General features: G+C 42.1%; 6 protein-coding genes and 2 pseudogenes across 15 annotated transcripts; 3 read left to right on the top strand and 5 right to left on the bottom strand.

Annotated features, from left to right (window-relative positions):
• Positions 1 to 29,423: 29,423 nt before the first annotated feature.
• On the bottom strand, positions 29,424 to 49,246 carry UBE2G2 (ubiquitin conjugating enzyme E2 G2). 2 transcript variants are annotated; one of them, XR_016280016.1, is made up of 7 exons: positions 49,124 to 49,246; positions 45,838 to 45,873; positions 45,703 to 45,748; positions 35,812 to 35,930; positions 32,361 to 32,501; positions 31,518 to 31,721; positions 29,424 to 30,231 (listed from the first exon to the last, which is right to left on the bottom strand). XR_016280016.1 is itself a non-coding variant. In XM_089509403.1 (6 exons), the coding sequence occupies exons 1-6, from the start codon at positions 49,164 to 49,166 to the stop codon at positions 31,609 to 31,611; spliced, it is 498 nt and encodes a 165-aa protein (XP_089365529.1). In that variant the 5' UTR covers positions 49,167 to 49,246; the 3' UTR covers positions 29,424 to 31,608. The 2 variants fall into 2 exon arrangements, 1 of the variants encoding a protein (XP_089365529.1); XM_089509403.1 differs by having other exon boundaries at positions 29,424 to 31,721.
• A 6,039-nt stretch (positions 49,247 to 55,285) lies between these two features.
• Positions 55,286 to 65,009, bottom strand: LOC149318315 (small ubiquitin-related modifier 3). Its single transcript, XM_089509404.1, has 4 exons — positions 64,667 to 65,009; positions 60,075 to 60,203; positions 58,429 to 58,500; positions 55,286 to 57,070 (listed from the first exon to the last, which is right to left on the bottom strand). The coding sequence occupies exons 1-4, from the start codon at positions 64,685 to 64,687 to the stop codon at positions 57,008 to 57,010; spliced, it is 285 nt and encodes a 94-aa protein (XP_089365530.1). The 5' UTR covers positions 64,688 to 65,009; the 3' UTR covers positions 55,286 to 57,007.
• Positions 65,010 to 77,924: 12,915 nt separating this feature from the next.
• On the bottom strand, positions 77,925 to 99,158 carry LOC149318316 (pituitary tumor-transforming gene 1 protein-interacting protein-like). The gene is made up of 7 exons (XM_089509405.1): positions 98,943 to 99,158; positions 94,706 to 94,758; positions 83,608 to 83,716; positions 82,544 to 82,649; positions 82,366 to 82,431; positions 81,581 to 81,627; positions 77,925 to 79,792 (listed from the first exon to the last, which is right to left on the bottom strand). The coding sequence occupies exons 1-7, from the start codon at positions 99,082 to 99,084 to the stop codon at positions 79,746 to 79,748; spliced, it is 570 nt and encodes a 189-aa protein (XP_089365531.1). The 5' UTR covers positions 99,085 to 99,158; the 3' UTR covers positions 77,925 to 79,745.
• Positions 99,159 to 129,066: 29,908 nt separating this feature from the next.
• LOC149318317 (uncharacterized) lies at positions 129,067 to 227,803 on the bottom strand. 3 transcript variants are annotated; one of them, XM_089509409.1, is made up of 2 exons: positions 227,555 to 227,803; positions 129,067 to 129,671 (listed from the first exon to the last, which is right to left on the bottom strand). In XM_089509409.1, the coding sequence occupies exons 1-2, from the start codon at positions 227,654 to 227,656 to the stop codon at positions 129,435 to 129,437; spliced, it is 339 nt and encodes a 112-aa protein (XP_089365535.1). In that variant the 5' UTR covers positions 227,657 to 227,803; the 3' UTR covers positions 129,067 to 129,434. The 3 variants fall into 3 exon arrangements, 1 of the variants encoding a protein (XP_089365535.1); XR_016280018.1 differs by lacking the exon at positions 227,555 to 227,803 and adding an exon at positions 144,314 to 144,447 and having other exon boundaries at positions 129,588 to 129,671; XR_016280019.1 differs by lacking the exon at positions 129,067 to 129,671 and adding an exon at positions 211,916 to 211,999 and having other exon boundaries at positions 227,555 to 227,636.
• On the top strand, positions 133,927 to 135,000 carry LOC149318318 (uncharacterized; annotated as a pseudogene).
• On the bottom strand, positions 138,593 to 143,596 carry LOC149318319 (sorting nexin-15-like; annotated as a pseudogene). The gene is made up of 8 exons (XR_016280296.1): positions 143,447 to 143,596; positions 143,186 to 143,239; positions 142,315 to 142,435; positions 142,066 to 142,181; positions 141,684 to 141,900; positions 140,362 to 140,529; positions 139,352 to 139,579; positions 138,593 to 139,091 (listed from the first exon to the last, which is right to left on the bottom strand). The product of XR_016280296.1 is annotated as a sorting nexin-15-like (transcript).
• Positions 227,804 to 227,883: 80 nt separating the features above from the next.
• Positions 227,884 to 409,814, top strand: LOC149318320 (diacylglycerol kinase beta-like). 3 transcript variants are annotated; one of them, XM_089509406.1, is made up of 27 exons: positions 227,884 to 228,092; positions 276,330 to 276,667; positions 281,097 to 281,173; positions 287,294 to 287,314; positions 292,547 to 292,712; positions 295,231 to 295,293; positions 298,129 to 298,383; positions 306,793 to 306,966; positions 320,371 to 320,420; positions 322,243 to 322,317; positions 323,991 to 324,110; positions 332,646 to 332,763; positions 333,861 to 333,949; positions 334,691 to 334,807; positions 335,958 to 336,056; positions 339,481 to 339,597; positions 341,038 to 341,111; positions 342,382 to 342,456; positions 343,499 to 343,584; positions 345,226 to 345,315; positions 348,722 to 348,882; positions 353,056 to 353,120; positions 374,612 to 374,702; positions 390,066 to 390,267; positions 397,988 to 398,108; positions 400,123 to 400,183; positions 401,995 to 409,814. In XM_089509406.1, exons 2-27 carry the CDS (start codon positions 276,601 to 276,603, stop codon positions 402,091 to 402,093), a joined length of 2,733 nt encoding a protein of 910 aa, XP_089365532.1. In that variant the 5' UTR covers positions 227,884 to 228,092; positions 276,330 to 276,600; the 3' UTR covers positions 402,094 to 409,814. The 3 variants fall into 3 exon arrangements, with proteins under 3 accessions (XP_089365532.1, XP_089365533.1, XP_089365534.1); XM_089509407.1 differs by lacking the exon at positions 287,294 to 287,314; XM_089509408.1 differs by lacking the exons at positions 227,884 to 228,092; positions 276,330 to 276,667; positions 281,097 to 281,173; ... (2 more) ...; positions 295,231 to 295,293; positions 298,129 to 298,383 and having other exon boundaries at positions 306,885 to 306,893.
• Positions 409,815 to 427,493: 17,679 nt separating this feature from the next.
• ETV5 (ETS variant transcription factor 5) lies at positions 427,494 to 486,302 on the top strand. Of its 4 annotated transcripts, none has more exons than XM_089509411.1 (14): positions 427,508 to 427,591; positions 431,934 to 432,013; positions 433,483 to 433,624; positions 433,781 to 433,868; positions 434,006 to 434,053; positions 434,463 to 434,513; positions 454,073 to 454,202; positions 456,240 to 456,533; positions 462,994 to 463,250; positions 467,106 to 467,168; positions 469,404 to 469,472; positions 470,021 to 470,190; positions 478,527 to 478,628; positions 481,771 to 486,302. In XM_089509411.1, the coding sequence occupies exons 3-14, from the start codon at positions 433,580 to 433,582 to the stop codon at positions 481,990 to 481,992; spliced, it is 1,539 nt and encodes a 512-aa protein (XP_089365537.1). In that variant the 5' UTR covers positions 427,508 to 427,591; positions 431,934 to 432,013; positions 433,483 to 433,579; the 3' UTR covers positions 481,993 to 486,302. The 4 variants fall into 4 exon arrangements, with proteins under 4 accessions (XP_089365536.1, XP_089365537.1, XP_089365538.1 ...); XM_089509412.1 differs by lacking the exon at positions 427,508 to 427,591 and adding an exon at positions 431,630 to 431,845; XM_089509410.1 differs by lacking the exon at positions 431,934 to 432,013 and having other exon boundaries at positions 427,494 to 427,591.
• The last annotated feature ends 1,285 nt before the right edge of the window (positions 486,303 to 487,587 follow it).

The following is a 487,587-nucleotide window of genomic DNA, read 5'->3' on the forward strand; positions in this document are numbered from 1 at the left end:
AGGCTGTCAAAAGTAGCTTTCTGCAAAGCGCTAAATGATCCACAGCAAATGGGAGATGTTGGAGAATCTCTGTTTGTGATGTATGGAATCTTTAGATGAGAGGGTGGTATATGTATCTAGATTTTTGAGGAATTGGGCCGGATTCTAGAACAAGACAGGCATGTACAAAAGAAATGAAGTCCATTTGGAATCAGATTGCTGGTGCTTCACATCAAAAAGTAGCAGAGCAGCCATTAAACAGAATAATGGCAGAGGGCTGACAAGAGCTGGAAAGCATCTGGTTTGGGGTGAATTATCACCACAAGATGAAGGTGAAAATGTTTCTGGTTCCCAGACAGGGCCAGGATGGATGGAAATAGGCCATTAGTATACAGTAAAAACATAAATTCCAAAGAGACTGAAAGACCATGGAAGAAAATACACTCACCAGAGTTGTCAGGGAAGGGACACAGCCTATGGATGTTTGGTATTAAGAAGTCTTTGAGACAAAAGAGCATAGCTGGAACTTGTGCAGCTGGAGCAATTACATATTGCTTGTAATCTTGCAGGGATCTTGTACTATAGAAAGCACTATGGACACCGATGATGCTAATGTTATTGCTGTGTTCCTTCAGGTAGTTTCCAACTTATGATGACCCTAGCACAGGGCTTTCTTGGCAAAGTTTGTTCTGAGGGTGTTTGCCTTTGTTCTCCTCTGAGGCTGAGAGTGTGTGAGTTTCCAAAGGTCACCTAGTGGGTTTCCATTGGTAAGCAGGAATTCAAACCCTGGTCTTCAGAACTGTGGCCCAACGCTCAAAATACTACACCACATTAATGATGCAAATATTAATACTAAAATAAGAACAACTAATACGATGTCCCCCTTGCATGTAGAAGGTTGTGCATATACAGTCTGTACCCAAGTAGGGGATGTGCAGATGATCTAGCACAGGCTGTGGAAGATTTCAGCCTCGTGGGACTTATTTTGGTTTTTAACCAGACCTCCAAAGTTCACCCATCAGCACTTAAAGATATGCACATAGAAGCAAGCAATTCTGAGCCCAAGGATTTGTCTCGTTCTCAAAACCAGTCAGTGCTCACAGTACATTCACACAAAATTCCATTCTTGGTTACCTGTACTGATCTACATTTTATTAGTATGATTTAGAGTCACTATGGAAATCACCAAATTAAGCAATATGGAATTGATGAGCTGTTCGACAATTCAACAATCAGATCCTTGCTGACCTACTCCAAAGCAGCTGATCTACCAATAGGTCCACATCTAATTTCTGCATGCTCCTGCCTACACATTGGTTATTAGTGAGGTTTGCCATGGCAGTCTTGCTCCATGTTATGTACAAAATGTTTAAAACTATAATAATTATGATGGAAATAATGACTGATATTCTTCCACCTCTGTATTAAAGAAGACAGATCTTAGAATAGTGTATGTTTCATTTTTTGTAGCAATAAACTATGTTTTGTCCTCATACGTGCTATTCTTGTTGTCACCAATTTTGCTATGCCCAGTCCATCTGTTTCCAGTTGTTTTGTGCAGTAAGCAACCACACATTAGTTTGGGATACATCTTCCACTGCTGAGGTGAACAGTGACAAGAACATTTACCATATATTAAACAGAGCCGGGTAGTAACTAGTTACAAATGACCAGATACTGTCAGTGGACTCCTTTTTACCACAATGGCGGAATACTTCTGTTGCATTGCAACTGCACTTTAAGGAATGATAACTTCATTCTTTTTGCAGTCCATCTGTGATGTTTACTTACTTTTACAATTATGTGGTTGTAGCCTCCCAGAATGGAGGGGAAGAAATATCACACAGTTAAAGACCTGACTTCCTCTGGGTCTCATGCTGCTGCCTCATGCTCTCTTGTGTATGTTCAGGCAATGACAAGGTGGATGGGAAGAATTGTTTGTTGTTCAAAGAAACTAAAAAGTACTTGTGCCAATTATTTTTCTGAAACACAAAAATACATTTTTCACTTTTATTAAAATTGCAACTTGAGTAGGATCTAGGTACTCTTCCAGCCTTTGAAAGTATGTCCAAGATCCAATACTATGCTGGCACTGTAGAACCAATGCACCAAACTTCCTCCCCCTCACCTCTCCCATTGCCCTTGGAGCCACCCAAAGCTTAGGCTCTGGTTTTAGGGTATTCGGGGGGCTGCAATGGAGAAGAGAGATCACCCTCTGCTGAACTGACAGAAGCAGCTTTCTCAGCCAATGTCCTGTGTTGGATTCTGTCTTACAGCTGTAACTCACTATGCTTTGTTGCTGCTGTTAACTGTCCTTGAGTTGTCCCTGATTCATGGTGACTTTGTGGATGAGGCATCTCCAAGATGCCCTATCCTCCACTTCTCTGCTTTGGTCCTGCAAATTTAGGACTGTGTGAGCAATTTGATTGCGTCTATCCATCTGGCGTGTGGTCTTCCTCTCTTTCTGCTTCCCTTTACCTTTCTTAGCATTATTGTCTTTTCTAATGAATCATGTCTTCTCATGATGTGACCAAAGTATGACAGCCTGAGTTTGATCATCTTGGCTTTTAGTTGATGCTTTCAAATACAATCAGTTGTAACAGTTCCACAGGTCAGCATTAACCAAATTGGGGATAGCATTGGTACTGAAAACAACAGAACAACTGTGAGAAAGGCATATTGGACAACAGCCCTGCCTCCTAAACCCAGGTCAGTTCTCTTCCTTTGATACCAGCTCCTGTGAACTATGCCAATTATCTTGGCACAGAATTTGATTATCTCCACCATCCTGTTGGGAACCATTATCAAAATCCTATCCCTTTTTGAGGGATGCTGGCTGGTGTACCATCCTTTTTTCCACTAAAACAATTTGAACAAGCTCCTGTCACCAGCAGTAAACTGTGCCTTGACAAGTAAATAGCCTGTAAAAGAGGCTGTTGACACTTCATATTATGCATGTCTAAACACCAGGTTGTCTCTGCTTCCAGATTGTTACAATGTCATATCCATCAGCACAACAATTATGGGCATTTACCTTCTAGCTCTCTACTGGGTTTTACAGAGAATCGCTGCCATATTTCTCCCATATATAGGATGCTTGCAGGGTGTTCCCAGATATTAATTGCTAGTTTAACAAATGCAGGGGAAATAGCACACAGTCAGGTTTAGCAGCAAATTTACTTTTGGCATCATTCCACAGTTGATTCGAGTTGGTACTTTCTCCTTAATACTGACACACCTCTAGGGATGAGGAAGAGCTGCCTCATATTTTCTCATGAATTCACCACCACCACATTAAACCTTTCTGAAACTAAGAACTTTTATCCCCTTCCTACTAATTTGCCTTTCAGAAGCATGAAAAGATTTAATTCTTCATGTTTTGTTTGATGTCTTTTTCTGCTCAATTTGCACGTTGCTTGTTTGAGTGCTAACTGTATTTTTAAAAAACAGGAATAATGTGTTTATGCATCCAGGTAAATATACACACTTGCATTTATACAAGAAACACAGACATGTATGTCATTCAACATGTTATCTCCTCATTGCTAAAAAAAAGTCTTAGTCGATTGATTATATTAAGCAATTAGTGAGCCAGCATGGTGTAGTGGTTTGAGTGATGGACTTCCAGAGAGCAGGGTTCAGATTTCTGCTCACCCATGGAAACCCACTGCATGATCTTGGGCAAGTCTCTTGGTCTAAGAGGAAGGCAATGGCAAGCTTTCTCTAAATATATCTTGCCGAGGATATCCTAGGTCGGGATGTGATTGTCATAACTTGGACGTGACTTGCAGGCACATAACCGCAACAAATCCATTCACTGACTGATCATTTAATTGTTGTTGTTGTTGTTGTTGTGTGCCTTCAAGTCATTCCCAACAATGGTGACCCTAAAGTGAACTCATCACAGGGGTTTCTGGGGCTGAGAGTGTGTGGCTCACCCAGATCACCCAGTGGGTCTCCATGTCTGAGTGTCGAATCAAACCCTGATCTCCAGAGTCATAGTCCAGTGCTCAAATCACTATACCATGCTGGGTCTCAGTCACTTCATTATATCTGCACAATTGTGCAATTAGGAAAAAAAACATAATTCTAATGAAAAAAGCATACTTCATTTCAGTTTTCAGAAAGTGGATAATGTTCTAGGACAGGAAGAAAAAATCTGGGCATTGCCAGATGGTGCATGCAGGCATGGGTGAGTGAGTGGGTGGATGGGTGAGGGGGGAATCTGAGAATGTGCTGATTGAAAAGCAAGCATACTACAAACATTTGAACATTCCCAAAATAGGAAAAGTCAAACAACATCCCTCTGCATCTTCATTGATCCACAATGGAGTTTATCACACAGGAGGAATTTCTCTTAATTTCGAATGAAAAGAAAGTGAGGCCAGAATGTATTCACGTGAATTTGCTAGTTCAGCGAATGTACGTGAATTCAAATTGCATTCGAACTGACTTCCCATTGCCCGAAAATAGCTTGCCATTGCCTGAAATTGTGTGTGGTAGTCTATCAAGCAATAACGCGAAACTCCACAATTGCGTTTGGACTGATTTCCCATTGCCAAAAATTGTGTGTGGTGTCCTATCATGCAATAACGTTAAACCTCATGATTGCCTTCGGATTGCCATTAGATTGTACTTCCAATTTCCCTTGTCTGATAAACTCCAATGTCAGCATGAAATTAGCCTTCAAGTGGATGTGTTCAGCTGCAACTGAGTATTCAGATTCCTGCTGTTCCTGCAAAGGTGCACCATCTCTTTGGGCTTTACAAGCCAGTTACCAATGCAATGCCAGCTGTAGCTCATCCCCTCTAATCACATAGCAAAACATATAATTAACATTAATTATATACTGGCACACCCCATAATCTTAATGGCCTCTCATGGAGTGGGATCCCTCTTTTAAGAGTCCTGTGCAGAGTTTGTGGGGCCTCTGAAGTCACCTCCTTTAAAGAGACAAACAGCAATCCTCACGAAAGTGCTTTACACCTGGGAGCATGTTATAATGGGTCCAAATGCCCTGAATGGTGCACTAGGCTGTTAATGAGGAAGAAACTCTTTTCTTGTAACCAGAAGATTCTCCACTGAAAATGTCAGCTTGGAAAACTGGCCAGTCTCCAAGAGTCACTCACAATGTTGGAAAGAGGAATTATGTTCTGGACAGGCCTATGTGGCCAGGGTCTTTCAATAACACCAGAAAAATAATCAATCCATATTTGATCCTCTAAAACAGCCATACCCAACTCCCTAGAGACGTTAGCCTACAATCCCTATACACTCTAGTCAGCTTGGCCACTGATTTATGTAATTCTTACACAATAATCTAAAGTGATCATTTTCTGAGAACTTCCAAAAGAGGTTAAAAACCTCATGCATCCAAGGACCACAGGTTACCCACCTAATGATACCTTTATTGTTTATCATTAACCATATCTTCAATATGCTACATTTTATTTTTTCTACTTCTGTTGGAACAGGATATGCAGAACCACCTATCCTAGTAAGCTGATGTAGCACTGAAGAATTCCTTGCAAAGGAAGTCCTAGAATCAGATGGGTGTTTTTAGAACTTTTTTATTGTTTAATAAATACAGGCACATACCCTTTTTAAACAAGATTAAAAGTATCACAGGAAGATGTGAGGTTGAAGGCTTTCACAGCCAGTACCCATAGTTTTGTGGGTTTTCAGGCTATCTGGAAGAGTTTATTCCTGACATTTCACCAGCATCTATGGCTGGAATCTCTTCAGAAAACTCTGAAGATGCCAGCTACAGATGCTGGCGAAACATCAGGAATAAACTCCTGTATTAGTTTTAAAAAATCTTTTCTGGGCTCTGGGACAAGGCATTGAAATAGCTTTACTTTTGTGCCTCTCACATGCACTGACCACAGCTGTAGCTGCTTTTTCTGCCATTAATGCCACAAAACCGGTTCTTTCTTCCACCCTCCATTTGCTGCAACAGATTAACATGTTCATTCTACCCTTATTCTAAATATTAGGAGTGGTGTTGGGTGGGAATACTAGCTCTTTCTCCTGGTGGGCTGCTTCTGTTTCATTGCAACTTACCCAAAGGGCATCACATGTATTAGTTTGCAAATTTGAAAATGTGCTTGCGGAAAAGGTAACACACCTAGCTCACCACCATTTCTCTGTTGTAAAATGTCCCCTTTGCAAGCTGCTTTCTCTGAAACATCCAGTCATTGTGGTTTTATATTTTCTGTATCATATGCAGCATGGCCCTCAATGGCTTTCTTTCCCTTTGAGAAATTCTGACTTTCATAGTACACAACAACTTGTGAGACAGACTCCTTTCAGCTCTGAAAGATGTTTATCATTGAGTACAAGGGGCTGCTTCTAAATGGAGGCAGAGAGAGGGGGAACCTCACACAGCTAAAGTACCTTATGAGATTAATTTTATAGTTGTTTAGATCCTGGCCATTTATCAACATTTACATGTTACACAGCACATATAATCAGTTTCAAACAAGCATTGACATGTGTTTACTTCAAATTTACAGCCATATTATCAGAATATGTAAACAAAATACAACTGCTGCTTTTCCCATCTGTTCCTTGTTGTTCAAATGCATTGAAACAGCCTGCTCAGAGCCACTTTACTCATTAAATTTTAATGTGTACCCATAAAAATGTGCATATCTATATCTAAATCTTTATCTGTAACGTATCAACACAGCAAACATCATGATACTTCCTTCTGCTGTGAATAGAAAGCATGAGAGGAAAGGTGTTAAATTCTCACCAAGACTATTAAAGACACCCCTTCTGCAAACACACACACTCCATTACAGTCCCAACCCCCCAACCCCGTTTTTTGTTTTGTTTTTGGTTAAAGAACAGATTACCCCATGATCAACATCCCAACTAATTTAGTGTTAGCACACTGTTACAGCCCACACCCATGAAATGTTTGATATTTCCAACATTCTAAATCCAGAAATATGAAAAGAACTCTTCTACATAACAACATAAATAGGTGTCCTACTTTTCAGAACTATTTGAAAGCATCTTCTATTTTGGGGTGGGAAAAGTGTACCTTGCAGGCTGTGTGTGCCTTTACACCCTACTTGTGCATTGCCTAAAGTCTCCCAACAGTCTCCCAACCCCTGTTAGATGAGTATTCATGCAAAAAGTTTCAAATATCTCCCCCCATGAAATACTTTGGTTTTTCCACACCTCCAGAACCACCCGCAAAGACCAGGTTTTGTCAAAACCAGCTGATAGCAGTTTAATGTCCCCCATCCTGGGCTTTGTCACTGAAGCCTGTGTAAGCAAATATATCCTCCCGCCTTCACTCTACTTGAATGGCTCTCTGGCCCATGTCAGATAGTGAAAAAGAATGGCTAAAAGGAAGGACTATATATAGAGAGGTCAGAGGCCTCACTGTTACCCATCAACAATGAACAGCTGGATAGCAGACCCAAAACTAGTTTGCAATTTTGCCCACCAAAGCAAAATATTACTGTACTTATGGAGAGCAATTAGTAATTGTTTCCAAACCTGCATAAGAATGTGCATGTTTTATGCAAATCTGTATCTTCTTCTGATGATGCATTATGGTAGTAATAGCAATAGCAACAGCACTTTACATTTCTATATCGCTTCATAGTCAACTCAGCATTCTCTAAGCATTTTACATTGTGTTAGCCCAATGCCCCCAACAAGCTGGGTACTAATTTTTCTGATCTATGAAAGGATGGAAGGCTGAGTCTACAAGGGTGTCACCAGAGGGGTATGTGGGATGTGTGTACAGACAACACCAGGTGACATCTCAGAGGGGGTGTAATACCCAGTTGGTCCTTCCACCCACTGTGGCTGCTGGTGGGAGTGAGGTGCCACTGCCACCAGGCAGCCCCATCCAGGTCTGTTGGGGCTGCTGGCCAGCTGGGAAAAGAAGACATTGGTGGTGGCAGAACCAGTGGCACAAAGGATTTGCTACTCTTCCTGTCACCATCACCTCTTTTTCTCATCCTGCTAGCTGCCAGGCAAGAACATCTTGTTCCTGCTTCTCCATTGGCCTCCCAAGGCAGCAGAGAGGCATGAGATGGAGGCATTCGCAACAGCAGGGAGCCTTTTGCAGGCAAGGATGGGGTGGGGAAAAGGGATTTCTGGGCAGTAGCAGCATTCCATGCCCACCAGATGCTATGGTGGGCTGCTGGGTGTGTGTGCCAGGCAGCTTGGTTGGGACAGGGAGGGTGGCGAGTGCTCCTCCCTGCCTGCTGCCTCTTGTCCTTCCACCACCCCCTTCCTTCCCCGTCTCTTCCTATGTTATCTTCCCTGGAGTGGCTACCTGCCTGGGGGTGACAATATGAGTTAACACAACAGGGTGACACCAATCCTAGTTACGCTACCATTTAGAAATAGCAATAGCATGTACATTTTTATACTGAGCACTCTCTAAGTCATTTACAATCTGTAAGCCAATTACCCCTGATAAGCTGGATACTCATTTTACTGACCTACAAAAGGATGCAAGGCTGAACGAACCTTGGAGCCCTGGGATCGAATTCACAATGTTGGGGCTGCAGTACTGACATTTAACCACTGTGCCACCAGACCAGAACTACTGCCTGAAGACAGTTTCTGGTGTGAGGCAAATCAGCGTTTGAGTCTCTTACACATTGTCTTATAGGGGCTACACTTAGGGTTGCCATATCCCGCCGGGGGGGGGCGGGACAATCCCGGTTTGGGCGGTGCCAACCCGGTCCCGGCCCGCCCACCGTGGCCACCTCAGCCCCCGCGGCGGCTCCAAGGCCTTGCTGAGGCCTGGGAAGGCTCTCCGCGGTTGGCCAGGGAGGAGGAGGAGGCCGCTTCCCACCGCGGCGATCGCCGCGTTGAGGAGCAGCCTCCGCCTCCTTCCCGGCCTGGGAGCCAGCCGAGGCTTCTTCTCAGGCCGGGAGGAGGAGGCCGCTTCCCACCGCGGCGATCGCCGCGTTGAGGAGCAGCCTCCGCCTCCTTCCCGGCCTGGGAGCCAGCCGAGGCTTCTTCTCAGGCCGGGAGGAGGAGGAGGAGGAGGCCGCTTCCCCTTGCGGCGATCGCTGCGATGAGGGGCGGCCCCCGCCTCCTTCCCGGCCTGGGAGCCGGCCGAGCCTTCTTCCCAGGCTGGGAGGAGGAGGAGGCCGCTTCCCCTCGCGGCGATCGCCGCGATGAGGGGTGGCCCCCGCCTCCTTCCCGGCCTGGGAGCCAGGCCCAGGCTTCCTCCTAAGCCGGGGAGGAAGCGGAGACTGCTCTCATCGCGGCGATCGCCGCGATGAGGAGCGGCCCCCGCCTCCTTCCCAGCCTGGGAGCAGGCCTAGGCTCCCTCCCAGGCCGGGAGGAGGAGGAGGAAGCCTGGCACCGCGGCGATCGCCGCGATGCCAAGCTTCCCCGCGCCCTTCCCGGCCTGGGAGCCGGCCTAGGCTCCCTCCCAGGCCGGGAGGAGGAGGAGGAGGACAGGGTTTAAAAATCTAGGACTTTTTTTTTTAATTTCCTAGCCAGGAAATTTTTTTAAAAAATGTCCTAAATTTTCAAACCTTGTCCTACATTTGTCCCGGTTTGGAGGTCCTCCATTATGGCAACCCTAGCTACACTGATCCAGAAAATATAGGTTTTACATTCATATGCACGGTGATTTTAAGCCTCAGAGTGGAACTGCTCCAACTCATGGTGCCAGTTTCACATTACTGCACTTCTATTGAACATTCATCTAGCAGTAAACAATCAAAGGCCAGCAATTAAAAAGTAGCCCAAAAGAAACGGGGGCAACCTGGCCTGGCTGGTTCTTGTAAACATACAGATCCCCTCCCCCACCTCATCTTTGAAAGAACCATTGATTCAGACAAGCAGAAAGCACCACCAAGTGGCTAGAGTAGTTAAAGCCTTGTTTTGTGAAGCGAGGCAGGGGTCTACTCTACACTTCCTAGGCAGAGTCACAGACTGAAACCACAATCAAAACGGAAATCAGTTGTTATATCTGATTTTGATTAATCCAAATTTCTATAGGCTGCACAATGGATTTGTGATCCCTGAATATCAAAAAGTATGCTGGATGATAATTTTCACCAATAGCACTGAGAGTGATAATAACATTTTCTACCTTTACAGGTAGTTTGAAATTGTTCTGAACTAGAAATGAGGATATAATGCATATTTCATGAGTACCCAGCTTGTTGGGGGCATTTTGCTAACACATTGTAAAATACCTATAACCCCTTTCTGTCTCTCTGGCTTTTCTTCGCGAATGAAGATCCAGGAAGGACTCATCCCGTGCTTTTTACAAGCGCATTTATGACTAAAAAGGCCAATCCGAGATAAACAAGTCTGGTTGCAGAAAGCACAGCAGAAAGTCTCCTTGGGTGATGTTTCCAGGTTGTGGTTCTTTCTGCATTGTCGTTTCTCTTTGAGACTCGTTCGGCGTGAGCTTTCAAAAAACGCTGCAGCATCATGGATAGTGCGTCTCCATGCCTCCCGATGCGAGGCCAGGGCAGACCATTGTTGGTGATCTATTTGGCCAAGCCTGAGATGTTGTTTCAGGGAGTCCTTGTATCTCTTCTTTGGAGCGCCCCTCTTACAATGACCCATGGTGAGTTCACCATACAATACTATGAATACAACAGGCCTCTGCATGCCAAGAAGAAGAGCCCTCCTCCCGACCACCATCTTGATAATAATAATAATAATAATACTTTTTATTTATAGACCGCTATTCCGCAATGATCATAGCGGTGTACAGTACAAAAATGCAATACAATACAATACAATACAATCTCTCTCCCTCAAGATGGTGGCTGAAGGGAGGTCTTTTCTTCTTCCAGGCTGGCCTGGTGGTGCTAGCCTGCCTCTCTCCTTCAAGATGGTGGCTGAAGGGAGGGATTTTCTTCTTCCAGGCAGGCCTGGTGGTGCTAGCCTGCCTCTCTCCTTCAAGATGGTGGCTGAAGGGAGGGATTTTCTTCTTCCAGGCAGGCCTGGTGGTGCTAGCCTGCCTCTCTCCTTCAAGATGGTGGCTGAAGGGAGGGATTTTCTTCTTCCAGGCTGGCCTGGTGGTGCTAGCCTGCCTCTCTCCTTCAAGATGGTGGCTGAAGGGAGGGATTTTCTTCTTCCAGGCTGGCCTGGTGGTGCTAGCCTGCCTCTCTCCTTCAAGATGGTGGCTGAAGGGAGGGATTTTCTTCTTCCAGGCAGGCCTGGTGGTGCTAGCCTGCCTCTCTCCTTCAAGATGGTGGCTGAAGGGAGGGATTTTCTTCTTCCAGGCAGGCCTGGTGGTGCTAGCCTGCCTCTCTCCTTCAAGATGGTGGCTGAAGGGAGGGATTTTCTTCTTCCAGGCAGGCCTGGTGGTGCTAGCCTGCCTCTCTCCTTCAAGATGGTGGCTGAAGGGAGGGATTTTCTTCTTCCAGGCAGGCCTGGTGGTGCTAGCCTGCCTCTCTCCTTCAAGATGGTGGCTGAAGGGAGGGATTTTCTTCTTCCAGGCAGGCCTGGTGGAGCTAGCCTGCCTCTCTCTCCTTCAAGATGGTGGCTGAAGGGAGGGCTCGTCTTCTTCCAGGCAGGCCTGGTGGAGCTAGCCTGCCTCTCTCTCCTTCAAGATGGTGGCTGAAGGGAGGGCTCGTCTTCTTCCAGGCAGGCCTGGTGGAGCTAGCCTGCCTCTCTCTCCTTCAAGATGGTGGCTGAAGGGAGGGCTCGTCTTCTTCCAGGCAGGCCTGGTGGTGCGAGCCTGCCTCTCTCTCCTTCAAGATGGTGGCTGAAGGGAGGGCTCGTCTTCTTCCAGGCAGGCCTGGTGGTGCGAGCCTGCCTCTCTCTCCTTCAAGATGGTGGCTGAAGGGAGGGCTTTTCTTCTTCCAGGCAGGCCTGGTGGTGCTAGCCTGCCTCTCTCTCCTTCAAGATGGTGGCTGAAGAGAGGGCTCGTCTTCTTCCAGGCAGGCCTGGTGGTGCGAGCCTGCCTCTCTCTCCTTCAAGATGGTGGCTGAAGGGAGGGCTCGTCTTCTTCCAGGCAGGCCTGGTGGTGCGAGCCTGCCTCTCTCTCCTTCAAGATGGAGGCTGAAGGGAGGGCTCGTCATGACTGAGGGGAGAGAAGCAGAGTCATGAAGTGTTATGAATTGTTAATCTGATATTGGAAACCGCTTTGATTGTCCACGGAAAAGCAGTATACAAATAAAGCTTATTATTATTATTATTATTATTATTGGGAGGCAATGGTCCTCCATCCTAGAAATGTGTCCTGCCCAGCGCAGCTGCATCCTCAATAGCATGGCCTAAATGCTAGTGATCCCTGCTTACTCAAGGACAGTGACATTTGTCACATAGGCGGGTTATAGATCGCCGCTTTGAGGCGGTCTGCCGCTGCCGCCGTTTGCTCCGTAAGGGAGCCGTCGCAGCCAAACCACGCGGCTCCGTTACGGAGCAAAAAAGAAGCTCCAAAATGGAGCTTCTTCTTGCGGCGCCCTAATGACGTCGCGAGGCGCCAGGGGCGCATTCGCGACGTCATTAACGCCGCGACACATTCGGACGCACAGCGTCCGATACATAAAGATGGCGGCGCCCGTATGAACAGGGCACCGCCATCTTGTATGTATTCTATACGTACTAGGGTTAGGGGGGTGCAGAAGCACCGCCCCTTCCTAACCCTAGTACGTATAGAATACGTACTAAATGGCGGTCTGTAACCCACCATCGTCAGTCCAGTGTATATTTAAGAATTGTGCATAAACAGCACTGATGAAAGCGTTCGAGGAGTCATAGGTGTTGGCGATAGGTGACCCATGTTTCAGACCCATAAAGGAGAACAGACAGTACAATGGCTCTATACACACTGATTTTTGTGCTTCGCCTCAAGTGATTGTTAATCCAGACTCTCTTGTGAAGCCTTCCGAATGCACTATTTGCCTTTGCTAGTCTGTGATCGATCTTTTTATCAATCTTGGCGTTTGAGGAGATGATGCTTCCCAGATAGGTGAACTGCTGGATGGACTTAAGCACAGATTTGCCTACAGTGATGTGGGGATGGTAGTGTTCTTCCGGTGGTGCAGGCTGGTAGAGAACTTCCGTTTTCTTCAGACTGACTTCCAGTCCAAAGAGCTCTGCAGCTGTAGCAAAACAAGATGTTAGGTGCTGCAGAGCTGCTTCCGTATGGGCAACAAGGGCAGCATCGTCAGCAAAAAGCAGCTCACGGACTAGATTAGTGTAAAGTCGAAGGCATTCATGGCCGGCAGCCATAGTTTTTTGTGGGTTTTATGGGCTATGTGGCAATGTTCCAGAAAAGTTTCTTCCTGATGTTTCGCCAGCATCTGTGGCTGGCATCTTCAGAGAATGCTTTGCCTGGAAAAATTGGGTGTATATATACTGTGTGAGCCTGGGAATGCAGGAGTGATTTGCATGTGTATTGTTCTGTGTTGATGGCTGGCCTCAGGCTGGGAGGCTATTGCAAAAGAGGATTAATGTCTGCTAATTGGTGATCATTATCTGCTGGGAAAGCCCCTGACTCTGAATGGTTTCCAATTTGCATTTGCCGAGTCCATATTTTGCTATTCCTCAGGACTGGTAGCCAAATTTTGTTCACTTTAAGGGTTTCTTCTTTCCGGTTGAAATTGTCCAGGTGTTTGTAGATTTAGTGTTTTCAAACAGTATTTTATGTCCAGGATGGTTTGTGGCATGTTCTGCTACTGCTGATTTTTCTGGCTGGCCCAGTCTGCAGTGCCTCTCGTGTTCCTTGCTTCTTGTTTGCACACTGCGTTTGGTGGTCCCTATGTAGACTTGTCCGCAGCTGCATGGTATGTGGTAAACTCCTGCGGCTGTGAGAGGGTCTCTCTGGTCCTTGGCTGAGCGAAGCATTTGCTGGATTTTCTTCCTTGGTTTGTAAACCATTTGAAGGTTGTGCTTCCTCACCATTTTGCCTATGCTGTCTGTGACTCCTTTGATGTATGGTAAAAATACCTTCCCTTTGGGTGGCTGCTTGTCTTCACTTCTCTGGGTATTCCTGGGCCTGGCAACCCTTCTGATGTCTGAGCTGGAATAACCAATAGCCTGTAGAGCCTGGTCCAAGTGCTTCAGTTCATCTTCCAAGAAGTGTGGTTCGCAGATGCGTTTTGCTTGGTCTACCAGTGTTTTGATTCTGCTTCTTTTTTGTCCTGGGTGATGGTTGGAGTTCTTGTGCAGGTATCGGTCTCTGTGTGTGGGTTTTTGGTGTACTGTGTGACCCAAACGTAGGTTCAGTTTGGGGATGACTAGGACATCCAAAAATGGCATTGTTCCTTCCTTTTCTTTTTCCATAGTGAATTGGATGTTGGGGTGGATGTTGCTCAGATGGTTCAGGAATACAACCAGGTCTTCTTCTCCATCGCTCCAGATGGCTGTATTCCTGAACCATCTGAACATGACCGCCGTACTTCCAAGCTTCAGGTGGAATTCCATCAATCCCAGCAGCCTTGCCATTTTTCATCTGCTGTATGGCCTTAAGGGTCTCTTCCAGAGTGGGACCTATGTCCAATTCCTTTTTCATCGGTTGTTGTGTCATATGTTGAATAGCTGAGTCTTGGACTACTTGGTTGGCACTAAAGAGGCTTTGGAAATGTTCAGCCCATCAGTTCAGAATGGAAGCTTTATCTGTATTTAGTGTTTGACCATCTGTACTGTATAGGGAACTTTGGACCTGATATGTAGGTCCAAACACTGCTTTAAGAGCTTCGTAAAATGCTCTGGAATCACCCAGATCTGCACAACGTTGTGTCTTTTCTGCTAAATTGATCCACCACTTGTACTGAATGTCTCGGAGTTTTTGTTGGAGTTGACTACATATGAGGCGAAAGGCTGCTTTTTTTACATGGAAAGATGGCTGGGTGAGGTGTGCCTGGTGGGCAGTTGTCTTCTTTGCCAACAACTCCTGGATCTCTTGGTGTTTTCATCAAACCAGTCTTGATTTTTCTTGAGGGAGAATCCTAACGATTCTTCCGCAGATTGCAGGATGCTGTTTTTGATATGTTGCCAAAGCACTGTAGGAGAAGAGTCTACAGGATGGTCTTCAAGTTTTGTTTGCAAATTTTCCTGGAAGTTGTCTCTCATGGCAGCTTGTTGAAAATTGTTGACTTGGAGTCTCCTCTTTAGGATGCCACCCCTCTTAGGTTTAAACTTAAAATGAAGATTTAGTTTACATCTTATGAGGCAATGATCTGTTTGACATTCTGCATTGGGCATCACTCGGGTATGACGGACATCGCAAATATTTCTCTGGTGCACTAGGATATAGTCAATGAGGTGCCAGTGTTTGGATCGGGGATGCATCCAGGTTGTCTTCAAGCTATCTTTCTGCTGAAAGATAGTGTTTGTAATAGTCAACTGCTGTTCTGCACAAAACTCTATACTACTAGCAAAAATTATTTTACTAATTTTTTAAATAATTTTTTAATGTCTTGAAACTTTTTTTAGCATTTAAATAATAAGATACAAGAGTCAATCAATTCAACTTCTTTCTGGACTCCCTACTAAATGTATTTAAAAAAGGGAAAATATTTAATATGTTTATATTCAATAATATAAGACCAAAGATATAGATAATTTTATAGATTTACAGAAGATCATGTCATGGAAAATTGGGTGTACCAGATATATATTAATGCTATGATGTGTTTCAGTTACATCAAACATTCCCTCTATTAACTATGGAATCTGAAAAACCATGGGTTGAAACTGAATTATCAGAGAGGTCTGCTCTAAGTTATATTTTTTTCGTATAAGACAAAGAAGTAACTTTAATTATTGAAAATCCCCCTTTTAGAGCTACAATTCATGTCTGGCTCTGGTGAAGTCCTTTGGACCAAAGCAAAAAGGAACTGGGATAATTTGGGTACCTTGGGAGTGCGGTTGGCACAGTCCTGACCCGCTTGTGTCTGGACTAGATTCAAGCCGCTCTTTTGCACCCGTCTGCTCTGGCCCTAAATGTATTTAGGGGTGGAAATAAGGTCATAATACATAGGGATTTGCTGACTATTCAGTTATTACCAGCCAGGCAGGTCATTGCCAGCAGCTGAAAGAATCCTGTGGCATTTAGCTTAGACCAATAATTAAAATTTGCTTCCTTGTTTTATAAGAGAAAATATAGTATAAAAAGGCTTGAAATTTAGCGCTGTCAGAAAGGCTGACATGGCAAGTAAGACTGGCAAAAGAACAGAACCTTTAAGGCAGCATGGTTTCCATTAATCTCTTCTCTCAATCAAATTAATGAGGAAAGTAGTGTGCTCCACTAACTCACAAGTCCATCAGGGAAGGATCAATCAAACAGAACAAATAATTACAAAGGGATTCCCTTGCACTTCAAGAACATGGAAACCTAGCTTATGCCCTATGTAACCCTATTTTCTATGCTTTAGTTTTGTTGTTCTTTTTTTCTAGTTAAATCTGTTTTTTAAAAATAAAAAAACAAGCAGAACATATTTGACATTTTATATATCATGCGTGCATTAATATTGTGGCTCTGTCTCACCTATCAAGGGAGCCTTCGTAAACCTATGTTAGTTGTGGCTGATGGAACTTGTAGTTAAACACATCCAAAGAAAATATTTTATTTGCTGGAATGCACTAAATTAATGTGATTTTCTTAATTGATTAAATAATACCTTAGCCACCAAGAAGTGCCAAAGGACAAATTAGTGAGGCCTTCTATGAGATACAAAGCCTTCTGTGAGATCTTCTTCTATCCTGCCTTGAGTCCCTATATTGGGAGAAAGGCAGATAATAATAATAATAATAATAATAATAATAATAATTCTGTTCCTGGACTCTTATGATTAACGTCAAAGAACCGATTTTGAACAAAGAGAAAATGAAGTTTGTTAATAGAATTTGGTTAACTGCCCTTGAGTCAATCTCATGGCGACCCTATGGATGCGACATCTCCAAGACACCTGTCCTACACTGTTCTGCTTAATTCCTGCAACCCCATAAAACCTGTGACCTCCTGGAAAGACAAAGAGCCCTCCTTTCGACCACCATCTTGAGGGGGAGAGAGGCCTGTTATGTTTTATTTTGACTTTGGATATTGTATTGTACTTCCTGTTGTACACCACTTTGATCTAATTTGGAAAAGCGGTATATAAAAAATAAACATTATTATTATGAGAGGACCACACCCTAAAAATGGCGCTGGCTCTGGTTTAGTTTGGGTGAATAGGGGCAGTCAAGACGCTAGCAGAATCAGATGAGTTGGTATTTAGAAAGATGTTACCATATAAGGTAATAAGGTTCTTTGGCTTCTGCGATTGGCTTGCATTACATGAGGTGATGTTACCATATAAGGTAACAAGGTTCTTTGGCTTCTGTGATTGGCTTGCATTACATGAGGTGATGTTACCATATAAGGTAAAAATGTTCTTTGGCTTCTGCGATTGGCTTGCATTACATGGGGTGATGTAGGGAGAAGGTATAAAAGATAGATAAGCCCGATAGGGGGCGCTGCAGTCTTGGTAACACTCTCTGAGTGTGCTGCAGCCCTGCAGTAATAAATGGTGTTTTGTTTCTCTTGATTTTCGGTTTCCTGACTCCTTCTTCCAGCGGCGGGCCACCAGCCTTAGGGCTTGTGGGTTTCGGCGACCCCTCAGTTTGCTACATATTTCTGGGGGCTCGTCCGGGATCGCCGCTGCCGTTTTGGAGGACGGATCGGGATAGGGCCATTGTCCCCACTTCGTTGACATTTCCTGGCCGGACGGCGCAACCGACGTGCGACGAGAGGGGCCCCTACTAAAGACCGTTGGCGTGGCTTCTGTCGTTCGGACAGGACATTGCGACACAAGTGCCGAAACCCTACGGGGACGAGAGAAACAACCACCTCGGGGGGACCGGTGCACCGGAGGAGGAGGAGGCAAGTATTGATTGGGATTCTTGGGAGAAAACTGTGGGTGGCTTTTGTGTGTATTGTGTGAATCGGTTCCAGAGGTTTTGCCGCCTCAAAACCCAACAATCACTTCCCCCATCCTCTACAAGTGATTGTTTCCCTGTTATCCCTGAATGAATGTTGTGATGTTGTGTGGGTTGGAATACAGTCTAGACGAAGAATAAGAAACATAGAAGGTACCTAAAGGGAATATAAAAGAGGTAGACAATTGTCAGGAAGTCGGACTAGTGAGGGTGCCCCAAGACCTAGATCCGCAATGGGACAGGGCCAGTCAAGTCAGGCAACGCCCTTAGATTGCATGTTAGGAAACTGGAAGGAATTCAAAAAATACATAAAAGGAGGGACTAAGAAATCAAGTACCCTTAGGACCTTGTGTCAAACAGCTTGGCCTACATACCCAGTACCAAACCCATGGCCAGCAATAGGGTCTTTAGATCTACATGTGGTTGCCGGAATAGGAGAATTTGTGGCTAGACACAAACCGAATGAATGGTATTACATTTCGGCATGGTATGATATAGTTTTGGATCAACCAGAATGGCTCAAAAAATGTGAGTGTTCCAAATTATGCATGATGAAATCAAATACGTTAAAGGCAAAAGAGGAAAGGGAAAATGCAGGAAAGTTAGAGGCACCCAAAGAGGAAGGGAAGATACAGGAACTCAAAGTTCTACCTGACTCAGGGGAAGATGGCCTGGTGCAACCACCTCCATATGTGCCATTATATCCTGAAGTTCCAAAACCCCAATTGGTGCCTCAGCCATTAGAACAAAGGACCAATGAAACAACTGGAGTTATGAATCCAATAGGATTGCCAGTGACCAGTCCAGTAAAGACATTGCCTTTACGGCAAGTTCCCCAAATTGTGCCAACAGAAGACCCCGATACAGGACGACCCGCTTATGCAACAGTTACAGCATATCAACATGTTCCCTTCACCAGTAGCGATTTGCTGAATTGGAAGGCTAGCAAGTCCGCCTGGTCGGAGGACCCTAGGTCTATGACCTTATTGATAGAGGGAGTTTTCGGAACCCATCTGCCTACCTGGCAAGATGTACAACAACTCATGGACACACTCCTGTCTCCCGAAGAAAAAAACATGGTTCTCAATCAGGCACGAGAGGAGGCAGGGAGAGACTATATGGACACAGGAGGACAGGAGGCACAGAGATTGGCAGAAACAGAGTTAAAAGTGCCCACACAAACCCCTAACTGGGACTATACGACATCAGAAGGTAGAACTCAGTTACAACAGTATCATCAGTACATAATCAAGGGATTGAAGAAAGGGCCCCCTAAGGCAATAAACCTGAAGAAGATTGCAGATATTGTTCAAGAAAGAGATGAGCCACCAGCGAAGTTTCTGGAAAGACTGAGGGAAGGTTACAGGAAATATTCCCCTTATAACATGGACGATGAGGCAGAGGACGGACAGAGCCAAACACTTTTGAAAAATAACTTCATTGCCCAATGTGCTCCAGACATTAGGCGAAGGCTACAGAAGGATACAGGGTTACCTGGAATGACAATGGGAAGGATTTTGGAGATAGCGACACGAGTATATGTGGGAAGAGAAAGTGAAGCGCAGAAGAAAGAGGAAGAAAAGTTTAATAAGAGGACCCATTTGGTGGCAGCTGTGTTCCAGGGAAACACAGCCAGACGAGGACGCGGAGCATCAAGGGGTCGAGGTAGAGGAGGTCCCTCCTTGGGACGTAACCAGTGCGCCATCTGTAGAGAAGAAGGTCATTGGAAGCGGGAGTGTCCTAAGAAAGGGACCAACCAGAAGGGTGAAGGAAGTAGAAGACAAGGACGTGGACAAGGAGGATTGAATCCGCGAGCAGAACCATGGATGGGAGCGGCGGTAGGACAGGCCTTGGGACAAGACCTATATGGGATGGCTGCCATGGATGGAAATGAAGACTGAGACAGACCGGCTCCACAAGGATGTAGGGTGATTGTAAATGGCCACCAGGAGCCATTGGTCAAGATGAAAATTGGTGGCCAGGAAGCAACATTTTTAATTGATTCGGGAGCAACTAAATCTGTAGTAAATAAACAATATGCCCCTCTTAGTAAGGAATCAACTGCCATAATAGGAGCCATGGGCAGAAGACAAATACGCCCTATTCTGACCGACAGAAGTTGTAATTTATCCACCTATGAGGTTAAACACAAATTCATTTATATCCCTGAATGTCCAGTTTCTTTGATGGGAAGAGACCTACTTTGCAAAATGAGAGCACAATTAATGTTTGAGGATGATGGAAAATTAGAAGTAACTTTTAGAGGCCCGAAGGAGAAATCTGAGAATAGATTGATGTTGATTCTACCCCAAGAAGAGGAGTGGAGGTTGTTTGCTGCCTTGACAGAGAGAGTAGATTGGATGTCCTTTAATATACCTGGTATTTGGGCAGAGGACAATCCTCCGGGGATGGCCAAAGATGTACCACCGGTAATCATTCAACTTCGGGCATCAACAACTCCTGTTATAGTACCACAGTACCCTTTGTCTAGACAGGCTGTAAACGGCATACACATTCACCTTAAGAGACTAGAAAATTATGGAATAATTAGGCCATGCCAGTCGGCCTGGAACACCCCCTTATTGCCAGTAGAAAAAGAGGATGGAAGTTACAGGCCTGTGCAAGACTTAAGAGCAGTTAATAAAAGAGTTGAACCCCTGCACCCTGTGGTACCTAACCCTTACACCCTACTTAGTTTGGTATCTCCGGAGGCAAAGTGGTTTTCAGTATTAGATTTAAAGGATGCCTTTTTCTGCATTCGATTACACCCCCAGAGTATTCCCATTTTTGCATTTCAATGGGAACAGCCGGATACAGGCCAGAAACTGCATGTCAGTTGGACTCGTTTGCCACAAGGGTTTTGCAATTCCCCGACTATTTTTGGACAGGCACTCGCCCAGGATTTAGTTCCACTCACCCAAGCAGGAAACCCATATGGCATCCTCCAATACGTAGATGACATCTTGATAGCAACGACAACCCGAGAGTCATGTATAGAGGCCACAGAAAAGGTTTTGTTACACCTAGAATACAAAGGATATAAGGTTTCTAAGAAGAAAGCACAATTGACACAACAAGACGTCAGATACTTGGGCTTCATTCTCAAGGATGGTATGAGAAGGCTGGGAGTCGAGCGGAAGGAGGCTGTGTGTTCTATTCCAAGTCCAAGGACGCGGAAACAGGTGCGAGAGTTTCTGGGAGCAGCTGGATTCTGCCGGCTCTGGATTCCTAATTTTGCCGTCATGTCAAGGCCATTACATGAAGCCACCAGAGGAGGTAAAGAAGACCCCTTCGAATGGACAGAAGAAAGAGAACAGGCCTTTGTGAAATTAAAAAGGGCCCTTATGGAAGCCCCTGCCTTGGGACTACCCGATCTGACTAAGCCCTTTACTCTATATGTAGGAGAAAGGGAAGGTATTGCAGTTGGAGTTCTTACACAAGTCATTGGCAATTGGCCTAGACCAGTGGCATACTTTTCAAAACAAATGGGACCAGTAGTAAAAGGATGGCCTCCGTGCCTGCGAGCAGTAGCGGCCGCAGCCACTATGGCCGAAGAGGCTAATAAATTGACATTGGGACAACCAACAACCTTGAAAACACCCTATGCTGTTGTGACTCTGATGGAACATAGAGGACACCATTGGATGACAAATGCAAAATTACTAAAGTACGAAAGCATTTTGGTAGACAACCCAAGTATCAGTTTGGCTACATGCAACACTTTAAATCCTGCTACCTTGCTACCTATAGAGACAAAGGAAGAACAGGAACATGATTGCTTACAGGTGATGGAAGAAGTTTACTCAAGTAGACCAGACTTACGTGATACACCGAGGTCCAAAGTAGACGCAACCCTCTTCACAGATGGAAGCAGCTTTGTAGAAAATGGGATCCGATATGCAGGCTACGCTGTGGTCACTGAAGAAGGAGAAGTTTGGGAAGCTGAACCTCTACCAGCAGGGACTTCAGCCCAGAAGGCAGAATTGATTGCGTTATATCGAGCCCTAGAACTGTCAAAGGGAAAGAAGGTGAACATTTACACAGATTCAAAATATGCCTTCCTCACTTTACAAGCCCATGGAGCATTGTACAAGGAAAGAGGACTTTTAAATTCCGCAGGACAAATGATTAGAAATCGGGAAGAAATTTTAAGGCTATTGGAAGCAGTGTGGAAGCCTAAGACGGTATCTGTGATGCATTGCAGAGGTCATCAAACAGGAGATGGACTAATTGAAAAAGGAAACCGCTTAGCTGATCAAACAGCAAAGGAGGCAGCCAGGAATGGAAATACACAGATTCTTACTTTGAATACAGTCACTGAATTACCGAAAGAAATTATTTACACCCCAGAAGAAAAACAATGGGCTAGAATAGAGGGAGCAAAAAGATTAAATGGGCTTTTCATATTTCCAGGAAATAGAGTCTTTATACCTAGTTTCCTAGCTGAGGCTTTCATACAGAGGGTACACGAACAGACACACAGTGGTGCCATAGCTATGTTAGAATTATTAAATAGACAGTTTTACATAAATGGGGTTACAGCTATAGTTAGGAGAGTAACTATGAAGTGTCAGGTATGTGCCATGAACAACCCCCGTACTGGACCCCTCTTACCCCCAGGAGTACAATATGTGGGAAGGAGCCCTTGGGAAAACATTGTGGTGGATTTCACTGAAATGCCAAGGGTGGGAAAGTTTAAATACATGCTGGTGTCTGTATGCACTTATTCTGGTTGGGTCGATGCATGGCCCACAACAAATGAAAAAGCTGAACAAGTATCTAAAATTCTGATGAGGGATGTTATCCCTAGAGGAGGGATACCCTTTACAATTGGAAGTGATAATGGGCCGGCCTTTGTACACAAAGTGATTCAAACACTGGCTGACCTTTTGGGAATAAAATGGAAATTGCACTGTGCATACCGCCCCCAATCATCAGGAGTTACTGAAAGGATGAATAGAACTCTGAAAGACATTTTGGGAAAATTGCATCAAGAAACGGAAATGAATTGGGTCCAATTGTTACCTATGGCTTTGTTAAAGATAAGATGTACACCCATTAAACATTTAAAATTGTCTCCATACGAGTTGGTGTTTGGACGACCACCTATGGTCAGTCCAATCACTACCTACAATTCCCAAAATCCAGGAGCTTTGGGAACAAAAGGATTGGCCAAAGAAGTTATAGCTCTTGGCTCAGTATTGGACAAACTGCACAAATATGTGAGCATTGTGAGGTATCCGTTCCCCTTTACTGCTCTACATTCTTTCTCTCCAGGGGATTCGGTGTGGCTAAAAGATTGGAAAATAACACCATTGGGACCAAAGTGGAAAGGACCGTACATTGTATTGTTGACAACGCCAACTGCAGTGAAATTGGCAGGTGTGAAGTCCTGGATCCACTACACACGCATAAAGAAAGACCACACCAGCTCCCCTGACAAGTGGATAGCACAACCAAACAAGGATAATCCGCTTAAGGTAAAACTTACCAGGAAAAGGGTTCCAGATGGAGGAGAGGGCAGCGTCGCAACAGGAGCCCCCTCTCCAGGGTCAGGAGACCAAGCTCCACCCTGAAGAACAGGAGGGACTGCTACCCGAGAGCAGTTCTGAAAGAAAGAAGGGACATTTGGTTAATAAAAACACAGAGACATTTGAAAGGGATTGTTTGGAAATAGAGATCCCTGACAACCCCTTTTCCTTAGACCCTTCAATTTGCCCTCTTAGCTCGCATTTGCGAGGTGTTACATTGAACCTTATGGGATACATGTTATTGTTAGGATGTATAGTGATGATGTTTATATTTCCCATGGGGTGTGATGGAGAATGGGGACAAAATAGGTTTCACCAAATGGTAAATAATATTTCCAAGGAATTTAATCAAAGCAGTTGCTGGATATGCTCCCATGGCCCTTCACACCATGGCCAGGGTTGGCCAATTACAGTTTCCGCAACTTTGAGCTTGACAGGATGGAATATGACCAGGGTATATTTCGGGGTGGGAGACCCTGCAACCCCCGATAAGGCCCAATTTTTATTAGAACAAAGCAAAAGGCCCCTGGCAGTATTATGTGTTCATTACTTTCAGAGATTGGAATTGATAGAGAAAACAGCATGGAAGGGAAATGCAAGCCAGGGATATGGTCACAGTGAGATGGTAAAGTGTATGAATGTAGGGGATTATAATAATTGCAATTTCACTGTACATTTGAACGATAGTAAAAAGTGTTCAGAATTATTCTATCCCTTAGGCTGTGATAACCAAAGTAGACCAACTTTATTTGGACAAATAGGAAGTCGTACACTTTTAGGGGCCTTAAATAGACAGACAAGACCGTTGGCTGGCCCAGGCAATTGGATAGGAGGGTTACCCCCGGGGATGTATTGGATCTGTGGACAATGGGCAGGAAAGATATTACCTCATGCATGGAATGGTACCTGTACAGTTGGGACTCTTATGGCAGGTGAATTAAGATTTCACCCACAGGATCAACCCCCAGCGGCCTGGGATCGGCAATTTGGCTGGCATAGGCACAGATTAAAAAAACGAGTGTACGATGAAAAATACGGATATGACCCTGATAACACATATTTGACAAAAGGAGAGAGATTCTGGACCATCCTTAGCCCCAGAACAGGAGTGGCATGGAATGTAAAACAGATTAGGATCTTATCATATCAAATGGAAAGTTTAGCCAATCAATCGGCAGAGGGGTTAGAGACCCTACAAAGAGAGGTAAACTCTTTGGCAGAGGTTTTAGTACAACATAAAATCGCATTAGACTATCAGTTAAGCCGAGAGGGAGGATTGTGTATGTGGCTGAATACTACCTGCTGTCATTATATTAACGAAAGTGGAATAATTGAAACAAATGTGGAGAAATTGCATAAAATAGCTGAGAATGTAAGAAAAACATATCAACCAACTGGAGATTGGTGGTCGTGGCTGACATCTTGGCTACCAAATTTAGGATGGATGAGAGGCATAGTTTATACAATATTTTTAATTGTGATAATAGGATTGGTTCTATGTATGTGTTTACCTTGTATAATGCAATGCTTGCAGAGAATGATGCATAAAATGATAGATGGAATGTTGGGTGAAAAAGTTATGATGCTCCAAGCATATCAGAAAATTTCCTTAGAGGATTGTGAGAAGTATGATGATGTCACTGCAAAATAGATATTTGCAGTAACAAGAAAAAGGGGGGAAATGAGAGGACCACACCCTAAAAATGGCGCTGGCTCTGGTTTAGTTTGGGTGAATAGGGGCAGTCAAGACGCTAGCAGAATCAGATGAGTTGGTATTTAGAAAGATGTTACCATATAAGGTAATAAGGTTCTTTGGCTTCTGCGATTGGCTTGCATTACATGAGGTGATGTTACCATATAAGGTAACAAGGTTCTTTGGCTTCTGTGATTGGCTTGCATTACATGAGGTGATGTTACCATATAAGGTAAAAATGTTCTTTGGCTTCTGCGATTGGCTTGCATTACATGGGGTGATGTAGGGAGAAGGTATAAAAGATAGATAAGCCCGATAGGGGGCGCTGCAGTCTTGGTAACACTCTCTGAGTGTGCTGCAGCCCTGCAGTAATAAATGGTGTTTTGTTTCTCTTGATTTTCGGTTTCCTGACTCCTTCTTCCAGCGGCGGGCCACCAGCCTTAGGGCTTGTGGGTTTCGGCGACCCCTCAGTTTGCTACAATTAAATTATTATTATTATTATTATTATTATTATTATAGTCCACCCATCTGCCATGTGGCCTTCCTCTCTTCCTACCTCCCTCCACTTTTCCCAGCATTATTGTCTTTTCCAATTAGTCCTTCCTTCTCATGATGTGTCTGATGTACAATAGCCTCACTTTAGTCATCTTGGATTCCAGGGAGGTTCCACGACCCATTTGTTTGTCCTTTTGGCTGCCCATGGCATCCTCAGCACTCTTCTCCAGCACCACATCTCAAATGAATTGATTTTCTTCCTATCATCTTTCTTAACTGTCCAGCTTTCACATCTATAATGGTAATAGGGAATAAAATGGCTTGTATGATTCTAACTTTTGGGCTCAGTTGTATTTCTTTGCATTTGACAATCTTTCCTAGTTCTTTCATAGCCACCCTCCCCATTCTTAATCTTCTGATTTCCTGACTGTAGTCCCCATTTCTATCAATGTTTGATCCCAAGTATGGGGATTCTTTTACTATTTCTATTTCTCCATTGTCTAGGTTGACCATGTGAATATCCCTGGTGGTCATTATTCTGGGTGTATATACAGGTAGTGAAACAGCCATTCTCCAGTCTAGTTTACGAGCAGACAGACACTCTTGATGGTTTGCCTAGACTGGGCTCCTCAATACGCTGGCTACCCCTGCCCCTTTGCCACAGTGGCTATTGAATCTTCTTCGTTTCTGATTCCCATCGATTGGAGCTAAGACCCCATTAGCAAGGCCTTAAACTATTCCATTTCTCCCACCTTTGCTTCCTAGCTTGTGTGTTTGTGTGTTGCATGTGAATGTTGTGACTATTCCCCTAATAAAATTACAAAACCTATTTGGATTTGCTTCTGGAGTTCTGTGTGATTTGGACCTGGTATACATTGGGTTGTTATCCCGGGCTGCCTGTTAACCTAGCCATACTACAACTCTCATATGAGCTAATATTCCCTAAGACATAGTAATTTGTGTGCATCCTCCCTGAACCCCAGCAATGTGTGTGTGTGTGCATGTGTGTGTGAGAGAGAGAACGAACTATATTCCTTTTCACAGTTGCTGATTTGTTTACTGTGATCTATGTCACAGATCAGCGGAGGAAGGATTTTTTTTCTCTTAGGAAATTTTTCAAGACCACCATATGCTGGCCAAATAATTATAATTATAGTTAAAGGATAACACAAGATTTGGTTTCTAAAAATCATTGTAGACATCAGAATGGTAAAAGCACCTAACGAAAAAAAGATATGTTGTTTATCCCTGATAAAAAATAAGGTTGCTTTTTTTAATGTTGTTTTAAAAGATTTTTTATCACAATTTCCCACTTTTATTAAGTCTAATTGTGATTTAAAAAAATAAAAGATTGTTATAGATGATTTCTAAACTCTAACCACTGTATTACACTGGTTTTCAACTTTACTTAGCCCCACAATCCCTAACAATATATAAAACATGATCAGCTTTTTCTGATTCAGTGTGTGTAACTTCAACACAGATCTGCAATACAAGCTCGCTGTAACTTACATGGATGAAGCATGCAATTTTCCCCATTGTTTACAATCTCGCACTTACACCTTGCTGTAAGAAACCTTTGCACACAAATGGAAAGTAAAATTTCACAAGCAGGTGTCAATTGCAATGCACATAGTAACTTCAAAGCAAGCATGCCAACCTGATTGTTGAACGCACACATTTCTCTCATCATGCTGATAATCGCAAAATGAGAATTGGGCCAAACACAAGAAGGCAGCAAGAATCCAGGAATCAGCCCTGCCCTTAAGCATCAACTGTTTTATGTGGTTCCAACACCTTTAATACAGCAGTTAGGTCTTGCAAAAAACCAATGGGGGGGGGGAAGAGACACGATTAATTTACGTTTCTCATTTGCCTGTGTGGGTGTGTCATGACACAGCCCTTTTTGCCAGAGGTGAGGTATGCATTTGCGTCCTTTTCAACTGTTAGAACTATAAAGCCTAAAGCAAATAATTTAAACAAAAAAGGTGATGAAAAATACAGATTAAGAAGTTACTTGCATGCATATTATGGTAACACCTATTAAAATTGACATTTGCAAAGGAACATGTTTTGTGGTAGGGCTAGACCTCAAATTCAGCTGAAGAACAATTGACTGATTTGGTCAGATTTGGGGGGTGACCGCATCTAAGTAGGGCTGCTCTGAATCTGAAGTTCTCCTAGCCATTCGGATTCAGACACAATTTATACAGTTCTCCCCATGTCTCCATATATGAAAAACAGGGTGGAGAAAGGGGAGAGGAAGAAAGCATGCCAATTTTTAGCTGGCAGCTCTACCTTCTAATTATAATGAATGGCTTTACTGGGGAGTCACCAATCTCACTACTTGAGGGAAGAAATATTGAATAGTGCAGGAGTGAACCAGCATTCAGTGCTGTTTGCTGGCTTTACCTCCCAACAGTAGCAATGTTAAAACATTTTAGTACAGTTTGCAAGACTTTGGAAAGTGTAGGGGGTGGGGGCTATAACTTATTCAAAGTTCCTAATTCAGACTTTTTGCCAGAAAAGGGGAAATCTGGGGGAAATTTGTGTGTGCATGGGTGAGTGGGTATCTGTGTAAGAGGTAAAAAAACCAGCCATGGTTAAAAAAAAACAGCCATGGCCCCTTCCTTATTCATGTTCACCTGCCCTCTCCTTATGCAGTGCTGTATGTTACATGGCACTATGGTGAAAGCATGCAAGCATTCATATTCTCCTAACATACAGAATGCCCATTTCTATGATGATGATGATGATAATAATAATAATAATGTTTTATTTCTATTTTCCCGCCTCTCCCGACAGATCAAAGCGGGATTATAACAGTATTTCAACAACAAAATGTCTAAAATTACAATTTAAAACCAATTTAAAACCATGTAATATCAAAATATAACAGTACAAACCACATTGCATCCTGCGGTAAGGTTATCTTATTTTTCCTGAGGTGAAGTTTTCTTCAGATCTTTATAGAAGATCAGGGGGTTATGCTTGCTGGAAGAGAGATGTTTTTAGTGCCTTCTTGAAGGCATCTAGAGTTGGAATCAGTCTGATCTCTTCCGGAAGGTTGTTCCAAAGCGTGGGAGTCATAGCTGAATATGCTCTTTGGGAAGTAGTGACTAGTCTAACTTTTGTGTGATCTAGTAGATTCTTCCCAGTTGTTCTGAGTGTGGGGCGGATTATACAGGGAGAGGCATTCTCTCAAGTAACTCAGGCCCAAGCCATATAGGGCTTTAAAGGTGATAACCAACACTTTGTACTGTGCCTGGAAGCTAATTGGCAGCCAGTGTAAAGATTTTAATAAAGGTGTTGTGTGGTCTGACCTGGAAGTTCCGGTGACCACTCCGGCTGCTGCGTTTTGGACTAATTGAAGCTTCTAAACTTGGTACAAAGGTAGCCCCATGTAAGGCGCACTGCAGAAGTCTAAACGAGAGATTACCAGTGCGTGTACCACAGTTTCAAGGTCCTTTCGGTCCTGGCCATCGCTTGAAAATATTTCCATATGTATTCACATTTGCTGTAGCATGTGAGACATCTCAAACATGTCACAGCAATCATCAGGGAAACCTGACAAACTGGGAAGAAAGGTTACAGCACCCTCTAAGATGGGATGTATAAGCTGGCAACAAAGATGCAAACAAAATAGTGTATATCATACCCACAACAGACACATTGCTAACATTATTTTTGCAGCACCCCCACCCAAGTGGTTCATTCGTTTTCTACCCTTTGGAAAAGCCCATTCTTTTTTGCTACATCTCAACTAAATGTAGGCACTTCCAAGTTTCATTCTTGTTGTAGAATGTTTCAGAAAAGTCCAATATGAATTCTCTTATACATTTAAGGAAAATATGCATTTATTTTCATTAGAGATTGTGTCCAATATAAAACAACATATTTTAAATACATGAATACTGTATAATAGTAGAGTAGCTTTCATACCAATTTCTTAATGACCATTAAGCAATATACTCTTACTTTAGAATGCTGCTGATACTCAATCTTTTAAAATGAACTCATCTGTGTGAGGAGATAACAACAGCAGTGGATAGCATTTTGGACAAATACTAATACTTTTCCTATCCAAATATTCCTCTCCATTCCCAAGATTACTTCAAAAATTCCTAAACAGAGAAAAAAACTAAGTGCAATCTGACATTACTCCAATGGCATTTCTGTCACTGAAAATCACTCTCATGGGGCAAGAACTTCATACTGCTGGCTTCTACACTTAGATCCAGCTTTACCTGTGGATCAATCAAGCCAGGAAAGGTATTTTCATTGGAAAGCATGGTACCATGGTAATATTTGAACTGGCTCATTGTATTTCACTTAACATTACATTTCTATGCATGGAATTAACTAGGAAAAAAAGGCTGACAGCAAGTGATGTTCATTGTGAAACTGCAATGTGAATCCAGGTGCTCAAGATACTGTCACAATAAAATATATTTTATTGACTTCATGGTTATCTCGCTACATCTAAAAGTCTGGTTCAAGTGTAAATAGTTGAAGATTAACTGAAGTTTATGCAAGACATGTGCATCATATTTCTTGTAAGGTAAACTTTAAACTTGGCACCCCAAAGTAGTATCAGATGGGTTGTCATGGTACATTATAAAAGATGGTTGTGAACTGCTCCATAACCTGGAAATCAAATACATGGAAAATATTTAATGCTCAGTTCCTGCATGATTAACAAGAACAGACAAGAATCTTTCATTCCAATGGAACCAATACATTTATATTTTTAACAATGGTCATCAAGACCAATTGCACAGTTCCTGTAGAATACTAGAATAACAGAAGCTAAGAACCACCAATTCCTGCTAATGTGAAGTCGAAGACTTTCACAGCTGGCATCCATAGTTTTTAATGGGTTTTCAGGCCACATTCTATAAGAGTTTATTCCTGATGTTTCACCAGCAGCTGTAGTTTGCATCTTCAGAGAAGATGCCAGCCACAGGTGCTGGTGAAATGTCAGGAATAAACTCTTCTAAAACATGACCTCATAGCACGAAAAACCCACAAAAAATAATTCCTGCTAACCTAGATATATTCATGCTAGATTTTGTTCAGCCTATTTTCTTTAGGAGTATAGTCAGGGCAAGACACTCTTTAATTTCGGTATGAGTGCTGTCAGTTCAGAACTGAAAAATAACTTGGTAGAAATTGCTCTTTTGCAACAGTCAGTAGACATGTTATTTCCAGCATTTGTTTTGGCTAGAGATACACGATCATGGAAGCCAATATATTTTTGGAACAACTATTCAGATAACATCAAACATGATGGGGATGTAACAAGTTCATCTAATGTTTCATGAAGAACTTGACTGTGCTTGATGGGTGCTCATAAACAGCGACCTAAAGTGTGATTTGTTATTTATGGAAGCAAAATGCTACACCTTGAGGAAACTGACCACTTCCTCCCTGGTTTATCTCCACTTCAGAGGGTAAATCTCTTGCTCATAACATCTTGTCCAAAAGCTTAACTAGGTGTCCATTACATTTCAAAAGGAAGCTGTTTTGCAGTATTTGGGAAGCAACGAGTACTTCTTAAGATATGTCAGTAAGGTAGTATTTCAGAACAGTTTCTCATTTCTTAAAAAAACCTGATTCACAAAGTGCTTAAAAGTATTTTTCTAAGCACTTATAAATTGACAGCTCTTCTCAGTACCATACAAGCAACTGCACAGTATGGCCCTGAAAAGCAGCCAAAAAACAATTTAACTATAAATGGAAAGATGCACACAATCTAATGTTCCCTGGTTTCCACTACAGCACTGTGAAACCTTTTTGCTAAACTAAATTCCATTGTATTTCATGTGCAAATATGTCTTAAATGGATAGGCATTACTTTTACAGAGAGAAAAAGATGGCATAGTATATGGGAAGAGGGTAATGAAACCTAGTCAATATTTGGCAAGACTTGCCTTTTAATACCACCACATATTACAGTCATCTATCTGTCTGAAAAAAATTCCACACTTCGATTGTCAAATGTTTCAGGGTTCACTTTCTTTTTTAAAGCCCAAGTGACTTCTGAACAATCTGTTTGGCTATTTTGTTGAACTGTTCTCTGTCTTCCCGCCACATTTTAGAGGCATCCACATTGGCTCCACTTTCATCATTTGGTTCTGAAATGGGAAACAAGGAAACATTAAATCAACATTTTAAAAGGGGAAGCTAATGGATCTGCCTATATACAGTATTCGTCTGGGCCACAAGTTTTAGAGTGTAAGGCAAGAAGACCAGTTTTGACTTCATACTATGCACTGCTCCAAGTAACAAGAATACTGTAGGCTTCAGAATCTTTTTAGGCCAGGGTGGGAGGGGGGTACAAAGAATGTTTTATAATGTAAACTCAGGTTGCATAGTTTACCATTACTAGCATAAGCACCCTTTGAAATTTGGACTTACATGTACCCCAAGCATTTGCACATCTTACATAAATGAATGAAGAAAATGAGAAACGTCACATCATAAATGTGCAACAAACCATAACTTATACTATCTTTATAATAAAGTAAAATAAAGTATGCTATCAACTGTAACTGGAAATTTCTAATCTCTCCTAGAGAGCCAGTGTGGTGTAGTGGTTTTAGCACTGGACTAAGACACTGGAGAACAGGGTCTGAATCCCAGTCAGTTCCATTGAGTGGACCATGGTCCATATAATTTAAAACCTGGACACACAAAATGCTTGAAATGTCATGTAATTTGTTCTTGTTTGAATTGCATGGCTTACTGCCTGCAGATTAAATGCTGATTTATACCTGCCAACATGCTGACCACAGACAAAAGGATCTTCTCTACACTTTGCACAGGGCTCCATCGTTCTGCACTGCTCTCATAGCCCATAGGATCATCTCCAGGAGCATGAAGAATGGAAATGCATACTCTTCCATCTGGGTAAACTGAAAAGAAAAAGAGAAGTGTTTCACGTAACATCCTCCACACACAATTTTTTTTTAAAATACTGCAGAAGGGGAACATGTTAATTATGCCTGGTATTAATAGCTTAGGCACAGAGAATATATGCCACTTGAAAATCAAGATTTCCCTTAATGCTTTTAATGGAATAACCTAGAAAACCTGTAAAGAAGAAAGGAGACAATGCTGTTTTGTAGCTCTGATCATTCCTAGACAACTGGCTCTCCTGGAATCTCCCAGCAGCAGTAATTTGCATTCATATAGTCCACTGCACCCCTCTACACTGTTTAATGTTTTGTTTTTTTTAAAAAAAAATCTAAAGTTTTTCAAAATCAGAAGTATACTGTTGAACATTTCTGGGTTTGTTTATTGGCAGCCTATATAGCTTTTTGGAGGATCGTAGAGCAGAAAACTATCTCACCTCAGACCCACTACGGGTGACCACTCTTGATGTAAAGACATGGACATATCAATTTTGAATGAGTTGGGGAGATTCAACACATCACCTTCTGAGAAATTTACAGACTTACTTTCTGTAGGTTTCCCACATGCATTCTGTCTAAATATTGTTAGTCATTTCGACATGTAAAAATCTTTATTATTATTACAAATGTTTTAGATATTTTTTGGTCTGGAGAACAGACTTTGTTAACTGTATATTTAACTGTTAAACATGTTGAAATGACTAACAATATGTGTGTGTGTGTGTGTGTGTGTGTGTGTGTGTGTGTGTGTGTGTCAGGTTGTCAGTCTGTTCTGACAGAACTTTGATTAAATTATCATTCTACCCACCCACCCACCCAAGATCTTCCGTAATAAATAACTTTATGGTTTAAAACACATTGGGATTCTGAAGAAGTTTGTAGTTCAATAAAAATATTTTATATCTGTAATAGTCTGGCATTAGTGTTCAGTGCCATTACTCCTTTTCAGTGCTTTGAATGAGATGGAAGTGGGCCAAACCATAAATAGAAATGAGTAACATTGTTCTACTCTAACAGCTGAGGGACAACTTTGTCTCTCAGTTTTTCATTTCACTCTGTCCAGCAACCCTTCACCCAAATTACAGAACATTTAAATGTGTGGTTAAAAGCAGCCAGGCACACTTTCAGATCTTCCCTTCAGCTAACATCTGTACAAGTTTGCAACATGCTAAATGCTATATATAGCTCATAGCTTTTACTCTCTCTCTCTCCAGCCCCAGGGTAGGGATTGGTTGCTGGTCGCTAAAGAAAAGAAAGAGAACATTTTTATCCATCACTTTTACTTCTCTGAAAGAGGAATGTTGAAGAGAGAAGGAAGAACTGAAATATCCATTAAAAGTTCCAAAATACAAACTTAAGAAAAAATACTCATGAAAAGGAATGTGTAAGGTTGGCAACCTGCCCCATCCCTATCCTATTGCACTTAATAATATTGAAGAATTGCTTGAAATGCTGATTTTTGGACAAGACACATATAGAAATGTGTGCCTTGGAAGAAAATACATTCAGATATTCTCAGACACAGCCATGGCTGTTGCAGCAAAATCTATAGTCTGTGCCACTCCGAATAGTAACAAATTTTATTTGGCATAAGCTTTCATAGGCCCGGTCCAGATGGACGGGAAAGGATGCCCTTGGGTGTCAAAATGGCGGCGCCCCGTACAGACGGGTAGCACCATTATGATGTGATGGATGCATCCGCACGTCGTGGCACCATTACAACGTCACAAGTGTGCCATTGGTGCACTGTGACGTAATGGCATCGCAAAAAGAACCTGCTCTTCACAGTTCTTTTTGGTCTGCAGGGAAGTCTCGCGGTCTGGAGGCTGCAGCTTCCCTGCAGACCAAAACTAGGCACTGGTAAATTGGGTTGCAGGCTACGAAAGTTTATGTGCTGCACGGCTTTTGTTGATTTTACATTTAGAAATATTACTTTGCAAGAAGATATGTTCAAAAAGTATGTATGAATGTGTTGATTTTCAAAGTTTGCAAAATAGCATCTAACCACAGTGATTTCATAAATTAGCATGGCCAAACTGCCATGGCCTAAAAAGAATAACACTTTTATTTATTTACATTCCACTAAATTTCCCAACCTTGGGACATAAAAATGTCTTTTAAAAAAATCCTACCGATTCAGCTAAAAAAATTAGTACAACCATTTCTAGCTATAATTCATTACTTTAAGCCACAGGTGGGCAACTGCCAGAAGCTGGGTGGCCACACAGACCCCTCCCTTACACATCATCACTCCAATTTTCAAAATGCCCCCTCCCTTCTAGGGCATAGCAGACAATTCTGCCATGTTTTGGAGCCTTTAAAGAAAGCCCCCCTCCCCCTTGACCTAAAGCAGCTGGGATGGCAAAATATGGCTGGGCAACTTCAGTAGCTTTGTGTCAACTCGACCCATGGCAACCCCATGAATTAGAGACCTCCAAGTCACCCAGTCCTTAACCACCCTGCTCAGCTCCTGCAGATTCCTGGTCATGGCTTCTCTGATTGAATCTATCTGTCTGGAATGCAGCCTTTCTCTTTTTCTATTGCCTTCTACTTTACCAAGCATTATAGTATTTTCTAGCAAGTCATTATAGTCTTTTCTAGTGAGTCCCTTCTTCTCATGATATGGTCAAAAGATCACAACCTCAGTTTATTTATCTTTGGTTCCAGGAAGAGTTCAGGCCTGATCTCTTTTGGACTCATCCACTGGTCTTTTTAGTGGTCCATGGTATTCCCATTTCTATTTACATGGAAGTAAGTACATTCCATTGAAACCAATGGCAAACATTTCAGAAATTGAGGAATAGTAAAAACATTTTTTTTGCAGAATTAAGAATTTCTATCTGGAAGTCTTGCCACCAAAGTTTTGCCTTTATGAAATCACATATATACAAGACTAATGACATCTACACAAAAGTCACACTTCTGTACTTTGCCTTTATTTCTTGTGTGCCACCTGTTGCTGACTACACATAATCACTTAGAAAGCTCAGATTCCCGTTCTTAAAATCTTTTTGTGGGGGTCTGGTAAGAACCACTTATACTCCCAGATCACACTGATTTGTGAGTAACACTTTGTTAAAAGTGTAAAGGGATATCTAAACAAAGCATGTGATGTATAAAGTATGCCTCCTAAGCCAGTAGTGTTCAAAAATAAATTCAAATACAGGGCCAAACAATTGGTTCCTTATCCTTTTGTTGCCTGTCTTAGGAAACAAACAGTAATATGAATAGCTCCCCATAACTGGACTTTATGGGATTTTTTTTTATCTATGTAGAAAACACAATGCCATTGCCTTTTGGTAATACTTACTATTGGGATGAAACATCTCACATGTAAATCGCATCTTTGGAGGGCTTAAGGGATAATCAAGAGGAAAACTCAGAATAGCAGGAAAAACACCATATTCAAAGCAGGTGTCTTCTGGGCCCCTAAAAAAGCAAAAGGGAGTATTAAATTTATGTAACATAGAGCCAATCAGCACTGCTTTATAATGAGCACAAAACTACTAATTTTAAGAATGAAAGCATTAAAGTCATATTTGATTCCAACAGGTTACTGTCAAAAGCTACAGCATTTCAAATAAGTCTCTAATATCTATTAAAACATTGCTATATATAGATATAAGTATGCCACAGAAGTAGTTTTAAATTTGTGGACTAAGACCTACTACAATTATAATCTATCAAAATTATAATCTACTACTGACAGTTACGATCTATCACAGACTGGAACTCTGGCATGTACTGTAACAGGATAAAATCAGATTCCCATACAGTACTTCCATTATTAATCTACACTGGTTTTTATTTTAATAATAATAATAATAATAATTTATTTATTTATTTATACCCCGCTCTTTAGCCAAAAGGCTATTAGAGCAAAGCTGATTCTGATTTTTCCTTGTCCCTCAGCTATAGACTCAGTGCAATATGTGTGAACAAAATCCTATCTAAGAAAATCTATACCCGAGATCCAGCAAGTGCACAGGGTAGAATTTGAGAGGAAGACTGAAACAACATGTTCTGTTGTGTCATGAAAGGTTAGGCAACTACCCATAGAGCAACAATCTGTTTTCTCATCTTTTTCTCCCACGGTCTGGTTTGGATCTAGTCATAGCCAGGCTTAGGGTAGATCCAATAAAATTCATGGGACAAGTTAGTCATGAATGTCTTGTCCCATTAATTCCAACAGGTTACCTCTATTAGCATCCAACCAGTTGCATTTTTAAGTATGAACTAGAACAATTCATAGTTCTAGTATGTGCACTGAAACAAAGATCCAAAGCACACTGCAGAAATAATCCAGTCTGAGACTGCTTTAACTGCCCTGGCTCAATGTTAGGGAATTCTGAGAACTGTAGTTTTGTGAGACATTTAGCTTTCTCTGTCAGAGAGCTCTGGTACCACAATAAACTATAATTCCTAGGATTCCCTAGCACTGAGCCAGGGCAGTTAAAGCAGTCTCAAACTGGATTATTTCTGCAGTGTGTTTTGGATCAAAGATATCCATTTGATTTTTTGTGCATTTTTTTAAAACCACAGACTTAAGATGGAACAAGACTGAACATGTATGGAAGATGATGAATGCAGGAAACAGATCAATTTGTCATGCCATGTGAAATAGTTCTATACCTACAACATATTCATCTTGCCTATTTCTATTCATCTGTTCAATATGATTATGGAAACATTCTTAGAAACTAATAAATTACAGTTTTATATCTCAGACCACTTCCACAGTAGTTGTAATTTTAAAAAATTACCTCTTGATTTTCCTGCTTCTTGAAAGTAACTAGAATACTGTACATTTAAGAACTCTGGACTACAACCCTTGTCCTCAAGTAAGTGATCTTGCTTACTATAGTTTGAGTACCCATATCAATTCCAAAATCCAAAATACTCCGAAATCACAAACTGCACATACAAGTGTCTGAAAAAGTGACACCTTTGCTTTCTGATGTTTCGATGTACATACACCTTGACAAACTGGACTGTGTTCAGAGGAGGGCGACTAAAATGGTAAAGGGTCTGAAAACCATGCCCTATGAGCGACTTAGGGAGCTGGGTATGTTTAACCTGGAGAAGAGAAGGCTAAGAGGTCATGCGATAGCTCTGTTTAAATATTTGAAAGCATGTCATATTGAGGACAGAGCAAATTTGTTTTCTGCTTCTCCAGAGACCAGGACATGGAGCAATGGATGCAAACTACAGGAAATTCCACCTCAACATTAGGAAGAACATCCTGAGAGTAAGAGCTGCCCAACAGTGGAACACACTCCTCGGAATGTGGTGGTCTCCTTCTTTAGACATTTTTAAACAGAGGCTGGATGGCCATAGTTTGGGATGTGTTGATTGTTGAAGCCATCATACAGCCCATGTACTGTGGTACCACTTTACTATAATTTCTTTTTAAAACTTTATACAGAATATTTATCAGATACAGTTAAAGAAAAACTAGCTTCACTTAATTCTGTTCCATAAAACTAAATTAAGAAAGTGCTTTTCCAGATTGGGTACAAGGAATCTCAACCCCAAAGGAATATGCCTCATAACTAAATACAACAGCGTACAGTGTGAGGGGGGGGGGGGAGTGATACCTTGTCTGTTGGACTAATACCAAGGAAGACACAGCTATACTGTGATGCTACTCTCACATTTATGTATGGGCAACAATAATTTATTTTGCCATGATTTATACATGAACCTCTTGTGGCCTGGATTCAGAGAGGCTGTATTTTCCATGCAAAAAGCACCACCATTTTTACAGCAGTGGTTGTTGTGGAGCTCTGTTCCCACTTGGCTTTTTTGTACAATCCCCTAAAAATAGGGAGGCAATAAATAGACAGCTCACATGTGAACCAGCCCTTAACTATTTCTGTCCTTATTTTCTGCCAATGTATCTGGCTTCAACTGTGGCAACACTTTTTGATCTTATCTCTCTTCATATCCTCCTCATCCTAAAGGCCCCCAGACTGGCATAACTTGGTTCAGTGGTAATAGCTTTCTCACTTGAGTAGCTGCTGCTCATATAAAATGAAAAACAGCTGGTATTATAAACAGGACACACATGCATGCACAATTTTAAAGGACACCAATTATTTGATCTCTGCCCATTACCCTACATTTAGCTATTATCCATCAATATAGCTAAGTGTACATTTGCTTCCACATCTATAAGAGTACCCTCAGCATTACCAATATGAGTTTGGAAAAGTTACAACTCCCAGAATTCTCCAGCCCGTGAAAAAGTAAGCTCTGACAGCCAGACATTTAAACCCATGCACAATATAAGGTTCATACCATCAATCTCTTGGAAGAAAATCTTAAGCGTAAAGAGTTAACTTGCTCTCATCCACTCTTACTAACCTAAAACAAAAGCTGAAGAGGGGAGAAATCAAAGCTTGCACATTAAATTACTAGGAAGGTCACAACACTGCTTAATTACCAGGGTGTGCTTATTCAATTATACTCAAGTCTATCTCCAAGGCATGTTCCAGATTTTACTGCTTGCACGTCAAGATATTGCCGGCAGGTGCTGATCTTGCTGCTTTGAAGATGCTGTTATACTGCATGGACAAAGGCTGCAGAAGCTGCTATTTAAAAAAGCATTGTATAACTAAAGCTAATGAGAAGACTCCCCTAATGGCCCTAGAAAAAGGTGTGCATGTTATAATTTACTAGAACTCAAGTAATCAAAGCAGCTTCAGGATGTATAATTAGGAGCACAGGCTGCCTAGGCTTAAGGCTCTTAAAATGAAGAACATCCAAAAGGCACGCATTTTGAGGTGGTGTACCACACACACCCAAGGAGTACTGGCCATCTATTTGGAAAGCAAAATGACTGAATAAGAAATCTCCCAAATGTGTGTCCATGTGTTTTTTTTAAGATAGTTAAAACTTTTTCTCTGTGCACAGCTGAAGGGAACTAAAAACATTACAACAGGATTTAATTTCACAATTATCGGCCCTTTCCAGAAAGGCTTTTTAGTACGTACTGTGTATGTTGTAGGGTTGCCCAGGGGTGTCTCTTTCAGATGCCCCCAACCCTAGTAAGTACACAGTACGTACAAAATGGCGGCGCCCATTCTACATGGGCGCTGCCATTAGGATGTCACAACCGCGCCGCCTCCAAACGGGGTGGTGCGGACGTGACCTCCTGGCCCCACAGAAGGGCGCTTGTGGCGCCCTTTCTGCAGTGCAGGAAGGAGCTCAGAAACAGAGCTCCTTCCTGGGTTTGTGGCGCTGGCGCAGCCTTTACACAGCTGCGCCAGTGTCACAAAAGAGAAAGGGACCGAGCGGCCCCTTTCTCCTTTCCCTGCTGCTGTTGGGTTGTCCTTGGGGCTTGAAGCCCCAAGTACACCCCTTTCCAGGCCGCAGGAAGCGGCCTTTTGCCGCTTCCTGCGGCCTAGAAAAGTGGCGGATCTGTGCCTCAGGGCTGCCGCTGTGGCAGCTGAGGCCCCGATACGTCGGGGAATGGAGCGGGTAATGCGCCATAGTAACCATTAGTGAGTCTCAGAATGAAGAATTTAAGCCTTCTCTGTCATTGCATTATTATTTGATTTCCTTCTGCAATAGATTCAGTCTGCCTCTGTCTTTTACCAATTTACTTCTCTTCATTCAGGCATATTGCTCCTTAGGGCTACCACACTTCTCGGAAAATAAGGAAATACCACCTTATCAACATGCAACACCCTTCAGAAAAGTCTCTTCCCATCATTACAATGCTGTAATTGCTACATATCTGGTGCTTTAATATTAACTATTAGTACATCTGAGGAAGTGGAATCAAATCCATGAAAGTTCACACTAAAACCAACCAGTTAGTTTTATAGGTGCTGCTAGATTCCTCTCTCCACACACACTTTGTTTTTCATGCTACAACAGACAATGATAACTGTCTTTTTGAAAAATGATTCCACTTGGTCCTAGATTAATGGAAACAGCCCCAATCTTTAGATCTGCTTGGTCTCCTAAAAACCTATTCATAATAGCATATTAATAATAAGCACTTTGGGTTGCACTGCTGGAAGAAAGGGATTCAAAAAATATTTCTGAGAAATAAAATATTATTGGCTTATTTAGTCATTAGCACAGAGTTTCTCCTTCCCTACAAATTATAATTTAGCTGCTCACTTAACACATATATTCCAACACTGGCTCCATATGAAATAGTAGAGAACAAAACAACTTTCCAAGCCAACATTCACAAAGTGGTAATTGCCTCTGTGACACAGCTGAGATAGTTTCCATCATAAAACCAGAACAACAAGCTTATGTTCACTATTATGACAGATGGTTTGGCATACTGCAATTTATATTTTTTTAAAAACAGACTCGTATTAAGCTGTAACCAACTAGATGATATAAATGCTGGAATAGCACAGCATCTTTCTGATATTACTGGATCAAAGGTGTTCACTGTTACTTGCAGGGCAACTATCATTTCCTAATCCATCCTGTTTTTAATTGTTAAGCAAGAAAACACATGTCTGGAACAAATGCAAGAGAAATTGTATTAAGCTTCCTCCACTTTCCAGGTTATAGTAAGAATAAGAAATAGATTAAAATTGCACTGCTGCATTATACAACAAATACGAGATGGTAAAAATGTATGCCCTGGCAAGACATGCAGAATTAAAATGATTCCCAAGATATCATGAAAGATGAACCTTCATTAAATTTAGGAACAGGAGTACATAAATGTTTGTAAAGAACTGTGGGCTAAGTACCAGTAGATTATGTCCAGGTTTTTAAGAGATCGTTCATGGTCATGTTTCTCTTTTTTAAAAGAAAATTTCAGAAAAAAATATAACTTATGTGCTATTAGCATCCTTTGAGACTGGAAGACACTTGGTTGATTTAGGAACATAAAATGCAGTATGTATAAAATTATGTATTTAAATTAAATATTAAATTAAAATATTAAAATGCAATTTATTCAGACGGTAATTGTTAACTGAAATTACTTTTTATTTTATTTACATTTTTGTTACAACTAGAGCCACAAGTTTCAGAATTATAAAGAATACATGAATTATGAGGAACACCTTTGGTTCTGCTAGTTTATTAGAAGGCAATTTTTTATAAAAAGAAATCTAGTAAAACCTAGCCACAGTAATCCGTGTAAATCCACAGCAAACCTCCTGATTACACTATCCTAAAGCACTCTACATGGAACTGCCCTTGAAGAAGACTTGGAAGCTGCATCTAGTACAAAATGCAGTAGTACAATTAAATGCAGTAACACAACTAAATGCAGCTAACTGAAATATCATATAGACAGCATGTAATGCCAGTCTTGAATGTCAGTACATTTTTGGTGTGAATTCATGGTGCTTATGATAATATTTAAAGCCCATAACAAGTTGGGACCTCAATACTTGAGGGCATACGTTTCCCATATTTGCCTGCTGGGGGTGAGATCCTGTGTGTCTCACTAGTTAGGTCAATACATTGTGTCATACACTGTGTCAGGATTGAAATTTCTCATTTCCCCCCTAGACTTTCACATTTCTAACAGAAAGCATTTATTAAAAAGACAACAGTATTTCCACACTAGTTTCCACTATATTTTTAGTGACAGTAAAAGTAACACTGTTCCACTAAAATAAGGTAAAAGTTTAGAACTTAACTAGATTCCTATTTTTTCTAATTAAAATTTAAACAATAAAATCGAACAAATGGTAATTTGTTTACTATATTCGTGTGTGTGTGTGTGTGTGTGTATGGTATGAAAGGCATCATATGAAGAGTATGAAAGAAATTTTTAATGTATGTTTCTGTTTGTGAAGTTGAAGGCTTTCATGGCTGGCATCCATAATTTTTTGTGGGTTTTTCAGGCTATGTGGCCATGTTCTAGAAGAGTTTAATCCTGATGTTTCACCTGCATATGTGGCTGGCATTTGCATAGAATGCATTCTCTGAAGATGCCAGCTACAGATGCAGGCAAAATATCAGGAATAAACTCTTCTAGAACATGGCCACATAGCCTGAAAAACCCTCAAAAAACTATGGCGGGATACAGACCGCCGCTTTGTGGCGGTCTCCCGCCGGCGCCATTTGCTCCGCACGGGAGCTGCAGCAGCCAAACCGCGCAGCTCCCGCACGGAGCTTCTTTTTGCAGCGCCTTTATGACGTCGCGAGGCGCTGCTGGCGCATTTGCGACGTCATAGGCGCCGCGACACGTCTGGACGCTATGCGTCCAGTACGTAAACATGGCGGCCCCCATGTGGAAGGGGCGCCGCCATGTTGTACGTATTCTATACGTACTAGGGTTAGGGGGGTGCGGAAGCACCGCCCCTTCCTAACCCTAGTATGTATAGAATACGTACTATATGGCAGTTTGTATCCCGCCTATGTTTCTGTTTGTTTTTATGTTACAATAAAAAATAAAATACTACCCATTTAAAGCAGTCTATCACCTTGCCAATTAATAACTCATACAAATCTTGGACAACTAGGAGCAACTCAGTTTGTAATTATGGGCTAGAGCAGACGGGCGTGAGAAAGCGGCCTAAGGCTGCTCTGGCCACAAGCAGGTTGGAACTGTGCAACCCACTTCCAAAGTGGACTGTGGCTGCTGGAGCCAACCCGCACTACCAGGAGCCCAGTTATCTGACCTGCTTTTTGCTCTAGTCCAAAGGATTGGAGTGCAGCTTTGGGCTGCTTTAGAGGGGTGCAATGTTTGAACACCATGCCTCCAAAGCAGCCAGAAGCCACATCATTTGGCCCATCTGTTCCGAGCCTATGTTGTACAGAAACATCATACAAATAATTCAGAATAGAAAAACAGCTTGAAAAGTTTAAGAAATTAATGATGTCTTCACTTTAGTGGCACAGGGGAAAAAAAGGAAAAAAGGAAAAATACAGGATAACAACTTGGCATTATATCAGTAACATACAATTACAGAAAATAAGAGGGTAGAGAATCTTCATAAAAACATCTGGGAAAAGAACAAACACTTATGGGAGGTCAGTTAATGCTGTAATAATTGTTTTAAGCACACTTATGAACTGTTTCTTCTGTTTTCCCAAGAGCAGCTGCAATCTCTCTCTACCCATTTCACAACTTACAAAGGGGAATTCCAAACTCAAGTAAACATATACATTCAAGTCCTATACCTAAATAAAATATAATTACTTTTCTAGACAGCTTTTTGAAATATTGGCTTAAATTTGTACTTGTTATTTTTAAAAGGAGCCTTTAGGCTGATCAAGTTCTAACAATTAACATTTTTAATGTTATTTTAGTGTGTTAAACTGTTGTGGTAACAAGTACAAACAGTTTTCAAATGCCATCAGTTTTGAAGTTAATGTTAACCCAGTATGCACTGATAAGAGACAGAAAATATATTAACCCTTGTTCTCTATATTTTAATTTAATTGAAATTCACACCACAATACTCAAATGATATGGACCCAGAAGCCTTTCTATATTCTTGAGCCTGACCTATTTATTACTACCTTGTATGGGGATATCCTCGCCTTCAGCAGATGCACAGGTTTCAATCACATTGCATTTGCAAGCTGTGACAACATCAAAGGTGTGCATTTATGTACTTTAAAAGCCTTGCATGAAGCTGCAACATTTGTTTTTGTGCAACAGAAAACAAGTATGATTTTGTGGAACTAAGAAAATTTTACTAAGCAAGAGATACCTGCAAGACAATTTTCACTGAAGTCAATGTGATATATTCCAAGTATGGGTATTTAGGAAAAAGTGTCAGCCACTACACCTTTATACTGTAAGCCCAATTAAAAATGTGCACATGCTAGAATAACTTTCGTTTCCGTCATCAAGAAATACGAGGATTATTATTCTTACGCCATTCCAATATTCATTTCTTAAAAATCAGTTTTGCAAATAGTATATGCAACTATGTCCAACTGCATTTTCAGAAATAATAAAAGTATTAAACTTTTTGTAACGTTCTTCCAAATACTTCCAAATCAAACCTTTAATACTACTTTGTTATGAAACAACAGGGATCCAAAGTGAAGTAACTGAAACATTTGCCTCATTTTTGATAACTTATATTTTATTTGTATATTAAGCATCCCCATTTTTAATGGGAGCTTAACAGTTTTCAGTTACATAATACTATTAAGAAAAAGGAATATGCTATCATGTAAATAAATATCCTCCAAAGCTTTATTACAAATTGTTCTATGTGAACTACATGCAGCCTCACCATAAAGAGAGGAGCTACAAACAAGCCCTCATGAGTCTGGCTAAAACTTCTTCCAGCTTGGCTGGTGGTGAGGCATGATGGGAATGGTAGTTCGTCAGAACTTGAGGGGCCATAGGTTCCCCTGGTCTCTGTTTGCATTCTTATTCCCCATGAAGTGAGAACAGAAGACAGAACATATGTTACTGATCATGCTTGGCTATTATACCTAAGACACCAATGCTATCTTTCTTCTTTTTCTGAGTTTGCTCCAAAACATATGTGGGCATCTTCATTTACACCTTATCTCCTAGGTGCCCTTATGTTCATTTTAACAAACTCCTGTTATTGCTACAACTAAGTTCTTCAAGGAAGTGAAGACCAATAAAAGAATTCAAGAGTGAAGAAATTAAAGGCCTGCTTAGCTAGCAAGCTCTTTAGTTTTATCTAAGGTGTGTTACAGACACCACGAGGGAGCTGCAGCAGCCAAACTGCACGACTCCCGCGCAGAGCAAAAAAGAAGCTCCAAAATGGAGCTTCTTCCTGCGGCGCGGTTATGACACCGCGAGGCGCCAATGGCGCACTCGCGACGTCATAAGCGCCGCATGACGTGCAGACGCACAGCGTCCGCTACGTCAATATGGCGGCGGCCGTGTGGAACGGCTGCCGCCATATTGTATGTATTCACTACGTACTAGGGTTAGGGGGGTGCGGAAGCACTGCCCCTTCCTAACCCTAATACGTAGTGAATACGTACTTTATGGCGGTTTGTAACCCGCCTAAGTTAAGAAAATTAGTTTATTAATAAAGTCTCCTACCTGCCCTTCTTGCAAGTGAACAAAGTGTTTCCATTTACAGTGTTTAAGTGAATGGGTAGATACATACAACTGGAAAAATGTCCAAGGGAGCCCTTAACATGCACTGTTTATTAAAGATCCACATAGGCTTAGTCAACATCTCCTCCGTGAGGCCCATCAGCACAAATTGTTATATATTTAGACATAATTTAAATGAACAATATCTGAATAACTTACATTATCAATGCTTCCCACTCAAAGAAATTTTCTTCATTCATAGGTCCTATTTTAAAAACAAATAAAAATGTTATTTTATTCACAAGGTTTCTAATTTCAAGGTAAAAAAGTAAAAGAATAAGTAAGATTCCTTACCAGCTACTATGCCTTCTGGTGGATTCAGAGTCAGCTCTAAAATTAAGAAAAAATGTCTTAACTATTTTTAATATACTTGATTTTTAAGAAAATAAGGACAAGACGTTCACCAGCCTGCAATGAGAGTGTAAACCACTACGTCAATGACTAAACAGCATTTATGGCTATCCAACTGAGGGAAAGGCTAGAAAAGGAGTGGAAAATGAAGAACATTTTAATGCACTTTGAATTGTTCTATGAACAACTATCTTCTGTTTTAGCAGATGGAAATTACTAGTCTCCCTTTTACCTGCATATTAACTATTAACATGTGTTAGCCCTAACTCTTTTCTAGAATCAGAATAGGACAATGCCCACAGAAAAGGACAGGATGAATGAAGCACCATAAAAAAAGAGTTATTGCTCTCTCTAGTGGAAAAGATGCAAACTCCAGCATCAAAAATCTGTTTGTGGGACTATGCCTTTTTCCTTCCTTCCTTCCTTCCTTCCTTCCTTCCTTCCTTTTTTTTTAAACTTTGAATCACCATTACTCATTGCAGGACAACAGAATTAATTATATATTTGGCATACATAAAGTCCTGGTGTCTTCATTTAAGAAATGAAACTAGCAGCAGGACTGGAAAAGGACACTGCTTTGATCTTATTCCACATGAGGTAACTCCATATGCTTGGTGACAGAAATATCAATTTGGACAAGAACTATTGTCAATATAACATGTTTTTACTACTAAAGGCAGCATTTGCACATGGTATTACACCAGATCATTGCTTCAGCTAAGTCAGAACTGTTTACATTGGCGGGATACAAACCGCCATATAGTACGTCTTCTATACGTACTAGGGTTAGGAAGGGGCGGTGCTTCCGCACCCCCCTAACCCTAGTACGTATAGAATACGTACAACATGGCGGCGCCCCTTCCACATGGGGGCCGCCATGTTTACGTACTGGACGCATAGCGTCCAGACGTGTCGCGGTGCCTATGACGTCGCGAATGCGCCAGCGGCGCCTCGCAACGTCATAAAGGCGCCGCAAAAAGAAGCTCCGCAATGGAGCTTCTTTTTTGCTCCGCGCGGGAGCCGCGCGGTTTGGCTGCTGCGGCTCCCTCGTGGAGCAAATGGCGCCGGCGGGAGACCGCCGCAAAGCGGCGGTCTGTATCCCACCATTGACTAGAAGTGCTTTAGACCTAAGGCTTCCTAGCATTACTGAAGTCACACTTACTGGCACTATTGAAGATGCACCTACTAAAAGATCTTTGCATCCCAAACATGCATCCTACCATTAAACTACTCTCCAGACCTATAATATATTTTTACTACAACCACTACAGCTGACAGTCCTGTTTGAAGGTGTCTCATGATTAATTAATGACAGTAAATTCATCCAATGTTCTGCTTGCTTAACTTGTATAACAGGTTTCTTTACGTTTTATATCATCTAACCTGTAATTTGGGTTAGGCTGTCATTTAGCTCTCCTATATACAACCCAACTGAATGCCATTAGAAAGCATAATAATCAGCATTTTTGGTTAGTATCTTAAACCAAAAGCCAATGTGATATACTGGTTTAAGTGCTAGATTAGGTTTCTGGGAGGCCAGGGTTTGAATACTCACTTGGCAATGGGTCACCCTGGGTCACTGGGTGAAAAGGACAGCAAAAGTAGTCTTTGTTGTTATTATTTTGTGCCTTCAATTCGTTTCTGACTTATGGCAGACCTATCAAGGAATTTTCTTGGCAAGTTTCTTCAGAGGAGGTTTGCCACTGGTATCTGGCTTTTCCAGGGCACGAAAAGGAGCCGCAAAAAGTGGCTCCTTTTTGCACCCTAGAAAGGGCATGATAGCTGTTGTGCCACAGCTTTATGGCGCTCCTTCGACTCTGCATTGTGCAGAGGAGCACCATGACGGCGCGCACCAGGCAATGCATGGCATCACGCCACCTGAGGGCAGAGCCGGGGCATGCATCTTGTAGTCGTTATGCCCTGACTGTGCCCCCAAGCTGGCCTTTAAGGCCTGTCTGCACAGGGCCAGAGTTTATTTCACAGGAAACATTTGATGTTATGTTGATATTCTTCCACTTTTTACGGTTCAGCACATAAAATACCTTATGTACTTTGCCATTGCCTTTTTGCCATTGCCATTCTCTGAGGTTGAGTATGACTTGCCCAAGGTCACGCAGGGGGGTTTCAAGGCTGAGTCAGGATTCGAACCCTGATCTCCAGAGTCCTAGCCCAACTTTCAAATAGACTGACTCATAAGGGAAATGTCCAGAGTTCTTGAATATCTTTTACTCCTTCCTTCTTTCCACTCTCCCACCCACATCCATCCAATGCAAGAGAGGCACAAACACTTCCTAGCATCCCCCCGCAGAGGAGCAGACCGATGAGGAGAGCCAGAAAGAGCCCCTCAGGCCCAGAGGTCCTCCTTTTCTAGGACACATCCTCTATTTCAACCTTCAGTCCAGGAGGAATCCCAAGATGTCCTCCATTTTGAGCAGGACTAAGCATGAACGGACATGTATATTCATGTTTTTAGCTAAGGGTGACCAGAGGTCCTCCTTTTCCAGGACCAGTCCTCCATTTCAGCCTTCTCTCTAGGAGGGATTCCAAAACTCCCTCCATTTTGAGCAGGGCTAAGAAGAACAAACTTATCTTTACAGGAGTGCTTTTTAGCTTTTATTGGGTCATTTTTCTTGAGCGCCTTACCTTTTGAGCTTAGGATCCCTGGTTGCTCTGTCCTAACCACGAAATGTGGGGCGTTTGAGCAAAAAGGCAGGAGGCGACCAAATAAAAGCTAGAAACACTCATACATAAATAGGGACGTGCTAAAAGAAATGACAGCAATTGCCTCAGGGAAACCACACTTGCCCATAGGGAAACATTAGGGAATATTTGCTCATAGGGAAACATGGGGGAATAGTTTGGGGAACACTTGCCCATAGAGAACCACTGGAGGGCAGTTGCCCGTAGGGAAACATTGAACATTTGCCCATAGGGAAACGCTGGAGAGCATTTGCCCAGAGAAGCCCCTCCGGTGCCTCTCTCTGGCGAGGGCTGCGCTGCCATGGCCACTCTCTCCATGGGGCTCAGTGACAGCTCTCTCTATGCGCTCTCGCTCTCTCTCTCTCTCTCTCTCGTGACGCGCTCAGCCCTGTCTTTCTGGGGGAAGGAAACGGCTCCATTTTGTGGCTGTGCCTTGTCCTCCTTGGCGGCGAGGAGAACAGCCCCTGCCTGCCTGCCTGCCTGCCTGCCTCCCTCCCTCTCTCTCTCTCTCTCCCCGGCTTCCGCTCACGTTTATACTCGGCCATGAGTCGCTTGAGGGCCGTGCCGGCCATGGCTCAGCCGCCCACAGGAGACCGCCTCGCTCCTCTGCTGCTGCTGCTGCTGCTGCTGCCGTCGCTGCTCTGCCCACGGAACCACTTCCGGTTTGCCGTGACCCGGATGTCCACCCGGCCGGAAGTCCTCCTCCGAGGCTGAGAGTCTGGGGGCGGCCCAGGAAGCAGCAGCAGCAGCAGCAGCAGCGGGATTCGGACCCTGGTCTCCCGAGGCGGATTCCTAAGGGAGAAGAGCTCGAGTTCATTGACAGCCCTTTGCCTTGCCTTTCTCTTTCTGCCTTCCTCCCATCCTCTTTCTCTTCCTTCTCTCTTCCGCCTTTCTTTCTTCCACCCTTCTCTCTCTCTTCCTCTTTCTCTCTTCCCTCCTCTCCTTCCTGCCTTCTTCTCCCTTCTCTCATCCTTTCCCCCTTCTTTTCTTCTTTCTGTTCCTTCCTTCTTTTCTTCTCTTCCACTCTTTTCTGTCTTCCTTCCTCTTTCTCTCTTCCTTCTTTCCATCCTACCTCCCTTCCTTCCGTCCTCTCTTCCTTCCTTTCTCCCGTTTCCCATTCTTTCTCCGTTCCTTCTTTGCTCTCTCTCCCTCTCTTCCTTCCTTCCTTCTCCTGAAAAGACCTGCCCCAAGCACCCTGCTCACGCTGTCCTAACCACAAAGGAGGACAAAGCACCACAAAAACCTCTCCAGCACTTCAAAGGCACACAGCTTTTAACCCCACAGCAGCCCATTGCTGCCCAAAGGCAGGTGTTTGGGGAGTAGTGGTCTCCCTCTTCCTGAGGATGTCGCCTGGTTCAGCTTGCACACCCCTAATTTACCTTGTTGAAGCAATGTGGAGGAGGAGGAGGAGAATAAAGCCTGGGGCCTCTCCTTTCTCTTCCCAGAGCCTGGCCCACTCCCTCCATCTCTTCAGAGATAAAAGGCAGAGGTTTGGGAGCAATGGTGTCTCCTGGCGCAGCCCACAGACCCCTGGTGAATCCCCTGCTCTGAGGACCCAGCTTTAAATAGATCTGCTGCACATTGAACAATGCTTCAACAAGAAATCAAAGCCAAGGCTGGCCCACAGTCATCCTAACTGGTTACACTGCTGAGTTGTCGCAAGCAGCCTATTTGCGGCAGATAAGCTCGGTGGACTTTATTTCCCTACAGTTGTTGTATCACAGTTTGTCAGGTTCACAACGCGTTCCAGCCTGAGGAGGCCCAACAGCACTAGGAAATGCAGAGTAGTGAAGCTTAAATCATTATCTCCACAAAACACACATCAAAATGGATATATGGAATTGCACATACCTTTAAAAAATATTTGTAAACATATCAAGAACACACACACAAGGCAAACACCTATCAGTACTTTTGAGACTGGTTAACAGCTTCTGTGGTCCACTTCTGCAGATGCAATGATGGAGTGATATTACGAGTCCCAAATACAGTGGGCCCTCCACATTCTCTGGATTTAGGGGCACAAGGCCCTCTTGAATGTGGAAAAACCCAAATAACGAAACATTGGGTTTTTTAACCTAAGGGAACACCTTTCTAAGAATCTCTAGGTCCTTCAGTGCAGGCCTGTGGTCAAGATCTGCTGGACATTGACCACAGAATTGCACTGGAAGACCTACAAATGCCTAGTGTTTTTTCTAGGAACCTCTAGGTCCTTCAGTGCAACTTCTGGTGGACATTGACCAGAGTCAGGCTGGAGGACCTAGAGATTGCTAGAGAGAACATATTAATCAAATCTGTGAATAATCAAATCTGCAAACGTCAAAGCCGCAAACATGGAGGGCTGACTGTATTCTAACAGAGTTGCAAAGTTGTTCAAGTGGGACAGACTGCAGTTACAGGATACAGATTGACATGCCATAAATCTTCATTGTTGGGTAAGATGATACAGGTTTTTCAAGTGGCTGATTTGTTTGTATGAAAGTGTGTGAAAACAATAAATCTGCTCACCAAGTCAGTTTGTTGGGAGTCAAAGCCTCTGAGATTTCTTTTGTTAGTTGTGCAGTAGTGAGGACTTGGATATGTATGTAATGTGCCAAGGAATCACACTTCTGATAATGGACTGGACTTTGTAAATTTATTTCATTTCACCTGTAGGACAAAACAAATACGGGCTCCATCCACACTGCGGAAATAATTCACTGCCGTGGCTCAATACTATGGAATTCTGGGAACTAGTCTTGTGAGATATTTAGTCTGCTCCATCAGAAAGCTCAACTACAAATCCCAGGATTATATAGGATGAAGCCACGAGTTAAAGCAGTGTCAAACTGCATTAGTTTTGCAGTGCAGCAGCAGCAGCCATGTATTCCTTTCTTTCTCGAGGCTCCAGTCATGTAAAGGCTACTAGTTGAATGGGAACCTCACTTCCAAGGGCGTCAATGTTCTGTGGCAGCAGTGAGCACAGTACACTCCCGAGATTATGTTTGCTGCCACAATCTTTGTTGGATTACCCTGGGCTGGCTTTTTCAATTAAGACAAAAAAAAAAAAATGTGCCCATACTAGCTAGCTGCCTCAGAAATGTCATTCATCTTTAAATAGACCCTCACACAAACACAAAAAAAGGACATCTCTGATCATTCCCCTATTTTAAGTTTGTGCTGCCCCCCTCCGTTGTCCAGCCCTGCCCTACAACCTGGGATGGGGAGATCTGTCTTCCACATCAAGGGTGCTGACCTCTAAAGCAACAAAAAGGGGGCCCATGGTGGTGAGAGGATGTAAACCTTCTACAAAGGAAGGTCAGGTGTTACGTGAAACATAGACCCCTGACATAGGGCTGCTCTCTTTACTGAGAGCCTCACTTCTTAAGAAGATATGCTGATGTCTAATACTGTGAACTTTTATTGTTCTATCAGGCAACATAAGCTCTTGTTTCTGTCTCAGGTAAGTTATATATAGGTTCTCCCATGGTGAGACCCCCAAATCCATAATGAATTGGGTTGTGCTACTTATCTCTGCAAACCAACCAATCTCAGCAAGATTAATTATATGTTTAGCCTGGGTTCAGATGCAAGAATTAGGAGAAGCTAGTTATTGGAAAGCAAAAAATGGAATGTATTAACACTGCAATCCTTGGGGTGGGTGAGCTAAAGTGGAAAGGAATGGGACATTTTGAGCCAGATAATTCTAGTTTCACTCAGGAAATGAAAATCTAATAAGAAATGGGGTACTTTTAAGAGTGAGAAGAGATGTTGCAAAAGCAAAGGACATAACGCCCACGTTGGACATGATGGTTTCAGGGAAATCCCTTCAATATAATATTAATCAATATAAAAACAGGACTTCTTGTTAATCATACACAATTGGAATGCAAAAGTAGGAAACAGCAGAATCAAAGATCTGGCCTAGAATCAAGAAATGAAACAGGAGAATGGCTGACTAAATTTTGCAAGGCCAACAGTTTATTACAAACACATCACTCAAACCTAAGGAGCAACTGTATATATAGGCATCACCAGATGACCAATGCAGAAATAAGACTATTGGCCCGAACAGATGGCCCTTTTAAGCCACCATCCTGGCAGCTTCAGAGTGCAGCATTTTGATGCCGCAGGTCAAGAAGCCAAACTGAAGCTGCCCAGAAAACAGGTGGCTTCATGACACTGCACGCTGCCTGAGCATCATGAAGCTGCCATGGGGCTGCAGCAGGGCCAGCAAAGCTGGATTTTCCCCAGCAAAAAAAGGAGCGGATCTTATCCGCTCCTTTTTTGGCTGCGTGTGGGGCCACAGACAATGGGGGCATGAAAATTGGAGAAATATCAACAATTTAAGATATGCAGATGACATTATATTGTATTGCTGTGTGTCTTGAAGTCATTTCTGCGTTATGACCTTAAGAACGTATGGAGTTTTCTTGGCAAGATTTATTCAGAAGTGGTTTGCCATTGCCTTCCCCTGAGGCTGAGAGCATGTGTCTTGCCCAAGGTCACCCAGTGAATTTCATGGCCAGGCTGGGAATCCTGGTCTCCAGAATTGTATTCCAACACTCAAACCACTGTGCCATCCTGATTCTCTGATGTAATACTACCAGCAGACAATACAGTCAAGCCCTTGGCACCAGCTGGCTAATCATCCACAGAATGGAGCATCGATGGATGGCCCCACCCTTATTGTTGTCAATGGTGGCACATTCACGCAGCTGCATCAGTACAGTCACCCATACGTCACACATCCACTGACAATAGGATTTGAGATGCCATGCTTTCTGCTATCCCCCCGCCCCCAGAGGGTGGTAGTGTAAGAGAACCTCTGCAGATAAGTGCAAAGGCAAGTGCAAAGGAAAAGAAAAATAACCACAAACCATTTACCTAACTTTAAAGTAGATGAAGACATTGAAATAATTACATTTCCATACCTTAGTTGTCATTATTCAGAATGGAGACTGCAGTCAATAAACCAGAAGGCTAGAACTTGGGACAACCATTAAGAAACTAGACAAGATCCTGAAGTGCAGACATGTCACTGAATACTGGTTAGGATTGTCCATGCCATCATATTTCCAAATTCTTTGCACCATTCTGAAAGCTGGACAATGAAAACTGATAGGAAGAAAACCAGGTCACTTGAAATGTGGTACCGGAGAAGAATGCTAAGGATATCATGGACTGCTAAAGAGAAAGAAATGGGTGCTAGAGCAAACCAAGATTCAAAACAGACTGACTGCCCCTGACAAAGCCACATTGGGGCTGCAGCAACCATACGTCATGGCCCCAATCTGCCTTTTTGCCAGCCGAAAAAGGAGTGGCAAATTTGCAAGACCTGAATAGGGCTGTTGATGACTTAAAGTCCCCCATTCATAGAGTCAAAAGCTGTAAACAAGACTGGGTTCACTCATGGTTTTAAACTCCCTCCCATGCACTGGATAAAAGTAACACACAACCCCACCTATAAGTTTTCTCATTGTTCTAGGTACTGACCACTCAGCACAACCCACTTAACTATCAATTCCAATCAGTATCATCTGATCCTAGAAACAGAACTTCTCTTTTCTAGTTTCAACATCCCTAGTATCATGAAACATGCTGAAAACTGTGGCTGTATTACTCTACCTTTTTTGCTGTCTCACTAGATGCAGGTATCATGAAACACTTGGGAGCTTTGTTGGAAACATAAGAATCCATCCCCTTTCATATCCCTACACCATTCCATTGCATCCATTTTAGATTACCTTAACACATGGATGATTTTCAGTTTCAGTAAAAACATATAGCAAGAAAACCCATTCAGTTTATTCAGTTTGTAATCCATGCCAGCAACTACCAATTTTGGGATCCATAACATGTTAATTATGTTCAAAATGATCAGAGTGGCCAATCAAATTTAAAACTGGCTGTAGGATTTAGTCACAGCTACGTATAAACCTTAAATTTAAAATATTTCTGCTGTATCAACAATAAGGATATAACTGACTTTGACAGCATCTCACTGTTCTACTATTCAGAAATAGAATGTATAAATGACTAATTGACTTTCAAGTAAATGATTTATCATGCTCCACAGCCTCAGTATTATGAAGCAATGCATAAGTTGTTAGCAGCACAGAAAAGCAAAATTGCACCTTTAAAAAATTCTTTAACAGAAAAATCTAGTTAAATGACAATGTACCAAGATATGGTCACATATGGATATAACATTACTGGAAATTCCAAGTGCCCTTTTCAAGGTACAGAAAATGAACATCTAGGAAATCATCTGTGAGATCACGAGGTTTACACTCATGCTTGATTAGATGTTCTGAGAAAGTGTGTGTACAAAACACAGTAATGGAAGATCAGAGAATATGGAAACACAGTATTCAACTTTTTCAATACTAATGGAATCTACACATTATTATCCGGGAACTGGCCCTTGGTTTTTTGTAGCTAGCAGATCTGTAATTACTTCTGCAACGATGAATACAAAACATGGCTTTATTCTTTCATTAGAATTTCCACTACACCACCTCCTTTTCATAACATAATACTTTTCATAGTACATATTCCCTACTTAAATAGAATACTCATTTCACCCAGAGTGTTTACTACAAGCAAGGGAAAGTCCCATAAGCTAATATGTAATATAAGTCGACAAGAACTAATGTCGGCTGTATGAAAAACTTTGATGTGTAAAAATGCTTATACCCTGAGCAGGATGTTTGCTCTTAATAAAATAATTTTAATAAAGATGTACATATGAGTAAGTTGTCAGCATTTCAGTGATATAAGCTATAGTACAATCATAAGAAACGCAGCAGCATTAAGCATAAGCCAAGAGACAGAGTACCAAACTATATTTACTGTATACAGTAGTAAAGGACAAATATTGTACAAATTGGTGAATAAACAGCAAAAGATTTAAAAGAATATTCCTCCTTTGCCCATATATAACTGAGGGGAAAAAGATTTTTCTCCCAGTAGGATTTCTTCCAGGGCAATGATCTTACAGTTACATATAAAAGGCAGAAAATGAACTTTTGAAACAGTAATGAACAGCTTACTGAAACTGAACAAATAAACCTTACTCTTCACTTGGACATACTCAAGAACATGACAAGCTGGGTGTTTTTACATCAATTCAGTTAAAACTCTAATTTGGGGGGAAGCAGTACAACAAATCTCATTAAGAATATGAGGTTTTAATAGATGTTTTATGTTCACCCTCTTCAAAGAGTATACATTAAGCTTGAGCAAAAATATACTTACATTTCTTGTTTTAAAATACAAAACCTACTTTAGTTTGAATAATGTGGATCAGAAGCTAGAATCCAAATAACTCTCTGGAGTACTAAATTCACCCATCTTCTGGCTGTGTTCCACCTGCATCACACTGCACACTGTTTCAGAGGATACCCAAATTTAGATGGGAAGAGAACTCCAGGATGCAAGAGAAGATGAACCAGAGGCAGGGATCAGAAGACCCTGGTGCATATGGAAAACACAACTCTTTAAATGCCAGACTATATTGGAAAATTGTGAAAATTAAGCATATAAGATCAGCTTTTAAAAGTGTTGACAGAAATAAGGTATATAGCTATTGTCTAAAACCAATGAGAAATAATGATTCTCATTGGGTACTGTCTGATGAGAATTCCTTCCACATGTCCCATTAAAATGAATGAGTTGCACAGCAAAGTTTCTTAGAGGTTTCTGGTCCACTGCTTAAAGATAATAGTGCTCAACCCTGGACATGTGATATTTAATAGTAGCTGTGAACGTTAACATATGGAAATGCTACAGCAGCTGACAAACTCAAGATATTTCATTACTTTAAAAACTGTTTGATTCTATGCTATTTTATTATGAAAAAGCACATGTACATTTGCATTATCTTAAATTGCCACTATGTTCAGATTTATATTTGAAGGTACTGCCCTTTCTGCATATCCCATTAACAGGTTTAAAGTATTAACTGTATTAAATGGTAAAACTTTTTATCTTCTTTCCCAAGTCATCTATTCTGAGAAAAAAACCCTTACTATTGCAAAGAAAAATATTTCAATATTTACATTACTATAATTAAACAGTAAAACAAAAACAACAAAAGCTAGAAGTAATTATTCTTGTTTTACAGTAGGTTGGTATTTAGGCCACCATAGGAACAAGATGACAGCAAACAATATCAAATATTTTACTTATTTGAAAATTTAATTTTAACTGGGCCCATTTTTATGATGCAGTTATTTTCCACAGATACAGCTTCGATTTGCACACGCAGGGTATCGGGAACAGGAACAGAATTTGGATAGGTGTCCTCAGACTATGAGAAGATTCCTGTATGACTGGCATGTTCATTTGTCTACCATTTAATATCAAATCCAAGAACAGATGACAAACTGAGGTGACCTTTCACATTCCTCTTCCCAAAATGACAGGGTATTTAGCACATGCCACCTGTCTGCTGTTGAAAGACATCAATAGTGTCTTCATCTTCCATCTCCAACTGTAAAAACAAAATTACTTGATTTTAAAAATTAGGACTTATTTCTGGCAGTTATGTTAACTTTTTGCTCGCATAATTTTTTTGTTTTGACAGCAAAGATAACAATGAGTCTTGTGGTGCTTTAAATACAGTATTATAAATGTGTTAGTCTTTAACTGTTAACAGATTCTGTGTTGTTATTACTTGTTACACATTCTTATGTATAATTTTATTGTCTTATTCAGAATCACACTGTTCAAAAGTTCATTGTTAAAAAGTAGCATTTATCCATCACATCTTGTTTTCCTCCTCACCAATCTATCCTTCCCAACTCTCTCAAAGATTCATGTTGAATTTCAAAAGTGAGTAAGTAAACAAGTTCAGATTTACAGGCCAAATTCATTCAGTCTAACATCTTTAGCTTTAATTGTTACAATATATCCTATATTCACAAATGAGCTCTGTGTAAAACAGAAACAGAATTTCAAGAATACAACAATGCTGCTTGCCATACTTTCTTAAAATAAACACAAAGCATTTACTTAGCAATTCATTTTTTAAGTATGCCAAATGATTTCAATAAACTTCAGTGCAACAAACAAAATAGGTACTTCCTAACCTCTCTTGTATACTTAAGAAACACAGTGGTCATGCATTTTAAATGTGTGTATCAAAAACCAGTATATTTGAAGTGCATCCTGGAAGTCAAAATAAGCTGGCTATTAATGAAAAAACCTTCAAATAAACTACAAAGAGAACTTGGAAATGGAAGTGGTTAACATTTCTTTTTTCCCATCTGATCTTAAAGTATGGAGCAGCTAGAATTTTCCAGAATCCCACCGCAGCGGGAGAATTTGATTGTTGCACTTCCTAGTACTGGAATTCGTATGGGGAAAAAAACAGTTCTCTCTCTTTTTACCCAAGTTCTCCACAGAAGTGGTGCTAATAGTTCCTGAAGACACACAACACACTAGGGAGAAATTACTCCTCTACTCCTTCATAAAAAAAAATGTGGGGAGGAGCGGAGTCTCTTCCTTCTAATGGGATTTTACAGAAGTATTGCAAGGTATTGCTTCCACCTTATGCTAAAACTCAGCACATGGGCAAAAGCTTTTCCCAGATGTTTTATATGAGCAATGTAATTATGGAAAGGGAAGGGTCAGAGGTAATGACAGATAACTATCTCTAGTAGGCCAAGCCAAAATCTCAAGACCCTGGTACTCTGTTGTTACTAATGATTCAACTGCACAAAATCAAATCTACATTTAAGGAGCAAAAGAATTTCTGTTTTATGCATTTGAAAAATTCCTAACATACAGAGAGTAACTACAAGCTCATCTTAACCTTTATAATATTTAAAAAACCTATTCCTATCTTACCTGTGCTGGGGTGTCCGTTTCATTAATGGGCTGTCCATCAAATCTGAATCTAATCTGTCTCATTGACAATCCCTGAAAGATAACAGATGATATATTTAAGAAATCTTAATTCTTATCAAAGTTAGATATTGCACAGATATATCAATATTCCAAATATTTAAAAATGAGAACTGATGTATACGTATTTTATATGTCCAATTCAACTCAGGTATGGCGTTAGCTTCACAGTATTTCTATACATTTGTCTAATTTACCAAGCTAAGCAGGGCTACTAGGAATACAAATAATGGGATGGTATATCTTTTCTTTGCTAGTGAAGAGGTGTGTCTGTATAGATTCTGATGAACACAAATATGTATATAAAGTAACCAGCATGCCAACAAAAAGCATACTGAATTCCATATTCTTTTCATTTTCACTTGTAGCCTTCAAGGCAACAGAGTAAGCTTAATTAATCATAGGAACCCTCAGATGTATCCCATCACATTGCCCATCAAAGAATGCTCTCTCACTCTTTCTGAAAGTTGTTGAACGAAAGTGAAATAAACTGTGGTACAGGACTGATGCAAATAGCTTCCAAAACACTGACTGACCCCAGGTGTCAATGCTGATTAGACATTATACTGAGACAAATTAATTGTATTAAATGGAATTATTTCAATTTAAGTGATAGTAACATTTAAAGTTCTGGAAGCAGAAGCATATGAGATTATGTAGGCATGCCTGGGTTAACAAAGCTCCTTTTTACAAAATCTTTTTATAGGAGCCTAGACCAGCAGATCCCCCCTTTTCTTGTTTTCTGTCAACTGGAAGGTTTTCTGAAGCACTGGCATTGGGAGCATGGTGAAAGAGAACTGGATAAAGGCCGACATTTAGTGTTGGGTTATAGGAGGATGCCTTTAGTAAATGCAATAAAGCTCCACTTGGGAAAGAATGGGATTCACTCAATGTGATTTTACTGTAGCTCTGTGTGTTTATGTACACAGGTAAACAGTTGCATCCAGAATCACTTACTGAGCATATGCGAAGACAAAAACAAAAGAGGGCAGGGGAAGGGGGGGAGATTAGCCTGCCTCACCAGCTATTCTGGCATGTTGGAAAAGCACATATTGCTTAATTTCACCACCAAAATGAAAACCTTAAGAAAAGTGGGTGCTGTTGGAAAAAAATGTTCCAGGATGCATTCTGGAAGAAGCTTTCAAGTGGTCTCTAGAAGATTCAAAATCTTTTTGTTAACTTAAGTAAGGCATACCTGACCTGGTTATTTTCACATGTGCATATGTCAATATTGAATAAAAAGTCTTCTGTGATATGTTGAACTTCTCTGATTTTTTGAGGTATAGGAAACTATCCTTATTCTTTCCATGTTATTTCTACCTCTGATACCAAAGTTTCTGTTAAAGAAATAAGTCCTGAAACATATTTACTTTGTTAACTGAGGTATACTTGTATAGGATACCTGTATGTTTCAATGTACCAGCATAATGGATTTATATGTCAACAGTGCATTAGTACTTCCAAAGTAAGAAAACATTTCTACATCCAGAATCTCTCTAAGAAATAAATCATGAACATTTGAGGCATTTCAAATACTTAAAACACTTAAAATATCACAATATGAAAATATACACATTTCACTTTTTTACCTGTCTCTCGCAATATGCCTTCATTAGTTTACTTAGCGGTGTGTGTCGTTTTATTTTAAATTGGACCACCGATCCATCTTGACCAGCTACTTTTAAATTAATATGATCATTCTCTGTTTTTACTCCTTCCTGCCAAGCAAAATAGAAAAGTACATATCAGTATTTGTGAGGTAAAAGTTAGGGAGTCAACACTAACATATCCAGGAATTAAAAGCAAACTATTACTAAGTCACAGCTAAATTATGAAACACTGATTTCAAAACAGGTATGGTAAACAGTATATGAACTGATGAAATAATTAGAAATACTGTAAATTACAACCATTGTATATTCTGAAATGGCAGCAGGTAGTCAAAGTACAAAAAGCACCATTAAGGCTACACAATCGTATAACTCTATTCAATGCTTGGTTGAAAAAGCCCAAAAGATAGCATTCCCCTAAACTAGAGCACTTATCAAAGTCCAATTCTGGAATGTAATTCAGAGTTAATATTGTCCATTATGTGCAACCTAGGATCTTTCCATTCCTCCAGAACCTTGTAGCATGGAGCAGGCTGCAATAACAGACACGGACTCTCAAATATTTCAAGAAACACTCCTTGAAGCCTGGGTGTAATCTATAGTCAATACTGTCTGGAAATACAGTGAGCCCTCCACATTCGCTGGGATTAAGGGTGCAGGACCCCCATGAAAATGAAACACCACAAATAAATAAAAAACCACTATTATTTTTACCTGTGAGAACACCTCTCTAATAATCTCTAGATCCTCCAGCACACTCTATGGTCAACCTCATCTGGAAGTTGTTACCATGCCCTACCTCACTCTCTCTGGATATGGGGTCTCATTATTAACATCTAGCATTGGGCATGTTTTTGAGAGGTCATAATGACCTTTGAAAACTAGGAAGTTACACATGTAAGGACATGTTGACTTAAGGATGCTGACCAAAGAACATGTGGGAGATTCAGATAGGACTAAAATAATGCTAAATGGGTTTGCTGCTTACTCCATCCCACCAGGCTCTTTGCATCTCCTCTCACAGTGGAAACAAAGAATCCCATCACAAAAGCAGTTAAGGACGATACCTTTCACCTCACCCCAGATAGGAATTCACCCTTCCTGTCCTACTATCTAGATTGTCTCAAATTCAATCAATATTTTATTATTCCAGAGTTGTTATTGTTGTTGTTGTTATTATTATTAATTTCATTTGTATGCCACCATTCTCCCAGAAAGGACCCAAGGCGGCTCAAAGACTTTTTTTTTAAAAAAAACATTACAATAAAATTTTTAAATCTTTTAAAAACCATATAAAGTAACAGCATTATTATATGCTGCACATCTGCTTGAATAAAAACATCTTAGCTTGGAGGGGCATTGCAGAGGGCAGGAGCAGCCACCAAGAAGGCTCTCTCTTGTGTCCTCACCAGGCAAGCTTGCAATCGTGGTGGAAGCGAGAAGGAACCTTTCCCAACATTATGAACCTCACTTTTAAGTATTTTGTTCAATACATGTCCACTAACTCTTGAATGATTTGTATGTTTGGGTGCCTATGTAGACAACACAAAGCACACTTCTGTCCCTCTTGTTGCTCACATTTTAGTCCATCTTATGATGAAACTATCATGGACTTTTCTTGGCAAGATTTGTTCATAGGTTTGCCACTGCCTTCCTCTAAAGCTAAGAGAGGGTGAACTGCCCCAAATCACCCAGTGGGTTTCCATAGGCGAGTGGAGGACTTGAACCCTAGTTTCTGGGAGTCCATTACGCCACACTGGCCCACACATCTATCCATCTGACTATTTTTAAAAAGATAATCTTTATTATACATTTCACACTAATACAAATAGTACAATCCATCTTACTATTTGAATATTCAAGCAAATAAATCTCCATGGAAAAGGGTTAATTGTGAGATCCTAAAGCATACTGCTATAAATCCAATCAGTGTTGATCGACTGCTCGATGAACACTTAACTCAAACTTCACTAAATCAATGCAGCCGCTCTAGTTGAACTGAAGTCACTGTTTTGGGAGAATTCAAAGACATAACCATGTTAGGCTGAAAAATTAGTATGCAAAGGGATCTTGTAGTAACTTTGAGATTAGCTGAGAGAAGTTGATAGAAGGAGCTTTTGTAGACTTGAGTCTACTTCGCATACTGAGCTTTAATAGACTTGACCCGACTTCACCAAATGCATCTCAGGAAGTAGGTTCAAGTACCAGCTTTTTTCTTTCAGTTAGTCTCAAAGGTGCTACAAGATCCTTTGCATGCTCAAGTCTCATTAAAATGTAAACCCACTGGGTGACCTTGGGCAAGTCACACTCTCTCAGCCTCAGAAAATGGCAATGACAACCCCTCTAAAGAAACTTGTCAACAAAACCCCATGATAGGTTGGCCCATAAGTTGGAAATGATTTGAAGGTACACAACAACTCAATAAAGAAGAGAAAAGGCACCTAAGCACAACTTTCCAAGGCCCTCTTTTCAAAGGCAGCTGCCAAATCTTACCAACGCTGACACAAGCTACATCTGCACTGAAGAAATAACACCAATTGTTTGACATGGTCTGAAACTGGATTATTTCTGCAGTGTGCTTTGGACCTTTGTTATCTTTCTTGTTAATTTACACAGGTAAGTGCAAGTGGGACTTTGCTGGCACTTTTAATGAATGAACAGACGCAGTGTGCAAATGCTTCATTATGTCAGTTGTGACAGTCTGTAGTGGACAGTAATGAAGGGCAAAGACAGTAAGTCCTAACAGGGCTTTAAAAACACTCTTTCATTCTTTCTTTGCACCCCTATATTAAATGTTAAGAGCAATGTTATGCCTTCTTGCTGTTGTTTTGGTCTCCCTTTCCCCTCCTCTTTTCTCTCTTTTACACACTTGTGAATTGAGTCCAATTCTGAGAACTATAATTTTTTTATCTTTTCTTAATCCTCTCTTCCCCATCCCCCCCAAAAAAAAACCCCAATGCCCAGAGTAGCAACCTCTCCCTGGGAGCAGGTGGGCAGTGGCAATGCGAATCTGAATGAAACCAGGGGGCAAAGAAAGAAAACCAGGTGCAGCTTCATGAAAGTCCAACAAGAAGGGAAGTGGCCAAGTGCCGTCTCAGTCCCTCCCGACAATGAGGGCATGGCGGTAATGTTGGCAGCATGGTGCAGTGGCTGGAGCGCTGGTCTTGGGACACATGGGTTCGAATCCTATGTTGGCCATGGAAAGTCACTGGGTGGCCTTGGGCAAGAAGCCACACTCAATCAGCCTCAGCCCCTTCCGAAGAAGGCTTGCAAAGAAAGACCCATAATGGGGTCGCCATGAGTCTGAAATGACTTGGAGGCACAGAACAACCTCAGCCAAGGCCAAGAGAGGCAAGGGCCCTTGGGGTCTCCTCCAACTCTAGGATTCCAAGCACAGCGTGGAGCTGGGAAAACACCTTTGAGAAAGAGGGATGCTCAGAAGGTGCCAAAGGGAACCCACGTTACTATTATTATTATTCAGGAGGAGGAGGAGGCTCTGGAGGTGCCTAAGGCCAGAGGAGCCTGAGTTATTATTATTATTACTATTATTATTATTATTATTAAGGAGGAGGAGGAGGAGGCGGCGGCTCTGGAGGTGCCTCAGGTGAGGGTAGCCCAGAAGAAGATGGTCGAGGAGGTGGTGATGGTGGTAATAATAACGATAATAGTAATAATAATGATAATAATAATAATAGGGAGGGACCTAAGGCGAAGAGATAATAAAAGTGCCTAAGGCCAGGGGAGCTCATGAAAGGTATAATAATAATAATAAAGAGGAAAAGGAGGAGGAGGCTGTGCCTAAGGAGAGAGGAACCCATAGTTGATAATAATAATAACAATAACAATAATAATGAGGAGGAGGAGGCTTGAAAGACGCCTATGGAAAAGGGAGCCCATAATTAATGGGAATAATAATAATAATGAGGCTTGGAAGGCACCTACGGTGCGGGAGACCATAATAACAATAATAATAACAATAACAATAATGAGGAGGAGGAGGCAAGGGCAGCCCATAATTAACAATATAATAATAATAATAATAATAATAAGGATACGTGCCTAAGGTGAAGGGAGCACTGTACTATAATAATAACAATGTAGAAAGAGGGAGGCTGGGGAGGCGCCCAAGACGGAGGGGGCTAGAAATAATAACAACAATAACAATAACAATAACGTTGTATCCCTTCCTCCTCCTCCTCCCCTCGGGGCTGGACAGAAGACGTTAGACAGAATACAAGCGCAATTAAACAATGAAACCAACTCGAGGAGCATTAAAGCCCCTCGTGAAACACACCACCGGGAAGCCTCCAAGGCCCGCCCGCCCGCTCGCTCGCCTGGCCGGCTTCCCTTCCTTCCTTCCTTCCTTCCGGGTGAGGCGGGCCCGAGCTCCCTCACAGCCGGGGCGGGGGAAGAAACGCCCACCTCCGGGCCCGGGGCCAAAATAGGAGGCGAAGGCGGCGGAGAAGAGGGTCTCCGGGCTCCCTTCCCTCCTTCCTTCCCCTCAGAGGGCCCCAACCGGGAGCTGGGGACCGGGGCTGAGGGAGAAGGGAGGAAGCGGCTCTGCGGCTTACCTTCGGCTTTTCTTCGGACATGGCGGCGCCTGAAGTGAGGGAGTGAAGCCTCTCAGAGGGAAGCGAGTCCGTCCGCGCCTGCGCGCTCCTTTCTCTCTCAGTCCCTCAATCGGAACCCCTTCAGACCTCGCTTCGCCTCTCCCGCCGGCAGCCGTTACCCGCGAGAACGCGCCCCGCGACCCACAAACCCCGGCCCCTGATTGGCCCTTTCCGGGGTCACGTGAGGGACGTGCGCGCTCCCGAGGCGCGCTCCCCTTTCAAAGCGATGCTCTTCTCCTCCTCCTCCTCAAGGGGGCGCGCTTCGGTGGAAGGGGTGGAGCTGCGGATGGCGCCGAAGGTGTGCGTCATATGGCCGGCGGAGATGGAGATGGAACGCGAAGAGGAGAGAAGGGGGCGTGGCCTGACCATCGCGAGGCAGGAGCCAAAGGGGGCGGGGCCAAAACTTAGCGCGAGGAGAGGAAAGGGGGCGGGGACTAACTATCGCGAGGCAGGAGAGAAGGGCGGGGCCAAGCCTTAGCGCGAGGAGGGGAAAGGGGGCGGGGCCTGACTATCGCGAGGCAGGAGAGAAAGGGGCGGGACCAGGCCTATTTTGAAAAAACTGTGGCCAACCGCCACTGTTTGAATTCTCCTCAGCCCCTGAGAAGACTGGGTCTGCTCAAGGAAAGAGGCCTTAGTTCTTAGCAGAGTGACCTGTTTTTCCAGTACATGTCCCAACATTTTCAACCTTCTTGTCCAGGAGCTATTCCAAAACGTCCACCATTTTGAGAAGCATGCCTAAGAAGCATGGGTTTACATTTATATGAGTGGGTTTTCTTTAGCTTTTATTTGGTCATGTCCTATGTTGTTGTTTTGAGTGCCTTACATTAGGACATACTAAAACAAATGGCAGTACTTGCCCATAGGGAAACCATACTTACCCATAGGGGATCATTGGAGAATACATGCCCATAGGGGATCATTGGAGAATGCTTGCCCATGGGGGATCATTGGAGAATGCTTGCCCATGGGGGATCATTGGAGAATGCTTGCCCATAGGGGATCATTGGAGAATGCTTGCCCATAGGGGATCATTGGAGAATGCTTGCCCATAGGGGATCATTGGAGAATGCTTGCCCATAGGGGATCATTGGAGAATGCTTGCCCATAGGGGATCATTGGAGAATGCTTGCCCATAGGGGATCATTGGAGAATGCTTGCCCATGGGGGATCATTGGAGAATGCTTGCCCATGGGGGATCATTGGAGAATGCTTGCCCATGGGGGATCATTGGAGAATGCTTGCCCATGGGGGATCATTGGAGAATGCTTGCCCATGGGGGATCATTGGAGAATGCTTGCCCATGGGGGATCATTGGAGAATGCTTGCCCATGGGGGATCATTGGAGAATGCTTGCCCATGGGGGATCATTGGAGATTGCTTGCCCATGGGGGATCATAGGAGAATGCTTGCCCATGGGGGATCATTGGAGAATGCTTGCCCATGGGGGATCATTGGAGAATGCTTGCCCATAGGGGATCATTGGAGAATGCTTGCCCATGGGGGATCATTGGAGAATGCTTGCCCATAGGGGATCATTGGAGAATACTTGCCCATAGGGGATCATTGGAGAATGCTTGCCCATGGGGGATCATTGGAGAATGCTTGCCCATAGGGGATCATTGGAGAATGCTTGCCCATAGGGGATCATTGGAGAATGCTTGCCCATAGGGGATCATTGGAGAATACCTGTCCATAGGGAATCATTGGAGAATACTTGTCCATAGGGGATCATTAGAGAATACTTGTCCATAGGGAAAGATAGGGTCAAGCATTCAATGTTTCCCTGTGGGCAAGTATTCTGCAATGATTCTCTGTGGGCAAGTATGGTTTTCCTATGGGCAAGTAATGTAAGTTGTTTTAGTATGTCCCCTTACATTTTAGAGGTGCCTTGTTCTCCTTTTGGGTTCTCCATCTGGTCAACCAGAAAGAAGGACAAGGCACCACAAAATGTAAGGTATTCAAGGAAAATGTAGGAAGTGACCAAATAAAGGCTGGAAGCACATATATAAATTCACTACATACAGTTTATTTACAGCTATGTTGCATGTAATAAGTTTTACAATACTGTATACTCAATCCTGTTTTTCTGATGGATCTCTCTTGGTTGAAATGCCTTGTTGGCTCACAATATACTTATAGGTCGCTGAGCAAGACTGTGATAAATGAGACTCATTGGACCAGTGATTCCCAAACTGGTCTTCCAAGCCTTTTGGATTTCAACTCCTGAAAGTAGAAACCTGATCCTCCTCCCTAATTACAATCAATAGTGAAAGATATTAATATTTTCTCCCAACCAAACCACTACCCTTCAACACCTAGGCAGCACAGAATCAAAATAAAATGAACAGATCAATATCACTGAGACTGACAAAAGGTAGATGGGGTCCCCTAGTACAGCCATACTACAGAGTCCTTATGTACTCAACCCTGTTTTTATGACTGACTTCTCTTAGTTGAAATGCCTTGTTGGCTCACAATATACTTATAGGTCTCTTAGCAAAACTGTAATAAATAGGACTGATTGGACCAGTGATTCCCAAACTGGTCTTCCAAACCTTTTGGACTTCAACTCCCAGAATCCCTGACCAAGATGGCTGAGGCTTCTGGGAACTGAGTTCCAAAACAGCTGGAGGACCAAAGTTTGGGAACCACTGGATTATTATTATTTTTTTATTTTTTTTAGGTATTTATATCCCGCCCTTCAGCCCTAATGGCTATCAGGGCGGCTTACATTTATTATTATTTTTAACCAGATAGTTCCCTGCCCGCAGGCTTACAATCTAAAAGATTAGGATTAGACACTTGCCCTCTCATCACCAGCAATATCAATTCTCCTTGTTATCTATGAGCCGCCTTGGGTCCCTCTGGGGAGAAAAGCAGCATATAAATGCAATAAATAAATAAATAAACGTATGTGTAGGCCTTCCAGATAATCGTTTGTTATCTGGAGAGAAGGGACTCCCATTTATCACAAAGACAAACACTTGACATTGTATTTTTACTAGCCACAATAATACTATTATATTATTTTTACTAGTATTTTTACTAGCCTTGACTGATTCTACATTTAAATCATTCATTTCATTTGTCCATTCTGCTGAAATTAAAGGGGAAAAAACTTTCATTGTTTATATTGATTCTTCAAGCAGCTCATTGCCTAACATGTTTGCTGTCCATTATTTCAGAGCACAGACACTTTTCCAGAGCTAACATGTAGCAGCCTCCTTGGTGCCTTGGTGTCTTAATTTCATCAGTTCTGGTAGCCTGACAAGATGTTTAATAATGTGTTTCTGTTTCAAAATAAATAAACAAACAAACTAGGGCCAGCCAAATATACTTTGCTCCCTGATGTGAAGAACAAAATGGTACTACATTCCACTAACAGAAACTAACTAAGCTGAAGCTTGATAGAAGAACAGTGGCCTCTTTGCTGTGCCCAAGGACCATAGGCTGGCTTAGCGGGCACAGGAAAGGCCACTCTCCACCTCCCTTCAAGAATTTGCCCCTTCAGTCTCCCCAACTGTATATCTAGCTTGACAGAACTCAGACCACAATATGTTGCTCCTTGAAAATGCTGTTCTTTCCACAGTTTGAATAGCCATGATAATCTGGAGTAACATCTGGCACCTGATTGAGTCAAAGAGGCAGTGCACACAGTGAACAACAAGGTACTACCCTCCTTAAGCAACTACTGTACTTCCTGATCGTTCCTAGTGGTGGATCAGATGGTAGATAAAACCATTAGATGAAGGAGTGAATCTCCAAAACCTCTCCCTCAAAAGATGTAATAATTGCCTCTTTCATTTTCAGCAGTGAAGAAGATATGTCTGTGTAAACACATGCCAATTTGCAAAAAATTAAAAGGAGAAGCAGCTACTGTACTGCCTGATCCTTCCTAGTGGTGGATCAGCATGGTAGACAAAATTATTAGACTTCCCAATGAAAGAGTGAATCTCCAAAACTTCTCTCTCAAAAGATGTAAAAATTGTCTCTTTCATTTTCAGCAATGAAGAAGATAGGTCTGTGTAAGGAATGTCAATTTGCAAAAAATTAAAAGGAGTAGTAGTGACTTTGGCTTTTTTCTGAAACAAACCTGATCTTTTTATATGTCCACATTTGTAAATTCGAACACTATCCTATCAAGTTTCAGATTCACAATTACTATTTTTGTGTGAGTCCTGCTTCACGTTATGAATATTCACAAGTGCTAGGCTTGATCACAGGCTGATCACACCTTGATCACAGGCTGAAAGGTTTCTTCAAATCCCCCATGAAGATGTAATAGAATGCAAATTTAAAATATCTGTTTACCAGTTCAGGAACAGCAACATATCTGTGAGTGCAAATAATATTCTCTGTCTCTTATGGATTTGCCTCCAAACAGTCAAAGCCACTAAGTATTTTGCTTTATAGGTCCAAATAGTGTCAGTAGAGTAACAATGAATCAGAACAGACTCCCTGATTTATTGTTGCAGTTAATGAGCCACCAAAGCAAATTAAAACTGACAAATATGTCCAAACATTTGCACATTTATATGGAGTTAATAATCCATATCTGGAATGACACAAATCCCGGCATTCTAATGCAAAGCACAGTGACAAGTTCAGTCATACAGACAGCTATATTGTGTATATTGTTGGTCTTATTCCAAGTAATTTATAGCAGATTTGCTGAAACTGTAGGTGGCTCCAGATAGACAAGAAATCTGAAGGGTGTGTGTGTAAGTTTTCCAATGACATAAGTAATGTTTACAAGTATGCTCATGACTGCAGTGATAACTCACTAGAAACTAGACAGGTTTCATTGGAAGGATTTGGGTAAGTTTTCTGGAGCTCAAGGAAGTATCTGCCTACAGTTATGATTGAGTCATAGAGTTCCAGACCTTGGGATAATATTTACTGGTAATGAATAGAATATACAAATGGATCTAAAACACTTATAAGACTATCAGACTGGAACCATGAGGATAAAGCCTGAGAAGGTACACATCATCTGAAGGTAACACAGGAAATTGGGCAATGATCCAGATATTTGTTGTGTACCAACAGCCCCGCATTTAATATTGGTTTCTCCACATATTCCCAATGATTGTCCATCAGGTTACAGTATGAGTCATTTTATTTGAATTGCCTAATTGATAGGCATACTACACACTGTATATACCCATGGTCATTTGTATGAAAACAGCATGGGTCTTCTACACTTAGTATGTTGGCTTTGTTCGCCATCTAAGTGAACATGATTTCAAGTGAAGCTGTATGCTTTTACAACAAGAAAGGGCACCATAATACCAGGAAGCATTGATCTCCTCAGCTAGCAATAGCCTCATAAAGTGACCTTCAAGACCTGTATTAACCTGCAACTCCTTCAAAACCGCCATGTGGCATATTGTAAAGAGAATACTATAGTAATAATTCTGTTATCCACTGTTTTCTATAAGAAAAGAGAATATTGTTTAAACTTAAAATAGTCCCAGTAATGTTTTCCTGAGAGCTTATCTCTTGAGGCCCGAAAGAGAGAACTTTACAGCCAGACTTCTGGCAAAGTTTCCGAATTATTTTTTTCCCTTTTAAGTGTTGAACTGAATACATTTATCGTCTGTGAGTGCTGGATGTTGTGTGAATAGTTGAGGCAAACGTTCCTTTCGCAAAGGATTTTGGATGTGTACACACAAAGTAAGCTCTAGAGACTTATTTGAAATTCTAAGGAACTTAAGAGAATTTAAATTGGATGTTGTTAGTTCTTACTGACGCATGCCACATCTTGTTGTCACATTGATCAAAAGAGTAACTTAGGGATTCAGCTGAAAGTTTTTGTATAAATGCTGCTATGGTCTCACATCTCTCTGCCCCCCCTCCAAAAGAAAAAGAAAAAAGAAACTCTTGGGTAAATACTGGTGCTTTTTCAGTTCTTTCACTCTGTAATCATGGCTTGAAGCTCAGTCCTTAATGTAGTCATAATTCCCATTGCTTAAATGTAGCTAATTCCACTATTTACTTGAGGAATGTCTACTTGCTTAGATTTTGTTTTGAGACAGAAAAAAAGGAGGAAACCTATAAAAAGGCAAATATTATCATAAAAATGCCTTGTTTTCAGTAACAGGTTCCTTTGAGATGAGCTGTTAACCTAGGAGAAAGATTGTCCTGAGTGTGACCTGGCCCACTGTACAAAGATGAATTATGGTTTAGAAAGGTCACAACTCCTTGATTCTTTTCCAGTGGGTCTGTTAAAACAGCCAGACCAGTGTTCTGTACTCACTTACCTGAGAGTAAGCCCTGTTAGGGCTTACTGTTAAGTAGACTTATCAGTCAGTGTTTGCCCTTCATTACTGTCCGCTACGTACTGTCACAACTGATTTAATGAAGTATTTGCACACTGAGTCTGTGCATTCATTAAAAGTGCCAGCAAAGTCCCATTTGTATTTACCTGCGTAAATTAACAAGAAAGATAAAGAAAAAAAGGGAGACCAAAACAGCAGCAAGAAATGTCTCACAAAACTACAGTTCCCAGAATTGGACTCACATCTTGGAATCAGTTCACAAGTGTGTAAAAGGCAGCAAAAAGAAAAAAGGGAGATCAAAACAACAGCAAGAAGGCATACCATTGCTCTTAACATTCAACATGGAGACGCAAAAGAAATAATGCTTTTATGTCTGTTACAGTCCAATCTTAGCTGTGTGTTTACCATATGTCCCTTGTTGACTTATGGAGATCCCATTAATTTCATATGATTTTCTTCGGCAAAGAATACTCAAGAGGTGATTTTGCCAGTTCCTTCCTCTGAAATATAAGCTAATAATAATAATATAATTTATTTCTATACCGCTATTCCAAAGATCACAGCGGTGTACAACAAGTAAATAGAACAATAAGAACAACAAACCCAATACCCCAACATACACAATATCATATTACAATAAAACAATAAAGCAGTTAATGGTTAAAAACAGTTAAAACCATGCAAAACAACCCCATACAAATGGCTGAAGATGGATACCACCAATTACATTGTCAGGGGAAAAAGAAGAATACCAACAGGCTCATGGGGGGAAAGCCTGGCGGAATAAAAAGGTCTTCAGGTTCCTCTTGAAACCATCAAGGGTGGTAACTGTACGGAGCTCATGGGGGAGAGAGTTCCAGAGCTGAGGGGCCGAAACTGAAAATGCCCTCCGAGATGAATTAAGCCGAGCATCTGGAACTCTTAACAGATGTTTCTCACCCGATCTGAGAGTGCGAGGCGGATTGTATGGGGAGAGGCGGTCCTCCAAGTACCCTGGGCCCAAGCTATTTAGGGCTTTATAGATAATAACCAACACCTTGTATTCGGACCGGAAGCGAATAGGCAGCCAATGAAGATCTTTCAGGACTGGTATATGGCTGGCCCTGGAACATCCAGTAACCAGCCTAGCAGCCATATTCTGCACTAATTGAAGCTTCCAGGTTTGGTACAAGGGTTGCCTCATGTAAAGCACATTACAGAAATCCAATCGAGAGGTTACCAGAGCATGTACCACGGTTTCAAGGTCCCCCTGGCCCAGGAAGGGACGCAGCTGGCGTATCAGTCGAAGCTGATAACAAGTGCTTCTGACCGTCGCATCCACCTGGGAACTAAGGTGAAGCGACGAGTCCAGGAGCACCCCCAGAGTGCGAACAGAGTCCTTCACAAGGAGCGTGACCCCATTCAGGACAGGTGGAAAAATTTCCTTACCCGGGCCAGGAGAGCCTATCACCAGTACTTCCGTTTTCTCTGGATTCAGGCTGAGTCTGTTTTCCCTCATCCAGCCCATTACCGACTCCAAGCAAGCATTTAGAGGAGAGAAGCCATCCTTAGTCACTGCATCAGTCGGAGACACAGAGAAACATATTTGGGTGTCATCAGCATACTGATAACACCGCGCCCCGTGTCTCCGGATGATCTCTCCCAGCGGCTTCATGTAAATGTTAAATAGCATGGGGGACAAAATCGCTCCCTGAGGGACCCCAGATGTAAGAGCCCTCCTATCGGAGCAACAGTCCCCCAGCTCCACCATCTGGAATCTACCTGAGAGGTAGGAACGGAACCACTGCAAAGCAGAGCCTCCGATACCCAACTCCCTCAGGCGATCCAGAAGGATACCATGGTCAATGGTATCGAAGGCCGCTGAGATGTCCAAGAGCGCTAACAGGGACACGCTCCCCCTGTCCATGCCCAGACGGAGATCATCAGCTAAGGCAACCATGGCAGCCTCAACTCCATAGCCCGCCCGAAAGCCGGTTTGAAATGGGTCCAGATGCTACAGCACATATTCATTGGTAGTCTCCCATCTACGTACTAACCAGGGCTGACACTGCTTAGCTTCCAAGAGCAGACAGGATCTACTGCCTTCATGCTATTTAGGATGCTTTACAGACCGCCCAAAAGGGCGGTCTGAAAAGCACCTTCATTTGCTGTGTGGAGGAGCTTCAGCGGCCAAACTGCATGGCTCTTCCATGCAGCAAAAAGAAGCTGCAAAATACAGCTTCTTCTTGCAGCGTGCTAATGACGCTGCAAGGTGCCAATGGTGCACTTGCAGCGTCGTTATCGCCATGTGACATGCGGACGCTAGGCATCAGCGACGTCATGATGGCAGCGCCCGTGTAGAACGGGCACCACCATTTTGTACAGGCCGAGCGCATACTAGAGTTAGAGGCGTCCAGAAAGGATGCCCCTTCCTAACCCTAGTATGTGCGCGGCACGTACTTTATGCCTGTGCGGAACGGGCCTAGGTCTCTTTTTTGTAATCTTAGCAACACCAACTCAAAAGCCCCATTGTATTCAATTGTAATTACTCCCAGGTAAGTAGGTATAGGGCCAAAATACCCTCAAATATCCTAAAAGTATCAGAACCCATATGATCTTGTAAGCTAATCAGGATCTGCTCTGGTTAGTACTTGAATGGGAGACAGACAGTGAATACCAGTTGCTATAGTCTAAGGAATTGACAAAACTACCTCTGAGTATTCTTTGCCTAAGAAAACCTTATGTAAATCATAGGGTCTCCATAAACTGACAGGCAACTCAAAGGCACATACAGGACACCAAGTTGGTATAATATGTGATCCCCAAAGGAGGACATAGAAAGGAAGTCAGACATCTAATGGGAAGAGAATGAGACACACAGTTTGCCATACAGGAGATTACATGAAAGGAAGACATGGCATGAAAAACTAGAGGTTTAACAGGTAAATTGCTGTTAAATAAACAGATTATGTAGGAGGATTGTAGAGAAGAAAGAGTCAATATTGTACAGAGGCAAAGACAAAAGATTTTAGTTTTAATACAAAAGAGCACTAGTAGCTAGTAAAGGAAGAAAGGAGTGGCATGATGTTTAAATAGTGAGCAAACTAAATTAGATGACTAAAGATCGGTGGATTGAGAGTGAAAAATGGTGACTAAAGCCAGATTCCTGTTTTGCTGACTCTACTAGTGAAAAAATACTTGAACTGTGTTCTGTCCTTAGTGCTGCAAATCATTTTAGAAGTACATACAAAGCCCTTCCTGTCTTCACACTTTTGACTTTGTGTATGGGGACCTCATCAAATGTTGCACAATGAATGAACTCAGTACTTTGGCACCAACTGCTCAATCAGTTGTGCAACTGTGGAATTCGGCAGAATTATGTTGATATATGTTTATGCTACACAAAAGGGTATAGTATCTTGATCAATGAGATTAATACATGGATCCAAATTTTAGCTGAATCAGCACCAGATGATTAGACCTTAGCAACATGATGAAAACAACAAATATGTCAGCTGCAGATGTCTTATTATTATTATTATTATTATTATTAACCTTTATTTATAAAGCGCTGTAAATTTACACAGTGCTGTACATACAATCTTTTTAATTAGACGGTTCCCTGCCCTCAGGCTTACAATCTAAAAAGACATGACATAAAAGGAGAAGGGAAAGGTGGTGGGGCTAGTAGGCTAATACATATAAAGTACATAGCAATACAGGAAATGGTTCGATAAAACAGGCATCAAAAGAACATCAAATAGCAAGCGACAATTATGCAATGCCTGGGAACGCTTCTCTGAACAGGATGGTCTTCAACTCTGTTTTGAAGCTGGTTAAAGAAGTGATGGCTCTTGCTCGCGGGGGAAGAAGGTTCCAGGAGTGAGGGGCAGCGAGTGAAAAGGGGCGAATCCAAGATGGGGCAGAGGAAATCCTGGGCTGAGACAGCAGACCTTGACTACCAGAACGGAGGGCCCTGGTGGGAAGGTGAGGATAAAGAAGGTCTGATAAGTAAGGAGGGGCCAGCCCATGGAGGGCTTTAAATGTCGACAGCAGGAGCTTGTACTGAATATGGAAAGGGAGGGGGAGCCAGTGAAGGGATGCCAACACAGGAGAGATGTAGTCAGAGCGGTGGATGGAAGTGATAATGCGTGCAGCTGAATGCTGGACAGAGATTAAAGGACAGAGGTGAGAAAGAGGAAGCCCAGCCAGGAGGACGTTACAGTAATCAAGTCATGAGATCACTAGGGCATGGACCAGGATCTTGGCAGTAGAGGCGGAGAGATATAGTTGGATTTTGGCAATATTGTACAAAAAGAATCTACAAGCCTTGGCTGTGGTCTGGATCTGAGGGATACACGACAGAGAAGAATCAAAGATAAAACCAAGACTGTGGGCTTGCTGGACTGGTTGAATAGAAATGTTGTCCACAGAGACAGAAAAGGAGAGTTGAAGGGTGGGCTTAGGAGGAAAGACAAGAAGCTCCGTCTTGGACATGTTGAGCTTCAAACGCTGATGGCGCATCCACTGCGAGACAGCTGTGAGACATGATGCAACTTGCTGTTCAAGCCTTGGAGAAAGGTTGGGGGTGGAAAGATACAACTGGGTGTCATCGGCATACAGATGGTAGGAAAAGCCAAAAGACCTAATGAGTTTACCTAAGGACAGTGTGTAGAGAGAAAACAGAAGGGGACCCAGAACAGAGCCCTGGGGAACTCCAACAGATAAGGGAACAGGAGAAGAAGTCTGACCGCCAGCAACCACTGCAAAAGATCTGCCAGACAAATAAGATCGAAACCAGTCGAGAACAGAGTCTGAGAACCCAAGGTCAGAAAGTATATTAACTAGAAGAGAGTGATCAACAGTGTCAAAGGCTGCAGACAGATCAAGAAGGATGACAACAGAGTAAAGGCCATTTGCCTTGGCCAGTAAAAGATCGTTTGAGATCTTGGTGAGGGCTGTGTCTGTAGAATGCCTTGGGCGGAAGCCAGACTGAAAGGGATCGAGAATGGAGTTGGCTTCGAGAAACTCAAGACAGCGCAAATAAACAACCCGTTCCAAGACCTTAGAAAGAAAGGGAAAAAGAGAAATCGGGCGATAGCTAGACAAAGAGGAGGGGTCAAGAGAATAAGTGACTGAAAAAAGTGTGTGACTCTTGCACTGATTACAGGAACCCACGATGCTGCCATATTTCTTTTAAAAGGTTCTTTTATGCGGGGCTAAAAATTAACTTTATGATCAGGCTTCTTATAAAGGGAAATTCTGGTGGGATAAAAAAAACCTGTCTTTTCCATGCATCCCTCTATTTCCCTGTTATCAAAGTCTTTCCCTCATGTGCTATATAGTTCTAGAGCAGTGGTTAAAGACCCCCTTTAACTATATTTTGTTGCTGTGGACCCCCAAGGCTTAAGATTTAAAAGCCTAATCATAATACCTGAAGACTGAATCATGAATTACACCATCCATTAAACCTTCCCTCAAAGGCACCAGAATTGAGGGAAGACTTTTGCTTCTTCTAGCCAGTTTGCAGATGAAGTAGATTGACTGGTAATGTGCAGGCTCAGCCGGCCAGCCATTCTTTGCCTTGGTTCCTGTTAATAATAAGAGTTGGAAGAGATCACAAGGGCCATCTAGTCCAAGCCCCTGCCATGCTGGAAAACACAATCAAAACACCCCCAACAGATGGCCATCCAGCCTCTGCTTAAAGACCTCCAAAGAAGGAGGCTCCACTGCTCTCCTGGGGAATGTGTTCCACTGTTCAACAGCCCTTACTGTCAGAAAGTTCTTCCTAATGTTGAAGTGGAATCTCTTTTCCTGTAATTTGCATCCATTGCTCCTTGTCCTATTTTCTAGAGCAGCAGAAAACAAGCTTGCTGTATCCTCAGTATGACATCCTTTTAAATATTTAAACAGTTATCGTATCACCTCTTAATTTTCTCCTCTCCAGGCTAAACATACCCAGCTCCTTAAGTCTCTTCTCATAGGGTTTTATGGTTTCCAGACCCATCACCATTTTGGTTGCCCTCCTCTGGACACACTCCAACTTCTGAACATCCTTTTTGAATTGTGGTGCCCAGAACTGGACACAGTATTCCAGGTGAGACTTGACCAAAGCAGAATAAAATGGTACTTTTACTCCGTCAATCTAGACACTCCACTGTCACTCATCCTATCTCCTTCCTGCTGACCCTCCCCATCTCAAAAACATGACCTGGAAACCATACTAAATTTTAAGTAGTTGAAGATGACAGCCCTCAAGAAAAGGGAATTATTTTTTTAAAGTTAGCAGAGATTGCACACGTGCACACGGAGAGTACAGTATATTCCCTGTGGATTTCATGTGTGCATTTCTGGAAGCATCAATGTATGCCCACCATAATACAAAGCCCTTTTTTCTTGGTGTATCTTACCTATTATATAGAGCTCTAATCCCTGTGAAAAGGTTGCTCTCTGGGGCAAGATTACTATGACTCCTGTGTCATATTTTACATTACAGAAAAAAGTCTCCTTTAGGAAACAGATCTGTCTAACCTAATTTACCATTGTTCCCAGCTGGGAAAAAATCCTGCTCAGCAACACTAGAGTCTGATGTTTACATAATCATTTTCCACTTGCATTTGTGACTTAAGTACAAACCAAACTCCATGCTATATAATCTATATGTACCATATACTCTTGCTTGATTGATCTTGTTTACTTCTATGACACTTCAAGTAGAAAGATGGTTTAAACAGCAAGGATTCATCTATAAACTGCTAAGGGGAGAGGCATATGGAAGCATGCTAATACTAGACATTCTTATTTACAACTGATTCTAGATTCTCTTCTGCATTTAAACTGTCCTTTCATTTATCTATGAAAAAGAATGGGTTTGTTTGAGACCACAGTTAATTCCCTATTTTAATTTTTACACACACACACACACACACACACACTAGATAGCAGTGCCAGCAGGTCAATAATGTAAGATACTGTTTATTTTGTTAGTGAAATAATTTACAGATCTCATTACATTTAGTTCAGTTTCAACTATTATATAGCAAGAAATTATATAAAAGCTTTCATGATACATTAGGCTATATTTTTGGAATGTTTTACTCTCCTTTTTAGGCAGGACTCTGGAAAACTTTGCAGAATTACTTAAAAGACAGTAAGAGGACAATTATTTAAACAGATTAAGCAGTGCTGCATGTGTTTGCGTCATTAACAAAACTGATACACCATCAACTATTAATAGAATATTACCTAACAATACTTCAGAGTTGCCAATATATTTGTTTAAGGGTGTGGGCATCACATGTAATCCAAAAGCAAGTATTTTAACAGATTAAGAACACTGCATGTGTTTGTGCCCTTCACAAATCTGAAACACAATTTAAGATATAATGGAATAAAACTAACAATACTTCAAAGTGTTTAGTGTACTGGTTTAAGGGTGTGAGCATGGCAACATCACATTTAAACCCTCTACTATCCACTGTGTCAATGTCAGGCCACATTCTTTACCACATTCTGTGTAGATGGCCTAGTATTGTTTCATTCACTTCTCAGGCAGTTGCAGCATCCAAAACATTCCATTGAAAATAAATTTGGTATATTTTAGGTATCTTTTAAAGAAACCATCCTGCCCCACTCCCCAATCATTTTTTCATGGTAGCCATTATAATCTACTCTTCTAGAGAGTTGACATTAAACAATTATTTTCGTCATGATTTGATCAGCCCTGTTAAACAAAAGAAGTATTTAAAACTTGAGTGTGTAGGAATCAGATGTAGAACAGCCTGAAAAACAGGCTATTGCATCAAGCCAAAAGATTATTATCGACAGACTTTATTCCAGGCAGCAGAAATCAATCTCAAGGTTCCACTGTGAGGTGTTTTTTTTTTTACTTCAAAAAGGAGTCTTTTCATTCTTCTCATTATTTGGTTACTAGAGACATTCTTTCCAAGATTATGCATTGCTTCAGATACAATACGGATTTGGCAACTTCATATTACAAGCTGTATAAAGGTTCAATTGAGTTTTCAAAAGTATTTAAATATAGCACAGATTTTAAAACCCTATTACAAGCAATCGTTTAATGAACATGTATATAAAAAGCCACATCACACTGATACCAACATTCATTGAAGCTACATGTGTGATAACAAGTGTTTTACAAGATACAAGAATAGAAAAGCCACACACAGCACAGAAGAAAAAGAATATCAATATATAAAAGTGCAAACCCTCTCAAACCTACTATAAGACATCTGTGCTGCCAATAAAATGTTTTTAGAAAAAGTCAGGCACTTTTCGCTAGTGGTAGAAGTAAGGCTTATATTCCTTTCATACAGCCAGTATTTCCAGGTAAACCAAAAATGGACACTTATTTCCATCCTTGTATTAAAATACCTGGAAGTTGTTGATCATGGAAAAGACTGAAGAGAAGTCTCTCCCTGCTTCATGAAGGACTTTGTTCAAGGCTTGAGTGGCAAACAAAAGAGTATGTAATACACACAAGGTACTCTATTAGCACAGGCACCTGCAGAACAGGCAGTGAGAAAAACAATTTAGTATCTTGCAGCAGCCTGTAAGACCATTTGGATTTTCAGAGGTATGTTAGCTTATTCATTCATCTCGTTGTTTATTAACAGCTCATCGCATATGACTTTGCCCTGCATTAAGACCACTTTTCCATTGGCAATTAAGGCATCTATATTGCAGGACCTTTTAGCAGCTGCGCTGTGCATTCAATGGACAATATTACCACCCTTTATTCTGACATGCCAGAAGAAATCTTAATTGTTTTCAAATTTGGCATATGGATTCTCTTCTTTAAACAAACCTGAAAGAGAAATAACAACAGTTCAGCACATGGAGGATAAAGGTACTGGGGTAAAACATAAATATTAAAGAGGAAGACAAGGAAAGTGGGGAAAACAGGTATTACTTCATCAAAAATTAAACATTATGATAGATTATTTATTTGTTTGTTTATTAGCATGGAGTAATTTACAGTTCTTAGTGGCTTGGCTAGCCAAGTAGTTATTCCAAAGAACATGTGTTTTGATCACAAATCAGTATCTTCTTTTGGACAAGTACTTTTTAAAAATATTGGAAACTAGGTTCATAGCATTTTGGTTTAACTGATAATTGCCTCTCTATAACTATGGACAAGATTTTATGGTTCTGTCAACACAGTTATGCTACAAGCAGAAGTGGCAATGATGGCATGAAGAAGAGAGCAAGAATATGAAGATGGAAGCAATGGTATGAGGAGATGATGTGTTCTGAGACACCTATTGTATGAAAGTCTTTCCAGGGAGATGGTGCTAAAAGCCAGGGGAGGAAATTCTCAGGTGGTTGGAAGCACAACAGCTCTCCATGGGACCTTGGAGGGTCATACATGATGGCCATAACTCACCCACCATGTCTCTGAAAATTGAAAAAATATTGGCCCAAAATGACCCCAAGAGCCATTTTACACCCAGGAGAAGCTTCACACACACACACACACACACATTTTGTAGACCAAAAATAATATAAGTTATCCCATTTCAGTACTTGTAAAAGTACTTTTGTAAACTAAAGCAATTCAATGTAAATGTAAGAAAATGTATGCTTAAAGAACATCGAGATCTACCAAACAAAGAACATCACAACACCTGTCCAATTTGAGAAGGGGCACCTCTGGTTAATCACTTTGAACAAATGAAACATGCAGCAACTGATGTAAACTTTTGGGTACTGGAGGTGATAAATAATAAAAATGAGAATTGTTTAAAGGAGAAAGAGGTAGAGTGGATTTTGAAACTTATACGTGGAGGATCCGCACATGCTTGAGCCCTATTTAAATTAATGGGGCTCATGCACGCGGCGGCTCGCACACACCCCATTATTCCCAATGGGACGCGCCACCCCTTCCTCCCTGCGCGTCTTTCAGCGTATGCTGAAAGCCACATAAAGCGCGCCTGCGTATGATGTGGGCGCACTGTATATGATAATATGAATAATAGATGCTATTTGATTTTTAAGAAATTAAGTTTTTAGAGATGATTTATGTGTTGTCCCAATACCACAACTATAATAAATGTACTTTTATTCATTTTACAATAACCCTTGAAGAAGGCCAATTTGTGGCAAGGCCAAAACATGTTGAGCTTTTTAAGATTTTGTGTTTGTGGGCCATCAACAGCACATGGGACCTCATTTCCTTTAACTCTTCTACTATTAAGAAACAGGTTGGACCATATCCTACTAATACATGTCTATAATCGAAAAGACTAAGCAATATTAAATAAAAACACTGATCCAGAGGTAAATTCCCACTGTTTTAATGGAATGTAACTTCTAGGAAGACCACTTTGCGGATCTCCATATCACAGGATGGAACTCTATGGCAAGTGAAAATGCTGGGATGAGGGAGGTGGAGGGATGGCACACAGTTATGAGAAATAGTTTTTGAACTGCTTACCAAGACAGGGTGACAATCATGTACTCTTTCAATAAGCCAGCTGTTCTAACTGATATGCACTACATTGTGACTGAAGCACTGATCTTGCTCTGTCAGGAGCCACCTACATGATGAAGTTACTTTAGGACATCAACAAGAAAAGAAGTTGCTGATGCTTACCATACTTCTTGCGGATTTCATCATGCCTAGACTTCATCTCTGCTCTCCTGTAAGAAACATGAAGCATGTCATGTAACTTCTGAGATCTAAAAATAATTATTACAGTCGCCTCTCCCAATGCACTGATCTGAGAACCGTGCCCTTGAATATATGCAGAGGGGTGACCTCTGCTATTTACAATGGCATGTGTGCCCTTGCCGCACGTGCAGGGGAGCTGCTCCATTTTAGCCTATGGAGCTTGAATAAGCATGAGACTCCATCTTCTTGGTGGGGGGTGGTCCGGAAGGGATCCTCCGCAAAAACGGAGGACCAACTGTACATACCAACCAATAGGAAAAAACAATGTTAGTAGTAAGGGATCATGTGTAAATTACATACTGACATTTGATACTCCACCCACCTACTCCCTGCAGCCAACTTTTCACAGCAATTTACAGCATAATTCCAGATATTTATAGATGGTGAAGTCATCCAAGATCACCACAATCTAAATATCACACTGGAGGAAAAATGCCCAACGACCACATACAACAACCTATTATTCACAGGCATTTTCTGTAAACATAAGGTCAGGAGTGGAGAACATGTTGCCCTCGGAATGTTTTTATAGTGCTGTTCCCATCATCCCTCACTACTAATTGTACTGGTTAGAGCTTATGAGATCTGCAGAGTCCAGAAACAGTTAGTTGATCACATAGTTCCCACTTGGGTCTAGCATCTGTGTGGTTAAGATAAGACCAAAAGACAGCATGCTTGGCTGGCATTCATAGCCCGAAGTAACTCACCTCTCTTCCTGCCTTACTCTTCTCTGCTCTCTCTCCCTGGCAGCTTTTTCATCTTCCTTATCAGACCTTTTCAAAGTAAGAGTATTTAGGATTAGTAAATATGTCATAACCTAATGAGATCATCATGTGCAATATAGTACTTAAGATATTAAAAACAGAAACATGGTTGGATACTTGCTTTCTGATCTTTTTCTTCCTGCAGCAGCAACAGCAGCAAATTACGAGAGCCAGAAGAATTGTTCCTCCAACCACGGACATTGTAATAATTAGAGCTTCAAAATTTACTGAAATACAGTATTAAGTACAAAAAAGTAGTAACCAAAACATTACTAAAAAAAATCACAAACCCTTAAAAGTGCAAACTGAATTCCAGTATTTGGTTTTAAAATACAGGCGCTTCAAGCTTACCCAAGTGATATCAAGTTCACAAGTAAATGCTGTAGCTTCATATAAATGAGGTATCACATTACCAAGTAGCCCAAAAGTTATTGTAGTGATAGTTCCCTGCAACTATCACAATGGCTTTACATAAAGAGGATTACATGCACTCACTGCTAATGGCCATGGAAGTAAAAAAAACTAGAAATGGAGGCTCTGGGTTCAGAAGCTGCGTACCTCCTAGTTCAGGGGTAGACAAATTTTCCCAGCAGATGTTGATGAACTGCAGCTCTCGGCACTCCTTATTATTGGCTATGCTGGCTATTACTGATGGACTTTGTAGCCCAGCAACATGTGGAGAGCCACAAGCACCATCAAACCCTCACTTCTACTTACTAAACAGTGGTCACCGCCATGGTATGCTGCTTGCACATTTCCTAAGAATACCTGGCTAACTACTGAAAATGCTGTATTGCTAGAGAGATCTAGCAATGTAACTAGGATCCTTTCCAGGCATGGCCCAGTTACACAGATGTAAGTAAAATCAACTTTTGTTATGATTTACAGAAGACCAATTTACTTGAACTAAACATTCCTAAAGTATTTTACACAAAAAATAAATTACTTACAGGAGATTTTATTACAAGTAGAAGTAACAGAGTTCCCTTTCTTCCAAATACTTATAAGATACTTTAGCCTGAGTTAGAAAACTTGTCACACACAAAAATCAGCAACTTGAAGATGAAGATTACATTTCTTGGCATTTTACTGAAATATCATAGCAAATTTCCAGGAAAAAGTTTATTACATTCAAGCCAACAATGTTCATGATAAAAACATGAAGTATTTTTGGAAGTCACTCACCCCAACAGACACCCCATCGTGCAAAATTCAACTCGCAAAGAGAACTGGGAGGAAGGATATTTCGAACAGGATAGTCCATGCATTTTTTGCTGCTGCTGCACCACAAACACTGGAAAAAGAAGAAGTCAGTGCTATACACTACAAGTAGAAAAATTACAGAAAAACGGCTAAAAGACCTAGTGATAAAAAGAGCAAGAAACACAAAACTATATGTAGAAGCTAGGCTATTAAATATATTAGCTAAAGGGCATTACCAAATACTGAGATAGAAACTCTGACTTCACTCTAGCCATCAATAGTACGTACGCTCCCAACATAATGAAAGCATTGTTTTAACTGTACACTCGTTCCTCCCCGTTTGTGAACTTGAAATCCACAGTTTCACTCCTTCGCAGACGACAAGCGGGGAGGGACAAAATGGTGCATGTGGTAGCGTGCTGTCATTGTAACCAATGGGGACCCGAATATTTGTGTTTTCCCAGATTCACGGCAGGGTCCAGAGTGGATCCCCTGTGAATTGGGAGGGACAATTGTATTATCAAATGAACATGTCCTGTAATATTTTTATGCTGCTAAAACATCACAATTCAAAAAAGGAGCAATCGCTTTTTAAGTTTAAAGCTAACTCTCTATATACAGTAGCCCCTCCATTTTTGCGGGGGGAACACTTCCGGACCCCCCTGCGAAAACGGAAAACGTCCAGTATTCAAGCTCCCTTGGCTTGAATGGCAGTACATAGCCCATTTTGTCCCCCTCCGTTTGCTGCCCACGAACTGGCGAGGGACACGGATTCATCCGTGAAAACAGAGGAGCTACTGCACTTCCTTGAAATAGGCTTTGCTGAATTTAAGACAAAGCTAGACTACATTATTAAGTTATAATAATAATAATAATAATAATAATGATAACAACAAAGATTTTATTTGTATACCGCCCTTCCAATGATCAGGGCGGTGAACAGCATATTAATAACAATACAAATACAATTACAATAAATATTAAAATACTATACAACCATATTAAAATAAAACTAAAACCCCATCAGCCAGCTGCCATTGCCATCCAAGGGGGGGGAAGACTAGCTGGCGCTTGATTCGGGGAACGCTGATCGGAATAGGAAGGTTTTTAGTTCCCTCCTAAACTGGACCAGGGAGGTGGCCGAGCGGAGCTCTATGGGCAGCGTATTCCAGAGGGCCGGGGCGACGATGGAATATGACCTTCTCGTTGTGGAGGCTAGTCTAGCCCCTGGAACCCTCAGTAGTTGCTGCCCGGATGTTCTGAGGGTGCGGGGCGGGATGTATGGAGAGAGGCGGTCCTCCAGGTATCCTGGGCCCAAGCCATGTAGGGCTTTATAGGTTATCACCAACACCTTGTACTGTGCCCGGAAGCGAATGGGCAGCCAATGCAGGTCTTTAAGTATAGGTGTAATATGACTGGCCCTGGAAGTACCAGTGACCAGTCTGGCTGCCATATTCTGTACCATCTGTAGCTTCCGGGTATGGTATAAGGGTTGCCCCATGTAGAGCGCATTGCAGAAATCCAATCGAGAGGTTACCAGAGCATGTACCACCGTTTCAAGGTCTCTCTGGGCCAGGTATGGGCGCAGCTGGCGAATGAGCCAAAGCTGATAACAGGTGCTCTTGACCGTTGCATTCACCTGAGATGTGAGGTGAAGCGACGAATCAAGAAGCACCCCAGACTGCGCACGGAGTCCTTCACAGGAAGCGTGATCCCGTTCAGGACAGGTGGAACCACCGCCATTCCTGGACCAGGGGAACCTATCACAAGTACCTCCGTTTTCTCTGGATTCAGACTGAGTCGGTTTTCCCTCATCCAGCCCATTACCAACTCCAGACAGGCCACGAGAGGAGAGACGCCATCCTCGGTCACTGCATCAGTCGGAGACATAGAGAAGACTATTTGGGTGTCATCAGCGTACTGATAACCCCACGCCCCATGCCTCCGGATGATCTCTCCCAGCGGTTTCATGTAAATGTTGAAAAGCATGGGAGACAGAATGGCTCCTTGAGGGACCCCAGATGTCAGGGCCCTCTTATCGGAGCACACGTCTCCCAGCTGCACCATCTGGAACCTCCCAGAGAGGTAGGATCGGAACCACTGGAGCGCAGTGTCCCCGATTCCCACCTCTGCCAGGCGCTCCAGAAGGATACCATGGTCTATGGTATCGAAAGCCGCTGAGATGTCCAAGAGCACCAACAGAGACACGCTTCCCCTGTCGATGCCCAGACGGAGATCATCGACCAAGGTGACCATGGCCATCTCAACCCCGTAACCTGCCCGAAAGCCAGTTTGAAATGGGTCCAGATAATCCGTTTCATCCAAGACCGATTGAAGCTGGATTGCAACCGCCCTCTCGATCACCTTCCCCAGAAATGGCAGCAGCGAGACTGGCCGATAATTACTATGTATCAGGGGGTCGAGGGAGGGCTTTTTTAACAGTGGTTTTATAGTTGCCAATTTTAAGCTGGATGGAAATTGCCCATCCCTCAAAGATGTATTAATAATCCTGTGTAACAACAAGGTTACCACCGGTCCCCCCTGAGCCGCTAGCCATGAGGGACAGGGATCGAGAGAGCAGGTTGTCTTCCGAACGCTTCCAAGGTTCTTGTCCACATCATCGGTACTGACCAACTCAAACTGATCCAGTTTAATAGAGTCCACGGAGGCTCTGGACGCCTCTACCCTTGGTTCTGCCCTAATGCCGGCGTTAAGACCTTCGCTTATCCGAGAGATTTTATCCGCAAAGAAGTTGTTAAATTGGTCACAGCAGGCCTTAGAAGGTTCAAGGATCTGGTTCAGAGTGGGAGGGAGCTGAGTTAGCTCCCTGACCACTCTGAACAACTCTGCTGGACGCGACTCCGCGGATGCGACACGAGCACCATAGAATGAGTTCTTAGCTGCTCGTATCGCCTCTCCGTAGTCCTCCAAAAGGCGGTCTAGGAGAGTCTTGTCGGCTAAGCGTAGGTGTTTCCGCCAGCGGTGCTCTAGCCGTCGCAGGTTCCGCTTCCTCGCCCGGAGATCTTCCGTATACCAAGGCTTACGTTTGGAAGCAGGCCTGAGAGGACGCTTGGGAGCGATACTGTATATAGCCCTAGAGAGACCGGTATTCCAGATACCAGTCAGGGCATCAACAGAGTCGCCGTCACTTCCAACCATGTATCCCTCTAGGGCTTCCTGGAACCTTTTGGGTTCCATCAGCCTTCGAGGGTGGACCATTCTAATAGGTCCACCACCCCCGGGGGGATCTGGGTAGAGGCCTTGATTCTTGCCTCCACGAGGAAATGATCCGTCCATGGCAGGGGAGAAATATTAGTTATTTCCGCCCACGGATTTTCTGCATCCGTACAAAAAACCAAATCCAGTGTATTACCCGCAAAATGCGTTGGACCCGTAATCAGCTGGGACAGGCCCATGGCCGCCATGGTATCCATGAATTCCCGAGCCGCACCAGATGGAACATAGTTGGCCGCGAAGGGGATGTTGAAGTCACCCAGGACTAGCAGCCTGGGTGTCTCCAGCATCAGCTCCGCGACCAGCTGTGTCAGCTCGTTAAGGGAGTCCGTTAGCGCACGGGGTGGCCGATACACCAACAGAATCCCTAGACTGTCCCTAGCCTTCAGAGTCAGGTAAATACACTCGATAAAAGAAGTTTGTCGGATGTGGTTCCTGGTGAGAGACAAGGTGTTCTTGTGGACCAAGGCAACACCCCCCCCCCCCCGCCCACCTAACCTGGGCTGGTCCTTCACCAAAAACCCGGCAGGGAGGGCCTGTGCCCAGACAGCATCTCCCTCAGGCCCAAGCCAGGTTTCGGTAATGCAAGCCAGGTTGCAATTACTGTCCTCCAGCAGATCATGGAGGATGTGGGACTTGTTGTTGATCGACCTGGCATTGCACAGGAGCAGCGACAGGGTTTGTGGCACGGTTGGAGTGACCCTCAGGTCCCTTTGGTTAGGAGGGGGACCGGAAGGAGAGATAGATATTAAGCATTTTGCAATGGATAGTTCTTGTACAGAATGTTTCAATAATCCAAATGGGATATAAATAAGATGTATTTCAACACCTTCATGAATGGGAACAATTGGCACACTAATTGCACTGTAAAAGCATCCATTTGTTGTTGTGTGCCTTCAAGTCACTTCCAACTTATGGCGACTCTAAGGTGAACCTATCACAGTTTTCTTGGCAAGATTTGTTCAGAAAGGGGTTGCGTTTGGCTTCCTCTAAGGCTAAGGAAGTGTAACTTGTCCAAGGACCCCCAGTGGGTTTCCATGGCTGAGCAGGGATTCAGACCCCAGTCTCCAGAGTTGTAGTACAACACTCAGACCACAACAACATACTGGCTCTCACCAACAAAACCTGGGTATCTCTGAATCCAAAACTACAACCAAACTGTAAGCCTGTCTTGAAGGGAAATTCTACACAGGTCGAACTTCTGCTTCCTGGTTTAATTTTCAGCAAAGCAGGAACAGCTCAATCTATTCACTCTCATTCAGTCAGTATCAAACACTAGGATGATAAATTATATTTATTTGTTTAACTGGTCAACTGATTTTAAGTTACTGCAACACTACACATTTGGAGACTGATGGAAAATGTCATGGGAAGGTACAGAATTCTTATGGGAAGGATTATGCCCTAATTCATTAAACACGTATAAGGCTGTAAATCTCACTGAATACCATGAGTCTAACTAGGAAGTAAGTGTGTTTAGAAGTGCAGCCCAAATATTCATTTGAAGATATTTGACTTATTAGAAGACTGGCACCTGCAAGATGGAATGACTTCTGCGTATTCCAGTATAATGAGACTAATGAACAAGTCCCATTGAAATTAGAACTCAGAACTTACTCAGAAGTAATGATTGGTCAAACACTCATCTGAAATTTCTCAAATGGCTTTAGACACTAGTTTTCAAAATCAATTCCTTATTTCTTTGCTCCTCCAATATGGGGTCTAAGATCTAAATCCACTTTCTAATTCAACTGAATTCAGGTGCTTGTGTAAAGCGAGCATTTGTAAATCTCATAGATCCAATGGGTCTAACTCCAGTTGGAGCTAGTAATTCAATTTAGGCAGAAGAATTTTAGCTTATTGTCAACTAATAAAGTGTTAACTGGTTTTCAAATGGACAGACTTCCAAATAGTGCAGATTAGTTGGGACATTGGAAATGAAATGAAATCATGGTTAGCAAGTGACATTTGCTTTGAACTGCAAAACCTTTTAAAATGGATCAGTTTACTGGAAATAACTATTCCATTCGTGTTCTACATTTATTTTGAGTTCTTGGCCACTGCAATCGAAAAAGCATCTTATGTTGCATCTGCACTGCAGAAATTATACAGCTTAACAACATTTTATATGTATTAGCTCAGTGCTTTGCAATTCCGGGATTTGTAGTTTGTTGTGGCACCAGAGTTCTCTAACAAAGAAGGGTAACTATCTTACAAAACTGCTAATCCCAGAATTCCATAGCAGCTAAAGTGGTGTCAAACTGCATTATTTCGGCAGTGCAGATGCAGCTTTAAATAGAAAGATACAGAATTAAGATGGGGGGGGGGGTTGCTTGGAATTGTCCTCCTGTGGTGACATAGAATCCCAGTAGAAACATACTTAATTTAAGATGAAAGAATTTCTACTCATATGGAAATACTATTAAAAGAAAAAAATGCTTTTCATTAAAAGTGTATGACTGAATGAATTTCAGCTTAGCATAAAATACTGTACTTTATTTTCAGTGACTTCACTAGAAGACATCTGTATTGCAAATATTTCTTCTCACAATTCATTTTTTGAATATAAATGAGTATTAGTACAACAACGAAACATTAAGCATTCCACTTCAACCATATTAAACAGGATGGACAAATATTTTTAAGAAGGATTATACAGTTAAATTGGATTTTGGATTCTGCCCTCTTAAAGTCGTTAGAACAATATACTTTAAAATAGTATCTAAAACAAATGAGTTCAGATCTTCATCTCTTAAAAGTGAATTCACTACGATCTATTACATCTCCAGTTTGGGGAATCATAGGTACCTCCAAGGCAAATGGTACTGCCATGGGCAGCCACATGGCACCACAGTATACAGACATCACACGGCTGACCTGGAACAAGGCTCCCTCAGTACATGCAACCAAAAATCTCTCCTCTATTTACGATTTCTTGAAGACATCTTTTTACTTTGACTGCACGGAAAGCAATCACTTGAGAAGTTCTGCCATGATTTCAACAACTTCTGTCTCATCATCAATCTAAGCCTGGAGCAACCAAAACAACAAATTCACTTTCTTGACACCACTTTGCGATTGTACAATGGACTTCTAAGCATCACGATCTATCAAAACCTCAGTGACCACTACACACACTTCCATGCCTCCAGTTTTCACCTGGAACACACTATCAAATCTATTGCTTACAGCCAAGCCCTCCGATACAACCACATTTGCTCAGACCCACAAGGCAGATAATCAAAACTCTTGGATTTACAATAGGCCTGTCTCAAACTACAATACAAACCTAAGGAAATGAAGAAACAAATGAGCAAGGAAGATTAATACCCAGAAAGCATCTATTACATGACAGACCGAAAACCCAAAATAACAGAACACCCCTAGAGGTCAGCTACTGCAGTGCTTAAGGCAGAAGGCAAAACATTATTAGATTTTAATGTATTTTAATTTGACCAAATTTCAGCTCATTTTAATGACAATACTGTACACTACTGGAGAGTTAATTATTTTGCTGGAAGCCCTTAAGACTGTAATTGCATTTGATTATTTCTGTGTAAATAATGCACTTTATTTTGTTCATTATAAAATGTGTGGTTTATTTTTATTTTTCTTATTTCTCATGTAGCCAAAAGCATAGATACATGTGCTTAGGTAGGAAAGGGTGCTGTAGTCTGTAGGTCTCCTTAGTAAAGGATATAATCACAATTTTGCTAGAAAAAAAATAAAGTTTTTATTTACCTATTTAGTTTCTGATTTCACAAATATGCCATATATACACTATCATATAAATGAAGAGTTTTATGCTGATAAAACAGTAAATTATGTGTAGGTTTGATGTAAGTATTATATATTTTAATTTTCCCCAAAATTTAGGGGATTTTTCCCATCCCCATCCCTAAAAAACTGTTTTTCCCTCCTTAACTTCCAAAATTTCTAGAAAGTCCATAAGATGAACTGATGATATTAGGTGTCAAGCATAGTTGAATTAGGGTTTGGTCAGACAATGAAGTTTGATTTCCTCTTTTTGAAATGGCCTGACCCCTTCAAAAAGGCAGAAATGTCTCCAAACCAGTTTTCAAAAATGAATTTTCCTTCTTCCCATCCTCCCATATGGAGCTCACATGAATAATTCATCCCATGTGCTACCTCCAAATCTTTCACAATCACTCCCCAAAGTCAGTCTGTCTGTCTGTCTTTCTTTCTTTCTCTCTTCCTTCCTTCCTGAATTGCTCTGCCTTCTTCTTTAGAATCAGCTCTTTATCCCTCCCAAGAGTTTCCAAATGTTTTTGTACATCTTCAAGTCATTTCTTTCTTATGGTGACCCTAAGGTTAACCTATCACAGGGTTTTCTTAGTAAGTTTCTACAGAGGTGGTTTGCCATTGCCATCCTCTGGGGCAGAGAAAGTGTGACTTGCCCAGTGAGTTTACATGGCTGAGTCAGGGTTCAAATCCTGGTCTCCATAATCATACTCAATGCTCAATCAACTACACCATGCTGGAATTCCAATTTTCCTCCCACCAACAATAGATATTGCTTTTAACCTTGCCTCCCTCCCACTCAGTATTCTACCATTTTAAAGCTTTATCTGTCATTGCTGGTGATGGGGACACAGAACCAGGTCAGTTGTCTCAAGAGGATCCAGCATAGAGCAACAGCTCCTGAAACTCCAGTTTGATGGGCTCACGCAACAGTCTTTCAAAGAAAGCTCCTTTTCCTGTCTTGCTAACAAATGCATGGGAAGGATATTGTCTCTCTCTTCCTCAATACAGGCAGCTGGTTTTGAAGGACATGCTGTGATCATTCTCTTCTAATGGCAAAACAGCAGCTAGGACAAGCAGTGCTTCTGGAACGAGCTATTGTACTATGCACCAACTCCATCGCTGTTCAGCCAAGAGAAACAGCTTGCTTAATCAGTGTGCTTGCAAGTCTTTGCACAGCACAAATGTGATCATAAACAAGACAGAAAATCTGAACATATAGAAAGGGCAAATTCAAGCAACTAACTGAGAACAGTTCAGGAACTGAAAGTGGACTTGATTCTATGCTCATTTACTCAGAACTGAGTAACAGTTCAATGGAATTTACTTCCAATAAGAGTGCACAGATTGGCAACCTAATGAAGCGGGAGGAGGGGGGAGGGGGGAGAGTAACTTTGAGATTTACTTATACCATATCTTATTATATATGTTGTGGCCTAAAGTAAATATACTTTCTTTGTATTAAAAACCCCACAACCCTAAACAGATGGTCAAGAAGAGCCAGCTTCCGGGCAGGCTGGGGACATGGTATTCAGACAGCAGCACGCCCCAGGCTGCTGGGAAGCCGCAAGGCCGACTACATGTGCAGTGGATCCATAGCATTTCAGCAATGCAGCGTTAACACACGCTGCGGCAAAGAAATGCTGGAAAAAACACCACCACAACAGCAAAGGCACAAGGCACCCATTCCCTGGTGAAAAAATGAGTGGCTTTTGCTGCTCATTTTTGCATCAGGAAAAGGCCAGGTTGGGGCATGGCATGCGGTTGCCGTAGCCCCAAGTCAATGAGCAAAGGTGCGGCTTGTTTCGCCTCTTACTTGAAAAAGCATTTTTGTACCACAATCTTTTCGATTAAGCTCAACAATGTGTTGTGTAAGGTGGCGAAATAGATAACAGTAGGTATTTTATGGTGCAGCAGTAACTACACCTTGTGTCAAAGAGCAGGGATTTGAAAAACCACCTTCAAATTCCATTTAGATGATTTAAGTAATAGTCAGAACCATATAGTTTTTGTGGTCTCTGATGTATGTAAACATCAACCTCAAGAATTCCCTTTCACTCTATCCAATTCAAAAGAGGTGGAGGAAGCAATATTGAATGTTCTGTGCTGCAGATCTCTTCTCTACATATAAGGCAGATCTGCTGAGTTAGCTTGCAGACTAAGTGTGCCCTCTGAACCCTTTTTATGAAGCCATAAAACCCCAGGACACTCCCAGTTTTTGTATGATTTTTGTCCTCAGACTGCTCCAGTGAACAAAAGAAAAAAACCCTAATGAGACAATTAACTTTTTACTGTTCCACAACTCCCAGAAATCTCCATCAATATTTTTCAGACAAAAATGAAACTTCCATTACTTGTAAGACACTCTGGTGCTAGAGCTAAAATTGCCCCTCTTTCTGGCTCCTAGGAAAGGCCTAAATACAGTTACTCATCTCAACTACAGGTGACCAACTGAAGCGCAGGGATTTATATATGTTTTGACTTACCATTCAGCAATTGATTCCATAGACCTATTTTAGATGGTATTAGGAACTAAATTTGGGTCATAATGTTTTTATTACAATATTATACTAAGAACCAGGTGTTCATTATTACTGTTAAGTGATCTGAAAGCAATAAATTAATGTGAAGGGTTGAGCTAGCACAAGACTGCCATCTGTCTTGAGACTATTACAGAAATCATTTCTAGGTCACCAAAAGGTTACTGCAGCTAGCTCTATCATATTTTTTTCTTAAAATAAAATCTTTGAAGACTATTTCAATCTGCACTTCATTAATAAAAAAATGTAAACTGCTCTGATACCCTTTTGGCTATTATTTATAGAAATGAATAAATAAATAAATAAATAAATAAATAAATAAATAAATATTCCTGTCCTCTAAATTTTTAGAATTATCCATTTTAGAGGTGTTACGTATCAACTTTAAGAATTATGTTTTTTATACTTGCATTATGTTGTGTTTATTTGTACACAAGATCTGAAAGGTGATTTGGAAATCTGCTGATAAAATTTAAATAAATAAATCTGGTGATTCCAAACATATTTGCTTAGATGCCACAGAGATTTCAATATTTCCAAATGTTTAGAAGTAGTTGCTTCCAGTTTGATCCCGGAGAGATCTCAGCGTATTTTTTTGTAACTACAGAGGACTCACTAAAATTTGGATCCCACTAGAAAGTGGTCTGAAAATAGGCCCTCACAGAGTAAAAGAAGTACCTCATCTTTGATTCATGCTTCCTTTGCCTCTAAATCAGCAATTCCCTGTACATATTCAGGTTTGTACACCAGGAAAGGTGTTGCCAGTCAGAACAGGGGCAATTCCACACAGATATTCCTATTGCCCTTGCAGAAATATTTCTTTTATCACTAGATATAGAAAACGGTACTTAGTGCAGTGTTAGGTTTGGGCTGATCATAGATCATTGGGTTGACTCTAGATCAGGGGTTCCAACCTGTGGGTCATGACCCTTCTGGGGGTCGAACGACCGTTTCACAGGGGTCGCCTAACACCACCCTCAAAGCTGGGAGACTGAAGAACTGTCTATTTTCAACATCTTTTATCCTTTTGTGGGGGTTTTAAGGGCTGGGTTCTCCAGAGGGGGGTTGTATTGCTATCCTCTGAAACTGAGACAGTGTGACTTCTTGCCCGAGGCAAACCTATCATAGGGTTTTATCGGCTGGGTTCTGCAGAGGGGGGTTGCATTGCTATCCTCTGAAACTGAGACAATGTGACTTCTTGCCCAAGACTCAAGGCAAACCTATAATGGGGCTTTCTGGTCAAGTTTCTTTAGAGGGGCTTTGCCATTGCCATTCTCTGAGGATGCTTTTGTGATTAATCACTATGCTTTTCTTATTTTCAATTTGTAACAATGAAAACACGATTCATAACAGTAGCAAAATTGAAGTTATGAAGTAGCAACAAAAATAATGTTATGGTTGGGGATCACCACAACATGAGGAACTGTATTAAAGAGTCGCGGCATTAGAAAGGTTGGGAACCACTGCTCTAGATCATAGCATGCAATAGGCTTATACAGAGTTTCAGTTCATAAGAGAAGTTTTGGCAATCATTTGATACTTACTGTGACATTTTTGAGGCATTCCTCGCACGTTTTGTTTGTATATTGTTGACAGCCTGTTTTAGGAACAGAAATAGGAAGAGTGTTATCTCATAATTTGAGAGAGAACATTATTATTATTATTATTATTATTATTATTGCTATTTATTAATATGCCACTTTACTCCAGGGATGGGACCCAAAGCAGAATACACAAGGAATGAATAAAAACAAACAATAACATTTTAAAAGTTAAAATCATCAAGTTAAAACAGTAAGAAATTATTTAAAACGCAAACAAAAGTTTAAAAAATTAACCACACACCCCCCAATAGGAAACTTCCCTGCAAGTAATTATATATTAAAAGCCTAATTAAACAAAAAGGTCTTTTTCTGCTGGTGAAAGGTGAGCAGGGAGAGAGCCAGCCTAGTCTCCCACAAAATCATGATAGCCCACAACCAACAAACTACTCCTTATGCATTACAAGTTAAGACAAATACTAATGCTAAGTCCCTCTTATGAAGAGGAACCTTCTAAACCCAAGTTATCAGTGTTCTTTACTGATATGTGTTTGCTTTGCCATCGAGCCCCTCTGTTGCACTACTCCCACACAAAGATATAAAGTAGTAGGTAATACAAGGCTATTAAGATTTTAAGTTTTGATGTAGTCTTACAGTTGGTTGAGGAATTCAGGTGTGTTTTATTTTATTTATATGCCACCTTTCTCCCGGAAAGAGACCCAAGGCAGATCACAAATAAAATAGTTTAAATACTTTACAACAAAAATTTTAAAACAATGAAAATCATTATGCTAAAATCATGTCAAAATCACATAAAGCACACAAGTTAAAACATTAATAGAGTACACATACCATAAAAAATCTCCCAGACTATTATAAATTAAAAGCCCGATGAGCAATGTCAAAAGCAAATCTCTTACAGAACTCTGAATACATTACACAGATGGATTTAGTTCAACTACAAGGAAGTAGTTTAGCAACAGGACGTTTATTATTATGCTTCATCTCACTTCCAGCAATTTTACATCAAAGGCACTTTGGTCATATGCATCTGGTTCTGGGGGAATAGAAGCATGCCAACAGTTCAAATGAACAAATCAGTGCAGATGATTAGAATTAAAGACCAGAGCAACTTCCTTAGAGCTATCCCAACCACACAGTAGCTCCAAAGCCCCATAACTGGGGATGCTCATGTTCTTTAAAATAACTCTTGTAACTACCGTATATACTCGACTATAAGTCGACTTCATCTATAAGTCGAGGGCAGGTTTTGGGGGCAAAATTATGGATTTTGATATGCCCCTTGGATAAGTCAAGGGTAAAATTTAGGGACACGCAATAAAGAATCTAAATGATGAAGCAAAGAAAAACAGTGCCAAAGAACCTACAAAATTATGGCCGGCATAACTATTTTGCTCACACTAAAGGCTGGATGAAAGAGAGAATAGAGGGAGGACAGTGCTTCCAGGACAGATTGCACTCTCTTGCCTTTCACCAGGGGATGGTTCCCTTTTTAATAAGAATTAAAGTATAGTATTTACATTGATCCATGGATAAGTTGACCTAGGTTTTTGGGGTGAATTTTTTGACTAAAATTTCTAGACTTATACATGAGTATATACAGTAAGTAAGTCACTTACCGGTAAATAACAAAATATAAACTTTTTAGTATAAAATGGTGTATTAAAGTATTTCTGCCTTTGCTCAGGCTCCAAAAAGCTGTGAAAGTACGTCTGTTAATGGGCCATACCCTTAACAGAGCCATTATTTAGACAATATGAATATAATACCCTATGCTGTGATTACTTCCAACTTACTACTGCCTTTGTTGGAGTTAGTTGGCTCTCACTGACAGAGAAGTAGTCCTAAATCCAAAATATCTCTGTTTGTTGAAATAGATACACCAAGTCAATGCAAACGAAGCTACCTTTTCTGTCTTGCAAGTATCAAACTTACAGAGAGTAGCATAGATCGAGTCAGCAATCAATTCTGGGACCTTCTCTGAAAGCATCAGATTTGTTACTGAGCTACAGTGTCTCCTACAGACAATACCATCTGGACAGAATACTTGCAGTGGAATGCTCTACTTTTAAAAGAAAAGGTGAACCCTATATGTTCAATAAAGTTTTTAGGATTGCAACCTTAGTGGCCAAGTCATAAACTTCAATAATGTCATCAGCATTATCCCAAACACACTTTCTCAGACCCACATCTGTGTCTGTATTTCTGTCACAAATTAGTTTGGACTAAGATTATCAAATTCAGATTTCAATGCCTCCATGGATTAAAGTTCTCAGCCCAACTACTGAAACTGTAAAACCAACAGCAGTATAATCAAGCGATGAAAGGCTGCTAAGGAGCAGCTAAACTGTATCACATGATCCTATATCAAGAGTTTTGCCTCAGCTGTTGTCTTACGCAGTCCCACAAATACGAGTCTAGATAACCAATGTATTCAAGCCTTAAAATCAGAGATTAAAGAAACCAATCCACCTCAAACACACAAGCCGAACGTCACAGTTTCAACCCTAGGAATGTAGAGCAACAGGAGCCAACACACACATTACATCAATGTTTTTTCAAGCTAGTATATATTTCAGAGGAAGGAACTGGCAAGGTCACCTCTAAGTATTCCTTGCCGAACTCTATGAAATTCATGGGGGCACCATAAATCAACAGGTGACTTGAAGGCACATACACATCCCATTAACTTTTAGGCACCCAAACTTTTGTTGTTTGTTGCTGTGTGCCTTCAAGTCATTTCCAACTTATGGAGACCCAAAGACCTATCATGGGGTCTTCTTGGCAGGTTTTTTCAGAGAAGATTTGCCATTGCCATCCTCTGAGGCTGAGAGGTTGTTTTTTTAAATCTAATTAGAAATAATCCCCACTGAGTTGAGAACAAACAATATGGGATTGCTATATTCTTCACTATTACTTAGATGAATATACAGTGGGTCCTCCACATTCACAGGAGTTACGGGTGTAGGACTCCCATGAAAATGGGAAAACCACAAATAAGAAAACACTATTTTTTTTACCTCTCTAGGAATCTCTAGGTCCTTCGACACAATTCTATGGTCAGCATCTGCTAGAGGTTGACCACAGAATTGTGTTGGAGAACGTACAAATTCCTATGTAAGTGTTATCTCTAGGAATATCTATGTCCTCCAACGCAACGTCTGGTGGACACCGATCCCAGAGTTGTACTGGAGGACATAGAGAAAGCATACTAATCAAATCCGTGAATAATCAAATGCGCAAAAGTCATAGCCACAAATGTGGAGGGCTGATATGTAAGAATTCTGAAGCCAGAATCATACTTTGTTTTTAGAAAGCTATGCTACTTTGCTGCAGTGAAAACAAGAGGACGTCTTGCACTACCTTAAAGACTAAGTAGCATTAGATTTTTTGTGGATCTGATGAAATGGGCTGCTATCTACAAAGTGTATACAAATAAAAAATCTTGAAGCTGTCATACAATTCTTTGTTGCTTTTGCTTTTAGATACATGCAGGTATGTCATGGGTTGAGTCAATGTCCATGAATGTTGGTCTAGGACTTTGGGAAACCAAGGTTCAAAGCTTTGCTTAGCCATGGAAACCCATTGGGCGTCCTTAAGCAAGCCTTGGAAGATAGCAATGGCAAATCTCTGAATAACCTTCTCTGAATATCAGTATGCAAAGGGATCTTGTAACACTTTTGAGACAAACTGTGTGATGTTTGTCTCAAAGGTGCTACAAGAGCCCTTTGCATGCATCTAAGGGAATAGACTCAAGTGGACCAAAGCTCATGCTACCAGCTTCTCTCTCTCTCAGTTCATCTGAAAGGTGCTACAAGATCCCTTTCCATGATTCTGAGGATTGAGGCTCTGGTCTACCAAAACTCACACTGCCAACTTCTCTCTCTCAGTTGATCTCAAAGGTGCAACAAAAACACCCTTTGTATGTATCTGAGGGAATTGCCTCCAGTCTTTCAAAGGTGCAAGAGGACCCCTTACCCTCCTAATTTCCTAGGCTAACAGCTCTGAACTCTCCTTCCAGAGGGGTCCCAAGGGAGCCACCCCAAGGAGGAGAAACCAGTGAGGATCCTTTTAGCAACAAAGGGGGAGTGGGGGGGGGGGCTGTTGAGGGTGCAGTGACCCACAGAAGCATCCTTCCAGGTGGAAGGGGTCCCACTTGAGAGGCTCACAACTGTATCTCCCTGGTATCCCCCACCCACCCATCCCTCCCTCCTCTTACTTCCTTGCTCCACAGGGTTGGTTGCTCCCAGGACCAGGTTCTCCAGAGGCAGCAGGGAAAGCAGGCAGAAGTACAACAGGAGGAGCAGGGGGGCTGAGGAAGCCCTCCAGAAAGCCATGGCTGGGGCTAGGAAGAGCTGCATCAGAGCTGGGGGCTCTTATTTCCCGCCCCTGGCCTTTACTCTCCTTCCTCCAGACTGAGGCTTGCTTCACGAATCACAACAGGAAACAGAACAGCATGACACACAAGCGCGCGCCCCCGCGGAAAGCCACGCCCCCCAGCTCTCAGGCGGCGGGAGCGCGCAACGGAACAGACAAAAGGCGGCCCCAGGGCCTTGCGCGCTCCCGAGCTTCCTTCAAAGGCCGCCGCGGCTCTATGGCGCCCCCTGCGGAGGCGCATCGCCACTGCAGGTGTTGCCCTTTCAGTGTATCCTTTAGGCTGCATCCACACAAGAACCATGGAGTTAGAAGTAAGGCTGGGGAGTAGTGGTGATTTTGGGGTGACTCAACAACAAAGCTCCATTTTATGAAATCCTGGGCTTTGTAGTTTTACACCTCTGTTAATTAAGACTTTCACAAGGAAGCTCCTTTCAATGGGAATCTAAGGGGGTTGCGTTGTTTTATCTTATATGTATACGTTTTTATATTGTTATTTGTTACTAATGTAGTCTGTGATTGTAACCCGCCTCAATCCTCTGGGAGTAAATAAATTTATTACTACTACTATTATTATTTACCGCTGAGCCCCACCCCCGCTTTTCTTTCTTGTCCTCTGTCTAGCTAGAAGTATTTTAGCAGCATCAGGATTAGGAGGTTGGTGGAGGAAGAATGGAGAAACAGACATTCAATGTTGGGTTGCATCAGTGGTCCTGCAGTAAGCAATCCAATAACAATAACAACAATAAAAGTTTCTATTTATAGCCTGCCTCTCCCAAAAGGATCCGTCTTGACAGCCCTTTTAAAGGCATCAAGAGGAGTGATATGTCGGATCTCCTCTGGCAGGCCATTCCATAATTTAGGAGCAGCAGATGAAAAGGCCCTCTGGGTAACCGCAGCCAACCTGGTCTTCCTTGGCTGCAGTAGGTTTTTCCCAGAGGACCTGAGTGTACAGGGTGGATTGTATGGAGGCAGACACTCCCGCAAGTAATCTGAACCCATGCCATGAAGGGTTTAGAGGCTATAACCAACACATAGGCAGCCAATGGAGAGATTTTAAGATAGGTGTTATGTGGTCGCCTCTAGATTTTCCGGTGACCAATCTGGCTGCCATATTCTGAACCAACTGAAGTTTCTGAACTAGGCACAAGGGTAGCCCTATGTAGAGCATGTTGCAGAAGTCGAGACGTGAGGTTACCTGCGTGTATTTCCAGGTCCCCCAGTTCTAGGAAGGGCCGCAGCTGGTGTATCAGCTGAAGCTGATAACAAGCACTCCTGGCGGTCGCATCTATCTGGGCTAACAACTGAAAGGATGACTCCAGGAGCACTCCCAAGCTGCAGACACAGTGCTTTAGGGGAAGTGTGACCCCGTCCAGGACTGGTTGACATATCTCCTTACCCAGATTAGGTTGATGTAGGAAAGAATAGGATTCTACTCTACACAATCCTACTATAGACATGTGGTGTTTTGTGTGCCTTCAAATTGCTTCTGTCTTATCACAGGTTTTTCTTGGCAAGATTTTGCCTTTGCCTCCCAAGCCATGTGTGCCTGCCTGCAATAGGCAAGAGGAAGAGCTGTTGCTGCCAGAATCCCTTGCTAACAACAAGAGAAAGGAAACATAGTGACCAGGCCTTCTTTTTTGTAATGCAGGCACCTATACCAATTCTTTTCACATTATTTCTTCCTCTGATACCTAATTTTCTGTTAAAGAAGTAATGCGCAGGAACACATCTACTTTGTTAACTGATGAATATTAGTATTTGTTTCCAGAAAAGTTTCCATTCATTGCCAAAGGAGAGTTTAGTGGGAAATTGTTGAATTAGAAATGATTAAGAAGTTTGATCTTGTTTAGGCTTGAATTAAGACAATGGTCTCTTGTTCTATGACAAACATTAACCCTTATAAATAAAGTAAGGGTGATTTTTATCACCAAATACTGGTGCTGTAAATTATCACTAAATCTAACATTCCATACAAAGCTTTCCTTTCTTCTCCTACCCCCTGAAGTCCCCCCTGGAAGGTAGATTTTGAAAGTCTGTGCCAGGGCTTGACATTTTGCTGCTGGAACAGCATATGGTGCCCACTCCAACATTCAGGTCAAGGTTGTTATTGTTGTGTGCCATCAAGGCATTTCCAGTTTATGGCAGCTCTAATACAAGGTTTTCTTGGCAAGATTTCATTAAGTGTTGCTTGTCATTCAATGAGCTGAAAATCACTCTTCTGCACAACTATAAAGGGCACAAGAGCCCACTCCAGTTTTCATTCGGGCAAAACTATGTATTATATTTTTCTTTTATATTTTACAATACATACACCACACTTACCTGCTAACTTTTCATACATGGATTAAATGGGCTTGCCCTTGGAAATATAAGCTCTCTATTAGATAGTTAAGACAGAAATTGTGTATTTGATTACAGCAGCAAGTGCTGAAGATACAGTACTGTGTCAGAGGTGCTTAAAGCCCTTTGCTTTGAATCATTAACAAAAACTGTTTTTGGGATCAGAGGAGATTGAGAAACTAGGCAGAACATACTCATGCAGTTTTCTTTGAGAGAGAATAACATGGACTGGTTTAGGAGAACTTGGCTTAAATCTAGTCGTAGTCTTTATCCTACTTGTTCAGAGGGGAGTTTGCTTTGACTTCCTCTGAGGCTGAGAGTGTGTGACCTGCCCAATGTCACTCAGTGGGATTCCAGGGCTGAGGGAGGATTTGAACTCTGCAGAGTCCGAGCCCAAACCCCAAACCACTACACCTCCCTGGTTGTCAAACGCACATTGGCATGATGGCAAAAGGAACCAACTGCCCCCCTCTCTGTACTGAGAGAAGTAAGGGTGAGGCCAACCAAAACTTTCAAGCTACATGTGGAAGTATGAAAAGATTTCCCAGAAGCCAGGAATGTCCATTTCTAAATTTCCCTCCTCTTCCCATATTTAGGAGCAAAACAAGATAAGATATTAGTGGAACAATAGGCAACCCTGACAAATCCAGATTCTTGATGTTCAGACGTCTATGACAAACCATGTCCTGTCTTATCTAATAGGCACTGACACACTCCCTGCTGCTCATCTGCTCTGTTGTCTTCCGATCAGGTGTGTAATTACACATCCAGTATCCTTTTGGAGGACAAAATAATGTCACATGCACAAGAAAGACTGGTTTTGGTAGAGTTCCCATGTTTTGTTTCCTCGGATCAAGACATCTAATTTGCATGCTATGGAAATAAGACAAAATATATACAGTAATTCTAATTTTTGAAATTAAGAACATTCCTTTTTGAAACTGTCTTTTCCCTTCTGTTCTTTCCCTTGCCTCATCTCACATCCTAGCCACCCTTTCCCTACTTCTTCTCTCCCTTCACCCCCTCAAAATGTGTCCCTCCCTAGCTTTTTATACTTCACTGTTCATACCACTCACTCTTTTATCCCTTGTGGCTAAATGAAAGGGATGGGTTGTTTCTTACATAACAATTTGACCAAACAATGCTTACATAGTTTGCCCCATAACATAGCTCTTACAAGGGATAAAACCTTTTTTTCCAGACTGAAGCTTGGAATCTGAGAAAAATTATGGTCCAAACCCTCTGGGTAAAATGACCTTGGGCAAGTCATATGCTCTCAGCCTCAGAGGAAGGCAATGGCAAACCTTCTCTGAAGAAACCTGCCAAGAAGGCCCCATGATAGGGTCACCATAAATCGGAAATTATTTGAAGGCACATAACATGGCAACCCAAGGTTTTGTCAATTTGCAGAGGAAAAAGGCTTTAAAAGCATCTTTATGTCAGGCAGAACCATGGGCCTGTTGAACCTGTGGCCTCTTATGGTTGAAATCCCATGATGACTAGTCCTATTTATGTTACTATGCTGCTGAGGGACCCTTGATAGTACAGAACTGTAGCACTATGATTGCACTTTAACGGCTATGTCTGCCTCCATGGAATCATGGGATTTGTAATTTGGTGAAGCCCCAGAGTTTTGTAGCTCAGGATTCTAAATACCCCTTCCTAAACTGCAAATTTTAGGATTCCATAGGATGTAAAAATGAACTCATAATGCTATAATTGTGTAGTGAAGGTGTTCAGAGGAGAGACAGACAGAGGGAGCAAGCAGTTGCATTGTTGGTCCACTAGAAAAAGACGGGTAGGTAAAGTGATATTGCCAGTGCTGGTGCCTGGTTTGAGCCCAAATGTTGGATGGAGTCTCTTCTGTCCTTGGCAGGATGGACTGCCTGTCTGAAAATGGACTTAAATTTGAGAGTGACAAGTAAGAACAGAAACAGCCAAGAATGAAATGAAAAGAAAAGAAAAGAAAACAAGAGAGGAGAAGAGAAGAGAGGAGAGGAAAGAAGAAGAGAAGGGAAGAGATGAGACGAGAAGAGAAGAGGAGAGGAGAGAACTGGTCTAGGTAGCAAAGGCAGATTCTTGGATCTTGATGTAGCATTGCCCATTTGTCCATGCCTAAAGTCCAGGCCAATGCAGCCAGTAGTTGGACTCGAAAGGCCAGTGTTGGTGAAACCATTTTGGATGGTACATACATGCCACAATCTACAAGCCTGATTTACACAGACAGTTCTGTTTCTGGAGCTACACTTCTACGTACATTTACCTGGGAATAAGTCTCCCTCAGTATAGAGACCATATTTTACTAAGCCAACTGAAATATCACCAAAATAAAAAGGCTCTTAACAGTATTAACACAATGTGAACTTTGGAATTTGTCACTGTCAGCATGGCTATGCTTTAATACAGAGTAAATGGCACAGTACTAAAATGTAAATTTGTGTCTGTTATACTTTCTGCTGGATGGAGAGTGTTTAAATAATAATAATAATAATAATAATAATAACAACAACAACAACAACAACAACAACATATTAAATCAAGTCTGTTTTTAATAGCAGAAAAAATGGCCACATGATGGTGCCATCACCTTGAAGGTTGTTGAAGCTGTAAAAGGAATAATGAATATGTGAGCCAGTGTGCTGTAGTGGTTTGAGGTTGTGCACACTGGCATCTTTGGCCAGGTTGGGGGCAGAGTCAGGGCGTTGTGTCTACACGACGCATGCCCCGGCTCCACCCCCAGGCTGGCATGATGCTGCATGCCGCACCACATGACGCAGTGCAAAGGAGCACTGTAAAGCTGCAGGGCACAAAAGGGATAAATTCCCTTTAGGGTCACCATAAGTCAGAAACTACTTGAAGGCACACAACAACAACAGCAAGCTAAACGATTTTTTTGTAATTAAACTCCAACAGGTTGTTTAACCACTACACTGTATATTTTAGAAAGGCATAAGATTCCAGTCATTTCAGAATTCAGTATGCATTTTTGAAGTTTAATTGTATTAATTATCTTAGTTTTAAAAAACAGACATAAAACAGCCAGTGATTCTGAACAGTATGAAGGAAATAATATGGCAATGATTTAAAAGCAATGAAAAGGTCATCTGTAAATAATTGAATCCCATGAGAAAGGAGGAGGAGAAATTGAATTTAGACTAGAAATAACACTGCCTTTTGAACCTGACAATGCTAACAAGTTCACACAAGAGAGAAGCTTTTAAAACATTCCCATCCAACTTGGATTAATGTCTGAGCTGCAGCAGAATAGACAGCTTTCCTGTTCTCTCCTGACCCCCAAACTATCTTTACTCCTCCTCTTTAAGGTCTTACCTCATATTGGCAGGAACACTAGCAATGTGAAAGCACGGGAAAGCAAAGAGGTTCCTTTTACTCTCTTCCCACAACCTTTGCATCATTGCATATGCCTAAGCTAATGTACTGGGCTTGGTAGTAAACAGTGCATCATTGTCATGTCTCCACTGAATCATCAGGTGAAGATGACTTGGAATTTCTTGAGCCAAATGCCATGAAGACACAGCCCATATCAAGGGACCCTGAGGCAGGTCAGGGGGTTCTAGAATGTTTGGAGGAGACGAGGCCTTCCTTTGAATCAGAAGAGGTGCAGATCAGCCACCTTGATCCAGAGAGTGAAGGTGTCTAAGGGGCAGTACAGACGGGAGGCTTCGTGTCCCCATGCTGCAGCACAGACACACTGCAAAAAAGCCGCCTAGAGCGGCTTCTTTTTTGTGACGCCAGAAGCAGGAAGGGGCGCTGCCATGACGCCGCTTCCTACCAGTGGCGTCTGGTCACTGTACGACGGCGGCATCATAGTGGCCTCCATATGGATGGAAGGCCACCATAATGCTGGCACCTGTACGTATTAGCGTTCGGGAGCATGCAGTGGCTGTGTGCTCCCAAACCCTAATATCGCCACCGCCACGCCAAAATGTGCCCGTGTGTACCGTGCTTAAGACATAAAAGTGTCAACTTGATGAAAGCCTCCTTGTGAGTAAAGGGACTGTCAGCATTAGGACATTCCTCACAAACAGACCAATTCCACTTGTAATCTTGATGGCTTGGTGGGGTTTTGAAGGTTCAGGTTTAAAAGACTTAAACCTTAGGGAAGAGTCACTTTTTGCAAATGTTTCTAGAGTATTTGGTTGCCTAGACATTAATTAAACTGACTTCAGACTTTGCTTTTTGTACTTATCCTATGGCTGGACCTTGTTGCTATGGTTAGATATGAGTCTAGTACTCACCGTTATAAATTTGTAGCTGCTCTGTGCTGCCTTGAGTAGGACAATCCTATGCTACTTCCAGGACCAGTGATGCTTGGCAGCGGAAGGCTGCAGTGTGTGCTACCAAGTAATTAAAACTGGTGCTGACCCTGTGCACTGCAGTGTCTTTCATGAAGACACATATATGCAGAGAAACAGATATGGAGTACACAGTGTCAGATCCTATCCATGCTTTCACAAACTGCCCATAGCAGCACCTCACACTTACATAGCAGCAAATGCTCATAGCAGCAAGTTGTGTGGGCAAGCGACAGAAGATGGGTTACTTGTTTTGTGCTTTATATTGTTAGTTTCCTTGAGTCCCATTGTTGGGGGGAGGGGCAAAGTGTGTGTAAAGTCACCTGTCAATTTATAGTGAGCCCTTGAATTTCATAGGTTTCTTAGGCAAGGAATCCTCAGAGGTGGTTTTGCCAGTTCCTTCCTCTGAAATATAGCCTACAATACCTCATATTCATTGGCAGTCTCCCACCCAAATAATAACCAGGGCTGGTCTCCTTAACTTTCAAGATCAGATGGCATCTGGCGTCTTTAGGGTATTTAGGCCCAAAGTATAAACCTTAAAAACAAAAATAATAAAAAAAAATTCCACACAAACAAACCATGGGTGTCCCTCATGTTTGTTTACTTGCTTTTTGGTAGCTCGCCTTTGTACAAAATGCTCTTTCACTAAATTCCCTGTCACCATGTTCCTACTTCTATAGGCAAGGTTCTGTACATAAGACAACAGAATGAAATTACCCCATGTTATTTATCTTGATATACAATAAGTGTTTTTCTTTAATGGAATTATGTTGTATCTCAGTTAATGTGTAAGAAAATATCAATTTATGCACAGTAAGGAAGGTATGGACTACATTCCCTGTCCACACAGAAACCTTCACCCCAGTTTGCCTTTTCCATGTTTAGTTGTATTCCAACTGGGAAGTGAATTGGATTTAATTGGCATTACTGTTTGATATATACAAGAAACTGAAGATGCAAAATATTATGGTTGCAACCCTAATAATTACTGCTGCCATCCCCAATTGGCGCTATTTACATTTTAGAAAAATCATTTCAAATGCAATGAGATATTTAGGAACACATCTTATTCAGCCTTGGAGGAACCAAAGCAGAAACACCTCATTTTTCACCATGATTGTGTACACGCATCCACAAACCCATATATGCTAAAACTGGAAGACATCATGCTAGGTATTATTACTTTTTTGCTAGGACAGCATCTGCCATCTGTGGATGGACGTATTTGCTCACCTAAGATACCTTAGCCTGGATTTCAGGGGTCTCTTGCCCCAAGCCACAGTTCACTTCACATAGCGGGATCATTCAGTCCTTTGTATAGCATTTTTAAAATGATGACGCTGTAGGAAAGTGTTTTCATGAGCCCAGTTGCATACCTAATGTAGATCCAAACCACCAAAATGTTTACTCCTGCCTTCTAGAAAGTTTTTTTAAGTTATAAAGAGAAGGAGATTCAGTTGATATCAGCTGAATAAACTGGTTTTAAACATATTCTTAGGGACAAATCACACTGCAGAAATCCAATGTGACACTGCTTTAATTGCCTAGCTGAATGCTAGAGAATTCTGGAAACTAGATTTGTGAGACATTTAGCCTTCTCTATCAGAGAGCTCTGGTGCCACTACAAACTACAATTCCCAGGATTCTCTAGCACTGAGCCAAGGCAGTTAAAGCAGGGTCAAATTGGATTATTTTCCCAGTGTGTTTTGGCTGTAGAAACCTCTAATTTCCCAGACCAAATCGCTAATATCCATATAAACAATTAGAAATTGTGTAGCATGTAATTGGCTATGGATTTAGGGACTCAGGCCAAAACAAAGGATGGACTCAATAGACAAGGAGCACTTGCAAATTTGTAGCTGTTGATGCTAATGTGCCTTCAAATCAACTGTGACTTATGGTGATCCTTTCATAGGATTTTCTTGGCAATATCTCTTCAGAGGAGGCTAGCTGTTGCTGTCCTCTATGGCTGGGAGAGTGTGCTTTGCCCAAGGTCACACAGTGAGTTTCCACTCAAACCCAGGAGTCCTAATCCAAACCTCAAATCACTATTCCATGCTGGCTCTAATTTGTAGCTAATTACTACCTTTGTTTGGAAGGGGTGGCTTCCTGGGGATAATAAATACTATGAGTGAAAAATAATGAAGGGGAAGCTTTCTCCTTCACCCATAGGAGAAACAATGATTCAGAGTAATTAAACTTTGGCATTGGCAGGTTCCAAATAAAATCTTAATCAGAACTCCCCAGCCGTTGGGGATGGCTTGGCAAGAAAATGAATGTCTGGGGGTGGAGGAAACTGGAGAGAAAAACTACTGCAAACACAATGGCATTATATGTATGCAGTAGCAAAACTGCTCAATGATGTAAATTGGATCCATTGCTGGTAAATACTTTCAGTGAGTGAAACATACAATCCCAGAAGCTATTCATGATGGTTTTGGCTACTTCTGAAAAATTATACAAGCCTCATAGTTGCTGCCATAGATGCTCAAGATAAATCTGTATCCTCTGATGGGTTTTGCAGTTTCAAACTACAAGAAAAGAGTGCTCCCAGTTCTTCCTGACTATATGAACTGTTCAACTGTGGAACACACTGCCTTGGAATTTGGTCGTGTCTCCTCCTTCGGAGTTTTTAAACAGAAGCTGGATGGCCATCTGTTGGGAGTGTTTTGACGGTGCATTCCTATATGGCCAGGGTTGGACTTGATGATCCTTGTCTCTTCCAACTCTATGGTGCATTACAGACCACCTGAAAGTGGCAGTCTGCCGGCACCGCCGGTTGCTGTGTCCGGGAACCGCAGCGGCCAAACCACGCGGTTCCTGGATGCAGCAAAAAAGAAGCCCAAAAATGGTGCTTCTGTCTGCGTCACTTCCACCGCGCAACGTCCAGACGCTATGCGTCCATGACATCAAGATGGCAGCGCCCGTGTGGAAGGGCACCGCCATTTTCTACACGCTCTACGTGTACTAGGATTGAAGGGCATCTAAAATAGACGCCCCTTCCTAACCCTAGTACGCGCAGAGCGCGTACTTTCGGCGCATGTGTAACGTGCCAACGATTCTATGTTTCTATCTGTCTATGGGTCACAAAGGCAGTCGCACAAAATCTAGTAACCTTATCCATTAACTGTTTGTCCTGGTCAGAGAGCATAAGGGAAGAATAGAATTAATCCATCCTACTGGAAATGTTCTGTAGAATAGGTCAAGATGTCTCCCTTGGTAAAAAGGGCAATATAAAAGGTCATGCTGAAGAGTGTCTACTGCCTCATTTGACAGAGACAAATATGCTTATGATACAGGATCTTCTTATATTTTCCCTTCAATAAAGCTGAAGGCAGAATATTAAATTGTGTTAATGTAAAAGCTTTCGTATACTTATGAACTGTTAAGTTTGTCAAGTAACTGAGGCAGCCAAGAAGTTGCCTAGTAATTCCAAGAATAGGGTATTTGGTGATAAAAGGATTTTGTAACTCTGTGTCCTTGTGACAAATTTAGCATTACAGTGCCAAGTGCTCTTAAAATACTAGGTGTAAACTTGTATGGTAAAAGTTTCTTATTTAATAACTGTCCATGTAGATTGAAAACTGCCAGCTAGAATTGGAGGAGCCAGCCCAGTTGGGGGAAAATGAATTTTAGCCAGTACTTGGATAACAGAAGGAATAAGTTGCTCCTCTTTACTATATTAATAAAAAAAAATCTAATCAGAACTGACATATTCCTCTGGGTATTCTCTATTGCCATTTTCATCTGTATAGAATAGAGTTCAGTTTACTTACATATTCTTTAGTGGTAAGTATTTAATCTATTTTATGGTGCTTTGGGGATCTAAATTGCTGTGACGCACCCAGGCTTGTTCTGGACTGTTTTTTATTTCCCATTCCAGAGATTGAGTTCCTTTCCTTAAACTGCTTTTCCTTCTTTTCTGCCTTCTCACCTGGATTCCTTCTCCATTGTATGCTGGCCCCTTTTTCTTCATAGAGCAACACAGTAATTGCCTTATCTTTGAGTAAAACTATCCCATCTCCAAAATGGGACAGCTTTTAGTGGTCTTGGATTTTCCCATAATCTGCTGCATCTGCACTGCAGAAATAATCCAGTTTGGCACCACTTTCACTGTCATGGCTCAATGGCCATCACAAGTGAAACTGGAACTCCAATCCAGAGCCAATCCGAAGTGAAGAGGAAGCAGAGTCAATTCGAATCCAAGGCAATTCACGTGATGAATTATCACACGTGAAGAACGAAATTGTGGTCATTCCTGAGTCAAAGCGGAGCGAGTGCACATTAAATTACCACACCAGTACATACCATGCGGATTCACCAATGTGAATTCGGACCCTTGCGCATGCTCAGTGGGGGTCTGAACGCATCGTGAACCTTTGCACTTCCGAGGTGAAGAAGCGGGCCACTTCCTGGTTCCAGTTTCACGTGAATGCTAGCCTTATGTGAATAATAGGGAATGTCACCTATCCCTACATGTCCTCTGCTTCATCCGAATGTATCGCCAGCAAAATTATTATTATTATTATTATTATTATTATCATTTTGCAGTGAAAGAAAATTTTAATAATAATAATAATAAATTTCTTTCACTGCAAAATAATCAGTATAGAAGCTGCAGGTTTCCTTGGAAGTAAATCCTTTGGATCTGAAGGAGACCATTTTGGAGGATTGCAGAAATGATCCGGTTTCCCTTAATAATAATAATAATAATAATAATAATAATAATATGTTTTATTTATAGACCGCTATTCCGCAATGATCATAGTGGTGTACAATAAAAATTGCAATACAAAATTAGCCCCTACCCACCCCCTCACTCCCTCCAGGCTGGACGGTGACAGATGGCTGTGGAGGGAGGGCTCTGTCCCTTCAGGGCGGTCCCGATGGTGTTGGACCCGCCCTCTCACTCCCTCCAGGCTGGACGATGACAGTTGGCCATGGAGGGAGGGCTCTGTCTCTTCAGGGCGGTCCTGATGCTCCCCATATTCTCCATGCTCCCCAAAGTACCACCTCCCTGAATCCAATCCACTCTCCTTCCCTTTGTAACAGTTGCCTTCTCTGAGGTTGCATCCGCACTGGGGAAATAATCTGGTTTGACTCCACTTTAACTGTGCTGGCCCAGTGCTATGGAATTCTGGGAACTGTAGTGTCGTGAGACAGTGAGCCTTCTCTGCCAGGGAGCTCTGGTGCCTCAGCAAACTAATAGCTTATTATTATTATTATTATTATTATTATTAAATGTTATGCAGCTTCCGTTCTTGAAGGAGCACCAGAAGCAAATGGAGCAAAATTGCAGCGCTGCATCATGGGAAATTTGCTACCTTGGAGGTTTGGGTGGGTGTATCAGGATGGAAGCAAAGTTGCATTCCACACCAGACCAATTCGGATTGAAATTGAAACAATTTTTGTGAATTCGCTTGTTACCGAATTCACAGAAATCAGGAGCCACTTTGGATTGACTGTGGATCCGCCTCGGAATGACCCCCCCCCATAAAAAGCAATCACGTGAGATAATACATCATGTTTTAACGTGAATTCGCATTGTTGGACCCGCGGTGGCTTCGGATCAGAGCTGCAAAACCCTCCAGGTGTGAAAAGGGCCAATGCTATGGAATTTGGGGAAGTGTAGTTCTGTGAGAAAGTTAGCATTCTCTGTCAGATAGCAACAAACTACAGTTCCCTGAACTCCATAGCAAGGAGCCATGGCATTTAAAGTGATGTCAAACTGGATTGTTTCTGCAGTGCAGACTGTCTTCCAAGTAAGAGGAGAGCAGAGATGCTCTCTTGCAAACATTTGTCTCTTCAAGGAACTCTGTACATGTTCTAAACCTACTCAAGCAGTAAAATGTAACAAGTTAGATTTATTTTATAGATTTTAATGTGCATTTCTTTGCATGTTTGCCCTTGCTCTTGTGTTTCCCCCACCTCTTTCTCCAAATAAATGCCCTTTATCTGTACATTGGGCTGCTTTATTCTAAGCAGAAATATTAAGTAGGAATGTCTCACTAAAACCTTTTCCTTTCACCTCCATGCCCACTACTTCCTCTAGTCTCCCACTTACCAGTTAAGCTAGCTCTCAGGATACTTCAAAATATTATATTGTCTTGTGTCTTTTGGTCTGTAGGCAAATCACTCCAAAGCATTTTCTTTTTTATTATTTTCCCCCAGGCTTGGGCTGTAGAGAAGAGTCCTTGACAGAAGGGTTTAGAAATTCTTCATATAATTATACAAAGTTGTGTGTGCCAGTAGGTGTAAACGGAGCAATGGTCATATACAGAAACTTTTAAAAAGAGAGATTTCATAATGAAGGGAATCTACCTCTAGGGAAAGTTCTCCCCACTTAAAAGAGAGCAACATGGAAGTATCATCAGGGGACAAACAATCTATACAGCAGAATTGCCAGTGAGGTAGACAGAAGATGACTTAGGCAAGTTATAAGTTTCATTTAAGAACAAAAACAGCTCTGTGTGCATAGGAAATTGGGCACAGCAGAGCCGGTGAACTTCTTTCTTTCTTGGTTTGAAATTGCAAGCTGGGATTATAGTGGCCAAAGTCAATTGAAAAATACTAGATTATTATAGAAGAATGTTATCTTGCCTTGCTACAGTAGTCAACAGAGGAACAGTTCCTTATGACTCCATCAATCCATCAAGGTAAGTGGGAGAGTGTCATCCTTTTCAATGTGTTTTTAGCTATTTTTGCAAGATACTATTGACTTGCTATAAGATATATTTTATTTCTGTATTCATGGCAAGCTCCCCAGCTCCACAAGCATTTGTCCATGTCATATTTTCTGTGTGGAACAAACAAATCTCTAATCTAGTTTCTCCCGCAAAATAATCTCTTGAAGAACTTTCTTCCAGCAATATTACTACTACCAACCCTTCTCGAGTATGACACAGCACCAGAACAAACTTAATAATAGTCAAAACATTTCTGTTCCTTAGTGGGAAATACACAATTTTTAATACATGCAGGTTTGCCATATCTATCTGCAACTGTTAAAAAATAGAACAAACATTTTTTAATATACTGAATTGTTCTTGTTCCAACATAGGAGTTTATCATACGGAGCTTATTCCATGCAGAAACGGGATTTAAATCAGGAAAATCCTGCAAAAGCAGGATCTTTTTCAAATGATGTCGGGGGGCATCCTGCATGGAAAGTGGACAAATCTCACAAAAGAGGGATCGTTTTCAGATGATGTCGGGGATACTGGGCATTAATTTGACATTACCCTGCACAGAAAGTGGACAAAATCAGCTGCTTTTTACTTTTGGGATTTTCTCGTGTGATAAACTCCATACACTTGCTCAATTGCTTAGAAATTTAATTAGCTACAAAAGAATCCCTAATCTCTGCTTCCTGTTATTTTTTGCTCAAGCCATCTATCTGCACTCACTAATCCTCATTTTTTTCAAAATAATCTTCTTCTTCTTCTTCTTCTTCCATTTTTCCATATTTTTAATATGTGATTTGCTGCTTTCACTATTCATTTCTAGTGGCCTGTTTCCTCTGCTCATCTCCTTTATCTTCTCCCTTGTAGTACTTCAAGCTGCACAAATGTATGTCATGGTTCCCATTCCTCTGTATGTTGTTTGGTCTTTTTCTCCCTCTTTCTCCATGCATATTTCTGTTCCCATGTGCATCCTGTTTTGTTCACTCTCTCCATGCCCACAATTCCCTCTATTCTCTCACTCTCCTCTTGCTCATGTCTCCCCATCCACAGTGCAAACATTGTACAATGAGGGAGCCCATCACAAACCTTCTCTTCTTGCTCCTCCCTCTCATTTTCTTTGTTGCCCTCAGTGTTGCTACTGCAGCTCCCAGCCATTCACCACTTTAGGGAAGCAGTGAGATAGGGCCAAAATAATGGTGCAAATGAAAATCCTCCACCATTACATTTTGGGATCATTCAGATGTTACTATTTTAGCACGATGATGCAAATCATCTCATGCATTCTAGGTTTGGTATTCACACTATGGAACTACATTGATGCGCATCTCTGCAAGTTCTGTTGCTCCCATGTGCAAGCATTCAAATAAAGATGGAGTTGACAATCCAAATGCATTTGGAACACACTGAAGGCATGCAGTGTTTTATCCCGGGTCTATTGAGGTCTATTCACATTCGTTATTCACAATACCAATGATATGGGTCTTTTAAAAAAAAACTTGGCGGGAAACCTAATATCGATTATCCCAGATTAAGTGGGTTTTTTTGGTAGCACCCCCCCCCCAACCTAATTGGGTGCATTCAGGATAAATGTGAACAATGGAAAGTTAACCCAGATTCATCCTGGATTATTTTCACAGTGTGAATAACCCCTAAATTTAATCTGGAGAAAAGTGCCGTATATTCTGATCTTTTACATTTTTAACATAGTAACACAAGCAGTCTGATCTTTGATACCTATATTCTCCCAAAACTGATTTAAACCACAAATATATAAACATAATGAATTGTCCTGCTAGATAATCCAGCATCCTCTTTCCTGCAGTGACTAACCTAATGCCTATGGGAAGCCTAGAAACAGGCCAGAAAGACAGTGGTTCTCCAAGTTCCAGACTGGTTGAATTTCTTCACCTTCAGTGTCCAGACTGTGAGTATATGCTGCTAAAAGTTGCAGCAATTATGACAAAATATGGGATTAGTGTCAGATCTAGGGAAACCCTATAATAATAAAAAAATGGGGGAGAACTAAAGACGGGGTCAGGGACAAGAAAAAACAGTGATGACTGACTATACTGAGCAGTCACAGAAACTGACTGGTTTATAGAGGGAGGAGGCATAAAACTGGGTTAGAGAGAGAAATGAAATAACGCATGATGGAAGAAGCCATGGCTGACTGGAATGATAAAAGGGAGCCCTACACAGCATAACATTTATTACAGATTGCACTTGTCATGGCTAAAAACTATTGGATGTATCTTTCATGATTAGTCAAATCCCTGGATGAAACCATCTAAATTAATTGGTATCTTAACAGAGAATAGATTGTGTGAAAGATTTTCTGTCACTTCTCCTATATTTAATCACTTTTTAGTACTGCGGGAGAAAAACAGCACTATCCATTTTGTTCATGCTATGCTTGCATTATACTTGCATTATGCCTTCCCCAGTCTCTTTTTCTCCAAGAAGCCCCAAATTTTCTAGACTTTCCCAGTAGGGAAGGTCTGCAGCCCTCTGCATCTTTTCCAGATCTTTGAGCTGGCTTGACACAACTGGACATCATTTTCTGACTATGTCTCCGCTATGAATGTATATCATGTGTGGTCAACTTTGGTAGCTCTAGAGGATAACTTTGACCCCTTTAGGGCCTCCCCAAAAAATGTAGATATGATAAACACTATTCCTGATAGAAACTATAGGATCTAGGAATCAAATTCATAGGGTAGTATTGGAGGCAAGAGTAGCATTGTTCTCTAAATTAGCACTGCATTGTGTCATAGTAGCTTTTATTTCTCAGGCTTGAAATGTCTCTGTATTGAGGGGGAGAGAGGCCTGGCCTGAAGACAAAGAGCCCTCCTCCTGACCACCATCTTGAGGGGGAGAGAGGCCTGGCCTGAAGACAAAGAGCCCTCCTCCTGACCACCATCTTGAGGGGGAGAGAGGCCTGGCCTGAAGACAAAGAGCCCTCCTCCTGACCACCATCTTGAGGGGGAGAGAGGCCTGGCCTGAAGACAAAGAGCCCTCCTCCTGACCACCATCTTGAGGGGGAGAGAGGCAGGCCAGCAACAACAGGCCTCGCCTGGAAGACAACATTATTTTTTAATTAATATCAATTATTTCTTTTTAAAATATTTTGATTGTACTTTGTATTTGTCATTGCAATTTTTTTACTTGTACACCGCTATGATCAAAGCGGAATAGCGGTCTATAAATAAAACTTATTATTATTATTATTATTATTATTATTATTATTATTATTCTGTACCAGATGTTCCAACTTCTTAGTGGTGATTGCTGATTTAGGGTTCCTGAATCTAGTTCAAAGATTGGTGGCGAAAGGGCTCAAGCTCGACTCAGGCTTGCATCCTTCTGAGGTTGCTAAAATGAGTACCCAGATTGTTGGGGGCAATTAGCTTACACTTTGTAAACCACTTAGGGAGTGCTTCAGTGCACTGATAAGCAGTATAGAAATGTACTTGCTATTGCTATTTTACAACATATTTCATCTTGCATCCAGGGTACAGGCACTCAGTGACACATAACACTAGTGGAATTACAAGTCATTTTTTATTTAATGTAATACTTTACCAGCACTGCTGCTTTCAAATGTTGTTACTTCATGAAGATATGCACAAGTGATAATGATTGGATGCACCATGATCTGATCCAAGATTTTCAGTTGGTACTTTGATTTCAGCTCTCATTGGCAGCTTCTTTGAAACATGTGGCTGACAGACAGCAGTGATAGGAGGCTTATTACTATTGGCCCTTAAATCACTTTATGAGTTGCATTGACACCAGGTCTCTGAATCGATTCAGATTGATGTGTAGTTCCCACTATGGAAGCGTATTATTTCGTTATTCCATGAATTCATGTCTTTTTTTACATGATTGTCATTCCCACTTGATTTGCACTGCTGTCAATCAAATTGCATCATCGGTGGGGAGGAGGTCTCCACAGTGTGCATTGGTGCCTCCGAGGCGCAATGCTGCTCCTCTCCTCCTCCTTGGTGGGCAGCAAGAGCAGATCCAGTGGCGACAGAGTTTCGCCTCTTCCTCTTCCACCTTCACCGTTGCCGCCCAACCACTCTCAACAAGAGAAAGAGCGAGGCATATCCAGAGAAGGGGGAACCTTGTCCTCCTTGGCAGTGAGGACATCGGGTCACCCTAGTTACAAGGCTGGACCCAAGTTAAAATGTTTGGGGCTCCATCTCCTCCACACACCTGTCAGTGTTTTTCCCCACTCTCACAACTATCGTTTAAACAGAAATACTGGGGAAAGGACTCTAGGCCAGGGTGACCAGAAATTGCCGTCCTTTCCCAGGGCATGTCCTCCATGTACACCTTCTGTCCACGAGGAATTGCAAAGCGTCCTCCATTTGGAGCAGGACTAAAAAGCATGAATTGACATTTATATATTTAGCACCGGAGCCCTTGCGCTCACATTTAAGGTTAGCATCGCATGAAGTCACTGGGAGCCCAATGGCAAATGAATTGGGCCACTGAGGAGCCACCAAGGAAGGGACAGAGCGAGGGGGGAGTAAGAGAGAGATGTCAGAAAGAGAGAGAAAAGAGTGAGTTTCTTTTCCCAATCAAACCTACAACTCAAATGGAGGACTTGCCTGCAAAAACGAGGGATATAACACACACACACAAGCTAAAAACACACATATAAATTCATGCTTCCTAGTCATGCTCAGAATGGAGATGTTTTAGTATTTCTCCTGGACAGAAGGTTGGAATGTAGGAAGGGTCTGTGGAAACCAAGGACAACCCTAAGGCAACCCTGTCACAGAATTTTCTTGGCCAGTTTCTTCAGAGGAGGATGTGCTTTACTTCCTCAAACCTCTTACATATCTTGAATATACTTCAGATACCTCCTCCCAAATTCAGCCAAAACTTAGCCAAAAGAAAAAGAAAAAGTGAACAACATCACTTCTGGTTTCATTTTTTAAAAATTTTTTGCCTGTTTATGATGTGACTGTGTGTTCAAGTTATTTGTTGGGCTTGGGGAGCCAACCCAGTGTGTAGTTTGCAATAGGTTTGTGCCATTTGGATGAAGGTTGATGACAATAAATAAATAAATATCCCCTGGATTCTTTTTTAAAATTAGTGGATCTGGGAGTATTAGGAGGGCTTCATGGGATGTATTTTGTGGTTTTGTGGGTAACTTCTTGCCCACTCCTGACTTTGCTGAGCATTTCACACCAATTACCTTCCTTGGAACATTCTAAAATGCAGCATTCACACTTATACACATCATTATCCCTTAATCCATTTAGAAGCACCTGAAATCTAGTCTCAACAACCTATTTTCACCAGAAATTAAAATGTCACCTGCTCTTCTTTGGAGATAAACAATGCATCTCCACTAAGTGCCAAACTTCCAGTCAAAAAAGCCTTGTGCAAACTTTTAAAATAACATAGGGTTGGTCTGAGCTTCTAAATCTTTGCCTTTAATTTTGGATTTGCTTTGGGCATTTTTAATTACGAAAATCTTGTAGCAACACTTTAAAGACTATCCAATACTACTGACATAAATCCCTATGGATTTTATGCCATTTCCAGATGCCCCTGGCAAATGCTTCTTGGTGTTTTTTTTATACATTTATATTTATATTTATTTTATGTTGTGTCTCTCCTTTCTCCAAAAAGGGGACTCAAAGTGGCTTACACGCACCTGACGTACCTGACTTACCCAGCAAATTTGGAGATGTATTTCAGCTCTCCCAAAGTTCCTCCCAAAGGCTCCCGTAGCTGCTCTGCCTGCCTTTCCCTTCTTCCCCAGGTATTTCTAGCCCAGGTGGGCGCCTCTCCTTTTTTTGGGCCTGGCCCTGGCGAGTTTCCATCGTCTCCATCTCCCCACCCACATCTTTTGGAAAGCAAACAGCCACACTTTATAGTCTCTCCTTGCAACCAGAAACTCTCCCCGCTTCGAGCCAACTTTACAAGACATCCACAGTTAGGAAACCGTGGCATATTTTTTAAGCTGTCATGGTCTGAGTGTTGGACTAAGGCCCTGGAGGCCAGGGTTCAAATCCCCCGTTCAGCCACCGAAGCCCATCGGTGACCTTAGGCAAATCGCTCTCCCTGGCAGAGAAGGCGAAATGTTACCCATACAAAAGCTCCCAAGTCTGATCTGCACTACCAGAAATAAACCCAGTTGACACTGCTTTAACTATCATGGCTCAAAGCTGTAGATGTCTTTAAAGGTGTAGTTTCGTGGAGCATTTAGCCTCCTCTTCCAGAGAGCTCTGGTGCCCTGGTCAACCGTCCAGTCTTCCAACCGTCCAGTCTTCCAACTGTCCAGCCTTCCAACTGTCTTTTCCAATGGTTCCAAGCTCTCCCATTTTTCCCATCTCTTTCCAAAATGTCCCAAATTTCTCTCTCTTGATCACTTTCCTCCACTTTTATCCTCATCTGACTTCAATGGCTGCAAACTGGATTAAAAGGAGTTTGCTCCCAGTTAAGTCAGCTGGGGAGGAGGAGAGGAGATCAGAGCCTTGCCCTTCCCAGGGGGCTAAAGCCAAAGCAAACTTGTTACAGCCTCTCCGCACTTGTCTGTTCACCCCCCATGATGAACTGCTTTTCTCCTTTTGATCTTGATGGGCCACATGTGTGTCCCGTTGAAATTTTGGAAGAATGAAATAATATTTTGGAAGGTGCAATGGGTCCTTGGTGTCCGCTGAGGTTTGGTTCTTCGTGGGTACCAAAACCCCATAGATACTCACGTCCTGTTAAATCCGGTGGCATCATAAAATGGTGCCCCTTATATAAAATGGCAAAATCATAGTTTACTTTTTGGAATATATAGTAGATGCTTAAGTCCCATGAAATACAATGGAGAGTAAAATGGGGTCCATTTCTGCCCTTCCCAACTCTCCAACCTTCCAACTGTCATTTCCAAAGGTTCCAAGCTCTTCCACTTATAATAAAATGGTGCCCCTTATATAAAATGGCAAAATCATGGTTTGTTTTTGGAATTTATAATGGGGGGAGGAGGCAATTGTATCCGCTAGGGTTTGGTTCCAGGACCCCTTATGGATACCAAAATCTGCGGACACTCAAGTCCCATGAAATACAATGGATAGTAAAATGGTGTCCCTTATATAAAATGGCAAAATCAAGGGTTTGCTTTTGGGAATTTATTTATATATGTTAAAATACAGTCTGCCCTCCATACCTACAGATTCTTTATCGACAGATTCAGCCATCCCTGGCTCGGAAATATTCCCAAAAGGTATAAATCCCCAAAAGCAAACTTTGATTTTTGTTATTTTGTGTGAGTGACAAAGCAGCGTCCCGTCTCTGAGACTGAAGATACTCCACCATCGCCATCCTGTCTAGTGGTGCCCTTGCCCTGATGGATTTATAAATGCATGAATTTACCTAGTGGCCGATGGCCAGGTTGCCATTGCCATCCCCTATGGCTGAGAGAGTGTGACTTATCCAAAGTCATCCAGAGTGTTTCCATGGCCGAGCAAGGAACCAAACCTTGGTTTCCAGAGTCATAGTCAAAACATTATGGCTCTCATGAAAGGAGCCCTCTCCAGTTTTTGCTAATGTCTGCAATGTGCTGCAGTGGTTTTCAGCCAATAAATTATCATTGTTAGCAATAATGTCGTCCGTGTTGAGTACCAAACGAAGCCGATAAGCCTGGATCTCCCCAACATGGCAACTCTTCTCCACCCAGTCCTTCTGGGAGTTTCAGTTTACCTGCCCTGGGCAAGAGAAGACGCGTTCCTCCCAGACAAGATTTTAAAAAGGCCTTTTGTCTAGTTTGCTCTTAAGCCGCTCATTGTTTTGGGTCCATTGAGCGTCTCTCTGCAAGTTGCTCAGTCAGGAAAAAATGTTGCATGGTTTCCAAATCCATCAAGGAATGATGCCAGGCAACAGAGACATTTTTGTTGCCAGAGGCACTCCTTTTCCAGGACCTGTCCTACATTTCAGCCTTTGGCCCAGGAGACGTTCCTCCATTTTGAGCATGGCTAAGAAGCATGGGTTTCCATTGCTTTAGAAATGGCTTCAAGCTTTTCTTTGGTCGTGGCCCACCTTTTTTTCGAACGCCTTACGTTTCACGGAGAGTCACCTTGAGTCACCTTGCCCTTGCCCCCAAATTAAAGTGCCCACTTTAAAGCCAGCATATTTGGGTGCCTGAGACGTAAAAGCATCTTCCCATTCCTGTTGTTGCTGTCGTCGTTGTATGCCTCCAAGACATTTCCAAATTATGGCAACCCTACAATGGGTTTTTCTGGGCAAGGTTTGTCTGGAGGGGGTTTGCCATTGCCTTCCTGAGGCTGAGAGAGTGTGACTTGCCCAAGATCACCCATTGTGTTTCATCATGGCTGAGAGGGGATTCAAACCCTGGTCTCCAAGTTTATCACACTGGGGCTAATTTTGGTATTAAAGAGAGATTAAAGTGCATTTAAAGCATCCCACACATAAAGCGAAAATGGTGAGCAATTGCACGAATGATTGTCACACACAATTGCACAAATAAAGTGATATTGGAAATGCATTGTGGCTGAAATCCTGAAAGTAAAAAGATGCATGTTCATGTTTTTTTGTGACCACTTTAATGACGGGTTTTGTGCGAAGTTGTGTGAAATCCTTTCGCATAATTATGCCATTTTTCTGGGACATTCACAAGATAAACTCCTTCGTGGGATAAACTCCATATCCCAACACAACAGTTCTGTAAGCCTCCTCTGAAGGACTGCAAGCCTTTGCTCAACTGAAGTTCAAAAACTGCAATGCTAGGAATGTCCTGCAATGCAAGAAAAGGTCATGCGGTACTAGAAATTCTGGGGCTGTGGGAAAATTTCTCTGGTGAGAGCAGAGATTGTACATGGACGGCAATGCCCGCATTGTGCCAACGTCCCCATAGCTATATTGTTCCTTGAGAAAATGGTGCCAAATGAAGCGCCAAGCACTGCTGAAAAACAAGGCAAGGCAGCAGCGGCGTGGTTTTCCGTAATCCCACCCAGGGTCCTCTTTTGCACTCCAGGGTTGGCATGGACACTTCCCTGGCACGGCGTCAGCATGGAAATGGACAATTAGCCTCAGGTTCGGGTTCTGCGTCTGCAGAGAAGTCCCTCCAAGTAATGCAATAATGCAAAGGATGCTCTCTCCCGATCAATATTTCCTAAGGAGGGAGTGACGCAGAACCATTGAGCTCCTTTCCCATGTTTTTGGCAACCTCCTTGCAATGGAGGCCAGGTTGGCAAACATCCTCCTTTTCTCAAGACGTGTCCTACATTGCCACCTTCTGTCCAGGAGGAATTCCAAAACATATTTCATTTTGAGCATGTCTAAGAAGCCCATGTTTTTCAGTGCATCTTTTAGTTAAAGTTGACCATAGAGTTCCTCTGGAGGACTTAGATATCCTAGAGAGAACATACTAATCAAATCCGTGAATAATCAAAGCCGCAAATATGGAGGTTTGCGTGTACAAAGGGAGTTTGCCAAGCATGCCAGTGAGGCGGGCGCCATTTTAAAAATTTTTCCTCAGGAGGCAAAGGGAACTTTGCCAAGGGCGCCTGCAAAAGGGGCAACCATTTAAAAAAAATTACCTTGGGAGAACAAAGGAATTCTGCCAAGGAACACCTATTGAGGCAAACGGCCATTTAATTTTTTTAAATTTCCTCCGAAAAAGGAATTGCCTTGCCAAATGCGAAGGCGAGGCAAGCTACCGTTAAAACAACTTTAAAATTCACATTTAAGTATGCGATTCTCTAAGGAGTTTATCACACGGGAGGAATTTCTCTTAATTTAGAATGAAAAGAAAGTGGGGCCAGAACGCATTCACGTGAATTCTCTAGTTTAGTGAAATTACGTGAATGCTCATTGCATTCGAACTGGCTCCCCATTTCCCAAAAACAGAATTTGTGTGTGGCAGTCTATCACGCAATAACGTGAAACCCCATGATTGCGCTCGGACTGACTTCCCATTGCCCAAATTTGTGTAGTGGTTTATCACGCAATAATGTTAAACCCCATGACTGGGTTCAGATTGCCATTGGATTATACTTCCAATTTCCCTTGTCTGATAAACTCCTAAGAAATTGCAGTGTAAGCTGTCCTTAAAACAACTTTACCTCAGAATTTAAATTCATATTTAAGTATGTGATTCCCTAAGAAATAGCAGTGCAAGTTGTCCTTAAAACAACTTTACCTCAGAATTTAAAATTCACATTTAAGTATGTGATTCTCTAAGAAATCATAGCACAAGCTGTCCTTAAAACAACGTTACCTCAGAATATAAAATTCACATTTAAGTATGCGATTCTCTAAGAAATTACAGCACAAGCTGTCCTTAAAACAACTTTACCTCAGAATTTAAAATTCACATTTAAGTATGTGATTCTCTAAGAAATTACAGCACAAGCGGTCCTAAAAACCGTTAAAAGGACATTATGCTTCTCATGTTGCATCCCTGAGGCATCCAGAAAGTAGCATTAGGAACACAGCCTCATTCACACTTTCTGGACAGTTTCCAGGGAGGTCCTTGTATTGGTCCATTGCAGCGAAAACATCCAAAGACTTAGCAGCACCTGAAACATCTCTCATGCATTTACCTGACAGATCTTTCACGCATTTGCCTTACAGATCTTCCATGCTCCATGCATGTACCTTAAAGATATTTCATGCATTTACCATTGCAAAGAAGAATTGAGGTGCAACTTTACACTCCCAGATGTCTACCTTGGCTGCCCAGTAGCACCTAATTGTCCCAGCCAATGCACATGGCTCATCGATGTGCAATTGTACCCTCCCAATTTGGCAGGGACAGTCCCAGTGAATCCTCTCCCTTCCCACTTTTCTGACTGGTTTTAAAATGCCCTTCTTTTTCTCCCTCCCTCCTCCTTTATCCCCAGCTTATTCCAAGTGATGCAAAATGAGTTCCAAGTACAAAAAAAGATAGCTTGCATTCGCCCAGCTAAGGATGCATAGTTTACTGTGGCACCAGAGAAGGCTAACTATCTCACCAAACTACAAATCTCAGCAATCCCATTGCACAGTGCCATGGCAATGTCCAACAGCATTACTTTCCACAGTGCAGATTGGACTCAATGGTGAAACATTGGAGAATACGGGAGGCCTATTGAGTGGTTTGTTGAATGGGGAGCCAAACCCACTGGAAAACTGGGACTAACTCAGTACTTCTCCAATAGTGGGGCGCGCCCCCCAGGGGGGGCGCGAGGCTCCGTAAAGGGGGGCTTGTTTGACCAATTTTATAGACAAATGATACTATTTACAGTCGCGCGGGGGGCACAAAATGTTTTCTTCTTCCTAGGGGGGGCATGACAGAAAATAATTGAGAAGCACTGGACTAACTGATCCCAGCCAAGAACAACGCTGGGTTTATTTATGCTGGGTTGGCCTAAGATGTTTTGCTGCCTGAGACGGGAAAGCAAAAATAATTTCCCCTCTCTGTGGCGTTTGGTACCTGTTGCCAAAAAGAAACCTCTGCGTTTTGGCTTCTCCTGAGTTGTTTCTGTCCTTTGCAAGGGGAGACATGCTCTAACTCAGAAGCAGATATTAGGTGGGATTTCAAGGACGACGAACCGAATATCGTGCCATGCCAGGACGGCTTTGGTGCAATGTTTTCTTTCTCTTAGTAGCTATAGAGACAATAAAAAGGGATACTGCCAAGACTGCCTTGCAAGGTGGAAACAAACCCTCCAAGGATCACTCAGCACAAAGGAAAGGATTTCTTGTATTTGTGCAAGAGAAAGTTTTTCCAAAGTGTCATGGTCAACCAGACAGGCCAAAACTTGAACAAGGAAAATTTCCGTACCCACAAAGCTCCCCTTGAGAGCCATGAGCAGAATCCAGAATTTTAAAACTCTATCTATCTATCTATCTATCTATCTATCTATCTATCTATCTATCTATCTATGCATCCCTGGGCCTTGCTTTGCTAACACATGCAGAAATGACAAAATAATGTCATTATGTATGTGACGTATTCAGCCTCGTGGCATCAATGTTCTCTGTGGCATCAATGTTCTCTGGCAGAGGCGGCTCAGTATCACACAAAATGGCATTATTTTTGCAGTGCACAACCAGCCAATGTCATTTCTACATTTCTTAGCAAAGCGATGCCCATGAATGCGTATACTCTATTAATGCATATACACTTGTCCCTCCGTATTTGCTAGGGTTAGGGGCACAAGACCCCCATGAATATGGGAAAACCACAGATAACCAAAACACCATGTTTTTATTTGAGAGTACACCTCTCTAGGAATCTCTAGGTCCTCCAGGGCAACTCTATGGTCAACATCCGACAGACACTGACCATAGAACTGCGCTGGAGGAGCTACAAAGGCCTAGTAGAGTGTCCTCTCTAGGAATCTCTAGGTCTTTCAATGCCACTTTTAGTTAAAGGTGACCATAGAGTTGCACTGGATGACCTAGAAACTCCTAGAGAGAACATATTAATCAAATCCATGAATAAATCAAATCCGCAAATATCAAAGCTGCAAAGATGGAGGAATGTGTGCACTCGATTAATGGAGGCATACAGATAGATAGATATATAGATCTATCTATCTATCTATCTATCTATCTATCTATCTGATGATAGATAAATCCCAGGTTTCCATAGGATGGAGCCATGATGGTTAAAGCTGCGCCAAACCACTTTAAATCTGCAGTGTGGCAGCAGCCATACTTGCACTACACAAACACCATATAGGATCTTGACAATTGTGTGTATATGGGGGGGGGGGGGCGTGTGCGTGTTTCAGTGCAGATTGCACAACAGTTTGCATGTGCATGTGTGTTTTACACTGTGAACCACCTTGGAGAGACGTCAGCCTTGCAAAGGCATCCAAGAAATGGGATTACTGTAAGTACTCATGTATAAGTCTAGAAATTTAGGTAAAAAAACTGACCCAAAAAATCCTGAGTCGATTTACACACAGGTCAATGTAAGCACTGTATCTTAACTCCTATTTAAAAGAAAAGCATATTTCCTGGTGAAAAGCAAGAGTATAATCTGTCCCAGAAGCATTTATCCTCCGTATTCTCTCATCTGTACAGCTTTAAGACTAAGCACATAAGAGTGATGTCTGCTGGACTTTTGCAAGTTCTTTGACATCACTTTGCTTCACCCTTTTGATCCTTTGCTATATGCCCCTAAGTTTTACCCTCAACTTATCCATGGGTCCTAGCAAAATCCATAAATGTGGCCCTAAAACATGCCCTCGATTTATACATGGGGTTGAGCATATACAGTAAATCGTAAAAAATATTTGTGCGCATAGATATCTCGTGCTGCATGTATGCCAGCGGCTGCTGCAAAGCCTTTATTGGAAGTTTTCTTTCTCCTCCTGGCATTCTGGCCACATGTTTAGCTCTGCTCTTGGATGGTGTAGACCACCACGTCGTCCTGGGCCACGGCGCCGCTAACCCCGTCTCCAGCCGACTGGCCACTAGCCAGGGCCCTCTTATGCTGGTGGAGCACATGCAGTAGGACCACTATGTTCCTCTCCATCTTCTCCAGGAAGTCCCTATATTCCTCTCCAGTTTCTTGAGTGAAGCTGTCCAGGTGGGCTTCCATCGCGCAGCCGCGGCAGGGAAGGTCCGGCGTGTGGACTATGGCCGCCTGGGTGGGAGAAAGCAATGCCAAGCAGTTGTTTGGGGAAACAAGAGGGTGCCCTCTCAATGCATACCTAAATCCAGGGGCGAGTAAAATAACGTCCCTTGTGCAAAATGGCAAGACCCAGGTTTGCTTGTGGCATGGAAATATCTGTGGATGGAAATATCCATGGATACAAAGGGCCGGCTGTACATCTTGCTAATGAATAAAGGAGCTAAGTGCCCAGCGCATTTGTCTCTCACAGGGCTAGGTGCAATGGCATTAGGCGGCATTGGCAAGTAAAATATTACCTGCCCCATCTCTCCCAACATTGTTTTGCCACATGCATGCATGCGTATATGTATGTGTGTATGTGTATATATACCTTCTTTTGTCTGTAGAGCTTGCACAAGTTATTTTTTTGTACTATAATCCCCTTTCTAGCGAGCGGCTGCTGGGTGTTGTAGTTCCCTGGTGAAAAGGATTTCTCAAGTTGATACACCCCAACTATTAGCATTCGCAATATTATGATTAGACACATTCTTTATCCCAGCTTTCTCTTCCAAACCTCGTCCTCTTTCTTTACCCCCTTTTCTAAACGCCTCTTCCAAATCTTTCTCCTCTCTCCATCCTTTACTCCTTTACCTCCCTCCTTTCTAAGCTAAGTCTTCCTTCATCCGTTCCATACTTCTTCTCCAGTCACTCACCCTTCGCGCCCTCGCAGGATTCAATACTGATTGAATATCATTACCTTATTCTTGTTCTTATCTTGGATGGTGTAGATCACCACGTTCTCAAAGGGGAGGCCATGCTGGGCCTCGCTGCTATCCAACTGGTCACTAGCCACGGCCCTCTTATGCTGGACCACATTATGGAGTAGGATCACTAGGTCCCTCTCCAGTTTCTCCAGCAAATCACTAGGTCCGTCTCCAGTTTGTCCAGTGAAGTTGTCCAGGTTGCATTTGATAGCAAAGCTGCGGCCTGGAAAGTGAGGCGTCTGGACTATGACCTGGGTGGAAGAAAGCAAGGCTAAGCGGTTGTTTGGGGAAACAAGATGGTGCCCTCTAAATACAAGGGTTGGGGATCCAGGGTCCGAGAAAGAGGTCTTGCAACGCAATTTAGTTCAAAGATACAGTTGCGTTAGTCTGTAGGATCAGGATGTAGAGAGATCTGGTAGCACCTTTGAGACTCGCTGAAAGAAAGAAGTTGGCAGCAGGAGCTTTCCTAGGCTTAAGTCTGCTTCCTCCCATGCATTTTGGTGCATTTCCAGATGCATTTAATGTATCTCCAAATGCCTCTGAGGAAGTAGCCTTAAGCCTAGGAAAGTCCATGCCGTCAACGTCTTCCTTTCAGTGAGTCTCAAAGGAGCTCCAAGATCTCTCCGCATACAAACACAATTTAATGCATCTGTTTGGGGCCAGCGTTTCAAGGCCTGACGGGGCCTTCTTGGTGGTTGCCCCTAAGCTCCAGAAAGTCCTCCCCAGTGCAACCAGAGCGGTCCTCTCCTTTGTGGTTGTCGACTATGTCGGCCTTCAAGTCATTTCCGACTTATAGCAACCCTCAGGTGAACCAGTCGTAGGTTTTTTCTCAAGGTGGTTTGCTCTGGAGGGGTTTTCCCTTTGCCTCCCTCTGAGGCTGAGAGCGTGTGGCTTGCCCAAGATCGCCAACCTGGGTTTCCAACTGGAACCCGGAGTTGCAGTTCAATGCTCAAGCCATGACACACGTCTATGGAATGGATGAGTGTTACAGCGTCGGATGGAGGTGCCCGCTTTGGATATATAGTATATGCATGAGTCTTAAACCTGCTGGGTGACCACATTCTCTCAGCCTCAGAGAAAGGCAAAGATGCAAACTCCTCTCTGAACAAATCTTTCCCAGAAAACCTTGTGCGCTGCCTTACGTTTCCAGGTCTCTGGCTCTGCCAGCCTCTCACCTTGGCTTTCCTCTGATCTTCTGGATGCCTTCTGTTCCAACAAGTCATGATACCCAGGAGATGCCCCAAGGCGTAACATCCCACCAGGCTCAGCCACCAGAGTCCTCTAATCTGGGCATACTCTCCGTCCAAGGGACCCGTGCCACCCTCCTCCTCCAGGAGCCAAAGCAGCCCAGCGCAAAGTGCCAAGCAGCCCAGGAAGAACCACATGATGGCAACCGGCTGCCTTCCCAACTGTTCTGAGCCTCCACTGCTCTGAGCTGCCTGGACATCTGACCATTAGTGAGATCACAAAGCCCTGGGCTTCACACATCAAAGCCAGTGCTTCCCAACCTTTGGCCCTCCAGGGACTCCAGGGCCCATCATTCCTGACTTGCTGGGCACCATTGCACGATGCCAGGGGTAGCTGGGTCGGAGGGGATGTCCAGCAACGTACGACGTTCCTGATATTTGTGGCCGCTGTGGCAAAACGGCAACAAAATGGGGTCTGGAAACAAAGCCAAGGGTTGTACAAGTGGGACCGTGGATTGGATTCCAGGACTATGGAAACCTGGGATTTGTATCTATCGCTATCTATCATCTATCTATCTATCTATCTATCTATCTATCTATCTATCTATCTATCTGTATGCCCCCATTAATGAATTATACGCATTCCTGTGCTAACAAGTGTAGAAATAACACAGACCAGTTCTGCACTGCATTTGGTGAGATATTCAGCCACCTCCGCCAGGGAGCTTTGATGCCACAACAACCGAGGCATTATTTTGCCATTGCTGCATCCGTTCACAAAGCAAGGCCCAGGGGCGCATAGGTAGATAGGCAGATCCCAAAATTCAGGGGTGCTCAAGGCCCATGAAACGCAACGACAGCGTAAAACGGCGTCCCTTATGCAAAAGTGGCAAACCCCAGGTTTGCTTGTGGGATCTGTATTTATTTCTGGGTGTTTTCAAGCCACGGACAGTGGAATCTGTGGATAGAAATATCTGTGGATGCAAAGGGTGACTGTACATCTTGCAAATGAATAAAGGAACCCAGTGCCCAGCGCATTTGTCTGCCATAGGGCTGTGAGAGACGGCATTGGCCAATAAAATATTCCCTATCCCATCTCTCCCTTCCAGCATCCAGCATTTGCCACAAGCGTGCATGCAGCTCTCTCTCTCTCTCTCTCTCTCTCTGTGTGTGTGTGTGTGTATGTGTGTGTGTGTGCGTGTACACTTCTATTGACAGCAGAGCTTGCAAAAGTTCCTTTTTTGGCCTTTCAGGCTAGCATTCCCCAACATTCGCCAAAGCTCTGACCCTGCTTTTGGCTTTCTGGCACCCATCCACACGCCTCCTTTCCCATCTCTGTCCTGTGCTGCCCAACCTCCCATGCCACCCTCAGAGGTGCCCACGATGTGCATTGGTTGCACCCACGGAAGCACATGACCCGTCCACTCTCACACGCTCAGCCATAGTTTTTATTCCCATCTGTCTTTCACTTCTGGTCTGATTCCTCTTCGATGATGTCGTACACGACCACATTGAAGGCCTTGTCGTTGCTGCCGTCCCCGTCGCACTGGCACTCGGGGGCTTTGCAGCTGCGGTGGCGGGCTGAGAGCGTCGACTTCTGCCTCCGCACCTCCGTCAGCATTTTCACCAGGTCCTGTTCCATCTTGGAGAAGGACTGCAAAATACGGCCTTCCAGGTCCACCTCATTGCACAGTGGCACCTCCTGAGAAGGGAAAGAAAGGAGATGCTTGGTTTGGGGTGGCCAGGATGGGCAACCTGGAATCGACTGAGGGCCAGGTGGGCCATGTAAAGGAGGACTGGGGTTAGCCACAAAGGGTAGTGCCAGGTCAGCCATGTAAAACAGGACTGGGATCGGCCAGATGGACCATATAGGGTAGGACTAAGGGTGGGCCATGTAAAGTAGAACTGGAGTGGGCTCGGCAGGCCACATAAAGTAGGATTGGGCCAAGTGGTCTGCATAGAGCAGAATTAGAGTGGGCCACATAAAGTAGGATTAGGGTGGGCTTGGTAAGCCATGTAAAGCAGGATTGGGGTGGTCCAGGTGGTCCCCATAGAATAGGAGTGGGCCAGTTGGGCCACATAAAGTAGTTTGGGCTGGGCCAGGTAGGCCTTGTAAAGCAGGATTGAGGTGCGCCGGGTGGGCTACATAAAGTAGAATTGGAGTGGGCCAGGTGGGCCACATAGTGGGATTTGGATAGGCTGGGTGGGCAACATAAAGTACAGTCGACCCTCTGTTTTCACATATATACATGAGAACCCCATTGGGATTTGAATATATGCGCAGCTGCGGGAGTGCGTGTGTGCACGCCTCAGGCATGCGCCCCATTAGTTCCCCCTCCATTTGTCCCCCGCGCATAAGTGATGTGGTTTTCAAAACCGTGAGAATGGAGGGAGGACTAGAGTATTGGGGTCGTCCATGTGGGCCACATAAAGTAGAAAGGGGGGAAACATCACTGGAATTCACCACCGCAGTTACGAATGCATAACCCTAGAGTGATCCTGGATGGGCATTGGCGCACTCTTTCCACGGCTTCACAGACCTAAGATGGGAGCCCTCCTTGAGTCCCCATCAGCCCACAGTGCCACCCCAGGGCCATCACCTCTGCTTCTTCCTTTTCCATAAGGACTGTCCTCCGCAACCACTTCAGCCCCAGCGCCACCAATGGAATCGCGGCGCAGGCAGTGGCCACTTTTTGCCAAGTCGGCCCTTCTGTGGCGTCGTCCAGTTTATTCATCTTGTAGCGCAGGGCACAGCATGCCTGGCACAACCAAAAAAGCTGCCACCATGTTAGGCCAGGCATGGTGAAGGCCTCCAAGGGAAGGTGGCTCACAGTCACTGGTGTCACAATTGGGGGCTGCCCCATTGGTCAGCGCAAGGCATGACCTAGGCTGACACTTGGCTGCCCCCCAAGTAAAAGAAATGGGGGGGGTCCCCAGTGGTCCAAAACTCATCCTCTCCGCCTTTGCAATGGGTCACTTGCTTAGGCAATGCAAGGGGAAATGTGTGTGTGTGTGGGGGGCATATAGTGGGGCTTTTTTTTGGGGGGGTGCCTCTCTTGCCCTCCATTTTGGGTGACCCCTTAGGCAGCACCCCAAAGCAGAGCATCCCTTTACCCCCCACCCCCATAAACACACATAAGAAAAGATTTGCATCTGCTAGAAAATGGTACCTGCCTTTAAAGGCATGCACCCATTGGTGCATCTGTACTGTCAAAATGATGCAGTTTGGCTCTTTTGAAGGGCTCCAGTCTATGCAACATAGTCAACACCACATCACCCCCCTGAGCTGCCAACCATGAGGGACAGGGATCAAGAGAGCACGTCGTCTTCCTAACGCTTCGAAGGATCTTGTCCACTTCATCGGTACTAACAAACTCAAAGTGATCCAGTAAAACCGGGGCCACGGACGCTTCGGACGCCTCTCTTACAGGATCTGCATCAATACCGGCGTCAAGATCAGCCCTAATCCGAGAGATTTTATCCGCAAAGAAGTTGTTAAAATCGTCACAGCAGGCTTTAGATGGTACCAAAATAGAGCTCAGGGAGGGAGGGAGCTGAGTTAGCTCCCTCACAACCCTGAACAGCTCTGCTGGACGCGACTCTGCGGACGCAATACGTGCAGCATAGAACGAATTCTTTGCTGCACCTATTGCCACTCCATAGGCCTTCAAGTGAGAGCGAAGGAGTGTCCTGTCGGATAAGCGCTGATGTCTTCGCCAGTTACGCTCTAGTCGTTGCGCAGCCCGCTTCCTTACCCTGAGATCTTCCGTATACCAAGGTTGTTTGTTGGAAGCAGGCCGGTAAGGACGCTTGGGAGCGACACTGTGTATAGCCCTGGAAAGATTAGAATCCCAGATGTTGGCCAGGGCATCAACAGAATCGCCGTCAGTGCCAGTCGTATACTCCTCTAGGGCTTCTTGGAACCTTTTGGGTTCCATCAGCCTTCGAGGGTGGACCATCCTAATAGGTCCGCCACCCCCGGGGGGACTTAAGGTAGAAGCCTTGATTCGAGCCTCAACCAAGAAATGATCCGTCCATGACAGGGGAGAGATGTTAGAGATCTCTACCCACGGAGCCTCCAAGTCCGTACTGAAGATCACATCAAGGGTATTACCAGCGCAATGCGTTGGCCCTGAGACCAACTGAGACAGGCCCATGGCTGTCATGGTAGTCATGAACTCCCGAGCTGCACCAGTTGGAATATCGCTGGCCCCGAAAGGGATGTTGAGGTCCCCCAGGACAAGAAGCCTAGGGGACTCCAACACCAGTTCTGAGACCAGCTGTGTCAGCTCGGCCAGGGAGTCTGTTAGCGCACGGGGCGGCCGGTAGACCAACAAAATCCCCAGGCTGTCTCTGGCCTTCAGGGACAGGTAAATACATTCGATGTGATCTGTTTTCCGGACTGGGATCCTGGTTAAGGAAAGGGTGTTTTTATGGACCAAGGCAACACCGCCCCCCCGCCCACCTAACCTGATCTGGTCCTTAACTGAGAACCCGGCTGGGAGGGCCTGTGCCCACACTGCCTCACTCTCAGGCCCAAGCCAGGTCTCAGTGATGCACGCCAGGTCGCAGTTGTTATCCTGAATAAGATCGTATATGATGTGGGACTTATTTTTTATGGACCTGGCGTTACACAGGAGTAGAGACAGGGTTTGTGGTACGACTGGGCTGACCCTCAGGCCTCTTTGGTTAGGAAAGTGGAAGGAAGGAGAGATAGATATTACGCATCTATCTCGCCTTCCTTTTTGACACAAATCCACTTTCCTACCGCCATACCTCCCCTTGCCCCACACAACCTCTATTGAGGCTCCCATTCCAAGTGCATCTGCCACCACAGCTGGCCTCCCGCATCTCATATCCCCCCCCAAACCCAGTAGTAACAAAAAGACCCCACAACAGCTACGGAAGACAGAAAAAAATGTCATTCCTAAAATACAAACTATCCAAATTACCCTAGTTACGAAACCCCTGCTCAGCCGAATAAAATCAGGCGAGCAAATTAATTCCTGTTCCTAGAAGGAACGCCTGTACTTCGCAAAAAAAAACAAAAAAAACCCCTTAAGCGAAATACATTTGCGCGCCCAGCTGGTCTTGGGGCTGGCGTCCTCGGTTGGGGAGCCGGCGGGCCGACTTTTGAGGAGTAAGCCGCTCCCACCGGCCACTCCTCCCTCCCTCGAACGCTGCCTGCTTGGTGGCAAGGAGTCCTCCCAGCACGCGGGAGCGCGCCCAGCTGGTCTTGGGGCTGGCGTCCTCGGTTGGGGAGCCGGCGGGCCGACTTATTATTATTATTTCTATCTCGCCTCTTCATTGAGATCGAGGCAGCTTACATCATAAAAACATATAACACAATAAAGTACAATCACAAATCCCATGATCCCCCTTCCAAAATGCGTCTCACCCGAATGGAGAAGACTTGGGACCAGGTGACTCCAGGTGTACTGTGGATGATGGGCAACATCCAAGGACCCAGGTCTCCTCCAATGGGTTTTTTATATGTTAACTGGGATAGGCTTCGGATCAGAGGACGCCGTCAAAAAGAGGACAGGCTTCTGTAAAAGAGGACACTTGGCCGCCATGCGAAGGCTAGGAAATGCAGAGGCGCAACAGAAATGCTCAGTGTGCATCAGAAGCACCCAATGCGCATAAGACATGCCTGATGTGCATTGGAGAATTATTATTATTATTATTATTAATATCATTTATTTATATAGCACCATTGATATGCATGAATAAAACGTTAATAACTACTTCAGTGCAGAATATAACTTCTTGGATGTAATATATTAAAATGCAATACGAGAATCCAATATAGAAGCCACCTCCACAGACATGGATGGATTGCCCAGTGTTTGCCCCCAAATGCCCTGCCCCGGTTATGATTATTTTAATCTGATTTTAACTGTTTTATACTGTAAAATGATTATTATTATTAATGGGTCCTGGCACAAACTGGCACATTCTTCAGGTCCAAGATGCAATTGGGTGAGAAATGGGTGCTGGAAAGGAGTTGGTTGAGTCCGATTTTCTCGTTCTTCACCTCTTTCCTTCCTTCTCCTTTTCCGCGGCATAGGGGGAAGCCCCCCTGGGGTCACCATGGTGAAGATCTTTGTCGGGGGCCTGTCGCCCGTGGTCATGGCAGAGGAACTGCGCAAGCTCTTCGAGCAATACGGCCAGGTGAACGAGTGCGACATCCTGAAGAACTTCGCCTTCGTCCACATGGAGAAAGAGGACGAGGCCCACCAGGCCATCAGCGCCCTCCACAAAAGCGAGTTCTACGGCGCCCACCTGACGGTGGAGTACGCCACCTCCAAGATCCGCAATGCCACCAAGATCTACGTGGGCAACGTCTCCGCCAAGGCCACCACCTCCCAGATCCGTCAGCTTTTCGAGCGCTTCGGCAAAGTGGTGGAGTGCGACATCGTGAAGAACTATGCCTTCGTCCACATGGCCAAGGAGCAGGAGGCTATGGATGCCATCTTGAACCTGAAAGACACGCCCTTGGAGGACGAGAAAATCTTTGTCATGCTCTCCAAGAGCAACAGCACCCTCCGGGCTGCGAAGGGGGCAGCTGTGGCCACCCCAGCTCCCACGGCGGCCAGCTACTACTTCTCCCGCGGATGGATCGCCACGCCGTCCCTCGGGCTTGGTATGACAGAGAATACTGCGACCGGTACTCCTACGAGTTCTACGACCGCGCCCAGGCAGCCTACGACTGGGCATTGCCGCCTCCGCCTCCCCCAGCCGCTTATAGGGAGAGAAACCCCGTGGGCAGACGGACTACCACCCCTACAGCCGTTGTCGCCCAGTATGCTGACCCCTATGCGGCGGCTGCTGCGGCTGCAGCTGCTGCAGCTGCTACCGCCACAGCCAACCAAACCTATAGCCAAGCCTACAGTCAGCCGGGTTATGTAGCTGCAGCTGCTGCGGCAGCCACATACTCCCAGTACAGCATAGGCACTGCCTACAATGTGGCAGAGTATTGCGAGAGGTACACAAGCGCCTACGCTGCCCAATATGCGCAGACGTTCTGAGTTGGCTGCAAACCTCTTCAGCAGTAAGTGTCAAGAGAGTGTTGGTTGCGTGGTGGCGTATATGTTTATGTGGGTTTTGGGAATGGCGAAGGGGTGAATACTCTGGAGAGGAGGGCTTCAGATGTATCAACTCTCTCTGCCACACATTGCTGGGGGGGAAAGGACCCACTAAGAGTCAGTAGGTTGGGTCTCCGTTGTGTCCACACCTGTGTGCTTGCACACAAGGGCTGGGATCAGCTGCATGAACGGTTTACTTATGTCTCCGAAGTAGCTCACCTTCCCCAATCCTGTTTTTAGGCATGCTGCGAGTAATTGAGGTCTATTGATCGGGGTGAAGCATACAGTCCGCTTTCTGTACCCACGGATTCTGCGCCCATGCATTGAAAATATTTTTTAAGTACCATATATACTCAACTCAGTCAACCTCGTGTATTAGTATGCATTTAGTAGTAGTACATGAGTATATACAGTACAGTCAGCCCTTGTTATCCACTGGGGTTTGGTTCCAGGACCCTCCTGTGGATAACAAAATTTGTGGATGCTCAAGTCCTATTAAATATAATGGCACAGCGTCCCAAGGTTTGCTATTTGGAATTTATACTTTTTGGGGAATATTTTCAATCCGCGGATAAGGAGGGCCGACTGTGTAAGCATATATGATTTTGCCGTTTGATATAAGGGACTCCATTTTACCGCACCATTGTATATAATGGGTCTTGTGTGTCCGCAGATTTTGGAACCAAACCCCAGCGGATGCAAAGGGCTCAGTGTACTGATGCTTTCCATCTCTCTCCTACCAGCAATCCTCTGCGCAAGGAAGGATTGCAACTGCGGATCTTTCTTCCAATGGTCACTTCAGAAATTGTTGGAGTGGAAACCTATTTATTTATTGCTTTAGTATGCCGCAACCCGACCGGCAGGAAAACAGACCTCTGTTGCTCACAGCATCTGATGCCCGGCGAAGCAGGATTGGGGGTACTTGGGATGGTAGCACCACAATTGTGAATATATAGGGACCATGAATACAAGTCAGCTATGAATGCACAACTTAAGTACCTGTGATAGTGAATTCCAGCTGAGATCCCAAATGGTATCTGTTCTCGCTTCTGTGCGTGCGTGTGCGTTTGTGTATATTGTGTATGTACTCACAAGGTGCTGTCTTTAGCCTGTTGGTATGTGTATGTGTGCGTGTGTATATGTGTGCATATGTATATACTATGAAATTTACCCCAAAGTGGGCTTTGATCATTTTCGGTTTGTCTTTGAGTGGAACAAATGTTTGGCTGGTAAAAAATTAGTGTACGCCAACGGTTCCCAAATTCTGGCCTTCCGGGTGCTTCGGACTTTGGTTCCCAGAATCCCAGGCCGCTGGTCAAGATGGTTAAGGATTCTGGGAAACGAAGTCCAAAACCACCCAGAGTTTGTACACCAAAAAAGGGACTCAACCTAGCCGTTGTCCAGTTAGTTTGGTAGCTCTGTGATCAAGCATGCGGATTTTGACGTGCATAAACAGAGAAATGCGCAAAGCCTTTAAAACTGCAGCGTGAAAGTACGTGTATATGTGTCTCTAAAAGTGCACACTTAAATTGTGTAGATTTCTTTGCAGGATCCGTTCAGGCGGTCCCACAATGGTGTCTCTGAGGCCGATCACACTCTTAACTTCCACTGACTTTTCACTCCAGCTCCTTTCCAAGGTTGGTGATGATGCCTTTTTTGGGTTCGGCCACCCTTTCCCCCTTTCTCTCATCCCCTCGCCTTTCTCCTCCTTTCCTCTTGCCTTGGTTGTCGTCGTCATTTCCCCATCTTTCACATTCGGTCGTTGCCGTCAAACACAAACCTGCTTCGAAGAGCCTTCGCCTCGCCTCTCCACGCCACCCCTTCCTTGCAAACCCGTGGGACGGTCCGAAGACGGTTGCGCACTCGTAGAAACTCATCCGTTTTATCCTCTTCCCCCCGAACTCTTTCCTTGCGCCAAGCCACACTACGCTCCGCCAGCCAATTCTTTGCTTGCTCCGTGTCGTCATGTGCCAATCCCTCGCAGCGGGAGCCGTAACCAGAAAGCTTCCTTTGCTTTGCTGTATATTCCCTTGGTAATATTTCCTTTTTCTTTTTTAAAATTTCGCCTTTATATAACTGGTTCAGAGTTTGGTCTCGTGGCGGCAACTTGTTTGCCGTTTTGTTTTATTTTTATAAATGTTGACAAACGGCTTTCACATAGAACGTCTCGCGTGCGTCTCATCCTCAAAACCAGCGTCGCTTGAACTCTCGGATGCCCTCTCTTCCTTGCCCTGAACCGACTTCGCCTCCGCCTTCTCTGCCCCTCTTTCTGCATGCGGAAAACTGACCACGTCCATTTGCTTCAAGATACCCGTCTCCTGACATTTTAGAGCGTGTTCCCGCCTCCGTTGGCTTCCTTTCTTCCCTCCGCTCTGCGAAAAACGTACTGTCTCCTCGCCTCTCGCTCGCTCTTTTCTTCTCTTTTTGGGCTTGCCTCCGTTACCTAGAAATCTTGAATTCCCCTGGGTTCGTTGCATACTGCTTGCATTACGGAATCCGGTCTGGGACGTTTGCACAATCCCCGGAACCAATTTGGGGTTTTGCTCTGGTTTTTCTAGACAACCCGGAGCAAAACGTGGTGACGATGTCTGGTTCCCTTCCCAAGTGGTCCCTGTTGAGTTGCTCTGCGGGTTCAAGCCTTGTTTTGCAAGCGTTACTTGCACCTGCAGCAGGGATCATCCGACAAAAACCCACAGAAGGTAAGGGTTGGAATTTGGGGCCAGGGGCAGCCCAGAGTATCCCAGCAAATGCAGATGGGCCCTTTGTTTCGGCCACCGACCCTAACTCCATTCCTGGCTCAGAAGGTTTGGGCACTTTTGCAATAGCGAGTGCTGTGCAAATTGCAGATTTTCGGTCCCTTTTGTGGAGCTTTACTTGGGGATGGCTAGCGACACACAACCTGCGCCAGGCCTGTGACGCTTTGTAACCCTCTTTCTTCCCCTTTCCCCCCTTCCGCCGATTCTCTTTTTCTGTGGACAGCTGTTTCTGGAAGGAGGAAAAGGGGTTTTCGGATGCCACCTTGCAAAGGAGACAAAGCTGACCCGAAACAACGCAGTGCCATCATTGCAGCCCCTCTGCCGGCCGGTGGAAGAGACCACGGATCTACTCTGGGCGTCCTCCGGGAACAACCAACGTCTTTCCCCAATATCCCCCTTGTTTTTCTGGACTGTGGAAGATGGGACGAGAGAGTGGACAAATTGTGGCTCCACTCTTCTCTTTTGTGACCACTGGTCCCCCAATCTCCCAACGTACGGACAATCTTTCACTCCCAAAACATGCCAGAAGTGCTCGCCAAATGCACAGAAACTCATACTTCTTCAAATAAATAAATAATAATAAATGGTTTATTTGTATACCGCCCTTCCAAAGATCAGGGCGGTTCACAACAGTTAAAATTACATAAAATTCCAATATACAATGTTAAAATACAAAACAGTACAAAAAGAAAAAGAACAACAAATGCCCCCGGGTTAGCAAACCATTGCCTGTGCGGCGGGGGGGCCTATGAGGACTAATCGGGGAAATACCTCCATTTCCCTTTGCGGTCCCTCTCAAAATGGTGACAGTAAAATGAAGTGACATCCTGGCGCCATTTTGAGAAGAACCATAGAGGAAAATGGAAAGTCCACCCTCCTCCAAGGCAGCAGCACCTTTGCACCGTCAGGCAGTTCAAACCCACAGACAAGCAAGGAAATAAATGCAAGGCAGAAAGACCAACGCAGTGGAAAGGAGATTTACAAATGTGTATTTTAGAGGGTTAAGAGCAAATAGCCGGCAAAAGTGTGGACATAGGGGAGGACGATGGGAAGGCAATCCAGCCGGCCGAAACAAGGAAGGAAGGGTGGGGAAATGGAGGAAGGAGGAAGGGTTGCTCCATTTGGAGATGGCACAGACCCACAAGTGTGGTTGCGGGAGAGGCCCCCCTGCTCACAACTGAAGATGCTTCAGGTGCTGTTGGAAAATTTCCTCCGCTCTCTGTAGGTACTCGGCCGTCTTTTTCTTAACTGCTTCCCGGCAAGCCATGTTTGGGTCCCCTGAAGGCAAAAAGGTATTACAAGCCCATGTTGTGACTTTGATTCCATCCATCCATCCATCCCTTTATTTATATCCTGCCTTTCACCCAAACTAGGACTCAAGGCAGATGACAAAAGAAACAGTTACAACAAACACACATAAAAGCTTCATGTAGTGATGCATTTGGAACATTTAGTAATAAATAAAAATGGGGGGAAATGCGGTGTCAAACTGCATTAATTCGAGATGCCAGGAAGCCAAAGGAGCAACCCTTGCTTACCTTGCATTCCCTGGAGGAGTAAGTCAACTCCGCTACGGTACCCACAGAAAGCCTCCTTGTAGTCCTAGGCCGCTTCGCTTTCCAAGGCTTTCCGGATGCGTTGGGTGGCCAGGCGAAGATACCCGCTGGGATCTGATTCAACTGTTTCCAGGGATGGTTCCGGTCCGTGATCCGAAACGGAAAGGCCGGCCAGCTCTTCGCCGTCAGAACAGGTGGCAACATCTGAGTCTAAGTGACAATGAAAAGAAGCCCAATGGGAAAACCACTGTTTCACGCTGGTGAAAAATAACTCCAGGGCCCTGTATGTATGGGCCAAATAAAAAGTCCTATTATTATTATTATTATTATTATTATTATTAACAATTATTTATAGAGCGCTGTAAAGTTTTGCATAGCGCTTTACATAGCAAGGGTCAAATAAAATGAGGAAATAAAAACCTGCCAAGAGGTGTACAATCCAAAACAACCACAGCATTACATGATTAAAATATCTCTAAAATAATACTAACTGGTATACAATAAAAACAAAGTAAGCAAGGGAACAAGAGTAGGGACTTTAAACATACGTGTGGGGGGGTTACCATGAATAAATCGCCATGCAGATATCATAAGTTGTTTAAAAGGCGCAATTGGGGTTCAGGCCTGTGCGCTTTTCCCATCAGTGAATCGTCACAGACGCGTCTTCCATGACCAAAGCGTCCTTGGAGCCGCCCTTTGGTAATAATGGGATCTTCCGTTATGTGCTCCATGATGCTTTGGTCATGGAAGAAGTGAGCGGGACATGTCTATGACCATTCGCTGATGGGAGAAGCACATGGGCACATGAACCCCGATCGTGCTTTTTTAATGTTTGCATGGCTATTTATTCACAGTAAGTCCTGCGCGTGGTAAAGTCCTATGTCAGGGCAGCTACGGGGGAAGAATACTCTGCGCCGATGCGGATACAGCCCACGTTTCAATGTGGGTTGTCGTCTTCCCGTATACGGTGAGGTGGCAACCATGGCGCTTACCTTCCTTGGAGAAGGGGTCAAAGAGTGCCAGCTCCTGGACCGACAAGAGGCAGCGTGTGGGCGATCCCACCTCATGCTCCTCTTCTCCCTTCTCCTCTTCCCCGCTGAAGGCGAAGAGGGCATCAAAGGTTTCGTCATCGCACTTGACGGGCAAAGAGGGATGCTCCCCTGTGACGGAGAGGGAGGTCAACAGGATTTTTCACATACACATACATTACTGATGCAGTAACTAAGGATGGCATCTCTCCTCTAGATGCCTGCTTGGCGTCGGTAATGGGCTGGATGAGGGAGAACAAACTCAGTGTGAATCCAGGGAAAACGGAAGTACTGGTGATAGGTTCCCCGGCTCCGGGTGATGAGATTTGTCATCCGGTCCTGAACGGGGTCACGCTCCCCTTGAAGGACTCGGTGCGCAGCTTGGGGGTGCTCCTTGACTCGTCGCTCCAGCTAACACCTCAGGTGGATGCGACGGTCAGGAGTGCTTGCTATCAGCTCCGGCTGATACGCCAGCTGCGCCCTTACCTGGACCGCAGGAACCTTGAAACTGTTGTACATGCTTTAGTAACCTCTCGATTGGATTTCTGCAATGCGCTCTACATGGGGCAACCCTTGTACCAAACCCGGAAGCTGCAAATTGTACAGAATATGGCAGCTAGACTGGTCGCTGGTATTTCCAGGTCGGACCATATAACACCTATTTTAAAAGATCTTCACTGGCTGCCTATTCGCTTCCGAGCTCAATACAAGGTGTTGGTTTTAACCTATAAAGCCCTAAATGGCTTGGGCCCAGGGTACTTGGAGGACCGCCTCTCCCCACATAATCCGCCCCGCACACTTAGATCATCCGGGACAAACCTGTTAGAGGTTCCTAGAGCACATCTTGTAAGGACCTCACAGAGGGCTTTTACCATCGTTGCCCCATCTTCCTGGAATAAGCTCCCCTTAGAGCTTCGCTCTGCCGCCTCATTAGATTCTTTTAAGAAGAATTTAAAAACATACTTATTTAGATTGGCCTTCCCTCTTTAGTTTAATTGATTTTTCTCTGCCCTTGTTTTCTTCCTTTGACTCCGAAATATTGTGATTGATTGTTTGTACCCTGATATGTGTATTTTTTGACTCCTGTTCCTATTCTTTGTAGTAATGTTTTAACTTTTATATTGTAATTTAATTTGTATTGTAAATGCTATTGTAACTGTTTTTAACATTTGTAAGCCGCCTTGATCATTTTTTTTGGAAAGGCGGGGTATAAATAAAAATTTATTATTATTATTATTATCCCCTTGTTTTAAAACCCGAGCAACAGAAAGCCATGGAAGCCATACCTCTCTCATCCGTTTCGGGCAGTAGTCCATCCCACTCCTGGCCTGCTGCCTCCATCATTTCAGTCTGGTCCTGCTTCATATCCAGGAACTCCTGCCCAGAGACAGACCCCAGAGCATCCTCGCTGGCTTCCACGGCTTCTGATGGAACGGGGAGCAAAGGCGGAGGCAGGGACGGCAGGTCAGCGTAACTTTCCGAGGGTCTCTGTCCTTCCCCACCCTACAAGGAAGGAAGCCATAGCAGCATGAGAGATGCAGGTCGCATCTACATTGCAGAATTAATGCAGGTTGACACTACTTTAAGCATACTTTAAGTATGACCCAACGCCTCTTCCCTCTGCGCCTTTGTGCCGCCACCATCCCACCACGTCCCCAAACCAAATACCCGAAAGAATTCCTTAAGCTGAGGACTGTCGTTCAGAGCAGGAATGTGCACCGTGAAGTGTAGCATGACCTCCGCCACTTTGCGCCGCTCCTTGATCACCTCGGGTTCGAAGCGGCCTACCGAGAAATAAAAACACCAAGCACATGTCAAACTGCGCATGGAGGCGCTTCAGCCCTAGAGGTGCCTTCCAATGCTATGATTTTGGAGCAATGGCACCACAAGGCACCCGGCCCCAATGGCACCCCTCACCAAAGACTTGGGCCTTCGGGAAGGAAGGGAATTCCTCCATGCGTTGGAAGAGGTTCCGGTGCGTGTAAGCCAGGTCCGAATGCAGCTTCTTGAAGTCGCTGTAGCGTTTCCAAACCACGAGCTGCAGGCGGAAAAAGAGGCGAGAGAGTAAAGGTGTAGTAAGGGTCCATAGCTGGGGGTCCCTTTCAACAGAACAAGAGCAAAAGGACCCCTAAACACAGCAGGGATGGATCCCCGTCCTTTGAAAGCTGCCCACTCCCAGCCTACAAATCTGGACTACTTCTCCCAGGACTGAGTCAGGCTGCATCTACACTGCAGATATAATGCAGTTTGACACCGCTTTTACTGCCCTGGCTCCATGCTATGGAACTCTGGGACTTTGTTATCCGCTGGGGTTTGGTTCCAGGATTCCCCATGGATGCTCAGGTTCCAATATATAAAATGGGATATTATGATTATTAATATGATTATCATTGTTATTACAGTGGGGCCCCAGTATCCGCTTGGGTTTGGTTCCAGGACATTTGTGGATACCAAAATCTGTGGATGCTCAAGTTCCATTATATATAATGGTGTGGTATTATTATTATTATTATTATTATTAAATATCTCGCAACGTTCCGAATTCTAGAATTAAATGAAAGTGGCGCCAAAGTGCATTAATTCCGCAGTGCAGACGCAGCCGTCGATGGGGACCACAGGAGGCTGGCACAATGTCTGCCCCTCCAGGTTGGACTGCAATAGTCTTGCCATTGACTGCGCTGGCTGGGGATGATGGGAGTTGTAGTCCAGGAATATGTGGAAGGCCCTACATTGCTCCTTGCCCTCAAAGCATGCCACATCATTGTCCCATCTTCCATCCAAGCCATACCTCCTTGACATCTTCCGGATTCGCCTTGGAGACAAACTGCGAAGGAAGAAGGAAATGGGAAATGGTACAAAAATGAGATTTTCCCCACAAATAACCCCATACAAATCCATTTGTTGCAATGTATTTTAATGTAGTCAAGGATGTGTATAATCACATGCTCCATTAACCCAGCACTGCCACATCCCTGGGACTCTGCACATGCCCAGAGCATCCCTTTGATTCCCACTGACTGACATCCTTTGCAAACTCATTTCCACTCACTGTACCACATGCCATCAGGTCTCTTTGCACATGCTCAGAGGCATGCGCTCCTTTCTTTGCATTGGCACTCTCCATAAACCCTTCGCCACAATCATCCCCATCACATATGTTTGGGACTCTGCACATGCCCAGAGGCACAGCTTCGTCCATGCTTATCCACATGCTCTGCCAACCCACCATTGTTACCTCTCTCCCATTTCGCTGGGTCCACTCTGCACATGCCTAGAGACACCAGTTTGCTTCCCTTGTTATTGGCATGCTTCACAGACCCACTGCCACTCATTTAATCTCATATGGCTAGGACTCTGCACATGCCCAGAGGCATGGGTTTAGATCTGCTAACGCACTCCATTAATCAACTGCTATGACTTCTCTCCTTATTCTTTATGCTTAGGACTCTGCACATGCCCAGAGGCACTGGTGCATCTCTCCTTATTCATAACCTCCATTAATCAATTGTTTTGACCCCCCTCTCTCTATTCTTTATGCTTGGGACTCTGCACATGCCTAGAGGCACTGGTGTGTCTCTGCTTCTTCAGTCTCCATTACTCAATTGCTGTGACCTCTCTTCTCTATTCTTTATGGTAGGGACTCTGCACATGCTCAGAGGCACTGGTGCATCTGTGCTTATTCACAATCCCCATTAATCAATTACAATCTTTATCCTTTACCCTTGGGACTCTACAATACATATTAAATATTCCATATTGATTCTACATTGTTTTAATGTTTGTTTGTTATAAATTGCCCAGAGATTTTTCTGGTATAGGATGGCATATGCATATCAAAAACAAAACTGGAGGCTGAAAAACGGATCAACAGGGCTTTTCTGGCTTTTCTGCTGTGGTCATCTTTGGGCTGCCTTACCTGGATTTTAACTTTCTTTCTGGCTTTTTCCAGATCACCAACTTCTCCTGAAGAATTCAACTTGTGGTCCAAGATATTTTTATCTGATTCAACTCTTTCTTTCTGTTCCAGCTAGGGATTCTGATATGAGTTGTTGCCCTATAAGGTTTATAAACAACAGCTTTATTGCTTGTTTTGTACAGATCTGTTAGCCTGATTCTTTGACTGGATCCATATGCAGAAATAATCCAGTTTGACACCACTTTAACTGTCATGGCTAAATGCTATGGAATTTTGGCAACTGTAGTTTTACGAGATATTTAGCCTTCTCTGTCAGAGAGCTCTGGTGCCACAACAAACTATAAATCCCAGGGTTCCGTAGCATTGAGCCATGAGAGCTAAAGTAGTGTCAAAGTAGATTATTTCTGGAGTGCAAATACAATCTTTGTGTCATGCTTCATTGGTAGCTCCTCTAACTAGCTCTCCTTAGCTATGTTATATTTGCAGTCTGGAGGGCCTTGTCTTCCCATCTCCTTCTTATCTTATCCTAGCATTCCTTTATATCTGTTTACTTTGATTCTGCCATTCCTTCCTTCCTTGGTTAGGTATTTATCTCCCTAATTAGTCATTGCTTAAGTTGTAGAATAAAGTGGAAGCTTTTATTGACCTCTGAATGGCTATATATGAATTTAGCTATCTAGCTGAGCACGTACAAAGCAATATACATTGAAGGCAGAGGTTCTGCTCTTGCAGGGAGGCCTAATCCAACGTTGAACACTTTGCTTTTTAAACTTTTATATTAAAGAGGTTTTTAGCTGTACTTTGTTTTTAATCTGATATGAGTTGCTTTGAGTCCCATACTAGGAGAAAGGTATGATATGAATAAAATAAAATTGATAGCTGTTCTCCAGAACCATTCAAATGGTTCCTTAAAAGGATTCATTGGCAAAATAAAGTACAGTACTGATTTTGAGATAAAATAATGTGTTAAGTATTATCTTGTAGAGCTGAGTAGTATCTTAGCTGCCACTATAAATGCTTCTTACCTTCCACTACAACAACTAGTAACCATTCCTTTGCCAATGTCAGGCATTTGGGGTTATAAACATGGTGACTAGCTGGTGTAGAGCACTGTCATAGCTTCTATTCAGAAGCACCACTTCTGCTCATCAGATAAATCAGTCTGATCTACTGTGAGATGCAGAGTTGGATAGCTGAATTAGTGGTAGTAGCCGTAGCAGCATGGAGGAAGTCAACTGTAGTGACACCACCATAATAGAGGGGTGGGCACTGGTGGTAGGCCTATGGAAAAAGACCCCCTGAAGTATGATGCCAATCCTGAGGATAGGCAGGGTATGCCTACATAGACCTCATCTTGCACTGATGGTGTGCTCCAAAAAAGAGTGCTTTTGTTCTACCCCAACAGGGCATTCCTGTTATGCCCTAACTTGTAATAGTTTTATACTGATCTATACCTGGTCAAGCCCTACTCCTTGTGTGGGTGTTGTTGTCTCTTACAGATCCCCTTGATCTGTTTTTCCCCCTCCTCAGCTTCCTGCTTCCCCCTCTTTCTGCTTTCTGAAAAGCCTCCCTTTTTCTCTCTCATCCTACCACTCATCCTTCTGATCTTTCTCCCACTCATCTTTCCATTCTTTATCTCTCTTTTTAGTTACTGTTACTAGGCTCCACAATAAAGTTTACTTTCTGTGTACCTCAGTGGTGGGATGTGAGCAGGGTGACCAGATGTCATAACTGCAAAGGAGGACAAGGCACCGCAAAATGTAGGACATTCAAGAAAAATCTGGGTCATTACCAAATAAAAGCTAAAAACACTCATGTAAATATAAATTCCTGCTTCTTAGTCATTCTCAAAATGGAAGTCATTTTGAAATTCCTCCTGGAGAGAAGGTTGAAATAATAATAATAATAATAATAATAATAATAATAATAATAATAATTTATATTCTGCTTAATTTCTAGGAATCCAAGCGGATTACAACAGTAAGGCAAAATACAGTTAAAAGAGAATACATTAAAAATTCCAAGATCCCCATCCCTCCCCCAGTCATAAAAACATAATTAAATGCTAAAAGGAGATTAAACCAAGAAAAGAAGTTAAAATCATTAATATACAATAACAATTAAAATGAAATAAGAGTTTCAAGCGGGGTCTGGGTAGAATAAAGTTAACGATGGGGAGAATGAGAGAAAAAGGAGGACATGTCCTGGGGAACAAGGATGTCTGGTCACCCTGGATGTAAGTTGCATGTCCGGAAAGGCATTTAGCTAAACACAAAGTTATGCTGAGGACAGAATATCTGGCTCAAACCTGGAATACTTGTCTTCATAACCACAAATGATTTTATAGCAATAGCAAGTACATTTCTATACTGCTTATCAATGCACTTAAGCACTCCCTAAGCAGTTTACAAAGTGTAAGCTAATTGCCCCCAACAACCTGGGTACTCATTTTAGGAACCTTGGAAGGATGCAAGGATGCAAGCCTGAGTCGAGCTTGAGCCCTTTCACTGGTATTGAACTCGCAACCTTATGGTTTTGAGTGAGTGGCTGCAGTACAGGCATTTAACCACATGCCCAGTGAGAGCTTCTGGTTTCCTTCTAAAGTAGCAATGGGAATCATGCAGTCCTCCAGCTGTTCTTGGACTGCAACTGCCATTAAATAATAATAATAATAATAATAATAATAATAATAATAAATTATTTATTTATAGCCTGCCCAATCACAAAGAATCCGGGTGGGTTACAGGAATAATAGTGTATACAGAATAAAATTAAAAATTCAACATTAGCCCCTTTCCAATCCCCAATTCCCCTCTCTCCCTCCATGATGGGAGATGGCAATTTTTGCCATGGAGGGAGGGCTCAGTCTCTTAAGGGTGGTCCTGATGTTGTTGGGCCCACCGCTTCTCCCCCTCCATGATGGGAGATGGTAGTTGTTATTTCTCATTAGGGATGCTGGGAGTCGTAGTTTATTTATTGGTTTGCTTATTTATCTATATCTTTCTTTTCTCCCAATATGGGACCTGAGGCAGCTTGTAATATAAATTAAAACCAAATAAAATTAAAGTAATGGATAATGTAAAAGCTGAAAATCAATTAAATAAATAAATTATATTAAAAACGTTAATTTAAAACAGTTAAATTAACACAATCAATAATATCTGGAAGGATATACACTTCCCAATCCTGGTCTAATGGGAAATAATTTTTATTTCAGAGGCTTCCAGTGAGCATGAGTGAGCAACAATAAAGTCTTTTGAACATTTTAAAATAACTATATAGAATAAAAATTTTAATATAGTTGTAAAGAAAACACTGTTCATTCCCACAGATTGTCTGGCACTGTAGGTTGGGAGCTTTCCTTGTCTGTTTGTGTTTATAAATATGATGTGTTTGTTTTTCATTTCCTCTTCATTCATGATTGGCCTGATATACTATCCAATTTCCCATAGTAGGCAAAGGAAAGACACAGGGCAGGAGAGAAGCATCTTAGGCAAGTTAGTGGGCTGCAGAAAATTGGCAACTTGACTGCAGAAATGTCATTGAGGCTGCATAGCATCATGAGAAGGACATTGAAGCTGACTATTATTATATTGGTCCACAATATAATATTCACTGCAGTACATCTTACAGAATATCATGGAGTCACAGAGTTGGAAGAGACCTCAAGGGCCATCCAGTTCAACTCCCCTGCCATGCAGGAACACAGAATCAAAGCACCACTGATAAATGGCCATCCAGCCTCTGTTTAAAACCCTCCAAAGAAGGAGACTCCACAGGGAGCGTGATCCATTGTTGAACAGTTCTTACTGTCAGAAAATTCCTCTTAATGTTGAGGTGGAATCTCTTGACCTCGGAAAAGTATGACCACAGGGGCAGAATATTCTGGTTTTTCAGGATTTTTACACCAAGACCCAGTACATAGCTGTGGGAAAGTCCAGGCTGGCAGTGCCGTTTTCCCGTGGAGGGATGCCACAGCAGCCAAACTGCCCGGGTTCTTTTTGGGTCACCAAGCAGATGTCAAGAGTGCGCCAATGGCGCACTCGTGACATTAGCAACGTGCAGCAACTTGTATATGCTGCACGTCGCTTATGCCAAAATGGTGGTGCCCGTGTGGATGGGACGCCGCTGTTAGGCTGCCGCCGTGTCATGCTAGGGTTAGGGACCGTGCTAGGGTTAGGGACCGGTTTAAATGTAAGTGGGAATGGGATCGTAGACTTGGTCTACTTCCTCAGACACATGGAGTTCATCTGAAGAAGCAGACCAAGTCTACAAATTTCCCTCCTGTACTACCTGAACTGAGAACAGCCACATCTTGACAAAACGCAGGCTTGGGTCATAATTATTTCCCCTCCTGAATGATTGTTAACCTGAGCCAGTGTGGCATAATGGTTTGAGTGTTGGACTCCAACTCTGGAGACCAGGGTTCAGTTCCCAGCTCAGCCGTAAAATTAAACCCACTGGGTGACCTTGGGCAAGTCACAGTCTCTCAGCCTCAGAGGATGGCAATGGCAAACCCACTCTGAAGAAACATGCCAATAAACCCCTGTGATTGGGTCGCCATAAGCCAGAAACCACTTGAAAGCACACAACAACAACCACCACCCATGTAATATAGCTGTAATAAACCGTATGAAATGAATTCATATTTATGTTAGTGTTTTTAGCTTTTGTAAGGTCCTACATTTTCCTTGAATGCTCTACATTTTTGCGGTGCCTTCCTTGGTAGTGACATTGCAAAATAAAAGCAAAACACACTCATATCAATGTAAAGGACATGTCCTGGAAAAGGAGGACACCTGGTCACCCTGAGCTAAAAAAATACTCATATAAATGTAAATCCATGCTTCTTTGCCATGCTCAAAATGGAGGATGTTTTGGAATTCCTCCCAGAATTCCATAGCTTGGAGTCATGTCCTGGAAATGGAGGATGTGTCCTGGAAAAGGAGGACTTCTGGTCACCCTGAGCTAAAAACACTCATATAAATAATGCAAATTTATATACTGTAAATGATTTTTTTTTAAAAAAATGCATATTAAAAAACCCCTCATATATATATATATATGTGTGTGTGTAAATGTATGCTTCTTAGCACTGCTCAAAATGGAGGAGATTTTGGAATGCCTCCTGGAGAGAAATGGAGGACGTGCCTTGGAAAAAGGAGGACGCCTTGTCTGTTACTCTTCCATCCCTCCTGCCGTCCCTTCCGTGATTGGCCTGTAGGGGGAGCCCGAGGGGCGCCCTCCTCTTGCCTCCTCCTTATTTGTCTCGGACGCAGAAGGGAATTCTTTCTCCTCACTCCGCCAAGATGGCCGCCGAGCGGTCGCCATGGCAACCCCCAGTGGAAGTCATCACCAGCGCCATGGAAACCCTCGCCCTGGCATCATCATATAAATATTTTCCTTGAAGAGAGGAGCCTGGGGAGGATGAGGGGGCGAAGTGCTATTTTCTGACGCCGCCTCTCTGAGGAGGAGGAGGACCAGAGGGAGGGAAAGGGAAGAAGGGGGCTGATAAAATTAGCTCAGCCTGTCTCCACTGGGGAGGGTGACTGGATGGGAGACCGAGGCCTGGGAGTGGAGGGGGGGAGAGGAGCCCACCGCCCAAAAGATGGAGGAGGCACCCAGGTAAGAGGAGCTTCAGTGGCTTGGCACCTGGGCTGCATCCACACTGCAAGGATAATCCGGTTTGAAAGCGCTTTAAGTAAGTGCCATGGCTCCAGGCTATGGAATTCTGGGAAGGGTCGTTTGTTGTGGCACCAGAGGTGCCACACCGGATTATCCTTGCAGTGTGGCAGGGTGGCTCCTAAAAGCTGACCAAATACATTTTGCAAGCTTTTGAAGCTCCACTGGTTTCTTCATCAGGGAAAGATGCTTTAAAAACCATACAGGAGAAAGAAAGAAAGAAAGAAAGAAAGAAAGAAAGAAAGAAAGAAGAGATTATGACCACGCAGGAGTTTATCACTCAGGGGCTAATTTCGGCATTAAAGAGAGATCACAGCACTTTTAAAGGGAAAATGGCGAGTGGCCACGCGAATGATGATCGCACACAATCACACAAATAAAATGGTATCGGAAAACGGCTTGTCGCTGAAATCCCAGAAGTTAAAAAAGATGTGTGTTAATGCTTCTTTGCGACCGCTTTCATGCGGGTTTTGTGCGTTGTGTGAAAATTATGTGATTTTCCCCCGGGATATTCACAGGATAAACTCCCAATCTCTATCGTGTGATAAACTCCACAGATCTGCATTTCTGTCAAGACTGTGATTGTTCTCAGTTCAGGTGGTTTGTGGTTGTTGTTGTTGTGTGCCTTCAAGTCGTTTCCAACTTACAGCGACTCTTATGGTGAGCCTTTCATGGGGTTTTCTTGGCAAGATTGATTCAGAGGAAGTTTGCCATTGCCTCCCCTGAGGCTGAGAGAGTGTGACTTGGCCAAAGTCATCCAGTGGGTTTCTATGGTGGAGCTGGGAATAAAAGCCTGGTCTCCCAGTGTCGTTGTTGTTGTGTGCCTTCAAGTCACTTACAATGTACGGTTACCCTAAGGCCAGGGGCTTTTCTTGGCAACATTTGTTTGCCATTGCCTTCCCCTGAGGTTGAGAGAGTGTGGCTTGCCCAAGGTCTCCCAGTGGGTTTCATGACCAAGTTGGGAATCAAACCTTGGTCTCCAGAGTCCAATACTCAAACTACTATGGGGTTTATCACACAGGGGAAATCCTGTGCAAAAACGGGATTTAGAAGCTGGAAAAAGACCACAAAAGTGGGTTATTTTCACACACACCGTTGTTAAAGTGGTGTTAACCCAAACGGAAAGTAGACAAAAGCCACTCCTTTTTATTTTTGGGATTTTCAGAGAGTAAAAAGGAGCAGCTTTTGTCTACTTCCCAGCTACTTTCCGTTTGTGTTAACACCACTTTAACGACGATGTCATGTGAAAACCAACCCGCTTTTCGGCTTTTCCCCAATTTAAACTCCCATTTATGCATGGGATTCCCCCCGTGTGATAAACCCCTAAGCCACTCTGGTTCAAAAGTTTAGGGGAAATCATGCAGACAACCTCCTTCTGGCCATGTGGGTACTTCATCTTTGCTTGATGAAGAAGCCAGTGGAGCTTCGAAAGCATGCAACTTTTGTGCATTTTGGTTAGTCCAATAATTTGGGCTGCAATTGTGCTTTGCTACATGGCCAACGTAGCTACCTCAAATGTGTTCTTGTGAAAGTTATTTGCTTTCCTTCCCTCAGTTGTGCTGCAGTGTAAAGGGTGTAGAAAGCCACTGCCCAGGTGACAACATCCCTTTCGTGGATGGCATTCATTTAGTCACCTGTGAGCCTCAAGTAGATCAGCATCAGCTTGAGCATGTTTAGGGAGTGTCACCCATGGACTCAGCACCTGGCCCACAACAGCTATGGCAAATCCCTGCCCCAAAAGGCTTATAGGGTAAAATGATAAATTGGAAACAACAGAGGAAAGTAGGGAGGATGGAGGCAGGGTTTAAGAGGGGGCAAATGCTTGATTTTTTAGATTGTAAGCCTCAGAGCAGGGAACCATCTTATTAAAAATAATAATTGTAAGCCGCTCTGATAGCCTTTAGGGCTGAAGCGCAGGGTATAAATACCATAATAAATAAAAATAAAATAAATGATCATTTCATTTACTCTGACTACTATAATCTTGGGGACTGTTCAAAGACAGAGCTGTGTTACTCTGGAAAAACAGTAAGCAAAGGGATCTTATAGCACTTTTGACACCAGCTGAAATAAAGAAGCTGTTAGCATGAGCATTCATAGACTTGAGCCTATTTCCTCAGATGCATGTAGGCTCGAGTCAACGAAAGCTCATGCTACCAGCTTCTTTGTTTCAGTCGGTCTCAAAGGTGCTACAAGATCTCCTTGCATACTTGTGGACTATGAGAATGAAGCACAGGTTTCCCAGAAAAGATGAGGTTTGAGGAAAGACTTCAAGAAAATATGGGGAATGGTTGCAAGGAGAAATTCTAACAGGCAGTTCCAGAGGTAAGGAGTTGCAAACATTTGTAAAGAATAGATTTGTGGCTGTTTATGGTTCTTTGCTAGAGAGGGAATTTGCGAGGGGGGGGATGTTTTCAGGGTATACATTTAGTTTAGAGGAGTGTGTGCATGCAGCAATAATGTGTGCAAGTGACAGACGCAGTGATCTGCACATTAGTTGCACATTAGTTCTGGCTGCATATTGGTTCCTGATCTGAAGTGTCATCAGTTTTGGGAATTTTGTAATCATCCAGTTTTGACATGGAATATCTCGGCATAAATTACAGGTCAACAAAAGACTCATCATACTTTTTGCTTATGATGCTCAGAATGTCTTTTAGTGTGGAATGTATGCCATGTTTTTCCTTCAGCGTACAATCCCACCCTAATTTATCATTGTGAAAACGGCACTGCAGGACCTTTGGGTGAATATTGTTTCTTTTCTGAGACTCAGTTCCTCTCTGTAGAATGGGTTTATCAACATCACTCTTTGTAGCCATTTATGAGGAGGAATAAGAACTGAATTGGAAAACTATGGTTTTTCACCCAAGTAGTGCCTGAGGTGCACTCATAAAAGATAACATTTGAGTACTGTCACCCTTTATAAGATTACAAATACAGCAGGACCTTGGTGTTCTCTGGGGTTTGGTTCCAGGACCTCTCACTGATACTAAAATCCGTGGATGCTCCAATCCCATTATATACAATGGTGTAGTAAAATTGTCTCCCTTATATAAAATGGCAAAATCAAGGTTTGTTTTATTTTCAAGCTGTGGATGGTTGCATTTGTGGATGCAAAATCTGGGGATATGGAGGGCTGTCTGTAGTAACATGTAATTTTAATAAACAAGAATGTATTTAAATAATTAAATGCTGATGGCTAAATATAAATAACATGAATAAATATGCACATATTTATCCATGAGCAACAATGTAGAGAAGTGCAATGGAAATTTGCCTTATGCAAGATGAGGCACAGTTATAGAATGAACAACAGTGACAGTCACTACACATTCCTATCTATGTATGTCTTCTGAGAAATACGTTTCATTGAATTTGGTGAATCCAAATCCCAGATAGTAATCTTCTCAAATCTGGCACCCTCCAGATGTATTGTAGAACACCCCCAAAAACATGTTGCCCGTGGATGATGGGAATTTTACTGTATCTGAAGGTCATTACATAGATGAAGTCTGGTGTACAAGATCACAGATTTCACATGTTATTGATAAACAACTTCAGATTCAGTCATGTCAATTGGAAGGAAACTGCTTCAGAGATTTCATCATCATTTGTCTTCTAGTAATAATAACTAAGACCAACCATTTTTATTGTCAGTTTTGCACGCTATGAACAACTTTTCAAAATACTGTACACTAGTTTTGTAATCTGCTATCACTACAAGTATATCACTGGGGTATTTGGGTTTCATGAAACTGTTACACATCTGCATCTGCTTTGGTGGAGGAGATGCATATTTGCCTATTAATATTGGGTGTTCTGGAAAGATTTGTATAGAGGAGGTTTTCCATTGCCTTCCTCTGAGGCTGAGAGCATGTGATTTGCATAACTTATTCCAGTGGATTTCCAAAGCCAAGTGAAAATTTCAGCCTTGGTTTGCCAGAGTCCTAGTCCAACCCTCACAGCACTACACTGGCTCTCTTTTAACAGATCATTTACCTTATTACATTTGATAGGTGATAGATGGCTTTGAGCAGCCCTGTTTGGATGGTGGCCTAGGAGGCTGGTCCTCCCAGACTGGTCTATCAATGGATCTGGATAGATGAGTGCATGGATGGACAGACAGATGGACGGACAGACAGACAGGAAAACAGGCAGGCAGGCAGATAGATGATTGTAGTAAACAACACTCTCATCCATTTGTTTTCCTTGATATTATTACTACTGCCCATAGCTGGTATTATTTGCTTTCAGGGCCTGCCTGTGGCACTATGCAGCCTGAGGCAAAGGATACGAAACCAGTTGGATCAGCAGCTGAAACTGCAACATACTGGGCAGTAGTGGCATCACTAGTGTGTGTGTGCAGACCACACTGGGTGACACCTCAGAGGGGGTTGTCACCAGTGGGGTGGTATACCTGGAGGGACTGGCACAGCTACTGGGCAAGCAAGAAGTACAACCCTGAAGGCTTTTGACAAGGGGTGCCTTCGGGGTCTGGCATGGCTGCAGCTGCGCCAGATCCTGAAGGCATTTGTGGGGTGAGGTTGCCTCAGCAGTAGTTTGGGCAGGCGACAGGGCGGAAGGCAAGATAGTTTGCCTCCCCCTTGCACCAGGTGACACCCACCTGAGCAACTCCACTGCTGGGCAGCCTAGGGCAACAGGCCAATGTAAAGGATGCACAACAGATAAGGAAGCACTCGTCTGAGCCTGCAAGATGGGAGAATGGATGGGGACTCAATCAGGTGGAATGGCAAAGGGAACTGCTGCTGCCCCTCAGCATCTTTGACCTGGAGCTTTCAGCTCAGCTAAATTTTAAACAGAACATGTATAAGAAATGGAAAAATGGGGAAATCACCAATAAGGAATTCAAACAAATAGCTAGCAAGTGTAGAGATAAGGTCAGAAAAGCTAAAGCACAGAATGAACTCAGGCTTGCTAGAGAGGTTAAGAACAACAAAAAGGGCTTTTATGGATATGTCCGCAGCAAAAGGAAGAAGAAGGAAATGGCCGACCACTGCGTGGAGAAGATGGCAAAATGCTAACAGGACAGAGAAAAGGCAGAATTACTCAATACTTTCTTTGCCTCAGTCTTCTCAGAAAAGGCAAAGGGAACTCAACCTGAGGATAAAGGAGCAGAGGACAGAATAGGGGAATTTCAGCACAAAATAAGTAAAGAGATAGTACAGGAATTCCTTGTTAATCTAAATGAATTTAAGTCGCCAGGACCAGATGAACTACATCCAAGGGTATTAAAAGAACTGGCAAATGTAATATCGGAGCCATTGGCAATAATCTTTGAAAACTCCTGGAGAACAGGAGAGATCCCAGCAGACTGGAGGAGGGCAAACGTTGTCCCCATCTTCAAAAAGGGGAAAAAAGAGGATCCCAACAATTGTTGTCCAGTTAGTCTGACATCAATACCAGGAAAGATTCTAGAGCAGATCATTATAAACAGAGAGTCTGTGAACATCTAGAAAGCAATGCCATAATCACAAAAAGTCAACACCGGTTTTAGAGAAAGAAGTCATGCCAGACAAATCTGATCTCTTTCTTTGATAAAATTACCAGCTTGGTAGATGAAGGGAATGCTGTGGATATAGTATCTCTTGATTTCAGTAAGGCCTTTGACAGGGTTCCCCATGACATTCTTGCAAACAAGCTTGTAAAATGTGGGCTAGACAAGGCAACTGTTACGTGGATTTGTAATTGGTTGACCAGCTGAACCCAAAGGGTGCTCAACAATGGCACCTTTTCATCCTGGAGAGAAGTAACCAGTGGTGTTCCACAGGGCTCTGTCCTGGGCCCAGTACCGTTCAACATCTTTATCAATGACTTGGAGGAAAAAATTGGGGGAATACTTATCAAATTTGCAGATGACACCAAATTAGGAGGAATAGCTAATGCTCCAGAGGACAGGATCAAAATTCAAAATAACCTGAATAAACTAGAAAGCTGGGCCACAGCTAACAAAATGAACTTCAACAGGGAGAAATGTAAGGTACTGCACTTAGGGCGAAAAAATGAAATGCACAGATATAGGATGGGGGACACCTGGCTTAAAGAGACAACATGTGAAAGGGATCTAGGAGTCCAAGTAGACCACAAGTTGAACATGAGTCAACAGTGCGATGCGGCAGCTAACAAGGCCAATGCGATTTTAGGCTGCATCAATAGAAGTATAGTGTCTAGATCAAGGGAAGTAATAGTGCCACTATATTTTGCTCTGGTCAGGCCCCACCTGGAATATTGTGTCCAGTTCTGGGCGCCACAATTCAAAAAGGACATTGAGAAACTGGAGCGTGTCCAAAGGAGGGCGACTAAAATGGTGAAGGGTCTGGAAACCTTGCCCTACAAGGAACGCCTTAGGGAGCTGGGGATGTTTAGCCTGGAGAAAAGAAGGTTAAGAGGTGATATGATAGCTCTGTTTAAATAATTGAAGGGATGTCATATTGAGGAGGGAGCAAACTTGTTTTCTGCTGCTCCAGACAACAGGATCCGGAGCAATGGATGCAAGCTGCAGGAAAAGAGGTTCCACCTCAACATTAGGAGGAACCTCCTGACAGTAAGGGCTGTTCGACAGTGGAACACACTTCCTTGGAGTGTAGTGGAGTCTCCCTCCTTGGAGGTCTTCAAACGGAGGCTGGATGGCCATCTGTCGGGGATGCTTTGATTTGGATTTCCTGCATGGCAGGGGGTTGGACTGGATGGCCCTTGTGGTCTCTTCCAACTCTATGATTCTATGATTCTATGAGTGGCTGCTTCACTCTATCTAAGGGTAGGGCATTTAACATGGCATACAGGTTGCCACCCTGTGTTTATATAACTGTTTAAAAATCATTCTGCAGCCTTCATTTGTGAAGGTTTAAAACCACAACTACATAGAGAGAAATACAGTAAGACAGCGAGTCTCAGTTCTCACCTACACATAGATAATGGTTTACATTTATGACATAATCAATTATTTGTTTCTCAGAATATACAAAAGGACAAGAGCTCCTTGTTTATTTTCAGTACATGTGAAATAGCTGTCCTGCTCTTACCTAACAGGAACACATAAGTAACAGGAACACAACACAGTGTAAGAATTGTCTTCCTATAGTAGGCAAAAGGTCCATCTAATCCAGCAGTTTGTTTACAACACTAGATAGCCAGATGCTTGTGGAAGATCACAAGCAGGGCATGAAAGAGATTCCTGCGCTGTTGTTTGTATCCAGCTGGTGGAAATCACAGATATGCTGCATGTGGAGATGGAGGCTTCATTTAGTTATCATGGCAACTACTTTGTCAGTCAGATGTTGCAGGCAACCCAGGTTCCACATCTACCCGCAAATGCTCTTCAGATATAATTTCTGATGTGGAATATCACATGTTTCAAGAGTTTAGAAAAGCTACTGTTACCAAAAACGCTCCCATCCCAGGAGGGCACCCACAATTAACTTCAGTGGGGGGACTGATTTAGCTCAATAGGAAGCAGCGAGAGGGCTTGGGTAACTCTCAAAAGCTTTAATTTCAGCCTGTGTTCCAAACCCAGAACTCCAGAGGCAGGTTCCAGATTAGTTTATTTATAAGGACAAGGGGAAATCAACTTTCACTCAAAGTCACTCGTTCTCACACAGAGACACACAAAAGAACTACCAGTGTAAAAGGTGGTAGTTGCTAGTGATTTCAGAGGATTTAGCAACAGGTGATACATTACCAGGTTCAGACACAGAGCTCCAATTCAGGGGTGCAATGGATGATTCTGGCTCAGCATTCAGCAGGGACCTTGTGCCGAGGAGTCAAGGGAGAAACAGTGTCTGTTTTCAGAATTGGGGCTGCCCCAAACAGGCAGAAATAGAATGTGAGGCAGTTTCTCAGGAGTTTGAAATATTATTCCAGGAGAAAGAATGGCCAGAGCTTTGGGGGAAATGGCAGGGCAATCAGTCCTCTCACACAAAAAGGTGTCATCTCCAGAGGGAAGTGCCTTTTGATAAGTACCCAATGTATTGTCTTCCATTGCACTCCTGTTTGAAGGGATTGTACAGATTTTATCTACCTGCACTACTGTTCCCAAGCCAAGTCTACAAGATCTCCATATTTGGGCAGGCTATTGTTCTCGCATCAGGGTACCTCTGGTGGTTAAGTGACCAAACATCCCTTTTAATATCAAGCTGATATCAAAGGTCAACTGGGGTAAAGAAGGGCTATCCCAGGAGGCAAAGCTATTTTAAAAAAAGATTGCAGCTCTCAGAATTATTCAACTGCCATGAAAGCCAAGAGATTCTTGGAGCTGCTTTGCCAAAAGGTATCTGGATTGGTGCATTCTTGTTATACAGCTCAAACACACCAATATTTGTCCTATGTCTGTGAACTGCCACAGCCTTCTTCTCAGCAATCAGTCGTTTGTTTTATTTATATTCCATCTTCCCCCCCAAAGTGGAACACAAGTCCGCTTTCAGAATAAAATCACCACCCTGTACTTTCCTCCTTTTCTGTCCTGGAGTATGTATTGGACATTCCTGTTTGGAGTGTCTATGGACAGAGAGAGGAGAGTAACAGCATGAACAATTTCACTTCCTATATTGTGCCCAGTCTTATTAATGTGTGACCATTCAAAGATATAGCTGTGTTAGTCTGTAGAATCAGTATGCAAAGAGATCTTGTAGCACCTTTGAGACTAACTAAAGAAAGAAGTTGGCCAACTTAGTACAGTACAGATGGGCTGTTTGCGGCGATAGTAGGGCTCAATATGGTGCAACATCCATATGCACTGAGCCCTACTATTGGTGCCATTACGCCACAAGGCTGCGGCCTCGTCCACACAGGACACAGCCTCATGACGTAAGGGCGTCTGAGTGCCCAAATGACTCTGGGCAGAAGAGTTGTCATAGGGCTGCATTGCAGCCCTTATAACGATGCAAAAAGGAGCTGTCTAGAGCAGCTCCTTTTAGATAGTGTGTCTGTGCTGCAGCATGCAGATGCTGCAGCACAGACGCAGGGCAAAAATGGGCGACATGGAGCCACCCGTCTGTACTGCCCCTTAGTTAGTCTCAAAAGTGTCACAAGATCTCTCTCCAATGTGTGACCATGACAGTCACCCACGTGGCTGTCATAGCTAGGTGGCCAGCAGTGGTGTCATAGGGGAGCAGGGAGTACGGACCACAGCGGGTGACACCTTAGAAGAGGGGTGACACCCACTGGGGCCCATCTCTCATTGCAGAGGGAGATGATGCGGTGCTGCCACCAGCGCCTGCCTGTTCTTCTCTGCCGTCATGGCTCTCTCCCTGAGGAGGAAGCCAAGCCATTGGAAGAGAAGGAGCAGCAAGTGTGCCCTTCCTAGCTTTTCCTCTGCCCGGATCCCTCCTCATAGAAAGCCAAGCAGAGGTAAAGGAGGGGAGAGCCAGGAGGAGGCAGCAAGGGTGAAGTTACGAGCAAGCCCTTTTGGCTACTGCCACACACCCCATGATTCTATGACACCAGGGGTGAGGAAGCCACTGGTGATGAGCATGGCTAACTAGACCTTGAAAAGAGTAACTTAGGGAAGAATATCTTCCAGAATTTCCCCAGCCAACACAGAAAGTAACATCCAAAGAACGTTCAGGTTTACTCACAAGATCATGAACCTTCTGTATCAATTATAAATCTGTTTCTTTGATTCAAAGTGCTGGCAGTTATTTTTAAAGTTCCTGATAGTTTGTTACCAGGAAATTTTTGCGATTGCCACTGTCTTTACCAATCTCTCTCTGCCCTAACATCTGATGGAGATGCTCTTCTCCATGTCTTGACTATGATGCAGACTTAGTGGATGGGACAAGGGAAATGGCCTTCTCTATGGCCTCATCTAAATTATGGAGTAATTTGCTGTTTGATGCTTTGGGACTAGCTGTTTGGATGTCTAGATGGTGATGGTGGTGGTTGTAATGCTTAATTTATTTGATTTGATTTCCACTGTTGGGGTTTTTAAAAAGTTGTTCCCCCCAGCTAAAATAAAAGTTCAGTTTCCAGTATTCTATGCTATTCTGTAGCTAATTAATAGTAGATTTATTGATCATATTGGCAATATTCAATATATCTGGTATAATCTAATGTGAGAATTTGCCATTGATTTTTAATTATTGTTGTTATTGTTGTTGCTGTTGTTACAGATCATTAGCACACAATAATTTGTTAAACAGCAAAGATTTAGGGGGCAGTGGAATACCTAGAAATACTTTAACCTAATTTATGTTTTCTTTTTCTTTTTTAAAGAATCCTCTCTATTATGGTTCCTCACCGAGGGTTAACAGCATTGTAATACATATTTATAACCATCCCTCTATCATAGGCTTTCCAAGTATTGATAAAATAATATCACTTTAAACAGTTTAAAATGATTTAGGATTTTAAACACTAAAGAATAATTTAAATAGACTAAAATGTATTAAACAATTTAACAAATTAATGGGAGTTAAAAGGTTAGAACAGTGTAAAAATCATGTGCATGTACTTTTTGAAAGAAATCAATTAGGCTCCAAAGGTTTTCATTAAAAAATGTTTTTAATTTGGCTGGAGAATGAAGCTAGCATGGATGCCAATCGTGTCTCCAAAAGGAGAGCATTTTACCACAAAGACACTACAGAGACAGAGGAGGAACCCTCCCCAGTGGTTGGGAAGACAGATATGGGGAGAGTCCTTCCTTCAAGGATCAAAGTCCCAAGCCATTTAGGGCCTTGAATGTAATCACCCACATCTTATATTCAGACCACATGAATCTTGGCAGCCAGTGCAATTCATGTAAGACTATTGTACTGTGGTTAGTGATCTGACTACCATGTTTTGCACTAACAAAAAGGTTTGGCTTTGCAGTACATCTAATGTTAGAGGAAAAATCAAATTTCTAATGAAAGTTGCTGTTGTTTTCAGTTTAACATCAGATGTTGTCTTTCAAGTTAATGTTTGTATTAATTGTAAATTCACTTAATGTTTGAGTTTCTCCAAGGTGGTAAAATAAAGGGCTGACTTTTCCTTATTCCTATGTTATTGCCTTGATCAGATTTTTCATTTAGACAGTAAACTACTAAAGAAAGATAAAGAGTGTTGATTTTGTGGTACTTGACAAGAATCTGTCCTATTTTTATTAAGGAGATTATCACATGGGGGGCAAGGGGGGAAGATACAAGCATAAGACTGGCTAGATTGTGCAGAAGATTTTCACATTAAGTCACACTTATCCTGGACTTCATCTGTGAATAACCTGGCATGCTCCTTCAACAAACCATTCATGGGAAATTCCTGTGAATGGTTTCTTAATAGTGCAATTAAAGCATGATTGCAAGAGTGCAAAAGTCAATTGTGCTTCATTAGCACTATTGCAGAAACAACTCGGGATACCCAGAATGCATTGCAATGGAAACAATCCATTCTCTTTACCAGGATCGGTTTTGCAGTGGATTTCACTCTTCTTTTGAGGTGTGGGACACAATTTTGTCTATGCTGGATGAAAACAATGTACTGAAGTAATACATTATATTTTGCTGTGCTGCCTTGGAAAATGATTTGCAGACGTGAGCCATTGTGCTGAAATGGTGCGTGTGTGAAATGATCAGTTACAGTGTATTAACTATTCATTTACTTACAGATGTGTGTGAAACGCAGTTATTATATATAATGCTAATCACGCGACTGCGTGAAATTGCTTTTTATTTACATTGTTGCGATTATTGCTAAATTGGTCATGGTGTGATAATATGGCCAGTAGCATATTAGTAGTAGTAGTCAGTAGCAAAATATATTTTCAAAGCTTCTTTGTTTTAACAGATTTCAGTATGCTTAGCTGTTTCTGTATAGTGCGCTCACAGCAACTGTGGTGGAGCAGGGTGGGTGCTTCCATAGTGACATCTTCTCCTATTAGCTTGGAGAACTTTACAGATATAAGTAGTAGTTCCAGGCTGAGGTCTGAGATAGAGCAGTAATGACTAATGCTGGAACTTTGATGCTAGTGTGGTATCATCTTCCCATATCTCTAAGCACAGAAATATGGGCTACTTGTGCTAATGGTGGGATCATGGCACCAAATCTTCTGCTCCACAGGTTCTGCTCCTGACTCATAGCGTCTGTCAGCACTCTCATTTGATCAGCTTGGCCAGTGATATTATGTAAGTTTTCTTTAACCGAGAACTACAGTGTTCATCTAAAGAGCATCAGCTATCTTCTTTATTGATTTAATGGGGTGCTTCTATTTACTTTCTTCTTCTAAACCCATAATCTCCACTTTCTGCCTGCCTCTATTTTCAAGACCCTCTGTTTTCTTCATTAAAGTCCTGACCTATGTCAGTTGCTTCAGCTCCAAATCAAATGTAATTTTTGAGTCATCTTCCAGATCTGATTTTTCCAGCTTCCCAAATTGGATTTGAGAACACAGTCTTATATATCCTTGAGTTCTTTAGTGATTTCATGTTATGTGCAGTTGTTTCAAATCCTACAGTAAACCATGCTGCTCTCTAGAGTCAGCTTTGCCTTTATTAATCTCTACTGTCTTTGCTTACCTCTTCCACCCCAACTCTCTTCCTGCCATTTTGACCCTTCAGGTTTCTCACAAACTTGGTAGTGACAGATCTCATCAGCAACTTTCTGGGGAGCTATGAAGATACTGTGGGCTATTGTTGTTGTTGTTGTGTGCCAAGTAGTTTCTAACCTATGGTGATCCTAAGGCAACCCTATCATGGAGTTTTCTTGGCAGGTATTTTCAGATGGCTTTGCCATTGCCATACTATGAGGCTGAGAGTGTGACTTGGTCAAGGTCACCTAGTGAAATTACATGTCTGAGTCAGGATTCAAGCCTTAGTCTCCAGAGTCCTAGTCCAACATGCAAACAACTACATTGCACTTGTTCTCAAGAGGTCATATTATGCAATGTACGTTATCTGATTCAAAAGTACTTCTTGAGCACTTCCATTTCCCTTCTAACAGCTTCTAATTTATAGATTTTAAGGCAGCCTCTTGATTATTACTTTGTACAATTTAATTCTGTTGACTAAAATAGATTGATAGTAAGGACCGCTGAATTAAATGGATGGGCAGAGATGTGAGTAAAGTAGATGTTATGGGATGGGAGGACTTTGCAGAATGGAACACCATGTGGGTCAAGCAAAGGTTGGAAGCCTGTAGCCTTCTAGGTGTTATTTGACTGGATTTTTAATTTCCAGTCATAGGAGTTTTTAGGAACTGATAGGAACTGGAGTTGAATAACACCTGCAAGGCTACACTCCTGCACCAAAGAATCCATAACATCATTTGGGAAAATCAGGTTTTTGTACTATAGCTCCCAGTATGCCCAGGGGCCATGGTGCCTGTGGAATTCTAGGAGTCCAAGAAACTATTTTTCCCCAAACTTTGAGTAATTAAATAGTCTTCACTGGGTAAGATAGTTAGACACATATTTTAGACCCCCCCCCCAACAATTTTTCCTGTTTTCTGGATGTGTACATTGTCCTTGCTAGGCAGGCTGGTCACACAGAAATATTTTGAGACTAGAGGCAGACTAGGGAGGCAGAACACTGAGGGAAGGAGAGAAGAAGGAAAGGGCCAGCTCCAACAAGCGAATCGCCCCAGCCCCAAATGTTACCTTGCCAATCAAACAATGTATTCATATTTCCCATAGAAATGAAATAGATTGCTCCTCCCAACCACAAGGAGCTTGTCAACTGGTCATGTCTATTTAGACTCCATTGACCTGTTACAATTAGGAATTAGAAGTGATAATCCAAAAATTCGAACAAACATGCTTTCTCTCCCTACAGTGAGGCTCTAGTCATACATTACGTTTGTGCATTTATCAAGTTACCCCCTCAAGGTAGCAGTAACTGGAAAGTCACATCTGCTGCTCCTAAAAATAGCATCAGAAGCCCCAACTGTTATTTGACATGATGGCCCACTAGGACTGTGTATTCCTACAATACAAAATGAATAGGGACTCTGGGGCAGTGTCAAGGGGTCAGTTTCTCACCCCAGTTACTAGAGAGGAAGCTTTGTGAACAGCAGGAGAATTTGCTCTTTATTACAAATTTAAAATAGGATCTATCCCCGAAGCAAGATAGCTATATGTCCCATGCCATCTCTGTTCCATATGTGAAGATCATGAAAGCAGCCATTATTAATAGAAGTCTAAACAAGATTTTCTTTAAAAATGAGTGGAATGAAGAGAAAATGCACCTGTGCTGAAATTATTCAGAAGGCCATTTTGTTCTTCAGTACTGCTTCATCACCATTCTTTGCACTGAATGTTATTATTATGTGGAATGACCCTCCACTAGCTCAGTAAAATTTAATTCCCAGAAAAAAGTACATATAAATTAAGGAATCAAGTTAGCTTTATCTTCAGTAACCCCTGGGCTTTGCTGTACAGACATTATTGAACTCATTGATGTAATAATAAAAGATGGATTATCTTGGGAAAATGTCCTATTCTGTCATCTTCAGATCTGTTAAGCCTATAAAAGAGGAAAAAGCAGAGACACTATGACTGTTCTTATATAATGATATTTCCTTGAAAAAGGCACTATGCCATTCTTACCTCTTTTACAAATCTGTAAGTGTCTGAGCCATTGGTTTATTTGGACAATCCATGGATTTCAGTGTTTGGAGGAACATACCGCTCAACACATATAATCACATAGGATCACAAACTGGTAGCTACTCGATTTTGCCTGAGCTTTCATTGCCATGATATAGTTGTTAAAATGGGGCTGTGTATTTGCCCTTCACTTACCTTTACCCAGTAGGGCCAGAGTAGATGGGCAGGAAAAAGTGGCTCAATCCTGCTTTTTCCAAAAGTGGGTCAAAGCCCCACTGCCCTCACAGTCCACTATCAAGGCAGGCTAAATATGCCTCCCTACCATACATGCACACCATTTGTGACTTCCAAGTATCTCCCATGTCCACCCAGAAGCCCTACCATTGCATGGCTGCCCTTTTGATCAGCCATACATCTGCATGTACAATGCTCCACCTGTACAGGACATCGGTGCATCGATGTGTGAGTGATACATTGGCAAAACACAATCATGGAGGCCCCCCATACATGCCTCCTTCACCCCCTTCACCCCATGCCCGCCAGTTGGACAGTCTGGTTTGTGTATATCGGGGTAGGCAGCCCTTTTGAGCCGGGGGCCGGGTTGCTGTCCCTCAGACAACTGGGGGGCCGAAGCCCCAAAATAAATAATTAAATATTTTTTTAATTAAATAAATAAATAAACCAGGACAAATATAGGACAAAATTTTCCAATGGAGGGCACTTTTTAAATAAAAAATGGAGGACACATGAAAAAATTTGCTGATTTTTTAAAAAAATGTTAAGATAAATGCATGTTTCTGAGGCTTCTATAGACAATTGCCCCACCATGCCCCTCACGCGAGACGCCAAAGGCCCCGGCGACAGGACCGGGCTGGGGCCGGTCCCAAGGCCTCGCCGGGCCGCATCCGACCCGCGGGCCGCAGGTTGCCTACCCCTGGTGTATATCGTCATTACATGCATTGGAGTTGTTGCACTTTCATTTCTTTGCTTTGCTGCAGCCCTGCACTCATGTTGGGGCATTTATAGGTAGGCACAAAGATGTGCATTTTCTGCCATGAGCTGGACTATCTTGACTTCTTTTTAGTCTACATTTTAGACCCAGCTTCGGTCCATTTTCCAACCGTTTTATTTTGCCCGTGTATTTCATCTTTAAGAAAACAAAATTGCAAGTTTCCAGTCCTGTTGTAAGCTGATGAGCACTTAAGAAAACACAGTATAACAGTGCTAGTCTAAGGCCTGTCAGAGGTATGTCTTAGTACCATGGATCAGGCTGTGTTACTCTCATTTTCCATGCCTGAACAGTTTATACTTCTGCAATACAGTCTAGTCTAGTCTTTAAGCAGTCTAGTCTTTAAGGTGCCACAGGAATCCTTGTAGTCTTTATTACTTCTCTTTCCCTTCATTTGTTTTCATTCACTGGTTGGAAGCAAGACACCTTGCTTTTCTTTACCCACAGTCAGTTAGTCTAGATATGAATTTTTTTCCATCACCACTCCCCAGATGTTTTTAGCAGCTATAGCGAAATAATAGCACATTTCTCACTGCTGTAGTTGAGCTATGAGCAGAGCTTGAAAACTTCTTTTAAAAAGTGACTAGTAGTTGCAATAATAGTTGCATACCCCCTGTTCCCTAGTGATTAGTGACAGTTTTTATCATTAATTCTTTCCTTTCCCATTTCTCAAAGTTATTGCATTTTTTAAAAAATTCTTTAAAATAGCCAACTGAATATTTAAGCATGTGGGACAAAGCAACTGGCTGTGTCATTGGCATCTACCTTATAATCACTTCAGTGACCACAGAAGAGTGCAAAGCCCATGAGGCATGCCCAGCTTAAGTCAGCACTTGAGCCATAGGATGTTCCTACTTTACCATGTAGTGAGGCTCCACCCCTACAACTATTTTAAATAATTTCCACTCAACCATATGGATCTGAAGAAGTAAGCTCAAGCCTATGAAAGGTCATGCTGCCAACTCCTATATTTCAGTTAGTATCAAAAGTGCTGCAAGATTCTTTTGCATATTAAATTAAAAGTTTCACTTAAACCACAAAAAACAGTGAAGTTATCCCTTTTTAAATTACGTAATTACTCTTTTTTTTCCTTGGGAAAAAAATGAATTTCAAGCCATTCTTTATTTGTAACTCGTTCTGTCCCAAGCTTGGGCTGTGAGTAACATGAAGGCCTCTTTAGGCAAGATTTTTTAAGGAAATCTGCTAGAACAGTCTACTACACAGTGGGAAAACAACATGATACAAATTGAGAAATGGTCAAAGGAAACACAGAGCACTTTTTAAGATAAGCAGAACGGCTGGCCATGTTTGTTGGTAGTTTCCGGGAGATGTAGTCTCATCTCAAAAAGTTTTTTTTTTCAGAGCTCTGTGTAAATTTTTCCCAAGCTCTTTGTAATTTTCCCATGCTCTAAGAAACAGCATCTGCTCAGCATCCAGTTACAAATAAGACTTCAGCTGACACTTCAAAAACACCGAGTGGTAGGGAAGGATAAGCTGGCCTTCTACTGTGATCTGCCACCAAGTAAATCTCCACAGCATATTAATTATGATATATGTTGTCCTTCTGGCCTGTTGCTGCTGTCTGACGGAGGACGATTATCACTTTTAGCTGTCGTGGCCTTCCAACAGCTCAAGCCCCAGTGGGACACCTGAACGCACACAGCAACCACGACTCACATTCTGATTCAGCTCGTATTCTGTGTCTGGAATTTCTTTAAATTCAGAAAGTTAAAGTGATGTTTCTACTAGGTTTGCACTAATTCAAGATATTTGGATGCTGTACGAGGTAAAGGAAGCTAAGTAGCCATGCATGAAAGCCTCATTCAACCATACTTCCCAAACAGTTCTGGTTTTCTGATTTTTGTTGTAGTTACAGGAACTCCAGAGAATGTTATTTCAGGTTAATTATTCTTACATTGTTGTTGTTGTTTTGTTTGTTTGTTTGTTGCTCTGGGGTGTTTTTCTACTATACACTCAACCTGTTCTCAGATAACTGTGGTTTATATTAGCAGGAGGTATCCAGAAACCCTCCAGATATTGTTGGACTTCAACTCGTAACGTTCTTCACCATTGACAATGCTGGCTAGGCCTGTTGGGAATTTTAATCCAAAAACATCTGGAGGACTGCATCCTTCCAACTGCTGGTTTACATCCTAACTGGAAGGAGTGTTCACACAACAGGCACACTTGTTCAGATGGTTGTAGATGGGGGCATTCTTTTTCTTCACAGATGAAACATTGGCATGCTGGTAAGCAGTGTGTAATCCCCTCATATTTTCAGCCATCTGTGGAGTGTGCTTCTGAAGTATTTTCTTTCTGTGGAGTTTCTTTGTTCAAATTAATCAAGGTTTTAAATCACACAAGGAGCTTCCGTGAACAGGATACTCTCAGGTTCACAAATTTGTCCTTTGAAACACTGCAAGTGATGAAACTATGTTCCAGTGGAGATGCACTTAACATCATGCCCTCATTGAACAAATCCTCTTTGAAAAGTGTGATAGGGTCTTCTGAGCCAAATGTCACACACACAAAATATGCCTGTATAAGGCAACCCACCTTAGCACAATCTTTCTATGGTGGTGGGATTGCACACTCCTGTGAAGCAAGAGGCTATGGCAGGGCAGCTGATGACCAAGACTCTCATTCACAGGGGCACCATAAGTAAAAGCTGACATGATGGCAAATATCAACAACAAATATTGGAGGATGAGATGTAGAGGAGACAAACTCCCCTCAAGTTGTAGAAAGACCCTGCTCTAAACTGGAGGTAGAAGACAAGCAGTCACCTAGTTCAAGGGAGAGCACACATCTACAGTTGTAGGCATGGTCAACTACAAGATGCGAGTGCACCTGCCCAAAGAACATTTGTTGTTGTGTGCCTTCAAGTCATTTCCAGCTTATAGCAACCGTGAGCAAACCTATCACAGGGGGTTCACCTTTGCCTTCCTCTGAGGCTGAGAGAGTACCCAAGGTCACCCAGTGGGTTTCCCTAACTGAGCAGGGATTCAAACCCTGGTCTCCAGAGTTGTAGTCCAACGTTCAAAACACTATACCGTGCTGGCTTTCTGTCTGAGAAATATACATGTGAATAAAAGGACACCCAGAAGCAAATTTTGAGAGAACCTATGAGTCTGCACACTCTTCTAGAATTTTAGATATAGTTGGTTCTAAGAAAAGTATTGCCAATCTGTGGGTTTTGAATTTGGCTTTGTTCTCATAGACCAAAATGGCTACTTTTGTTTTTATATGAACTCATAAAGATTACACATTTCCTCTTGGGGCACAGATGCCTTGCAGCTGTGATCTAGGTGAAGTTTTGAAGGCTCAGGCTTAAAAGTCTCCTCCTCTCTATGGTGTAGAGTAGGTGTGAGAAAAGTGCATTTCTGCAGATGATGCTGAACTGCAAATCCCAGCATTTTGCACAGTTAGTTATGCTGACTAGGGCTGGATTTACAGTTTGACAATATCTTGAGGGCTGCATGATTTCCCCCCTTGGTGTAGTAGAACAATGCATGCATCACAGCCCTTGGATACTAGCACTTTTCTCTCACTACCTAGCTATTTGTAGACTCCTTTTCTGTTTAGATCTTTGGGCAGCTGTTTGACCTTATCCCTAGTCTTGACCCTGCGTTTGAACTTTGGACTTCCTTCAGATCTTGGTTGTGTAACTGATTCTTTCTTAGCTTAAACCTTACCTGTTCAGTCCATATGCTTCTTAAAGCAGGACAGCTCACTAACATGTCCCTGAGTCATAGAATCAAAGAGGTGGAGGAGACCTCCAGGGCCATCAAGTCCAACCCCCTGCCATGCAGGAATACACAAAGCATCCCCGATAGATGGCCATCCAGCCTCTGTTTAAAAACATCCAAAGAACAAGACTCTACTCCTCTATAAGGGAGTGTGTTTCACTACCAAGTAGATGTTACTGTCAAGAGGTTTTTCCTAATGTTGAAATCTCTTTTCCTGTAGTTTAAAGTCACCGCTCAGTGGCCTAGTCTCTGGAGCAGCAGAGAACAAGCTTGCTCCTTCTTCCATATGAGATCCTTTTAAATTTTTAAACATGGCTATCATATCACCTCTTTACTTTCTCTTTCCCAGGCTAATCATACCCAGCTCCCTAAGCCACTCTTGAAAGGGCATGGTTTCAAGAGCTTTTACCATTTTGGTCATCTCCTCAGGAAACATACCAGCCTGTCAATATTCTTCTTGAATTGTGATGCCCATAACTGGACACAGGATTCCAGGTGAGGTCTGACCAAAGCGCAATAGAATTGTACTATTACTTCCCTCAATCTAGGCACTATACTGCTGTTGATACAGCCTAGAATCACATTGGCTTTTTTAGCTTCCGCATCACACTCATGTTCAACTTGTGGGCTATTAAAACTCCTAGATTCCTTGGGGTGTCTTCCAATTTTATGATTCCATGGTGGGTATTATGCCTTTGGGTTGCCATACTTTGGGAACAACTTGAAGGCATACAACCACTGCCGCCATCACCAATTTAGTAGTGCAGCCTTATATTGGGATGCTCAGTATGTTTACTCACTGCAGTGGTACAAGCTCTCCTGCTTTCTAAGATGAATGGGAATGCTTGGCTGTGACCCTCACCAGTATCTACTGAACTTTTGAAAACATCAGGGCAAGACATTGACATGCTTTACTCTGTTATATGCTACACACACACACACACACACACACACACGATTGTGAAAAAAATAGTGTTACACACCTCAGATGATTCTTGATAAGGAAAGACGTTGCTTTGTGGACAGTAAAAAAAATCATTGATAATATAATATTGTCAATGAAGGGTGGATTGGTCTGTTTCTAGCCCATATCAGTTTCCCACATGTTCTTAAGTCCTTTCTGACCTATTTTGCATTTAATTGCCTTTAAAAAATATCTGAATATGTGTTTTATTAGAAATGCTTAAATACCCTAAAGACACCAGATCCTATCTGATCTTGGGAGCTAAGCAGAGTCAGCCCTGGTTAATACTTGGATGGAAGACTGCAAACAAATATCAGGTGTTGTAAGCTCTATTTCAGGGTAGTATCTGGCAAAAACATATCTTGAGTATTTTTTACCTAAGAAAACCCTATGAAATTCAGAGGATGCTTTAAATTGACAGGTGAGCTGACATACTCACATAGTAGACACATTTTTCTAAATGTAGTTTTTCTAAAATATGTGCTACAAAATGTATTTCATTCTAAAATATACATTTCATTTGCAGTTTAGTTTGCTTTTGAGATTAAAAGTGCACTACAAATTCTAAGAAGAACAAAAGCTGAAAGCTCAAATGCATTCTAAACCACACATTCATTCAGGAGGGGTGGATCAGCTTGCTTCACTTTGAAATGCAGTCCAAATGAAACTGAGCATTCCTACCTTATAAAATACTCACTTTTCAGCTCCTCCTGGGCAACACTTTTATTTGATCAAGATGATTAAAGAGTTGCAAAGATAGCTGCTGGAAAAGGTTTTGTTCAGAAAAAAAAACAAAAAAAACCCACCCTATCTTTCTATGGTGGGAACTGCATATCATCCTGGAGTCTCTCATTGTATCCTGAGGATTAAATGCCAAACCAGAGGTAGAAAGGTAGGTTCACAAAGACAGACAATATTATGAAACTAGTCTGGCTGAGGAGAGAAAGTGAGAAGGGCAGAAAACAATGGTGGGTTATAAACCACTGCTTTGAGGCAGTCTGCTGCCGCCGCCGTTTGCTCCGTGCGGGAGCCGCAGCAGCCACACCGCGCGGCTCCCGCACGGACCGAAAAAGAAGCTCCAAAATGGAGCTGCTTTAAGCGGTGCCTCTATGACATCGCGAGGCACCAGGGGCAGACTCGCGACATCATAGACGCTGCGACACGTGTGGACGCACAGCGTCCGATACGTAAACATGGCGGCCCCCATGTGGAAGGGGCGCCGCCATGTTGTACGTATGGAATACGTACTAGGGTTAGGGGGGTGCGGAAGCACCGCCCCTTCCTAACCCTAATACGTATTCCATACGTATTTGGCGGTTTGTAACCCGCCAATCTCTTCATTATAAGGCAAATAGTACAAGTACTGCATGTCCATATAAGTCCCTTCTCACCAGCTGATACTATCAAAAGATGATGTCATTACCACAGTTCAGCTTAGCATAATGTTGTCCACAACAGTGACACAAACATAAAGATATGTATATCAAGAAGTGGATGCAAAACAGACAACTCAGAGGAAGTGAACTCTTAAGGCATTAGGCACTGAAGGCTCATTCACACTATGAAATAACCTGGTTTGGAAACCGGGTTATTTCTCTGTCAATCAAACTTGCACCAATTGTACTCAGTGAAGTTTGCAGGGGAGACCAAAAAGCCGATCTAAACCAACTGATGCATTTGGCATCGGATCCCTTAGCCGTTCTTTTTTAAAGAACCGCAGTGGTCTGCATCTCCAGTAGTGTGAATGCATTATTGGATCGATTTGGATCATGCAGCCACCATTCAGGAAATGGAGGTGCTTCCATTTTGTTTTGGAATGGTGGCAAATGAGAACTTCAAACAAGATTTAAATACCATGGAGAGATTCACTGCCTTAAACCATAGTAGAAATGGTGAATCGATTTTGAATCAATTCTTAGATGCAAATGTCTCCATACAAAAAAAATGTAAGTGTGACTGACCCTACAGAAGATGTTCTGTAAGAAATGTATTAATTTGAGCCTAAGCCCAAGGGGAAAAAATCAAGATGTTTGTGGAACATGAAACACTGGCTATGTAGATAAGAAAATAAAACAAATGACAGACTATGGAGCAAGCAGGAAACATGATGGATATGACCAAGGAATTAAAGTTATAGAAGAAAATATTTATTAGTCCCCAGGACAAATTAGTAAATCAATGACAGGGAACGTAGGCATAAATGCAAACATTTCTTCTCTATCACTATTAATATAATGATGATGATGATGATGATGATGATGATGATGATGATGATGATGATGATGATGGTGATGGTTTATTTATGTTTTCCCGCCTCTCCCGAGTGGATCGAGGTGGGATTACAACCAGTTAAAACAGATACTTCAGAATAAAATACATTTAAAGTATATTTAAAATACATTGATAAAATAGTACAGTTAATATAAAACTAAATCCATCGAGTGGTAATGCAACAATTTATCCAGTGATATAATGATGATATTACAACAGGTTGGGTGGATAAGCTCGCCGGAAGAGATCCATCTTAAGTGCCCTCTTGAAAGAGTCTAAGGAGGTAATAAGACAGATCTCTTCCGGGAGGTCATTCCATAGTTTTGGAGCAGCCGCTGTAAAACTTCTTTGAGAAATTGATATGAGCTTAGTTGGAACATGTTCTAATATGTTCCTCCCTGTTATTCTAAGAGTGCGGGGTGGATTGTGTAGGGAGAGGTGTTCCGACAAGTAACCTAGGCCCAAGCCATCTAGGGCTTTAAAGGTAATAACCAACACCTTGTATTGTGCCCAGAACCTGATCGGGAGCCAGTGAAGAGATTTTAAAATAGGTGTTATGTGGTCAAACCTGGATGAACCAGTGACCAACCTGGCAGCCGCGTTTTGGACCAGTTGAAGCTTCCGAATTTGATACAAGGGTAGCCCCATGTAGAGCGCATTACAGAAATCGAGACGAGAGATTACCAGTGCAAGTACTACTGCTTCCAGGTCCTTTTTGTCCAGGTAAGGACGCAGTTGGCGTATCAACCAAAGTTGGTACCAAGCACTTCTGGCCGTCACATCTACTTGAGATGTCAGCTGAAGAGACAGATCCAGAATTACTCCCAAACTGCGCACTTCGTCCTTTAGTGGGAGTGTGACCCCGTCCAGAACTGGTTGACAAATCTCCATCCCTGGGCTTGAGGAACCTATCGCAAGTACCTCCGTTTTCTCTGGATTCAACTTGAGTTTGTTTTCCCTCATCCAGCCCATTACTGACTCAAGGCAGGCATCCAGAGGAGAGATGCCATTTTTAGTCACTGCAACAGTTGGAGACATAGAGAAATATATTTGGGTGTCATCAGCGTACTGATAACACCGCGCCCCTTGGGTCCAGATGATCTCTCCCATGTAAATGTTGAAAAGCATGGGGGACAGGATGGTGCCCTGAGGGACGCCAGATGTCAGCTCTCTCTTACAAGAGCAGCTGTCCTCCAGCACCACCATCTGGAATCTGCCCGAGAGGTAGGACTGGAGCGCAGTGCCCCCAATACCCAAATCTCTCAGGCGTTCCAGAAGGATACCATGGTCAATGGTATCGAAGGCTGCTGAGATGTCCAAGAGCATCAGCAGGGTCACACTTCCCCTGTCGGTACCCAGGCGGAGATCATCTACTAAAGCGACCGTGGCTGTCTCAACTCCATATCCCGCCCTGAAACCAGTTTGAAATGGGTCTAGATAATTGGCTTCTTCCAAGAAAACTTGAAATTGAAGGGCAACCGCCCTCTCAATCACCTTGCCCAGGAATGGTAATAAAGAGACTGGTCTGTCATTATTTCTTACCAGGGGATCTAGGGAGGGTTTTTTCAGAAGTGGTTTGACCACCGCTTGTTTTAGTTGGTCTGGGAATTTACCCTCCCTGAAGGACATATTGATTATGGATAGTAATAGTGCCTTCACAGCATCACCTCCCTGGGCAGTCAGCCATGACGGGCAGGGATCGAGGGGGCATGTTGTCCTCCTTATTACGTCCCTCTTTATCACAACAGAACATGGAAACTCATAAAGATACACATGCACAGGTCTCAGATTGTTCCTTCCACATGCGTTACATCCTAGAAAGTATGTGTTACACACACATGCACTCCACATTACGAACACTTCCAAAATCCTGAATCACACAAAAATGTATATCATCAGCAAAGAGTTTTAACTGGAATAACACCACAGTAATTTAAAATTCAGTAAAACTTATTTGCACTTTTAAAGAATTGTGGCTGCTACTTTTCTCTACAGTACTGATTCTTCTAAGGAATATTCATATATGGCCTGGGAGAGAACTGATCTTTTAACAGATCTTTGGTTGTTACTATAAAGCATGGTATGACATTTCAGTTTGAACATAGGAAAGTTTGGGGAAAGTAGTTTTTGGACTATGCCATTACAGGTAGGTTATGGGAATTATAGACTAAAAAGCAACTTTTGAAATTCTGAAAGATTGGTGTGATTTTTATATATAAATAAAAATATCTGAAGAGAAAAGTCACCTTCAGGCCAAAGATCTGGACTAGTTCCTGGGTTCTGAACCAGATTCCTCCCAATGTGCATTTCAAAGAAGTCAAACCTGTTTTACCGGATCCATTACTCTCATAAGAGTCTTGAGCTCATACAGTCAAGTTTCTTGCACTCTACTTTGGCAATCCAGAGTGTCTGTAGTTTTGTAAAGGGGAGCAGGGAAAAAAATCTAATAAAGAAGAGGCAGATATTGAAGAACCATCTTCTTAGGCTGAGAGACTGGGACTTGCCCAAGGTCATCCAGTGGGTTTCCATGGCTAAGTTCGAATCCTGGTCTGCCAGAGTCCTAGTCCAACACTCAGAGCACTACACCACACTGGCTTTTTTTGACAGTCCAGTACAACATAGCTAATAAATGCAACATATGCATTAGTAGTTTTTGGAATTGGTTTAAGGAATAGATTGAAACGCTGTGGTAGCGTAGTTTATAGGAGTCTAGAAGACAATTCCTGACTTAGTCATGGAACTTCCTGGGTGTTCTTGGCTGGTTGCATTCTCTCAACTAGCCTTGCCTGACCATGCCAACCTCACAAGAGATTTTTTAAAGAAAAAGGAGCAGGGGTGTGTGTGTGTGACATTGGTTATTGATTGAACAAAGGGGCTGAATAAAAACAGACATCACAGTACTCTTCAGACTGAGAGCAGGACCTGTGTATTTCAGGAGGATTTGCAGGCAGGCTGGTAAATATCTTATCATATTGTCAAGTCTGTTGCCACCAGAAATGCAGAGCAGACCTAGAGAAGAAAGCAAATGGGCCTAGAGCTGTGAATTATTTATTTCCACCAATCCAACCACCAGACTATGGGGAGGGAGCGGGATAAAGCTCAGTAGGCCTCAGACAAAGGGATGCAACTGAGTGCTAATACATGCAAATTCATACACCTGGGGAAAGAAAATAAACAGCCCTGCCACAGATTGGTTCCAGGGAGTTAGCTGGAAAGCAGTGAGTCTTGAACAACCTCAGAGCCCTAGCGAGAAGCTAATTAAGTCTGCGCTTGCAGAAGGAGCAGCCAGTTGGACAGAGGCAGCCCATATCTGGAGGCAGATATTGAATTGTCTTTGGTTCACTTTCAGTTCTTATTGGAACATACTGCTCTCACAGAGCTAGCCATGGTGCTGGAAAAACTGGTCCACTTTGCTGCCTTGCCTCATCATGTATCTCAGGTTCTTTGTTGAGACCAGAACTGGACATCTTGATCTCACCTATTCACATGCAATGGATCCTCCAGACACAGAGAGCTTACTTGGAAGCTGATAGTTTCTGGTAGGTTGGTTTACCACTTTCCTGTGGTTTGGTTTTCTCGTTTGCTTGTTAGCACCTATAAACAGATACATTCTATCCAAACCATATTTTCAGTCTGATATCAAACTTTTTTAAAAGAGGGATTTGGATGGCTTTTCACTTTTTAACTTCTTCCTGTTTGAAAGTGGGAGGAAGGCTACTATCTCCCCTTTCTGGTGATGCTGAGAAGGCTGTGGAAAAGTCTTGTTAGTTTGCTCATGTTTATAACTCCCCCTTGCAACCCTCTTCTTGCTGTCATTGCTGAGCTAAAGGTGTGTGTGAAAGTTTTTGTTTTCCTTCAAAAGGATGTGTACTAGCAATGAGATCAACAGCAGCACTTTAGTCTTGAAAAGAAAGGGTCAAACCATTTATGAAGCTGATATTACTTCCTTCTGGTTTTGTCAGTTTCACAGGTCAGTAGCAGAGAACCTCATGAAAGAATGACAATAGGGCAAGCTAGGAGGATGAGACTGCACCTGAGTCTAGTCATAAGGAGAGAACCAACATGGTGTAGTGGCTTGGCCATGTAAAACCACTGGGTGACCTTGGGCAAGTCATATTTCCTCAGCCTCAGAGGATAGCAATGGCAAACTCCTCTGAAGAAACTTGCCCAAAAAACCCATGATAGGTTCAACTTAGAGTCATTATAAGTCGGAAGCGGCTTGAAGGCACACAACAACAACAAGTCATAAGAGGGTATGGAACTGAAACTGGCATAATCAGGCAAGGGAATATTTTGTCTCAAACTTGTCTGAAATTTGTCTCAAATTTATGGGGGATGGGGGGGGGGACATGAAGCATTATCTGGTTCTTATTCCATTCAGCAAATGTTTGACAGATGGCATTAAATATATCAAATGTAAAAGGAAAGAGTGCAGCTCAGTAGTGATCACCCAGCAGTCTGCTTTATTTGCTGCATAATATCAGGCTTACAGATCACTAATGTGACTGGTCCAGAGATAGTGCTATTGATAAAAATATTGCTAAATCAAAGTCTGTGCTCCAAAAGTGTATCCATTTAATTATTATGCTTCCCCTAAAAAAATCCTACATACTCCAGTTTGGTGAAGGGGTTAAAAATTCTCCCTTAGAACCACATGGCTCTCTTGAAGATGCATGGTTTCTCTGGAAGAAAGGAATGGTCCTTAAAATCTCCAAGAATCATCACATGCCACAGAGAACACATTTTCCCCACTAGTTACCTAGGGCTCATAATGCACATGCCCACTGTGCCCACCCAAGTGGTAAGCATGCAGATATGGAAGTGGGAGGTTAGTGTACAAGCACCAACTGTCCCTGCCACTTGCTCTTACTGCATTTTAAAGGGATTGTGAAGCACATATGTATCAAGATAAGGAGACATTTAAATGTGTTTCTTCTAGTCAGGTCTACTGAGTCAGTCTCATGCCTTCAGAAATCAAAGATGCAAGGATCACAGACGTAGCTGAACTCAAATTTATTTTCAAATACAAATGTTTGCAGGACGTGTTGCCCATTATTGTCTCAGTTGTGCTAATTAGGGAACTGTTCTGACTATGCGCTGATGGCAAAGCGTTAATTAAATCTTTGCAATTACCGTCTGTTGCAAATAAATTCAAGGGAAGGATACTATTGTGAAAGCCATGGAAATATTAGACACAACTGCTCCCCACACCACACGCAAGATAGCTGATTTTATAGAGCACATTGTCTCTCCCATACATTTTAGACAAGGCTTACAAAAGGAAGGCAACACTTTATCTGGGCAGCATCTATTGACAACACAGAGCATCAATATGTGATCCTCTCAACATGTGAGGGTCTTTCCTACAGTCTGAAACAAATGACAAATAGGTAGTGAATTACTGAGGTATGTTCTACAATCATTTTGCCTACTGAATAGTTGGTACAGAGATTCCAATTTGCACTTTCACCATATGATAGGTCATGCAGGCACAGCACATATTGATTTCTTCTCATAATCTAAATACCACCTAAATGCAACTGAAAAGGAGGAGGATGTAGTTGGTTATGTGAGGACTTCAGAATGAGCAGGGAGATTTTGGCAAAGTTACTTGTTGGACTACAATTCCCAGAATCCTCATATCAGCATTTTTTCCTCTTGGTAACTTTGCCAAGATGCTTATTCAGCAGGAACAGTTTTTCTGATGCCTGAAGAAAAGACAACACCTGCCCCCATCCCCCCCCCCCCAAAAAAAAACCCTTTTTCGTTAGCACTTTGTAGGATACAGGATCTCGGATCTTTGTATCTGGCCACTCTGACAAGGAACAATTGTTATTACCAAATTCAGAGTAATTTTCAATAGAGTGGAATTCTAGATATCATACCTTTCTCTTTTAATTGTAATCTGATAAATGTATTCCATCACTTGACCACTTCAGCTCCCATCAAACTTGCAAGGAAGAACTTAGCCAACATTCCAACAACAACAGCTTAGCTCCATTTCACCTGTAGTGGTTATCCCATTCAACAATAGACCACTGTGAAATTTTGTGTGTTTAGTTTTCTTGTCACACTACTCTCAGGATGCGCTAGACACATGATTTTCTTGTGTGACAGATTTTTACTCCTTAAATAATGTTTTTAGGACCTTACAAATAAAAGTATAATTTTATAACATGCGTATGAGGAAGTAGAGGCGCTTTACAGACCGCCCAAAAGGGCAGTCTGCCGGTGCCTGTGTTTGCTGCACGAGGGAACTGCAGGACGCACCGCCCCTTGTGCGTAACAACGGCGCCCAATAGGGCCCGTCAGGAGCTCGCCTCTATGAAAGCTCATGCTACCAGCTTCTTTGTTTCGGTTAGTCTCAAAGGTGCTACAAGATCCCTTTGCATATTGAATTTCTAGACTAACACAGCTATGTCATTGAATCCTAAACATACCTATGTTCATCCTGATTTGTGTTTTCTTTTCTTTTCTTTTTTAAAACATACAACAGTGGTGCTCCTAAATATGCTACCAATATTTGTAACACATGAACAAGACAAGTCCTTTAAAGGAGTTTATAGCCAGTCCCAAATATGTCATCCATGATAACCAAATTAAAAGACTGTGTTACTTTATAGCTTTATGTATATTTGTACCATTTTAACTGAGCAAATATTTCTTCAAAAGGGTGTTTTACAAACCAGGGCAAGACATATTTTATTAATTTTTTTGTGGGTTTTTCAGGCTATGTGGCTATGTTCTGGAAGTATTTATTCCTGATGTTTTTCCTGCATCTGTGGCTGGCACCTTCTGAAGATGCCAGCCACAGATGCAGGTGAAACATCAGGAATAAATTCTTTCAGAACACAGCCACATAGCATGAAAAACCCACCAAAAGCAAAACAAAACAACAACTATGGATGCTGGCCACGGACACCTTCAGCTTGACACATTTCACTGTACTCTCTGTTAGTTTAAAGTTGTTTTCATTTTGTATATCAGCTTTAGTCTATGGATCCTTTCACACTGTACAGTTGTAGCACTTTGATTCCACCTTGTTTGCCATGGCTGCATCCTATAAAATCCTGAAATGTGTAGTTCAGTGGGGCACTAGAGCTCTCTGGCAGAGAATTCTAAATACCTCATCAAATCCCAGGACACCCTAGAATGGAGTAATGACAATTAAAGTTATATCAAAGTGCTATAATTTTATAGCATGAAAGGGGCTTGAGACTTCACTCCAATATTATGACAATCTGTGGTTTGCAAAATTTAGGTGTCAACCTGATTTCCTGTCTAAAAGTAGTGAAAGGAAAGGGTAGCAAAACATTCAGATCACACAATTTAATTATTATTTTCCAAAATGTTTACAGAAAGAAAAAGAGGGCAATGTGAAAAGAGTAAGGAGGGTAGGATGGGATGGAACATACAAGCAGGGATGCATTCCATAATCAACAATGCCAAAAGCAGCCCAATGGTTTCTGAAGAGGCTTGAGTTGGAATGTCATCTAGAGACCACTGGGGGAAATCAGTTTGATTCTGCAAACTATGTTGATAATAATATCAACCCAGATAAACCAAGCCATGGTTTGGTGTGCTGCTTGGGTTAGCACTGTCAGTGTCAGATCAGCACTGTCTTATAGTAAACACATGAGTTTGCTGTATTTTTCTTCCACATATGAAGATAATAACCCAAGATAAAGGCAGTCAGTATCAAAGAGCATCTGCATTAACTAAAACGATTTAGGCTAAATTTTCCAAGAGGCAGGAATCCCAAATAAAATATACTGGCTAAAAATAACCTGCACCCCATAAATTAAACAAAAGCTTTTCCTTGTACTTATAGAGGGTTTGTTCATCAGTATTTCCATCCATGCTAGATAGAAAACCCAAGTGAAGTTTGTTTATTATTGGATGTACATATATCACACTATTGCCATTGGCTGGGAAGATTAATTTATAATTGCTTACACTTCTGTAAGTCTCAGCTCCTAGTAAAGACCTCAGTTTGAAAGCTCTTCTTTCTCCCCTCTGCCTTTCTTTTCCTTCAAAGGAAAATCCCCTCTTGCATGTTGGCTGCTCTTGCAAGCACAGTGTGTATTAATAATTCTTTCTAATATTCTAACAGAGAAGACACCGGAGAACTTCATTCTTCCTCCTGGGTCACATTTGAAGAACATTTTTTGGCATGACAGACAATGCAGCCTAGAGACCAGGGAAAGAAACACCATCTGGTTTATATAATCACTTATCCCAAGATAGTAACCACTCATCTGGTTTCTGCCTTCTGCCAGAGGGATTATTGAGAGACTGAAGAAAGTGGAAAGTGAAGGTATAGCCTTTGAATGATGATGGGCTCTTTCTTTGCTTATGTCTTACCTCAGGAGGATCAAAATGAGAACAATAATGTGACCAGTACCTATGAAGAAAGTAGGGTTTCTACTTGCTGTACAATTATGGTACTCCAGTACCACTTGAACAGCCATGCTTCATTCCTGTGGGATCTTGGGATTTGGAGTTTTGTAGAGGCAGTTAAAATTCAATAGTGCTACACCTAATAGGAGAGTCAGTGAGGTATAGAGGATTGAGTATTGGACTAGGACTCTGAGAGACCAGGACTTGAATCCCCGCTCAGCTAAGGAACCCTATTTGAATAAGTTTCCTTAGGGTCACCATAAGACAGAAATGACTTCAAGGCACACAACAGTAGCCAAAACAACAACTGCTACAGTGTTTTGGTAGGGAATTCTAAGTAACTTACAAAACTATAGTTTACAGGATTTGATAGGATGGAGTTATAGCAGTTAAAGTGATATGAAAGTGCTATAACTGCAGTGTAGATGCACTTATACACATATAACACTACACTATTATAGCACTATATTCTATTTTATACTACCATGGCAACATACTGTGAAATTCTGGGTTTTATAGTTAGCAAGCCCCCCAAGCTCTATGGCTGAGAATTCTCAAACTGCAAAGCCCAGGATTCCATTGGATGTTGCCATGGCAATTAAAATGCAATATAGTGCTATAACAATGGTACATAAGGATGCAATCACAAACCAAGATTATCAGGGACACAACATTTTCATGCAAACTGTGCAAATATGCCCACTGCAAACAAAAGTGTTATCAGCATGAGACAGGGCTTCTTTCCCTGTTTTATTATGGGGTCTGAACCTGCACTCTGGCTTCTTTCTCCCCATCCCCAGAGTCAAATTAATAACCCACATTTTGGTTTTTTACTTACTTCTCTGATTTGCTAGGGAGATATAAGCCAAGATGCTGAATTTGGATGTCATATTAAATAAAATTGACACAAGTTTTATGGATTTTGGACCCACTCTCTCTTGCAGCAGGAGCCATTGAGTAGTATGCATCAGCACAGTACCTTGCCCCCTGGGCAAAGATGCCCGGTGTCAATTAGTATTGCAAATTCATTGCAAGTGCACAGTGATTGGAGGGAAAGACTAACCAGCACATAGTGATTTGAAGGAACTGACTTAAAAATACCAACTAAACACTATCACCCCAAAATCTAAGCTGGAAGCACAAATTCATTCTCAAATGACAGGGTCTGAAACATTTTCGCTTGGCCTAATATCAATCTATTTATTATTTATGGGGTTTATTTTCTGTTGTATGATCAGGCTTTCCCCAAAAGCTGTCTCATATAACGCTCAAGAGATTCTTAAAGAGAGAAGTTTCAGTTTGTGCTATAGAAGCTTATCCTGCAAGAATCAATTATGCACTATTTTTATTTTTAAAGTTTTGTTTTTGCATTCGTGGCTGCTTTACTGTTGATATGAGTTCTTGGCGCTTGTGGGTCTGCAGCTGAGCTCTGACATTTCATGGCGGCATAATAAACAAAACATATATATCCTCTCCTTCAGAGAAAGCCCTCACTGCTTTTTGTAGCTTGTTTTGACTAAATGTCTATTGCTATAATTTCTGTCATATTAAATAAATTCTTCTCAGAGTAACCATTTCCACTCAGATGGACTGGTTCTGTCTTGGGGGAATAGAACTAGTAATATCTTTGAAGTTCATAATTTCTTGGTTCGTAATATGAACCTTGCTGTCTTCTGAAGCTTACTTTAAAATCAAATTCAAGCATTATGATGCCTGAGTTCACTTTCAGCTTGGATTGTCATTTAAGCCAGAGACAAATTCTCCCTGGCTACCTGCTCATCCACCTGTCTGATATTTTGGCAGCAGCGTGTGGGAGAGATATCTGTCTGCGTCTTTCTCCTTTTCCCTTCTTTCACCTCCCTGGCACCTGGAATGCTGCCCTGCCAATGTTCTGTGGGTCTGGGGCACCAGGAAGTGTGGTTTTACTAGGGCTTCTGGTGTCTATCAGGTGTCCTGGGAAAGACATTTCTGAGAGCTTCAGGTCACAACTATGGCAGTATTCAAGGTGCTGGGGAAGGAAGGTAAAAAAGAAAGAGCCTCCTTAGAGCAGCTGTACTATACCTGCTTCTAGATAAGAGGGGGAATAATAAGGTAGTTGGGAACTAGATGGGCAGCCGGGAGAGTGATCAGACCCAGTTTTGCCCTCACTGTTTTAACAGAGAGCATGATGGAGTTTGACTTTGTATTCATTGCTAAGGTTGGAATCATCTGATTATTTTCTAATGCATGTATATATTTTTGCAAAACAGATAACTTTGCCAAGCTCAGCTGTGAATTGTTTTGGGATGGAGGGGCAGATGGATAACCTCTTATGCCAGTTACAGTCAAAACACTGGCTAGCACATGCCTAGTCTGCCAGTCTTTATTGCTAGGACACAACCATAGCTTCAGTAGATAAGTCAGGATCACACACCCACTCTGACATAGTGAATGTGGGGCAATGAGTGGATCAAAGCTAATTTCATTACATAGGGAAGCTAGAAAATAGACTGAGAGCTTATGTGTTGCTCCAGATATTTTGGTGCAGGTACAAGGAATGGTAAATCTCTGTGAAGATGGTCAGCCAAGAAGAATGTCAGATGACCCTCTCCACCAATGAAGTGTGCAGACTGAGTGTGAGCAACAGGACTTGTGATTATGTATCACTCAACAGCATGGGATTGGCTGTCTGAAATCACCTGTTCCCTGGGCCTTTGTGGGGATTTTAGGATAGCAGTGATAGTGTTCCACCTTGAACTCAGTTCACTGTGTAGCAGCATCCTGGTGATACAGAGAGCAAGGAATTAGTGTCTGTACAGTTGGGCTTTTGGTTAGAGCCATGTGCAATTTGACAAGGTTAGTGGCTAGATGCTAGGCTCAGATCCTCATTTAACCATGATGTTCATGATGCGGATTTGATCAGATCACTAGATTTCAATTTAATTTACTTGTCTCTGGGAAAAACAGCTCTGAGGACTGTGGGACGTTGAGAAGGGGCAAGAAACAATTTATTTTTTGTTTAAAGTTACTATGTATTCAAGCACTCATTCGAAGATATATGCAGTCTCTTGGGGGCGGCCCTCCAGCAGTTGTTGGACTACAGGTCCCATCGGCCCTACCCAACATAGCCTATGGGGAGGAACACTGAGAGTTGCAGTCCAACAATGTCTGGAGGTCTGTATGATTCTCAGTTGTGATCTATTACTGTGGTGTGTTACAGACCGCCGCTTTGTGGCGGTCTGCCGGCGCTGCTGTTTGCTCCGCGAGGGAGCCGCAGCAGCCAAACCATGCTACTCCCTCGCGGAGCGAAAAAGAAGCTCCAAAATGGAGTTTCTTCCTGTGGGGCAGTTATGATGCCATGAGGCACCAATGGCGCACTCGCGACGTCATAAGTGCCGCGCGACGTGCGGACGCACAGCGTCCACTATGTCAATATGGTGGCAGCCATGTGGAACAGCCGCCGCCATATTGTACGTATTCATTACGTACTAGGGTTAGGGGGGTGCGGAAGCACCGCCCCTTCCTAACCCTAATATGTAGCGAATACGTACAAAATGGCAGTTTGTAACCCACCTGTATTTATTTTTAATGGGCATATTTTTCTGTCTAAATATGAGGCTCTCAAGGGGGCTTGCAACATGATCTCAAATGTCTGTCATTTCACATGCATACATATAAATAAATTAAAAATCTCAAAATCATCAAAAGACTGGATTATGTAAGCAAGTAGTAACAAGGCATTGGCAACAAGTAAAAACAAAATTGAAAAGCCTGAAAGACCAAATGTGCTTCTTAAATGTTGCTATAAATGTACAGTGCTCAAACCACTACACCATGCTGACACCTAGAGACATTATTTGTTGTTGTTGTTATGTATCTTCAAATCATTTCTGACTTATGGCGATCCTAAAGTGAACCTATCATACAGTTTTCTTGGCATGATTTGTTCTGAAGGGGTTTTACTTTGCCTTCCTCTGAGACTGAGGCTGTTGACATACTGCATAATTAATGCAGTTTGACAGTACATTATCTGCCATGGTTCCATCCTGTGAAAACCTGGGATTTGTAGTTTGTTGTGGCATCAGAGCTCTTTGACAGAGAAGGCTAAATATCTCACAAAACTACAAATCTCAGAATTCTATAGCACTGAGCCATGGAAGTTCAAGAGGTGTCAAGCTACATTAATTTTGTGGTGTAGATGCAGCCTTCACCCAGTGGGTTTCCATATATAAGCAGGGATTCAAACTCTGGTCTCCAGAATCCTAGTCCAGTGCTCAAACCACTATACCATGCTGGCTCCCAGAATAGACATTTAATATCTGGAGGGCTGTGAAACAGAAGATGGGGCAGACTTATTTTCTGTTGCTCCAGAGAGAAGAATTAGAACCAAAAGGAAGAAACTGCAGAGAAGTGGAAGAAACTCACACTGATACAAGCTTTTTCACCGTGGAACAGACCTCTTTGGGAAGTGGTGAGCTGTCATTCAGTGGAAGTATTAAAGCAGAAGCTGGATGGCCATCTGCTGGGAATGCTGTCACTGCAGATCTTGCCTTGAAGAAGGGACTAGACTAAGTGAGCTCTGAAGTACCTTCCAACTCCAGGATTCAATTAGTCTACTTGACTATACACTCAGAATTTGTTCAGTATGAAGTGAATTGGGTTGCACAATATTGTCTTTCATTTCCAGTTTCTTCAGTGTTCCCTGAATAATGGAGAGGGTGGGAGACAATGCTGCATTCCCTAATGATTCTGCCTCAAAGACCTTCATAAGCAACCTGTCCTCTCTGCATTTGCCTAAATCTTTTCTTTTCTAAATAATAATAATAATAATAATAATAATAATAATAATATAGGTTTTATTTATATACCGCCCTATCACTGGGAATCCGAGCGGTTTACAACAGAGGGGATAATAGACAGTTCCCTTCCCTCAGGCTTACAATCTAAAAGGCACGACACAAAAGGAAAAGGGAATGATGAGAGGGGGAGGGGATCAGGTCCAGCAGTTCTTCTCTCCTTCTGAGGCCTGGACCAAGGCATATAAACCACTTATATGGATGACCTTCATGACATCCTCGGGGTAATGTGTTTTGCAAGTGAATCATCTGTTGCAGGAAGAAAACAATTCTGCTTCTTTTAAATTTAAAGTTTTTAAATTCCTTTGGGGATAGATACATATTTGTTTTCATCCCTCCTGAGCCAATTGGTACATGCTCTAGTTTAGCAGCTCCATAAAGCCCCCTGCCCACAGCAGAATGAGAAAAGGTGGCATCTACCACTGTACACCATAATCGTCCCTCCATGACATCAGAATAGATCTGAATAGTTCCTATAACAAGAGGAATCCCCTTGTTCCATCTGCTAATCTTGGATTCTTTTATTTGTCTCTGGGTTTATGGAAATGCCCCTTAAGTCTCCCACTCCACCCCACCCAGCGACATACACACACTTTTGTTTATAACACAGGAATCTGCTTCTGCTGGGCTATTTTAAGTGCAGTTGATGAAAAAAGTCAACTCTGAACTCTGTCATGGCTATATTTAGCTGGAACTTCTCTCTCTGGGATTCAGACTCTATTTGGAAACCGTGCAGCTTGGTGTACAGCCAAACCATTTCTTTTTACGCAGACATCCCTCAGCATATGGCAAGGGGGTTTTCTCCTTATTCTGTCTCTTATGAGTAGGTGTATTAACATGGCCAGCTGAATGACAGTGTCTTTTAGAGACACTGGGGTGGCAAATGTAAGGTGAAGGATCTATGGCTCCCAAGGGTCAAAATCCCAAGCATTAATTTTTTAAGGCTATCCAGACAAAGGACTAAGTTCAGCCCTCTGACTATTGAAAGAAAACATGCTACTAATCTGGTACTTGGGAAGCATTTAGACAAAATTACAAGGGGAGCAAGTATTAAATCATTAGGTCCAAAATGTTGACCTTTTTGTTTTGTTGTTTTTAATGAAGGGCCATTGCTCAGTACAGCTCTCCAGAGATGGTGGACCTGATCCATCTATATTTGCAAGCAATGGTTGCACACAACAGCTAGTTTCCGCTTCTTTTAAATTTAAAGTCTTTAAATTCCTTTGGGGATAGATACATATTTTTTTTCATCCCTCCTGAGCCAATTGGTACATGCTCTAGTTTAGCAGCTCCATAAAGCCCCCTGCCCACAGCAGAATGAGAAAAGGTGGCATCTACCACTGTACACCATAATCGTCCCTCCATGGCATGGCATCTCTCTATGGCAAAACAGAATTATTACAAATCATGGATCTCCGCCAATGAGAGGCGCCCACAGTGTTTTTTCTCCACCTTCAACACTTTGCTTAAACCTCCCTCTCCTCCTGTCTCTTCATCATTCTCTCCTAATGACTTTGCTAATTATTTCATCTCTAAGATTTCCACTATTCGCTCTGAGATAGTCCCCCCCCCCCCGATTCTTCTTCTGCTCTTAATCTTCTATCGCCCTCGCCTAACAAATTTTCTGTGTTTCCTCCTGCCTCTTTGGATGAACTCTCTACACTTCTGAACTCTTCCAAACCTGCAACCTGTTCTCTTGATCCAATTCCTACTTGTCTTCTAATCTCTATAGCTCCCTCCTTACTGCCCTCGCTTCTCCATATTTTCAATCTTTCTCTATAGGCTCCTTCTCGTCAGACTTCAAACATGCTCTCATTTCCCCAATTCTGAAAAAAACTTCTCTTCACCCCTCCTCTTTGTCTAACTATCGTCCGATTTCTTTTCTTCCCGTTCTTTCTAAGGTTTTGGAACGGGTTGTTTATTCACGCTGTCTTGAGTTTCTTGAAGCCAACTCCATCCTCGATCCCTTTCAGTCTGGTTTCCACCCAAGGCATTCTACTGAGACAGCTCTCACTAAGATTTCGAATGACCTTTTACAGGCCAAGGCTAATGGCCTTTACTCTGTACTCATCCTTCTTGATTTGTCTGCTGCCTTTGACACTGTTGATCACTGTCTTCTAGTTGATATACTTTCTGACCTTGGGTTCTCAGACTCTGTTCTCGACTGGTTTAGATCTTACTTGTCTGGCAGATCTTTTGCAGTAGTTGCAGGGGGCCAGACTTCTTCTCCTGTTCCCTTATCTGTTGGAGTTCCTCAGGGCTCTGTTCTGGGTCCCCTTCTGTTTTCTCTCTACACACTGTCCTTAGGAAAACTCATTAGCTCTTGGTTTTTCCTATCATCTGTATGCCGATGACACCCAGCTGTATCTTTCCGCCCCTGACCTTTCTCCAAGGCTTGAACAGCAAGTTTTGTCTTGCCTCACAGCTATCTCGCAGTGGATGCGCCATCAGCATTTGAAGCTCAACATGTCCAAGACAGAGCTTCTTGTCTTTCCTCCTAAGCCCACCCTTCAACTCTCCTTTTCTGTCTCTGTGGACAACATTTCTATTCAACCAGTCCAGCAAGCCCGCAGTCTTGGTTTTATCTTTGACTCTTCTCTGTCGTGTATCCCTCAGATCCAGACCACAGCCAAGGCTTGTAGATTCTTTTTGTACAATATTGCCAAAATCCGACCATATCTCTCCGCCTCTACTGCCAAGATCCTGGTCCATGCCCTAGTGATCTCACGACTTGATTACTGTAACGTCCTCCTGGCTGGGCTTCCTCTTTCTCACCTCCGTCCTTTAATCTCTGTTCAGCATTCAGCTGCACACATTATCACTTCCACCCACCGCTCTGACCACATCTCTCCAGTGTTGGCATCCCTTCACTGGCTCCCCCTCCCTTTCCGTATTCAGTACAAGCTCCTGCTGTCGACGTTTAAAGCCCTCCATGCACTGGCCCCTCCTTACTTATCAGACATTCTTTCTCCTCACCTTCCCACCAGGGCCCTCTGTTCTGGTAGTCAAGGTCTGCTGTCTCAGCCCAGGATTTCCTCTGCCCCATCCCAGATTCGCCCCTTTTCACTTGCTGCCCCTCACTCCTGGAACCTTCTTCCCCCACAAGCAAGAGCCATCACTTCTTTAACCAGCTTCAAAACGGAGTTGAAGATCATCCTGTTCAGAGAAGCCTTCCCAGGCATTGCATAATTGTCGCTTACTATTTGATGTTCTTTTGGTGCCTGTTTATCAAACCATTTCCTGTATTGCTATGTACTGTATATGCATTATCCTACTTGAGAGTATGTATTTTCCCTGGAGTATGATTACCCATCCATTATGAAGCCAAGCCCTCCCTCCAGTCCATCTGCCTTGGTCCAGGCCTTGGAGGTAGAGAGGAACTGCTGGACCTCTTACCCTTTCCCTCCACCACTCCCTTCTCCTTCTGTGTCATGTCTTTTTAGATTGTAATCCCGAGGGCAGGGAACCGTCTAACTAAAAAGATTGCATGTACAGCGCTGTGTAAATTTACAGCGCTTCATAAATAAGATAATAATAATAATAATAATAATAATAATAATAATAGCAGCAGCAGCTCTGGATGGAGATGCACACTCTGATCTGTTCAAACAGGGCGCAAATAAATATCACTCTGCAGATGAAAGCATTTGGTCCACATGTGGGAAGTTTTCTTTCACCTATGAATCTCTCTTGCTGGAATCAAGGCAGAATGTTTACATTGTTGACTTCCTTGTGAGGATTTATGCATTTCCCCCAATTCACCTCTCTTGAAGTGTGAACATATACATACCAATAGAGAAATGTTAACACCTCATTATCTAACATTAACTTAAAACCAGCTGTTGTGGTTAAAAACTGAGCTTTATCACATCTGGAAAGGAGGTAGGGCATTTAAAAAAGAAATTGTTACTGGTGTCCAACTGCCCTTTTTAATGGTTCATGATGGGAAATTCTCCTCTATGTACAATCCTGACATTCAGACTATGCTGAAATTGTTTTTTTAAGGAAGAAGTCAACACAGAGCTGCAAATACATTTAAACTTCTCAATATACTGGCAATTTTTATTATTGTCCCCACCACTAGAAAATACATGCATTAAAAAGAAGGGAAATCCCTTACCAAAGGCTTAGAAAAACAGTTTTAAAAAACTAGGATTTTTCTTAATAGTTTGCAGTAGCTTGCAGAATGCATTGAAACAGGTTCACTGATTAAATTGTATGCATATGTTTTCACATAATCTCTGAAAGCCAGGATTAGGTGTCCATTTGGTCACACAAAAAAGACTTTAGAATATCTTGCTATTTCAGCCATCAATATGTTTCAAATGTGATCCAAGAAACATTCCTACTTACTTGGATTTCCAAAGCATTTTTAGCAATCATAGTTTTTTGTGGCAAGATTTGTTCAGAGGGCCTTTGCGTTCCAATGAGACTGACTTGCCTGAGGTCACCCAGTGGATTTCCATGGCTGAGCAGGGATTTGAACCCTGGTCTCCAAAGTTGTAGTCCAGTGATCAAACCATTACACCATGCTGGCTTTTGCCATTTGGGGAGGAGTATAGCCAGCATGGCATAGCGGTGCTGAACCTATTTTGGAGATCTGGTCCAGTATCACAGGCCCTTTACAAACGGGCCTTTTAATACGTACTGTGTACGTACTAGGGTTGCCTAGGGGCGTCTCTTTCAGACGCCCCCAACCCTAGTACATACACAGTACGTACAAAATGGTGGCACCCATTTTACATGGGCGTTGCCATTAGGACGTCACAGCCGCACCGCCTCCAAACAGAGCGGTGCGGACATGACATCCTGGCGCTGCGGAAGGGTGCCTGTGGCACCCTTTCCGCGGCGCTGGAAGGAGCTCCGAAACGGAGCTCCTTCCTACATTTGTGTCTCTGGCGCAGCCTTTACATGGCTGCGCCAGCGACACAAAAAAGAAAGGGGCCGAGTGGCCCCTTTCTCTTGTTCCCCGCCGCTGTCGGGGTGTCCTTGGGGCTTGAAGCCCCAAGGACACCCCTTTCCAGGCCACGGGGAAGCGTCCTTTTGCAGCTTCCCATGGCCTGGAAAAGCAGCGGATTGGGGCCTCAGGGCTGCCACTGTGGCAGTTGAGGCCCCGATCTGTCGGGGAAAGGGGCGGGTAGAGGCCGCCCCAAAGGGGCAGTCTGTAAACTGCCACAGATAGCCTTTTTGGAGTTCAAAGTAAATTCATTCCCCACTAATGTGGAAGCCAAGAGCCAGCATGGTGTAATGGCTTGAGCATTGGACACTAGGATTCAAATCCTGGCTTGGCCATGGAAACCCACTGGGTCACCTTGGGCAAGTCATGCTCTCACAGCCTCAGAGGATGACAATGGCAAACATCCTCTCAACAAATCTTGCCAAGAAAACTTCATGAATAGGGTCACCTTAGGGTCACCATAAATTGGAAACATCTTGAAGGCACATAACAACAATATGGAAGCCACCAGCCACCCCTAAACAGCAAGAGAAGGCTACTGCACTTGTCCCCTTCTTGTGGCTTCTGAGACATGTGATTGATGGTGTGGTGATCCCTGGGGCAATTAGCCCTGTGTGTGACTATTACTCCCAGGGAGTCCCTTTTACTTTCCTTCTAAGACTCCTTGAGGTCCTGTTTCCGCTGCCACCACTCAGTGAATTTTCCAAACAACCTTCCCCCAAGCACACACTGAGACTTGCTAGGGATTTCTAGATTCCTTCCTTGCTAGCTTACAGCACCCAGTAAACCAATTTAAGACACGTGTACAGGAGCAGAGAGAGACAGCAGATACTTTTAAAGAAAGATGTTTATTTTAAAGAAATAGATTAGGATAGGAAGGTATCCTTCGTGCAAAGCCTCCTTGCTTCACAGGTACAGAAAGCATAGTTACAAAGATGTTCATTTCAGGCAAGCTATTAGATAACATAAGAAAACCTAAGCGCACTAACTAACACATTCCCTATCTACTCACACAGTTGTGGGATTTGCAGTCCGTGTTGAGTTTTTGGATGCAGAGAGCTGGCCCTCATGGCCTAGCTCTTTTGCTTGCCTCTGTACAAGCACACAGCTGGTTTCCCCAAACAGACACAAAGAGGGAGAACAAAGAAAAGCATGGTCCTACAGGGTATTTAAAGTCCTCTCCTGGAAACTTCTTGAAACAGCCGCTCTGGCACTGCTGATTGGCCAGGTGAGCCTTACGTCAGCTATGATGTAGCTGCTCATTAGCATGTGATGTCAGCTCTCATTAGCATGTACCTCCCCCCAGATTAACCCTTTGTGGTTCAGGGGAAGTCCCCAAATGACTGGAGGGCCCAGTCATTACAGATGGCTTACCACTGTGGTAAGCAGGAGGCTGAAACAGATGGCTCCTATGAAGGGCATTGTGGCTACCATTTTTAGTTAGTCATCTGGACATCAAGATAGTGGTACATTGTGTCAACCAAGAAATGCATGCTTTCCTTTGCTGGCCTGAAAAGCACTTCCTCACAACAAGGTACGGCTATGTAGTCCATCCAGCTCCATTCATTCTATTTGCATTAGCACTCCACATTTGTTTGAGGCAAATGGGGAGGATCCAGTTCCCTTCTCTTCCCCTCTCACCTGTTACTGCAGTGTGAGGAGGGGTCAGACATCGTGCTTGTTGAGTCAACTGCATTACTGTTCCAAGATCCACTGACCAGAGCCATTTGTAAAAGACAAACAGAATGATGTAAAATCTGGGGATTTGTTTTGAATACCTGAACTAAATGGATTTCTCAGGCTTTCCACATACAAACCCCACACCTGGGTCCCTTTCACACACAATGCCATCATAGCAGTATGATGACACTTTAATTGTCATGGATGCATCCAATGAAATTCTGGGGTTTGTAGTTTGGATAAAGGCACTTACTTTTGGTCAAAGACCGCAAATAAAGATTCATTGATTGACTGATTGATAAAGTCACTAGATGAACTCTAGCTGAGAATTCTAAATATTCCTGCCTAAACTGCACGAGACCAGGGTTTGAATCCCCACTCAGCCATGGAAACTCACTGGGTGACCTTGGGCAAGTCACATTCTCTTAGCCTCAGAGGAAAGCAAAGGCCCTCAGCAAATCTTGCCACAAAACCCCCATGATTGGTTCACTTTACGATTACTGTAAGTCAGAAACAACTTGAAAGCACACAACATCAAACTGCAAATCCCAGGATTCCATGGTGCATTGCCATGGCAGTTAAGGTGCAATCACAATTCTATACCTGCGTAGTGTGAAAGGACCCCAGATTACTACAGACTTTCTTCATTTCATCAGTACAATTTAAGGTTGGTGGCAATTGTTTATTGGGGCTTCTGTTGTCATTGTTGAGACTCAGAAATTGTTGATAACCTGCTGCAAATCACCCAGAGATCCCTTAGTAAGTTCATGCCTTCTATTCATCTCTGATGTATCTGCATTCATCATGACAATGAATCCCAGAATGGACATTATTTTGGAGTTTTGAAGAGCATATACATATAAACTGAGAGATTGCCAATAACCAGCAGTAGTGACAAATTAATAAGGATAATCATGCAAACCAAACACAAGAAATGGAAATCTTAAAGCTAATTACACAATACAGTTGTTAGACCAAGAACAGTTTCTTCCTTTGTTCCCAAGTTTTGTTTTGTTTTTTCTGTCTGTTGCTGTTGAGTTTCACTGTCCCTTATTGGCTGGATGCTTGCCTGTTTGCCTCTTTCTCTTTTGCCCCATTCCTCTTCATGCTAGGCTTTTTTGGGATGAGACTGGTTTGGGAGGTAATGGGCTCTCCTTCACTGCAGGCTTTTAGCACAAGCTAGAGAGGCAGCCAACAGCTATGGACTGCCTGCTTTGGTAGCAGGCTGAACTAAGATAACCTCTGAGGGCTCTTCCATCTCTTATGTTTCTGCTCTTGGATTCCTGTCTTGGAGCTTGGAGAAACAACATCTGACAAATGACCTATTTTTCATTTACTTTTTAAAACTTAAAAAAAAGTCTCCTGTCCTTCAAAGTACCCAAAAATGCCTCCTCTGTAAAATTTAAGAGAAAAAAAATCAAACACTTCTGGTTAACAGCAATTTTAAAAAACAATGTTACAAGTTAACATACTGGTTTTGTGTATGTAACTGGTGGCTAACAGCAACCTGTAACATTGCTTTTTTAAATTGCTGTTAACCAGAATTTTACAGAGGAAGCATTTTTGGATATTTTGAAGGACAGGGGACTTGCTTTAAAAAGGTTGCAAAAAGTAAATGAAAAGCAATGCATTGGATAACATAATGACTAACAACCAACATGGAAGGGAAGGAGGAAGAGCAGTGCCAACAAATTACAGAAGCCACCTCCCATTTTCACAGGGGATCCATTCCAGACCCCCTCCCCCCCAAAAGAAAATCACCAGTATTCAAGCCCCATTGGCTTGAATGGTGGCATGTGCTCATGGGCGCACACCCCATTCTGTCTCCCTCTGTTTGCTGCACATGAACAGGTGAGGGATGTGGATTCGAAATCTGCAAAAACAGGAGTGACTGTACTTTGTTTTTTAAAAAATGAATGCGTAATTAATTACTTTTCAAAAGTAACATTTGCACTTCTGTCCCTTCTACTGCTTTCTTTTGTTTTCCTTCTTAGCTGTGTGTCTTCATTCCTTATCCTTCTCTACTTTTCTCCAACACTCACCATTCAATCAGCTTTTTCTCTCAGATGCTACATTTAAGCCCCTTTTTTCACCAGTCCAGCCCTGAACACCAGGGTGGGCAACGTACACAGAGGCAGGGGGCAATTTTAACCCTCACAATCCCCCCCCCCCCAGCCTGCACTGTTGTGTTGTGTTCAAGTGCTCTGGAAGTGATGTCACATCATTTCCAGGCACCTTTTTGGCTGGTTCTGGCTGATATTTCTGTTGTTGTTGTTTTGCTTTTGGAGGTGGAGGTTCCCAGGGAACCAGATGAGTCAAATCATTGCAGGTAATTTTGGGGCATTCAAACAGGGTTTGGAGTGGAAAAAAATCACCTGAAAATCAGTAATGGAGATAAGTATCACCCCCTATGGTCAGACATGACTTGTCAATGGGAAATACCTTTACCTTTTACTTTATTACACTAGCAAATCTGCCTATGGCTGGGCATGCATAATGAAGGACCAAGCATGACTTCAAAGTAGGAGGGAATGGTCTATTTAAGCATGCTTCCTGCAAATAAACACCAAGAAGTACTTGTTGATTGAGACTGCCTACATAGGAATATAGGAAGTCGTTGTCCACTGCATCAGACTATTAGTCCATTTAGACCAGTATTGTTGATGCTGACTTGATTTGATGGTTTGACAGGATTTGAGGTTGTAGTTTTTCCAGCCTTATCTTGAGATGTCAGGAACTGAACCCAGGGCCCTTCCACATGCAAAGTGTAACTCATGATGTAAATAATAAATAAATAAATAAAACTTTTATTTTTATCCCACTTTTCTGTGTTGAGACAATCAAAGCAGCTCACAACACATTAAAATATCCACATTCAACATTGCCCCAAATCCCCCCTTAAAACAGGATTAAACATAATACAATTAAAATAGCAGATTAAAATATCTATTAATAACACAATAAAAAAGAAAAAACATAGCGAGGACAGAGTGGTGGGCTAATACATGATATGAGGGGCGATCATTCTGTGGCCGGACACTTTTATTCAGGAAAGGCCTGCCAGAAGAGATCTAAGCTGGCAATTTGACAGATCTCGTCCGGCAGGCCGTTCCATAGTCTGGGAGCAATTGCAGAGAAGGCCCTCTGGGAGGTTGCAGTTAGTCCAGTTTTTAAAGGCTGCAATAGATTCCTCCCAGAGGACCTGAGGGTGTGGGGCGGATTATATGGGAGTAGGCGATCCCTCAAATAGGTTGGACCCAAGTCATGTAGGGCTTTAAAGGTTACAACCAACACCTTGTACTGTGCCCGGAAACTAATAGGCAGCCAGTGAAGAGATTTTAGGATGGGTGTTTTACCGGCGACCAGCCTGGCTGCCATATTTTGCACTAGTTTAAGTTTCCAGACTCGGCACAAGGGTAGCCCCATGTAGAGCACATTACAGAAATCAAGTCGTGAGGTTACCAGTGAATGTACAACAGTTTCTAGGTCCTTTACCTCCAGGAAAGGGCGCAGCTGGCATATCAGCCAGAGCTGATAACAGGTGCTCCTGATCGTCGCATTCACTTGGTTCATCATGTGAAGCGACGGATCTAGGAGCACCCCCAGACTGCAAACAGTCTTTTGTGGAGAGCATGACCCCATCTAGGACTGGAGGTTGCAACCCTGTACCTGGTTTGGGGGCCCCTACTATAAGTCTGGATTTTGTCTGGATTCAGCTTGAGTTTGTTTTTCATCATCCAGCCCATTACTGCCTCAAGACACTGATTGAGGGGAGAAATGCCATCTGTCATCATAGCTGCTGATCGGGACACGGAGAAGTATATTTGGGTGTCATCAGCGTACTGATAACACCCTGCCCCATGTCTGCGAATGATTTCTCCCAGCGGCTTCGTATAAATGTTGAATAGCATTGGGGACAGTATGGCGCCTTGAGGGACGCCACATTTAAGCTCCGTTTTCGATGAATGACTGTCCCTGAGCATCACTCTCTGGAATCTACCCGAGAGGAAGGATCAGAACCACTGGAGTGCAGTGCCACCGATTCCTAACTCTCCCAGGCGTTCCAAGAGGATGTCATGATCTATTGTGTCGAAGGCTACTGAGAGGTCTAGAAGCACCAACAGGGTCACGCTTCTTCTGCCAATGCTTGGACGAAGATTGTCAGCCAGAGCAACCATGGCAGTCTCCACCCCATATCCTGTACTCTAATATTGCAAGTGAGTAAGGCAGGAAAGAGTCTTCTGTGAAAATACCATAGAAAAGTGAGAAAGAGCATATCTTTCTCAAGTATTATTAGTGCCACTACACTAATTATGATGTCCAACAAATATATACTCCATTAGTTCACACATAAATCCTATTTGGACTTAGTTTAATCTACTACTTGCAAGGATTTAATAAATATTCAGAAATATTTGTGCTATTACTCATGCTTAGTATTTTTTTTAAAACAGTTTACATCTTGACTATCTGGCAAGGCTTACCCCAAGATTAAATTAAAAATGTCCATTACACAGACCTGTAATATCGTGTGCTAATAAAATAAAATAAAATATGTACATATATTTTGACAGATTTTATGAGTTGGGTACTAAGCAGTCTTGAGCGCACTGCTTATGAATCTGAAAATGGGGTGATTTTTCCAACTGGTGGATTCCCCCCCCCCCCCCAAAGAAGTAATAATAGGCTGTCACTACATGCTAATTCTTGTGTAAATAGATTTCTTCTCAGAAGAGATGGGTGGTGTCTGCAGTGATGGGAAAACCTGACTTATCCATCAGGGCTTGCCGATCTGTGTGGAGGATGAACTGTGGGGAGGATGAACAGGCTGATACTGGCAGCATTCTCTGTACACTTTCCAGGAGACCCCTTCCCCTCTTCTATAGTTTATGGAAGCAACGGCCATCCTGTTGGTCATCAGTGTGCTGTGCTGATTGTATTCTTGTGCTAATATGCACTTGTGCAATCAATTTGCACATCTTCAAAAGGAAGCTGTGCAAACTTGAAAGTGAAAGAGCTGTGACAAGAAGTTGGAAGTTCCAGGTGGGAAGAAATCAGCAGATTGCCTGACCACTGACGCTCCTTCTTCCATCCCTGCACCAGCATGCAGTCCATATGCCAAGGGGCTTCTGGCCTTTTACAGAGCTAAAGGGAACTCTTTCAACCCTGGAGAGTCACAATGGAGCATGGATTGGGCCCATGCTCCACCTGTTTTGACCCCATACATGGTCTAAATAAGTCAGTGTGAGAATGGGGAACAGGGTGGGAGTGTTTCTTTTCTCCATGCAGTCACGGTCATAATCTGAGCATGCATTGACGCTGTAGAAATAATGTAGTTTGACACCGCTTCAACTGCCATGGCTCCATCCTAAAAAAATCTTGGGATTTGTCGTTTGTGAGGCACCAGCACTTTTTGGCAGGGAAGGCTAAGACCTTGTAAATCTACAACTCCCAAGATTCCATAGGGTGAAGCTACAATTGCATTATTTCTACAGTGTAGATATACCCACACAGAGAGAAAGAGAGAGAAGAGAGAGAGAGAGCACATTCTAATTAATTATTGTTAGAAAGACAGAAAGCAAAGTCACATAGTGTATTTCTGGAAATCTGAGATCAGTAAGAGCTGGTCTTAACAAAGACTTACTTTCTTGGTCCAGTGAAGAAATAAGATCCATTTCTGATGGCAATGGTCTAGCTATCAAACAAGACAATTATTCAGTATCTAGCTCCACCTTTCTAGTGTCTCAAAATTTGTATTCAAAAGAACTGTCCAATACTGATGATGTAAAGAGGTTAAGTTCTGGGTGTTTGTTTAGAGACAAAACAGGATTATGTTTCTTTCAGCTTCCTGGTATGGTACCAACTTATAAGACACTCCAGGTGGCACTGCTGGGCTTTATCAAAATATAGCGATTTAACACAACATCACATGCACACAGTTCTCACAGTACATATGCATGGCCTTCTCAAGACAGACATGGAATCACAGCTTGCAGCACCTAAAGATGTAGGGTAGAACATCAGCAATATGTAGTATTTTTAATGTAAGAACTTTGTATTATATGGAACTGCCTTTATATCCTACATGAAATCTGAACATTATTTTTGGTGGAAAAGACTAGCCCTGTCTCCATGGGCCAAATAAAACATTATCTCCTCATTTCTACAGTGATGGTTCCAGATGATGCATGACCCAAACCCTGTTCAGACAACATCTGGCTAGTCTGACACTGAACCTGCTCTATGCCCTGCTTAAAATAGTTAAATAAACTCACAATTTGCTCTGTATCTTCCCAGAAGATCTGGAGTCCTACAGTGACACCATGTATCAATGCCATGATGCCTGATATGGCTGTGGCAAAGGTGAGTCACTCACTCTGAGGTCACGACCATGTGCCCAGCCATGTGATTGATGCTGGGTGCTTCATTCTGACCTCAGAGCAAGTGACTCACCTTGGTGGCAGCCACAACACCTAACACAGGGGGCCCCAGGTAACAGGAGATGTTGGGGCAGAATACTTTGGGCTGCTCCCAGAGTATTCTGGCCATATGGATCTGGCCCCTGTTCACATGTAACTGGAAATTCATAGCATTTCAAGAAGCAAAACGGGCTAAATTCCACTTAGAGAAACAAGGCAAACTCATGTTACCTAAGCCTTCATAAGCAGAAACAGCAACCCCAGTAAAATGGATTATAGAGATCAGTTCATCAGGGCATAATGGAGGTTTGCACCTGTGACTCAGCCATGGGTTGTACTTGATGCTTGAGCCAGGGAACTCTCCGGTGCCTTGTGCCAATTACAGCACAATTATGCTTATGCATTTCCAATGCCTGGCAAATGAGTAGGCCATCAGGCCTGGAGGAATCCTGCCAAATCCTGTTCATCCCAAGCAGATGGATCTGATTAAAAGATGCCCAGTTGCTAACTCCAACTAACACCTCCTTGCCTGCAATTTCTTTCTTTTTTTTTTCCTATCAGTGCAATGTGGCTTCAGTGAACAGAAAAAGTAAAGGTGGCTTGGGGAAAGGGGGAATCTTGAGCACCTTCTTTTTGATCCATATAAACTCAGTGCAGGATGAGCAAAGGCTCCATTTTCTAGCTCAGTTTGGATTTTCATCCTGTGAGTCAGGAGTCAGGGAAATTAATGAACAATCAGATTGACATGACCTGCTGCATACCTCAAGACTGCTTTGTATGTGCTATCAGTGGCTCATTTAGCTTAACAAATCATCTAGCATCGTGCAGGCAATTTGACAGCATTAAAAGTGGACAGGCTTTCTGGCGGAATGAGAATGGATTTGACTAATGATGAACAAGACCTACCTCTGAATCTCTTAGTTGCCTTTTCAGTATTACCAAATCTGATGAGATTCCAAATAGGGTGATTTGGAACAAGAACAGCCTTGATGTATTTTCTTTCATCTTGTGCCTTCACTGCTACACTTAAATGTTCAGATGCTCCCAGATGACCTCCTTGGGAAAGCAACCAAAGAAGTTTTCCACTTTGAAAATACATGATGATCTACTTCCCAAATTCCACTGGTGATCTGGATATAAATCATAAACCATTTAGACCACTAAAGCATCAGAATAAGGAAAAACAGACCCATTTGTCTCCTTTTTGAAGCAGAACTCCGGCCAGTAGAAACAGCAGACCAAAAACTTGCACTCTCACTGTGTGGGTGTATGTGCCTACAAACTCGCCTGTCAACCTATGGTGACCCAATGAATTTCATAGGGTTTTCTTAGACAAGGAATACTCAAAGGTGGTTTTGTTAGTTCCTTCCTCTGAAATATAGCCCACAACACTTGGTATTTGTTGAGGGTCTCCTATCCAAGTACTAACCAAGGCTGACCCTGCTTATTTTATTTTATTCAGATGAGGTCTGATGCCTTTAGGATATTTCTTCAGTTAAATTTTAATTCATCACTCTCCTAATACTAATCTTGGGGTGTACATCTCTCCAACTCCTTGGGCTTATATTTTAACACACACACAAACACACATCACTCCTAACTTAATACTGTATATGTGCAATTGTATCTGTGAACTGCAACATGTATATGAGCTTGCATTCTTTTAATAAAAAAAAAAAAACAGGAAAGTTTATTGCTAACAAATGACAGCCTGTGAGATGTCATGTGAATTGCATCTTCTGACACAAGTAATTAGGAATTCATTCATCTAAAACACCATTCATCTGCATGCATACTAAAAGGGAAAAAAATCTGGATGATTTGTAAGGCTTTGAAACTATAGCTACTGGCTCCCTCTGATTAGCCATATCATCCAATTACCTACATCTTGCAGATACTATGTCTCCTATAAAAATCCCTTCGGGCTGAAAAAGTTCTGGGTTCAGCAAATTTAGTCCAGGTCTCAATCCCTGGTTAATTGTTAACATGCCTCAATAAAGTGCATTATAAAGAACAGATAAGAATTCAATCTGGTTATCTTTGTCCGGGATTCTGTCTTGGTCTATGCCAGAGGAAGCAGACCTTGAAATCCCTAATATAACCAAATTAGCAATTTTATGAGCTAACTGGCTGCTCAACAGATTCCCCCCCCCCCCCCCAATGCCTCACTGCCTGGGAAAGAATGTATGACCTCATTAATCCTCATTTTTCTGAGCCTGAGAATCTTGAATAACTATGTTCTACCAAGAGTTGCTCTGCAGTTTGCCCAGTTTTCAAAATTTTGATTTTAAGATTAAAATTAGACTGGTGCTTTTAGTAGAAAAGGTTAACCAGAATAGGAAGACCTTTGCCACCTCATAATTACAGGATAAAGGAAGAGACTGCTGTGAGTGCAACAGGTGAGCTGCATATGATTACTCTTCAGGGACACAGTTATAAAGTATAAGTTATAAAGTCCCTGTACTGGGAGGAAGGCAGGATATAAATAAACATAATAATAATAATAATAATAATAATAATACATATACTGTATTTTATTATGTAATCAACCATATTTTTCTTATGAATTAAAATGCCTTGTTGGCTTGCAATACTTATAGAACTCAGAGCAAAACAAATTATACTTTACTTCACTGAATCTACATTTAAATATTCCTTTCATTTGTAGTTTTCCCATTTGCTCTCTCATTCCCCCTGCTTCTTCCTCAACCCAAATTACACACTTTTTTTGGAATTCTTCTGAGACTCACTGGACATAAGGATGAAATGTAGGACATGTCCAGGAAAAGGAAGACCTCTGGCTCCTCTACCTCAAGGTGAGGGACTGGAATCTCAACCCAAGAGATCTGCCTTGAAAACTGTGTTTGCAGAGATTGTCACATTAGCATCCATAACATTCTGATCACATCCCAGAAATGCTCTGTAAACTAACAATATGGGAACAGGTGTTATCACATTTGGCTCATAATAGTGCAATATTAACGTGTTGACAACTAATATTATCACACACCCTTTGCTGTTCTAGCGGTAATGGCGCTCAGATAATTTGTAACTCATCCGTTTTTTGCGCATGCGTACTGCTCCCGTGAAGTTTCTAGTACTGCAACCAACCAACTCAACAAAATGTTTTGGTCATGAGCATGCATTGTTTTTTCTCGTTAACACAGCACAATAATGGCTATTTTTTTTTAAAAAAAATTAAAACAATGGGAAAAAAATAAAATTACTTGTGTCACCCTCTTCGTGTCACTACCGGAAGAAGGGTAGAGTTTGGGGATGTTCTAGGATGGGAAGGGAGGAGGAAGTCCCAATCAATCAAAACACAAGGACAGATTGAGATAGGTAGGATTATCGCACACTCATCACCTGGAACAACCTGAAAGCGCTAATGTCAGCTAGGAATGAAATTTTCCCGTTTTTTTTACCAAGAATGCTGCACTTGGAGCAGGATGATTACTGAATGAGAACGTGGCTGTGTGATAACATTCATTCCATTCAGGTTACATCCTTGGCCCAGCCCATTAGGAAAACTCTGTGCAATAATCTCCTGCATCTGTTTTCCTCATTTACTGGACTTGATCTTTCATATTCAAATTGTATTTGCAGCTGATGTTTAATGTATTATGCTCTGTGACTAATCAAAGGGACTCCCTTTTAACATCAGAAAGTGTCGCCTCTTGGTCTCAGGTTGTGGCCTCAAAATATCAGCGTTTAGGCAAATCCTGGCAACCCAAAAGCCTTTGAATTTTGCACTGAATCTGAAGGATTCCGAATGAAATGTTGTTGCTACAAAACAAATATGTAATGGCATCCATTTAGAAGTGGAGTCTACAGCAAAATTTTGCACAGAAAATGTTCCCCTCTCTTCCAACAGTCAGTCAGCATTCCATGCCCCTGTTTTGGATTCTTGATAGGATCATTTACCAACCTTTGAACTGGATGATAACTTATGCACAGCAGCAATCTATCAGTAAAAATATAAGGTACCTTTAGGGACTCTGGAAAGGTTTTGGGGGGAGGGGCGGGGGGGTGTCAGTGGCTCAACATGGGCAAGCAGGTTATTATTAATGTTGAGAACTTGCAATTACGGTATGTTTTTGCACAACAGTGAAAACCAATATATTGCATTAAAGCAATCATCATCTCCTCCCCTCACCACTGAACATCATCCATTTGAAGCTGGTCACAATCTAAATATCATGGAAGCAATAGCAGAATAATTATTATTTAGTGCACTTTTGTTCAATACTTCCTGAGGGGGTCAACTACATAAGAGTCTTTGTGGTCCCAGTCATTCGGAACCTAATCTTTGGAAGGCTTGCACTCCTCCCCCAACCCTCCATTCTAGGGTATCTTTTAAAGAAAAGTGCTTTTGTTACAGGCTTCCTTGCAGAACATCCTTTTGTTTTTGTCCCTCTGTTAAAAGTTGGCTTTATGTTTGTCTGCCAACATACACATGCACACACACACACACACACACACACACACACACACACACACAGAGTGCTGCACTTAGTAATTTCATATCTTCTGTCCTAGAAGCAGCAACCAGCACAGTGGTATAACTATAGTATGGTAATGAATAAGAAATACTTTATTTAAAATGTCTGTCTCCACCATAGAAGCTATAGAGCTACAGAGGTAATAACTGTGATAGCAAGAGAAAACATGGTCAACATTTTTAACATGGAGAATGAGGAAAATCAGAATAAGAAACAATAAAAACTGAAAGGAGACTTCAGTGCCATTGGTATTTCCATAGATTTACAGAACAGCCTCAGGCCCTTTCAAAGCACTCGCCCTTGCCCTTTTTTTCAGTGAACAACAAATACATTTAGACAAAGTGATTTTTAGTTTATTCTCAGTTTTAAATAAAATAAATGCAGAAGAATCACATTCTCTCCTGTTCAGTGCCAGCCCAAGATATTTTGTTGCTTGAGACAAAAGTCAAGATGATTCACCTTCTTCAGTAGCTGAATTTCCACACTGGCAAGGAGGCGTTGCCCCTCCTCACATTCAAGGTATCAGACTAGTTTCAAGGCCTTGGACAGTTTCAAGTTGTTTTCAATACATGGTGATCTTAAGACAAACATATCAGGAGGTTTTCTTGGCAAGATTTGTTTAGAGGAGGTTTTGCCACTGCCTTCGCTTCAGACGGAGAGACTTGCCCAAAGTCACCCAGTGGGATTTACAGTCGAGTGGGAATTGAATCCTAGTCTCCAGAGTCATAGTCCAGTACTCAAACCACTATGTCACATTGGCTCTCACTGTCCCAGGGGTGCAAAGAATTCAAAATAGAATTGCTCACTACACCCTCCTTTAGAAGGGTCTCACTGCTGCTGCTCCAGAGGGACTCATTCCCAGAAGTGGCCAGGCTGCAAATGCCTCCAAGTTATCCTCAAGGCTTAAATTTGTTTTCTTGGGTAATTAGGCCATTGTCTTACATTTTAAAAAAATGAACTTCAAGTATTCATGCCCTAAGCGTCCTTTGATACAATGTGTTATTGCACAAATTCACAATGATTAGACAAGTATGTTTTCTGTGCCTTTCTCTGACTTCTCCTGTTAATTGTGTCCACTCAGATGAAATCTCATCTTAGAACAGCAGCGAAATATCAGGGAATGGTTTGTCCTTTCTTAAAATCCACAAGACTGACCATGGCCAGGATTTTTTTTTTTTTTTTGCTTCCTTTTTAAACCTTGCTTTATGAATCCATCATCTTTATTGTTCTCTTTGAGCCTTCTCCAGATTTAAGTGTGCTCTAAATTGAATGTAGCACTTGAGATATGACCAATTCTGAGGTCAGCACAGTTATGAAATATGTTTTAGTTCTAGAACAGCATTTACTGCTTCTTTCTCTCTTTTTTTAATGTCCAAAAAACCACATCTGTTATGCATGTCTGATAATCTAGAATATTATTCTAATTTTATTTAATACTGATATCTGTGGCAGGGGTGGGAATTGTGACCTACCAGACGTTATTGGACTGCAGCCTCCACTGTTCCTCGCCATCAGTAATACTGGCTATGGCGCCTGGGAATTTCAGTTCAACAGCATCTGGAGGGCTTGTTGATTCCTATACCTGATCTATCAGGGGTGGAAATCATGTACCCCTCCACACATCATTAGATGGCAAATCCCATCATACCTCACAATTAGCTATGCCAGCTAGGACTTGGAATTTAATGTCTGGAAGTCCACACCTGGACTAAATCCAATTCTTAATAGTCTCAAACAAGTAAGGCCATTGAATAAATGAGACTTGTTTAATAAATATGTAAGTCTCACTGATTTAATGCATCTACTCTAGTTGGGAATAGCCACTGGATTTAGCCCTAATTTAAGCTCTTTTTTTCATTTGACATTTCTTTTCTGAAACATAATACTGCTTACACTTGTCCTTCCATATTGGATTTAATGTCATTGCTTTCAAAACAAGATCACTTGGAATATCGTCTCATATTCCAATTTGCTATATAGTCTGCCCATCTGTCAATTAGTTTGCTTCTTCATGCATATGAAAGGAATTAATAAAAAACAGTAGAAAATGAACTGATGTATGAACACTGGGTGTTTATGAACTTCCAGAAGTATTATACTACCCACTGCTAGAAACAGATTAAGAATTCTGCAGCATTAATTCACTGGCTGATATTTGTAGTCAGCCACAGAATGCATCAGTGTCCTTTAGATAGTACTGTATTAACATATTGGCCAAGATTCCACATTGGCAGACAATGGAGATGCATTGCTGCAGGTACTTCTGCAGGTTTGATGTTTTTGTTGTTGTTAACTGCCTTAGCATCAATCTCGACCCATGGTAACCCAGCTGATGAGACATTTCCAAGACCCCCCAGTCCTCCACTGCTTTTGCCCAGCTCCTGCAAACTAATACTCGTGATCTCTTTAATAGAGTCCATCCATCAAAAAAACTGCATCTTAAGACAGGCAGTGCCCCAACTGCAGATATGTGTGATGGGAAATGATGCCTACAGTGCATTCCCAGCCACAGAAAGAATTAAAACAGGCAGATGGATAAACCCTTCAGGATTCTGCTGCAATTGCTTTTCTCAATGGACACCACAACTTGGATAAAACTGAAGTCTTCATTTCCTGATACTGGAATCTGAAGCACCTCAGAAAGCTTTCAGCTGGGATGTTGCCTAATTTATGGGGTAGGTTTTTGGGGTTACATTCATCTGTTAACAACCATAATAGATAATAAATACTGAATCTCCCAAATTACGAGATCATAAAAATGCTTTATGATCTCATAACTGCTAAACAGGATGCCAGTCATTATTCTTTACTAACATTTAACACTGTTCTTTATTAACCTTCAACAAACAAGGTATTTGTACAATGTACATGTTTAAGAAGACAGGGAAAAAAAACTAAAAAGAGAAGAGAAAAGCAAATCAGTGACAAAACTTAACTGAATATATTATAAACTGACAGCTTTCAGATGTGTTGAAGTCTCATCACCATCGGGCAACATTCACATTAAGAGCTTTGTCATCCATCTGGGGAGGGGGGAATTCCAGGTTAGAGGAAATTAAGGTTTGTTTTTTTTTAAGAGGACTTTGAATATGCCAATAACAAAAAATGCCTTGGTAGTGACAACCTCCTGTAAATGTCATGGTCTGTCATGGCAACCAGAATTTAAATAATGAATTGGCTAACTATAAACCAACCAATTATTCCATTATTAGTGTTAATGGCAACAAATTACTGTCTAAATTTCTATCATTTAACACCATCTCATTAATTTTCAAACCTAACACAAATGTTTGATAAACATAGTAATTTGCATAATAAAAGCTGTCTCTTGCTGTTTCCATATTGTAAAAAGCAGAATATTTTAGTTTTTAAAGCCTGGAACATATTGCAAGCAAGCTATTAAAGCTGTGCCAAAACAAAGAACTTATTTATGTAAACTTATAATACATTTTTTTATTTGTATACCGCTTTTCCACAGATTTATACTGTCATTGTATTTTAAGGTATCCAAATCTTGTCAAATTTCAGAAATGTCATCATTAGATCAGGTCAAGCACCATTCATCTGAGCTGCCTGATGGCACAGGAAGGCTGTCTTCCAGGATAGTGCATGGAACAGACAGCTGGTAGTTAGACTCTCAACGGATGTGCTCTAAGAGATCTAAGCCTTTTGATAACTTCCTGGATGTGCATCTGACTTGGCGTACATTAAAATAAATGAATTAAAAATTCTAAGGAAGACAAGGAACACCCTTCCACAAATATCCATGGGCCACGATGAGGTGGCACTTTAAACCCTAGCACCTTAGTGGGAGGAGAGCATCAGCTACCTCTATGGTGACATAAAATAGGGCTGCCCAGAATAACTATAGGCATATCTCAGTTAATAAAGCCTGTAATAGTGAAGCTCCTTTTTAGTTTTTTAAATGCCCAGCCAGCTCCCCATTCTTCCTTGTTATCTTTCTAGCTAGCCATATTTTTGGCAGCATTGGGATTGGGAAGATATTGCAAGAAGCCTGGAGAGACATAAACTTTTGGTGTTGGGGTGGAGAAATGTATCTGCCATAAAAATGCTGTGTGTGTGTGTGTTTCTGATGTTACTGGCTCTATTGTAGTTTCATATGCCTGCATACAACAAGAGAGGTAAACAGCAGCTCTCTTCAGATTCTGCTGCTGAGCATGCAAGAACAGCAAAATAGAAAAAAGAGAACAGCAGATAAGCTTGCCTCACTAGTTATCCCCAGCAATTAAAGAAGCACAGATATAAATTTGGTCACCAAAGTGGGAATCAAAGGAAAAGTGGAAGCTTTCAAGTCATCCCCAGGAGGTTCAAAATGTTTTTGTTCACACATTCATATTGTTAGTTTTGAATGCTATGGCCCCATTCTCACTGGGGAATTTGCCCTGGGTGGAACCAGGTCGACTTTGGTAATCTGGTAGCGAATCTCCCTGGAAAGAAGTTCCCACTACCCTTTACCTTGATCGATGCAATTTGCCTCACTGAAGTTCACATTTGCAGCAGAGCTTTAAAATGGAGCCTCCTTTGTTGTCAATCAAATTCACTTCCACTTTCATCAAAGGTGATGTCTCCTACTGTCATGGCCAGCCAAGAGCAGGACTCAGAGGATGAGGAGGAGGATGTGGCTCCTCAAGTGCAAGAGGAGTTGGAGGCTATACCAGGTCCTAATCCTGCCCTGCCAGACGCCAGCCCTGACCTCCCAGCCCCAGAGGAGGAAGCTCAGCCAGGTCCTAGCACTGGAGGGATTCCTCCTGAGGCTCAGCAGCCTAGTGGTGACTCTGGGGAAGAACCAAGCCTAGAGGTTCCTCCTTTTAAGCAACACAGGGCTGAGAGTGCTTGCGTGTGTCGGTCCAAGAGAATTGCTGAGAGGCAATTAGCAAACAAGCCTCAGATGGCACCGGAGAGAGCGTCTCCTATTTAATGAGCTGGGAGATGCTGACTCGGTGCCAGAGTTTATTGCAGTTTCCTTCTGGTTGATTACTGTCAGCACTGGCTTTTTGCTTCCCTGAACCCTTGTTTGCCTTGGACCCTTGACTCTGGAACGGACTGGACTTTTGCTACCTTCTGGCTGCCCTGACCCTGGACAGAACTGACTTCTGTGGACTCTAGAATCCTAACCTTGGCTTTGTTACTGGTGTGCTTCTTGTGGACTAACCAAAAGGTCTGTAGACTGCCTTTTAGCTCCTTTCTTGCTGCAACACCTTATCAGCGTTTGTTTGGACTTGTGCTGGCCGTAGTCCAGGACACTTACAACCACTGGCCAATGGAATGGGTGTTTTCCCCCTCCTTTTTTTTAAAAAAAAAAACTGGCAGCAGTGTTTGCATAATCTGTCAACTTGCCAAATTTAAAAACCTCCAGCTGTGTATGTGCATGTGTTGTGTGCCTTCAGGTCATTTCAGAATCCCTCCTATTTGCATTCTCTTGCATTCCCTCCATTTCCCACCCCATAATGCCATCTATCCTTCCCTCTTCTTTGCATCCTCTTGCCTTCCCTTCTCTTTTCACCCCAATGCCAACCCCAGTCACATATATGTAACACAATGTGTGTACATATACACACCTATGTAGCACAAGCATTCACAGATTCTGTCAATTTGCCAAATTTGAAAGGGAAACATATGAAGCACACGCATTCACATATTCTGTCACACACACACACAAATATTTTTTTAAAAAAATGCCGCTTGCAAAGCAACTGGTGCGAGAGGGGAGGCATGTTCTGCCCACTATCCACCCTCTGACCTTTATCCCTCCCCCTGAACTTGACCTGATCGTGATCAGTGCCAAGTTCACATTTGCCAGCACCCTGGAAGAAGCAGGTTTTCCCAAAAGAAACGGGGGAAAAACACTTTCAGAAAACCCTCTCTATGGGGGATTTGCCCCAGATCGGGCGTGCAAAACCCAAATCCTGGTGTGTGAAAACTGGCGCCAGTGGGAACTTCCCACTTTTAATCCGGTTTGGGATTCGGGCTAAAAGGTAGTCTGAATGGCCCCAAGGTTTGTTGAAACATGTTGAACTGCCCTATTCTTTCCATGCTATTATGCTTCTGGTACCAAGGTTTCTGTGTAAAAAGTAGTGTCCAGAAACACACCTACTTTGTTAACTGAGGTATCCCCTTTACTTAGATTGTCTGTCCAGTTGTACTGCTCCTATTCAAAAAGGCCTGCAAACAGACATATCCTTTTCCTACAAGCTAATTGTTTTCATGTGTGTGCTGTATGTCCCACTAATACCTGAAAATGTCTGTAAAAAAAGTTGGAGAGGTACAAATACTCCATCCATCCACAAGTCTCGCCAAAAAAAAAAAAAAAAAGGAGGGGTGAGCAAAAGCAACAGGCAGCAGTTATACCATTTGACACACAAAGTACCTTTTCTATCATTTATTCATTATTTATTTATTGAAAGCATTTATCTATTGCCTCTCAACCCATCTGTGCACCCGAGCTAATGTTCAATGGATAAAAACTTTTAAAACATGAAATGCACACAAACATACAAAACCAGACTGAATTCCTTAAAAGCATAGTACAACTTTAGATGTGACCTCTCATGATTGCCTTTCAACTTATAAGGACCTATTTGATTTTCCCGACTTGGGACTAGATTAGCAATAAAAGAAGAAGAAGTAAATATAAAGCTGTCTCATTAATATTCCATTCTGTATCTATGGGTAACACGTGCAATTTTCTCAGATGGTTTGCAATCCAAATATCGATGAGATCCAAGTCTTCTTGGCCCCTGCCCTCCCCAACCTCCCGAACATTTATCCTTCTGGGAGGCCATACCTTTTAACCTGAAAGTTTTGTCTTTAATTCCAAATGTGCATACACTGATTATTCTTATTCATTAATAAAGTCATCCCTGACATGCTCAGAAATACTCTCTTCATATATCCCAGAGCTAAACCTTGAACCTTGTGTCCATGATCTGGAGCTAAACCACAGTTTGCATGGGGTCATATTTTGTTGCTATATGCCTTCAAATTGACTCCAACCTATGGTTGGAATTTCTTGGCAATATTTATTCAGAGGTGGTTTGCCATTGCCTTCCTCTTAAGCTGAGATCACCCAGTGGTTTTCCATGGCTGGGTGGGGATTATGTTCACACTTGGGATCACGTTAAACCCAATTAGGCAGTACTTTCTGGAATTAGGAATAGCAGTTTGCTCATATTTGACCCGCAGTGGTGCTATATGACTTCAATGTAACCCTTCTCTTCCATACACTTAATGGCCTATTTCCTATCCTGCTTTTGTTACTCAGCATCTAACAATAATAGAACCCCAAAATATGAAAAGACTGTAGAGAGCACACAATCAAAGCCAACAAATCAAACTCCCATCTGGCATAATGCCCTGGTGTTCAAAGGAGTTGCAGCAGGGAGGAAGCGAGGGGAAAGGCTTGCGTGCCAGTTGTTACCTGCCAGTCAGAGCCTGTTAGTTATTTTTTGCACATACATAAGTAGCTTTTAGGCACTGAGCTCTAAGCCCAGCTGTACAGTAGGTGTAGCTGAAGTGGCCATTAAATCCACAGCAGGTGTTCTACTCAGGCAATTATTTCAGGAACATTAGTGCTTTCAGATCCTTGCCACTCTGCTTAAAAATCGTGACCAACAAAGTCAGTGAGTACCTAGTGGGCATCCAAAACCATGCATAATAAGTAGCTAGGGTTGATGAAAAATAATACATTTCTTTAGATAAACAGGCTTTCCTTTCCTTCTTTTCTCCACCTTCTCTCTCTCTTTTTGACAAGACCACAGAATGGAGAGGAGATGCAAAAATGTTATAAATATATGCCTTCGCAAAGTTTCTTCCCTCCCACCCAACCCCCCGGCACTAGATGAGTTTCATAACTAATATGAAAGCTTTTGAAAGATGTGGATGGGATAGGGAGTCCCCAACTCCCAATGAAATTGGTGCCTTAGTAACCAAGTGTATATATTTGTTTACTTTATGGGTAATTATAGATGCCTGCTTTATAACTTTCTCAACATACAAAATGCTTACCTACTTGTAAAATGTTAAGATAACAATATGCCAGGTACAATTGTCACTGTTACCAACTTCTGAGTCATTGTTCTGAAGTGGAACAAATGCCCACAAATGTTTCAAGTTTTATTGTGTGTCCTTTGATATGGGACCATATCATTCATATAAATAATAATATGATGTGCAGAAAATCCTTGTCAGGTACCTATCTAACAGAATGGGATAATAAGCTACTTAATTGTGTCTCAGTCAGAAACCTAACGTGGAGCTTGAAATGGGCTTTTGGCTTTTTCTATACCTTGCTCTTTCATGTGATTTTTCAATGACATATACTCAAAGTGTTCATCAAAATACATTTTTTCCAAGCAAAGCAAGCCATTCCATCAAATATAGTTACATGGGTAGCTTGTGCATTGCTGTGAACAGATTCTAAGTATTAAAGACCATTCCGCTTGGCTGAGGAATTTATTAAATTCATAGACAGCTGGGAGTATCAGATCCAGAGAACCACTGATATTTTCCAAGACATCTCACAAAATATCTCATCCGCTGCAGGCAACCTTGTCAAACTGTCGGTATTCTGATAGGTTCTGGTCGTGGCAGTACTTCATAATGAACTGCCAGCTCTCGGTCACTGAGATCAGTTTTCCTGATGCCATGTTCTTCAGACTACAGAGCATGCTAAAGATTAATATGGTAGAATAAAATGATTATGTATCATCGATGTATGAAGACAAACAACTTTTGAAATAAATGGTGCCATAATCATTGGGAAAGAATGCCTTAGTGTACCAGTTACCTATCAATCTCTAGGCTCCATTAGGCCTCAGGGCAAAAGGATACAGCCAACTGTAAAGGATCCTTTTATGTGAATGAGCATATATAATCCTGCTATACATATGGTATAGGCAGTGGCATTTGTCAATTGGGTCAAAGCCCCCCCCCCCCCCCATAAATTGAACAGTCTTTTTTGCAGCAGTGCATTGTGGGATACCACAGCAACATCATTGCAATGCATAGAAAAATTCCAGCCACCAGTTCCAAATGTCAAAAGACTGATAGTTATTTCTGGGGATGTATTCAGTGTAGCATGAATTGAAGACCAAAGGCAGAATATTGTTGTCATGGAACTAGGTTCCTGTAATGGAGTTCTCCCTCCCAAATTCAGTTTTTGAGCTGATTTATCACCAGGTACACTTACTCATGCATGAGTAAAGGGAAAAGGTGCATCAGGGATGACCAGCCTGTGGCCCTCTTGATATTGTTGGACCCCAGCTCCACAACCTCTGGCCATAAACTATTCTGGCTAGGCTGAGTTTCAGTCCTGTAGCACTACCTCATCTGTGATGACTTGAAGCTGCTTTTGAGAGCCATGGTGCAGTGATTTGAGCACTGGACATGATGCTGAAGAGCAGGGTTTGAATCCCGCTGGGTAACCTGGGACAAATCACACTCTCAGCCTTAGAGGATGGCAATGACAAATCCCCTCTGAAGAAACTTGCCAAGAAAACCCTGTGATAGGTTTGTCTTAGGGTCACCATAAGTTGGAAACAGCATGAAGGAACACAACAAACATGACATTTTCTGTATCCTGAAATATTTCCAGCATTATCAAGGACTTTTCATTCCCACTTCCCAGGTCAGTTTACATTAACCCATTATTTCCATAAATGAAATGTACCTTTCCATGGCTATTGGAACTAGCTAAGATGGACACGGCCAAGAAATATTGTGACTCCCCCCCCCCCCGCCGGCCGGAATCCAGATTCAATGAAATCAGTTAAGGGAAAGAGAAATGCTAGCAATAAAAGAAAATTATCATAATGCTTAACTGGTATAATCTTGTTAAAGCATGTTAACAGCTTGACTATAACTCCTGAATAATAATTAAAAAGAGCTCAATGGAAATTGGTAACGGTCAACCTCTCAATCATCTTATGACTCAAGAGGGGGCTCAACAGACGGGCAGGTCCGTGTGGCCTATCTTTGCCCTGAGTTGGTGCTGCAGCAGCTGCACACTGCAGCACCGACGTGCTGCCAAAAAGAAGCTGCCTAAAGCGGCTTCTTTTTGGCAGCTCCGCAAACAGGAAAGGGTGCCACCATGATGCCACTTCCTGCCAGTGACGTCTGGACACTGTGTGGTGCTTGCATAATCATGGCAGTCCCCGTGTGAACAGGAGGCCACCATGATGGCGCCACCATTCTGTATTAGGGTTCAGAAGCGTGTAGTTGCTGTGTGATTCCGAACCCTAATTTTAGCCCGAGGATGGGGATTTCTGCTTATCTGTAGCGGGCTGAGGTGACATATGTCATGTGATCAGAAGGAAGGGGAGGAGGAAGAACCCAAAGGAAACAAACCTAGAAAGTGTTTGAATGCAAAATCATGAATATACAAATAAAATCCAATCAAGCAAAAATTGGAATATTTCAATAATTGCAGGGACTTTTTTCTTTTCTGAATAAGCCCTCTGTTTCTGCTATGTCTTTCTGAACCCAGTTTGCAAGCCCATCATCAAGAGTGTTCAGATTTGGATTTAGTACTCTTTGGAAAATCTCAGACACCTCCTGAATTTGGCTGAATCAACCCAGTTCGATGACTGGGGAATTAGCCAAATCCCAGACACACCCATTAAGACAAACTGGATAGGTTCAGCACACCCTGAAAAGAACCCATGTTGTATAGTGGAGTGAAGGGCAATCTTCAGTCTTTCTACAGATGAGTAATTCAGACCTTTGGCTTCTCCTAACAGTCCCCTGGAAACAGGAGGAAAGAGTGTCAGAGAGAAGGAGAGTGAAAAGTCACTTTTAAAAGAATAGGTCATGATAGGTCCCAGGGAAGTCCCGGGAATGGTTTAGTTGCAGGAGCATTCCTGGATCTTCGTAGGATAAGTCCTGGATGAGCACGATGTGTCTGGAAATTTTCAGCGTGATCACACGATTATGCTGGGAGTATGTCTTTTACTCTCAGCTCCCCCACCCCATCTGATAATCTCCAGATTGTTGGATTTCGGGATCTTTCCCACTATATAGTTATAACCCTATGATTCCACTTTAGTAACTATTGTCCCATGCTATAGAATCCTGGGATTTGTAGTTTAATGAGACATTAAGAATTTTCTGCAAAAGAGCTCTAGGTCCTTCCTCAAACTACAAGGTATCCTTTCATGCTGCACAACTGTCAGCATTATAATTCCACTAACTGCCATGGCTGTATCCTATGGAATTCTCTGCCAGAGAGATCTAGTGACCTTCCATCCTGCAAACCCTAGGACTATATGGCAGTTACAGTGGCATCATAGTGCTATAACTGTATAGTATGAAAGTGCCCTGGGACAGGGTATACTTTGGTTCAGACTGGCACTCAAGGCATGAAGTTTACTGAGTAGCCTGTCTCACAGTGGTGGGGATAAAAGGGAATAATTCTGCTGTATGCTATGCTGATACAATGATACTAACAAAGGCAGTGTCAGCAAGAAGGAAAATGTGGTGGGTGCTCTGGCTGTGAAGGAAGCAAAGCATTGAAAAAACAGGTTGCTTGGAGCCAGCAGATTTTTCTTGCCTTCCCACTGGCGAAGGTGCAACCACTCACATTCTGGCCCATGTGTGCCAGCCTGGATTCCTGGAAAGAAAGGTAGAATCCAAATGTAATACTATTAATAGATCTGCAAAATGTTTGTGCTTAAAGTGCCAAAGTGAGGAAGTCACAAAAAATTACACAAAGAGCTAAAAGAAGGCTAAAATAAACTCTCTATCTAAATTTCCCCACAGGTCTGGACCCATGTGGGAAGGGCTCAGTCTATGTGGACATGGCACCCTCAGAAACATTCCAGGGTTTCGCCTTGAATCTTCAGTTTCCATTTCATAATAAACTGCCTAACTCCTTTTACGTGTGAAGAGACATTAGTAAAAGTGTAAAGGCCAGTTTCTATCCAATTGATCACTAAGAAGTAGCAGTGTTCCAGTGTTCTAGGCTAAGCTTGCAAAGCTTCTTTTTAAAAGCCATAAAAAGAGAACCAGCATGGTATAATGGTTGGCATTTTCAGTTGGAACTGAACAACTGGGCAACTTTGGCTTGGTTACATTCTCTCTGCTTGACTCACCTCACAGCCCTGCAAGGATGAAGTGGGGAGGCACATGTACATTGCAAAAAAGGCAAGGTAACAATGTGAGCCATAAATAAAATAATAATTCTTATGGGATTAATGTTTGTACAGGGAAAGCACTTTAAACACATCACCAGTCTGATACAACTAGCTGCAACCATAGGGTCCCCTTGATCTTGCAAAAGCAAGTTTTGCTCACTCTTATTGATTATATAATCAGATTAGCATTTTATGTTTCTGAGCTAAAATATCACTGCCAGTGGGCTGAAACACTACTGCTGCAATCAGCTGTTGTTAGTGAAAAGATGCAAAGAGCATACCCTCCAAAAGTCTCAGTTTGGCAGGACAGTCCTGATTAAGCCTTTGGCACCCCACATTTTCAGCAACTTTCCAAATGTCCCAGATTCTGTCCTTCTCCTGCCACTTTCCTTCTTTCTTCTCTGCTTACTTCAAATTCTGCAAGCTGAGGGGTCGTTCCGACTACCAAAAGCTCTGAATTCTGATTCGAGCTATATGACCCTAGTTCCCACTAGAAATTGATTCTGATCCTCATTGGATCGATTCCAGTGGGGAAAACGTGGAGCAAACACAAAAAAACAAACAAAAATTGTTTAATTTGATAGCCATTTTTTAGAGGTTATTTGGGGAAGAATTGATTATGACGCAATTCCTAACAGTGGGAACACCAGATCAGAATCGATTCTTTCCGAAAAGAAGACAATGGGGAGGGACAAATGGCAGAGGGGTGTGTACCATCCATCCCCAGAGATGTCACACATACACCCAGTTTTGGGTCCTTTTTTAAAAAAGTTAAAATTAAATTAATTGCAAAATTGATAGATTAGCAAAGCAGCTGTCTGCAAAGTCAGGTAGCTGCTAAACCATTCTACCGATTTTGTGATTATTTTTTATTTCTTTTAAAGAAAAAGTCTCCCCTCCCCTCCTGCTGCTCCTCCTCCTTGCGCCAGGCCCCAAGCTCCAAGCCCCTGATCATCATCCTCCTCCTGCCTCCTCCTCCTCCTCTTCCCTCCCCGCTGCCACTCTTGGATCACCCAATCCAAGAGTGGCAGAGGCCCAAGAGGGACCCCCGTGTGCCTCCCTCGCCGCTGCCACCCTTGGATCAGAGCTGCCTTGGCTGGCCGCACTGCTGCTGCGCCACCACCCCTTGCTCCAGTGGTGCTGGGGAGGAGTCTGGATGATTGACATATGAGCAGTCCAAATGGGGACGACAGTGGTGGCAAAATAAAGTGATTTCACTGGCAATGAGAAAAAAAAATCTGTTTTATAATGTCAACGGGGGAAGCAGAACGGAGCCGGATCAGGGCTCGGATTATATGTAAGCGGGAATGACCCATGAGTTCAAAGTACAAAAGTAGTTTGCACTCATTTAAAACTCAAGGGGAGAGAAGAGGAAAGGACCTTGCTTTTATCAGGGAGCTCAGACAAATTACTAAGGCTTCTCCTGGCTTGGCTTTTATTCCCCATTAATAACTTTTGCTATCTTGACCACACTCTGATATTGCTTGGCCACATATATCCTAGTTTTCATCTGTGAAATGTTGGAGGATACACAACTGAAACAGAGATGGTTTATAGTGCTGTTCCCCCATCCTTTTCAACTAACCGGATAATGGGGGCAGAAATCCCAGTCCCCTGAACTCAAGGGATATTTCCTGGACAGGTACTGCTGATCCTGGGAAAGTTTTGGACAACAGCTCCCAGAATCTTCCAACCAGCATGAGGGATTCTGGGAGATTACAAAAAGGTAATCATTCCATGAGAGCCAGTATAGTGTTGTGGTTTGAGCATTGGATTACAACTATAGAGACTAGGATTTGATCGACTGACTGGGCCAGCTACTGTATGTGTGTTGTGTGCCTTCAAGTTGTTTCAGACTAAGGATGCTAAAACGAACCTATCATGGAAACCCACTGGATGACCCTTGGGCATGTCATACTCTCTCAGCTTCAGAGGAAGGCAAAGACAAACATATCTCTAAATAAATCTTGCCAAGAAAACCCTGTGATAGGGTCACATTAGGGTTACTGCAACTGAGATGACTTGAAGGCACACAACAACAGCAAATCATTCCAATATCTGATTACCTGTCTGAACTGAAGATAACTGCTTGCTGAGGCTCTACACACTCTAAACACTTACTTGAGAGCAAGTCCCACTGAACTCAAACAGATGTGTAAGGGACTACACTGCATGTCTTGGGTCACAAGAGGCTTTTTGTGTCATAATGCCCTCACAGTCAGAGACAGACTGATAGGATCTGCTGTAAGTCTGAAGTGTTATTACCAATTGCCATAGTTGTAAATTTCAGCAGAGATGGGATTATATTTTGCTCCTGCAAGGTAGTCTGCTAGCAAGCAAACAAATGACTCATTTATTCTTTAATAGTTCTTAAAAGTGAATGGGAACGATTAATTAAATCCATTAAAGAAATTAGCCAGTTAATAGTAATTGGAAATCTCCACTGTTTTTGCAATATGGCTTTTAGGAAACTTAAATCAAAACCACATGGGGATGAGGTAATGGATGATTTCTGGATCCACCCAAGGGCTCCTCTGTAGCTAACAGAAACAAAGGAATAATACCAGCAATAAACTATTGATTTTCATCTCTGTGATGCTATTAGCAAGGACAGTGCTTTTAACAGCATCAAAGCCATGATGTGATCCAAATCTTGCCAAGAAACCCCCCCAAGATAGGTTCGCCTTAGCATCATCATGCATCCGAAACAACTTGAAGGCACACAACACACATGCAGTAGCTGGCCCAGGCAGCAGATACTAATGGGTGGAGATCAGACTTCCCCACTCTCAACTGTCCCTAGGTATTCTTGATATGCTGACTGAGTGATAATGATTCTTACTTATGTCTTGCCTGGATGCTTAGTTGCCTTTTCCTAAATTGCATTTATAAGAAAAGCCCTAGATCCAGACGGAGCTAATGGCTCCCATGCCAGTGGGACAGTGAATCTGCTCTGGGGTTTGGTATGAATTTTAAGGACCTTTCCAAAACACTCAACCTAATCCAGCAGTAAGAGTCAGAACCTTGTATCATTGCTTTATAGTTCATATTTAAACCCAAAGCAGATCCACCATCCCATCAACATGGAAGTTATCAGTCACCTCTGGTAACTCCCCCTCCCCCCATTTCCCCCTAGCTTGCCATTTTTCTTACCAGAAAATGTTTTTGGACTTCTTCCAAATGTTTCTGAGATTTCTTTTGAGCCTTCATATCACACTGATTGTTCATCTTCCCTCCCTACCCCCACCCACCATACCATGTTATTAGATTCTCAATCTAATACCAGAGATTTCCCTGCCCTCAGGTTTACAATCTAAAAAAGACAAGACACAAAAGGAGAAGGGAAAGGCTGTAGGGAAGGGGGTGGTCAACCAGTGGTCATGCTGACTGTGGATTCTGATAGTTGAAGTCTAAAAAGGTAACTTTCCCAAGCCATGTGTGTGTGTGTACATATCTGTACATAATTCTAAAATGAATATAGTGCAATATGATTAGATATAAATAATACAACATGCCTGAAATAGTGTTGCCTCTCAGCACCGAAGCATGCACGTCATGGAAAGAAAGAAGGAAAGCATTTTATCTATTTTGGCATATTTTGTTCCTTAGGAAAATTCAACCTTTGCCATGGAGGCAAATGATCAGAGTCCTTCTCTGTTCTTTTTTCCCCCTCAAAAAATAAACTTGACAGGATGGCGAGCATAAAAGAGAAAACCTTGGATTGAAGGGCCTTCATAACACACAAACTGGGGTGGTCTCACTTCAGGTCCACCCGACCTAGGTCTGAAATAGATTCCAAGGTATATTACTGAAAGGGAACACTTGTGTTGTGCCCCAGATCAGGAAGGGGATATTGTACAGGACCTTTACTTTCCCCCCAAATTGTTGTTGTTATTGTTGTGTTATACATTTATATCCTGCCCTTTACCCAGTAGTGGGCTCAAGGCAGTGAACAGTAATAAAACCAGAATAGATTGAAAGCACTCTTAAGAAGGGTCTCAGAAGTCTGGGAGCATCCAGCAAGAAAGCCCTCTCTCTTGCACACATCAAACTTATTTGAGAAGGCAGTAGGACTCAGAAAAGAGCATTCCCCCAATGATCTTAATTGGGAGAATCTCATAGAGGGAGATACATTCCTTCAGACATCCTGCACTCAAACCATACTAGTTTCATACATTGGTTTGCTGTTGTTGTTGTGTGCCTTCAAGTCATTTTTTATTTATGGCATCTCTAAGGTGACCCTATCATGGGGTTTTCTTGGCAAGATTTGTTCAAAGGAGGTTTGTCTTTGCCTTCTACGGAAGCTGAGAGCATGTGACTTGCCCAAGGTCACCCAGTGGGCTTCATGGCTGAATGGGAAATTGAACCCTCTTCTCCAGAGTTATAGTCCAACACTCAAACCACTACACCACAATACAAAATTGTATTGTCAAAAATAGGGTGATGCTCTTGTTTTCCTTCTGTTGTTGCATAGGAGATGTGTCCACTAGGACTCAGCTGAAAGAAACATCATGCTCACCTGCTATAAAACCACAGACATACAACATTTTTCTGTGTTGTGGATTTTTTTTAGCCACTATACACAAAGCCAAGGTATTTGTCCAAGGAACATCTGAAAACAATTGCATTCCCAACTGCTGCAAAGCACCATTTGTTCTGTCCCCTTTCCTGGCCATTTTTTTACCTCACAATGATACCCAAAGCCATATTAGAATGAGGACGTTTCCTACCCTCACTCAGGCATTATGCTATGAGAAAAATGGAAAAATAGATATCAAGTAGCACTAGGTAGCACAGTAGCTATATTTGCCAGGACCACGAAGCAGTAAGAAAAAGAAAATAAAGGGGGGGGGGGGGAGGAAATTTTTCCAAAGCTTTTACCCTCTAATATGCCCCCTTTAAATCCAGTTTTCCATGGACTATTCAATGGGTGCTTTTTCTGTTGCTGTGCAAACTAGTTCCCACTCCTGTCCCCATCTCCATCCCCAAGCCATTTTTTATTACACCACAAGGATCTGTTAAAATAAAATTTTAAAAACCTTTTAATAATTTCATCAGTGCCCCACACAATGTAGATTTATATATTATATAATTATCTAGGAACAGGCTCTACGTCACCACTAATGACAAGGCACAATTTTCATATTCTGCTGCCCTGCATTTTCAGAATTGTTTTTAAAGGAATTGCATATTTTACTTTGACAAAAGAGTAGAATAGCAATGATCTAGGTCCAGTTTTCAGTGCCAGCTGGAGTAAACCCATTAAATCAAGAGGAACTTAGGAAGTCAATACTTATGTAAGTTGCACTGATTTAATAGGTTTACTGAGACTAACAATTAAATTTAGGACAACTTGTCCCGCTTTGCTACAGACCAACAGTTTGAAAGGCTGTCAGTATCTGATGATTGGCTGAGTAAGATCACAAGACATTAGGTCACAGTTTTCCTACTATAGTGAGATGCACTGTGTTTCAGTTCAAATAATTGTACAGCATGGTATAGTGGTTTGAGCATTGAATTGCCACTCTGGAGACTATGATTTGATTCTCCACTCAGCCATGGAAAACCACTGGGCAATCTTGGGTGAATCACACAATCTCAGCCCCAGAAAACACTGTGATAGGTTTGTCTTAGTCAGAAATGACTTGAAGGTACACAACAAGAAAATTATTTCTAAAGTTGAAGACACACACACACACACACACACACACACACACATGTTAACATACCAGTAGGCAAATCTCATGCAGATCTGTGCCTTTTCCTTCAAGGACACAGATCCTCCTCCTCCTCCTCTTCTTCATCCAACAATGTATAAAGGAATACTTATATCCCTTGTGTGCACATTGTATGTGTACTGTATACGTGCACTACCTTAAAGAAAAAGCCAAATACAAAAACACCTACTACCATTACCTTATATTTAGTGTAGTATACTACAGTCTTCCTCAAATTGTTGCCCTCAAGATATTAGATATCAAGATATATCATCTGCCTTATACCTTAGCCTGCATGAGAAGTGGTTGAGGAGAATAGGAGTACCATTCCAGACTTGGGGCTTGCTGTTTTTATTGTTGTATATTGTATTCACTTTGTTGTTACCCACCTCGATCCTCAAAGTGGAAGAGGTGGAATATAAATAAATATTTATTATTATTATTTCTGCTGGAAGCCAGGATTTGGAAGAGTTTGGACTTTTTCACACGGAAGAATGCAGGACCATTCCGAAAGAAGGAGAAAGTTGGGCCAGTTTGAAAATGCACGTACTTACGTGCTAGCTCATCACACACAGGATCAGAACAGCATTCTTACGAAAGAGAACGCAGTGCCAATACCAGATTAGTTTTCTCTCATGAATTAACATGTTTGCGCCTGCGCAGGGAGGAAAGGATGGCAAATCAAAGCAAAGGATCATGGTGATTGCAGTCTGTTTCTAGCAGCTCTTGTCAAAGCTGTCACGTTGTTGATGTGTGCCTTCAAGTCATTTTAGACTTATGCCAGACCCTGTCATGGGGTTCTGAGGGCAAGATTTCTTCAGAGGGGGTTTGCCTTCACTCCTCCCCTTTGACTTGCCCCCTTTCGATCTCCTTGCCCTGGCCCCACTGCCCTCCTCCTCCTCCTCTTCCTCCTCTTCTTCCTTACCCTCTGGAGCTCAAAGGATCTTGGAAACTAGTGTTTCTACCAAAGGCAATCCCATGGCGATTGAGGCATGCATTCCACACAGGTAAATGTGAATTGACTGCGATTTTGGTGGGGAAAAGGATTTGTAAATTCGATAGTTTACCAAATTAAACTATTTTGGGGATGGCTCCTCATTGGGTTGGGATGGATGCTGCATTGCTCACAACATCGTTTGATAATCTCACATGAATTAAAGTTAAACCCCATGATTTATCTTCATTAACCATGGGATAAACTTCCAATTTCTCCAGTGTGATAAAGTGCTTTGACTTACTGTAATGCAAGAGCAGAAACATCAAGCATTTTTAGCATGTGGAGGTATTCTCTGCTCCTTTCAGGCAGTATCTACAGCAGTGATGGAGAACCTTTTAAGGACCAAGTGTCCAAACCAAAAGGCCTTCTGGCACCAGGTGTTGCCCAATGCCAGGGGTGGCACGTCTGGGGGGGGGGGAATGGGACTTCTACCCTCTGGGGACAGGACCTCTGCCCTCTGGGGTCAAAACTTCTAGGGTGTGACTTCTTCCCCTGCTCTCCTGGGCCTTCAGCAGTTTCTCTGGAGACAGCTGAAGGCCTGGGATGGCTGGGAAGGAGGAGGAACAGGCACACACCTGTTCCTCCTCCTCCCCGCCCTCCACATGCCATGAAAAATGGCTTTGTGTGCCATCTCTGGCACACGTGCCATAGGTTCACCACTAAAGATCTACAATCAGCTCTCGGTATCCATGGATTTTTTATGCACAGATTCCAGCATCCATGGTTTGAAAATACTTTAAATATATATAAATTTCAAAAACAAAGCTTGATTTTGCTGTTTTATATAAGGAACACCATCTTACTATGCCATTGTATATAATGGAACTGGTATCCATGGGGGCTCCTGGCACTAAAGGCCAGAGGATACCAAGGGTCCACTGCACATTGTTGGTATGTATCATAGTAATATCAGGTGCAATATTTACTATCTGTGTTGTTTCCAGGATGTTTGTTTTCCTGACATCTTCTCTTTTCCTGTACTCCACTATTGTACATCTAATGCACATCCTGCACTTCACCCTGCCACTTGGTCCAAATACCCCCTGAATTATCCCAGGCTAACTGAATTGCCTCTTATGATGTGGGGTACACTCTGCGTGCCTGCTATTGTAGGCTGGCCTTTCATTGTGAGGCCACAGGGGAGTCAAATCATGGAATCTGACAGCACAGCACAAGTATATGAGGATCAAATTATAAATGATCTTAAGTTCATCTTTCATATCACATGTAGGTTTGTTTGGTTTTTTAAAAGCTGTAAATAGGATAAATAGGACCATGAGAGTGAGTGTGGTGTAGTGGTTTGAGTGTTGGACTACAGCTGTGGAGGTCAAGGTTTTATCCACCACTCAGTCATGAAAACCCATTAACCTTGAGTGAGTCACACGTTCTCAGCCCCAGAAAACCCCACAATAGGTTTTCCTTAGGAAAATGACTTCAAGGCACACAACAAGAACAACAACAACAATGGAGAAGGAATAATCATGGAAGGGGAAGGAAGGTGAATACTCCCTCACACCCCACTATGGTCCTGAGGAAATAATCTCCACCAAAATTGGTTTTTGCTTCTAGGGAAAAGCCCCCATTGGTTCCCATGCCTATAAAGTGGGGGTGGACAACTGAACCAGATCAAGGGGTACTTTTCTGTCCTCTGGGGGTCCCACAAATGGCCAAAAAAAAATTCCAAAAACAAATAATAGATTGGTTTTGAAAACCAGGTATTTTTAAAATGTTTAACAATGCAGGGGTGCCTTGCAAACTATTTAAAAGCTGAATTCACTTTTTGGGAGGCTTCCAGGATGGAGAATTCACTCCTTTGGGGGATGGAATGGGCAGAATAGGGTTTAGAAATAGAACTGGGAAAGTCAGATGTAGCCTCAGAAATGTATCCCCCTCTCCACTATAAAGCCTTTTTTGCTCTAAAGTGGAGAGTGCTGAAATTTAATTTTCATTTCAAATTAACCATGCAAGGGAGAAGAGGAAACCCCACCACCTCTTAAATTGCTGCTAGTCATATTCAGTTGCCCCCCCACACACACACACAAATAAAATTATCTTTGTCAAGAATCTTGCCTATCTGTATGTTCTAGCACCAGCGAGACGTTTCATCTTTTCTTGTGCAACCAACCTAGGTAATGCCTCAGCAGGGGAGTCAGACAGTTGTGTGACAGGGTTAACAAACTATGGAAATGCACAAACCAAGCATTCACCAAATACCAATTCTTGTTTTGGATTTTTAAAGATTCTGTACAGAAGCAGCACCAGGATTTCACAATGGATAGATGTCTCTATCCAACTGGGCAGCATCTCTGTCTCTCAAGATTTAGAGTCAGGCTAAAACATCTTGTTTCTTAGAACAAAGGATAAAATGAACATTCCCACACATTTGGCATATAGCAGTTGATCAAAGTGATAATGGAGCCTTATGCCAACAATGGAGATATAAAGCAGCTATAAAATTTAAAATGCAGGCCCTCACCAGGGCAGCTTTTTTTAAAGCAATATCTCCATGAACAGTCCAACAGTGCAGGCATTTATGCTGATTGAAAACAAATTATAGTAGTTTTCAAGTCTCCCAGGAACAAATCTTTTCTAAAGCCAATGGATCTTGTCAACTGAAGACTCAGGCCTGGTACTAACGGGCGCTTTGTGGCATGGTGGAGGCGATTTTAGGGTTCGGGAGTGCGTAGCAACCACACGCTCCCGAACCCTAATATGCATGGGGGCAGCATCTTGACACAGCGATCCAGGGGAGAAAGGGATGGCCTCTGGCAAGCCCTTTCTTCTAATCTGTACTTGGCCTAAATCACCCTTAAATCTCTGGGATTACAACACAGGTTGGGTGTAAAAATGCATTGTTGTTGGCAAAATCAATTTCCTCTTCTCATACTGTGGAAATTGTTGATAAATTTAGGCGATTGCTACATGCGGCTTTTAAACTGCAATTAGACCTGGAAAATAGCAACTTTGGCAATACTTACTGCATGATAACGCCTCTGATTCATAGTTGTTGTGTTTCCCAAGCATAGTTAGGACATCCCTTTTTAGTGACGGGGAAAAGCCATCAATGACCTCCCAATTGCACTAGTCCCCAGGTACAAAACGTTGCTGCCAAGGCAGTAGCGATATTAGGAACCACATGGTGTCAAAAAGTCCTCTCCTCATCCTCAGTCTCTCCTCTCCCTCACTATTCCCAAACAGGCGATTGCCTTGATTTCCCCCCCTATTTCTTGTTTTTTTGTTTTTTTAAAAAAACTTCAATCACAGTAGCAGAGCAGTATCTCCATGGACATTGTGTGGAAAAGTTAACATAAATAAAAATAAAATAAAAAACTCAAAAGGCATGCTGGCAAAGTGTAGGGAGGTGGGGCTAAAGGGAAGTCAGGAAGACAGCACAATGGCAGCAGCAATCTCAGACACACTATTGTGAAGATGTGTAGTAATGGCTATTATACAGATATAATTCCATTTTCATTGGCAAGCATGACTGTGACGAGAATGGGGCTCATACAATAATGTCCTTAGAGTGAACAGAGGAATCCAAAGGAAATGGCAGATAATGCCATAGGCCTTGTTTATGAAATTGTCCTGGGGCTTTAATCCCCATGAGCCTTGGCTCCATTACACTGATGAAAGGAGTGCATCTTCTGCCACATCTGAAAACAGCAAGGACAGGTGACCCAATACCCACAGGTTAATTCTCTTTAACTTCCCTATTCCTCCAGAACTGAGGCTACTATCTGACTTTGCCTAACAGTAGGGCCAGTCTTGTCAAAGATGACTTGATGAGTTCTTCATCAAGGCTTATACATGTGGAGGTTCTCAATTCCATCTGGTACACACTGTAGCACTCAGCCAGAAATGTCATGGGGGAAAGGCAGGTATCTCCCTTCATCCACCTTCAATGGCAGAAAACTAGACATGGCAATTGCTTTGTCTTATGCCATTCCTTGTCAGGCATGGGGACCAGCTTAGGCTGACATGGCATTCATAGCAGCATGGTGGACCACTTTATACATTGCAAGGATCTGAAAATGTCTTATTTCCAAGCTGCTGAGCATTAAACCAAGGGGAAAGTTGCACATCTCTCATTGGGATATGCATCAATTGTATCTGGATTGGCTGTGCATGTTGTGCTGGGAAGCGCAGAGCAAAACAGTTCAAACAGATATGCACTACAAATATAAACTTGCTTTTGAACCAATTTTGACTCAGTGTAATGGACATCATTTCCCTCAAAGGGTCCTGGCAAGTGTCCTTTTGTAAAGGCACTGGAATTAAAGAGGGATTGCTTGTTACAGATATAGTTTCCAGAATTCCTTGGGGGGCGAAAAACAGGAGTTAATTCAGGTTGAAACCAGTTTGCATGTGTTTGCATGTTTGAATGATTTTAAAACAAGGATTCCAGTCAGAAATGTTCCCTATGCTTGGATCTTATAGGAAGCCAGATTTCAGAAGGTATTTCTGCTAGCACTTTGGGTCAGGGTGGTCTATGTTTGAACCAACCTGAGTGAGCTTCACTTTGCCCTAAGTCTTTGCTGGCAACCTGGCCTTGAAGCCCTCAGCCAGAGGTTTTAGCTACTTAGGGTTTTATTGTTTGTTTGTTTTTGTTGTGGGCCTTCAAGTCATTTCCAACTTATGGAGACCCTAAGGCAAACCTATCTTAGCAAGTTTCATCAGAGGGGGTTTGCCATTGCCATCTCCTGAGGCTGAGATTGTGTGACTTGCCCAAGGTCATTTAGTGGTTGTCAATAGCCAAGCTGAGATTTGAACTGGATCTCCCAGTAAGAGAGCTAGTGTAGTGTAGAGGTTTGAGTGTTGGACTATGACTCTGGAGACCAGAGTTTGAATCCTAGCTTGGCCATGTAAACCCATTGGGAGTCCTTTGGTGAGTCACACTCTCTCAGTCTCAGAGGATGGCAAGGGCAAACTGCTTCGGAAAAAATTTGTCAAGAAAACACCATGATAGGTTTGCCTTAGGGTCACCATAAGTCAGAAACGACTTGAAAGCACACAGCAACAACAACAACTCCCAGTGGCCTAGTCCAACGTTCAGATCATGCTGGCTCTTTTCCTTAGGATTTACAGGTTCAGAAAGCAAAGTCATGACAAAAAGAAAAGGAAATCAACTGGAACTGGGCATGCAATGCCATTTGTGTTAAACTAAAAATAAGGGAGTGAACTGCTAGGAGGAAGAGGAGGAGGAAGAGACCACAACATTTCACCAAAGCAGTTCTTGGAAGTCTTAACAAAACTCTGAATGAGGGCAGACAGACCCACTCTCCTGCTCAGCTTTCACAAGCAAAACATTTGGGTACCCAGTGATATAACCCAAATGCAAAGAGAGGGGATCACCCAGGGGAGGGCTGTCTCTTAAACTCACCCCTTCCAGCCAAATCCCTCTCTTTCCCATCCAGGCTGAGAAGGCAGAGCCAGCAGCATGTTGCCTGAGGTATCCAGGTACAGTGGGCGAAGGTGGTCTCATTGAGAGTGGCAGGAAGAAGAAGAAGAAAACACCCTTCAGTACCTGGGGCTGCTGCTGCAGAGAACCACCTTAAAAGTGGGAGCTGTCAGGCTGAGCAGAGGAAGCCCTTCCGACCAAGGGAGAGACAAACAGCAGCTGCCAGCAAAAGGCAAGCTGCATCTACAACAACAGCACAGCAAGCAGCCTTAAAGGAGGAGGAGGAGGAGGAGGAAGGGGGCAGAGAAAGACTTCTCCAAAGCAGTCTTTTTTTGATTCCCTCTTGCTGCTTGCTTGCTTGCCTTTTCTGACACCCAAAAGAGCCAGCCACAGCTACCGCCTCCTGGATTACAAGGGCCAAGGCTACACAGATGGCAGGCTGGGGCAGGCACTGCCATCTGCTCCCTTCCCTGCCCAAGTAGAAGAGAAGGGAAAAGATTGAGCAAGGAGCTCTGCCAAGGTAAGACTGGGAGGAGAAGGGGTGGTGGAAAACTCATCTCTCCCCCCCCCCCATCTTGATCCCCCCTAAAGCATTGCAGCTAAAGGGGATCTGCCAGGGTGTTTTGGGTCCCTTTTGCTTGTTGGCTTCCCAGCTGCTGCATGTTTCTTTTGGGCTAGTGCTGCAGACACACTGCTCTGCCTGGTTCGTGTTTGTAATAGCCCTGGAAGGAGGATCTAGAAGACTGCAGCACAGGGTCTCTTTGGAGATTTCCTTTTTGCATTGATGCTCAATCCGGTCTACTATGGCTGTGTCCGAACTGCAGGAATGATCCGGTTTCGTGCCACTTTCACTGCCATGGCTCCATGAGATAGAATTCTGAGCATTGTCGTTGGTTGTGGCCACCGAATTCCATCGCATGGAGCCATGGCAGTGAAAGTGGCATCAAACCGGATCATTCCTGCAGTGCGGATGCAGTCATGACACTAGGGACACTGCTGCCATTGAGATAAATATATGTTTCCCACTTAGGAAGAAAGAAGGACCTTTCCCCTGAGCTGTTGTGACAAAAATTAGAGGGGAAAGGAGTAGACTAAATAACAATAACAATAACAACAATAATAGCCCCTTGAAGGACCTTGCTTTCCAGAGACTTGGAAGTTTAGGGCATCTTCTGATCTAGGGAGATAATCGTCGGGGGGGGGGGGTCCTTTCCCTGCAGTTTCTCTCTCTGCGTAGAAAACAGGATCTCACTCTTTAACCAGCGATGTCCCAAAGCTGTCATCTACTCCAGCTAAAGTTTTTTTCCCCTTTCCTTTTCCTTGCTGCTGTTTTGCAAGGCAAGAAGCGGGAGGATTGCAACCTGGGTGAAATATCCATTTGGTTAGTGGAAAGCAGGGTTTTGGAAATCCATAGTCCAGGGGATCATTTATGGGACAGACTGAGTCTGGGTTGCTTGGAAGAATATGACAGGATCCTTCTGGCGATCCTCTCTTGAGGCATTTGTACTGAGGGATGTCTGTCACAGACAGATGCAGAACCAAGGAATAAAGGCCGATGGGTTGCACAAGTCTCATGCTCTTCAAAATGCATCAGGTGTGTATTTAATATAGAATCATAGAATAGTAGAGTTGGAAGAGACCACAAGGGCCATCCAGCCCAACCCCATTCTGCCATGCAGGAAATCCAAATCAAAGCATCCCCGACAGATGGTCATCCAGCCTCCGTTTGAAGACCTCCAAGGAAGGAGACTCCACTCCACTCCGAGGGAGTTTGTTCCACTGTCGAACAGCCCTTACTGTCAGGAAGTTCCTCCTAATGTTGAGGTGCCAATTCACTAGTGAAACCACCAAGGGGGAAATTTATGTGCTGCATTATTATATGTGGTTGTCAAGACAAATAGATCTGTTGATGGTGGTGGCAGTGGCGGTGTGTTTTCAAGTCAACTTAGACTTATGGCAACCCTGTAGGGTTTTCTTGGCAAGATTTATTTAGATGAGGCTTGCCGTTGCCTTCCTATTTAAGGAGTTGCCTATAAATACTCTTTAGGTTTCTATGGCTGAGCAGGATTTGAACTCAGATTCTGGGAGACCAGGACTCTTGCCCCTCACATCATCCCTTACCTACTAAGTTCAGCATGTTCCTTCATCATCTCCCCCTGTTCATGACTTTATAGTCATAGCTGGACTCATTTCTCACTACTTTGTGATAAACATGTGTTGAATTGTAGGCTCAGCACATCACTTAAACCATGTATGGACAACTGAAGCCTTCCAATGTTTTTAGACTTGTTTGTTTGTTGCATGCCTTCAAGCCAATTTTGACTTATGACAACTCAAAGGTGAACTTACTACAGGGTCTTCTTGGCCAGATTTGTTCTGAGGGGACTTGGCATTCCTTTCCTCTGAGGCTGAAGGAGTGTGATTTACCAAAGATCATGCAGTGGGTTTCCATGGCTGAAGGGGGATTTGAAATTAGATAATAATAATAATAATAATAATAATAGCAGCAGCATCAACAACAACCCTGGTCTCCCAGAATCCTAGTCCAGCACACAAACCATTACACCATGCTGGCTCTCATTTTTTACTACAACCCCCATGATTCCTTACCTCTAGCTATAGACTCTAGGGCTGATGTGAATTATAGGTCAAAAACATCTGTAGGCTGTAAGCAACCATACTACTATTTATGGTATGCTCTACCTGCATCCATTCAATATATCGTCTCTCTGACCAGGGTCCAAAACACACCGCAGAAACAACCCATTTTGAGATTGATGTAACTGCTCTGGCTCAGTGCTAAGGAATCCTGAGAACTGTAGTTTATTGTGGCACCAGAGCTCTCTGATAGAAAAGGCTAAATGTCTTACAAAGCTACAATTCCCTAACATTGAGCCAGGACAGTTAAAGCAGCCTCAAACTGCAGTGTGTTTTGGATCCAGTTCTTGTGAAATCAGTCATAAACCTCAAATGATCCACCTAGGAGCTTACACTATTGAGCTTAAGCCAATGATTTTATGGCAAATATTGGCAGATACTTAAATTTTGAAGAATGCCCCGTGCTGATAAAAAGAAGCCATCTGATACGACATACCGTATATACTCGACTATAAGTCGTCCTCATGTATAAGCCAAGGGCAGGTTTTGGGGCCAAAATTATAGATTTCATGGATAAGTTAAGGGTAAACCCTAGGGGCATGTATCAAAATATCTAAAGGGTAAAGCAAAGGAAAGCAATGCCAAAGAACTTACAAAATTCCAGCAGACATAAATGTTTGAGTTGACACTAAAGGTTGGATGGATGAGAAAACAGAAAGGAATCAATTCTTCCAGGACAGATTATGCTCTTGCCTTTCACCAGGGGATTGTTTCCTTTTTTATAAGAGTTAAAGTACAGGATTTACATTGACCCATGGATAAGTTGAGCCAGGTTTTTGAGGTCAATTTTTTGACTAAAATTTCTAGTCTTATACATGAGTATATACAGTATACTGAGTTGATTAGTTCATTTGCTCCACTGTTGTATACTCTGGCCAACAGTGTTCCTGGTAGGCAAAGGGTGTTTCTGGTTCTTCTAATGCGCTACCTGAAATGCTTTAGATTAAGGAGAGATATTGCAGACCTTCAGTATCTAAAACATAGGTTGTTTTACCTGCTATGGCCCCTCAGAGTGACTGAGAAACTCTGTCCTTCTAGAGTCAGGAATTGCTAAACAGTGCCACATCAAGGGCTTTCAGGAATTATCTCACCCCAACATGTTGTACTACTGAATTCTTTCTAGATATGGCACAACCCAGCCTGAGTTCAGGAGGCATGTGTTTTTGCCTGGCTAGGGAGAAGCCACAAACAGAAAGCAAATTGAATAGTGACCTGTGTTGATCTCCCCAGGTGGCTGTTATATTGGCAATCTGTTTTGAGGAAAGCATTCACTGATGTGAGGCAATGGGCAATTTTAAATGCACATATCCAACAAAACGAACAGAACCAAAATGCACTTGGTATGTTGAAAGGAAATAGCGATGTTTATTTCAGAAACTGTGGCGTGTGATCACCCTGCCTGGAACCCAAAAATTAAGCAAACTGTTGTTAGTCCCAATTTTTGTTGGGACTGTCTTGAAGTATCACAACTGGCCATAACCTTATAGGCTAATGTCTTTGGCCAAAATTGCAGCATTTAAAATCCAATAGGTTTCCATAAGGGAGTTAAGCCTGGGCTTAACCATGTTACAAACTAGTGAGACTTATGGGTCTCAGGGGAGAGTGAGTTCCAATCTTTGCTTGGGCTGACTGGGGATGGTAGGAGGCGCAATCCAACACATCTGGTGGGCACCAGATTGGGTAAAGCTGGGTACAGGATGGCAGGGGAGCCTTAAAAGATGTTTAACACTTCTGTGAAGTCAAAGGCTTTCACGGCCGGCATCCATAGTTTTTTATGATTTTTTTTTTTTTGGGGGGGGGTTACATGGCAAAACGTCAGGAATAATGTCTTCCAGGACATGGCCACATTTACCACTTCTATTAACTCTTTTATGAGGGTGTTAAAAGGACAGCAGGTGTCTTACAAGAGTATCAAGTGACCTCAGAAGTCATAATGATCATAATTAAATAGCGTTTATAATATCACACGAGTGCTTTAAAGTCATTATCCCATTAATACCATTATTACATTATTTCCGTAACTAGGTTGTTGTGTGAGTCATTCCCATTTTTCAGATGAGGTAGTGAGGCTATCAGAGGCTTTCCAAGACATCCAGCATTCATGGCCAAGCAAAGATTGGAACTCACATCCCCCCTTATCCACCTTTCAAATCACTGACTTTCAGGTGCAGCAGCAGCAATTTGTATTCTTGTGTTATTATATTCTTAGCATTGTTGTGTAATTTCCAAAGCAGGAAGAGACAACCTGATGCCCTCAGGATCTTTTGGATTACAAATCTCATAAATCACAGCCAGCATGGCCACAAATTGTGGGAACTGTAGTATAAAGCATCTGGAGAACATCAAGTTGCTTTCCTAGTTTGGGAGGCTCTTGTATTGAGAAAACACTGAAATAATAATAATAATAAATTTTTTTATTTATATACCACTTTTCCAAAAGATCAAAGCGGTTTACACAGAATTAAAACCAGTTACAAACACATCATAAAAATAGATAAAAACCAGTAACACAATATACACTATACAAATCTAAAACAGTCATTCAATAGGGTGAGGCAGAGAGTCGATGGGATCAAAATACACAACTTCATTTTCCAGAGGGGAAGGCCTGACAGGTTTTAAGCCTCTTTTTAAATGTTTCCAGGGGGGTGATAAGGCGGAGCTCCTCGGGAAGACAGTTCCAGATTTGTGGGGCCGCTACTGAGAAGGCCATCTGGGATGTAGTAACATATATAGAAGGTGGGATTTCCAGCAAGTTCTTCTCGGTTGTTCTGAGTGTGCGGGGTGGATTATATGGGGAGATGCGGTCCCTCAAGTAATTCGGGCCCAAGCACATTTACAGTGTAATCCTAAAAATATAAAATACCCTGCTTGATCAGACCAAAGCCCTCATTTCTTCTGAAAGCTTTTAGCTAATTTCCTTTGAAAGCCTTCTATACCCTGCATAAATGAGTTCCATCGGTTAGCTGTGTGCTGTGTGCATTCCTGAGGTACCACTATGATCAGTAGGACCTTCTCTTAGGATTGCAGCATTGCAGAAATCGACAAAACATTAAAAAGCAACCATGGGTTGGTTCAGACAGGATCACAAATGTGTCATCAAAGACAAAGCACATGACCATTTTTTTTGCATGCTATTCTCCTACCAAAAAATTGCCCTCCGAATTTGCTATTTACCCCAGGAGAAAAGCTTCTGTTTGTGCCATTTGGAAGTTTCCTTCTTTCACTTAAAAGCTTCACAAAAAATAATTTTCAACAGGGACAAAATATTACATCCTTTTCTATATGGCATAGTACTCCAGTCCTTTTTAAATTAAAAAACAACAACCTTATATTCATGCATTTGATGTCTCGTGTAGTTTGTCCCAAACATACCAAAAACTAATTAATGGGCCATAGATTAATAAAATTGTCCTCTCCCTTTTTTCATAAAGTGCAGAGTAACTCACAATTAAAGAAATGGCAACAAATCTGAATGTGGCTAAAGCAATCTATCTGTACCAGATGTAATTTCAGTATGGTGGCCCCAGTCATTTACATTTACATTTACATTTACATTTACATTTACATTTACATTTACATTTACATTTATTTATTTATTTATTTATTTATTTATTTGGTCTGAGCACTGATGGGCTAATTGTGTGATTTCTTTGGAAGCATTTACATTAATAAATTTTATTTTGAATCATAACTATTTTCCCAAGGTTATTTTTATATCATAGAATCATAGAGTTGGAAGAGACCACAAGGGCCATCCAGCCCAACCCCCAGCTATGCAGGAACTCTCGGTCAAAGCATCCCCATTGACAGATGGCCATCCAGCCTCTGCTTAAAGACCTTCAAGGAAGGAGACTCCACTACACTCCGAGGGAGTGTGTTCCACTGTCGAACAGCCCTTACTGTCAGGAAGTTCTTCCTAATGTTGAGGTGGAATCTCTTTTCCTGGAGCTTGCATCCATTGCTCCAGATCCAGAAAACAAGCGTGCTCCCTCTTCAATATGACATCCCTTCAAGTATTTAAACAGGGCTATCATATCACCTCTTAACCTTCTCTTCTCCAGGCTAAACATCCCCAGGTCCTTAAGTCGTTCCTCATAGGACATGGTTTTCAGACCTTTCACCATTTCACCCTCCTTTGGACACATTCCAGTTTTTCAACATCCTTTTCAAATTGTGGTGCCCAGAACTGTCTGGACACAATATTCCAGGTGGGGCCTGACCAAAGCAGAATAGAGTGGCACTATTACTTCCCTTGATCTAGATACGATACTTTTACTGATGCAGCCTAAAATTGCATTGGCCTTGTTAGCTGCCACTAGTAAGTGGGAACTGCAACAATATGTTGCAGCACAAAGTGCTCCAATTGAGGTTCCTCCATTCCATTCCTCCAACCCTCATCCCAGATTTTGCATTCTCTCCTGTTCAGGAGTTAGCATTCCATGATCACAGAGCATGCTAAGTCTTCATATGTCTGTTTCTGAAGGTTCTTCCTTAGGGGTAGTGGTGAGTAATAAAGTGTTGTTGGCCTGTTACAGACAGCCAAAATAAAGCTGCTTCGAGTCACAGTGGAGGTATGGTGTTTCACTGATGCATGCGTCCTAAGAGTCCAGAAGCCACACCAAAGCCACGCTCCAGTCCTTAGGGCTGGAGCGTGGCTTTGGTGTGACTTCTGGACTCTTAGGACGCATGCATCATTGAATCACCATACCTCCACTGTGACTCGAAGCAGCTTTATTTTGGCTGTCTGTAACAGGCCGTTGTTGTTTTTCAATTTCTGCAAAGACTAGTACCGGTTGAGTCTCCCTTGTCTGGAATGCTTCAGACCAGAAGTGTTTTGAATTTTGGATTTTTTGGAGTTTGCATATACATAATGAGATATCTTGGAGATGTGACTCAAGTCTAAACACAAAATTCATTGATTTTTAAGTGTGGATTATTTGATATGTGTGTGTCTTGTTTGTTCTTTTAAATTGATGTGTGTTTTTAACTGATATTGTGTATTAGTTGGTCTGTTGTTATTCCTCACCTCGATGATGATGATGATGATGTTTCTTAAGATGTTGTTATTGTTGTTGTTGTTTCTTATACACCTTATAAACATAGCCTGTATAATATTTGAAATTACTTTATGCATGAAACAAAGTTTGTGTACAATGACCTATCAGAAAGCAAAGGTGTCCTTGTCTCAGCCACCCTTGTGGACAATACTGGATTTTGGAATTCTGGATAAGTGATAATCTGTTTTTTTTTCCAGGGGTGTAGCTGTGTGGACCAAAATGAGGGCATTTTCCTCCCAAATAAGAATTCTACCTCACCCCAATGAAAGTTTCCTTCAGTCAATAAATTTCTACCATTGCAGAAATGTAAAACTTCAATTGAGAATTTAGAAATACAATTTAGGCATCCAGAGAAAAAGGCTAGCAAAGGTACTAAGGGAATGCAAACAAAGCAAATATAAATTGGATCTATTGCCAGTTAAGTGTACATATAACTTAAGCAATGCACAGCCTTCCAGATATTGTAGGCATTCAGTATCCTTCAGCCCTTGTTAATGGTGAGAAATGCTGAGAACTGTAGTCCAACAACATCTGGAAGTCTGCTATTGGCCCATCCTTGCTGTGTGAGATTCCAGCCTTAGTTCACTACCAGATACTGTTTGTCTTTTGCAATATATATCCATGCCATCCTTTATTTCTTGTAAAGCAGGTGGAGAATAAATAGATATGGATTTAGAATAATATATTTTAACATGATGATGCCATAATGATAGCACATAATGATGTGTTATTGGGTGGTGGTGGAAATAGCACTTTTACTTATTGTGACAACTGGCAACATTACTGAGAAACATGCAAAAAAACAAGTTCATCCAAAATACTATACATTCTACCCTGTGGGAGATATTTTGCATTATAGTTTAAATCCAATTGCTTAAATCCCAGTTAAGTCAACAATTATGTAAATTGCATTGATTCAAGGCATCTACTCTGGTTGGGACTAGCCATATTTATGTTTAAGCTATTTTTTTTTAAATCACAATTTATTTATTGTTTTATTTGTAGGTTGTCCTAAAATCCCACAGTAAAGGGCAGGATATTTATTTATTCACTTAAGTAAGCAAAAAAATTAATTTAGGTTGTCATTTTCTGGTATTCTGGCAAATCTCATCTATAGTTTTTTGTGAGTTTTTTGGGCGATGAGGCCATGTTCTAGAAGGGTCTTTTCCTTATGTTTTATCAGCAGCTGTGACTGGCATCTTCAGAGAAGATTCTCTCAAGATGCCAGCCAAGCTGCTGGCAAAACATCAGGAAAAAACCCTTCTAGAACACAGCCTCGTAGCCTGAAAAACCCACAAAAAATTATGGATGCTGGCCCTGAAGCCTTCATCTTCACAAATCTCTTCTAATCAGCTCTTCTTCATCCTCTTCTTCCAGAAGAAAAAATTGTCTTGTTAGTCACTGGGAGAAATTGTGCAATTTTCTTTGTTTGCATGACTATTGACAAGGCATTGCATGATATTCCTTCAATATTTGTTGAGTTTACAAGTACAGTGGACCCTTGTTATATGCTGGGATTTGGTTCCAAGATCCCCCATGTATAACAAAATCCGTGTATGCTCAAGTCTCATTAAATATAATGATATAGCAAAATGGTGTCGCTTATAAAAAATGGAAAATCAAGGTTTGATATTTGAAATTTACACTTTTTAAAAACATTTTCAAACTGTGTATGCTTGAATCCGTGTATAAAAAATCCGTGTATAAGAAGGGCTGACTGTACATATTTTACTAAACATGCCTAAATCTTATAGCAAAATATAAATGCACTTGTTTGGACTTTGTCACAGATCAGTATTGAATTACTAGCAATAAAAAAGGTGAAACAGTAGGGAAGAGCTGGTGGTTGCCAAAGCTCTTCAATACTTTTAGCTGGGTTTTAGCCAGATTTAGTAGAAGCAGCTTTCTCCTGAGAACAACATAAAGGAACACTTCAATAATCCTTATACACTATAGCTGCATCAACATGTTAATATCATGATGTGCCTTTATGTGGTCAAAGGGATTGTGGATCTCTCAACCTCTAGGGTTGTGTGACTCTCATCCCTCCCCCAGCATAAGAGAAATAAAACTTTATATCTGTAGGTGTCTATGGGATCTGAAAAGCTGTTTGTACAGAGTTCTAGCGTCCACAGACTTCTACTCATCTTGTTGTCTGCTTCTCAGATATCTAACATGTATGAATGAAATGTGTACTTTCAGAAGAGGAGCTTGGGAAACTTACTTTTTTGGACTACAACTCTCAGAAACCCTAGACAATATGATAGAGTATATAAACTGTGGTTTTTAAAAAGAACCTTTCCCAAGCTCTACTAGGGCTTCAGAGAGAAGGCATGCAGCCCAGCCCTATTTCCCTTTTAATCATGTGGCAGAAGCTTATGTAAGACATGGAATGTCATTTTTAAGGCCACCCTTTGTAATTGGTAGAGTGAAGCACAGGGTATTTGGCCACCCTAGGCAAGAAATATTTTGGCATCCTCTGTTGCCCCCTTGATTTTCGCTGTTTTGTTTCTTAAAGCTAAACATGACATAAAACTTAGGTTCCAATCTCTTGTCATAGTATTGAGAATTAGTCAAAAAGCCAATTAGATTTTTACAGGTTAAAGACTTTTTTATTGCTGTGACATTTGGAATGCAGTTTCAATGAAAAACACAGAAACCCATGAAAATAGTGTTTTTAATGCAAAACCATAAAAAACAACAGGTGGTTATTACCCCTAAAAATTATTTTTACCTGAAATTGAGCAATAACGCTTAAAACCCTAAAGATACTCACCTAAACAACTAAAATTCTTTACTTATGCACGTTACAGACCGCCTAAAAGTGGCGATCTGCTGGTGGCGCCGGTTGCTGCGTCCGGGAACCGCAGCAGCCAAACCGTGCGATTCCTGGGCGCAGCCAAAAAGAAGCACCAAAATTGCGCTTCTCTTTGCGCCCTAGAAGTGGCATCATGAGGCGCTAGTTGCACACTTGTGGCATCCGTGACGTCAACATGGAACGGGTGCCGCCATTTTGTGCACGCTCCGCACGTACTAGGGTTAGGGGCATCAGGAAGTGAGTACTTTATGCCCGTCCGGAACGGGCCTTAGTTTAAAATTTGTTGTAAGAAAACAACACAGTATTAAACGTACTAGGCAAGCATTCAAAATCAAACACAAATACTGAAACACTAATAATAATAATAATAATAATAATTTTATTTCTATCTTCCCGCCTCTCCCAATGGATCAAAGCGGGATCACAATAAGGTTAAAATTACAGTTACAGCATTAAAACCATAGTTAAAATAAAAGCATAAAAACATAAGAGCCTAAAAACATTAACAACAATCAATCACGGGGGCAGCTGGTCTCGTTCCATACTAGTGGTCTTCATAGTAGGTCAGAAGGAAAAGCGCGGCAGAAGAGCTCTGTCTTTACCGCCTTCTTGAAGGTTTCTAGGGATGTAACAAGGCGGGTCTCCTCTGGGAGTCCATTCCAAAGTCTAGGGGCAGCTATGCTGAATGCCTTTAGGGAAGTAGAGACATGCTTGGATGATGGTATCTCCAACAAGTTCTTCCCACTTGTTCTAAGAGTGTGGGGTGGATTGTATAGGGAGATGTGATCCTGTAAGTAACCCGGACCCAAGCCATGTAGGGCTTTAAAGGTAATAACCAACACCTTGTATTGTGCCCGGAAGCTAATTGGGAGCCAGTGTAGATCTTTCAAGATAGGTGCTATATGGTCAAGTCTCGAAGAGCTAGTGACCAACCTGGCTGCTGCATTTTGCACTAATTGAAGCTTCCAAACTTGATACAAGGGTAGCCCCATGTAGAGCGCATTACAGAAATCGAGACGAGAGATTACCAGTGCATTTACTACAGCTTCAAGGTCCTTTTGGTTGAGGTAGGGTCGCAGTTGGCGTATCAACCAAAGTTGGTACCAAGCACTTCTGGCCGTCGCATCCACTTGAGATGACAAACGTAGAGACGGATCCAGAAGTACTCCCAAATTGTGAACTTCATCCTTCAGGGGAAGTGTGACCCCATCAAGGAATGGTGGACAAATTTCCCTCCCCGGACCTAAGGAACCTATGGCAAGTACCTCCGTTTTCTGTGGATTCAGCTTGAGTTAGTTTTTCCTCATCCAGCCCATTACTGACTCAAGGCAGGGGTTCAGAGGGGAGAAGTCATCTTTAGTCACTGTAGCAGTCGGGGACATAGAGAAGCATATTTGGGTGTCATCAGCGTACTGATAACCCCGTGCCCCATGTCTTCGGATGATCTTTCCCAGCGGTTTCATGTAAATGTTAAATAGCATGGGGGACAGAATGGCACCTTGAGGGACGCCAGATGTCAGCTCTTTTCTAGAAGAGCAACTGTCCCCCAGCCTCACCATCTGGAACCTGCCCGAGAGGTAGGATCGGAGCCACTGGAGTGCAGTGCCCCCTATACTCAACTTCCTCAGGCACTCCAGCAGGATACCATGGTCGATGGTATTGAAAGCTGCTGAGATGTCCAAGAGCACTAACAGGGTCACTCTTCCCCTGTCTGTGCCCAGACAGAGATCATCGATTAAGGCGACCATGGCTGTCTCCACTCCATATCCTGCCCTGAAGCCAGTTTGAAATGGGTCCAGATAATTGGTTTCATCCAAGACAGCCTGGAGTTGTAAGGCGACTGCTCTCTCGATCACTTTGCCCAAGAATGGTAAAAGGGAGACCAGTCTGTAATTGTTTCTCTCTAGGGGATCTAGGGAGGGCTTTTTAAAAAGCGGTTTAACCACTGCCAATTTTAGCTATGATGGAAATTTGCCCTCCCTAAAGGATGCATTGATTATTTATTGTAATAACATAGTCATAGCATCCCCTCCCTGGACGGTCAACCACGATGGGCAAGGATCGAGGGCTCACGTTGTCCTCCTTACGCTTCCAAGGAGCTTGTCCACTTCAGCGGTACTTACAAACTCAAGGTGATCCAGTCTAACATGGCCCACGGAGTCTCTGGACACCTCTCTTACTGATTCTGTGGAAAAGCTGGCATCAAGATCAGCCCTTATCCAAGAGATTTTAACTGCAAAAAAGTCATTGAAAGTGTCACAGCAGGCTATAGTTGGTTGAAGCGAGGGGTTCAGGGTGAGAGGCGGTTGCGTCAGCATGATCAGTACCAAAAATGAAAAACACAAAAACAGACTAGTTTGTTTGTTGTAAACAGTAAACTAAAGATGACTGGCGACTGGCGTTCCGTGTTGTGGCACCAATGGTAAGGTGGGTGGGCAGCGAGAGGAGAGGGGGCTGTTATCCTAGAGGTTACATTCAAGGCACATGCGGAAGGCAGATGATGTTCCATGTGACCATACAATGGACACAAAGGGGGCACACATTTATGTTTTGGCCATTGTACAAAGAAACCATCATATGGTAGCTTGCTTTTATGTCACTTGCTGTAATGAGTTTTCACTTTAATATTGTTTAATTACGCAAAAAATATATATACAAAAAAGCCTCCAAGCCGCCCCTAAATTTTCCACCCTAGGAGGCTGCCTAGTTTGCCTATATGGCAGTTGCTTCAACCAGTAGATTCTGGGAGGTGGAGAGTGACAGTGAGATGCTAGAAGGCAGAGTTGAGTGTGTTGTGTAGCCTGTCCTGCCTCTCTTATACTAGGCAGCTGTCTTCAGATCTGGTGGGGGATTTCATTTCTATTCTGGTTAGTTTCTGCAGGTGAAATTGGGGATGGGCATCCTCCCCTTTTTTTCACCCTCAGGCAGCCACATGTCTTGGGACAGCTCTATACTGAACATCAGGATTCAGGGACAATCAGAACTAAGCTGTGATCATAAAGAATTTAGCTTCAGCAATATGTTTCTTCATAGACTCCCCACTGAGCAGTGGCTGGTGCCTTCCATGTCAGTGTAGTGGTGGTAGTAAACCTGCTCTTAAATTTAACTGTCCAAAGTGCTATATCTTGTTGTTTTTGTTAACTCCCTTCCTTGATTAAATCTATCCAGCCGGTATGTGGTCTTACTCTCTTCCTACTGCTTTTCACTTTTCCAAGCATTATTGTCTTTTGTAAGACATAGCTGTGTTATTCTGGAAAATCAGTGTATAAAGGGCTCTTGTAGCACCTCAGAGATTAACTGAAAGAAAGAAGCTGATAGCATGAGCTTTCATAGATTTGAACCTACTTCCTCAGATGCATTTTAGGAAGTACACTCAAGTCTACAAAAGCTCATTCTACCAGCTTCATTCTTTCAAAGGTGCTACAAGATCCCTTTGCATACTGTCTTTTCTAGTAAGTCGTGCCTTCTCATGATGTGGCTGAAGTACGACAGCCTCGGTTTAGTTATCTTGGCATCTAGGGAGAGTTTAGGTTTGACTTGTTCCAGGGCTCATTTGTCAGTCTTTTTAGCCATTTATGGTATGCACAGAACTCTTCTGAATCTTTAGCTCTCAAATAAGTTTAGCACCTTAGATATCTTCTTTAATGTTCAGGCTAAAACTCAAGAGTGAATTTACCAACCCACTGACCTGGATGCAACCACCTGGCACTACTGGTGCTCCAAGGACTGTCTATATTATGTGCCTTCAAGACATTTCCAACTTTTACTGACCCTAAAGCAAATCTGCCATGGGGTTTTCTTGACATAATTTTTGGTTTGCCAGTGCCTTCCCCTGAGGATGAGAGCATGTGACACCCCCCCCCCCCCAATACTCCAAATTCCACATACTGAGATTGCAGCCATAAACATTTATTTATTTTTTTCACATGGGAGCTGGTCATAGCTTTGCTCTATGATGTTTCTCTAAACTGACATACTCATAACCTCCTTATTAGCACAAGTCTCTATACAGTTATTGGGTTCAATTGAATGAAGGTCTTCTCTTCAGTGGGCAATGTGAGTGGTGGTATTTGTTGGGGAACCTGAAAGGGAAAAGTCCTTTGATGGCTTTGCCAAATTGAACACCACATCAGTTTTCCAGATTCACTATACTGTACTATGAATTTGAGAAATTCCTATACCCTCTGTATGGAAAAATAAAGGATGTCAATATGGTAATACCCAATACTAACTGTTCTGCCTAGCATCATTTTGATTAATAGAAAGTGTGCTCTTCTCAAGCTATTGATGTTGCACCATGCCAGCACTACAAAGGGTAAACAACTTGGCTGAGATAATGAAGTGCCCTTGGTTAACAGGATCTGTATTCTTTTTGTTGTTGATCATGGGTTCACTGGCCCACAGCTCATTGTCAGATCCCATCTTTTGCAGATGACTACTCATACAATTCTTGGCATCACCAGATTTATTTATTTTTAAAGGAGCAGGAAGCAGGCAATGTAAAAAAAAAAAATCTCTGTCTGGGACACTCAGAAAAGATCAGAGCTGGGGAAAAATACTATTGCTTTCAGAATCTTTCAGCCAGCCTGTCCAACCTTTGGGAAATATACTGCCTAGCAGAGCGGACAACACAGAAATGGAGAAGCAGTCTAATTCAGCATGAGGCTACTCATGAAAAATAAGTAAATGTTTATGGCTACAATATTAGTCTGTGGACTCCAGGTAAAATATTCTGGTTCTCCTTGCAGCATGGTGTATATTCAGAAACATGTTGATATCTATAGGTTGGGAAAGTTACTTTTGGACCAACATGGTCTCTGGGGGATTCTAGAAGTTGTAGTCCAAAAAACATCCCCAAACTCTGTAATGTCCAAGACTAATATTTAGAAGAAAGCCTACTCGTCATCATTTAGAATGGAGTAGGGGTGATCTTGAGCCAGTGTGGTGTAGTGGTTTAAGCATTGGACTAGGACACTGGAAGAACAGGGTTTGAATCCATGCTCAGCCATAGAAACCCATTGGGTGACTCTGGGCAATTCACACTCTCTCAGTCTCAGAGGAGGGCCATGGCAAACCCCCTCTGAAGAAACTTGCAGTTGCCTGTAATAGGGTCGCCATAAGTTGGAAATGATTTGAAGGTAAAAAACACACATACACACATATACACAGGTGATCTTATTGCAGGATCTACTTTTCTCATTTCTTTTAAAAACTAATCATCTTGGTTTCTAGAGAGAGTTCTGGCATTATTATTTTTTCTAAGATCTGTTTATTTTTCCTTTAGCTGAACATGGTGTCGGTGGAACTCTTCTCCAGCATCACATTTCAAATCAGTTGTTCTTCTTCTAGTCAGCTTTCTTCACTGTCCAGCTTTCACTAACATATATAGAAATGGGAAATATGATGACCTGTAGAACCTAACTTTAGTACAGTTGGCCCTCCTTATCCACAGATTTTTTATCCATGGTTTCAAGCATCCATGGCTTGAAAATATTGCAGAAAAGTATAAATTCCAAATAGCAAATCTAGATTTTCTATTTTATATCAACCTTTCCATTTTATATAAACCTAGATTTATATTCCATTTCTATTTTTATATAAAGCTAGATTTTCCATTTTATATATATTTGAATGAATGAATGAATGAGATTTTATTTATATACCGCCGTTCCTTCGATCACGGCGGTTTACAAGATACTAATAAAATACAATACAGTACGAAACAAATTACAAATAGAAATTAAAACAGCAAAAATCCCTCATATTAAAACCGTGCGATACAATACATCATTAAAAATCCATCATTCATTCCTAATAATTAAAACCAGTTAAAATCAATAAAACAATCGAATAATACAACATGCAATACACAGGAGAAGATGACAGTCAGGATGGAACTTTAATGGAACTTGAGCATCCATGGATTTTGTTATCCATGGGGGATCCTGGAACCAAACCCCAGTGGATAACAAGGTCCTACTGAATTCAGTTACACACACTTCAGAATCATGTCTAGTTCCTTCATAGCTACCCTTCCAAGTCCTAGCTTTCTTCTGATTTCTTGACTGCAGTCTCCGCTCTGATTGATGATTGAGACCAAGTATGAGAAATCTTGAACTATTCCAATGCCTTCATTTTCTGTTTTAAAATTACGTAGATCATCTGTGATCATTATTTTTGTTTTCTTAATGTTTAACTGTAAACCTGCCTTTGCACTTACTTCCTTGAGTTTCTTCAGTAATTGTTCCAAATCTCTGCTATTAACAAGCTATTATACCACTGCTATTGTCTCTCAGAGATCCTCTATCAGTGTTACCATCCAGTATGGCAGATTTAGTCTGGCTCCTTAGCAAAAGCCTATCTGACATGGGAGGCCCTAGCAGCACTGCTGACATCAGCATATTCTCTCACCTCACAGGGGCACACAATCCCACCGTTGCCGAAAGGGAGGGCCACTGGTGGGATGTTCACTATAAATAGGAAAGGATGTGAAAATACACAACAACAAATATGACAGGGGTTTTCAAATATTCAAAGGATTGTCATTTATCACTCCAGAATTCAGAACTATATTCAGTGGTTTGAAATCACGGCATTAGATTCAGCTAAATATGAAGAGAAGGTTCCTAATGGCCTACCAGGTCTGGCTGAAGTCATTTTACTATTTGAAGTGAGCAACAAAATGTCACCCAACATCAGTACCATCTGAAGGACATAGATTCCCTAGTCCTGTTTTATAGCTTCAAACAGGAAAACTCATCTTTTATTTTTATTTTTTTCATGGATTGGATTCCCCATACCTTATGGAGAAATCATATACTGCTTTCTCAGATCTAAATTCCACTTAGTTCATTGGATTTTATTCCTACTAACAATGTGGTAAATGCTTGCAACCCTGATAGCTGAATCAGTTTTCCAAGTGTTCTCAGTATCACTTCCAAAATCAAAATAGTGTTTTTATCTTGAGCAGCCTAACAGAAAGCAGAGGCACATTTTGGGGCAATTGAAAGACACTAGCAACAGGCCATTGAATGAGATATTGAATTGTTTCATTCTATGTTGTGGAGACTACCTTGGGATTTAATAAGTCAATAACTTTATGAGATTTCTTACAGTTTTTTGGGAGAGGGAAAGCCAAAACAGTTAAAATGTACAAAACCTTAAAATAATCAGTATATAAGATAAACAAACTCTAGAATAAATTATACAAACAATTAATTGGCATAGGGATGATATTTTAATATTAATCATGCATATCCTATAAATGTCTGAGAGCAGAGAAGTGTCTTAAAGTGTCACCAAAAAGATGTTAGTGTTAGGCAGGCCTCTCTAGTAAGATGGTTCCATAAGCAGGGGTCCTTTTGCTTTTGTTACTACATTCTGAGCTTCTCTCCAATGAAGTACTCAGATGATCTCAGAATACACACTTTGATCTTGGCCAACAGGCTGAGAAATGATGACAAGCAATAATTATAGGGGCAGGAATGTCCATGACAGGAAAGGCAGCCTATCTAGTATTGGGGTCCCAAGCCACATAAGCCTTTATAGATTAAAATCAGGACTTTGAAATGGTCCTGGAAACATAGCAGCAGGCAGCCAGCACAACTGAACCAAATAGATGTTATGTACTCAAACCATCAGAAAACCACCCATTAATGACACCGCAGTCTTGTATGGACTGAGTTTATTGTCCGTGATCCAGTCTGTTATCATCATCAGGCATCAATTCAGCATATCCACTACTTTATCTGCAGAACATGAAGATGGGAAGTACAGCTGTCTGTCATTAACATACTGATGCCAAAGCACTCAGCACACAGTTACATATAAATTTTATGTAGGTTTCATGTCATATGGAGGATACACACAACCTCTGTAGAAACCCAAACTGGATAGTCCGATATGACTGAAGCAATATATCCCAAGCATACCTCCTGGCACTGGCTATATTTGTTGTTGTTGTTGTTGTTATGTGCCTTCGAGTAGTTTCCGACTTATGGCGACCCTAAGGCAAACCTATCACGGGGGGTTCTTGGCAAGTAATATCTTGCACAGGCTGCACACGCACTGCTAAGGGTGGATTTCTCTGTTTAAAGATTAAATTAATGGAGCAGGGTTTAGGAAAGGGTATAATATAAAACAATCAGGGAGACACAGTAGTTAAAACAAAACTGGCCATGCTGCCTAGGGGTGAGGGGAGTTATAGTCCAAAACATCTAATGGCCAACAGCTTGGAAAAAGCTGGCTTAAGCTGTCTCTCATCCCTCCTGTCATTTGTTCCTAAGGCAATAGGTCAGTAGGCGTAGCTGAAGAAATAGCTGCTAGTGATGGTACTGTCACTATTGTAGTAGTAGCAGTAGTAGTAGTTGTTGTTGCTATACCTGCTGTGGCTATCACAGTAGCAATAAGTTTCAGAAAAAGTTCACACAGCTCGACATAAAATACAGTATGGCCCTGAGATGTAGCTATATGAAGAGCTTCATTGAGTACAGAGTGCATTTAGTTCATCATGTGCCAGTCAGTACAGTCACATGGGGCTGAGAAGATAACTAAATCAGCTGTTTAATCCATTTACATTAATCTGGAGCAGTCTCTGTACAGATGGCTCTGCAGCAGGTGTGCAGAGTGAAAAGAACAAGGGCTAATATTCTCAGGGAAAAAGATGCACACGTAAAAATAGGAACCTCTACAATAGGAGGGAGGGAGACTGAAGTGAGTTTTTTATTCTAGTATATGTCTTATATTTGATTAGTCCAGCCCTGGGCTTTCCAATTAGAATTAATAACTAATGTCCCGAATGGGGTGATTTCTGCTGGGGACAGTCCTGTGCTGGTGACCCATATGCAAAAGCTACATGATATCACAGCCAGTGTTGCAATAAAGCCAGAGATCACAGGGTCAAAGCACTGGGATGTTTTGATTAGCAAAGAGATAATGGCATGATCTACCAGCTTCCTCAAGCGTCCCTGTTGAGATTAAATGAAACCTTCAAAGCAGCTGCAAGAAAATGGATTCTTCAAGCAATTGAATATTATTGTGAGCAATTCCTTTGTACAGTGCAAAGTATTGGTAGGGAGTGATTTTGAGGAGGCAATCAAGATTCACTGAGCAAAATCCAACTCAATCCCAACTAGAGTAGACCGATGAAATGAATGGGTCAGCTGTTTATCAATTTCATTGATTCAGTGGGTCTTTAGTCCATGCTATTCTGTTCCAAATTTCTATGTATGGTAGTGAAAGCTGGATAGTGACGAAAGCTGATAGAAGGAAAATCAGCTCATTCCAAATGTGGTGCTGGAGAAGAGTTCTATGGATACTGTGGATAGATAAAATGACAAATAGATCCTAAGCAAATCAAGCCTGAACTGTTCCTGGAAGCCAAGATGACTAAACTGAGACTGATGTACTTTTGCTATATCATGAGAAGGCATGACTCATTAGAAAAGGCCATAATGTTTGGCAAAGTAGAAGGCGGTAGGAAAAGAGGAAGACCACAATTCCTGTCATGGCCAGCCAAGAGGAGGACTCGGAGGACGATGAGGACGACTTGGCTCCTCAGGTGCAGGAGCAACCTGAGGCTATGCCAGGTCCCAGCTCTGCTCCACTGGAAAGGCCACACTTGAGAGATTTAGAGCAGCAGAGCCTGGAGATTCCTCCCTTTAGCCAGCAAAGAGCAGAAAGGGCGTGCCTGCGTCATTCCAAGAGGCTTGCAGAGAAGCATTCATTAGCCAAGCAGCACCTGGGTCAAGGGAGTGAGATATAAACCACCTGGCACACGCTGAGTGTTTGTCAGTGATTATCGTCCTTCTCTGGATCTTGTCCCTGGACTCTTGGCGTCCTAGACCTTTGACTACTCCTGAACCTACGACCTTGGAACGGACTCGGCAACCCAGACTCTCTGGCATCCTTGACCTTGGACTGAACTGGTATTTGTGATCCCTGGAATCCTGAATTTATTCCGAAACTGTCTGTTGGCTGCTTGGCCTTGTCAGCCATGTGTGTGTGTGTGCTGGCAGCATTTCCCGGACAATTCCAGATAGATGGACTCAGTCAAGAAGCCATGACTGAGCTTGCAAGACCTGAGCAGGGCTGTTGGTGATAGGGCAACTTGGAGGTCTCTTGTTGATAGAGTCACTATAAGTCAAAGCTGAGGTTAATAACAACAAACTCTAGTTTGGTCTAACAATTGGATTTACCCATTAGCTTTAGAAAAGACCTGATCCTGAAGACAATTATTTTGGATCAAAACAGTTTCTTGTATTTTTTTAGTCTCCTTGGGAGCATAGCTTTGAGCAAGGTCAGGATAGGCACCTGTACTGTCGTGCTGGTCATAATGGAAAGTAGCATAGGTGCAGTACTGGTAGATTTTCTCCACATCAATGGAGTTTTATTGCTAACAGCCCATTGTAATATAGATAGAGCTAGAAAGATGAGCATCTATTGCCAAATATTGATTGTGTCATAATACAGACATGGTGGGGTAACATGTTCCTTGTATCAAAAACCTCTCCAGGATACATAATGTATTGCTAGCATTTGATTCATAGCAGGGTAGATGACTTCAAAACGTTGCATTGATGTTAATAATCATCCCTTTGATCTAATGATAGACTAACTGTCCTGTTAGTGGGGGGCATGTGGGGGTGGAGAAGCTGTGTCATACCATGCAGTAAAAAAGCTGTATGCATGAGTTGCCAGAAAAAAGAACGAGAAGATGGTGGTTATATACGCATTTCCCTCCAAGCACTGGTATTATTATTAACATCAGTATTCATTAAACGCTTTAAAATAAAATTATCATGTAATTGCCTGGGATATTTTAAGCAGGAATTGACTGGGCTTTCCTTCATTAAGCAAAGAGGGGAAAGCCCATACTGAAACGTAACACCTTCCTTTCTTGCCTCACAGGCTTTTCTGTGGCAGGTGAACAGAGGCTATTGTCTTAGGCAAGCTGTAGGTTTTGGGGAGCAGAGCTGCAGGGGTCTCTCTAGTCATGTTGTGGATGGCCTTGAAGTAAAGAGTGAAAAATAAATATAATAGCACACAAAACATAGAATCATAAAGCTGGAAGGTACACGAGCCAACTATTAAGTCTCCTACTAGTGCAGGAATCACCTGCTAAGTCCCCAAAAGGTGAATGTCCAGCCTCTGCTAGAAAAACTCCAATGAGGTATAGCCCATTACCTTCTGATTTCACTGTCAAACAGCTCTTACCATCAGGAATATCCTTCTAATGTTTAGCTGGTGATAAGCCAGATCCATCACTCTACCATCAGAACAACAGAAAACAAGCTCACTAATTCTTCCATGCAACGGCCCTTCAGTATTTGAAAAGAGTTATCATATTGCACCTTAGTCTTTTCTTCTCCAGGCTAACACACCCAGTTATCTCAATTGTTCTTCATAGTATTTGGTTTCTAGACTTCTTCTACCTTGGTCAGCCTCTTCTGGACACATTCCAGCTTATCTATGTTCTTCTTAACAGTTGTACCTTGAACTGGACAATACAATCCAGGTGAAATCTTTTTTAAAGAATTATTTTTATTGAAGTTTTCCATTAAAAACACAAATATACTTTTCAACAATAGATCTTATATCCCAATATATAGTGTGTTGGTTTTGGTCACTTCCACTTGTTAGGTTATAGTGTATAGGGTTTTTTTTTTTGTTTTGTTTTGTTTTTTACAATTTCTACTCCCTCTTTTTCTCTTTTTGCATCATCTTCCCTGTAAGATTTCTATAACTTAATTCTAGAAATCAACCAAAGTTTCAATTTTTGTGTATCTCGCAATGAAGGTGAAATCTGACCAAAGTAGAATTGTTGTTAACTGCCTTCAAGCTGACTTCATCCTATGGCAATCTTATGATGGAGATTCCTTCAAGTTATCCTATCCTCAACTGCCCTGCTCAGCTCTTGCAGATTCATGGCTGTAGCTTCTCTGATTGAAGCTATCCAGTGAATCATTTCTTCTCATTACATGTCCAAAGCATGATAATGTCAGTTTAGTCATTTTTGTTTCTAGGGAGAGTTCAGGCCTGATTTGCTTTAGGATCAATTTATCTGTAGTTTCTTAAATCAGTCCATGGTATTTGCAGAACCCATCTCAGGTACTACATTTCAAATGAGTTGATCTTCTGATCAGTGTTTTTCACTGTCCAGCTTTCACAGTCATACATAGAAATGGAAAATGCTAAGGAGTGGACCATCCTCACTTTCGTATTTAATGATATATTTTTACACTTCAGGATCTGGTCTTATTTCATAGCTGCTCTTCCAAGTCCAAGTCTTCTGGTGTCTTGATTGCAGTCTCTGCTCTGATTGATGATTGAGACTAAATATGGAAAATCTGGAACTATTTCAATGTCTTCATTGCCTACTTCAAAAATTTTGTAGATCATCTGTGATCATTATTTTTGTTTTCTTAAAGTTCAGCTGTAAACCTGCCTTTGCACCATCTTTCTTGACTTTCTTCAGTAATCATCCCAAATCTTTGATATTTTTGCCAGTAATAATTTAGAACAAAGTAGCCTTATTATGTCTTTTCATAGAAACATAGAATCATAGAATCATAGAGTTAGAAGAGACTACAAGGGCCATCCAGGGCAACCCCCTGCCACACAGAAACTCTTGATGAAAGCATACCCAACAGATAGCCATCCAGCCTCTGTTTAAAGATTTCCAAGGAAGGAGACTCCACCACTCTCTGAGGACGTGTGTTCCACTGATGTCTTTTGATGTGAACATTAAAGGTCTGTTGATATCACCTACAGAAACAGGGTCACATAGATGCCAGAGTCTTCATCTTTGACTTTTCCAAAATCAGGAAAAGTCTGACTCTGGCTGCATTTACACTGCAGAATTAAGCCAATTAATGCAGTTTGTTACTGCTTTAACTACCATTGCTCAATGCTATGGAATTGTGGGATTTGTAGTTTTGTGAGATATTTAGCTTTCTCTGTCACAGAGCTCTGGTGTCTCATCAAACTACAAATCCCAGGATTCCATAAGATGGAATCATGACAGTTAAAGTGGTGTCAAACTGCATTAATCATGCAGTGTGGCAGCAGCCCCAGTTCAGCTTTTGGCAGGGGAGGTGCTGCACTAAATCCATTTTGGAAAAACAGGGAATTTCTTAGGAAGTCATTCTTTAGCTTTGCTTTCCTGACACAGAGATAATATCAGAGTATGAAGCAATTGCCAAAAAAATAAATACATCACCATAATTCAAGTCTGAAAGAACACAGGAGGACAACGCAGAAGACACTAGCACGCAGTAATCTGGCAACTACGTCATATGTTCTATAAAAAGTGAGTGAATAAAGGCCAGCAATTTCAGACTAGAGGAAAAGCAACTAGGAGAAAAAAGAGGCAAGATCAGAGGCAAACAGCTCAGAGGTAAAAAGAGAATTTTGAGTTTGGATATACAAGAAAGAAGCATGTAGATCAAGGTGAAATGGAACACAGTGAGATCTTTAAAAAGGTACAAATCCAGTGAAACTTGCAGTTCTTATACAGGGTAGCTGAAACCCAACCGGGACCTCTGAATAGCAGCCACAGAAAATATTGTTAAGCTGATTTGAAAAGGGCAAAATGGCCATTTATATTACTGGCTTTGGCAAAAATACTTGCATATTTATATTTTAAAAAAGGGTGATGTAAAATCTCCCTCTACTAGTAATGGAGAGCCTATGGCATGCGTGCCAGAGGTGGCACTCAGAGCCCTCTCTGTGAGCACATGTGCCGTCACCCTAGCAGTGCACAGAGTTTGCCAGAGTTTGTTACTAGAAAGCCAGAGGGACACAGCACTTTGCAATAAATAAGTGGTTTTTAGGTTGCAGTTTGGGTACTCGGCCTCTAAAAGATTCGCCATCACAGCAAGCAGCAACTCACAAATGCCAACTGGACTCTGGAGGAGTGAGTTGCGCATGCCATGCAGCCTGTTCTAAACTCTTGAACTTTGCCTTCAATTCAGCCTGTGGCAGAAGGCACGATCCCATTGTCAGTGGTGAAGGATGATCCATTTGCTAGTCCAGTTGGGTTTTGTAGATGGGATGGGAGAGGCTGCCATCTTGTTCTTCTCCTCAAGTAGCAAAAGGTTTTGGATTGGCCTGGTCCCAAGACTTGCTGCAGTAGATTATGATACTTGAAGCTACAATAAGCCCTCTTGTAGATGTAAAACTGATGGTTATGGAAAATGCTGGTCCACATTATTAAAATAGGGAGGCCTACATTGTTTGATGAGAGCAAGGTTGGCAGAAAGCTCAGGAGATGCCAAGACACATCTAGATTAATTTGCTGCTTGCCTAGCTGCATCTGGTTTTGTTTAATTTTTCAAACACTGATATTCCCATTTCCTGGGCTGCACTAACATTTATCCTGCTTTTAGTTTAAATGGAAATGCGAATAGCAGCACAACTCTTTTTCACAACAACAACTCAAGACAGTGTTAGCCTGAGTCTTTCCACTGCCTGAGACAGGAGGAAAAGCAGCATCCTTCCCTTTCTCCTCCACCACAAACACACTCCCCTTCTTCTTCCAGTACTACCTACCCCCTCTCTCATTCCTGATCCCCTGGATCACCACTTCTTCCTTCCTTCCTTGCCCTTCGATTGCTACTGCTTCTTGGCCTTCCTCTTCCTTAGAGCATGGGGTCAGCAGGTTTTTTAGAATGTCATGCATCACAACCAGAGATGCTTTTGTGAGTGGTGACTGGGCCCTCCAAAGGAGGAAGCCAGACAGTGCACCATTTCCTGCTCTCTGCCACCTGAGGCAAATGCTTCATTTGACCTCACATAAGACTGCCACCTCCATCCTTTATGTTGGGGTATAGGAGATAAGATTACTGATGCTGGAAGGTATCAAATGAAGGTGATGTGCCTTTTGGGTGATTGGGCAAAGAAGCCAAAGAAATTCTGTGCAAACTCCCCTTAATCCCATGTTTTGCAGTCAGCGACACTACAAATTCTTGTTATTTGGAAGGAACTGGAATAGACAAGGAGCAATTTGTTTTCTGCTGGACTCCCACATGCAGCCTTTTCTCTTGGTGAGGAAAAGCCCTGCTGTGTATGTGCTGTCATACTGCATAATGATGACCAGGTTGAGAAAGTGAATCCAGATCTAACATGTTTCCAAAATAGCCTGTCCTCAGGGGATTTCCTGCTGGTTGCTTGCTCATTTTCTGTACCCAGAAAAGCTGCCTTCTGTATTACATCAGAAAAAATGCTGGCAGGAAAAAAAATGGGCTTATCAAGAGAAAATGCTTTCTAGTAGTCTATGGTCTCAAGCACTGAAGCTTCTACTTCTAGTCTGTCAAAAACAATATGCTTTGGGGCTCCAACAGCCATCAACACAACAGTAAAAGTTATCTAATGCTCTCATCTACTAGAGGAATAAAATCAATGAGCACCTAACCAAATCACCTATATTTGCTTCCATCCATGTTGACACATAATGCTAAACTACAGTTTGCTATAACCATAGTTTGTCCAATAAGCTAGGATCCTGCTTATTGACATACAAACAAACCGTGGCTTCTTCTGTCTTCCGTTGCTTTGTCCATTACAACCAAATGCTGTACATGCAGACATACCAGTTCTATATCAAACTCAGAGCTTGGACAAAGTTACTTTTTACATAACCTTCTGATTTCTCCAGCCAGCATGGCCAATGGGAGTTGTAGTCCAAGTTGTTTTGGGATTTGTAGTTGTACACCCCAGGCCTCAACAAAAAAACTGTTCAAACTCTGATCAAAGCCCTCTTTGCACCCATGGAGATCATGGGATGAAGTGGATTCTGAGCCACAAAATCATAAAATACTATTTTACCAATTTGGTTACCATTAGCTGAAATAGAGGGGCACAGAACGGGAAATTCCTTGGGCCATGACGCCAAACTCGAAACTGAGAGAGAGAATAAGAGAGAAATAAATAAATAACATTCTTTCCCCTTCCCTGTTCCTAGACAATCTCTGAATATGTCTTGTGAGTGCCGCTTATTACCCCTTCCTCCCAACTTATCTGAACATATGTCCTTCCTAAAGTGACCACTGTTTAAGCACATCCCCCTCCTCTCCAACACTGAACCTTTATTGTTGAAAGAGGAATACCTAGATTGCTGCAGAGACTAAAATTTACCAGGAAGTGGATATGTGGCAGAGATGGTGAGGGTTGAAGGAGGCTGTCATGCGAAATCGTGTAGCTCCAACAGTTGAACTGTTGGTAGAGTTTACACAGAGAGAAATTGTATTTTTAATATATATCTTTCATTAGGTATTGGTGAAAGTACCTGTAGTCACATGCAACACTACTGTAGAATTAGGCAGCCAAGCTGAAGAGAGATTTCAAGTGAGAAACTTTTCTGGCTCTGAAAAGTTAGCACCATTGATGTTCATAGCAATGTTCAGACTCAGGTTTCACCTGGGAGAAATAGAGCAATGAATCCAAAATTCCTTTCTCTCTTCCCTTGCCCTGCCCACAGAATGTCCCATGTTAGAACTGGGGCATTTTGTCCTCATGCCCAACAGTGCATTCCTCTGGTGGCAGAGTCACTAACACACCATCTTAATAGTCTCCAGCCATTCATATTTGGGAGTTAGAATTGCTGTCTAAGGGGCTATGCCGACAGCCCCAAAGGGCGGCCTCTAGCCACCCCTTTTACAGCCAGATCAGGGCTTCAGCAACTGCGTGACCTTTGCAGGGGGCAAAAAGGAGATACAAAATGTGGCTCCCTTTTTCATCCAGCAAAGGGCGTGATAGCCATGGTCGTGACTTTACGGCACTCCTTAAGGCCAGTCTGCACATCTCTTAAACTATTTTCAGTTCCAGATTAACTGGTATATAATTTACACAGAAACACATCAGTGTCTGACTCATCATTTTTGAACATATAAAATTATGAGACCTTCAAATCTTGCAGCTGTGGACAAAATAAGAGCTTATCGCTCAGCATTTTAAACCAGCTCCAGCCTCCTGGGCTGTAGTCGGGATGTGGGATGGAGATGGGGATTATCGTACACTAAATCACTGCCAAATCACCATCTGCCATGAGCCCAGGTCCCAGCCATGCTCCACCAGCACTTTTTAGAAGTCTGAAAGCTGGGACCCGGGCTGATAGTGGCTGGTGGTTCAGCAGCAATTTAGTGTGTGATAATCCCCACCTCCACCCTGTGTCCCAGTACTGAGCAATAAGCTCATGTGAGCTAGACAAGTGACTTATCTCTTTTCTTGCAAACATGACTTAGCTTATATCCACACTTCAGAAATAAAGCAGTTTGGCACCACTTTAATTGCCATGATGCTATCCAACAAAACTTTAGTTTGGCGAATCACCAGAGGTGAATACCAAACTACAAATCACAGGATGGAGCTATGACAGTTAAAGTAGTCTCAAACTGCTTTATTTCTGCAGGATGGAAGTGCTGCTAAAATGGAGTCAGAAAAGTGAGAGAAAGGGTTAAGAGTTCTTGGAAACCTTCAGGTATGCACAGAAACACTGCACTTATGAATGCCTTTATCCACTGTACCTCATGTTCATGACTCAATGAATGTTTAGGATATGTCTGGTATGGTCTGCTTTGTAGCTCGCTATATATGGTTTTGCATCATTCCTCATCAAGTTTCAGGCAATCCATCTCCCCTAATCCATCCCACTGTGTGTGTCAAGAGCCTCTATGTGCAATGGGAAATTTGACAGCATGCGGTATACACACCAAGAAGGATTGTCCCAATTCTGCCTCTTCTCCATTAGCACTGCCTTCTAGCTGCCATCCTCATGCGTCTACGGTACCTGCACACAGAGGCTTCCTGCAATCCCTTCCTGGTAAGAATGCCACCAATGTTGATGGCTTCTCACTTGGATGCTGTTAGTTGAAATTCCAGTAACCAATGGGAGAAGTAATTCTACTGGGGCTCTGGGAGTGATCAGAACTGGCCTAACGTGCCCAAAGATACATTTCAGGTCCTTGTGGTAAACTGGAGAAGGAAGAAGTTGCACTGAGGTGGTTGCTGTGTGAATGGCTTCAATCCTTTTTCCAAGTATTCAAAGTAAGCACAGATTCCTGCAAGCATTTGATTGGTGCACTGGCAAAATGCAAGTCTTGTTGCAGAGAGCAGTGGGGTCATTGCACATTCGTACCGAGAATACAGTCCCTGATCTTGTAGGAGAGGAGCAAAATTGTTCTTTCTCACTTCTCTCACCACTCAGTCCTCTCCTGTCTATGAGACCACTGAGTATCAGTGATGTCTGGTAGCTTCCATATTAGAGGAATCCATTTTGTTTTTTATTTAAAGGAATTTTCTGAGGTGCTGAATCCTTGAATAGCACCTCTGATAGCTCACTTAAAGTTCAGAGTGATGCCTGGAGCAGTGTCACCATTCCCACGGGCGTGGAAGCCTTGACTATTTTTAAGTATGACAAAGTGAGGCTGCAATCCAATAGGGTAAGAATGTTGTTGCATTTCTAATATAATAGGATGTGGTTAGAAATGACTACTCTCTCCCCTCTCCACTTTTTAGATTTAATAGTCCTAGCTAAAGTCCTTTGGACTTGTGGAGTCCAGACATGTTGTTTCCTATTTTGGTCCCTTGGCAATAGAAGAAACCACAAGGGGCAAAGTGTCCTCCTGTACAGACAGACAGACAGACCAACACACACACACATCTAGTCTGCACCTTCCTTCTCCCTCATCATACTTATGCCATACTTATTTTTCAGGTTTTGGTCATCCTTTATTAGTGCAAATGGTGCAAATCAGAACAATGGCCAATGTGTGTTTTCTAGCAAGATACTGTGCACGTCCACTAAATTCTTACTGTCAAGTAAGCATGCAGCTTTCATGGTCTTTAATATGCATACCAATAGTCATGGCAAAATCACAGGCAACATCTGCTAAAAACAACTCAGTGCTCATAACTCTTAAAATTAAGTTTTTCAAGCAAACCTTCTAGCAACCTGTCACTTGTTAGACATTTTAATATTCTACTAAATGCATGTTTGACTCTACATGTTTGGGAAAAAATTCCAGCTGATTTCCTTCCTCCTCAGCTGAGTTCAAGCTGTGCCAGTAGGGTCCACTGTCCAGAAGCACTGTAAGTCTGTATTGTCAAGCCACTTATTTCATTGATGCGCCCTTTGGTTGTCAAAAAGAAACATGTGGCTTGTCTCTTTAGATATGGTGCACGTCTGACAGCTTGTCTTCCACCCTGCTGTTTGTACTTAGTGGAGTCTTTTGAAAGACTGCTTGCTTTACTGTTATCTTTTATCCCTCCTGACTAGCAAAGCTTTTATTTGTTTCTTCCCTATCAGGGGATATGCAGATGTGTACAGAACAGCTGCGCACAATCATTGGTCCCTCACCATTCTGCAGACTGCTGAGAAGTATGTGTATTACACACATGCTTGTCCATGATATTACCTCTTCTGGCTGTGTTTGCATGATAATCAGCAGAATGTAAAGCAAGAAAAAAACCCAGACAGGCAGGAGAGAAAGAAAGAGTGTGTTCTGGGAAGGAAATATGAGAAATGACTGTCCTTACAAAGCAAAGCACTATGTACAGAAGGAGAAACCTCTGCATTTCTGTATTAGGACTATGTAGAGTTTGGTTGGTGGTTTGTAGTTGTGCATGTAATACATGCTACTTAACAAGAATGTGGAGAATTTGTGTTTAAAAAGTCGTAAGACAGTAAAAAAAAATACTTGCAAACTGTGCATGACATGACTGTTAGTGCCATTGTATTTATGAGTCAGGGTGGGGGGATAATCTTGAGGCCTTACCACAGTGCTCAGCTATAGCATTATACTCCACTTGAACTGCCTATGGAATCCTGAAATGAATTTGGTGAGACACAAGAGGTTTCTGGCTAAGAATTCTATATTCTCTGTGTGTCCCTCCACAACTGCAAACATCATGATTACATAGGATGTTGCCAATCACCAATGTGTAGCTTATATTTATATGATGACACTCTTAAATTGTTACAAAATGTATATGAGTTTCCAGAGGCTGTTTTGCTTGCAACTCTCATAATCTCCAGCCAGCAGGGCCATAACCAAGAATTCTAATTTGTTTTATTTCTAGAATGTTTTTTAATAACATCTAAGGATCCACGCTTGGAAACTCAGTTCTTTAACCTTCACCACATCAAACCAAAAAATCCACAAACTTTCAAAGCAGAGTTTGTGCAAGTTCCTTTTTTGGACTACAGCTCCCAGACATTCCCAGCCAGTACAGCCAGAACTTCCACGAACTTGAATACAAAGTGTGTTTTTTGTCATTATAGTCAAAACGGCATAACCGCTTCCAAATTTTCTCTGGCTAATTTGCTTGCAGGGTGAGGACAATGGAAAGCTTTAGCAATCTGGAGAACAAAGCTGCCTCCCCTCCCACAGCATCCTCCTGAGCCACAAGTCATTTTCTGCTCTCAACATGTCTGCCTCTGTATCTCTGATTTTGGAGTAGTCTTTCCCATCACAAGCACTCTGAGAGCTGAGCAGCTACTGGCAAACTTTCTTTTCAGTTGCACCCTGCTTTTGTCTTCTGCCCACACTGCCTTTTGGGGAAAGGGTGTGTGTGAAGAACCTGAGGGGGGCAGCAGTGGAAAGTATGGCAGTGGGGAATGGTGAATGTTTAGTCTTAACATAAGTGGAAGCAACAATTGGACAATGCCAGTGGAACTTTGGGGGCAGAGGTCTATGGCCCAGTTTAGCAGAATGAACAGGAGGGTCCCTAACTGTATATCTTCCAACTACAATTGCCTCTCCTTTCTCATGGTCTTGGGATCTACATTCTTGAATATGCATGGAGGGGTGACCTCAATTATCGTCAATGGGGTGCACCCCATGCGCGCTCATGAGGGCACACCCCATTCAAGCCCATTGGTGACTGTGGCGTCATTATGGCGCAGCAAAAAGAACCCACTTTTTGCAAGTATAATGTTAAGAAAGTGTAAAAGAACCTGCGGCTTCCTCGCAGAGCAAACCAGGGCACCAGCAGACCGCCCTTTTTGGGCGGTCTGTACTGGGCCTTAGCGATGTGTGTGTGTGTGTCCTGCCATTCCCAGTAGGCTCAGGCAGACGTAAACTGCAACAGACTCTACTAGCTTGTGCTTTCTACCTCATAAACAACTTATACCATCCCGACTATATTCTGATGTTGCATGTTGCCACACATGTTCCAGTTTTCATTTATGAATTGTTGGAGAGTAAGCAGCTGTAGCAAGGCTGGCTTACACATTTTAAAGTGAAGTAGTGCCAGTTAAAAGGTCCAAACCACCCAAACCCCACCATAAGATGATCAAGTCCATAGTCTAAAATTGTCTAACCACATCTCTTGGGGGACCATAGCACTATAAAAGTAGAAATGATCCTGCCAGAAATGGAAATAGAAACATACTACTCTCTGACTAGTCTTGGGCTAATCACTTTCTCTAAGTGTCACCTATCATGAAGATTGCTGTGAGGGCAGAATAAGACCCGTATTGCATGAGAAAACAAAACAGAAGTGGAGCTGGAAAGTAATGGCTTTCTCTTTGCTTTACCACATGACATTGTAGCACTTTAGTTGTCTTTCTGCAGGTGACCATTGTGAAAGTGCACCCTTTTTTAGCTGGAAAAAAAGCTGTTCAACAAAAGACACACTTTTACAACTTTCTCCCATAAGAAGAGAACTGAAGCATTATGTGGTAAGGCATGGAGAAAGGCACTACTCTCTGGTTCCATTTCAGCTTTCTTTTCCTGTTGATAAGGGAGAAAGAACCATGCATGCCATCTTCAGCAAACTGGCAGGAGGCCATGATATTTATTGCTAAATGTAGCAAATAAATAGTGGGAGAAAGGGATACAGGAAACATCAATTAGATTTGGGGCTGTAGGTGGGAAGGATTAGAGGATTGCTAGACCAGACTAGTCAGGAAGATGGATTGATCCCCCCTTCCCACTTGTGTGTGCTGCCAGTGAAGAAAAAAGTCATTTTCCCAAGCAGCCTCCCTCCCCAGTAACATTTTCCCTCCTTTCATTCCTCCTTTTTGCAAGTATAATGTTAAGAAAGTGTAAAATCTGGCCCTGAGAGCACTATGGGGAAAGCAACTGTGAAGACTTTAGTTCTAGAAAGGAAAACACATCCTGCGAAAACATAGCACTTGCAGAAGGTTTTTTAAATATAAATAAATATCCCTGAGGGAAAGACCTTACTGTTTTTCTCAGTCTAGGCCTGAAATTTAAAGGAGGCTCAGATCAGAACAGTGAAATGTCAACAAAATTGGTTCAGTTCTCTGGTGGCATAAGGAAATACTTCTCTGGTGGCATTGTTCAAGTACTAAGTTCCCTTCCTACTCATCTAGTACACCAGATTGAGAACTATGCACCCTTCAGGATATTATTAGATGTCAAGTCCCATCAGCCCTAACCAGCACATCCTAGGATAAGGGGTACTCAGCATCTCAGGCCTTTTCACACTATACAGTTAGACAATTAATATTTCACTTTAACTGTCATGACTGCATGCTATGAAATCATGGGATCTGTAGTTTGGCAAGGCACTAGAGCTGTCTGGCTGAGAATGCTAAATAGCACTCATTAAACTGCCAAAGTCCAGGATTCTGTAGGCAGGAACCATGACAATTAAAGTGGACTCACAGCACTATAACTGTGTAGTGTGAATTCAAAGATTTAGCTGTGTTAGTTTGTAGAATCAATATGTACAGAGATCTTGTAGCACCTTTGAGACTAAATGAAAGGAAGAAGGATGCTGCCAACTTCTTTATTTCAGTTAGTCCCAATGGTGCTATATGGTGTTGTATGAAAGGGTCCTTGCAAGTCCTTGTGATTCTCATCCATGCAATACTACAATACACATCAGCTGCACTGGAAGGCAGCCAAAGGGGAGAGAAAGGTTCCATGTCCTTTTATTTTTCTCTTTTCACTATACTTCCAATTTCTCAAGGTGCAATGCCTGGCAAGTCATTATCCTGATGTGATTTTAGCCCATGCGAGGTAAATTGACCTCACTAGGGAATTTAAAACCAGTCTATTGCATCACACACTCTCCCTCAATGAGGTCTTGAGCCCACCGTGGATATTACACAAGCAGAGTAAGAACTTGGATATAGTACATTTAAAAAAAAAACTGACAGAAATCTCCATCTTGGAAATTGTGAGATTCTGGGAACCCATCTGTAAATTGCAGCAGTTGCTCATCACAACTCCCCAATCGCACCACATTGTTCAAAAATGCAGGGATGGGACCCTTCAATTTTTCCCCAGATCAACCCAAAATGAAAACAAAATGGTATGGGATCATTTCCAATTGCGTTAGATTACTCCTCCACGGTTGCCCACCACATTTTATGGGACAGCACGTGCGCACACACATTTCTCCAGCAAAACCTGTCCTAGGCTTCTGATCTCACCTGGCTATTTAAATGCAAACTGTCACTTTTCTGATTGTCCACATTACATCCTGATATATGACTAGCAGATATCTGCTAACTGTGGAGGAAGAGGAGCAAGCAATTTTTGCAGATACCTCATTTTCCTCTGCATCTTTTCTACCATTTGAAAATTTGTTCTGTTCTCCAGAGAAGTCGGAGAGACATGGAATGGGTAATATAGATATAGCCCATATTTAGTCTCTCCCAGCTCCTCCATTTGATATAATGAAGCCCTCTGGGTAGGGAGTATGTTACTTCTGTGATCAGTTTGGTACTCAGAATGCAGTTGATGCTTAATTGTCTCTTAAACAAGAGTATCACTGACACCAGCATCCTTTGGGTGCTGCAGTTATTAAGAAAATCCAACATGGACAGCAAAATGACATGTTAATAAGACTTAGAATTTCATATAGCACTTTAGCAGGTTCAAAGCACTTCACATCAATTACCTCTAGGAATCTCTTTCAAGAGTCCTGCAAGATAGGTCAGTGTTATTATCTTTTTATAATACAGATTGGAGGCAGTGTTAAGTTTTGGCCACATAGTACATTTGCAACCGGGACAAACTTTGAACCCAGCTCCTAGTCTGCTCACTTAGCCTCTACCATGTACAAATTCTTATAAGCCAGGGTGGGCAATTCTGGCATGTCCAGAGACCAGTTGCCCTGGGGCTTTCATCAGCTACATAAATTGCCAAAAACAAAAGGAACAACAAAGGAAATCAGAGGAGATGGGGGTAAGGAACCTGAAGTGAAGCAAGCCCTATGACATATTTAAATAGTGAATAATTGTTCCTGGAGAACCCATTTAACATTTGTGTGTGTGAGAAAAGAGGGTACAAAAGTAGCCTTGCAGGTCAACTGCCATAAGCAGTGTGTCAACAGCCTGGCATTTCCCTCTAACATGAATTGGCTGTCTTGAAATAAATGCCCTTTCTATATAACTAGCAGGTGATGAATTCATTTAGGCCTGATTCTGAAGGTCGTTTTGCTCAAAACATTTGTCAACATGACCCCGGTTGGTGGCATTTTTTTCTCAATAGACAGACCATCTTTGAAGGGAAGATGCATCTCAAATAACTGTTTGCCTACAGCTTCTCTTTCTTCTATGTATCATATTAATTCTGAAGACATCATGTCCTGTACTGAGACTTCAGAACCTGCAGATGGTCCAGGAAGAAGAAGTTACGCCTACAATCTGGGGTAAATGTAAGAATACAGATCAGTAAGGAAAACACTCCATTATAGCATCCTCAGACAAGCAGTCAAGCAGACAAGTAGTCGGTACAGACAGGGATGGATTTCAACACCAGCACATTGGCCTAAATACCATAAGGCACCAGATGCCATCTGATCTTGGAAGTAAAGCCTGGTTAGAACTTGGATGGGAGGCCACCAACAAATATCAGGTGTAGTAATATATATTTTGGAGGAGGGAGCTGACAAAACCACCTACATGCCTAAGAAAACCCTATGAAATTCATGGAGTCACTGTAGATTGGTAGGCATCTAGAAGGCACATACATACACACGTGTGAGAGAATCAGACCTAAGACTTGCAGGACCATGGACAGATCACTGAAATCCTAGTTCACACCCTTATGCCCCACCTTTCCCAATGTTTCAATCCCATTGCTGAGGAAATAGAAAAACTTAAGAACAGTTCATATTTCTCAAACCTTGTACTTCAGCACTGTCTCTTTAGTTGGCATTTTCTGCACCTGGTAATCAGAACATAAAGAGCTGTCTCTTGGGGCTCTGATTTCATGGATCTCAGGTTCCAAGTTGTCACTTACAGGGTTGTGAGCAGTGACTAGGCCTTGTTTCTCTCTTGAGCATGTGGACAATAGACTTGACTGTTTCCTTCCTTTTTGCTTTTGAGACCTAGATACTGTTATGCATAGACTCTCCACATCACTGGTAACTCTATATAATTAAGATTCCCAATTACACGAGACCTGGTGTATATATAGACTTTGTGTTATATATTTCCCCAGTCTCAAACAGCCCTCCCTCCCTTCCCCCCCCCCCCTTCTCTATATATATGCTGTCATTTAATTGGGAATTAGGGTTTTCCAGTGATGTGGAGAGCCTATGAATAACAGTGCAATGCATTTAGCATAAGTGTGAAAGTAAATGTTTGAATAATCCTATGAATCTTTCCTCATCTCTTTAGTTGTGTTTTCCTTCATGGCAGGGGATTGCATTAGAATAGATGGTCCTTGCAGTTCCTTTCAACTCAGTGATTCTATTATTCTTTGAAAACTCCTATTCACCAATAAAGAAATTAGCTCAATGTGAATCTTATACTTTGATTCAGTCTTAAATCTAGAAGTTGACTGAACACTGTAAAGCAGGGCTAAGAAACTTTGGCCTTCCGTATGTTTTTCCTTACAACTATCTTCAGCTATAACCAGCATAGTTAATGGTAAGAGAATATAGTGATTGTGGTCCAAAACATTTGGTGGGCTAAAAGTGCACCACATTCTCCCCATCTTCTTCTCCCTTCTAGAGCCCTCTGTGCCCCCCATTGGTTCTGGAGGGTCCCCCAGCTCTAGTTTTTGAGAGTATAATGGCTGTAAGGATCCCCTCCTGTTTCACTGATGGAATCCATTGCAGTAGGGGGTTAACTCAGTACAATCTTAACATTATATGTATGGGTACTTGAGGATAATTTTAAAGGTTATTGGAGAAAAGATAAAATCATATAAACCAATTTAGAATTTCATAAGAGGTTAGCCTGAGGCTCTCACAGGGTCAAAATCAATTTTATGAACACAATATATATTGAATGTTTTGGCCTAAATCCAATTGTTTCAACTAGAGCAGGCCCAATGAATCAATGGAACACACACGAGTGCTTATTCTTAGGGCCTGTATATACCAGCACTTTGTGCCAGCCTGTGGGTGGAATTAGGGCACAGCGTCCACAAACTGGATGCCCTAACCCCCCCTCCCAGGGCACCATTTTGGTGTGCGCCATGTACAAGGTGCACACCATCATGGTGTCCCTCCGGTGCTGCATTCACATGATGCAGCACCAAAGGGGCGTCATGAAGCTGTGCCACCGCAGCTATGGTGCTCCTTGGAGAGTGCAAAAAGGAGTTGCTTTTTGTGGCTGCTTTTTGTACTCTCCAGAGGCTGGATTGGGGCTGTGGTATGAGGTGGCTGCAGCCCTAATCCAGCCAGTAAAGGGACGGCACACAACAGTATTATGTGCTGTTGATTTTGGATTTCTTGTTTGAAATTTAGTCTTGTTCTTAGGACGTAAAGGCCAAACTGGCTGCACTTATGACCACAACATTAACATCTCCCTAAGTCAGTTTCAGAAGAAAAGATATTTTTCTATTGCTTAAGCTAAAGTTCCAAGGCCTTGCTTAATGTTTTAGAGATATTCATCTGGGGACCAAACCTTGGAGAAGGGTGATAGTAGGAATTGAATCAGGACTACAATGTGAGAGCAGGTAGTTAACCCTTTCTCCATCTGGTGTTTCCTTGACCTAATTTCTCCTTTAAAGCTGCTATTAGCCACAAAAAGGGAAAAGGAGGCACATTATAGTACCCACCCACCCACTCCACATTGTAGCTAACTGTAGCTGGGTGAGGGGAGTTTGGATCAAGGCTATGGCCCTAGAGGAGGACGTTTAACTCATTCCCCACAAGTTGTTTCCCATTGGTGCTCTCTCAACATCACTGTCCCTATTTTTGTCTCTGTCTGCCTTTTGACAATGCCTTTTCAAAAAGTGGTTTGCTTGTGCTGATGCACACTAGAGTCATCCAGACTTCAGACCTCTTGTCTGTGTCTCTGGAAGTTATATCACTGAACAGAAGATAGAAGCATCTTGACTCAGGTATATAGAGCTTGCAAATGTACATGTAATGTCAGGAAACCACTTCAAAAGCCAGTGAACTGTTCTCCTTCAATTCCCCATCACATACATCTTCAACAAGCTATTTTCACAAAATGTGGTGATGGTATTTAGCTCAGACAGTTTTATAAAAGAGTTAAAGGAGGATGAAGCTAACAATGGCTAATAGTCAACAATAGCTGTATGAATGAATGAATGAAGGTTTATTTATATACCGCCGTTCCAATGATCACGACGGTTAACAATAATAACAGAAACAATAACAATACATTATATAACATAGGAACCCCCCAAGATAACACCATACAACATCATAAAAGCCATCATTCATTCCTAACTTAAAACCAATAAAAACATCAATAGAACCCACTAGCTAAAACACGATCAACAGCATAACAGGAGCAGATAACAATTCAAGACATGGTAGGGAAAGTTTGCTGAAACAAATGGGTCTTCAAATTCTTCTTAAAGGACTCAAGGGAGAGGGCTGAGCGGAGCTCGAAAGGGAGAGAGTTCCAGGACTGCGGGGCAGCGACCGAAAAAGCCCTCTGCGCAGTTATTACAAATCTCGTCACAAGAACTCTCAGAAGTTGTCTCCCTCCTGACCTAAGAGTGCAGGGCGGATTATATGGGGAGAGGCGGTCCTCCAAGTACTCTGGTATAGTTCTTCCAGGATCAGAGGAAAATTTCTTTGATTGCCAGTTGCTGAGGAACGACAATGGAAGAGTGAATTTCTGAATTCAAGGTACATGTGATGACATTTAAAGCCCTAAACAGCTTGGAACCCCAGTACTGAGGGAGCACTCTCCCTGTATTTGTAGGCCTGAACATTGAGACTCCATGGGGAGCCTCCTCTGTTCCACCTGTGAAGTCAATACAGTGTGTGAGGACATGAGGGAAGGCCTGTTCAGCTGTGGCACTCAAATTGTAGAATGCCTTCTCTTTGGAAGACTGATTGGTGACAGTTCTGGTTTCATTAGGTGTCAGGTAACATTCTACAAAGTACATATAAAACAATAGATAATAATACAGGATAGAATTAGATAAAAAAGCAGACAACAAATTAAAAAGATCAAAGATCAAAGATGAAATAAAATATCAGATCTCAGATAATAATTGGATAAACAATCACACAATGCCTGGGAACACTTTCCTGAACAATATAGTCTTCAACTCAGTTTTGAAACTGGTTAAAGAATGCGGTTAGTACGTTTTTAACCTATTTAAATTGTTTTTGCTTTAAATTGTTTTGACCTCTTACTATAGATTTTACTTCTCCCTGTCCCTCTCTAATAATTTCTGGCCTGAGATCTTTTGACTTAAGGGGGGATATAAATGTTGTTATTGCTGTTGTTGTTGTTAGCTCCCCTCAAGTCATCCACAACTCATGGCAACCCTGTGCATGAGACATCTCCAGGCCCCCCTGTCTTCCACTGCTCTGCTTAGCTCCTGTAAATTCATGCTTGTGACCTTCTTACTTGAGTCTATCCATCTAGCTTGCAGTCTTCCTCTCTTTCTGCTTCCTTCCACCTTTCCTAGCATTATTGTTTTTTATAATGATTCATGTCTTCTCATGATGTGGCCAAAGTATGGCAGCCTCAATTTGATCATCTTGGCTTCCAGGGAGATTTCAGGTTTGATCTGCTCAAGGATTCATTTGTTTGTCTCTTTGGCTGTGCACAGCATCTTTAGCACTCTTCTCCAGTACCATATTTCACACATTTAAATTTCATTTTCTTCTTATCTGCTTCCTTCACTCTCCATCTCTCGCATCTGTACATTGTGATGAGGATTGCTTACAGTGGCTTAGATGATTCTGACTTTAGCGTTTAGTTGTAAATCTTTGCTCTTTAGGATTCTGTCTAGTTCTTTCATAGATTCTTTCTAGTTCTTTTCCTTTCCTAGTCTTCTGATTTCTTTTCTGCAGTCTCCATTTTGCTTGATGTTTGATCCAAGATATGGGAATTCTTTTACTATTTTGATTTTCTCATTGTTTAGATATGTGTAGGTCCTCTATGGTTGTTATTTTGAAATCTTGTGCTCTTATCCTGTTTGTAGGTGTCCCAAACAAGTCAAATTGGCTACTGCGGGAAACATGAGACTTAACTAGATAGACCACAGCTTGGTAATCTTTGAGCCTCCAGATGTTTCGGTCTAAAATTCCCATTCAACCTGATGAAGCACAGTCAACATTAATGGTTTATGGAAACTGTAGTCCAAAATGTCTGAAAAACCAGAGGTTTCCCATTTCTGTGGTAGGCTTTTGGTTTGATCAAGACATGCTCTTCAAACATGTATATTTACATAACAAGTGTTTATTTGCTTTTGTATATTGCATTTATATACTGCCTCTCTGCCAAAAATACTTAAAGGGGTTTAGGGTTTAAAATAATGGCTTACATTTGAAGACATGGAAAAAGTAGAAGAAAGAAAGGGGAAGGAAACAGGGATATCCTTAATCAGGTGTTAACTAATGACATTACATAATGACCAGGTGGAGTGATCACAGCGGGAGATAGATCTTCAAAAGGAAGAGCTAAATGACCAGATGTGGTCAGGAAGTCTGAGGAATTCTGGAATCCTTGATTGAAAAAATGAAAGCTGAGCATCCGTGTTGACTATGCAGCAAATTACAAGAAAATACCAAATGCACATCATGGGGTTGCCTTAATTGGACCAACCAAAAGGCACAAATTACATTATGCTAGTTTTCAAAACCCATTGACTTAATCAGGAAAGGATGGTAAGAAAAATATACAAGTGAAGAAATGTTGTGTGAGAGTCATAGATTTCATTTGTTGAGAAGTTTGTTTAAGGTGGTATTTGAGGAGTTCAGGGTGCTTAGTCTTGTTGTTTTGCCCAGATGCTGCTAGGTGGAATGACTGCTGATGGAGACATTTCTAGGTAATGAAGGACTAGTTAGTCCCAGCCAAACCCAAGACTGAGATGGCCCAAGATATGTTACTGGTTAAGACCAAATAGCACACACACACCGCCATCCACCCATGTGTGCAGTATCCAAGCCAAACTATGCTATTTTTGCATATGATCCAGAATTTCACACATTATTTGAACTGTGAATGAGCAGGGAATATTTTTTAGAATATTTCTATTAGTTTCTCCTTTGGTCGTTCTGTATTTGTGAAATGCCATCATTGTCTTCACAGTTTACTGTTTATTTCTAAGTCAACCTTAGCTGCTTGATTACTATAGCAAAACATGGAGGTAGAATTCAGAGACATAGCTGTGTTGGAGCTTATCACTCACCTTTTTAATCCAGTTCAAGCCTTCTGGGCTGGAGCCAGGACATGGGATGAAGGTGAGGATTATCACTCACCAAATGGCTGCTGAACTGGTGGCTGCCATCAGCCCGGGTCCAAGCTGTGTTGTAGCCATGCTCCGCCAGCACTTTTTAGAAACCAGAAGCTTTCCAGCACTTTGAAACTGAGGTGCATGCCAGATCGCCCAGAAGGGGCGGTCTAGCACCGCTGCCGGTTGCAGTGCGGAGGAGTCACAGCAGCCAAACCACTCGACTCCTCCGCACTGCAAATAAGAAACACCGAAATGGCGCTTCTTCTTGTGCCCCGGATGTGACACTGCGAGGTGCTACTTGCGCACTAGCGGCATCATATCTGGGGCGCGACGTGTGGACGCTATGCGTCCGGCACATAATAATGGCGGCGCCCATGTGTATAGGGCGCCACCATTATTACGCCCCCGTCACGTGCTAGGGGTGAGGCCGGTGTGGACGCTAGGTCCTCGGCCAACCCCTAGCATGTGACGGGGGCGCCGGAAGGGCCCGTCTGTAATGAGCCTGAGTGAAAGAAGTTGTAACATAAGCTTTTGTAGACTTAATCTACTTCCTCAGTTGCTATAACTACTTTCACTCAGTCTCAAAGGTGCTACAAGATCCCTCTGCATATAGCAAAACATGTTTAATAACATTCAATTAGACATTGATCAAAATGCTTTTGAGCTGTTTTTTTCCTTGAGGTTCGTGCTATAAAATTCTTGTGCTCCAGTTGGATGATGGAAATTATTTGTGCTTTTGCTATGGTACATTGTTCAAGTTATTTTTTAAAAAATTGCTAGCTTCTTGAATTATTAAATTCTTGTCTCCATGTTTATTTTTACTTTTTTATTTTCCAGTAATTTGCTGGACCATGTATTCTACTTCTTTATGCTAATTAAAGTACTTTGTGTTGGGATTTGGTTTTGAGTTCTTGCCATTCTATAATATGTACAGATCTATACTTTAAAAAAAGAAATTGTTATATTCAATATCTTACCACATAGTCTTTTAGAAGCCAGAATAGGTTGGATTATTATATACCAAAAGAGGGATTGATGACTGCAGTGAACCTAGATGCCAATTTCTGCTTCTGGGACCTTCGAGAAGCTATATAGACTGTCAAAAAGGAAAACAGATGTGAAATACAGGGTTTTAAAAGGCTAAATGTTAGGGGTGGGAAGAGACCTGCAATGTATTCAAAAGTTAGAGGAGGAAGTGAAAGGTTGCCCTTCCCAGGAGGGTCACGCAACAGCAAACTGTGATGCCCTCTCCTAGTCTGTGTGCTCTTTCTCATTGTCATCTTGACCACATTGTGATGTTGCTTTACCATATGTATCCCCAGTTTCAATCTGTAAAATGTTGGAGGGTATAGAAGAGAATTACCGTTTCTTCTTTGGCTTGGACAAATTGGTGTGGAGAGCCTGGGATTTTTGGAAAGCCACAAAATCAGCTTGGTGCTCTACCTACAGCCCCAGGGCCACATTTGCTTATTCCTGGGCTAATGAATACAGCAGATAAAGCTTTAGACCACTGTAATAGAGGAAGGGTGGTGGCTGTCAGGAAAAGAGATGCTACAAGAACAAATTTACAAGAGAAATCTGGCAAGACTAAAAGCCTGTGGTTTTTAATACAGGTCTGCTAATCCTACTTTTTTCCAACTTCCATCTCATATCTCGTCTGTACCTTAGGCCAGCAGTGAATGTACATGAGGGTACTAACTAAATGTCTAAAATTAACCTCTCCTTCTCTCTGAATAGAGGTTTATTCAAGTCTTCCAAATGTCAGCAAGGGGCTTAATCTCAGAATGGGGTATAGGGTTTGTATGATTTAACTGAAGATTTTGAAATGCATTGGCGTAACTGGGGAGAACAATATACATTTTCCACCCCTCATCAATACGCCATTTAAATCTATTTACAGATAATGTGTCTGTTTCCCACATCTTTCTATCACCCTTTTATGCACCAGAGAAACTTCTTTGGACAATGATTAACTATCTTTTACCCTTCTCCGTTTCATAAGAATTGTTCTTTCATAGCAATTGGGTTGCCTTGAGAAGCAAGGTGGGGAGCCACACTTAACCTGATACTTCTTTTTTTTTTTTTTTTAAATTCTTGTCTGGGATGCTAGAAAGTAGCCCACCTGTTCTCAGTTTTCTGGTCTTGATCTACCATGTAATAGGCATATAGCTGTGGAGTGGTTTGTAGTGTCAGCTAAGATCCTAATTGGGGGGCCATTCAGACTAGCTTTTGTACCGAATTGTAACACGGATTAAAAGTAGGAAGTTCCCATTGGCACCGGTTTAAACACATCAGAATTAGGGTCTTTCACACCTGATCCAGGGCAAATCCCCCTTAGAGTAGTTTTTCCGAAAGTGGATTATTTCCTGTATCTTTTTGTAAGACCCATTTCTTCCTTGCTGCCGGCAAATGTGAACTTGGCCCTGGTCATGATCGGGTCAAAGTCAGGGGAGGGATTTAGGTCAGAGGGAGGATAGAGGGCGGAACATGCCTCCCTTCTTGCAGGCAGCTTTCTCTCTCTCTCTCTCTCTCTCTCTCTCTCTCTGTGTGTGTGTTTTGTAATTTTATTTTTGACAGATTATGCGAATGCTTGTTCTGCAGGTTGATACATATTGATAAAATGTGTCGGCTTGTGCTACATTTCCCTTTCGTTTGTTTGCTGCCAGCACAGCACCTCACTTTGCAAGTGGCATTTTAAAAAAATTATTTGTGTGTGTGTGAGAGAGAGAGACAGAATATGTGAATGCTTGTGTTTCCTTTTAAATTTGGCAAATTGATACAATGTGTGAATGCTTTAGCTACATATGTGTATGTCAGGGGTCGGCAACCCCCGGCCCGCAGGCCTGATGCGGCCCATGGAGGCGGCAGGACCAGCCCCAGCCCGGTCCTGTCACCGCCGCCGCCGCCGCCGCCTCCTCCTCCTCTGCCCCAGGCCACGCTGCCCTCCTCCTCCTCCACCGCGTGGAGGAGGAAGAGAAGGGCCGCGCGGCCTGGGACAGAGGAGACAAAGGGGGAAGCCCCACGTCGCCCTCCCCGCCTCCAGCGCCGCCCACCTCCTTCTCCTCTGCCTCCTCCGCTCCACCCCCAGGCCGCGTGGGGCCTTGCATCGGCGAGGGCTCTTTCTCTGCCTGGCCCCACCTCCAGGGATGGAGACCAGGCAGAGAAGGAAGCCTTGCCTCGGCAAGGACTCCTGCCTGGCCCCCCGATGCAAGCATCGGAGACCAGGCAGGAGAAAAAAAAAGCCTTGCCTCTTCTTTATCCTCCTTCTTCCTCCTCTTCTTCCTCCCCTTCTTCCTCCTCCTCCTGTTCTTCTTCCCTTCCTTCCCTTCTTCTTCCTCTCTACTTCCTCTTCTTCCTCTTCATTTCCCCCCTCTTCCTCCTCCTCCTCTTCTTCTGCTCCTCTACCTCCTCTTCCTCCTCCTCTTCTTCTTCCTCCTGTCCTCCTCCTCTTCTTCCTCTTCTTCTTGACAATGATAGTGTGATAATGAAGATATGACTCAGCTTGAGAGGCATGCAGGCACTGTTTCTGAAGCCGAGAGAGTGTCACCTTCCAAAGTGTGTTTTGGGTGCTTTTAATGCTAACAAGTCTCCCTTGTTTTGACAATGATAGTGTGATGATGAAGATATGACTCAGCTTGAGAGGCATGCAGGCACTGTTTCTGAAGCCGAGAGAGTGTCACCTTCCAAAGTGTGTTTTGGGTGCTTTTAATGCTAAAAATCTCCCTTGCTTTGACAATGATAGTGTGATGATGATGATGATGATGATGATGATGAGAGTCAGCTTGAGAGGCATGCACGCACTGTTTCTGAAGCCAAGAGAGTGTGACTTTCCAAAGTACCTTTTCTGTGTGTTTTTGATTCTTTAATGGTGATATTGATATCAGAAAGCCTCTGAGGCAAGGCCAATGTAAATTGCTGTGATTTTTACAAACTTATGCGCAGTGAAGAAAAACGAAAGTCCCTTGACTAAGTACACACTTCTGAGAAGTACACTTGGTGCAAGAACAGTGGAACCACCTTGACATGTTCAATATGCATAGCCATGTTAAACCATGCTAAGTGTTAAACCCAAGGGGTTTGGTTATGGAATAAGCCTCTGAAATATGCAAGAGGCCATGTTAAGTAAAGCCATGTGAAATGCACAAATGTGCTGTTGTGTGTCTTTTGGAATGCAGGTTGGGGGTGTTTGGCCAGAAAGGGACCGAGGAGGAGAGGGTGGGCACATGCCTCCTCCTCCCCGCGGGGCTTCGGTGGAAGCTCCGCCCCCGGCATGCGGCTCTGCCCCCGGAGGGTGGAAGCTCCACCTCCGGCTTCGGCCCCCCGAGTTGTCTGAGGGACAGCAACCCGGCCCCCGGCTCAAAAAGATTGCCTACCCCTGGTGTATGTAATGGCATTCTGGGGCAGCAATCGGAGGGAAAGCAAAGAAAGAGGATGCAGAGATGGCATTCTGAGGTGAGGTATTATTATTATTATTATTATTATTATTATTATTATTGTGACAGATTATGTGCATGCTTTGGGCTGGAAGGGAAGGGAAGAGGATGGCATGGGGGGAGGCAAGGGCTTCGGAGGTGGCATGGGGCTTGAAGGGAAGCGAAGCGAAGCGAAGAGGTTCCAAAGAGGAGGAAATGCTGGGCTGGAAGTTAGGGGGAAGCTAGAGGCTGGCATTCAGAGGGAAGGCTGTGGAAACCCGTGACTTTGGTGGAGTCACACTCTCTCAGCCTCAGGGCAAAGGCAATGGCAAATCTCCTCGGAACCAATCTTGCCAAGAAAATCCCAGGATGGGGTCGTTTTAGGGTAATACACACAACACACAGACACACCTGGAGGTTTTTAAATTTGACAAATTGGCAGAATGTGTACACACTGCTGCCAGTTTTGTTTTTTTTAAAGGAGGGGGAAAAGCACCCATTCGGTTGGCCAATGGCTGTAGGATATGCACCTTTGATGAAAGCGGAAGTGAATTTGATTGACAACAAAGAAGGCTCCATTTTAAAGTGGTACTGCAAATGTGAACTTCAGAGGGGCAAATTACATCGATCAAGGTAAAGGATAATACGAACTTCTTTCCAGGCAGATTCAGTATGGGGGCAACTGGATATGTCCAGTTCTATCCAGAGCAAATGGGCTAGTGGAAATGGGGCCTGGGTCTCAGATTTCTACTCAGTATTATGTTTAACTTGGTGAACTCTCTCTTGTGCCCTTCCATCCCAAGTAGAAAGTAATGAGTGAAGCTAGACAACAATCACCATCCTTGACCATGCTGGTTGGGATAATGTGAGTTGTAGTCCAACACATCTGCATAATATGCTTTAGGGAAAGATGAGAAATGGCAAGGAGAGAGGCAACACAAGTACTTTCACTCTACCTTCCTACATGAATCCACTTTGTTTGTGTGTCTGTGTGCCTTCAAGTCACCTGTCAACTTATGGTGATCCCATTAATTTCATAGTGTTCTCTCAGGCAAGGAATCCTCAGAGGTGGTTTGTTCCTTCCTCTGAAATATAGCCTACTTATTGGTGGTCTCTGATTCAAGTACTAACTATAGTTGATCCTGCTTAACTTTCAAGATCAGATGGGATCTGCTGCCTTTAGGCTATTTAGGCCTAGGTTGGACTGAAAACAACAGCTACAGACATACTTAGATTTTGCAGTGGAAGGCTCTCTTCTATTTCCATTTTTCTCTGACACATCTTCATATTAGTGGTTTCCAGAGCCTATCCAGATTATCTCTCCCTACGCTTCATACCTCAGGGCCATGCCTTTCTCTCTTAATGTCATGCTAATCATGTTCTTTGGTATTTATTGTGTTTTTATTGTGATTTTGGAGTTTATTGTTAAATGCTCTTTGTAGGAAGGTGACACAGTAAGGAAGGAACAATCACCCTGTTCTCAGGATAGAACGGTGGGAGGGGAAATTGCTACTTGTATTTAGTTTTTCTGTCAGCCCAGCCCAGAACTGATACCATTTCCTAAGCAGAGGCAGCTGGTAGCTTCTGTGTTAGTGGGACTATAAATCCTCTCTGGTTTTCAGTCTGCACATGAAGGAAGCTCTCCAAGGTGCTAAACCCTATTCCCAAAATAGGTTCAGTACCTTAGATAGCTCCTTTGAAGTTCAGTGTTAAAAATCACAGGTCATTTGACAGCCAAACCACTAGCTACCACTGTTCCTTCAAGTAGGAGAGACAGGAATAATTATTTCTGAAATGGCAGAACATTTAGAAAGCTTAGATGTGCAACAAAAAGGCCTAGAACTGCTATATTTTCCCTGCTATGGTGAAAACCCAGTTATATCAGTTGAAACAAAACTGCTACTCATGCAGCATTACCACTTTCAGTGTTTGCTGGAGGAAGAATGACAGTCATGGAGCAATTCATTTCAGTATTTTCAATTTGGGACATACTACTTTTTTATGCAGTGGAAATGTGTTCATTGTCAAAATCATGCATAGCAAAACATTGATTTTTGGCAGACTGTATCTCCCTGTATGAGCTGGCCCAGGCTCTGAAATCAGGAGAGGTCCTTCTCTCAGTCTCACCACCATTGCAAACACGGTTGGTGGGAGCATGAGAGAGGATTTTCATGCTGGCTGCCCTCTAGAATGCCCTTCCCAAGGGAGCTAAAATGACCCCCTCCTTGTTGTACTTCCAATGGAAGGGTAAGACATTTTTATTCAGACAGGTTTTTAACACCAAAATCTTTAAAGAATGGGCTGGGGGAGTTGTACTGCTTTAATTGTATTAAAGCGCTTTTATCTCCTGTTAAGTGCATTTTATTCTTTCAATGAGTGATGTGTTTTAAAACTGTAATGGTTTAATTCTATTTAATGGTCATTTTGTATGTTTTGAATTGCATTGTTCTTTTAAAATTGTAAGCTGGTTTAAATCCCAGTTTTGGGGGGAAAAAGTGGTGATGATGATGATAAGCATCCTGAACAAAGAAAATGACATCTACAAAGAAATGTCTCCCCCATCTTTGGGAATTCCTGTTGCTTTGTATCATTTACACAGAAAATCAGAAGTTAATAAAGGATATCACTATAAACCCTGTAGTTGTAGAATCTCTGGGGCACATCAGGTTCCACAACACTGTGGAAGAGTTTATATCTGGGAGCTGTCTGTCTGTTTAGTAGCAGAAGTCACAGTCATGTACACATAGCTGCTCATTTCTAGCAGGGGTGACATAGTATGTGTCCCATTAATGCCAAACAACATTCCTAAGGTCATCAGACACTCAGGTTTTAAGGATGTAATTTCCATTTTAGCACATCTCTCTCTACCAAACCATAAGGGACTGGCCATATAGAGTGGTGAGGAATGTAGTAGTACATCTCGTGGGTGCTAGTTTAGTGAAGGTTGAGCTAAGAGACATCTGTCCATGCAAGATTATCCAGAGAACTCCCGGGAGACTTGAACTTCAATCTATCTGGTCTCCAGCCCCTATATCTTGATGAAACTACTAGCCTGTTTCCTTCTGGGAGCCCAGGCATTTTATGGCATCTGTTTTCTTTTCCAAATTATTAACAAAGCTTTGAGAAGCTCATGTCTGCCTTCAGCAGAAAAAAGGGCCTTGGAAAAATCCACACGATTCTATAAAATGAATATCTTAATTTTAGGTTTGAAGACTCTGGCATTCTTCGTGAAGTCTTTTCTGATGGCACTCCTCAGCACAGTGGTTGTAAGGACAGCTATGAAGAAACCAGATAAAACATCCTCCATGCGGATCAGAATTTGATTTCTGTTATACACATCTAACAGCTGTGACACAGATACAGTTGGCATGCAAACTGGAGCAATGACCCAGAAAAAGGTCTAGTTCTAAAGGTGCAGTTTCTCCAAAGGCATTTATAAGAGGTGGGCATTGCCTCCTCTGAATTCACCTGAAAGATGAGTGATGGCACATGGATCACACTTAGTCCAGCAGAGTTTGCTCAGCTCCAGCAGTATTCTGAGTGTAAGTACTATACCTATTTTATGTGCTCAAGTGTATGTCATTTTGTTGTGGATTATTTATGCTGGCAGCAGAATGCAGTCTGTCAACAGCCTCGGGCACAGTAGGGATAAAATGCATGTTGTTCTTGTCTTCTTTTCATGGAATAGTACAATTCATCATGTACTGTAGCATGACATATCATCCTAGATGCTTGCACCACCAAAGATGTAAGCCTATACCATAAGGATTTGTAGTTGATTGCAGTGCATAGTATTCTCTTCTAGAGCACTCTAGTCCATTTCCTAGAATTGTACTTTCAGACAGCATAGAACAGTTGTAGCTCATTTTAAGACTCAGCACAGAACAGTTCTAGTTCAGCCATGAAAGTGTGCTACCAATGCTCACAGGAGGGAGTGGGGAGGAAGCAGATCAGCCAAGCATCTGCTTACAGACTATGCTATTTACCCTAAAGCCCTCAGCTGCTGAAAGATAAAAATTCTAGAGAGTAGAATAAAAGGCTATTCCACAGCCAAAATAGTTGACAATGTAATTTGTAGGAGCTAAGTTGAAATGAAAGAAACACAACAGGGGCAGTCCTCCAATTTGTCCTTCTAAATTACATCCTACTCATCTTGTTGGTAGACAAATCTTAAATGGTATTGAGCCTTCCTCAACCTGGTGCCCTCCAGCACTTTGAACTGGGATTGGTAGCAGTAAAGCTGCTTCATTCCCTGTAGTTGAAATAATCTGGACAGCCCTGGGTTGGGAAGACTGGATGTCATAAAGTCTATGGAGTGAGAATACCCAGAGCAATTTCTTTCCCACTGACCTTATCACTATGAACATAATCTTTCAGAGAATTTAGTCCAAACTTCTTAACATTCATGACCAGTTTAAGAGAAGGAAAGCTTATGCATTTGAGCAGTCCCCTTAGTTTATTTTTAGAAACTTCTTTAGACATCTGAAGGCAGATTCCTGCTTTTAAGCATTTTCCCCTTTGGCATTTCAGTTTATTTTGATCTTTTTGGTCTGACTTCCTAATCCAGGGCAGCTCAGCTGTGAGCCTGCTGGGACATTTCAGCTCCTGGAGATCTGAGACCTCACTGTAGAGATTTAAACACACACAAAGAGAAAATTGCCATCCATTGAGACATTTTATTGAATAACTTTTCTCAAATATTTTTAATAGCAGAAAAAGGAAGATATGACCACACAGTGATAAATTAACTCAGAGGGGTGTATGTTTGTGCAGGATGCGTAGGAAGTAACACTGCTTTCAAGTCCTCTTCACTCAGTTAAGGAGCTATGATACTAATGTGGCTATGACAGGACCAAACTTGAATCTTTGGTCAAAGGGATAGACATGACACCGAGCATTTAATGTTGATCTGTAAACTTTGAAATAAGCAGAAAGTATGTTTAATTATTTACATCTGGGACCCTTTATAGTCAATACATGTAACATGAAGGCAAAAGCAAGACTAACCTAAACCATCCACCTCACACTTTTTGTCACCAAAAGGGAAAATACAGAACTTGAAAATCTTGGGTTTTGTACTATAGTTTCCAGACTCTCACATAGTCAGCATAGATAGTAGCCATGATGGGATGAGGGACTTGGAGGGCTGTAGTCCAGATTCTGTGAAAACCTTCATATTCCATCTCCACAAAGCCAGATTAAGGTGGCTGCAACCCAGCAGAAATTCCAAATAAATATCCTATTTCAGTTCAAGTGTGATGTGTGCTAAGAGTGGTGTCATAGAAAATTTATCAATCAATCAATAATAAAGGAAATGCTAACTACAAGAAACAGCAGCACAAATGTCTTCATATGTCAATCCCTTTTCAACCCTGAAATGCCAATGAGATTAACAGCTTCTTTTTTACTCCAATTCTCAAGTAACACAGAATGATGCTGATAAAAAGCATTTCAGTAGGTTCAGGAATTAGAGGAAATAAACTACACATGCTCTAGTCTCCAACTGGTCCCAATTTGAAGAGACAGTCTTGAATAATCCTCTGCCTCCTACTTTTTAAGCTCCTTACTGGGTAGGTGTTCAGTGTTGAAGAGACAAAGAACTTTATTGCACACCTTACCCCCCCCCCCCCCCGTTATGGGAACTGGAAGGGGACTCTTGGGACCATGCGCGACATACAAAAAATGGATTTTATCGCACAGTAAATCGTCCTCAAAAGGGCCCGTTCCGTCTCTCGGTGCCAAGCGGTCCCTGTTCAGTGCTGAGGGGTGTTATATGTTCTGACCGAGGAAAATGGTACCCCTCAGCATTGAACAGGGACCGCTTGGCGCTAGGGGATGGAACGGGCCCTTTGAGGACAATTTGCTGTGTGATTAAAATCCGTTTTTTGCAGGTCGCGCACAGCCCCGAGAGTCCCTTTCTAGTTCCCATAATGGGGGGGAAAAGGTGTGCGATAAAGTTCAAAGTCTAGTTATGGTGTCCAACATTTTGCAAATGAAAACTGGGAGGCATGTAACCAAGCAACAACACATTGTGCTCAAGATGGGAACAGTTATTAATGAGGAAGAACACAAACCTAGGAGAGGCTGCAGCAGTTTGCTTTGCCTCATGCAAAGCATGACCTGTAGGCTGTATGCAGTCCCTAGTTCTATTTTTGTGGCCCCCAGGGGTTCCAAAGGAGTCAAAAATGTCTTCCTCTTTTGCTCCAGAATTGAAGCAAAAGCACTCTAGGGTGTGTGGATGGCATTTCCACAATGTTTGGAGACACCTTATCCTCCCTATGGATCAAAACCAATTTTTGCTTAAATTTTTTAAAAGTTTGCCCCAAAATGCTCCAGTATGCCTTCTGAGGGGCATGGAGGCATTTCCTGGGTGTTTTGTGGAACCCCTAGGCCAATTCAGGCCCCCGGGATGCCATTTTAGAAATCCCAAACACAGTAAATATTCCTTTATCCTCCTAGAGACATTTGGGAGCAAACAATTAATTTTTATTTTTTTATTTTTGTGGGAGCAAATGTGGCCATTCAAGGCCTCACGGGGGCTAATGCAATCCCCTAACCTTCCACAGTTCCCCACCACTGGTCTACAAGGAAGGGCAAGTCTGAACCCCTTCTCTCCTCTCCTCTCTGGTAAAATAATAATAATAATAATAATAATAATAATAATAAAATTTATTTATACCCCACCTCTTTGTGTAGCCCAACCGGGGCGGCTTACATGTTAAAAAATACAATCGCCAACCCCAATATCCCCCCATCCTAAAATACAATTAAACAATTCATAATTAAAAACATGCTTTAAAAATAACAACAAAGAAACAGACAGGCTAAACAGTTGCTGTGGCAAAAATCATAGGTATAGCAGATTCAACTTTATTGGTGGCCGGTTATCTATTCAGGAAAGGCCTGCCGGAAGAGATCCTTCTTAACAGCTTTTTTGAAGCTGTTTAAGGTGGTAATATGACTGATCTCTTCCGGCAGGCCATTCCATAATCTGGGAGCAGTTACCAAAAAGGTCCTCTGGGCAGTTGCATACAATCTAGTTATTATAGGTTGTAACAAATTCCTCCCAGAGGACCTGAGTGTGCAGGGTGGATTATACAGAAGGAGGAGGTCCCGCAAATAGGTTTGACCCAAGCCATTTAGGGCTTTAGAGGTAATGACCAACACCTTATACTGGGCCTAGAAACTGATAGGCAGCCAGTGAAGCAATCTTAGGATCGGTGTTATATGGTCTCTTCTAGTTTTACCTGAGACCAGCATGGCTGCCATGTTCTGTACTAATTGGAGTTTCCGAAGTGAGCACAAGGGTAGTCCCATGTAGAGTGCATTACAGAAATTGAGACGGAAGGTTACCAGCACGTGCATCACATTTTCAAGGTCCCTAACTTCCAGGAAAGGGTACTATTGGCATATTAGCCAAAGTAGATAACAGGTTAATGGACTCCATACAATTTTTGCACTTTGAATTCAGTTTGCACCAATTGAAGTAAGCTTAGGGGGAGAGAGTAGGCAGAGGAGGAAGAAATTGGGACATTTTAAAAGCAGCTGGAAAAAGTGGGATGACAGAGGGATGAGTGCTGCTGCCAAATTGGGTCAGAGCAGAATATGTGTAGAAAATGTTAAGTCTGAAGCAGTCTTAAAAGATGTTCAGAATTCTGATACAGGAGGCAGCTGTTCTCTGTTCTTGGCACAATACTAGGGTCAAATATTTGTCTTGCAAGTTTGGTGTGCACTCTACTTCAAAGAACACATCCCGGATGTTGTAAAAATAGAGTTTAAATAGCTCACACATTTGCACATCCATTAAAAAAAACCCTCTGGAAGAATGATAGAATTCCCTTGAAATTACAGTGCCTGACATGAGGTTTACAACTTTGTAAATCACCCCTAAACATGACAAACTGCAGGGAGCTTCAGACAAAGGAGAGGCCTGTATCTTAAATGTTGTTTCCATGCTTTTTCTCCTTATAGATTCCACAAAGAAATTGAAAGATGTTTTGGAAGAGTTCCATGGGGATGGTGTCCTATCAAAATATAATCCAGAACAGGTAAGGAACCTTGCATTGAAGTGGACATGAAGTGGCACAGATCGAGGGAGTGGTTTTCATCAGAACTGTGGCACATAGGAAGGAAAGCTTTCTTCATGCACATATTAGTACCTGTTAAGAAGGTGATTTTCTTTGGGGCAGGGACAGAGCTTGGGAACCTTACTTTTCTGGACTACAGTCTATGAATTCTAGAACTAAAACATCTTTATCACACTAGGGGGCAAACAAGATTTAAACGAGAGTTAAACGAGAGTTAAACAGGAAATGTTGTGTGATAAACATCAGGCATTTCCTGTTTAACTCTTGTTTAAATCCTGTTTGCCCCTTAATTTAATAAAACAGTTATTCTAAGCTCTAGGAGAGGAGGAAGACAAACCCTTCTCCTTGACACTGCAGTCCTGATGACACCTCCCCTATGCATGCTGTTAATTTTAATACAAACTTAATCATTTTGGTGTTGGGTAAGAGGTATGAGGGGCCTAAATACCCCAAAGGCACCAAATCCCATTTGATCTTGGAAGCCAAGTAGGGTCAGCCCTGAGTAATACTTGTATGGAAGGCCACCAATGAATACCAGGTGCTGTAGGCTGTATTTCAAATGGAGGAACTGGCAAAACCACCTCTTATTCCTTGCCTAAGAAAAGCCTATGAAATTAATGGGTTTGCCATAAGCTGACAGGTGACTTGAAGGCACATGCACACACAAGAGGGTATGGTATCCTTTTTATGCATATTATCTCAAAATAACAAGGGAGTATATTATTAATGGGATGTAATGCAATCCTCATCATATTTACTGCAAAGTCAGTCTCTCTGAATGTTTGTTTTTTGTTGTTGTTAATTGCCTTCAAGTTGACTTTGATTCATGGCAATGCCATGAATGAGAGACCTCCAAGTTACTCTTTCCTCACCTGCCCTGTTCAGGTCCTGCAGGTCCAGGGCCGTGTCCTGCCTGATTAAGTCTATCAATGTGTAGTGCAGTCTCCCTCTTTTCCTCCTGCCCTCCACCTTACCCAAGCATTGGCCCCATACAGACTGCCAAAATAAAGCTGCTTCGGGACACTTTGGAGGTATGCTGTTTAAATGTTGCATGTGTCCTAAGAGTCTGGAAGCTGCACCAAAGCCACGCTCCAGTCCTTAGGACTAGATTGTGGCTTTCGTGTGCCTTCTGGATTCTTAGGATGCATGCAACATTTAAACAGCATATCTCCACAGTGTCCCGAAGCAGCTTTATTTTGGCAGTTTGTATGGGACCAAAATCATCCTTTTTTAGTGAGATCTGTCTTCTCACTATATGGCCACAGTACGATAGCCTCAGTTTTAGTCATCGAAGCTTCTAGGGAGAAATTCTGGCCTGATTTGCTTTAGGACCCATTTGTTTGTTTGTTTTTAGCAGTCCACATATTCTGAAGCACCACATCTTGAATGAGTTGATTTTCTTCCTGAATGTAATGGGAAACAAATCCTGTAAAAGCACTGAGCACTGTAGACCTACTTAGGATGTATTTACTGGATGGGAGATCACCAGTGAACACCAGATGTGGTATGCTAGGTTTTAGAGCAGGGGTCGGCAACCTCCAGCCTGCGGGCCGGATGCGGCCTGCAGAGGCCTTTCAGCCGGCCCCTGCCCACTCCTGCCGCCGCTGCCACCGATTGCGGCTTTTCGCCGCCGCCATTTTATTTCTCAAAACGGCAGCAAAGTCTCGCGCGACCCTTCCCGTGGTTGCACGAGACTTTGCCGCCATTTTGAAAAACAAAATGGCGGCGGCCTAGAGGTGAAGTCTCGCGCGACCATGGGAAAGGTCGCACAAGACATCGCCGCCATTCGCGGCAGCCTCTAGGAGGCCCGTTGCGGTTGCCGGGCCCCTGCTACAGGGCTCCGATGGTGGCAGTGGGCCTCTGGGAGGCCCGTTGCGGTGGCCGGGGCCCTACAATAGGTCTCCGGCGGCGGCAGCGGGCCTCTGGGAGGCCCGATGCGGTGTCCGGGGCCCTGCAACAAGGCTCTGGCGGCAGCAGCGGGCCTCTGGGAGGCCCTCTGCGGTGGCCGGGGCCCTCCAACAGGGCTCTGGCAGCGGCAGTGGGCCTCTGAGAGCCTCCCCTCTGGCAAAGAGGAGGAGGCCTCCAGCGCTGGCGACCCCTGCTGGCTTTTTTGCCGAAGGAGGCCTCCAGCACTGGCGGCCCCCACCGGCTTTTTTGCTGGCCTCTGACGGGACCTGGGAGCCGCATGCCAGGGGCGGAGCTTCCACCCTCCGGGGACCAGGCCTCCTCCTCTTTGCCGGCCCCTGACGGGGCCCCAGGCCCCGTCAGGGGCCTGCAAAGAGGGGGAGGCCTCCAGCACTGGCAGCCCCTGCCGGCTCTTTCCCGGCCTCTGACAGGGCCTGGGGCCCCGTCAGGGGCCAGCAAAGAGGAGGAGGCCTGGTCCCCGGAGGGTGGAAGCTCTGCCCCCGGCATGCGGCTCCGCCTCCGGAGGGTGGAAGCTCCACTCCCCAGCTTTGGCCCCCCAGCTGTCTGAGGGACAGCAACCTGGCCCCCGACTCAAAAAGGTTGCCTACCCCTGTTTTAGAGGAAGGAGCTAGCAACCCCACTTCTGACTATTCTGTGCCTAAGAAAACTCTATGAAATTCATGGGGTCACTATATGTTGACAGATGACTTGATGGCACATGTGTCCACACACGCAGAGCAGATGCAGCACTGCTGCAGTTGTAATTCCCAAGTGTTTTTAGGCAAAATCCAAAATTTTAGTTCAGATTCAATTTTGGAATTAGGATTAAGCCTGTGGATGAGGAGTGTGTTACATTTACTTTATTTTTAACTGGAATAAAGTTCTTGTGAAGTCTTTGGAATCTATTGTTTTTAACTCTTAAAACCCTAGGACAGGACAACATATATATATATATATATATATATATATATATATATCTCAAAATGTGTGTCAGTTCCAACATCTCAAGAAATTTTCTTACCCGTTTGCTATCCAAGATTTACAGTGTAAAAGAGGGAGAAAATGGAAATTGAAACACTAAGGTTTAAGAATTGGGTATATGTGTTTGTGAGAAATGTACATTTATAATTTCATGGTTTAAGAACAAAGATAGCAGTGTGAATATTACTGCACATAGGTGTTACAGTTTCAAAATAGAAATCTCTAATATTCAAAAACATATAGGTCTATTCAGTCATTTTCACATAGACACATCCCTTTGCAAAAGGAAAGGACAAACATTTTGTTTCTCTTTATATGCCTCAATTTAAAATATAATACAGTGTAAGTAAAGTATAATTCTTCACATTCCGAGAATAGGTGCTCCATATTTTTAAATAGTAGCCCAGGGGCAGGGGAGAGAGAACCTCATAAAAAGAGTGGGATGATTTTGCCCTTTAAGATTTCTTATGACATTAGTAAGAAACATGCAGAGCTCCAGATAATCCTGTATTACAAGCTCCAGAAATCCTAACCAACAGTGAGGAGTGCTGGCAGCTGCAGTTCAACAACATCTGGAAGGCTATTGGATTCCTATTCCTGTTGGAGGCAGAGGAGGAAGGGAAGGGAAAGGAAAGGAAAGAAAGGGAAGGGGAGCAAGCAAGAAGCAAGAGTTGGAAAAGTTACTTTTTTATACTACAGCTGTCAGAATTCCTTAGCAGCATAACCAGTATCATATTGTCCCTTAGGAGTTATGGCCCCAAAAAGTAACTTTCCTAGGCTCTGGAGGAGATTTTTCATAAGGTCAATAAACATGAGAAAACAAGGCATCTCCTCCATTATAGGGAAAAAAGCTTTGTAAGAACAGTAATAACAGGTTGTTCCCAGGTAAGAAAAAGGGATCACAGCAGAGTTTTTAAGTACACAAAAGCCTCCAGAATGGGGGGATATCAAGTGAAATTAAAGGAGGAGTGGGTACAAAAGAATTTGCAGGGAAACTCTTGACACATGAAGTAATTACAAGGACAAGCCAACAAAAGAAGCAACCAGAATTGCCACTATGCTCCCTGTTATGGAGTGGGCTTGTTAGGCACTCAGGATTGGGCAGGGCAAGTGCAATTTTGTGGGGTAGGCGGCATGGCTTTCTTCCCAGGGTGTGGTTTGTATGCCACAGCATGAGATATGACTGTGATGATTGCCATTGCACAAAGCCACCTACGGAGGTATAATTCATGACTCTGTGCTTAGAGAAATTACTGCATTTGCCATTGGCTTTAGTGACTAATTGCCTTTGAAGTCTCTTTGAAGAACAGATTTGCTTTCCAGCAAAGAGCATGGAGGAAGTTGACCATAAAGGAGCAGAGGGTGGGAGGGTATTTTCCTGCAGTCCCTTTGTGACATTTACTTTGCACTTGTTTAATGGCTCTCCCACATGTTGGGTGCGGGGGCCATAATTCAATGCTCAGAATTATATCACGGCAGGCCTCTTTCCACCTCACTTAGGAAAAACTCGAGTGGGATTGTTACGTCCCACTCCTTGAAGGGATACCCCAGCACTGCTGACAAAGGCAAGTCAAGGGCATGGTTCAGGTGGACTGTAGCAATAGAGTTAGGTTGTTCACGTTGTAAGGTTTGATGACCTTAGCAAAGGACAGCCCTCTGTTTTAAGGCATTGTCTGACCAAAACACTGCCTACTCCAACTCCAAGCATATTTTATAGATAACATAACATATGAAGGGAAAGCATGGGTCTTGTGTTTGGCAATCAACAGTGAGCCCGTGGTGACCTGCATGATAGTCACCCTGTTCATTTAAAGCCATCTAATAGGACCTTAAGGATTGTAGCTCCATCCTACAGAATCCTGAGATGTGTAGTTGTGGGAGGTATTTAGAATTCTAGATCAAAGAGCTCTGGTCTACTGCCCTAAACTACACCTCTCTTGCAGCCTCACCAAACTACAAATCATAGGATGGAGCTATAACAATTAAGTGCTGTAACAACAAGACATCTCCTCTGCACAACAGTGTTGTGCAGAGATTCCCTGTGTTGGATAAGGATTGCAGCACAGGTAAATACAGCTGGATAAGGAATATACATCCCTGAATTCCATTGGCTGGATTGATGGCAGTTAAGACACTGTAGAAGTGCTCTATTATAGTTGTACAGTGTGGATACAATTTTGGTCACTCTGTTCTCCACTGGGGTGAGATGTAGTTTATTTCTGTTTAAATTACAACAATGCCTTTTGTATTGGCATATCTAAATTTACCTTAGCACATGAAAATTTTAAATATGCATCTTCTTTTGTCCTTTCTTTTGTTGATGTGACTTTTCTTTTTACTTTTGATGATACCTGAGCAGCTACTTAAGGTTCCGTATATCTGGAAACAGGAGTGGTGCGGTAAACTCAAACTTTAAATGAACCATTCAAGATTCTGGACATATTTTGAAGAGAGGCTTTGGTACTTTGGATCCTTACAGTTCTAATTAAATCAGAATCATTGGCCCACTGTTGCCATTGCTACAGAATGAATGCTACTGCTCCCCTACCTAATGATACATGTATGACCTCTAAGTCAAATTCTAAGTGCCTTTCCCTTTTTGTTCCTCCTCACCCCACCTCATTTCAAATAGTCTATCTTCTTCCTTTTTGGTTTCAGGTGTCTTCTTTGTTTACCTGCACAAAAATGTGGGGCTAAAACTTTTTGAACATTTTCTGCATTGTTCTTTCATTAATTTATATTTGTGGGGCTTTTTGTTTTTGTTTTGTTTTTGTTTAAGCTTCCAAATGTGGTTCCTAACATCTTAGAAGAGGGCACTCATGGAAATACGAAAAAGGGAATACTTGCATGAAGTAGCAATTTGTTTAATCTTTTGAATGGTTATTTCTTCCTTGCATAACCCTGCCTGCTAAGAAGAAAATTTAAAAAATCAGGGACAAACTCCATCTAGAAATACTCTTCCTATCATTTAAACCTCTCTGACAGTTGGGAACTTTTGTAACTGTGATGGTTTAAAACAAGTGATTCTGACAAATGCATAGTGAGGTGTTACAGACATGGGAAGAACTGCACCACATCCTGTCCTCAATGTATGGATTGCCTCTGCCCAGCAGAGTAGGTACTTCTATTCCTTCTGCTGATCAGTACTTCTACACTGAACATTGCTTTGTCTTTTTCTGCTTTTCCTTTCCTCAGAAACAAGACACTCTAAACCAAGTAAGACTTGTTTTGTATGCTGTATTAATCACATGTGATGTTTATATGTTGCTTTGCATGTTTGCTTCAGCATAAATAGAGAAGCCAAAAAAAACCAACATCAAGTACAGCATGTAATTTCAGCTAGCACTGTAAAAAAAAGTGGGGGTAGTGAACCCTCAAGGCTACACCTATATTCTTAGAAGACTCATATATACAGGTCTAAATGTACAGAGAAAATTTGCCATTTTGATCCAGCACATAATGAAATTACGGCATCATTTTTGTGCTATAATTCATGAAAAAATATTGCTTATCATCAGTGATGATCATTTTGCAGGAATTATATGCCTATGAATTTAAGAGTGTTTCCATACATGAGCTTTGCTCTAGCCTTTCCTTAAATAACCCTGTGATGTAAATACGGACCTAAATCCAATTGCTAGTCCCAGCTGGAACAGATCCATTGAATCAATTGCTGAAAGGTAAATCAATAATTACATAAATCTTATAGATTCCAGGGGTCTTCACTAATTGGGTTTAGCAGTTTGATTTAGTCCATGAAATCCACTTTGGCTGTCATACACATTAAATTTTTCATTGTATCATTTTCTCTGAATGCATATCCTCCTGTAAGCAAGGACAGTGGAATGAGTACTCTCAAGGGAACCCTAAGGTTTGCAGAAGAAAAGAACAAATCTTTAAACAAATTACTCTAAGGAAGGAAACAAAAAACCCAACCAACCCAATGAAGAATGACCTTGCAGAATATTGGCTGGGATGAGTGGTGGAAGATGAAAACCAAAAAAGAAAATGGAGTATCCAGGAGAAAGGTGTAGCTGGCTAGCTGGCTGGCTGGAATAGATCCTAAAACCATAACTGTAGTCTATTTTGCGATATTTTGTTGCAGATTCTATTTGTTCTTTTCTATCCCACAGTAATGATCACAGCAGAGAGTCTCAAAAGTAATTTTTAAGCCTCACAAATACTCCTTCAAGAAAACATATATTGACTGTTGGATTGCAGAGTCAGTGGACAGAAACTCTTACTTGTCAATGGTGTTGATTAACTGATATGCTGATCAATTTCCTGAATTGTTTTGCAGAAGGCAATATACACCTATTGCAGGATTATGGGGATTATTGTAGGGATAAAAAGAAAGCCCACCCATCTCTTGAAAGACCTCATTGTAGTCTTTTATCTCTGCATTCCTGTTTCTCCAGCATGGACCTTCAAAGTACTGTAGTGTTATCATGAAAGTGGTGAACCTCGTGCTAACTAATAATAATAATAATAATAATAATAATAATTTATTTGTATCCCACCCAATCACGGGGAATCCGGGCGGCTAACAGAATTGTAACTCAGAAAGCTGCCACAGGACTCAAAACAGTGCAAAACTGTCTGAGTTCTCCAGTTCATGTTTGCAGGGAGTCCATGTTGTCTAAATTGCAAACAGAACAGTCCATAGACACATACAGGCAGATATAAGAGGTGTGTGTGCTATGAGTGGAGATTCTTACTGTTTCTCAGTCCAGCAGCTGAATACAACCAAGTTTTTATCCTCAGTGGCTCCAGGGAGATCCTCAGCAGGCTTGCTATACACTTGACAATACATATCATCACTTCTACTGCACATTAGAAAGTTTTTGATGACCCACACCTATGAAGAACTTTAGCTGCACTTCCTAGTCTGCTGCTTCTGCTGCTGCCACCCATGTATGCATGTAGTCTAGCGTGGACCACTGCTATCAACATACTGTATGTAAGCAGTGCATCACTGTGTTTTCTTTGACACATGTACACACAGTCTGCATTTTTGCAAAGTAATCCTGTTTTAGTGTTAAGGCAATAAAGATTCTCAGTTACTCATTAGTACTGTATGCATGCTGCAGTGTATTTCTGCTTTACTCCTGTAGACATATGTGTCCCTGTATATATTTTTACTTCGGTGCAAAGAATCAGGCAGAACTCAGTGCTTTCCTGCTATATGTAATGTCTTTTCTCTGTCTGTGCTGAGAATCTTTCTGTTCGTTTTGTACTAGTATAAGTAGATTTCAGTGAATTTTTGTTGTGCAGCCTGTGGCCAATTCTTTTATTGGTTCTTGGTATATAAATGTGTTTCTCCTCTCTGTCTAGTAATCTTTTCCCTCAGAGGTTTAAAACTGGGACCATTCCAACTGCAAAAAGCACAGAACTTGGTCTTTTATCCAATGTGAATCAATCAAAACAAATATGTGTATTATGATTTGTTTGTTTTATGCGGGTTCTGGATTCCAACAACACCACTACCACTCTCCAGACATTATTTTAATATCTAACCAGACACATTGTATGCAGTAGGAAAATAAAACATGCAGTAGGAAACAGGTTTTTGTGTAGGGGCAGTATGGACTATTATCAGGAACAAAGTAGTTTCCTTAAAAACCAGAAGGATAAAGAAGTAGAAAATAAAAGAGACTGCTGTTAGCTTTCAGTTTTTTAAAAATAATGTTATACTAGTAGTATATTATTGGGACAAACCATCTGACTGCTCCAAGGATGCAAACTTGAAGATATGTCTACTTATATTGGCTCCAATTGTGTTGATGTAAGGACTGACAACTGCATCCAGCTCTCCTTTCAAACCATGGCTGTAGGGTTTACTGACACCTAGAATGTACCCAGTTCCACTATTAGATTTTTGTAATGTCAATTCCAGTTCAATCCACAGTGCCATCACACCTGAGAGATAGTGCCAACATATCTGCAGTCAATGTCTTGGTGAGATTGTTTCTGTCGCTTTCTACAGTGCAAGGCATAGTGATGCAAAATAGCATGTGATGTCAGGAAGGCTGGAGGAAAAGCATCTCCCTGGTGACAGACCCCTGGCTTCTTTTGCAGTAGGAGAAAAAAAATATATTAGATTAAATCCTACTACTCCCATATCTATCTGAAACTTTCTTGAAATTCAGTTATAAACCACTGGTCTGAAAACATCTCCTTTCTATCCCTTCTCTTCCCATTGGTAGTGGAGTACTCATAATGTGATCTGTTTTCCTAAGAGCTGAGCAACACCATTCCACTTCACTGACAGGACATTCACTGGATCAGCGCAATGTAGTGAGAAAGCCTTTCATGATATCACATTCATTTGCACTTTCTGGATGGAATAAAGACGCCCATCCCCTTGTGATAATGTCCTCGGAGTAAAAATGTAGCAACTGATTGCTTTTACAAGTAGTCAAGAGATAGCCCTCCTCTTCACCCAAGGTAAATAATTCATAGCCAGGGCTTGGGGAAAGAATATTCTTCTGTTTTGAACTACAACTTCCAGAATCCTCCAGCCAGCATGGAGAGTGGCTGTACTGACTGGCATAGGAGAAGGATTCTCAGCTGCCCATAAAATAATGTAGCTTTTCCTACCATGTATCCTCTTGTGACAACCTCCTTCTGTTGTTATTGTTATGTGCCATTGAGTCAGCTTAGATTTATGGCAATTGTCTGAATGAGAGAACTCCAAGAGATCCTGTTATTAAGAACCCAGCTCAGATCTTGCAAACTCAAGGCCACGATGTCCTCCATCAAGTCAGTCTATCTACAATATAGTCTTCTTCTTCTATTACTGCCTTCAGCTTTCCTCCAGCATTATTGTCTTTCCCAGTGAGTCAAATTTTCTCATAATATATCCAAAGTATTATAGCCTCAGTTTGGTCATTTGGTTTGTAGTGAGAACACATACTGATTTGCTGCAAAATCCATTTATTTGTCTTTATGTTGGTCCTTGGTATCTGTAAAATTCTTCCATAGCAACACATTTCAAATGAGGTGACCCCGCCCCAAGTCAGCTTTCTTCATTGTCCAGCTTTCACATCAGTATATAAAATTTGGAAATGTTAAGGAATTGATGGTCTTGACCAGGGGTAGGCAATCTTTTTGAGCCGGGGGCCGGGTTGCTGTCCCTCAGACAACTGGGGGGCCGAAGCCAAAAAATAAATAATTAAATAATTTTTTTTAAAAAAAATAAATATATAAATAAACCAGGACAAATGTAGGACAAAATCTTCAAATGGAAGACACTTTTTTAAAAAAAATGGAGGACATGCGATAAAATTTGCTGATTTTTTAAAAAATGTTAATATAAATGCATGTTTCTGAGGCTTCTATAGACAATTGCCCCCCAATGGCCCCGGCGGCAATTGGCGGCAGGACCGGTCTGGGGCCGGTCCCAAGGCCTCGCCGGGCCGCATCCGGCCCACGGGCCGCAGGTTGCCTACCCCTGGTCTTGACCTTGGTGTTTAACAGTGTATCTTAATCCTTGATGATTTTATCTCGTTCTTTCATAGATTCTTTCATAGTTCTTTCAAGAAAATTGCATGACAGGGCCTTAGGGTTGCCATAAGTCAGAAATGACTTGAAGGCATACAACAGTAGCAACTATTCAGCTGCAACTGAATAAATAAATAAACAGTGCTTTTGCACTTCATTAGCCAGTTATCGTCCCAGGTCTTTGTTATTTCTTTGCTAGCAGTATGGTGCCATCTACACATCTTAAATTGATGTTTCTTCTTCCAGTTTTCACATCTCCTTCAACCAAATCTAATTCTTTCTGCATGATCTTCCAGTTGGTTGGTCCAGATGGTTGACACTTTTACAACCATTACCTTAAGAGTCCAGTTGTGGATATTAGATATTAGGGGTTCTTAACCTACAGAGTCCATTGGTGAGGTTCAGAGGCTCCATGAACTGAATGTAGTTATATTATAATACTATACAATTTCAATGTCTTATTTCTGTTCTAATTGAAATTTACCTTTGAACAAAATTAAAGTTTACTCTTTGTCGTATTTGCACAGTTTAGATTTATTTGGGGGAGGGGAGTGACCACTGATTTTTGTTTGAGTGAATGAGGAAGACATGATTCTTTGTAAAGATTGTTTTGTGGTCTGCTTGTTAGAAGGAATTCAATCTTTTATGAAATTAAATAAACTGTATACACATTTTTGTGTGCGTGTATTTACATGTGTTTGGGGAGGATGGAAAAGTATATAACTTACATCAGATTCTCAAAGGGATCTGTGACCAAAAAGGCTAAAGGATCTCTGTGTAAGGGAAAGCCTGAGCACTTGGTGGCTAATTCTTATCATTGTATTTTGTGAGGAGACAGTATTTCTGCAAAAGTGTTGTGTGGTTCCCCTTTTTTAAGATGAGATGGCAAACATTAAGCTGTAGAATTTCTAATGGGACTTGACTTCCCTTCTTTCCTCCCTACAGCCTATTGACTATGAAGGATTCCAGCTCTTCATGAGAACATATCTAGAGGTAGATATTCCTGAGGAGCTCTGCCAACACCTCTTCCTGTCTTTTAAAAGAAAAATTTGCCAATATTCCCCAGAAAGCCAGCGGCAAAGTTCCAGCGTTCCACAGCTCAGCAATCTTGGTGAGCAGCATGAATCCCCTTCTATCTCTTCTGTTTCAGACCACACAAGTTCCCATATAGTGAATCATCAGCTCTCTTTGTAAGGATGAAATTCAGCATTGCCTGCATGCTCACTGAAATTAAAACATGAAAGGAAGCTAGAAAGGTTTTGGGCATCTTTGACAGATGGGTTTTAGAAAGTAACAAATGGGGCCTGCAACAAAATGTTGCAATGTAGTCTTCTGTTCAGGGTTCCAGCCAGTTGATCACAGAATATTATTTTCCAATCTCTCTCTCTCTCTCTCTCTTAGTGTTTAACCCCTTTCATCCCAGTCACTGAGTCAGCATTCTTGAGTCCACTGAATATGATCCCCACACAGATATATACTTTCCATAGTCCTAGTCTGGCTGTTTGGGATTTGCTTCCAATCCCCATTCCTCCTCCTTGCCTCATTAGTTTTTGTTCTTTTGTTTTTGGAATTTTTGTAGTTGCACCAAAGCATATCAGAAAAGTTGATGAAGGAGAATAGCTATAACTATACTCTTAACAGTGCCAGCAAGGATGCTCATCATGTTCTCACTGAGCCTGCTATATCAGTCATATATTCATCAGTTTTTTAATGGTGTGTAAAATAAATATGGTTTGAGTTATGAACTAGGAAAGTGGTGAAATAGTCATTTTGTCTCATGCTAGTCTGAGTCGGGATGCTTGTAATTCGATTCAGGGATTCTGGGATTTGATCCAAGATCCTTCTCATGTGGGATCTAACTTGCTGACATAACTGTGTGGGAATCTACACACAGTTATACACTTCCCATGATTGCAAATGCTTCACCATGTTTTATTTATTTATTTATTGGAACAATGCATACAAGGATTGCCACTTCAGTCTTACTTTTGGTGGGAGCGTCGACTCAAAAATAACTTCTGACCAGTGGGTTTTACTTGGGATGGATACATAGAGAATTGCAATTTCAGCTTTACTCTTGGTAGGCATATCTACCCAGAAATAATACCCACTGAGCAAAAATTTGTGTGTGCACAAGCTGATTTCAGCACTAAACGGATAAATGGCTCCAAAAGAACAAAAATGAATCTCCTTCCTGAGTAGGGGAAAAGTAAAAGAATGAGCAAGTGAATGAGTTACAGTGGTAAGAAGCAGAAGGCCAGCCAATTGGAGAATGAAGGGAGGCAAGACTTTTGCTAAGGAGACAGAATGTCATCAGTAAGGCAGGGGAATGAAAGGAGCAAGATGGCAAAACACAGACCTCAGAGAAGTGACTGCAGTAGCTTCAAATATCCCTTTTATTACTCAAAGGAAAAGGGGCTCCTCCACAGTGCTAGATGACAGGAATGGTAACAGATGGCTTTGGATGGTTGCATGAATCATGTGAATTTAAATGTGGAAACATGAGTATGGGACTACACAGATTGCCCTTAAGGGGCAGCATGTAGCTGCTGCTTTCCTGGCCAGATTGAGGCCGCAGCAACCTCATGCCGTGGTCCCAATCTGACCACTGGAGAGCAAAAAAGGAACCGCAAAAAGCGGCTCCTTTTTGCGTCCTCCGAAGGGTGCCATAGCTGGGGCAGCGTGGCTTGGTGTCCCTTTGGTGCTGCATCATTTGGATGCAGTGCCAGAGGTGCAGCATCATGGTGTGTGTCGTCTGGACCGGTGCGTGCCAAATGGCATCATGGGGGCACAGAGTTAGAGTAAGCGTCATCAGGATACTGCATCTGGACTCTGCCCACCCTCTGACGGTCTGTATAAGGCCTATAACCTTTACCTTGTTTGGATTCCTTCTGTTACTATGGACCTTACTGCACAGGGCTCCTGGGACGCAAAGCGAATGGTCCCAAAGGGGATGGGAAGGGAATGGAATGAGTGGGGGATGCATTTTTCTGCACACAGAAGTCCCTCACTTGTTCCATTCCCTTCCAATCCGTTCCCAATCCATCCCAGAGGACTGCGATTTTTGAGAATTGTTCTGAACAGTTCTCAAAAATCGCCCCCCTGGAACGGATTTGGAATGGAATGGAAGGGAACAGAACAAATGAGGGACTTCTGTGTGCAGTAAAATGAGTCACCCACTTGTTCCAGGCCCCTTCCGTTCCGTTTTCATCGAGTCCCAGGAGCCCTGTGTGGTAAGGTGCAATACCTATAGATGTTCAAGCACCTCCCAAGTTACTGAAGTGTGTCACATGAGCTGATGTATTTGGCAGGTATTATGAAGGTCCAGTGCCTGGAAAAATTATTTTTCTGAACCACATCTCTCAGAATCCTTCAGCCTATATGGCCAGTATTCCAAATGAGGTTTGCTTAGTGCTGGAACACTGTATCTCTGCAGGTGGAGCTACAGTGAAGAGATGTTGGATTGCCCCCACCATGTATTTTGTGTATTTTTTATGAAGAGTGAACAAACCTGGTAGTTGTTAATAGCAGTGACTTTCACTGTGCATTTTAATGTTTGCACTGATTACAATAAATGTTTGGCCAGCAGCTTTTACTATATTAGTTCCTCTTTTTTTCCATGCATTCAGAGTCCAAGACTATTGATACAGGCATCTCCATCCAGACTGAAGTTGCTTGTGCTCCTGTTACAGGTATTCACTCTGAGAATTTGTGTTTCTGTTAGTGGTATGGTTTAGAAGCCCAAGGTTCCATCCCAGTCAAGCAATTAAACCAACTTATATAGAATTCTTACTAAAACATGCAGTGTCAGCTGTTGAGCCACAAAAGGCTATGATGTATGTACAGATTCACCAATAAAGAGCAAGCTCTATTTTCAAACTATGAACATCACACCTGTTCTTTGTATCTTCTTCTGATGTTCCAGCTGTCATCATATCAGCAGGACATATCACAATATTTTGGAACACTGTTCAGAATGTCTTGTACATGTTTAGCTTAAGCTTACAACATTTTCTGTGCCTAAGCAAACTGCTTATTATGGTTTTGCCTCATTTAGGCCTCATCGTCAGTTTTGGATTTTTTCTCTTTACTTCTGTGAAACTAAATGAGATCTTTATGCTGAAAGAGAGTACCTACACTTGGTTTAGAAATCCTCCCAACCATTGCCTGTGCTAGGGTTGATGGGAATTGCAGTGCAACAACATCTACAGAGGAGCACTTTGCCCACTTCTGGTTTAGAATATTGGAAGCCCCTATTCCACAATGAACAGAGAGCTCCACAAATATAAACAGACAGAATGGGTTTCATCTTTAGCTCACACACTCCTTTGCTCCCTGCATTTTTTTTGTTTTGTTTTTAAACTGGGGACTTCCCTTTCTCTGGAATCCTGCACAGAGAGGCATGCAGCAGCTAAGTAAACATGTTGAACAAAGACTACCTGGGTGCCAAGGCTTTTAAAAACTCTCTCTCATTATTTCAGCATGGTTTGGCATTAGTAACCATTACATTTTGCCAGGAAACAGTTGCTATGCAAAGATGTCCTTTCTTCAAGTGCAGCATTTCTGGTAATACCATGAAGTGCCATCTCTACCATGCTGGTTAGATATAAATGTTCATGAAAGAAAATCCATCCTTTCTTCTGACTGTACAGTTATTGTGAAGGAGATGAGTGGAACTTGTTCAAACTTATTTTAAGAGAGTTCCCTGTAGGAAGAAGTACCCCAAACAGATCATCACCTGGAGTTTTGCTTCTCTGGTTTTGTGCTCAGGTGATGAAACATTATTAATAGCTTACCACTGTTCTCAACAGTGGTCTCTGAACCAGTGTGGTATAGTGGTTTAACTGCTGGACTAGGATTGTAGGAGATCAGATCTCAAATCCCCACTCAGCCATGGAAATGCACTGGGTGACCTTGGACAAGTCACCTACTTTCATTCTTAGACAAAGGCAATGCCAACCTCTGAACAGATCTTGCCAAGGAAGTGCTAGGAGAGAGTCACTATAAATGAGAGTCAACTTGAAGGCATGTAACCGCAACAGTGGCCTCTTCTGACTTAGTAGAAGTGGCTTAAGCCTGGTTCTCAGTTTGGAGAACCTCAGGAGCAGGCAACCTGTGGCCTGCCAAATGTTGTTGGATTACAGTTCCGCTCATCCTTTACTGCTGGCTATGGTGGTGGAAACTACGATCAAAATATAGCTGAAGAGCCACACCATTTGCCCACTCTTGCCCTTAAGCAGCCCCTTGTATGTTGTTCAGTTATAGATGTCTGAAACCTGACCTCTTTTGCTCTCAAGTCTACCAAGCGCATGAAATGCCTTCTACCATAGCTTATCTACAGAAGCTTGTTCTTTGATTTAAGCTTTAATGCACACAAACATTCATGGTCTGCTCCTCAGTGCTTATGACGTTGTTCTAGGAAATCATTTCCAGCCCAGTCTTTGAGCCTAAGAAACATTAGTGGGTTAAATGAAAAGAGGAAGACATACAACATGTGACAAAACTGGCATGCTGTTTCCCTGCTCAGAAAGCACTCAGTGGACCAAGAGTTAAAGCCACAGAGCAAGAAAAAAAAACTAATGGCTCCTTGTTAATGGAAATGGATTATGAAGTTTGACACCCTTCCCCTAGCCTGCAGTTAAAAAAAATGACACTGTGCAGTGCTCCTGGATAAAATATGATGGCCATGAATACAGTTCTCTATCTGAAGGTGTCCTCATTCAAATGGCTCTTTTCCAAGTCCAGTTTAAAGATAAAGAACTATGAAGGGAAAGCACATTGTGGCTTTGAAATTTCCCATCAGCATTTAGCATTTGGAGAGGTCACTGTTTTCCCTGTTTGGATGAAATATTGCCATATTTCTATTTCATTTATATTTATAGTATCAGAACTCTCATATATATGGATGTACAGATGCAAATCATTGTCTTTTTTCTTCAGTTTTTTGGGTGGTGTAGTTTCTCTCTTTCCAAAAAGAAAAAAAGAGTAGTGTTGTGAAATATTTCAGTTAGCCGTGATTTGGTCTCTTTCTCCTGCCACCTTTTCTGGAAGCCCACCAAGCTCTTTCTGGATGAGAACTTTGTAAGATGTAGTGACACCACTAATCCAGTGGCAATAGAGGTAATTCCTAAGCAGAATTGATGAAAGTTATTTTTGGGAGCCACAGCTGCCAATCTGTGGGGAGAGGGTGCTGGGGGTTGTAGCCCAACAAAATAACTTTACTTAGCTTTGTTCCTAAGCGGGCAGAGTTTGGAAGATCACTGCAACTTCTTTAGCCTAATTTGGAAAAAAAATAATAAGGAGATATGTAGCTTACATGGTTGAGGTACATGAGAAGTGTGTCTATCTGTCCAAGACACTGAACAACAGTCTCTGGTGGCCTTGAACTGTGGAAGGTGGGCTTCATCTTACAGCTGATGAAACAGCTGGTGGACTTCTGAAATCCAGACCAGCCCCAGGCACCTAGTTGGTGTTCAAGATATATGCCTTTAATAAGTACCTAAATTCATGCTATGCTTGATTTATAGGGATCAATGGGAAAACTCTGCTCAGCACCATGGGAAGGCACACACCTGAATCCAAGAGCTCCCAGGGAAACCTGGCAGAGCAGCAAACAGCCTCCTTAAGTCCCACTCCAACCAATGCCAATGCCCTTGGGAACGCTTCACCAAGCTGGTCCAGGTCATCATCACAGAAATCCACTGCTGGTACCCCTTCTGCTCACAATTCCTCAGGGTCCTCCAAGATTTCCTCAGGTTCTCTTCTAAGCCCACAGTCCCCAGGTGAGTTCCATGTTTACCATGCCCTTTCTGAGTTCTTCTATGAATGATACCACCATTTTCTGGCCTTGCCTGACTGCAATTGGATAAAAAACGGTTTCTGTACTGGCTGGGGCAATGGCTTGAAGTTTTCTTTTTATTTGGTCAAAAGTGATGAGTGTGTGGGAGGGAAATTTGAAGTAGGGGTTAGAGCATATTAGATGGGCTGTTTGATCTCTGTGAGAATTTGGCAAAAGCCAAGAGCAAGATTTCAAAACTAATTCACTCATGGGATCAGTCATTATATGTCCAACATCCTCTCTCCACTGGCTCAACAACATCCACCTGCTGCACAATGGTAGTCAGGGACTCCTGGGAGTTCCCTCTGAACCACACAGTGAAACATTTTGCTGTTGTCTTTGCAAACATACAGCTTTGTTTGCAACAAGCCGATTTGTCAGTGGAGGTGTCACCAGCTGCCTGAGTAAAGCTGTGTGAAAGCACATTCTTACTTCAATCACAGTAGATTTTCCATGGCATTTTTGCATCTCTAAATGTTTGTATATTTGTTTCAGGGTGGGGGAGACCTTTGTCCTTGCTGGGATTCTGTCAGTCAATAACCTTATTCTATGGCAATAGGAGTCAGATGGGAGAGATGCAGTGTGATTCATTAGCTCCTGAGCACTCCTTTCTTCAGGGAAAGGCTAAGTGGAAGAGAGGAAGAAAATATCCTCAAGTCCTAAAGGCTAGACTTCACCTCAGATGTCCCCATTATCAACAGTGGCTTAGACTTTACTTGTGTAACCATTCCTTCACTGACAGTCTCTGGCCAAGAGCCTCTGGTTTACTTTGGTTGTTTTCCCTAGGTCACATCTTTCTTCTCAAAAAATACTGTATACATGACATATATTCTCTTATCTATGTTTGTTTTCACATACATTACATCGCATGGCAGACTCAATAATTTAAGAAATTCATGTTAGTTATTTATCAATATGGGCAGTGAAAGATGTGACCTAGGGAAAACCACCCAAGTGAATAAGAGGCTCTTGGCCAGAGGGAGTCAGTGAAGGAATGGGTGAACAATTTTCAATACAATTAGCAATACAATTTTCACTGGAGAGGAGCAGAAATGTTTGGCATCAGGCGCTATGAAATAGGTTTTTATGGGGGGAATTTTTTTTATGGGTAATGACAAAACACACACACACCACCATGAATGCATTTTTGTTAGAAAGTATATTGTGAAACTGCTAAAAGAGAAAATCAAATTAAGATTCCGTTTTTGTCACGCACAAATAATTATGTAAATGAAATAACAGTGACTAGGAAGAAAATGCATATTGTAGAAGCCATCGTAGTGTAGCAATTTGACCCGTTAATAAAGTATTATACATGGTGATTTATCTGCAAATTTGTAAAGAAACTGTTCACTTGAGATTCCTTGGTATTCCTTTAAAAGACCAAGGTTACTGAATGTGCTTTCCTCTAAGAGAACAGTCAATGCCTATAAGGCACTGTACAGAGAAAACAAATCCATCTACCATGAGCAGAAATGAACTAACATGAGCACAGATACTTCTGGTTTGGGAGCATTCCCCATTCACATACATACATAGATACATACATACATACATAAGAGGTGTTATACAAGAGGTGTATTTTAATAATGTAATAGTTTAATTCTATTTTAATGCTTTTCTATGTTTTGAATTGTAAACTGATTTGATTCCCAACATGGAAGAAAAGTGGGATATAAATAAACAAATAAATAATGCAAGTTTATTTTTCAAACATCATACAGTTCCTCAATCTTACATCTTCAGTTCTACCATGGTGGGTAGTATATGAGCTCATCAATAATTATACTAATTATTAGTAATAGCAGCAATTATTACACACAGCACCCTTTATGTACATGACATAAGCAGAAGCAAAATAAGAGTTCCTTGCCTCTGCTTAGTCTCTGTGGTGCCATAAGATTCTTCATGATTTTTATAGAGAAGGTAGATATTGAGGAAAGGTGACATCACGCATGTACAAAACATGGAAAACATTCATTAGCAGTAAATTAATGTCTTTTAATTTGTTCCTTGTTCCTTGATCATGCTGTAAGCAATGTATCACTTTAACCCACTATGACATAATTAATAAGCAGAGTTAATTTTAAGAAAACAGGTCAAAATTCTGCCTTGCTAGCCATCATTACAGAGACATAGCTACAACATCTCCCAATGCTACTCCTCAAAGTCTTATCTTTGAAGCTTTTTGGTACCCCCCCACACACAAACACACACAACAGAGCCATTTCAAGATTCTGGAGAGTGGCGCAGCGAGTAATGACATATCTAACTCCCTCCTCATGTGGGAGGGAGGGCACTTGGAGAATGTGAATGGAACGGATGGGAACAGAGCGGGGGGAGGACTCCGGAAGTTCTGGAGGGGACTCCTGGTGGCATAGTGGTGTTCTCCTGTGCAATAACACACGGTTTCCTTCCATTCCGTTCCGATTCCTCAGAGTGCCATGCAATAAGCTTAATAGTTGCAGAAACCCCTGCAGCGTCCTGTCAGGATCTTGTCAAGCTTCTTCTCTCAGTGTCCCCTGCAAAGCTGGACAAATCATTATTCATATCACAACTCACCCTCTGGAATTTGACATAGATTTGAATTGCAAGGAGTTTCTTGCTCCAGATGACACACACCCCCCCCCCCCCCCCAAATACAAGAACCTGGTGGCTGCAACAGCTGATACTCCTTCCTCAGCAGGACTTGACAGACACTGAGTAGATGCCCCTGCCCTTTAAAAGTGACAAAGAGGGAAAGTGCAGCTTCATAATAACTGTCTGGTAAACAGATGACACTGACTCATCAAGCACCTCGCATCTGAAGGCATCCACCTATAAATCTCCTAGCAGCTGCAGGAAATCTTTGTTATTCATAAGCTTCTTCAAATGGCCATGCTCTTGGTATTTCTGTGTTCTCTGGCATTCTTGACCCTTGCTCAGGCTACATTTAATGATTTCCTTGCCTCATTCCTTTTTGGCATTGGATATCTGGAAGGATGGATTTGTGGAATGATCCCTGAACTGCACCTCTCTTCATCTTCTGGGATTGTCTGTGCATAACCTAGATTGGACTGATTTCCCTATAGCTGGTTCTCTTTGGAGAATTTAGCTCTTTGGGCACTTGCTACTTGTTAAGCATAGGACAACTCACCACCTCAGAAATGGCTTTACTGTGGAGCTTTGAAGTTCCAAAGCTAGGATTTGGGGGACACTTTTGGTCACTGCAATTGTCAATAACGTAAATATGAATTGGAATAATTATGATGTTGTAAATCAGATGTACAACATTGTAATCAATGAACATAAAAATGACAAACAGAAGAAAATCTTAGGGCAGAGATATAGGAGCTTATCTCATTAACAAATAAGCTGTTTTACCTCTTCTGGCTTGAATTCAGGATCCGGGATACCCCAGGATGTTATCATACTTAAATCGCCACCTATCTAGCCAGAATGCTGCCACCCAGATACATTCCAGATCGAAACCTCACTCAGCCAGCACTTTTTCAAAGTTGGGGAGCTTCTGACTCCAAAAATTGGCCAGCTGAGTGAGATTTTGACCTGGGTGGTGCATCTGGGTAGTGGCATCCTGCCTAGATAGGGGGTGATTTAGGTATGATAACATCTGGGGGCATCCCTGATCCTGAATTCAAGCTGGAAGAGATAAGCCAACTTATTTGTTAATTGGATAAGCTCCATAGAGAGCTTTAAAATAAAGGGTTTGGACTTTATACTACTTGTGGAAAGAGTTGAGAAACTAGAGTCTCCTTCATATTGTACAATTATAGCACTTTGATATCACTATGTGATGTTAATGTGATGGCTATAGCTACAGTTTCCAGGTAATACATAGGAGAGAGCTCCTGTGCCTCTAATAGTTGTGTAGAAGAGGGAATTTGGGCAAGGATTGCTTCTCACACAAGCAAGACCTGCTGAAATTTCCTTTTCTAAACAACCATTAAAGTTATAGGAGCCCTATCCTGCATTTCACCTGGCAACTCTAGGGTTAGGCTAAGGAGTTCAAGATTTTCTAGCTTTGTGAAGTTTCTCAAATTCTCTGCCAGAGAGTTCTGTGGCCTCATTGAACTACAAATCCCAGGATTCCATAGGATATTAAAGTAATATAATTGAGTAGAAAGAGACCTAGTGTAATAGAGGTAGGCAACCTGCAAACCTAGGGCCACTTGTTGGCCTAATTTTGAAAGCCTTCTGAAAGCAAGGACTGGGTGGACAGGGAGAGAAAACAAGAAGAAGAGGTGGAGAGAGTGAGAAAAAGAGAGAAAAGAGATTGTTCAGCCCCATTCCATTTTTGTGTTTAGCCCCACCTGCCACTGGCTTCACCGCTGTCTACCTGCTTGCCTGATAAGCAAACCTTGCTGAAACTGCCTCTTTTTACTACCATTAATGGTACAGGAATCCTCTCCAGTTTTCAATCTGGCAATCCTAGCTCTACCCACTGTTCTCATGTGGTCCCAGACAGATTACTCCAAACAGAATGTATCCCTTGACAGAAAAAAAAAAGTTTATTTCTCTGCCAGTACAAAAGACCTGAGAAAATGGCTAGCACCCAGTTTGTGATTTATGTAGGCTTAAGCCCAACAAAAACCAGCATAAATCTTTCTTTTTTCTTCTTCTTTTTTTTTAATTGTTGTGAAAGTTGGAAATCTGTTGTTGTGTGCCTTCAGTCATTTCTGACTTATGAAAACCCTAAGGCAAATCTATCAGTGGGTTTTCTTGGGCTGAAAGTGTGTGACTTGCCCAAATCACTAAGTGGGTTTCCATGACCGAGCAGAGAATCAAACCCTGGTCTCCACGGTTGTAGTTCAGTACTCAAACCACTACACTGAACACATGTAAACTTCCCTACCAGAGGTCGTTCTTTTTGGAAGAATAAATTCTGACGCGTGTCCAATAACTGGGAACACCAGATCAGAATCTATTCATTCTGGAAGGAGGGACAAATGGCAGAGCGATGCTGCCTGTTTGGGTTTTTTTTTTTAAAAAAAAATACATAAAACTAACCAAAAAAAATGATAGACTGGTCAAGCAAGTAGTTGCTTGACCAAACTATCAATTTTTTGATTAGTTTTATTATTATTTTTTAAAAATATGTCCCCTGTTCTCCTCCTCCCAGGTCCTGTGACCTTGCCTCCATCCCTGCTGGTCTTGGTTCCCCCCCAGCCTCCTCACCATCCCCACCAGCCTTGGCTCTCTCCCCCCGCTGGCCTCCCCGCTGGCCTTGGCTCCCCCCCCCCCCAGCTTGTGCTTCATCCCTGGCTTGCCCCATCCCTGGCTTGAAATGATGCAAACTAAACGGGGATGAAAAAATAAAAACTGATTCCCCTTTTATAGTGAGAATGAGGGATCTTTTGAAGTCAGGTACAGACACAGAGCGGAGCCAAATCACAACCCCCAAATAACCTTTTAGCTAATGCAGTCCATCCAAACACCAATTTACTGACTAGTGGAAATTGAATAAATCTTGGATAATGCCTTTCTGCTTTCCATCCACCTATAGGAGCATAGTTGGATGCTTCTCTGTTGCTCCCCTTGCTTTCCACCAACCTATAAATTGGTGTCAGGGCAGCTGTAATGGTTAAAGGGTGTAGAACTTTATATCTCCCAATCCAAGATCTGAGCCAACATGTGGTCTATTACATTCATGATTGTCACAATTGCAAGAACCACATAAGATAAAGAATAATGACGGGAATTCTTTGGGGCAGTTATGAATGTGTAACTTAGAGTTATGCATCCATGATTCCCCCCCCCCCCCATAATCCCTTCATAGCTCTTAGTATAGGGGCTATGCAGGGACCATAAATGTTCCCAAATCTCCATTTACCAGGAAGCAACTGCTGCAATTGATGAGGGCTTGTTTCCCTGTCAGACAGGAAGCAGCTGGCTGATGGTTGCTCTTGTCTCTTCACTTGAGTGATCTCCAACACAAGAGAGAATTGTGAAAGGCGTCTTGCTTCTGTCTGTGCCACTAGAGATTGTTCATGGGAAAATGTGGTCAGCTGCTTCCTGATTGACAGGGGAATAGGCCCCTATCAATTGCAGTAGCTGTTACCTGGTAAGTGGGGATTGGAGGTGGGATTCAGTACATAGTACAGTAAGTACAGTATTTACACACAGGTACTGTAAGTCCCCAACAGGATTCCAGCCAACAGTAATCTGATATTTGTTTTGTGGCTGCACTCATAACAGTGGACGAGAAGACAAAACACAGTGTGCACTGTGCTTCTGTTCATAACCCTACACCTGTGGAATGGTTCGTGTAATTATTATTGGCCTAAATACATTTATAGACCTTTCCAACTAATGCATAAAATTCAATAAAATAAAACATCATAAAGCCATTAGCTGACGATAATAAAATCCACTGAACAGCAATATAATAAATCCCCCAAACAATTGCGAAATGAAATGCTTGGCATTTCCCTTCCCTTAAAGGTTAGCAGAGAGGTGCGTAGATTGATGCACCTCCTTGGATTTAATTCCAATGTCTGTACATACAGAGATCAGCCAGGGGTAGGAAGATGGATGGCCTTATTACATCTTAGAGTGTTATGAAAGTTAGTGGACTTCTGTACACAGCATTACTGGGAGCAAGGACCGAGATGGAGGAGGATTTTCCCTCCTGATGGGAGGATAGTTCGGCCTCACTTGTCAGGGTGGTTAGAGTGCTGCAGCCCACTCAAGTTTACTTGGCTAGAAATAAAACAGACTAGGAGGACTGGACTGGTGGCAAATTTTGTGAATTCTTCTTCAGGCCTTTGTGCTACCGCCAAGAATCCAGCCAACCCAAATAAGGCCCAAACATATTACCTTCATGCACTAGATTTTTTTTAAATGCATTGCATTGTATGAGTTGTGGGACATTTTCTGATCCAAATAAGAATTGCAGTAAATTGCAGGGCATTAAAATGGCCTGTGGGCAAACAGGAGAGGGTTGTGGGTTTTTTTTTTGGGGGGGGGGAGTTAGAACAGTGCAGGTAACAATGTCTGTAAGAATGGCTATGCTGGATGTCTAAGATTCATAGATTATGCAGCAAAATACAGTGGGACACTGACATTTTGTTCCAGGAGCCCCCATGTCTACAAAAATTTGTGGATGCTCAAGTCACATTAAATATAGTGGCATAGTAAAATGATAAAAAAATAAAGGTATTACTCATTGACAAGGTTGTCAAGTCATGTCCGACCATAGGGGGTGGTGCTCATCTCTGTTACTAAATCAAAGAACCAGCATTGTCAGAGACTACTCTGTGATCATGTGGTCAGCATGATTGCACAGACCGCTGTTTAACTTCCCCCCGGAGTGGTACCTATTTATCTACTTGCATTTGCATGCTTTCAAACTGCTGGGTTCTCAGAAACTGGGACTAGTGATGGGAGCTCACCCCATCATGCGGCACCTGGACCTCGAACAGCCAACCTGCCAATCTTGCAACCAACAGAGTCAGCATCCTAACCGCATCCCTACTACAGTGTGCCCACATCATACGTGGGCGCCTCTTACACAATATAATATAATATTTAATATTTATTTACTTATACCCCATTCTTCGGCCAAGGCTATCAGAGCGGCTTACAAATTGTTAATTAGACATTTCCCTACCCTCAGGCTTACAATCTAAAGAGACAAGACAGAAAAGGAGAAGGGAATGGCAGTGGAGAAGGGGAAAAGTCCAGAAGATCTGCTCTCCCTCTGATGCCTGGACCATGGCAGATGGACTGGAGGGAGGGCCCTTCTTCTTACTCTGATTAGGACCAATTAGGGAAGGCATTGGCCTACCTTCTCTTCCCCTCAGAGCCCAGGATGGAGTCAGATGCCTTGTGGGGAGGCTCAGTTCCTTTAGGGAGGCCTGATAGCATTGGCCCACCCTCTTTTCCCCTCAGAGGCCAGGATGGAGTCAGATGCCTTATGCTGAAAGCTGCACGACAGAAGTAACAATGGTGCGCGCGCCCATGCGCGCACAAACCCCATTATTTTCAATGAGGCTTGAGCATATGCACTACTTGCCTTATGCAGGGGGGCGGGTCCGGAACGGAGTCCCCACATAAGGCAAGGGTGCACTGTAAAATGATATTCCTAGTAAAATGATATTCCTTATAAAAATGGCAAAGTAAAGGTTTGCTTTATAGAATTTATTTATTTATTTATTTTGAATATTTTTGAGCCATGGATGCTTGAATACATGGATAAAGAATACATGGATGTGGAGGGCCAACTTTATGATCCAGGGGATTTAAAATGTTCATGCTGGTACATGAAGGTTAAAAGGCCTCTGCCTGTTGAAATGGTTTAAAATGTGCATTGAAGCACTAAGACATCTGTGAATATTCCTGTTTTCCCTTCTAGGCTCCAGAAGCTTGGAGAAGAAATTGCCATTCAACCTTCGAAAGAGCCACATCTCCCTGAAAACAGCCAGTCCACACCCACCAGCCCCGTCATTGGCTCAGGTAGTCTACCTGAAGGACATTGTCTGCTACCTGTCACTGCTGGAAAGGGGACGGGCTGAGGATAAGCTGGAGTGTAAGTCTTGAGTGACAGGAAGAATGCATGCAACCAGAACATCAGGTGCAAGGCTACCACTGGTGCCATGGTCACAAGTGACAGTGGGGAGGAGGGGGGAGGAAGGGCTGGGTTCATGTATTAGAAGAATCAGTAATGTTAGCAAGCTGCAACTGTGAGCAACTGGCCAGCTCTGAATGTCTAGTGTGAAGGAACCCACTGATAAAGTTCTCATGCATCCCATTTCAATATAGCAGGAATTTCAGTGCAGCATATTCTTAGCGTGGCCAGTGATCAGGAGTGATTTACATTGTACTCCAGGTAAATGTAGAGTGTTGCAAGTTCTGTGACTCTGCTATAGAGCATTATGGGTAGATTTGTTGGTCATGTAACATTACAGAATGCTAATTGATTGCCGCTTCCCCCACTGGCCCTATTTTTTGGTTGTGGCTGTTATTTTGCTTTTCTTTGCTCCTTTCTTAAGAAACAGAAGGCAGACATGAAAGTATGGCCTCTCTACCAGTGTTTAAATTAGGAAATATGAAATCTTTACTCACTGTTTCTCTTGTAATATTAACCAAATCATCCTGCACATACATCAGTGCCTTCTAAAAACTGGGCCATCACAAAAGATTAAGAGGTCAAGCTTCCTTTTCCTTCTCTGCCATACCACATGCACACACACACATTCAAAAGGGATCTTTTAATCTGATAGTCTCCATGAGGGGCATTAAACTTACCTCTGGCCCGTTACAAACGGGCGTAATAGTACGGACTGGGTCCGTATTAGGGTTAGAAAGGGGCGTCCCTTCTGGATGCCCCTAACCCTAATAGGGACCTAGTCCGTACAAAATGGCGGCGCCCATTCCACACGGGGGCCGCCATCTTTACATAGCGGACGTGCTGCATCCACATGTTGCACAGTGCATATGAAGCTGCGAGTGCGCCATTGGCGCCTCGCGGCGTCATATCCGCACCACGGAAAGAAGCACCATTTTGGGGCTTCTTTTTGCTCCGTGAGGGAGCCGCGCGGTTTGGCTGCTGTGGCTCCCTCGTGGAGCAACCGGCAGCGGCGCGAGAATGCCTGTTTTGGGCAGTCCGTAACGCACCTCTGTTTGGCCAACTTGAAGAACCTCAGGTGGTTAAAAAAATATTCTTTCTTCTTAGATCCATAATACTTGTAAAATCCCTGGCCTATTGTATACCATCTGTCCTAGATAAAAAACGGACAGATTACTGCCAGTGAAAGAGACTAAAATTCATAGTTTCACAGTACTTAAAAAAAAACATAAAAAGAAACACACACATTTTTAAGGCTTAAAATATTTGGTCACAGCTACATTATTGGTCTAGGATGTTACCAGAGAGAAGGCTCCTTGTGATGGCAATTGAAAGGAATTCTGTAGTTTTTCCACCTCTCCCTTCCTGAGTTTTTCTGTAATGAAAAAAAAAATGGAAGAAAGTATTGGGAAGAGATTGAGAACAGTAATCAATTGACAAGGCAGAAGCTGAACAATAGCCAGTGTCTCTCACACATACAGTGTCTAGGGAGATTATTGCACAGCATCTTTCACCCGATCAGGGCAGGGGTTGAGAACAGACCAGGCACAGGCTTAAATGGATGTTACTGCACAGGAAAAAGCTGCCAGTGCCACTGGGTGACTATCACCTGTTCCCAGCCACACTTAGTGGCATCAGCAGCTTTTGTGGAGTAATCTCCTAACAGAAAAATAAACAAGCTTAGTCTTCTATGTGAAAACATATAAAATACTTTGTGTACTTACAAATTATTTGTACACAGTCAACTACTTGCTCTTACGGAGGAGAAAAGCGAAGAAAAAAACCTGGCAATTTAGAGTGATGCAGGATGACAGCAGATGTGGCAAAGCAAATAAGCAATTCTGCAAACAAACTATCAGTTACTCAGTCCAGGCATGCAAAACTTGCTAACTATAATAGAAGCATCTAGAAAACATGAAGAATTGCAACGTAAAGCCCACATTGACTTTCACTGCACAGTTGCTCTTGCTCCTATGTGGAATTTTAAAGGGATACAATGCCCAGTAAATGCAGTAATCCTCTTGCATTTTTTCAGTCTGTTTTGGACATCTTCTAAACTAGAGGTCAGAATCATTCAGCCATCTGGATGCTGTTGGACTGCAACTCCTAGCACAACATCTAGAGAGCTGTATGGTTCCCATCCTGATCTAAACCCTCTGTGAATTTTAGTAAAGGAAGCTTAAAAAAAACTTATCTGGATATATGTCTGTGGAAAATGCCCTACTACCAGCCCTGAAATCCTGCAGCTGAGGTATCATGAATGAAGTGAACTGGTGACTGAAATAATGAATTTATCTTTATGAAATGCTCTCCATTCTTTTTAAAGTGTTAAAGAAGAACCAAGGGAGCCCTGGTGGCGCAGTGGTTAAATGCCTGTACTGCAGCCATTCACTCAAAACCACAGGTTGCGAGTTCAAGACAAGCAAAAGGGCCCAAGCTCGACTCAGGCTTGCATCCTTCCGAGGTCACTAAAATGAGTACCCAGACTGTTGGGGGCAAATTAGCTTACTTGCTGTTCACCGCTATGATCTTTGGAATAGCGATATATAAATAAAACAAATTAATTAATTAAATTAAGTACTTGTAGTATGTTGCTAAAACTTGCAGTTGACAGTGCAATAGAGCAAACCATTGAAGTGAAGTTTGTTGTTTTGTTAAGCTGAAATGTCAAACAAATACAAATTCTTTTTAAAAATTACACTTGGGCCAAACCTTTACAGGTCAGAATACAGTCTGCCCTTCATATCCAGGGGTTTCCATTCCAGCCCCCCTCATGGATGGCAAATTCTGCAGGACATCAAGTCCTATTCTCCTCAATGTCGGTTCAGTGTGGCACATGCATGGGCTACCACTGAGCATAACATGGCAGGGCTGTCTGTGGATGCCCCAATTCATGGATTGCAAGCCTATGGAAAGGAAGAGCTGACTGTACTCCAGGAGCAAACTGGAATATTCCGGCTCCAGAGCTGCACCAATGTTGCCCCATTACCAGGGGCCCTCAGGGTGACCAGATGTCATAACTACAAAGGAGGACAAGGCACTGCAAAATGACATTTAAGAAAAATGTAGGGCATTACAAAATAAAAGCTGAAAACACTCATATAAAAGGAAACATGCTTCTCAGTCATGCTCAAAATGGAGGATATTTTGGATTGCTTCCTAAACAGAAGGCTGAAATGTAGGACATATCCTGGAAAAGCAGGATATCTGGTCACCCTGCGGGTCCTCAGTTTCAATGCTGGGCAGCTGTTTGCCTGTGCATTCCTATGTGCTGCCACCACAGTGAGTCACTTGCCCTGAGATCAGAACAAGGCACACAACATCAACCACATGGCTGGGCTGCTCTTTCTGACCTCAGAGTGAGAGATTTGCTGTGGTGGTGCCAGCGCTGGATGGCACAGCAGGATGCATTGTAAATAGCTGCATGGCCTCACAATGGAAGGCTCTAGATCTTCTGGGAAGATCCAGAGAAAAAGATGAGTCATTTAAAATTGCTTTAAGTCACGTATACAGCGGCTTTAGCATCAGGATAGTTTGCACCAGAATTGGGGATTGGGTCCTGTGTCATCAGGACTACTCATTGTGAGGATAGAGGGAAACCCTATGCAGACAACCCATGGAGATTTATTTTTAAAGCGGGGAGAATGACAATCTGGCCCTATAGAAATGGAGCTTTTCTCCATTTAAGTTACTATTTGTAGCAAGAATGAGGGAGGTGGTTTTGGAACATTATCAGTCATTTTCAGTGCAAACTCACTGCAGAGCTGATTCACAAAACTACAAGGCTTCCAGCAGTTGTTTTTCCTCCTTCTTTTGAAGGTTCCCAATATGTGCCAAGCTGATTGTCTGAGTCATGTGCCATTAGAAGTTCCTCATTTTACACACCAATCTACACCAGTGAATACTGCAAAGGTCAGGTTCATTATGAAACATCACTTAAAAGAACACCTTGGAGTTATCCTAGCAGCATTATCAGCCTATTCAGGCATAACATTTCAAAGTGACTGTGTCCACAAGATCCTTTCACAGTGTCATAGCAGGAGTTGAAATGTGCTGCCAGAATCAGCTTCTAGGTGGAAGAAAGGATTCCTGTTTAAATTGGAACCTAGGTACTCTTCTCTAGTCCTCACGGACTAGAGGGAGCAACGATATCAAGATGACAGAGCATCGCCTTGAAAAATACATATGCGGATGCAGATACATATACATTTTGTCCTGTACACTGTAGATAGCACCAAGTAGAGTAGACCCACTGAACTAATAGAATTTACTTATGTGTTGACTTATTCAACAATTATTTCAATGGAGCCATCTAGCTGGCACTGACTCATACATATTGAGGGCCTCCATGAGTAGGGTAAGTGATTTGCTGTATAAAGCAGAGCTTGGAAAACATTGATTGGTTGGGCTGCAAATCCCATATGCCCTTAAAAACAATGTTTGCAAAAGTGTTAAAAACTGAGTTGGGAAACAGTGGCTTTTCCCCCTACTTCTCAATGTAGAACTTGGAAAACTGAATTTCCAAATGGGGAAAGATTTTTTCATTTGTGCTAGAGTTGGTGTTTATTATTTTTATTTAAATACTTTATTGAAAGATGTATATAAAAATATATCATATAAATAACCAGACATCACATTACACACAATACACCTTACACAATACACATTACAACTACACTAGTTTAAAAATAAAGACTTCCAAACCCCAGAGCACTGGATATATCCTTCCACATTCATTTCAATAGAGTTGGTGTTATTTTAATGGCATACTCAGAACAGTTGTGGTTGATGCTTCTTGTATCATTCTTAATGACATCTGCAGAACCTGCCCCTGTGCAAACGTCCAGAGATTCATCTCAGTAGATGCAATGCTTCTGATATGGCAACCTTCATTTTGAATGGATGGTAGTAACTTGGGAATTTCAAGCTTCTCTTTTTGAAATGCTGCCTAGCAAATGTACAGGGGGATTTGTTTTAATTGTGAAAAAAAGTAAATTAATTATGTGAGGAGCAAAGTTGCTATCCTCCTTTCTTACTGCTTGCTTAGTCGCAGTGCTAGATATGAAATGTGGCTTGTGTTAGCATTTGAACTGATTGTCATGCTCTAATGCAGAGACAGGAGAATTAATGGAGATGGTTAGAAACTGGGTTATAATGAGGAGATATGCAAGCTGCTACCTATTTGTTACCTTCTTCAGTGCACAGAGCCAAAGCCCTGGGAAAGAAATGATTGCTCTCCTGTTATTCTTATCTAAAAATGTACACGTCTGCCCTCTGGTGCCTTCAAATTGTTTCCCATGCCTTTATACAACAAATCAGTTTTAAACCGCATCATGTTTTGTTGAATATGAAATCCCTGATATTAAAGAAGTTTGGATTACTCCTACTTAAAGACTTGCACTGCAAATAGGTTTTTCCACTTTGTCACCTTTTCTTTTCTTCTCTTTTTCCTTTGAACATGACCTGACAAGACATGGCGCAGTCAATCAATTAAAGATTCATGGCATGTGGAGAGCACCAAGGTCAAAAGATAAATTTGGCACACAAACACAGCATCAGGAACAAAAGAAAGGAGGAAAACACAGTACTTGAAAGCAATGGGAAATTTTAAGCTGTAGAAATGACTGTCATTGAAATAGGGTCAGAAAGAGTTTCTTGTAGTAGAACTGTTTCATAATAATTTTGCCAGTACTGCTGGTTTGCAGATTTTGCAATTCCTCTTTTTTATTTTAAATTGTTTTGCAGATTTGATCAGCTATTAAACTTGCTCAGGGCTGGTTCCAGGTCCAACCCTGGACAAACCATCTTCTGGTGTAGTGCTACTCAAAGTGATTGTGGACAGGTGCAGGTCTGTGAGCCATTGGCTCCCAGTCCACAGCAAGTTTCCAGCAAAGAAAGAACCGGTGGTAGCCAGTGGGTGCAGATTTAGCACATTGGAAACAAAATCCTCGGGTCTTTCATATCAGATAGCTTAACAAGTCCTGCTCTGATAAACTCCTTCTCTGTCAGTGGTCCCTGATAGTAAAAGTAAGACCAAGTAACTTTCAAGCAACAGTAGCCTCATTGGAAAGCAGGATCTAGCTACCATATTTAAAGTTCACACAATGTCCTGAAGTGAAAATACATCAAGAATATTTTGGGAATCCTTGGTACTACCTGTCCTTGGGGGTGACTGCATGCTTTTCTGAGGCAAGAGATTGTGTTGATGATGAACGTGCTACTGATAGGATGTCCCAAGTCAAAAAAGCTTTTGCTGAAGAGCCAGACTAAATGTGCCAAACACCTGGTGTCACAGGTGGAGAATCTCTCACAGACAGCAGCAGTGGTACTTTAGCTATCTCTGAAGGAGTTAGTACTGTTCAAAAGAAGGCAATGGGAAAGTACTCCTGACTTCTTTTTACTTTAGAAATCCTATGATGAAACAACAAAAAATTAAATAAGAGAATACCAGAATATGAGACTCCCAGATCAGAAGGCAATCAACCAGCCGAAAGGATGATCAGCTGCTAACATGTACAAATGTGAAAGAAAATTCCAGGGTTGTACAATGCATATATTAGGAACATGGAATGAATCAGGGAAAGGTAGAAATTATAAAGCAAGAAGTGCAATATACACATAGCGATACATGGTGATAATCAGATAATTATGCAAAATTTTAGTCTGTAATTTACAAAGGAGAAGTGGGAAGGCATTAATAGTGAGATAAGATGTAGTAAAATCAGTCAGGGGATACAGTGCAAAGTCTGACTGAATAATATCAGTAAGACTCCAGAGAAAGGAGTATAACTGTAATTCAGGTTTATGCTCCCACCACCAAGGGAGAAAGTGAAGAAATTAAAAGATTCTCCATGTATCTCCAAATGGAAATTGATCACACACCAAATGGAACCGCTAGGTAATAACAGGCATTTGGAAAAGTAGACAGCCAGACATGGCAGTAGAATTCAGCATAGGCTTAAGATATAAAGCAGGAGAATGAATTCTCAAATTTTATGAGGTCAGCAGTCAGGTAATTACAGATATGACTATGTATATGGATATCATCTGATGGCCAGTATAAAAATCAAATAGACAACATAATTGGAAGCAGGAGATGGAGAAGCACCATTCTCTCTGCAAAATCAAGACCAAGAGCAGATCATGGCTAATATCAACATTAAAGCTAAGGAAATACACCAAATCAATAATTGTGCCAAAATACAACCTAAAGAAAATTCCTGTGGAATTTAAAGATGATATAAACAACAGATTTGCACTACTAAGCTTGGTGTATAGGGAACCAGAACTGAGGACTGAAAGCAGGGATAGTGGCAGCAAGAATGAAAAAAGATACTATCTCTAGCTAAAAAGAAGAAGAAGCCTCAACTCTGAAAGCAGTTAAGGGCTGACAAGAAGCAAAAATAAAAAGTTACAAAAACAGGGTCAGAATCCTGAATTCAACAATAGTGAATTTTTATAATAATTTTTATAATAATTTTTTTATAATAATCAATACAAAAAAGCAGAAGACAGCAAAAAGAGCAGACCATGTTACCTCTTCCACAAGATCCAAGAAATTCAGGGTAAATTAAGAGTAAGGCTGTTTTATAAACAAGAAGGGAACACATTATATGAGTAAAAGAAATTTTAAAAAAAGATGAAAGCAATACACTAAGGAACTGTATAAAATAGATGAAATGATGACAGATTCCTTCAAGGGAGAACCATTTGAAGATGAACTCTTGATTTTGGAAAACTGCAGTAAGAATAATTCTCAACATGCTTGGGAGAAATAAGTCACCAAGTATAGGTGGCATAGCAATAGAGTTGTTTCAATCTATAGAAACAGAATCCATTTCAATTCTAACAAAAATTGCCAACAAATGTGGAAAACAAAGTTTCATAGCATGGAAACATTCAATATACATTCGTGTTCCCAAGAAAGGGGACAACCAGGGACTGTAATAACTATTGCACTCATCTCTCATGCAAGCAAAGTGATGCTCACGATTTTACAGGAAAGGTGTTTACCATATATGAAGCCAGAAATGGCAGGTGTCCAAGCTTGGTTCAGAAAAGAAAGTGGCACTAGTGGGTCATACTGCAAACACAGTTGGATAGTGGAACGTAATAAAGAATTTCAAAAGAAAATTTATCTGCACTCTAAAAGAAAAGGGGTGTGCTGCAACATTTGATCCTCTTGTTGTGTAACCTTAACTCTGGATAAGAGGTCACTGTCAAGCCACACAATGGAGAAACAGAATTGTTTTCTGTTGGCAAAGGGGTGAGACAAGGCTGCATTTTATCATACTATCCTTTAATTTATATGCAGATCATATGGAAAACAGGATTAGACTCATATAAGGAAGCATTAAAATTGGGAGAAGGAATATCATCAATTTAAGATACGTAGATGACACCATATTACTTACAGAAAGTAGCAGACCTGAAACAACTATTGATGAAAGTTAAGGATGAGAAGTGCAAATTCAAGTTTATAGCTAAACATCAAGAAAACAAAAATAATGGCCACAGATAATTTACTTACTGTAACATTAAAGTTGGTAACAAGTTATTTGGAGGGTGAGGGGAGAGAAATAGTTCAAGAGTTTGTATACCTAGGCTCAGTCATTAATCAAAGTGGAGACTGTAGTCAAGTTATCAGAAAAAGACTGAGATTTGGAAGGAACCGGATAAGCTCCTCAATGGTGTAGTGGTATGAGTTTCAGACTATGACTATGGAAACCATGGTTCTAATCCTTGGTTAGCCATGGAAACCCACCGGGGCACCTTGAGCTAGTCACAAACCTCAGAGGAAGCCAAAGTAAAATCCACTCTGATCAAATTTTGCCAAGAAAACCCAGCGATAGGTTTGCCTTAGGGTAACCATAAGTCAGAAATGATTTGAATGTGCAGAACAACAAAAACAAAAAGAGACGAATGCTAGCAAGAGTCTTCTATTACCTGCCTTTTATTATTCTTTCTCTCTAGTCTTCACATGGCCAATAATGGAAGTGCCCTCTGCCTGCTAGGAAATCCCTCAATGCCATCTTAAGAGAGACAACATCTCAGACACAATGCAGGCACATTGTGCCCATTTTTCTCATGTATGTGACACTTCAAAAGCATATTTAAGTACTCCCCCATTCTATGATCCTTAAAGATAGCCAGTCCTTTTGTGTCAGCTTCAAGAATACAAGCAGATCCCTTCTGGACTGAACCAAAGTCCTGTCTGTCTAGTGCAACATCTTGATTCCCTTGCAGTAACTTATCTGTTACACATATGCCCCAGCATTTTGCTTCTGATCCTGGAGGTAACATAGAGCTTTTGTAGCTTTAAATCACTGGACGACTTTAAATAACTTTTATGTATGAATTTAATTCTTTAAAGCTTTCTTTACTGACAGGAACATTGTTGTAGTGTGATTTGTGTTTTCAATATTTGTCCTTTGAAAAAAATCTTATGCCAATGGCCTGTTATTATTATTATTATTATTAACCTTTATTTATAAAGCGCTGTAAATTTACACAGCGCTGTACATACAATCTTTTTAATTGGACGGTTCCCTGCCCTCAGGCTTACAATCTAAAAAGACACGACACAAAAGGAGAAGGGAAAGGTGGTGGGGAAGGGGCCTCTCTAGTAGGATAATACATATAAAATACATAGCAATACAGGAAATGATTCAATAAAACAGACAACAAAAGAACAACAAAAAGCAAGTGACAATTATGCAATGCCTGGGAACGCTTCTCTGAACAGGATGGTCTTCAGCTCCGTTTTGAAGCTGGTTAAAGAAGAGATGGCTCTTGTTTGCGGGGGAAGAAGGTTCCAGGAGTGAGGGGCAGAGAGTGAAAAGGGGCGAATCCTAGATGGGGCAGAGGAAATCCTGGGCTGGGACAGCAGACCTTGACTACCAGAACGGAGGGCCCTGGTGGGAAGGTGAGGATAAAGAAGGTCTGATAAGTAAGGAGGGGCCAGTCCATGGAGGGCTTTAAATGTGGACAGCAGGAGCTTATACTGAATGCGGAAAGGGAGAGGGAGCCAGTGAAGGGATGCCAACACAGGAGCGATGTGGTCAGAGCGGTGGGCGGATGTGATAATGCGTGCAGCTGAATGCTGGACAGAAATTAAAGGACGGAGGTGAGAAAGAGGAAGCCCACCCTGTAATTCATTACAGGGAAGTGAGAGATTCATTTCATTATTTTTTTAACCAGAATTTATCCCATTCTCACACAACCCAGAGCTTAGCATGGACCCCAAATGCAGTTTATGGTCAGAAGTTCTTGCTTTTCTCAGTATGCATACATTTGGAAAATGCACATGGAAGACCAACATAGTTTTAAAATATGCACAAATATGCACCAGTCAACAATAAAAATACATAACAATTGAAAAATGTCCATGGAAATATGCAAAATTTCACAGCAAAAAATTATCACAATCCAATACAGGGGCAAGTCAAAACATTATTTGAGGTAAAAATCAGAGAACTTGGATGAGTCTGAGTTTTGTTGATGCATGTATTTCTAATATGAATGAGTGTTCATTGCATTTCCTTTCTCCAAAGTCTGTCTGGGATTTCCTCAGATGAGAATAAATTTAAATCCATGTAGATTAAATCACTGCTATAAGAAGAAGCCCATTGCTGCACTTCATACCCCTTCTATTAAGTGAATATGTGTGTGTGTGCACGCACAAAGTCAAGTCACCTGTTAACTTATGATGACCACTTGAATTTCAAGGAGTTTTTAAGGCAAGGAATACTCAAGATGGTTTTGCCAGTTCCTTCCCCTGCAATATAGCTCACACCACCTGCTATTAATTGGCAGTCTTGCATTCAGGGCTGGTTCCTTTTGAGAATTTAGGCCTATTGTTAAGTGTATACAAATCATAATATATTTTTTCAAAACCAGAAACATAAATAGCCATAATATTTGATCTCATATATCTGATCCCTGCCGAGTTTCAAAATCAGGATTATCCCAGGCCCTGAGATTTTAGGGACAAAATCTGAGGCCTAGGAGTGACCCCTTGTGAAGTCACAGGAGATGGGCACTGGTGATATTACAAGCGTGATAATAATAATAACAACAACAACAACAACAACAACAATTTTATTAGTATTTTCCCACCTCTCCCAGGTGGAGCGAAATGGGTTTACAGTCAAGCAACAACAACAGTATACAAGAATAAAACATATAATATTCATAGTTAAAAACAGTTTTAAAACAATACAATCATCCTAAATAGAAAAGTGGGGTGAAGTCCTTACAAGAGATTGGGTGCGTAGGCTTGCCAGAAGAGATCCGTCTTAACAGCCCTCTTGAAAGCCTCCAAGGAGGTAATAAGACGTTGCTCTTCTGGAAGGTTATTCTATAGTTTAGGAGCCACTGAAGTAAAAGTTCTTTGGGAAGTTGAAACCAATCTAGTTGGATGCGCCTTCAACAGATTTTTCCTGGAAGTTCTAAGAGTGCGGGGCGGACTATATAGGGAGAGGCTTTCCTTTAAGTAACTCGAGCCTGAGCCATATAGGGCTTTATAGGTAATAACCAACACCTTGTATTGTGCTTGGAACCTGATGGGTAGCCAATGAAGAGCTTTCAAAATAGGTGATATATGGTCAAATTTCGAAGAACCAGTGACCAATTTGGCTACCGCATTTTGTACCAATTGAAGCTTCCAAACTTGGTACAAGGGTAGTCCCATGTAGAGCGCATTACAGAAATCAAGACGTGAGATTACCAGTGTATGTACCACTGCTTCAAGGTCCCCTCGGTCCCGGTAGGGACGCAGTTGGCATATCAACCGAAGTTGGTGCCAAGCACTCCTGGCTGTCGTATCTCCTTGAGATGACAATTGTAGCAATGAGTCCAGGAGTACTCCCAAGGTGCAAACTTTGTCCTTTAGGGGAAGTGTGACCCTGTCCAGGACCGGGTGACTAATTTACTTCCCAGGACCCTGAGGGACCTCTCGCTAGTACCTCCGTTTTCTCTGGATTCAACCTGAGTTTGTTTTCCCTCATCCAGCCCATTACTGACCTTAGGCAGGCATCCAGAGGAGAGATGCCATCCGTAGTCACTGCAAATAAATCTAGATGTCATCAGTGTACTGATAACACCGCGCCCCTTGTCTCCGGATGATCTCTCCCAGCTGCTTCATGTAAATTTTAAATAGCATGGGGGATAGAATGGCGCCCTGAGGGATGCCAGATGTCAGCTCTCTCTTAGAGGATCAACTTTCCCCCAGCCTCACCATCTGGAATCTGCCCAAGAGGTAGGAATGGAACCACTGGAGCACAGTGCCCCCGAAACCTAACTCCCGGAGGCGTTCCAGAAGGATGCTATGGTCAATGGTATCGAAGGCCGCTGAGATGTCCAAGAGCACCAGCAGGGTCACACTTCCCCTGTCGATACCCAGACGGAGATCATCGACTAAGGCGACCATGGGCGTCTCAACTCCGTATCCCACTCTAAAGCCAGTTTGAAATGTTGTCTAAAGCCAGTTTGAAAGTGATGTTGTACAGGGCAACTGCTGATGATATCACTGAGCATGATGTATTACACATTAAGCACAACTACATAGGGTATATCAGTGATGGTGAACCTTTTAGAGACCAAGTGCCCAAACTGCAACCCAAAACCCACTTATTTATTGCAAAGTGCCGCATCCCTCTGGCTTTCTAGTAAAAAACTCTGGCAAACCCTGTGCTGGGGCAACAGTGTGCATGCCTACAGAGAGGGCTCTGAGTGCCACCACATAGGTTCGCCACCACTGAGTACATCATTCAGATAAATTCACCAAGTCTAACAAAGAAGGAAAACATTTATGCAAACAAACTTTTCAAGGCACCCTGAAATTTCACCCTGAAATTTCTCTCCCCATTGCTTTGGACTAGGGTCACATCCTGAGATCTGGCCATCCAACTCCCTGTGCTCCCTGTGCACAGTTTGGAAACATTACTTTTTGGACTACAATATCAAGAATCTCCTAGTCAGTATGACCACTGACCATGTGGGCTGGCAGGATTCTGGGACTTGACATCCAAAGAAGTAACATTTCTAGTCTCTGCAAAGGACTTTGTAGTACTGCCATTGGATGATTCAAGAACCCATTCTTAGTGGTAGGCTATTCGGCCTGAAAATAATAGAATTCTGTAACATACTGCTTAAATTTACAAGACTAAGCATTATGTGTTTAATGTTCATGTATTTGTTTAAATGTGGATTACTTTCATCTGTAGTGTTAATTGGAGGCTACTGGTTCATGAGAATATTGATGTGAATACAGCAGTAGAGTCAAGAGACTGACCAATGAGCTGATTATGCCTATGTGTGAATGCATTTATTACAGACTTCTGTTGTTTTTGTGTTCTCTTGCAGTTATGTTTCGGCTGTATGATACAGATGGCAATGGCCTCCTGGACAGCTCGGTAAGCCATCCTTTAAGGAAGTACCCCTTTCAAAGAAAGAGAGGTCACTGTTTTTCTAAATGCCCAGGAGGCTTCCCAGTGGCATCACTAGGGTTGGTGTCACTAGGGTTGGTGTCATGGTGTCACCTCCCATTGACCTCCTCCCATACCACACCATGCAATATCCTTAGTAATGTTTTTTGTACTAATGTTACTCATAAATCATCGTTCTTGTATATCATTTAATGCAATGGCAATAGTTGTGATGTAACTAGCAACATTAAAATTATACCTTTAAATTACAATATCATAAGCACATCCTAAATATATTTTCATTTACTTAGTTTCAGTTGATTAAAGTGAACATTTGGTAAGATGTAATGTTTTCAAATAAAATTTTAAAACCTGAGGCCTCTCCTTTCTCTGCTCATTGAGCCCTCATCCTACTCACACCTTCTCTTCTACTGAGCTTTCAAGGTTTTAAAGGGATGCAAGTGAACATCACAGATCATTTCTGCCAAAGGCACATGTTTTAGGAGCAATGGTGTCACCTGTACTTTAGGGTGTCATCCAGTCCGCACTCCCTGCATCCCCCCCCCCCCCAATAAGGACATCCCTGGGCCTTCTACTGTGATTCTGGATTCACCAGTTAAAAACATTACTTTTGGGATTATAGCTTCCGGAATTCCCCAACTAGCAGGGTGTCCAAGTTGACTGGAGGATTCTGGGAGCTGTAGTGTCCCCCAAAAACATTGTTTCCAAATTCTGGCATAAAACAAAGTGTAGATCAGCAAAATCTAAGTCATCTTCCCAGGGAGTCTGTGATTGTGTCCTGGCTGTTCAGATGCTTGACTCAATAGTGGATATTGCTGTTTTAACCTGTTTTATATGATGTTTTTAATTTGTTGCTTTAACTTTTAGATTGTACGCCATAGGTAGGCTTTTATATTCTTGATTTTACTTGGTTTTGTACAGCGCCGTGTAGATTTACGGCACTTTATAAATAAAGCTAATAATAATCATCATCATCATCATCTCTGGATAAAACTGCTAGATTTTATGCAGGCATTTGGGGTTTGGAAGCAGGAGCAGTTTCAGTTTGAGTAGTTCTTCATCACAGTGCCTTCTGGTTGTGCCCCTTCCATGCTGGGAGACCCTGGTGGGCTTAACTGGTAGCAAGAGCATCAGCACAGCTGGACCTGGCCAGTTTATTTCCCCCACAGGATTCTTGGTCTAGCATTCCTCTTTCTGAAACATTGTGGGAGTTTAAAATAGCAGCTCCTAAACCCAGAGTCCATTTTAATGGTAAAGGTGAAGTGGTAAATGGTAAGGTGTCAACTGATGATAACAATTATGGTAACAAGGGGGTACAATTAGTGCCAATAGGGAGCACTATCTGTGGCCCACAAGCCTGATGCAATCCTTGAAGATCTATGGATATGTGTACTTGCTAGGATATGTTTAAAGCAGCTTAAAATGGCTACTTCATCAGATTTCTTAACAGCATAAGAAAATGTTTGTCTGAGCTGCCATTAATCCTACCAGAAATTCCACTGAACTGAGGTATTTTTCTTTTTTTTTTTTCAGTTATGTATACTGTTGCTATAGTGTGAGATCTTTAACCAGTTTATCCTTAGAACCTCCCAAAACAAGGAAATGAATCCACACAGTGACCCCAATGAAACAGCTAACAGGCTTATCAACCTTCATAAAATATCAGACGACATCTTCTTGTGTGCCAATATATGTCTGTGATGTCCACACACAACATCACTGAAAATGTACACACAGACACATCCTTTGTGTACCTTTGTTCATCCCTTTGTCTTATTTCTGAACTCAGGAGCTGGATCGTATTATCAATCAGATGGTTCATGTTGCAGAATACTTGGAGTGGGACTCCACTGAACTAAGACCGGTGAGTTATACAGAGAGCTCTTTTAGTTCACTAAGCCTTCAGTGTTCTGCTGTTCTCCTTTGAGCAGGAAACACTACTGATTTTTTTTTTTTTACTGTTCACTGGAATGACACATCTGTGTAAGAAGTCATCTTGAATAACCAACAAGAACTTCTTGTGTCTTCATCCTTTAGAGATTTTACCAATCACATGGTCATATCACAAAAAGGTGGATCTCCAAGATGGAAAACAAAGAAGATGAAGAAAAAATATTTTTATTGGTGCATGTCTTGTCAGTTGGGATGGTGAAAACGGTCCTAAAGATGTTCTTTAGACTACAATTTCTAACTCACCATTAGTTATCCTGCCTACTGTCTTGGCCAGGGGTAGGCAACTTTTTTGAGCCGGGGGCCAGGTTGCTGTCCCTCAGACAACTGGGGGGCCAAAGCCAAAAAGTAAATAATTAAATATTTTTTTAAAAAATTAATTAATTAAATAAATAAATAAACTGGGACAAATGTAGGACAAAATTTTCAAATGGAGGACACTTTTTAAAAATGGAGGCCATGCAAAAAAAATTGCTGATTTTTTAAAAAATGTTAATATAAATGCATTTTCGGAGGCTTCTATAGACAATTGCCCCCCTTGCCTACCACTTGCCCCCCCTTGCCCGCCTCCTCCTGATAAGCCAAAGGCCCCACACCCTCACGTGAGAGGCCAAAGGCTCCGGCGGCAATCGGCAGCAGGACCGGGCTGGGGCCGGTCCCAAGGCCTTGCTGGGCCGCATCCGGCCCGCGGGCCGCAGGTTGCCTACCCCTGGTCTTGGCTAAGCTCTGAAACCGACGGTAACTAAGAGTACAATTCTGGCACAAGCAAACATGAATCAGAAGGAGGCAAAGAGGAAAAAAGGGTTGTCTGGTTTTGGATCAATAAAGGCCTATTTTTGTTGTGTTCCTTTAAGTCATTTAAGACTTATGGTGAACTTAAGGCAAACCTATCACAGGGATTCCGTGGCACAATCTGTTCAGAGGGATTTTGCCTTTTCCTTCCTCTGATGCTGAAAATGTGTGACTTACCCAATGACCTTTTCCCAGTAACATTCCAAGGTATGCTGCAAATCCTCCTAGAAGCACCAGCACCCTACTGTTCCAGGGACTAGTGTCCCTCTTTATTAAGCTGCTTTGTCTATCATGCCAAATGTCCCACCCTTCTACATATCTACAAGGTACCCTGGAATTGGTAATTATTACAAAAGCATGATACAAATGAAAATACAGATCTGTATCCTAATTTGATGAATGAGCGCACTGTCTGTTCTAGAAAGCGACCTAGATCATTGGCTAGCAACAAGTTCAGAATGTTTCTTGTTCTGGTCTAGCACCATTTCTGATTCTCTCAATAGCAGCTTCATCTCAAGCAAATTTGATATGGGTTGGACAATTGTATACAATTGTATACAGAGATAGAAAAAACAGCTTTCCTAAATATCCTAATCGTGACCTAAATTCAGCCTCCAAGGTTTTCTTCATGCAATAATAGGGCTCCATCTCTGGCTGGAGGCCTCCTGTACTCTTCTTCCCCATGCATGAGCTCTGATTTTCAGTGCCAATGTGCAAGGCCTATTGGTAGAATCACTGCAGTTTTGCATGTTGAAGGGGGATGTGATGGTTCTAAATGGATTTTGCTTTCCACAGATCTTGAAAGAGATGATGGAAGAAATAGACTATGATCATGATGGAACTGTGACACTGGAAGAGTGGATTAGGGGTGGTATGACCACCATCCCCCTGCTAGTTTTGCTGGGCATGGAAACAGTGAGTAGCAGGTCTGGTGTAAGAGAGGGTAGCCTACTGTTAGCACTTAACTGAAAACATGTTCATCTCTAGCTGGATCATTAGTTACAGTCGTCAAACCAGGTTCATTTATCTAGTAATTCAGTTTCATGCCATTTGTCTTTTGCATCCATTATTATTATAAATTTATATTTTGAGCCCAATAATACTATAAAGTCACTTCAAAATAAGTAGTTTCAAAATCTGCTTCTGTTTAAAATAGCCATGTGTATAGAAGAGAAGAACAAGGACTATTCCATAGGTCCTAGGTTTGGCCTATGGTAGCTCTGGTTAAAGCAGTGTTGGAAAAAAATCACTGCCTGAAACCCTGGAGAGCCACTCCCAGTCAAAGGAGTCAATACTGGGCAGGATGGATTGAGACCCTGAATCAGTTTAAGGCAGCTTCTTATGTTTATAAAAGGAGAAGCTTGTGTGAATGCTGCCCTGAGCAGTTTGACAGAAGAGCATGATACACAATGGAGCGAGAGATGGAAAAGTAATCAGCAATGTCAGTTTGTAGGAAAGCAGCAGTATTCTTCAAGAAAAGGAATTAAAGAATTATTTACAATTATTGTACTCCACTGGATATTTCTTTGGGAAGATGAAAGAAATACTACTCTTACGTTAAAGTTATTTATTTTCTGACAGTGCTTGTATGCCACTTGACATAGCAGCACCACTAAGCAGTTTATGTTAAAATATGCATCTAATACAGAATTAAAACAATATAAAACAGATCAAAAACTATTTATAGCTAATAAATTAAACATTACAAAATCCACTACAGTGTTCAACAGCTGAAGAAGGCACACACAGACAGACATGTCTGCAGCAGCCATTTGAAGTTGGACAAGTTCCTCACTTCTCAGACCATGCAGGGGATTTTGTTTAAGAGGGTGAACAGCAACAAACCACACAGGGAATTTTGTTTAAAGGATAAGTGACACCACTGAGAAAGTCCATTTTTATGATATTATGCAATGATATCAATCAATAAGGCCTTTCTCAAGTCCCTCAAGTCTAACTGGGTAGCCTGTATGGGAAAGGCAGCCTACTAGAAGTTCTAACAATACATTAAGATCATGATCATCTTTTAGTATTATTACTAAATTACTGCCACCCACATATGTTAAGATACATTGACTCCTGTGTTTGTCTCCCAATTCCTCCCAATTCTTTATCTACATCTCTATCTATCTATCTATCTATCTATCTATCTATCTATCTATTGATCTGTCGATCTATCGATCTATCTATCAAACACAGAACGCCAGGTTACTCTTCTAGGTTCCAGCAAAATGATAGGATTTAAAAAGCAAACAATGAAACTGTTATCAAAATTGACATAACTAAGCAGAGAACTCAACAGAGATTTTTTTAATTAAATATAGATGTATCTCATGCACAGTCCCGACTGAGGTGAACAAGCCTTGTACAAAAGCACAAATGAAAGTCTATGATAGCAAGGAACAATGTTTTATACAGTGTCTTGCAGACATAATACCACATGGGGGAGCCAGAACTGCAAAAGCCAGCTTTTCAAACAGCTTCCTACTGCACAGCTATCTACAAAGATAACTAACCAGTTCTACTATTGGCACAGTATCTAAAACACTTAATACCAAAGCCATGCAGAATAATATGAAGAACATGTGAAGGATGCAACTATAGTTCATTTTAATTAAAATTAAAGTTAAGTCTAATGGAATGTTTAGGATTATAAACTACCTTTTATATTTCATTTTATTTTTTATTATGATAGTTTTCAGCCTGAATCCACCTGAGACAGGATATATAAGGGACCCATTCTTCAATGCTCACCCCAATGATAATTCAGAAATATGCACATTTCATCCCTGTTACACCAAGAATAGAAAGCATTTATTCTGTTCTATCTCTATAATCCTGTATCCCAGAAGGCCCAACATTAGCAGCTATGGCCAGTATAGTCATCAACTAGTCTTTGTAAGATTGTTGATACTGTACTCTTATTTCCTTTACTCATCAGCTAAAAAATGGATTAGTCCAGGGCAGGTAATACAAAGGAAAGAATCGTTTTCCAGTGCTACTACACCAAACCTTGTGGGGGGGATCTATATGAGCCATTTTAAACACCTGTATGTGGTTCAAAAAAGAAAGAAAAAGTCCTGCTTTTTTCATAATTCTGGTGCTCAAGGCAAGTTAAGAGTGGCTGTCCTTCTGTCTGTGAGCATGCCGCAGCTATTACATTTGATGCCTTTTAAAAGGCATTTCTCCTCCTTAGGAACTTCTGAGAGTGATTTAATATTTACAGTCCTTCATGCAATTTTCTCATTGACCATAAAGTCCATGAATTTAACACACCTCTGAGACCATCTGGATTGGTTTGCCTCAGTCCCAGTTAGAAAGGATTGGATAAATGTGTCCTTCGAGAGTATTTCTTGGATCATATGTTGTGATCTTTCTGATGGTATTATTCAGTTAAACTAAATAATGAAGGAAGGAATATCTAAAGATTGTGCAATGGACCCTTTATCTCAAGCACACTTTTTGTGATGAATGTTTGGTGTCCGTCTCAGAAACTTATAGACTATCCGCTACAACGAGGAGGTCATATACCATCGCTGCCCCAGCCCTCTGGAACACGCTGCCCATAGAGCTCCGCTCGGCCACCTCCCTGGCCCAGTTTAGGAGGGAGCTAAAGACCTTCCTATTTCGTTTAGCATTCCCCGAAGTAAGCTCCAGTTAGCCTCCCCCCCTTTCGACGGCAATTGGTAGCTGGCTGATGGGGTTTTAATTTTGATTTTAATATGGTTGTATTTTTAATATGTATTTGTGTATTGATTTTTGTATTATTAATTTGTTGTTCACTGCCCTGATCTTTGGAAGGGCGGTATACAAATAAAATTTTTATTTTTATTTATTAAACTTATTAGCCCTGGATTTGAGATCTTTGTTTTGATGTTTAAAAAGACTGAGCTCGATTCCACCTTAAGGAGATATTTGTCATTCTGTAAGGAGGTATGTGGAGTCATCTCTTCAGTTTTAAAGAGAAGATATTAGTTGCTATGCTAAGCAGAGCGGTATTTTGCAAGTGTAGCTGTTGCATGTGTGGGTGTGCATGACTGTGGAAAAGGCACCCACTTTTACACATTATCTTGTTAAACACACAAAGGAATAGCTTTTAGGACTTGAAACTGAGAAGAATTAGTTGCTACAAAGAAGCTTTCATACAGACACCCTTCTGTCTCAAATGGAAGTGCCAGTTACCACTGTCCAAAAATGTTTGATATTATTATTATTATTATTATTATTATTAACCTTTATTTATAAAGCGCTGTAAATTTACACAGCGCTGTACATACAATCTTTTTAATTGGACGGTTCCCTGCCCTCAGGCTTACAATCTAAAAAGACACGACACAGAAGGAGAAGGGAGTGGTGGTGGGGAAGGGGCCTGTCTAGTAAGATAATACATATAAAATACATAGCAATACAGGAAATGATTCAATAAAACAGGCAACAAAAGAACATCAAATAGCAAGTGACAATTATGCAATGCCTGGGAACGCTTCTCTGAACAGGATGGTCTTCAACTCTGTTTTGAAGCTGGTTAAAGAAGTGATGGCTCTTGCTCGCGGGGGAAGAAGGTTCCAGGAGTGAGGGGCAGCAAGTGAAAAGGGGCGAATCCGAGATGGAGCAGAGGAAATCCTGGGCTGGGACAGCAGACCTTGACTACCAGAACGGAGGGCCCTAGTGGGAAGGTGAGGGGAAATAAGGTCTGATAAGTAAGGAGGGGCCAGCCCATGGAGCACTTTAAATGTGGACAGCAGGAGCTTATACTGAATGCGGAAAGGGAGTGGGAGCCAGTGAAGGGATGCCAACACAGGAGAGATGTAGTCAGAGCGGTGGGTGGATGTGATAATGTGTGCAGCTGAATGCTGGACAGAAATTAAAGGACGCAGGTGAGAGAGAGGAAGCCCAGCCAGGAGTATGTTGCAGTAATCGAGTCGTGAGACCACTAGGGCATGGACCAGGATCTTGGCAGTAGAGGCAGAGAGATATGGTCGGATTTTGGCAATATTGTATAAAAAGAATCTACAAGCCTTGGCTGTGGTCTGGATCTGAGGGATACATGACAGAGAAGAGTCAAAGATAAAACCAAGACTGCGGGCTTGCTGGACTGGTTGAATAGAAATGTTGTCCACAGAGACAGAAAAGGAGTGTTGAAGGGTGGGCTTAGGAATAAAGGACTCCTAAACATTCTTTTTCTGATTACATGCACCAGGCCATATCTGTGCATGCTGCTTTCAATGAAACCTTCTACACACAAGGTTTTTTTTTTCAATAACTATGACTGATCTCTTACTCTGCTTAGTACATATTAATTTTAATACACATTTATCTAATGGTCTATATTTTTTAAAAAATGACCAGGAGATGTAGGAGAGCAGAAAAAAACAATGTTGCCTCTGTCTTATTTCTTTCAAATTGCTGAAAAATCAACACCATTTCGGTGCCGGCATCTTAGGAATCAAAGGTAGAATTCCACTGAGACCGCTGATTAATTTTTTAATTAACTGTTTCTGTTTAACTTATGCCAAAGTTCACAGCAGGGGTTGGTAGACTTTGAGCTTGAGAGATCTGGTTGGTTGGTTGGCTGATTTTTTACAACTATGCTGCATAGTTTACAACTATGCTGCAGTTGAGTAGAGCAAAAGACATATACAATCGCAATGGAAAGATACTAGAAAATATTCAAAAATGGTTGAAGAACATGGTTCTCAAGTCTTGCGAAATCCTGATGAGGAGAATCCTGGACTGACAAGAACTTTCACACTTTAGAACTTGCTGTTGTTAACTACCCTTAAGTCAACCTTGACTCATAGCAACCATGTGGATGAGAAATCTCCAAGCCTTCCTATCTTCATCATCTTTGCTCAGCTCCTGCAGGTTCAGAATCTCCCTGACTGAACATGTGGTCTTCCTCTCTTTTTGCTACCTTCTACCTTTTCTAGCATTACTGTCTTTCATGCTCATATCTGCCTTGAATCCCATTGTGGGAGAAAGGTGAGATATAAATCTTTGAAATAAATAAATAAATAAATAAATAAATAAATTTGTATTTCCCGCCTCTCCCTGCATATCGAGGCGGGATTACAACAGAGAATAAAATCAACAATAAAATACAAGATACAGTATTATCTAAAAATACAATCAATAGAACAAATAACAAAACTACTACCAATCACTAAAATGACCAAATTGTCATCCGTTTTCCATGCTATCAAAGTAAGAAGTCATAATAAATAAGTTAGAATAAATAAATAAAATGACTTCTTATGATGTGGCCAAAGTACAACAACCTTGATTTGGAACTTACTCCACAAAATTCACACATGGATTTTTTTTACATGGGAGACAGCATTTTCTGTACAGAAAATAATGTTACTCTGGAGACATATTACTTTCTACAGAAAAAATGCTGTTTTTCTGGGTAAAAAAAAAGTGCATGCAATCTATGTTTCCAGCCATAGCAACAACTGTAGAAATGTGGACCTGAATTTTGTTGGAGCCTTACGTCTTTGTAAGTGGACTTGCGTCTGCAAGAATCAAAATTGTGCTGTTGCATGAAGTCCATATTCAGTACAGGGCTGATAAAGGTCCAAAACACACTGAAGAATTAATCCAATTTGAGATTGCTTTAATTGCCCTGATTCAGTGCTGGGGAATCCTGGCAATTGTAGTTTATTGTGGCACCAGAGGCCTCTGGCAGAGAAGGCTAAATGTCTCACAAAACTACTGTTCCCAGAATTCCTTAGAATTGATCCAGGGCAGTGTAGTTAGGTGGATGGAGGGAGGGTTGATTGGGGGCTCAGGAACCAGAGGGGCAAGGAGACCCAGGGGAGAAGGGAGGAGGCAGGAGTGACCCACCGGAAGGCTGGGCTATAAAAGATGAAGGACAGGTGGTCGAGAGGGGGAGGGGCCTGGAACGCAGAAGATTGGGACATGCGGAGACGGTCGTGGCAGGGAGTAGTAGGGTAACGCGGAGCCCAGGACGAGTGGGGTGCTAGGTTTCCCTGCAGGGGAAACATAGCCGCATTCAGGTTGGCCCTCATGAGGAGGTGGTGTTGCCGGACCCTAGGAGAGAGGGTGACTTTTGTTATCCCCACGAGGGAGACTGGAGAAGACAAGCAGGGGAGACCTTGGAGGGTGAGTGGTGGGACCCCCGTGGACCGCACTGGGAACAACACCCCGGACCGATCTCCAGGAGAAAGCTGAGGTGGAATGCCTGGAGAAGCACATGAGTCCGGAGGCCCCGCGGGAGTCAAGACCCCCACCAGAAAGTACCTAGAAGAGTTGGACTAGGGTTCTCACCGGTGGCGCAACTGGTTTGAGAGGGGAACTGTTTGGGCACGTGGGTGTTTGTTGTTATTGCACTCAGTTGAGTAAAGTTTGAAGCATTCAACCACCTGGACTCTTCTTCGGAAACGAAACCAAAAGTGGCCCAGAGGAAAAGCCCCACCATGTCTCAGGGAGGGCCAGCCCTGCCCACAGGCAGTTAAAGAGGTCTCAAGATGGATTATTTCTGCAGTGTGTTTTGGACCAAAGTTTGCAGTGCGTATTGGTGCACAATGCACATCAGTGCATCAGTGTGTATCACCGATGTGCATCAGAGATTGATGTGCATTACACGATAGTATATATCAGGTGCACTTGTTGGTGTCCCATTACCTTTGCAATTCAGTCAAGAGGTTTCTTAGTGCCTCTGCTACATAGCTAGGTATGCATAAAGTTTTGTAATGTAACATGTCATATAGGAATCCAGTGAATATTTTCTGTGTAGAAAATGAGTTTTCCTGTACAGACAGTGCTACCTTTTGCACATAAATGCCCAACTAAATTTTGTGCAGAATAGGTCCAAAACTCTGAATAGTTTTTCAAACCTTCCACAGTTTTCAAGTAGTCCCTTGCAGTAGGAAATAAATTGCTAAAATTACTCATTGCTTCTTTTGAGAATGAACTTAGCGAAGAATTACATCCCTAAAACACAGAATCTTGTGTCCCTGGGGAAAGTAGCATTCTATGCCACAAGTACCTTTAGTACCATCTACCTAACCTCATCAGTTTTGCAGTGTGTTTATACTGTTTGCACCAGTCTTTATAGCAGTGGCATTCCCATTCCTGCCTCCATTGCCATGGCAAAGCCAGGAGAGACACGTTCAGCCCTCTCCTTCACCACAGCAGTGGAGTTCTCCTCATGCCACTGCAGCAAAGCCAGGAGGAACACAGTGGGAGGAGGACCCAACCGGCTGTCACCCCTTTTCTAGGATGTCACCTGGTGCTAGCTTCATCCCCTGCACCCCCCTAGCGATGCCACTGATTTATAGTGCTTTGTAATATTTGCCTCAAAGTAAAGCCCTGTTCTACTAACATTTGACTCTAGAACTGGACATTTTAAAAGAAGCCTACTAAGTGGAGGGGGAAAAGTGATTAAAAATGAATAAGGAATCCTGTTGGTATGCTACACCAGTATAACTATGCTGTGGTGGAGAATGGCAGTGTGAGGGAAAAGTCTGTGTGTGCTACAGCCATGAAGGAAGTAATCGATGGAGAGATAGCTCAAGGCTGGCAGGTTTTATCTGTCTTTCATCATCAGACTGATTTGTGACCTTGGAAAAACTACAACCACAGCCATGCCACCAGGAGCCCTTTCACATTTTCCAATTATAGTACTAAGATTCCACTTTAACTGCCATGTTTCCATCCTATAGAATCCTGGGGTTCGTAGTTCCATGACATTCTCTTGGTGAGAATTCCCTCAACTGCAAATCCTGGGATTCCACAAAATGGAACCATGGCAGTTAAAATGAAATCATAATGCTATAATAGTATATTCTGAAAGGCCCCCTGATTTCTGGCTGCATGTCTCTATTGTTCATTGTTTTCAACCATTTCTGAAGTTAGCAGATTCAACAAATATTAGGCCATTAGGCTTCCACACAACTCAGTCAGCTCTCATGCCAACCCTGTTGAAATTCTGTTAGGAATTTCTAACTACAGAGGAGATAAGGTCATGATACAGTACAGGCTGGGCACTGTTACAGTCCTCTCTGTGGTCATAAACCCAACACAGTCAAAGTTTCCAAAGGCATGCAGCACTGTAACCTGCTTCCCTTGCATCTGATAAAGTAGACTTAAGTCTATGAAAATGTATGCTACCAACTTCTTTCTCTCAATTAGTTTCAAAGGTACTACAAGATTCCTTTGCATACTGCTTTCCTTCAGACCTTCTTCATCAAAATGAGAAGGTCAAGGATGAGAGGGTGGTCCCAGCACATGTATCCCCTCTATAGTTTGCAAACGTTATTTTTGGACTGTATCTCCCCATTCTGAGACGTTTTACAAAGTACTTCCCCCAAAGTTTCTTCTTCTCTACCATTAGTATAATTTACTCAAGTGGAGCGAGCTAGAGCTCTTACTGGATTGCCTCTGCATCTTCTGAGTGAGTCTTACGGGTTTTTTTTCACTCTGTAGAATGTCAAGGATGATGGGCAGCACGCCTGGAGACTGAAGCACTTCAAGAAGCCTGCCTACTGCAACTTTTGTAGCACAATGCTGCTTGGTGTCCGGAAACAAGGCTTGTGCTGCTCCTGTAAGTGCCCTGTTCTGCTATATGCACAAGGCTAGTGATCATGTTTTGTAGCCATAAAGCAGGATGGGAATCAGATGTCCTTCCAAATGTTATTGGATTAGAGTTTCTAGACTCTCTCACCATTAGCATTGGTAGAAGTTGCAGGATAACATTTGAAGCATTAGATGTGTCCCATCCCTAACCTAGTGGATGCCTTGGCTAATACCCACTTGTAGGTGAGCGGGTGGGGGGACTGTCTGAGGAAGGCAGGGAGAAGGATTTCCAAAAGCAGTGGCAATTGGTGTCTCCAATGTCAGTGGGGCAATCAATCTGTCCTGGGTTTTAGCCTGAACTTTAACGAAACTAACCAAGGTGCTGAAACCCCTCAAATAGGGCCAACACCGTGATTAGGTCCTTTAAAGTTCAGAGTAGACTCCACTGCAGATTCACTGGCTGGCAGACATGGAAACTGGCAGCTAGCACTGTCCAAAGACATAATGAAATAGAATTGACCATACATGGTTCCAGAATACAACAAGAAACAGCCAGATAAACAAATACACGTGGCTTTCATTGTCTGCTAAATTTTGGCATAGAAGAACTGAAGAGGAGCCAGAACTGGTCCCCACTCTCTCTCTCAAATAGTTTATATAGGATTGTGAACATGGCTGCCCAATTTACAGTAAAAGTTTTACAGGTAGAAAACTGGAGATGGAAGAGTGACATGGGCAAAGCTGGCTGCTGAGTGCAAAGCTGGAAAACAATGCTTATGGGAACTGCCATTTCCAGAGTTCCCCAGCAGAATGGTTGTGGCTGTGCTGATTAGGGTTTTTGAGATTGGGAGCCACCAAAAATAAGTTTTTCAAGCTTTACATGAGTGTGTAACTCATCTGGGTTTTGCCCTGTTCGTTGAATACAACAAGGAAAGGATTAAGATTACAGGATTAAAATAGCAGATGACATATTTGAGAAATAACATTTTAATTTTATATCCCATCTCAGACAAGTGTATGGAATATAGGTTTGAAAAGTGAGTCTTGCCAAATAACTGGAAACCAAATTTAGGATGAATGTAGAGATGTACCCTCTGTGTGTATGTGTCTTTCTCGTCTTTACAGTTTGTAAATACACAGTCCATGAAAGATGTGTGTCAAAAGACATTGCTCCCTGTATCAGCACTTACGTGAAATCCAAGAGAAACACAAATGTAAGTAAAGCATTTATACATATGTTGGCTCACAGAACGTCTCCTATCTGCCTAGGCCACGTGTAATGCAGAGCATGTTATCCACATCATCATAGTAGCACTATCATTGCACCAACATGTTAAAGGTAAACACCCTTTGATTTGTCTTTTCTTCTGGTGCAGGATACAGGCACCAAGGGAAGAAAGCTACTTTTTGGAACCATTACAACTAGCACTATAGATGTACATCTAAATATATTGAATGTTTTTTTCCTCCAGTCCCTTTTTGGGCCAGAAATGCCTCCCCTTTTCTATAGAAACAGGAGTGACCAGAAAGTCGCTTCTAGTTTCCAAAAATTTCCTTTTGTAGCTGTGAGAAACATTGAGTGAGTTAGACAGTTGAGGGAAGGCTGGAGATCGCACACAGTCCACAGGCTATACAAATGTTGTTGTTGTTTTTATCAGAAGTAGCCTTCTTTATTAGCTGGATGGTTCAAAATGCAGCAGTGCAATATTACTTGTGTATGCCTGGCCATTAGGCAAAGCTGCTCCATAAAATCAAGACAGCTATATCATAGGTACTTCCTCAAATTTTCCCAATCTGCCATTTATCTCAGATTTTCAAGAATATCCTGAAATATTTTAAGGAATTAATTGTGATGCATATTCAAGACTATTTTTCTTTTCCTTTCTGCCTCACAATATTAAATCATATACAAATTTCTTTTCCAGCATGGATCACCTTGTCATATTCATTTCTAGGTTATGCAGCACACATGGATTGAAGGGAACTCCCCAGCCAAGTGTGATCGATGTCATAAAAGCATCAAATGCTATCAAGGCATTACCGGATTACATTGCGCATGGTGCCAAATCACAGTGAGTACGTGAAGAGAGTATGATGTTCTTTTTAACTGAATTTGCTGGAGGTTTACATTGTTCAGGACAAGTCTCATCTGTGATGGCAATATTCATGGCACTCTTTTGTATAATGGTTATTTCATATGTGCCAATGCTCTCGATTTGGCAGGGACAGTCCTGACTAATCATCTGTCAGCCCACTTTTTCAGCTGCTTCAAAAACATCTTGCTTTCTCTCTCCTCCTCCCACTTTTCCCCTTTGTTTTCAGCTTATTTCAATTGCTGCCAACTGAGTTCAAAGTGAAAAGTTCAAAATTTGCACTTAATTAACTCACTGGAAAGGGGAGGGGGGAGAGTAATGGGCAGAATCTTGTACTTCCCAGTAGACTCTGACAAAAGCCCATTGCTGTAGCCTTTTCTAGCTCGTGTTTTCCTCTTTGTTATTTATCTTTCCATCTTGATTACACTTTCATGTTGCTGGGTCACATGTGTCCCAGCTTTCATCTATGATACATTGTAGGGTACGTTCCATTTCTTGTTTCATCTCTTGATTGTGAAAATGGCCATTAACACAGACTGCTAGTAAGAAGCTATGGAATATGGCTGGACTTTGTTACTTGCTTGGTCAGAGAGAATAGCCATAAACTTGAAAATTCAGGCCCTCATCATCACAATCCTTAAAGTGATTTGCAAAGGAACTGGAAAATGGCCTTTAACCTCTCAGTAATATTAATGTTAATGTGAACTAATGTGACACACTCAAATGGAAGTAGTCAGTGGCAGATGATGGCAGTGATGTCTTGGTGGCAGTTCACCCCCAATTGGATAGCACCTTTAAGTTCAGACTAAACCCAGAGCAGATTCACCACCTCACTGACTTGGGATCCACCAGCATCACTGTTTTTGGAAATCCCTCTCTCCACCTTTCTAGGGGATTCTGACAAGATTGATCTGACAGCTTTGCTTGCTTTTCTAAAATAGGGGAGACCAAACGCTGCCTGACAAACAGAGAGCCTTCTTTGACATGTCAAATATTTCAGAGAGATGATGCTGATTTTTCTTGGCCATAATAAAGGAAAAGCCTGCAAATTCTTAAAAGGATAAAGAGAATGCTATGGACATTGTGAAGAGGAGAGACTGACATGACTTCACTGTCTCTCCTCTTGCAGCTTCACAACAAATGTGCCTCTCATGTGAAACCTGAGTGTGATGGCGGGCAGCTGAAGGACCACATCTTACTGCCTTCCAACATCTGTCCAGTGGTTCTGGTAAATGAGTCTGCTTAGAACCTTTGAGATTGACTGAATGACTCATATTTATTTTCTCACTTATCAAGACAACCTAATGATGCACTATTAAACTCATATACTTAGGAGACTATCACACGGGAGAAATAAGGAGATTTAAAAGGCATTTTCCCAGGAAAGTCACACAATCACTGCGAAGATTTTCAGACAACATTGCAATCCAAGGCCCGTTACAGACGGGCATAAAGTAAGGACTGGGTCCGTATTAGGGTTAGAAAAGGGCATCCCTTCTGGACGCCCCTAACCCTAATACTGACCGAGTCCGTACAAAATGGCGGCGCCCATTCCACACAGGGGCCACCATCTTTACGTAGTGGACACACTGCATCCGCATGTCGCGTGGCGCATATGACGCTGCGAGTGCACCATTGGTGCCTCGCGGTGTCACATCCACGCCACAGAAAGAAGCACCATTTTGGGGCTTCTTTTTGCTCCGCGAGGGAGCCGCACGGTTTGCCTACTGTGGCTCCCTCGTGGAGCAACCGGCAGCGGCGCGAGACTTCCCGTTTTGGGCGGTCTGTAACGTGTCCAAGAGAACTTATTCTGGGAAGAGCCAGGGATGCTCCAGCAACAAGCCATTCACAGTGAAACCCCATGAATGGTTTGTTGCTGGAGCATTCCTGGTTTTTCCTGGAATAAGTCCTCTTAGATCACAACATTATCTTAAAATCTTCACAATGATTGTATGATTTTCCTTGGAAAATGCTTTTTAATCCCCTAATCTTCCCCATGTGATAGTCTCCTATGATTTCTAACTCTCCAAAAGAAGGTTTTATGGTGGCAGTGAGGTGTTTAAGTCTGGGTGGGTAGAGCTTGGGAAAATTGCTTTTTGGGGCTACGTCTGGGGGGGGGGGGAGAGATTCTATAAGTTTTAGTTTTAACAAGTAACTTTTCCAAATTCTGTGGAGGGTACAAAGAGTCATTTGTGGAATAGATCGCTATTTTGGCATTTTTAAATATTCCAGATATGAATGTGAGACCTGCACATAGAAATAAGTGGAGACATCAAGTTGTAGGTGGATTAGACATCAGCTTCTTTTTCACTCACTCATACACCCCAAAAGGTAGCAATAAAAAAGAGAGCGCCCTCTCATTCTAGCTCAGATTTTATTTAATGTGATCATTTTTGTAAAAGAAGGAAAAGTCTTATAATTCCGATTCTAAAGAAAATAACATTTATTGTCCTCAAACTCCAAGCCAGGAGGAGCTGTGACTGAAAGAAAGTGTGAAGTTGAAGGCTTTCATGGCTGGCATCCGTCGGTTTTTGTGGGTTTTTCAGGCTATGTGGCCATGTTCTAGAAGAGTTTCTTCCTGACGTTTCGCCAGCATCTGTGGTTGGCATCTTCAGAGAATGCTTGCCTGGAAAAAGTTGGATATATATATATATATATATATATATATATATATATATACACACATACACACACACACACACACACATATATATATACATACACACATACACACACACACACACACACACACATACACATACTGTGTGAGCCTGGGAATACAGGAGTGATTTGCATGTGTATTGAAAGAAAGTGCCTTGTGACAGCCCTACAGTGTAATGAACACTAATTCTGGGTGTGATTTACAGCAAACTAGCACTGTTACCCAGAGTCATTAGACCCCCACACCCAGATCTGAAGTTGGGCTGAAACTGAGACAGTAAACACGCTGTTATCCATTGCTTTTATCCTCACAATGTGTGTAGAACTGAGCAAAGAGTAAGGAACAGAATTTGGCAATCTTCCAGATAGTGTTGGACTACAGTTTAATCTGACTAGTCTAGTCAATGGTCAGGGTTGATGGAAACTACAGTCTGACAACAACTGGAGGGCCAAAAGTTTGCCACTCCTATTATACAACAACCCAGTGGTATAATTAATTGTTGCAACACTGGAGATTATCACGCCCACAAATCCTACCAGGATAGATGCGGGATTGAAACGTCAAACACAGGTATTATCACACACAGCTGTGGTTGGATAAGTGCAACCCATATGCAGCCCCAACCCCAGCCGTGCTTATCCACCAGCTTTTCAAAAACAGCAAGTTCCTGTTTTTGAAAAATGCCAGATAATTGTGGCTGGCGTCTGGGCTGCAAACAGGTTTCACTTGTCCAGCCACAGCTGTGTGCAATAACACCCGTGTTTGGACTTTATCACATGGGGAAAATCAGGAGTTTAAACAGCAAAAATCATGTGAAAATTGTGCAGTCACGATTAACATTTTCACACAATGTTGCAATTAAAGTGACATTATCTCAGGAATAAACAGGAAATAAACAGCAACAAATCATTTACGAGGAAATCCCATGGGAGAATGACTCTTTAATTGTGATACATGTGAAAATGTTAATCGCAATTGCACAATTTTCACGTGATTTTCACTGCTTAAACCACCAATTTTTCCTGTGTGATAAAGTCCTTTGACTTTTCAGTCATGCCTATCCTGGCGGGATTTCTGGGTGCGAGAATCTCTATTATTGCAGGTAGAGGGCAGTCCTGAGTAGCTTATAGCAGCCATGTAATGTAACCTACGGTTATCCTTCAGGCCAGAAATGCAAATACTTAAAATGACCCACCTTACCTCCCCTAGGCCAAACCAAGCATTTCGTTGCAGGCAGAAGCTTTGTTTGCTTCCTCCCCGCCCCCCATGCACACGAAGAAAGACCCAAGTTAAAGCAGAGATTCCTCTGTTTGATGCTAACTTTTCTTTTTCAGCCTCTTCATCCTTAGACTTAAGTAAAACATGCTCACCTTTTTGATGTGCAGAACTGTATTTTGTCCCAGGGCCCCACTTATAATCTAAATGTTTTGAATTCGTTTACTTTTCAGTGTCTTTAAATATCACGAACGCTGCATAGGTGTGTGTTTTTCAAAGCCATGTTCAAGAATTTCATTTTTTGAAGAACAAGTATAAGCGTGTGGGCCTCTTTGAGTTTTTTCAGCTGTGGAGATTATGGAGCTGTGGAGTTAATGTAAATCTTGGAACAGCATCAACCCAGGAAGCAAGTCAAGTACTCGAGCCATCATTATGTACACAACTTTAAGCTCTTTTTGGAGAATTGATTCAGGACTTCAGGACTATTCATTGCAAGACCACTGTATTAATAGAGATTGTTTGCAGTTTATGAAGTGTAGTACTAATGGCTGTCTATGTAGCAGTACTGTGTTCTGTGTTGTTTTATGGACAGCATTTTAATGCAGATGTTTTATACATCATTAATTCTTGGTATTCCATGGTCTTTTCACTGTACATTAGTCCGGTTAGGTAACTCCCCCTCCCCACCTTTGTTTATACTTTTAATACTTTCTTGTTATTTGCTGGCTTTCGTCCATACTTCTAAGTCTTTATGCATTTCCCCCCTCTTCCAAAGGATAGGCAATCCCACCCAAGAAGATCAGACAGTGAATCACCATCCAGCACTACTCCAGATGACACAACCCTGACCTTCAGATACAACACCACCACAGTGGATGGACATGGACTGCAGGTAGGCAGGTCACAGCCATTTGCCACTCATGTATGCACTGGGTGCATATGGGAGAAGACATTTTGTTTATCTTGCCCAAATTATTGGCCAGTTTTAGAGAAAGACATACAAGGGAGAAGACTATATTAATCTTTTAGGCGCTGTTTACACGGGCCAAATGCAACAGCCTCCCCCATTCCCTTGGCAAGGAGACTGGATAACGTATGGCCCAAAGCCCAGTTCTAGTGTGAGCAGACCAGACAACAGGTTCAGCACCACAACCAGGTTTTACTTCTCTTACCTTTCTTTACCTCTCAGATTTGAAAAAGTCCCTGTCTTCTTTAGACCTTCTTGGAAGATCTGGAGCCCTCCAACATGATGCCAGGTGGCTGTTTGTAATATGTCCCGCCGAGCCTCCACTCACTCGATCTGGGATCAGAACTAAGTGGCCAGCCATGTCACCATCACTGGGTGCCTCATTCTGACCTCAGAGTGAGGTGACTAGTGGTGGCAGCAGGCATGCCAGGTGGCTCAGCAGGATGCACATGCAGTCAGCCACCCGGCATCAGAATGGAGGGCTTTGCAACAGGGGAGGGTTGGAGCAGCTCTCGGGCCAGGATATTCCAGGCTGCCCTGCACCTTAGACTCCTCCTAAAATCAGTACAGGGATACCCTTTGTGTGATAGTAGCAGTGATGAGTTGTGCATTTTAAGACTGGAACCCATGTTCCTAAAGTTGCCAACTGCCTTATTCCATTCTCCCTTTTTTTTAAAAAAAAGATTGGCTATGGATAAGAACCACTACTTGTCTCAGTAATGTCCAGGGCCAGCCCTAGCATTACTTCAGGTGAGATAGCTTCCTTAGACAACACATTCGGGGTTGTCATGAAAATGCAGCATATTATTACTTGTTTAACGCACTGTTGTATTTATACTGCCAAAGAAGAAAGCACACTTGGGATTTTCTGCATTATGAACTAGCTTTGTTGGCTTTTTATACTATGTTCCTTAAATTTGGGGGAGGGAGTGCTATTTTTTGCTTCACATTGAGGAGCACCATTGCCTTGGTCTAATGTGTTTTTAAAATGTACGTGTTTGAACAGAGTCTGGAAGAAATATTACTTAGTCTAGAACTCCCAGATACCCCCCCCCCTCAACAGGAATATACTGTAGTCCTCCAAAAAAGTGACTTTAACAAATTCTGCTCAGAGTTCCCATTATACAGTTTAGTGACTAGCAAACTGATCTATATGCTGCAAGACAATCCACATAGTCTGTGTGAATCTGGATAGGTGCACAGATTGGTGATTCTTCATGTTCTTCATGGTCCTGGCCCAACACTGCCCGTTGCTTGCCGTGCTTCCTCTGTCTCCGCATGACTCATTCTCCCCCATGCTGCATGAATGATGTTTTGTATGCTGTAAAAGGAGACTCCTTGTTTAATTTGGAGCTTGTTTTTCAGATCACCCCTAACCCTGGAACACATCCACTGTTGGTGTTTGTGAACCCCAAGAGTGGAGGGAGGCAAGGAGAAAGGTAGGTTTCCCCTATTTTCTATAGAGAAATTAGAAATTGGACAGGAGACAGGTTTTGGCTCAATAAATTCACCTCTGTTAATATCTTCCCTAGCCCAAAAAAACCACAAAAAACTTTCCTCAAAGAATTGCTTCTGTCACAGACAGATCAGATTTTCTATGTATTCCAACTATAACACTGTATTATTTGCAGAATGCAATTATTATTCCACACAGCATGTCCATTGCAGCTGGAAATGCAGCAGGTAGTTTTGATAGTTTAACCAGTGCTTATTGGCCAGTGTCTGTGATGCTACCAGTCTTTTGCCTGGTAAGAAGGAGTGCAAATCAGAATACTTAAGGAACAAGTGTTTCAGAAGGGACTTGGCATAAGAGGAATGCTTGAGCTGTGTAAAGTGGTAAGCATCCATCTGAAAACATCTTGAGGGCCAAATTAGAAAGGATGATCGGTCCTATGTAGCAGATTCTTCCTAAACAGCTGACTCAGGGGTGATTCTAGCAGGTGGGGAAAATGACGTTAAACTTTTGTCTCGCATACAGTCCTAATCAGAACTCTGGGAAGGGATACACCTGTCATTCACAATGGGAGAAAATCCCCTTCAATGGAAATTCACACTAATGAGAGCTTTTATCCCATGGTGAAGGACAGTGCTTTGGGGCAGAATACAGTTTTGATTGGGACTACAGCCGAGATAGAGATCTCACACACACACACCCCAATGGCACTGTCCCCATCCATTTCACACATCTGTTTTGCCTTCTTCCCCCTATTTAGGAAAATAAAATCTGATACATAGACCAAAGTATGTGACAAAATGTTTTGGCCCTCTGTTTTCTGAATTGACCTGTACATGCTGCAAGGTCCTTCCACAAAATTAGTTACTAAGTTTCTGCAGTGCTTTGTTTGTTTGTTTGTTTGTTTGGGACCCAAAGCAGCTCACAGATAAAATTGCTTTTAAAATTTTACAATAAAAATGTAAAAACAATTAAAATTAATCTAGCTAAAAACTGTATAAAATGACATAAAATGCCAACAGTAGTGCATTGAAAGCACTACTGAGATGTCAGTAAAATTTGCTCACATTTATGGGTGTTATGGTGGAAATCAAGTTAGTGGTTTCTATTCCTTCCATACAACTTTGTACTCATGCAAATCTGGTGGAGGTGGGGAACTGCTGACCCCAAGGAAGAGTAGTCATCTGCCTTGGCTCTCCTTTGCACGTTCCACTATCTCTTGTGTTTGCTTGTTTCTTTGTTTTTACTCGTTTTAGGGTTCATCGAAAGTTTCATTACCTACTCAACCCCAGACAAGTTTACAACCTGGACCGAGGGGGACCTACTCCTGGGTACTGCAAGTCATTCCTTGGACCTACAGGCTTGGCCCATACTGTGTCCCTTCCTTGTTCCCCAGTTCATTCCTACTCTTCCATTTCCTTCCCATTCCCTTCATTCTGTCTTCCACATTTCCTCTTTGCTCTCTCCTCTTTTTCCCCTCCTCTGCCTTCTCTATCCCATTTTCCTTTTCACCTCCTTCCCTACAGAGAGCCTATTAATATGCCTTAGGCTGAAGTACTCAGCCTGCTGCCAGTTCTTAAAAAGTACATATACAACCAGTGCTGGAACATGTGGTCTTTGCTGTGCCTGTCTTTCTGAAATCAGGGTTCTAGGTTTCTACAGACTGGGATAGAGATCATCTACCCCTCCCAATGTTGTTGAATTACAATACCCATCAGCCGCACCAACACACCAAATGGTGGGAAATGATGGGAGTTGTAGTCTAGCAACATCTGGCCGCCCATGCATCCTCCAGCCTTACTGTAGAGCCATGGACGAAGAGGCATGGCTTTGCCATAAATGAGTCATCTCAACAAAAGTTATTGCTGGCCAAGGCTGATTGCCTTACTTTCAGCTGGAATTTTTATGTATTTCTTTATGGCCCTTCCCCTGGAATTGCCTTGTATAACTTCCCTATTCAATATATTTTACTGTTTCCTTAATTGTTCTACTGTTAACCTGAGAATTATTCAGAAGGAGCTGCTAGCTTCCATGACAGTAAGGTAATGGATCCATTCTGATTTTAGCCTGAACTGTAAAGGAGCTGAACACATTTTGTGGATGGTGTTTATCACCCTGGATAGCTCTCTTTAAGTTCAAACTAAAATCTGGAGAGGATTCACCACCCTATTAATAGAAAATCCACTAGCCACCACTGGAATCAGCAAAAGTTGCATTATGAAGATTCACAAGAATTGCAAGGCTAACATGCCCGTCATCCACATTCATCTTTGTATGCCTTCTAAGAATTCAGTGTTCTTTCCCAAGTGTGACAATCAGCCAGTTCTAACCTGCATTCCTTTTTTTTTTTTTTTTGTCTTCCATTTTTCTCAGATTAAACTTTTTCCGTGATGCCCCAGACTTCCGTATTCTGGCTTGTGGAGGTGATGGGACTGTTGGATGGATCCTGGACTGCATAGGTAAATTAGGATCCAGAAAAATGCTGGATCAAATCATGTTAGTTGCTTGGAACACATGGTATACCCCAAGTGCTGTCTATGGCAAAGAGAAGGGGTGAACAAGGGAGCTAAGGCAGTAATTGGTCAACACACCCACATCCCTAATCCATAGAAGGGTTATGAACTGTGAAAGTACTGAAAGATTATAAACCAATAATTAGCTGTTCTGCCTTGTGCAAACTGAAACCTAAAACAAGCCCCTGCCAATGGCTTATAGCAACCTGCCAATTTGGGGGTAGCATTCTCAGAATCTGGCTTTGAATCTCATGGGCTGGACCATCTTCTTTAATCCTCAGAGTGAGGTGGAGGAATATTATTAATATTAATATTAAACTGAGACATGTGTGTGTGTTTCTTATTTGTTAGATTTACTGTTTTTTGTTTTGTTTTTTGCTTGAATAACATATTCTAAGCAACTGTAGTTAGTGCTGAATGTATCATCAGGAGCTGTTCCTTAGAATCCTAGAATCATACAGTTGGAAGAAACCAGAAGGGCTATCCAGTCCAACCCCCTGCCATGCAGGAACTCTCAATCAAAGCATCCCCAACAGATGGCCATCCAGCCTCTGCTTAAAGACTTCCAAGGAAGGAGACTCCACTATACTCTGAGGGAGTGTGTTCCAATGTCGAACAACCTTTACTGTCAGGAAGTTCTTCCTAATATTGAGGTGGAATCTCTTTTCCTGGAGCTTGCATCCATTGTTCCGGGTCCTGTTCTCTGGAGCACAGTAAACAAGCTTGCTCCCTCCTCAATATGACATCCCTTCAAATATCTAAACAGGACTATCATATCACCTCTTAACCTTCTCTTCTTCAGGTTAAACATCCCCAGCTCCCTAAGGCATTCCTCATAGGGCATGGTTTCAGGCCCTTCACCATTTTAGTTGCCTTTCTTTGGACACACTCCAGTTTCTCAACATCCTTTTTGAATTGTGGTGCCCAGAATTGGACACAATATTCCAGGTGGGGCCTGACCAGAGCAGAATAGAGTGGGACTATTACTTCCCTTGATCTAGACACTATACTTCTATTGATGCAGCCTAAAATCGCATTGGCCTTGTTAGCTCATCACACTGTCGACTCATTGTACATCAGCATTGTACCATCATGCCACCTGGGATATTAAAAAGGGTTGTCCATAAAGGAGAAGAAAGGATGAAGATCCCTGAAACTAATTTTAGATTACAGCTCCTGCAGATAGGAAGACTGGGAGATTTATGGACCTGTAATCCAATGCAAATAACTTTTGTCCTTGTTTCCTTTGATCTCTTTGGACTACAACTCCCAAAATTACTCTGGCACTATCAACAGTGGGTGGAGAATTCTGAGGATTTTAAAGGGGGGAATACCTAGGCTCTAGGTTCCCTTTAGATTAGGTATGTTTTGTGTTACATTAGGCATTTTTGTGTTGTACTACACTGTTTGTCTTTTTCTTTTCAAGCCAATGTACCCCAAAAAAATATAATTACAGTGAGCTGTGCTTCAGCCCCTGGTACAATCAATCCTGAGACAGATAATGTAAAAGTAGGAAGCCATATGAATTTTAACTTCTCTCTCTCTTTTTTTTTTTCTTTCTCCCTCTCCTTCTCCCCCTTCCTCCAGATAAGCTAAATTTAGCCAAGCACCCTCCTGTAGCTATCCTGCCCCTGGGGACAGGCAATGACCTTGCTCGCTGTCTACGATGGGGAGGAGGTAAGTCTCCCAAATCAGCCTAACACTACTGGGTCATTCAGCATGATCTCACACCAGGACTTGCCAGTGATCCCTCCTGCCAACAGACCAATGTGCTACTGAAACCTGTCAGGTGTTTCTAATTCCAGTTTTCATTGTCCATGTTCTGCACCACCGGAAACTCACCATCCCTTACAGCTCTTAATCAGCCATTACTGCAAAGTGTGCTGTTTCAAAAAAATATTTTAAACATAATATCTACCATATTATGTACTATCCAACCACATCTCCAAGTATCTTACACAGAACTAAGTGAGAATTTAACTCCAGTTTAGTTTTAATCTACATTTTTCGATCGATCGATTGATTGATAGATAGACAGATAGACAGACAGACAGGAACATCAACAATCTTAGATATGTGGACAACATCATATTACTAGTGGGGGCAAAACCACAGATTTGGAACAGTTGTTGAGGAAGGTCAAGGAAGAAAGTGCAAAGGCAGGTTTAATGCTGAACATAAAGAAAACGAAAATAATGACCATGGAAGAAATACTATAAATTCAACCTAGAAAATGAGGAAATCAAAATAATTAAAGAGTTCCTGTACCTTGAATCAACTATTGATCAGAATGGCGAATGAAGCCAAGAAAGAAGAAAAAGTCTAGGAATGGGAAGGGGAGCTGTGAAAGAACTAGACAAGATCCTAAAACGTGAAGATATACAACTGAACACTAAAGTTAGAATTACCCAAGCCATTGTGTTCCCCATCACCATGTGTGGATGTGACAGCTGGACGGTGAAAAAAGTGGATAAGTAGAAAATCAACTCATTTGAAATGTTGTGCTAGAGAAGAGTGCTGTGAATAATGTGGACCACCAAAAAGACCAACAGATGGATTATTGAACAGATCAAGCCTAGAATCTCCCTGGAAGCCAAGATGATCAAATTGAGACTGTTGTACTTTGGCCATATCATGAGAAGACACGACTCATTAGAAAGACAATTATGCTTGGAAAGGGAGAGCGAAGTAGAAAGAGAAGAAGGCCACATATTACATGAATGGACTCAGTCAGGGAGGACATGGGACTGAATTTTCAGGACCTGAGTAGAGCAGTTGGATTTGTCTCATCCACAGGGTCTCCATGAGTCAAGGCTGACTCAAGGGCAGTTAACGACAACATCTATCAATCTATCTTTTGCTTGCATTTATATTCACTATCATTGCACTGGAGCCCAAATCATTATTGGTCTTATTACTACTTCTTAATATTTGATGACCACCCACCTTCATTTAATAAAAAATAAATAAAAATTTGCATACCACGGTGACACCTATTACCAAGCCTTTGGTAACACTACTTTTGTTAACTGCCCTCGAGTAGATCTTGACTCAAGGCGACCCTATGGGTGAGACATCTCCAAGACCCCCTATCTTCTACTGCTCTGCTTAATTCCTGCAGACCCATACCCGTGATCTCCTTAATAGAGTCCATGCATCCAGCATGTGGCCTTCCTCTCTTCCTACTTCCCTCTACCTTTCCCAACATTATTGTCTTTCCAATGAGTCCTCCCTTCTCATGATGTGTCCAAAGGACAACAGCCTCAGTTTGGTCATCTGGGCTTCCAGGGAGGTTTCCGGCTTGATCTGCTCTAGGATCCATTTGTTTGTCCTTTTGGCTGTCCACGGGATCCTCAGCACTCTTCTCCAGCACCACATCTCAAATGAATTTATTTTCTTCCTATCATCTTTCTTAACTGTCCAGCTCTCACATCCATACATGGTAATAGGGAAAATGATGGCTTGTATGATTCTAGCTTTTGTACTCAGTTGTATATCTTTGCAGAACTAGGATCTTGTCTAGTTCTTTCAAGTCTGCCCTCTCCATTCTTAATCTTCTTCTGATTTCCTGACTGCAGTCCCCATTTCTATCAATGTTTGATCCCAGGTATGGGAATTATTTTACTATTTCTATTTCTTCATTGTCTAGGTTGAACTTGTTATTGTGTTATTGCTTTTAACTGTATTGTTTTAACCTGTATTGTTGTATATTATTATTATTGTTGTGAACCGCCCTGATGTTTCGAAGGGCAGTATATAAATAAAGTTTTTATTTTATTATTATTATTATTATTATTATTTATTGTGAAGGTCCTTAGTGGTCATTATTTTTGTTTTCTTTATGTTCAACATTAAGCCTGCTGTTGCACTTTCTTCTTTGATCTTCCTTAGTAGGTGTTCCAGGTTTGTGACATTTTCTGCTGGTATATGATGTCACCTGCATATCTTAGATTGTTGATATTCCTTCCTCCTATTTTCACTCCTCCTTCTTTTGTGTCCAAGCCTGCTTTCCTTATAATATGTTTTGCATACAATTTGAACAAATAGAGTGAAAGGATACAAACTTGTCTGACCTCTTTGCCAACTGGGAGCCATTCTGTTTCTCCATGTTCAGTTCTGACAGTAGCCTCTTGTCCTGGCTACAGATTTTTCATCAGAACTATCAGATGTGTTGGCACTCCCATGTCTTTAAGGGCATTCCATGCCCTTTCATGATCTATGCAGTCAAAGGCTTTGCTGCAATCTATAAAGCACATGCTTATTTTCTTTTCGAATTCCCTGGTGCACTCCATTAGCCATTGTATGTTTGCAATGTGGGCCCTACTTCCTCTTCCTTTCCTGAACCCCACTTGGACCTCTGGGATTTTTCACTCGCATGTATGGTTGGAATCTATGTTGCAGAATTTTGATCAGAATTTTGCTTACAGGGGAGATGAGTGCTTACGGTTGCTACAGTCTTTTGTATCTCCCTTTTTGCGGATCGGGATGTATATTGACTACTTCCAGTCTGTTGGCCATTGTTTTGTTTTCCATATCTGTTGACATATGTTGATTAGCACTAGAGTTGACTCTGTCAATGTGGATTGCAGTAGTTCAACTGGAATATCGTCTGTTCCTGATTTGTTTTTCACTATTTCTCTTAAGGGATGTGGTGGCTTAGTGGTTAAGATGCCAATCCTGATGATCAAAAGATCAGAAGGTTGGCAGTTCGAGGTCCAAATGCATGATGGGGTGAGTTCCTGTCACTAGTCCCAGCTTCTGCCAGTCTAACAGTTCGAAAGCATGCAAATGCAAGTAGATAATTAGGTGCCACTTTGGTGGGAAGGTAACAGCATTCGGTGCATTCATGCTGGCCGTATGACCACTGGATTTGTCTTTGGAGTATGCTGGCTCTTCAGCTTAGTAATGGAGATGAGTACCTCCCCCCCAGTCAGTTATGACTAGACATTCATGTCAAGGGACTACCTCTACCTTTACCTCATTTCTCTTATTGCAGTAACACTACTACTCCCTCTGTGAAGTTTCACAGTTCCATCAGTGATATTCTGTTCCTTGTCACATACAATCTTTTTCCATTCCCAAGGTTATGAAGGAGGCAATTTAATTAAAGTTCTGAAGGACATTGAACACAGTATCGAGGTCATGCTGGATCGATGGCAAATTGATGTCATCCCCAATGACAAGGAGGAGAATGGGGACCCCGTACCATACAGTATCATCAACAACTATTTCTCCATAGGAGTGGTAAGTAAACTGTCTCTATACTTCTCCCTTCCTCTTTCTCTCCCTTGCTCAGTAGTACCGGAACACCTAGTAACCACTTTTTGTGAAGCAAATTTATGGTAGAAACAAACTATTGTTTCAGAGAGCAAAAGATGATACAACAGAAACATCATCAGCCATTCTGTTCATAATCATTTTTTCAGCCACAATGTCACCTAAAGTCAAATTGGTTTTGTAGATTTTTTTAAAAATACCACAGACTGTACCACTGGCAAAACCTGTTTACCAGTGTCATGACACTGAGAAGATAGATAGCATTAGCAGCACCTTTAGCCAATTCACATCTGTAAGTCGAGGTGCAGTGAGGTTTTTAAGTTGTTGTTTTTAAACATGACATCTTTAAATTTGCAAATGCAAGACTGAAAAGCCTCTGCTGCTCTTGGGATGAAGTTTGTAAAACTTGCAATCATTCTTACATTCCTGTGGGAATGCATTGCAGACTTGTGATATGAGCAAGCTTTCTTCTGCATCAATAAGTTTTATTTTTAGTTTACTATAGATGGATTTCTTTGTGAGAAGAGGGAAAAAATAATTCTGGTCCTTATGCTGAGGTTTGAGGTTATCTCTTGCAACATGTTGTGGTTTCTGAGCAGTGGCTCAGTGCTTGAAAGCAAATGACTTTGTACACACATTTCTTTAAGAAGAACTAAATGGTGAGGCAATCATGGAAGTAGCTGGAATGAATATCATGGGACTTGGGCAGCAATTCCCACTGCAGAAATGATCCAGTCAGACACCATTTTAACTGCCATGGCTCCATGCTATGGAATTCGCAAAGTTGTAGTTTGTTGAGGCATCAGAGCTCTAATATACATTTACAGTGGTCCCTCTACATTCACTGGGGTTAGGCATGAAAGACCCCTGTGAATGTGGCAAAACTGTAAATAAAAGAACACTATCTTTTTAACCTAAGAAAACACCTCTCTAGGAATCTCCAGGTCATCCAGTGCAACTCTGTAGTCAACATCTGCCACAGAGTTGTGCTGGAGGACCTAGTAAGTCCTAGAGAGAACATATAAAACAATAACGCAAATAATCAATCCTCAAAAGTCAAAGCCACAAATGTGGAGGGCCAACTGTATATTAGATTCACTAGTGTTGGATTTGTTTTCACAAATTTGATTTCACAGATTTAATACCTGGGGAAAAAATTATTTTCCTAGAGGCAGTACATTCCCAACTCAAATATACACCAGCCATAGAGGGTAAGGAGTAAGAACAAGCCTCTTTTGTTGGCAGAAATCTCCTTCTACCAGCAGATTCTTTTTCTGATGGATGATTTCATATATTGCAGTCATCTGACAAAACTACTGTGTTTGCAAAGCTCTGTGGACAAAGACCCTAAAAAGGGGACAGGAAGGAATAAGGCAAGACAGGAGTTGAACTACACCATATCCAACCCTCATGCAGTTCAGGGACAAATGGTAATAATGTCAACACAAAGGTAGACCAGTGTGAACATAAGTCTGAGTAGTTTCTAGTATTCCAAAATTGGAAGGGTTTGGATTCAGCACACCTTGAGGTGGTCTAGTGTTGGTTCATCAAGCCTTTCACCATCATGCCTAGTTAGGTTTGCACATATAATGAGCCATTAGTAACTCAGAGAGGTAAGGTTCATGACAAATAGTTCCACCTGAACATGGGACTGATCTGTACCAAGAGACTCACTTCTTTTCTCCAGTCAACAACAGTAGCAAGGGGAAAGGGTGTACAATAAGAATTCCATTATTGGAAAAGTAATTTTGCTTTTCTAGACAGTTTATGTAGACTAGCAACAGTTGGAAAAGATTTTCCCTTCCAGCCATGTGACTTGTAGATACCTGGTGTTCTGATTTAGGATTAACTCAATCTCAGTCCCCTCTCCCTGTAGACATGGGGGAAAAGGCAAGCTTGTGATTGTCCAGATGTTACACATCAATACATGTTGCTTGCTTAGTATTGACAAAAACATATCTGCCCTATGAGTGTGCTTTCTTGCTATAAAGCGAGCTCTCACAATCTTTTTGGACTGCAATTTCCCTCAGCCCTAGTCAGCATAGTCAATGGTGAGGAATGTTGAGAGTTACAATCCAACAACGCCTGAGGTACTGCCCTTTCTATAACTCTGCTGCCTTGCCCTTCTGTCCAATTGAGAATTCTGTGCAACAGAATGGTTTCCATATTCTGCAAACTGGTAGAAGTTGGCCCAATAAAAGATATCACTTTAATCTGTGTTATAGCATTGCTAAGAAGTCACTCACAACAGCTGACTAGTTTAATGTTCTTACATGGTAGAAGAAACAGCTGATTAAAAAAACACAGAAGCATTTGTGTTTAAAGCTGGTCTCATATTATATTATGGTTCCATTTATAAGTGATTGATGATTGTCATAACTGTGTTACAGACATAGCAGTGTGTCTTACAAATGGCTGTAATTGATGCACTGACCTTTTAAATTCTGTAGTCCATGATTAATATTGCATTAAATAACTTCAAATCATTTTATGCCTTGCAGCCCTTTTAAGGAAAATTACTTTAGTGTAATATGTAACATTATATCCATAGATTTGTTATGCATTATAATAAAATGTGTTGTGCTAGCAGGAGATGTAAACAAGCTGGCCACAGTACTGTGGAATCTCAGTGCTGACAAGGTGCCTTTAAATACTACCATTTCAGTGAACATGATGACAAGTGGTTTCACCTCCATGAGTCTAGGCTGCCATGTGCTGTTTCCCATCTTCTCCTTCCCTCCTTTATTTTTGGCTGTGAGAAACATAGGCCAGCAGCTATATCACTAACAGGAAGTTTTGGATTACAAATAGATCAGGCCATGGGCTCACCGAGTTCCCTGCCTAGTGACACCTCTGCACCCAATCACTGAGATGTGGGTGATGAACAGCCTGTTAATCCCTGGATGAAGTAAAGCACATTCCTAAAGCTATCCAGATTCAGAGACTGCAAGACAGGGCTGTGTGTTACTATTTGTGACTACACACTCTCTTTTTCTCTCTTTCACTTCCTCTGTCATGTGGCTGTGTTTGAGCTTTAATGTTTGCTCAAAGAAATCAATTGCAAGAACTTGGAAAAGTTACCTTTCGGGACTACAGCTCCCAGAATCTCTAAGCCAGTAAGGTCAGTGACTGTGTTTACCAGGGAAATGGAGGAGCAGTAGTCATGTAACAACTCTTCTTAGCTTCAAGCTGTCATATATTTGCGCACATGACATATATAGGGAACATTGTGTTTTGTTGGCATCCCAAACTGTGCTTAGGGCAAGAGTTAGAAATCAACTCTTCTTGAACTGCAGTTTCATGATTTACCCAGTAAAAAAACTACTGAAGAATGTCTGAGAGATGTAGTCCAATAACATTTGGAGGGCCATATATTCCTCAGCAATGGCCCAACACCATTCTATACAGAAGAAGTGGACAATCTGTCTTCCTCCAAATTGGTAGTTCTCAACCTGTGGCCCTTCAGCTTCTTTGGAATTGGGTTCCCAGAATCCCCAACAATTGGCTATGCTGGATCAGACTTCTAGGAACTAAAGTCCCTAAGACCTGGATGTTGAGAACCATTGCTCCAGATGTTGAACTACAGTTCCCATGAACTTCATTACTGGCCTTGCCTCCAGGGCCTTGTAGAACTTGGAACTCAGCAACATCTGCCTATCCCTGCCATAGAATATTGTTTTGAGGTAGTCTTCACTGATTTCAGAGCTGCTTTCCCCTTACATTTATTTCCTGCCATTTTATGAATACCAAGATGGTATGCTTGTCCTCTGAAAGACTGTTGACCTAAAAGCATGACAAAGTTTACCTCTATCTTAAACACAAACTGTAGAGAAAGCATGGAAGAAATAGAGGAATACACAAGAAGTCATAACATTGAATTAATTGGTATCATGATTCTGTCATATCTTATTAATAATTTCTCTAACTTCATTGTACCCCTTTTCAGCTTTAACTTTCTCTATCAAACAACTCCATTTATCCCACCAGATCATTTCCTTTTTTTGACCATTATATTTTCCATTTCTTTCCCTTAAATAATCAAATATGCTAAGAGTGATTTTGTTCTCTGCAAGCCCTCCTTTGTTATATATACCACCACCACCTGTTCCCCTCTCCCGCTTTCATTTTCTTATTTTATAGGATGCATCCATTGCACACAGATTCCACATGATGAGGGAAAAACATCCTGAAAAGTTCAACAGCAGGTAAATAGTTTTTGCTGTCTCTAATGTTATTGCAACACTAAGAATAATGTGTTAATGGAGGGATAAAACCAATTTCTTAGGTCAACTTTTTGCAAGGATGGGTTTCTATAGTCTACTTTTGTATTGTTTTGTTTTAATAGATCTCTATGATCCGCTAACCAGATCCAGGAAAAAAAGATACGCACTAAAAATTATAGGATTCAGATCCTTGGAATTTTCTTTCACTACCAGAACTCAATGGGGCTTACAGTCCTTCCACAAATACTCCCACTTCTGAACACACCTCCATTATCTCCTGCCACCATCTTCAATTCTAGCATCCTAATTTAGGGAATGAGAGAAAGGGACCGTTCATACTAGGAAATAACCTGGTGTGGAAACTGAGTTATTTCCATGGCATTCACACTACCTCTCAACTGCACTCAGTGTGGTTTGCAGGGGGTGCCAAAACCCCCACTTGATGTGGTGCATTTTCCACCTGGTCACCTACTGCGTCTTTTTTATCATGCCGCAATGATCCAGATCTTGGGTAGTGAGAACTCAGTACCAAAGAGATCCGGATCACACAGGTTTGTTTTGAAAATGGAAGTACCTCCATTTTCAAAACTATCTGGCACCTCATCTGTCCTTCCTCCTCTTCTGCTCCCTCCCCCATGCTCTTCCTCCCTCCTCTTCCTCTTCCCCTTCCACACCTGCCAACATCCTGCTCTTCCTTACTCCTCTTCCTCTCCGTTCCCTATGCACTTGCCGCATCCTTTTCCTTCCTCCTCTTCCTCCCTCCTCTCTCCCCCCCGCCCGCCCACCCGCCCACCCGCCCAGGATTGAATCTCTCTGTGGCATTTTATCCCATTCCCAAGTGTGAATGGGAATTGGGACAAAATGCCATGGAGAGATTTGAGCGTGGCAAATTTATGGAAACCTGGTTTCGACACAGGGTTATTTCCTAGTGTGAGTGGGATATTTTATTGGTGGGTTTGTTAAGCTAGTATATTAGAAATCCTTTCCAGTTTACTGGAAATTCACCTAGAGACCTAGCAATAGACCCAGATCTACTTTCTGCTTGTCTCTGGTGTGTTGCTTGGAGAAGTTTTCCTAAGTTGGAGATGGGATGGGTAGTACTGAGACAACTACATTTTTTCTGTATTGCTCTGTTTGCCTAGGATGGAGTTGTTAACAGGGTGAACACTGTTTGCTATATATCACCATCTGACTCTGGGTTCTGTAGTCCAGCTGAGAAAATAAGTGATTGTATATTCCAATTTTTCTCAGAGCCTGGAGTGCTGGACAAATGTTTTCCCTGGCATATCTGCACAAGGCCACTGCATAACTGTATTCCACCCCTGTAGGCTATGATGCTCATCACTCTATATAGAAATGACTGTGCAGCAGCATAGTAGGAAGTGATCAACAGGTGAAGCTTTACAAAGCATGGAAATAGCAATTTATATCATATATTCACCTGGTAATGATAACTCACATGTACACAGAAATTTGCCCACATTTGGTGCGTCATTCATTTTCACAACTGACAGAAATGGAAGTATAGCCATGCAGGCTTCCTTGGATGCAAGAGATAAAGGATAATCATGGCTGTTCTGTGTTGCTTCCCACCTTATAGAATGGCAAGGGAATTGTGCAGCGCTCTGGTTATTATTGAACTTCAAAACCCAGCATTTTTCACCACCGACTAAGCTAAGTATGGCTTCTAGGAGTTGTGATCCAGCAACAATTTGGAAAGCCACACACATCCATATTATTTACCGTTCCCAGCCAAAAACCAGTGATGTTTTCAAGGTCTGCTTTCCAGTGGTGGGCAAGGCAAAAGGATGAGGCCAAAAATATTTCAGCTTAAAGTTCTTACCCTCAATAACGTAACATTGGGGAGAGCATTTTGGTCTTTAGAATGGAGGGTAAACACTATATAAAAGCTGGGAAACCACCAAACCCCAGGAACCCAGGAGGGCCAGAATTAGTCACATGGCCCAAGAGTCCCCACCTCTGTTATACATAATGGCTTTTTCTGTATTTCTGGAATCATATTTGAATGGTGGAGTTTGATGCTGTCTCTAGAGCTGCAAAATTGTGCTCCTTTTTCTGCTCATAGTAAGTCTTAGTTTAAGGTCTTTTAGCCCTTCTTGCCTAATAACTGATGCTCCATAGAATCATAGAGTTGGAAGAGACCACAAAAGCCATCCATCCCAACCTTCTCTTCTCTGGGCTAAACATGCCCAGCTCCCTAAGTCACTCTTCATAGGGCATGGTTTCCAGACCTTTTACCATTTTGGTCACCCTTCTCTGGACACTCCAGCTTGTCAATATCCCTCTGGAATCATGGTCACCAGAACTTCTGCCTCATCTTGTATTTATGTGGTCTGTGTGCATGCACTGATCCATAGAAGCTGCAGCTTTACTAAGCAGAGAGATACTCAAAGAGTGACAGAGATATAAAAAATCTGGAAACAACTGCATAACCAGTGGGGAAACACACTTTTTAAAGAGTGATATTTAAGGCACTAGCATCAGACTGGAAGTGTGTGAAAAACTTTGTACTGTTGCAAAAGACTGAGGAGCAGAATAAGCTTTCTAAAGAAGTTATGAAGTTTGAAGCTTTCAAGTGGAAAAGCCTGAGTTAGGAATTATTTGTATCTTGAACAGAGATCAGAGCATGGGCCATTTTGGCAGGGGAATTCTGAGAGTTGTAACCTAAGAAGTAATTTTCCTATGGTGCGTTACAGACCGCCCAAAACGGGCGGTCCCGTGCTGCTGCCGGTTGCTGCGTCCGGGAACCGCAGCAGCCAAACCGCGCGGTTCCCAGGCGCAGCAACAAAGAAGCGCCAAAATGGCGCTTCTTTCTACGCCCCAGAAGAGGCGTCGCAAGGCGCGAGGCACGCACTCGTGGAGCCACTTCCCATGCGCGATGTCCGGACGCTGAGCGTGTGCAACGTCAAAATGGCAGCGCCCATCTGTATGCTGTGCCGCCATTTTGACATAGTCGTTATGCACGAAGGGCAAGGCGCGTCAGGAAGCGCCGCCCCTCGCACGTAACAACGGCGCCCCATAGGGCCCATTCGGAACGCGCCTATGTTCTATCAGAGATGTTTAGAGCAAGACCCAGATCTGTTTGTCCATATCACCAGTCTGGCCAGAGGTTAATATCCACTAAAGGAACTTGTCAATTGGATTTAATAGATACCTGACTTGCTTAGATTATTTGTATGATGTGAACTTTTAGCTACATCTATTTTGAATTTAAAAGCCTGTACTGAGTAGATGACATGATTGTTGTTGTTGTTGTTATCACCTGCTCAAATCATTCTTCACATTAGATGAGGGATCTGTTCTTGGACTACAGATCCTAGCAGCCCTAGGCATCATAAGCACTGGTGACAGATGCTGGTAGCTGTACTGTACATCTGTACGGTTGAACAATTCCCACCCCTGCTGTCTTGCAGTTCATTACATCAGGTCGATGGCATGAAATCCTGAAGCAATGTGGCCTATATGTCATTGTACAAAATGTAACTATTAACAGTGTGCAGGTCTTTATATTTTGGTTTGTGCATAGGAAGCTGGAGACTTTGGCTGTAAACCCAGCTTCATTCATTCACACTTTGTAATTACATGGAAATTCCAGGGCTGGCAGGAACAGGTTATCAAGGCAAGGCACAATATCAGGTTAGAACTAGCTCACACTTCATTTGAAATTCATTTGCAGTAGGCTGGTCTTGCAGTTCACCAAAAAAATGAGAGACTGCCCTTTTAAAATGTAAGCCTGAGGGCAGGGAACCATCTAATTAAAATGATTGTATGTACAGCACTGTGTAAATTTACAGCGCTTTATAAATAAAGGATAATAATAATAATAATAATAATAATAATAATAATAATAATAATAATGGCCTATGTAGGCTATATTCAGGGAAATACTTCAAAAATTCTTGTGTTTAGTGATATTTTAGAAATTCAGCAAAACTCCAACATGATCCAGGGCTCCTACTATAATGAATTTTGTTTTTTATCTTGAAAACATATCTTAAGGGACAAGGGTGAAAATGTGAAATGAGAAACTCCAGGGTGGTGACATTTTTTAAATGCAAGGATGGGGAATGTGTGGTCCCCAAATTCAGACTACAAAACTCTGATCCCTAGCCATATTAACTGGGTCTGGTGGGAGTTGGAGTCCAGTAACATCTGGAAGGCCACAAACTGCCCACCTCTGCTAATGTTTGGTTAACAGAGTCAGATTATTCAGCAGTTTTTCACTGGTAGCATTCTTTCACCCAAGCTGAAGTTTCTATATGGTAAAGGTATAATTTAGTACATGAACAAATGTCATTTTGGTACAATGCATTAACAAACCTACCTAATATGAATAGTACAATACTAGCTAGAGCTAATCAATGAATTCCAAGTTAGAGAAAGAGGTAACTAGTTATACACAGAATGACTGTATGGATGCAATTTTCATGAGCAGTAAACAGGGAAAAGATGAGACTACCTCACAAAGTATGGAATCTCTAGCCTTTGCACATTTTCTACAGTTCTCTGTAAATTAGGGCTGACCTGAAACCCTTAGTGTGCAATATTTCAATCATGGGATCATTGAAATGAAAAAAGAGCAGAGCAGTATGGAGGCCTGATAAATATAGAGAAAAGATGGAAGAATGTGGTAAGTTTGTTCTGGAGAAGAGGAAGGTGAGGGTGTGGTGGAGCGTGGAGGACAGGTGAGCACCCCTCAAACACCTAAAGGACTGTCACATAGAAGAGGGCAAAGATGTATTCTCTGCTGCCCTGAGGACAGTACTACTTCTAACAGATTTAAGTAACCAGCAAGTGAATTTTAGCTGAACATTAGGATAAATGTTTTGATGACAAGTCGTGACTATAGACCTGATTACTGAGTGTGAGGTTCTCTCTTATTGAGATCTGCCACCTGTTGGGGATGCTCTGATTCTAGATTTCCTGCAGTAAGATAGAATGGCCTCCAACCTCCCCCACCACCTTTTATGATTCTATGACATACCAGAATCTGACACCTTGTACCTAGTAGCTTGTAGCATGAAATTTTTATTAGACCTACAAATGTAAGCTTCGGAATTTTGAGCATGTTCTGCACATTTAAACATTTTTAGAAATACTGTCAGCTCTGACATTTGCAAGAAGTAACTTGAAAAAATTGTCACAGGTTTTCTTCTGGCCACTATACGTAGTTTTCTGGCCCTTCTCTGTCCCATTTCTTCCTCTTCAGCTCACTTCCTTTTCCCTACCACATTCCCTTAGGGAAATTCCACTATTTGCAGAAATCCACAGTTCACTGTCAACAACAACAACAACAACAATAGTTTAAGGGCATCGAGCATCTGCATATACATTAGATTTCCTTGGTGAGGAGATTTGTGTTTGCTTACTGCACATAGCCCTGCCAGGAGCAGGCTTGTGCTGTAAGAAAATTTCACAGATGGTTACATTTTCCTTTAATATTCATGTAAAAATATGATATTTTTGTCTGGCATGTACTGCTGCTTCTTGGAAGCTGAAGAACAGGTACCAGGCTAGTGGGAGGAAGTACTGTGGAATGAAATGGCAATTACGCATCCATTTACCTGAGTTCTGCCCTCTCCCTCTGTCTTCAAAAGACTTGGCCTTCAGACTGTTCCTTGGCACTCTTCTTAAGCTGTCTTCCATGGTGAACCACCCAATCTACATCTCTATTCACTATTTACCTTTTTATGCCTTTCCACCTCTCACATGTGGCCTATTCTGGTTAACCATGGATTTCCTGTCCAGCACCCATGGATATGCATGCCTCACCAAGTATGTACACAGTTTTGGTCCATCAGCAGTTTTTGATTGCACATAGCATCTCTGTGGAAGGATGGCACATTGCACATGGGCATAGGTAAAAAGGATTTGAACCATTCGTTTCAATATTGTGTTCTTGATTATTGTGGATTCTTTACACATTCTGCAAGGGATCCTCAGGAAAAGAAAATGTAGCTTGGTAGCAGAACACCTGCTCTGTAAGCAAATGGTACCAGTTGGCAGCACTGAGAAAGGGTCTCTGCCCAATTGAAGTGAGCATGGATTGCTAAATGGATGGTCTGACTATGACTACAGTGACAAGATTAATAATAGTGAACAGGTTTCCCTAAAAAATAATTTGTCAATCAAAACCACTCTTTCCCTATATTCTCCAGCCTTGTGTGTTAGGATATTTTCTCATGTAGCAGGAATGGTATAACTCAGAACCAAAGCTTGGAAGAGTTCCTTTTTTGACTCTAACTCACAGAATTCTGACAATTGTCATCCAACTGTAGTAACTTCTCCAAGCTCTGCCCAGAGTCCTCAGAATATCCTTCAGTGGAAAAACAGAAGTGTGGCAGATGCTCAAGAGTTCCTTGGCAGATAAGTCAGTGTGATAGATGTTCTCTAAATGTAGAAAGATTCAAAGCCACTGGGTTAGAGAAATGGCCTGTCTGGCTCAGTACCCTATCTCTGAGGAGGGCAAGTTCTGGATGTGTTCAGAGGAACTGCATGAAGCAAGTGCTGAAAGATCTGCCTAACTTTTAAACTGCTGTGAAAAGCCTCTGTGGATTAAAGCGAAAACCAATACACCTGTTGAAAACCATATTGTACATTACATCAGATGAAGGCTTTCCCAGGTAAATTTATACTCAAGATATATGGAGAGTTGGTACATAATACATGACAGAAATATTGGAAGAAAAGTATGGTGCGATAGATTCAATTTGTGGCCCCTGAAAAAAAAAAGCTGGAGCTTCAGCCTCAGGACTGATTACAAGAGTGTACCCAAACTGCAAACCTGAGTCTCCAGGGAGTTTGTAACCCCAACCAGCACAGGCTGAATTCCTCTTCTCTGATCTGTATTTCATCTGACCAGGAGCACTGCTGTCTTGTCTGGATTAAACTTCAGATTTTTTTCACCTCATCCTATCCATTGCTAATGACAGATGCTGCTTTAGCATGAAAACAGATTCCTTGGAGTTGGATGGAAAAGAGAGATAGAAATGAGTCATCAGCAACATGGCTATTGTTTAAATTGATAAGAGGCAAAAGAGAGAGAACATAATTGGTACAACCATTATTGTTGTTGTTTAAGGCTTTTGTTTAAGGCTTTTTTTCAGGAGTTTTGAAAACTAGTGTTATAGTATCAACTGCCTTCTGGCAATTTTTCCATTAAGTGGGATCAAAGCCTTGAAATGCTACTCAGTAGAATATCTAGAATCACCCAGCCAGCATGGTCATACTACAGAGTGTAGGTGGATCTGGACATTATAATGAAAATAATGTAACTTTTGAACACACTTGAGTTATAATGCAGGCTATGTCTTTTGTTTTTGCCTGGGATTATAACTCCTCTCTCTCTCTCAGCTTCAGAAGAAGGCAATGGCAAATACCCACCAAACAATTTTTGCCAAGAAAACCCTATTATGATAGTGTTGCCTTAGGGTCACCACAACTTGAAAGCACACAAGCAACCAATATGGTTCCTTGGAAATTACAAGAACTCAAAACAAGCAAATCTTCTAGAAGGCAAGATGGCAATTTACAATTCTACGGAGAATTTTCAAGAGGAAGTTTAGCACATTTTCATGGGGGAGGAGATAAGAGGGCATTCTTCCTGCAACATTTTCCTTCATTCCCCAAATTTCTAGCATTGGAGTAACTGAAATTTCAGGAAAGCCAATGTGATGTAGTGGTTAGAGTGGTGATAGGACTCCAGGATATATGTGCTTGAATCCCCATTCAGACATGGAAATCCATTGAATGACTTTGAACAAGTCACACAAGTCTCGAAGGAAGAAAATAGCAAACCTCTAATAAAACTTACAAAGAAAATCCTAGAATAGGGTCATCATCAGCTGAGTAAACTTGAAGGCACATAAAAACAACAGAAGTTTGCATTTAGAGATAGAGTTTAGGTGTCTAAAGAAAAGAGGCAGGCAAAGTTACCAAGGGTATGTGAACACCTCAAATATAAGAGTTCTCAGTGTGAATAATTTTCAGTGTCTTGCTCTGTACAATGCAAGAAATTGGGGACTGAAGGAAAACTTCATTTGGGGGCAGAATTCTTATGGGAGCAATGCTCTCATCCCCACCTCCATAGCTACATCCTGGACATTGTCCAAAGAGATGCACAACACCTCAAGGCTGCCTTATTTAGTTCTAGATTTTGTTTTTTACACCTACAGGTGGCCGGAAGCAGAACAGCTGCTCTTTCTGTCTTTATAGCATTACACCAGTCTTTAAACCTTTGAAAGGTTTCTGGGGGTCTGAGAGAATTTTGGTACAAGGAATGAAGCACAGAAGCAAAGCACTTCCTGTGTAAACAAGCTCTATTAAGTTACCATGAACCTTGGGCCTCTCGTGGAGTCATCTTAGGCCAAAGAAAGGCCATCCAATGTCCATTTTATAAAAAGGAGGGAAAGGACAGACATATACCCAGCTTTCCTAATCTTGGACAAGCAAGGCAACGCAAGCATATTCCCCAGCTGAGAGTAACTGGAAGCAGAGTTTGTATGTTTTTGTTTTTGTTTTGTTTTTCCAAAAAGAAGGAAGGAAGGAAGGAAAGAGAAACTAACTAGCTCACTCCAATTACTCCAACAGTTCTCTTCCAAAATATAACTTTTCTGAGCTCTGGAGGGGATTATTTTGTCTTTACCTCTTAATTCCCATCCCACCATCCAAAAGCAGCCTTAAATCTCAAATACCTAAAGCCAACCTATCCTTAAAACTGCAGCCACCAAAATTCCAAGAGTAGGAAAATCATTTTTGTGGCAGGGGGATTCTGGGAGCTGTCATCCACAAAAATGATTTCTCTCAATCTACTTACATAGAAAGCAGCTTTCTACACTTTCCTTTAGAACAGACTAACTCACTACATTTTACTGTCTGAGGAAAAATGTTCAGATACCTTGCCCTTATCCCAAGCCAAGGTGCAAAGGACCAGATTATTTCAGTGCACCAGGCTTGGGGGAAACCCACAAAAACAGCACTCACAAATCACAAACCCTCCAACTGCCCTGATTTGTCAGAGACAGTCCTGATTAATCCTGTTGTCCCATTTTTTCATCTGTTTTTTTTTTTAAAAAATCCCACTTACTATCTCCTCTCATTTTCCCCCTTGTCTTCAATTTACTTCAGTTGCTGGAAAACTGAGTTCAAAATGCAAAAATAGCTTGCCCTCAATTAACTCAGCAGAGAGGAGAGGAACGGGGAGGAAGAGGTGGAAACCTGCCCTTTCCAGCAGGCTCAGGCAAGAACAAACTTCTGGAGCCTGTTCTAGTTCATATGTCCTCTTTATTAATAACTTTTGTCATCTTAACTACACTTGGATGTTGCTTGATCCACACATGTATTGGTTTCCATCTGTGAAATGTTGGAAGGTATGCACTCCCTCTCCTCGGCAGTAAAAATTCAAAAATGATGTAAGTAACTGTCAGTGTGTTGCTTCTTGTGGCATCTGATAGCTGTTGCTTGCAATTGATGCCTTATGATAGGGCCTGCCCCACATAATTCCGTGATCGTAAGGAGGAACTAGGCTCAGTGAGAAAGATTCAGACTCTGAAAGTCCCTCTTTTTTTATGGTTCTCCCTGCCATAAATTAGGAACACTGAAGGGCCAGAACTCTGTGATTACGCCTTAGCATTGACAGTTGTTAAGTCTCTGTGTGCCTGAGCAAGAGACAGCAGTTTGCAAGGGTTATCAGTAAGCAGGAAGGAGCACTCATTGTCCTGTTCCACTTCTCAGTGATAAGCCAAAGAGCTCTGTTCAAGGGGTCCAAAACAACTTAGAGACCAAACTGATCACAAATTCTGATACTCATATACTTGGTTTTTCTATAAGATGTGTGGCCTCCCTTATATACAAATGCAGTTTTTGACATTTTGTTCAATTCTAAACTTGCGTGCAGTGTGGGTATTTTTCGAATCTGTAATGTTGCAATTGTGTTGCAATATGGAAAAAGAATAAGACTGGATCTTGGTCCTGCAAATCTCAACTGTTCTATGAACAGAGCACAGTTGTTGTTGTTATTATTATTATTATTATTATTATTATTAACCTTTATTTATAAAGCACTGTAAATTTACACAGCGCTGTACATACAATCTTTTAATTAGGCGGTTCCCTGCCCTCAGGCTTACAATCTAAAAAGACACGACACAAAAGGAGAAGGGAGTGGTGGAGGGGAAGGGGATGAGGGCCAGCAGTTCTTCTCTACCTCCAAGGCCTGGACCAAGGCAGTTCTGGAGCATGTAACATGATTGTGAAGAAATATCTGATAATATTTTGGACATTTCTTCTAAAAATCAAGCCGAGCTTCCAGGGATTGGAACTAGGATGACATAACACAGCGTATTGGCCAGCATGACATTAGGCCATCCCCAACTTTACTACACTTATTTTCCCAAGTCCTTCTAGAGATATAGTTATATAGATATATAGGAATAGAGTGTTACAAAATTTGCAAAGTTGTTTTCCTTAATTGGCAGGCCAAAATTGAGCACACTTTGTTCACCTGTGTGCATTAATTCCCTGTTCAACATCTTCACCATGCAGTTTTTGAATCTCTGACGACACCTCAAGCAGTGTCAGGATGAGGCACATTGGTGGGTGAAAATAAACACTGCCTGACGTGTGTGTTTGTATTTAGTAAATCAACCTGTCTTCTCTATCTTCTCTTTCTCAACTTGAACGTAAGCAAGTTTCTCATCCCTCCGAAACCTCTTTACATTTTGCCATTTCTCTCCTATTTATCTCTGGAACTATTGACAAAGTCCTCATCTGGAGATTTAAAGTGCAGATACCAGATTGGTTGCCTAGCCTGGAAAAAAATAGGCCTTGCACTGACTAAAGTCTGTCAGCAATTTCCCACTAATATGAAAATTATGGAAGTCATATCAGTTTCTGCAGTATGTATTTGTTTTTATCCTAAATTTTATTCTATTCTAAATTTTATTCTATTCTAATGCTTAGACCAATGTAAAAATAACAATAAAACATAACTAATACTTTATTGTAGTGTAACTGAACACCATACATATGATTGCATACAATTTTAATCTACAAAGTCCTATGCAGAATGGATTATGTCCATTATTATCTTTCCTAGGTTGTTCAAGAACTATTTCCATAGGTACAGGTAAATGTGTAAAATGGACAGCTAATTATAATTATAACTCTTTCCGGTAGAGCAATATAAACAGACCTAATGGTTCATATAAAGATATTTACCACTTACCTGGTGTCCATGTGTGTTGGACTACAGCCCCCATTAATCCCTTGCCAGGCCAGCCAACAGTCATGCTGAATGGGGTTGATGGGGTTTGATTCATCTGGCAAACATCAGGGAGAGGGATATTAAATAAAATAATAGATGAGGAAGTTTTAGCCCATTCTCATCCCATGCACAATTTGGATTGAAGTTGTGTATCTTTAAAGTAAAAGAAAAAAGGAACTTAAATTACACAGTACAATGTATCCTGCAATTTTAGAAGCATAGTCCACAGCTTTCACCTTTGCCTCTGATAAAATAATCATGATGCTGAAGCAGAGATCTGAGATCCTTCTTAATCTGAAACTAGGTATCTGTTACACAATCTCACAACATATGACAGCCTCCGTCCCTACCTGAAAAGCACAGCTCTGAAGAAAATGAAGTAACGATTACCCATGTTTAACATACATACTACCCTTTTCATCCATCCTACACTGAACATCTCCTTTCAAGATCTATAACTTTGTTCTGCTACTTCGTATTGAATCATGTCAAGTTCTATACAGTCCACAATCCAGTCAATGATCATAGTTAATGAGGTAGCTATTCTAGCTAGGGCCACCTTGCTTGTTTCCCCACTTAGTATGTTAGATGTGATCATTCAGCAAGCACAAAGAGCTACTGTGCTCTTTGGTCTTTATGGAGTTAAGTAGTAGTGACTTGAGTCCACTTCTCCAGGCCCAAATTGTCCCCATGAAGTTCAGCAAGATTAGTGTACTTTCTCTTAGCGTGAAAAATCTGTTCCCAAATATCATCCGTTCAGTGATCACTAAGCTAGATGCAAGGCAAGTTTCTCTTTCCTCTGAGTAGTGGTAAATGCTTGCACGTTTTGTGGTGGAGGTACAAATGCATACATTTATATTGAGGACAACCTGACCATGAAGTAAAGTGACAAATGTTCTGTTGTAACTACAGTCAGCCTTCCGTATCCACTGAATTTTTTTATTCACAAATTCAAGCAACCGCAGTTTGAAAATATTTTTAAAATGTCTAAATTCCAAAAAAACAAACCTTAGTTTTGTCATTTTATGTAAGGGACCCCATTTGACCGTGCCACTTTGAGCATCCACAAATTTTGTTATCCATGGGGGGTTCTGGAACCAAACCCCAGAGGATACCAAGGACCCACTCTACTTGGAGCAACAGATAGTTTGGCTGAGCAACCATTTTTTTGTCTTTGTGATAAGTTAATAAAAATACTTAGATGGAACATGCTGGTTCTTTGGAGAAAGCTGGTTGAATCAGGCCTGACAAGAGAAAGTAGAACAAAGCCAAGGGGTCCAGTAAGGCCTGGGGCCCAACTGTATTGCATATGGTTTTGTCTTTCTGACCTTGGAAGTAAAGGGAGAAAGTCCTCCCACCTGCAGCCAAGTCAAGCTCCAGGTGCCAGAGTCCTTCCCCTATTTCCTTCCCACATAGGCTGTACTAAATGGCTGTCTTCCTCTCCTTGATGCCAGCCTTCCAAGATCACTGCAGGTGCACACATTATGATGCGGTTTTTTTCCTTTTAGCATGTGGTGACATTTACATATAGATACAGCATTTGAACAGGTCTTTAAAATACATTCCCAGTTATTTGTGTGATTTCTATAAATTGCCAAGCCATCATCTAAGTTCCTTGAAAGAAATAATTTTTCAGGGTTTTATGTACAATAATTGCCTAATTTAACATAATGTTAGAATCTGAGGGTTTTAGAATGTCCAGGAGAGTGGAGACACTGTAGCATAATGGTCTGATCCAAAAATGAATTGTGTGATTGAATATGTTGCCACTAAATGTCTTGGAGCCCTTTCTCACTTCAGAATTATGATGCTAGGATTCCTCTTGAAATGTAATGGAAACATTTTATGGAATCCTTGGATTTGTAAATTAGGGCGGGGTACTAACTGTATATACTTGACTATGAGTCAAGAAAATTATGCCCCAAAATTGCCCCTAAAATTTTGGTTAGATTTATGTAAGGGACAATACATCAGTAGTGCTTAGAAAGGCCATAAAGCAAGCAAGCCTTATGCCCCAATCTCCATTGAACAACAGTTCCTTCCCTCTCCAGTCCGTTTTGCAAGCCTTTGCTTCCTTGGTTTTTTGTGGGGTTTTCAGGCTATGTGCCCATGTTCTAGAAGAGTTTCTTCCTGACGTTCCGCCAGCATCTGTGGCTGGCATCTTCAAAGATGCATCTTCGCCCTTCATGGAGAAAAGAGAACTCCCTGGGGCTCCCGCCGGCTTCTCTGAAGATGCCAGCCACAGATGCTGGCAAAACGTCAGGAAGAAACTCTTCTAGTACATGGGCACATAGCCTGAAAAACCCACCAAAAACCATGGATGCCGGCCATGAAAGCCTTTGACTTCACCTTTGCTTCCTATCGGAAAAACTCCCCATTTAAAAACACTTGCTTCTCTCTTGCTCCAATTTTCCTGGCTTCCTATGGAAAAATCTCCCCAGTTAAATCCACTTCTCTCTTGCTCCGTTTTGCAAGCCCTGGCTTCCTATGGAAAAACCTCTCCATTTAAATCCACTTGCTTGCTTACTCAATCCGATGTTAAAACCTTTCATTCAGCACCTAGGAATCGGTTGGGAGAGGTCCAGAGAAGGAGAAGGAGGGAGGGAAGTGGTATTTCCCCCTTTCCATCCTTCCTAACATCTGGCGTCCCACAGGGCGCCATTTTATCCCCCATGCTGTTTAACATTTACATGAAACCGCTGGGAGAGATCATCTGGAGACATGGGGCTCGGTGTTATCAGTACGCTGATGACACCCAGATCTATCTCTCCATGTCTCCGACTGATACAGTGACTAAGGATGGCATCTCTCCTCTGGATGCCTGCCTGGAGTCAGTAATGGGCTGGATGAGGGAAAACAGACTCAGGCTGAATCTGGAGAAAACAGAGGTACTCGTGATAGATACCCCAAGTCCAGGCAGGGAAATTTGTCATCCAGTCCTAGACGGGGTTATTCCCCCCCTGAAGGACAAGGTTTGCAGTTTGGGAGTACTCTTGGACTCATCCCTACAATTGTCATCCCAGGTGGATGCGATGGCCAAGAGTGCTTGGTACCAGCTTTGGCTGATATGCCAGCTGCATCCCTGTTTGGACCAAAAGGACCTTGAAATGGTAGTACATGCACTGGTAACCTCTCGGTTAGATTTCTGTAATGCGCTCTACATGGGGCTACCTTTGTACCAGGTCCGGAAACTTCAGTTAGTGTAAAATGTGGCAGCCAGGCTGGTCGCTGGAACATCTAGGGCAGACCATATAACCCCGGTATTAAAATCTCTTCACTGGTTGCCTATTAGCTTCCGGGCCCAATACAAAGTGTCGGTTATTACCTATAAAGCCCTACATGGCTTGGGCCCGAGCTACTTGAAGGAGCGCCTTCTCCCACACAATCCGCCCCGCACTCTCAGAACATCAGGGGAATTTTTATTAGAATGTCCGAGAGTGAGGTTGTCAACAACTCACAAGAAGTCATACACATCGACAGCACCTACTCTCTGGAATAATCTTCCTGATCAAATCCGAGCTTGCTCCACTTTGGATGCCTTTAAAAAGGCTCTGAAGACACAATTATTCCGACTGGCATATCCGTCTGACTCTTTGTAGTCACTACTCTTGATAGACTTGCTCATCATTGACTGAAAAGATTCTTGGCTGTGTGTTTATGTATATTGAGATTTGTGGATTTTATATTTTTAATCTGTATGTACCTATATTCTTGATGTACACCGCTTTGATCATTGGAAAAGCGGTATATAAATAAAGTTTTATTATTTATTATTATTATTCCTTATAACCCCCTAAATTTTACCCTCAATTTATCCACAAGTCATATCAAAATCCAGGATTTTGACCCTGAAACCTTCCATTGACTTATACATGAGACTTGTACACAAGTGTATATGGTAGACATCTCAGCCAGAGAGCTATAGGCGCAGTACAGAGCGCCTAAAAAGGCACCCTGCTGGCACCTGTTTACTCTCTGTGGGGAAGCCACAACTGCCAAACCACGTGGCTTCCCTGCGGTATAAAAAGAATGGCATAATAAGTGCACCACTGGCGCACTCGTTATGCAAGCACCGTGCAGATGCCATGCGGTGCTTGTGTAACAATGGCAGCACCCATGTGTACAGGGTGCCACCATTTTGACACCCTCATCACGTGCTAGGGTTGAGGGGCGTCTGGAAGCACTGCCCCAAGGCAACCCTAACACGTGACGAGGGCGTCAGAAAGCGCCGGGCTGTACCAGCCCCTAGTACAGGATTCCTTACCAAAGTACAGGATCCAGGATTGCATAAGATGCAGTCATAACATTTATAGTGCTGTAATTATATAGTATGACATGGGCTTTGGTTCAAGTAGGTTATTACTGATCCAGTTATAGATAAGGTTAGCATGACTAGTGGCAATATAGTCAGCCCTTCTTATACATGGATTTTTTATACATGGATTCAAGCATCCACGGTTTGAAAATGTTCAGAAAAAAGTATAAATTTCAAAAATTTCAAAAAAAGTATATATTTCAAATTTCAAACCTTGATTTTCCATTTTTTATAAGGGACATCATTTTGCTATGTCATTATATTTAATGGGACTTGAGCATACATGGATTTTGTTATCCACGGGGGATCTTGGAATCAAACCCCAGCGTATAGCAATGGTCCACTGTATTTCCTTAAGGAGAAAGGATTGGGCTCAGCTATTTTTGATCCTATCCCTTACCACCATTGGCTTCAGCCCCAGTATGTAGTTTCCATCACAGGAAATACAAATCTCAACAAGAACAAAAAAGCTCCAGTACCCTTGTTCTGAGCAGTCATAGGCATATAGCTCAAGTTGTTCTCTACTACTGTGAACTGTGAACATTGAGTTTTATTCACACATCTTTTCATGCTTTTTTGCCATTCAGGGCAAAGTTTACACAGAGGGGGTGTTCCCACTTGCGATTTACAACGATTTTAAATACAGCGGTTCATTATAAAGCAACTCAAAATACAGCGAGTTTTATCCCGCTTTTCAAATCGCTTTATCTTCATTGTTCCCATTTATTTAACGTTTTATTTTGATTCGCTGTAATTGTCCTGGTTTCGTTCCCATTCATGGATGAATCGGTGTATGTTTAAACTGGTTCTGTTACTTTTTCATTCACATTCACTTGTTTCGGCTGTCAATCAAAGCGACATCATCATGACGTCACAATAATTCGGAGTAACATGCACCGATGTATCCTGTACCTGTGTCCCCACTACCTGGCCATTTTTAATTTGTTTTAAATTTCGTGGTTTTTTTTAAAAGAGCCAATGAGGAGGCGCTTAAAGTGCATATGAGCCTATGAGCCTAAGCTCTGAGTCCTGTAATTTCCGGTCTCTCTTACTTTTGTTATTCGTGGGGAAGGATGGTTGAGGGAGAGAGAAAACTGCCTCCCCAAAGCACTTCTGCTTGGCTGCCTTGGAAGAAAGACCCCAGAGAGGCTGGGGGAAGTTCCTCCAGCAAAGCAGTCATCCTTCTGCCTTGGAGATTTGGGGAGTGATTTTTTTGGAGGGCGACAGCCAATGAAAATTGTCTGCATCCGAGGCTCTTCTGTTGCGTCTCCCCAGACAAGAAGGAGCCTTATTCGTCCTCTTCTGTGTCTCCCCATATTAACTGCCATAACTCTGTGCTAGGGAATCCTGGGAATGGTAGTTTATTATGGCACCAGCACTCTCTGGCACAGGAGGATAAATGTCTCACAAACACAACAGTTCCCATAATTCCTTAGTACTGAGCCAGGGCAGGTTAAGGGGTCTCAAACTGCATTATTTCTACAGTGGGTTTTGAACTACAGATGAGGTTTTTTTTCATAAATTAAAAAAGTTGTTACTTTATAATTTACCTTAGATATATATACACACACACACACACACACACACACACACACACAAATATACATTCATATGCGTATATATACATGCGTGCAAACACACACACACAAATATGTATGTGTGTATATACCTATATGTTTGTGTGTGTATGTGTTTATATATATATGCATGTGTGTGTGTGTGAGTATTCATATATAAACATGTGTCTGTCTGTCTGTCTGTCTGTCTATCTATCTATCTATCTATCTATCTATCTATCTATCTATCTATCGTGTGTGTGCGTGTGTGTTTGCCAAATCGGATCAAGGAGGAGAAGGCAGTGGGTTTAAGTGGGTAGAGACTCTGGATCCAAAGCCCAGGGTTGGAAAATCGGATCAAGGAGGAGAAGGCAGTGGGTTTAAGTGGGTAGAGACTCTGCATCCAAAGCCCAGGGTTGGAAAATCGGATCAAGGAGGAGAAGGCAGTGGGTTTAAGTGGGTAGAGATTCTGCATCCAAAGCCCAGGGTTGGAATACACAAACACACACACACACATCCAGGGTTTCCTATGTCTCCCCAGATTCCGTTTGGGAAAGAGAGAAGGAAAGGCTCTATTTCCCCACAGATTGCTGTGCATCCAGCCTCTCTCCGTTGCAAATGGTGTTCAATGGCTCTCCTCACACAGAGGGGAGGTTGCAATCCACCGGGGGGAAGTCTATGCGAATGGAAGAAAATGGCGCTGGCGATGCAGAAAGAGACCAAACAGGGTGACATCCCCAGGCCAGCCCATCGCGCTCCGCTCCTCCCATCCAGTTGACCCGATTCAAAGGCCGAAACGTTCCTATTTAAATACTCCGATTCCTATCCCGAATCAAGGGATAACCCTAGGGGTAACCCTTCTATTTTTTTATGCCGGTTTATAGGCCTCTGACCCAGATTAAATGTTATAAATCGAATCAGATTCGAATCATAGTAGAAATGATATTGGGTTAATCTAGAACTGTTCTAGAGTTAATTCGGGTTTCAGTAGGAACACCTTGGATTCGATTTGTAAACCGGTGTATAAGCCAGTGAGAACACCCCCAGAATCCCTGTGTCTTTACACAAAATTATTCTATACAGAAATCCACTTCTTTTGCACACTATAATACTGTTTTCTGAGAGAGAGAGAGAGAGAGAGAGAGAGAGAGAGAGTTAGATTCTTTGCAAACATTAATTTTGTACAATCCCCCATGGAAAAAACAAACCCCACCAACACTTTTCTCAGTGGAGTATCTTAATGTGTGTAGACACCTTTTGTCATTGCTGATGAGGACATTTGAAAATGTCCTTTACATTCCCTGCTGCAGACCCACATGTTCACATTCGCAAGCTGTCACATGGAAACTTTTCATATTATTTGTAGCTTAGCCAAAAGCAAGAATTTATCCAAATGGTGCCCAGTTACAAACAGCTTTGAATGAGTAACTCTGAGCAATTTAATAGAGATTAGACATTTCCCTCTGGGCCTTCCCAGTTATTAGTGCTTAGCATGATAATTGTACAGTTATTGCTGCCTAGATGGGTATCCCTTGAGGTTGTGCTTCTGTTTGAGGAATATTGCTTTTTCAGAGCATTGGATGTGCTATATGTTTTTGTGTCCAGGAAAATGTTCCTAATAAGCTATCTTTTGTAGCTTTTCTCCGCTCTAGGACCTGGGGAAATGTGGTTTGTTTGTTTGTTTGTTTTCTTTAAGACCACCCTTCATACTGTTTAGAATTTCAGAGTAGGACACAATAAATTATATTGCTAAGTAAATAGAATAACAAAACAATAGATAAATCCATTAATGTTTCAAACATACAAATGCCAAGGTGATCAACAACATTTTAGTCTGTTGCCAAAAAGGCAGCAACGTGGATGCCAAGTGAGCCCCTATAGCAGAGGTAGACAAACTATGACCCTCTTGGTGTTGCTGAACTGCAGCTCTTTCATTATATTCTCTCACATTTATTGGGTTTGCTGAGAGTTGCAGTTCGGCAACATCTGAGGGGCCCCATTTTGCCCACCTATGCTGTATAGGGAGTAGAGTTTCTAGGTCAGGAATGTCCCAGATCCTGAGATTTCAGGACCCAAACCTGATACCTTGGGATGGGCCTTTATGATGTCACTGAGGTGGGCCCTGGTGATGCTATATGGATGATATTATATATGACAACCCTAGTGACATCATTAAGAATGATGCTTTAATCATCAATGGCAGTTGCTCACAATATTCCACTCAAATAAAAAATGGCAAATCTAACAAATAAGAAAAATATATATGTACACACTTTTCAAGACAATGATCTTGCTCCGAGACTCCTCCTTTCTTGATTTCAAACAAGGGCCCAGGCTCTGAGATCATAGAATCATAGAGTTGGAAGAGATCATATGGGCCTCCAGTCCAACTCCCTGCTATGCAGGAACCCAGAATGAAAGCACCCCCAACAGATGGCCATTCAGCCTCTGTTTAAAGACCTCCAAAGAAGAAGACTCCACCATTCTCCAAGGGAGTGTGTTACACCATCAAACAACTCTTATTGTCAGGAAGTTCCTCCTAATGTTTAGGTAGAATCTATTTTCCTGTAGCTTCCATCCATTGTACTGTGTCCTATTCTCTGGGGCAGCAAAAAAACAAGCTTGCTCCATCCTAAATGTGACACCCCTTCAAATACTTAAATAGCGCTATCATATCACCTCTTAACCTTCTCTTCTGCAGGCTAAATATAGCCAGCTCCCTATGTCTCTCCTCATAAGGCATGGTTTCCAGACCTGGGAACCCTATTAGGAAGGGTGTCCCTGGAGCCATAGATTAGCAATCATAGGCCCAATACAGATGGGCAAAATGGGGCATGGTGGCAGCAATACTAGAGTTAGGGAATGCGTACCATCCGCATGCTCCCTAACCCTAGTCCGTGGCGGCAGCAGCGGCATCATGGCAGCCTCCCACAGCCCAGAGGCACTTTTCAGGACCATGGAGAAGTGGCAAAATGGTCCCAAAAAGGGGTGTCCTTGGGGCTTGATGCCCCAGGACACCCCGACAGGTGCAGCCATGAGAGAAAGGGACCACCTGGCCATTTTCTCCCATGGCTTCATTCCAGTGGCTCTCTGGTTGCTGCACGGGAATAAAGCTTGCAGTGCTGCAACAAAAAGGAGCTGCCTAGAGCAGCTCCCTCATTGTGGCGCCACAACCAGGAAGTGGCTCTGTCATGACGCCACTTCCTGTGGGCCACGTTTGGTCAGCGGCGGTGCCATAACAAAGGAGCTGCTATATGCAGCTCCTTTTTGTTGCGGCGCTGCAAACTTTGTTCCCGTGTGGCAACCAGACGGCCACTGGAACGAAGCCCCTTTCTCCCATGGCCGCATCTGTCAGGGTGTCCTGGGGCATGAAGCCCCAAGGACACCCCCTTTTGGGGACATTTTGCCACTTTTCCATGGTCCTGAAAAGCACCCGATTGGGGCTTCTGGGCTGCCAGTGAGGCTGCCTTGCCCCCAACCTGGCGAGAAAAGGGATGGGTGTAGGCCATACTGTGCCAAAGTCTCAAAAGCAAAACGCACAAATGGTCCCCCTCTCCCGCATCACAGCCATCGCCACCATCTTATCTGCCAGGGCAAGGGCTGAGGTGTGGCAGACAGTAGCAGCAGGCGTCTATTGGCTGGAGGCCCTGGGGCAATTCCCCTTTCAATCCGGTAGTAACTATGCCTCTGGTTATTGCCTGGTCTGTATAATCCCTTTCACTCAGGTTCTTTAATTTTTAAAAATAATATCATTCTTCTACGGGCTGAGTCACATCTCCCCACTCTACCACTACAGGATGTGAAATATTGTCCACTCACCCTCTTTTAACTTGGCAAACACCATATTGCTCTCCAACAACAATCACTCACTTCCATGCAAAAAAATTTAATGATTCTTTCTTACTTGTTTTATCGTATTCTTGAAAGGCAATGCATTTCCCCATCACAAATGTTACACACTTACACTGTTTTTAAAGGATGCTAATAGCTGAGTGGCTGTCCTATGATAGCAAAATGGCACATCCCCACACCTACCATCGGTTATGTTTGCAATGAAGACTAGAGTCGGGATTTGTGGACCTATTATGCAAATGTTGCTATGTTGAAGTTTTTATCCACTGATTATCTGCATTAAACTTTTCCAGTTTCCTTGGAACCTTTGTACAAAGAGTATCCTTTAAAAACACCTGTTTCTGTTTGGCAAAGTAGTAGTAATCTGTATGTTAATGCTGCAGATGTTTGCAGTGGTACAGTGTGTGCAGACTATGGTGTACATCTCTCCATATAATGCCCACCCTCTTTTTCTTCTCTGCATCAGAATGAAGAATAAGCTATGGTATTTTGAATTCGGCACAACAGAAACCTTTGCTGCCACCTGCAAGAAGCTCCATGATTATGTGGAGATTGAGGTAAGTTCCCCAGAATCCTTTAACTGGTCTGCCACTGGAGGCTGGGGATCTTCGTTGTCTGGATTACAGCAGTTGTTGGAAACAGCCTACATTTCATTCAGTGCCAACATTCTGATCTGTGCAGTAAGGCAGCATCCAGCCAAGGTATTTTCTAGGTTCTGGAGAACAGGGCACTGTTAACTCACAATTGCACAAATGGTTTTCACAAGCAAAGTGCTGTTATCCCATGTAGAATCTGAGACCAGTCTGCACTTGCACACAAATGCACGAATGGTTTTCACACGATGGGACCAAATGTGCCTCCATCCCGATAATGATAAAAGCATGTTTATCCTGAAAAAGCGATCAAATGCGCAAATGATTTTCACACATAGACCACGGCAAAACTCTGTGTGTGTGTGTGTGTCCTTGCCTTCCCTTAGTAGCTGTTTCTTTAAGAGCCCTGGCTCAAAAGGAAGGCTGAAATGATCCCCAAAGTGTCCCCTCTAAGGGATTTTAGACTTCAGTTCCCACAATTCTCAGCCATATTGACCAATAGCCCAGAATTATGGGAGCTGAAGTCCAAAATCCCATAAAGGGGACAGTTTGGAGATTGCTGCAGCTGAAGCAGAAGACACAGAGAGAGAGAGAGTAGCACGTCAGAGCTCAGACAAGCATTCTGAGGCAAGCATTCATTCGCTCTTCTCTCTCTCTCTCTCTCTCTGCCCTTGCATCAGCTGTTTGTTTTAAGAACTCTGGCTGTGAAGAAAGGTGGGTACTTTACGTATTCTGCAGCACTGAAAATAATCTCGCCTGAAAGAACCATGGGAAATCTGGCAACAAACATAAAAACAAGGCAAATCCCGTGAATAAACCGCAAATAGCTTTCACACTACAGCAATTGTGCAAAAAAAAAGCGAATTTGTTTATGAAATGGATATGAATTTCCTATACTTTCCTGAAAATGCTTATTTCCTGGGTCATGTCACTTTCTTGTTGGCTTCTAAGCAGTTTGTGTGCAGCGTCATGTGAAAACCACTCACTCAATTATGCTTAATACGCTGGATAACTGCGGGTTCTGACCCTTTTAAACTTCCAATTTTCCCTGTGTGATAAACTCCCTAGTCACAAGTGCTTTGAAAATAGGCAGCTGGCAAGACCCTTGGGGTCCTGCCACAACTGCTTGTCCCAGTTGTTATTGGGAGGGCACTATGGGCATCATTTCTTAGCACCCTGATCTCCAGTAACCAGGAAATGCCTCGGTCAGTGTGCTGCTAAGATGCAAAGGCAGGTTTTTAGAGTGATGTCCAGTCATTCATAACCATAAACATGAATCCCAGCAGTTATGATATCATAAGTCTACTTACGATATTGTAACTGCAGTCCAGAATGTCAGTCAAAGTTCAGAAATGTCTGGACCAGGAGCTCTCAAACCATTTACTGGACAAGTAAAATGGTTTGTAAGACCCCAAACAGTATTCACAGGCCAAAATGATTTTGGCTTTTTAACTAATAAAACAACCATCTTTTGAGCATCTTGAGACATGTCTCCTAGTGTCTGTGGATTCCACTGGATAGTCCCCAGTTCTTTGATAAGCTCTTATGCAGCTTACTTCATTGATGTTTTATTCCAAAATGGAAAAAATATATACGGTACATATTGACAATAATGGAAGGGAACAATGGTTCTCCAGATCTTTTGTTATACAGCCAGCTGTTTGTATTCAAGGGGGTTTCCTTCTGGACCCCCTTGCAGATATCAAATATTGCAAGACCTCAAGTCCTGTTCTTCTCAATGATGGCATGACATGCATGTGGCCGCATTGGCATGGCTATGTGCATGCACCACCATTGAGAAGAATGAGTGGGGCTATCTGCGGATGCTACAATCCATGGATGGCAACCTCACAGATAGGAAGAGCTGACTGTACAGTTCTAAACATTCCCAAGCCACTGGCCATACTAGTAGATCTGTTGAGAGCTGGAGTGCAACCAATTGGAGAGCTACAAATTTCCCATTCATGCTGTAGAGTGGGGGTGCGACCTGTGTGTCTCTCCAAATGCTGAACTGAAATTCTCAGCATTCACTATTCTGGCTAGAGCTCCTGGGAATTGCAGTTCAACATCTGGAGTGTCACATGGGCCTGTTACAGACAGCCAAAATAAAGCTGCTTCGAGTCACTTTGGAGGTATGGTATTTCAATGATACATGCGGCCTAAGAGTCCAAAGGCCGCACCAAAGCCATGCTCCAGTCCTAAGGACTGGAGTGCAGCTTTGGTGAAGCTTCCAGACTCTTAGGACTCATGCATCATTGAAATACCATACCTCCAAAGTGACTCGAAGCAGCTTTATTTTGGCTGTCTGTAACAGGCCATAGTCCCTACCCTGGTGTATCCTAAAGGGAAGAGTGAGGTCAAATGGTAATGAAGTAAATGTATTGTGTGTGTGAGAGAGAGAGAGAGAAATCACTTTAGTGAGTATTAACAAGTAGTAATTGCAGATCACCATTGTTAATGTGCAAGCACATGGAATCAAATCCACTAGGCAACTGCCAGTTTGGGGGCAATTAAAGTTTGCCCACAATAGGGAACTTCCAGAACTTGAGATGCTGATTCAATGCACCTCCTCCCACAACTGCTGAACACCTGTTTTGTTGTCATGTTGATTTCTTGATAATCTCTGGTCCTGGTAGACAAAGGGAATTAAGGCATCAGCACAGGTGGCTGAATCTGTACTCAAAAAGTACAGAGAATCTAGGTTCTCTGAGTATCGTTGTATAAAATGACATCCATACACAAGAGGTAGGTAGCTGTAAATCTGGGGGAAACCTAAGGTTTTCAGAAATACACTGGAGACTTTCAGGATAAAATTCTTATCGGTATCAGAAAAATCAGTTCAGTGAAGACTAAACTTGTTCAGTGGCTATAGAATGCTAATGTGAGCGTGACAGGCAGGCAGGTGGATAAGAAAGAATGTTCAGAACTAAGTGGCAAAGGGAATGACATGGCATATTGCAAACAGAAATAATCCACATGGCCAGATTTTGGCACAAGTCCTTTCAAGGATTACTCTGTTGTGAGGCTGAACACATTTTATGCAATAAGAAAATAAAATGTGCAGCCGGAAGTTGTTTTTTGTGCAGTTGTAGTACAGGCTTTAATATGAAACACAGCTATTTCTTGAAACAAAAAATGATAGAATTCAAAGACATAGCCATATTAGTCAGAAAAATGAACATGCAAAGGGTTCTTGTAGCACCTTTGAGATTAACTGAAAGAAAGAATCTGGTAACATGAGCTTTTGTAGACTTGCGCCTACTTCCTCAGATGCATGTAGGCTCAAATCTACAAAAGCTCATGCTACCAGCTTATTTTTTTCAGTTAGGAGATTGTCACATTTACAAATAAAGTGGCTCCTCCCCAATGGGATACAGTTGCAATTCGGGTTTCTACTGGGAATTATCACATGTAATCTGCTGTTGCTGCTGCCGGGCAACTGCATCCCAGGTCTCAGGCATGCTTCAGAGGCTACTTTTCCAAGCCGGGAGCTTTCTGACTTGGAAAACCAGCCTCCAAAGCGTGGCTGGGACCCACCAGCAGTGGTGGCAAATTAAATGCAATAATTCCCGGTATCAACCCGAATTAAAATTGTATCCCATGGGGAGCAGTCACTTTATTTGTAGATATGATAATCTCCTTAGTCTCAAAGGTGCTACAAGTTCCCTTTGCGTATTGAAACAAATAGTAGAAGGGAAAAATAAAGCAACAGAAGTTTTAAAAGGCTACTGTTTATTTTCTTAGTCCCTTGATTACAGATCAAGGAAAGGAACAATATTACTCTATTCTGCTTTGGTCAGATTTCACCTGGAAAACTGTAATCCATTTCTGAGTACCACAATTCAAAAAGGACATTGATTAGCTGGAACATGTTCCAAAGCAGTCAACCAAGGCCGTGTGAGGTGTTGAAACCAAGCCCTACAAGAAATGGCTTAAGGAACTGGGTATATTTAGTCTCAAGAAAAGAAATTAAGAGGTGATTCGACAGCTATATTTAAATACCTGAAGGAATATCATGTTGAAGAGTGCTACTCAAAGTGGTGGTCCATGGACTGGTGCCACTCCCAAGCCATTGGCTGCCAGTCCCTGGTGAGTTTTCAGTGAAGAAAAAAATAATTGTAGCCGATAGGAACAAATATGGTGCCAATCCCTGGCCCACTGGGAAAAAAATATTTTCCAAGCTCCCTACACTAGAACTGGAGGTGAGGTTGTTTTCTGCTGCACCAACAATTAGAGCATGTACCAATGGATTCAAACTGTAAAAGAGAGAGAGGGAGGGGGAGAGAGATTCCACCTAAACAGGAAGAACTTATTGACTGCTGGACTCTCCTTCTTTGTAACTCTTTAAGTAGAGGCTGGATGGCCTTCTTTTGGGAGTGCTTGTGTATTCCTGCATGGCAAGGGTTTGAACTAGAAGGCCCTTGGAGTCCCGTCTAACTCTATGATCCTATAGTATTCATAACTGAAGATGTTATATTATTGGCATCAACTATCTGATTGCTCCATCTATAACCAAGGAGTGAACATGCATATTTGTTTGTGCTGCAACAACTGTGTTGTCACAGGTATTGTCAGCTGCACTGAGCATTACTCCTGTGCCATGGTTCAAGGATTCACTGATACCTGGATAGTACAGATTTTCAGTCACCAGATATTGTAATGATTTCCAGTCTACAATGCTAATACATCTCAGGGATAGTGCCAGTGTATTTTCAGTCAGTATCTCAATGAGGCTGACTCTGTCCCTTTCTGCAATGCAAGACAATACACAGTCATGCAAAATAGCATGTGATGCCAGGCAGATTGAAGGAAAAGCATATCCTTGATGCCAGCCCTCTGGCTTCTTGTGCAATTGGTGCAGGGGGCAGGGAGTTTAGAATAAGCTCTGTGTTGTTTTTACTTCCGTTATTTAAAAATGTGGTAAGCCAACCATTCAATTTGATGTCCAGTTTCTCATTGTGCTGCATGGAGTCCTGGGTTTCTGCCCCCAAGTTCATCCCTGATGCCACTACCAGGGATTAATAAAAACCATCTAACTACACCCTTCTTGTCAAATACAGTAGTAATGAATGGGCCCATTCCATTCTTGCAGGAAGTATGGCATTTTCGCCTGTATAAAACTATGCACTCAACATAAAAATAACAAATGCACATTTGTTGAAACTAAGTGATGGTGCATTAAGGCTTCACCACTATTCTGAATGGATCTGCCAAGAAACAGAAAGAGGCAAAGAAGGAACAAGGAAAGGAAGTCCTCTTTTCCTCAGTTCTTCAGGCAACACACCAGAAGACTAGCTGGAGATAAAGCAGGGGGGAATCAAGACATTTTTCTGGCTGCTGCTGTGCTCTTGACTGAATGCAAGAGTGAGGAAAGTGTAGGAAGGACTAGAACTCAGAGGTCCGTAACACCCAGAACTCTTGCCAGCCAGAATGAAACTGACTGTCTTGGGGATTCTGGAAGTTGTAGTTTTAAGAAGCAACATTTCCAAACACTGAGGAAGCAGCAGTATATTTTTGCATTTTTCCTCCAAACCATTTTGTTAGAAGAAGTCACATCACAGGAGGGAGTCCGGATAAAGCTTTTCACCCAGCTTTGCCTGATGGGGCACTGCCTACAGGCCAGTTCTTTTTATCTTGAGGTTTATGACTTCCACTGCCTTCATAAAAACAATTGTCATGGCATTGCTAATTAGAGCTGGTACATGATTATGCTTTCTTTGTTTCACAGTTATAGATGTGAAGAAGTCATCAGATTAGAGAGCATTCATATATGTGCCAGCTAACAATCGCCTGTAGCTTCTCATTGTTTGTGTGTAAACAGAAGCTTTCTCTTTTCCACAAAGAGCTGGAAGCTCTTACTGCCAGTCCTTTTAGTGACATGGCTGTCCCTCATGACATCATGAGATACTCTGGGCACACAAGGGAGGTTGGCTGGTTTACATTGGAGGAAGCTTCTGTCTGCATAGAGATATTGACAGCAAAGTGATTCTGTGACAGGACAAACAATCATACAGAGTGAGGTATCTTAAAAGTTTGTACACATCTTTGATTGATTCCCTTTAAATATGCTTTTCAACTCCAGCATCCAAATGCTTGTCATCTCAGAAGCCAGTTTTTGGAGAACAGAATTATTCCCTTCCCCCTTACAGATGTATTTTAGAGCTTGACGCACGCATGTACGTATGAGAGTGTGTGTGTAAAATCTCTGCTGCATGAAGCCAACTTTGGCTGTATAAAACAGCCTTTAATTAGAGAAGGCAGTGTGACTGTCTTGCCAATAGTTGCAAAAAGCTCTGTCATTTTACAAGCTTTTAAAAAAATATATTGAGGCTTTCACGAGGTGTGTGTTTTCCATGAACTTCCTTCATTCACCATCAGCAGGGAAACTGAACAGTTTTCAAAAGCTCTTCATTAAAGTTGGTATACAGAAAGTGTGCATTGGTCTGGAAACCTTGATCTGGCTATCGAGTGTTTTGCAAATAAAGTACAACTGAGAATTCACTTTAAAATGGGTGATGGTGAGAGTGTTCTGATCCAGTGACAGAAACACTTCTGATGGCAGCAACTTTAGGGGCTTAAGCTGAGCAATCACTGTTTGAAAGCATATTTGTCCTGAACATAGTTGAGTCCCAGTTCAGATGAGGAGGTATAGCTGTTTAATGTCTGCATCTATTACAGCTATTACAGGCACAGGAGATTTGGAGGAGAAAGACTGATAGATTAAAAGTAAAAGGTAAAATGCTCATAGAGACACACAAAATAACTTCAGTGTCAAGGGCAAGACATTGTGAGTCCATTGGTAGATCTTAGAAAAATTACAGCCTGACTATTGGAGTTACAGTTAATGGCCAGAATCCTGTATCAGCTTATATTTAACTAAATAGTTAACAAAGTAACTTCTCTTGGCCCAACCCCTCCAAACATGATGAAAAAACATCATTCAGCTGTGTCCTGATCATCAGCAGAATGGACTGAGTGGCAGATTACTTAGGGGCTGAACAGACTGGCAAGAAACACCAGCATCAGGCTGGAGTGAGGGCATGGCAACCGACTGCCAACTGCCCTGCCTCTCCCCCCCCAAAGCGGCATCACGCCACCCACCTGACCAGATGGCAGGTGGCATCACGATGTTTCTGCAGCGAAGCATTTATACACACTGCACCAAAGAAATGCGGAATAGCTGCTACCGCAGCAGCAGGGGTGACTTTTTTCCACTCCAAAAAGGAGCAGCATTTTGCCGCTTCTTTTGGGGCTGGAATAACATTGGATTGGGGCCACACCATGCTGTTGCCACAGCCCCAGTCCAGAAAACAAAGGGGCAGCGCAGAGCTGCTCCTTTAGGGCCATCTATTTTCAGCCTTAGATAAGTATAAGGTGATACAGATTCCAACCAATAATTGTAATTTACCTAAGCTCTGGATATTTGCTCATGAGACTGCCCCTGAAAATGATTCTGAGTCACTTTAGATGCATTCACTACCCAGGTGTTATCCATTTTGGCACTCTGAATCTTTTCCTCTAGCAACTATCTATTTTCTTATTCCTTTAGTTACATGATATTTATAAAGCAGAGAAACAGATTCCCCAGCTTCCTTAGGGAATCTTTTTCCATTGTCCAACTGTTCTTAAAATTTAAGGAGAGGCACTGTTGGTTTGGTTTGGTATTTAAGTGAACACTGCTATTACCTCCTACATCCTGCATACCCAGTACTTCTATAAAATAAAGGCAGTTGAAAATGACAGTTGCCTTTTTCCCCCCTCAAGCAACAATGCCTGAGATTGCTTTAGTTTGTGAATCATGTCAATTCTTAGTTCCTTTTCACCTGTGCTTGATCCTAGTGACATTCCCCCTTTTTGTATACCTACTAATTTGGGGTGTATGATATATACATTGCTGCTTCATTTCATTTTGAAGGCCCCAAGGTGAATGGTCATAAGCAAGTCTTACAACCTGCAGGGACATAGCCAAGGGGGGGGGGGGGGTTCTTGGGGTCTGGACCCCCCCTTCCATTAGAAAAATGAATGGTGCATGCTGCTGCGCCGCCGCACCCAAGCCCCATTATAATGGTGGCACTTAGTCTGGACCCCCCCCCTTCCCAAAATCCTGGCTACGTCCCTGCAACCTAAGCTGAGCCATGAAGCTAATGGAACAGTACTATCACCAACTGCATGTGGAGAACAGTGTGATTTTAATGCTTCCCCATATCAAAACAAATCTGCTTAAAAATGTTCTAGCCTGCCTTCTCTCTGATAAGCTAGTTTTCTGTGGGGGAGGATTTCTTCTGATGAGGAGGAATTAGCATTCTGGCTGGTTAGATGATGTAGTCCAATTTAAAAAAACAAAAAACTTCAAGCTCTGAGTGCAAGAAAAGTTTTATCACTTAACCAGCTGTTGGTACTAAGCCTCAAGAATGGCAAAGAAGACACTTGTGAACTAGACAAAACATCACAGGGTTGTTGACATATAATTTTTATATACTGCCCTGAGATTTGAATAGCCAGTCGTGGCAGCTGGGCATTTGAAAAATAGTGGTGGTGGTTATTTGCCATCAAATAGACTTCAGCTTATAGCAACCGTATGAATGAGACACTTGCAATGGCAGGATGAGCCCCTCTTCCCCTTCAGCCATGGGGCACTAGTGCTTTTAGGGCAGAAAGTTAACTTCTCTAGAGTGAGGAGGAAATAAACTAGTACCAAAGAGATAAGCCAAACAGTATAAAGGAATAGTTTAGATATAAGGAAACCATAGAAATTGTCAGTTTCAATTGGGATGAGGTGTGTAAGATACTTTTTCATACAACTGGTACCTTTGATTCTACTTTTGGATTGCTTCTCTGAGTTGCTGTCTGAGCCAACAAGACTGACTTGCTAAAAACAAAGCTGTCTTCCAATATACTGGGTTGCTTCTGCAAGTTCTGTTTTCTGCAAAGCAGAAAGAACCCTCTCAACCTCATTCCCTTCAAAGATGTATGACCACCACTCCTACCATTCCCAGCATGCCTGAGCTATCAAGGGATGGTGGAAGTTGTAGCCCCATGCCCCTGGACAGCATCAGGTTGTGGGAGGTTGCTGTGAGGTTTCATATCTGATAGCCTGAAGTCAGATGTGGAATGTACAAACAGCACATTTTCCCAGGAACATTGGTGTCATCCTCATTGGGCGATGCTCACAGGTGCTTGGGTTCACAAGGGCTTAGCCATAGGACCTATTTTCATTTCCATGAATATGGCTGAATCTGCACTGCAGAAATAATCTAGTTTGACATCATTTTAACTGCCATGACTCAATGCTATGGAATTCTGAAAACTGTAATTTGTTGTGGCACCAGAACTCTCTGCCAGAGAAGGCTAAATGTCTCACAAAACTGTAATTCCCTGAATTCCACATATCATTGAACCATGGCAGTTAAAGTGGTCTCAAACTGAATTATTTCAACAATGCAGATGCAACCTGAATCCAGGCTGCAACTGCAAAGGGGGACAAGGCACTGCAAAATGTGAGGCATTCAAGAAAAATGTAGAACATTACAAAACAAAAGCTAGAAATTCTAATCTAAATATAAATTCATTTCATATATTTATTTACAGCTATATTGCATATACTGTATTTTATTATGTAAACAACCATATTTTTACTGATGAATTTATTTTCATTAAAATACATTGCTGGCTTGCAATATAGTTATAGAACTCTGAGCAAGACAAATGATTAAAAATATACTGTACAAACCCTTGACTGAATCTACATTTAAATTATAATGATAGTGGTGGTGGTGGTGGTGGTGATAGTAGAGGGCAGTGATTCAGTAGCAAGACAAGACCAGAGCCTGGGGGAGGATTCTTTTTTGGACTACAAATCCCATAATTCTGCAACCAGCATGAGCTCTGGTTGTGTTGGCTGGACAATTTTGGAAGCTATAATTTCAAAAGTAACTTTACCAAGCTCCGAGAAAGGCTGAATATACATTTAGTGGTGGAGAAGATGATCAGTTGCCCAGGAGAACACTATTTACTTTGATGTAGTATTCTCTGAACCATTTTGTGTGTCATTAATACTTCTCTGAACCTTTGGCATTTTCTGCTGTGTGCTCTCAAGATGAACTGGAAAAACAGAACCTCAGCAAAGCTTGGATGTTTGTTGAGACCAATGGCCCTGATTTTCCAGTTCTGGACCTTTTTGCAAATATATGTTCAAGAGATGGTAATCTCAAGGCTGCAAAGTGTTAATCGGGCAGCATTTTGAGCTGAAAGTAACAGTTTTTCCTCCCTCTGGCTCCAAGCATCTGTCATGACGAGCACAGAGAAATGGCAGTTTTGTTTTGGAAATTGGCATCAGTTATGGTATAGGCTCCTGGAAATAAAGTTGGGTTTTTTTCCCCCAGCTGCAAATGTCTACTTCCACTCTCTCTGCCAAGTCCCAACAGCCCGTCAGCTGCCCTTTCTCAAAGAGCCCATTGTACCACACTGGCACAGAGACAAAGCAGAGTTATAGAGGGAAACACACTCACTGCTGCCCATTGGATGTTTATTCCTGGGCTGTGTGGATATGTGGCATCTATATCACATTTTGCAGCCTGCCAAACCGTGACTTATCCAGCCAGCACAGAGGAGGTTCAATTGTGATGTGCCCTAGAAAATGACAGAATTGAAAAGAATTTTGCATGTTGGCAACTGTCACTCCTTCTGGACTGAAACAGCATCCATGTCCTCTTTGCTATTTATCTACTTTGCATTCAGGCCAAAATAATTTTCCCCCAAATGTAGCCTTCTGCTGATATATTGCTATGACCAGAGTTTTGCAAATGCTGTTGCAGCAAAGTTCTCAAGACAATTTAAAACAAAACGGCATTCATGCTTTCCCTCTTGCTTAAACAGAAGACAAATTGGTTCAGCTGCTATGGCAGGGCGCTTCTTCCCAGAAATATCCCTCAAGACTGGGACAGGGAGCATGTGGCTTTCCAGATGTTGCTGTACTTCATCTCCCAGATGTCCCAGGCCACATGGTCAACACTAAGGGAATATGGGAATTGTAGTTCAAAACATCTGGAGTACTGAAGGGTTCTTTTCCCTGGTTTTAGTAGTAGTAATTGTTGTTGCTTTTGTTGTTAATTCTTACCTGCCTCCCTCCATGGATGAAGGCAGGGAACAACAACAAATGAACAATGAACATCAATTAAAATATATTTATTAAAACTTCCAACAGTTTAAAGGTTCCTCAAGATAGGTTGTCTGGAGGTGATGTGAGGACATATGAAAGTATATAATACTTTGTTACAATGTCTTGCAAAGAAACAGGGAAACTATAATTCAGGGGTAGGCAACCTGCGGCCTGCGGGCCGGATGCGGCCCGGCAAGGCCTTGGGACCGGCCCCAGCCCAGTCCTGCCACTGATTGCCGCCGGGGCCTTTGGCCTCTCGCACGCAGGGGCAAGGGGGGCAATTGTCTATAGATGCCTCAGAAACATGCATTTATATTTACATTTTTTAAAAAATCAGCAAATTTTTTTGTGTGTCCTCCACTTTTTTTAAAAAAAAGTGTCCACCACTTGAAAATGTTGTCCTACATTTGTCCCGGTTTATTTATTTATTTAAATTGTAAAAAAAAATATTTAATTATTTATTTTTTGGCTTCGGCCCCCCAGTTGTCTGAGGGACAGCAACCCAGCCCCAGCTCAAAACGGTTGCCTACCCCTGCTATAATTTGATAAGAGAGAAAGAGAAAGAAACTATAATTCCCAGAATTCATTGGGAAGAGAAGGCTGTTGAACAGGTTCAAGTCTATAATAGAGGCATATCTTATAGAATAAAATCTAGGTGACATATATAAGTAACCATTTTGCTTCTACTGCTCATATCTGCCACTCACCATTCCCCAAACTTAAATAGCCTTCCTAGCAGTAGAAAATAATACAACTATTCGTTATATAAAAATATAAACTATGTGTTAAATTATAAAAAATCAAACAGGAGCTTGGGTCCATATTTCAGTGGTCACTGGATGGAGATAATGTAGCTTGGGGCAGTCCCTCCTTAATAGCAATACCAATAGCAAGTACGTTTCTATACCACTTATCAGTGAAATAGTATTCCCTAAGCATTTTACAATGTGTAAGCCAATAGCCCACAAGAAGCTGGGTGCTTATTTTGCTGACCTAGGAAAGGATGGAAGGCTGAGTGGACCCTGGAGCCCTGGCTGGGATCGAACTCACAACCTTGTGGCTGCAGTACTAGCCTTTAATCATTGCACCACCAAGGCTCCCTTAACAGACCTTGGAGGTAAATAGTCACACATAACTAGTTGTGTCATCAGTTCCATTTTCCAATAACAACTCTGCAGTTCAGTTATATTATGACTATAATTTCACACCCTTTCTGTGATGTAACAGTTCAGTTCTTTTTATTAAAAACCTTTATATTTTTGGGATACACACTTGGTTTATTTTCCTTCATTGTGTAGTGTGAATTGTTGCTGTATCAGGACAATGTATGGTAGTCCAATGCTACTCAAAGTAGTGGCCCCTGGACCAGTGCCAGTCCTTGAGCCATTGGCCACCAGTCACTGGTGAGTTTCCTGGAAAGAATGAAACAATTATAGTCAATAGGCACAAATATGGTTGTGGTCCCTGGAATATTGGGGGGGGGGGGGGGAATAATTGCCACTCCCTCGTATAAGACAGCCTGAGAAGCATGGCTCTAAAACAAGGTTTTCATATTGCTTCTTTTTCCATACACACAATTTTCTGTTCAGGTTTGCAGCCATTTGATTCACTTTCTTGGTGTTTTTTGAGAAAGTGGCCCTTCAGATGCAGCACTTTGAAATGTACTGGAGGGAGTGTGAAAATATTGGGGTGCATTGTTCTTAGGTAATGTTGCTGGACATTTGTCTGAATGTATTGCAATGCCATTATCCCATGGATAATTATTTTAAAAATCTGATCCTGTGTGCGTATTCATTTTAATATTATCTTAGGTAAGTACAGGTAACCACTTCAGTTGTTTTTGATAAGTGGGGAAAGAGTTACTTCTAAATGGGACCGATTGCAATAACTCTCTGCTTTAGGGACCTTGGAACCACAAGCATAATTACTCGGTTCTTGAAGCCAATCTTCGTCATTTCATTTTTTCTTCTGATGACAAGTATACAGCAATTCTGGAAGACAGGAAAATATATCATTATGAAAGCCCACATTCCATGTCCAAAGGGTTTAATTGACATCTGTTGGCTAACCAGACTTCTGTGCAAGAAGACACAAGAGGTATAACCCCTGGTTTTGGTTTAGTTTGTAAGTTGCTTCTCTGAATGGAGGAGATAAACAGAACAAAACTGAACTAGACAGATCTGCTGGGCATTCTTTTTTTCTTATCTTTATTTGGCTATCTTCCCCACGAATATTACATATTCATTTACAATTCCATTTATCAAATTATCAAAATACAGTCAGTATACTTACTACTAACATAGTCTCATCCTAACTCATATGTTCCTTTCTGTATAGGATTCAATTTTTTTATTATCCCTCTTGTATGTCCAGTGTTTACTAGTAAATGTTTCTTCATTTTCCTCTTGTTAGTGTTCTTATTTTCTCTTTTTCATGATTTTTATTTTCTTCTCTTCTGTATATATAAGCCTACCCCCTAAATCCCAAATGAAATAGAAAACAAACAAAAGAAAAGAAAAAAATCTAGCTGTTACATAAGAAAAGTAATAAATAAACAAACATACAAACAACCACATAACTCTTTCTTTCTTCCCTACTTATGTTCTTATGTTATTTTTATGAATATATCTATATGTCTTAGACTACTGTTGCCATCATCCCTAACCAAAATGGTGGAAGGAAGCTGGTCCTGGATATGTGGGTTCACTTCTTGTAAATATAATTGCAGTTGTTATTTCAGAACAAAACATGCATTATAAGAAAAACTTAGGTGTAACATGGTAACAAGGAGCAGTCATTCACAAGTTACATCCAGTGCACCAACTGAAAGCTCAAAGAACTTGCCATTCATCTTCAGGTTCAACTGTGCTGTACATTCTACACAGGACTGCCCTATAATAGTCTTCAGAAATTTTACTATGACTTATTCCCATGTAGAAATGGTGGTGTGGATATTGGTATGCCAACTATGACTACATCAGCACTGCAGAAATAATGCAGTTTGATACTACTTTACCTGCCATACCTCCATGCATTAGAACTCTGGGAAATGTAGCTTTGTGAGATATTTAGCATTCTCTGTCAGAGAGCTCTGGTGCCACTACAAACTACAAAGCCCTGGATTCCATAGCAATGAGCCATGGCAGTTAAAGTAGTATCAAACTGCATTATTTCTGCAGTGCAATGTAGCCTATATTTAGTTTCAGTGTGTTTTAAAGACCAGTTCAAACTGCTGACTTTTGCCTTTAAAACTATGTGTTGTTTCTGGCGGCACTCCTCTCTTCACACATCCATATACTCCCAGAGAGAGCTGCTAACTTTCAAGTCAGTGGGATGGTGAATCCATTCCAGTTTTTAATCTGGAGGATTAAAAGAGTCGTCCTATGTGCTGGACCTATTTTGGGATTAAAGTGCAGCATCCTGGTTAGCACCTTTAGAGTTCTTACTAACATAGATGGCACCAGGTGCTCCTGTGATATCTTCCAACTTTTTGTTAAAGTCTTCCTATGTGTACCTAATGCCAATGGTTCTCCAAGATTCTGGAATGCACTTCTGTGACTACATTTCATTGCTTACCTTTAAAGGAAAAAAAATCAAAGCCTTTCTTCTCCTTTTTTTTTAAAAAAAAAGAATCTCTGGGGAACTGAAAGTGTCCTGATTGTCAAGAGTATATGTAACTTTATACTCTGAATGTAATGCTGTTACTTACTTTTCTGGACTGATCTTATGAAAGAGGAAATTTTTAAATAGTCACATGTATTATTTTTCTTACTTCAAAAAGTGGTACTGTATTTTAATACTCGTTCTAGTAGGTGGAAACCTGAACCTGGCTGCAAAACCTGGGAAAGTTGTATTCTGAGACTACAACTGCCAGATTTCTCAGCTGATATTATCATTGGCCATCCTCATTGGAGAAAATTAACTTGGCACATCTCTGTCCTGCACTGATGGCACCACAGCTGATTGTTTGTTGTTGCGATATATTTATCTGTTTTGGTAATGGTGTTGCTTTATGTGTTCCTATGGCAGTTGGAAAATCATCCAAGATTTGTCAAAAGATGAGGCAGAAAAATATAAATAAATGAAGGTGCTGTGTTTTATAAATAACTTCAGGTGTTTAAGGCCTCAGAATGCCTTTCTTTATCTTTGTCTCCTTCCTTACCTGCCAGTGTGATGGAACAGTTCTGGATCTGAGTAGCACTTCATTGGAAGGCATTGCTGTCCTCAATATTCCCAGTATGTATGGAGGCTCCAACCTCTGGGGGGAAACCAAGAAGCAACGCAGCCTTAACCGGATGAGCAAGAAAGCACCAGACAAGTTACAGTCTTCAGTGGTTATTGATGCCAAGGAGCTCAAATTCTGTGTTCAAGGTGAGGGCACTTGTGATTGTCACTGCAATAGCAGAAGCAGCTAGAACTTAAAGTAGCTGGTCTTGTGCAGCTATTGTGCCCACAAAAATGAGACCACCCTCCAATAATCTATTATGGCCAATTTTGACAAGAACAAGCAAGAGCTTGGAGGAAACACTTCAGGAGGAAATTACTAGTCGTTAGTAGAGTAGACACTTTGGACCAATTGTTAGATGGAAAGTTGACTTTTATGTAAGTTCTGTTGAGTCAGTGGGTCTACACTAGTTGGGACTTACTGTTGGAATTAGGCCATAACTTTGTATTGTGTTTGTGTGCCTTCAAGTCACCTGTCAACTTATGGTGGCCTCATGAATTTTGTAGGGTTTTCTTAGGCAAAGGATATTCAGAGGTGGTCTTGCCAGATTACTTTTCACAGAATGCTCTGGCCTCTGACCATGCTGGCTGGGCAGTTTGGGAGTTGTTGTCCAAACAAGCAACTTTTCTAATCTTAGGGCCTAAAGGTCTGTTAAGGGAGCTATTGGTGCTGCTACTTGGGGTTGGCAAATTTTCTACTGCTAGGGTGCCTGTAGCATGTAGAAATCTGTTGTATAAATTATGCTGTGGAGATGAAGCTATATGATTTTTTTTTTAACCTGCTGTAGAGGAAACTCAATAGGAAAAATGGTTGGCAGCACTACTCCCTTGGAATGAAAGGAGCCACCTCCCCACCCACTTTGCCACTTATCTGTAGGCAAGGTTGGGGCTCCTCTCCCCAAGTCTTCTCTGATACAGATAAAGATGATGTTCTGATATATATTTTCTGTTATCTTGTTGCAGTTTGTCTCTTACCAAACCTATTCTTGCTCATACTAATGGGCAATAACATTTTGAAAAACAAAATAGCTGTGAAGAAGGAAACCTTTTGTAATACTTCTTTATGAAATTGGCGGGAAGACAAATGGATTACATGATGGTAGATAAAGTGGTATAGCAATAGGGAAACCTCATACCTGCCAGCATTATACAGATGAAAACTGGGACATGTGAGGCCAAGCACCATCAGAATGTGGTCAAAATGGCCAAAGTTATTAATGAGGAATAACACTCAAGCTAGGAGAGGCTGGAGCAGTTTGCTTTAGCTTGAGTCTACTGTAAAAGAAAAATCCCCCCCCCTTCTCCCCACGGATGAGTTAATTGCATGCAAACTACTTCTGCACTTTGAACTCAGTTTGTAGCAAGTTAAGCTGAGGACCACTGGGGAAGTGGAAGGAGGACAGAATAACTAGGACATTTTAAAAGCAGCTGAATGAAGTGGGACAACCAAAGATTAATTGAGACTATCCCTGCCAAATTAGGACAGTTGGAAGATATGAAATAGATTGATGTTTCGTTTTGCCTCTCTGGGCTCAGCCAAAGTTGCTCTGGGGTAGTAGCCATGCCCTTAGTTACTCCTAGACGATCAGGAGCAGGCTTCTCATAGGTGCGTTGTTTCATTCTGCAAGAACTGAACTACATATAATGAACTACAGGCTTGCTTCAGTCATATCTAAAATGTCTAAAGTAGTACAATTCAAACTGCCAGAGGTGGAGCCCTTGGCCACCTGTTTCAGCCTCTACCTTGCTGAACAGATAGTTAACATATCAATTAGCAGGTCTCATCAGTTAATGTTTCAGCTGACTTGGATCCATGTGGCTTTTGCCAACCAGCATTCAGAACAGATAATAGGAAAATGCAAAGTTGAACCCCAAAGAACCAAATCTCACAATCAGTGTCATTATGAAAGTAATACCGAGTAGTTGTAGTTGTTCCTTCAACACATTTCTGACATATGGTGACCCTAAGGCAAACCTATTGGCAAGTCTTCTTCAGAGAGAAGTTGCCATTGCCTTCATCTGAGGCTGAGAGTGGTGACTTAACCATAGTCACACAGTATATTTTCATGACCAATTGGGGATTTGAACTTGGTTTCCCAGAGTCCCAGTCCAACACTCAAACTACACAATGTACAGAATACAAACACAAGAATATGGATCAGAGTTTGGAAACATTTATCTTTTTGGATTACAGTTCCCAGAACCCCTAGTCTCCACAACCAACATATCACTGGCCATGCTGGTTGGAGGATTTGTAAAGTATTCCCCAAAAGGAAATTTTCCAGGCTCTGATCTGGATCCGGTATGGGAGATAAAAATGCAGAGAAAGAAAACAACAGAGATCCATGCTGGTGTTTCTCATAATCTAGGAAGTAAGGACTAAGTGTCCCAAACAGGTTTCATAACTAAGCTGTAAGTGAAGCAAAGAGCAACAGTCTCCTGTCAGCCAAGCTCAGCAGGATTTATAGCTACCTACATAAAAGAAAAGAGGTGCAGTTCCTTATTCTTTTTTTTGTATCATGGTAAGCCAACTGAAACTCTTCCTCAGGTTTTGGTTGCATTCTACCTTTGCTCTACAAGGCAGAGGCTGGAAGGGGCAGCATGGATTCAGACAGATCTTGCAAACGTGGCAATAGGGCACACCCTGACAATTAGCCAGGCCTCCTAGTGACACCACACCACACAGCAACCAAAGAGCCATAATTAACAGATCTAGCTAATCTCTTAATGCAGGCAACACTGCTGGCATCCAGCTGTGGCCTGGGAGGTAGGACACCTGCTTCTCCCTGGGACAACAAGCTCGGGGAGAGGCAATAAAGCACAGTATTTATGACTACTGTCTCTCAGCTTCTTATTTTTTCTATGCAAGCTCTTCCAAAAAATATGATCACAGTAGTGCTTCCCCATTACTTTAGTAGAAACAGCCATGTGTGGCTTGGCTTGTTAGGTTGACTCATTTCAGTCTGTTCTGCAGGCAACCTTTCTCCAGGGTGCTTATTCTCTCCTTGGGGCACATGATGCTCTGGATAATCCCAGGCTGATCAGTTCATCGGCGGATGCATAGATGGGCTATGTCTTTGGGCTGCATCTGACAATGTGATTCTTCTGGGGTCCTTTCTGCTACTAATATTCTACATTTTGATTTTTAATCCTTTCACATCTTTTGGATACATGCATTGATTTCAAAGTAATTATCTTAGTAACATGTGGCCACACTCCAAATCAGCATTTTGTAGGGAGCACTTATTTCTAAGTTTATCTTTAACCTGATTTTTATTAGAGGTTGCATATTTAATTCCCCTCTATCCGGCCCAGTCTCCTGTGAGTCTGAGGCTTTCCAGAAAATGGATCTGGTAAGTTAATTAAATATTAAAGGACTTTAACAATACTGGAACAGCAGGTAGGGCTGCTAGAATGCAACTCTCTGCCTTGAGGAGGACTCAATGAGAGTCATGAGCCATGGTGCTAGATTCCCTGAAATGCTCTCGAGGTGAGAGGGGGCCTGGGTGAATATAAGTCAGAGGCCTATCTATATCTGTGGGAGAAAGTAGAAAGCATTGAAAAAGAGCTTGGCATAGCAGGCGTTGCTTAAGCATGGAAGAATGACTAATTAAGAGGATGCTTTTAATACAGTTATAGGCTACAACACAAGCAGGAGAAAGGAAGTTGAAGAGGTGGTGGTGAAACAGCACATTCATTCCCACTCCTCCCCCCCCCCCCCCCAATATTCCATTGTGACTAATGCAAGAGACTTTCTGAATGGAGGAGAAAGAAGGAGAATCAAAGAAGCAGCAAGGTGTTCTGGCATTTACAGCCCTCTGGTAAAATCTCTGTTTGGAATATTGGATCACATTCTTCCAAACCTCTTTTCCCAAGTGCTTCCTGGGTTTGGGTGGGAAGATTTTGAGGGATGGAGCTTAAAAGCAATCAGTAGAGGCTGACCGGAGAAAGCCTGTAAGCTATACACAGCCCAGCCAGACCTCTCCTACAAAAGCATACTAGTTTATGCTTCTTAGTTTTTACCCTCCAACTGTCCTAGTATAGCAGGGACAGTCCTGGCTAATCTATCATCCCACTTTTTCATCTGCTTTTTAAAATGCCCCTGTTTCTTTCCCCTCCTCCCACTTTCCCCCTTTGTCCTAAGCTTACTTCAGTTGAGTTCAAAGGGCAAAAGTTTGCACTCTGTTAACTCAGAAGCTGGGGGAAGGGGGCAGAATCTTACCCTTCCCAATTGGCTCAAGCAAAAGCAAACTGCCACAGTCTCTATTAGCTTGTGTCTTCTTCCTCATTAACAACTTTTGCCATCTTGACCACACTCTAATGTTGCTGGGCCACATATGTCCCAGTTTTCCTTAGTGAAAAGTTGGAGGCTATGTTGGTTTTCTTCATAGCCTGCCATTCTTTCATTTAGTTCAAGGTGAAATAGACAACTCTCCTCTGCTCTCTCTTCATTTATCCTCACACTGATTCATGAAGACTGAGAGAGTATGAATGGGCCAAACTCAAGCTGTAAGTTACTTGCCTCAGAGTAGACTTGAAGCTCAGTCTTCCAAGTCCCTTCCGAAACCCTAATGACTACACCAGATTGGTTCAAACCCTGTTCCTTTTTTTCTTATAACAGGGATCAGAATCATGTGGTCTTCCAGATGTTGAATTCCAATTCCTAGTATTACTCACATTTGCTTATGCTAGTAAGGGGTGCTGGGAGTTGCAATTCAACAACATCAATAAGGCCACATAATTCCCACCCATGTGCTAGAATAATTGGTTCAGAGGGAAATTGGCACACAGCAGCAATGTGAAGTTATATGATCTCTTTCCATTGCCTCCTTAGCAACTAATGGATGGCTTAACAACTAACTATGAGCTACCTAAATTGCATTTTGAAGTGGCTACTTCCACAGTAAAGACAGATAGGAATTAACTTGATCTTGTCTTGAGTCACACAAAGACTTCACTTTATATGATCTTCTCTCAGCCTTATCATCTGAGCTCCTTGTCAGCACACAGCTTGTTCTATTACCCAACAACAAGGTAAGCCATGGTATAGGCAAGGTTTTTGAGGTCTAAGTTGCAAGCTGCTCTGATCTATAAGCTAATTATGCTTCTTTAATCTCCATAAAAAAGGGAAGAGAAGAACCACAAAGGAGAAAAATATTCTGACACCAGCATTTAGAAGTTGTGCCATGTGTCAGAGATGGAACAGATTTTCTCATGGATTCCTCAGAGCAAAGAAGGAAATGAAGGCTGAGGAATAGTTTGAGGTGACCAACATTGATTTCTCAAGGCCTTCTAGGCCAGAGTTAGCTTTGAGGAATTAAAAATGTTCATTTGAGGCAAAGCAGAAGGGAAATGACTGAATGGAACTGACCTGAGCTTTAAGGCTGCAGGTGCACCCTGGGCACAAACAGTTGGGCGTGGAAAAAAAATGCCTTCGGTATGCTCTGCTTTCACATTCATTTCTTCTAGTCTGTTATTCATTGTTAAGATGAAACACGCTTTTCCTTGCACAGCAAAGGCAAGAAAGAAAAAGAGAAAAGGAGCACACATGCACACAACTGATCTTAGGCACCAGGGTTTGCCACACAAACACACAAAGAAGAGTAAGATTTATCATCAGCTGCTTTATCATTTTGACTGCTGGGAGGAAAAATACTATATTTGTGATTGTGTCAGTTCCTCTAAAAACGAATGAACTGCTTGAGAACAGGATGCAGTTTAGAGTGGACATCAGGCAGTGGACAGTCCTGTCTTTGGAGAGTTCTCAGAAGACTGCTGTCTATTTCAAAGGTGGAAAACCTTCTAGCTCTAGATGTTTTGGACTACAGACCTCACAGTCCCTCATCAATTGCCATTCTGCGTGGGACATCTGAGAGATCAAGTCCAAAATATCTGGAGGACCAAAGGTTCTGTACTGATGCTTCATTTGTAGATGCTGTACTTGCAGGGGCATCCTGCTGAAGACTAGTTTTTAAATAGCCATAGGAAGAGAATGCAGAGACCTTGGAGGGGCGTCAGAATTATTATCACCTCAGCAGCAGACTGGGCAGCCACATAAATCACTTGTTCAACGTCTTTCCCTCTAGGCTGAAATGTATTGCATTTCTGTGTAAATAATAGTACTCATGAGTCATTTCTACATTTGCATCTTTACACATAAATTCGCAGGTAAAGGTTTTTTACAAGTTAGTATCTTTGTGGGGCAAATATGCCTCTTCATTTCTGCAGATGTGTAAGTATTATTGCTCCTGTTCCTTTCTATAGGATATGGGCATCTTTCCTCAAGGAAAGTGCTCCCATTTGGGGAATATCACCCTTTTCAAGCCCTCAACTCATTTTCTTAAAAATGTTGATTTCTCTCCTCCCAGCTGGCTGGGTAATTGTAATTTTGAGTGGATTTTGGAATGTGGTTACGTGTTCATCATTGGTACTGTGGAGTTCCCATGACATCACATATGCCAAGTGGCAGTGTTCTCATCTCTATGAGCATGAGCACGTCAGTGAAATGTAGATAATAATAATAATAATAAAAATAAAAAATCTTTATTTTTATACCGCTTTTCCTGGGAGATCAAAGCAGTTCACAGGCAAATACAGATGTACAACACATCGTATTACAGCATAAAATACAGTAAAAAACATTCCACTAAAAACCTCATATAAAAACATCCTATAAAAACAAATCATTTATGGTCAGTGTAACACACATTCCTGCATTCTACTTTAACTTGAAAATTCAGCTGCACTGTTGGCATTTAAACCTGCCATTTATTGATTCTGCCTGTTACTACACTGATTTATCACAATATATGTATATCCTGCTTTTTTCCCATGGAAGCCAAGGCAGTGTAGTAGTGATTCCAAGGCAGGGGTAGGCAACCCTTTTGAGCCAGGGGCTGGGTTGCTGTCCCTCAGACAACTGGGGGGCTGAAGCCAAAAAATATATTATTAAATATTTTTTTAATAAATAAATAAATAAATAAATAAACTGGGACAAATGTAGGACAAAATTTTCAAATGGAGGACACTTAAACATGGAGGACACACGAAAAAATTTGCTGGTTTTTTAAAAAAATGTTAATATAAATGCATGTTTCTGAGGCTTCTATACACAATTTTCCCCCTTGCCCGCCGCTTGCCCCCCCCTTGCCCGCCTCCTCCTGATAGGCCAAAGGCCCCACGCCCTCACGCAAGAGGCCAAAGGCTCCAGCGGCAATCGGCGGCAGGACCGGGCTGGGGCCGGTCCCAAGGCCTTGCCGGGCCGCATCCAGCCCGCGGGCCGTAAGTTGCCTACCCCTGTTCCAAGGTAATCTTTCATCTAGGCATTGACTAAGGCCCTATCCATAGTGCAGAAATAATCCTGTTTGACATCACTTTGCCATAGATCAATGCTATGAAATTCTGGGAACTGTAGCTTTCTGAGATATTTAGCCTTCTCTGTCAGAGATCTCTGGTGCCACAACAAACTACAATTCCTAGAATTTCATAGCATTAAGCTATGGCAAAGTGGTGTCAAACTGAATTATTTCTGCAATGGGGATGCAGACCTAGGCCTGTTTTATTTCAATATGACTGTCTTTAAGCCATGTCTTCAGACCAATTCTTTCTTGTCTAAGTGGCAACCTTCTCCAGAACCCTTTACTTTCAAGCTATTTAGGATTATTTTTAAATGATGATATCAGTGATCAAACGTGAGATCTCCTTCATATAACAGATGATGCTGAGAAAGAGTTACTTTAGATGTTGCCTTCAGAGAACTGTTTTCACTCTCATGTGTCTCCTCTTACTTTGTCTTCACACCTATATTATGCCTACATATACAACATTTGTTGTTGTTTTATTAACATGCTTGCTTTTCTCTCATTAGATCTCAGCGATCAGCTCCTAGAAGTTGTGGGTCTTGAAGGAGCAATGGAGATGGGGCAGATCTATACTGGGTTGAAAAGTGCTGGCAAGAGGCTGGCCCAGTGTTCTTCTGTCACCATCAGGTACTCTCTGTCATGGAAGTCCCTGACATCTCTCTTCCTGTTGGGTAAACTTGTTGTATGTCTTGAAGATGTTTCTGGCTCTGGCAAACCTGTCACAGAGCTTTTTTAGCAAGATTTGTTCAGCTGTTGCCATCCTCTGAAGCTGAAGGAGTATGACTTTCCCAGGGTTACCCAGTGGGTTTCCATGGCTGAGCAGGAATTCAGACACTGATATCCTGGAGTCATAATCCAACATTTAAACCACTATATCACACTGACTCTCACTGTGTATATGTACACCCTGTTCAACCAGAGAAATATGTCCGGTTTATGTCGTGTATAACAACATAGGGCTGAGAAGCATACAGAACCTCTAAAAAGCTACTAGAAAAAATCAATCATGTTTACTTGCTTGGTGATCTCACTTATGATGAGATGTAAACAAACATTAGAGTGGTAATACCTATATTTTTTTTTTAAATCACACCAAGTTCTGTGCAAAATGGACCAAAATAAGCCATTTTTCTCCCCTCAGACAAAGATGGCTTCATTAGTCATCCCAAACTTGTACAAAAGTGAACCTAAATCTGAAAATGAAGAGTGGAATTCCCTGGGGTGTTACAATGGTGCAACTCCCAGTGGTTCTTGTGTTTCCAAGGGCCTGAACAGATAGGCCAAAATAAAGCTGCTTTGGGTCACTTTGGAGGTATGCTGTTTTAATGACATACAGATCTTAAGAGGCCAGAAGCTGTGTCAAAGCTGCGCTCCAATTCTTAGGACTGGAGCATGGCTTTGGCGCAGCTTCTGGCCTCTTAGGATGCATGCATCATTTAAACAGCACACTTCAAAAGTGACCTGAAGCAGCTTTATTTTGGCCTGTCTATTCAGACCTCAATTTCTCTGGTTTTGGCTAGAGAGTGTCCTTTCAGCCAACACTCAGGTACAGCTCAGCCTTACCACTATGGCCACCTCTGTGCTTGCCACCCTCCTTGAGCTTTATATCAGCACACAGCATTCCAGCCCAAATTTGATCAGAACTGGTTCATAAATGTACATTCTGGTACAGAAAAATATAGAAACAAAAAGTGTTTGCTTGGGAGGTATTCAAAATAGATGATAGATCAGGTCCATAACCTTACTGTAGTATTTGTTTTCATCCCATTAGATCAGGTCCAGGTTTGGTGACTGTGAGCCAGAACAAAAAAGACAGTGGAAACACTGCCTATTGAACACATGCAGTCAAACAGTCTAGAAATCGGCATGATTCCTATCCCTATATTAGGACAATCAAAAGACTTGTTGCCTCTCTCCTTTACCCTCTTTTACAGGTCCATATAACAGTCCTGAGAATAATGGTGAACATTAAAGTTAAGCTTTCTATCCTCACCGTTAGAGCATTGTAAATGACATTGAGCTTTGAATTATTAATTTTGTGTAATAGACATGAAAACCACTGAATGACCTTGGGCAAGTCACATGCTCTCAGCCTCAGGGGAAGGCAATGGAAAACCTCCTCTGAACAAATCTTGCCAAGAAAACCCCATCATAGTTTCGCCATAAGGCAGAAACAACTTGAAGGCACAGAACAATGGACAAGCTGGCTGGGAGGAGGGAGGATTGGGAGAGTTGTGGTCTCAAAAAGTAACATTTCCAAGCAAAACATCCTAATGAGCCAGATATACAGAGGCATGTTTTAGATGAGATCAAAGAAATCCAGATTTGTTGCAGATCAGTATATTCTAGATGAAAGTTTAATAACTGTTAATTGTGCATGTGCAAGTTTCTATATACATCCAGCAAATTATGTTGAAAAGATGAGTCTGATACATACAAACTGACTGTTAGTCTTGCTTACCCATTGCATCTTCCCTGTAAGTTCTTGAGAGATCCTGTCCACCTCTCACTAACAGTGTAGGTCTAGTTTATCCTAAATAGCTCTCTCTTTGCTATGAATTCTGATATTGTTGCAGTTGCACCCTGTCCTGCCTACTTCAGTCTCATGACATTTACACAGCGTTTTGTTTGTGTGTTCCAGAACATCCAAGTTGTTGCCCATGCAGGTGGATGGAGAGCCCTGGATGCAGCCACCTTGCACAGTAAGTAAGCAAACCTTACAGATGCATTTGGGGAAATGGAATGTGCCTGAAGTTCATATATCAGTGCTGGGGGGTCCACCCTTAACAGCCTGGGATTCAAACCTTCATAATGTAGCCTAGGCCCTAGGGAAAGGGTTACCTTTTTAACATATCAGTGAATGTGTCTATTCCACATGGAATTCAAGCAGCCAAACAGCAGACAATCAACTAACTTTTTAGGAAAGAGAGGCCCATTACAGACGGGCGTAAAGTACGTCCCCAGGACGTACTAGGGTTAGGAAAGGGCGTCCATTCCGGATGCCCCTAACCCTAGTACGTCCTGGGGACATACAAAATGGCGGTGCCCATTCTACACGGGTGCTGCCATCTTGACATCACGGATGCATAGCGTCTGCTCGTCGCACAGCACTAATGACGTCACGAGTGCGCCATTGGCGCCTTGCGGCGTCATTAGCATGCCGAAAGAAGAAGCGCCATTTGGGGGCTTCTTTTTTGCAGTGCCAAGGAGCCACGCGGTTTGGCCGCTGGGGCTCCTCGGCGCAGCAAATGACGGCGCCGGCAGACCACCCGTTTTGGGCGGTCTGTAACGCGCCAGAGATACACTGCTGTTATCTCTTTGGTGTCATGTCTTCAAATTCTTTCATGGCAAAGACAGCCCCATTTGTATTCCTAACCTGGGGGGTGGGGAATCAAAGAACTCTTAAAGCAAGAGAGATCTAGGGCTGTTGTACAGCACAATGGCATTATATAGATTATTGGAGGCTGTTAGTTATTGTATCTTCAGTGTATCTACACCATTGTCCACCAACTGAAGATCAAAGGAGGAAGGGATTAGATACAGTAGACATGTTTTTCATGAGAGAACCGGACATGAAGTACTGCCTATATAGCTACAGGAGCTGATGAAGCAGTCCTCTGACTGTATAGTGTTGACTGCAAACTGTAACTGAACCCCAGTGATAATTTGAGGGGGTGATTACCCCACAACACTGCTTGAGGACACCCAGGGATTTACTTTCTGTTTCTTTGCAATGTTAGATACCAGCTCTCACCCTCTGAATTACTTTCAGGTCCTAACCTAGTGACCACTCCGGTCAGACAAGAAATACTAGATGGGGCTTCCTGGAAAGAGCTGTTGTTCCAATCCTCTGCTGTCTCCACAACCACCCATAGGGCTTAAACACCAGACTATCCCTGTGGCATGTTGAGTTTGTAGGGATATTCTTTGAAGCAGCCTACAGAGAGAACTAGACAGACCTGTCCTTTCTTTCCCTGAAGCAGCAGGTTGTATAGGTTGGAATGACCACTGGGGCTTTCCTTGACTGCATCAGAGTGCTGAAAAAGAAATTCTCTCCCTCCCTAGTGGAAGGAAGAGAGTGTCCCATAGCCTAAAGGGTACCATCAAAGCACAGCAACCAGAATCTCCTTAGATGTATCTAGCAACATTTTTCTGCATACTTTGTGGAAAATTACCACATTGGGAATTGGTTCCATCGGAAATGGATGGAGCAAACTGCACTAGAATAGTCTACATGTGTGGGATGCTGTAGCTGCATCCTGTATTACTGAGCCTGTGTTGACCAGGGGCTTGGACTCTAACAGGGATAGGTAATGCAAAATGAAATTCTAAGAACTGTAGTTCGTTGTTGCACTAGGACACTCTGACAGAGAAAGCTAAATGTCTCACAAAACTACAGTGAGCCATGGAAGTCAAAGTGGTGTCAAACTGGATTATTTCTGCCTTGTGGATGCAGCCCCTATCACCAACCCTAAGTTTCATTGACTATTTCTTTCCATTCTTTTCTTTTCAGATTAAAATTACCCACAAAAGCCAAGTGCCAATGTTGCTAGGGCCTCCCCAAAAGAGCAGCTTCTTCTTCCTGAGGAGGAGAAACCGAACTCGAGACTAATCTGCAACCAGGCAAAGAACAATCTTCAGATGCAGCAATTTCTCCATTCCAGCCCAGCAGGGAAACCGTATGGAAAAGAAAATCTTTGTCCCTTCAGATTTCCTGGCTTCCAAAACTGCTTTGGAAACATCAGTCTGGTGGAGGCAGTGTTGTGAACTCTTAGTGGAAAATAACAGGGTTGGCCTTCGGCAGCTGAACTGAAATAGCGGTGTGGGTTTGTATATACATGCACACATAGCCACATTCCCTAAATATCACTGGCAGGGATAACACTAACATTGATGGTTTGCAAGGATTTTGCTCCTTCCACAGTGCCACACCATCCAAGGAGGGGAAACTCTCTCAATTGCTCTGGTTGGCCTGTAGTGAAAGCCAGGACTCTTTTGAGGAGAGCTGTTCTGGGCAACCATGAATTACACCCAGCCCTGTCAGAAAACAAACAAACAGGCATGGAAACAGCATGTCTGACGTAGCCCTGCAGGTGGGATGTGGGAGCTTTTTCAATTTTATCCAGACTCCGTAGAACCCCGGAAGTTCCTGTCAAAACATCAAACCTGGCAAGAAGTCGAGCTTTGCTTATTTATTTATTATTATTCTTTATTTTCAAAAGTATGTCAGAAGACATTTGGCATCTCACTGGACTGCTTTTCATGGTTGCCAAACCTGACACGTTATTAGAATGTTATTTATTTTTCTTAGTCTAGAAAACACAGAGGGGGAAGAGAAAAGGGAAAGAGGAAACAAATCCTCCCCCCATGTACACACACATCCCAGACCCCAGTGACTACGGAGCCCAGTTTTTACAAGAACGATATCCTTTGCTAGCTTTTAATACAGAACAGAAAAGCAAAGGTGGTTAGGCATTCCATTTCGGAAGTTCATGAATGCAGAAAGCTATTATTGCCAAAAGAAAAACAAAGAGTGAGGTCTACAGTAAAAAAGGCTTAAGCCTCCCCCCCCCCCTTTTTTTTTTTTTTTTTTTTTTTTTTTTGGAAGTAGAAAGCAAACTCAGGGTATGTTAACCAACCATAGTTAAGCATGATGGCAGCCTCAACAAATCTGGGAATACTTTAAAAATATATGATCTTTGGTATAGTACTGGTGAGTGTCCAGGAAAGAAATATACCATTGTAGGCCATGGAAACCCACCTCAGCCTCAGAGGAAGGCAAGGACAACACACACACACACACATTATAGCAAGAAAACCCCTTCACCTTTGGGTGGCCATAAGTCAGAAATGATTTGAAGACACACAACAACAACAAATATGATTTGGAAAAATATTGGCAAAATCTGATGGTTTCCCACATCAGATAGCCAGAGAAGCAGTGGTACAGTATAGATCTGTTAATATTTTTGTACTCTCTTTCCACTTTGGTGGGGATTTCCCTCCTTTTTCTTTAGTATGAACACATTTAATATACCTGAAACTTTTTTTCCCCTGGCAGCTTCAATTAAGCGTGAGCTCCTCCTCCAATCTCTCTGTCTCTCATCATGGGACTGGTTTAATCCACTGGTAAATGATGCAGGTCAAATGTTGATGTGTTACAATATGCAGCAAAGGTTTAATTCAAAACCAAATGCAAATTCTATGGCAGGCATTTGAATACCATTGAGTACCAACTTGCGCTCATTATGAAATTTAATTAAACTCAAGAGGTCAAACTAAAGCAGCAGAATAATCACACAGTCATTTAAAGACCAGCAATTGAGCAACAAAAAACTTAAATAGGTAAATTAAAACAAAGTACCCAAAGCATGAGTTGTTGTAGCAATATACACCATCTTCAGTAATGTGTATCACCAAAATATCTTAGTTTTGGATTTGTTCTTTGTTTTAAATTATCAATTCTTTCTTTTTTTGTACATCTGGTTGGCGGTCACTACATTGTGTGATTGTTCGGAAGATTGGAAATATGTGCAGTGTATTGCCAACAGATGGATTTATTAGAGATTAGCACTCTGAACCTGCAATTCAAGGCTGTAGTGCTGTACATTCTTACCTGAGGACTAGTTGTTTTGATCTCAATAGAATTGATTTCTGGGGGTATTCATATACAGGGTTGCCATGCATACAGCTCACAAATGCAGTAGGTTAAAATGGTTTCTTTCAGTTAGGAAATAAATACCTGGCTCACCTGGGATTTTTCCATTCTCTAGCACTTATTTAACTGCATGGGGTATTGGTCATATTTTGGCCAAAAACACAGTACAGCAAGAGCTGCTATCCCAAACCTTGTTGGGTTTAGATCCACAGCATCTGTCTTGCTGTCATCACGGATTTTTGTTCAAGAGACACTGGGAGTTAGAATCAGTAAACAGTTTGAATGGGACTGTTCTTCAGAATACAGCAACAGTTGGCAAATAGACTTATGAATGAGGTTATTGATGACATCAAAGGAAATGAATTTGAGCCATAAGAGGACATTCATCATGTAAGGTGCTTGTTTTGAAGCTTGGTTCTTTCTTCTTTGCTGCTCAGGGTCAACAAGTATGTCCTGCTCACCTTTATCCACAGAGAAATAAGGAAATATTCACTTACTCTTCTTATTGGGTGACACCAAAACTGTGCAATAGGCTCTTTTCTCTATATCCATGACAAAGAGGGAAAAGTTTCTGGCTTATTCTTTAAAAGCTTGGGGAAAACTAATGGCACAAACCCATCTACAAAGCCTATTTATTTAACTGCTTAAATAAGAGGATAGAGAAATGTTCTCAGTTAATGTAATTCTTTCTAAATGATGTCATTTGACTTCAGCTAGAAAGAAAACCATCTAACATCTGAATAAGCCAGGAAATCTGGTGGAGACCTTGGCATCCATGACAACATAACTATATCTTTCATAGATAGCCTATATTGCAATCATAAACTCCGCATTGCTGAAGTGTTTCAGCTGGGACCTATTCAAAGGTTGGTATTTATGTGACAGAACACTGACGGTTCTGCAAAAGATGCATTATAGAACAAACTGTAATGGTGATGCAGTTGAGCTTGTACGTTTGGATATTTGGGGATTTCTCCAGAAAGGAAACTGTTGGCCTCAAGAGTGTCTGAACCCTCTCACTGTTTTATGCTGTGGGGCTCTTCCACAGCAGTGTTCACAGAGAAACTGTTTGTACCAGGGATGGTGAATGTATGACTCTCAAGACGTTGTTGGAATGCAACTCCCATGGCCTCTTGCAATTTGCTCTTCTGGCTAGAGCTCATGCAAATTGTAGCCCAAAAGCATCTTGAGGGCCACTCTGAGCAAACCATATTGCCATGTGCTGCTTTTTACTGCATGTACCAAAAGATAGCCCATTTGCTATTAGCTTCATTCATGTGCCAGCTTCTCAACTGCCCTGCTCTCTTTTCCAAAGCTCCCTTACTGCCATGTTCACCTGTCCAATAATCTTTGCTTCTATGGATCTTCCATCACTCACCTGTATTTTGCTTATTTTCAGTTTTGGTTCTTAACCCAAATGAACAAAAGATCCTTGATTCAGGTACAGCTTGTATTCTTTTTCTCAAATATACTGTTTTCAAATATATTGATTAGCTTTTCGGTTTTGGTTTGGTTGTTTGCATGTACGATAAATAACAAAGAAGAAGAATTTCCTCAGAAGCCTCAGACTTTGGGTTGCCAGGCCAGGTGGGGATAGATCACTAGGACCTCTGGTCCCCTTTGGGAGTTCTAAAACAGCTCCAACCGGATCTTAGCCATTTATCAATTCTATGAGAAAGCAAAAAAGAGGTAGTGTTTAGGTACTAGATATTTCAAAACCCTAGAATAGTTTCTTATGGTTTTTTATAACAAATGGAAACATAACATACCCACCAACTGTCCCAGTTTGGCAGGGACAGTCTTGATTAATTCTTGGTTGTTTTACTCCTTCAGCTCTTTTAAAATGTACCAGTTTCTCTCCCCTGCTCCAATTTTCCCCCTTTGTCTTCAGTTTACTTCAGTTGCCAAAAACTGAATTCAAAGTGCAAAAGTAGTTTGCACTTGATTAACTTAGTGCCAGGAGAGAAGGGGGGGGGGGGGCGGAGGCAGAATCCTGCCCTTCCCAGCCCACTCAGGCAAAAGCAAACTGCTGCAGCCTCTCCAAGCTTGTGCATTCTTTGGCCATTTTGACCACACTTTGATGTTGCTTGGCCTCATGTGCCCAATTTTTCACCTGTGAAATTTTGGAAGGGAAGACAATGGATCATGATTCATTTCCTTTGCAATCTATATCATAGACATATGCTGGTGTAATCATCATTCTATATAGGGGACTAGTTACATAATTTTTCAGTACCTTTATCAATTTATAATTTTCATCACTGGATTGTGGGAAGCCATGACAATTAAACCTTATTGTAAACTATAAACAGGAAGTTTTAGATGTGCCTTAGCTGGTTTGCTTCATGTTTAGCAAACTGGATTTCTGAAGAACTAAAGATCATGATAGTGTTCCTGGTTAAATTGAATCAGTTTAATTATTACTAGGGGTTCTACCTGTTCATCCATCCATTCCTTTATTTCATAGAATCATAGAGTTGGAAGAGACTGCAAGGGCCATCCAGTCCTTAAAACTCATATAGTTAGACACATATAAAATTAAGATTAAAACAATATTAATTAAGAGCATTAAAACCATTAAAATTACTTTAAAACAGAGATTAAATACAGTACAGCACCATAAAAAGTCCTTCTCTTGTTAAAAATTAATTCCCAAAGGATTGCTGGGGAAAAAGATATAACTTGTCACAAAAAACAAAACAGGATCCAGCATAGCTTCACTAAGGAGAGAGTTCCAAAGTGTGGGAGCAACCATAAACTATGCCTTCTCTCACATTCCCAGCAACTTTGCTTGTAAAGGTAGTTAAGATCTGGGCAGCTGCCACACTGTACCACTTTAATTTCCATGACTCAATGCTATGAAATCCTGAGATTTGTAGTTTGGTGAAGCACCAGAGCTCTCTGACAGAGAAGGTTAAATATCTCACAAAACTTCAAATCCCAGAATTCCACAACATTGAGTCATGGCAATTAAAGTGATGTCAAACTGCTTTATTTCTGCAGTGTGGATGAGACCAGAAAGAAGTGCCTCCCATGCAGATCTTCAAGTTCAGGCAAGCTCTTATGGGAAGATATGATCCATCAAATAGCCTGGACCCGAGCTCGCTATGTCTAATCACCAATGTCTACTCATCAGCAAAAGATTGTAGTACACTGCTTACAGAATAGTTTCCTCCCTTTGCTATAGGCATTTCTAGCTACCCCTCATCCCAGCAAAAAAAAAAGTCTGCTATAGTGGGTTGGGATGGGAGACGTTCCCAAGGAAATCTGCAGGAGAGAGAGGGCTATGGAAAGAACAATACAATGCAAACCTAAGCACTCACTCAAATGCCATTAAACATAGCCCATAATCCACCTTCTTACAGTGGTTACTGTCATCTGAATATGAAAAAAAAATCTGGAAAAGCATACATCACAATATATTTTTTTTAAAATACAAGAAAATGATTGTAGTACACATTGTTTAAAGATATGTTCCCACCAAATAATTTTAATCATTTTGATGAGGGAGGTTTGCAAAGAAAAGGTCAAGAAACAAAAAACCCAAGAATGAGCCAGGGCAACCCGAGGCGCTGAGAGGATTAGAAATGAAATTAGAGCAGGTTCTAATAAAGGAGAGCAGCTGAGTTGGAATCATATTTTTAAATCACTCAGTGACAAAGGTTGGTAGAGATTAGGTAAGAACAAGTATTAGAATCTTCCCTGGGATGGTCAAATGAAAAAAAAATGGCTCCTGCACATTTAATAATTGTACAAGTAAAAGAGGGAATTTCAGCAGATGTAGCTTTTACCTCAAGGAAAAATTTCCCCATGTTACGCAGGCCAATAGATCAGCAAAATTGGGACTGATTGAAAGTCCGACTGAAAATGATTATACCCAAAGTGGAACATCTGTTAACCAAAGGGTGAAAAGTGGTAGAACTGCCTAATTCTAACTTGCAGGTTTTGGAAGCTTTGTATTTATTGGCATTGATCCTACTTAGTTGCTCATCCTTAAACAACTGATTGACACAAATAACCAAAGAGTTCTGGGCTGTCAGCTGATTGAGGCTTTGCTGCATTTCTGAAGTGTCATAGAGGATCATAGAGATGCTTGATGATCAAGAAGGAAAAGGACACCTTGCATGTGACTTTTGGCCAAGGCTTGGTGTGAAAGCAGAGGCAGAGACTTTGAGGAAGCTAAACTTTGTTTTCCGGATGTTTTACAGCTCCCATAACCCTTTATCACTGGCCAACCTGGCTGGAACTTCTTAGAGCCAATGTCTAAAGCATCTAGAAGATTCTACCCCATGAAGTAGTTAAGTTCCATCATGCAAGAAGGCCAGGATATAAGCAAGACATTTCTATTCAGCCGAGCCTTTCCAAGTTGTAACAAACACCTGGACAAGATATGCTTTTTGGTAAAATTTTCAGAAGTGAACATTTGAAATTTGAAAATCTAAACTAGAATGAAGCTCTTTGCAAGTTTGCAAGATTCAAAATATTTGACCACATTCATTTTGATCATAATGCCACACTAGGTGTTGACCTCTAAAAGAAAAAACTTCAGAGCCTTAGATAACTAATAATAATAATAATAATAATAAAATTTATTTGTATCCCGCCCCTCTGAGAACAATCGGGGCGGCTAACAAAGTTAAAAATACAAAACATATAAAATCCCTGGTACCCTCCCCTCCTTAAAAAAGTATTAAATTCAATGCAATATTTAAAAAACAGAACAAAAAACAACAGCAAACAAACAAACATACAAGTTAAAAACTGACCAGAAGGTCAACAACATCATACCAACAAGCAACCAGTGGGAGCAGCAGTATCTTTCCCAGACGTTTTTCTAAGGCCGGGTTCTCTATTCTGGGAAGGCCTACAGGAAGAGATCCATCTTAACAGCCTTTTTAAGGCTGTCTAAGGATGTAAGTAGACAGATCTCATTTGGCAGGCCATTCCACAGTCTGGGGGCGACGATGGAAAATGCCCTCTAGAAGCAGTGTTCTGGTATGTCTGAGGAATTCTGGCCCATCGCTCTTCGAGTTATGGTTTAAGTGATTTTCCAGTGATCAGGGAAACCCTCTTTGCAGTTAAGCAGACATGTTTCATTGTTTTCTTTTATGAGAGCAATGGGCAGCTTCTGAGGGCTGGGTGGTCATTTTTATTCTCCCCAAGATCTTGGAGGAGCATCCCCTCACACCCTATACCACACCATATTCTTGTTATTGTTGTTGTTTCCAATATGGCAAATGATGCTCACAAAAGACTCCGGTAATTTGCCATTTAACTATTACTGAGTTTCTAAAAATGCTATTTTGACCTGAAAAAAGTTGGGGAGGCACAAAATTTCCATTAGGGGCAATTCTGGGGCTTCTGTCATGTCTATTTAGATTATCTATCTATCTATTTATCTATCTATCTATCTATCTCACTGTTTTGGGGGAGGTTGGAGCAGACCTGGGAGAGCTGGACTTTGCCCACCAGATGCTTTATGTCATCCAAGTCCAGAGATCAAAAACAGATGATTTGTGCACTACAGGCCCGAACATACAGGCCAAAATAAAGCTGCTTCAAGTCATTTTGGAAGTATGCTGTTTAAATGATGCATGTGTCCTAAGAGGCCAGAATGTGTGCCAAAGCCATGCTCCAGTCCTAAGGACCAGAGCGCAGCTTCCAGCCTCTTAGGACGCATGCATCATTTAAATATCATACCTCCAAAATGACCCAAAGCAGTTTTATTTTGGCTTGTCTGTTTAGGTCCTATAATAGTCTTCTATATGCATGAAAGTCTTCAGATGACAACTTGCTTTTTCTCCTTCTGGGCCCAGTTGATAGAGCAGCACCTTGTCACACAAGATGGAGCTTTCTAAGATTCTAATCCTAGGCACCCTTAGTTGGAACTAAATGGGTCTTCCTTTTAAGTAAACAGGCATAGGGTGGGACTTCACATAAAATTATTTGTACTTTCCCCAGGATTTCTTTTGGATGAGGCAGATCCAAAGATGTTTGATATCTTTATCATATTTGTTATATATATAAATATATCAGTAGATCACAGAGGAGGCAAGACTTATAAAGCAGGCAAAAACATCCCTGATCCTACATCAGAAGGAACAGTGTGGACTCCTGCAGTGTGGACTTCCCCAGATTGCTTTCAATCAAGTTAAATCTAATTTTAAAACTTTCCATTCTTTCTACATCTGTCTGTATCCAAAGCCTGACTTGCTACAAATTTGTTACCCTGCCGTTTCAACCTGATTGAAAGGTATTGGTCTTTGAAGGCCAATGAGACAAATGAGAATGAGAGAATTCTCATCATCAAAAACAGCTAATGTATTTTTTTAGGTTAGCACCTAACATATTCATTGCTCAATAATAAACCCATTTATTGTCATCAAAGCAGCCAAAAACTATCAAAGTCATTTAGTGCTAGATCAATAATACTAACATTCACATGAGTTAATACCCAAATCAATAACATACAACAAAAATGGGAACAGGTAGCTCTGTCTGTGTCAGACTTCAACTCATCACCCACCACTGAGTATCCTGACTAGGGCTGATGGGCAGCTAAACAGCATATGGAGGGTCACACATTCCCCATCTCTGATATACAATATACTAACCAGGTTAGACATCAGCTCTCATTGGACAGAACTATGTTGGTGAAAGAAATGGCTTTGCAGAAATTCGTAGAGAGTAGCACACAAGAGCTTTGTTGTGACTGTTGATGTGGCATTTGCTTAGAAGTAAGCTCGATGAAATCAGTAGGATTGACTCCCAAGAAAATGTACACAGGATTGCAAGTGATAATTTAGTCCTAAATATGTTCATTCAGATTCAATTACAGGATCCTGAGTCTTAAAATCCTAAGGGGAAAGCTTTCTCTAAATCCCATCATTGTCACAGGCCCATCTGGTGAAAAAATATATGAGGGCCTTCTTGGTGGCTGTTCCCAGATTATGGAAGTGAATGGCATGTGCATGAGACACCTCTAAGACACCCTATTCTCAACAACTCTGCTCAGGTCTTGCAGACTCAAGGCAATGTCCTCCTTGATTAAGTCTATCCATCTATGTGGTCTTCCTCTCTTCCTACTGCCTTCCACCTTTCTAAGCATTATTGCATTTTCTAGTGAGTCATGCCTTCTTGCATGATGTGGCTGAAGTACGACAGCCTCAGTTTAGTCACCTTGGCTTCTAGGGAGAGTTCAGGCTTGATTTCTTCTAGAACCCAGTTGTTTCTCATTTTAGCAGTCCACAGTATCAGCAGAACTCTTCTCCAGCACCTCATCTCAAATTAGTCTATTTTCTTTCTGTCAGCTTTCTTAATTATCCAGTTTTCACACCCATAGATAGTGATGGGAAACACAACTGCATAAACAATCCTAAGTTTAGTGTTTGGTTTTAGTGTTTAGTGTTTGGCTTTGCACTTCAGGATCTTGTCTAGTTCTTTCATAGCTGCCCTTCCAAATCCTAGTCTCCTTCTGATTTCTTGACTACATTCTGATCAAGAATTGATCCACGGTATGGGAAATCTTTGACTACAGTACAATGTCCTCTACATCAAATGTATGTAAATTCTCTGACCTATGGCAACCCTTATCACAGTTTACTTGACAAGATTTGTTCAGAGGCTGGTTACCATTGCCTTCCCCTGAGAATGAGAGCATGTGACTTGCCCAAGGTCACCCAGTTGGTTTCCATGGCTGAGTGGGGATTCAAACCCGGTCTCCAGAGTAGAGATGTGAAGGCCTGTGGGAAAAAATGGGGGGGGGGGGGTTCTCCATGTTTTTCTTGAAGCATGATAAAATATTTCATAATTGATTTTCTTCCCTTTTTTTTTCAATTTTTTCATGTTTTTTTTTTTCAATTTTGTCCTGAAAAAAAACCCAGAAAAAAACAGGGGAGGAAACATGAAAAATTGAAAAAATAAATAAAATCAATTATGGAATATTTTATTTTAGCATACTTCTGGAAAAACATGGACAAAATGGGTTTTTTCCTTTTTTTTTCCTACAGGCCTTCACATCTCTACTTCAGAGTCATAGTCCAGTGTGCAAACCACTACACTGCGCTTGGTCTCAGACCAAACTACAAATGCCAGGATTCCATAGGATGCAGCCATGGTAGTTAAACTGGATCCATAGTGCTATAATTGTGTAGTGTGACAGGGCTCAGGCTGCTTTGTGTGGCCTAACTGGTAGTGTTCTGACTGGGAATGGGTAAAATTTTAATGTGGCCCGTTTTTATAAAAATCTTTCTACAAGCTACAAAGTTATTGATAAATCTGATAGCAAGAATTTGAGATTTTAAAAATCCAAACATGGGAGAGAGCTAAAAAGAACCTGTTAAATTCCTGTACTGCAACCACTCACTCACAAACTCGACTCAGCCTGGCATCCCTCCAAGGTTGCTAAAATGAGTACCCAGCTTTGTAGGGGGCAATTAGCTTACACATTGTAAACCGCTTAGGGAGTACTTAAGTGCACTGATAGGCAGTATAGAAATGTACTTCTATTGCTATTCAACCATGTTTGAGATGCTGCTGGATTAGGATTGTCACCTGTCTTTTTCTCCAGCCTCCAAACAAGTTCTTCATTCCTACCAGTTGTATTCAAGTGGGTACAGCAAGCAGGTACAGCAACTTAGCGCTTTCTATACTAAGAATAGCTGCATCTATTAAATTTGGCTAGAAACAATGGTTGAGATTTTTTTTTTCAGTTTTGTTTTGATAAGAACTGTTTAAAAGCCTCATATTTCTTTATAAATTTGACAGAAACAAAACTTGAGATATTTTTTAATGCAATATGAGAGAAAGCTAACCTGACAGACCAAGACATTCCTTGCTGTGAACAAGGTGGGGACAGTATGACCCATAGGGATTGCTGGGAGGGAGCAGATGGGAGAAACCACCACTGTCTTTTCTCCTCACAATGGGTGACATAAAGCTATATGGATGTTCTCCAGCTGTTACTCTGGTTGTCAAACCTACCTAAATCTGGAAACCCCCTGCCTCATAAAGCTACATTTGATCTCTCCCTTTCTTACTTATCTCAAAGCAGACACATCCAACAGTCATCAGCTAATCTTCACCTTCCTTTCTCTATCTCTTTGGTCATGCTAAAACTAATTTGATGTATAAAGAGTCATCAATCATGAGTTCATGTTGATATGAAGAGGAGTCAGTATGGAATTTAGTCTTGCTTCATGTTTCATGTTATTTCTTTCCATTTTCTACTTGACAGCCACTGTCAAAACCAAGAACACTTGGAGCACCAGTACTACTCTTGTTACATCTTTGCTTATTACTAAATTGCCATATTTTTCTTTCAGAGAGCGCCTCCATGCCTTTAAGACACTTGGGGTGCAGAAATTAAGTAGATAAAGCAGTTTACAGCACCATGACTATATACTGTAAGAGTCTGTACCGGCTAAATTTCTGCCTGTCACAGTTACTAAAGCATAAGGGGGTCCCTGTAAGGCTGAACGATTTCAGGGAGAAGGCACAAAGGTCTACTTTGGCTTTTTCATTGTCAAGTAAGCAAACTGATCTGAATTCCAGCTGTGGGGAATTTTATTCCAGGTGATGACTCATTAACCCAGCTTGATCTCCAGCCCAAGCAGAATCTACAGGCAGCCAGCCAGACAAAGCAGCATTTATTTGCGAATGTTACAAATGCCTTCCGCATACAGCTGCTGCCTGGTTCGTGGGGAGCTCCTCTGGGGCCATTCAGAGAGGGGAGACACAGTGGCTTTTTCAGTGAGAATACCAACATGTCCAATTTCACCGAGCAGTTTATGGACTTTGGCCTTTATACAAGGTTGGCCATGTTCTCTCTACCAATGTGAATAAGCACAGGCCTATTTATATCAGGGCAGAATTGAGGTCAATGGATTTAAAAGACTGCAGATGGGACCTTTCATAGAACACAAAACATTTTAAGAAGGAACATGGTAATAATTCCCCAGGGCTGTGAATATCTTGTAGCCAAAGCTTGAAAATATTTTTGAAATACTGTACATTACAGGGAAAGCCCCAGCCTGGGACAGCTGAGGGTCCTGGGAGTTGGAGTTCAAACAAAGTAACTGGTTATAGCATACAGTACCTGCTCTTTTCTGTCTTTCATTTTGTTTCTCTTCTTATTGGTCATTCTTTTGCTTTCTCTTCTCCTTCTTTATATCTCACCTCATTGCCACAGTCTCTCATCTGCTTGCCTTTCAGATAGTGTTTTGATGTACATGCTGGAATATTGTTTCACCTTACTGTGGAATTTTAGCTGTCAGATAGTCACCTAAAATAAAGTATTGTAAGAAAATAATTTGCCACAATATGGCTGCATCTACACTGCAGTCTGACACCACTTTAACTGCCATAGCTCAATGCTATGGAATTGTGGGATTTGTAGTTCTGTGAGATATTTAGCCTTCTCTGTTAGAGAGCTCTGGTGCCACAACAAATTTCAAATCCCAGGATTCCAATGCCATGAGAGTTAAAGCAGTGTCAAACTTTATTAATTCTGCAGGGTGGCAGTAGCCTATATCTCGTTCATGTAATGTATGGGACGCTTAGCCTCTTGTCAATACAGTTATTCCTTCCTTTTCTTTTAAAACTTCAACAGGGGACCTCTTAGCAACAGTTAACACCCTGCTTCTCCATGAAACAGTTCCAGATACCTCCTTGGTATCTAGGGAATTGCTAGTCAATCAAATATTTCTATTCTGAACCTATGTAGATTATTATTATTTTGCATATGCTTATGCTATTGCAGGTTGAGGGCCAGCTCACACATCCACATTCATCCTTCACTAACTATAAATTCAACTGATCTTTGCATGTATGAGTGAAACATGGGCCATTGCAGATCAGTCGGTACAGAAAAAACGTCTGCATCATCCAATATCGCTTCAGTCCCAATATTTTCCAATGGAGATATTTTGCTCATTCAGCTGAGTCATCAAGTGTTGGGTAATCCAGTGATGAGAAACTAAATGATATGCATGCATGTGTGAATTAGTGCAACATGTATAACGTAACCAGGCAGTTCCTCCAGTGTTACAAAGAGATGCTAGTAGTGTCACTCTTAGGAATGCTCAGTTCCCAGGAAACTGTCCCAGTGCTGAGCACCCATCATCTGCAATGCTTATATTTAGAAATCATATTCTTGATGTTTAAACCAGGTGGACTAGAAACAAAGGTAACTGCTTTATATCAAGTGAGAACTTTAGTTCCTGTGCCAATATTATCTATGCTGGCTGTCAGTTCTAGATTTCAGGCAAGAGTCTTTTGCAGCCCTACCTAGAGATGCCAGGGACTTTATGCATGTAAAGCATGTGCTCCACCACTGAACTGTGGCCCTTTCCCTCAAATGCATATCAGCCTTCACTCCGGACATTTTCATACTCTCATGAATGGGGTTTTTCTACCCCAGTTCAGTGCATACTCAGAAATCCTATGGAGAAACAAACTAACACTCCTTCAATATACATTCAGCATACAAATACACAAAACACAAACCAGACTCCAGATGGCAACACTGTTATGGACAACACTTGCCTTTGTTGCAGAAGTAAGCAGACTAAACTGCACTTCACTAGCATCTCACTAACCAAGTCTTAAGGGACTCTCAATGAAGCCAGAGAGAGAACCAGACATGCAAGCAGGAAAAAAAGAGCATCTCTCCATTCAGGCTGTAATGAATACACACTTCCTTCATAGTGTATTGTGCAAATACAAGCAGCCAAAGTAATTCTGTTCTGTCACCATCACATGTACTGTATATTTTATTGAGCATGGACTGCTCTTCCTCCTTTCCCATGAATCTTGTTGTTGTTCCCTGCATGGAATTGTGTGAATTTGTAATGTAGCCCATGTTTATATTGTCAGTTCTAACTGATGTGGTTTTACATCAAATAAAATGACAACAAAGCAATGTCTGTTTCTGAGATTCCTTTATATACTTATTCGATTTATCTGTTCATTAAAGTATTTTTATCCTGTCCTATATCACAGGATGTCAGGGTGGCATACAAGCAAAATCAATATCAATTGTTTTAAATCAATTTACAACAATTTAAATAGTCTAAAAACATGTTAAATAATTTAACATCTGAATCATTAAACAATGAAACAGTTTTAATATCCACAAAGATTTAGGCAAATCATTAGATCCCAAACGTTTTGATCTATTAAAAAGCACACTTTATCCTGGCACCAGAAAGAATCCAGAATTAATGTGTACCAACTAGATTACTGCACTACATTCTTACACTGGAATAGCACTGCTATTCCACTTTAACAGCTTAGCAATTTACGTGTAAGAAAATGCAACCCCCAATAGAAGAAGTGCTTTCTTGTCCATGAAGTTGCCTGTGCTTACAGTCACAAGGGGCCAATGATGAATTCAATCTGTGTTATCTTCCTATCGGTTTACATTACAAAAGGGCCAGAAATTTATTTTACTGCTCTAGTAATAGAATGAAAGAAATGCCCCCCCCCCCCCCTTTATGACAATGCTTGGAATCCCTCAATCAGCTATTGGCCCATGCTGGCTGAGGAATCCTGAAAATTGTAGGCTCAAGTCTATGAAAGCTCATGCTACTAAACCTCTCTCTTTCCGTTAGTTTCAAAGGTACTACAAGATTCCTTTGCGAACCTTAGGTAGTTCCTTTAAATTTCAGGCCGAACCTTGTATTGGATCCCCCTCCCCACTGACAGGAAAGCCATCAGCAGCCACTGAACTCAACCACACCTCACTGGAATGTAGGAATCTGATTTATATTGGTTAAAGCAATTTGTCCATCTAGCTGAGTATTGCTTGTTCTAACTGGCAGCATCTCTCCCGTTCAACCCAGTATCACTTTTTCTGGGTAGACTGGCAAAGGAGGCCACCTCATACAGTTCAAGTAGTAAAGCATAGCATCTCAGCTCCCATGGCAAAATGTCAGGCAAAAGAAGCTAAGCATTCATGCACATTTAGCAGCTAACAGTGGCATCACTAGGATTTGGTGTCACTTGGTGCAGTAACTCATGGTGTCACACACACCCCTTGACCTCCGCCCATACCACACTATACAGAATCTTTAGTAATGCTTTGTACTGATGTTACTCATAAATCAGAATTCCCATATATCACTGAATGTTATGGTAATAGTTGACATGAACAACAAGCAAAATTAAAAGTATGCCTTTAAATTACAGTAATAATAACAAACTTTTATTTATATCCCGCCTACTCCGATTAGGATCATATGCACAGCCTAATTGTATATACATATACATATACATAGTTTCATGTACTTAATGTGTAAATTTGGTAAAATGTGGTGTTTTTAAAGGTTTTTTTTTTAATTTTAAAATTAAAAAAAATTAAATGTTTCAAATTTTAATTTTTTTAAATATACCTGGGGTCTCTCCTTTTTCCTCCCAATGAGTACCACCTCACTCACACCATATCTTCAGCATTTTAATGGGACACAGGTGAATGCCACAGCCCATTTCTGGGTCCAGTGTTTAAAGAGCAATTGAGCAGTGGTGTCAAACACCCCTCAGGCTGTCACCTGGTGCAGTCCGCAATGTCTGCATCCCCCACACTCCACTAATGATGCCACTGGCAACAAGGAAAGGCTCTTATATGCTTTCTGCTAGCCAATAATTTAATTCTGTATATTAAAAAAAGAGAACAAGTAATAGTAATAAAACAGTTATGCAGGTTGAAAGCAAGGAGCAATGACAGTGAAGGAGTATCTGTCTTCTTCTACTGTGGGTCATTGTGTATGATAATGGACCTGGTGGACAGCAGTTGTGGGATGTGTACTCAGTGGAATAAGCAGCTGTAATTTGCTCAGGGAAGAAGTTGGTTCCTCCTAAGGTTGGAAACCTTTAGGACTGCAACAGGAATAAATAGTAGCATTCCAATCTTAGGATGACAGTTCTACACAGAGAAAATGAAGTGTTAGAGAAGAAAGGCATCACTTCAAACAAAGGGAAGAGATCTTTCAAAAGGGACCCATTCTTCCATGGATGAATAAACAGATAGATATTTGCACTGATAGACCTCTTGGGGCAGTAGGGCTTGTGATAATGAGGAGAGACAACCATTAAGGACATAGACTAATTCCTAGTCTATGTCCCTATTGATTGCCTCTTTTCATTATCACAAGCCCTCCTGGGCATGGACAATTGAAAGTGCTGGTCTTGACCTAGAAAGCCCTATCTGGCTTGAGTACAGACAATCTGAATTTGTGCCCTTGCTTATGCGTGAATGGCAAATGGACTGTGGACATATTGTGGTGCGCATCTGTGGTGCGAGCCTCCACGCGCCCACGGGCATGCACCGCCATTCAAACCTATAGGGCTTGAATATTGGCAAGTTTCCATTTTTGCGGGGGTGGGGGGTGGGGTGGGGTCTGAAATGGATCCCGTGAAAATGGAAGGCCGACTGTATATATAAATATACAGTCGAAGAGGACCAACCCTCCCTTCAGCCACCATCTGGGAGAGAGAGGCAGGTCAGCTCCAACTGCCTTCCTCGAAGAGGACCAGCCCTCCCTTCAGCCACCATCTGGGAGAGAGAGGCAGGCGAGCTCCACCAGGCCTGCCTGGAAGAAGCAGAGCCCTCCCTCCGGTCCATCTGCCTTGGTCCAGGCCTCAGAGGGAGAGAAGAATGCTGGACCTGATCCCCTCCCCCCTCACCATTCCCTTCTCCTTTTGTGTCGTGTCTTTTAGATTGTAAGCCTGCGGGCAGGGAATTGTCTGGTTAAAAATAATAATAAATGTAAGCCGCCCTGAGAGCCATTAGGGCTGAAGGGCGGGATATAAATACCTAAATAAATAAATAAATAAATAAATTAAACCAAGGTTGTTCCATTTTTCATGTGCATACTGATAATTTTGGATAAAAAGTTTGCTGAAATGTGAACCTTATTTTGTAGCATGGGTACCTATCCCTATTCTTTCCATGTTATTCAGCCTTTAGGATTCTTTGGCCTGTTACAGACAGGCCAAAATAAAGCTGCTTCGAGTCACTTTGGAGGTATGGTATTTCAATGATGCATGCGTCTGAAGAGTCCAAAAGCCGCACCAAAGCCACGCTTCAGTCCTAAGGACTGGAGAGCAGCTCTGGTGTGGCTTTTGGACTCTTAAGACTCATGCATCATTGAAATACCATACCTCCAAAGTGACTCGAAGCAGCTTTATTTGGCCTGTCTGTAACAGGCCTTTGTTTCTATTTTTAGTTGTAGAATGGCACATAGCATTTGGAAGATGGCATGATGAAGAGGAGATAAATGCGAGGTAAGAGGAAGCCTTTTGTTTTAGTTTAGGAAATAGATGACATGGGAAGATATGATAGAAAGAGCAAAAATATCAGTACTATGAAGAAGGTAGAGAATGGGAGAACATAAATGAAACCTCCAAAGATACTTCTATAGGATCTATAGTGTACTAGATGCTGATAAACCAATAGTCCTATCTTCCTGCACATTTGGCCTAGTTGCAAACAGAGGGGTGACTATGTATATATATACACACACACTCCTTCTAAAGACCACTTGAAAGCTTCTTCCAAAAACCATCCACAGATGGAAAAGACTTGATAAAAAGGAGCTTCTTTGTCATAGGTTCCATTAATTGATGTATGCTTGTAGTCAGTTTCACTGGACACAAGATGAATTATGACCATCATAAATGTATTAGTCCTAAAGGTGCTATAAGACTCTTTGTTGATTTTGCTGAGACAGACTAACATAGCTAACTCTGGAAATTGTGCAACGAAAGGTTTTTCCCTATTTTACGACAGCTGTATCGATTTCATCCACTTTGAGTCTCACTATAATATAAAAGTTATAAATAATGTCATGTCTGAGAAGCTCCCCAAACAGTAACTGTCATGCCTTGGCCCTTCCATAATTACAATGTAGCCTCTAAAACACCTTAATGCCTATTTGTTTCAGCTTTCTTACTGTAATCATTAAGAACTTCGTGATGTTGTGTTGTTCTGTGCCTTCAAGTTGTTTCTTACTTATGGTAAACTTATCATGGGGTTTTCTTGCCAAAATTTGTTCAAAGGAGGTTTGCCATTGCCTTCCGCCAAGGCTGACAGCATGTGACTTGCCCAGGGTCACTAAGTGGATTTCCATGGCCAAGCAGGGACTCAAACCCTGTTCTTCAGAGCTGCAACTCAACAATCATATTACTACACCACGTTGGCTTTCAAGAAGGTGCTGGATAGTATATTTTCCCCTTAAAATATGGACAGTAAACACATCTATTAAATGGCCTTAGGAAGTTTTCTAGCAATCTTCTTGCTGACATGACCTGAAGTTTGGGAATATAATTTTTGTGAACTATAGTTCCCAGAGTTCCACAGCTAGCTTGGCAATTGCCAAAGATGCCTGGGATACTATGGAAGCTTTAATCCGAAAGGTAAATGTTCTCCAAGCTTTGAAGTGAACCATCCTTCACTGTTCAAGGAAGTACAGCAACTTGTACAGAGGCGTAGGCTGCTAGGTTTAGCAAACTGGCAGCCCCCAGCACTCTCCAGAGTAGCCTTTGCCTCTATTGACTTCCTTAAAGCAGGGATGGTTCAGGCTCAATTGGAATGTAATATGCTCCATCAAAGATAAATCCTGGACATGAAGCATCATGTCCTTCATTATCTTCCTCTTCAACATAGATATGGAAGGGATGACATTGGGCAACAGTTCCAATGTTGTAAAGCAGTGGTGGATAAAGTGCAGCATGTGGGCCATGTGGGCCACCCAGGGGAGTTTTGAGGCTCCAAGTGTCCCTCGTGGATCAAAAGTTTTTTTGCTCCAAAATGTCAAAAAATTATCTCTGGGGCATTTCTACATGACAGGTCCACCTTAGGATTTGGACTTCCACCTTAGTGTCGGCATAAGTCAGAAACTACTTGAAGGCACGCAACAAGAACAACTGAAAGAAAGGGCTTTGGCCAAGGGCATCCAGTTATACAGCAGTCACTTTGGGTAGGGCATAGCATATGTCCTACATGCGTTTTTCCTTGGGATGCCTTTTAAGGACTATTTCAATGTTTAAAGTCTGATTTAAGTCACTGTAGCCTGTATAAATCAAAGCTTCTAATTTAAAAATAATCAGCGCCTCTCCCCACCTCAACCCCCCCCCCCCCGGAACAAAGATAAAAGGCAGCAGCAGGCAAACTCACGTGTCGCCAAAACCAAAGAAAAATCTCCATGTGAAAGGTATTGTGTTAAATTTAGAGCCTGTGATTTATTTTAGTTTTTTTTAAAGGAGCTATATTTAGTCAAATTTTCTCTTCCTTCCCTTCAACAGCCTTGGTTTGTGAAGCTTCAGCAGGGAAGTAAAACATGAAGGGGAAAGGATGTTTCAAACAATTCCTTCCATCTTCCCAGCTAAGACACTAGTCTTACTTAGGATTATGGCATCATAGGAATACCATAGGGTCCTCATATTTTGGACTCTTACCTTGTAAAGGGTTTATACACTGAAAACTCCACCAAACTGGTCCAAACTAGAGAGGTTGTGCCATAATTATTTCCTTGTGGCCAAATACCAGAACTGGTGGGTGCAAAGCCAGGCAAAAAAGGTCTAACAGAACCACTGGTACAGTCAATGCGCTAGTGTGATGTGGTGTGCCATATGAGACACAAAACATGCCTTGGAATCTGTTGTAGATCATTGTGCATATGTGTGGCCATCTGTCCCTTCATATACAATGCATGGAGTGCAGAACCAACCTAAGGCATACTGGTGCCTCAGGTGACAAATGAAAGGGCATTGCCAAGAGCCTGTAAAACTTACTTTTTTGGATGACATCTCTCAGGCCATGCTGCTGGAAGGATTCTGGGAGTTAAGGACCAATAAACTAACATATCCAAGCTCTGAGCAGGGTGAACTGTATTTCTGTTTAAATTAATGTAAGTATTTCTAAATTAGCATTTATGCATATAAACTAGCAGGTAAGTGTTATGCCAATGAGAGCCCTGTTTTATCACATTTTCTAGTTATTTGCAAGTGGCCGCCATCAAAGTTGCCCTAAACTGAGTCAGTCCATCTAGCTCTGTTTTGTCTAATGAAGGAGTGGAAATCTTGCAACTCTCCTGAGGCTGTTGGACTGGATATTCCAGCATTCCTCACCGTCAATTATGCTAGCTAGGACTCCTGAAAACTGCATTTCTGAAAACTGCAGTTCAAAAGGCCACATGATTCCCACTCTGGTCTACCAATTCACAGGAGCGTTCTAGGTGTTCAAGAAACCAGAATCTTTGTCATCTCCTTACCTGGAGATGAGAGGGAGTAAACCTTGGCCTTTTATATCTAAAACAAGAACTTATTGAGCTGCAGCCCTTCCTCCAAAAGCCTATAATGGACAAGGCTCTCTTCTCCCACATACCAGCAACGAGAGCTTGCTTGGTGTATGAACTGGAGACCTGTACCATCACAAAGTGATGCTCTTAATGCTAGTCTGGTCAGAACTTCAAAAGATTACCTTTGGTACTACAGAAAGCAGACCCTCCCAGCTAACATGACTACTGGCAGTGGAGGAACTATGGTAGCTTTAGTCCAGAATAATAACGTTTCCCAAGCTCTGATCTACTTAGCTAATGTTTTCTGTCTTTGCCTAAAGGTGAAACAGCCTTCATCCATCGATTTGGTATAATGGCAAGCAGAGTCAATACTGGAACTTCATTTTACACAATGAGAATCAAAGTACTCTCAGGGAAAGAGGTGAGCCAAAAATAAGTTGAAAGAAAGAAAGAAAGAAAGAAAGAAAGAAAGAAAGATTTCTCAGTAAGAAAGCAAAACCTGGCAACAAGCTGCTTAGCTTCCTCTTGTAACCAGCTGGTCTTTCTGAATCATCAGCCAATGCCAAAACAGGAGAGAAAATTGGACCAAACCCAGGTTTTGCTACAGTTAGCTATGCTGATATCAGGTGAGCATATGAGTGTGTTAAGATCAGACAAAAATCAAGTTGGGATGAAACATTCAGTCTGTGTAGTGGGAATGTGTGGGGAAATGGATTCCACTGGTGGAGGTAAAAGCCAAACCAGGTTCACATCCCTTTTGCTTTCTGGCTTTGTCTCAATCTGTCCTCTGAATTGCTGTTTCTTCAAGCCTTATAAAGTAAAGTACTGTATGTGCCTTCATAGTTACCCCTTAACTTATGATGACCACATACATTTTTTAGGATTGTTTTAGGCAAGGAATACTCAGAGGTGTTTTACTATTGCCTTTCTGTGAATATAGCCTAAAGCACCTGATATTACCTGTTGATTGTCCTTACTACTACTAACTAGCTGAGACCCTGCTTTCCTTCCAAGATAAGATGGGATCTGGTGCCTCCAAGGTATGTAGTGTGTTTCCTTTTTCTGCTGTCTTAGATCTGCTGTTTCATTTTTATCAGATCTCTTCTGCCTCCATCCGCTCTCTATGCTAACCTCCCTCCAGTTTTCGTCTCTGCCCTGCTTGTTCTTCTGTAGGCAACCAAAATGGTCCTGTCTCACGTCTGTTATGACCTTCTTCCATATGTGCTTTCTTAGATTACCTGCTTTGTTGTATACATTATTAATGGGAAATCACTCCACAATGTTTTTAAACTAGACTGCAGATCATTCTCTTGCAATCACTGTTGCTGGGTAAGTGATTTCCTTTCTCTGGCTTTACGCCTCGCCTCTGATGTACTTGCATGGTGGCCCTATTGAGTCAGTTGACATGTTAGCTAATTCCTAAGTTGGAATCTTGCCACGCACCACAAATTGAAGTATAGGGTGTGAGCATTGCCTGGAGCAGAGCCTGGAAAAGTTACTTTCTTGGACTATAATTCCCCAGATAGCATGGCCAGTCAGCATGCTAGCTATGGGATTCTGGAATATACTGTATAACCCAAAAGGGAATATTTTCCAGACTCTGAGCTGATGGTGCCATAAAAGCACAGATGCACACCTGGCCATAGTTCCCATAGTTTTTTCAGCTTGTGCTAGGTGGCTCAAGCATTTGAGGGCACTTTATATCCAAGAGGTTAGATTCAATAAGTACCAGTACTGGATTCCTATGTTCTACCATGTCAATGGCAGTGCATGAATACCTTTACACTGCTTGTGGTGTATAGTTGCCTACATAAACTGATCATGCAGTCCAGACTCCTGTCCTTTGTGACAACCACAAGTTGTTCTTGACTGCACACAATATACACACTTAGAAATGTTAACCAGAATTTGTAAAAGTTCCCAAAAGGGAGTCTAAATACCCTAAAGGCACCAGATCTCAATTGATCTTGGAAGCTAAGCAGGATCAGCCCTGGTTAGTGTTTGGGTGGGAGACTGCCAACAAATACCAGGTAGGCAATATTTCAGAAGAAGAAACTGGTAAAACCACCTCACAGTATTCTTTGCCTTAAAAAACCCCTATGAAATTCATGAGGTCACCATAACCCAAAAGGTGACTTGAAGACACATGCATACACAACACAGAATTCCCTAACTCCTCCAGTCAATATGGCCACCATTTTTGTAGAATGAAAAACAAAACATTACCAAGTGCTGGCATTAACCCAGGAGCCTTCATCAGATGTCTGCATCTACATCTCCTAGCCTGAAAAAAAGAGTGGAACCATACTTCCATGCTCCTGCCTGTTCCCCTGCATTATTTTGTGGACTTCTGAAGAGCCCTGTGTGCATACAGCTGAAGCGATGGAGGCTTCCAAACCCATCATCCTTTGCCATTGGCCATATTAATGGGAGCTGAACAACATCTGGAAGATTACCGTTGCCCACGCCACCACACTGCACTAGTGGTGCCAGCCATCATTCCAATGAAAGAAGAGTTTGCCACAGGTGAAGTCTAGATTGCCAAGATAACACTTGCATAATGAGGGTCAGCTTGACAGAATCTGACAGGTGTGGTGAGAATACACACATCTGTGTGTTGCTGTGCTCATCCAGAAGTGACAACACAGTTGCTTCACCAAGTGCCACATGTGGGCTAAGTTGCAATCGAGACACCACTGTCCGTGCATTGAATGAGCCAATTGAGCAACAACTACCCCACAAATGCAGCTCAACCCAAATGTGTACAATCCTTATGTGCACCACACCTTCTGATAGTAATCTGCGAACGTGAAATGGTTGTGGGTAGGCAGCACTTTCTGGATGTGATATGCCCCAAGCATGGCAATGGAGTAAGTGTGGGCTGACCTCAGGTTTGCATACATAATGCGATTTTTTAAAATGCTTGAACAATTGTAGCCCTGTAGTTCTCTGACATGTTTTGAATTCATAAAGCAGTAGTAGTCAGGATCTTTTCTGAAAAGGCCTAACTAGTTGATGCCAAGTGGCCCTCTTGCATAAGGGCTTTGAAACTGCTGTGCTGGATCAGACCCACAGCTTAGTCCCAGAGTCTACCAGCCAATATGGCCATGCATTTTGGGAGCTGAATTCCAAAACCATCACATTTCCAAGTTCTCATCAAGCCATTTTTATTAATAACAGACAGGAAGTCACTTTGTGTTCATGATCCAAACTTGGATCTTCTTGGTCACAGATGGAGCAGTCAGATAATTGCTCCCAATCATAGACAGCAACAACTACCTGATGACCTTAATGACCTTAAATCACCTTGTGCCTGACTAAAACCTGCATTTCCCATTGCATTAAAAAAAATCCTACTGCACATTTTATGTTCCTACTGCACACAATCTATCCAGCTACACCTTGGAATAATCTCTACATTTAATAATAAGATGATGAAATCTTTTATTTTTTGACTGCACATAAGGCATCTAGCTGCACCCTGGAATAATGTCTGCTGAGCAAGGACACAGGATGAGAAACAACATTTTGGGAGTGGGAGAGCTTGCAGATCAAGGGCTTGCATTCCCAGATATCCTTTTTCTAGAAATGAAACACCCTTGAAGAAATTCCCACAGTTGAAAGTCTCCATCCTCTTTTGCTGAGGATTTTAATTCATCGTTTTAGTTTATTGTGTACACATCCATAAAGATAAAGGGCGGGTTTAAAATGTTTTACTATAGGAAGAAATTAATAAAGGAAACGTGGGGGAGTGACCTTCTTTGATAAGGATGATGATGATGATGATAATTTTGTCACCATTCTGACCGGCAGAAGCAAAAACAGGAGGCAAATCCTCTAGTGGACTGATCTTTGGTCCAAAGGGATCATCTTCATCATCGGTCCAAAACACACTGTAGAAATAATCCTGTTTGAGACCGCTTTAACTGCCCTGGGTCAATGCCAGGGAATTCTGGGAATTGTAGTTTTGTGAGATATTTAGCCTTCTATGTCAGAAAGCTCTGGTGCCAGAATAAACTGCAGTTCCCAGGATTCCCTAGCACTGAGGCAGGGCAGTTAAAGTGGTCTCAAACTGGATTATTTCTGCAGTGTGTTTTGGACTTTGGGCATCCTGACTCAGTCTCAATTCAATGGACGGAGACAAACTAGGTCTCAAAGGGAATATCTTTTTGCCTTGCTAATGGAAATTAAATTATATTTCCTAGGCTTTAAGAATCTCCCAGTAGTACCCACATGGCCAGAAGGAGGGAATACAAACCCATATAAATAATATATATATATACACACACATACATACATATATAGCATTATTTATTTTATCTTTATATATCAATATATATAATTTATATAAATATAAATCCATATATATATAAACATTATATATATATATATATATATAAACAGTACTGTATATATATATATATATATAAACAGTACTGTATATATAAACATAAATCCATATGAATATATATATATATATATATAGCATTATTTAATATTCATATATTAAAATATATATTTATATAAATATAAATCCACTCATATCAAAATAAATGTCAGTCCATGCTTCTTGGTGCCGCTCAAAACGGAGGACATTCTGGAACGCCTCTTGGAGTGAAGTAGGACGCGTCCGGGAAAAGGAGGACGCCCGGGGATGGAGCATCCAGGCCCGAAGCAAACGTGGGGCGCGTCCCCTTTAAATCCCTCTCCCCTCCCCCTCCCTCTGGCCGCGCGATGCCTCTCTCTCTCTCTTTCTTCTTCTCTTTTTTTTATGAATGAAAACGCTCCTCGAACAAAGTATGTAAATGAAGTCCGCCTTGATTGGCTGCCTCCCTCCCGAGGGAGGAGGGGGGAGTGTATGGGGGGGAAAAACATCCCTCCAACGTTCCAAAGGGGCGGGATTAGAATCCGGCGCTGGGCCACGGCGGCCATTCAGGACAGGGAGGTGTCTTCGCCTCGGAGCCTGATTGGCCGCCCGGTAGGATAAACAAGCGGTGATTGACAGGGGCTGGCGGGGCTGCGTGGGCCAATGGGGACGGGAGTGAGGAGGGCTCTGGAGGCCGTTCGCGGGGGCTCCGGCGGCTGCAACCCGGCGGGGCTTCTAGCGACCGAGGAGGAGGAGGAGGAGGCGGCTGCGGCGAGGCTCCATGGGGCAGGTGAGTCCGGAGATAAGGGCGGGCGGGGAGCCCTGGGGGACACGGAGCGGGAGGATCGGGGGCGCAGGTGCTCCCTGGAGCAAGGTAACCAGGCGCCCTCCTTTTACCGGACGCGTCCTCCATGTCCGGGAGGAATGCCACAGTGCCCTCCGTTTTGAGCAAGGCTAAGGAGCATGGATTGATATCACTATGAATGTGTGGTTTTTTCCTCTTCTTCTTTTTTCCGGACGCGTCCTCCATGTCCGGGCTTCTGTCCAGGAGGAATGCCGCAATGCCTTCCATTTTGAGCATGGCTAAGGAGCATGGATTGATATTTCTAGGAGTGTGGGGGTTTTTTAGCTTAAAGGTGACTGGGCGTCCTCCTTTCCCCGGACACTTGCTCCATGTCCTCTAAGAGGAATGCCATAACGTCCTCCATTTTGACCAAGGCTAAGGAGCATGGATTGATATTTCTAGAAGTGGGTTTTTCTCCCCCAGATCAGAATGACCAGGCGTCCTCCTTTTCCCGGACGCTCCTTCCTTTTCAACCCTTCTGTCTGGGAAGCTTTCCCAAATGTCCTCCCTTTTGAGCATGACTAAGAAGCATGGATTGATATTGATATGAGTGTTTTCAGCCCAGGGTGACCTAGGCGTCCTCCATTTCCAGGACACGTCCTCCATTTCAACCTTCTGTCCAGGAGGAATTCCAAAATGTCCTCCCTTTTGAGCAGGGCTAAGGAGCCTGGGTTTATGCAAAATCGAAGGCTTTCATGGCCGGCATCCATCCACAAAAAGCTAAAGCATGAATTTATAGTTACAGTAAGTGTGTCGAGGTTTTCTTTGGCCGTGTCCTGTGTTGTTTCTTGGCTGTCCTACATTTTGGGGTGCCTCGTCCTCCTTGCCGTTGAGGACTTCTGGTTATCCTCTCGCTGGGGTTGCCATGTGGGATTGTGACCGATGTGGATGGATGGATTTTAGTGTGATACGTTGGTCATGGTGTGTACTGTATTGTGTGCATTCAAATCATTTCCGACTTATGGCAAACCTATCTTGGGGTTTTCTTGGCAAGCTTTGTTCAGAGGAGGTTTGCCATGGCTTTTCCCTGAGGCTGAGAGTGTGTGACTCCTCAGGTCACCCAGTGGCCTTCATAGGATTTGAACCCTGGTCTCCAGAGTCATAGTAGTCCAACGCTCAAACCACTGCGCCACACTGGCCTGTTTTTCCTTGAATGCCCTCCATTTTGTGGCACCTTGTCCTCCTTTGCATTTAGGACATCTGGTCAGGGTGACCAAAGGTCCTCTTTTTCCAGGACCTGTCCTACATGTCAGCAAGAATTCCAAAACAGCCTCCATTTTGAACATATTAAGAAGTCTTTTGAGTAGCACCACCTTTGCTGTTCTCCTTTGAGAAATGCACCTACTTGGCAGCCTGTCCTCACTGCAAATAGGAGGATGGGATGGAGCTGTTGTTGCTGTTGTTGACCTCAACCCATGTGGATGAAGTCCAAAACAATAGGGAGAGAATAGCAAAGTGTCCCACGCTACGTATCCCAAAATACATGTACTAAAAATGAAAGAAGATACTGGAAAACCTTTATGTATCAAAATATACTCATATGTGTAAAGTCGGATGCTTTCATGGCTGGCATCCATACATTTTTGTGGGTTTTTGGGGGGCTATGTGGCCATGTTCTAGAAGAGTTTATTCCTCATGTTTCGCCAGCATCTGTGGCTGGCATCTTCAGGAATAAACTATTCTAGAACATGGCCACATAGCCCCAAAAAACCCCCAACAAAAACCTATATTCATATGTGTTAACACCAACAACTAATGAAGGAGAGTGAAATCTATAAGTCACCATACATATAGCTATGAATGAAATTGCTAATGAAAAATCCAGTATAGTCCAAAGTTCTGCTGTAAACTGAATATGGCAGCAACTATAAATGTCGGGGGGAAATCTTCTGCTTGAAGAGTGCATCCAGTTCCGTGGAATCTTTGACATCGAATATGATTATAAGACAACTCACTAATCCATGGCAGCCAATAAGAGGCAGTAATTCAAATAATTGGCAATCATTTGGCTCGGGGAAGGAAGCAAGGCAGCGCAGGCAGCAAGACGGCTACCTCCGGAGTTATACAGCCATTTCGACATCAAGGTCTTCTTCAGTTGGGAATGAGACATTTCCAAGACCCCCATCATCCACTGCTCTGCTCAGGTCCTGTCAATTCAGGCCCATGGCCTCCTTGATGGGGTCCATCCATCTGGCCTGGGGTCTTCCTCTCTTTCTACTACCTTCCCTAGCATTATTGTCTTTTCCAGGTATTTATGCCTTCTCATGATGGGGCCAAAGTACAACAGCCTCAGTTACATCGTCCTGGCTTCCAGGGAGAATTCAAGCTTGATCTGCTCTTAGACCCATTTGTTTGTCTTTTTGGGTATCCTCAGCAGTATTCTCCAGCACCGCATCTCAAATACATCCATTTTCCTCTTTATGTGCTTTCTTCACTGCCCAGCTCTCCCATCCATACACAGCGATGGGGAATGCAATGGCTTGGATGAGTCTCGCTTCAGTATTCAGTTGAACATCTTTGCACATTAGAGGATAAATAGGACAGGATAATAAAACATAATAAAAATATAAAAGGAGAATAAAATGCAGTTGGCCCTCCATTGCCACATTTTTTTATCCATGACTTCAACCATCCATGGCTTGAAAATATTAAAATACATATCTGTAGTTGTTGTTGATAACAACCATCGAATCAATCTCGTGGCGCCCCTGTGGATGAGGCATCTCCAAGACCCCTTGTCCTCCATTGCTCTGGTCCTGTAAACCCATACCTCTGACTTCCTTAATAGAGTCGATCCATTTGGCACCCAGTCTTCTTCTCTTTCTACATCCCTCCACCTTTCCTAGCATTATTGTTTTCTTCCAATGATTTGTGCCTTCTTACGATGTGGCCAAAGTACAACAGCCTCAGTTTTGCCATCTTGGCTTCCAAGGCTTGATTTGTTCAAGGACTCATTTATTTGTCCTTTTGGTTATCGGTGGTATCCTCAGCACTCCTCTCCAGCACCACATCTCAGATATATCGATTTTCTTCCTATCTTCTTTCGTAACCATCCAGCTCCCACATCCACACATTGTAACAGGGAATACATAGGGATTGCATAGGATAGGATAACATGGGAATACATACAAATAAGTCTACGAAAGTTCATGCTGCCAACTTCTTTCATTTTTTGAGTCTCAAAGGAGCTACAAGATCTCTCTGCCTTGGGATGGCTAGGACAGGATAATAAAAATAACAAAAGGAGACTTTAAAAGCATCTGAGGAAGTGGACTGAAACCTATGAAAGCTCATGCTGCCAACTTCTTTCTCAGTGAGGCTCAAAGGGGTTGCAGTACTTATTGACCAGCTGTAAACTGCTCTGTAAGCCTTTGGGGCTGAGTGTTTTTAGGGTATGAATACTCTAAAATAAATAAAAGAATGCAGTACTGATTCTACAGACTTAACACGGCTGTATCTTTGGAAAAAGAGAAATAAAATATAGCTCTGTGTGTAACCATATGGAATGGGTGTCTGCTTATTGTGGATGTTTCCAGCTTTTCTCTGGTGCCACAACTAACCAACCTTCCCAGAATTCCACAGCCTTGAGCCATGGCACTTAAAGCGGGTTGAAAGTGGATTATTTCTGCCCTGTGGATGGATCCCTGGGGTCCCTTTTGTGTGCCAGGCAGAGGAGCCGCAGCAGTGGCTCTGCTTTCCTTTTCCTTTTCTGGGAGGCTGCCTCCTGTGCTGTGTGTGGATGTGGGCGATTTTTATGAATGGAGCTGGCTTCTTCTTCTTCTCCTGTGTGAATGGAGCCAGGCCTGGCTGGAGGGCGGGGGAGCCCTTGGGGAGGCGGGCCATGAATGGAGCGAGCTGGTCCTCCTTTTTTGTGAATGGGGGCCCTGGGCGGGATCTGGTTACACTCGACCTGCTGCTGCTGCTGCTGCTCTTCTTGTTGGGGCTGCTCCTGGGGCCATTCATAAAACTTAGGCCAGGCTCTGGCTTGTTAGGGTTGCAGGGGGCTCTTCTTCGGCTCTTTTTATTTCATCTCATTTTATTTCTATATATATTTCCCCCTCCCTCGCCTTTGGCTGGGGCTGAGTGCCAGCCATGCAACGTTTGTAAAGATGGTGTGTTGTTTTGCTGATCTTCTTCCTGGCTTCAAATCTCAGAGGCGGACGGAGTTGGGAACTGAGGTTCGGCCTTGAGCATCCAAAGGTTTGGTTTGTAGGCTTGAGCCCCTTCCCCACAACCACCCCCTTCGGCCTTTGGGGTCCTGTCTTCTTTTTTCTTCTTCTTTTTTTAGATTGAAAACCTGAGAGGAGGGAGTTGTCAAATTAACCATTGTATGCCACTCTGAAAGCCTTGGGGGCTGAGCATTTCAGGGTATGGATACTCTAAATAAATAAAAGAATAAATTCATTTTTTTATGCCTAGGGGCATTTTGAGGCGCCGCTTGCAACACTTGGTCTGGTGGGATTCAGAAATGGGGGTCCCTGCCCCTTATACGGAGCTATATTTTAGTCCCTTTTTCTTTTTTAGTCTGTAGAATCAGAATGTAGAGAGATCTTGTAGCTCCTTTGGGACTAACCGAAAGAAAGAAGTTGGCAGCATGAGCTTTTGAAGACTTCAGTTGACTTCCTCAGGCAGAGAGATCCTGCAGCCCCTTTGAGACTAACTTCCCCCCAAGTGTTATGAAACAGTGCCTTTCCCTCAGATTATTATTATTATTATATTAGCTATCATTTTCATCATTATCATTTATTTATTTATAGAGCACCGTCATTGTACATGGTGCTTTACAAGAAAAAGGGACAAAGGAAAAAACAGTTTATTATTATTATTATTATAAGTGCACCCATTTTGTCTTCTTGGTTCACACTGTTTTGGTAGAAAAGGTGATTTCTTTCAAGCAAGTTGCAGAAGTCTCTTGTGCATAACTTCGAAGTGGGTTTACTTAGGGGGAGGTGGCTGAAAAAAACATTCCCCTGTTAGCAGATTTCTTTTCCACGTTGGAGCTGCCAAAGTTGCATCAGCAGAAGAAGGGGCTAAGCGATTTTCCATTTTGCGCTGGATTTCATGTCTGCTTCAACACCGAGACGGTGTGGAAACTTCTGAGTAAATTATTTGCGATTTCTTGGTACTGAAAGGTTTTTTTTTATAATATGCTTTTGCTATACTGCATTCCTTACCATGTTTTCTGGAAGCCCAAGCCCCATCCATATGGAGGAACCTGCATTGCAGTGTGTATGTGTGCGTGTGTGTCCCTGTGCATGTTTGTATGTGTGTATTGGAGGTTAGGTTCAACTCGGAAGTTCATCTGGGTCCCTCCAAACCTTGGAACAGTTTCATGGAGCGGCTTTTCATCTCCTGAAAGCTGAGCTCCTTCACAAAGTAGAAGTGACTTTCTGTCCACTTGTTGCTATTTATATTTTATCTTTTGACCATGTAGGGAGAAAATGGACTCCGACATGCAATGCGATCTCTGCCTTGTAATCCGGCCGTTCTTGTGTTTGTTCTTCAGGGGTTGTAATTCGTCTTTAGTGATGTCACGGCTGTTTCCACAGTAATGCTGTGACATCACGGATTAAAAGGTTTGGGACCTTTTGTGTGTTGGCTAAAAAAGACACGATGATTGGAGTAGCCACCTCATGAATTCATTGAATTGAGAGGGAAATACAAGAACGAATAGGTCCCCCTCCCCAAAGTAATGCTGTTTGGTGCACATGAATTAAGCACAGCAGCTAATCCTCAAAGATTGGAAACTGTGCTCAAGTGCTATTAGAGACAATCTTTTCAGGTGGCTTACGGGCAAAGCATATTTTAATTTCTCTCTCTGTCTCTCTCTTCTCCAGTTTTAAATCTGCCAGAGGTCGATTCTGAACTCTTCTCACCCTGGAAGAGCTCAATGCTAAAAACATTCAAGGGAATATTAAAGAATCTGCAAGCACAATGGATGGCTTTTATGACCAGCAAGTACCATTCATGGTCCCTGGGGTAGGTCTTGCACGGTTTTATCTCCATATGTGACTTTTGTTTTCCCAGCTTATGACCTTTCCCCACTCCCCCACCTCTCCTTTGGATGAAGTTTGCATTGATTCTTCTTTGGAAAGACTTGTCCTTCATGGTGACATTTCTTTGCTTGTGTCTCAGAAACCTTGCGGGGATGAATGTCGAGGGAGGCCAGTGAATGACAGAAAAAGGAAGTTTCAAGATACTGACTTGGCTCATGATTCTGAAGGTAGTAAAAAAAATCCCCTCCCCTTTTTTAAAAATTAAGATATTTGAATCATTGCCATTCTAAATAACACATGTACACTTTCGTATTCATGTAAAGAGAAAGAATATTTAATTTTTTAAATTTTTATTTTCTTTCAGAATTGTTTCAAGATCTCAGCCAACTGCAGGAGGCTTGGCTAGCTGAAGGTAAATTGCCATTGATGTATTCGTTTCTGTAAGCCTTCCACAACCTAAGATCTTTCAGAAGTCTTGGAATGTAAAACCTATCATTCCACAGGGTGGGGGATGATGGATTTTGCAGTCCAGCACCCCTGGAAGGTCCCCAGGCTATGGGGAAGGCCAGCATACATTTTTACTTTACTTTGTCATCTATTTATTATTCATTGCTTTCACTAATACTGTAAAATAGTACTTTCTTTGCTTATTGCCTTGTAAATTATCGCTGTGGGGATCATATTTTGTAATACAGGTTGCTTGTATGATGTTTATGTTTTTCTGAACTTCCAAACCACTTTGGGTTTGTCTTTAGCTTAGTTAAATAAACAGGGAAACTAAAAAGAATGAAAACCTTTTCTTTCTCTCCTTTTTTTTGTAGCCCAAGTTCCTGATGACGAACAATTTGTCCCAGATTTCCAGTCCGATAACTGTAAGTCACTGCCATTCTTTTGTCTGATAGCTGCAAAGCCTGTAAAGACATAGCAAAACATGGGATGGGTTCTAGTTACTCCTGTCCTCTCTCTATGTTTGTATTTTGCTTTTGTTAATAGAAATGTTGTCTCAGTATTTACTTTGACATGAATTTGTGGAATCAGCTGAACTTGGAAGAAAAAGGAGCTGCTAGAATGGTGTCACATTGGAGTCTCCATTAACAGCTCCCATTTAATTGAAGAATTTGGGATGTTTCTTTGAGCATCTCTGGGACTGCCTATTAACCTTGATCTCAGCAGAACCCTTTCAAGCCCCCATGAATACTTCATAATGTAAAAAGATATTAAAATCCATTTGACAGCAAGCACAAGAGCACTCTGTCTCTCACCAGCCCTGAGCCTCCAATTCCCTCAATGACTTTCCTGGCTATTATAGCTGTAGCTCACTTGCTACGGCTGTGAAGGACAAAGCTTTGCTGGTGAAACTTGAGCAGCTTTCGGGAGAATTAGTCATTGGCAAGCCAGTAAAGGCGGCTACAAAAGGGCGCCTGCATCACCACGAGAACCTTTCCTTCCCTTTACCATCAGAGACAAAAACACCTGAGCCTATTTTTGCCCCTTTGCATCCCCGCAGTGACTTATACACACTCCTGTTCTCTGCATATTTTTAGAGTGATCTGGGAGCATTAGAGGTTAAAGAAAAGCAAGATGTTCTTCTTAAACCCGTTAAGGGAAAACGTCATTCGGTATCCATTCAGGGGCCCTCACCCTCACCCAGCCCGTGTGTGTGTGTGTGTGTGTGTGTGTGTGTGTGTGTGTGTGTACTGAGCTGTGTTCAGATTGCCATAGAATCCAAAGGGAAGAAAACATCGCCTGCAGTAGAACGGATTCCTCATGCAAACTCTGTCACAGCATGCAGCAGAGTATTTTGTGCTACAGTAAACGCATGTTAATTATTGCCCTTTGATTACTTTGAAGTGAGTGGGAAGCTTGCCATGAAAGCTTCTTCAGACAGACAGCATATTTGCTGGGGGTTTGGTCCTTCCTCCCCCCCCCCCCATTTTTTTTCTTCCTTTCCCTTCACTCCTTTCCTGAGATGAAAGGCAGCCTGGAGTAAGAATTTTTCTCCCTGTGTTGACATTCTAGCCCAGCCCTTCCAGTTCTTGCTTGGAGCAGTATAAAACTGCAGTCAGGCTGCGTGGGAGGAGGTGTTGTTGGCAGAGGTGTGCGCTTGAATGCCTCTTGGCAGGCTTTTACAGCTCAGTAACCTGAAGGATTGTGGGAGAAACAAAATGTCTTCTCCTGAGCACTAGGCCTCTCTGTGTTGCTAACCTAGGGCAAGATGCTTTGGATGCTCTGCTGGGTTGAAGTGGCTTTCCTCTTTGGTTTGAGTAATGCCTTGCATTCACCATTTGCAGCAAATGAGTCGATAGCAAGAGGAGGGGGGTTCCTGTTGCAAGCTGCTTTTATATGAATGAATAGCTTCCGACCTCAAATAGCTCTAGGAATGCAACATCAAATATTACGGGAACAAAACAGATCTCTGGATGAAACAGGCTTGGCTTCTTACTTTTTTAAAAGAAATATTTTGAGTTTAATGAAAAGGATGGGGAAGATTTTAACTCTTTTAAAAGAAATATTTTGAGTTTAATGAAAAGGATGAGGAAGATTTTAACTCTCTGAGAAGCAGGAAGACTAAGTCACAGTGAGAAATATGTCTTCCAAAACCATTATTGTTTGATAGACCACCTTTAGAGGGGAGGGGGAGTCTAAGTACTGTCATTCTTGGGAAGAAAAGGTAATCTGGAGAAGAGAATATATAGAAGGGGAGTAGCTATGGGAAGAATCGAAATGGGGGGGGGGGGGATTCTGTCCCAGCAAATGAAATTCAGTCTCAAAATTTCGAGCATTGCAGTAACTTTAAAGCTTCTGCATTTAGAAATACATTTAGAAAAGCAGTAGGCAAAGTTATATAGGAATTGTGATCACAGCAAATGTAAGAGTTCTGGATGCGAGTGATTTCTCTGTCTCACTGTCTGCAGTGCTAGAAATTTGGAGAGTGAAGGAAAATTTCTTGGGAGGCAGAGTTTTACTGGAAAGGCAATGCCCTCATTCCCTCCCTGCTTGTGACCTTTCTGAAACACATTAATAAGAAAAACTGCTAATAAAGTGCCAGAATAGCTGTATAGGTCCAAAATACACTGCAGAAATAATCCAGTTTGAGACCGCTTTAACTGTCCTGGCTCACTGTTAAGGAATCTGGAGAATTGTAGTTTATTTTGGCACCAGGGCTCTGTGACTGAGGTTTAATGTCTCACAAAACTACAGTTCCTAGAATTTCCCAACACTGAGCAAGGGTCTCAAACTGGATTATTTCTGCAGGGTGTTTTGGACCATAGAAATATCTGAATAAAGAGAAATCAAGGGGGCATCTTTTTTGCACACTGACGAGTTTTTAGAACTCTTGCTAATAAGGTTTAGATTGATTGCATGATGATTCATGGTTTGGATTATTACCGTGGTTTCTGGCACAGAAATATAAATGTAGTATGACTATCATGTTAATCATAAACACACTTACTTGGAAGTAGGTTCCATTTAAACTGGAGGAGTTTGGTGCCCAGAAAATTCATCTGAGGCTGAAGCTGATCCTGTTTTTGTATCAAAGTTTGCTTGCAATGTGTGGGATTAGGAATGTTTAACCGCATCTCTCTGTGTTTTAAATTGGGGGTGTGGGTGGATTTTCATCTTCTTCTGATGTTTCCTATTATATAATTGCTTTACCTCTTTTTAAAATAATGTCCATGTAGATACAGTTTATAAAGTTTAATTTTTTCTGCAAGCTCTATGAAAGACACAATAGGTCTTTGCACATCCCTGCTTGCCGGCTGTATCTCATTCTCTGACAATGTGATTATAAGTTAGACCAACCTTCCTCAATTTAGTGGCCTTCTGATAAGGTTGACTACAATCCCAATTATAGCCCTGCTGACTGGGGATGGTGGGAATTATAGTCCATTTGGAGGGCAGTAGATTAATGAAGGCTTTAAATCCAGGTTGGCTTTTTTATTGTTGTTCCTTCCTTCTTTTTTTAATGTGAATCATCCCCATTTCTTTTTACAGTTAGTTTTTCTGCCATCTGTCAGGCTCTTCCAGATACCAGTGTTTTGTTTTCACGCAGTAACTGTTCAGTTATTAGCATTTTCTTACTCAAGTTCCAGAAGGCTTCCTCCGTGGTATCATCTCTTTTTGGAGGAGCCCGTTCATCTGAAGAAGTAGGCTGTAGTCCACAAAAGGTTAGACCAAAACAAATTGCTAAGTCTTAAGACTATTTAACATTTCTACTGGAGCTTGGAAACATGTCTTCTTGGACTACAGCTCCCAGAACCTCTAGCAGCCATGCTGGCTGTCAAATTCCAATCATTGTAGCCCAGAAGCTCATTTTTCCAAGCTGTGTGTTACTCCCATTGCTTAGTGCCCCAATAGTGTCACTGACAAAGAAGACTTATTTTCCACTTCCACACATATGTATCACTTAGCAGACATTTTTAAAAATTCTTAAAAGACCAAGCAGTTATTTTCTGGTTTTGATATTCTTGTTTTTTATGATTATATATGGCTTTACATTTGTATGTGATTATACTGGCTTTTCTTTGAAATGTGAACTATGTTGGGTAGTTGCTTGGAGGGGTGAAATAAAATGTTTTTAAACCACGGATGGGCAACTGTGGTCCGCCAGAAGCTTTTGTACTGTGATTCCCATAGTCCATTATTGTTGGCTATGCTGGTGAGGGCTAATACAAGGCATAGGCCAAAACATCTGGGGAGGGACATAATTATCCTCCCCTGATTAAAACAAATGAACATAGGAACCCTTGTACAGACCCAAAAAGGAGATACCAACAAAGCCTTGCCATGTCTCCACAGCCATATCCTGCCTTTTTGTTAACTTTTTATTTGCTCTGAGAAGCAGAAATGGTGCCTGTTATCATGAGAAGTGGAGTTCAGTAAGCCAGTAAGGGTTAAAAGGGCAAGTAATTACAGTCTTCTTTCTGTGTGTTCCCGATAACACCTTGAATTATTAAACAGGCAACTACCTCCTTTGGTTAAGAGGAGGATTTGTGGATAAAGATAATAATTTGGGGCAGACAGTGGTGCTTTCAGAACTAAAAGCAGATTGAATAAAGAGTTGAGTGATGGTGATCCTGGGATGTGAATTTATCCCTGTTTTCCATTTGCTGAATATGTTTTTCATCTTTCTGTGTCAGTTAAAACACCCTGACAAATCTATTTGGCCAGAGGTAATGACAGACGACAGTAATGGGTATACCCAGAAATTTGAAAGTTCTCCAGCTAATGTGCCAACTGGCTCTACCTATGGCCTCTGGAAATTAATACCTTTTTAAATCCACTGTCAGATCTCTTTAAGATTGTTGTCTGGCTCCAGAATGTGCTGGTTTTGTGCTGTTCTAACACAGATGAATTGAGATAAACAAATTAAATGACTGTTGGTTCCATGTAGTTTTCTCGTGGCACACGAGAGAACAAATATTTTAAAATAAAGTTAGCATGCCATGTCTCCAGGTGTAAAAGCCTTTTAAAATCGCCAGATTTCTATTGATCAATGCCATCTCTTTCAGTATTGACTGTTTTAACCATTTAATTGGAATCTGTCTCAATGAAAGAGTTTTTGGTAATCAAGTGTTAGACACTGTTAGAGTAGTTTGACCAAAAATTAAGCCCTCTGGATGTTGTGGTTGACAACTCCCATCAATTCCAATCAGCATAGCCGATAGTCAGAAATTATTGGGGGGGGGGGGGAGCGGTTATCCCAAATATCTGGTGGGCACAACTCCCATCATCCCTATTGAACTTGTAAAACGTCTAGAGGATATCCAGCTAGGGAGATTTCAGTTAGAGAACATTAATGTCTTCATTCTTTCAATAAAGGTTTTCCAGTGGGTTTCTAAAATAAATTTATAAATTGAGATTGCTAATCTGTGTCTCTAAAACTAGACATTTGAAACTTGTTAGGTCAGTCCTAGGAAAGTGAAGAGAGCTATTATTTCAGAGTAATTCATACCTGTGTATTATTTGCAAGAGGGGGAATGGTTCTGAAGAAAGTTTATCTGTTTTCTGGTTGAGACCATCACTGTAGACAAAAAGGAAGCTTTTTGGGGAGCAAAGTTCAGGATCATTGTGAGATTGCTTCAGAATAGTATGAGACTTGAAACTGAGGAACATTGACCCATGACTTTTGATCTCTCTCTGGCTCTCCTTCTGACCCCATTTTGGCCAAGACAGTGAGCTGGTAAGGAAAGGGTTTGTCTCATAGAAATGTAAATCCTTCCAGTACCTTCTGCTCTCCAGCTAAGTACTCTGGAGCTAAGCAGGTGTGCTGTGGTGCAGCTCAGCTGGCTTTCCATCTCTTATGTTGCCAAGCAACTGGACTGTGTGTACAGGTTGCTTTGGAGCTGGTAGCAAGCAGCTGCAGAAAGGAAATCACACTAGCCTGGGAAACGATGGGTTGGAAATAAAGTGATGCTTCCTCAGAAGATCAGAGCTTGGAAGAGTTATTTTTGGACTGCATGTCCCAGAATTCCTTAGCCTGGAAGGTTCTGATTGTTGTAGTCCAAGAAAGTAGATTTCTAGGCTCCATAAAATACAAATGGATAGTTAGGTAGTTGGTATTATGCAAGCAGGAATACCTCTATGAGGAGGGTTTGGGACTTGGCAGACTTGGGTCAAGTCAGTCATTAAACTCCTTCTCGCTTTTTCTAACCAACCTTGCAGCATTGTTGTGCGGATAAAGCAAGGAAGACCAGAGTCATGTAGGCTGCCTTTAGCTCACTGAAAGAAATGCAAGACATCAATATAACTATTCAATGAATAATTTATGAAAGCATCCCCCATCTAATGGCAGTCTGGGGATATGACACTAAAGAGTACAATATGGCAAAGTTCTCCCACCAAGCTTTCCCAGGCTGAATGTCCCCCTTTATTTTGACCATATGCTCAACATTTGGTGTGTCTGATGCGAGGGAGAGATCCAGACAGCTGGATGGACCTAGTTTAGGGAAGGCTAGCTTCATATTCTAAGGCCCAGTGGTGTCACTAAGGTTGGTGTCACCCGATGAGGTAACTCATGGTGTCATTGACCTCCTCCACCCATACCACACCATACAGAATCCTTAGTAATGTTTTTTGTACTGACATTACTCATAAATCATAATTCTGATATATCACTGAATGTAATGATAATAGGTGTGACATAAACAACTAGAAAATTAAAATTATACCTTTGAATTACAATATCATATGCACAGCCGAAATGTATTTACATGTACATAGTTTTGTGTGGTTAAAGTTAAAATTTAGTAATATGTGATGTTTTTAAAAGATATTTTAAATTAAAAATTAATTTAAAAAATTAAATTTTAAATTGCTTTTAAAACCTAGGCTCTCCTTTCTCCTCCAGCTGAGCTTTGCCCCAGTCACACCAATTCTTCAGCAGTTTAAAAGGAGGCAAGAGAATGCTACAGTTCATTTCTGCCAAAAAAAAAACCCAGATGTTTGGGGAGCAGTGGTATCATCCCCCATTTAGGGTGTCACTTGGTGTAGCCCACACACCCCTAGTGATGCCCCTGCTAAGACCACACAGTACTATAGTTTGACCCTGGTGAAAAATCTGTTTCCATTTGGGCTGTCAGCAGGTTTTTCAGCCCTTGTTCTGCTTTTCCAGACTTTAGATGAGCTCTTCCTCTGAAAAGTGTACTAGTCATCAAAGCTGCAGTGAAAATGCATATTTCAGCACAGGCCTCAATCAGGAGAATCATATGGTTGATGCCATTCTCATTTGTGACTTGAGAAAGCCGATGGGGAATTGCCAGAGGAAACTGCCATCATTATTCTGCCCCAAAAGAAAGTATGTTCAGCCAGCTTTCCTTTTGATGCACTAGCTTTCTATGTGTAGGGAGAGCTTGCATGGCGGTGAGGTAAGAAGCATTCAAATATGGGATTCCACAAAGGCAATCCCAAGTGCTACATCACATAATAATAATAATAATAATAATAATAATAATAATAATAATAATAATAATTTTATTTATATACTGCTATTCCAAAGATCATAGCGGTGAACAGCAAGTAAGCTAATTAGCAAGTAAGCTAATTTGCCCCCAACAGTCTGGGTACTCATTTTAGCGACCTCGGAAGGATGCAAGCCTGAGTCGAGCTTGGGCCCTTTTGCTGGTCTTGAACTCGCAACCTTGTGGCTTTGAGTGAATGGCTGCAGTACAGGCATTTAACCACTGCGCCACCAGGGCTCCTGGTTGTGCTGCATCACATGTTTGTGCTGATTGTATCGTCTGGCTTGTACTATTTGCACAGGTAGACCTGGGGTGATAGGAAGGATAATGATAATTGTTTAGTCAGGGACATAGCCAGGATTTGGGGAAGGGGGGAGGTCCAGACTAAGTGCCACCATTATAATGGGGCTTGGGTGCGACGGTGCACGCCATTCGTTGTATTTAACGGAAGAGAGGGGTCCTTGGTTACATCAGTGGTTTAGTTGGGGGAGGCCTCCATCAAACTCATGGTATATCTAGCTTCTACACAACTGAGTGGGCAGGACTTTGGCTCTACAGATGGTTTGGCTAACGAATCCCATCTGCTGCATAAGCAGAGCAAAAGGTTGGGTACTGGGAGAGTTTCCATTTAAAACATAGGGGGCCCCATTCCCCTTCCCCAGACCTCTTTTTATCATCTTATATCTTGTATTGCTATATATCTCGATGGTGCAAAAATGGCCCAAACTAACCCAGGACAGATATGAGGCAGAACCACAATGGTACAAAATGCTGCCATTTTGCAGCACTGCTTTCTCAGTGCTATTTCAGCCCAATTGTCTTGCTTGGCTGCCATGGCACAGGTAAGCAAGGCCACAGCCCTTGACACTTCCTGTCCCAAGGAGTGCCACATTCCTGACTACCTGCCTGCCTCAGCATGCCAGGACACATCTTGTAGCTATATGGTTGGCTGGCTTTTTCCTGCTTCTAATTATAGTGAGGCTATAAGAATGTACACTTTCTCTGACACATGCACACAAACACACACAAATAAATGCCTTCGAGGCACTGAGCTCTTCCTCTGGGTGCTGGCATCAATGGATTATATTCCTCAGGCAGCATCCTCCAGAAAGCACTTTTCTACTGTTTGCAAGTAATGGGTTAGTAGGGCTCTAGAGATTGCCCTTGCCGGTAATGGATTAGATTTTTCACTTGTTTGAAAGGTGTACGAGGAGAAAAAATAATTGTTTAGCCATTCCTACCTTCCATACCTGATGTTCTCCTGATCATTTGGATGCCAAATCCCATCATTCCCAACACAACAACATGGCCAATGGCTAGGGTGGATGGCCTTTTTCATCTTGTTCATCTGGGGCTAGAAATGGTGGGAGGACAAGTGAAGGGAGAAGTGTGCACTCTTTAGTAGCCTTGACATAGGCTGAGGTGAGCTCTCATGGTTAAAATGAAAAAACTGAATTGTGCACAGAAGCTAAATGGCAGCCTGCACAATTTGCAGAGGTTTCATGGGACTTCAGCAGACTGTTTGTACCTTCCAATGCTTCTCAGGAGCAGCCCCTTCTTAAAGTTGGAAGGGAAAGGCGTCACAGGGCAGCATTTTCCCACTTTAGACCCCAAATATTTTTGAATTATAACATCCATCATTCACAGCCAACAGTGGTTGGGGTGGTAAGAATTAGAGTAGTCCAGCATCTAGGGATTTGGGTTTGGGAACTACTGCTCTAAGGTTCCTATGTTTTCTTTGATACAAAGGTGTAACTTTCGAAGTTCCGTGTAGGTTCCAGAGTATCTCTTGACTCTCCCGGAACCCTCTTGATGCCTGGCTACTGCCTTGGACAACTTGCTTACCACATTACGCTGAAGCTCCTAGCCCTCAAACAAGTCTTGTTCAGCTACGCTGGGGTAGTGGGAGCCTCTGAATCCTTCTCATGCAGCTGTAGATAGAGCCTAAGCACAAAGGCGTGAGGAGTGTTCACATTTTTCTGTCCATTGGCAGGTAGCCATTGTTTTGATGAAAATAAGTTAATTTTTAAAATAAATTCTCCCCCCCCCCCCTTCCAGCAACCCCACTGCCAAAGGGCATTTCCGGACCTCGCCACAAGCAAGGTTGCACAATCTTTGGGTCTGCAGTGAACTCTGTAGAGCGGCTGGCTCCCTCCTAGTTTTGCAGGCCGTTCCTGCAGCGTTTGAATTCCTTACATAAACGTTGCCCACAGCACAAGCTCCTCTGTGCAGGACAGCTGGTCTCTGTTATGATCTTAAGTGTCATTTCCCTTTTTCTGATTGGTAGCGCTCAGCTGCGGGGGAGAGAAAGAGGGTATTTTTTTGTTTGGTTTTGTGTTTTTGTGAATGGATGGAGTATTCCAAATTGGTTGTGAATGGAGGGCGGTGCCTGCTTGCAGGCTTTTTTCCCCTTCCTCCCCCTTCTTCAATGAATAACTAAGCCCCATTGTGCTGCTGGCAGAAAAACAACCAGTTCAAACAACACAGGGACTGTTGGAAAGAAACATGCCTCTCTGACTGACAGCTGGAACACCTCCAAAGTGAGTTTCCTGCTGTTTGCTGTTCAGCAAGGGCAGGCCTAACAAGAAGTGGGGGCTGAGTGGGAGAGGACAGAGGGCAATTTCTAGAGAGGGATATTAACACTTGACATGCCAAACATCAGTCCAAAAGAAATTGCATAGGGAAATATAGTGTTGTTACCATGTTTTTCAGTGATTGGTGGGGGGTTAGATGGAAAACCTCAAATCCTCCAGTCAGCCTAGTTGTGCACTCATGCTGGCTGGGAGACCATGGGAACTGTAATCCCCCGCAAAGTCACTTGTCCAAGCTCTGTTGTTTTTAAAGCAGATTTTGATCAAATGCATTGCATCCTGACTTCTTTGAACCGATCAAGTATCCCTGTTGCCTCTGCCCTCTAGCCGAACAAAATCCAAACACTCCCATGCCATCTTCCTAGATCCCAAAGGCACACCTCGATCTGCAATGCTTCCCACTGATACAAAACAGCATAAGAAGGAGTCTTAATTTGGCACTGCATCTTGGGATGTATCGGACTGCCCAAAAGGAATTGTTGTTTCCCAATCTCTAGGAGGCTTGACTGCACATAGAATGCAGGAAACTGCTAATTGGTAGTGAAGGCTAGAAGCTGTCAGACCCAAGCGATCCTCTCATGGTGCAACAGCAGTGTACTTAGCCTTTGTGGAGATAATACTCCTCTTCCGACTAAGCCAAGCTGTTCTGTTCAGTCACTATTTAGGTACAGAACTCTGACGCACTTGCCTTTTCCTAGAATGTCTTCTTTTAGAAATTAATTAGGTTAAGCATATATTAGATGGTTTAAAAATTATATATAGTAGAAGAACTTGAGGCTGTGGCATCAGGGCCAGTAGCAACCTTCAGCCTTTGTGTGTGTTTAGTTCCGCATTTAAGAGGGCCTGGATCCATTAAACAGCCCCCACTATTCTAAATACTGTTTGCTCTTTGCAGCTGTAATCTAAACTGTGCTTTCAAACTGTGCAGAGTGAATGAGCTCGCTTTGATGCCTGCAGTCTGAGAACAGGTTATGAGTCCAGTGCCTGCTTGATTGCTTCTGTATCACTTTCATTCTTTGGAGGATCAGCTATCTTCCAGACTAAACTGGTCTACTGTTTGCTGGATGACCACACAAAACCCAAAGAAGGGCCCATGCTCATGAAAAACGTCCCATGTTCAGTGTTCAGCATCTCCAGGTATGTCTGGAGAGACTCGTGTCTGAAATCTTGAAGAACTACTACTAGTTACTGCAGACCAGGCATGAATGGCCATGTGGGTATCCCTGTTCCACTTCCCACCACCCCTGTATCACCATGGGCTACATTTTTTGGTTTTCAATGGAAGTTTCCTATACTACTCTGAACCCATACAGTCTCATCTGGTTTTCAGAAGCAAGCAAAGTCAGATCAGGTTCATATTTGCATGGGAAACCACCAGGAAATTCCAGGGAACCTCAGCTACATCAAGGAAAGAATCCTGCCTGGAGGGCTGCTGCCATTCAGATTTGACAGTGCTGTGCTAGGAGCACCAATGGTCTTGCAATGTCTTATGACCAGAAAATTATTTCTAGCTTCATTTTAAAAGCTTTATATGGGCCACACTAATTCCACCCCTGGTGTAGACAGTACTGAGCTAGATAGACCAGTGGTCTGACTCAGTATAATGTAGCTTCCTGTGCTACATAGACTCTCCTGTAGAATAAATTTGAGGGATTACATATTCCCTTGTGAAGAAAAATTAGGCTCGTGCTTATTCAGAATATGTCCACCCAAATACTAGACTAAATCTGTTTTTCTTGTCTTTGTGGCATGACGGAATAAGAAGAGCATAAAGGACAGATTCCTCAAATAGGAGAATAAAAAGATGGTGTCCATTTAGACTGACAACCTCCATCAGAATTTGTGCAAAGTTTGTACCTTTGTAACTTGTAGTGCAAATAAATAACTAAATTCCTTTATGACCTCCCAAAAGATTCAGCAAAAATATGGGGGAGTGGGCCACAGAATGGCCTTGAGGCCTCATGTGGTCCAAAGCCACACATCTCCCATACTGATCTAAGGGTCCCTGATCATCTATGATTGTAATACAATTTTGATGCAAAATATTGAGGTCCCTTTATGTGGTAATACATGGCAAATGCATTCCCAAGCCTCACTGGATGTGCAGCTTAATGTATAACATGGCAATTAGGAAAGGTAACATATCTTTCTGAAACTGAAGTGCCTTCATAAAGCGATGTAGCAGACATAGCTTCAGATTGTTTCTATTATTCATGATTCACATATTATATTCCTTCATGGAAGTCTATTCCTTCATGGGAGTCTGAATGTGTTCAGCCTGGAAGAGAAATAAAAAGCATGTAAAGGCCAAGATCCGCATAAAAATAAAATCCTGTATACCCTATATATATTCCATACTGCCCAGATTGGACCATGTAAGTACATTCCTGCTTATGACTAGGTGCTTACTAGACAAGGGATGCCTTTATACATTACTAGCATAGGATTTCTGGTTGCTTTGTTGTTGTTGTTGTTGTTGTTGTTGTTGTGTGACTTTGAGTCATTTCCAACTTATGGTGACCCTAAAGTGAACCTATTACAGGTTTTGGTAGGGGCTGAGAGTGTGTGATTTGCCCAAGCTGACCCAGTGGCCACTTCCATGGCTAAACAGGAAATAGAACCTTGATCTTCAGTGTCATAGTCCAGCACTCAAACCACTATACCCAGATGATAGGAGAGTATATATCCCTTACAGGGAAATGGTTCTTGCTGCAGACTTTAAGGGTCTTGTGAGTATTTTCCCTGGAGAGTAGGAATATATTCTTAAAGTCAGCCAAATGGATTGAAATCGAGTTAAACTACACTGAAGGCACAAAATCTTGCTGAGATGTTCCACACACTGCTAGCTTGAGTCTCATATATTCCACACAATGTTGGCTTACCTTAAATCAAACAGTCATCCTAATAGCAAGAATCAATAAACAATAATAAGAAATTACATTTAATATTCTCTGATCTCTAATAGCCACACATTTCAGTGTGTTTTTAGCGTCTGTTGATTAAAAGCTTCCTGTGCAGAAACCACATTCAGGCAATTTTGTCATGGGTTTGTACTGTTCCATATAAAAATGCTGAGTGCTCATAATACTATCTACATGGTGATGCCCCTGCTAAAAGGGGCAAGAATGCACTACTTTTAAGAAGAGTCAGGATGAGAAGACCAATTTAACCAGTGAACAAATGCAGGCATTTGTTGGATTCAGCATTGTGTATTTTTAGAATCAGTTAAGCGGAAATTTGCCATGACCCTCATTGAGGCAAGGTGGGGGGGGGGGTGGTTCAAACAAGGTCATTCTCTGCTTTGTATTTTTTAACCTGACATGGACATAGCTGTAGCATTTGTACCTTCAAAAGAAGGCTGCTATTGCCAAGTCTTGTATTGCTATTACAGTGCTGTGGAAAATAAGTTCTCTTCAAAGGGACATTGGAATGCCAGGATAGCAAGATTGAATGTTCCAGTTGCATTCTTAGTTCCCTGCCACCACCGCCATAGCAAGTCAGGACAAGGATTTGTCCAAATTGGTTGGTCCCTTTACATTTTTACAGCATTTTATTTATTGCATTGGCTTAAAGTGAAATTCAAAAGGCCAAGGACTTGTGTTGTATTCAGAATGGCTCTGTGTGTTGGAGTGGGGGAGAGAAAAGAAGATGGTGTGATAAATGAGTACTGGAATGCACTGATACAATTACTGTGTAGTTAGCTGCCATCAGGTCTACTATGGCAACCCCGTAAATGAGAGATCTCCAACCAAGTCACCCTGTCATCAAAAGCCCTGTTATATATATATTTACACTTCAAGATCTTTACTTCCTTCATAGCTGCTCTTTCAAGTCCTAGTCTTCTGATTTCTTGACTGCAGTCTCTATTCTGATTGATGATGGAGCCAAGGTCTGAAAAATCTTGAATTCATAGAATCGTAGAGTTGGAAGAGACCACAAGGGCCATCCAGTCCAACCCCCTGCCATGCAGGAACTCTCAATCAAAGCATCCTTGACAGCCATCCAGCCTCAGCTTAAAGTCCTCCAAAGAAGGAGACCCCACCACACTCCGAGGGAGTGTGTTCCACTGTCGAACAGCCCTTATTGTCAGGAAGTTCCTCCTAATGTTGAGGTGGAATCTCTTTTCCTGCAGCTTGCATCCATTGCTCTGGGTCCTGTTATCTGGAGCAGCAGAAAACAAGCTTGCTCCCTCCTCAATATGACATCCCTTCATATATTTAAACAGGGCTATCATATCACCTCTTAACCTTCTTTTCTCCAGGCTGAACATCCCCAGCTCCCTAAGTCGTTCCTCATAGGGCATGGTTTCCAGACCCTTCACCATTTTAGTCGCCCTCCTTTGGACACGCTCCAGTTTCTCAATGTCCTTTTTGAATTGTAGTGCCCAGAACTGGACACAATATTGAAGGTGGGGCCTGACCAAAACAGAGTACAGTGGCCTTATTACTTCTCCTGATATAGACACTATACTTTTATTGATGCAGCCTAAAATTGCATTGGCCTTTTTGGCTGCCACATCACACTGTTGACTCATGTTCAATTTGTGGTCTACTTGGACTCCTAGATCCCTTTCACATGTTGTCTCGTTCAGCCAGGTGTCCACCATTCTATACCTGTGCATTTTATTTTTCTGCCCTAAGTGCAATACCTTACATTTCTCTGTTGAATTTCATTTTGTTAGCTTTGGCCCAGCTTTCAAATCTATTCAGGTCATTTTGAATTTTGATCCTATCCTCAGGGGTATTAGCTATTCCTCCTAATTTGGTGTTATCTGCAAATTTGATAAGTATGCCCCCAATTCTGTCATCCAAGTCATTGATAAAGATGTTGAATAGCACTGGGCCCAGGACAGAGCCCTGTGGGACCCCACTGGTCACTTCTCTCCAGGATGAAAAGGAGCCATTGTTGAGCATCCTTTGGGTTCGGCCAGTCAACCAATTACAAATCAGTGTAACAGTTTAACTTGTCTAGGCCACATTTTACAAGCTTGTTTGCAAGAATGTCATGGGGAACTTTGTCAAAGGCCTTACTGAAATCAAGATATACTATATCCACAGCATTCCTTTCATCTACCAAGCTGATAATTTTATCAAAGAAAGATATCAGATTTGTCTGGCATGACTTCTTTCTCTGAAATCCATGTTGACTTTTTGTGATTATGGCATTGCCTTTTAGATGTTCACAGACTCTCTGTTTAATGATATGCTCTAAAATCTTTCCTGGTATTGATGTCAGAGTAAGTGGATCATAATTGTTGGGATCCTCCTTTTCCCCCTTTTTGAAGATGGGGACAACGTTTGCCCTCCTCCAGTCTGCTGGCACTTCTCCTGTTCTCCAGGACTTCTCAAAGATTATTGCCAATGGCTCCGATATTACATTTGCCAATTCTTTTAATACCCTTGGATGTAGTTCATCTGGTCCTGGAGATTTAAATTCATTTAAATTAACCAGATATTCCTGTACTATCTCTTTACTTATTCTGTGCTGAAATTCCCCTATTCTGTCCTCTGCTCCATTATCCTCAGGTTGAGCACCCTTTTCCTTTTCTGAGAAGACTGAGGCAAAGAAGGTGTTGAGTAATTCTGCCTTTTCTCTGTCTTTTGTTAGCATTTTTCCATCTTCTCCCTGCAGTGGCCCTACCATTGCCTTCTTCCTTTTGCTGCGGACATATCCAAAAAAGCCCCTTTTATTGTTCTTAACCTCTCTAGCAAGCCTGAGTTCATTCTGCGCTTTAGCTTTTCTGACTTTACCCCTACACATGCCTGCTATTTCTTTGAATTCCTTTTTTGTGATTTCCCCCTTTTTCCATTTCTTATACATGTTCCATTTAAAACTTAGCTCAGTTGAAAGTTGTTTAGTCATCCATCCTGGTTTCTTGAGACACCTCCCGTTTTTCTTTCTCACTGGAACTGTTTGAAATTGTGCCTTCAGTATCTCCCTTTTGAGAAAGTCCCATCCGTCCTGAACTCCCTTATCTTTTAGTATTTCTGACCACGGGACCACCCTCAATACTTCTCTAAGTTTACTGAAATCCGCTCTCCTAAAGTCTAGAATGCGTGTCTGACTATGCCTATCATCTTTCCAATGTATAACAAACTCCAGGAGAACATGGTCACTTCTACCTAATGATCCCACAACTTGCACCCATTAACCAAGTCATCCTTGTTGGTTAGGATCAGATCTAATTATTTCATTGTCTTAATCATCTACTTTAAAGTGATGTTAATTCTCTGTGGTCATTATTTTTCTTTTCTTAATGTTCAAGTGTAAACCTGACTTTGCACTTACTTCCTTGACTTTTTTTCAGTAATTGTTCCAAGTGTGCTATTTTGGATAGTAGTACAGTGTCATCTGCATTCATTAAATTGTTGATGTTCCTTCCTCCAAATCTAATGCTACTGTATGTATGGCCCATAACATGAAGGGGCCAAATGAAGCGGCTTCAGGTCACTTTGAGGGTGTGGCGTTTATACAATGCACACCCCCAAAGCTGCTCTGATGCTGCACTCATATCCTTTAGACCAGAGCAAAAAGGAGCCGGTTTAAACAGACTTCTAATGGTGTGGTTTGAGAGCTGCGGTAGGAGCCCACTTTGGGAGCAGGTCATGTGGTCGCTCCAGTCCTGGCCCAATCACGGCTGTATGGCCACTCCTTCCTGGCTGGCTGTTTCACCCCTATGATATCTTTAGCATACAAGTTAAACTTATCTGGTGATAAAATGCAGCCTTTGTCAATTAGAAACCATTCTGTTTCTCCATAGTCTGTCCCAACGGTAGCCTCTTGTCCTATGCATTAGGACAATAAAATGTATGGCAAATCCATTTCTTTAAGAGTGTTCCATAGTTTGTGTCAACCAAAGACTTTCCTATAATCTGTAAAGCACAGGCTGATTTTCCTTTGACATTCTTTGATGCACTCAATTACCCAACATTTGTTTGCAACATCCCTAATGCTTTTTCCTTCTCTGAAGTTGGACAGCTGGCATTCCTCACTGGTAAAAATATATGGTAAAATACTTGTCTTTGAGCATCACTTTGCTTGCATGGGAAATTAATGCACAATCTGTGGGCCATTCTTTTGTATTCCATATTTTTTGACAGATTTTAGTTACCACATATACTCGATTATAAGTCGATTTCATATATAAGTCGAGGGCAAGTGTTGGGGCCAAAATTATGGATTTTGATATGACCTGTGGATAAGTCAAGGGTAAAACTTAGGCGCACGTAATGAAGGATGTAAAGGACAAAGTAAAGGAAAACAATGCCGAAGAACTTAGAAAATTCCAGCAGACATAACTATTTGTGCACATACTAAAGGCTTGATGGCTGAGGGAGTAGAAGGGGGTCAGTGTTTCCAGGGCAGATTCAGCTCTTGCCTTTTACCTAATACATACATAGATAGATTGTTTGTGTGTGTGAGTGTGTGCGCGCACACACACACATCATTAAATACATTACTTACATTGACCCATGGATATGTCGACTCAGGTTTTTGGGATCAATTTTTTAACCTAAATTTCTAGATTGATACATGAGTATATACAGTATATTCTGCCTCTGTTGATTGAAGCAGCTCTCTTGGTTTGCTTTCTGTTTCTGGTGATTTATTCTCCCAAGTGCTCTGAGTGCAGCTTCCACTTCATTTTCTAAAATTGTTGGTTCATCTTCAAATGGTTCTTCCTTGAAATAATCTACTGTTCTTTCATCTCTATTATATAATTGTTAAGTGTATTGTTTCTATTGTTTTCCAATTTGTACTTGATCATGTAATGTGTTCCCTTGTTGATCGTAGAGTGTATCCACTCTTGGTTTGAATTTTGCTTTGACTTCTCAGATGATGTGAAAGAGGTCTCTTGTTCTTCCTTTTTTGTTGTCTCCAGTTTCTCATTGATTATTACAGTAGTTCTCCTTGTCCATGTACACAAGTCATTGAATGGTTGTATTCAGGGTTCTGACTCTATTTTTTCCCCCCATTTTTCATATTTGCTTCTCATCTGTCCTTAACTACTTACAGTTTCAACTGTCATCCATTGACGGATTTTCCCTGAAGTGTTGTTGATATTATTTGGTCAGACTTTGAATTATATCCTTCAACTGTTTTTGCTACATCTCTCCTTACTATAAAGGTCACCCTATTTCTTCTTAGATTTTCATTTTCTGAGCAAAACCATGTTTAATTATCTGACTTAAAATATCCACTTTACCTCACTCACCCCAAGTATTGCCATCTTTATATGTTCCACTTATTGTTTTAGTATGTCTAGCATTTGATTCAGGCTTTTCATGTTCCATATTCCTATGATATGTGTTGTGCAGCTTTGAACTTTCCTTTTGCTTCTGAGCATGTCAACAGTTGAACATAGTTTCAGCTTCAGCCCAATTGTGCCATTAGCCACAGCTCTACTCATAGTTGTCCTGAGTGCCATCTGACCTGAGAGTCTCATTTTCTGCCACTATATCTTGTTTCATTATTGATAAAGGAGGTTTATCATGCCTCCCTCAGTGCAGTACTCACCACGGAAAGGTAATACCACTGGTGGGACTTTTACAGTATCCTTCCCTTTTTGTTCAGTGTTTGTACAGTAATTGCCCTATATTTCAACTGCAGGGTGTATGTTTTTAAAGCAGTATCCTATAGAACTCCTGTCAACTGTTACTAGTCTTCTCCTACTATAGATAGCTGTGGCCAAGTTTGTTCCATAATAAAAATGAGAAACCTCTTTTCCCCAACATGGAGAGACTATCCAGAGACCACATTCAATTTCAGAGAAGTTCTCCAGGGCAGAATTCCATTGGAGGGCAGGGCCAAGGGGAAAAAAGTAGGACCACAAATACCAAGATATTGTAGTTTAAAACTTTTTTCTGCTAGTAACTAAACTTTAGAAGAGACATTTCAACAAGGGAGGAGAAGGGTCACAGATTCTGGAGAAACAACCAAATAGTGATGCTATGGGGAAGATCCCTGGCTGTCTTACTCCCAGAGGGCCAGATTCAGCTCCAGGGCCTGAGGTTCGTCAACTCTATTCTAGACTCATCCTGTTTGTACAGCACTTCAGCATAGTGTACCTTACCATATGCTTTAAACTGAAACTGGAAATACTGTAGGAAGAGTGAGATGATTTGAACTTGGTTGCTGTCTTGCATTCCTATCCAAGATGCACAGCTCTGTCTATTATTTTGATCCCAAAGTAAATGCTAAATTCCTCCATGGGTATAGTCTGACCTTCTCAGCCCGCTTCTGTTTGCTTCACACCAGCTTGATCAAAACATGTATTTAGATGTAGTGTCAATCTTGCAAATGACTGCTTTGAGATAGTCACCAGGACACTTTCACATTTTTAGCCTTTCCCATCTCTCCCCTCCTTCCTCAATATTGTGGCTGTAACCAGCTGATCTCTCACTGCATCTACTGAATGTCTGTTGCATCCAAGCATACTTAATACCATTCACAAAGCCTCCATAGCACTGACACATTATCACAGGTTGAAACTTAGATATGTGTTTTTCTTTAAAAAAAACCAACAAAAAAACAGTAACCTGTGAAGTCAAGAAGCTAAAATGAAAGTGCTGTGTATGGGTGTTCATCAATATATAGTGCCATGACAGGAATGCAGAATGTGTGGTCCTCTAGATGCTGTTCGGCTTCAGCTCCCATCGTCCCCCACCATTGGCTAGGTTGACTAGAGCTGATAGGAGCTGCATTGCAATACCATCTGAATGACAATAATAGCATGCATTGTGTGTTGAGTTGTGGAGCAATGATTAACAACTGGTTGTCTGTATGTGATGGTTACTCTTTCCAGGAGTATGTAATAGTACTGAGATATGACTGATTTATTACATGTTTGTTTATTTTCTTTCACTTTTTTTAATCCAGTGGTACTTCATGCACCACCCCCAGCAAAGATCAAGAGGGAACTCCACAGCCCTTCTTCTGAGCTGTCAAACTGTAGCCATGAACAGGTTCTCTGTGCTAACTATGGAGAAAAGTGCCTCTACAACTATTGGTAAGTAGGATAGGATTTGAAGTATACAGATAAGATGTCTTTGGGTATTTGGGGAGGGGGCATGAAGAGGAGGAAACATGGAAACTGGATTGGGCACAATTGAGTGGCAGATGGACTCTCATTTACAACAGTTGCTGTTTGTCTCACTTGTGCTAATAAAAAACCCAGAGTCTACCTGGTTTAAGCTAAAGTGTGTGTGGGATGGACAGAGCAGGTAGACTGTGTAAGAACATGGATCATCATAAAAAATATTTGAATTGATTTTGCTTTAGTTCCATCGCAGCTTAGCAGTATTCCCCAGCTATGCAGAAAATTGAAACCACTGTAATGTGGAGTGGCTCAGATCTTTGTTGCCATGCAAAATGAAGTAGCCTTTGTCAAATTCCCCAAGTCAAATTACTTCTCTAAGGAGTTGCTCTTTGAAGGTTTCCCTAGTAGGGATCAAGCTTGGGGGTCAACAACATCCAGCCCAGTGCATATATAGAAGGGGCAAGGAAACAAAGTGGGAACAAGTTTTGGATATGAAAGTCTGGGGAAAAACCAACCCAGATTTGTTTTTGTTTATACCAGGGATGGGAAATGTGTGGGGCCTCAAACATTGTTGGGATGCAGCCCCCATCAACCTTAATCGCCACAGTCAGTGGTGAGGGATGATTGGTATTGCAATCCAACCATATCTAGCAGGGCAGCACTTTTCTCACTCCAGTGTAAGCCCTTCTGCACCACACTAATTATTTCCTATATTCAAATGGCTTGACTAATGGTTTAAACTAAGGGTTTATGTGGGAGGAGTAATAGTAAACATTACTCTATACCCCATGAAAGTGAGTGTGATGTTGTAGTTTGAGTGTTGGACTTGCACTGTTGGAGAGCAGGATTAAATTCCCACTCAGCCATAGAAACCTACTTGAGCAAGTCATACACTCTTAGTCGAAGAGGAACACAAAATGTCAAACCTCGTTTGAAGGGATCTTGCCAAGAAACACTATGATAGGGTTGCCCTAAATCAGAATCTATTTGAAGGCTCATTATAAGAGCAGCAACAACAACGGCCAGGTTAAAAATCCCAAAAGTGTTTTGTGTTGTGGTGTGCACAGTAATTGGAATATGCTAAAGGATCACTATTTCACTGGAATTTAAAAAGCCACCAATACTACTAAGTACAAAACAGTCTCAAAATTTATTGGTGTCTTGGCCAATTCATACAATACCTTTCTTACATGTAGAAAATTTGTAAACATTGGGTCAGGAGGAGGAGAAAACGTATAGCTGTTTGTACCATCCAACATAAAAATAACTTATGCCTGTCTTATGCCATCCTAGTGACACAGGTACTCAGAACCTTCATAAACATGTGTACACACTTTCTTTATAGCAATAGTTCCCAACCTGTGGGTCGGGGCCCCTTTGGGGGTCGAAGGACCCTTTCATGGGGGTCGCCTAAGACCATTGGAAAACACCTTTTTAATTACAGTTATGAAGTAGCAACGAAAATAATTTCATGGTTGGGGGTCACCACAACATAAGGAACTGTATTAAAGGGTCGCGGCATTAGGAAGGTTGGGAACCACTGCTTTATAGACTCACATAGGGTGGAAAGTTACCATTGAAACAATCTGCAGAAATGCTATGTGAGAGACATGGCAGACTTGTTTGCCTCTCACACTACAACAAATTCTTGTTAATTAATAGAGAAATGGGGAGAAGGGAGTCCTCTTCACACATACCCTTGGTACAATAGATTTAATTCTTTGAAAGAAAACACTGGCGGGGGGGGGGAGAACAATAGAAAATTACAATAATCTCTGAGAAAATGGTTAGAGAAGTGTTTTAAAATGAGCCCTATGACTCAGCCTGTTTGTCGCTTGCCTGAAGTACAAAGATTCCCTTGGGGCTGCGAACAACCTTAACTGTTACTTCTTGACAACCATGAAATGCAGACAAGCCTGAGCTGTCAAGAACAGCAAGTCAAAGCCCTGTACATGGTTGTTGTGGCTGATCTATATTGTGCTCCTCTCTGTTTCTTTGTTTGCACAGTGCCTATGACAGGAAGCCCCCTGCCGGGTTCAAGCCATTAACTCCACCTACTACCCCAGCATCCCCTGCACTCCAGAGCGGCCCCCTTCCTCCCCCACCTCTTCCAGCAGCACCTGTGCAGCCTCCCACTCATGTTGCCACCACAGCAGGCCCTTTGCAGGGAGCCCCTCCTCCACCTGTCCCTCATGCTCTTCAGGAACCAAGGCAGCAAACCTTCGCTGTACCTCGGCCACCTCACCAACCCATGCAGATGCCAAAGATGATGCCTGAAAACCAGTATCCAACAGAACACAGGTAAAGAGAAAAATGAAAGAAACATTTTCAGGTAGGATGAAAACAGCAAAGGGCAAGATCCAACAGTAATCCTACCTAGAGTGAAATGAAGGGGGCTTGTTTGCCACAACTAACTCATACTTCATTAATTTCCATGGGTCTACTCTATGGTGTAGTGCATAGTAGTGTAGTGATTCCCATACTTTGATCCTCTAGATGTTTTGAACTTCAACTCCCAGAAGCCCTAGCCTGCTTAGCCAGCAGTCAGGAATTCTACAAGCTGAAGTCCAAAACATCTTGAGGACCAAAGTTTGGCAACCACTGGTGTAGTGGATTTAGTGTTGGACTAGGACTCCAGGAGACCACAATTCAAATTCCCACTCAGACATGGAAACCCACTGACTTGCCTACCTTGGGAAAATCATACTCTTTGAGGAAGGCAATGATAGACCTCTTCTGAGGAAACCCTAGGTCATGATAAAGTGGAGTCAACTTGAAGGAACACAACAACCACAAGCTCTAGGTAAGATTAATACTGGATTTCATAGGTATTTTAAAGATTAACAATTTCATTTGTATAGCCTGAGTTTTCATGGAGACTTAGCCCACTTGGTCAGATGCATGGAGTGTTGTCCAAGATTTCTGGTATATATACAGTATGTATGGTAGGAAGTTTGGAATTTTAGACAGTGAGGTCAAAGGGGAAATGACACCAAAAAGAACTGACTTTTGTGTAACCTGTATATATACTCAGATGACTTCAACTGCAGTGAAATTGAAGCATCAATGTCAGGTTTGCTAATACATACACACCTCCACTTTGGTGAAACTTGTTATATTAAGGCTCGGCATACACCTTTAAGTAGGGAAAGAAACTGAGAAGAAGAAGAAAAACGTTTGACTTATTGCAGGAATGCATTCCCTTGATTACCTTTATTCCTAGGCTGTTTACAAATGGCAATTTTGATTCTTTGAAACTGTGAAATGTATCTGCTTTGGAATCAAGGCAAACATCCACATCTTGAGAAGTATGACTCATAGTTGATTTTTTTTTTTTTTTGGCTTGGTATCTCAGGAACACTGAGTGGCATATATAAAGGAACTGATTTCTGCTTCTCGTGCTGCCACAGGGATAGTGTATTCTCAATACATGCTAAAGTAGAGTTGGGTAACTGTGGCCTGCTAGATGTTGTTAGATGCAACTCCCATCAGCAGTAATCACACTAGGGGGCAAACAGGGTTTAAACAAGAGTTAAACGAGAGTTAAACAGGAAATGTCTGGTGTTTATCACCCAACATTTCCTGTTTAACTCTTGTTTAACTCTCGTTTAAATCCTGTTTGCCCCTAGTGTGATGAAGCAGATAGAGAGTGGTGAATGAGTGTTGCATTTCAGCAAGATATGAAGAGCTACAGTTGCCAATGCATGTGCTGAAGGTTTGGGTTTGGTGTGTGTGTTTGTCTATGATTTTAATGGAATCACTAGCATTCTGAACAGTACGTTCTAAAATGGAGCACTGAAATGGCAGGCCTCTCAATGCTCCCTCCTTCTCATCTTCAGATACAGAAAACTTGCTGCTCAGTGTCGTAGGGGAAAAGGAACATAAGAAAAGCTACACTGGATCAAGTGGAAGGGCTATCTAGTCTAGCATTCTACCTGTGGGAAACCCACAAGTAGAACATGAGTGCATGATTTATCTTTTGAGAAGGATAAACTTCTAGATCACTTCACATTACAAAAAAAAGATGCAGAGCTAGCTCCCCATGGGGAGCCAGAAATAGGACAGCTATCAGACCCCTTGTGGTTGCCCACATTTTATCCCATCCTGCATCTGTATTGATCTTGTCATTATCATTGTCATTAATCTTTAGATTGATTGGGTGTTACTTTCCTTGTATCAGATGTGACAAAATGTGTCAAAAATTTAAGCCCCCCCCCCCCACACACACACACAAACTGGATCTTGACACAGACATCTTTCATAATAAATCTGGATTTTCTAGACAGCTCCCTATACATGCATGCATTAGAGATTGTTGGTATTCTGGGTCTTTTATTCTCCTCTTTTATTCTGTAACTGCTGTGATATTCCAGATTCCCCATGCAGTTTCTGTAGGAAGTGGAACTTACGACCATAACTTTTCTTCCATTTGTGTGCCTCTCTCATTCCCTGACTCTTCTTGGGAACTCACAGGCTATACAGACCGCCCCTAAGGGGTAGCCTGAAGCCATCTCTTCCTTTGCCAGATTGGGGCCCGTAGCAACTGCGCACCGCAGCCCCAATCTAGCCTTTTTGCACCATGGAAAAGGAGCTATGGCTGCCGGGACCGCTGCTTTTCTGTGTTCCTTTGCCACTGCATAATTTGGACACAGCACCAGAGGCGCACCATGACACACCCGCCATGTGGTGGGGCGCGCAGTGTGACACTAGCATGAGGGCAGAGTCGGGGCATGCATCATGTGGATGTCTCGCCCCCACTCCACCCCCATGCTGGCTTTTGATGCCGGTCTATACAGCCCCTCAGTCTTAGCTACAGATTGTTGCTAGTTATCTGGAAGCCATGCAAGAGATGTCTGAAGCAATAGCATTTCACAGTGAGAGCAGAAGTTGGTTTCCCATGCAGGTTCACTGTTTATTGTTGAGAAAACCACTCTGCCTTTTCAGTCACTTTAGATTTTTCAGCTTCATACTGCTGGGAACATCTCAAAGTATTGCATATACTATTTGCATGGTTGCAGAGCCTTGCAGATGCCATCCTGATGTTAACCAGCAGTTAGCAGGCAGGACTTTCTGAGAAATCCAGTCAGATTTTGTGTATGTACCTTGATGTATCTCAAAGCTATGCTGGTATTACAGGAGTTGGGATCCTTTTGGGACTATAGTTCCCATAATACATTAGCATTGGCCTTACTGTTTGAAGCTTCTGGGAGTTGAAGTCTGGAGGGCCAAAGATTCCCAAGTCTTGCACTATTGGGTCGATACCCATGTGGGAGCAGTTAAAGCAGCTGGGAGGAGCATTGGCTGGGGCTCAGCACACAGCACAGTTAATCTGTTTTCTGTAGAATGAAATGAGAAATATTTTATTCATCAATACTAGTTTAGAAACACCACAGGAACATAAATTAAAACTTCAAAAGAAGAGCTTACCTCCAGATAGAAATCTCATATCATATTTCCCAGTGACCCAATCAATTTGAAGTTGACTGGGTATCTAAAGTTGCTTTTTAGACAAACACACCACCACCTGGCCATGAGTTCCCAATGACCTTAAAGCTATGCTAGGGACACTCTGCACAGTCCTATCTGGAAGTGCCTCTTCCTGCAGAGGCCATACCAGCACAGCTCTAAAATTTCATTCAGAAAGGTTAGAAGGACAAGGATCGGAAGTAGAGTAATCTGGGCCTGTCAGCTGCAGAGGATTGTGTTACAGGGCCAAATGGAGCCTGAGTGCTTTTTCATGCTTGGGAAAGGCATTGATTGATAGTACTTGCCTTTCAAGGTGCTGGGATGCTGCAGAATTCAGCAGAGGGAGAGGGTGTTTGTTTGCCAATAGCCTCTCATACATGAGAATCAAAGATCTAAGGAGTTCAAGCTTTTCTTTTCTTTACCCTGTCCCCCTATTTAATTCCTCTGACGACTTAACTTGTCTGGTCCACCCAGTTGGTTCCTATGGAAAAAAATGGGTACCTAGGGAAAATGAACCTGCTTCTCTCTAGTCCTTTCCCACACATGTAGGTCTAAATCCAATTACTAGTCCCAAATAAAGCAGACCCATTAAAAGTATAATTGGGATCTACTTACCATTTAACAGTTGATTTGATAGGTCTACTCTAGCTGGGACTAATAATTGGATTTAGCTCTCTCAAGTCCAATTAGCCCTTGAAGAGTATCAGTATCGGATCAAGAATCAAGGGTGCTTGGCTAGCATCCAGACTAGAGCTTGGAAATTTTACCTTTGGGGACTACAACTCCCAAAATCCCCAGCCTGGCTTGTACAAAAATCCTGTTAAAAGAAAACAATTGCTGTGTAATCTGCTCTTTTCTGACTCCCCTCAAATTATCTCCCCAGGATACTGGAAATTCCAAGAGTGAAGTGGCACTCCCAGCAGGTTTTAAGTTAAAACATTAGCTCTAACTGTGAGCTCCATTGCTCTCGTGCCAGGAGCGTGCTCTATGTGTCCTATACAGCATAAATGCTTTCCCGAAAGCACGCATATTTCCTTCTGCATGGAGAGTTAAAGGCTTAATCCCTAGCTTTGTAGGCAGATTAGCAGCCACTTGGTATTCACAGATTGCTGAATAGATTCAGAATTATGTAACCTCTTGTTTGCTTCAGCAGAGTGAAATGTGGCCATAGCAGAGTGCTGCATTCCTGTTCTTCAACAAAGAGCAAGTTGCTCATTCCTCTCACTGGGGATGTTCTTGATCTGCTGAAGGCCTGGTTGCCATGAAAGGACTATCTCTGGTGTTTCTGCAGAGGTCAATAAGTGGATTTTCTTTTGATACTGCCCCCTCATGGTGCCTGAATTTCAGCCCACTTCCACCCTCTTGTTGTTGTGTGCCTTCAAGTCATTTCCAACTTGTGGTGACCCTAAGGTGAACCTATCACAGGTTTCTGAGGCTGAGAGTGTGTGCCTCACCCAAGGTCACCCAGTGGGTTTCCTGTCTGAGAGGAGAATTGAACCCTAGTCTCCAGAGTTGTAGTCCAGTGCTCAAACTGCTACACCACACTGGTGCTCTCACCCCCTCATTGCTACCACTGTATTCCAATTCAGCTGTTTTTCAGTGAAAATACAAACATTGGGGGGCTTGAGCAAAGCTTGGAAATATTACTGGTGCAGGAGAACTAACAGTGATTATAAACCTTTTTAAAAAACCTTTGTGGGTAATTTGTTGGTTGTTACTCATAAGTGCCAAGTAATATAGCTTATTTTAAAAGTGCTATTTTTTAATTGATTCACTTTAAAATGTAAAAAAAAAAACCCACCAAAAGTAATAATTTGAAACAAGCAAGGAGGACTCAGTATGCAAACCCCCTGACATTTGCCTTACACTTGTTAGAACACTGACAATTAACACAGGCAAGAAAAAAATATTTCTCTTTCCAGACTTGTTGTGTAACTTATTTTTTAAAAAACAGACGTTGATGGAGTCAGTTATAAAGATGTTGGCTAAGAGATTGATGAAGCTCAGGGAATCCCCTTGCTTTTTGTTTCCATTCTTTTGTTTCCATTCCATTCCAGAGAAGTAATAGTGCCACTGTATTCTGCTTTGGCCAAGCCCCACCTGCAATATTGTGTCCCGTTCTGGGCACCACAATTCAAAAAGGACATTGAGAAACTGGAGCGTGTCCAAAGGAGGGCAGCTAAAATGGTGAAGGGTCTGGAAACCATGTCCTATGAGGAACGACTTAGGGAGCTGGGGATGTTTAGCCTGGAGAGAAGAAGATTAAGAGGTGATATGATAGCCCTGTTTAAATTTTTGAAGGGGTGTCACATTGAGGAGGGAACAAGCTTGTTTTCTGCTGTTCCAGAGAACAGGACCAGGAACAATGGATCCAAGCTGCAGGAAAAGAAATTCCACCTCAACATTAGGAGGAACTTCCTGACAGTAAGGGCTGTTTAACAGTGGAATAAACTTCCTTGGAGTGTAGTGGAGTCTCCTTCTTTGGAGGTCTTTAAGCAGAGGCTGGATGGCCATCTGTCAGGGGTGCTTTGATTTGGATTTTCTGCATGGCAGGGGGTTGGACTGGATGCCCCTTGTGGTCTCTTCCAACTCTACGATTCTATGAGTCTATGATTCTCTGAAACCTAATGCTCACTGAATATTACTTGGTAAAGCTGGGTCAGCAAGAAAAGAAAAAGACTGCCTTAGAGGTGGACAGACCGAATCAAGAAAGCCATAGACCTGAGTTTGCAAGACAAGAGCAGGTACAGTCTGTTTAGGAGGCCTCTCATTCATAGGTTTGCCATCAGTTGAAGCCGACTTGATGGCAGATTTATAAGAACAAATCTGTAGTTTGGGCCCATTGGATGCTGTGTTTCAGCATCACTGTCCTGTAGCAGCTCTTTGTTTAGATTATAGCTCCACTTGCTCTAGAACTCATTTTCAAAACTGGGTATGTGTTTTGCTACAAAGTGATCCTGATGTGAGCACCTTGTGGGCAGACAAGGTTGAATGCCCCTTGCCCTTGGTCATCGTTCCACAAGTACAACTGGCAACCACCCTGTTCTGCCCCATCGTAACAGAATGATGTTGTCACATTGCATTAGGCTATTCGTAATATAAATGCATTTCTGTTATGTCTGCTCTCTAAATATATGATTTCTTGGGCTGAAACAGAGTTTTGAAAGCCTCCTTGTGTCAGGGTTTACTTGGTTTGTATAGTAGTACAACCTCAAGGAAGACCATAATGGGATCTGTTAACTGTGGTTAGCACTAATATGCACTCTCACTCTCTTTTTATCTTATTTTTACCAAGGTTTCAGAGACAGATGTCTGAACCCTGCCACCCATATCCTCCAACCGGGCTTTCTGGGGACAATCGTCCAATTTACCACAGGCAGATGTCAGAGCCTATTGTCCCTGCTGCCACCCTTCCTCCTCAGGGATTCAAACAAGAATACCATGACCCGCTGTATGATCATGGGGTGCCAGGCATTCCAGGGGCTCAGGCACATGGATTCCAGTCTCCAATGGGAATCAAGCAAGAGCCCAGGGACTACTGCATTGATTCAGGTGAGTGGCTTGGGTCTCTCTTGGCCTTGTATACAAATGGACTATTGTTTTCAATAACTGTCATCTGTATATAACGTGCCTCAATATCATCAGTATTCATTCTGCATTACATTCATTATGCCTCTCAAACCCATGGGGTGGTGAAATAATCCCTGCTCTGTTTCCTTTGTGTGCACAGCATTCTTTATATTCCTCAGAAATAATATGGACATTTTGAAACTTCAGTGTCTTTGTAGTGCAGAAATGTGAACCATGTGGCCCTCCTGGTATTCCTGAACTGCAGTTCCAAATATCCTTCATTATTGGATGCACTGGCTCAAGGTGCCAAGAGTTGCAGCCAAAAAAAAAAAACTACAAAGGCCTAATGATTCTCACCTTTTGTAGTTCTACACCATCCAGTTGCAACATTTTTATTTATTTGTTTGTTTACTTTATATCCTGCTTTTTCTACCAGTGCTGGGCCTTACAGCATAAAAACAGGTACAGATATGAAGGATATGTGTAGATTAAAAGCTTACAAAATTTTATTCTTAAAATGCAAAGAAACAATATACTGTGTTAAATGAAACTATCTATTATGTCAAAACTGGTTAAGAAAACATTGGTTGTTGTTTTTTAAGCCGCTATAAATGTGCACTATAGATACACTCTGTGAGGAATGTATAGATATCTTTTGCATAGAACCATGTATGTGTTTGTTTGTGTATGTAGCATTTGCTGTGCTTAACAAGGTATTGCAGCACTTGTTCCTCTCTTGTTCTCACCAGGAAGAGAGATGGAGGACATCATAGACCACCCACCTGTTGCTCCTCTGCTCTGTTTGCTATATTTCTTTCTGAGGCTTCTTCTTATCTTTTCCCACCTCATCCCACCATTATTTGAAAACTGTAGCTTGTGCTCTTTCTGCTGAAGGGAAACAGGGAGCAGCAGCTGCCTTTTGTGGCAACGTTTAACCTACTTAGAATGCTAGAGTGTCTCTTTCTGGCTTAAAAAAATAGATTTAAAAATCAGGCATTCAACAGATGTAGTGGAATCTAAGCTTCCATAATCTGAAGCGTATTAATGGAGGGCAGCCAGGGGAGGATGGTGTGGCATGGAGAGGAAGAGGGAAACAGGCTTGCATGCTCCTATACAAAAGCTCTACCCAGCAGCTCTTCTCTGCTGGATAGCTGTGAACCTGCAGTTGACGCTGGGTCACTTCTGAACACTCCCTCTGGTACATTTGGATGGGGGGGGGGGAAGGGTTGTAAGGAAGGGAATGCCTGATTGCTTGTTAGATTGTGCAGCTGCTGTTGGTGCTGGGCCCACCCCATAACTGCAAATCGCCTTAGGCCTAAAAATACCATGACCTCTCAGAGGCAGGGTGGAACAGATGGAAGAAGATCTAAAGTTGAAAGAATTTGTTCCCCTCTTCTTTCCCTTCTCACGTGTTCTTGGAGAGAATGCAAAATATGAAGTTTGAATTTTAGATCCTCCCCCTGGGAGTGGTTTGGATACCCTTTCCAGTCTAACCTTTAGGTTCATAAGGATTTCCTCCCCATGCTATGGGGAAGGCAGTGCCTCCTGGGGAGAGACAGCTGTAGCAATGAGGTGGATCATGTTACAACATCCAGGAACAATATGATGTACCTGATTTTCAAGGGATCATATTATTGTCCACCAGTTCAGGACATCTCCTATTTACTTGTTGATTCATCTTGCCTTTTTACACCTAATCCCAGTACATAATTAATCCTAGCACATGGAGAAGAGTCAGAATAATTTATATCAGGGGCCTATTTTCTCTGTGGAACCTGTTTTCCCCTAGATACCAGGAAATTTTAGGAGGGACCATAGATCCCCTTAGTGATAAAGCATATGCTTTTCGTGCAAAAAGTCTTAAATTAGACCTCTGATACTTCCATTTCAAATCATTGTCTAGTGGAAAGACCATTATGCAGGGATCCTGGACAGTCAATTGCATCACAATAAATAGTACGGAGCTATATGCACCAGTGCTCTTGAGTCTATATGTGGCAGCTTCATATGTTCATAGTCCTATTTATACTTTATTTTTATGTGCTGATGTATAGAGGTTTGAAACAGCAGGCCCTCAAACATGATTACGGTATTGATTTTTAAAAAATGCATCAATTTTCTTAGTTTTGGATTTATCTTTTCATCTCACTTGTCTGAACACCCTATAACCATCTCAGGAATTTGAATAACTGGAAGTTTTGCTTGCTGGGACTATTATTTGCATTGGTTTGGAGAAGACATGAGATTCCATTGCAGGGGTTTGCCTGCAAGGACTGTATCTTGCTTTATGACCCCATTAGAGATCATTAGAGCTGAAGAATCCCCTCTTTCTGTCCTACCACCATCTCAGTCTTGTTTGGTGGGAAAAGGGAGATGACCTTCTCCCATACTTCTTCCTTTCCTTGAGAGGCCAGGATGGCCCCATCCCTGATCGCTTTCCGTCAGCAGATCAAAACATTTTTGTGCCATCAGGCTTTCACAAACTGACTAGAGTTGGGCTTTTAATGTATTGTTTTCAATTTGTATTGTTTTAAATATGCTGTTCAACAACTTGGGTCCCATTATTGGGAGAAAGGCAGGATATAAAATAATGATAGCAACAGTAACATTAATATGATGGTTTCCTGTAAATTCTGCGTGTCAGCTACAACCATGCAGGGAGCTGGTTAGGCCTGTAGCTTCTTATTGCACAGTAATGAGAATCTTCCACAGCTGATGGCAACAGGAGTTATTGTTATGACAAGGTAATAAATTACTGGGTTCTGCAGTTGTATAGGCTCACCACCCAGTGAGTTTTAGCCCTCTGAATTTAAAATTCATCTGAATCCAGCTTGGGGAATGCAGGACCACCCTCTCTGCTCATGATATTCACCTTTGTCTGTAATCTGATGCATGGTAATTTAGGCAGGATTTTATCAAATTTAAATTCAGAAGCATTGGTTATACAACCATACCACCAGCCAGTCCCACCTGATTTTGGAACTTAAGTATGGCTGTGCCTAGTTAGAACTGGATGGGTGGTAGGGTGAGGAGACTCCTACCTGAAATCCTGGAGGGCCACTGCCAGTCAAAATTGACAATATTGGGACCAGTTGGCCCTTCTAAGGCAGCTTTCTATGTTCCTGTGTTCTTAGGACAATCATGTGACCTGTTCAGTATGAAATATTCCAAGTATATATGTTGGGCAGTTTGTTACCAGTTGGATACATCATACTGGGGTTTATCATTTGATGAGCAGTACTTAAATTTTTCTGCTAGGAAGCTGTAATTTATTTCTCTGAATTAAAGATCCCAAGGTACTCTGCTGCTATCCTTCCTCCTCAGGGATTCAAGCAATACCATGACCCACTCAAGGAGTGTAATTCAGAGGAGAGGGTTGGCACTCTACAGCAGGGAATTCTAAATGCCTCACCAAACTACAAATACCAGGATTCCATAGGTTGGAATGATGATAGTTAAAGTGGCATTGAACTACTGTAACTTCTTTGTTGGAAGAAAGTACATTCCATAGCTTCTCTACATTTTTATTTAATAATAAGCAACATGGCTCAATGGGGCTTATTCTGAAGTAAGTTTGAATAGGGTTACAATCTTTCAGTATAAAGGAGCAGTAAGGCTCATGTCCTGTTGAATGGAGGATGCAATATGCAAAGCATTTGTTGTGGGGTGGCAGGGTCTTGAACAATACTTCTCTAAAATTTCCAACAGCCAAGTGAAATCACACAAATCTGTATGTCTGGTATATCTGGGGTTTTCTTTGAAGATATGTCTATCTGAATAAGAAGTGAAATATGTGTATATAGGGTATTACTAACTTCTTCTCCATCTTTTTTTCAGAAGTGCCTAACTGCCAGTCAGCATATGTGAGAGGAGGAAGCTACTTCCCCAATAGTCATGATGGTAAGTGAGCAGTCAACTATATACATAGTTATGCATGTCTGCATAAAGTTGAAATAAAATTGAGGCACATGAATGTGGAGCGGGACGTGATTATCCCAATAGTAAGGTGGTGGGGGAATGTTCTCTCTCATAACCACTTGAAAGAGCTGGTTGTGTTCAGCCTGGGGAAGAGACATGATCACAGTCTTTGCATAATTAAAAGATAGACGATGGAGCAGATTTGCTCTCTGTTGCTCCAGAGGTCAAAACTAGAACCAATGAATAGAAGTTGCAAGAGAGCCCTATTTCCTTCAGATACTGGGAGAAACTTCCTAATGGCCAAACTCACCAGAAAGTAGAGGGTTCTCCTTAGGTGGAAGTATTTAAGCAAAGGTTAGACAGTCAGAAACACTGTACCTCATCCTGTTTTATAGACTGTGCACTAAGCAGATTGTTGGATTAAATGACCTCAAGGGTTTGTATCAAGTCTCATAATTCTGTGGAACCATTAGCACTGACTTTCATATCTCTGCTTAAAAGATCTGAAACACAGGAGGAGAAACCAAGGAAACAGTGCAAGGCTCTGGCTAATAACAACATTTCATGCATTTATATAATGGTTAAAAGTATTTAGATTTTAAAAAATAATAATAATCCTCACAACAGCCAAAGACTGTGATTGTCGCCCTAATTCAAAGGGGAACCAAGGCAAAGAGAGTGGCTTGCATAAGACTATAGACAGTGAGATCCAAAGAAGGGTATTCCTGGTGTATGGCCACACTACACTTCACTTGATATTTCTCTTCTTCCTCTTGCTTTGCCTTGTTTGGTGGTTCTTTCCTTGCTACTTTCTGCCTTTTCTCTTGCTGGTTCAGATCCCACTGATGAACTAAAAAAGTAATCTTAGGCAAGGCACTGTCTCTCAGCTTCAGTTTCCCATTGCAGCAAGGGGATAATCACACAAGATTGATCTTCACAATGCTAATTGTGGCCTATTTAGAGTATGAAAAAGTGACTTTGGTGGCATAAACTCCTTGGTTCATCCAGTTATGCTGGCTAGTTTTATATCTGGTAATTATAATCCCCCAAAAAACTAAAATATCTAAACACTGATCCAATTAATTGGCCAGCAAATTCTGGAAAAGAGCAACTTGCTTCCAGTACTGGTGGAAAAGATCCATTGTCTAATGCAACCACATAAAGCTTTCTCCTCTCTGCAGAATCCTGTGCTGCCTCTTCTTAAATACTCCTACCTGTTCCTACCAACAAAAAGAAAATTGGCAGTTGCAGAGAGTGTGTCACCCTGTTAATAACACTGTGAATTATGTTTTCACACCATCACATTAACTGGACCAGGGAAGCCTGTTTTATTCAGATGATGATGATATGTTGTATTTTGATAAATACTCCTCATCTTACTGCAAATTGTCTTGGTTCCATTGCTAGAAAGCCTATAGTGACAGTGTTCTTTTAAAGCCCATCAGAAATTCACTATGTCTGCTGCCAGTTTCTTTTGCTAGAAAAGGATATTTTACTCACAGAGTGGTTTCTTCCACTTTGTCTCCTCCTTTGGCACATTAGCTGGCACTGCCAGCTGCCATGGTTACAGGAGTTGCTATAAAAGTCGGGCTCCAATGGAAAATTATCTGAGCAAGCCATTTTTCTCACACACATGTATACAGAGCTCTTTGAACTACCAATGAAGCAGTGCCACCTGGCAATGTCTAGATAGAGTAGGAACAAAATGTTGCCTAGATCAACTAACAACCACAGTCCATGCTTGTCCCTGCTAGTCTAAAAGGCAGAACTGAAGACTGGCAAAGTTAGTGCAGGTGAAATCCAAAGTTAGTGCAGGTGAAATCCAGCAGAGCAACTGCAGTACAAGAAGCCTGTTTGATTTGGTACTATTCTGTATGCAAAACCTTTTAAATGGCATTTGCAATTTAACACGTCTGTGTGAAACTAGTCCTGTGGGAACCTACTGTCTGGACAACTCCTTACACTCACAGAAGCAGCAGGCAGCATATTTGCAAATGAGCATTTCAGGGCCTTACCTGCAGACTTTAATAAGTGACTGAATAGCTAACATTTCTGACAACAGGCAAAAAAGGAATGCACAGCCTAACTGTGTATGTACCAGTAACCTGGTAGCCTGGGGATTCTATGAGTTTTAGTCCAGAAAAGTAACTTTTCCAAGCTGTGAAAAGAATAAAACAAAATTTGTGAGCTAATGGATATGTCTTCTCCCTTAACTAGGGTTCTCCTATGAGAAAGATGCCCGATTGTACTTTGATGATACTTGTGTTGTACCAGAGAGAATGGAAGGTAAGCACTGGACTCTCTCTTTCTTTCACACAAATACACACACACACACACACACACACACACATACATATTTTGGGGTGAGTGAAAGGGTATGGGGGGCTGGGAAGGTTTCAGTGAGCTGAGATATGTCAGAAAATGGGTTAGCCAAAAGCAGCCCTTCCATCTGTTTCAGCAAAGTCAGCCTCGTTTGGGACACATACTATGAAAGAATTCTCCAAATGTTTCTGAGTTTTAGTCATAGATCTTTTATGAATTTGGTGGCCAAAATATATATAGGAAGGTGTATTTTTCCAGTGCATATTACATCACATATTTCTTCCCAAAGTCCTCCAGCCACATGTCCAGTGACTATGTTGGCTGGGGGCTTCTGGGAGCTGGAGTCCAAAAAAGTAACTTTTCCAAGCATAAGAGGGGAGGTGCAAAAAGATGCACCAGTAGTCAGATTTGCAATCACTTCTGAAACTGTTTGAGAAGCAGAGAAATCTATATCATGAAAAGGTGAGGCTCTTTAAATATCAGTTCTAACTGGTATCTGTTGTTGTAAACAGGTAAAGTGAAGCAAGAACCCACAGTATACCGTGAAGGGCCTCCTTACCAAAGACGAGGGTCACTCCAGCTGTGGCAGTTTCTCGTCACACTCCTTGACGATCCAGCCAATGCTCACTTTATTGCTTGGACTGGTAGGGGCATGGAATTCAAGCTGATTGAGCCAGAAGAGGTAAGAATATGAGAGCCTCCTTCCCATCACTATTGTTGTTGTACCTTTAACTTTCCAATGACTAAACAACAGGTTTGAGTTTCAACTAGCTGAATGTCTGGAAATCCAAACAAATAGCTTTTCCCAACTTAGTGCCCACCAGATATGTTGGGTTACAATTACAGTTCCCATCATCCATTGGCAATGCTGGTTGAGGATTAAAGGAGTTGTGGCCCAACACTCTTTGGAAGGCACCTCACTGGGAAAGGCAGTACTAGAAAGTGTTAGCAAAAGAAAAGGATAAAATATCTGAAGATAAAAGCAATATTTTGAAATTGCTGTCTGTGACCAAACTCGCCTTTTCATTGAAAGAAGAAAATAGGATGAAATCTTAGGTTAGTTGCTGTTCCTCCTTTTATACCTATCTCTGTGCCAGGGCCACTTGACAAGGGTCAGAATAGTCAGTGTTTGCTATTTCAGAAAAGTAGTGGTTATGTCTCTGGTTAATGCAAGTTAGATGACTGTAACCATAGCACATGGCCGAACTATGGTTTCTACCTTAACGGTGAAACATTTTGTTCAGTGGTAACATTTGGCTTGCACCAGAAATTTGCAGATTTTTTATCATTCTAATTTTATAATTCCAATGTTCCTGTATGGTGCAGTACAGCAGTGTAGACCCATGAGGTGGGTGGTTGTCAGTAAAGGCATTCTCAAGAATCTTCCATATGGCTGCTTGTTAGGGATGTGACCATAGTGGATTAGAATTGATAAGCTCAAAGAGACATAATAGATGTAGATAGAAGGTGATACTCCAAAGATACAAACAGCTTCCTAGTGTGCAGAACACATGCCTGGACACAACTCATAAATGAATGGCTAGCACTGTGTGACCCTCATGTGGAAATGGATCACACATGCTGAATCACACATGCGATCAGCAAATTGCTACCTTCTTCTATATTCCCTATGAGAGAGGTGTGTGACTTCACCTTTGTACAACAAGGCAGCTCTTGTCAGAACTTTTCGTAACATCCTAAAGCTGCCTGGTCTGTTGTTGAAAAAAAGTGTACACTTTGGATGAACCATGTGATGCTTTGAAAAGTCCATGACTCCTACATGAATAACTATTGTGACAATTAATCTGTCCTAGTTATCAACTGACTTGCAGATTGCAAATGGAACTTCTCATGAATGGCACTCAGGGTGGAAGCAAGAGCCAGAGCAGCAGCAAATAGAACCATTTTTGGAATTGTGTAAATGTGTTTATTGAATCTTCTCCAGTCCACATTATTGTCAGATAGAGAGAAACCACAGAGCAGATGGCAGGAGGCCCAGCTTCCACATTTCTTGCTGAATATATTGAGCACAAATTTGCTTGGTTTGGCTGTTGGTGCATCTGATTGTTTGCCAGTGATGACTCCCTGTCTTAATTGGTTGGATTGCCTTTCAGTCGTTAGATTATCTTCTTGAGCTATTGTAATTGCATGATCTTATTAAATATAAAATGCAATTGGACTAGACACAAGACATTTTACAGGGTGCACTGATTTTGGATTGTGTGACCCTTGTGACAGAAGGCATCTTTGAATTCACTGAGGGCAGCATTATTAGATTTCAGACATCAATAGACAATTCTGTTTAACTGCACAGATTCAGCTGTTCAGTTTGTTGATATATTTGCTACATACATTTTTGTCCTGCCTTTCCTTCTGTAAGTTCAGTGTGGTGTATATGAATCTACTCCCCCTGCAAGTTAGTCGTCTGAGAAAAGGAGTGCTTGGCTAAGGTCATCCAGTAAGTTTCATGACTCAGTTGGGATGAAGCTCTAGGTCTTCCAAGTTCCAGTTCTGAACCCAAACCACTATACCACACTGGGTCTCCAGCATGTGGAGCTCCATCAGCAGATTTTGCTCCATACGTACTGGAGCAAGCTCCCTGAAAGTCAGGTTTTTTCCTGCCTAAGCTCCTAGGAGAGTTTAGCAGTACAAATGCAAAGCTTTAGGCATGCCAACAATTCATGTCCACAGATGGAAGGGGGAAGTGGAACCAAGGCTTTGCCACTGCACCTGATGGGTGGTCTGTAGCCAGAGTACCCACTAAAGCAATGAGAGAGCCAACCCCTCCTTCTGTCTTCCCCATATTTAAGCTTAGAACAAGAGATTTTCTTCCAACCCTGTGCTGCATTTCAGAGATGTAGCACAATGCCAGATACATCTTTGGGAGAAGGGATGAACTTTGGAAAGGACAAATCTTTGGCTAGCAATAATAGCCTAAATATATTGAACCCTAGTTTATTGATTATTACTTATTTATTGCATGAATTAGTGCATTTATTTGATTTGATTTGTGCATATGTATATATCCAAACCTACCCCATTACCTTTCTGAGGTTAAAAAAAATAAAATGTACAACTCACTCATGGGCCTTTTCAGCAGTAGCATCGTGATTGTGGAATGTTCTCCCCTCCAAACTTTGGTTGAGTCTCAATACAAGTTTCAGAACTAACTGAAAAGACCTTTGAGTCATGGCTCTTTGATCATAATAATAGATGTTTCCTTTTTTAAAATTCTATTTATTGCCATTTAATTGCTGTGAACCACCCCAGGATCAAATACCATGTTGAAGCAGGATATCAGTTCAATTGGGAAAAATCAACAACCCTATTCTGTCCCTATGAGTACTTTCTACATAATGTTGACAATTCAAGGAGCTTTTGTTGTTAGTGGTGCAGTTGGTGGAAAGGTTGATACGTCAACACTGAAAGTCTGGCCAATATTCTGCTATTGAATAATGGGTAACAGGGAATCAGTATGCTAGAAAAGTCTTATGTAGGAGACTCATGAAACCACAGACTTGTAATTATTAGCTTAAGGCTGATCACTCCCCCCCCCATGCCCCAGTTTCTATAGAACCTTTTTTTCTCTTCTAGGGTGAAAGTGAAAGCCCCCTCCCCTAGAAATCAGTGAAGAAATCCAGACTTATTGTCGCTCTGGTTGGATATCACTGCATCCAACCAAAAACACCACAGAATACCACGTCTAATTCTTATCTTTTTTGGGGTGAAAATAATTTTTTGGAGACAAGTTTGGGATCTTTTAAAATGGACTATGTCTTCATCTCTGAAGTATGACGCTACTGTGTCCAATTGAATATTGTTTGCACTGGCAGAATTATTTTTAAATGCTTAGGGAAACAACAGTACTTCACATGAAATTAGATATGGTGAAGAAAGAGCAGGATAGCTTCTTTTTTCTGGTTCCTCCCCACTCCCCTTTAAGATTTTTTTGTCCATAGGTATTGAAGCAAAAAGGATTCCAGATTTAACAATATACAGAGTGATTAAAATGTGCAGTTAAAAATAGCACATAAGAAAGATTCTAGTGAGATTTTGTTTCTTGCTTCTTCCCTGCTAATTCTTTGATGCCGCTCACTGACTCTCCACAACGGTTTCCAAATTAGCAGGTCTTTTTCTCATAACTGAAGATGTGAGAAATTACCCCTAAAATACATGCAAAGAAGCTAATAACAGGAGTGAGAAAATCAGTTGTGTTATATTGTCACAGTATCATTGGATAAACTATATATTTACAATGGTGAAAATCCAAATACCACTAAAAATATATGCAATAAATTTACAGTTATATCAAGGTTCACCATCTGTTATGGATGTAAAATTGCTCAGATGTTAATCTGCACAGGTACATTTTCTTTACAATCTGACAAAATGCTGAAGAAAGAGCATTTCTCTTTTATCATTCATCTGTTTTGAACAGTTCTTGTTCATAGGGAGTGTAGCAGCAGAAAGGGGCAAACTCGTCTCTTTATTAGTTAACAATGCCCCCAGGAGGTTTACAAAACAGATTGCAAAGCATATGTCACTTTCTGGAAATTCTGCAGCTTTGGATCAATTATAAACAATTATTACCTTTGTTATTGTTTGAAAGGATGGTCTATTTGTTTTTGCTACGTATAATAGGTAGAGTTACTTTTCCTTTTTAATATTCCTTGGAACATTGTCAGTCATTAGAAAACTGTATTTTATTTTTCTTATTAAAATGTTGTTATGTTTCCCAAGAATAAGGATTGTCTAATATGCACGTGTTAGAGCCAGTATGGTGTAGGGGTTTGAACATTGGACTATGACTCTGGAAGACCAGAGTTTGAATCACTGCTCAGCCATGGAAACCCACTCGGTTACCATGGGCAAGTTACAGAATCTCATCCTCACAGGATGGCAGAAGCAAATCCTCTCTAGAGAAACTTGTCAAGAAAACCCCGTGATAGTTCAACTTGGGGTCTCCATAAGTTGGAAATATCTTTGGCTATTTGCATTTTTATTGCTTCCTCTTTTGCAGTCTTCACTGTATATTATTACCATGATAGGTTGAAATCATATTGTGCCAAATGAATTGGGTTTTGTTTTTTTTTTTTTTGTTATAGTAACATAGCACTCCAACTGTTGCTATTTGGCAGGGGAAGTCCCAATTCATCCTCTATCATTTCATTTTTTCCCCAGTTCCTTTTAAAATGCCCCTGTTTCATTCTCATTCTCCCACTTTCCCCCTTCATCCTCAGCTTACTTCAGTTGCTGCAAAAGTGGATTGCACAACTCAGGAGTGAGAGGAGAGGAGGGGGCAGCATTTTGCTCTTCCCATTAGGCTCAGGCATAAGCAAACTGCCGCATCTTGTGTGTTCTTCCTCATTAATACCTTTAGCCACCTCTGATGTTGTTTGGCCACATGCATCCTGGTTTTCATCTATGAAATATGAGAGGATATGAAGTTATTAGCTTCTAGCAGATGTTTTAGGGGTGGGTTTCTTGTGCCTCCAGTTTAATTCTTACTGGGACATTCTTTTATTCTCTCCCCTCCCCCCCCCAATATATATATTTGTTTTCCTCATTTAAGTGTCAGACGGTTGTGTCTAAAAAAGGTTTTCTGCTAATTTCCACTGTCGCTATAGGCTTTGCTCTGTTGTTGCCCTGTGGAGACACTGGGTTTGTAAATAAACCCCTGAAATTACTGACAAGGATCTTGTGGTGCACTTGGTTGTGCTGAATGATGCAGAGGAGGAAGCTGTTTGACTAATAATTGAAACCAGCTGCACAGCCATGCAGTGCATGGTGGGTAATTATCTATAATATACAGTACACTCTGCATGGAAATTGTGGTTTTTGCGAACAACAATTTGGCAGACTCCCCTAGTCAAAGGTCTTTGATAGTCTGCTGTTTCGTTCCCTCTCCATTATGAAAAAGCATTGCTTTGATCTGGAAATGCTTTAACCATGAAACTGTGCTGCCTGGCCTTTTACTTTGGTGAGAAGACCAGGGGAGCACCAGGTGCCTTTGCAAGACCTTGCTTCCTGTTCGAAAGGGAAAGGCTTTTCACTGGAAATTTCACATCTTCCATCTCTGCCCCAAGCAAATGGAAGCAGTTCCATCTCTGCCCCAAGCAAATGGAAGCAGCAGGCTCAATCGAAGGGCTGCCGATAATGACAGTCCTTGCTTTCTGACTGTATTGGCCAGGAAGAGGATGAGAAGAGTTTTGAAGCATCTCATGGTTTTCTCTGCCAGGCTACATAGCAGTAACGAGAAAGCTCTTGCAGGATTTGACTCGAAATCAAAGCCAGGCTGCTGTTAGGTGATTATGTAACCATCACCTACAGGGCGACTTGGAATCTGTGCACTGGCAATGTGCTCTCAGGTATTTTCCTGCTGTTACATACATAAGGAGTGAGCTTGTGTCTGAACATGCAAAATGCAACCAAACATGCTTCCACCCTGGAGCCACTTAGGGGAGGATTAATTCCATAAGCTATTGAGAAGCCTATTGCAATGCATTAGCTTAAAAATAGAGGAGGAGGAGCATAGCAGAATTTCGTGTTCGCTTTCTTCCTTTGACACTAAAGTAATTGGTACACTATTAGATCTACTGAATACAAGTACTGTATGTGCACACAGCTGTGGCGGGCAGTGGTACACTTATCCTTGGGGGTATGAGAACAAGGGGACAAGGTTTTGGATGGAGTGAGTGTGAAGGGGAGTCAAGTGGCACCTCTGTTGTAACTTTACTTGTGATTTTAATTGGACAGACAGAGAATGAACAAAGAGGTGTACAGTGGGTGGGTGGTAAATACATGGTTGTGTGCAGGAGCTAAAGTGATGTGGGGCACTGAGTGAGTACATTCTATTTTCCCTGGTGATATACTATTTAATTCATCCATGCATTTCATTTCCTCCCTGTTTCTTTGTTCTTACAGAAAAACTAGTCTGACTGGTGCATTGCATTAATATAGTTATCTGTTTAGTTGCTGAGGCCATTGGAAACACCCCACATATTTGGTTTAGACTGATGTCCTGCTCCTTTGCCTCAGGTGGGCGCAGGCTGCCTCAGTGCACTTAGTGCTAGGAAATCCCATTAATCTTCTCTGAGTGCCTGGCTGATTGTCCATCCCAGAAATCCCCAGGGAAACAGTAGGTTGGTTGGTTGGCAACAGGCTTATGTCATCAGATCTTCCTCCCAAAGAATGCTGAACTGAGTAATCTCCTCTACACAATTGCTTCAGAATTATATTAGAACTGAGTCAGTGCTCTTGCACACTTTTACGTCCATTAGTTTTCCTGATCATGTCTTGCTGGCTGTGGTTTACATTGCAGTCAATAAGCATAACATGCTAATGGGCTGTGGGTCAATACTCTCTGTTTTTTGCCAACAGAGTCTGGCTAGTTTTTAATGACTTTCCAAAGCAGCAAGCAGGTCTTGTGAAATCCAAGGGAATGGATGTGGCTCTTTACATCTCTTCAGATGTGTTTAACTTAGCTTCCTAAAATATGAAGAGCTTTGCTCATTTTGTTTTGTTGAAGCATACTTGAAGTTTGGTGATGCATCTCTTCTAATGTCCAACAACTGTGAGAGGCCTTGTGGCCCTGTACATGTTCTGAATCATAGCTCCCATTGTCCCTGAGCACTGACAGTGCTGGTTGCTGTTAATGGGAGCTGGAGTTCAACAGAGCTAGAGAGTTCTCCACCACTGATATAGTGGTTTGTTGGATATCAACTGCCAACCTATGTTAAATTCACACTGTGGCTGAGATCTTTGATCAGCTTGGCAGTTCATAAACCTCTGATAAGTATATCTCTGCCTCTTCCCCTAGTCTGCCTGAACACAGGCTACCTTTCTTCTGCTGACATGTTGTCCCCTATAGCTATTTTGTGGCCAGAGGATGACAGGGGACAGCTAGGAAAATTTAGGCTGTATTTCTGCAAACAAACATACACATGAGACATACCATTCCTAAACCTGAATGATACAAATGCTAAACACTTCAAGATCACACTTGCCACTGACTTAAGTAATGTATTTGTATTAAAAATGACTGATTTGGTCACCCTTGTGACAGTTGTGTAGGCAGAACACAATTATGTAGTAAATGGATGTGGATTCCTAATTCCAATAAAACTTTTCATGTTTATGTGCTTAGGGATCTCTTCTAATTATTATTAAGCTTTATATAGCACTGTAAATTTACACAGTGCTGTACATGCAATCTGTTTATTTAGATGGTTCCCTGCCCTCAGGCATACAATCTAAAAAGACATGACACAAAAGGAGAAGGGAATGGTGGTGGGGAAGGAGATCATGTCCAGCAGTTCTTCTCTCCCTCTGAGGCCTGGACTAAGGCAGATGGACTGGAGGGAGGGCTCTCCTTCTTTGTTTGGGCCAGGCCTGATGGAACTAGCAGGCCTTTCTCTCCCTCTGAGGCCAGATGACATCAGATGGCAAAGGGAGGGCTCATCTTCTTACTCTAAATGTAAGAAATCTTCACTTTTAAATGTGTTCCCATGAGCAGCAAGTGTTACATTGGAAGAATCCAGGGGGAAAAAACAGATCCTGAAACACAAACTAAAATGGATTGTTCAAGAGCTAATGCATGCAGTTCTTTCCCATGAGTTCTACATCTTGGCCAGTGTGAATGGAGATTCAGACAAAATCAGATATTCTCAGCTGTTAGGGATACTGGAGGAACCTGAATATTGAAATACAAAATAATAGCTGTGAGAGTATGTCACTAGCAATTACAACCCCAACAGACATGTCAGAAGAATACAGCTGCCTTGAGTGCTTTTGGAATCCTAGTGTCCTGTCTGATTCTTCCAGCAAATAGTTGGGTTAGCTAAAAAGCACTGGAGCCCTGTATACTAGTAGTCTGGAATCTTGTACCTTACCATTGTTGGCATTTCTATCCCCCTCCCTATCCACCCTACATTAGAGGCTTGCTTCCAAAGATTTTAACACTCCTCAGTCATGCCAGAAATTTCACAAGCTTCATTGTTATATTTTTCACATTTTTAGGTAGCTCGTCGGTGGGGAATCCAGAAGAATCGGCCAGCTATGAACTATGATAAGCTCAGTCGTTCTCTTCGTTATTATTATGAAAAAGGCATCATGCAGAAGGTAAGCATATACTCTTTGCTCTGAATGTTCCTGCTAGGCAAGGATAGGGTGGCTGTAAAACAGGGGTGGGATATTCCTGAGGGCTGAGCACCTCCCCCCCCAATACACACACACCAGCATTTTAATGACCACTTGACAGCCCTCAGCCTATTTTAGACTTGAAAAGGCTTCCCCCCCCCCCCCAAAAAAAAAAATCAGTAGCAACTTCTGGTTTTTTTAGAAAAAAAAATTCCCCAGACCTAAAACAGGCCTGCCAAAATGGCCTGAAATGGCCACTCATATGCCTAGTGAGACTGAACTATTTAAGGACCCCCATAATTGGAGATGGGAGCACAACAACAATCTTCAGGTCATACAGTATGTGGTTGGATGGCTGCACTATTCCTGGCCCTCCAGTAGACAAACAGTTTTTGGCACTAGGATGATTCATTTTTTGAGGACCAGTGTTCCTCCTGTTCCATCTGCCAACACACCATTTCTTGGTGCCCTTCCAGACAATCAGTTTACAGCTTCAAAAGGCAAACTTTACATCATTAATTTATACAATCTACATGCCACCCCCTGAAGTTATATTGTTTGCCTGCCAATATTTCATTTTCTCAGCCCCCAAACCTAAGGCTTTATTCTGGAGCAAATGAGAATCTTCACCCTTAATAGGAAACTCATTTCTATTGCAATTGTTCCATAGTATTTGGAACACAGTATCTTTGCTGTATCTGAGGTGCCTTTTAAGAAATTATCTTCAACCTTCTTAGTATCTTTTTTTTTCATTGTATGTCTGTTATGTTAAAGGCCGGTTACAAACCGGCAGTTTAGTGCGTGACGAGCACGCACTAGGGTTACAAAAGGGCAGTGCTTCCGCACCGCCCTAACCCTAGTGCGTGCTCGTCACGCACTAAACGGCGGCGGCCCTTCCATATGGCCGCCGCCGTGAGGACGTCACGGCCGCGCCGCCTCTAGACGGGGCGGCGCGGACGTGATGTCCTTGCTCCGCGCCAGGGCGCTTAGTGCGCCCTGAACACGGAGCAGGAAGGAGCTCCGTTTCGGAGCTCCTTCCTGGTTTAGTCCGCTGGGCGCAGCCTTCAGACGGCTGCGCCCAGCGGACTAAAAGAGAAAGGGGCCAAGCGGCCCCTTTCTCTTCTCCCCGCCGCCGCGGGGTGTCCTTGGGGCTTGAAGCCCCAGGGACACCCCTTTTCTGGCTGCGGGAAAGCGGCGTTTTGCTGCTTCCCCGCAGCCCGAAAAGCGGCGGATCGGGGCCTCAGCGGCTGCCGGTGTAGCCACTGAAGCCCCGATACTCCGGGGAAAGGGGCGGGTCCAGACCGCCCCAAATGGGCGGTCTATAACCCACCAAAGTTACTTACTAGTTGTGTTCCGCTACATAAGGCAAATCACCAGTGCCTTTGAGCAAAGCCTATAGAATTCATTTGTCCATTTCATCCCTGCAGCAAGTCCACCACCACTGAAACTAGCCAGATTCACATCCGGGTTGTCTATACTTTGTTTGAAACTCTGCAAATTCCCATAGACTTCCATAGAAAATAAACAAATAGGCCAGTACCATAGAACATGAATTACGATTCCAAGCTCGCAGCTAGGTACTTACTGACACTCCTTCCAGATTATTACTTCTGGAAGGGCTTTTGTGAGCACTCACGGTACTTTTACTTTTAAAAAAACCTGTATGAAGACTATCATTTTTGTGGGGTTTTCGGGCTATCTGGCCATGTTCTAGAAGAGTTTATTCCTGACGTTTCACCGGCTTCTGTGGCTGGCATCTTCAGAGACTGCTGACCTGGAACAGAGTGGGTATATATATACTGTGTGATCCTGGGTAAGGAGAAGTGATTCCCATGTTAATCTGTGTATTGTTCTGTTGTTGATGGCCAGGCCTCAGGGTTGGGGGATATGCAAAAGAGGATTAGTGTCTGCTAATTGGTGATCATTGTCTGCTGGGAGAGCCTCTTTTCCAGGTCAGCATTCTCTGAAGATGCCAGCCACAGATGCCTGCGAAATGTCAGAAATAAACTCTTCTAAAACATAGCCACATAGCCTGAAAAAAACACAAAAAACTGTAGATGCAGGCCATGAAAGCCTTCGACTTCACATTATATGAAACAGTCTTTTTATCGGCTAAAAGTAATTTGTTGTTGTTTTAAAATGCTGGTTGCTGAAAAAACTGATTTTCAAATTCTGTACAACGTGATTGTAGATTGTAGAATCTCAAATTAACAGCCCAGATATAAGGCTGAGAGGGACTTGTGGGTAAAAGCTAAAATACATTTCTGGAGAGAGTGGATTATGAGAGATGTTTGTCTGAGACATCTTTGTATCCTCTTCCTGCAAAACCCCCTCATGCCAGATTTTGAGGATATATGCTGCCACTGCATGGATAAGGGAAAATATGCATGTAATCTAGTGCTACCCAAAACAGTGGTCTGTGAACTGGTGCCATTCCTTACTGTTGGTCCATAGCAAGTTTTCAGGAAATAAAGAAACATCTGAAACCAATGAGCACAAATATGGTACTGCTCCCTGGCACAGTAGGAAGGGGGGAATGCTGATCAGGTAGTCTGAGAAGCCCTGATACAAACAACTGTAAGCTCCTGAACAAGATGTTACAACTGCTGTAAAAATTATTCTTCACTTCCTGTTTGTTTTGAATAACTTTATTTTGGTCTTCCTTGGCAATAAATCCATCCAGCCATTAAATACACATAACTCTGTCCTTCTTTATTTGTAAATGCTGATGTCAGAGCAAGCAGAAAGTAGATTGGGACATGTCGTTAGTTCTCTGGAACATTTGCAGTAGGTCAACAAGAATGATTTAACAATAGCAAACAAAATTGCAGCAGATGGGGGAGGGATATGCCATGGTTGGTCTTGTACTAATCATGCCTTAGCGTTAGCTTTCCTAACAAAGGTAAATTTTGAATATTAACCAGTTCCCTTTGATTTGGCCTTTGTGCAATATTTCTGGCCACTTAGATTTCCCTCATCCCCATTTTTGTTTAGAATCTCTAATTTATAGCAACTGAAACCTAAGTTTGGATCTGAATGTGCATTGTATGATTCACAGACTGCAGGCTTTCTGGAAAACTACAACAAAAACTACCATAACTGAAATGTTTTCTTTTTCTTCCAGGTGGCTGGAGAACGGTATGTCTACAAGTTTGTTTGTGACCCTGATGCCCTCTTCTCCATGGCCTTCCCTGACAATCAGCGCCCATTCTTAAAAGCTGAACCAGACTGCCACGTGAATGAAGATGACACCTTACCTCTGACACACTTTGAAGATAACTCTGCATACCTCCTAGACCTGGATCACTGCAGTAACCTCCCCTATGCCGAGGGCTTTGCTTACTGACTTGCTGAGCAGCTGACACTACAGACTCCAGTTCCAACAATTAAGGGCAAATGGGTTTTGTAAAGAATTTCTTTTGTTCATAAAACTGCTCTTTGCAAATATTATCAGAAGAGACTAAAAATAACTTCACAGCCCTCCCAACACGAAGATGGTAACATGGCTAGTGAATAGGAGCTCCAATTGCTGATCACTTCAGCTGCAACCGTAAAGAACGATGGCAGAGTGTGTTCTTGTGGGGATGTCTTCTGGGCCCTGTTGCTAGACTTGAATAGACTGTATGTGATTAGCAAATTGTTGAGATAATACGCTATGTAACAATCACAATCCTTGTATCTACCTTGTATAATGGAAAAGGGCTTTGATTTGCAGAGGGCAAAAGGAACCAATGCTGGTCAAGCCCTTTGGAATGGGTCCTGGCTTAGCGTGGTGCTTCTGGCATGGCTGAATTAGCACAGCCCTCTAAGTTCTCAGTGCACAGCTCTTCAATCTGAGAAAACCTTTTCTCTGATATTTTTTTTTAAAGATTTGATTTGATGTTTTGGCCTCTAATAAGCAACCCATGCTTAAAGGAAAGCACTTAAGCTCCAGATCTCAATGAGCCCGGCAGACCCTTGGCCACCCTCTCTGTTGCAAGGCTGTTCATAGATAGCTTGCTTTTAGGGAGGAAAGAGGGTTTGGCCAAACCTCTTTTTATGTTGTAGGGCAACATTTGTAACTAGATTTTTCTAGGTTTTTGTATCTAAAAAAATTCTGCCTTTTGGCAAAGCTTCTGCTTTTTCTGCTTCCAGCAGTGCCAACACTAAAGGCACTCCAGCATGGACGGGGAGAGGTTTCTTGCCCTACCATGCGCATATCTGCTTCAAACATTTCTGCACTGGATCCTGTCCAGGACACTTTGTACAGTGTACTCTGTATTTGGAGGGTGATCCTATGCAGTAGCAAATGCACGCTTTTTCTGTGACTGGGAATCATATGTATATAATACAAGGCAGCCCCAGCCACTGAACTTCCCCAAGGTAGCACAGTTCTGACTCAAGGGCAGTCTTGCCTTGTTATTGCTAATCTACCTTTCTTCGCTGAGCTTATAAGCAAGAGAGAGGTGCAAGGTCTGTACGCAGACATATTTTTAGCTTAATTTGTAAGTTGTGTTACACTTTGAAATGCTTCAAATGCAAGTTGGATATTTTAAGAGGATTTTTTAAAATAAAAAATAGAACTTGGGTTTGTAAAAATTCAGAGGAAGGGGAAAGGTCTAGGTTGATATATATATATATATATATATATATATATATATATATATATATCAAATCTCTGGGACCTTCAGAAAGTCCTCTCTTCTCCTTTCTATGAGCATTGTTGGCATGCACTTGTAATGTGCTTAACCCAAATATGCATACCTTTCCCTATGGGCTCCATGTTTTGTTGTAAATGCTGTATAGGATTTCTTTTTCTGCTTCGATAACTTTGGTTTGGTTTTTGACTAACTTCATTTTTTTAAAAGTATGAAGATTAACTCTTTGTAGACGACTCAGCAACTCTCCACAGAATGTATCAAGTGGCCTGTCACAAAGCACAGGGCAGCAGCAAACTCTGCTGCCACCCCTAATTTGCCCCAAGGCTTAACCAAACCAGTGGGGTTAACTATTTTGGTTTTTGTTAATCTGAGGATTGATGTGAAATAACTGTTGCCTGAGCAGGGCCATATAGTATATCTCCTGCAAAAGCTGCACTACATTCTGTACTGTGTACAATAAAGGAATTTATGCTTTCTGTTCAGGCACTGTTTGTGCTGCATCTCATTCACTTGTGTTTCCAACACCATCCATGCAGAGACAGACTAAAGACTTACACATGAGTCCTGTTCTCACCACAATTGCTTTAGTTAAAGAAAATGGAAATATACTAATTTGGGAGTAACCATTATCACACATCTCCTCAATAGCATATTTGCAGCTGTTTCTCCTGTGGATGATCCCTCACATTCTCTTTTGCACTCCCACTGAGCCTGGCCTCTCTGCCTTATGCCATACACAGAGTGCCTCCCGGGGGTTAATTATTTTTATTTTTAGCACAATTCAGAGTTATGGTAAAACAAGTTATGTTTTTGGAAACGGGAAAGGAGGAGACACTGACACCAGGTGAATGCCAATATTGGAAAAACCTGAGGTGGGACTGCAGCATGAGTGGGAGTTTATTGATGGGTTTGCCCCATCAATGAAATGTGACACTTCAACAACACTTGATAGCAAGGCAGCAATGAGAAAAAGATGACACTGTGCAATAAGTACAATGGGCTCTTCTCTTACTTGGGGGATCCATTCTGGATCCCCCCACGTAAGGGGAATTCTGCATATGCTCACGCCCCATTGCAAACAAGGGGGTGCATGCCATTTGTTTAATTGCCACGCAGCTTCAGTGTAAGCTTGAAGCTGCATATGGCGCACTTGTCTATGGTGCGGGCACATTGTATTGCTAAAGGTGCTATTCTGTAGTTTTAATAGCTGTTTCAAAGCTTTGAGTGGTAATTTTCTAAATTTGATTTGCTTGCTTATTGAGCTCTGGGTTTTTTATTCCTGCCCAGTTTCTCCTACATTGGATTGCAGTCCCGGCAGAAGCAAATTGTTTTTCTGCAACAATTAACATCTGAGCATTGAAGATAACTTACTTAAAACCAGGTTAAGTGGGGGGTTTTGAAGCCCCCACAAAAAAAATTTAATCAGCTGCATTTGAAATGCCTGTGAACAACAGAGATTCAACCCAGATTCTACCTGGTTTATTTCCACTGTGAATAACCCCTTATTTTCCAACAAACTGGAACAGTCAGTCTTTGCCAATATCTTGGATTTGATAGCAGTTCTTGTTTGTTGTGTGCCTTCAAGTCGTTTCCAACTTATGGGGATTTCTTGGGAAGATTTGTTCAGAGGAAGTTTGCCATTGCCTTCCCCTGAAGCTGAGAGAGTGTGACTTGCCCAAAGTCACCCAGCTGGTTTACATGGCTGAGCTAAAAATCAAACCCTGGCCTCCAGAGTCACAGTCCAACACTCAGGCCACTATGCCATGCTGGCTCTCAACTTCACATCTCCTTTAAATAAAGATGTCCCCTGCACACACATGCACAAACTTTCTTCCCAAGCTGAATCTGGTTCCCGCCAGCTTGCTGAAGGTGATCTTATATGTAGCTCTTTCGATTCCCTGGAAGTTAGAGAAGAAATTATTACCAAGACCCTGTATGCTGCATTAACAATGGCTAAAGTAGAGCAGAGTGGGGCCAGCCAGCCTCTCTGATGGTAGTTTGAATCAAATACTCTGTCCTGAATCAGAAGATCAAAGCCTATCTAGATGAGGGAAAACGAACTCAAGCTAAATCCAGAGAAAACAGAGGTACTCGTGATAGGTACCCCAAATCCAGGTAGGGAAATTTGCCACCCTATCCTTGACAGGGTTATGCTTCCCCTAAAGGATAAAGTTCGCAGTTTGGGAGTACTCCTGGACTCATCTCTGCAGTTGTCATCTCAGGTGGATGCAATGGCCAGGAGTGCTTGGTACCAGCTTCGGCTGATACGCCAACTGTGTCCCTGTCTGGACCGAAAGGACCTTGAAACTAGTACATGCACTGGTAACCTCTCGCTTGGATTTCTGTAATGCACTCTACATGGGGCTACCTTTGTACCAGGTTCAAAAGCTTCAGCTAGTCCAGAACGCTGCAGCCAGATTGGTCACGGGTACTTCAAGATCGGCCCATATAACACCTGTATTAAGATCTCTTCACTGGCTGCCTATTAGCTTCCGGGTGCAATACAAAGTGTTGGTCATTACCTATAAAGCCCTACATGGCTTGGGCCCGAGCTACTTAAGCCTCTCCCTACATAATCCGCCCCGCACCCTCAGAACAATGGGAAAATACCTACTTGAATACCCCAGGGTAAAATTAGCAGCAACTCATCAGAGAGCCTATACGGCAACAGCCCCTGCTCATTGGAATGCACTTCCAGAAAAGATCTGACTTTGTTCCACATTGGAAGCCTTTAAGAAGGCATTGAAAACTTATCTTTTTCAGATAGCATACCCTCCTGACTCTCTTTAAAGATAGTAACCCTAATTAAGATCAGGATGTCCTACCACATCTGACAGTTTTTAATTGATCTGTAGATGGTTTTAGACTTTTATTGAATTGTATGAATTATCGATGTAATTGCTGATGTAATTGTTGTTGTATTGCTTTGTATCGTGACATGTGCCACTTAGCTTGCACAGTGTGAACCGCTTTGATCAGGAGGAAAAGCGATATACAAATAAAAGTTTTATTATTATTATTATTATTTAGATAACCACTGCCAAAAAGAGAAGCCTGAAGATGTATTTTAATCGCTTCAAGCAGGCCAGCATTGTTGGGCAGCTGCCAATGATCACATCACAGCAACAAGCACTACTGCTAATACCTGGAGTTCTCTGGCTTTGTTGTTCCTTGCTGCCATTGTCAAAGTGCCCACTTCAAGCAAGTGAGAAATAATAGAAGCAAGAAGAAGGTGCGGAAGCCCCTGCTTGCTTTGCCCTCTGCCTCTGGAGAGCTCTGCTAATTGGACCCAGAATAAAGGGATGTCAAACAGAAGGGCATTGGCAATAGCAAAGGGAGTATAGTGTGCCCTTGCCCACTCAGGAATGTGGCCCATTAAGGGTCTCACCATTAAAGATAGACTAAAACTCCTAAAACCTGGAACTGGTGCTGCATCCCCAAGAAGGGAAAAGGCCCAATATGGCTACCAGGCAGAGAAAAATGATTGGGAATACAGCATCCTCTGGCAAGGCAGAGCTCACTGCAAGAAATGAAACAAAATTCAACAGTGCAGGGGATCATTTCCATAAAGACTTCTCAGGCAAAAATGACTTAGTTCTCACACAAAATAACCAGCCTATGGGAGCTGCTAATGGGATCTATGAGATCAGCATCAAGTCTCAAAAAGGAGCTTATTAACTCTTAGCAACAGCTGTCAAGACCCTGACATTCAAAATAGAGAATCTTGACAATTATAAACACTGCCAGGATTTGAGAATGAGAGGGAGGAACAAAGGGAAAGATTATGTAAAAAGTTGTGTTTTGGAGTGTTGACCAAATTTCAAGGTCACTGCAGAGGATTTTGAACAGTACCCTGTGGCTTTGTTGCCAAAACGTCCAAAATGAGCACAGCCATGTAACACAGACAGATTTGTCTGTGGTGTGTCTTTTTCAAAAAGGGAGTCCATGGCTAAGAAACGTAAACCTACTGGTGAAAAGATTGCCAAAACTTATTTTAAGAGACCAGTAACAAAATTCCATAACAAAAAAGGAGAGAAAGAAGACTCTCTTATCTTGGGGGCTTCCCCTCCAAGCTAGTAATTACGTACAAAGGACAGCAATTGACAGTCTTGTCCAGACAATAAACAGAGCAAGATCACCTGTGCGTGGATTTATCAAAGGGAGACTTGTAATGAAGAGGAATTCGATGAGATGGCAACATATACACTTGGAATCTTAAATCCAAGAAAAACAGATTTACAACACAAGCTTCAGGAGCCCAGCTGATCACGTGAATATTGCCTCATTTTAGTTTTTAAAAT

Source organism: Sceloporus occidentalis, unplaced genomic scaffold (genome assembly GCF_023333645.1).
Source record: "Sceloporus occidentalis isolate IW3139 unplaced genomic scaffold, rSceOcc1.0.p SCAF_2, whole genome shotgun sequence".
Taxonomy (NCBI): domain Eukaryota; kingdom Metazoa; phylum Chordata; class Lepidosauria; order Squamata; family Phrynosomatidae; genus Sceloporus; species Sceloporus occidentalis.

Bases quoted from the DNA above. Each gene is read 5' to 3' on its own strand.
- UBE2G2 (XM_089509403.1), bottom strand. From the start codon at position 49,166: ATGGCCGGCACGGCCCTCAAGCGACTCATGGCCGAGTATAAAC. The intron at 45,874-49,123 runs GTGAGCGGAAGC...TCTTAATTTTAG, and splicing joins ACTCATGGCCGAGTATAAAC to AGCTGACTCTGAATCCACCA. The intron at 31,722-32,360 runs GTATAAATCAGC...TTCCCATTTCAG, and splicing joins TGTGGTCAGCATGTTGGCAG to AACCAAATGATGAAAGTGGA.
- LOC149318317 (XM_089509409.1), bottom strand. From the start codon at position 227,656: ATGAGACCACCTTCGCCCACTGTACCTGGATACCTCAGGCAACATGCT. The intron at 129,672-227,554 runs GTGAGTTTAAGA...TTCCCTTCTCAG, and splicing joins GAGGGATTTGGCTGGAAGGG to GAGGTGCCACTGTGCAATGA.
- LOC149318320 (XM_089509406.1), top strand. From the start codon at position 276,601: ATGAGTGATGGCACATGGATCACACTTAGTCCAGCAGAGTTTGCTCAG. The intron at 334,808-335,957 runs GTGAGTACGTGA...CTCCTCTTGCAG, and splicing joins GCGCATGGTGCCAAATCACA to CTTCACAACAAATGTGCCTC. The intron at 343,585-345,225 runs GTAAATTAGGAT...CCCTTCCTCCAG, and splicing joins ATGGATCCTGGACTGCATAG to ATAAGCTAAATTTAGCCAAG.
- LOC149318315 (XM_089509404.1), bottom strand. From the start codon at position 64,687: ATGTCCGAAGAAAAGCCGAAG. The intron at 58,501-60,074 runs GTAAAAAAGTGA...GTTATCTTTCAG, and splicing joins AGGCATATTGCGAGAGACAG to GGATTGTCAATGAGACAGAT. The intron at 57,071-58,428 runs GTAAGATAGGAA...TTGTTTTTACAG, and splicing joins AAACGGACACCCCAGCACAG to TTGGAGATGGAAGATGAAGA.
- LOC149318316 (XM_089509405.1), bottom strand. From the start codon at position 99,084: ATGCAGCTCTTCCTAGCCCCAGCCATGGCTTTCTGGAGGGCTTCCTCA. The intron at 83,717-94,705 runs GTAAGTATCAAA...TTCTTTTTCCAG, and splicing joins AATGCCTCAAAAATGTCACA to TGTTTGTGGTGCAGCAGCAG. The intron at 82,650-83,607 runs GTGAGTGACTTC...ACTGTATTTCAG, and splicing joins ACGATGGGGTGTCTGTTGGG to TAAATTTTGAAGCTCTAATT.
- ETV5 (XM_089509410.1), top strand. From the start codon at position 433,580: ATGGATGGCTTTTATGACCAGCAAGTACCATTCATGGTCCCTGGG. The intron at 433,869-434,005 runs GTAGTAAAAAAA...ATTTTCTTTCAG, and splicing joins CTTGGCTCATGATTCTGAAG to AATTGTTTCAAGATCTCAGC. The intron at 467,169-469,403 runs GTAAGTGAGCAG...TCCCTTAACTAG, and splicing joins CTTCCCCAATAGTCATGATG to GGTTCTCCTATGAGAAAGAT.